Below are 452,781 nucleotides of genomic sequence, written 5' to 3'. Positions count from 1 at the left end.
TCGCTCCATCCTAAGCCCGCCAAGGCCTCTTCCAGCTTCTGTGTTTCCACGCGCAGGCACCTGACGCACTTGGGCTATGACAGGTGAGGTGCTGTTTTAAAGAAGCCTCCTAATTCTTGAAAAGCACTGATGGAAAGACATAGCCTCTTCTTTGTGGATTGTGCTATGTTTGATGGGAGTGCATACCTGAGGCCACAGTTTTGACACCAGGAAAGGAGGGAACCTGAGGTACAGCAGTCACAGGAGGCATGCAGGACCTGCCAGGAGCATTGCAGAGAAGTGGAGCCGGAGCCTGACGCCCTGGGACTTCCCTCCACTTTATTCCTTGCCATGGGCATGGCCAATGGTCTTCTAGTGTGGGCAGGGAAAGTATCCGCACTGATCATCTGAAGGATGCAAAATCAGCACAATCACAAAAAGGCTTCATGGAAGGACTCATCATTCAGCAAATGATTTATCACTAGCTAGGCGCCAGGACTCTGTTTATCTCTTTATCTAGATCAACAGTACTCCCAAGGCCAAAAGCCATAAAGGAGAAGATGCATGGACATAACCAGAGTATTTCAAAATGCCTTCAAGACAAAATTATTTTCAAAACATAGGCAAATGCAAAAGTCAAGTGAAAACTGGAGAAACTGTGTTTACAAGGAATCTAATGAAAACCCAATTTCCTTATGACATAAAAAAATTATCAATAGCAAAAAGTAGAACAAAACCTAATAAAAATAAAATAAGCAAATGACATGATAGGACACAATCCTAAATAGATAAATACATAAATAGATGACTTTAAATAAGTTCTTAGCAATTTCAACCTCACATTTTAAAATTCACGAACTAGTTATTATAAGAGATCCTTTTCACATATCCAAGTAAAAATTGTTTTACCAGCTTGACCATACACAATGTTTGCAGTGTTGGAGGGAAAGGTACCCTTACACACTGTTAGAGGTAAACAGGCGCCGCCTCTTTGGAATTTGGAATTTGTCAAATACGTAAGCATTTTAAATGCATGTAACCAATGACCCAGCTATCATCCTTTCTAAAATTGGTTTCACGGATAAACTCATTCCTTTTAAATAACTGATTTAATAAGTGACCTTAGGGCACAGATTATTTGACAAGAATATTTATTGTCTACTTGAATTCAGAGATCTTGGCACTGTGCAAGGCACACATGGGGCGTCTATAGATATGTGAATAAATAGCATCCCACCAGACAGCTAAGGACAGAATCATTGCCTGGAATTCTTTCCTCCGGGTATTGTCAATGCGATGTAAGAATATAAAACAAATAATGAGAGAATTCTAAAGCGAAGAGGAAATAGAAAACGCTAACCCAAGGGGTTTGGCCGCTTTACCTCATCCTGACTCTAGATGGCAGCATCCGCTCACTTCCCCCAGCTGGGAGACTAGCTCCGGAAGCAGCCTGAGTCCGAGCGAAATTGGAAGTTTTCCATGTAGGAGAATCAGCCGGGCACAGGCATCTGTTCAAGCCCCACGTGCAGTTAGGAGGATTCTCCCCACTTGAACGAACTCACAGAAGCAGATATCTGACCCCACTTTGGTCCGTTTACTCCATACATACAAGCCAAGGCATTTGTTTCTTTTTTTTTCTTTTTTTTTTGTGTGTGGTGGAGGGGCGCTGTGATTTGTTTGGTTATGAGCCAGAAAAATGCCAGATATGTCCTGAGTGCTTCCCAAGCTCAATCACAGATAGGCACTTCCTTGACCTAACCGAGCTTCAAAAACGCATCAGCAAAAACACCCACGTAAGATGTCCGAAGGGAGGCACCTCGGGACATATCCTAGGCAACAGCAGGGAGGCCCGCTTCCTCCTGCCGGCCGCGAGCAGCGCAGCACCTCTAGGGCCCGCGGAGAGAGCGAGGTCTCCCTGCCATGCGTGGGGTGGAGGCGGTGCTGTGCAGGACTCCCCTGCGGTCCACCTAGACTCTCAGCTTTAAAACTCCATTCCCAGGCTAGAAGGAAAAGAAAGCACTGGGAGGAGAAAACGGACAAGAAGTTCAAAATTCAGGTTATGGAAAAAGAGATAAATGAATCCTCACAGAAGCAATTTAGACTAGAGGCTTGAAAAGCCCAGGGTTATCTGGAAGAAATGAGATTTCCCCTAAGCATAAAACCTATGGTATGGAAATGAAACTGATTGAAGAAATACGTTGTGTGTGTGGGGGGGGGGGGGGGGTGTCTATCTTTCAGTCTCTCTCTGTCTCTGTCTCTGTATCTCTGTCTGTCTATCTCTGTCTCTGATCTCTGTCTCTATCTCTGTCTGTCTCTATGTCTCTGTATCTCCCTATCTCTCTGTCTCTGACCTCTGTCTCTGTATCTCAGTAACTCTCTGTAGCTCTCTCTGTCTCTATCTTTCTGTCTCTCTCTCTGTCCCTGTCTTTCTGTCTCTCTCTCACACACACACACACACACACACACACACACACACACTCCAAACAAAGTGTAGTGAAGGAGAGCTGGATAAATTACTGCGCACATGCTGAGGGAAAAGGCAGATTGATAGACACGGGTGGCTAAAAAGCAACCCTGCGATCCGGTTCCCAGCAAATCTGCCACTCAAGTTTCTCATCTCATCAGGGATGGGAAGGAACAGAAGGCTCCACTGCGGTGCTGGCTGTGGGCTTATACGCTGCCGATCCCTGGGGACTGGACCTAGTGCTATTCTGCAGAAGGTAATTGAAGAAACCCTACTAGGAATGAAGAAACCCAAGTGAAGGAAGGTGACAGATGGAAAGGAATGCTTCTAAGCAGTTTTCGTGCAGGGTTGTGAAAATGAAGCGTCTATAGAGGAAAAGGACATGTTTCACAGGCTCAAGGATTTGAGTTTAAGCTTCAATAAAGATGAGAAACAGAGTAGGAATTTCCCTAGCAGTTCTTTGTACAGAAATTAGTGTGAAGATCTGAAGGGCTTCGGTACTGACAGCAACTTCCAAACTGCTTCAAGCCGCTCACCATCAAAATGAGGTGAATATCCAAAACATTTCCTCCCTAGAGAGAACTTCTGACAAGATCAGGGAAATGTAAGTTTAGCGACTAAACCAGGACGCGGTGGGCAGGCTCACGGCAGCACCCTCCACTCAGTGTGGCTTCCTTCCTGCCCCTGTCATCATCTGTGAGGTGTGGGCCTTGCAGCGAGATTGGGGTACTCACCCAGTTTTCTTCCTTGAGTCTAAGGGAGGATTGCTTGGTAGACATTAGAATCCACAAGCATAAAAGGTAACATTGCAGGGGCTGAGGAAGCCACTGCCATCCGGGGAGCCACAGGACATGGAAGCTGCGGGACAGACGGCAGAGCCCTCAGAGGAGCTGAGCTAAAGAGCTTCTAGCAAAACTGCAGTTGCTTGGGGGGGACTGGGCACTAAGATTACGAGAATTTAGCATTAAGTATAACCCGGATAGGAGTAATTAAGCTTAATATTGCAGAAACAGTATTTTAAAGAAAAAAGATGGACATGTGGCCCAACGAAGAATTTTTTTCTGATTTATGGATTTATGAGTGAAAGTCTTTCAACAAGGGGAAAAGAAGGGACGGGAGGGGAGGGGAGGGGAGCGGAGGGGAGGAGAGGGATATAAGGCATGCTCATGAGTGGTTTCCTCTGTAGGCAGCTGGGGCCCCAACCGGCTGGGTCTCCTGGACAGTGTGGACACACCCCAGGGCTGCCTCGCCTGAAGGCAAGGATGCTGGGCACACCGGCTCTTGTTAGCTGCTTTAGTGGCTGCTCCCGGTGGTGTCAACTGCCCTGCACTTCTGGCATGTTACAAGCATGAAACAGAGCAAACAAAACCCTTGGTGGGGAACCTCAGATGCCTGGAGTATAGACCTTCAGAGGGTTCTGGAAGGGCCACTCCCGAAAGCCTCTGAGCAGGAGCATCCACTATGCACCCGTGTAAGAGAGCAGGCTGCCTGGTTATTATGGGGTGCCACAATCTCCCCAGCTACCAACATACGAGATGATCCTAGAGATAACCAGAGGCACCATGGACTGGCTGGTTCACCATTGTACAATGGATTGATTTGGCTGCATTTAAAGCTGGCCCCAGTCCGAGGAAAAAGACAGACGCCTGGCTGGCCTCTGCTGTCACCTTCAGAGCAGGGTTGCTCTGTTTTTCTAACAGCTGGTTGGATTCATCTAGATAATGTCCACTCTGCCTTTTTGTCAGCAGATCTCTTTAGCTGCAGTTTTGACCCAGGTCGCCAGGCCACTCACCAAGATGAAAAGTGGTCGTGTATTTTTCTGTCAGCCAGCCCAGAGGCTGCCAGCAGTGCCCCTCGGCCAAGGGCTTTGACCTTGGACGTTAGCGAGCAATGACCCACAGGGCAGCAAGCAAGGGGAAGTGTTGCTCTCTTGCTTCCTTCTTATTTCTCATGCTGTCTGGGAGTTTTCATAAATTTGAGCTAGCTTGAAATCATGTACATCGTGTTTATGTGCAGAAAAAAACCTACACTGTATCGATAACTTAGTTTACAGTTTACACAGATACTTTCACATTCTTTCTTTATCTGAATTCAAATCTGCCCATACACTTGTCTCTCCGTCAAGCCTAATATTTAAAGGTCAGTTTACAAACAGCGTGTGTAATCTTATGAATTCTTGCCACACGGTGCCATCTGAGTCCATCTCCCAATCATCTTTGAAAATCTAAGAGAAATTCCAGATTGTTTGACTTTTAGTCTGATAATAGATGATCTCTAAACAGTTTACAACATAGTCATTTTGAGATTAAAAATATCAATCTTATTTTTTTGTTTCACAATGGCTGCTGCCTTAAAAACCAATCCAGTTTGCTGTATTTATTGTCTTATTTGCTATAAATCTAGAGCCAATTATAGCAGTTTCTCATACATTGCCCTTAAAAAATGCTATGCTATTTCAGCTTTTCAACTGATGGATACTCTCATAAGAAAATTAGAAAGCTTCCAACAATGGGTCTCATAGATGACTACTACTTTGTCCACATTTCCAAATGACACAGTCATCTAAGGAATTAAAGGAACTGGAAGTGGAGTGAGTTTTTATGTGTGTGACGAAGAATGTTACTTTCAAAGTACAGATGCAACCCAACTTACACAATGGGGTTACATCCCGATAAACCCATGGTTAAGTTGAAACTATCCAAGTCAAAAATGCATTTAACACACCTAACCTATAGAATATCATAGCTTAGCCTAGCCCACCTTAAACATGCTCAGAACACGTACATTAGCCTACAGTGGGGTAACATCATCTGAAATCATAGCACCCTGTACATTATCAGCTGTTTGCCCTCATGATCATATAGCTGACTGGGACATCTGGCTCATTGCCCTGCCCATCATTCTGAGTATTGTTCCGCATATCCCTAGCCCCAGAAAAGATGGAAATTAAAAATTTGAAGTACGATTTTTACTAAATGCATATTGCTTTTGCACCATCATAAAGTCAAAAAAGCCTAAATTGAACCACTGTAACCGTCTGTAGTTGGTAGCTGATTGGCGAGACAAGACAACAAAGACATATGTCTAAATAAACATGATGTTTTCTGAAGCGTTCCTATTTATCTTTTCAAAATATTTAGCAAAGCATCATATATGCATTAAACACTCTGCTGGATGCCGAGAAAACAAAGAGAAAAAGTCTTGGCTTTTGCTGTCAAACAGGGAAGTTGTTTCAGAAAGGGAAATGCGCGTGCAAAGTGACATAGGAATGAAATTGCGATCTTCAAATCAGACTTCCATTCTGCTGGGGCGTAAAGAGGAGGGCAGGAGTAGTAAAGATGAGGCCAAGCAGGTGGGCAGGAGATTGGGAAAGTCAATCCCATGTGCCCTGGGACGAGCCTGGTTAATATGCTCCTGGCGCTGAGCGGCCACAGAATATGTGCGAGAGTGGCCAGCTTTTTACCTGAGAAACTCACCGTAACTACGATGTGGAGTGAAGCAAGATGCTTGGTGTATGCCCATTGTATGTCCAGAGGATAAGTGGCACGAAGGTGGGAGAGAGACATGGGACCTGTGAGGCATATCAGGCAGGCTGGAGGGACAATCAGATTCGTAGATTCAGAAAGAGCCAAACCCAGGATAAGGCTCAGGTTTCTGACTTGGGTAAGAGGTGCATGGTGAGGTGCTTCGTGGAAATGGAGAGAGGAGAAGGAGCCGGTTAAGGAGAAGTCAATGGGTTCAGCCCTTGCCACCCTGAGCTACACATGCCCCAGGGGCTTTTGAGTCCATGACATCCATGACACGTGGGGGTTCAGGAGAAATGTCTACGTGGAAAATGTAGAACCTCCCTCTGCAGAAAGAAGAGAGGAGAGAGGGCTGAGGACACAGCCCATCGTTCACAGGTGCCCACAAAGGAAACTGAGTGAGGGACACCCCAGGAAGAGGAGAAGGTCATGAACTAAACCTTGCCAATCATGCTGCAAACACCACACGCCCGTCATCAGGCTTCACCCATCATCCGTGCATGAACCAATCTTTTTCTCTTACACTTCAATCCACTTTTTCTTCCCCAGATTGGAAATAACTCCCAGACATCAGAGCTTTTGAGAGGTGAGGCCAGCTGGACTTCCTGGGTCCAGTGGGGACTTGGGGAACTTTACTGTCTTACAAGAGGCTTGTAAAACGCACCAGTAAGTGCTGAGTAAAATGCACCAATCAGCGCTCTGTAAAATGCACGAATCAGCAGGATTCTAAAAGTAGCAAATCCTAGGGAGGATTGAAAAAAGGGCACTCTGATAGAAGGGAAATGGAACATGGGAGGGGACAATAAGGGAATAAAAGCTGGCCACCCCAGCCAGCAGTGGCAACGTGCTAGGGTCCCCTTCCATGCTGTGGAAGCTTTGTCCTTTCGCTCTTCACAATAAACCTTGCTACCACTGACTCTTTGGGTCCATGCCATCTTTAAGAGCTGTAACACTCGAAGGTCCGCGGCTTCATTCTTGAAGTCTGCCAGACCACCAACCCACCAGCAGGAACCAGCTCCGGACACACTTTCATCTCTAAACGCAGGCGTGTGCGGCTCCAGAAGACAGGACTCTCTTTTAAAAAACACAACCTTAGGCCGGGCGCGGAGGCTCACGCCTGTAATCCTAGCACTTGCGGAGGCCGAGGCAGGTGAATCATGAGGTCAGCTTGGCCAACATGGTGAAACCCTATCTCTACTAAAAACACAAAAAAATTATCTGGGCGTAGTGGCGGGCACCTGTAATCCCAGCTCTTCAGGAGGCTGAGGCAGGGGTATCGTTTGAACCCAGGAGGCGGAGGTTGCAATGAGGCAAGATCACGCCACTGGACTCCAGCCCAGGCGACAGTGCGAGACTCTGTCTCAAAAAAAAAAAAAAAAAAAAAAACTTAGTTTCGCTCCGTTTTGTGGCCCTTTTGTCATATTTTCATCATCTCAAGGGACTTCTTTTGCGTGTATGGTCTGTTTTCTTATGATAACTTTCCATGTCTCTTGTTTATTTTTATGATTATGATATGAGTATTTTAGCAACAAGAGTTTCCCTGAACATATTGGCAGGAGCTGCGAGTCAGCATAGCTTGTCTGTCTTCTGTTGTTTTTGGAGAGTGGTCAAAAATGGCCTGTTCTCTCTCCAATCTGCCTCTTCTCCTTTCGTTCTTAATTGACAAATAATAATTGTGTATATTGATGGGGTACAATGTGATGTTTTCATCTATGTCTACATTGTAGAAAGATTCAGTCAAGCCAATTAACATACCTGTTACCTCACCAACATACTTTGTTGTGATGAGGACGTTAAAAATCTATTCTTTTAACAATTTTGAAATACACAACACATTATTATCAGCTGTGATCTTCTGCTTTTATCTGGACCTTCTCCTCTCTGTTCTTACGGTTCCTGTCTGAGTGTAATTGGATTCTCCTTCCAGTGTTTGCCTCCCTGTGGATCTGTTTTAGAAGGGAGTTGAATTCCTTGGTCAGGAGACTGTATAGGTCAGGTTTCTCCCACACCATCAGGCTGATTACATCAGAGCCTCTGGAACAGGAATGCTGCAGACGCCCCCGCAGTGCCTGTTTGGCCCGACCCACCTCCCACAGTGGCAGATGGAGGATGGGGAGCCGCCTCCCAGGGCAGTTGGCTCCCCTCCCTTCCCCTCCTCTCCCCTTCCCTTCCCTCTGCTTCCTCCACACAAGCGCTCATGCCACATTGGTCCTGGGGCTGCAGGTGGTCCCATCCTGCGTGCTTGCATTCGGGGTGTGTGGGGTTCCTTACCACCCACTTGGCTCTCTGGGAGATGTTGTCTGAGTGTCTTTGGTTATGCTATCCTAAGTGCCTTGTTTGCTTTTATGGGCAGATTCTGGAAATTCAAACCCTACCCTGCCAGGCTGCCCCTGCCATCCTTCCAGAATCCTCTCTAGATGAGAGCACTGAAGAGAGGAGAGAGCAGTGTGAGACACTAATAGAATTAATTAAGTGCTGTCCAGTCGCGGTGGCTCACACCTGTTATCCCAGCATTTTGGGAGGCCGAGGTGGGCGGATCACTGAGGTCAGGAGTTCGATACCAGTCTGGCCAACATGGTGAAATCACAACTCTACTAAAAATACAAAAATTCACCGGGCATGGTGGCATGTGCCTGTAGTCCCAGCTACTTGGGAGGCTGAGGCAAGAGAATCACTTGAACCCGGGACACAGAGGTTACAGTGAGCCGAGATCATGCCACTGCACTCTAGCCTGGGCATCAGAGCCAGACTCCATCTCGGAAAAAAAAAAAGACAAGTGCCATAAAAGGCTCACATTTTCCCAATTAAGCCCAGCCTAAAACTGTCTCTTTACATATTTTAAGTTTGGCCTAAAGGTTTCTCCATACACAGTGAACCATAACCTAACTGTATCTGTAAACAGACTGTTACTGACTCTTCTCAGCAGATTAGCTCAACCATGCACAGATGTCCAACTGTTCAAGCCACGTTCAAATAATGCAAGCACCAGCTGTAACCAATCCAGCTATTTCTGTGCCTCACCTTCTCTTTTCTAACCATGAATGTTATCTCACCATGCGGCAGCCCTGGAGGCGCTCTGAACCTATTCTGGTTCAGGGGCCTATCCCACTGGAAAATCATTCTTTACTCAACTAAACTCTGTTACATTTAATGTGTCTAAAGTTTTTCTTCTAACTTTCTTTCCAGCTAAGATACTACTGTTGTTAAATGTCTATGCCCCCCCCACCACCCCCAGTTGATAAACTTTTTGAGGGAAGCTATCATATTTTATTCAGCTTTCTATATCCAGACCCTATTGTGGCACCCATCATGTAGGAAAGACATGACCAAATTGGGTGCATTGAATTAAAGTAATATTTCTTGCTGAAAACTGTGTATCTACCTATTTTTTTTTTCTGCTGGGGCTAAACAACTGCTAGGAAATAAAAAATGGGTCTAGTTCATGTGTATTTGTAGTTCCAAACGGATTTTCTTTTCCTGAAGGGAAAGTAAGAGTATAATAAACCAAAGAGACCTGAGGTCAAGTAATCAAGGAATTAAAATTTAAGAGATCCTAACTGATAACCTTTACTGATGGTGGCTCCCTGTTTTAGAAAATGAATTGGTGCAAACGTTTTCAAAATTACCCATTAAAAAGTCAGTGCCGCCGAGCGTGGTGGCTCATGCCTGTAATCTCAGCACTTTGGGAGGCCAAGGTGGGTGGATCACCTGAGGTCAGGAATTCGAAAACCAGCCTGGCCAACATGGCGAAATCCCGTCTCTTCTAAAAATACAAAAATTAGCCAAGAGTGGTGGCGAACGCCTATAATTCCAGCTACTCAGGAGGCTGAGATAGGAGAATCACTTGAACCCGGGAGGCAGAGGTTTCAGTGAGCCAAGATCGCACTATTGCACTTCAGCCTGGGTGACAGAACAAGACTCCCTCTCAAAAAAAAAAAAATCAGTGCAAAAATGATAGTAGTTATTATAATTCTTTTTGTTTCATTGCTACTGTGCAGTCTCCAAACTGGCTTCATATAGATCATCTTATGTGAGGCTCACAGCATTTGTGTGAAGTTGGTGGCAAATGAGATGAACTACAATGATGCCAAGAGTTAAATAGCTCTCTAGAGACCATATACAGATTCAGATTCAGTCTTCCAGGAACAGCAGACTATCTCTCATTAATGCTTAGATTTCTGGCCCCACCCTAGAGTAGCTGATCCAATAGGTCAGGGTGGGGCTTGGAAATTCACATTTATGACAAGCTCCTAGATGATGCTGATGCTGTCAGTCAGGGGACACACTTTGAAAACCACAGGTCTTCTGTATTGGTTAATAATGCTTAATGATGCAAAATGATGGTTAATGATGCAAAAGCCGGCGTTGACGGAGGTGGTACAGTCAAGCAGGTAAAACTTGTAGTCAGATCAGTTCAGTGAGGTCTGTTCATGGGCCAGGAAAATGGTACACAGTGAAGGCAAGAGAATAATTTGGGGCATATTGATGGGAATCCTGGGCTGTTGGAGCTCGACAGGTAAGGCAGGTGAGCTGCAGCATTGGGGGGTCTGCCTGGGTGGCAGGGCCCCTGCTACCAGTTGGGGCATAGGTAAGGGCCATAGTCCTTTGGAAGGAGTTGAGCAGTCTGCCTCAGAGTCCCCTAAAAATAACACATCTGGCAAAGGGACAAGGGAGGTAGTGCTGGAGCAGTGCAACAAACCATATATCTCTGGAAGCCCTAATTTGCTCAACAGAAAGGTATGCCAGCAGTCTACTCTCAGGAGTGTTTGGGAAGCAAAAAAAGGTCTTGCTACTGAGAACCCAGGTTTAAGCAAATGTGCCAACATGAACATTTAGAGAGAAAGGGGCCTGTCATCTTAGGTTGGATAATAGTAAAAGGAGGGAACTCTGGGTGTAGTCAAACATGAACCAGAGTAGACATGATGAGTACTCACCACCAGCAGCTTTCCCATTATTCTGGAACTCAGAAAACGGTACTGGCAGCCCCCTTGCACTTGGGAGGCCATATGACTAGGTCTGTCCAAGGAAGGGTGGGCAGAAATGGCACGGGTCATTTTCAGGTGGAGGTGGTGAAGAAGCCATGCCTTACTCTGACATGTCTCTGGCCAGAGCAAAAAAGGTGGAAGAAGCTGGGTCCCTGAGTCTCTGTATGGAGGACATGACTTTGAGGAGCCGACCAAACCCACAGTGAAGGGAGAACACACTCTTGTGTGTACTGTTGTATGACTTGGGGCTTGTGTGTTAGGGTGGGGCATAGCCCAAGCTAGCCTAACTAATATAGCAGGTTTCAAGACTTTCTGAAACACATTAAAGTATAAGCCCATGCCTAGAAAGTCCAAGACAGAAAAAAATCTCGAGTCATTAAAAGGTCTTAAAGAAAACCCCCAAAACTCTGATTCTACAAATAAATATTATCCCAATGAGGAAATGAGGAGTGAAGATACCCAAAGCAGAAAATGTCATTGAATCAAGAAGACCTCTGAAATGCTTAGGAATAAAAGAGACGTGTAAAAAATGAACATAGAATATTTGACCCACCGCAAATGCAAATGAAGAGCAGTGAAATGAATTGTTTCAGGAAAACTGGGACCTCAAAATAATGGAAACTTGTTGAAAAAGCAATGGGCCTTCAAAAGCCCTCAATTAGATATGATCAAAGAAAACCAATGGGAAAAAGGACCACCAATGGGGGCTAAGAAAAGAAAAAGAAAGCACAACTGCTCAGCTGCTATTTTGCTTCCAACTTCTCTCTAGGTGGGAAAATCATGGAACATGAAGGGAGGTGAAACATGATTGGATTATTGTGCTTGATGCTGGGCACATTTTTAGAAGAAATCTAACCAGTTAGCTCTTCTCCGAGGAGAAACTATCAGAAAAGTAAAAGGTCAGAATCCTCTTATATTAGCACAGGTTGAAGGCCGGGTGCAGCGGCTCAAGCCTGTAATCCCAGCACTTTGGGAGGCTGAGGTGGGTGGATTACTTGAGCTCATGAATTTGAGACCAGCCTGGCCAACATGGCAAAACCCCATCTCTACAAAAATACAAAAATTAGCCAGGCGTGGTGGTGTGTGCCTGTGGTCCCAGCTTCTTGGGAGACTGAGGTGGGAGGATGACTTGAGCCCAGGAGGCGGAGGTTGCAGTGAGCCAAGATCATGCCATTGCACTCCAGTCTGGACAACAGAGCCAGAGCCTGCCTAGAAAGAAAGAAAGAAAGAAAGAAAGAAAGAAAGAAAGAAAGAAAGAAAGAAAGAGAGAGAGAGAGAAGGAAGGAAGGAAGGAAGAAAGGAAGGAAGGAAGGAAGGAAGGAAGGAGGGGGAGAGGAAGGGAGGAAGGAAGGGAGGGAGGGAGGAAGGAAGGAAGGAAGGAAGGAAGGAGGGGGAGAGGAAGGGAGGAAGGAAGGAAGGGAGGGAGGGAGGGAGGAAGGAAGGAAAGAGAAGATGTAGCGGAGCATAGGGGCTGCAGTCATTGAGTGTTAGGCATAACTCTTGGATTCAAGTGTCCAGAATCTAACCTGAGAGGGAAAAATCTACCAGCTCAAGTACCCCCAAACTCTGGACTAATATGAGCATAGAAAGATCCAAGCCCTTAGGTGCTCTCTCAAATTCACCTTCCCTCCCTCCCTACTTCCTTCCCCTTTCTCTTCTTCACCTTTCACTCTGCTTCCATTTCAGGCAGACACGTTCTACATGGCAGAAAACAAGACCACCACAGCTCCAGGATCACAGCCCCCTCCATCACTGTGGGACACATGTTTCCAGATAGCTCCAGCAAAGCTACTTATGGTAACACTGAGAGGCTCCCATGAGTCATGTTCTCTTTATTAGACCAGTCATGTGGCCAGGGTGATGACATCGTCTCATTTGCTGGCTCATCCCTGTGCCTACAGCGACTGGGAGAGGGACAGCCCCCAAAGCGTAAACACAGTGGCATTACCAAGGAGGGGGCAAGGGTCTCCAAACTACAAGATGCTGGCCTGGAAAAAAATGAATAAAACATGTCCCATACAATACATTTGAAAGGTTTTCACATGGATTTGATTTGAAATATTCATTCCTAGGCAGTATTACTCAGTCCAAGTTGCAGAGATTTTTATTTAATCTAGAGAAACCCTTTTTTAGAAAAATTGGAACTGTTTTTTAAAACGGAAACAGAAAAAGAGAAGAAACAGTCTGCTTCATAAAGTAAAGAGCATGGTTATTCACCTGAGATACTGAGGTGAAATTCTTGCTTTGAAAGAGAGGCTGAGTCAGCTGGGCTTTCAAAGTCAGCTTCTACACTGACATCAAAACCCTAGGATTCTATTGTATTGTTCAAAGAAAAAAGAAAGCACATAACCAGAAGTACAACCAGGAAGGCAAACTTCAGCAAGATTAGGCTGATAACAAATGTTCTTTTCTTTTTTCCCCCCTGGATAAATATAAACCCACTGTGGGTCTGCTGTTCTCTAGGTACCAGCGCAGCTTACTGGCTTGAGTGTCAGGGAGCTCTGAGATAGCTTGTGGACACAACACTCTTACTTAAAAATGGAACCTTTCAACATATGATTTTAGTTTTGCTGCCCCTGAAAGTGTAAGGTGCTCCCCACATTTCAAGGTGATGTTCCTGACCACAGGGTCACTCCCATCCATCCTGTGCCCGGCAGCACCTGGGCCCCTGACATGGAGTTGCACCCAGCAGAGGTATTTAATAAATACTGGTTGGATTCATGCATGAATAAATTAGTTGTTTGACTAATTAATGAAAAGCCTTATTTAACATTAAGATGGAATGAGCTCATAATAAGTGTTTCTGGAAATGAGGTAATTATAAGCCCTTTGGTCTAATTTTAATGGATAAGAGATATTTTAGAACTTTTTAATTCAAAATGAGGCCAGGTGCAGTGGCTCATGCCTGTAATCTCAGCACTTTGGGAGGCCAAGGAGGGCAGATCACCTGAGGTCAGGAGTTCCAGACCAGCCTGGCCAACATAGTGAAACCCTGTCTCTACAAAAAATATAAAAATTAGCAGGGCATGGTGGTAGGCGCCTGTAATCCCAGATACTTGGGGGGTTGAGGCAGGAGAATCGCTTGAACCCAGGAGGCGGAGGTTGCAGTGACCCGGGATCGTGCCACTGCACTACAGCCTGGGCAACAGAGCAAGACTCCGTCTCAAACAAACAAACAAACAAAATTAAAATGAATTATATCATGCATTAACTCATTTCACAAATCGTCCAGTCTTAAACAATGTGAGTAGCTCATTGGTAAAGATCTGAATGCAGCTGATGGAACGTTGTAGAACTTTAAATTTATTCCATTATGTAACAGTTCATGATTAAAGTAAATAAACAAAAATTTTGGCCCAATTGTCCATGAACAACAATTTTGTTCAACATAATTATCAGACATCTCTCTGAGTTACTTTCTCTATATTCGCAGTGAACTAGTTAGCAGTGAACTAGTTAGCACTAAACTTATCCCCACATTAGAATTTTACTGCACTCCTGTGTCTGAATTATCTGACTTTTCCCTTTTTGTGTAGAATTTCCCATTTGCTGCTAGTTGAATACTGTTGCTTTGATTAAATGCTTTTGCCCTGGGAATGGTTGGCCTTTTACAAACTATTTATTAAACTAATAAGTGGACTTTTTTTTTCAAGGCTAACTGGAAATAGCAGAACTCTAGATTTTCTTCACTAAGAATTTCAAAGATTTATCTCTTAAAAGCTACTTAAATGTACTTCCTTCCTCTGTGTTAATTATAGTCCTCTGTGAACTTCAGAGAGAAGTTCAGTAGATGGAAGAATCAAAGTAAACTTTATTTATATGCTGTTACTTGTCTTTTTAGATTTTTCATTTGTTATTCTTAAGAAAGGGAAAATGTGGGATGTTCCCAGGTGAATATCCATGTTCAATATTCCAGGCGTTTAACTTGGCTTGAATTTTTTATTATTACAATTTCCAAACATGATTTTATTCTTTCCCTTTGATTTACTCAACCTCAAAGAAAAATCCTCTGAAATTTACACGGAGAGAGGACTGTTTGTTCAATGGCAAGGCCATGGTGCTGTTCCACATTCTTGAGCCCAGAATAAAATGAACACATGAGCAGACAAAGCTTCCTTCTGGGGCTTCACTTTTGGATCCATCTCCCCTGCAGTGCCACCTTGCCTCTCCTTCCTCTTCTTCGGGGCTGTCTGTACCCTCTTCCTGCCCTTGCCCTCCTGTTGTCAGTATGCTGCTGTTTTGGACATCACTTGAGTAAACTAAATTGTACAATAGAAATTATAACAACTTCAAGGGTTAATCCCTCCACTATCTGTTGCATGTAATTGAAGACAATTCATTGGTAGTAGGTGCGGTAGGTGGTGGAAGGGGCAGGAATGGCGCCCTCCGAGAACTGTTTCCTGTGAGCTTCATCCTCGTGAGCTCATGCCACACCTAGGACTGGTCAACTCCGGGAGCCGAGGGATCAAGTTTCCGAGGCTGCAGGACCAAGGACCAGTGTAAATCCAATATGGTAGGTGACTGCAGAAGAGGCCAGGCTTCTGGGCGCCACTCCTCTCCTTCTCATTAAAGTCTCCTTTCAGACTTTTACAGACCTTCCTGGCATCTGCCACAGCCTTCCCCATCCTCCCAGACCCCTTCAGTGCCTCAGCGTCTCTTTCCTTTGCCCACTATGCCCCACTGTGGTCACCAACTGAATGACCACTCTGTGAATATTACCTGTCTCCTCCCATACTGGCCTGTGAGCTCCTTTTTACTTTGTCTCTGCACTAAGTACTTTTAAAATTAATTCATGAGTGAGTGAATAAGCTCCTCACGCGGGTTTGACTTGAAAGACCTTGAAAAATTGGGTCCAGATGTCACTCCCAATGAAATTGTAAAATTGAAGCTGTCTCTACAAAGATAGACCCATCCATTTCCCAAATTGATGCTTGCCCCAAAACAGATCCACATCCTACATAGCACCCAATTAATTACAGGCCCTAAGATGCCTGGAAGCCCAACAGGCATAGCTGAGGTCTGTGTGGCTGAAACTCATACTCTAACGTGCAGAGCCACCTTTTGGGGCTGACGAGTACAGCAATTTTCAGCTAACAAGTTGAGGCTGACAAGACCAGCAATTTTCAGCTAACAAGTTCTGAGGAGCCAGTTCCCCAGTTCATCCCAGTGATGAATGCTCTCCTGTGCCTGTTCCTTCCCATTCGGCTGGGTGCAGTGCTGAGCTGGGGAAAGCTGGTAACAGAGGTCTTGGGTTACATTAATCCCCCGACCTAAGGAAGAAAGAACATCCAAGCCTTCTTTTCCAAATAAGTCAAAAGAAGGTCAGAGAGACTAGAAAGTGATTTTGAAGAACATAAAAAGTAATCTTACAAAAGATTGCAGACTTGTGCTTAGAGCTATAGTCAAAGATTATTCCTTCATGGCTGTGTTTTGACCAAAAGAAAGCAATTTAACATATCCCTTTACCCAGGGGTCAGTACATTTTTTCTACAAAGGTTTAGGTAGAAAATACTTTAGGCTTTGCTAGCCATATGGTTTCTGTTGCAACTATTCAACTCTGAGGTTGCAGCATAAAAACAGCCATCAACAAGACATAGAGCAACGTGCGTGATTCTGTTCCAAGAAAACTTTGTTTACAAAAGCACGTGGCAGGCCGGATTTGGCCCACCGGCCATAGTCTGCCAACTCCTTCAGCTTATTGAGTAGGACACAGTTGTACTTGGTAAGCCGTGTTATAGACTCAAAACAGATAACAGTTTAAAAACACAACACAACTCTGCACTGAGAACCCATCAGAAATCAAATGTAAGATTCTCTGTTGCTAACCTGACATATGTAAGATTCTCTCTGTTTAGAACAGAATTTCTCAGCCTCTATTCACATTTGGGTTGGATAATTCTTTGCTACAAGAGCTGTGCTGGGCACTGGCAAGAGGTTTAGCTGCATCTCTTGCCTCTACCCACTGGATGCCAGTAGTACGCTTCTGCTGCCAAGTTATGACAATAATAAAGTGTCTCCAGACATTGCCAAATAGCCCTGAGAGAAAATTGTCCCCTGTTGAGATCCACTGATTTAGAAACACAGACAAATGCCATCTCGTCCAAATGGCAAGCTCAAGGTGTCAAAACACTGACGAACCAAACTGTGCTAATATAGCGAATGTTCATTGTCAGCAGAAAAACCTCTCATCCTGGAAGAACCATTTCAACTATTTCCTTTTCCATGATGCTTTCTATGTGTGCTGACTTCCCCACTGCCACAGAACAAACACCATGGGAAACTGGTATCATGACAGGGCCCTTCTGAAGACAACCTTAGTCCAGTGGGCACGTCTATAATGGCACATTGGGAGGGGCGGTTACTAACAAGGCCTCTTAAAAGCAAATGGGACCTGCAAATGGTGCCAGCATTGGGCACTCGTAAATCTCTCCTGTGCTGGCAGCTGGGGTGGTGCGAATGGGAGGGACCAGTGTCATCGTTCAGGCTGCCTGGATTGACGGGTTGCCGGAGTGTGCCAACAGCTGCTCACTGCAGAAGCGCAGGGCATACTGTTTCCACAGAACCACAGCCAGCAGGCTGCCAGAACGCACACACCACATATGCTCACATCATGCACACAAGGTACTCATGAATGTGCGTGATAACTGGCAGGTGCTTAGAGGATGCCCGGCCAAACCCTGAACTCTGTGCTCTCCACCCCGTCCCAGGCTCTGAGATGTGGATGCTGATCCTGCTCCCACCCTCTGTGGGCCAGATTTTCAATAACAGAGCCCCTGCCTCATGTCCTTGTTCCTTTGTCTCTGTCTTATCCCCAAGTCAAGCTGCTCACGTTCCTGTGTGACTGGATTCCGAAGTAGCCCAAGTCCTCCCTGGCACACGTTGGGTGTCTGCTGTCTTCTTTTCACACTGTCCACCTGCTGAAAGCTACCTGTCTTCTATGGTTCCCCCTTTCTGTCTGCTGCTGGGCCCTGCTCTGGTAGCCTGCCTGCCCCTGTGAGCCTGTAGTATCTGGGCTTACTTTTCTGACCACTGACTACTCTGACCTTTCTCTAAACTTCCCAAGGCAAACATATCCCTGCTGACACCCGGAAACACTGCCATTGTTGGGAAAGCATTTTTGGCTGGAGCTAGATCTATGCCGAGGATAAGCTAAAGTTGATCTCTACAATACATTTTCCCAGAGGAGAATCAGCCTGAAGGATCTGTACTAGGTTTTCCATCAGAGTTGGTGAGATCACTGGAAATGACACCTGGTCCCAAGCCATACAGGTTAGAGTGCTGTGACCCAAGGAGGCATGTGGTGGAGGAACAGGAGGATGGCATCCCTCCTTGGCACCCTTGATGCCAGGAGCAAGTCCTAAGGAAGGTTAGGCTGCACCCCCTCACTCCCTCTCAAACCGCATTCATCTTCCATCCCAGGGTCCTCAAAATGGGGCCCCAGTCAGCACTTGCAGCCTCACCTGGGAACTTGGCGAGATTAAAATTCTTAAGCCCTACCCCAGACCTCCTGAATCAAGGACTCTTTTTTAATTTTAATTTTAATTTTTTTTTTTTTTTGAGATGGAGTCTCACTCTGTCACCCAGGCTGGAGTGCAGTGGTGTGATCTCAACTCACTGCAACCTCCACCTCCTGGGTTCAGCGGTGAATCAAGGACTCTTGACAAGGGGCCCCAGCATCTGTGTTTTGACAAGCCCACCAAGTGCTCCAATGCATGCCCCAGGGTATAATCACCTGGGAAAAAAGAGGGAGGGAGGGAGAGAGGGAAGTGTTAGAAATGCTTGTTCCCTGGTGCCATAAAGAAGTAGCCCTTGAACATAAGTTTAATTTCCTCAGCAAGGCCATTTTTACTTTCTGCAGAAAGGCTACACTCGCCAGCAGTTTAGCCATGACAGTACATCGAACAAAGGAGACAGGGTCATTTATAACCTGACGCGTCCACTCTACTGCTGTATCCAGTTTCCATTGGCTAGAATGGGACTTCACATTCTGTATTTGTCCCGATTGGCTAGCAACTTAGAACTTTTTAAAAGAGGCAAAGGCAGAGAACAAAGGAAGGAGGAAGTAACTTGTGGAATGCTGAGAAAGGTAAAAACATCTACAAATAAGGAAGAGGAACAGGCTATGACCTAATGCTTGCTTGGACCAGTATAAGCATGCCAGGGCAAATATTCAGGCTAAACTGTGGGAGCCAAGAACATAAAGTACATTGATTGCTTTATTATGGCTAGCAGATATTTAATAATGTTAGCACAGGTCTTTGAATAAATTTTGCTTCTAAAAGAAGTTACTATTTATTCCTAATTAGATGGGGAGGAAAGTCTTTGAAGAGGAACTTCTACTTTACTTCGGAAGGAAGGAAGAAAGAGAAGGGAAGGGAAGGGAAGGGAAAGGAAGGCAGGAAGGAGGAAGGAAGGAAAGAAGGAAGGAAGAAGGAAGGAAACGAAAGGAAGAGAAGGAAGGAAGGAAGGAAAAAAAAAGAAATGGAAGGAAGAAACGGATGAACAGAGGAAGGGAGGAAGGAGGCCCTGGGTCTCCTGCACAACTTTATGCCTTTTGAATCTGAATCTCCCGTGGTAGGATTCAGGTAGTCATGCACTTATTTTTTAAGATCCCAGGTGATCTCAGTGTACAGCTGAGGTAGAAAATTATTGATCAAAGCCAGTAATTCTGAACCCTGGCTGTACTTTACAAACACCTGGGAGCTTTAAAAAATCCAAGTGCCCAGGGTGCACCTAAGACCAGTCACATCAGAACCTCCAGAGGTGGGACCAGGACATATTCTACACCATGCAGGAGATCCCAATGGGCAGCCACATTTGCAAACCACAACTTTAGGCCAGTTCCGTTCCACTCCATGCTATCTTTAACAAACAGGATGACTTGGATAGAGGTGAAGTCCCAGAGGTAGGCATCACACACAAACGGCAGTTTAAAATCAAGCCAGTAGGCCCAAGTCACAGTCTCTGACACAGCCAGGCCTCATCAGGGCTGTGAGAGGAGGAGGAGGAGGAGGAGGAAGAGGCAGATGCTCTGGCAGCAAGGATTCCAGTCACATCCACCTTTACTCTGTGTAGACATTGGGCCTTCGTTCCAAAAAAAAATGTTGATGAGTAGGTTGGTCCCACAGTTGGAGCAACAATTGAAATAAATAAAAAATGAAAAATAAATAATGAACAAATCAATAAATCAAAAAATTGAAAACCGCTGGTGTAATAATAAACCTAATTAACACTGAGTGCACCCTAGGTGCCAGGCACTAATCTAGAACTTCCCACAAAATCCCATAATACCACAGTTATGCAAGTTGTTACAGAAAGAAAATCTAAGCACCGGGTTACCAAGCACCTTTTCCAAAAGGACTTAGGGAAAAAAGTGTGCAACTGGGATAAACCCAGGTAGTTTTTGTGAAGGTCACCTGAGTCACCATTCCAACTCTGCCAGGAATAGACTCACCTTCAGCAAATCACACTGCACCTGGGTTTCTCACCTGTCAAATGGGGGCATGGAGGTGGAGGGAGTTGTCAGTGGAAGAAAATTTTTCCACGGACCAGGGCTAGAAAATGGTTTCAGGATGATTCCAGTGCATTACTTTCATTGTGTACTTTATTTCTATTATTATTACATTGTGATATATAATGAAATAATTATACAACTCACCATAATGTGGAATCAGAATCAATGGGAGCCCTGAGCTTGTTTTCCTGCAACTGATGATATTATGTGGGGGTGATGGGAGACAATGACAGATCATCAGGCATTAGATTCTCATAAGGAGCGCGCAACCTAGATCCCTCCTGTTTGCAGTTCACAATAGGGTTTGTGCCCCTGTGAGAATCTGATGCCACTGCTGATCTGGCAGGAGGCAGAGCTCAGGTGATAATGTGAGCCATGGGAGCAGCTATAAATACAGATGAAGCTTTCCTTGCTCACCTGACACTCAACTACTGCTGTGTGGCCTGGTTCCTAACAGGGAACAGACCACCACAATTGGGACCACAGACCATCCTAACATCCTAACAGGGCACAGACCACCACAATCGGGACCACAGACCATCTACTCTGCTCCCAATTGACCAGCCATGGCAGCAAATAAAAAGGAGCGGGCACTGCCTTGCAGCCCATCCCGAATGCTTGCATAGTTTATCTGAGTGTGAAATAACTAGGCCAGGCGGGTGGGGACAACCATCAGCATAAACACAAGATGGAAAGCTTCCATCAGCAGCAGGGATGCTTTTGTTTTCATGAAAATGACACTCTCTTGTTAAAAGCTGAATTAAAGAATAGTCGGTGAACCCCTTCTCAGTGACAAATTAACCTTCTCAGAACACCAAGTTTTTACATAGAGGGTCCTGGAAAAGGGGAGAATACTCAATGCTCTCTCATTACCTTCATCATTGGGAAGTGAAAAGAACATGGTTTGAGCTAAGGATGGGATTCTCAGGAGGCAACACGATTTATAAAATAAACCAACTTGTTTATTTAACTTTAGAAAAGAGAAAATTGTCCGGGCTCAGTGGCTCATGCCTGTAATCCCAGCACTTTGGGAGGCCGAGGAAGGTGGATCACAAGGTCAGGATATCGAGACCATCCTGGCTAACACGGTGAAACCCTGTCTCTACTAAAAATACAAAAAAATTAGCCAGGCATGGTGGTGGGCCCCTGTAGTCCCAGCTACTCGGGTGGCTGAGGCAGGAGAATGGCGTGAACCTGGGAGGCGGAGCTTGCAGTGAGCTGAGATCACGCCCCTGCACTCCAGCCTGGGTGACAGAGCAAGACTCCACCTAAAAAAGAAAAAAAAAAAAGAAAAAGAAAAGAGAAAATTAAGAGATCTTATCAAAAATCACAGATTTCACCTTCACCCCACCCCATTCCAAAATCCATCTCTTTGATATCTTTTTAAAGGCCTTGGACTTAACATCAGCTTCTCATCTATCCTGCCAACTTCACCCCCTCCTCCCTGGCATTTAGGACTTTTCCAGTTTGCTCCCTCTTCTCCCTCTTGAGTTCTCTGGGGAAAATATTATCTCCTTTGATTCAACAATTCTACTTCCAGGAATCAATGCTTATAAAACATAAAGAGATTAGGCTGAAGACATATATATATATGGAAGTGCATCAGTGACCTTTTAATAATACAGAAAAACTTGTAAGTTCCACACACTGTGCTAAGGGCTTTTCATGCCTTTTCATTATCTCATTTAATCTTCACAAAAATGTGTGGTGAGTATTATTATTCCCATTTTTATAGGAATAAAGAAACAGATACAAAGAAGTCAAAAAACTTATTCAATATTATATCCAGATTTGTCTAACTTCTAATCCCATGGTTTGAGCTAAGGATGAGATTCTCAGGATGCAACATGAATCATACAAAATAAACCATGCATTATCTCATGTAGAGCTCCTACACTATACTACAACATTTATAAATGTTATAATACTACACATTTTATAAACTATGATACCACATTTGTTAATCTTGTAAGTCTTTGTGTGTGTGTGTATGTGTGTGTTCGGGTAGAGATGATAGAGCTACAGATAGAGTTAGAGATATGGATACAGATACACACGTAGGGACAAGAGTTAAAGGATATACACCAAAATGTTTATATTGGTTATTTAATAGGGATGGAAAACTTTATATTTTAAAAATTTTTATTTTTCTGTGTTTTTCAAATGTTCCTTATTACATTCAATTTAATTCAGCAAAAATTTTTTAAGCTTTAATTATATGCCTATCACATAGTAACATATAAACAAGTATTACTCTTTAATGCAATAGAATTGTATTTCTATTTTACATCTAATTGTATGGTGGAAACACAGAAAACAATACAAGCTAGCAAAAATGAATGGATTCTCTCTTATGCAATTGGTAGCATTCGTTTACAATGTTCATCTTAATGTCTTATTCATAAGTTATGATATGATATAAATGGCTAATAATAGCAAAAGCAAGTAAATAAAATTCTACTTCTGTGTTGTCTGTTGGGAAAAAAAATTACTCTTAAAGCAGTCTTTCTGAAAAATTTCCCTAAGTCTGTGTTTCCAAATTCAGTGTCAGCAAAGGTATTTAACTCTTAGAGTGGGCAAAAAGGAACTCATCCAGAAATAAAATTTTGATCATCCCAAATGGAGGGAGACAGAAGAGAAAAAGAATGCGAGTTAATGGATGAAGGGCAAAGCACTGCGTCTGAAATATGAGAGGTGTGGGAACACAGCATGTGGAAGCCACATCTCCATTTGTGTGTCCATCGTGTGGCACCGAGCTCTCAGGGCATCTGCATGCCTGTTCTCCAAATGAGTTCCTTCAGACCTAAGAGGAAGAAGTCCCATCTCATCAAACACACATTCACTGCTCATTATCTGCAGCAGATTACGATAGTGACCCAGATTCCAAAAACGTACTTTTTTCTGTGTTGCTCCCAGAAGTTCTTCCTAACCTGTCTCCTTGGTCTATTTTGCAAGTCAGAGTTGGAGGGCATAGAGAGGGATGCAAGGTGGGGAGTGAGAAAGCAGGCGAAAGGATAGAGGTAGGGAAGAGCCAAGGATGTGTCCTAAGGGACAGCATCTGAACTAGCAGAGGCACTCTCCTGCAGCATGTGTGAGCCTTGTCCAAGAACACCTGCAAAGCCAAGACTACCTGTTCAGAGGGCTCCAAAGTGAAAACTTGCCCACCACCTCCAGAAACCCAGCCATGGCCTGTTACAGTGGGAATTTGCCTGGCTAGCAATAAAGAGGCAATTCAGTCCTGCTAGGAGAAACAAGTGTTCCCACTCCATGTCTTCTTACAGGCAGACACACCCCAGAGAGCACTGGTTAGAAGGCTTGGTCCCTCTCCTAGCTGAGCCATGGGCTCTAGGCCAGACTCTGGCTCTTGCTCTGTTATAGAGTAAACCTCTTTGCCTCAGTTTCTCCATCTGTAAAACAAGGACATCTGACTAACCAACTACTTTCAAGATACCTTCTGGTTCTGGAGGTCTATGATTCTATAAGCACCACCAAACACATGCATGCTTCAAAGTCTTTATCATCAAATTAATGAAAACAGCTCCAAGTTTGACTGCAACTCATGCTAGTGATATGACTACTGCTTAGTCTCTCTGAGCTTCAGGTGCCTCATCTATAAAATGGGAACACTAATATCCACACTTGCAGAGTTTTGTGAAAATCAAATCAAGTAAGATTGAAATATCTAGTACAGCACCTGCTACATAATAGGAGTCCACACCTTCCCTTTGTAGTATAGTAATGTACCACGTAACAATGAACTGCATATAGGACCATGGTCAAATAAGATTATAATGTCATATTTTTACTGTACCTTTTCTAGGTTTAGTTAGGTTTAAATACACAAATTCTTACCATTGTGTTATAATTGCCTATAGTACTCAGTACGGTCACATGCTGTAAACGTTTGTGCCTCGGAGCAATAGGACAGAGTACAGCCTGTACAGCTGAGGTGTGTAGTAGACTATACCATCTAGGTCTTTGTAAGTTCACTCTGTGATGTCCACAGAATGACAAAATTGCATTTCTGAGAATGTATCCACGTCATTAGTCAGTGCATGACTGTAAATGATTCCAGTGGTGATCGTTTACTGTCACACCAGGGTTCCTCAGCACTATTGACACTGGAGGCTGGAGAGCCCTCCGTTGTAGGGCTGTCTTGTGCCCTGTAGGATGTTCAGCAATTTCCCTGGTCTCTGCTCATTAAATGTCAGTAGGACACTCTCCCCGCATACAGTTGTGAACACTGAAAATATCTCCAGGCATTTTCCCCAGAAGGACAAAATTGCCCCCTTTGAGAACCACTGACTTATGCAGATCCCAATTGCACAAAAGAATGGGAGAAAGACACCTTGCATAAGATCATTCCTGCAGTGAGAGCCAGAGCTCAGGTGAGAACCCATCTCTTCAGAGCTCTGGTCCAGGTGTGACTGCCACTACCTCTTGGGATTTCTGGCCTCAGAGGGCAAGAAAGCAAGGGAAGGAAGAATGGAGCTAATACATTGTGCATCTTCTATGTTCCAGAAACCATTATGGATGCCAGTTGAATAATCGTACCAACCAATTGGCAACCCAAATTCTTACCTTAAAGCAGGGGTATCCAATCTTTTGGCTTCCTTTGGCCACACTGGAAGAAGAATTGTCTTGGGCCACACATAAAATACACTAACACTAATGATAGCTGATGAGCTTAAAAATATCGCAAAAAACTCTCGTAATGCTTTAAGAAAAATTACGAATTTGTGTTGGGCTGCATTCAAAGCCATCCTGGGCCAAACGGCCACGGGTTGGACAAATTTGCCTTAAGGGTATACTGAATTGATAATGGGAACAGTTTTTCAAAGCCCAAGTGAGAACAGAAAAGGTGCTTGAGTCTTGCAAGCTTCTGAGTTGGCTGTACATAAAAAGATAATAGAATCCAGTCTTTCACCTAATAAGACTATAGTTAGATTCATTCTTGCTATGGTTATAGTCCGGCTCAGTGGCATGATTTCAGATGATTGATGCGTCTGCCCAGCACGTGTTCATTCCCTTGCTTCCCCATGTTATTTCTGCATCAGATTGAATTCATTAGACTAGATTGGACTGAAATTCCACTTTTTCATTTGTTTCTCTTCAAAGGTATCGTCACAGATAAATGGCTCTGGCATTAATCTTCCCAGAAAAAGAAAGTCACAGCATAAACCAGCCCATGCTGATGGCAGCCAACTTGGAAAATGTTTAACCCTTTAGAAGAAAAAATAAAGAAGCACAGCCGTTCATGCTACCCTGAGATTCTGCCTAGGATGTCATGCTTCATCAAGAAAGTTCAGCTTCCCAAGTTGTAGATAAAAGACATTCCATGAATTTAGGATGCTCTTTGTCACCCCTGGTGTTAAAGGGAGTCACCAGGTCACAGGAGCAATGTGAGCATGAAACGGGAGGAGGAAAAGACGTGACAACAGCTGGGAAGAGGATGTGAAACAGGCCCATCAAGAATGACGGGGTGAGTGCTCAGAAAGGGCCTTTCCAGGAGAAGTTTCTGGAGAAGAGAGGGAAAAGTGCAGAAAAGCAAGATTCACAAAATATTACAGTGCCAGTCACAGACACGCAGATAAAGGATGAAGGTGAGTATGCATTTGTAACATATACCCGAATCAACAAGCTGAACTTCTACATAAAACATAAGCTACCAGGAGGCTTTGGGCGAGGCCATTCGATATCTTAATGAGCTTTATTTATAAATGTTTGAGTGTAGTTATCAGTAATGATAGAAATTATCATCACAGGCAACTCCAGGTAAAAACATTCAGATGTGTGCACCGTCAGATTTGAAGGGCATAGATCTGGAGCTGGAGAAAGTAATACAGCTCAGTTCAGAGCTCACTGAGCCCCATTTGTGGGGTATGTGAAAAAGTGCAGACTCAGAATAACTGGCCAGGCACGGTGGCTCATCCCTGTAATCCCAGCACTTTGAGAGGCTGAGGTGGACAGATCACCTGAGGTCAGGAGTTCCAGATCAGCCTGGCCAACATGGTGAAACCCCATCTCTACTAAAAATACAAAAAAAAAAAAAAAAAAAAAAAAAATTAGCCAGGCATGGTGGTAGACACCTGTAATCCCAGCTTCTTGGGAGGCTGAGGCAGGAGAATCGATTGAACCCAGGAAGTGGAGGTTGCAGTGAGCTGAGATCTCACCAGTGCACTCCAGCTGAGTGACAGAGCAAGACTCCATTAAAACAAAACCAAACAAAAAACAAATCAGAGCCCTGTACTGATGTCCCAGGAGACAACAGCCGAAGCCGCCTTGGGGCTGACGGCCCATTTGGCACTCCAGTGATGTTTAACTACAGACCCAGGACATGACCAACCAATGGACAATCTCTCCTACCATGTAAGGAATTTCATTCCTTTCCATGGATGCATTTCCCGAGGGCCTCTTGGTGATGGAGTTTCCGCAAACACCAAGGCTATCATTTCTCAAGCAGTCCTAGCCTCTCTTGGCCTAGGATTAATGTAAATTTGTATAACCTAACAGGTCAGAAAGTTGACGAGTTCTGAGGACACTGGGCAGGATACAGAAGCTGGTGGGGATGGGAAGGGACATAGTGAGTGCTGGATGTCACAGGAGCAGTGAGAAATGTGAAACCAGGAAGGATGTGAGAGGCCTCAACTATACGGGTCCAGGTCAAAGTTTAACCTGAGCAAAGAAACAAAGTGTTACAGAATGTTTTTCTTTACCTGTGGCTGCTTGAGCCTGTGCACCTATTGGTGTCCTGAGGGCTGGCCTTCCAAGTCTCCTTTTTACCCCCTCTTAAGGACTGGGCTCCAGGGCGTGGTCCTACAGGAATGCTGAGTATTTCAAAAAGACGCCTTCTTGAGGGCCAGCAGCCCCTTACTGCTCACACAGGCCCCACACATAGGAGGAGAGAGTAGCATGGGTGCTGCACGCCTTCATCACTCATGCTCAGCACATGCCTCTAGCCTGACCCAGGCGTCCAGTGAGGGTGCCCCCTCCTCGCAGTACTGTGGGTCTGGAGTTAGAAGGCCGTCATCAACTGCATCTACCCAGCTGCCTCTGAGAGCAGCTACCAGCCAGGATGAATATTCCACTTCAAAATCACCCCAAGGACTAAGAAAAGTTTGTCAAAACATTTTAATTGCCTTCATAACCCCAAGTGGATTTTTATGCATGCGTTTACATCTGATTTTTTTGAATAAGCGTTGGATCAAGTATCACGGAAAATCCATCAAGACCACTGGACAAATGCCTTAAATCCCACTCAGCAAATGGGTTTGTAAAGTTTAATTTTGTAAGAGCAAAAGCTATATTCCTCTTAGAAGCTGAGTGAAGTGAATGCACCATAAAATAAAAAACTGCAGCAGCAGTAATGCAACTACAAAACTAAACATTTTCTGTTCTTTTTCTTTTTTTTGAGATGGAATCTCGCTCTGTCCCCAGGCTGGAGTGCAGTGGTGCGATCTCGGCTCACTGCAAGCTCCGCCTCCTGGGTTCACGCCATTCTCCTGACTCAGCCTCCCGAGTAGCTGGGACTACAGGCGCCTGTCACCACGCCCAGCTAATTTTTTGTATTTTTTTTAGTAGAGACGGGGTTTCACCATGTTAGCCAGGATGGTCTCGATCTCCTGACCTCATGATCCACCCGCCTCGGCCTCCCAAAGTGCTGGGATTACAGGCGTGAGCCACCGCGCCCGGCCAAAAACTTTATTTTCATCTCTGATGTACAGAGTACGTGTAGATATGAGCGCATGATGAGAGCTGCTAGAAGATCCAGCGGCCAGCAGTTGTGATTTTATATATATGTATAGTGTGTATATATATATATATATATATATATATATACATACACACTATATATATATACACACACACACACATAAACCTCGTAATGTACTCCAGAAACAAAAGTGAGGCCAGCCACTGGACTGGTGGATGAAGACTTTCTCTCGGTGACTGATGATAGGGACACATTCAATTAAATCAACATGATTTAAATCCAAATTCATATAATTACTCAGAGAGATAATTCAGATATCATATTGAGTGCATTTTTTCAGAGCTCAGAGACAGGCAGCTAGGAAACATATTTTTCTCAGGCTGGGCACGGTGGCTCACGCCTGTAATCCCAGCACTTTGGGAGGCCGAGGCTGGTGGATCACCTGAGGTCAGGAGTTTGAGGCCAGCCCGACCAATATGGTAAAACCCAATCTCTACTAAAAATATAAAAATTAGCTGGGCGTGGTGGTGGGTGCCTGGAATCCCAGCTACTCGGGAGGCTGAGACAGGAGAATCACTTGAATCTGGGAGGCAGAGGTTGCAGTGAGCTGAGATCGCACCACTGCGCTCCAGCCTGGGTGACAGAGGGAGACTCCATCTCAAAAAAGAAAAAAAGGAAATATATTTTTCTCTCTCTCTTATTTTGATATAATTATATTTATATTTATATTACATAATTTAATTATATAATTGTTATGTAATTATATTTATATATGATTTACATTTGGTAGAAAATAAATCGCCCTGCACATAAAGTGTATAAGTTTTGCCATATGTATACACCTGTGGAAAGACTGCCACCGTGGTAGGCTAAAATAATGGCCCCCAAAGATGTTCACATCCTAACCCCCAGAACCCCAGAATGTGTTCCCTTAGATGGTAGAAGGGACTTGCAGATGTGAGAAAGTTAAGAGCCTTGGGATGGGGAGGTTATCCTGGACTATCGGGGTCTTACAGGGTTCTTAAACGAGGGAGAAGGCCACGTGACAACAGGAGCCTCCAGAAGCTGGAAGAGGCAGGAACAGAATCTCCCTGGATCCTCTGAAGGAACCACCTCTGCCGGCACCTTGAGTTTAGCTCCGTAAGACTCACTTTGGATCTCCAGAATGATAAGGAATAAATGTGTGCTGTTTTAAGCTACTAAGTTTGCAATGATTGGTTACTGTAGCAATAGGAAACTAAAACAACTACAATCAAACAATTTTCCTGGTCCTTCATGCCCACTCCTTCCCACCTCTCCTTGCCCTGTTTTCTGTCACTAAAGATTTGTTTGCATTTCCTTGAATTTTATGTAAATGGAATTCTATAGTATGTACTCTTTTTTGTCTTGCTTCTTTCATTAGGTATCATTATTTTAAAATGTATCTTGGCCGGGCACAGTGGCTCATGCCTGTAATCCCAGCACTTTGGGAGGCCAAGGTGGGTGGATCACTTGAGGTCAGGAGTTCAAGGCCAGCCTGGCCAACATGGTGAAACCCTGTCTCTACTAAAAATATAAAAATTAACCTGGCATGGTGGTGTGTGCCTGTAGCCCCAGCTACTCGGGAGGCTGAGGCAGGAGAATCACTTGAACCTGGGAGGCGGAGGTTGCAGTGAGCTGAGATCACACCACTGCACTCCAGCTTGAGTGACAGAGCAAAACTCCATCTCAAAATAAATAAATAAATAGATAAATTAATTAAATACAATAAAATAATAAAATAAAATGTATCCCTATTGCTGTGTGAGCCCATTTCTTTTTCTTTTTTTTTTTTTTTTTTTTTTTTTTGAGACGGAGTCTCACTCTCTCTGTCAGTCTGGAGTGCAGTGGTGTGATCTCGGCTCACTGCAAGCTCAGCCTCCCGGGTTCACGCCATTCTCCTGCCTCAGCCTCCTGAGTAGCTGGGACTACAGGCGCCTGCCACCATGCCCAGCTAATTTTTTGTATTTTTTTAGTAGAGACGGGGTTTCACCGTGTTAGCCAGGATGGTCTCTATCTCCTGACCTTGTGATCCGCCTGCCTTGGCCTCCCAAAGTACTGGGATTACAGGTGTGAGCCACCGCGCCCAGCCAAGCCCATTTCTTTTATTGATCGGTAATATTCCATGGTGTGGATATACCATAATGTTTAGCCACAAATGTGCTGATGGACATTTGGGGTGTTGCCTGATTCTGGCTATTATGAGGAGAGTTGCTATGAACATTCATGTACAAGTTTTGTCATGGACTTATGTTTTTGTCTCTGGTTAAATTCCTCAGGTGGAATCATGTAAGTGTATGTTCAAAATTTTAAGAAACAGCCAAACTTTTCCAAAGTGGCTTTACCAGTTACATTCTCACCGGCACATGAGGGAATGCCAGTTGCTCCCCAACCTTGCAACATTTGCTGTGGCCATTCTTGAACTTTAGTCATTCTAATAGGTATGGGGTGGTATTAATTCCTCAAAGAGCTAAAAGCAGAACTACCATTAAACCCAGCAATTCCATTACTGAGTACACACCCAGAGGAATATAAATCATTCTACCCTAAAGACATATGCATGCAAATGTTCATTGCAGCACTACTCACAATAACAATAACATGGAATCAACCTAAATGCCCATCAATAACAGATTAGATAAAGAAAATGTGGTACATATACCCCATTGAATACTATCCAGCCATTAAAAAAGAATGAGATCATGTCTTTTGCAGGAACATGGATGGAGCTGGAGGTCATTGTCCTTAGCAAACTAATGCAGGAACAGAAAACCAAATACCATATGCTCTCACTTATAAGTGGGAGCTAAATGATAAGAACTTAAGAGCACAAGTAAGGAAACAATAGAGACTAGGGTCTACTTGAGGGGGAAAGGTGGGACGAGGGAGAGGAGCAAAAAAGATAACTAGTGGGTGCTGGGTTTAATGCCTGGATGATGAAATAATATGTACAACAAAACCCCATGACACATATTTAACTACGTAACAAACCTTCACATGTACCCCCAAACCTAAAATAAAAGTTAAAAAAAATGTGCATTTCCCTACTGATGTTTAGAATCTTTTCCTGTGCTTGTCTCTCATCTCTTTTTCTTCTTTGGTAAAGTGTCTGCTGAAATCTCCCTATTTTTTGTTGGCTTGTTGTTTTCTTATCATTGAATGTTCAGAGTCTTCATTCATTCCACAAATACAGATAGTAGAACTTACTACACACCAGGCACTGTGCGCATCAAAGAAAAGGCAGACAAGATCTTTTTCCTCCAGGGAATGACATTCTAGGGAGCTAGTCTGCCATGGTTCTGGAAGACAATAGTGAGTCATGCTGTAGCAAACTGCATTTTTAAAAAATGGTCCCAGTATTATTTCTGATCTCAATGATGTCCCAGAGGATTGCCACTCATTATCACAAGATGGAGTCAACTTCCCTTCCCGTCTCCTGGGTGGCCATCTTTGGCTACCTTAATGAAGAGGCGCAGAAGTGACACCACAGGACTTTAGAGATTGGGTCACAGAAAGTGGTAGGGTTTCCACCTGGTGCATGCTCTCTCTCCCTCCCTCTCTCTGTCTCCAGATGATTGTCCTCAGAGCCCGTCTCCCATATCATGAGAACCTCAGGCCACATGAAGAGGCCACAGGTCGGAGCCAGCGGCCCTGGCAAAGGTCCCAGCAGACAGCCTGCATCCATTACACAAGTGAGTGAGCTCTCCGTGTCTCCAGCCCGAGCCTTCGGATTGCCTGGGAGGCTGAGCAGAGCCGAGACGACGCTTCCCTGATGAGCCCTCCTCAAACTGCAGATTCATGAGTAAAATATATATTACTGCTGTTGAAGGCTGCTATGTTTGGGAATGATTTTTATGCAGCAACAGATGACCAAAACACCAGCCACAGCAAAAAATAGCATTGTTATATTTAATGAAAATAAAATGTTTGGTATTCTGAATAGCTTCTCCCATAATAGATGGGTATATTTATGTAACCACACACATATGTATTTAAATTTTAAAACATGTGTGAAAACTATAAGTGAGTTCTCCTAATTTTATAAGCGTTTGCCTTAGAAACTTAAGATACTTGTTTTGCAGCTAACAGTCCAAGAGTCTCAGAATTTCAAAGCTGAAAATGCTATTGGAGTTTATGGGCTCCAGTCCTCATTTTACAATCTAGAAACCGGAAGCCAGCACTCTTTCTGTTTATCTTGCATGACCTGGAAAATAAAGACACACATTCCTGCTTTGTCACTGTCATTATAACTTCTCTGTTTAGGATGAATTATACTAAATGTGGTAAGAAAATATCATTTCCTTCCTTATCTAAGAAAACACTTCTGCTTAAGAAGCTAAATTTGTCTCCAAAGTTATTAAAATTCCAACTTACTCACTGCCCACTGACAGTCCTGAGGCTGGTGGTGAAGGCGGCAGGTGCCGGGTGGGCACTCGGTCTGGGTTTACATCCCAGCTATGCCACCTACCGCCTGTGTGACTTTGCTGGTTTCACTTCATCCTTTCTGGGCTTACGTTTCCTCATCTGTAAGATTAAGATAATAATATAGCATATAGGCCTCATAGGATTTTTTGAAGAAAATAAATGAAATACCCTATATCAAAGCACCAGAAACAGCTGATATTCAAAAAATGGCAGCAACTCTTCCGACTCTGCCACCCACTCCAACAGCTGCCCCTGGAATTCCATTCATGGGTCTTTCTTACTGAAAAGATAAAGTAATTCATCTTTTTTAGCTCTCTTATTTAGCTTTTCAAGAAGTACATGAAAATCAGTGTGAGCCATCCGAAAGGGTTTAGGCCTTATTGGGATGGGAAACAGGAGGCATTAAAGTGGTTTAAGCAGACAAGAGACATGTTCAGAAGTTGCCTTTATAAATGATTGCTTGGAATGCCGTGTGAAGACAGGACTGGGATGGGTGGCTGACTGACTAGAGGACCAGAAATCTGTGAGGAGGCTGTGCTCATAATTACGGTAAAGCACGTCAGTGGCCTCAGTTAGAGTAGTGGCAGTAAGGCATAAATAATAATAATTATTACTACAGCTGTTGTTTGTCGGCCATCTATGTGATTGCTGAAAGAGGACTCATCCAAGGAGATAGAAAAGCAGGAGAAAACTATATTGTTGCAGAAGCAGAGTGTGTTTTAACGAAAAAGTAGACAACAATATGGAATTCTTTTTTTTTTTTTTAGAGTGTCTTGCTCTGTCACCCAGGCTGGAGTGCAGTGGTCCAATCATTGCTCACTGTGCAACCTCAAATTCCCAGGCTTAAATGATCGTCCTGCCTCAGCCTCCTGAGTAGCTGGGACCATGGGGCTACAGACACATACCACCACACCTGGCTAATATTTTAATATTTTGTAGGGGTGGGCTTTCACTATACTGCCTAGCTGGTCTTGAACTCCTGGGATCCAGCAATCTTCGGCCTCTCAAAGTGCTGGGATCCTCTTGATCAACAAAGAGAGGCCTGGAATTGTAACCGCTTGCACTGATGCCCACTGGAAAGCTATCCTACCCTTTACCGTATGGCCTGCACCCATCTGTTGATGGTTCTCAATCCCCTGTACAATAAAGAGTGAGGTCAAGTGTGTGGGGTCTGTGAATAGTCCACAGAGGGAGAGGTCATTCAATTCTTATTTAAACGGTGACATTTAATGATTACGGCGGTCAATTCTACTCCTTTCCACATCGCCAGGGTCTGCTTTCTTCACTGTGCGATGCTATAGCCATGTGAGTCATATCAGTGAAAGGAGACGGTGGCAGGCTCGGAATATGGATTAAACACTTGTTGCTAGTACTTGCTGTCAGCATCCTACTGGCTTTTAGCAGGAGCCTACTACAGAGGATGGCATAGCAAACCCTGTGACAACAGCATGGCTTCCCATGTCCCCTGTGTTTCCCACAGGGGGCGACACCAGCCATGCAGAGTGAAGATTGCACCAGGTGGGAGATGCTCCTTGACGTCTCACCTGAGGACTTTTGGGCATGCTCCTCCTCTGAGTGTTGGGGGGCTCTGGCTCAGCACCTGCATTTGCAAGCACTGAAAGTTTACTGAAGAACCAGTTTTCTACAAGCATCCCCCAAAGGTCAAGGCTCCAGACCTATGGAGATCCACTCTGGAGGACGCCTTCAACAGTCAACACCCAAAAAAACCTCCAGGAGGTGAGATGACTCCTGAAGGTCCCCTCCCCGACATTTACTGCCATTCAGAGAGCCGACAGAAACAGCCCACTCCCACCCTCTGCCTTCTCCCAGTTCACACCAGGCTCCCTCACTTCTCCAACGCACGATCCAGAATCTCTGAATTGGATGAGGCCTCAAAGACCATCCAGCCTAGTCCCTTATTTCGCAGATGAGGTTGTGGAGACGTCAGAAGCTGAAGTGGCTTGCTTTGGGTCATGGGTAAGAAAGTGGATTCGACTGGATTCAGTGTCCAGAAAGGTAGCCTCGAAGGGCTGTGCCTGTCCTCCAGAGGAAGCTGAGAGGAGGCCAGACCCCAACAGCCCAGCTGGGACTCCATCCGCTTCCAACCTGGGCCTAAGCCTCAGGAGTGAGTTGAACGGCTCTCCCCGCATGAGAAGACACATAAACTACCCACTAGTGTGGTCAGAGTTGTGACCTGTGAAACTTGGCTAAAAACAACAAGCTACATTTAGTCATTAAGACGTTTATTTCTGCAACTGCTTCCCACATTCCAAATCTATTCAAAAACCTATTCAAATAACTAAAACCTTGTTGGTAACTTTTTTACAACTCCCATGCAGCTTCAGGATGGCCTCGCTAGACACGCACGCAGTCTGAGCACCTGTTCAACCATACTCCACCAAGTCCTGCAATTATTGATGATAAGGCTGCACACAGGCCACCCACGTGCTCTTGACCAAAGCGGATCAGGCAGTCCCAGTCCCTCGCTAGGCATCCATGGGGAAATGTGAAAACACTTCACAAGATCTGGGTCTGGAAGAAAAATAGGCCTTTCATGAGTAGAGAAGAACAATCGAATCAGATGGAAAAGATGGGCAATGTACATCACAAAACTTTCAGTGTATAAGCACAACAAATCCACAGAAATCCATCCAAGTTCATGGAACCTGTGAAACTCATAGAAAGCTTGAAATATAAACTGTCCAACTAAGACAGCCCTAGCTCCAGTCAATAAGAGTAATTTCGCTGGGTTCTCCATGGTCCAGGGCTACTGGAATTCAGAAGACCCTGATATTTACAGCATGGATTGACAGGCTTTGGATATTTTGTTTCTTTTTACTTTTATATTCTTTATTTTGTTTAATTAATTTATTTATATTGAGACAGAGTCTCGCCCTGTTACCCAGGCTGGAGTGCAGTGGTGCCGTCTTGGCTTTGGATATTTTGTTTCTTTTTATTTTTATATTCTTTATTTTGTTTAATTAATTTATTTACATTGAGACAGAGTCTCGCCCTGTTACCCAGGCTGGAGTGCAGTAGTGCAGTCATGGCCCACGGCAGCCTCAACTTCCCGGTTCAAGCAATCCTCCAATCCTCAGCCTCCCAAGTAACTGGGACCATAGGTGTGTGCCACCACGACCGGCTAATTTTATTTTATTTTTTTGTAAAGAGAGGTTCTTATTATATTGCCCAGGCTGGTCTCGAACTCCTGGGTTCAAACGATCTTCCCAGGAGGCCTCAGCCTCCCAAAGTACTGGGATTACAAGCGTGAGCCACTCCGCCAAGCCTGATATTTTATTTGAAAATGCCTAAGCCTCACTTGCAGGACTTTGTAGCAGTTCCCGGCGGTCAGGATACAAAGAGAAACATGAGAAGCCCGGGTCCTTCCGCATTGAAGTTACTTCTTCTCAGGAGAGAACTTCCAACTTTCTTTACACTGTTAACAGAGCCTATAGCGGGTGGCAATCATGACTACATACTTATTCCTTGGGCTCAAAAACAGGGGACATTAACGCGGACCTCCCGGACCTGTGCGGCATGGCCGAGCGCTCCTCTTTCTTTATGCAGTTCTGCGCTGGAACACACGGGGGCAGCAGAGTCTAGCCTGACCCCGAGCAACGTACGGAAATTTTACGGGCACTGCTCAGTTGATAAGCCGGGGCTGGATGATGTGCGCACATGTATTCACTTATACACACATATGTAATACACATATGTAAAATGTATATACTTTTATATTTATATATACTTCATATATAATATGTATTTCATATATATTTCATATATAGTATATACCTATATATTTATATAACCTGTTTTATACATTATATAATATATATTCTTCATGGGGAAGGATTTCTTTACATCCTTCTGGTCTACCCAAAGTTGTCTTTAATAGGCATGTATTTGTTAAATAATCAGAAAAAAAAAGAATTAACTTGAAAGTGGAAGAAAATGCACATTAATGAAAATCCAGCATATATAGAGAGTTTTTCCTCACAAAAATATATTTCAGTTTACAAAATAATTAGTAATGTAAGGACTCTAAGTAACAATCTCTATTCATGACTGTATTAGTCAAATGACTTTTGAGCACCTCATATGTGTATAAGTCACTCTTTTAGTTTCCAAAGATGGCAAGAGAAGTCAGATCTAGTTACTGCCCGCAGTGAGCCCACAGCTGACCAGCCGTGAACCCCAGATAATGACTGTTATATCAGAGGGATGCGCAAAATGCTGTGCAGACAACAGAGACGGAGACCGTGAACTCTACAAGGGCTGAAGTCCATGAGGATCTACAGAGGAGGGGAGGCTGAGGGTTTGTCTTCAAAGGTTAAGTAAGAATTGACCAGTTAAAGTGGCGAGTGGCGTATCAGACAGGGAACAGTCAAGACAAAGTTTATGAAGAGTTGGAAGAAGGAAAAGTTGGCTGGAAGTAGAGTGAAGGCTGAGCCATGGGGAACGGTGGTCTCGCCAGAGAGTGAACAGCCTTGACTTCTAGCTTACACTGCAATGGGATGGCTGGCAGAGGCTGTAGTTGAAGCCATGCCTGGGCTCTGGATACAGCTCTGCCAAGATAGGGCAGATTCGTGGTGGAGTTGGAAGGATAGAAGGGATGAAATATGTTGGTAGGTTCTCTATTCCAGTGACTTTCCAACTTTTTAAACTGCAACCTGCAATAAAGAATACCTTTTACAATGCCACTCAATATACAGAAATATACATGCATGTGTGGTGGACATTCATATAATGCAAACATACATACAATATGTAATGCACTCCGACCTTGTATGGTCTCTATTTCATTAATAGAGAGAGATTTCATAATCCACTAACAGGTCGCATCTTACAGTTTGAAAAATGCATTCTAAAATGGTTTCTCAACCTCATACCTTTGACATTTTGGGCCAGGTGATTGCTGGTTGTGGGAGCTGTCCTGTTCATTGCACAATGTTTAGCAACATACCCGCTAGATGCCACTAGCATCCCCTTCCCAAGTTCTGACAGCCAATAATGTGCCCGGACATTGTCAAATGTGCCCTGGGGTGCAAAACTGCCCCTTTGTTGAATACCACTGCCCTAACCAAAGGGAAATAATCTGGTTTTAGGGGAAGAGGACGTTTGACCTCACATTCAGGAGTGAGTGGCCCTACTTCCATAGGGGGTCACTAACCACCAGCAAGAGAGAAGAAACTGACCAATTTTGAGCATGAATGACGGAGAGGGATCTAGAGTTAGTGGGAGGTCCTAGTGATACACAGATACAAACAGGCATGCTGCAGACCTTGTCACACAGCCAGCGTGCCACCGTGGCCTACCTCAAACCACACCTGCCTGCCTTCCTCTGCCCCAGCCCACCAAGCCTGCCCACCACAGGGCCCTTGCACATCTAGCTCCCTGCAAAACTCTTCATTCCCTCTCCTCCTGCTGGGCTCCTGTGGACCATTGAGTCTCTTAAAGGTCATTTTCCCCAAAAGGCTGTCTCCACTCCCCCAGCCGAATGAAGCTCCCCTGATATGCCTTCAAGACACCCGCTAGTTGTCACTTTGAATACTTACTGCAAAAGGTAGTTATAAGAGTATCTGGGGCCGGGCACAGTGGCTTGCGCCTGTAATCCCAGCACTTTGGGAGGCCGAGGCAGGTGGTTCACAAGGTCAGGAGTTCGATACCAGCCTGGCCAAGATGGTGAAACCCCATCTCTACAAAAAATAGAAAAATTAGCCTGGCGTGGTGGTAGGCACCTGTAATCCCAACTACTCAGGAGGCTGAGGCAGGGGAATCACTGGAACCCAGGAGGCAGAGGTTGCAGTGAGCTGAGATTGCGTCACTGCACTCTAGCCTGGGTGACAGAGCAAGACTCCATCTCAAAAAAAAAAAAAAAGGAGTATTTGGATGATTATTTGCTTGATTTACTTTTTCCCCCTCAAGACTGTGAAAGTCCTGAAAGCAGGGGGTTTGCCTGCTTGGCTCACCCAGAACAACAAGCCGACTTGCTAAATGAGGGAGTGGTACTGCCAGTTGACTTCATTCTTGGTCCTATTTTTATCTGTTTTGAGATTGACATTAATGCGCCTTTGGTGGGCTGGTCTCCTAGGGCTAATTGTCATTTCTTTGCAGTAAGAAATATTGAAAAGCTTTTTAAATAAAATAATGAAAATACGAATTTCTCACAAAGGCTGAGTTTCTAATAACATAATTATTCCAACACTCATCTTGAGACCACATAATTAAGAAACAGTAATACTTGGATTTTTTTTTAATTTGAGAGGTCTACATAAACGATTCTCTGCATGATTCTTTCTTTGATCATTGAAGCTGTCATTTTCTTTTTTCATTCTTAGGAAATCATTCCACATAACAAAATTGAATTTCTTTCAAGCCATAAAATTATTGGAATATAACATCTACCGTAACTTCATCTACATAACATGAAGTATATAATTTCCACTCAAAATTAATTCTCAATGTAAACAAGAATAACAATAAACCAAAATTCACTTATGTTTACTATGAAATAGATTTAACGATCAGGAAGTCCCATGACAAAAAAGGGAGATTCAGTGACGGGAACAGTGATTAAGTTAGCCAAGATGCTCAGCAGTAGGAGAATACACTTTTTTTTCCCACTTGGCAAAGCTTAAATAATTTGTTAAGTGTCAGATTCTGTTCTTATTTTATCAGCCAAAGGAGGCTTGGTTTCCAAGCCGTGTATCCATCAAGAAATTGGAATTCAAGCAAACACATATTTTGAAGTTTGATGCATTGAAGCCAAACACTGTAGAGACAATGATAAATATGATATGGTCCATCTTAAAAATGTTTTTGGTGTTTGTGTGAAACATCCTGTAAGCTGGAATTAAGCAGCAAAGAGCAATGATGCCCAGAAGCTGCAGCCCCGTGTGGCCCCCTAATTCCACAGTAAGACCCCTTATTTGTCTTCGGAATAAAAGATGAGCACACCGCACACATGGTATTGTGTCCCAAGTACATCAACTTTCCATGTTTTGGCGTGGAAACAGGAAACATCTTTACTTCAATTCCATAAAGTAGTTCTCTAAATTTTAGAAATATAAATATGTTTGCCTTTTTGGACCAATATATATATTTCCCCTTGAACTCACTTATTCATCCATTTATTTCACAAATGTATAAGGAGCTTGCCCTGCGCTAGGTGCTGTGATACCTGCTGGAGACACAGTGGTGAAGAGACACAGGACGTCTCAGCACACAGGTGAGACCCACACACGGGCCCCGAGTGCTGTGGGGGCACCAGGCACTCTGCTGAGTGCTTCATGTGCCTCGTCATCAACACAGCAACTCCATGGGGCAGGCACTGCCCTGGCCCTGAAATGAGTGAGGCCAAGGTGTGTAAGTGAACACGTGTTCACTTGCGCTGTGACCAGGTAAAGTCAGAAGTTCAGCCAGCACACACCAGCTGCAAGAACCCGGCTCTGAAGTCCTCATGTGTCACTAGTTCATGAGCTACTGATCACACACATGCAGTCACACAGATAAACAGTCACACCGTGCACAAGCTCTGGGAGGGGGACACACTGCATATGAGACTGTTTCAGATGGCAGTGCCCGGCCTGATGAGGAAGGGCAAGGAAGGCCCCCAGGGGATGCCTTGAGACAGTGTGGAAGGGTGGGTGGGTGGAGTGCATAATATGAAGAGGGAGGGGTCCAAGCTCAGCACAGATGCCAAGAGCCAGACCTTTGAAAATATGTGGCCAAGACGCAGGAGTGCCTGGACACACGGAAGCCAGCTGTTACCAGAGATAGTGACATGCAGGTGAACATCTGGGGAGTAGGAGGTGGGGAAGGGTGTTACAGACAGGACACTACTCAGGACACTGCTCGGCTCTAGATAGTGCAAAGGCGAATTTTCCAAGGTAAATGCACTTTATAAGATCTCAAGTGCCACACAGATTCACAGTCACCCTTATTACAACATGGGGAAATTTTAATCACTGCTAATAGTAGATGCTCAAGTCCTAAGATCTTATGAAACAAGCCAAGAAAGCTACTTCTGATCAATTTCAAGAACAAGTAAAGAGAAAAGCAGGCCATTTGTGTACTGTTTCAAGCAAAAAGCAACAAGATGAATATTCTTCATGTATACATAGCCTTCATAGGCTGAAGGCTCCATCTCAAAATTCCCCTTCACAGCCTAAACCTTCCTCAGCCCCTGAGCTGACCACCCTGCCTATACCATATTTTTGCGTTTTTCAAATCACTGGCAAGTGTTATTTGGGAATTGTGTCATATTGGCTAGTTTTGTGCCACCATGAGGAAGCTTGCAAGGTCTTTGGTAGTCAAGCTGATGACTTACGCTTCCCTAGACCAGCAGCTTTGTCTGGGCACACCCAGACGCGTGCAAACACTTTGAGCACTGAAGGTCCGCAGGCCTCCGCAATCACTGAGCATTTGAGACAACTCTGGGGCCATGCATCCACCAGCTCTCAGTGCAGATCAGAAAAGGAGCCTCACAGAGGCTTCTCATTTATTTTACATTCATTACCCTGCTAATTTCCAAAGCGAGGTGCCTGAAGCTAGCTTAGCAACAAGCAGGCGTGACGGCTGTCCCACGGCTGATTCTGAATGTGCTTTGTCAGTGTGTTTGTTTTTCCTTCGTGCTAACTTTATCTTCAGAACCTATTAAGTTTAATCCCAGCAGTACTAATTAGAGGTGGCAACAACAGAAATCCTCTGCAAGGGCTTTTAGAAATCGACCGCCACTTCAGTAAGAACAGCCATGCTCTTCTTTTCATTCCTTGTCTCTTCCTCGGGCATTCCACAAGGAGCTAAAATCTGGTGTTTAGAGAGCTGAAGGGCACTTATAGAACCAAGCTCTACACCAAGTAAAAAGAGATTTTAAGCATATGTGGATTCAAATGAGAAATCTGTGCAAGTGTGCCACACACCTCTCTTAACCTCATTTGGGGATTTCTGTGCATACTGTACTTAAAACTAAGTAAGATAAGCTGTTTTTAAGGTGTCGTGTCTTGGTGGCGTTGAACCATAATTTTCTGCCTCCTCAGTGGAAGTTCAAGCTTGTGGTCATATAAGGAAATGTAAACTCTGAAACTGAAGAGCTTCACTAGGACTACTAGGGAAGTGCAAGTTTAGGGAAATGAAAGTTGTCTCCAGGGTATGACATCATCTGATGACCTTGTGATGAGCCCATGGTTTATTAAATGTGTTTAAAACACACATAGGGAAGTGAGGGGTGAGAGACGGGGCAGGTTAATAGCAGGGCAGCATTTGGGGGGAAGCCCAGAGCATGAGGCCTGGTTAGCACCATATTCACATGTCCTGTCTTCCTCTCCCACATCGGTTTTCCCTGCTGATGGGGTGGTGACGAAGACCAGATTTGGAGTTGGATCAGGGCCTCACAGACAAAGGGCACCTAAAGCCAACAGCACAGATGTGTCCTATTGGAGAAACACAGCAACTTGTTCTTCTGAGAGACGTACTGCACTGGCTATAGCTGCAAGTCGCCAGTTAGCCTGCTGGACAGCCACAGTTTGATTGGCATGCTCTGGGCTGATGCAGGGGTAACAGAGCTGTCAGTCCAGTGAGGGCATGATCAGTAACACTATTTGCGCCATCATATATTCCATGTAAGACTTCTGTCTTCAATACATCACACCCATAATTAACTCACCATTGAACACATTGATGAATCTGCCCTTACTTCACAAGCCACTTCTCAGTCATTTCCTTACCCTAACACACCCTTTGAGATGCACCTGCACCTCACGAGCTGGCAGCTCGCCTACCCTCTGTGCTTAATATGCTTCTCAGTTTCACCCTTTTCATCTATTCATTGTTCTCTACAGCAAAGCTGAATATACTCGATACAGCAAAGTCATGTCACAGTAAGAATCTAAAGTCCATTAGGAGTAAGTTTTGGGAAACCTCTCCCACCAACCTATATCTAAGCTGAAATGGTTTGGGTCTGTGTCCCTGCCCAAATGTCATGTCAAATTTAATCCCCAAAGTTGGAGGCAGGGCCTGGTGGGAGGTGATTGGATTTTGAGGGTGGATTTCTCCCTTTGCTGCTGTTCTTGTAGCAGAGTTCTCAGGAGATCTAGTTGTTTAAAAGTGTGTGGTGGCCAGGCGCAGTGGTTCATGGCTGCAATCCCAGCACTTTGGGAGGCCAAGGCAGGCAGATCACCTGAGGTCAGGAGTTCAAGACCAGCCTAACATGGAGAAACCCCATCTCTACTAAAAATACAAAATTAGCTGGGCGTGGTGGTGCATGCCTGTAATCCCAGCTACTCAGGAGGCTGAGGCAGGAGAATTGCTTGAACCCAGGAGGCAGATGTTGCGGTGAGCCGAGATTACACCATTGCACTCCAGCCTGGGCAACGAGAGTGAAACTCCGTCTCAAAAAAAAAAACCAAAAAACAACCAAAAAACAAAACATAAAAAAACAAAAACAAAAATTAGCTGGGTGTGGTGGCATGCACCTGTAGTACCAGCTACACGGAAGGTGAAGGCGAAGGTGGGAGAAATGCTTAAGCCAGGAGTTCAAGACTGCAGTGAGCTATGATTGGTGCTGCACTCCAGCCTGTGTGACAGAATGAGACTCTGTCTCATAAAAGGAAAATAAGAAAGAAAGAAAAAAGGAAAGTAATTATAACTGCATTCTGGATGGTCCAAAAGTTAGAGACATAAAAATGCAAAAAAGAGATAAAAATTACGGTGTATGAGATGAAATATAAACTGGATAGGACTAATGTCAGATGAGATACTGCACCAAAAAAGATGAGTGAAATTGAAGACATAGCAACAGAAACTATCCAAAATAAAATGCAGAGATAAAAGAAGGGGAAAATAATAACAGATCATCAGTGAGTTATGGGACAACTTCAAATGGTCTAATATATATGTAACTGGAGTCCTTAAAAAAGAGGATAGGTGGAAACAGAAAAAAAAATGTGAAGAAATAATGGCCAAACTTTTTCCAAATTTGATGTAAACAACAAATACAGAGAACCCAGAAGTTCAATAAACTCCAAACACAAGGCATATAAATAAAATTACACCAAAGCCTGTCACAATTCAATTGCTCAAAATCAGTGATAAGGGTGAAAATAGGAACAAAAGACACATTACATACAGAGGAACAAAGTTAGGATGATCACAGATTTCATGTGGGAAACAATGCAAGCGAGAAGGTAGGGGAGCAACTTCTTTTAATGTACTGAAAGTAAAAACAAACAAAAAAACAACAGCTAAAACTGTGAACCTACAGTTCTATACCTCATAAAAACACCTTTCAAAAATGAAGGCTAAAAATAAAAATAAGAACACTTCAAAAGTAAAATAAATATTTTCCCCAGACTACAGGAGCTGAATACTATAGCAGCAGATCCACACTAGAAGAAATGATTTTTTAAAAAGTTCTTCAGGAAGAAGGAGAATGATGCCAGATAAAATATAAAGACCAAAAAATGAAGACCACTAGAAATGGGAACTATAACGCATAAACATGTGTTTTTCCTGGTTATATAAATCTCTTTGTAAAAGATTACGGACTGAACAAAAATAACAACAGTGTAGCAATGGTATTTTAAGATACATTAAAGTAAAATATTTGACAACAGTAGCCAAAAATACCTGAAGGAGAAAATGGAATATATGTGAAATGGTATAAATCACTTGAAGGTACACTGTGATAAGTTAAATATGTATACTGTGAATCCTAAAGCAACCACTAAAAGAACAGAAAAAGAGCTATGGCTAATAAGCCAAACAAAGAATAAAAAATAAGAATCATAAAAATATTAAACATAGAATCATAAAAATATTAATATTAAAAATATAAAAATAATATTTTTAAATGAAGAAAAAGAAGAAAAGGAGAACAAATTACAGATAGAACAAATAGAAAATACGATGCAATTAAACCTATCCATTTGAATGATTCGATTACATTTTAATGGACTTGTGGGTTATTTTATGTGTATATATGTGTGTATATGTACATATATATAATAACCTACACACATACACACACACACACACACACACAGGTTTTTGTCATGATTTCTGGCTTACAACTCCCATAGTCCTGGTTACAATCTTTTGCTATGATGTTGGGTGCTTTACGCCTCAGGGGCAGGCCTCAGAAAACAATCTCTCTGACCTCTTCCCGCCCTCCTTTCACCTGCCTCAATGCAGGACTCTAATCTTCCCCATCTTTCTGACTGTGGGTCATAAGACCCTTATTACAAAGGGGGTCCTGACCCATAACCTGGAGGAAGGAATGCTGACATCATGAAGCTTCCACAAAAAAACAAGAGAACAGGGTTCAGAGAGCTTCCAGATAGCTGAACATGTGCAGGTTCCTGGAGGGTGGTGTGCCCAGGGAGGGCATGGAAGCTCCACACCCTTTCCCTCTATATCTCATCCTCCGCATCTCTTCATTTGTATCCTTTGTAATATCCTTTATGATAAACTGGTAAATATAAGTATTTCCCTGAGGTCTGTGAACCGTTCTAGCAAATTAATTGGACACAAAGCTGAGGTCATGGGAAACACTTGGTCAGTCAGAAGTTCCAGAGGCCCAGACTTGTGATTGGCATCTAAAGGCTGGGGACGGGGTTGGGAGGGAGGGGAGGCCTGGGGATTGAGTCCTCAACCTGTGGGATCTGAAGCTATCTCCATGTAGTGTCAGACTTGAATGGAGGACACTCAGCTGGTCTCCGCTGCAGAGCCGACTGCTTGCTGGTGGAGAGAAATCCCCACATATATTGGAGTGGCCGAAGGCTTCTGTATTGACCACTGTGTTGGTAACATGTATTGATTGTTGTGTTGTGAGAGAGCATGTTTTCAAGTGTGCTGCTATTATCTCCTATGTAAAAGAAAAGATTACCTATACATAACACGGCTAAGTTTTGTCACTAAATGCTTTTAAAGTATGGAGGAAATATCTTTCCCATTTTCATCAGTCGCCTCAATAATTTTCTCCTCCAGAGACAAAGTCCAAACAAAGCAAAGTTTCAACTCTCAGTCAGGCCACTGGGAAGGGTTTGTTGAATCACATGTCATTGGGGGCAATATACATTCTGAACCCCAGGAATTACCTCCTTCAGTAGTGCTGGCTAGAATCCAAGGGCTCACTGCAGACCAGCCTATTTCATTCATGCAGGAAACACCAATGCTGTAATTAGCCAGGGCTTGCAGCTGCTTGATTTGGTACAGATGTGGTGAGGCAGAGGTGTTAAAAATCATGACTGAGCCATTACTCAGCGGATCAGCTTCCTTGACCTAAACGAAGAGTAAACATGAGGACCGGGCTCATGTTTGGCTCATTCTGGCTATTATATGGAAAGCGACTGTTTCACATGTGTGTTCAAGGTCCAAGCTCAGTTTTTCTACCCAGCAGCATGTTCCCAATTCACAGGCATAAAAAGATTGAACCTCTTCTTGACCAATGCTGACTAGTAACTCACTGGCCCTTCTACAATTATCTGGAAATTATTTCAAAAATTAAGATTTAAAAATATAATTATTGGCTGGGTGTGGTGGCTCATGCCTGTAATCCCAGCACTTTGGGAGGCCAAGGCAGGCAGATCACCTGAGGTTGGGAGTTCGAGACCAACCTAACCAACACGGAGAAACCCTGTCTCTACCAAAAATACAAAATTAGCTAGGCATGGTGGTGCATGCCTGTAATCCCAGCTACTCAGGAGGCTGAGGCAGGAGAACTGCTTGAACCCGGGAGGCGGGAAGTTGCGGTGAGCCGAGATTGTGCCATTGCACTCTAGCCTGGACAGCAAGAGCGAAACTCTATCTCAAAAACAAAAAAACATAATTATTGTTAATTTTTTAAAAATTGTATTCAGCTGTGCATGGTGGCTCATGCCTATAATCCCCACACTCTGAGAGGCTAAGGTGGGAAGATTGCTTGAGCCCAGGAGTTCAAGACCAGCCTGGGCAACATAGTGAGACCCTGTCTCTACAAAAAATAAAAAATTAGCCAGGCATGGTGGTATATGCCTGTGGTCATAGCTACTTGGGAGGCTGAGGTGGGAGGATCACTTGAGCCCGGAAGGTTGAGGTTGCAGTGAGCTGTGATGGTGCCACTGCACTCTAGCCTGGGTGGCAGAATGAGACCCTGCCAAAAAAAAGAAAAAAGAAAGAAAAGAAAAGAATTCCACTCAGCACTTTAATGGGTCAGAATAATTTTCTAAAAGTATTCATTTTTAAAATATGCATGATGTACTTTCAAAAAGCATTTGAAGCCTTTGGAATAAAGCCCACAAGCAACAGAACAACTTAAAAGTTCCCTCTGGGAAGATGTTTACAATATACTGGAATACATGTTACAATATCAGTTTGGAAAAGAAATATTAACATTAAAGAATCTTAAAAGCCTAATTTACTGTAAGGGTTGAGTTTAGCTGCACACACAGCCTCGTCATGAGCTAAGTCCTCATAATGCATTCATTTTTATCCACATTTATATTTATCTTGCTCCATCCTCTCCCTGGCCCTTCAGAGAGCCACCGCTTGCCTCATTTTGCTGCTCAATGGCACCCCCATCAGAGACTGAGCAGAAAGGAAAGACTGGAAAGCCTCGAAATGCTCCTGGTTTGGCAGTTCCAGTTCTATGTGTGCATGTCTTTGTGAGACGTGTAGTGTGTATGTGTGTTGGGGGGCAGAGGGGAATTCCTGGGTTAAAGTGATGCTTAAATTTTATTTACCCATTCTTCTATACTGCTAACAGTGTAGAATCTACACACATATTCTCATTGTCTCTCTCTCTCTCTGTCTCCCCTGTGTGGTCAGCAAAGCACTCAGACCCACAATGTGTAATAGGAAAATCTTAAAATTAGATGAAGAATCTAATTTCCATGTTTAATTTCTTCATACAGCACTCCTTTGTGCTGTAATTCTGCCAGTGAAAATCCCATTCTTTAAGCTTTTCACAAGGTGAGATGTAAAACTGTCAGACATCTCATAGGTAAAGTTCAAAACCAAAAGCAAAAAGTGCAAGAACAATTGGTGAAACTTCTCATTCTTCCAGCTCGGTGGATTTTAAAAGGCCTTTTTATGATTGTCTGATTAAAGTTGATTGTCGGCTACAAAAATTTGTTATTACAGCCTTTTAAAATTTTAGAAAAACAAAAGCACTCCAATTTTTAAGTATTTAACACAAAACTATTGTTCCCATTACTTTCTCCATAGCTCTCACCACATTCACTACCTCCAAGACTATTCACGGCCAGTCCTCACTAGTAGCAACAAATAACAGATTTGCAGCAGATTATGAAAAATGGGGCTGGCAGAAATGCTGAGGAATTTTTGAAGGTTTGGTGGAGGGAGGGGCAGTGGAGAACAGAACTGCTTTAGTTCTTTGCCTGGCTCTTAAAGTTTGTTTCAAATTGCTATGTTGCCCCAAATTATAAATTGCTTATGTAATTTAACGTGCAAAAAGTGGGTGCACTGTTTAAGAATTTTTCATTTGAGTAAATGAGCTTTCAAAGGAAAATCTCAAAGGAAAAACTTTTAAGTAACTTACTTGACTATAAACTGAGCTTTCCAGGTATTCCTAAAAAATATCTTTGACTGTAATAGGTGAAGGCTAGTCAAGTGCATTCTCGATCAAAAGAGAGAAAATCTACATGCTGAATGGAAATAGAAACCTTTTAGCTAAGAGAAAATACTTGGAATGTGTTTATTTAGCATTTTTCCCCTTTCTTTTTCTTTTGGGTAAAGCCTGGTAAGTTTATTCCAGCCTCCTCAAGAAGTGCATCAGCGATCAAACTTGAAATCTGTTCATCACTCACTCCCCAAATAAGCTGTTCAAGCAGAATGAAACCGACCTTCCTTGCCTCCACGTATCAGTCCAGCAGCTTGTATTAAAATGCCTGGAACAAGCCGGGCGCGGTGGCTCACGACTGTAATCCCAGAACTTTGGGAGGCCAAGGAGAGCAGATCACGAGGTCAAGAGATCGAGACCATCCTGGCCAACATGGTGAAACCCCGTCTCTACTAAAAATACAAAAATTAGCCGGACGTGGTAGCGCGCGTCTATAGTCTCAGCTACTCGGGAGGCTGAGGCAGGAGAATCGCTTGAACCCGGGAGGCGGAGACTGCAGTAAGCCGAGATCGCGCCGCTGCACTCCAGCCTGGCGACACAGCGAGGCTCGGTCTCAAATTAAAAAAAAAAAAGCCTGTAACAACACTTCGCTGAATCCAGATAAACGTAAACGCTGCCGAGCACTGTAAGTTCGGTTCTGCCATAACAGGAGTGAAAAGAACGCTCCCCTTTTCCCACACTCTCTGGGTGCCCCTAAAAAGGGATACTAATAATGCCCGTAAGGGCCCATTGGGAGCAGCCAGGACTGCCGTCCCCCCCTGGCCGGTCGCTCGGCCTCAGTCTATCGCGGCTCCCGGACTGCGACTCCGACTCCCGCAGCCCGTTCGTTCGCCCCGCGCCGGTCCCTCGGGAGACCGGATCTGTGGCCCCCGGAACTCCGGCCAGAGCGGGGCCCCACCATGCAACTCTAGTGGAAAGTTCTCGTCGCATTCCAGACCAGACCTGCTACCTACGTTCCACACTCGTAGGAACTTCAGGACTTGCAGCGCGCCCGGCCGAGCTCGATTTCCTCCTCTGCGGTGAAGAGGGGAGCCTGCAACGCCGACCCCGACCCGGCTTCACCACGATGCGCACCCACAAGCCAGGCTGGGTACCCTCGGGACGCTTGAGGCGCCGCGGTCAGTGGACGGTAGGTTCGCCTACGCCCCCTTCTCTGGCAGCGCAGTGGGTGGAGGGTGTTTGCAAACTTGTCCAGCAGCCAGGCGCGCCCCTGTGGACGCGCTCCCTCCCCAGAGGCCCCTGCTTCCTCCCGGGAGCCCCCACCCCATCGCCTGGCCCCCAGCCGGGCGCACTCACCTCTACGCCAGAGCGCGGGGAGGAAGAGGCCCAGCAGCAGCGGCAGCGGGGCCGGCCCCATCCCGGGGCTGCGGATCTGTAATTTCTCTCCGGACGGATGGACAGATGGACGTCCCGAACCTGTCCTGTCGCCGGCCAAGCGCGCCAGCGAAGCTCCCTGTCCAGGCGGCCCGGGCAGTGAGTGCCGAGTGGCGGAGCCAAGCGGCCGGCGGGAGGTGCCGAGGGCTGGAAGGGGCGGGCCGGGGGCCGAGCCGAGGCCGACCGGGGCTGGAGGAGAGGAGCGGGCAGGGGGGCGAGTCCCGGCGGGCCCAGCAGGTTGGGGTGGGAGGGGGCGGGAGGACGAGGGGGAGGCGTAAAGGGGAAAGGGAGGGGGTTGGAGAGAAGGGGCGGGCCGAAGGCCACCGCTGGGCGGACGGCGGGGAAGGGGGCGGAGAGGAAGGGGAGGGGGCTGAGAGACCCGGAGGGAGCTGGAAAGAGAAGTGAAGGGGAGGGGTGGACTGGAGGTCCACAGCAGAAGGCTCTGGCCGCTGCGCGGGTCCGGAGCCCCACACGTGTGGGTGGGAGATAGGGAAGGACAGAAGGTGGGAGAGGAGTAGAGGATGCCCGAGGCAGCCCCCAGACCCAAGAGGAGGGTCCAGAGGCACCCCCGCATTCCAGGCTTGGCTGACACGGAAAACCCTGGCCGCGCCGCTCCCAGAGGCCGAGGCCACGGCGGCAGCGCCCCCTGCCGAGCGCTCCTCCACATCCATTCCGCCCCCTGCCGAGCGCTCCTCCACATCCATTCCGCCCCCTGCCGAGCGCTCCTCCACATCCATTCCGCCCCCTGCCGAGCGCTCCTCCACATCCATTCCGCTCGCCGCCGAGCGCCTCCTGGGTACCCGGCCCGAGGTGCGCGACACGGCCCTGGCGTCGAGGAGCTCACCTCCCCAGGGGGAGGGGTTCCTGGGAAAGGACGCTTTGCCGTGGCTCCGTGACGAGCCAGAGAGAGGTGACACTCAAGGAGGGAGATGAACGTGAATGACAAAGTGCAGAGCAGGAGTGGGGAGAGGGGGAACCACAGCACGTTACTCTCATGGACCTCCACAAGGTGTGCAGGGTCCAAGAGGCAGTAGCAGAGAGTGAATCGTAAGAGAAATGTAACTACTTACGCTAATAATGGCAACAGTAACTTAATTTATATACGTAGTTTCTTAAAGGTAACACTTTTAGAATGAATGTATTTTAATGTGGTCCCTTTAACAACATAACATGAGCCCGCTCCTCAAATCTCCCTAAACCTATCAGTGGTTCCTGCTGTCTCTGCATAAGCCAAGGTTCTGCAGTGGTCTACGAGGTTCTACGTGACCTGGTCCCCTTTCCTCTTTGGCCTCATCTCCTTACGCCTCTTCAATTTACGTTGGTCTCGTCAAGCGGTCCCTTGACCCCTACACTGGCTGGACACTTCCCGTAGATTTGGCTACGGGAAGGAGACAGGCAGCCCAGATGGGTTTAGACAGGTTATTACTTACACCGACAGCAAAAGCAAAATGAGTGTGGTGTCAGCTCCATGCATCCTTAGGCCTACAAGATAACACCAAACTGGAAGGGTCAGTGTTATCCTATGGGTCTACATAATTTAACAAAAATAAATAAATAAATAAATAAGACAACATGAGCCCTGCCGCTGAGTAGCCAAGTCTAAATTACACCAAGCAGTTTTATAGACTTCACAGGAGCCTGCCGCTGTATGCTTGGAGGGAAGCGGGCTGGGCGGTGGAGGGAGGGATATGGAAAGTCCTGCAGTCAACTGAAACGTTGGAGAAGGAAGAGAAATGGCCTTGCAGCAGTCTCCCATGGGGTAGGGATAGGAAACTGCCTACCAGTGGCTCCTCACCAGGCTTACCTATCCCTGCTTTAGGGGAAATCACAGGGCAGTCCAACAAGACTTGGGTCAGACCGTGGTCATACCTTGCCTACATGGCCTCGAGAGATGTGCAAGATTGCCAAGGACACCTCGGCAGAGCTGTTCTCCTGCAATTTCCTTGCTATTGCTCACATATACCAAGCACTCCTCCACCCAAAGGTTTGCACTGGCTGTTCTCTCTGCCTGAAATGCTCTTCCCCTAGACACACAGCTTCCCAGTTGGCTCTCCTCCAAGTCAGCTCAAATCTCACTTTCTTGTTGAGGCCTGCCGTGTACAATACTCTCCAGCTATCCACCGGTGTTTGATTTACCACCCCAAACGTAGTGGGAGTAAAATGTCAGCCATTTTATTAGATTCCTGAATTCTGTGGATCGGAGGTTTGGACAGAGCACAGGGGAAATAGGTTGTCCTTGCTCCTCCATATCTGCCTGGGACCTTAGGCTCAAATGGTTGGGGATTAGAATCATGTAAAGTAAATTATAACCTGCGGGCCTATGGCTTCTTTTTGCAAATAATCGTTATCGAAACACAGTCATTCATGTTGGTAATTGTGACAGAGATTATGTGGCCCACAAAGCCATGCAATCTGGCCCTTTAGATAAAAAGTTGGCTAACCCCGATCTCAAGGCTCATTCACTCACATAGCTGCCATCTGCACTGGGATGACTTGGGCACTAGGGCTGCAGACTAACTGGAGCACCTAAACTAGGCTTCTCCATGGTGGCCTTGGAGTAGCTGGAAGTCTTGCATGGCAGCTCAGGGCTCCAAGAGCAAGCATTCCAGTAAACAAGGAGGAAGCTTCGTGGCCTTTTATGTCCTAGCCTCGGAGGTCACATAACTCCACCCTACTCTCTTGATGGAAGCAGTCACAACCCCACCCTCATGGGGAGGAGCCATAGAGGTTCAAGCCCAACCTCTTGAAGATAGAAGTGTCAAAGAAGTTGCAGTTATGCTTTTAAAAATCTGCAAATGCCAAAATTTAGCTGAACTGAGATGTCAGCTCTACAATGTTAATTTTGTACTTGTGCGTCCAAATGATATTGCAATTTAATGTCCTAATTATTCAAGTGATCAGACTACATGTAGGAAAATATGAGCGACAAACAAACAAACAAAAAACAACCCGGACCCCATATTACATAACTAGTTCCAAGGCTGTTGTGCAACTTCAACAAGAAGACACTTACCTGGAACCCATTCTCCAATGCCCACTGTGTCTCCTGTGTCAGCTAAGACTCTGTGCTACAAGTAGGAGCCCCTACTGTTTAATACCTAAGAAAAAGAGAGAATGTTAAAGGCCTGCTGCAGTGTTCATCTAAGGGCTAGGGAAGATTACCCCCACTGATTCAAGTGTGAAAGAGCTGTAACCAAGGTAAAGTGGCATTGTGGTCACAATCTATGTGTCAAACATGTTCAACGTATCAGTGACAGGACTTGAGGCTTCCAATTGAAGGTCCCATAGGAGCGCGCCAGGCCCCACACAAATGAAATGTGTGAAGACGTAGTCCTCAATGACCCTATGTCTAAACCCATACCTTGCTTCTCTTTGTCCTCTTACCCCTGTCCCCTACCCCTTTCAGCTCTGTCTACAGCTATACCTGTAATTTATTTCCCCCTCCTGCCTCTAGTCTACCATGTAGACCCCCCAGTTCACCTCCCTCAGAAATCTTCTATCCCATCAGCTGGGTACAGTGGCTTACACCTGTAATCCCAACACTTTGGGGGGCCAAGGTGGGCAGATTACTTGAGGTCGGGAGTTCGAGACCAGCCTGGTCAACATGGTGAAACACTGTCTCTACTAAAAATACAAAAATTAGCTGGCTGTGGTGGCGCATGCCTGTAATCCCAGCTGAGGCAGGAGAATTGTTTGAACCTGGGAGGCAGAGGTTGCAGTGAGCTAAGATGGTGCCACTGCACTCCAGCCTGGGCAACAGAGAGAAAGACTCCGTCTCAAAAAAAAAAAAAAAAAAAAAGCAATCTTCAGACCACTTTGGCACTTCGGACCACTTTGGCACTCACTCACCCAGCAGCTAGCATCCATACCACAATACTCTAGTAACAGCAGCCTGGTTTTCCTTTGGTGAACCATGCTTCCTACACTCACCTCCCTGTCCCTGGGTCTGGATGTGAGATTCTCTTTGCTGTCTTAAGACCATTATGTGTCCCTACTCTCTAGTCTCTGGCTTTGACTCTGATGTCATTAGACTAGACCAGCCCTGCTTGCTGCAGCCACGTAGAGACTCCTGAGTCTCTCCTAATTCTCTGAAGATGCAGTGCCTGCATCACGGCCACTCCCTTTACACTATCCCTGCCATGACTTTTGGTAGTTTCGGTACCTTATAAATGGTATTTCAACACCACAGCTTCTAAACCCCTTGACCTCTTGTCCTTCATTCAGTATTCTGAGCAATATATTAGAAATGTAAGTGCCAAGTTCTTAAAATTTGCTGGATAACTGGAATGGTGCCCGTAAGAAAAGTCAACTCATAATGCCAAAAATCTTGAGGGAAGTACAAGCATCTTGTAGTTTCTTGCATAACACAGACAGTGCATGGAAGAGACCCTGTTCAATGTGCTGAACAACATAATGGGAGTATAGGTTTAAGGCCTTTGGGGGCATATATTTTAGGTAATGTAAACCATTTGAAATATTGAATCAAACACACATACACAAGTGCAGTCATATAATTGCCTTTTTTTTTTTTTTTTTTTGAGACCGAATCTTGCTCTGTCACCAGGCTGTTGTGCAGTGGCGTGATCTTGGCTTACTGCAACCTCCGCCTCCCAGATTCAAGCGATTCTCCTGCCTCAACCTCCCGAGTAGCTGGGACTATAGGTGTGTGCCACCACACCCAGCTAATTTTTGTATTTTTAGTAGAGACGTGGTTTCACCATGTTGGCCAGGATGGCCTCCATCTCTTGACCTCATGATCCACCTGCCTCAGCATCCCAAAGTGCTGGGATTACAGGTGTGAGCCACTGCGCCTGGCCAGTTGTATAATCATTAAGTGGAAGTTAAACGGTTTCACTGCTAAAAAATTACTGACCAGATCCAACATCTCGAGTTTGTTACAGCAAGAGGACACACTATAGCAAAAAGCAGTAAAGTAAGAATAAGCATCTCAGTCAAAGGCTATTCATGGCCAGATAGGCCAGGTGCCAGCTCCTTTGTCCTAATTTCTGTAAGGAACGTGGCAGGATGCACTTTCTCTGTTGGATCAAAAACCATTGATGTGTGCATGGAACACCTCGGAAACGGGATCCAAAATGGAGTCTCAGCTGCGGATTTTTATATTTTGCTGGTCATCGGCATAGTCTTCAGGCATAACCAGCCTCAACAGCAGAGCCCTGTGGCAGGGGGTGGAGGGGTCTCGCTGAGATCAGGTGCAAATCATTTATCTCATTGTTTTCGAAAAGCAAAGTTGATGGTAGTACAAGTTTCCCTGAAGCTCCTCAGACTGATGGTTAAAAAGCAACATTATTAATCAATATGCTTCATGCTCTTGGCCAGGGGTCATTGCCATGCAGGAACTTTAAAACAGTTCAAGCTAATTTCAGGCCTGCTGGAATTAACCCTCACAGTACAATCGCTTTTATAGTTGTTGTAAAGTGAAATAGTACAAGTAAAACACTCCATTCAGCACAGTGAACACGATACTGGAATAAAGTATTTCCTTTAGTGGTTTCTTGGAGTGTCTTTCAAGATAATCCATCCAATAGGCTGAAAAACTCATTGGAAGTAAAATCTCACTCTCATCCCATTGGAAATGGGGCAGCACCATTTAAAGATGCTCCTCATTGTGTTGAACAAGGTACAGAAGGCCAATTGTTGAGCTTTTATAGTTGGTGGGTAAGTGACAACCCATTTAGCATCCTGGAAGAGGCATAAGAAGTGTATCTAAGTGTTACAGTTTGTTAGAAAAATGAGCTAGGGCCAGGTGCGGTGGCTCACGCCTGTAATCCCAGCAGTTTGGGAGGCCAAGGCGGGCAGACCATGAGATCAGGAGATGGAGACCATCCTGGCTAACGTGGCGAAACCCCATCTCCACTAAAAATACCAAAAAAATTAGCCAGGCGTGGTGGCACATGCCTGTAGTCCCAGCTATTCAGGAGGCTGAGACAGGAGAATTGCTTGAACCTGGGAAGCGAAGGTTTCAGTGAACCAAGATGGCACCACTGCACTCCGGCTGGGGTGACAGAGCGAGACTCCGTCTCAAAAAAAAAAAAGAAAAATGAGCTAGTGGGCTAGGCATGGTGGCTAATGACTGTAATCCCAGAACTTTGGGAGGCCAAGGAGGGCAGATCACCTGAGGTCAGGAGTTAGAGACCAGCCTAGCTAACATGGTGAAACCCTGTATCTACTAAAAAAAATTAAAAAAATTAGCTGGGCATGGTGGTGCATGCCTGTAGTCCTAGCTACTCGGGAGGCTGAGGCAGGAGAATCACTTGAACCTGGGAGGTGAGGTTGCAGTGGGCTGAGATCACACCACTGCACTCCGTCCTGGACCACAGAGCAAGACTCTATCTCAAAAAAAAAAAAAAAATGAGATAGTGTATTTTTTCACTGTGCTGAGAAGTACAATGGAAGTTGCCTTGTCTGGCACTTGTGTCTGTTATGGAATTGAGAGTTCTGTCATGATACTTCCTTTAACATGCTCAACCACATACTAGGAGGCCAAGAGCCCAGTTTTTGAAATTGTTGGGGTGTAATGATGGAGAACCTAGGACATTTCATTCCATGTGCTGAACAACAGACTGGAAATACTAGTATCCAGCTTATGTAATTTGTTGGGGGGAGGTTGGGGAGGCAAAGTCAGGTTGTGTGTTTAAAAGGCTCAAATCACCACAATCAACTGCATATGGGAAGTACAATTATTAGAGCATGTAGAGGCTGCATTTCGAGAGGTGAACAATAAAGTGGAAGGATCAGTGTCTAGCCCTTATAGCTTTTGGAAACTTGAGATAGTATAGGTACAAAACTCCTTTCACTATGCTGAACAGTATCTATGATGTACAAATGTTTAAACATTAGGGTTCACTGGGGCACTGAAATGATGCTTAGAGGGGTCTCAAGTCAGCATAAAGCCATACTGGAAATACAAAGTCTAGCACTTGAAGATTGAGGGAAAGTGAGATGGTGGATGTAGGCTGGGCACAGTGGCTCATGCCTGTAATCCCAGCACTATGGGAGGCTGAGGCAGGCAGATGCTTGAGCCCAGGAGTTCGAGACCAGCCCAGGCAACATGGTGAAACTCCGTCTCTACAAAAAATACAAAAATTAGCCAGGCATGGTGGTGCATACCTGTGGTCCCAGCTACTCAGGAGGCTGAGATGGGAGGATCGCTTGAGCCCAGGAGGTCGAGGTTGCAGTGAGCCAAGATTGTGCCACTGTACTCCAGCCTGGGTAATAAAGCAAGACTCTGTCTTTAAAAAAAAAACAAAAAGAGAGAGAGATGGCTGCTGAGACCAGCTCGGTCATGGAGACCACAACCCAGTGGGGCTAGAGGAATTAAAGACACACACACAGAAATATAGGGTGTGGAGTGGGAAATCAGGGGCCTCACAGCCTTTGGAGCTGAGAGCCCCGAACAGAGTTTGACCCACATATTTATTGACAGCAAGCCAGTGATAAGCATTATTTCTATAGATTATAAATTAACTAAAAGTATTCCTTATGGGAAACAAAGGGATGCCTCGAAATAAAGGGATGGGCTCTGGCTACTTATCTGCAGCATGAACATGTCCTTAAGGCACAGATAGCTCACGCTATTGTTTGTGGTTTAAGTAAGTAGTTTTCTGCCCTGGGTGGGTCAGATGTGTTCCTTGCCCTCATTCTGGTAAACCTACAACCTTCCAGCGTGGGCGTCAAGGCCATCACGAGCATGTCACCATGCTGCAGAGATTTTGTTTGTGGCTAGTTTTGGGACCAGTTTATGGCCAGATTTTGGGGCCTGTTCCCAAGAGATGGCAGATGTAGAAGACTCCATTCAGCATGCTGAAGAACATACCAGAAGCACAGAGGTCTAGGTTTTGTAGTTTATTGGGAAACTGCACTTATAATTTATTGGGAAACCACATAATGCCTGTAAGCAACTCCATTTAGTTTCTTGAGCAAAATACAGTAGTCTAAGTGCTTTGTCTTTGTAGTTTTAGAGGAGTTGAGATGGCGCATACAAAAGGATTCCATTCTACCTGCCAAAACCATCTTGGAAATAAGTTTCTTCTTCTTATAGTTTGTTGGAGAAATGGAGATGTTACACATAAGAGATTCCATTTGCTGTACAACACACTGAAATTAGAGGTCTGGCTCTTGTCATTTCCTGGGAATGGCTGGTGATTTGGTGATCTGTCAGGTGGCAGACAACAGGAAATCAACTGATAATAATTTTTTTTTTTTTTTTGAGACAGAGTCTTGCTCTGCCCAGGCTGGAGTGCAGTGGCAAGATCTCAGCTCACTGCAACCTCTGCCATGTGGGTTCAAGCGATACTTCTGTCTCAGTCTCCCGAGTAGCTGGGACTACAGGCACGAGCCACTATGTCCGGCTAAATTTTTGTATTTTTAGTAGAGACGCGGTTTCACCATGTTGGCTAGGCTGGTCTCGAACTCCTAATCTCTGGTGATCTGCCACCTCGGTCTCCCAAAATGCTGGGATTACAGGCATGAGCCAATGCACTGAGCTCAATAATGACTCTTTTTTTTTTTTTTTTTTTTTGAGACGGAGTCTCCTCTGTCACCCAGGCTGGAGTGCAGTGGTGCGATCTTGGCTCACTGCAAGCTCCTGGCATTCTTTATGGTATTTCTCTTGTTTGCTTGCCACTAGGAGCACAATTATGTCAAAGAAAGAAAGAAAGGAGAAAAGGAAGGCAGGAAGGAAGGGAGGAAGGGGAAAAAATTAAAAAAAAAATGTGTGTGCATGATGGAGCTGCTGCTAGATTGGTGAGTTTTTGAGTTCTGAATTTCCTTTGGACCTGTGGCCGAGGTTGTAAAACCTAAGCTTGTGGTTGTTTTTGTGTGTAAAAATTAAAAATAAAAAGCCTTTTCCCTTCCTCATAATAGCAAGGTATAGTAATTAATCTTTTATAATATCTTGTTTGTAACTCTTTCTGTCTGTTTCTCAACTTTGGAGACAGATAGGTCACAAACCTATATGTGCCATCTAGGGGTATCTAGTGTAGACACACAGAATTTTTTTTTTTGTTTTTGTTTTGAGACAAAGTCTCGCTCTTGTTCCCCAGGCTAGAGTGCAATGGCGTCATCTCAGCTCACTGCAACCTCTGCCTCCTGGGTTCAAGCAATTCTCCTGCCTCAGCCTCCTGAGTAGCTGGGATTACAGGCGCCTGCCACTGTGCCTGGCTAATTTTTTTTTTGTATTTTTAGTAGAGATGGGGATTTCACCATGTTGGCCAGGCTGGTCTCAAACTCCTGACCTCAGGTGATCCACCCGCCTTGGCCTCCCAAAGTGCTGGGATTACAGGCGTGAGCCACTGTGCCTGGCCTTGTTTTTTTTCTTTCTTTCTTTTAATCACAGTTCTTAACAAACTTCCATAAATACCCAAAAGGGGAAAAGAAATTTGAGAATATGAAAGAGGTTAATAAATAGCCAAATATGTCAACCATTGAAAGGACACCTATTTTTTTTTTAGATTAAACCACTGATTTGCAACTTTTATTGAAATAAATGTCATTTGTTAAAAACAAGGTTAATTTTGTAACTTGATCTCAACTTGTTTTTTTAATAGCAGTTAAATTTTTACATAAAACATTGCAAAACTTCAACTAAAGGCCGGGCGTGGTGGCTCACGCCTGTAATCTCAGCACTTTGGGAGGCTGAGATGGGCAGATCACGAGGTCAGGAGATCAAGACCATCCTGGCTAACATGGTGAAACCCCGTCTCTACTAAAAATACAAAAAATTAGCCAGGCGTGGTGGTGGGTACCTGTAGTCCCAGCTACTTGGGAGGCTGAGGCAGGAGAATGCGTGAACCCGGGAGGCAGTGCTTGCAGTGAGCTGAGATCGCGCCACTGCACTCCAGCCTGGGAGACAGAGCGAGACTCCGTCTCAAAAAAAAAAAAACAAAAAAAAAACCTTCAACTAAAGAACAAATAAAACATTCAGACACAAGTTGACACTTTAAAAATTCTATAGATTTCAACAAATAATGAATGACTGTATATTAATTTATATTAGTCCTGTGGTCAGAATACATTTTCCAGTTAAAACATTTTTAATACATCTTCTGTACGGCACGGATAGCTTCTAGTGGGAATTAGTGTATAGTCTGTTCTTGATGAAGACAACGCTAGACAGATGTTGCCTGATATCTGGATAATGCTGAATGTGACAAAACCAGCGAGATGAGACGCATTAAGATATTTCTTCTTTTCTTGAACTGTCAGGTCAACTATAAAGCGATGAAGTCCATAGTACAATAGGATATCTGCAAAGGTAGTTATATCCTATAAGGTAGACTTTATCTTCAAGATATGAAATAAGATCCTTCAACAGGGTGTGGGCTGGGCATGGTGGCTCACGCCTGTAATCCCAGCACTTTGGGAGGCTGAGGTGGGCGGATCACAAGGTCAGGAGATCGAGACCATCCTGGCTAACATGGTGAAACCCTGTCTCTAATAAAAAAAATACAAAAAAGTTAGCCGGGCGTTGTTGGCGGGCGCCTGTAGTCCCAGCTATTCGGGAGGCTGAGGCAGGAGAATGGCGTGAACCCAGGAGGCAGAGCTTGCAGTGAGCAGAGGTAGCGCCACTGCACTCCAGCCTGGGCGACAGAGCGAGACTCCGTCTCAAAAAAAAAAAACAAAAAAAAAAAAACAGTGTGTGGCTATCATTTTTACTGGAGTGACTCTGTATTGTAACCATTGCTGAACTATTGCTTTTTCTTCTGCAGTACTCCCTAGCAAATATCCTTTGTTAGCTTGCTTGACTAGATGAGCTGCTATAGTAGTCAATCCTCTTAGACTTGGACCATTGTTTGTTTGAAGAACCGGAATCTGTCACTCGTCCTGAGCACTTTATTTATTATTCCCCTTACTCAGTCCCAGGGACTTCTCTAGTAGTGACAACTTGGCGGCTGCCGCCATCTTCTGGCGGTAGCTCCTGGAAGAGACCAACGTTTAACTTTTTGAGAACCTGTCAAACTGTTTTACCAAGCGGCTGCACCATTTTACATTCCTATCAATTATGTACAAGGGGTCAAATAACTCCAAATCTTCATAAACACTTGTTATTGTCTGTCTTTTTGATTATAGCTATCCTACTGGGTGTGAAGTGGTTTTGGCTTACATTTCCCTAATGACTAATGATGTTGGTCATCTTTTATCGTCCTTTTTGGCCACTTGTATAATATATTTTTGGCAAAATGTCTGTTCAAATCCTCTGCCCATTTTTAGACTGGGTTGTCTTTTTATGTTGAGTTGTAAGACTTCTTCACATATTCTGGATAACAGACTCTTATCAGATTATTTGCAAATCTTTTCTCCCATTCTGTGAGTTGTCTTTTCACTTTCTTGACAATACCTTTGAAGCACAAAATTTAAAACTTTTCTCCAACTTATCAATTTTTTTCCTAGGTTCCTTGTGCTTTAGGTACCATATTTAAGACATCATTGCCTAATCCAAGGTTATGAAGATTTACAGCTATGTTTTCTTCTAAGTGTATAGCTTTACTCTTTTTTTTTTTTTTTTTTTTTTTGAGATGAAGTCTCGCTCTTGTACCCCAGGCTGGAGTGCAATGGCGTGATCTCGACTCATTACAACCGCCGCTTCCCAGGTTCAAGTGATTCTCCTGTCTCAGCCTCCTGAGTAGCTGGGATTACAGGCACCTGCCACCACGCCTGGCTATTTTATTTATTTATTTATTTTTTGTATTTTTAGTAGAGATGGGGTTTCACCATGTTGGCCAGGCTGGTCTTGAACTCCTGACCTCAGGTGATCCGCCTGCCTTGGTCTCCCAAAGTGCTGGGATTACAGGTGTGAGCCACGGCGCCCGGCAGCTTTACTCTCATATCTGGGTCTTTGATGCACTTTAATTTTTGTATATGGTGTGTAGTATGAATCAAGATTCATTTTTTCCATCTGAATATACAAATATTGCAACACTAACTGTTGAAAAGATGCTTCCCTCCTTCATTTGCTTTTGCAAGTTTGTAAAACAACAACAAAATCAACTGGCCTCACTCTGTAACTGAGGGCTGCACATATTGTCTTCCTTCCGAAGAGTACAATATGGAAAGTGGGGAAATGTAACATCATGGTAGAGAAATCTGACAAACACTCTCTCAGTTAGGTGATCAAGGTTGACATCAGCAGCGATAAGTGATACTGTTGATAAGTACCTTTGATATGCTGTGATGAAAATGACACTTTATGATCTTCCTTCCTGAAATTCATATCCCCAGGCTAATCATGAAGAAACATCAGACAAATTTCAGTTAAGGGATATTCTACAAACTAATGCAGTGGCTTGCACCTGGAGTCCCATCTGCTTGGGGGGTTGAAGCAGGAGGACTGCTTGAGCACAGGAGTTCAAGGCTGCAGTGAGCTGTGTTTGTGCCAATGCACTCTAGCCTAGGCAACACAGCAAGACTCTCTTAAAAAAAAACTGAATAAAGTATGAATTTTAATTACTAATAATGTGTTGATATTTCATTAATTTTAACAAATGTACTATACTAATGTAAAATACTAATAATAGGGAAACTGGATGTAGAAATTGGGTATAGGGTATGTGGGAAATTTTTGGACTATCTGCAGTTTTTCTGTAAATCTAAACTTTTTTTTTATTATTATACTTAAAGTTTTAGGGTACATGTGCACAATGTGCAGGTTAGTTACATATGTATACATGTGCCATGCTGGTGTGCTGCACCCATTAACTCATCATTTAGCATTAGGTATATCTCCTAAAGCTATCCCTCCCCCCTCCCCCAACCCCACAACAGTCCCCAGAGTGTGATGTTCCGCTTCCTGGGTCCATGTGTTCTCATTGTTCAATTCCCACCTATGAGTGAGAATATGCGGTGTTTGGTTTTTTGTTCTTGCGATAGTTTACTGAGAATGATAATTTCCAATTTCATCCATGTCCCTACAAAGGACATGAACTCATCATTTTTTATGGCTGCATAGTATTCCATGGTGTATATGTGCCACATTTTCTTAATCCAGTCTATCATTGTTGGACATTTGGGTTGGTTCCAAGTCTTTGCTATTGTGAATAGTACCGCAATAAACATATGTGTGCATGTGTCTTTATAGCAGCATGATTTACAGTCCTTTGGGTATATACCCAGTAATGGGATGGCTGGGTCAAATGGTATTTCTAGTTCTAGATCCCTGAGGAATCGCCACACTGACTTCCACAAGGGTTGAACTAGTTTACAGTCCCACCAACAGTATAAAAGTGTTCCTATTTCTCCACATCCTCTCCAGCACCTGTTGTTTCCTGACTTTTTAATGATTGCCATTCTAACTGGTGTGAGATGGTATCTCACTGTGGTTTTGATTTGCATTTCTCTGATGGCCAGTGATGGTGAGCATTTTTTCATGTGTTTTTTGGCTGCATAAATGTCTTCTTTTGAGAAGTGTCTGTTCACATCCTTTGCCCACTTTTTGATGGGGTTGTTTGTTTTTTTCTTGTAAATTTGTTTGAGTTCATTGTAGATTCTGGATATTAGCCCTTTGTCAGATGAGTAGGTTGCGAAAATTTTCTCCCATTTTGTAGGTTGCCTGTTCACTCTGATGGTAGTTTCTTTTGCTGTGCAGAAGCTCTTTAGTTTAATTAGATCCCATTTGTCAATTTTGGCTTTTGTTGCCATTGCTTTTGGTGTTTTAGACATGAAGTCCTTGCCCATGCCTATGTCCTGAATGGTAACGCCTAGGTTTTCTTCTAGGGTTTTTATGGTTTTAGGTCTAATATTTAAGTCTTTAATCCATCTTGAATTAATTTTTGTATAAGGTGTAAGAAGGGATCCAATTTCAGCTTTCTACATATGGCTAGCCAGTTTTCCCAGCACCATTTATGAAATAGGGAATCCTTTCCCCATTGCTTGTTTTTCTCAGGTTTGTCAAAGATCAGATGGTTGTAGATATGCAGCGTTATTTCTGAGGGCTCTGTTCTGTTCCATTGATCTATATCTCTGTTTTGGTACCAGTACCATGCTGTTTTGGTTACTGTAGCCTTGTAGTATAGTTTGAAGTCAGGTAGTGTGATGCCTCCAGCTTTGTTCTTTTGGCTTAGGATTGACTTGGCAATGTGGGCTCTTTTTTGGTTCCATGTGAACTTTAAAGTAGTTTTTTCCAATTCTGTGAAGAAAGTCATTGGTAGCTTGATGGGGATGGCATTGAATCTATAAATTACCTTGGGCAGTATGGCCATTTTCACGATATTGATTCTTTCTATCCATGAGCATGGAATGTTCTTCCATTTGTTTGTATCCTCTTTTATTTCATTGAGCAGTGGTTTGTAGTTCTCCTTGAAGAGGTCCTTCACGTCCCTTGCAAGTTGGATTCCTAGGTATTTTATTCTCTTTGAAGCAATTGTGAATGGGAGTTCACTCATGATTTGGCTCTCTGTTTGTCTGTTGTTGGTGTATAAGAATGCTTGTGATTTTTGTACATCGATTTTGTATCCTAAGACTTTGCTGAAGTTGCTTATCAGCTTAAGGAGATTTTGGGCTGAGACAATGGGGTTTTCTAGATATACAATCATGTCATCTGCAAACAGGGACAATTTGACTTCCTCTTTTCCTAATTGAATACCCTTTATTTCCTTCTCCTGACTAATTGCCCTGGCCAGAACTTCCAACACTATGTGGAATAGGAGTGGTGAGAGAGGGCATCCCTGTCTTGTGCCAGTTTTCAAAGGGAATGCTTCCAGTTTTTGCCCATTCAGTATGATATTGGCTGTGGGTTTGTCATAGATAGCTCTTATTCTTTTGAGATATGTCCCATCAATACCTAATTTATTGAGAGTTTTTAGCATGAAGAGTTGTTGAATTTTGTCAAAGACCTTTTCTGCATCTATTGAGATAATCATGTGGTTTTTGTCTTTGGTTCTGTTTATATGCTGGATTACATTTATTGATTTGCATATATTGAACCAGCCTTGCATCCCAGGGATGAAGCTCACTTGATCATGGTGGATAAGCTTTTTGATGTGCTGCTGGGTTTGGTTTGCCAGTATTTTATTGAGGATTTTTGCATCAATGTTCATCAAGGATATTGGTCTAAAATTCTCTTTTTTGGTTGTGTCTCTGCCCAGCTTTGGTATCAGGATGATGCTGGCCTCATAAAATGAGTTAAGGAGGATTCCCTCTTTTTCTATTGATTGGAATAGTTTCAGAAGGAATGGTACCAGTTCCTCCTTGTACCTCTGATAGAATTCGGTGAATCCATCTGGTCCTGGACTCTTTTTGGTTGGTAAGCTATTGATTATTGCCACAATTTCAGAGCCTGTTATTGGTCTATTCAGAGATTTAACTTCTTTCTGGTTTAGTCTTGGGAGGGTGTATGTGTCGAGGAATTTATCCATTTCTTCTAGATTTTCTAGTTTATTTGCCTAGAGGTGTTTGTAGTATTCTCTGATGGTAGTTTGTATTTCTGTGGGATCGGTGGTGATATCCCCTTTATCATTTTTTATTGCGTCTATTTGATTCTTCTCTCTTTTCTTCTTTATTAGTCTTGCTAGCAGTCTATCAATTTTGTTGATCCTTTCAAAAAACCAGCTCCTGGATTCATTAATTTTTTGAAGGGCTTTTTGTGTCTCTATTTCTTTCAGATCTGCTCTGATTTTAGTTATTTCTTGCCTTCTGCTAGCTTTTGAACGTGTTTGCTCTTGCTTTTCTAGTTCTTTTAATTGTGATGTTAGGTTGTCAATTTTGGATCTTTCCTGCTTTCTCTTGTGGGCATTTAGTGCTATAAATTTCCCTCTACACACTGCTTTGAATGTGTCCCAGAGACTCTGGTATGTTGTGTCTTTGTTCTCGTTAGTTTCAAACAACATCTTTGTTTCTGCCTTCATTACGTTATGTACCCAGTAGTCATTCAGGAGCAGGTTGTTCAGTTTCCATGTAGTTGAGCAGTTTTGAGTGAGTTTCTTAACCCTGAGTTCTGGTTTGATTGCACTGTGGTCTGAGAGACAGTTTGTTATAATTTCTCTTCTTTTACATTTGCTGAGGAGAGCTTTACTTCCAACAATGTGGTCAATTTTGGAAAAGGTGTGGTGCGGTGCTGGAAAAAATGTATATTCTGTTGATTTGGGGTGGAGACTGTAGAAGTCTATTAGGTCCGCTTGGTGCAGAGCTGAGTTCAATTCCCGGGTATCCTTGTTAACTTTCTGTCTCGTTGATCTGTCTAATGTTGACAGTGAGGTGTTAAAGTCTCTCCCATTATTATTGTGTAGGAGTCTAAGTCTCTTTGTAGGTCACTCAGGACTTGCTTTATGAAACTGGGTGCTCCTGTATTGGGTGCATATATATTTAGGATAGTTAGCTCTTCTTGTTGAATTGATCCCTTTACCATTATGTAATGGCCTTCTTTGTCTCTTTTGATCTTTGTTGGTTTAAAGTCTGTTTTATCAGATACCAGGATTGCAACCCCTGCCTTTTTTTGTTTTCCATTTGCTTGGTAGATCTTCCTCCATCCTTTTATTTTGAGCCTATGTGTGTCTCTGCACATGAGATAGGTTTCCTGAATACAGCACACTGATGGGTCTTGACTCTTTATCCAATTTGCCAGTCTGTGTCTTTTAATTGGAGCATTTAGTCCATTTACATTTAAAGTTAATATTGTTATGTGTGAATTTGATCCTGTCATTTTGATGTTAGCTGGTTATTTTGCTCGTTAGTTGATGCAGTTTCTTCCTAGCCTTGATGGTCTTTACAATTTGGCATGATTTTGCAGTGGCTGGTACCGGTTGTTCCTTTCCATGTTTAGTGCTTCCTTCAGGAGCTCTTTTAGGGCAGGCCTGGTGGTGACAAAATCTCTCAGCATTTGCTTGTCTGTAAAGTATTTTATTTCTCCTTCACTTATGAAGCTTAGTTTGGCTGGATATGAAATTCTGGGTTGAAAATTCTTTTCTTTAAGAATGTTGAATATCGGCCCCCACTCTCGTCTGGCTTGTAGAGTTTCTGCTGAGAGATCTGCTGTTAGTCTGATGGGCTTCCCTTTGTAGGTAACCCAATCTTTCTCTCTGTTTGCCCTTAACATTTTTTCCTTCATTTCAACTTTGGTGAATCTGACAATTATGTGTCTTGGAGTTGCTCTTCTTGAGGAGTATCTTTGTGGCGTTCTCTGTATTTCCTGAATCTGAATGTTGGTCTGCCTTGCTAGATTGGGGAAGTTCTCCTGGATAATATCCTGCAGAGTGTTTTCCAACTTGGTTCCATTCTCCCTGTCACTTTCAGGTACACCAATTAGACGTAGATTTGGTCTTTTCACATAGTTCCATATTTCTTGGAGGCTTTGTTCGTTTCTTTTTATTCTTTTTTCTCTAAACTTCCCTTCTCACTTCATTTCATTCATTTCATCTTCCATCACTGATACCCTTTCTTCCAGTTGATCGCATCGGCTCCTGAGGCTTCTGCATTCTTTACGTAGTTCTAGAGCCTTGGCTTTCAGCTCCATCAGCTCCTTTAAGCACTTCTCTGTATTGGTTATTCTAGTTATACATTTGTCTAAATTTTTTTCAAAGTTTTCAACTTCTTTGCCTTTGGTTTGAATTTCCTTCTGTAGCTCAGAGTAGTTTGATCATCTGAAGCCTTCTTCTCTCAACTCATCAAAGTCATTCTCCGTCCAGCTTTGTTCCATTGCTGGTGAGGAACTGCGTTCCTTTGGAGGAGGAGAGGCGCTCTGCTTTTCAGAGTTTCCAGTTTTTCTGCTCTGTTTTTTCCCCATCTTTGTGGTTTTATCTACTTTTGGTCTTTGATGATGGTGATGTACAGATGGGTTTTTGGTGTGGATGTCTTTTCTGTTTGTTAGTTTTCCTTTTAACAGACAGGACCCTCAGCTGCAGGTCTGTTGGAGTTTGCTAGAGGTCCACTCCAGACCCTGTTTGCCTGGGTAACAGCAGCGGTGGCTGCAGAACAGCAGCTTTTCATGAACCGCGAATGCTGCTGTCTGATTGTTCATCTGGAAGTTTTGTCTCAGAGGAGTACCTGGCCGTGTGAGGTGTCAGTCTGCCCCTACTGGGGGGTCCCTCCCAGTTAGGCTGCTCAGGGGTCAGGGGTCAGGGACCCACTTGAAGAGGCAGTCTGCCCGTTCTCAGATCTCCAGCTGCGTGCTGGGAGAACCACTGCTCTCTTCAAAGCTGTCAGACAGGGACATTTAAGTCTGCAGAGGTTACTGCTGTCTTTTTGTTTGTTTGTGCCCTGCCCCCAGAGGTGGAGCCTACAGAGGCAGGCAGGCCTCCTTGAGCTGTGGTGGGCTCCACCCAGTTGGAGCTTCCTGGCTGCTTTGTTTACCTAAGCAAGCCTGGGCAATGGTGGGTGCCCCTCCCGCAGCCTCACTGCCGCCTTGCAGTTTGATCTCAGACAGCTGTGCTAGCAATCAGCGAGACTCCATGGGCGTAGGACCCTCCGAGCTAGATGCAGGATATAATCTCCTGGTGTGCCGTTTTTTAAGCCCGTCGGAAAAGCGCAGTATCAGGGTGGGAGTGACCCGATTTTCCAGGTGCCGTTTGTCACCCCCTTCTTTGACTAGGAAAGGGAACTCCTTGACCCCTTGCGCTTCCCGAGTGAGGCAATGCCTCGCCCTGCTTCGGCTCGCGCACGGTGCACTGCACGCACTGTCCTGCGCCCACTGTCTGGCACTCCCTAGTGAGATGAACCCGGTACCTCAGATGGAAATGCAGAAATCACCCGTCTTCTGCGTCGCTCACGTTGGGAGCTGTAGACGGGAGCTGTTCCTATTCGGCCATCTTGGCTGCTTCCGCCCAGCATTTTACAAAAAGCAAGGCTACAGTAATATTTTCGATCCTGTGTATTCTTCTAAAACCTTGCCCACACTCATCAGAAAGTGGAGTCTATTTCTCTGATCCTTTCTCTGGGTGTGCTCTTGTAACTGCCTTGAGGAACAGAATGCTGAGGAAGTGCCACTGCCTGCCCTCTGAGGCAAGATTGTAAAAATGAGACCTGGCTCACTCTCCAGGGTTGCGCCACCCTGGTGCTCAGTTAACATGGAAAGGCCACATAATGGCGTCTGGCGAAGATCAGCCAGCACTGACTGCAAGGCACACAGGCCTTCTGCGGACCCCATATCCAGCCTTTGGGCTGAGTGGAAGAGAGATAAGCTGTTTCTACTGAGTCCTGCCCAAATGGCAGATGCATGAGCAAATAAATAGCACCATCATTTTCAACTACCACGTTTTGGGGTAGTTCTTTACTCCACAAAAGACAAGTGCAACATTTCACTCTGACATCCTGTGACAAAGCCATATAAATGCTGCTCCTGTTCTGGGTGTGTAAGAACAGGCACGACAGCACAGCTATCCCAGGCCCACCAGATGATTTTCTGGCAAAGAGCAAACAAACAAAAAGAGGGCATTAGCTGCGGGGGTCTGCCTGCAGACCCTGACCCAAACGACGGATGAATGAAATGTACACTGACACACAGATACACTGTTTTGCCAGTCCTGCTGAGTGTCCGACTGCCTACACACCAAGAGAGGTTTGTCCACTGCAGCCGGCCACTCAGCTGGACTGGCAAAACAGAATATCTGTGTGTCAGTGTATGTTTTATTCATCTGTTTTTTGGGTCAGGGTCTGTGGGCAGACCCCTGCAGCTAATGCCCTCTTGTGAGGAGCAATACCTCAACTGGTGCCCTCTCTGAGGCTCACAATACCTCAATAAGTCATGATTTCAAATATTTGGAGAGTCATGTGGACAAGGGACCAGATTTCATTCCCAGTTGCTTAGAGAAGGGAAAATAGATAAAAGTTTCTGAAAGATGGACACATGCCTGGTATGTGGAAGGACTTTCTAAGTCGTGGGATCCCATAATAAACCAGACTGTCATTTGAGGGGGTGAGGCTGGCAGTTCTCCATCACTGGCAATGTCTAGGCAGAGGTGGTGACCACCTGGCTGCAGGGGTGGTGGTGTGAAACCAGGATGGTTGAATGAGGGAAGTTTTAAATTTGACTCTGTGATTCTATAACGGACTTGCCTTTGCAGCATCCACCAGGCTTTTCTTGGAAGGCATCGTCCTAGGTGCAATGAGGCTCTGACCTGGCTTTTCAAGAAATATCTGAGAGCTTGGTAGGAGCTCTGGGGAAATGCTAAGACACTTTGTCAGGCATGGAGTTCCTGGATAGAATGGCCACTGAGGCACATGCAATGTTCAATATGCATTTTATTCTAGAAAGGTCTATGTATTTAACTACAGAGCAGAATGGACACAACTCTTGGCACATTCACAATCCATATCTCTCTCACAAGGAAGGGACCGCCATCATCCTGTCCGTGAAACAGTCCCATTGCTCTTTTCCTGAGGTTGGTTATTCTACTTTAGCTCTATATCTTTCATAAAGGATTTCACATTTTTCTAAAATACACGAGTATTATTTATAATTGACAATCTCCCCTTGGATGATTTAGGATATACTTCTGCCAAGACAAGAATTCAGATATTCAATATTATTCAATGTCAATTATGCTGTGATTATGCTGGAAGCTTTTTTTATATTCAATTTTCATTCATTCGCTCATGACTGTAATTTAAATAAGGGATTTTCTTTACTGCATTAAATGTATTATCAATGCAGTGCTATAGCTTAATAACTGTACCATGCCTACAAGTTTAAGTATTTTCCAAGATCTTAAGCCAAATTAAAATAAAGTATATTATGTCTCCAAATTGGAGAAGAAAATTTATTATAATTCTTTTGAAGACTGCAAAAGAAAACACAGACAACTGCAGGATTATTTTTAATACTGAAAAAGATTTTGAAATATTTTCATCACAGTGCTATGGAAACTGCAGTTGGTAACAAGGAGATACCTCATCAGAGTAAAATGTACATTGCTTTACGTTGAAAAAATCGCCATTGTTTGTGAAGATTTTTATGGACCAAAAGAAATGTAATTGAATGATGTATCCCATGAATTTAAACAAATTCATATTCAAAATGTTCTTAATGTTCCAAATAATCATTCAGGCCTTCACCTGATCAGATTAAGAGAAGTCCAGATATTTGTCTTGGGTCCTCCCTCTGAATTGTCCAAGAACTATGCAGCCTGAAGGGGCTGGCTCCAAGGCCATGCAGAGTGGGAACTTCAGGATGTGACTACCCACTGGGTTCCTCATGGCATCCCTGCTCACTGCAGGCTACCTGTAGGGTGGAGTCACCCGGCCCAACTCATTTGTAAGAGGAGGGGGAGGGCCTCCCAGTGTAGGCCCAGCTGGCCTGGCTTAGCCTGCCAGGGGCCTGGATTCACTCTGTTTAACAACCAGGGCTTTGGTGGATGACCAGGGACTCTTCCAGGGGTCAACCCCTCCCCTCAGGCCACCTGGAGCCCAAGGGCTTCCTCACAGGTGAATATGCCACATTAGCCTCGCATACTCAGCTGTGGTCCCCAAGGATGTAAGGTAGAGACGGACTTCCAGCCTCAGCCAAGTGCTCAGCCAGGTTGGCCTTCCCATGACCGCCCTCCACCCCCAGGGTATCAGACCAACCTGCACTTCTTCTTGGATGAGTGGGCACCTTGTGCTCTAGGTGACCTTTCCTTCCAGTTCACGTCCATCAAAAAGGCCTCCATGTGGTGAGCCGAGATCGCGCCATTGCACTCCAGCCTGGGCAAAAAGAGCGAGACTCCGTCTCAAAAAAAAAAAAAAAAAAAAAAAAAAAGCAGCCTCTAGGTGAAGGGTTGAGGAGGCTGTGGAAACTGACTCACCACCGCTCAGCTTTGTATACCAAGAGGTACGGGGAGGAGGGGTCCTGTTGACTTTCCCCAGGCAGCGGATACCTACTTCCCTCACATGTCCAAAGCCAAGGGGAACACTCAAGTACTTCTTCCTGGTACAGAGAAGCCCTGCACCAGGTAACTGGCAGCTTTGTCTACACAGTAAAGAGGGTGGCAACTCATGCAGTGCAGCTGTTGCAGGTTAAGAAGTGAAGTTCTGGCTGGGTGCGGTGGCTCACGCCTGTAATCCTAGCACTTTGGGAGGCCGAGGTGGGCGGATCACAAGGTCAGGAGATCGAGACCATCCTAGCTAACATGGTGAAACCCCGTCTCTACTAAAAATACAAAAAAAAATTAGCCGGACAAGGTGGCAGGCGCCTGTAGTCCCAGCTACTCGGAGGCTGAGGCAGGAGAATGACATGCGCCCGGGAGGTGGAGCTTGCAGTGAGCTGAGATCACACCACTGCACTCCAGCCTGGGCGACAGAGTGAGACTCCATCTCTCTAAAACAAAACAAAACAAAACAAAACAAGAAGTGAAGTTCTACCTAACCAGGGACCTGGGTATCTGAAAATTAAAAAACAAAGTCTTAATTTTAACTCCTTTCTAGGAATAAAAAAAATCCTTCACTTGCGCTAATGATATTTACACTGCAATTACCTAGAAAAAATACCTGCAATTAACTGCTTTAAAAGGTTAAATAGGTGCACAGCATCTGTTTCTCAAACTTAACTTTCCTCTGTCAACTTCTCTGTCATAGGAATGGCAACATTTGTGTAGCACTAAATCACATCTGTAAAGCATTTTGCAACCTGCAGATGGAGAGTGTTCTGAGTAGCTCAGTGACTGATGAGACCCCCTGCTACACGTTCCTCCCGATCCTCTGTCCTCTGCTTAGCAAGTGGGAAAGACTTTACTGCAGTTTCCAGAGTAAAAACCAGGGGTTACTCTTCTCCCTGTAGGCTTCATCTATCACCTCCAGGAAAATGACTCCCAGATTCACACCCCCAACCCTAACCTCCCTCTGGAACTCTGTTTGAATCACATCTCTAACTGCCAGACATCTGTACCTCCCTGCCTGCCAGCACCTCTAACTTATGTGTCTAAAATAAAACTTCTCCTCCTGCTACCTCTGGCATCTAATCAGTGGCCGAGGAGGCTATCTTTTTTCATATGTGTATTCAGCAGGTGTCTACTGAGTACCTGCTGGTGTAAAGCACTGTGCTTGCTAGTGGGAAGGATACAAGCTTGAGTCTGCTACTCAAGGAGCTCAGGTTCAAGAAAGCGAGACAAAGCAACTGTGCTACATGGGAGAGAGGGATCAAGTCAGGATGAGAAGAACAGATGTAGTTTCAGAAGGGATTCAGGAGGGAACACGCTTTTGTTGAAAGAAATTTACAGGTAGTGAGTGCCCATTGTTTGCTCAATATTTTCCACACTGCTGTGGTTTCCCAGAAGCAGATCTTAAGGGAAGGATTTGCGGGCAGGTAGTTTATTTGGGAGGGGACCCTAGGAAACATCAACAGGGATTGGAAAGGGACTTAGAAAGGAAGTGCCAGCCAATCAACAGGTTCACTGTGGGCAAGTTAGCTTGGATGAAGCTTAACCCTGCTGGGGGACAGTGTAAAGCTATTCCTCCCGAGGGGCAGGAGAGCTGTCATCTGCCATTGCTGAGGACTGCCCCTGATGTTTGGAGCCTGTGCATGTGGGCACAAGCCCAGAGGTGTTGGGTAGCAGGGATAAGAGAATTCAAGTGTGGCTTGACAGCCTCCACTGTATGGGTTTGGTCTTACTAAAGCCCCCATCAACACAGTAATTTAGGCCAGCTGTGGTGGCTCATGCCTGTAATCTTAGCACTTTGGGAGGCCAAGGTGGGAGGACCACTTGAACCCAGGAGTTTGAAACCAGCCTGGTCAACATAGCGAGACCTAGTCTCTACAAAAATTTAAAAAATTAGCCAGACATGGTGGCATGTGCCTGTGGTCCCAGCTACTCAGTAGGCTGAAGTGGGAGGATCCCTTGAGCCCAGGAGTTCCAGGCTAGAGTGAACCATGATTGTGCCACTGCACTCCAACCTGGGTGAAAGAGGGAGACCCTGTTTCTTTCACACCCACACCCACACAAAAACCCAAAGCCCAAACCAAACAATAAACAAGATAATTTAACACCATAGTGTTTAATTCCTCTCACCTCAAGTTGTGTCTTAGGCAGCCTTGGTAACTTGCACAGTGACGGTGAACTAGTAACATGAGAAACAGGCTTGAACTCATGCCTGGTGGACGATGTAGCCCACAGTTGTGCCTGACATCACACAGCTGGGAGATCATGGAAGACTGCAGGGAGGAGGAGGCATCAGAGAGGAGTGGTGAATGCGTGTGGCCATCCTCAGAGTGCAGGTATCAGCCGTGGCTCAGAGGTAGTGACACCCTCATATCCATCTCCCTCTGGGTGCTAACTAGACAGGTGCCCTGAGCTCTCACCACCCTCTTTTGCTCTTTCCCAAGCCTTGTGTCATCCCAACTCAGCCTTCCTCACTGCGGCTTTTCCTTCCTTCCTTCCTTCCTTCCTTCCTTCCTTCCTTCCTTCCTTCTCTCCCTCCCTCCCTCCCTTCCCCTGAAGCACAGTGCTCCCTGGGGTCTGCCCCAAGCATGCCTTTCTCTCTTCTCCATGGATGAAAGCATTTGCTCCTCTGGGTCTTCCTGCTGCCTATATGCGGATGAATTCAAGTCTGTATTTTTAGCTCTGGTCTTATTCATGAGCTCCAGGGTTTGGGTGGATGTAAAATATAGACTCAAGTCCCCCACTTTGGATGCAAGTCTTGATTATTCCACTCAGTAGCAATGTGACATTGGATTGGTTCCATATTCCCTCTCTGCCTCAATTTCCTCACTTGTGAAATGGAGGTACCACATTAATACTTGCCTCGTAGGGCTGGGTGGTGGAAGAATGAGTTCACCAGGATGGAGAGCATGGTGCTGTGGCTGGCTGCCATTTCTCACCCATGGCTGCACCTGTTTTGGACAGTTTCATCCTGCCCTTCTAGAATGCCAGTGCATCAAGGGAAGGGCTAGGACCTTGCTGGTATACAGTTGGTGCTCAATTTATAGGTTGTTGAATTAACTCCCATGGACATAACTGAAACCAAGGTTCTTAGCACTGGACTCTCTACTCCTATGCTATTTTCTTTTCAGTTTTATTTATTTATTTATTTATTTATTTATTATTTTTTTGACACAGTCTAGCTCTGTCGCCCAGGCTAGAGTACGGTGGCACAATCTCAACATGCTGCAGCCTCCACCTCCCGGGTTCAAGCGAGTCTCATGCCTCAGTCTCCCGAGTAGCTGGGATTAAAGGCACATGCCACCACATGTATTTAATTTTTTTTTTTTTTGAGACAGAGTCTCGCTCTTGTTGCCCAGGCTGGAGTGCAATGGCATAATCTTGGCTCATTGCAACCTCCACCTCCTGGGTTCAAGCGATTCTCCTGCCTCAGCCTCCCAAGTAGCTGAGGTTACAGGTGCCCACCACCACATCCGGCAAATTTTTGTATTTTAGTAGAGACAGGGTTTCACCATGTTAGTCAGGCTGGTCTCGAACTGCTGACCTCAGGTGATCTGCCCGCCTCGGCCTCCCAAAGTTCTGGGATTACAGGCGTGAGCCACCGTGCCTGGGCTAATTTGTTTTATTTTTAGTAAAGACAGGATTTCACTATGTTGGCCAGGCTGGTGTCGAACTCCTGACCCCAGGTGATCCGCCCGTCTCGGCCTCCCAGAGTGCTGGGATTACAGGCATGAGCCATCGTGCCCGGCTGCAGTTTTGTTTTAAAAATTGTCAGAAAATACATAACATAAAAGTGACCATTTTACCCATTTTAAAGTGTACAGTTCAGTGGCATTAAGTGGATTTGCTTTGTTGTCGTCCTGTGTTAGTTTTTAACCAGTAACTTCCAGTCTTGTGTCTCCCTGTATCAGATTTCTTCTTGCCCCAAATGAGTACATTTAGGGTTGCCTGACTAAACCTTCCTCAACCCTACATGGTGCAATGCCTGGTGGAGATCCTCCAGGATTCTGCAACTATAGCTGCTGTTCAATGCAGTGATGATTGTCTCATATAGAGGGGCTTTGTTTATCGTAAATAATGTGCATCAATTTGGGTTCCCAGTTGAAAACAACAAAAATGGACTCTGGTTGATTTAACGAAAAAGAAACTAAGGAAATGAAATTGCAAAACCCATAGGATCAACAGCAAGGCCAGGAAAGCAGTGGAGGCTACAGTCCAGGCTCACCAGGCAGTCACGTCCGGGGTTGGCCTGTTGCCAAGGCGTGCCCCCACTCTGAGATGCTACAGGCTGCAGGCACTGCTGCTGTCAGCCACCTGCCCCATAGCTGCTGAACTCTCGGTGCTTCCTCTGCCCACATCCCTCCACCTCCCAGAGTGTGGTGGCGGAGGGGCAGCTTTTGACTAGCTGAGCCTGTCACATTCCCACACCTTAGCAGAGTTGGTGGGGGGTTAGAATTATCTGACTATCACCATGTGGAGCGTCTTCCAAATCTAAAAAGAAGTTCAAATTTTGGGCCGCCAAAAACCTGACATACAGCCGTCCAGTCCTGTTTCCTCTGAGCTTTTTCTCCTTTGGACAGACGCCCTGTGTTCCTTCAACTGAAACTCATGGATGAGGCCTCCGGATCCCTTACCACATCGTCATTAATTTTTGGTACCCAGAATTGGAAGTAATCTCACAAGTCTGAGGTACAATGGGATTATTTTTTTCCAAACCCTGACCACCCCCCACCTTAACTTTCATGAAGGCATCTGAAGATTTCATTACTTCTCTAGTCAGCCATACTACATAGATGACTCATGTTGGCTCATACAATGCTTGTGGTCAACTGAAATCCCCAGATCTTTTTAGGAATGGCTGTAAAGCCAGGTCTTCTCAATTATTTACTTATATAATTGGCTTATTGAACATGTGCAAATTTAACCGAGTAACATAAGACTGTATTTGTAATACTTCAACTATTTAGTTCACACCCTTAAATTCCCTCACGCTGTAGCATAGTGTACTTGGCTACTTCAACCAGAAATTGCAAACTGGCGGTCTGTAGGCCAATTTGACCACACATTTATTTTGTTTGGCTAATATGGGGGTTTTTGAGAACTAAATCGGTTGCCAACTGTTGAACATCAGGAGATGTCATGTAAAAAGCAGCACTTCCAACTTCTCTTGAAAGGTATGAAGATCTAACAACATTTGGTCGTCATTCCCCCAGGGCTGGAGCTGGGCAGCAGCTACTTCCTCTGAAGGGTGCAGACAAAGCTCACTGCAGTCCCCACCAGGCCCTATTGCCTGGGGTTCACCCTGCTTCATTAATTTCATGCCCTGCCCAGTCACTGTGGACATCTGGGTGCATAGTCTGTGTGTCCTGTGGGTGCTGGTTATGGCAGGGGCAAAAGGGGTAAAGTGGAGGCAGAAGAAAGCTGGGAAAGGTGGGCTTAAGTGGCTCTCTCTTGCTCTTGTCTGTCTTGGGTCGTGCAAGATAAAGATGTACTGAGGGCAGAGATGTGGCGGTGAGCTTCTGGCACGGGCATCTGTGGTTCTGACTGCCCAGCACAGCAATTCTTCTGGAAATTCTCACTTCTCCTGTGTGACTACAGAGAGTGCTGCCAGGTTTCAGATGATCCTGCTCCTGTGGCCAAGGCACACGGGTCCAAAGAGTGACCGCTGGTCCATACTAGTGATAGAGTTTTAGAACTTCCAGGAGTGGCTGATGTTGTTGGAAGAAAGGCTCATGAAGATTTGACCGCATTTTCTGTCATGTGGGTTGGGAAGCAGAGGCAGCTGGTGCAAGAAAGTGAAGGGTTGAGTCATCAACTAGAGACAGGGACAGCAACACACACTGCGGGCTCTATCTGTGCTAATCTGGCTCAGCTCTTAGCCTGGGATCCTATGAGATGCCTCGTATTATTAGTGTATATTCTGCTCCCTTTAAAATTTACCTAGAGTTGGTTTCTGTTGCTTGCAACCAAAAGCACCAGGGCATGTCATCACAGGCAGTCCTTGCTCTCTGTGAGCCCTTCCAGTGCCTGATGGGCCCCCTCTTTATGCTCCCCCTTGTCTACCATCTGCTCTTGGATCAAGCATCCTGGGTTCTCTAAACAATTCCCCTTGTTCCTGAGCAAGGGTAAGAGTGAAAGGTGGCACATGTGAATGTTTCCATGCACTGCGAGGTGTGTGCCCTTCCTTCGGCCCTCAAGGGAAGCCAGGCAGCTCTGCGATGCTTTCCATCTCACCCTGTTGTTGGCGCTGATGTAAATCATACAGATGGAAATCCACATTGCTGAGAGACATCCAGGTTAAGAAAGCCACCTGCTGCTATCAGAAGCAAAGTTTCCAGGGACTAGCATCCTGATATAAGCCCAGGATATGTGTAATTGAGATACTAAGATCTGCCTTCAAATCACCAGTAGGTGATGAGAGAGAGAGAGAGAGAGAGAGAGAGGGAGAGAGAGAGAGAGAAAGAGAGACGTATCCTTTCATTCATTCTACAAATATTTATTGAACACCTACTATATGCTAGGCACTGCCCTAGGCACTAAGGATATTACAGTGGAAAAGATCTGTAGCTTACAGAGAGCTTACATTCTAATGGCATGTAAACTTTATGTGTTAGTTCTGTGGATACAAAAATGAAAATTCAGCCCCAATGGCTTTACAAGTATGAATATCACTTTCCTCATTTGTAAAATGAGTTTAAAATAATTATCACAGGTTGGGCACCGTGGCTGGCGCCTGTACTCCCAGCACTTTGTGAAGATGAGGTTGGAGCATCTCTTGAGCCCAGGAGTTTGAGACTAGCCTGGGCAACATAAGGAGACCCCGTCGCTACAAAAAATTTAAATTAAAAATTTAGCCAGGCGCGGTGGCACGCCTGTAGTTTCCACTATTCAGGAGGCTGAGGTGAAAGGATGGCTTGAGCCCAAGAGTTTGAGGCTGCAGTGAGCCGTGATAGCACCCTGCGCTCTAGCCTGCCTGACAGAACGAGATCCTGTCTAAAGCTATGGAAGTAAATATAAATAAATAAAATAATTATCTCGCAGAGCTGTTTAGAGGATTAAATAATATATAGCACAGTCTTGGCCTTTTAGCCTCAACAAATACTACTTTTTTCCTTAATAATAACAGAAAGATCATACAACTTCACAAACCACAAGGACAGGCTGGCCGATAGGCAGGCCCTCCACGACTCTTCTGATGTTAGCCCTGACTGAACTCGCTGTGCAGCGTCCAGCCAATCCTGGTTTGTGCTGGGCCCTGGACTGGAACCCAGCCCTTCCCGACGGGAACGCAAAGCGGCCACGAGGGGGCAGCGCACGGCAGGGAATCTTCGCCGCCGACCCCAGCCCACCGCCAAACTTCCCTGCTGCTCTCGGTCCTCCTGTACGTACTTCCGTTGCTCTGACGCTCCCAGAAGCCGGGGCGTCGGGAAGGAGAGCGCGAATTCACCCTCCTCTGCGCCTCCGTAGGAAAAAATTGAAGCGGGGTTCACGAGACTGCGCCGCGGCGGGCGCTAGAGCCCCTCGCACAGCGCCGCCAAGGGTGCGGCGTGGAGCCGGGCGCCTGGCGCCAGGGTGCTGGTCGGCGGGCAGCGGCGCCAGCCTCCGACCCGCGACTCCGGCGAGCCAAGGCTGCGCCGGGAGGAGTCGGCGCGGGCCCCGGGGTGCCCCCTTCAATTGGAGCGCCTTCCCTTCCTGCCTTGCGGGGCATCCCCACACCTACACCGGAACGAAGCTCCGGGGCTGTCACTTCTGCGTGCTTCTCGGAAAGGAGTCTGAACAGGGAGCGCTCCGGGGAGTCGTCGGGGAGGATGCCCGGGCGTCGGCTGTGTCCCCAAGCTGCTCGCCGGCGCTGGCGAGGAAGGCAGTCGGGATAACGCCGCCCAAACTTTCCTTCGCAGCAGCGTTGGCAGGAAACGTCCCTCTCTGAGGCTCACCAAAAGCCGAAAAAGACTCGGACGCTTGGAGGAGGCAGGGCCAAGCCTGCGCAGGAGAGGTTCCCCGGAGCCCTGGAGATGTCCTAGGGGACCAGGCTAATCGCCGGCTTGCGCCCAAGCGAAGGGAAGTCCTGCAGGCACGGCGCCTCCTTCCCTGAGCCCCGCAGTGACCGTGACCTCCGCGCGCACCCCCGCGCACGTGCTCGCGGCCGAGGAAGAGGAACGGTCCTGCTGAATCCTCTAGAGGACGGCGACTAGCGAGCAGGCCAAGAGCGCATGGAGGTGCCGCGGGGGCGGTGCGGCTCGCCAGCTGCGCGGAGGAACGTGCACGCCGCGCCCCGGCCTCCCCGGGGACCTGGCCGGCCGCTGCCCGCACTTCCTGCCGCTGGTCTTCCAGGCGCGAGCCGCCGCTTGCAGCAGAGAACCCGTTGAGCTTCGTGCCCGGCAGCACCCCCGGTCCCCCGCGCGGGGCGGACTTGCGGCGGGACAGGTGTAGCCGGCAGCCGCAGGCGCTGCGCTCAGGACTGGGCGGGCTCGGCTGGCCGGGTGTTAGCTCGCCGCGCGCGGAACTCCGGTCCCCGCCACGCAGGCCGGTCGGTGAGCCACTTCGCACCGCCACAGCCCTAGCATCGGGCCACCAGCCGGGGTGAAGAAAGTCACGGCGGAGCCCGGCTCCCCAGTCCTGATGCTGGCTGCCGGTGGCGGGCTCCACGCCGGCCCCGGGACCTAGGCAGCCGCGCGAGACCGCTGCGGGCGCCTCCCCCATGCTGCTCGGAGCGTCCTGGCTGTGCGCATCCAAGGCGGCCGCCGCTGCTGCGCAGAGCGAGGGCGACGAGGACAGGCCAGGCGAGCGACGGCGGCGTCGGGCGGCGGCCACCGCCGCGGGGGCGGGCGAGGACATGGACGAGTCGTCGCTGCTGGACCTGCTGGAGTGCTCCGTGTGTCTGGAGCGCCTGGACACCACGGCCAAGGTGCTGCCATGCCAACACACTTTCTGCCGCCGCTGCCTGGAGAGCATCGTGTGCTCGCGCCACGAGCTGCGCTGCCCCGAGTGCCGCATCCTGGTGGGCTGCGGCGTGGACGAACTGCCCGCCAACATCTTGCTGGTGCGACTGCTGGACGGCATCCGTCAGCGGCCCCGCGCGGGCACCAGCCCCGGCGGCAGCCCGCCCGCGCGTCCCATCCCAGGCCAGAGTGCGGCCCCCACGCTCGCGGGCGGCGGGGGCGGCGCGGCAGGCAGCACCCCGGGTTCCCCGGTTTTCCTCTCCGCGGCCGCGGGCAGCACCGCCGGCAGTCTGCGGGAGCTGGCGACCAGCAGGACCGCGCCGGTGGCAAAGGTGAGTATCTGTCTCGGCGGAAGTGGCCACGGCACGTGGGAGTGTGTGGGTGGGTGCTTGGGCGTGGGGGGCAATAATGAGGTGCGGAGGAGACCAAGGGTGGTCCTGCGTTGGCCCACTCCGCTGTTGCTCTTCCTCCAACTTCGCTTGCTTGGTGGCGGCATCCGGCCCCAGGGCAGCTCGCCGCTTGTTCACGTGTGTCCCATCCTCCTGTGGAGTGGGCACGCCTTCCTGTCTCGTCGCTCACCCCCGATTCCTTGGCCGGACTTGTTACCCTGCCTCTTAAACTTAGCATCGCCCTTGCATCTCCCTAGAAACGGGGACCTTCTTCCTCTGGGTCCCCAGACACTCCCTCTGCACACCCTGGGCCTGCCTAGAGAAAAGTTAGCCCTTAACGTTTCTGACAGGGCTCTGATGGCTGCTCTGGGAAGCCCGCGGGCCTCCTGCCTGCGGTGTGGCTAAGGAGGGGAGGGCAGAAGGCAGAGTGGGACTGGGGTTTGGGGGAATGCTTCTTGTAGTCTGGAAGGAGTTACTCTGGAGGCCCCAGGAGCCTTTGGACCCGGCCCTTTTGGACTTGGCAGTGTCTAACCAGAAGCCAAAGTCTTCTCCTGGGCTCCCAGGCACGGTTCATTCCCACGGGGGTCATTTATTTTTATTATTATTATTTTTGGTACAGCCGCATTTTAGGGCCTTCGCTGCTTCTGTTTTAGACGAAAGATCTTCTCTGGATGGCTTCAATGATTTGGTTTTAAAAGCTTCTTACAGCTTGTTATTACACACCCTTGCCACCTTGTGAACAGTTACCAGGAGAGAGGGCATGGGATGCTGGTTTAAATGAGAAAAGAAAGGACCCGGGTTTTGTTAATTTATTTAAATGGAGAAAAGCACTTAAATGTTAAAAAAAATACATTGTCTATCTATTGGAATAATCATTTGCTTTAGAAACACAACTTTATTCCTCTACTTTTGACCATTTAAGGAGTTGGTGATGCCTAGTCCTTCCACTATGTGTAATCCTGAAATGCTGGGAACATTCTAGCACCTGGATTAGGCAGTACTGCAAATCTCTAAGGTTAAGGTTAGGAACTTAAACCCTTGGATGTTGAGCTTGAGTTAAATGCCATACTTTGCTGCAATGGGCTTTTTTTTCTATGGATCAGGAAGAATGGGGACAGTCAAGGATAGTCACTGGGGGTCACTTGGGGGGCACTGCTGAAGGGGAATTTTTTTCTTTGGTTTTAATTGTGATTAAATCCAGCTAAATGCTTGCGTTAGAAATTTTCAAACTTTTCCTTCCTGGCCTTGCTGTTTTTGATGTAAGGTATTTATAATTAAATATCTTTATTTGCAGAATAAGTGGGTTACCTTCTTCTGTTCTGATAAATTATATGATATTCGGAGCCCCGCTTCTAGTAAAACGCTGGGACATTCTGATGACCATCTGTTTACAGATGTCCTCTCAGTTTATCTTGGGGGACTTTGTGTTTGACCAGGAGGTTAGGAGGTAACCTCTGACATGTGACAGGCTGAAGCTTTGATGCCACTCCGGGAATTCTGTGCCATTTGTAGTACCTTTTAGAACTTGTCAAAGGGGTTGAAGCTTGGAACTTTTTAGTAGTGACATTTAGTATTAGCAGGAAATTGATGTTTTACTCACCATATGTTGAGACCCTTGGTTGACTTTCTTTATGGGTGCATAGTCATGTTCATGACTTTTTGTGTTTTTGGGATGTTTCTGGACGTTGTTTAATAGACGAGCACTTATTTAACTAATAAGCAGGAGTCCTGCATGGTGTATTCACACTACACTAGCACTATACTACCATACTGGGATAATAGCATTAGGTCCAGCATATACTTGAGGAGTGGGAAGGATTGTAATAGCATATCAGGCATTGAGCAACCCTATACAGTTGGTTGACAAAGATTTCGGCTGAAAATTACTTTTGGTACTTTACTGTCCATTGGAATTGCTTGACTCCTGCCAGGAAAGTTGAATGCTGGATGTTGTTGCATGTTGTTTAATAGAGGGGCACTTATTTAACTAACATGCCATGATAGAAGGTAACCATAAATATTACAGTCCTATCGTTTCCCAATTAGAAGCTCCTTACATCTTCTTTTGGGCCAATTAGGGTATGTATACTTTTTAGGTATATAGGTAAGTATTGGCATAGCTTGTTTACTTTATTAATTTTGTTACAGTTCAATATTTTGACAGCTTTATTTAAAAAAAAAGTTTTAATTTCTGTTTGGTTTTACTGGCAGGACACAAAACAGTGTTTTCCTGAACTCTTTACCTGTTGTTTTTCATCGGTTTTGGTGATCACCAGAGTACTTGGAGTCCCCTGACGTGGTTAGCAGAACCTCTCAGCTCTGCTCTCACCTGAGCCATTTGAGATAAAGCGCTTTTGTGGAGTCAGTTAACGATGCTACCCCTGGAAATCATATACCCAGTGATGAGTACCCATAGCCTAAGATCAGGAGTTGGTCTTTTTATTTGCCTGTTGGCAAATACTATATGTGTGTTGCTTCTTAAAGTGTGTTCATGTGTGTTACTTCTTGAAGTGACCTTTAAACAGTCCTGTTTCAATGGTACTGTCTAACCCTTGCAGTTGCTAATGTATGCTAAATTTCTCAGGCTAACTTGTTTGTTTATTGTTTTGTTTTCATTATTTTGCAAGAAAATCCCTTTAACATCCCAAGCTAGCATCAGTCAAATTGTTTCAGTGCAGTGAGAGTCTTGCTAAAAGAGTTTTGTGGTTCCACATTGGGTAATTCAAAACATGCTTTTTAATGTAAGTGATTTAATGAGGACTTGAATATCAGACAATTCCAATTTTTTTTTGAAAATTTTTTAAATCCTTGACTTATATTTGAGCCTATACAGAACATCTTCTGCAGTTCACGTAGACTCTGCTAGGCACTATTATAGGTAAACAAGACTGGCTTGGGCTTTCTGGATGGAGCTGACAGTAGAGGTAGTGAGTGGTTGCAAGCTGTCTGCCCAGCTCTCAGAAGGTACCCGTGGGCACTGACCGGTGTCACTCCAGAATTCTGTGAGGGTTACAAGGAAGGACATTGTCACAAATTAAAGAATTCTAGAAAGCGTAGGCAGTGCCTTTGATGATATAAAAGTTGGCATTACAGCCTAATAAGTTTATCTGTATTTTGTATCTTGAGGTACAGTGGTATATGTTCACATTGGATCCGTTTGAAAATCTCTTCTGTGTCTCTTTGACAGTGTGACTGGGACTTAATAGAGAAAATAATTTAAGTTGGAGAATCATAAAATTATATATGTTAAATATTTTATTTTATAAGCATACAGGTGTATGATTCTTCCACCATTTTCCGAGTACAGAGCTGAGAACCTTTCTTTGAGTTCCAGATTGTCTTTTTAGCTGAACACAATCACCTTTTATGATTTTCTATTTGTTTCTTTCAAATAGAGTGAAGACTAAGATTTTCAAAGGATTCTGAATAGAGCATCATTTAGATTTTAAATAGGGCCTCTCCACTAATGTTTGATGTTCTCATTTACACCTGATTTGACCATTTTGTTAGTGTTTGAGTTTTTCATACATGGTCATCTTGATTTCCCAAGGGGCTTTTTTTTTTTTTTTTTTTTTTTTTTTGCACTCAAACTTCTTCCCCTGTTACAGACTATTGAATTACGGTGCATATTTAGCATTATGAGTACAACTTGCATTAGCATAGTTGGGAATAAGGACAACAGATCCCTGATAAGCACAGGCCTCCCCAGGCAGGAGTGGCTGGCCCAGCCTTGCCGGGCTGTAGTCTCCGGTGGGTGTGGGTGACTTTGGCTGTGTTACAGAGGACGTGGAATGTTGGTTAGTCCAGCTGGTCAGCTAGTGGAGGCCAGGATAGAGGGTGTCTCTGGTATCTGGAAGCTAGTTACCATGTTCTTTGGGTCTCGACAGTTGAACTGCTTATATACCCGAGATTTTCTGTTGAACATTTACTGAGTGCCTGCTGCATGCTGGGCACTTTGACATATATCACCTTATGGAAAGTTCACAATAATCCTGCCAAGTGGCTGGTATAATTATTATTTTGAGGCCCAGAGAGATTGATATTTGGGCAAGTCAGAGAGCTAGGAAGTGATTGAGTTAGGATTCTGTTCCTCCGCCCTTCTGTCCAGTTTGGCTGGATGGTTGGGGTGTTGTCGTGGTTCGGTCTTGGATATAATAAGGACTCCAGAGGAAAAGGCCGGCACTTGGGGGCCTCACCAAAAACCAGACAGCTCACAAGAGAGCAAACGAGTGGCTGATATGACAGCTGAGTTACAGCGAAGTCCTGTTCAGAAGGCCCCTGAGTGTGGAAACAGCAGTTTGCAGCCAGCGAGTGAATAATCTAAATTATTATTTATTGAGCACCCAGTGGGACCAGGTGTGTATGAAGCCTCTGCTGTGGGCTAAGGGTTGAGCGGTGTTTTAAGTGTGGCTCATCTGGTCCTTACTGCAACTTGGTGAGGTTGCTAGTTACGTAGGTACGGAAATTAAGGCTCCAGAATTTCATTGCTGAGCGGCACGCAGTTAATGAGGGTGTTTTTTGGAAGATTAACTTTGGCCTTGGTTAGAAGAGTCCTCTTACTCTACCGCAGGCTCAGCTCGTTGGTAGCACGATTCTAAACATAAGCAGTGGCCACCCCTTCCATTCACCGTGCCTCACGGCTGCAGATGCTCTTCTATGCAAGGCTGCTGTCTGCACAGAGCAGTGTGGCCACAGGAAACAGCATCAAATCTGTTGTGGCTTTGGCTGCAGGTGACAGGCAGCTCTATTAATATGTAAGTGACATGAACAGGACATTAGTCTGAGTGGCCTAGCTGGCTAACCCAGCAGCTCTGTGCTCTCCTCACTGATCCATACTTGGTCTGCCCTTCTGCTCTGCTCCTGTGTTGGCTTCATTCTCATCCCTACCCAGTAGGTCTCAAATAGAGGCCGTGGCTTCAGGTGTCACAGTCCCATGATAACACCCAGTAGTGGAGACAGCAGGGTTTCTTCCCCTTGTACTTAGTCTCCAAGTCGGTGAGCAAACGGTGACCCAGCCCCAACCCCATGTTTCTTGTTACACCCCTGGGGACAGTGTTGCCTCCCAGGCTGGTGTCTGAAGCCCGCACACAGGACTGCCTTTTCTCCTGAGGCGGTGGCCTGACACCTCCCCCAGGACACGTGGAAGGAGGGGAAGGGGTGGTGGGAATCCCACTGAAGGTGGTTTTAATCTTGGCTTCCACACTTCCTCAACATCTGCCCCGGGGCAAATGGGCTAGCTTTCCTGAGACTTGTTATCAGTGAATTAGGGATGCTATCTGCTTCTTAGATAAATAGGATAACGTATGTGCAGTGCCTGGCACACGTGATTGGCTGTCGTTTCAGTGCCTGTTCCTAATACGAAAATCTTCAAGTCTCTTATCACGCGTGAGGCACACCTCAGAGTGCCTGCTTTGCTGCTGGTGGATTTGTGGTATTTAGTATTCTAAGTTAAGGGTGTGTGCGTGTACGTGTGTGGATGTGGATGTGCATGGGGGTGTGTGTGTGTGTTGTGAGTCTGATATCATGCTTTGCCTCTAGATTCAGTCAGTCCGTGTTGTGGAAACTGGATCGTCAAGCATTACTGGGCATCTATGCGGAGTAGTTGCTTGAGTCTGTTGGTTTCCTTTTTAAATTTGCTCCAAGTTTATCTTTATTATCAGAGGCAGTGTTCGTGATTCTTACAAACTTCATTAAAAGGGAAAAAACGTCTAAGCCATAATCTGCTTTAAAAAAACAGCAGGGGAGAATAATCCTGCTCAGTTGCTGATCCAGCCTGTTGGCAGGCTATCCTGAAAACGAGCCCACCTCTGTCATCCGTAGGACACAATAGCTTGTCTACAGCTGCCTAGAATCAGGCTGCTTGCTGTGATGGAGCCGAGCAGAATTCTATCCAATTGTTTCTTCCTCCTGGCTTTTGAGAGCCTGCCTGCTTGCTGGAGCATGACAGATTAGGGGCTCAGTTTTGCAATTGTTTCTAGTGTGCATTTCCGTTCAATCTGTATTTAATCTCTATCTTTTACAGTTAACATGATCTTTTTTGAGGTGCATTAAAAAAAAAACCCACACACATCAGCAAGCATTTGCTGGGGGAAATGCTCTTGATAGCACCACTTGAAGAGGCCAAGGTCAATTTTTATCAGATTTGCCTTGCTTGGGAGATCTTCAGATTTGATGAATGTGAAATGCATGCTTGATGGGTATCCTATTGGAATTTTAATTAACTTTAAAAGAACAGGGTGTCGAGCTGAAGGTATTGGCAATAGTGAATGGTTTACAGATCATGCAGGCACCCCATAATGTGAGCCTCCCTTTTCCCATTGAGTGAAGTTGGAATGAAAAAGTGTATAAAGTTGCAGCATGATTTGTATTCTGCTTTCTTTAGGCTCTCCTGGCCCTTGATGGCTCTGCACATCCTTGGAGGCCATTTAGAGCTGCAGCTCTCCTTTGGGAGACCTGAAGGAGGCCCAAGAAGAGTCGCTGCGCTCTTGGGTAGCACGTGTTTACATTGTTAACTGATGCAAACGAAGATATGATGGTATTTGCATTTCCACTTAATGTAATGTGTGCATAAGGCTCACATGAATTTATGTGAGTTTAAATGAATTAGGATTGACCACAGGAATTCGGCTCAGGAGGAGGTGTGAAAGAATTTAGAAGCATGTTTGCACCCGGGCACCTGTAAATGTGCTGCAGCCGGGCTCACTGAGAGCAAGACCTCACCAGAGAATCGGGGAGTTCGCAGGGAGCCGTCTTTACCCTGGTTCAAGGAATGGGATGCTGATGCTTTTCTCTCTCTGGCTTCACTGCACACATATTTAAGTACCTGCTGTGTACCATACACTACAGTGGACACTGGGGGCTCCAGGGACAGCGATTGCATTGGTCTCTATTTATAATGAAATGTAATTTTTTTTCCATTTAGTTAGGTGACCAGATATGCTGCAGAGGAAAACATGTGTCTATATCTTTTTATTCTCTGTTTATCTGGCAGGAATTTCTAATGAGGAAAGTGGTATCGGTGTGATTTGGGGCTTAGTGAGTTTGCAGTGGGTTCTCACCTCTTTTTGTTTATTCTTCCATAGTCTAGATTTGCCAAATGAAGACTTTGCACTTCTTCTTTCTGAATCTTTCTGACTTTGTGGTGGGGAAAGAAGATGATGAGGCAGGTCCATCCCACAGCTGGAGGCTTTCTGAGAGCAGCTTGGTGTTGCGGGCAGCACCTTTCAGAGAAGGTGTCTGCTGTTTGCTAGTTCTGGAGCAGATGCTCTGGAAGTGCCACATGCTCAGGAGACAAGAGAACTTGCTGCTGTGGCTAGAACGATGGAGGTCAGGAGTGTCCAGCACGTTTTCTGAAGCTTCTTTTAATTTTTTGTTGGCCATCAAAGCACACCACCTTAGGTGAGAATTATTTGGATTTATCATTTAGGATCTAAGATACATTCATGGGTGACTGCATTCCATTTGTTGCTCTAAGATGAACCCAGAGATACTGAAGAGACAGAAGAAAGATGAGGGAGGCTTAGGCACGTTTCAGTAAATGGTTGCAGGTTAACTAATCTCATTAGACACCACCCGTCCTGATCAGCCGTTGTTTTTGCGTTCAAAGACTAATCGGTTAATCCTCCAAGCTTTGCCTGCCACTGTTGCTGTTTGATTTGAAGGGTCAAGGAATCCTTCAGATGATTACTAAACACTTGGAGTGCTCACCCATGTGGGCTGAGGAAAGTACTCCTGAGGCTGGGCCAGCTAAATCTCAGGCCAGGCCGACTTCTGGAGGTGTTGCCTGTGTGGAGTGCCTTTACCCATAAATGCAGTGGCAGACACATACATTATTTCTCAGATCAAAATTTCTTTTTTTTTTGAGACAGAGTCTCGCTCTGTTACCCTAGCTGGAGGGCAGTGGCACGATCTCGACTCACTGCTACCTCCGCCTCCGGGGTTCAAGCTATTCTTCTGCCTCAGCCTCCCAAGTGGCTGGGACTATAGGCGAGCACCACCATGCCCGGCTAACGCCCGGCTAATTTTTTTATATTTTTAGTAGAGAGGGGGTTTCACCATATTGGCCAGGCTGGTCTCGAACTCCTGACCTCGTGATCCGCCCGCCTTGGCCTCCCAAAGTGCTGGGATTACAGGTGTCAGCCACTTCGCCTGGCCTCTCAGATAGAAATTTCTAAAAAATCTGTAGGGAGAAAGTAGTGGGGTTTCAGTTTTGCATTTGGGAAAAACAAAGGCTTGGGAGTTTAGCTGTAAAAGAATGGACGGTTGCTGTTGTTGCTGGGACTTCAAGGTGTTGTAAAAATTAGCTTGGTGCTGCATTTGCTGGCAAAGTGGCAAGCAAATTTGGAGTAATATTCTGGACTTCATGTATTGTACTGAACTGGATCTTTTAGAGAGGGGTCAGGGCAGCCCCTGGGCAGCCCGCTGCTGCTGGTTCATTCTAGTCTTCCTGTTCATCTGCAGCGAGGAAGTGGGTCACTCTTCCTCTGGGTCTGCACACCCTGCCTGCAGACTGCAGCTGTAGGGAACACACAGAATGAATGGTGGCCCAGGTGCTGGGGCTGTGGAGCTGTCACCATGGCCCTGTGTGAGTGCTGCTCTTGAAGACTGGCCCAGAACGAGTGATGTTAATAATTAATTCAGTCCACACATATGTGCTGACTGCCCACCCTGTTGCAAATACTGTGTTAAGCACTGGAATATACATTGTTCACAAAACCAGAAGTGATCCAGGCCTTTCTGCAACTGACCATTCAGGGGACACTGTAAACAAATAGCCAATAGGTATCTCTTGACATGTGGTAATAAGAGACGTGAAGACAAGGGGCACAGCCTGATGATGGCAGGGGACGTGGAGTCATGGGTGATGTCTGTGGATTTAATTATGCAGCTTATTTTATTTATCAAAATGTATCCACATCTTTACTCTTTTATGGATAAGCCACTGGATTCCTTAACTCTTTATAATCATATCCCAAATCTGCGTAACTTAAAAATTGCATCCTATTTTCTCTTCCCAAGCACAGCCAAAGGTAATTAAAACCAGATGTGTTTGCATGAGATAATGCGTGCAGAGCACGCATCAAGAATGTAGATTGTGCTAAATTAATGTCACCTTAACAAAGATAGCCAATGAGACTAACCTTTTTTTTTTACTGAGTTCATGATGCCCATGGGTTAATTTTGTCACTAGCAGTCATTGTCTGGACCAAGTTTGTAGTCTAAACATGTGCAGTATGAAAGGTGAATGCTTTCACACAGTCACACTCCTAATAGGAAGACAACCCTCTTGTATCCTGAGCAGCATCGCCCTTGTGCCTTCTGTGGCTGAATTTGTGTTGTGGACTCTAGCAGAGGGAAAACTTCCAATGCTAGAAATCTGGGTTTTAAAAATTAATTTAAAAAATGTGTTCCTTATGGAATTGGGAGTGTATCTGCTGTCTCAGTTTGACAAACTAAGCTTTGACTTGTTTACAGTAACAAGAGTTTTCCTGGATTTAAAGTTGTTGTCCCCAGCTTATCAAATGAGGTGACGTATATCAGATCCTGTGGTTGAGCCTCACAGTGCAGAAGGGCACCTGCTACGGGTCAGCAGCCCATTGAACAATGGAGTTTAAGACTTGTAGTTTTTGAGCTTTTCAGTCACCTCTTTGCCAAAGACCAGTGTGTCCATTGCTTGGCAGTTTGACATCTGGAGTCGTGTGGACAGGGGTCTACATCCAAAGGGCAGCGCCACTGGGGCCTAATTTGTTCAGGTTTGTGTTCCTAGGCAGATGGAGGCTGTTTGTCTCAAATATAGCTGCTTTAAAAAAACAGAGTGGTTTATTGATCAGAGGTAGTGACTCATGACGTTGAAACTGTGCCTACATAACTCACATGACAAGGCTGGGGTGAAGAGGACAGGTCTGCGGAAGGCTTTCCACTTAGTCCTGGGAGGCCCCTTTTCCCTCTGTCCACCGTCCCCTCCTGCACCATCACTGTCACTTCTTTTCTGAAGGCTGCATTGATGCACATGGTTGGTGCATATGGTCGATTGATGCACGTGGTTGCATGTGGTTGATGCACGTGTTTGGAGTTCTCTCTCTTCCTGAGATCAGCTGCATCCAGCCATGGACCTTCTCTTTTGCCGGTTCTTTGTGAATCATAAATCTACTTATAATGCCTTTACATACTGATGTTCTTTTTCTATTTTTCCCAGACTTCAGCAATTTCTTGCCTTTTTTTTTTTTTTTTTTTTTTTTTTTAGAGACGGAGTCTTGCTCTGTCCCCTAGGCTGGAGTGCAGTGGTGCGATCTTGGCTCACTGCAGGCTCTGCCTCCCAGGTTCACACCATTCTCCTGCCTCAGCCTCCCGAGTAGCTGGCACTACAGGCACCCACCACCACGCCTGGCTAATTTTTTTGTATTTTTAGTAGAGACGGGGTTTCACCGTGTTAACCAGGATGGTCTTGATCTCCTGACCTCATGATCCACCTGCCTCAGCCTCCCAAAGTGCTGGGATTACAGGCGTGAGCCACCATGCCCGGCCAATTTCATGCTTTTAAATTTATGGGAAATAGAATTTTTTCCCTTCTGCAAAAGGCCTGTGTGCTCTACACGTGGTTAATAGCCAGTCTATGCAATATGATTGATGTTAAAGGTAACATCTCCTCTGAGTCCCCAAACTAATCAGTGCCCCATCTTAGACTATCAACACCTACACAGTCTGGCCCCAGGGGTATGAGTTTTCCACTCGGTACTATCACTGCCGTAAACAACTTCATGGGCTGAGAAGCCCTTGCTTTCATAACCCCCACCTTCCATCCGGGGCTGCTGTGAACTGGACACCCCTAAAGCATCCTGACAACCAGACCCCTGTTGGGCAGGCGGTATCTGGCTGGTGTGAGCCATTTACATCCGTTGTATTGAAGGGATCAGTGCTATGCTGGGACCCATCCTTGGTGACCTCGTTTTAGTCGACTTCATGCAGGTGGAAAGATGCAACCACACCCCCCGGAGCCCAGGTTTCTGCGGATTCCTCTCTTTTGTCTCCCTTCTGTGCAGTTTCTGGCTCCATTTTTATTTCTTCAGGCTGTTTCAGTGACCCTTCCTCACTCTTCCCCTCTGTGGGCTGTGCGCATTCCTGGCAACCACTGCTCTGTCGGCTTTTGCAGTTGCCACCGGCTGGCTTTCTGGAGGCAGCCTCTCGTCTCTGCCTGGGTCCCTCTTCCTCCAACTTGCTCAGTGATGAGTGAGGCTCAGAGCCTCACTCACAGGCTGCCCTCCGCACCGCGCCAAGCTCATGGGAGGGGCTCGAGACCTCTGCAGCACCTAGGCACATGCCTGCCTTTCCCAGTGACCAGGCCTAGCCCAGAGCTGAGCCCACAGCTGCAGAGATCACCAGTCCCCAGGCTGACCAATTCTTTACAGGTGTAGGCTGAAGCTCCAACCCACTGCACTTTTCTCTATCGTGAAATCGGATGTGAATTTAGGGTGCAGATCCCAGGAAGAGTGATGACGCCTGGGGATAAAGTGCGTCTTGACAGAAGAGTTAGGACCCAAAGCCAGCATCTCCCAGGAGAAAGCAAAATAGTCATTTTCTAGACCCCGGGGAACAAGTCTCCTGACAGTATCAACAGGAGGGGGTACTGGTTGGAGAAGGAGGTCAGGGTGACGGTTGTGTCTAGCTCAGCAAAGCCAGGTCCTTGCCTCCTTTCACCCATGGGACCCCCCAGATGTGCCAGTCTGCTGTCGGCTGCCTGCTTCTCCTACCTCCTGCAAGCTCTGCAGGCGGCAGGGCCCTTTCTACACTCACAGAAGTCTCAAGGAAACCTCCTCTGGTGTGTGGCCATCATTTCCAGCCCCCTGCCCAAGTCCTCTTCTGGGGTCCTTGAGTCTCCTCGGGGGGGGCGTCTCAGGTATGTGCCTAGAACTTCTGCTGTAGCCCCTGGCCTGTCCCCTGGGCCCCACCCTGAGTCACCTACTGGGTGGGGTCCCTGAGTCCGTGGAGAGCAGCAAGGGAATGCTTCCCATGGTCCAGCCCCCTGGGCGGACTCTCGCTCCTTTGTGACTGGGTGAGCTGTGCATTTCCAGTTCTTTGCCAGCTGCCCCACCTCCCCACCCACATCCCTTCCACTGGTGTTCCCAGGAATAGGTGTTTACAGTCTTATTTTTTTCTTAAAAATTCCCATGCATGTTATATTCTACTCTAAAATGTGCCTCCTCTGATTTTAATAGGACCCCAAAGCACCCTGTGGGGTTAGCTCCCCAAACTTGGAATCAAATATGTGTCCCGTGACTTCTTCCCATTCCCTGGCCCCCAGCACCCACACAGGCACCCAGCTTGCAGGCACAGTGGCCGAGAGTGAGGGAGGGGCTGCCTCCTGGGCTCCCCAGGGACAACGGGGCACTCTGCTCTCCCCAGTGGCTGAGGGAGGAGGATTCTAGTCCTGTCACCAGAAGCCTCTCTGGGTTCTCTGGGGGCAGAACGCCTCTGCTGGGCTGCACCTCGGAGCCCTCCATCCTGGAGTCACCTGTGAGGTCAACTGAGCGGAGCATGGGCTGTCGGGCCCGGGTTTATTTTCTGATCGTTGGTGTCCTCTGGCTTCACCTGCCAAAGCATCGAGGATTGTTGTTGACTGATGGAAGTGCTATAGGCTTGTCGGTAAATGTGGGGAAAGGTGGCTGTCATTGTGGGACGTTTTCACTCTCTAAACTTAAGTGGGAAATTTCTGTCAGGTTGAGGAAATATCAAGGATGTCGGCTTTCAAGGTGACAATTGTCGTGCTGACAGATACAGCACATGGGTGGTAGTGGAGTGCCGGGGGCTTGGGGCTGGTGTCCTGGCTGCTGGAGTGTGATTTGGCACTAGAGATGAGGCAAGGGAAAGTGCCACTGGGGTGCTGGTATTCCTGGTGGTGTCCCTGAGCCCGGGAACCCAGTGTGGGGGGCCTGCCATGATGGCCACAAGGTAACCTCAGGAGGAACCTGGGAAACGTTTTATATTAAAGTTTTCATTTAATGGTCCATTCTGTTTGTCAAGTGGTGCATATAGAAAAATTGTGGCAGTTGCATGGAATTTCATTTGGAAACAAATTTAAATAAAAAGTGAGTCAATTTAAAGGAACTCATTAAGTAAATATTGTGAAACTGAGACTTGGAGGACCATAGTTTGGATAAAAAATGCCTTAAGTTGAAGTGAAATCAGAACCTCAAAGCGAGATGTGCAATCTCATGTTCATTTCAGCATTATTCACAGGGCCAAGATCTGAAAGCAACCCAGATGTCCATCACCAGATGAATGGATAAAGAAAGTGCAGTGGGCTGGGTGCAGTGGCTCATGCCTGTAATCTCAGAACTTTAGGAGGTCAAGACAGGAAGATCGCTTGAGCCCAGGAGCTTGAGACCAGCCTGGGCAACATAGCAAGTCCCCATCTCTACCAAAAATAAAAAAAGAAAAAAAGAATTAGCTGGGCATGGTGGTGCATGCCTGTAGTCCTAGATACATAAGAGGCTGAGGTAGGAGGATTTCTTAAGCCCAGGAGGTTGAGGCTGCAGTGAGCCGTGATCGCACCACTGCACTCCAGCCTGGGCAGCAGAGTGACACCCTGTCTGAAACAAAACAAAACAAACAAACAAACAAAAGGCTGCCTGTGCTGTGCTGTATACACACACACACACACACGTATATACACAAACAATGGAATATTATTCAATCTTAAAAAAGAAGGAAATCTTTCCATTTGTGATGGCATGGATGAGCCTAGAGGACATTATGCGAAGTGAAACAAGCCACAGACACAGAAAGGCAAATACTGTGTGATCTCATTCATATCCGGAATCTAAAAACACTGAATTCATAGAAGCAGATAGTAGAAAGGTGGTTACGAGGCGCCGGAAGTGTGGGAAGAGGAGATACTTGTCAAAGAGTAACACTTTCAGTTATAAGATGAATGAATTCTGGAGTTCTACTGTGCAGCATGGTGACCATAGTTAACAATACTCGATTATATACTTGAACTTTGCTAAAAGAATAGATTTTAAGTATTTTCATGACACCACGAAGGTAACCACGTGAGGTGATAGATATATATTAACTGGAATGTATATGTATATCAAATTATCACTTGTATACCTTAAATATATACAATTTTTATTTGTCTATTATACCTCAATAAAACAGGGGAAATATAAATTTAACATGATAATGAAAAGTATTCTTAAAAAACACACAAAGCTGCCTCAAGTCATAGAACAAGCAGACCTAGCTTTCACCATGGCGTCTCTAGGTTTGTCCTTTCAGCCCTGGTTTCCTGTGTGTCTGAAGGCTCACGCCCAGCTGTGGATGTGCTGAGGCTTTGTATGAGGGAAGAGTTTGAACGAGGTGAATATGAGGAACAGGGCAATTTTATGCTTGCAAGCAGCGTTGGGAAAATTGCTTTGTTTGATTTTTAAACCTAAATGGCAAACATGAGAAACCCAGCCTTTGGGATTTATTTTGGACATGACAGGTGTTCCCCGAGTCCTTATGCCACTGCACTGGGTCCAGGTTGGGCCACTCCCAGGCCCACCTCCAGCTGGTGATGCATGCCTGGCAGGGGCCACCTCACACCTGTCTGCATCAATCAGGCACCAGGCTGGAGCCTGAGCCACAGCAGAGCACTGACCCGGGGTTGAGAACCAAGAGACGGGCAGGGGGCAGAAGGCATGGTGGGAATAGGCCTCGCTCAGCAAGCTTTGTTCCCAGAGCTGGGGTGCTGGGGCGGTGTGGACACTGCGCACTGTGGGGTGAGCGCGTTCAGTGCCGATCTCAGGGCAGCGGGTTCACACCCGGCTCCTGGGCTCTAACAGGTGTGGCATAAGAAACTCAGGGCTCCGTGTCAGGAAGGGCCCTTTGGAGAAGCTCGTAAGCAGAGTGTTAAGGGCCCTCTTACGGGGCCTGGAGTCATCTCTGAGTCTTCCCTCACCGGCTCTGTCTGTGTCTCCAGGTTTGGTCATTTCTTTCTCTTGAAAGGGGCAGTTCACTCCTGCCTTTCTGCTGCTTCTGAGACAGAGCCGTGTCCTGGCTGGGTCCTTCCTGACCACGGTCTCCCCGGTCCATCTGTGCCTGTGGCCCTGGTGATTGTCTTAAAATGCTGTTTGGTGGTTACAAGCCCACTCAGCCCCCTTTAGTCCGGACTTCATGCCAGATTTGCAGTCCCATGGCCCTGCTCATGACCCTGTGAGCCCTGCCCCTCTCTTATTCCTGCACTGTGTTCATTCCTGCTGTTGGCTCTTTGCTTATGGAAGACCGGTCGCCTTCACCATTGGTCTGTCTGTCCGTGAGGGAATGCCGCCTCCTTTCTCATCTGTGGGAGGCTGCAGAGAAGCCCTCATGAAAGGGGCTGCTTCCTCACACATCTCCACCCCTAGGCTGTCCTGGGGGCCTCACTGTTCCACGCATGGTCGAGCGACCTTTGGCACTGCTATCGCCATGCGTTTCTAGACTCTCATGGACTTCCTAAGGAGCACTTTTCTAGAATTTATCTTCTGGTTGTTTTACAGGTCTTGGGTGTTCTCACAGGTCAGGACCACACCATCCGTTGAGCCTCCCCACCCGTGTGAAAGGGTGGGAACCCAGGAGCAGTATTGGTTTGTTGGTTGGCATGGGCTCAGGGGTGTAGTGGCCAGTGGCAATGCTTCCACATCACCAGGCTGAAAGGCAGGACGGAGCCACAGAGCTGGGGAGGCTGCGTAGGGCTATGGGTGTGCGTGGAGCCCTGGAGCCCGAATGCCTGGGTTCCTGTCTCCCTCCCCACACATTGTTGCTGTGTACCCCTGAGCAAGTCAAGGGGCTTGGCAGTGTGACCTCCCGGCCGCAGTGTCCTTGTCTATGTGGGCCGAAGGAGTCCATGCGGGCCGAGGGAGTCCTTGCAGGAAAAGTGCTGAGAGAGGTACCAGCTGAACAGTTAGGTTTAGTGAAGGTGAGGTGTCACCACTGTTACTGTTCTTGAGTCTTAAGTTTTCATTAGAATACGTATTAGAATGCATGGTACACTAATAATGGCCATTATTATTGGAGCTAACACTTGTTGGTCACTTAGTTCTGGCTGCTCTTATAGCCAGATTAAGGGTCAGGCAAAGGGCATCAGTAAAGTTCCCTGAAATGTTACTGGGACAAATTGCCAAAGGGATCATTCCAGCTTCCCAAAGGTGGCCAGGGCCTCAAGAGCAAAAGAATACTAGTGACTAATCACTCCTCTGTATCACTGGCCCGTTCCTGTGGAGTCTGTGGAGTCTTCTTGCATCAATTCCGTGCCAAGAGGCCTCCAGTGTGGTGGACAAGCTCATGGGTCCCGTGAATGTTCAATGGCAGGAGGAAGGGCACTTCCTAGCACTTTCTTGTTTCTGTTTAGGATCCAAGAAGCCTACCTCTGAATGCACGCTCTCCCCAGCACCACCTTCAGGCCCAGCCCTTCCTCCACCATGGGTCTGCACCATGGGTGGCTGACTGACGATCTCCCTCTGCTTGAGGCTGCTTTGGTCCCCAAAGTCAGGCTGGGACCCTGAGGAGGGGCCTGGATTGGGGGGCCCCATAGAGTCTACATCTGAGTATCTTTTTTTACAATCCTTCCTTCGAAAAACTGTGGATCTCTCCTTTCTTTAGTGCCCCCCCGTTCCTTCTGTTTTCCTCTGTCCTCCCCTTCCTAACCCTCCACTCCCCTCCCCTCCCTCTCTTCCCCTCTTCTCTTCTTTTTTCCCTCCCCCCTGCCCCAATATCCTATGAAGGCCTCAGAGTCCTGTTAGAAAACACTTCTGGCAGTAACTGTTCCCATCTTTCCTCCTGGGCCCTTCCCTGGGACTCATCTCCCAACCTGATGATGTCTCAGGCTTTCTCCTAAGTAGAGGCTCTGCCCTCCCAACAACTGTCCAAACAAGTTCTCTTCTTCCCTGTCTCGTTTTCCCCTCTTGGTGACCCTGGAGCGAGTCAGAGGGTGGGTTTCTTTTTGTCCAAAAGACAGAGGTTGGCTGGCACTTCCTCAAGGTGCCTGGGAGAAAAGACCGGGATGCCTGGACTTTCTTGGAATTACAGCTGTCCGCTGCTGCTGAGAGGTTTGCTCGAAAGATGTAAATATGGGGGTGTGGGGAGGTGGTGCTGCTCTCTCTCTATCAGAGGCACATCAGGGAACCTCAAGACTGTCTCTGCGCTGATAAGCACCTTGTTGTTGCTGGGGCCAGATGAAAGATAGTTGTTGAGTTGCAGCTTCAGTGTGCTGTTTGTATACTACAGAAACATCATATCTGTGCGTATTTATTATTTTCCATCTACCACTTGGTCAACAGATCTGATAAGAAGCCCACACTTGAGGGAATTAGCACTAAATGGAATGCTAAACATAGTACCGTAAATGGTCCAAAAAGAGGCCTAGTCAATTATTCAGGAGGGACATATCAAGGTCTCATAGCGTGTTATCGATTCCCAGTTCTCTTGAAAATGATTTATTTGTCAATTGCCCATCAAGTGACCTTTCTTGTATAGTTTCTGGCTTCTGGGTCTTAGGGCACTTTGGTTTTGTAATTTTAATTTCTCTTCTAAATATTTACGAAGTTAACAAGCAGTTGTTTTAGCTAAAATATCCCGAATTGGATCCTAGCCCATTGGTCTGTCATTTAATAACTCCTGCAGATGAGTATGCATATGCATTTCCATATATACATATAAAGTTAGACCTTTTATAAACTCTGCGTTTATAGTTATTGATTGGCAGTTCATCTCTTTAAATGAAGAGTTTTGGGGACTAGCTCATTTCTGCTGATCTTTACAGATTTGCTTAAGATCTGTGGGCCCCTCAAAATCCATGGTATCATGGACAAGGTCAGTCGGGTGGTTTGTTGCATGGTGACTGTGGAATTCGAGTTCAGGGAAGGGACCATCTGGCTGGGCTGCCAGCCGGGTCCTACACAGCCCCCTTTGTGTGGCCTTTTGGTCTCATGCACCCAGTATGCAGTGTGTTCTTACCGATGGTGGAAACCTGGCTCTCCCACCTGCCTGCTCTAGGACTCAGGCAAATTGGGTACCTTCTGCAGTATCTGTTTTCTCTTGTGAGATGGGCCCCGATCATGCCACATGAGCAGAGCATGTGAGGGAATCCACCGGGATGGTGTGCAGCAGCCAGCCCAGGCCAGACGGTATGCAGCAGCCAGCCCAGGTCAGACGGTGTGCAGCAGCCAGCCCAGGCCAGACGGTGCGCTGCAGCCAGCCCAGGCCAGAGCGCCATCCGTGGTTCTTCATGTCACTATGGCAGAGCTCATGAGCCAGCCATCATAGGGAGGGCTTCTTAAAGGCATTCTTTTTTTTTCCTTTTTGGACAAATTGGTAAGATGCTGTAGCTCAAACTGTGTACAAATTTCTGCACGTGTGGGCTGATACTTTGGAAGAATGAAAGAAGGGTTGAGTAATTGGCTCTGGGGAATATTACTGCTGACTGGTGCCATTTTGATGAGTAATAGACCCCATTAGATCACAGTAAAATACTCGATTATGTATAATTAAAGATGGCATTAGTCAGGCAGAAGCCACAGCGTTTAAAAATGTGAAAGGGATAATTTCTAATGCTGAAAAGTGCATTCATGGCTGAAGAAGCAGAGCGTAATGTGTAGTGAATTGAGTTCTGAAGTTACTGGGGCTCGGTCATAGACAGATGCTTGTTTAGCAGGACAGCTGGTGTTCTTTTATTTTTAGGTCTCAAAAATGTGTAGGGACAGCAATCATGGCAGTGTTTTTTTTAAAAAGTATTTTAGGTGAATTCATGGCTTGTGGAACAATTCTGATTGGTGGTTTTACCCCAAAAAAATCAAGTTTTAGACTTTATTCTTTGTGGAGCAGACAGAGCCCAGGCAAGCTTTGGGAATCTTTCTTTCCCTGTTTGCACTTCTGGCTTTCAACTGCAGATCCCCCTTTCTCTTCTCATTTATTCATTTGCTCTTTCCTTCCTTCAGAGGCTTCAATTGAGTGCCTCATGCAGGCCAGACACTGTTCTGGGCTCTGGGAAGGAGCAGGGAGCCAAGCTGAGACTGGCCTAGGAGCTCACATTGATGGAGTGGGCAGGACTCAGGGCAGGACCACACTGCTGTCCTTGGTCCACACCCACCGCTTTTATTCGGACTTCTCTAGTCAGACACTAAGAATGTTCTATGGCCCCCCGGGACCCGTTCTCTAGGAGATCCATTGGCTTAGAGCTGAGAAGTCTCTTTGGCTTGACTTGAGCTCCTCCACTCCATTTAATCAAGAGTCAAGTGTCTGGCAGAGACTTCTGTTATTAATAACGTAGCTATTAATATTCACATTGACAGTCATTTGCACTTCTAAACCTCTTTAATCTCAGAGGTTGCCACAGCATTTCATGGACCTCAGATGAATGGCTTCAAAGGAAGGCACAGGGCTCTCTACCATGAGGACCCAAGGGGAATTCGCTTGTTTGACGGAGCAAGTGTGTTAAGGCAGCCGTGCCTGGGTCTTGCATGCAAGGTCCAGCAGGAGGACAGCTGAGCATCTCCCTGCACGTGTCCATTGAGCACCCACATGTCCTTTGGCTCTCTGTGGCAGCAGCAACGTTGCAGAGAGCAAGATAGTCTGGCCTCGTGGTGCTTACGTTCTAATTGGTGCCATGGGGGCTCTATCAAGACGTTGTGAGTAAGTGACAATTGGAAAACCTTAGCTACGGTGGAGATGCTTTGTAGTGCAGGTATTTTTGTACTCCAGTTGGACTTAATTAAGATTAAAATATCAGGGGGTTCTTTTTCTGCTCGTGGATATTTTTTGTCCCAGTGGAAGGTTGAAATCACTTTTTAATTGCAGCTGTGTTCTTTTATTAAACTAGTGGTTCTTGACTTGGGGTGCATGTTGAAGTCCCCTGGGGAACCTCCCCAAACACTGATGTCTGTCTCAGCCCAGGGCCCTGTGATGGGTCTGGGTGCAGCCTGGCATCAGATTCAACGGTCCCCAGGTGATGCCAGTGCTGGGGTGAGCAGCACTGATCTAAACTGCAGAAGGCCAACAAAAGGTGGTGTAGAGGAAGTGGTTGTGAGAGCCAGCACCTGGAGAATCCTGCCAGATCTGCACCTGGAAGATGAGTTGGACATGGCCAGGTAAAGAGGGAGGAAGAGTGTTCCAGTGGAGGGAATGGCAAGCATGGAAACCTAGGGTCCTGAGGAGCTTGGAGCAAATGAAAGGAGGGGAAGGGTTGGGGGAGGGGGCATGAGGCTGGAGAGGATGGCCGAGGCAGGTGGTGCAAGACCGTGCTAGGGATTTTTGTCTATAACCTGATGATAGTTGAAGCCATTTTATTTATGAGCCTGGAACTACTCTGCTCATTATTTCACTTAAAAAACAATTTCTTAGAAAAATAGTTTTTTTACAAAAACGAGGAATTCAACTTATTAATTCACTTAGTCTGTTTAAGCACACAGTGGGACAGGTATAGATAGGTGCTATGATTACCCCCATTGTGCAGACGGGGAAAGTGAGGCCCAGAGAAGTTGAGTAGCTTGTCACACAGCTGGTGAATCGTGGAGCTGGGATCTGAGCTCAGGCCGCCTCTGGTTCCAGTCTGGCTCTACATTTCTGGGGGATTGGTGCGATGAGCCTCATTTCACAGAGCAGGAAGTGGAGTTGTGGGTTGGGGTTAGAATTCTGTTCTGATCTCCTCAAATCTCACACTGTTACCTCCTTATCAGGCTGTTCAGACTTGGGGAGAAATTTTAAAAAAGTTTTGTGCTTTTACCATACTATAAATGTGAAAAAAAATATGGGCATATAAGTCAGTGGGAGAGCTTCATGGCTGAACATAAAGAGCATTCAAATAAAGAAACTAGTTATTTCAAGGTGCTGATGGGGGAAGTCAGGTGGTACCTTTTCCATTGCTGAAACATTGATGAAGGTCGACACTGCTTATGGAGTGCAATGCAAGGGAGAGGCTTTTATGGATAATATTGCATCATTGCACAAAAGCCAACAGCCACACCAATGTATTTGCCCTGCATTTGGTGAGGGGTGGTGGTCCTTGGGTTCTTGCTTATATTTGATGGGTTCTTGATTCACAAAGTGCAATGAATATATTGAAAATATGTGTCCAGTGGCCCAGGACACTGAGGTATCTGTGCTGTCTTCTTGTCCGAGGCTTTTTCATGTTTGTGGGGCTCCATGTTTGTGGCCATGGAAACAGACTGAATACAGAATTTTTTCCTTCCTGGAAATCTGTGCCTACACGTCTCAAAAACATTTATGAAAAGCTAATGGTTTAACAGGTGTTCAAATAAACCATCCTTTGATGGTTCAAATTCCTAATTTTATACTCCAAAGCAGCACCATCCAATACAAATAGAATTTGAGCCACATATTTAATTTAAAAATTTCTAGTAGCCACATCACAAATGGTAAAAAGAAATTGGTGAAATTAATTTTAAGAATATATTTAACCCACTGTATCCAAAATATGTCGGCATGTAGTTACTATGAAAACTTATTAATTTGCATCCTTTCATCCATGCTGAGCCTGAAGCCCATGCGTATTTCACCCCTGCAGTACATCTGAGGTCACACTTCCCGGTTTCCAGGGCCCAGTAGGCATGTGGTGCCCACAGGTGGCTGCTGTATGGAAAGGCTCAGCTCTGACGGATCAGACCACTTCAGATATCATAATAAAGTTCTGGCACCAGTGCACTTTTTATGACTCTAATAGATTTGCATCTGCAAATTGTGGTTTATAGGCAACAATATGACATTTCCTATGATTTCCGAATTGTCATCATGATAGAATCTGCAGAGGACTGCAGGAATTTTTGGTTTGAAGTTAATATAATAACAGCCTGGAGGGCTTATAAAATGCATGCTGAGAAATTGGTCTGAAACCCAGATTGAGCATATTTTTCATACCCAGCTGATTATTTAAATTTCCCAATGGGAAGTTATTACTTCTCTGACAAGTCTCATCAGCAGTCTATTTTCAGTGGTCTTGATGGACATGGAGTCTAATTTTGTTTTTCTCCTAGCCTCTTTTTGGAGAGGATGAAATTTGGTGTCTGGAATTACATTTCTTCCTAGGAAAGGTGCTCAGTGTCTTAGAAATAAATTATCACAAAACTGTCACCTGTCAGGTGGTTCATTTTCCGAGGTGACAGGCAGTACCTATAATCATGGGAGGTGGGCATGTTCCCCTTGTCGTTGTGGTGTGTCTTTATAGTTTTGGGGAATGTGGGTGGGTGGCCTGCCCTTTCCCTGGTGCATTTGGCAAATCCCTCTTATAGTGCTTTTGTTAGCTGACATGTACAGCAAATCAAATAAATAATTCTGGGCTCCGATCTCAAGTTGAGAACGAGAGCATAATAGCCTTGTTCCGGGTGCCTGATGGGCCTACAGTGGCATTACAGCATTCAGAGCGAAAGCTCATTTACTGGAAACAACGAAGTGTTTGAAAGTTCACTGCATGGAAATTGGATTTTTGCCTTTTTATTATTTACATTGTGTATTATCAGATGTATATTTAAAGCTGTGGGGATTATCATTCTCTTTAAACGGCATTATTTAATAAAGAGTAAGCATTTCATGGTTTCAAGACTGCTGAACCCAGCTCATCATTGGAAATTCAATTAATGGGTTCCAACTTGAGTAGGCATGGGCAGAGGGGCGGGGGGGACCCAGTGTCCCCTCCCAGGCCTGATGGCATGATGGTGGGGTGCCTATCACCGTCTCCCACATGGGCCCTCTCACAGTGAATATCACCTGTCTTTCAAACTTTAAGAGTAAATCTTAGTACTTGCTCCTTGTTCTCGATGGAGGCACGCAATTGAAAGCTTTAATCTCTGGGATGAAAACTTCTGGGAAAGGCAGTACTTTAGTGTGAAGTCATTGTTGTTATGATGCAGCTGAGTTTGAGCCTGTCTTAGAAGCACGTTTTGATGGGCAGAAATGGACCCAGTCTACAGACAAGGGACCATCTGCAAAGACAAGACAGTCACTGTGAAGCTTTTGTCAGAAAACCCATTCCCAATGGAGGGGGAAGGAATCAGTGGGGCAAATATTTCAATGGAACAGAACCAGCATCTACACTTATGCACTGCAGCGTTCTGCTAAACCCTGCTATGGGTGAGGCTGAATGAGTACATTCATTTCTAATAAAAGAAATTACATTTATTCTTGAAGGGAATGTAGGTGTTTAAGCTGTCACTGGAAACCCATTTCTGAGAAGAAGCTAAAATTGCATGCCTTTTTTTCTCTCCTTTTCTTAGTGATTTAAAAAAATTTGTATTTTTGCTGAGGTTTGGAAAGGCAATTACGCTGATTTTGCCCAAAATTTGGACAGATTAGTTCTGCTGAGAAAGAAGTAACGAAGGTATGAAAGGACATGAAATAACTGAAACTTGCCAGGAGAAATATTAAGGTCAAAAGCAGAGGAAGCACGGGCTCGGCTTAGTGTGCAATGCCTTATCACCGGGTCACCTGCCCCAGGAGGTGGGCCCGACAGATGCCCTGTGTGTGTGGAAGCTGCCGCTGTGAAAGAGTGTGACATAGTAAAACATGAGATCACCCCAGTTATTTTATTTCTGACACATTGGGAATGAATCTTGATCTAGTCTCCAGGGTGTGTACTTGTCTGCTGTGCGTTTTGTGCTGAGCTGGGTTCTGGTGCATTTTGGCTAAAGCCACATTAACCACCCCCCGACCCCCGATGCCACCATCTTGCTGGAGCTGAGATTTCCTGCAGACCTGCTTCCTTAGGGCTGACTCCTGGTCTCCCACTGCCCTGGGACATTAGCAGTCGGGACTTGCTACACCAGTTGCAGGGCCGAGGACAAAATGAAGTGCGATTATAAAATTATTAAGAATTTCATTACGTGACCACAGAGCATTAAGCCAAATTTGGGCGGCAGCCAAGTGACCTGGTCAGTGATTCTGGTTGGTGGACATGGAACTGCAGACAAGAACCTTCTGTGTTGATGCATCAAAGTATGAACACTGTCAATATGCTGTGGTTGCCAGATTTTTATCTTGTGTGTTTAAAACTGGTTTCTAGAGCTTTGTCTTGGTTAGGGTTCAAAATGTCATCCCTACATGGGGCTCAGCAGATGGGTGTAATCAGGCCTAGCATCCATGTGGTGCTTTCTGTCATTTCTGGCCTCACTTGGGTGACCACATTGGATGGAAGCTGGGAAATGGAAGGACCAAGGAAGGGAGCCCCTGTTTCCCAGCTTGGGTAGGTGATTGGGGTTATCATGGAGGGGGTGGTTTTGGGGAAGCTTCTGGGTAGGGAGTACAGATACACAGAAGGCCCCCCAGCCCTGCTGCCATTGTCTGCCAGTGTTGAAGCTGCGGCATCATGAGCACGGCTCCTGGGAAGGGATCACCAGCCTTTTTGAGGGGCCAGGCCTCGAGGCTTCCTCAGCTGGCTTGAATTCTTCACTGGTGAAGAAACCAAGGCTCCCTAAATTTGAATGGGCCCTAGTTCATGGCCAGAAGCCCACTGAAGGTCACAGTGCCCTGGGGTCTGTCTTTCTCTTTGTCCTGGCTTCTGGCCTCCAAACGAATACTTTTGGCCTTGCTGTAGTGCTGGCCAGGGTTTGGACAAGGTCAGGTGGGACCAGGGTTTGGACAAGGTCTGTGGGGGGTGATGGTAGGGACTTTGGGCCATCCCTTAGAAGTCTCAGAGCGTATGTGTTTTTGGAGACCTGTGGTGACACCAACCTGCTGCATAGAGCCTTCTGAAGCCCCACTTTCTGCTATGGCCTTGGATTGCCCTAAGGAAATTCTTCGGGAGCAGAGCGAGCTCCAGCTTCCTCAGGTGGCCTTTGGAGAGCGTTGGCTTTCCAAATCACGACTTGTCAAAAGAGGCTTTCCAGATTTCAGGACATGTTGGATTGATAGCCAGCCTTCATAGGAGTCATTTTTCTGTTGGGTTCATAAAACAGAGTGGAGTGTGTTCTGGTGTGCTCATGGAAGCTGGGGCTCTGGCCTCCCTCCGGGCCAGGGCAAGGGTTCCATGAGCCACGTAAAGGCATTTTGCAAACTACAACTTGCTATGCTGATGTTCGGTGGTGTTCTCATCCATGGGCACCTTGCATCTATGCCTATTTTATAGTATTTGTGGAATAATTTTCCCATTTTAAGTGATTATAGAGTTGGAAGTTGGATCTTTGTTTTGTTTGGTTTTAGAGATGGAGTCTTGCTCTGTCGCCCAGGCTGGAATGCAGTGGCGGGATCTTGGCTCACTGCAAGCTCCGCCTCCTGAGTTCACCTGCCATTCTCCTGCCTCAGCCTCCCGAGTAGCTGGGACTACAGGCGCCCACCACCACGCCTGGCTAATTTTTGTATTTTTAGTAGAGATGGGGTTTCACGGTGTTAGCCAGGATGGTCTCGATCTCCTGACCTCGTGATCCGCCTGCCTCAGCCTCCCAAAGTGCTAGGATTACAGGCCTGAGCCACCGTGCCCGGCCGGATCTTTGTTTTGATGACACAATTTTGGCTATTTGTGATTTATTTCAAGCAGTGCCTGGCCTGTAACTCCATCTTGAATTGTAACACTGTTCCCATGGGAACTTCGATAGGGTTTCTAGCAGTACTTGAGAACAAAAAGGGAGTTCCCACATCCTGCCAATGTTGATCATAGCACACGTGCTGGTGTGTGTGAATAACGTAGAATGGAAGATGTTCCAGAACTAGGTGGTCACCCTTCAAACTGCTAAAGCTTTGTTATAACTATTTTGGTAGCTGTCTTTCCAAGATGGTCATACGTATTGTAACAAGTGCTGTATTGGATCGGGCTGAGGTTTCCTTGGCAACTCAGGATCATTCTGCATGCTGTCACTGAGCTCTGCAGGGATTCTCTGGGGCCCCAGAGCCCCATGCTTCCCACTGGGGTCATTTTGCCCCTGCCTGAAATCACCCTTACTTTGGGAAGCTGGGTCCTCTCCTCTTTGGCTGCCACTTTTCAGGATGCTGCCTGCTTGCTAGCCATCCTCCCAATTTCTGCATTGTCTGATTTGCAGTCCATCTCAGCAGTTTGGAGCTCAGCTTCTTAACTCAGTGAATTAGCACTCGGTGTTGAGTTGTGGGTTGGGGGGGCTGGCAGTGCTGCCTTGGCTCACACACAGTCCAACCACCAGAGATCGAGTTGCTATCTCATCTTCAGTGTTTTCTCCGTCCCTCGCATCTTCCCCTGCTGGGACTGTGCTTTCTCTTCTAGATGGTGATCTTGCTGGAGAAGGAAGTATCCACTCGGGTGTTTGTTTCTGAACTTTTGAGTGATTCAGGGGAGAGGATACACTAAGGGATGAATTTTAAGGTGTTTTTTTTTTTTTTGAGATGAAGTTTTGCTCTTGTTGTCCAGGCTGGAGTGCAGTGGTGCAATCTTGGCTCACTGCAGCCTTTACCTCCTGAGTTCAAGCGATTCTTCTGCCTCAGCCTTCTGAGTAGCTGAGATTACAGGTGTCCACCACTACACCTGGCTAATTTTGGTATTTTTAGTAGAGATGGGGTTTCACCATGTTGGCCAGGCTGGTCACGAACTCCTGACCTCAGGTGATCTCGCCTCGGCCTCCCAAAGTGCTGGGATTACAGGCATGAGCCACCGTGCCCGGCCTGAATTTTAAGTTTTTTAAAAAGGGATGTGAAGGGTTGTTGTAGGAGATAGAAACGTAGGCTCTCTGCTGACCTGATTGCCAGTTTAAAACTAGACCTACTCACAGAGCTGAGGAATAGAGGAGGCAGCTTGTGATTTATTGCTAATGGCTAATGGAGGCAGTTAATGCTTTCTTTCCAGTTCAAATACTATTTCTTATTTAAAGACTACCAATAAGGTTAATAAAGGTTTTTATTTCCCTCTGAAATCACACATAAATGACATATTACTCCAGGTCATTTTTCCATCATAGGATTTGCATCATCTGACTGTGGGAAGGGCGCTCCTTGGTAAACACAGGTGGCTCCAGGCTCATAGCACCCCACAGGACCTTCTTAGGTTTTAGGATGAGAGCACTTGAATTTGATGTCCCAGAGTGTTAGAATGTTATCAGAGGGGATCATAGTATTGACTGGGGATATTCACCGTCTCTTCTACTCCTCAGCTCTGCCGGTAGGTCTAGTTTTAAACTTGCAGTCAGGCCAGCAGAGAGCCCGCATTCCTGTCTCCTACAGTGATCCTTCACAGCACCTTTTTAAAAACTTAAAATTCAATATTGCATTACAAATATTGCATTCGCTTTATAGACTCCCACGTGCCATCCATAAAAATCATTTAAAAAGGTGAATATGTGTAATGTTGCCTTGAATATAAATGACATTTTCAATCTGTAAAAATAAAATATCTACATTTCCATACTGTCTGGACACCCTCTGGATCTGAAACTGGCCTTAGAGATAATCTCATTGGGTCTTCAAGAACATATGAGGAAAAAGATTTCCTTGGTCTCATCTGGTTGTTAAAAGAAGGAGATTGGAACTTGGGCTTCCTGAATCCCAGTCTAGTGTGCTTCCCAGACACCTGAAAGGGATATAAAGATGTGATTCAGTTAGTTACTGAGCTGCCTGTTTTATCACCTACAATTGAATTTAATAGGATCATCCTGAGGTGCCATACAGATTTCTTGATGTCATCAACAGGGACTTTGCCCTCATCATCCAGAGGGTAAAAGGACACCTTTATCAGGATTGAGGATTGTATGGGAGGAGCACTGCAAAGCATGTCCAGGATTGAGGCCACACAGCTCTCCTAGGAGACCCTCAGGATGGCTTTTCTCTGTGGCAGCTGCTGGTGTTTGATTTGCAGGCCGCTAATACAAATCCACTGTTTAGTGACGAGGGAGTACTTGCCTTACTAGTAAGTAACCCTCCTTGAGCCCGTGGTATGTTCTAGTTCTGGGCTGCGTGCTTCAATTGCACTGTGTCATCTGGCTCCTGAGCCTGGAGCTGGACTCCCATTTTACAGACAAGCAAACAGAGGTGGCAAGAGGGTCCCATAGCTCGTAAGGTGCCAAGACAGGACTGTGACCCAGGCATGTCAGACTTCAAAACACACGACTGCAAGCTGTGCTGGGAAATGATTGCTCTGGGGAGGACACTGTTCTCAGGCTCCTGTGGATGACTGACAGGAAGTCCAGGGCCACCTCCAGGCTCCCGGTTGCCACTTGTCTCTTTCTGGTACAGGTGAATCAGTGATGGCTTTGGGGACTCCCTCAACGCTTAGGTGTCCTCTTCTCTCATCCTGGGGAGAATCCAGTGTGTAAGTGCAGGAGTCTGCATGGCTTGCCTTCGTGGGTCATTGGGCACCATCCTGGGGGGCAGGTTCAGCTGAGGGCAGGTTCAGTCCCCCAAGGCCCAGCCACTTCATCCTTCACACTGAAAGATGCCTTGGCTGGGGGACCTGGATGGTGTCATGTCCAGAGGCGCTCAGGGCTGTCTGACTTGCAGACAGAGGGTCTTCACCTCGCTGCCTGGGATGATAAGGCTTGTGGCTCAGGACTTTGAGGCTTGAGGGATCTAAGTCATGAGAGCATCCCTATTTCTTCTGATAAGAGATTTGAGGATTTCTGAGAATCAGATGTAATTATGCCACATCATGGATGAATGTTTTAACACATATTCTGGAAGTTGCTAAGTGTTTCTTTCAAAGCAAGTAGCAATGGCTGATTCCTGAGTGTGCACTCTGGACCAGCCCTGGTCTACATGCTTTATGTGTAAAAGTTCAGTGTGTCCTTATGACAAGCCAGCCAGCTGTGAAGTCAAGGCGGGTGGATCACCTGAGGTCAGGAGTTAGAGACCAGCTTGGCAAACATGGTGAAACCCCGTTTCTACTAAAAATACAAAAAATTAGCTGGGTGTGGTGGCACACGCCTGTAATCCCAGCTACTTGGGAGGCTGAGGCAGGAGAATTGGTTGAACCCAGGAGGCAGAGGGTGCAGTGAACCCAGATCGCACCACTGCACTCCAGCCTGGGCGACAGAGTGAGATTCGGTGTCAAAACAAAGAAACAAAAAGGTGCCCTTACACAGTGTTCACCCATGAGAAGGGGACTCAGGTACAGAGCAGGGTCTGAGCCGTGGTGCCAGGCTCTGCTTTGAGCTTCCCCTCCCTGTGCTCTACTGCTGGCCTTCCTGCATGGGCTCTATCCTGGCGCAGCTGCCTCTCTCTCAGGACCGCTGCTGTACCGCGGTTTCCTCGTCCTGCCGAGAGGGTGCTGCCTGCCCTGCCCAGCCCCAGGGCGAGGGTGTATGCGTGCAGAAGGGACTTGGGAACCAGGGCGGGCATGAGGCTGTTGGCATTTCTGTAACGGAGGCCTCCTGCATTACTGTGGATTTTAGTGGGGGAAGAATTGGCTTGTTTTACAAGTCAGCTTTCCTTGTTAATGAGCTTTCCTTGTTGCTCACAGCTTATTGTCCATGTAGTGAGTACAGTTGAGAAATCTGGCAGTTATTTATGACAGGGGTACCCAATCCCTGGGCCATGGACTGATACTAGTCTGTGCCCTGTTAGGAACTGGGTTGCACAGCAGGAGGTGAGTGGCGGGAGAGCGAGCAAAGCTATAGCTGTATTTACATCAGCTCCCATCACTCCCATTACCGCTTGATTTCCATCTTTTGTCTGATCAGATTCTCACAGGAGCACAAACCTTATTGTGAACTGCACATGCGGGGGATTTAGGTTTCACGCTCCTTATGAGAATCTAATGCCTCATGATCTGTCACTGTCTTCCGTCACCCTCAGATGAGACTGTCTAGTTGCAGAAAAACAAACTCATGGCTCCAACTGATTCTACATTATGGTGAGTTGTATAATTATTTAATTCTATATTACAATGTAATAATAATAGAAATAAAGTGCACAATAAATGTGATGCGCTTGAATCATCCCAAAACCATCTCCCCGCCAGGTCCATGGAAAAGTCATCTTCCATGAAACCAGTCCTTGGTGCCAAAAAGGTTGGAGACTGCTGATTTATGACATTATCAGTCGATTTATGGGCCCAGAGTGTCAGACCTGGGCCAGGATCTGCATGGGCCAGGTGTCACCAGGAAGTCACATCTCTGCCCTCAGGAAGCTGAGGGTCTTGTGGGATGAACAGCCAGGTCAGTTGGTAGCTGCTGAGCAGGGTGACCCATGGAGTGTGACAGACAGGCATGAGGTTGCTGCCCAAGACAGAGGAGGCCAGAGAGGGCTTTCTTGGGGTGCAGCCCATGCTTTGTTGGGTGAGAAGGCAAGAAACACATTTGTGTGCCCAAATCAGGGCAGGGCTAAAGTTGGAAATGGAAGTGAAGGAGCAGGTAGCCATGCAGCCTTGTGCTTTCCAGCAACAGGGTGGACACTTGGTCCCAAGAGGACGCAGCTGAAAGACCCTCTGGCAGGGAGAACGTGTGAGGACTCTGTGGTGGATTCTGAGTTGTGCCTCTCTGGCTTAATCTCATCTGATTCTAGCAGTAACTCCAAGAGGTAAGCACATTTGTGAGTCCTGTTTTCCAATGGAAAAGCTACATGAGGCCCACCAGGTCCCAGAACTCAACAATGGTGGGGCTGGGGTTCAAAGCCAAGATCTCTGACTGCAGGGGCTGTGCTCTCAGCCTGTCCCTGCTCCTACTCTGGGAGCTGGTCTGGAAGGGTTTGGGGACTGGCTGAGAAATGTGAACATCCCCAGGGGCTGAGGCGTGATGCTGGAAGAGGTGCATTTGGGGACAGTCATATCCAGCTGTAATGGACAGGGCCAGGGGAGGCTGCAAGGCTGCAGGTGGGCCACTGTGGCAGGAGTTGTTTGAGTGTCTGGGGATTAGAGGATTAGAGCCTCAGCCAGGGGTGTGGCTGAGAGGAGGGCGTGGCAGGGGCTCAGAGAGGTGGGGGATCCCTGGGAGAACTGAGCCTGGCACTAGCTTGGATGTGAAGGCTGTGAGAGATGGAGAGGCAGAAGTGGGTGAGGGTGCTTGTGATCGCAAGGCAATTGACTGTTCATTTAGAAGAGAAGCCGTTTGAGGCTTCCTGATGTATCCTTGTTACTAGGCATAAAGCATGAGCAATGCCAACGAGACTGGTTCTTTCGGAACAATAGTTAAATCCTGGGGGCAGGTGAGAGGTGGGGAATCCCCACCTTGTAAGTCAGGCACGAGTATGCAGTGATGAGTTGAGTTTAGTTCAGGGTGCTACAGAGTTAGGAGTGTGTAGGAAGACAAGGTGGGGCTAAGTGTGGTGTGCCCGGGTTCCTCTCTCCCACCTACCAGCTGGGTGACTCCAGGAAGAGGGGCAGCCTCCTGAGCCTTCGTTTCCTTTCTGTCCAGTGGGAGTGTGATGCTTCCTGATGGTCTGTTCTTCCCCTGTACACCCTCCCTGGAGCATGGTTGGGTGACGTGCATTACGTATCGTAAGGCGATGTTTCCTGGGGAGGGGAACATGTCTTAGTCTAGCACCTACCTAAGTCTGTGGAAGTTAATAAAGAAAAAAAAGGTTTATTTGGGTCACAATTCTGCTGACTGGAAGACTGGGCAACTGGCAAGGGTCTCAGGCTACTTCTGCTTGTGGAAGGCGAAGGGGAGCTGGTGTGCAGAAATCATACAGTGAGAGAGGAAGCCGGGAGCAGGACATGCCAGGCTTTTTGTAACAACCAGCTCTCAGGGGAACTAGTAGAGCAAGAGCTCACTCACCACCACCCCCAGGGAGGGCATTAATCTATTCATAGGGGATGCAAATACCTCCCATCGGGCCCCGTCCAACATTGGGGATCACATTTTAATACAAGGTTTGGGGGACAAATATCCAAACTATAGCCTATCACCTATCACTCAGTGGTGCCTCCTGGGGAGGGGAGGGTTGGGGGCTGTGTATCTTATATGTCGCAGGTGTCTAAAAGCGTAGACGGTGTCAGAAAGTACTTCCCCTCCTCCAGCCCCCTCCTTGGGATGTGTCCTCAGGATCTAGAGGGAGTTTATGGATGCTGATTTGGGAATTCTGCTGGCTGGCAGAGACAGGAGCTGAGGATGGACACCTGCTTGTTTTCCTTTACAAATGCTTTGGCTCTAACATCGACCTGGAAAGACGCCAGGACAGATACCATGGACCTTACTTTATGTGTGCCTAGGCTTGATCTCCTTAGAAAGTCTCACTGAAGACAAGTGATGGTGGAGCATCTCAGCAGAGCTGTTAAAATTCCTAAAAGGCGCTGGTGTAAATACAGCTACTGCGAGAAGTTGCTCTGACACGTAAGCCCTCAGAGAGCCGGGCCTCTCTCATTTTTCCCCTCTTAGGGCTCCTCAACCTTTTTTAAATTTATTTATTTATTTTTAATTTTTTTTATTATACTTTAAGTTTTAGGGTACATGTGCACAACGTGCAGGTTTGTTACCTATGTATACATGTGCCATGTTGGTGTGCTGCACCCATTAACTTGTCATTTAACATTAGTCCCTACAAAGGACATGAACTCATCATTTTTTATGGCTGCATAGTATTCCATGGTGTATATGTGCCACATTTTCTTAATCCAGTCTATCATTGTTGGACATTTGGGTTGGTTCCAAGTCTTTGCTGTTGTGAATAGTGCCACAATAAACATACGTGTGCATGTGTCTTTATAGCTGCATGATTTATAATCCTTTGGGTATATACCCAGTAATGGGATGGCTGGGTCAAATGGTATTTCTAGTTCTAGATCCCCGAGGAATCACCTTTTAACAATGAGAATAATGTTTAGCCCCTTGACTGGGTCCTTTTCTCACCTTGGTATTGCAGGGTTAGAGATGATTACCAAAAAAACCACCTCTTCCTTAGTATGGCTTGGTGGTAAGAGCCTCTTGGCTGATGCCTTTCAAGATAGCTGAAATTGTCACCTCTCCAAGGGATTTGCACCCTCTCTGACTGAGGGACTCCTTTGATTTGGAGGGAAAAGTCCCCCAAAGTCTATATAGTGATAGCTGGGGCACTGATCCCGCCAAATAGGAGGCTGAAGTTGAGAATAATAGAGCCTTGTTGACCTTGGCAGCTTTTCCACAGTGGAATTGCAGGACCCAGCAAGGAGATCCCACAGAGTCTGAGAACTGAGCTCACCCCCGAGGCGGGAATAGGAACTCGCGGGCAGCTTTGGCACAAGCCCAGAACTATTTTTGGTGTGTGGTGTGTTGACTGTAGGGCTCTGCCATTTGTTTCTTCTCTAATGAAACAGGTGATTACCATGTTGAAAGAAAGGAAATTGCAAGTGCAAGTTTAAGGGCCATCAAAGGGCGGACTGGAGTTCTCAATAGATTCACCAAGAGCAAATATTCTTAAGCTTGGAGACTTCACGATTCCACAGTGAGTAACTGGAATCGCCATCCTGTGTGCAGTCGGCAGCTCAGGATAAGAATGAAATTTCTTAATAATGGCTCTGCTTCCCTCCAAACAATGTGTTTTCCATGATCTCTCTGGTCTATTACCAACTATTTGTGGTTGGACCAAGTATGAATGAAAGAATGCACTTAGAGTTTGATAGATGGGCTAGGACTGGTTTCAGTTTTGTGATCTGGATATGTTTTTGCTTCTTGATGTCCTTCCCTTCCCCCTACATCCTCTCCAGGGCTTTAGTTTGTTTGGTACAGTGAGATTCTACATGATTTTTGTATTTATAAATTTGCTTCTAAGGTGAACCCCACTGGCTGTGGGGGATGGAGGGGGCCTATTCTTCTCTTGTGTCTGTTAAATCCTTAAGGAATTATTTTTGGTCCAGGAAAACTCTGATGCCTCTCTCTTTTTTTTTTCTTTTACTTTTTTTAAAGAGTTGGGGCCTTGCTCTGTTGCCCAGGCTGAAGTACAGTAACATGACTGATCATAACTCACTGCGGCCTCGGCCTCCTGGGCTCAAGTGATCCTCCCACCTCAGCCTCCCTGAGTAGCTAGGACTACAGCACAGGCTGCAACCCCTGGCTAATTTTTAAAAATTTTGTTAGAGATGGGGTCTTGCTGTGTTGCTCAGGCTGGTTCCAAACTCTTGGCCTCAAGCAGTTCTCCTGCCTCAGCTTCTTGAGTAGCTGGGACTACAGCTGTGAGCCACAGTACTTGGCCCTATTTAATTTTATTTTTCTGTAGACTCTTTGGCCAAGCCTGGCTGTTTCCCAGTTTACAGCTAGTATTCACTCTTCTACCCATTCAAACTTTCACCTTTTCTAGAACTCAGCCAGGCGGCAATGTGATGGTAAAGGTGTGAAAATTGGATCTTTGGGAGGGGGAAAAAACAGCACTTACTTGTATCAACTGCCAGTTTCCAAGGTGTAAATACTCCCATCATGATCAATCAGGCTACCAATGTGATATCACCTGGCTTGCAGAACCTCTGCAATTTAATAGCCCTGGCAAGCTGGCAAAAACTGCCACTGGCACCCTATTGAGCCAGGAAGTGAGTTTCTAACTTCCCCTTTCTTCCTGTTTCTAATCAAGGCTGCAAGTTCCTTTAGGGTTTCAAAGGCACTTATGGATGATGGTCATGACACTACAACTGGACCATTGCAAATAAAAATGACAATGGGGAGGTCGTAATTGTTTCTCTTTTTAAAGCCTCTTCTTAGTCATCGTCTTCCTTGGAATATAAATGAGGAAGGCCAGTTTCCTTCACGGAATCATTTTCCATCTCTGTTGGCAGTGGGCCTGGACAGAATTCTGTGTTCTTACTCCCAGGGCTAGTTGTTCCTGGCTTCCCCCCTCCTTTGGTAAGGACAAATGAACTTAGGTCATCCACTTGCTGCCTAAGCCACATTAAATCATCACCCTCAAAAGCTGAGGGAAGACTGTGCTAATCCTGCAAAGAAGTCTTTACTAGGTGTATCAAGAAGGTTCAGAGTCATTTTGCAGGAAAGAGTAACTGCTGGTGCTACTGGCAGGGCCACTGTTTGCATTTTCTCATTCCCTCCCTCCTCCTTCCTGCTGCAAACAGGAGATGTTGGCGGATGCTGTCCATTGACAGGGTGGTTGGAGAAATGAGGATGGTGTGCTCAGAGACCCCACCACCCCTGCTAGAAGGAAAGTTAAGTTTGGATGGAAGGGGAATAGAGAGAAGTCTTAAGACAGGAGCTGGCAAACTATGACCAGCAGTAGTTGGGACCCAGCTACACTTGCTCACAGATGCCTTGTCTATGGGGAACTGTGTGGCCAGCAAAACCCAGAACATTTTGACCCTTGACAGACATTGCCAACTCTGCCTTAGAGCACCGTGCTGCACTGACCACAGGAGTGAAAAGGCCACACTTGGAGCCCACATAGCAGGTCCCCCATGGCCTGGTGGTATGGACGAGTGGGGAGGCTTTCTGCTGCCCCCACTCTCCCCACTCAGATCCTTCTTTTTTTAGTTACTTAAGAATCATTATTTAGCATGAGTGTGTTAAATGAGTTTATTTCAGCACATTTCAGTGCTTCTGTGACTCACCCTAGACATTCAGTGCTCTACGTGTGCCCAGGCTGGATGCCTGTGCAAGAAGACCATGTTGTTTGTGACATGGGTGGTCACTAGTTTTATGTTTTAGTGTCTGACTTTAGCTCTGTCTTCCTTTCCTTTTTTTCCCGCTGCTATTGCATTATTCATTTTTCCTTTTCCCCCAGTTTGCTGCTCATTCTGTAGATACATACCTTGGTGAGCCTCACTGGAGAGCTGTGGCACCTTTCAGAGTGGAGACTGGTGGGGGCAGAGCTTAGGAATGGGCCAGGCACAAAGAAGTAGTGCAGACTTCTTAATATGGTTGTCTTTTTTCCTCAGTGCTCAGTGTTTAAAAGGAAAGATGCAGGCCAGGCACGGTGGCTTATGCCTGTCATCCCAGCACTTTAGGAGGCTGAGGCAGGTGGATCACGAGGTCAGGAGATCGAGACCATCCTGGCCAACATAGTGAAACCCCGTTTCTACTAAAAATAAAAAAATTAGCCGAGTGTGGTGGTGTGTGCCTGTAGTCCCAGCTACTTGGGAGGCTGAGGCAGGAGAATCACTTGAACGTGGGAGGCGGAGGTTGTGGTGAGCTGAGATTGTGCCACTGTACTCCAGCCTGGTGACAGAAAAAAAAAAAAAAAAGAAAGAAAGATGCCCTTCACCTCTATGTCAAGCTCATTGGTAGTGTTACAGCTCTCTCTGCTCAATGTCAGCCATGCTGAGTCATGGAAGAGTCAGTAAGAAAAGATTATTCAGAAAAAATTTACAGAAAATATTTTGAGACATTCCAGTGAGGGAGTGAAGGGGAGAAGTCCTGAGCAGAAGGAATCGAGGGAGCAGAAAATAAAGACCTCAAGTTCTTTTTCAAAGCAATTTGGAAAGTCTTCTTCCTTTTTCCACATCTTATTGGTGATTGCCATAGGTTCTGGCATCTAGCTTCAGTTTTCAACTATATAGGTTAAAACTGTAAGTACAAAACTATACTTAAGTATAAAACTATAATCCCCCATATATGATTTTAACAAGATTTTTAAGCTATACATTATACTTAGGGCTTACTACTTTAAAACATGCCATTACTGTGTTTATGCATGCAACATGATGCATCCATAAATCTACCTTCTTGTAAAAGGGCCATCCCCTTTGCCTCCAGCAAGCTAAGTAGCTTGAGCAATGCTAAAAGAACAATACACACCACTCATCGGTGTCCCGTGGGAATACCATGGAGGTCAGGCCAGTGGGAACCCAGAAGTTAAATTAATAGCAGAACTGGTTCAGGAGTAGTTCTAGTAAGTGTTCTTTATGATATGGTTCCTGGCATATGGGATTTCATTTTTCCATTTTTTCCAGAACCAGGATAGCCATATTTTTAAAAAGGATGATGGCGGAGAAAAGTGGCATTTTTAGACCAAAATGTAGCTACCAATTTATGTAGTTGCTTGACAAATCATAGGTACAGGAGATGCGGTAGAACCAATTAGAACAAGACTTCTCAGCACTTGCAGGTGGAACATGAATTGAATTATTAGCTCTCTCTGATGCCTGGACCATATTTGATATAAAAGTATTGGGGAGACTTGAAGGTTTATATCCTGGCAAGGGGTGATGATTGGTAGAAATAACCCCCAGGCTAGGAGAGCTGGTGTCTTATTCATTATTTCCTGTTTTACATTGTATTTCCCCAGTCATCCCCCATTGGTATTGTTTAGTGTCTGAATTCTTTTATTTAATTCATTTATTTATTTAGTTGTTTATTTTTGAGACAGTGTTGCTCTGTCACCCAGGCTGGAGTGCAGTGGCACGATCTCGGCTCACTGCAACCTCAGCTTCCTGGGTTCAAGTGATTCTCCTACTTCAACCTCCCGAGTAGCTGGGACTACAGACACCTGTCACCACGCCTGGCTAATTTTTTGTATTTTTAGTAGAGGTGGGATTGCGCCATGTTAGCCAGGATGGTCTTGATCTCCTGACCTTGTGATCCACCCACCTCAGCCTCCCAAAGTGTTGGGATTACAGGCGTGAGCCACTGCACCCAGCCTAGTGTCTGAATTCTCTCCACTTGACCGTAAGCTTCATCAGGTAAGGAGCTATAGTTGTGTTTATTGTTGTATCTTTCACATGTAGAGAAACATTTATTAAATGTTGAACATAGTGATACAAGGTGATCTCTCTAAATGTGGCATGGGAGGGAAGCCTGTTCTGTGCAAAGTCTCTGTGGGACTTTCATTTACTAAAATGAAATCATCCTACACACCCAACTAAGACAGGGCTTTTATGATGCGTTGGGTGCCTCCTTGTTAGGCTTAAATTGTGTGCTTTCAGGAAGCCAAAACAGCAATGAAGACTGTGATTTGCAAATGTTGCATCATTGGGTTACAAATTCAGAGCTTTTCTGGAGAGATCAAAACTATACATTTTCACCACCTGATGGGGGTCTGACTGTTGGGAAATGACATTCCTGTTCTTGCATTATTTCTGGTCATTTGGTGAGTGATCTCAGAGTGCAGTGCTGTCTTTGTTCAGAACCCAGCTATCAGGAGTGAGATGAATGGAAAAATATGATGACTTCAAGAGCCTTGCTAATGCTAGCTAGATTCCTGTGCTTGCGAGATGGGCTCTTGGCAGGAGGGAGAGGGCAAGATGGGCTCTCAGCAGGAGGGAGAGGGCTTCCCTGTTCAGAGGGGGACCTTCTGCAACATCTTCTTACACTTGACCTTAGTCTCTTCCTACTTCTAATCTTCGGACTGTAATGTTGCCCAGACTGACTGATCTGGCCATAGGTGGTAAGAATCTTACAAATCCATGCCATGGACTGGCAGCTGCTCAAACTGAAAACCTTTCAGTTCAGGAGTTCCCTTCTCTTGGGTCTGTTGTGATGCCTTCTGGCACTGGCTTCTGAGAGGCCATCAGTACTGTTGGCCCTTCTCATTGCCTTCTTCACAGTAGGAATTAAGCCTGAACAGTACATCTCTGTCTTCCTGGTGGGCAACTGTGTTTTTTAAGACCTCAGTGAGAGTTGTCTTTGGAAACAAATGAATGGAACGCTGCATGCTGGCCTGTTCTCTGCTGTATCTTCAGGACTCCTGAGCCAAACCTGATTTCATCATCTTCTCGAGGGCTCAGTACACACTGAGCTGTCACCTGTGGTGTGTGGCCTGGAAGAAAGGCAGCTCATGAGTTTGCCGAACAGGACTCTCCCTTGGTCACTGAGGGCTGAGAAGTGGCACTAGGAACCACCACTGAGGCAGCCTTTGGAGGAGCCAGAATTCTTTGGAGCAGGATTGCTGGTAGATTTGTTAGTTGTAAGGCCCACATCTCGTCATATGTACTATTTAATAATACTGAGTTGTGACTTTATTTGTGGTTAGAAAACCAGCTATGGGACAAACAGTGCTGCTTTGTCTCTAAGCATTTAAAATCATTTGGAAAGTGTTTGTACTTGCTGAGAGGCGGGTATATTATTTTTGCCAAGTTCACAGTACCATCCATTGGTGGTATGAAATTAATTTCTGAGCCCACCAAAGTTTCAGGAAGGGTCCCTTGCTCCGTGCTATGATGGTGATGATGTGGCTGATGATGCTGTGCTGGTGAAGAACACAGCTCAGCTCCCTGTGGTGGAGGAGGGTGTTGAATTGTCGGGGAGGAAGCTGGAGGGAGCTTCTTATCTCTGCTCTGTGCTCTCTTGGTCATGGGTCCATTTTCATTTCTGTAGCTTCTAAGGGGTCCAGGCTAAAGGCATAAAATTGCTTTATGCTGAACAAACTGACCGAGCTTAGCAAGTAGGATAGCTCTCCATAAGTTTAATAGGGTTGGGCAATGTATTTGAACATAGCATGTGTTTAATTGTTTTCATTGTTTGGCTATATATCTCTCTCTCTATATATCTATATATATAACCAAAATACATATGTATAAAATAACCATACACACACACACACACACACGACCCCCCAAAATCAAATAGGCTGATAGATTACTCAGAAAAAGATAAGTCACATAGGAAGTGGGCTATATAAAACCAGAACTTCCATGAACACAGATGCTCCCTCCCACTGGCACCTGGCATGCATGGCAGGTGCTTTATATTGAAGTGCAGAAGTATATGAGTTTTAAATCTTTAAGAGACTTTAATATTTTACTTGATAACAAAAGAAACATCACATCCTATTTTCCTGAATAGTCCTTTATCTTCATATGGCTCATAACTGTTATAGTTTTGATAATCATGGCATTTTGGCCAAAACACTTTGCCAGAAAGTATAATCTCTACAAGTTTCCTTAGGCTATGAAGGTGTTTTAGAGGATTATAATTTTACATACCCCTAATACCATCGTCGGCTCTTGTTTCCTTATCTGCAGATGAACGAGATGTTTTCTTTCTTTTTTCTCTTCTCTTCTCTTCTCTCCTCTCTCTCTCTCTTTCTTTCTTTCTCTTCCTTTCTTTCTTTCTTTTTTGACAACATCTCGTTCTGTTGCCCAGACTGGAGTGCAGTGGCACAATCTCGGCTCACTGCAACCTCCGCCTCCCGGGTTCAAGTGATTCTCCTGCCTCAGCCTCCTGAGTAGCTGGGACTACAGGCGCACACCACCATGCCTGGCTAATTTTTGTATTTTTAGTAGAGACGGGGTTTCACTATGTTGGCCAGGATGGTCTCGATCTCCTGACCTCGACCTCGTGATCCACCCGCCTCGGCCACCCAAAGCGCTGGGATTACAGGTGCGAGCCACTGTGCCTGGTCAACAGAATATTTCCTAAGGGTTCATCCTGCTCCACAGTCTGAGGTTGTTATTTGTTAATTAAATAAATATTTGTTGGGCATTGACCATGTGCCAGGCACTGGGGCTCAAGGGGTGCGGATGACCCATCTGTTTCTCTCAGGAAGCCGACATCCAGGTGCACAGGGCATAGTTTACCTGTGAACAGAGAGGGCACTTTTCTCCCCTCAGTAAGCTACCTTGCGTCACCTTCCTCTGTTCAAAGAGGACTGATAAATCACCTCACTAAGCAGCTGTTGCCTGCAGGTAGCCCACACCGGGCTGGGTGCTGAGGCACAGAGGCACACAGGGCACTCCTCCCAGGAACCAAGCCCGGGAGGCACACCTGCATGCCAGGTGCTGGGGGCTGGGGGAGTGTGTCCTGGTTTGGTTCATGGGCATCCTGGTTTTATGTAGCTCACTTGCTGTGTGACTTATCTCTTCCTCAGTAATCTGCAGCACCTAGATCATTCAGGTTTTGTTTTGTTTTATATATATGTACATTTTTTGGTTTATTTATGTATATAAAGTACATACATCACCAAATATAACCATATTATGGCTGTATTTGCTTACATGTATTTGGTTGTTTTGGTTATATATGTAGAGTTGAATGTCCTTTTATTTCCTTGTCATATCTATTTCTTATCTATAGCCTGTTAAGAATTCAAAGTTTTTGTCATCTCTATACAAAATGATGGCAATTTGTTGTTAGTGACTATGAATATTCGGAGAAAATTATCTGCATATTGACTTGAAATACTCTTCCTAACAAAAATGCTTCCCCTCCTGCTCCACGCTTGCCCCCCTACCCCGACCCCTCACTGCTGCTGGGCTCGCGGGCATGTTCAGCGCCGTGGCTTCGCCCGCGGTAGGCCAGGGAAGTGCATTAGAACACGGAGCACACGGAGCTATTTCCTTCTCGCCGCCCCTGGTCTGTGCAGAGCTGCCTCTGAGACATTTCCTGTGCGGGAATGAATCCAGGGCTCCAGGGCTGTTTAGTCTGGGCCTTTGGGAGTTCGGTGCAGCTAATGCCTTCCAGAGGCCCAGCCCCTGCGCCTGGCGCTGCCCTCCTGGTGCCCACCCTGGCTGGCTCCCTGCCGTGCGTCCCGGCCACGCTCACTTGCAGCGGGGAGTGGCTGCCTGCCCCAAGCTGGCCTGTCATCCAGGAATGAAGACGTTCTATTTGTGTTTTATATGGATTCACTTTGAAACTCTCATTCTGTGTTCCCATAAAGGGCATGCATGTGCCGAGCCCAGCCCTGACTCCCTCCTTTGGCTGTGGTGAGCTTGTTTATTTTCAGCGTGATTCTCAGCTGAGTCGCCCGTTTCCCAATAAAAGGCAGGGCCCAGCACTGTGGGCTCCACGAGGGCCTGTTTGGTTGCTTGGTTTGGAGCACGAGGGAAAACTTGATATGCACGTCATTTCCCAGTTCCAGGCAATGACCTGGGGCAGAGCGGGTGGGGAGCGGGTCTCCCGGAGCCATCTGGAATATGCCGATGAGTGAGCTGTGCATTAGCTCTCAGACCAGGGTCCTCTGGCAGCCAGGCCTCTGAGCACAGCATCTGAAGTATCAGCCGCCACAGGGATCTGCGGGCAACAGCCGCGTGTGGCCTGTGCTGTTTCTCTCCTGACAAGGACCTTGCAAACGGCGTGGAAATGCGCGAGCCAGCAGTCAAACCCCTCTTCACCATGCACGGAGCTCAGCCGTCCTCTCCCTGCTCCTGGAGGCCTTCCTTTTTCTGTGACTGTAACCTAAAAACATTAAAATACGTTTATTGGGATAGCAAACTTTTATCCTCTTGGTGTTTGCAGTGAAAATAGTCCTTAATGGTGTAATTTTCCTTTCTTACCTCCCTCCGCTTGTCCCGTCCTAGCTCTGTTATTCCAAACAGTGTGGATTATTGGGCTGCACCTGGCCACCCAGGCTGGTGTTTTTAATCAGCAGCATCCCCTCTCCGGAGCCCATAGCAGGAAGCAATTGTTTGGAATCTGATACTGCTGGGCTCTCATTTTCCTTGTCTTGGAAATGGGGACACATGTCTGCCCATGTTGAGCTCTGGCAGGGATGCTGGACTTTTTGTCCTAGCTAAGAAACCAAACTGCATGTGGGTTACGGAAGTGGTCGAAGTTTCCCAGTGCCAGCACGAAGCCTCGACTGGTGAGTATTGTAGAAGAGCACTGCCTTAGCTGAGTCCAGTATTTCTCTTCCAAAATAAACGTGCACGTTCAAAGCAATTGCTTGTCTGTGGGTATAACTGTTGTGTGACTGGTAGCTGTGGGAACACAGTGAGTGTCATGTATGACCTTGCGCTTGTCTTCACGCAGATGTCAGTAAGACTTCCAAAGTCTGTGTTGGTCATCCCTGGGTGGTGGGATTTAAGGGAAAATTTTACTTTCTTCCTCATGTTTTCTGATCTATTTAAGTTTCAATAAATGAACATCTTTTTTTAACTCAAATTTTAAAAATTTGTAACTTCTAGGGCTTTGGAATCTTTTTTTCTTCATGGAAATCGAACACAGACTGAGTCATGGTTCTTAGAATTCTGTAATTATCAAGTTGAAAAGAACCTTAAGAATTGTCTGGCTCAGAACCTGGGATTGAGATGAGAGGCTCCTGAGCCTGCACTTGCGTTTTCTCCTCAGACTCTCCTTCCTGTGCTCTGTCCGTTATCAACCGAGCCGTCCCTGCCCGGGTTGTCTATCATGTGACTGTTTCAGATAAAGGTGGGTTATCTTGGTTTGGAAGAATTTGGATAAATGACATAGTTCTTCATTGCCTCTCCAGTTAACTCTGCCTTACCCACAGGCAGATTTAAGACCAGGGTTGGCACACTGCCTGCAGGCTATGTATTGTCTGTGGCTGCCTAACAACAGAGCTCTAACAGCAGAGCTGGTGGCTGTGGGGAAGGCCACACAGACCCCGCAGCCTGCAGTGGTTACCGTCTGGCCCTTTCATGGACCCCTGCTGAGACTCATTAGACAGTGGGATGTGAGCAGGAGACCCACGGCAAAGACAGTGAATGTAAGATGGGAAATCCGCTGTCTGGAGGGGCAGTGTCTAGGGGGACCAGGGACTGTGGTAGCCTGCCTGTGGTGTGTGCCGTGAGCTCAGTGTCGGCCCCTGACCAAAGGCATGCGATGGGGCTGGAACACTGCCGTCGTCCTTGGAATTGGATGTTCAGACTCAGCTCTTTTGCTGTTGCTTCATCTGGAATGTTCTTGTTAGGAATGTGAAATCCGGTGTGGGCCAATTCTTATGCCCTTTAAAGCAGATGTCGGGTTCAGGCTGTGGGCACTGAGTCCTGAGACTGGCATTGGTGGCGGAAAGCACTGGGCTCAGTCCTTGATTCAGAGAACACACAGTGGTGCGGTCTGGTGGCTGCTCCCACAGTGTCCCCATAGTCTTCCTTGCCTGTGCAGTGGCCCCAGTGGCTTCAGGACAGCAGGGCTGTGCCATAGGGCAGAGCCTCCCAACCAGAGGCTCCAGGATGTTGTGGAGTTCATGAAGGTAGCCATGGATGTCCCTGGCCATTTTACTGTTTCGAAGAGTGAGGTGGACATCACAGTTTTATCTATGACTGGGAAACACAGGCAGAGAGAAGGACTAAGTTGCTTTGTTTTGGCAAGAGGGGAGAGGAACAGACATGTGGGGATGCTTCCTGTGTACCAGACTGGGTGCTGGGTTTTTGACTTCCTTTCATTTTTTTTCTATACCATACCTCATGCAGTTGGCAGCCAGTACTCCACAGCTGGGGCGTGGGTGGGACCAGAGTGGTGCCCTGATCAGAGTAGGCACCAGGCCACACTCACTCGGCTGCTGCCAGGCCCAGCCAGGGCAACAGGCAGTCCTGGAATCAAAGCCTGTGGTCTTTCTACAACAACCCGTGGTGTCTGGAATTCCCTCCATTGTGGCTATGGTGTTCATATCTAGGTGGCTGAAGCCTTGCTATGTTTGATAAGGAACAGGAAGATAAATGGTTAATAAATGTAATATATTTGGAAGATGATATTTTCAGGATAGGGCGCATGCACTGAGGTGGGAGATTTTAACCCAGCGTCTTTGGAGGAAAAGTTGGAAATGATGCCTTGTGTGGCTCACTCGCTGGAGCCCTGCTGGCAGACCCATGAGGGCAGGGGCTTAGCGTGCAAGCTTCAGGGATAGGATAGCAGGAGCACAGGCAGTTTCTTTCTGCCCCTCTGTCAACATATTTCAGATTCTCTTTTAGGCTTGTCTAGCACTGATGTCATCTAATGGGGAGAGTCCTTGCATTTGCCTTAAATAGGGTATATTTAAAGAGTGATTTATACCTTTTTCCAAAACAATATATTGCCCAACTGTCTTTTGGCTTCCTTGAGTAGCCTTTATTTGAGTCGCACAGCAAAATCCCATATTTAAATGATTTTGAGATGCTGCTAAGAAGTGCATTCATGCCTGCTAGTAGTCCCGGTCATTATCAGTCCCACTAAACCGGGACCTAGTCCTGGTCCAGACTAGAAATCAGAGTCCATCATTTCAGAGTCAGTGGTGACGTCAGTTTGGTGCCATGGCCTGTGATGCTTCATGTTTTCCTTGCCTGGTACTTGTACTTCATCCTTTCCCCTATTGGCACGCTAATCTTTGCATGGTTTTATCTTGATGAGATGTCTGAGGGGTTTGTATTTCATCCTGCAGCACAGAAACAAAGGTTAGCTCATTGAAAAGCAAACGCTGGTGAATTCAGGCACACTTGGAAATAAATGCAAACTTTTTGGCAGTCGTCTGTGTAACCAGGAAGCTTCACGAGTTGGCAGGTGGTTTCACATCTGTTTGTTCCTTTACTCAACAAGTATTAACTGAGAGCAAACAAGGATGAGCTCATGGCTCCCTTGAATGAGACCAGCACTGTGGCTGCTCAGGTGCAGGAGCTGCAAATCTGAAATCTTAGGTTATTGCTTTGGCTGAAAAGTGCAATCTCAGTGGAAACCTTATTTTTAAGGATCTCCAGAATCAGTAATAGGACACATTTTGGGTTACCTCAACTAAGGGACTTTTCTAGGTAGAGTGTACATAAAAATGAAGTAAGTAACTTTGAACAGTGTAATTGTAATCTATTGGCTTCAAAGAGAGTCTAGAGTAAGGAGTAATTCATCTTTTAACAGCTGTAAGCTGCCATGCCAGTAATAGTTTTTTAAACATGCCTTTTAGTTTTGCATCTTAATTATTTATTGGGTATGCACTAATTAATTTTTTTCCAGGGAGTTCTTTGAGTATTTTATAGTAATACTTTATTTTTCTGGATCACGTGTGCTGAAGCAGATCAGAGAGCAAGCAGAAAAGATGATCCACGTGGTCTAGTTGGTATTCTGCATGTTATATCCTTGAGACTCTGTCTTCACTGGGGGCCTAGCTCCTTTGGGTTTTGGTCAGCACACTGGAAAGCCTCATTCTGTCCACCTGCATTTCCTGGGTGTCTGCCCTTTACTTGGCCCAGTGCTAAATCTTGAAAATTCAAAGGGTAATAACCAACATACAACCAGTGGGGGAAAAGCAGACTTGTGCAATGATTATTTAGTGATTCTTGAGTCAAGTAGCAATTGTAGAGTTTCATAAAATAGAAAAGGGTACAGAGGGGGAAGCCAATTAATTGAAAGATTATTTCATTGACGGCTGGAAGGAGGTGTTTTGAGAGAAGACAGCTGAGCCGCAGTGAGATACTCTGAGAGAACACCATGTGCAATGGAATGCTGTGTTTTTAGGAGCCCAATAGTTGCTCACAATTTCTTGATCAAAAGGCATAGGGGCCAGCCATGATGGCTCATGCCTCTAATCCTAACACTTTGTGAGGCCAAGGTGGGAGGATCACCTCAGTCCAGGGGTTCAAGATCAGCCTTGGCAACATAATGAGACCCTATCCCTACAAAAAATTAAAATAAAAAATTAGCCAGGTGTGGTGGCGCATGCCTGTAGTCCCAGCAACCCAGAAGGCTGAGGCAGGAGAATCGCTTGAACCCGGGAGTTTCAGACTTCAGTGAGCTATGATGGTGCCACCGCACTCTAGCCTGGGTCACAGAGCCAGACCCTGTCTCTAAAAAAGAAGACATGGGGGCATGGAAACAGGAATGGAGGCTGTTCCACTGGCAGAAGTTAGGCTCAGCCGTGAACCTTATCTTATGTGACACGGCATTGTTGAACAGTTTTCAGCCCATGATGTGTATTTAGGGGAGAAAGATCACTAGCTGAAGGGTAGGGATGCATTTGTCACGGTGAGACTGGTGGAAAGGAGATTGATCACTTGGGAGATTTGGCATTTTAGGTGAGGTATGATGGCCTCAAGAGAGCCCTGCACTGGGGTGAGCAGGCTTTTCCCCAGCTTTGTCAGCCACCTGCTGTGTGACCTGGTGGAAGTTACATTTAAATGTTCCAGAGTCTGAGACAATAAGCTCTGTTTACTGGGAAAGTCACTTGTGTGGTGCTGAGATTAGCCATCTGCCTTTATCTTTTCTTTACAGACACACTCAGCCCAGAGTCAGAATAAGGGGGACTGTGTTTTCAGATGCAAAACCAGGGACGATGATAGCTCCTGTGCAGGATTGTGAAGCAGGAAGATTAAATGCCAGGCCTGGGGCTGGTGCAGAGAAGGAGCCCAATGCATGGTGATTTTCTTTTATATCTACTAAGAAAGATACTTAGGGTGGTACAAGGGACTGCAACTAACCAGGCTCTGCCATTGTAGCATGAATAAGTTGGACATGAAATAGTCTGGGGCAGAGATTTTTTAGACTTGGGGCCTGTGATCTGCCAGAGGGTTCATGCATGGACTTGGCAGCTCCGTAACTCCTTGGAACTGTGTGTGAAACCACTATTTAACTTCTCTGGGGAGTGTGACTGTCACCTGCTCTGGGGGGGGGCACCATTCCTACAAAGTTAGTATCAGTGGTCCAGAGAAAGAACAAGGCCACAGGGTGTTGAGGTGAGGGTGAGGGTGAGGGGAGAGATGATAGTGTCTAGACCACACAGAGATCCTGCTTGTGTAGTAATCTAAAAACTCTGAATAACTTAGGACAGGTAGACTTCCCAGGAAAATGCTAAGAACCCCCTTCAACTTGATCCTCTAGTAGATTTCAGATGTAAGAAATATTAAAGCCTATTAGACAAGGCAATTTGTTTGATTTATTCTGGCCAACTGCCAGATGGCTTGTAGGTCAAGAGCAAGTAAAGTTGTTTGTTTAATTCACCTTTCTCCTTTGAGGTAGGATTTCTCCATTAAATTGGAAGTTTCTAGCAGGAGTCTCATTTGATTTGCCAACATATCTCCCAAATCGTCTAACATAATCAGAAAATTAGACCTAAGCAAAGGGCCTAAATCTTTTCTCCCAATTGTTCAAGTATGTTTCTTTGCTAAGGTATAAGCAAACAAACAAGCCTACCCTAAAACTAAAAATATTTTCTCTTTCTATATCCATATCAATCTGTGCTGCTATACAACAAACCTACCCCTTCTTAGGGTAAGGAAAAAATATGAGGCACCAATGTACCAAACAAAATATTTTCATATGTATTTAATACATTGCAGAGTCATATTCTATAAATTTCAGGAACTTAGTTGTCAACGTTTTTATCTGCCTCTTTGCTTTAATTTTTAGAGCTCTTTTATGAATGTTCTCTATTGCAATTCATTGAGCCCCCATGAATAATACTGCTTCTGCTAGAAATGATATATACTCAGTGTGGTGGAGGAATATTGGTGGTATGCTTTAGTTTCCTTTTTTTTATTGTTTTGTGAGCTCTAGATGGTCTCCTGTAGCAGGTCCTCCAGAGATATTATACTTGGATAGTTTATATTCTCTAACCGTATTTGTCAGAGATTATTCCCAACATTGCTATGTTTTATTTATGTCAACTCTTTAACCCAAAGCCTTTGGACTCAAATACGTTATTTTTCAGAACCAAAAGAGTCTGTGGTGAGACAGCAAGGCAGGGCAGTTGGCTTATTTATTGATCATGCTCCTTTTCCTTTCCTCCCAGGAATTCACTTTGTCAAAGTTCTTGTGTCGTTCACATAGATCTAATTAACATTTTTAATTGGTGTGTCGTGTAGTTCTGGAAACTGCTTATTAGATTTCATAGGTGTCTCTGGCAGCACAAAATGTTTAATGAGCAAAATAATTGTGTTACAGTGAAATGAATATGGACATATTCACTGAATTAATAAATGAATTAAATGATGACTTCATGGAAACCTCCTGAAAAAGTAGTTATGGACCATCTTCCCTGTGTAAGATATTCAAATTAACTTTTCGTGTTTGTGTGAAGGTTTTGGGGGAAATACTTTTTTTCTTATAAAGTATAATAATGTGTGTGCATGTGTGTGTGTGTGTGTGTGTGTGTTTTTAAACCAGAATGAGAGTCTGTAAGTAAACTGAGATTCACATTCTTTAATTGAGCCTCAGAAGAGTCTGTGAAATGTCATGGCAGCTGGAAGGAAACGAGTAGGATGTACAATGTCCCTGACCAGAGAAATACGTATCTTGCAGCTGCGTGGAAATTGAGATAATCAAAATTAGGTTCTACTTCCTGTTCTGACATGTGATCCTTTTTATCCTCTGATTCTGGAGGTGATGGCCAAGGAGTAAGAGGATATATAAAGAAAGGTAGTCTGTAGATTTTCAGAGCTGCTGACAGTGAGTCCAGACTCTTCCTGTATTAGATGAAAAAGCAGAACGTGAGAGGACATGACTTGCCCAGAGTGGTGGCTCGGAGCTGGGGGGTATCCCTGAGATCTCTTAACTGCTGCCCAGCCCAGTGTCCTTGTCTTTGTGTGTTTTCTGTTGCTATAACATAATACCAAAGAGTGGGTAACTTATAAAGAAAACAGGTTTCATGAGCTCACAGTTCTGGAGACTGGGAAGTACAAGAACATGGTACTGGCATCTGATGAGATCCTTCCTGCTGTGTTGTAATATGGTGGAGGGCATCACATGGTGAGAGGGCAAGAATGTGCTAGCTAAGGTCTCTCTTCCTGTTCTTCTAAAGCCACAAGTCCCATCATGGGGGCCCTACCCTGATGGCTTTATCTAATCCTAATTACCTCCAAAGACCCTGCCTCCAGATGCCATCAACATATGAATTTGGAGATTGTGTTTTCAACACATAAGATCTGGGGGACACATTCAAACCATAGCCCTCTTGGCTAAACCACGCTGTCTCTTACCCCTCAAAGTGCTCCTTATCGCAGGAAAATACGGGGGTCAAAAAAGTCACTGATGAAAGAACTAGGGCTATTAAACAAGACAGAGGCTGGATCATTTGGACCCAAAGGTATTCTTAAAAAGACTCTTTGGGTTGCAAGAATCAGACCCATTCAAATTACCTCAAGTGGTGGGATCTTATTGTAAGGTTTCCTCTCTGTGGGGACCCAGGCACAGCTGAACAACTGGGCCTCCGTGGGGTTAGGAACCACAGGGGAAGTTTTTTTTTTTTTTCTCTAGTCTGCCAGTCACACAGCTGGGCCCTGTTCTCTGTCTACTTCCCTCTCTACCTGTGCTGCCACTGAACCACTGCCCTCCACTGGTGTTCCCCACCAGTCAGGGCTTCGGCCTCCTTCCTTTGCCCACAGTCTCTGCTTCTTTCTGAGTCCGCTGCCTTTCCTGATTTGGCAGATGGTATTGATGACTTTTTCTCTGTTTCCTGATTCCATTTCCCAAAAGGGACCATCTCATTGGCTCAGGGAATTACTTCACAGCAGGTACACAGAGGCCATTAGCTAGCCAATGAACTGGCTCCTCAGGGCTCAGGTGACTTCCCCTGGCCCAGTGATATGGTTTGGCTCTGTATCCCCACCCAAATCTCATCTTGAATTGTACTCTCATAATTCCCACGTGTTGTGGGAGGGACCCAGTGGGAGATAATTGAATCATGGGGATGGTTTCTCCCATACTGTTCTTGTGGTAGTAAATAAGTCTCATGAGATCTGATGATTTTATAAGGAGAAACCCTTTTTGCTTGGCTCTCTTTGTCTGATGTCCTCCATGTAAGATGTGACTTGCTCCTCCTTTCCTTCCACCACCATTGTGAGGCTTCCCCAGCCATGTGGAACTGTAAGTCCATTAAACCTCTTTATTTTGTAAATTGCCCAGTCTGTGGTATGTCTATCAGCAGTGTGGAAGCAGACTAATATACTCAGTCAGCTAAGAGTGTGGTCACAGGGGCTTCAGGGGCTGAGTCCAGGGCAAGCTTACTTGGAAGGGACCACCCCATGTAGAGAGCTCTGCAGTGGGATTTATCAGCAGATTTCTCCATGCAATATGTTTACCCTGATGCAAGCTTCCTCAGATTGATAACATTCCAATCCTACTTACCAATTTTCCCCTTCTTGACAAAGTCCTTTGATGGCCAGCCCGCTGTGCACACACCGTACTCACAGACCCTCCGTCAGCATGAGCATGTGGAGGTGGTGAGGAGAAGTGATGGCTCAGGCAGGTCCTTCCAGCTAGCTCGTCTGTGTTCGGTGTTCGGTGTTGGACTTCTGTGTCAGAGTTTTTCAAATAAACCTGTTATTTGGGAATGATTTTAGGTTTATGGAAAAGTTGAAAAAACAGAACAGAGGATTCCTGTATACCCCTTGCCCAGTCTCCACTAATGTTGATATCTTATGCTACCATGGTACATTTGTCAAAACTAAGCAATTAACATGGGTACATTACTGTTCACTAAATTACAGGTTTTACTAGGGTTTCAGCAGTCTTGCCACTCACGTCTTTTTTCTGTTCCAGGATCCAGTCTAGAATGGCATGTTGCATCTGGCTCTGTAAGGGTTTGTGTGAAGGAAGGATTCCACTGGTGTAACACACATACACACACACGCACACTAACAACCACAGCAGAAAAGTACCCAAAAGTTTCTTTATCCTCTGGTCCATGCCACACTCCTACTTTCACCAGATTCCTCTTTATTAAAAGTTATGTTTTTACCTTCCCCTCCAGCATAAGGACCTGCAGTAGATGCCTGTTGCCGAACACACCAAATCCAAATTTCCCTCCCAGCCACAGGGGGTTCCTATTCTCTGAGTCTACTCTCCTGCCTCCTCTTTCTTCTCCAGCCGTGGCAGTGGATGCTAGGTTCCATCTGTCTCCCTGCCTTTTTCTTGACATCTCTGAGCATACTTCATCCATGCCACATTCTAAGACCATTTTTCCATGACCTACACCTTTTTTTTCCATCCTGGCAGGAATTAGGTTTATGTGTTAGTATATTCTCTGGTTTTCCTTTTAGGCTTTACTGTAGTTATATTGTCGTGGCTGTAAGGGCCTTGAATGAGCAACCAAAGGCCAGTTTGGTGATGTTTGCTTATTGCTCAGGGGAGGAGGAGCCTGATTTTGAACTTTAAAAAAATTATCTATGTGATAAACATATGTATGCTGTAAACCTGAATAATTTTTGAAAAGTAGGTAATTGCTTCACCTGTTGAAGCATGAAGAGGTTTGTCTTAGTTTTCTGCTGCTATAAAAGAATACCACAAACTGGGTAACTTATAAACAATAGAAGTGTATTTGACTCATGATTTTGAAGGCTGGGAAGTCCAAGAGCATGGCGCTGGCATTTGGTGAGAGTCATCCCATGGCAGAAGGCATCGCATGGTGAGATAGTATGTGTGCATGTGAGAGAATGGGGCTGAGGTCCCTGCTTTTATAACTAGCCCACTCCCATGACAATGGCATTAACCCACTTAGGAAGGTGAAGCCCTCATGACCTAATCACCTCTTAAAGGTCCAAACCCTCTGCATTAGGGATCAAATTTCCAACACATAAACTTTGGGAGACACACTCAAACTATAGTGTCCTAGAAAGGTGTCTGCATAGTATAATCTCACATAGTCAGGTGTTTTTCTTCCTGGATGTGCTTGGGACATAGAAAGCACATGGAACTTGCACAGGAGATATTTTGCATTAATTGCAAGAATGAATCGATGTTGCGTAAATTGGTGACTAAAGGAATGAATGAGTGGGTAAGTAATGGCTCCAGTTACATTGTAATGCTTTGAGGCTAGGCTGGTATTTCCTTGATATCAACTACCGCAGTGGTCTACATATAAAGTAATTCTCAATTTAAATGATTTCTTATTTTTAATTTTAAAATTAAAGTGTCAGGCCAACTTGGATATTTGAATTTCTAGGAAATAGAATGCTCAACTGCCTGTTTCTAATATATAGTTTATTTCCATATGCCTATTGCCATATAAAATTATACTGTTTTTCACTCTCATATTTCATAAAATAAACGTTTCCCATGAATCTTTGACATTGGTGTCTTCATCATCACAGGACCCCATTTTGGGTCTCCTAACGGGTTTCAGAGCTCATCATCCTTCCACATGACTGTGTCGTGAGATGTATTTTCTAGTCGTCTTTATCCCAAGCCACAATGACTAATTTATTCAGCACTAAAAATTAGCTTTTTAAAAGTAATCTTTAGAAGATTGTGTACAAAACTGTCCAGCACTGTCCAAAACTGACCCAGAATTGTGGGTCATTCCTTCTGGGTTAATTACTGAATCTGTGTTAACTTGCCTTCTTGTATACTGATTCTCAAAAAGCACATCCTGAGATGACTATCAGTTGAGTTAGTTTCAGGCTTGTGTATTTTCTCCATATACTGCTTTGGTGTTCTTAATAAAGTAACTGGTAAGTGCTTTGCAAGGTGAGAGTCTACACAGGGAACCAAAGAGATGGTGACCTCTCCCTTGCTGCTGGGTGATTTTGGAAACAAAGCTCTACCTTATATCTAGATGCATATAGTAGTTCAACTCCCACACAGTAAAGATCTGGAAATTGAAGCCTGGAGAGGGAGAGGTTTCAGTGGCCTTTTGAAGGCTGTGCCTTTTGTGTATAAACCAGGACTAGAACATTTGAGTCTTACCCCAGCTCTTCACCATTCAGCCTTAACTTTTATTTTTGAGATTAAAAAATGAGAAATTAACTTCTTTTATCCTGCTCGTCCACTCACTCTTTGATTCTGAAAATGTACAGTTCATCCCTGAAAACAAAAACAAAACTGATGAGTCTCTCAGCACTTTCCTACATGGAGCATTTGATCCTCCCAGCAGCTCGGTCAGGTCAGGAATTATTTATACTCTTTACATATAAGGAGGTAAGGCCAAGGGGGTTAAGTTACCTGTCCAGGGGCCCCTGCCAGGCCACTGTGTTGTCCCTGGGCCATTCTCTCTAGGGCATTGTCCCAAGGAAAGTGGGCTCTAGAATCCCAGAGACCTGTGCCCCCACACTTACCAGTTGCAGGTGAGTGCCCCAGCTCATCAGAGCCTCAGTTATTCTCTTCCGTAGAATGGAGCCCTGTGGTCCTTAGTGGGATTGAGTGACACGGTGTGTGTTGAGTGCTAGGTGCTGTCCAGGGTATCACGATCTCTCTGTGAATGTGGGGTGTTGAGCCCATGTGGTGGTTCCATGTGCTTTGCAGTCTCCTGCATGTGCTTCAAGGCACTGCCCCAGTTGCCTTGGCTGGCCCTGTGATGCTTGGGTAAATCCATATCTCCTCCCAGGTGGTCTGAATTTCTACACTCCCTTGGGAGTTCTGGGAGCTTCGTGGATAGGTGACTGGTCAAAGCAGTGTTCCTTCTCCCTTACTTCAAATGACCAAGTTCATATCCTTGTTCATAAAAATAAGACGTTTATCACACAAAGGCCAGGAGTTTCCTAGCAGGATGAAATGCAGAAAGGCAGCTTTTCAGGTGATGAAAGCAGGTATGTCAGATGTGGTCTTTGCTATTGTTGTGGCGGGGCCCTGGGAGAGCTCTGGTCCCCTGTCTGTCCCAGCCATGGGTCTGCTCAGAGTCCTGTGGGGATAGAGCTGGGCTGGGAGGCTGAGCTGTTGCTCAGCTTTGAGCCCCTCTGATCCAGGTTGTTGGCTTCCCCCATCCAGTGCTGGGGTGCTCCTGTGCCTCCATGGGCTTCCCAGAGAGTGAGCTGGTCCCACCAGAGGCCCCAGCCCACACTGGGCTGCCTGCTTCCCTCTGCCACCAGGAAGCAGCCTCTCCAAGTGCCTCCCGTGAATGTGCAGCCTCCTATTCTGCCAGAACTTTCTGGTTGGGTTTGCAGAGTTCAGGGAGTTGTGCCACATACAAGAAAGTATTTGCCAAGCCCAATGAGGCAGTTACGTGGTTGTCCAGAAAACAGAGCAAAGACAGTTTGTCATTGAAGCTGGTCCCTCAGCGAAAAAGGCCTCATCAAACAACCAGGAATGTAAGAAAATATATACATTTTCCATTTATTTCCACCTGAAAAATATGAAAAGAATTGTAGGTGTCTGTGAATATACCCATATTGTAGCACCACCTACCTGATTAAAATATGGAACCTGCTTATTATCTGTTTGTGTATTTCGATTCCCTTTGTTGGGGCTGTTACACCGTGGAGATAGTAAAATGTGATTAGAGTGGAATATATTCATTTGTAGACAGTTTGGATTGCATCTGAGATATTTTCCTGATTGTTAGAATTTCTCTCCCATTGGGATTTAAAGGGTGGTTATTTTTCCGTATATTTATCAAGTGGAAGAATAATTTGGCAGGGACATGTTATCAGGTAAGGCATCTTTCCTAATCGATGTGAATAAAATCCCATGTAAGAGGAGCTCAGTGTGTTTGCATATTTTTTTAAACAATAAAAGATTGGATTGTTAGAGCATCAGAGAAGAGTGAAGACAGCTGTGCTCTTTATTGCAGGGAACCTAAAGAAAAATTCTTACTTTAAATCCTTGATCTGAAGAGGCAAGTTAATTTAACAAAATAAACTCAGGACATCACATTTACTTGAGTCACAGAGCATGTTGAAAGGTGCAGACATCACAGGGCATCAAAGGATTTCACAGAATGCTGGGGGTGGAGTCTCTGTCTCTTTGGCCAGGCGTTGGTTTTCCTGCCTCTGGGGTTGGCAGAGAAGCCGGAGCCAAGTCCCTGGACAGGACAGCCCTCAGACACTCCTGGTTCACCTTATTTCACTAGGCACGTGGCTCTTGGTGGAAAAGACGATTTCTGGAAAGGAAGTGGGAGACTTTAGACAGACAAAACTCATCCAGGATTTTATATTGTGATTTCAAATTAACTTGGCACACTAATACTTCAGTTATTAATCTTCTGTGGCACTGTAGGAGAAATGAGGCGACAGTGTCTTGTAATTAGGGGCATTCTTGTGCCTGTCAAAGGGGCCAAGTCGGGTGGTGTGGATGCATCCTCCCCCGGCTCCTGGGACGGCTGGCCCTGTGCCCTGTGCCCCATGCTTGGCCAGCAGAGGCCTGGCCTTGGCTGTCACGAGCACATTTCATACCATTCTCTGGGCTGTTTTTATTCCCTTAGTCACCAGGATCCTGTTTTGTATTTAACCCAGTGTCTTGACTTGTGTTGTACATTCCCAGGGTGATTTTAACTTCAGGAGAGGGCAGGCCCTGTCTCTGTGTCCTTGAAATGCTCCTTTTAATAATTTTCCCAGCATTTGAAAGTGTCGTTACTGAGATTTCTGTTTTTGCCTCACTGAAAAGAAGACGAAGTGAACTGCAGTGCTTCCCGTGTACGAGATGCTTTCCTTTGCATTTGCCCAGATGAATTCATGTAATCCTGACTGCAGCCCTAGTGGCAGGTACTGCCATTATCCCCATCCTGCAGATGAAAATGCTGAGGCACGGAGAAGTTGAGTATCTTGTGTGAGGTCACATAGCATTAAGAGGCGGAGCCTCGATATGAACCTGAGGAGTGAGGCTTTAGAGTGCAAACACTTCACCGCCGTGCTGGACCACCCGTGGGAGTTCAAGGTGTGTGTAAAATAAAAGCATGTAGGGCCAGTTACCCAGACCTTGATTTAGAAAGTCAATTCTGTTTTTGACATTTCCAGCAACCAGTAAAGCAAACAAATATCCTCCTGCCCCCAGTTTATTAAAAAACAGATCCTGTTGGAATGGGGTTTTGGGTTGGGATGGAGCACCCTAGGAAGACCCTGCGGGAAATGCATCTTACTAGCTTTTCTCAAAGGAGCCACACACACAGCTTTGAGGTAACCATTTTTCTTGGGGTACTCTGAGGACTGGGCAGCATGTGGGAATGCAGAGGCTCCGGTGAATATCACTGCCTTAGGTTCCACCTACGACCCCAGCACCAGTCTCACCTCCCCAGCTATGGGGTCAGAGTTCAGTTTCATTTTCAGTAAATGTGTGATTCTGTGGGTCCATATATTCACCCAGTTTATAGCAAAAAGGCGTGCTAGAACTAATTGGAAGCGTAGAAGCCATGATGCTGCCTCCCCAACCTGTGCCCCTAGAAGTTTGCTCGTCTCCCAGAGGCGGAGCTGGGCCTAGCCCTGGCACCCCACCCCATAGGTGCTGGCCCCACCTGTCACGGATCATTTAAGCATATTTTGCTAGCATCATGACCACACTCTTTGCTGGCTCCAGAGCCACAGGGTGAGGGACACAGGACTCTGTCCCCACGTTGCTGACCACTTCGTCGTCATTACAAGAAAGTATTCCCAAAGGCATCGGTTTACTTGTTATCTTAGGTTGAGTTTTAAAATCTACTTGAAATTCCTATAATTGCACAATTTAAAAAACTCTTCGATCTGATATGACCTGTTTAGTCTTTTCTGTTTAGTCTGAATTAGGAAAGCTCTTTTCTCCAGAGTGCAAAAGACAACCACAGACTTTTTTTTTTTAAAGGTATTATTTAGAAAAAGCTAAGATGGTGCTTAAGGCCACACACACGTAAATACAGTCATGTACTGCATGAAGACGTTGCTGTCGTTGACAATTGCATATACTGTGTGATAAGATTATATCTTTACTGTACCTTCCTTGTGTTTAGATACAAACATTTACCATTGTGTTCCAGCTCCGAAGGTGTTCAGTACAGTCCATGCTGCACAGCTTTATAGGCTAGGAGTGTAGGCTGTGCCACATAGCCTAGGTATGTCTTAGGCTGTGCCATCTGGAGTTATGCATGTACACTCTGATGTTCACACAATGATGTCACCCAGGGACTCATTTTTCAGAAAATATTCTCCTTGTTAAGTGGCGCATGACTGTGTATATATGTCTGTATGTCCACACACAGGCACACAGGTGGGCTTGCTTCCGACTTCCCTCTGACACCATCCTCTGCCATTGTGACCACACCCCATTCTCAGCTTATCAGCACGGACTGGGTGCTCTCTTCCTGCCGCCGTCACCGTGGGTGTTAAGCCTGCCTGTGTTGTGCCTGTCAGGACTCTCAGGACCCCCTCAGAGCAGCCCGTCTTTGGAGGGCGGTAGGGATTGTAAGGAAGGGGTGCACAGCGGGGGTTGCCTCTGCTCCATCTCACCTGCTTGGGTGGAGTCTGCACCGGCTTGCAGCCCACCCCGTGAGCGCAGTGAGTGGTCCTGAACTGCAGATGTGTGCTCTGTGCGGTGCTCTCGGACATCTAATGAGCATGGGAAACAAAACATGACTTACAGCAGTGTATTGACTTCCCAAGAACCAGACCTTGCTCCCTGGGCCCGAAGGGCTTTCCTGCTGCAGCTTTGCCATGTAGCAGGGGTGCCTCTGAAAACTCCACCGCCACCCCAGCAGACAACTGTGCCAGTCTTTCTGTGGGATCTGGGACACAGAAAATGGAAGCTGTCTGTCCTGGAGCGTGGTCTCTTGGTCCTGTCTTCCTCACAGTGATCACCACCTCCAGGGTTCCATGGGAGGCTGCTGCTCAGCGGGGTCTGGGACCCCATGGGTCCAGCCATCCACACAACAGGCATGGATGAAGCATGCACATTGTTTCCCCCTGGGGTTTGTGTTGTCCCTGGGTTTGGCTCTTGGTCTGGATGAAAGAGACCATGTGCAGAGAAGCGGCATCCCCTGTCATTGTGGCGGCATCCCCCGTCATTGTGGCGGCATCCCCCGTCATTGTGACTGCATCCCTATGGAGGGGCAGGGGTCCCGTCCCCTCTCTGGCAGCAGTTTGCCTATGGTGAGGGTGCAGTCATCCACCTGGGCTGCATGCCGAGGGCTGGAATGCAAAGCGCTGGGGTTTGCTCCTGACTTGGCAAGACCACCTCCCACCACGTGCTGCTTGCCGTCAGCGTGCGCTTTGAGACTCTGAGAGACACCATCGCAGAAGCCAAGCGTTACAGTTTGGTTATTTATTGACATCCATGAACAGATTAAAAACTGTTCCTACTTTCTAGGGTGCTTCTCTCTGTGCAGTTGCCAGGGGGAACGTGTTCGCTTTGCCGGGGCATTGTGTGGCAGCTGGCATTTAGTCTCACACCTTTTTCTTTGTTTAATTAAAAAAAAAACCTGAAAATGTTTGTGAAGTGCTCTTTTCATCTTGTGAAATGGAAGCCGCTTCTGAGGGAAGCAGGCAGCCTCTGTCTTCACCAGCCCCTTCCACCCTCCCATAGGAGTCCCTCCAGTGGAAACCCACTCACTCCCCCTGAAGCCACTCTCTGAGAGAGATGCCTCCACTGCCTTGCTAGCAGAGGCTTCCCCAGGCTGTGACCTCGCTGACAGTGTTGTGTTTCTTCGGGGATGGAAAATGCTGCTTCTGATACCCCCGAGACAGAGGAGGCTCTGGTGTGTTCGGAAGGAGGTGGCGTGAGGTCTGGCCAAGCTTGATCTGGAGTTAGCTGGCCTTGGCCTTCTGATTGTCAGGCTCCACCTGACACCCCCCACCATCTACCAGGCAGACAGGAGAGGAACTTACGTGTTCAGTCGTTTGACTTTTTTTTTTTTTTTCTTTTTTTTGAGACGGAGTCTCTGTCGCCCAGGCTGGAGTGCAATAGCGCTATCTCGGCTCACTGCAACCTCTGCCTCCCGGGTTCAAGCAATTCTTTTGCCTCAACCTCCCGAGTAGCTGGGATTACAGGCACACACCACCACGCCCAGCTAATTTTTGTATTTTTAGTAGAAGCGGGGTTTCACTATATTGGAAAGGCTGGTTTCGAACTCCTGACCTCGTGATCTTCCCTCCTTGGCCTCCCAAAGTGAGTCCATATTCTCTGTTTTAAAACTTTACCCCCTATCAATTTAATGTACTGTGTAATAATCAAAGTTGAATGTAAAAGCCCATTAAAAATAGCTTTTAGGTTTGCATCATTATCTGCACCGTCTGGAGCTTCAAGCAGATCTTTTACAAATTCCCCAACAGTGAGACCCACTTCTCAACACTGGTCAGAGTTCTCAAGCCGACAGTGGCCAGAGATCATGGTTTAAGCACATCTAGTGGTTGGCATAAGGTTGGAGCGATCATACTTTCTGCACTTGATTGCCTAATGGATGCCTCCATGAGGTTGGATGCAAACTCTGTGTGGAATGTTCCCCTGGTGTTTCTCTAACAGATCTGCTCGTGGTTTATCATGGAAGAAGCCTACAGAACTAAAAAGGAGAGGAAACTTCCAGGTGCTCTTTGATGTTGTAATTGTCGTTGCTTTAAACTTTTCCCGTGATCATATGGGATGATTCTGTGTAGGTGAATATTAACAAACACTGTGATAAGAATCTTTCCCTCTATTAGAATCACCTTGACATCCTATTTTTTTTTTTTTTTTTTTGAGACGGAGTCTCACTTTTGTTGCCCAGGCTGGAGTGCAGTGGCGTGATCTTGGCCCACTGCAACCTCCGCCTCGCGGGTTCAAGCGATTCTTCTGCCTCAACCTCCTGAGTAGCTGGGATTACAGGCATCTGCCACCACGCCTGGCTAATTTTTGTACTTGTGGTAGAGATGGGGTTTCGCCATGTTAGCCAGGCTGGTCTCAAATTCCTGACCTCAGGCGATCCACCCGCCTCGGCCACCCAAAGTGCTGGGGTTATAGGCATGAGCCACTGTGCCTGGTCGACATCCTATTTTTATAGATTGTTTCCGATGGGTTGTAATCTTCCAAAATGTTGATTGTGTTTCCTGTGGAATTGTATAACACCTGAGTGAACAGATTGTTAATGAAGATGGGTAAATTACCACACTCCCATTGCACCTAATTATATTGCAGCGACTTGTTGAAAATCTTTCTTATTGTTTCATTTCTACAGTCTATGTGCATTTAAAATCACCTGCTAATTGTCTTCAAAAAAATTTGCTAGGTATTGGGTGTCTCCCTTCTTTTTCCAGTCACATGACTCACACCCATAGAATGGGATCACCCATAGGTGTTGCATAGACCCAGGCTCAAATTAATCATTTTTAAGGAGTGTTCAACTCAGAAAACATCTGGTTAAGCACTTACTGTATGTAAAGCACTGTGCCGTACCTAATCAGAAAATATGAAGAGTATTGTGATACTTTGCCCACTAGATGCCAATATTTTTATGGGGGAGATAATTCTAATTCATTTTAATAGTTGCGTCAGGCGAGGAGTTAGCACATTGTTTCTGTAAAGGGCCAGAGAGTAAATATTTCAGGCTTCTTGGGCCACATAGAGTCTAACCTCTTCTGTTGTATTCGGAAAGTAGCTGTAGACAGCATATCAGTGAATGGAGAGAGATCCAGAGGGAGAGATTGCCAATGAGAGTAGAGGGTCCCCAACGTGCTATCAACTGGGTAGGAGGAAGGATGCAGTGATGCCACTGGGATGGGTGACACGTAGGACATGTGCTTAAAAAAGTGGACGGGAAGGTTGTTTCTGACACCAAGAGGAAAGGGAGTTGTTGCAAATGGAAAGTAAGTGTGCAATGCCCTGGAGAATCATTAGGAGCTCCGTGAGGACACTGGAGGGGCCTTGCAGTCCCAGCGGAGGTGCTGGTCAGCTTAGTCTCTTGCATACTTACTGTGAATACTATTTAGAAGAAAGTGGGGTGAGTTATAAATCAATGTGTTTGGGTGCGGCCAGGCTGTATTGTTGAGTGATTCATCTTCCATCCTCATTCTCACAGCTTGGGAAAGGGGTAGGGTGCCCCTCCTGAGGGTCTGCTCAGGCTTGACGCTGCCTCCCACATTATGTGACTTGAGGGGCAGGCATTTCCCACCCTTTCACATGAAGAAAGTGGAATTGCAGCAAGGGCAGTCCCAATAATTGGAGCCACTTGCCCATGGCAGTGTAGCCGGGTGGTGTGACAGTGAGGACCAGCGCGTTTCTCCTCGAGGTGCTGATGCGAGGGGAAGCCCTGAGCCAGGCTCCAGCAGTCACAGGGATCACAGTCACAGTCACCTGTTGGGCAAAGTCCCCAGGTTGGGACTGAGGATTCCTCTTCTTTGTGGTTATAAAAACAATAACGCTTTAAGGTCACTGAGACCAGCATTTTTGAAACCTTTACTATTATTATTTTCAACAGAAGACCCTTCTGCTTAACAAAAACAGTTGAAAGTGGTGCTTCTCGGATTGATAAAAAGGGCCTCACACTCCAGCCCCTACAAACCCTCCCCCTCCACCTCAACCCCCGCAGTCATTTTGGCGAACACAATTTGAAAAGCATTGAATTTGTCTACCTGCACCTTCACTTTGCAAACCAAGGGACAGAAGTCAACTTTGGTTAATTTTGGACTCAGAGTTCTTCACGGTACCCAATATTGGTTCGAGAGCGGTTCTACATATGGCACTAACTTGTCCACTCCACAGGCTACTGAACCTCTTTATGATTCTGTCTGTATCTAAGCAGGGAACCTGTCCCCGGCACTGCATCTCATGGGATGTTTGGAGAAATCGTGGCTTATTGGAAAGTGATCTGAGATGCTTGGATACAAAAAGCAGAAAATGAGTTTTTAAAAATCTCTTCTTTTGAGCAGGCATCATTCTCAAAATGTTGAGTATTTATAGCATATGTTACTCATAGAAGACATTAACTTCCCAATTATTAAGAGGAAATGCACTTTTATTATTAGAAATTTAATTTGTATTAGCCTGGTATACATTTGTGTTGGATCAGAGTAAGCCTTTCTTATAGAGATTTGGTAATTTCTATGCCTGTGCCAGCGTGGTCCTCGTGTGGAATTTCTGTCTTGAAACGGCATGGAATAGTCTATGAGATAAAGAGAGAAGCTGGAAGTAAATATACAGAAGGTAATGCAAATAGACCTTCCAACTGCAGAGGAAGACTCTTAGAGATGACTGCATTTTTCAAGGACTTAAATTGTAAAATCTGGAAACTTACTTCAGTCCCTGGGGCTTCCAGTGCAGCCACCCATGGAAGTCACAGCAGTGACAGACGAGTTCAGACTTTGACAAATATGAATGGTCATTGGGATGGCTTTGATTCACCATACATTTCTCTAGCACCTGTTTCTGTGCACTGATTTTATGAATTTTCAGTTTATGACATTCCAGTGATATGCCAGTTACTATCATCATAGCTGTGGTTAAATTAAGGGTGTTTTGCAAAAAGAAGAGGTATTGTGATGAACCTCTTGTGACTTGGAAACCTGCAAGTTGGAAAAGTTGTAATACAGATCCATCAACAGATGTCAACGTGCCAAGAAATTACTTAGTGTGGTTCAAAGGTGAGTAAATAGAAGTTAAAATTATGAAGGAACATTCTTAACTCACAGCAGTTGGATTTTGAATCCCAGAGGAAAGGCCAGAGGTCTCACATTTTAAGAGAACTGGAATCAGGGCAAATTGTCTGCCCTTCCTGGGAAGATCAGCTGAGTGAGTGAGAGAGAAATAGGTTCCTGTCATTTAACCACCATTTACATTTTTTTCTTTTAAGGCTTTATTGAGACAGAATTCACATACAGTGAATTCATCCATTCAAAGTGTACAATTCAGTGGTTTTAGTATATTCAACAGATAATGTGTAGCCATCGCCACAGTCAATCATAGACCATTTTTATCACCTCTAAAGAAACTGTTCTCCTTACTCTCACCCCAGCTCTGGGCAACTCTGTGGGTCTCCCTATTCTGGACTTTTCATATGAATGGAATCATACAGTTTGCGGCCTTTTTATATCTGGCTTCTTTCACTCCCCATGATGTTTCTGAAGCTCACCCATGTTGGTATGTGCCATTCATTTTTTTAATGCTGCATAATATTCTGTTGTATGGATGCACCACATTTCTTTCTCCATTCGTCAGCTGATGGACATTTGAGTTGTTTCTACCTCTGCATTTAATGATGGTCTAGAAAGATCAGTATGTAGTATACATTCTGACCCCAAATCATTATTTTTCTCACAATTAAAGGGAGGGCAATTAAAGGGAAAAGAACATTTGTGCAGTGCTTAGTGCCTTAGAAAGGGTGTTTTCTACCCAGCACCTGATTTAAGTCTCGTCTAGCCCCGGGGATGGGTTTTCTGATAATCTCTGTTTACAGGGTTTGGCAGGCTGCGAGCCTTGCCCCAGGTCTCCTGGCAGGGAAAAAGTGAGGTCAGTTGGAGTCCAGCTGCCATGCTCCTTCTGGGGCACCAGAGTGAGTGACTGACTGCTGAAAATAAACTTTTGAAAGCTTTAGAACAGTCTGTTCTGCCTGTGTGTGTGCACAGTGTGCCAAATCTCCAGGTCAGGATATTCTGAGAAAAACTCCCCAAGACGCTGGATGCATGGGCAGTTGCTGTTGATGGAGTCACTGCCTCACATGTGTCCAAGCCCTTCCCAGCACTGGTTGGAATCCCTGAAACAGGCACAGGCACTTCCCGTGCAGACCACGTTTCAGGAACTCAGCATCCGTCAGCCTCATAACACAGGTGGATTCGTAACACAGATGCCGGTCTTGTGTTTCTTACCTGCAGGAGACTTTCGGAAGCTTGGGCTGCGGTGTCCCCAGCTGTGCCCCGTTTCCCTGATCTGTGTCTCTGCTGCCACCCCTGCTTCCCAGTGGGCTGGCCCTCAACCCCTGCCATCCACAGTCTTTAGCCGCGCTCTCAGCTGGCTGATGGCAGCTGTGTTGAGGCTCTGCAGAATGGAGAAGTCCTCTGACAGGTGGGTGGTGCGCATCTGAGGAGGGGCATTTGCTCCAGCAGCATTGAAGGGCGAGGAGCACCCCTACTTTCAGGGCCTGGCAGGTGGGCTGGGTAGGGAGGGCAGGCACACATGCACACACAGGCACTTTGTATCTTCTGAATATACAGGAAGAGACAGGTTTGGTGATCAGCAGAACTTAGGTTTCATCAGGGCAGGTGCTGAGCTTCATTCCCTCCACCCTAAACACTGCCCTGCAGGCCAGGGATGCTTCCGATCCTGAATGCTCAAGCTCTGCCCAGAATGTGGTTGTCAGGGCAACCAAAATTCACAGGACGAAAAGATTCAGAAGCTTACAGTGCTTGACATGCCATATAGAGAACCCTTAGCTTGCTACAAACTCAATTTTTAAAAATGCTACTTGGAAAAGAAAAAAGAAAAAGAAAAAAATCCAAGGAAGGGAGAAAGTAGAGGAGCTGGGGAGGGAACCCCAACTCCAGGATCCTTTTTTTGTGGATTTTGAGAACACACAGCTTTTTAGAAGTGGGGGAAATGAAAATGGAAGGGGAAGATGGTTTTTAAAAGGAATCCTAATACCTTGGTTCTTTGACTGTAAAGAAGAGCATTTTACAAATATATTTGTAGCTGGCAGGTGGATAAAAACTAATAGGAAAAAAAGGACAATTTGGTTCTCTCTGAAGTAATAAGCTCATTGGAGATGGGGCTAGGAGAGTGATAGGACTAGGACTAGGACTAGGACTAGGACTGCCTTCACTAGGACTGCAGTCCATGGGAACAGGGAGGTAATAGGAGGGTCCCATAGCTAGGGTCATGTGGCAGGCAGTTCCTGGGAGGAAGGAGGGGTGACAGCCAGGACAAGGGGCAAGTAAGGAGCTGCTGCCAAGCTTCCCTGCCCTCTGGGACCAGGCAGGCCCTGGCCTGAGGACACCAGCATCTGCCACTCATGCCTGAGTGTCAACTGTCGAGTGTCCCCACCCCTTCTTGGCCTTGCCACATAAACAGCTGTGGGCTTTATTTTGGAAACCTACGTTCTTTAGAGGCCTGCTTAATTAAGTTTCCCATTTGCACCTAACCCTGGCATGCTTGATGGGCTTCCCTTGCTGGAGCTATTTTTGCATCGTTTTCTGGAAGGATGCCTCTTTCCCCGCAGGCAGCCTCTGACCGTGTGCCAGAGAGCTCTGCGTTTGCATCTTATTTTTCTGAGCACTTGCTATTTTTATTTTTTTTTTTGGTACTCATTTGACCTGGACTTCTGATAAGGCGTTTAAAAATAGCCTTTGGACTTCCTGTGGGTAATTGGGCTTCTCAAAATCTCCCCTCTACTTTTAAATACCTGCTGATTTGTGTCGCCTGATCCCGGCATGGAGTCTGGCTATGCGTTTGGAAGGTCTCTCGAATTTCCCTTCCACCTCTCAGGGTTGCATTGTCTCATTACTGACTGAGCACCTCGCCCTGCAGCGAGAAGGGCCAGGTACCTTGCGGGCCTTCTGGAGACACCACCAGAAACTCCCATTTGCAGTAGCAAATCTGTACGCACACCTGTTTTTCCAAAGTGGGAATCCAGGTGATGTCGAAGGGCCCCAGAGGGAACGCAGACCACCTGGCTCTAAGCCTCCTTTAATGGGACGAGGGACAGAAGCCGGCAGGCACACGTCCCACTCAGGGTCACATGGCTGGTTGGCCATGGCAGAGCTGCAGCCTGGAGGCCTTGTCCACCCTTGAGGCCATGTCGGGGGTGTTTGGGACGGCAGAGACTGCCCACCCTCCTGCACCCGCTGCTCTCCTGGGCCCCTGGGCTGCTCCAGGCCAGCAGCCCTGGATTGGTATAGCTCCCCTGGCCCCAAGGCCTGGCGTTGGGCTGTGGCTTGCAGGCCTGGCTCGGTCCTACCACTGGTCCTTCTATCATTTAATCCCGTGGTGGGCAGCCTCCTGCTGTGGCATGGCTTCCACAGCCCTTCCTCCATCCTGGGCAGCCCTGCAAGGGAGAAGGACACAGGTGACTCCCTTCCAGTCTGTTTCTAGAGTGTCTGGGACCAGCTACTTAGCACCTGTGCTGAGAGGTCCGTGGGTTTGTCGTCCTGCAAGAGTGGCCCTACATCATGTGGCTGGATGTGGAGTTGGCCTTGAAACTCCGAGTGCTGCTGCGCTGTGGTTGCGGCTGTACCTGGCCTGGCTGGCTGAGGTCTGGTTGCAGTGAGGGGCTGGCTCTGTGAATCCTGAGCTGGTGTGTGCCTCCTCCGGGAGGAGGGAGCTGCACCACATGCCCCGTGGCCTTCTGGGCCTACTTGTGGCCAAATGAGATCAGGCGCCAATAGCATACGGTCTGACTGGTGACTCTTTGGGGCACAACTCACAGGGAGATCCTGCCGAGAGACAGAGGTGGGCCTAGATGGACTTCCTTTGAGGACCCCGGCACATCATAGAGGCTGGCACTACTTGCTGAGTAGTGCGAAGGCTTCCCCTACACAGTGTGCGCCTGTGCTGGGCACTGGGAACAGGTGCTTAGTTTGATTTCCCTTAGCCCTCACCATAGCCCTGTGAGTGGGTGCCACTGTTTTCCCTTTTCTGCAGATGAGTACACTGAGGCACAGAGAGGTGGAAGAACTGGCCCAAGGCAACACAGCTAGTAGAGGCAGAGGTTGGGTTTGAACCTGTGCAGATGGCTCCTGAGCTCCTGCTGCAGCCCTGCGGCCCAGGAAGGTGTTAGTCTTGTTGCCCTTCCTGCCAACCCACTGCAGAATCTCAGGGACCAGGTCAGGGGGCTGCCAGGGTAATTCGTTGGTCGTTAGGGATGCTGGGATGCACTTGGCCTCATTCTGGGAGGGCTGCTGTTCTGCCTGACACAGGAGGGGTTAAGAAGGGAAGGGAAGGGCCAGACCCACTTGGACTTTAGTCTTTCCTCTGCCACTTGCAAGCTGTTTGTCCTCGGGCTGGTGGCTTAATTTCTCTTATCTTATTTCTTCGTCAGTAAATGGGGATGAGGCTGTCCCCAACCCCAGCAAATGAGACCCTATTTGTGAAGGCTACTCAGGAGTCAGATGCCCATATTCCCACAGCCACCCTTGATGCAGGTGGCCGGGGAGGGGTGGGAGGCCCTTTTAGGGGGACCTGTGCTTGGGGTTTAATGCTCTGCAGTTGCTGTCTTGAGATTCTTGGATATTTACCTTTGCATTTGTGTTTTGTGAGATGTGTTGGGACAGTAAGCCTGCCAGGGCCCAGTAGGGCCGGGTGTGTGCCCTGCTGGAATAGAAGGGTGGCCCTGGCCCCTATGAGGCTCTGCACTGGCCCTGCCTGAGGAAGCCTGGCATGAAATAGCAAATTAAAAAAATGCTATGGTGGGTTGGGGAGGAACTCCAGGAGAAAGGAAAAAGCCTTACTTTTGCTTTTTGCACAGAAGACTGCACTTGCCTTTTGCATCAAATCCCACAGAGTATGTAGCCGGCCCCTTGGGCAGCCTTGGTTATTTGGCATCTGGGTGAGGCCCAGGAGGTCAGAGGGGTTGAGGTTTTTCACAGAGTTGGCCTGTAGTTAAGTAAGCGGCAGGTTTCCAGCAGCGTTGTGGCTAAGCCCAGTCCCCATGCAGTGTGTCAGTTGGGGGTGCTCGGGAGTGTGGAGCCTGCTGTGACATTTGAAGTCTCTCAGTACCCTAAGCAGAACACTTAGAAGTCCTGCCCAGTGCAGGGATGGCCACCGCAGGGACCTTCTGGAACCCTCAAGACATGGCCTGCATAGGTTGTAAATCGAAGCAAACCAGCCAGCCAGCCTGTGATCTAAGCCCTGTGAGATCACAGCTGCAGTGTCATCTCTAAATGACAGGAATTTATGACCCTGAGGAATAAATTATCAACAGTGCAAGACAGGATCACTTCAAACATCCTTGTGACAACTTAAACATAAAACTCAGTGAGCAAGGGGTGTGTGCGAGAGGTAGAGGGGCACAGTGGGCTACTGCTCGGGTACCCTGCCAGCACAGATTGGAGGATGATAGCTGTCTGAGTTTCTCAGGCTGCTATAACAAAATGCCACACACTGTGTGGCTTAAACAGCAGACATCGATTTCTGTGAGATGTTTGTTTCTCATAGTCCTGGAGGTGGGAAGTTCAAGGTCAAGCTTCCAGCAGGTCTCATTCCCAGTGAGGGCTCTCTCCCTGGTTTGTAGACAGCCAGCGTCTTGCTCCTCACATGGTGGAGACAGAGAACATTTTTCGTGTCTCTTAAAAGGGGACTAATCCCATTCGTGAAGGTTCCACCCTCATGACCTAATCACCTTCCCAAAGGCCTCACCTCCTGATACCAAACCTAGGAAGTACAGCCTTTGACACACCTAGGCTACGTGGCACAGCCTGTGTTCCCCGGCTGCAGACCTGTGCAGGATGTGACTATACTGAACACCATAGGCAGTCGAGACATAGTGGCAAATGTTTGTGTAGCTAAATGCAGAAAAGGTACAGTAAAAATACAGTCTTATGGGACCCCATGGTATATGCAGTCATCATGGACCACAGGTCTTCACGTGGTGTGTGACTGTATTTACATGGTGGCCTTAAGCACCGTCTTGAGTTTTTCTACACAGTTCCACTTAAAAAATGGTCTTGGGGGTCCAGGCATGGTGGTTCATGCCTGTAATCCCAGCACTTTGGGAGGCTGAGGCGGGTGGATCACAAGGTCAGGAGATCGAGACCATCCTGGCTAACACGGTGAAACCCTGTCTGTACGAAAAATACAAAAAATTAGCCAGGCGTGGTGGCGGGCGCCTGTAGTCCCAGCTACGGGAGGTGCTTGCGGTGAGCCGAGATCATGCCACTGCACTCCAGCCTGGGTGACAGAGTGAGACTCCATCTCAAAAAATAAAATAAAATAAAATAAAATAATAAAATAAAATAAAACAAAACAAAATTGTCTTCGGGATTAGGGCTTAGATGTAGAAAGCTTAAGTGTACACAACCTTCAGTCCATAGCACCCTCTGTACAGCACGTGTCCCTAGGGACGTTTGCAGTGTCTGGGGACAGTTTTGGTTGTCACAGCTAAGGTGGGGTGGGTGCTGCTGAGCATGCTGTGATGCATGGGACAGCCCCCCACAGAGAAATGTCACCAGTGGCCAGGGTAAGAAACCAGCATTTTCCTTCCAAGCCCTAGTGATGTGGAGGAAATGTTACGGACATGCTCCTAAGGTGACTTTGTTGGTATGGAATATTTCTAGTTTACAAGAGAACAGAATAAGAAACTCCAGAACACCCCATCCGCAGAGTCGCCAGAGGGGCCCTATCCTGCACCCGTAGTTGGGGCTTTCAGCAAGGTGTTCTCAGTGGGCGTCTGTTTGCTCAGAGGCCTTCCCAGACCCTGCTGCAGAATTCACCAGCAGCCTCCTTTCCATAGGCTCCTTCGTGGGGTTGCCTGTGGTTTTCTGTCATCTGCCTTGTCTTTCTCTCTTTCTCTCCATCTCTGATGGCTTCTGTGTCCTGTGTGGTCCCTGGGTATGGCTGTGACCTTCATTTCCTTTGTAGTCCCCTGTGTCCTGCTCAGTCGGGGGGTCCAAGCCTCCGACTCTGCCCTGTGTGCAGAGCCTCCAGGCTCCTGGCCTCCAGCCTTGCTCTTCTAGGCACCGCCGACCTTTTCCACCTGGGGATGCCACAGCCTCTTAAAGGGAGCTTGTCCCAGCAGCCTGCCCCACCCCTACCTGGCCAAGCTGGAGGCCTCTTTTCTCCTGGTGTCCCTGCACTCCGGTTGGTTCACCTGCTCACAGGCTCTATTTCTTGCTGCCCCTCCTCACCCCTCATGCCCACTCCATGACCAGGTCCTTTAGGGCCGGCTGAGCACAGAAGAAAAACACAGGGCCCTGAGTTCACAGGACAAGAGAAAAGCTTTTCCCCTAAGTGCGGGCTCTCAGCCTGTCATGGGGTTTCCTATGTGCTGTTTCATGTCACTCCTCCTTGGGCCCTGGGTGCTGTTGGGATAGTGCAGACCTCGCAGTGGCCCGGGACCCACCCACACTGGCACCCGGGCTGCTGCTGGGGACAAAGGGGCAGCAGCAGCAGCTAAGTGGCTGTGGGGACCTGGGTGGGACCCTGTGAGCTGGAGCTCCAGGCTGAAGCAGCCGTGCTCAGGGACTCTCAGTTCTCTCCCCTGTCCCTCAGCACAGACCTTATTTTATATCAGGTACGGCTCTGGCTTCACACGTCTTCCTTCCGGCGTGTCCTCTGCATGGCTGCAAGATGCACGGTCCTGAAATGATGCTTTAGTTTTGCCTCTTCTGCACTTAAAAACTCATTTTGCAAAGTGAAAATTTTGCTGGCCTTGTATTTGAAGCCTTTCACAGACAGACCCCAGCCCCGCTCTCCCACAGGCCTCCCTGATCTGTGACCTAGAACCCACAGGTACATGGCCTGGGCTTTGGGCCTTGGCCCCTTGCCTGTGTGCAAGCTGTTTCCCGGATCTCTCTGTCTCCAGGCACACATCCAGGTATCTCAGCCGCCACAGGCCAGCAGTCCCACCTCTCTCTCTCTTATCTCTCTCTCCCCCTGGCTACCCCAGGCCACCCTTGCTGTCTCCTGCTAGGGTCTCCCCTCCCTGGTTTGGAAGTTGCTCTCCTCCTCTTTCAGTTTTGAGGTCTCTGAAAGTGTGATCTGGGACCATGCCGGGCCTCTCACAGCATGGCCTTCGTTTGGGATGTTTGTGTCAGGAGGCAAGTGTCTGCCCACTTCTCCAGCCCGTCAGCAGCATGGGAAACGCTGCGCCTTGCATGGAGAGCCACGTACAGCCCAGGGGCACAGCCAAGCGGTGAAAGGAGCATTGGTAGGAAATGAGCTTTGGGAAGTGGGTATAAATGCTGCTCAGCTGATCTCTTGGGTTATTTAAATGGGGCATAGTGCCCTCCCTCCAGGGAGAATTATGTCCTGTGTTGCTAAGCCTCCTACCAATGAGTCTGACACATCTGAAATCAATACAAGGACCCGTGGCATCATAAAAAAAACTGGTTGAGAAGCAAATGTTTTAATTAAAGTAACCTGTAATATGTCCAAAGGAAACGGGACACAGGCACAGAACCTAGGCCACATTGTATTTGCCTTGGAGCCTGGCTGGGTCTCGTGACAGCACAGCTGGCAGGAGGCACACAGCCTCGCCTCGAGGCGATCTCGGCCACTTTCTCATCTTGACAGATCAGCAAATGGACGCACTTACAGCTTGTAGATGAACACGGGGAAGAAAACAGCCCTTCTCTTCCCTCCCTTGTTTCCCAAGCCACCTGTGGACTGCAGAGTGAGGATGTGGCCCCTACCTTGCCTCCAATGCTGCCTCCCAGGTCCATCTCGGCAGCGTCTGGACCCCTTCGGAGGGGAGCGATGGATAATGAAACTCCCTAGGAGTGTGTCTCGGCTGCTTTGGGCTTTCCACTCTCTGTTTGAGATTTTGTGAAGGGACACCTAATTGCCTGAACTTAATTGTACTTTTTAGTACAATTACTAAATGTAGTACAATTACAATTACACAGTACTTTTTGTCTTTGTCCCTGGGGCGCATTCTTGTTCCTCACATGTCTGGGTAGCTGGTGGGTGGTCAGCATGGCTGCTTTCTCCTTCCCCTCCCAGCAGTCAGCAGTGATTATTCTTTAAAAATTGAGAATTCCTTTTTCAGAGCATAGAGGGTGAAGCGTCAGCCCGGCCCCAGGAACCTGGGTCCTGGGCAAACAGCCAGCACACAGCCTTGGGTGAGCACCTTCTCTCCCTGAGCCTCAGTTTCCCCATCTGGAAACGCCACGGCCTTCCCGTGGGGCTGTCGACAGCCCTTTCCATACTATGGAGCTCTTAGGATCATACACACATTTAAGCAAAGGGGGTCGAGAGCCCCATTCCCGGGAAAGGGCCCAACTTTAAGTGTTGCAGAATTTATGGACTGAACAACTGCTTGGCTGATTAGCACAGTTTTGTCCTGATAGTAATGTTTTAGAGTGTAGGTGTCATGGAAGGAATGCAAACACAATGGGAGCTGGTCTTGTGCCTGAGGATAACACTTGTGCCTAACAAGCTAACACTTGTGCCTGAGGATACTGGCCTGGCCGTGGTCCTACAGTGATTGGAGGGGAAGAGGCTCCCAGGGCTACAGAAGCCCCGTCGAGCCTGGAACACTGGTGGCCCTGCACGGTGCCCTGGGCCTATCCTTGTCCTCAGCAGTCAAGGAGCACTGTCCACTCATTGAGTGACATCCTCACTGAGGATGCCTTGCCCACAAGAAGGACCCTGCAGAGAGCCAGGAGCCTCTTCAGAGAGCCCCAGGGCAGCATCAGGATGAGGCAGGCTGTGTGGCTGTAATTAAGAGGCTACAAGTGGCTCTCTCAGGTGGACGCAGCAGACAGTGGCGCAGATGCAGCGGAGCTTGCTAGTCCTTATGCTGCCCTGTTGTGAGACGGATGGCCTTGGGAGGGTGTTTCCACGTCCCTACGAGCGCATCACCTGTGGTCAGGCAATCACTGTATCCCTGGCCATGACATATTCTTTAAGTCGCTTCTTAGTTCCTAAGTCCTACAGCTCCCCATTGCCTCCTGAATGCAGTTGCTCTGATCCCAGGGCCTGCATTTGGAGCCCTCTGGGACGGCTCCATGTGGTTCGTCCAGCTCTCTGGAACACTGTTCTCCACTTTCCCTTTGCACGACAAGCATCGTGGCCCTGTGTCTCTGTGCACCCCATGTGAGTGTCCTGGCCCTGTGTCTCTGTGCACCCTGCACTTCCACCCCCTGGGCCTGGAGCCCCATCTTCTCTCCATGGGTATGCTCTGCCCAGCCCACAGAACCCACATACCTTTCACACCCTCGGTCCATCCATTCCTGCCCTTTGTCTCATGCATGCCTCGACTCTGAAGCATTTGCTCTCTTGTGTGGGTGCCTCGCTACCTACCCCTGGGCCCTTCTTGTTCCCTGTGTGGCCTGGCAGCCCTTGATGGCAGGGCTGATGTGTGTGCTGTTGTGGCCCCAAGGCCTCCCAGCAGAGCATCTGCACAGTGCTCAAGTGTGAAGCATTTGTGGGCTTGAAGGGGCTCTGAGTGTGAAAACCCGAGTAGTTTATATCTTTGAAACGTCAGGAGGCCATTCGAAAAATGCCTGGATTTGCACCTCCTGCCCACTGGCTGTCATGAACAGTCTCAGACAAGGTGAAGAGGGAAAGGAGAATCCAGTGAAGGTCTGTCTCTTCTCCATTTAGATTCAACCCTTAATTCTGCCACATCTGCTCTTTCCTTTTATCTGTCTATATGTCTGTCTGTCTGTCTTGGGTGAACCATGAAACTTACTTTGCTTATGCCCTGTTGCTTCATTCCTAGATAATTTAGCAGACACCTCTGCAGAATAAGGGCACTCTTCTGTGATCCTGTTATCTCACCTAAGAGAGTTAGCAGGAATCTCCTTATCTTATCTCTTAAATCATTATCAATACCAGTTCACATTCAGGTTTTCCTGATTGTCCCTTAAAAATCTGCTGTAGTTTTTGTTAAAACTGGGTTCACTTGTGGCTTTTGTTATGCCCCTTCAATCTCCCTTATTCTAGACTAGTTTCTCAACATTGTACATATATTTGTGTGCAATGTACAATGTACACATAAATGGGTGTGTTCAGCAGCATCCCTGGCAGTGCCACCTACTCCACCACCAGGTGTGACAACCCACACATTGCCAGGGACCTGCTGGCAGGCAGGATGCCCCATTGGAGAACTGTTCTAGCAGTCTCTTTCTTTGCTTTTGAAGGTATTGACCCTTTGAAGAGACCAAGCCAATTATTTTGTCAAATGTCCTGCATTCTAGATTTATTGGGTCATTTCTTGATGGTGCCATTGAACTTGTTTCTTGATTCCCTGTATTTTCTGTAGCGTGGAAGTGGGGGCTAAACTAAAGGCTTTATTATGTTCCAGGGAAATAATTTTAGAAGTCTGCCTTTTAAAGTAGAGCAACTGGGTGGGCATGGTGGCTCATGCCTGTAATCCTTGTGCTCCAGGAGGCTGAGGCAGGAGGATCACTTGAGGCCAGGAGGTTGAGACCAGCCTGGTCGACATAGTGATACCCTGTCTCTACAAAACTAAAAATATTAACTGGGCATAGAAGTACATGCCTGTAGTCTCAGCTACTTGGGAGGCCGAGGTAGGAGGATGGCTTGAGTACAAGAGATTGAGGCTGCAATGAGCCGTGTTTATGCCGCTGCACTCCAGCCTGGGCAGCAGAGTGAGACTCTGTCTCTAAAAATAAATAAATAATAAAATAAGATAAAAAAATTAGAGCAACTTATGTGACTTTTTTTTTTTTTGAGACTGAGTCTTGCCGTGTCGTCCAGGCTGGAGTGCAGTGGCTCAATCTCAGCTCAAGCGATTCTCCTGCCTCAGCCTTCTGAGTAGCTGGGACTACAGGCATGCATCACCATGCCTAGATAATTTTTTGTTTTTGTTTTTTGTATTTTTAGTAGAGACAGGGTTTCACCATGTTGGCCAGGCTGGTCTTGAACTCCTGACCTCAAGTGATCCACCTGCATCCACCTCCCAAAGTGCTGGGATTACAGGTGAACCACTGTGCCCCACCCAACTTATGTGACTCTTTATGCTCACACAGAAAGTACATTCTAGGGGTACAGAAGGGTATATTCATCAGATGGGAGAAGGCCGCGGTGAGAATCACATGGCTCAGTCTGTTGGTGTCAGGGTCTGCACCGTATCTGCCCTAGATCTCTGGGCAGAGGTGTTGTTTCGGGGCAGTGCACTTTGCTCGCTGGCAGGAAGGCAGCCCCGCTCTGTGCAGCCTTCCCCAGCAGCCTCCCTGAAGCAGCGGGGGGATCAGAGACAGGGAAGCACACTGTGTGTGTAAAATACTCTTGAGCCTAAAGTTGGAATTTTCTCCTTTCCGCTTCCTGTTTTTTCATAGAAACCAACTGAAGGGTTATGAATTATTTGTTGACTTAAAAAAGTAGGTGTGTGTTTTTCTGAGCTCTGTGTAACATTGAGATTTACCATGTTTACTCCAAAAGTGTTTCAAGGCCAAGTAGTAGTTGGAGACTAACCTGGTGAACTGTCACTTGTACCCTGAGATGCCTTTCCAGCCTCCGCGGTGGGCATTGTATGACCTGCACGTGAATGGGTGGGTGACCCAAGCCACCCCTCTCTCCCTGGAGGTTTTGCTTGGTGTAGAATGTTATTCTGGGGACACAGCACTATATTTTTAACTATGGTCAAGATTAGAGGAGGCCGGGCCGGGCACGGTGGCTCCCGCCTGTAATCCCAGCACTTTGGGAGGCTGAAGTGGGCGGATCATGAGGTCAGGAGATTGAGACCATCCTGGCTAACATGGTGAAACCCTGTCTCTACTAAAAAATACCAACAATTTGCCGGGCGTGGTGGAGGGCGCCTGTAGTCCCATCTACTCAGGAGGCTGAGGCAGGAGAGTGGCGTGAACCTGGGAGGCGGAGCATGCAGTGAACCAACATCGTGCCACCGCACTCCAGCCTGGGCGACAGAGTGAGACTCCGTCTCAAAAAAAAAAGAGAGAATTAGAGGAGGCTGGCTGTGGTGGCTCACACCTCTAATCCCAGCACTTTGGGAGGTCAAGGAAGGAGGATAGCTTGAGGCTGGAGTTCAAGACCAGCCTGGGAAACATAAGCAAGACCCTGTCTCTACAAAAAAATTAAATTAGCTGGGCATATTAGTGTATGCTTATAATTCCAGCTACTCAGGAGACTGAGGTCAAAGAATTGCTTAAGCCCAGGAGTTCAAGGTTACAGTGAGCTATGATCGTGCCACTGCACTCCAGCCTGGGTGACAAGAGAGAGACACTATTAGTTACTTAACTCTGGCATTTGCTATTTCTGCACTAATTGTCAAAGTTGACTGAGCATTCTCAGTGCCCCTTCTGCCCAGTCATGGGCCATAAGCTTGTTTTGGGGATAGCATGTCTCTGTGTCATGTGTGGCTTGTTATGGTTGCCTGGAATGAACTTCAACACACCTCTGTTTGGCTGAGCGCTGCATTTGCAGGAGGTGAGAACCACTCAGGGCCTGAGGCAGAACCTGACCATGCTCATTTGGAGGAGAGGGCCTGGGAGCTTAGTGCGCTCAAGAAGAAGGCGGATAGGGCTGTGTGTGCTGTAGAGGATGACAAACTGGGGGTGAGGGTGCAATGACGACACAGTGCCACATTTTAGAACTATGCTCTCATCTTGTGCAAACAGGTCTGTTTACAGCAGTTCATTTTTATGAGTTACAATTATTATTTCTGGATAATTTTGGTGTATGGTAATCATTAGAGTAAGCTGTGTGTCTGATTAAATAAAGAATTTGTCTCTAATTTATGCCAATTTAAAGATGTCTTCTGTGTTCTCTTTGTCTCTGGGGGAGGGAAGCAGGTTGCTATGGAGACAACATAAGAAAAAGTGACAGGCAAGAAGGCTTGGCAGTTTCGATTTTGAAAATATTTGTGATGTAGGTAATTATATATGTAATAATGTTATGCAGCAGAACCATCTGCCTTTGGAGAGATGCGTGTCATGGAATTTCATGGTAAAACAGTGTTTCTCTTAGGAACAAAATGTTATTTGTGTGCTATTAAGATATTGAAATTGTGGAAAATAAAGATGCAGTGGAGCCCTAAGATTGTTTCCAGGGGTGCAATTGCTGTATGATGTAAGGTGCCACCTATAGAATTTGGAAAGCTATTTTCACATGGAAACAAAACATTTGTATAGGAAGACTTACCTGAGACTGAATTATTTTATGTTGTAAATTGCTAAAATCAACTGTATTCAGGTTTATAACTGATTTTGATCAGTTTAAATGGCACAATTTTCTTTTTTAAAAAAAATTAAACTATACCTCATATTGTTTGGGGACCAATTTAACAAATTGGCCTATGGCAGTTTCCCTGTATCATCATTTTCCCAGGGATCTTGGCTAAGTTTTGCTCTAATCTGGAATTCTTTCTTTTACTCTTACACAGTGGAGCATTCCCCCTCCCCCATTTTTAAATTCTGGTGAGATTTAAAAGAAGAAGAAACTTTAGTATGCGATTTGTTAAATTTAACAATTCTGCAAATATTTATGGAATGCCTGTGCTGGACACAGTGCTGGGCCCTCAGACACACATGCTGCTGCCCCCATGGGCTCAGAGTCTGAGCTTAAGCTCTGCTGAGACAGCATGCAACTGCCCTGTGGCACCTACGTGGCTCTGCTGGCAGAGCAAAGCTGAGGTTTTAGTTCACATCTTCATGTGATGGATTCGATATGGTTGCAGAATTGCAGATCCACAGACACTCCTGCCACCTGCAGGTGGGGCATATCCCTTCCCTTAAACCTGGGCTTCATGGCTGCTTTGACCAATCAAATACAGCAGAAGTTTCCCATGCTCGGTCTTCAGGGATGGGCAGCTTATGCTTCCTGTATCTTGGAACACTTGCTGTCTAGGAGCCCAGCCATCATGTGAGGAAGCCCAAGCAGCCCTGTGGAGAAGGGCAAAGGCTCCCAGTAACAGTTACAGCTAAGCTCCATGTGATTGAGCTTTCTTGGAAGTGGAGCCACCAGCACCAACCGACCCACCTGCAGCAGAGCTGTTCCCACCAAGCTCTGTTCAAGTTGCATATTTGTAAGCAGTCATTTGACTTTACTGTTTTAATACACTAAGTTTGGAGCAAGTTTGTTATGTAACAATAGATAACCAGAATACTCAGTTTTTTCTGTAATCCTGTACTGTTGCTGTGGGAATATGCCAGTGTCTAATTTCCTTGTCAGAGGAAGTGAGGTCAAGGGAATCTTGCCCTAGAAATACATGTGTTGAGCAGATGTCTCAAGCATGAGATACTTAAGCATCTCCAGGAAAAGGCAAATTCAGGTTCATTCTCTCTTACTGGCCTGCTAGAGAAGATCCTTAAAAAGGGCCAGTGTGGGTATCTGGAGAAGGACTGTAGGATCCAGGCCATCAGACAGAGGTGTCTTTGGCCATGGGCAGGTGGGGTTCATGTTCACAGAGGCCCAACATCAACACGGACATATGGACCCCGAGTGAACAGTGCTGGCCCCAGCACCTATAGACCCACACCAGCTCTCCGTGGCAGCCAGTACCTTAAATAAAACCCACAAATGTTGCCCAACTTTTTCTACTGTTGCCACTGGGAAGTGGGTCCAAACCCTCTGTGCTGTGGTCTGCCTGGGCATCATAGTTGTGTACCTGAGGCTGGTGGTCTCATATGCCGTGGCATCAACACCTGTTTATGGGCTGTAGGAAAACTGAGAGGTCATCACATTCAGAGATTCCCTTGTGCCAGGTCCTGCGCGGGTGATTTTGGTGACCATGACTGAGTTTTCTTGGCTCCAGTGGTGTGCTGGCAAACGTTTAACAGTTGGCTTCCTAGGAAGATGCCCTGAGTGATAGTGTTTGTCCATTTCCAGGGTGTAAACACTCCCACCTGGCCGATTCCAAGCTGCTTATGTGATGCCATGGGTTGGGAGAGCTGCAAACACTCCTAAGCTGGGAGAGCAGGCCTGGGTACAGCAAGGGAGGCGAGAACTGTGCAGTGTGTTATCTGAGGAAAGTTCCTAGCTCTCATGGGGAAGATTTTCCTTCCTTTTGAGTTTCCTATCCACTCCCTGCTGTGTAGGTGGGGAGGAAAGGGAGAAACGCTGTGAATCAGTCGACTGCTCCTCTGGCAAGCACGACCCATTTCTAAAGTATGAGTCACTACAAAATGTAGCTTTTTAGATGGAAAAATCTATTTACAAACCCTAGGTGAGAGTAAATGGTTTGTTCACCTCCTGTGCTTACTTGGTAGAATGACAAATTGGACACTCCAGTATTCCAAGATTTATTATTGTGACAAAACATATATTACATAAATTTTACCATTTTTAAGTCTACAGTTCAGTGGCATTAAGTACGTCCCCCCTGTTTTGTAACCACTGCCACTATTTCTGAGCAACACCTTTCCAAACTGTGTCCCCATTAAACACGAACTCCTCCACGCTCAGCCCCCCCAGTAACCTCTGTTATACTTTCTGTCTCTGTGAATGACTATTCTAGGGACCGCAGAGTCAAACAGTATTTGTCCTTTTGTGTCTGGCTTATTTCATTTAGCACAGGGTCCTCAAGATTCATCGACGTAGCCGCATGCGCCACAATCTCCTTCCTCCTTCATGCTGAATAATATTCCATTGTATGGCTAGACCACATTTTGTGTATTCATTCATCTGTTCACAGACATTTGGGTGTTTCTGCCTTTTGGCTGTTGGGAATAATGTCACTATGCGTGTAGGTGTACAAACATCTGTTTGAGTCCTTGCTTTGAGTTTTTTTGAGTATAGACCTAAAAATGATATTTCAAGATTTTTAATGTCACTGATCTGTGAAGTCCAAAGCGGGAAAGCCTGGTCTTTTCCGTGCTCCCTCGTTTTGTCTGTAGGCATTGAGCACAGTGAGGCTACATGTTGTTTTCAGAGTTGCCCAGCAGCCTGGAGACTGCTGGAGCTGCATCCCAGGGAGACAGTGGCTGGAGTAACACCAACCAGACAATGAGATGGGACATCTGGGGCTTTCAAGAGCTCAGGGCAAATGGCCTAAGCAGGTGGCCCTGCAGATGTGGATTGTGTCCAGCTCAGGGAAGTGCCTGGGCCTGGTGGGGCCTGGAGTAAGGGGAGAGGTGGGGTCTGATGAGCTTACTCCAGGTGGGAGGCCCAGGAAGGAGGTTGGGTTTTCCTCCCGGGGTTCTCTCTGGGTGTAGGCAGGGAGGAAAGGGAGAAACGCTGTGAATTAGTCGACTGCTTCTCTGGCAAGCACGACCTATTTCTAAAGCATGAGTCACTACAAAATGTAGCTTTTTAAATTTAAAAATCTATTTACAACCTAGGTGAGAAATCTTTATTTTAATTGTGAAGGAAAACACAACCCCACTTGACACGTGGTGGAATTGCTGCTGTCCTTTCCTGTCAGAGCCTCCCAGGGGGCTGGGTTTGGGGATGGGTGGGGTGCACACCCGCTCTGCTCAGTTCCTTATTCCTCCTGGCACACAGGGGTTGATGACAGCTCTTGAGTTGAGTCTGTTTTGCTCTGTCTGGTAGGGAGCACACCTTTTTGGTTAATATACCCATTTATGTGTGTCTGTGGGGCCTCTGAAGAAAACGTTACTTGCAGAATTAAGCACAATTAAAGGAGAAGTGAGCCCTGCTGACCTGAAAGCAGGTGGGGGCTGCTCCTTGGCTGGGATAAAAGGCAAGGAGGCAACCCTGATAAATGGCAGCTGGCTAGGTGGCGAGGGGATGTCCTGCCATTTGCAGCAAGGCATTGGTTACAAGCCTGGATTTTGTTTAACATCTTTATTAATAATGCTGGAGGCAACAGTAAACAGCAATTTAATGAAATTCACAGAAGATGCTAAATCAGGAGGTGTTATAAACAGCAGGGAAGCCCTGGCGAGGAAAGAAGCATGGAGAGGAAGGAGTAGGGGCCTTGTCTGAGAAGAATGCAGATGGGCGCAACTGCGGTGGAGGGGGAGCCCAGTCTTCCAGGTATCCAGTAGGAGCGGATCAGCAAGCTCCGGGGCTGTCACAGAGCAGGCAGCTACGCGCTGGAGAGCACAGCAGTGGGGAGCATTAGACAGACAGATGCACATGAGCCCTTCGGCCCTTCCTGCATTTCTTTCTTTTTTTTTTTTTTTTTTTTTTTGAGATAGAGTCTCGCTCTGTCACCCAGGGTGGAGTGCAGTGGTGCAATCTTGGCTCACTTCAACCTTCGCCTGCTGGGTTTAAGCAGTTCTCCTGCCTCAGCCTCCCTGCGTAGCTGGGATTACAGGCATTCACCATGCCCAGCTATTTTTTGTATTTTTAGGAGAGACGGGGTTTCCCCATGTTGGCCAGGCTGGTTTCAAACTCTGGACCACAGGTGATCCGCCCTCCTCGGCCTCCCAAAGTGCTGGGATTACAGGTGTGAGACACCGCACCCAGCCCCTTCCCACATTTCTGTTACCTCTTTCTAGAAACCTGAATGTGAATGCCACTGAATTCAATAAATGACTGATTGAGCACCTGCATTGGTGTGACGGGTGGGCTTTGCGGAATTCCAGGGAGATATCGAAACTTGGAATGTAAGCTGGTGAACGGGTGGTTGGTGTGGCTTGCCGGGCAATGGTCCGAATCGAGCCTCTGGGTGGCTGCGGTTTTGTTTGGCTTCTGGATGACTTGTCAGGGTACCAGCCACTGGTGTCTGATCTGGGATTTTCTTCCTCCTCTTCTTGACTCTTCACTTCCCTCCAACTCCATGAAATGAGGCTGCCCAGAAAAGGCTGAAGGAAGTCAGTTGGCTCGCTATGGAGGAGGGAAAGGCTGAAGGAAGTCAGTTGGCTCGCTGTGGAGGAGGGAAAGGCTGAAGGAAGTCAGTTGGCTCGCTGTGGAGGAGGGAAAGGCTGAAGGAAGTCAGTTGGCTCGCTATGGAGGAGGGAAAGGCTGAAGGAAGTCAGTTGGCTCGCTATGGAGGAGGGAAAGGCTGAAGGAAGTCAGTTGGCTCGCTGTGGAGGAGGGAAAGGCTGAAGGAAGTCAGTTGGCTCGCTGTGGAGGAGGGGCAGTTTTCAATTAGAGTCTGACCATGTTGTCGGGAAAGTAGGGGACTGCTTTGGCTGGTTATACGTGACTATAAATCCCAACTTGGACAGTATTTCATTTGGAATCCTGACAAGGAAAAGCAATACAAAAGTCTCAAAATGAATTTGTTAGCAACCATCCTGACTGCACTGTGGGGCTTTCCGACAGCTCCAGGGAGGTTGGCTTGAGGTAGCTTTGCCCAGCTGGCTGGAGAAATGAGATCAAGTGGAGTGGCTTGAGGAGAAGTCGGCTGACCCACACATTTGACAGATCTTTTGGGTTCATTGATCTTTGTCAATGTTTCTTCTCCAGATAGCAACCTCCCTTTTCTTGTGTTAAATGGACTCACCTGATTGTAATCACAAAACTAATTGTTGTATAATAAAGACCCATTCTCTCTTTGCCCGTGGCCCAAAGCAGCCTTCTCCCCCACCCGTCAGTTCCCTCTGCCCCTAGTATTTCCCTGCTGGAGGAATTAGACCTGCTGGTGAGCTGGTGTGGGGTAGGTGCCATACCAGGCTGGGCACTGGAAGGACAAGGGTGGATCAGACGCAGTCTTGGCTTTATGGAGCTTCTGTTGGGTGGGGGGGAAAGATGATTGGTTACTTTACTTTACTTAGATGATGGTTCAGGTTAGTACTTATCACTAACTGTGTTACCTGGCATTCATCAGCTGTGGCCACCCTGGCAGTCCCACATCAGCTTTCTGTTCCTGCCGTTTTGCATTTCCAGAATGCCATATAAATAGGATCACAGAGTATGTAGCTCTTGAGTCTGGCTTCTCTCACTTATGTAGCACATTTGCGATTGGTCTGCATTGTTTTGTCTATCAGTAGGGTGTTCCTCTTTATTGCTGCATAATATTCCATCATATGGAGGTACCACAGTTTGCATATCCATTTAACACTGAAGGATATTTGAATTGTTTCCAGTTTTTGGCAGTCATTGATAAAGCCACAGTAAACATGAAGGTTTTTGTGTTAATATGTTTCCATTTCTCTTGGATAAATATTAACATTTAGGAGTAGAATTGCTGGATCATAAGGTGAATGTGTGTTTAATTTCCTTATAAGAAATGCCAGATTGTTTTTCAAAATAGCTATACCATAAAATTAATAGTATTTTAATCAATAATAGGCCATTGGAATCTCTGAATTTGTTATTAGTCAGTTACTTTTCTGAATGGACTAGATTCTGAAACTGTTACTAAGGATGCCAGTAAATGCACCTTTCATGGACAGTTCATATAGGAAAACTTTAGGTTAGATGAAGTGAAACTGTTTCTTTATTGCAGGATTCTTAGTGCCTAAAACATAAGGCCCTTAAGGGGACAGATGAAACAGGCAATTTCTCTAAATTTTTTTGACCACGAATGTCTCATGGAGCTAGTGTTCTTTGGAACCAATTTTGGGGAACACTGGGCTAGAGAACACACATTCTTCTCAGCGAGTAGCTTGTATTTTATCTGAAACATCTCTGTATTGGTCAGGTTAGGCTCTGTTGTGCTGCAGTAACAGGCTGCCCTCGTTGACAGCTGTTTAAAACAATAAATGTTTGTTTCTCATTCACGCTGTTAGATTATCTCAGCAGGCAGAGGGTTCTGCTTCTTGTTGATCTCACAGGGGTGTGGGCTGATGAGAAGAGAGTGAGGCTGATAGCACACAGGCTCTTGGGGTCTTCTGTGTGGGAGCAGCACACACCACGTTTATTTGCTGAAACAAGTTACATCTTCACACCTGACTTCCTGGGGAAATTCAACCATGATATGTTCCTGAGAAAAAGAGAGATGGAATATTGAACAGTTCTAGTTGCCACCTCAGATTCTAAAGGATTCAGGGCAAACTAGTTTGTTCCATTTTGTGTTTCTGTGTATCTGAGTTGTTGTATGAGTGTCCTAACCTCAGCACCTGTTGTCACCAGATCCCAAAGTTTGACTACGGCATATCTTTATCTGATATCTTTAGAAGCTGCCCTGGTCCCTTCAGCCCAGTAGGCCATCATGTTCTCCTTTATGGTGAGGCAGAGCTTTAGAACCAGACCACAGAGCAATAAGCAGTATGGTTTTAGAGTTGGGAGGGGGGCCCTGGGAGACTCTCTGGCCCATGGTTTCTAAACACTTCAGAGCGGGAGGAACCTGCCTTCTAATGAAGGTTTAAGGACAGCGAGCATGTAAAATAGATCAACCCTGAATAGTTCTGGGAGGACTGGCTGGTGGGCCAAGAATTCTCACTGCAAGGTCTTTCTTCTCCCCTCCCCCTTCCTACCTCCTCTTCATCCACCCTAGGGATCTCTAAGGGCCACTAAAGAGACCAGTTTGAGAGACCCTAATCTTTTCAAAGCCTTTGTGTGTGTTAGCTGAGGAGAGTGACTAGGTACCATACAAATCAGGTTACTTTTGAGAGCAAGGGGCCCTATTAACCCTCATGCCAGGACAATGGGTGTGGGTGGCACATGGGGCCATCTGGTCACCTGGAGAGCAAGAAGCAGGTGCTGCTGGAAGTGACTGGTAAGATGGTTCTGCTGGGTTTGAGAGATGCCATGGCATGGGCCTCGAAGGCTGTTGTTTGTTTGTTTTGCTTTTGCTGTTTTTTGGTGTCATTAGAGGGAGAGAGGGAGAGTGTACATGTCTACCAACATAAAGATTGAAGGTGTGCAGTCGAGGCATCCCTGTGGGAAGTGTGAGCTCTGGTGACAACACTTGTTAGACTCTCTACTGAGCCCCTCTCTCCCTGTTCTTATTTCATCTTCACGTGCACTCGGCACCAGGGTGGGCCTCCTCTCCTACATGCTTGACTGATAAAACCTCTTAACCCTGCTAAGCCAGATTGCACAGGAGAGGGCCTTCTAAGCTCACTGCCCTTACTTTAAGAGGCTGTGGGGTTGGTTTCACCTTGACCTATTACAATATGCATGAAGTTATTCACACTTTGAACCTCTCCAAGATCAATAGTTTATTTCTGGGGGACATTTTTAGAACTCTTAATCACTGCCAAAAGAAAGAAAACTTTCTGGAAGTGAAAACTGCCTCCCAATTACAATGTAATGTACTTGCCTTTGGACCTCTTATTAATGACCAAATTCCCCTCGGTCCTAAAGTCCAGGTTGTTTCTGCATGCAGTGTCGGGGCAGGGGAATAATGAGCAATGCCCAGCAGTGCCTCCAGAGTGTGCGAGCATCCCAGTGAAGCACTCTGGAAGAGCTCCCATGTCATTGGAGTAAGCTGTGCATCACTTCCCTTCTCTTTCTCCTCAAACTTCACCTTGAGCACACAGCTGTGAGCCGTGTTTTTTAGGAATCAGAAAAGGTGGTCTTCTTGGGTCAGTGCATTGTAGGAAATAAATGGTATATTTTGTTTTGGTTATTTCTTTGCATACACTTGGTTGAAGATGACAATGAATGAGGGCTTTATTTTGTTGAGAAACAGGGACAGTACCATTAACATTACCACGAGAAGATGCTGCCCAAATGGGGAGATTAAAGACGCCTAAAGGTCAAGGTTGAAGAAAGGAAATCCCAGGTGACACTGCCCCTTATTTTATTCTTACAGCCTGACATGCATGGACTGTTTCCTGTTTGCAAACTGGTGCTGCCCTGAAGTGAGGGGTGAGCCTCCTTAGCCAGGAAACAGCCTATACATTTAAGAGGACTCTCCTCAGAGATCAAAATTGCAGGTACAGTCTCCGGCTGTGAAACGCTGCAGTGACCTGTACTTACAGCTCAGGGGACAAGGCATAATAAGTATAGTTCTAGGACAGGGAGAGGCAGTCCCCAGAGAAATTTCAACTGGCCTAAGGGTTTAATATTAAAGACCCTGGACACGGAAAGATCAGGGGAAGCTAAACTTAGAAGGTAGAGAAGCCAACACACATGAAAGCAGTGACATCATCTCACTGCAAACAATGTTAAAATAAGAAATAAACAAGAATGTCAGGCCAAAAGACAAAATACACATGGAGGAAAGATGTTCACGGAATAGATTTTAAAGAGTTAATATTTGTAATATATGAACACTCTGTTAAAAGTGGTTGTTTAAAACTACTAAAACCAGACCACCAGCAAAGAATGTATAGAAATAAGTCAATAGAGGAACTGACAATAATTAATGTTGGAAGACATTTATCTTTATCAGAAAACATGGAGAAATGTTTGATCTTGGTAATCAAAGAGGTACACGTTGAAAAAAATGTTGTTTCTCAGCTTTCAAAGTAACAAAGAGTATAAAAAAGTGCACAGTCTTAACAAGTCTATGGAGAAGGTTGGTGGAAGGCTGGTGAAATAATGCTTTTGGGAACCAGCATGACGGATTGGAAGTCTTTAAAACAAGCTTGTCCAACCTGCGGCCTGCAGGCTGCGTGTGGCCCAGGGAATGGCTTTGAATGTGACCCAACACAAATTCGCAAACTTTCTTAAAACATTATGAGATTTTTGTGTGTGTGAATTTTTTTAAAGCTCATCGGCTATTGTTAGTGTTAGTATATTGTATGTGAGGCCCAAGACAGTTCTTCCAGTGTGGCCCAGGGAAGCCAAAAGATTGGACACTCCTACTTTTAAATGCCCGTGTCTTTGATTTAGTGATGACATCTGGGGATCTTCCAAAAGAAAATCATCCTGAAAACAAACACAAAAAACAAATACTTTCTACACAAAGTTTCCATTTTAGTATAAAATAAAGCAAAAAATGAAGAACAACTTGGATATTATTAATAGTGTGGAGATTGCTAAATAAGATATGGTATATAAATTAACTTAGTGTTATGCCACCAAATTAAAATGGTTTTTATGACCACGCAATGGCTCATGCTTGTAATCCTAGCACTTGAGGTCAGGAGTTCAAGATTAGCCTGGGAAACATGATGAGGCCCCATCTCTACAAAATATTAAAAAATTAGCCAAGCATGGTGGCATCTGCCTGTAATCCCAGGTGGGGCTGAGGCAGGAGCATTGCTTGAGCCTTGGAGTTGGAGGCTGCAGTGAACCATGATCATGCGGGTGCACTCTAGCTTGGGTGACAGAGTGAAGCCTGTCTCTTAAAAAAAATAATAAAATAAAATGGTTTTTATGAAGACTAATTCAATAGAAAAGTGTTGGCTCTAAAAATGAAGCAGGATACCAGATGGCAAGTACACTAATATCACTGTATTTTTAAAAACCTTATAAATCTATGCACAGAGACAAGGCTGGAAGACAACTACCAGAGCATGACAGCTAGATTGTGGGTGCTTTAAAAATTTTTCTCTTTTTCTTTAATTTATACATTTCTTGTTTGTTATGTGTGTGTGTGTGTGTGTGTGTGTGTGTGTGTGTGTGTGTGTGTGTGTGTGTGTGACAGAGCCTCACCTTGTTGCCCAGGCTGGAGTGCAGTGGTGCGATCTCTGCTGGAAACTGGAAACTTTGGAGGGGACATTTTTTCAGAAATTCTTTTTAGCATTATGGATGCCACTGTTCAGAGTTTCTTAAACCCAGAGTGTGATGAATGGAGGAGGAGAGTGCTCACAGGATGGCCTCACTCCACAGAGGACCGCATGCCCTTGTTGCTCAAGCCTTCCTTCCCCCAGGCAGCTGCTACATGCTTGCGTCCTCTGTGGCTCTTGCAATACAGAGGCGAGGCCCCTGATGAAACCCGGCGAGGCGTGGTCTGCCCTGGAGGACAGCAGCCAGTGTGGGGGGCAGTCCCTTCTCTCTGTCCCAAGGGAGGATACAGCTCCACTGTGGTCACTGGCTCTATGTGAGGGGGTGCATGCATCAGAGATACAACAGATGAGAGGGCCCTTCAGTTGACTTTTCTGCCTCCAGTTCTTTCTGTTCATGAGAGGAAAAGCTACTGGTAGACAGAACAATGTTAAATGTAATAAAAATAAGCAAGTTCCCTGGGTTTATGCAGTGCCAAATGTCAAGATGGTTGTATACAGGAGAAGACGTCCAAGACACGTCGTTCCCGAGTGTCCCAGAGCTCAGAACTCTGTGAGCACTTTCAGCTTCCCCCAGACCTCTTTCTTCCCTGGGTGTGAGCCCTGCACAGTGCTCCGAAAAGAGCTGGGGTCCATAAATACGGATGGCAAACAGCTCACCTGGGTTTCTCACATGGATTTGTTTTCTTGGGGGTCTCTGTAAGGAAGCTTTCATCCCTTCCTAGGGGGCTATAGGAGTATTTTTGTTAAGATTCAATGGGTCATTTCCAAAGTAGTCATTTCTTTCTCCTCACACAAAAATGAACTGAATAAGAATAAGGATACAGTTTTCTAGTGAAAATTGGGGGCTTCCCTGCTCCCGGCCTCCAATCAAGTAAAAGCTTTTTAGAACAAATGGACTACAATATTCTGAAGTGATTTTGAATTTGGCCCCATATTTGACTCTGCGGTCCAATGAGGGACACGGGGCTAGTGGGCAGATACCATTGTTTGCACACACGAGACTGGGTACAGAGCCAGGCGTGATCATCCAGGAAAACAGGGAGGAAAGAGAGGCCGATGAAGGCACTGATTTTTAAGAGCTTGCTTGGTGGAGTAATAGATTTTAGGGAGGGGGTTGCTCTGCCAAGTGCTGCAGCTTAAATGGAGCCAACTGTGGAAAGGAGCTGGCGGCACTGCTCTGGGAGTCCCTTGTCTTTGGGAGGGGTGTTTCACGGCCACCTGCCTTTCATCCCCACAGCTCACAGCAACTTACAGAATTTCCGACAGTCTCCTTGGAGACTTAGAGAAATGTGTGCTGAAGGTGAGGAGTCACTCAGTCACTGGCAACCAGGCGGAGGTGACTGATAGCGAAATGTGCTCTAGTTGTAGTGGGGCTTGCAGCTGGGTATCCTCTGTGGAATGCTTGCTGGCTCATGATAGATGAGTCACTTGTCTGTAGCGGTGGCCGGGGCTCTGGCCCAGACCCTTCTCTGTTTTCTTATGTGAGTGAAGGCTGTTGTATTGCATAGTGGGTGAACCACATCTGGGGATTCTAGACTTGGCACTGCCCTCTCTTCCTATGGAACCATGGGTCACCCATTTATCACCTCTGGGCCTCAGTTTTCTCACATGCAAAATCAGGGTTGAAGCCAGGCATGGTGGCTCATGCCTATAATTTCAGCACTTTGGGAGGCCCAGGAGGGCAGATCACTTGAGGTCGGGAGTCCAACATGGTTGAAACCTCATCTTTACTAAAAATACAAAAAAATTAGTCAGGTGTGGTGGCTCATGCCTGTAATCCCAGCTACTTGGGAGGCTGAGGCAGGAAAATTGCTTAAACCTGGGAGGCGGAGCTTGCAGTGAGCTGAGATCGCACCTCTGCACTCCAGCCTGGGCGACAAACAAACAACAAACAAACAAACAAAAAAACAAACAAACAAAATACAGACAACAAAAACTAAAACCAGAGTCAGGGTTGGGCTTGATGGTCCCTATCAGTAGCAGAGTCCCCTGGTGTGGCACTTTGACTTGTGGATAAATAGGTTTTTCATTGCTGCAGTTTCAAACCTTCAGCTTCTCTAATATCCCCTGCCACTGACGGATTATTTCACACGAACCAGAGAGGCCATTAGGTGAGAATGCCTTCATCTTCCCTCCCTCCCACCTCTGAGCACCCTTCTGTTTCCTTCTGAGCTTCTTCCTGTTTCCTCCTGTCGTCTTCTCCTCTCTGGACCCTGAGGGGTTTCTCTTCTCTTCTAAGGTTACTTCTTCCGACTGGACTCCTGACACCCCCACCCCGACCCCTGCCCTTGGGAACTTGATTCCATCTCTCTCTCTCTGTCTCTCTGTCTTGCTCCCCGCTTTTCTCACGTTCCATCTTCTTTCTCCCTCACCTCCTTATAATCCACATCCAAACAAGTCCACATCTCCCCAAAAACTCCATGCCTCCCTTTTGGCCAAAAAGAACTCTACAGAGCATCAGAAGAATAATTACTAAAAATATATGTTTAAAATAAGTGGCCTTAGTAGTAAGCTCTGAGAATGAGAAGCTTCATTGTCTAATAAGTTAATACAAATTAGTCGACAGTCAATGGTGACAAGAAGAGAGCGAAATAAGTTGGTACTTACATACCTCAAAACAAAAACTCTCTGAAAAAGCAGTTTGTTTGTCTCTTGACCTAACAATTCCAGCCTAAGAATATAACAACAACAACAACAACAGAAAAGACAAATTTGTTTGTAGTAATGGCCATTATAAAAGATGGAAGGATATTGGAGCATTTGAAGTGGAAAAAAAGGATACAAAATTCATCTTGTTGTGGGACCCTCTCCCCTTTTCTAGGGCCATATGGGTATAGATGCATTGGGGGAAAAATGGCTGGAAGAAATACTTTAGGAATGTCCTTTTTTTTTTCTTTATATCTTTTCAAATTTCCTACATAAGCTCGTATTACATTTTGTTAGCAGAAAATCAGATTTATAACCATCCTTCTTCCCTCCCACACAACCTTCTTCCCTCCCACTTGGCCTCAGGCATTGAGGTTTGGCTTGGTTTGGTCAGCTCTGCTGGGAGGGCCCCTGGGACTCTCTGTCTCCCGGCCTCGCCATGGTGAGGGTTCGGCAGTTCTCTCCCCCAGTCCCTGCAGTCCCTCTTCTCTGGCTTCTGTATCTGCCAGTTTTCTGTTCCCACCCTGTGTGTTTCCCTAGTGTCTTGAATAATTTTTTTTTTTTTTTTTTGAGATGGAGTCTTGCTCTGTCCCCCAGGCTGGAGTGCAGTGGTGCGATCTCGGCTCACTGCAAGCTCCGCCTCCCGGGTTCACGCCATTCTCCTGCCTCAGCCTCCCGAGTAGCTGGGACTACAGGCGCCCACCACCTCTGCTTGGACCTGAGACACGATGTTCCCCAGAGTGCTGCTTTCATGGTGGTTTTCCTGGCCTGACACCTGTGAGTGATCAGACTGGGAAAGAGGATTCCCTTTCCCAGTCCTTCGTCCTGCAAGTGGCTGGCTCTGGTGTAGACGGGGGTGTCATAGGTAGCCTGCCACACAGGGTGGCTCCTCTGTTCGCCTCCTGTTTTCCCTGGTCATGGCGGGCTCCCTAAGGAATCACTTCCCCTCTTGTCTGTGTTGGTGTCCTAGCTTAGGTGGCCCCTTTTCCTGCTGTTCTCAACTTTGGTAGCACCTTGGCACCATCTGGGGAGCTTTGTAGTCCTGAGGCATGGGTTCCCCCTAGCAGTTTTAATGTCACCAATTGGGTGGAAGCCAGGCCTGGGAGTCTAGAAGCTCCCAGCTGAGTCTGCTGGCTGCTACACTGAGGACCTTGTCTCCTGTCTGTGTCGTGCCTCGTTGCAGATGGTCACACCCATAGAGCAGCCCGTGCCTAGAGTCCTGGGCCTTGGGGCTCAGAATGGGGCCAGGCCTTCCTGCTGAGCCGCCCAGTGACACAGGCACTGATTGGCCACTGGAGAAGCGGGAGTGAATGGCAACAAGGCCAAGTGGGAAGCCTGTGTCTGCACTGACCGCCGTGCCCCAGGCCGGTCTAGCCCAAAGAGACCTCCTGCTTTGACTTTTCCTTACTGGGCTGTGCCTACCTTGTGAAAACTCCGGTAAAATTAATCCAATGGCTGCTTGGCCAGACAGTCAGGACACATTTCGTGAGCCCTGGTCTGGGCTCAGAGGTTTGGAGTCCACAGCTGGGCCTTGATCTTCTTTCCCCAGTGACGTCCTCAGGCTGGGGTGTGGCAAGCTCGGAGAGGATGGGGACCCTCACTCTGTGGCCCAAATAGAGCAATAGGGCCTTTTTCTTCTGCTTCAGATTATCTATTCTCACAAAGGGAACAAGCGTCCAAAAACCTCACAGAACAGCATTAGGAAATCAGGAATTGCAGCCAAAGGACTCTTGTCCTCTGTGTGAGGCTGAGTCGGACTTCCGTGACTCATGGTTCTGTTGTTTGAGACTATTAAGGAAATTGAATTTAGAGTGTCGTGGTTTGTGAGAACAATGAAATAGGCTGTTCATATTCCTGTAGCGTCAGCAGCAGATGAGATGGGAGGTGTTGTCTTTCAGGCAGACAATTGGGAGCAGGCTATTGCCTTGTGCAGGTGTCTTGTAAGGGCTGAGGAAAGCTTCGTGAGGTCTGAGCAGTAGCTGAGAGGTCTGCAGATCCCCTGCCTCAGTAGAGGGACCCATCAGCAACTGCCAGTCCTAGGCCAGAGCCGTCATCAGCCGTACACCGCATGGATCCTGAGACTCCCGTGTGCTTTCGCAGCCCTGAGATTCCATGTGCTTAGTCTCCTTCTGTTCACCCCTTACCAGATATTCCCGGGGCACATGCTGGAGTGCCTGTCCTTTCTTCTTGCATCAAGTGTGTGGTGGCAAATGAGGAAGGGATTTTCGTATTCTCCTCATGTGCATTCCAGCCAGGGAGGCCAATGAACAGGAAATGCTCATGAAAAAAGTCAGATGGGGCAGGTGACATACAGGTAATTAACACCATGGGAACATATAATGGAGAATGACAGAGAATGACTTTTATGTTTGGTGGCTGGGGAACATTTTTAAAGAGATGGTGTCTAAACTGAGAGCTGAAGATGTGAGTGGTGAGAAGGGGCCAGGGAGGCAAAGGTCAGGGACAATCGCCTGGTACAGGGAGACTAAGGAGAGATTGAGCATGGTGTTTTCAAAGAACCTCGGGGTGGCCCGAGTGGTTTTGCAATCCAGGAAAGGAGTTTGGGACATGTTCTCTGTGCGTTGGGAAGCCATTGAAAGGCTGTAATCAGGACAATACGTGATCTGGTTTGCTTTAGAAAGATCTTGAGTGAGTAAATAGATGAGTGAGTGGTGAGTGAGAGAGGCTTAGACACCAGAAGAGCTCGTGCCACCGACATGCAGCCACGGGCACTTGGTGGTTCTGTTTGCCCTGCTCAGCTCATGTGCTCATAGGTGAAGTTTTTGCCATCAGCAGTGATCATTAAACAGTGAGATGGGTAATTGTAGCGAGGGTATTTTCTCTGTTGGTCCTAGATTGCCTAGAATCCTGATAGAAAGAATAGTTTTCCTTGAACTTACAATTGAGCAAATCCTCTGTAGCTATTTTTTTTGTACTGTTTGAAGGATGTACTATTTATGGCCTGCAAAACAATAGATTCTAATCCGAGCTGGAGATAAAACATGACGGGGGCATAAAACATTAAGAAGCACACATGAGGCACAACAAAGCATTATGCAACAGCTTCTTCAGGCAAATGTGCACATTTTGCATCTAGGAGCAGCTGAGAAAAGTGACACAGAGCAGAATTGTCCTAATATATAAACCTCAGGTGGTATTATGAAAGTAAATACTATATTCAGTCTTTAGGCAAAACCATCAGTACTGATTTTTGCCCATGAATGCAATTCTGTCTTCCTGATGTGTTGGAACTACCCCCAAACAAATGCCAAATGTGAGATTGAAAATTAAATTTATAGGGCCCTAAGCTGTTTGGAACTGTTTTTAAGATGAGAGCTGTTCCACCTAATAGTTGCTATAGGAATAAGCTGGCAGGATGAGGAAAACCCAAGAATGCCAGTTAGCAGGAGAAGATATCGGAGTTTCTGTTAGGCAAACACAGGGAGGAAATATGGAGATGGTATTATTTGCGGCACTGAGAATCACAGCCTCCAGAGACAGGAGTCAAAGTCACTCAGAACCTCAATGCCCAGGCCCTTGAGGCAGCCTGTGGCCCAGGGCAGGTGCCCCTCCTGCTGCTGGCCTTGGAGGGGTGGCCTGAGAACAGGGGAGATTTTACACACCTTTCCCACTGCAGCCTGTGCCATCATCATATTCTGCAGGGTGTGGACACAAGTTAGAAGCAAGACAAAGTTGGCTGGCCCTGAGCTTGCCCTTGGGTTTGAGACTTGATCAGGTGCCAGTATCTCTATGGAGAACTGTGAGTACAGTTCTTGCTGTCTTTGTTGTTGGATGGCGTCCCCTTTAAGTGTTTAGTCCTGTTGTCTGGGCAGCCTTGTGCTGAGGGACCCATTGCTGAGCAGAGTGTGCCCAGTTCTCAGCAGATAGAATGAGAGCCCCTGCACCATCTCACGGGAAGCTCCCCTGCTGGAGCCCACTTGGGTTCTTGCCATGTGGCCTCCGTGCTCCTGGTGAATGTATAGCTCCTGTCTCTCTAGGGTCATCTTACTGGCTGCTCTGAGGTTTTCAGACCACAGAGACAGGAGTAGAGCTGTCTGCTGCCATGGTCAAGGTGAGGCCCATGCCTGTGGTCATTCCCTCTGTCCCCAACTTGGGAACAGTGTCAACCTCTGCTGTAACTGGAATTCCCTCTTGGTGCTTTCATGTAATTTTTGTTTCTTTGTGGTTTTTGTCTGGATATTCAGACCCTTAGAGTCTGGCAAAATAATTTGCACATTAGTGCTTCCTATGTGGGTTGATTATTTTCTTTTCTAAGAGTCAACTAGAAATAAAAAGTAAATTAAGTTTTTATTTTTATTGGACAAACTGCACCTCTAGCCTGACATGTTATTATAGGAACTTGGGCTTTGAGGAGACAAATTTAAGTCTATATATAAAATAACTTTACGAGTTTTCATATTTGCTGCTTATCCCTTGAACTGAGACCATATTTGTTAAGATTTCTCTCTGAAATTGGCCACAATAAATATCTTAACAAATTCAGGAAATTCATTCTAAGTCATCATTTTTGCTATAATTCCTGGACCTTCAGATTTTCTGGTTAAAGTTGCCTCAGGGGGACCCTCAGATCTTTTATGGAGTTTGTAAATCCATCATGAGAGATTGAATCTAGAGTACTTAACACTTGAAATCTAGAGTACTTAACACAATCCCGGGCATCATTTACTGGTCTCAGGAAATCCTTTGAGGGAACAAAAAAAAATTACTGCTATAATGAAAGTCTCTAAGCTGGCTTATTCACAAAAAACCAGTGTGGTGAAACAAAAAAAAGAGCATGGATTTTTGAAATCAAGACACCTGGATTCATACTTCAATTTTACACCTAGGACTGTGATAACATTGGGCAAGTTACTTAGCTTCTTTGACTTCTGTTTCTTCATTTGTGAAGTGGCAGGATACCTGCTTTGCAGGGTGGTTGTGAGGTTGACGGAGGCTGCCTTAGGCTTTTCAAGCTGCTGTAACAAAATACCATAAACGCAGTGGTTTAAAAGTGGCAGCAATTTATTTCCCACAGTTCTAGACGCTGGTCGTCCAAGATCAAGGCACTGGCAGATTCGATGTCTGGTAAAGACTGGCCTCCAGGTTCACAGATGATGCCTTCTCACTGTGTCCTCCCATGGTAGAGGGGGCAAGGCAACTCTCCGAGGCCTCTTTAGTAAGGCACTAATCCCATTCATGAGGGCTCCACCCTCACGATCCAGTCACCTCCCCAAAGGCCTCAGCTCCTAATAGCATTAACTTGGAGGTTAGGATTTAACATATGACTTTTAGGATGACACATACATTCAGTCCATTGCATACTCCAAGGAATATCACGCCTAACAGGATGGCTGGAAAGTGTAGATGTTTCACCACTGTAGTACCCTCCAGCCTTCCTTTCCACACACAGCCAGTGTATCTCCCTGCACGTGTCTCATTTGACCTGTGGAGTTAACGTGCCTGGTGGAATTGCCCTGGCTCATCCTAAGGCTGGATGTCTCTGCTCAGATGGACTGGGAGGCAGTGGGGATGCCGGGGTAGAGATGATACCTGAGCCTGGAGAGCCTCGCTTGCTCTGAGTTGAACTGCAGTCAAATGCCCTAGCTCATCCATGTGCTTCTGTTCTGACAGCGATGCTGGGGGTGTCTTCCTTCCATTCGGTGACACAGGCTTGATGCTAGGACCCCTCTGACTTAGGGCTCCAGGCCAATGCTGCAGCTCAGCCTTGAGGAGGAGTTCCCAGAGCATGAGGAGGACTCATGTTGGAGGATGCTGGTTAGTGTCTTTCTGGTCGGACCCTCACTTTTTGAGATGATGTGACATCTTTCCTGTAGTCACAACTACATTCAACTCTAAAACCATTTTAATTTTTCATTTTCCCATGTTTGGGGAATTGTAATCCCATGGGTGTATGGATATTATCCAGAGACATGAAACATGGATTTTGGGTTTGCAGAGGACAAGGAAGCTCTGAGATAAGGGAGAACAGAATGAAGTCGCACCCCACACAGATGCCCACAGATTTCGTGCTGCAGTGAGTCCTTCATGTCCTGGAATCAGCGACACACCAAGAATGGCTTTCAAGAGCTTTCTTGAGCCCTTTATCCAAATCTCTGCAGCCCCCTCCCTGAACTTCGTTAGTTTCTAGATCAGTTTGCTTCCCAAGTAACCTAGCACACTTGTGTAAGACCAGCTGAGCTTCCCAGATGAGCCCTGAATGTCACGGCTCCTGACCGTTCCTCTGAGGACACTTCCTGGAAGTTTTTGTGCAAAACCATTCTTCTTCCCACCTTAAGACAGGCATGGGTGGTCACGTGTCAGTCCAGCCTGCTGTGCTCTTCCTGTGCAGAAACTCTTGCCTGGTTACACTTGGCGGCTTCTCTTTATAAACAAAGGTGTGAGTGTCCTTAACACCTCACAGTTGACGGACTGGCTGCGTTAGCTCTTCCTTTGTTAGTTTCTGATTGCCAGTGAAGGAGAACATCTTCTATATGTTTTTCCCTGTATCAATTAGGATTTGCTGTATAACAGACAACCCAAAACTTAGAGGCTTAAAATAACACCTTTTTATTTAGCTCACCGTTGTGTGTGTTGGCTGGGATTACTGGGGCAGCAAGGATGGCCTGGGTTCCTCTCCACATGGTCTCTTATATCCCCCAAAGGCTAGCCTGGGCGTCTTCATGTGGTGGACTGAAGGTCCCAGTAAGCAACAAGAAAAGGCAGACTCCAGTGTGCAAGCGCTTGTTAAACCTCCATCTGCATCATAATTGTTGTTGTCTCATTAGCCAAAGGAAGTCACAGGGCTGCCAAATCTAGAGGCAACCTTGGATGGAATATTCCAAGGGCCTGGATCCAGGGAACATGAATCAATTGGAGGCTGTTACTCTACAATCCACCACAAAGTCCACTGCCTGTTTTCTTTTGATTGTTGATCTTTTATATGAGGAGGAGTCTTTTTAATATATTCTGGATATTAATTCTTTCATTGCTATATATGTTCATTCAGATGAATAGGAGTTCTTACTTTTAATAAACAAGGTCACTTCTCTCAATCTTTTTCTTTTCTGATGTGCTCATTTTGGCTATTGTTTTAAAAATCTTCCCCACCCTTGAAGCCATACAGATATTCTTCTTATTGTTTCCTGAAAGTTTTATGGTTTTGCCTCTCGTGATTATGTGTTATCGCTCTCATTTTTTTCCTTTTGGTAGGATAATTAAGAAGTGTTTTTATTAGGTAAGCTCCATTTTCTCACTGCATCAAAGTCATTTATGCAGGCCTGCTCTGCAAGTGGCATTTTCCACATGGAATTAAATGGATGTTACTACCCTGTAGTTAATTCCAGTCTAAGACAATTGCAATGCAGACAGAAACCTTGAGACATTAATTGACCAAACATGTATATTAAATAGGTTTGAATATTCAAGTGCAAGCAAATAATTAGTACACTTGGTGAGTGAAGAGAAAAATGAAGTACTGCATTTCTTTCCTTTCCTTCTTTCCTTGCCTCCTTCTTTTCCTTCTTCCTTTCCTTCTTTCCTTCCTTCTCTATTTCTCTCTCTCTTTCTCTTCTTTCTCTCTGTCTTTCTCTTTCTGTCTCTCTTTCTCTCTTTCGTTTTCTCTCTTTCTCTCTTTTCTCCTTTTCGTTTTCCTTTTTCCTTTCCTTTCCTGTCCTGTCCTGTCCTGTCCTGTCTTGCTCTGTCACCCAGGCTGGGATGCAGCCTCCAACTCCTGGGCCTAAGTGATCCTCCCACCTCAGCCTCCTGGGTAGCTGGGACTATAGGTGCATGCCACCATGCCCAGCTAATTTGTAATTTTGTGTAGAGACCACAGCTCACTATGTTGCCTAGGCTGGTCTTAAACTCCTGGCTTCAAGCAATTTCCCTGTCTTGGCCGCTCAAAAAAGGATTGATTACAGGTGTGGGCCACCACACCTGGCCAAGAACTACATTCGTTAACTTCAGCTAAGCAACCCCTGCCCCCGACTCCTACCCTGTTCTTTCTTCAGGTTTCTGTTGAAAAGTTATTTGGTAAAAGAAGAGGGCCTGAGCAGTGATTCTTAAGATGGAGGGAAGGAAACCTAACACATAATCTTTGCAAAAATCCCCGAGCAAGTTGGTATTATTGCCATGACTACATGAGGAAACCAAAGCTCAGAGGATCTGGAGAACTGTTGAGCAAGGAACCCTTCCCTCCTGCACCAGATCTTTCTTTCTTTCTTTCTTTCTTTCTTTCTTTCTTTCTTTCTTTCTTTCTCTTTCTTTCTTTCTCTCTCTCTTTCTTTCTCTCTTTCTCTTTCTCTCTCTCTTTCTCTGTTTCTCTCTTTCTTTCTTTCTTTCTTTCTTTCTTTCTTGACAGAGTCTTGCTGTGTCATCAAGGCTGGAGTACAGTGGCACGATCTCAGCTCACTGCAAGCTCCGCCTTCCAGGTTCACACCATTCTCCTGCCTCAGCCTCCTGAGTAGCTGGGACTACAGGCACCCGCCACCGCACCCGGCTAATTTTTTGTTTTATTTATTTATTTTTTAATTTTTTTATTTTTTTAGTAGAGACGGGGTTTCACTGTGTTAGCCAGGATGGTCTCGATCTCCTGACCTCATGATCCACCTGCCTTGGCCTCCCAAAGTGCTGGGATTACAGGCGTGAGCCACCGCGCCCGGCCTGCACCAGATCTCTTTCTACCAAATTTTAAGTCAGTGAAATATAAATGAAAACTTGTTATTTTTACCGTGACTGACATCAGTGTTTTTGAGGGCAAAACAGTAGGTGTTCCTTTTTTTTTTGTCTAATTAGAATTCTTGTTTTTATCTGTCCTTAAGGTTTTTCTCTGTCTTTAAGGTTTTTCTCCACTCCTAGGAATGTTCCCTAAGGTTTTGATATAATTCAGGAATTTGTATTTAGGGAAAGGCAACTGAACCAAGTTACGAGAATTTTTAGAACTTTGGAAGCCCTGGGGAAGACATCTCGCCCATTGCTGGTCGGACAGAGCCAACGTGGGGGTTTCTAAACATGCACAAGCTAACAGTCTCCATCAGCTCTGAATTCACTTCTGAGCTTAGCAATGTAAGCTTGTATTATATACGACTTCGTTTCTTCATGAAACAATCATCATAATAAATTTTGATATACTCGGAAAACTTACCAGGTTTAAATATTTATTATTATTATTAAAATAAATGGAATAATAATGGACTGGATTTTAAAGGATCTAGAATTTGACCGTTTTTCTTTTTCAAAACATGATAAATACAGAAAAACCTTTAACAAAATAATAACAGTAATAATAATAATAATAGTGGTATGTTTCCTGGGCTAAATTTAGAAAACTATTGAGTATGAGGCAAATATGGGAAACATATTTATATCAAAGGAGGACCTAGAAGCAAACTACCATAACTTGCCAAATTCAACTTCTATGTTTGTTATAATTTAGTAATTAGCTATTTTAGAAAAAAAAAAGTGCTTCAATAGGGAATTAGGATTTTCAGAATTTTGAAGCCCTGGGAAATAATTATATCCAGTGCTGTTTAGGTAGAACAAAAAATCAAATCACTTACCTGGAGTAAATCCAAAAAAGTGAAACCATTTTAAAAATTATCTTTTTAAATTTCTAAATTAACATTGTTTAGGCATATACATTGCATTCTGTATAGCTTTTTTTTCAAATTATTAATATTTTTATTTATTTATTTTTTTTGAGATTGAGTCTCACTCTGTCGCCCAGGCTGGAGTGCAGTGGCATGATCTCGGCTCATGGCAACCTCTGCCTCCTAGGTTCAAGTGATTCCCCTGCCTCAGCCTCCCACAGTAGCTGGGATTACAGGCATCTGCCACCATGCCTGGCTAATTTTTTTATTTTTAGTAGAGATGGGGTTTCACCATGTTGGCCAGGCTGGTCTCGAACTCCTTACCTTGGGTTATCCACCCGCCTCAGCCTCCCAAAGTGCTGGGATTAATTACAGGCGTGAGCCACCATGCCCGGCCCAAATTATCTTTAATAAAGAAGTAGAGAGATGCAAGACACCGGGCCTACCGCGGGAGCATGAGGGAGTCCGTGCATTCCTTTCCAAGGCATCTGTGAGTGCATGGAGTAGACACCATGAGCAAAGCTCACCCTCCCGAGTTGAAAAAATTTATGGACAAGAAGTTGTCATTGAAATTAAATGGTGGCAGACATGTCCAAGGAATGTTGTGGTCATTTGATCCCTTTATGAATCTTGTGATAGATGAATGTGTGGAGATGGCGACTGGTGGGCAACAGAACAATATTGGAATGGTGGTAATAGGAAATAGTATCATCATGTTAGAAGCCTTGGAACGAGTATAAATAATGGCTGTTCAGCAGAGAAACCCATGTCCTCTCTTCATAGGGTCTATTTTACTATGATGTAAAAATTAGGTCGTGTACATTTTCATATTAGACTTTTTGTTAAATAAACTTTTGTAATAGTCAAAAAAAGAATTAGATAATACTAAAAAATACCAAATATTTAATATTTTTAATACCAATTTTCTAATCCCTTTAAAGTACATAATGAGTTTTAAGAGGATGGTTTCCAGGGTTCTAGACTTTGAGTTCTCAACCTTATGTTCTTAAATCAGCAAAAGTACCCCCCAAATTAAACAAGATAAAACTTTTACTGAACACAATGGCTCATGCCTATAATCCCACCACTTTGGGAGGCCAAGGCAGGAGGATCACTTGAGCTAAGGAGTTAGAGATCAGCCTGGGCAACATAGTGAGATGCCATCTCTACAAAAAATACAAAAATTAGCTGAGTGGGGTGTCACAGGCCTATAGTCTCAGCTACTCAGGAGGCTGAGGTTGGAGGATGGATTGCTTAAGCCTGGGAGGCAGAGGTTGCAGTGAACCAAGATTGCACCACTGCGCTCCAGCCCAGGTGACACAGTGAGACCCTGTCCCAGAGGAGAAAAAAAAACTTTCAACATTATAATTTAAAAAGATGTTTTAGGCTTAATTTAGAAAGTTTACATTGTTCAACAGAAGCCGGGTTTATTTTTAGAGGAATAGTTGGGTGCAAACTCTCAAAATTTTCTGAACTTAATGTTTACTTCTGAAACTCCTTCCTCAGGCTTGTTTTATAAGCTTTGTCTTTTTACAGGCCTTCAGTTTTAGCTTTATCATGGGTTGATCAGCCGTCCTGGTGTTCCTGGGACTGAGGAGTTTCTTGGGATGTGGGACTCTCAGTGCTAAAACCAGGGATATTTCAGGCAAACTAGAATGACAGAATGAGTTAAGATGGATTATGTCCTGATAAACCCATCAATAGTTGGAAGTATCATAAGTTGAAAACGCATGTAATACACCAAACCTACAGAACCTCATAGCTCAGCCTAGCCTAATTTAAATGTACTCAGAACAATATACATGAGGCTGGCTAATGTAATCAGCCTACAGTTGGGCTGAATCGTCTAACACAAAGCCTGTTGTATAATAAAGTGTTGAATATCTGTGTCATTTACCTAATACTGTCTTGAAAGTGAAAAACACTGGTTATATAGGTATGTGAAGTACCGTTTGGGTATTGTATTGTACCATCATAAAGTAGAAAAATCTTAAGTCAGCCCATCGTAAGTAGGGGACTGACTGTAGTCAATCACCCTATTCTTCTTGAACCTCAAAAAGCAAAATCCATCAGTTTAAATTTAGACCCACATGTGTAGCCTTTACTTTTTTTTTCTTTTTTTTTTTTTTTAAGAGCTAGAGTCTTGCTCTGTTGCCCAGGCTGGAGTGCAGTGGTGCGATCTCAGCTCACTGCAACCTCCACCTCACGAGTTCAAGTGATTCTCCTGCCTCAGCCTTCTGAGTAGCTGGGATTACAGCCACGTGCCACCATGCCTGGCTAGTTTTTGTATTTTTAGTAGAGATGGGGTTTCACAAGGCTGGTCTTGAACTCCTGACCTGAAGTGATCCGCCTGCCTCAGCCTCCCAAAGTGCTGGGATTGCAGGCATGAGCCACCGCGCCCGGCCTAGCCTTTAAATTTGATTAAGGTGCTTTGATTAGTTTATTTCCTTGGGAGGCAGAAGTGTTTACAAAGAAGAGGCCCCAGGATAGGCTGTGTCCATGTGGTTTCGGGACATTGGGTGCTGCTTTCCGGGTGGGCTGGTGAGGGCATTTTTTGCTGCCCAGCTCTCATGTTTCCCAGGCTTGCTATTTGTTTTCTAATCCAGGCAACAGAAACACCACATGTGTCCATGATTTTCATGCTGGATCTAAGATGTTGAGGCAGCAAATTCTTATTCTGACTAATTTAACAGTCTTTCGGTTTAGCCTGTGCTTGGGGCTGTGCTTAGAATTTTGATAAAAATGGTTGTATCTGGGTCATTTGGAAAGGAATTTGGCTGTCTGGAAAATAGAACATATAATAGAACAGGTGGTTATTAAAGCACCAGGCCAAGTGGAGACCATGATTTCTCTTTGATTTAGATACAAAGATTGCTATATAGGTTGACACACAAAGATTTACAATTTGTAATTTAAGATAATAATTGTTCAGGGAGCAGAAACCAGAAAGTAATATATGAGTATTTTTTCTTGAACTGCATTTTCTTCTTTCTAAAAGCATGGAAGTCTTTAATTCCCCTTCCACAGCTCTTAAGGCTGTCAAATGTAGTGGGAATGGGGCCTGGCCCCTGAGATGTGTAGGTTATACATCATACAACTCAGGGGCCAGGCACCATTCACATCACATTTATCCTAGATTTGTCTTGAAGGGTTGCTTTTTCTGACCCACATGAGAATTTCCCTGGGCTAGTGGCAGCCAGCATGACTGCCTCACCAACCCCTCTAGCAAGGACTCTTAGAGGAAAACATGAAGAAAATCACATTTTTCTTCTGGTAACATTTTATAGACTTCTTCACTCCACTCCAGACCTTTGGATGTCTGACCTGAGGACAATCAATATGTTTTTCTAGAGTTTTTAGCATGCAGCAGCATAGTGGCTTAGAGTGCAGACCAAGGAGTCAGTGCCATAATTTTCTACCTGTATAATCCTGTGCAAGTTGGCCTCACTGTGCCTCAGTTTCCCCATCTGTAAAATGGGGGCAGCACATTCCTCATTGGACTGTTGGGGAGGTTAAATGGATTAATGCTGTAAAGTACTTAGAATGGGGCCTGACACATTGCATGTAAATGTTACCAGCCTCGTTCAGCTTTGCCTCTGACACTGAGCTGATGTACCTGGGTCTGGCAATACAGCATTGTAGATGCTGATTAAAACTTGAGGCACATGTGAAGAAACCATGACTATTCCCATGACCCCGTGAGAAGGTTGGTCAAATAATTTCTTTGTCTTCTGCTGGGTTTCACTTCCTGCTGTCTCAGCTGCACCCCCTAACGTTGGTGTGTGGTTGTCTCTGTGCCAGCCGCTCCCATGAGAGGAGCCTCTCATTGCCGGGACTTTAGTGGCTCGGGACAGTGCCCCATGAGCGCTCCAGTTAAGCCAACAGATGGGTACTTCTAGGCTGGAGGCACTGCCTCGCCAGGGCAGTATCTGCTCTCTGTGGATGTCCGAATTCTCACGGGTGGGCTCAGCGAGACAGGACGCTTCATGTGACCCACTCTGGTCTCAAAAGCTAGAAAAATGCTCTGGAAGGATATTGAACACCTACGTGGGGCTCTGTGGTTCAGGTTAGGTTACTCCATTAGATCATTTGTATCTGGAAAGAACAGGGATGGCTCCAACACTGTACAAGCCTGCAGTCCTCCTAAGGCTAAAAGACACAAGGTGGTACCCGTGTCATGGTGGTGGGAGGTTAAAGATTAGTGTGTGTGTGTGTGTGTGTCTGTGTGTGTACATGTGCACGTGTGCAACTCTTGCTTTGTGTGTGTGGCATTTCACTTTCCTAATCAATTTAGGCAACCTGTTGGGGCTTCGGAATAGTGCATCTGGGTTGGAAGTATCTCCCAGTGAATGGGTCACACTGTCACACTGGGCTTCCAGCAGACCCCATACCACCCACCGGTGAAACTTGAGTAAAGCTACTCTAAGAATACAGAGCATTGGAGAAGTGCTTTATTCGGTTAACTTTACCACCACCAGGGAATGTCTGGGTTGTTCTCATTTTAATGATCAGTATGAAGGTCTGTGGGGTTGTGGACACATTCAGGGTTGGACTGGGGTTCGTATTAGTCAGTCGACTGGGTATCTTTATTCACAGAAGAGGCAAAATTAGCAAATAACCCCATCAAAATCATCTTGATAGTTGTTCTCACCAAGGTTGCTATCACCTCTATAATTATGAAAATGTTTTATGAGGTAGGCTTGGGAATTTGGACACCTTTTGAGAACTGTTGGGAACAACCTTCTCAGTTAAGTAAAGAAACTACTTACCAGAAAACATGTGGAGGACGCTGGGGTGATAACTCATGGTCATTTCCGATAAGCTACTTCTAGGGCCAGAATCTCTGCTGAATCTCAGCTTCCTGATTTAATGAAGACAAGGAAATGAAACCGCCCTGCCGACTGTTTGTGCTTTTAATAGGCCGAGTTTTCAGAAAGAGAAGACAGTTCAATTAGTTTTCCTTTTTGCCCTTTGCATTCTCCCTGCTTCTGTCCTGCAGATCAAGGCCTTTGAAAGGAAGGGGAAGAGGAAGTGTTTTCTTGCTTAGTGAATAGGATGCACCTTTCCCCTGAGGAGGATTCCCTGTGTGTGCTTGTATGTAAATGTACATACTCTCTTACTGTCCTCTTTTTCCTCCTCACAAATGTAAGCCTGTATGTGCTTCATATTAATACTTGGCATTCCCATGAGCCTGCAAAGTCTGGAGGGAGAGGCCAGGCCCGTGCTTCTGGCCGCTGTGACCCAGCACCTGGCGGAGGCCCTCACTGAGTCCTGTCCCCTGAGTGGAGGTGAAAGGTAGACAAGGAAGACCCCACAGTTGGAGAGCCTGCCATGGACAGGTCGCGCATTGTTTCACCTGGGCCTGGTTGAGCGTATTCCTGGGAGTGGGGGAAGTTGACGCTGTGACGTAGTCCTGGGGCGAGCTTGGAAGGTGCTCTGGGCTTGTCAGTTGACAGTGTGTCATGAGGGATATGAGCGGCAATGCGATGTCCTCCCCTGCAAGGAAGGAGATGTTTCAGACTTACCATTGACTGAAACAGGGAGACGAGTGCTCTCTCATGGAAACAGGGCAGATTTGAGATCAGTCACAAACACTTACCAAGGCCCAGGTTCAGTCCACTCCTGGAGCTTTGAGGGGCTAGTGTGTAAAGGGTACTGAAGCCCTTTTGCTAGGTGCGCTGGCCTGAGAGCTTCGAGGGGATTTGCCAATGGGATTGTGCCACAATTTTTATTACTTTTTCCCTAGTCTTCGTGGTCTAAGTTTTGTTTTCTCAATCTTTCTTTTCTCATCTTCCTTGTGTGGAGTTAACTTTTAATCAGGGAAAGGGAATACATTGAGCTATTGATGAACGAATCACTGGAGAAAACAGTGAAGTGGGATTTTTATTTCAGGGTGTCTTAGGTGGCAGTGCCGGGCGACAGGTGGGGGTGTCCCTTGTCTTCCATTGTCCCGGAGACTAACCATCAGCCTCTACCTAATTGAATGGCATTTTTATGTGTTTTTCATGAACGGTGGTGGATGGTGATGTGTGGGGGACTAGCAGCTCTTCATGCTGGAGGGAGTTATTCCGCCTCTGCTCTCAGACAGCCTGTGACCAGGCACGGGTCACATTGCTGCTCTGGACTTGCACTGTATGGCATTTGAATGTCATGTAGGGGTACTGTGTATTTCAGTGGCTGTGTCTAGGCAGCCCGAAAGCCACTGAATCCCTCTTGTCCACTCTGCAGCCGACATTCACTCAGCATCCTGGAAAAGTGCCCACTGGGGCAGGAGCTTCTCTTGCTCATGTGGACATGACGGTAAGTCCTTCTTGGAGAGGCAGCATCAAGTCATGTTGTTCGTTCTGTGGCCAGGAGGTACAAAGTCAGCTGTTTCTGCTTTTAAGTGATGTGGGCTTAAGGAAGAGGGAAGGAGGAATGAAGGAAAGAAAGGAATTGAGGAGGGAATGAAAGAAGGAGAGGGAGGGAGAGGAAGGGAAGGAGGGAGAGGAAGGGAAGGAGGGAGAGGAAGGGAAGGAGGGAAGGAAGGGAGGAAGGGACGGAGGGAGGAAGGAAGAAGCCCCATGGCTTTCTTGTAAATAGCAGCTGCCCTGAAGTCTGTGAAGGGCACACCAAGAGTCTGGCTGGGAAGTTGTCAGCCAGGAAACTGTGGCCCAAGTTCGTGGTGAGTGAGGAGTTACTTTCTCCCCTTGACCACTGGAGCAGGATAGACTCTGCCTGCCACCCGTCCCATGAAGAAGACTTTCCTTCTGAGTGCCTTGGTTTGCGCTTCAGGGAAGCCACTGACACGTTCATTACCTGTTTCCTGAATTAGACAGTTAGAGCTCCCTGTCTCAGTGTCCAAAAAAACCAAGGGGCCCCAAGTGCAGAAACAAGGGCTGAAAATGTATGTTTTACGGACAGGAGACAGCCAGCCTGTTTAAGTGGAGGCTTTTTTGGAAACCCCACTTTCCCAGTGAGTCACAGTAAACACAGACAGAGCACACTTCTTCTCTGACACCAGGGCCAGGGCTGTCCTGGGCTCAGAGTGAATTAGACCAGCTTGCCTTTTGTGTTCACCATTCTAGCATTTCTTTCCCTGCTTGATTGTCACCACATGTGCACACACATACCCACATACCTGTGCACACATGTACACTTTCTTATTTGCTGACCCTCGCAGCCCTGCCATCCCTGGGCTACCAGGCAGACTTTCTGATCTGGAGCTTAACCGGCCCAGACACTGGAAACACCAAGCAACTGGTGGCTGGTAAGACTTTTACCCCATCAACGAGGCTTACGAAAGAGTAAACTTACCTTAATAATGCCTAGTGGCCAGGTTTCCAGGAGTGGGGGACAGCCTGGCGCTGTTTGTAGGGGCTGAAGGGAATGTTTACTGAGGGGATCCTGATGCAGTGGCCACTGTGACAGCCAGTCAGGAGGTCTTGTCCCCATTCTAAAGAGCGAGAAACTGCAGAGTTGAGAGGACCACAAACCCTAGTGCAGCCGGGTTTTCTGCAGGGGTCTCTACAGCTCAGAGCCTCTAGGCTTTGTCACCTCCTGGGTATTGGAGGCTTCCTTGGGCCCTCAGCACAGCCCACACCTACCAGGGCCAATCCAATCATGTAGGCTGGCCAGGGCGGTGAGCCTCCGAACAATGTATGGGTGGTGCCACCAATCCTTGTCCTCACTAGGAATCCAGTCAGTCATCCCGCAATTCCCCAGGCCGGGCCACAGCTGGCTGTGCTCCTAACATCCTTGCACTGACCAGCAGGTCACCAGTACCTCTGGGAGCCTGACTGTGTGGCAGCCGTGTCTGAGTGATGACTGCCAGAAAGTTCTGGTTTGTTATTCAGACATATAATACATGCTGCTTTGAAGACAGTGGCCTGCACTGCTGTTGTCCTTCCTAATAGGGGTAGGGTCTTGCCAGGTCAGAGCAGGACCCATCTAGGGGCAGTGACCTGTGCTGATGTTCTTGGCTGTGCTGGATTTGACCAGAACACTCTGTGGTCAGGGGTTTTGCCTTTCAGCTCGAGCTGCAGAGAGACCCTCTCTGTCCTGCTGCTTCCCCAGATTCTGCCCACGGGGCATCCGCATGCCCTCTCTAGCTGGGTGAACTATGTGGGGTCAGCTTACTGTGTAGGCTGCCTCGGGAAGGAGGGAGAGCCTTGTGCTGCCAGGGCCCTAGTTTCCATTTGGCTTCATCAGAGAGTTTCTGACACATACCTACTGCCAGATCACATGTAATAGCTGCAACATGCCACGCGGCTTGTGGCTGAAGTTACTTACAAAAGCCGGGTTGAGGAATCCATAAAGTGTAGGCTTCTCTGGCCTTCATGGGTCAGATTAAAGGGTGTCCTGGCCCTGAGGAGCACCCAGACCTGCAGCTGCTGCTGGCTCCTGAACAACTGGCTCTGAGTGTGCAGAGGCCTCGCTCTGACAGTTGAGCCTACCTGAAGCCCTCTGAGACCACCATCCAGAGCCGGAGGCATCCTACATACCTGCATGCAAGGGGAGGCTGGGCCTCCAGGGCTGCTCTGTTGTGATTTCTGCTGGGTTGTGTGACGGTGGTGCATTGGCTGTTGTGGGCCTGTTGGTGGACTAGAGTCCTTGATTTTCCTTCTGTGCAAAGTCAGGACTCTCTGGGGCCCTTCATGCCTTAACATCCCAAGAGGCTTGTTTTGTTATTTTCTTCCACAATGCCCTGGAGTTACCATGTTTGGGCGGCATGTTATTTATGGAGAAGTTGGTGACAGGGAGACCCTGATGTAACTTGAATTGTGATAATGTCTATACTTGCTCTCACGGCCTACGGAAGAAGAATTTGTTTTTCTTGATTTGGTTCTTTTCACTTCTTTTGCTTCATGGAGGCTTCACGTAGGTGCATGTGGAGGGAGCTTTATTCAGACAAGTTTCCTTGACATCTCTGGGAGGTCTCTGTTTGTCTGGCTCTGAGAGCATCTGGTGTTTGGACAGCCTCTGGGCCGGGCGCTGTGGGGATGGCTCTGGAAACTGTCAGTCATGCGTGTGCTACACCGTGCACAACAGGGGCTCTGCAGACGATATCCATGTTCTCAGACGCCCAGGGGTTTTCTTTGCTTAGGTTCTCTTTTCTTCCTTGGCCAGAGATATCTTTTCCAAGTAGTAATTGTAATTTTTTTGGTGGAGGGTTATTTGTGATGTTTATCTCAACCCTGGGAATACCTTTTTGAGAGTAGAGAGGCTCTCTGGGATCTTTTCATTTTCTAAATTCTCAGTGTATTTAGGGAATAAATGCATTCCCGAGACTTTCCTGGCGGCTGTTGATAAGCCTGCAGTGCACTACTGATGGTTGGCAGCCCTGTGATTTACCGTCCTCTCCCTAGTGGAAAACCATGCAAACTGACGCCTAAACCCAAGGCGCCATGCACAGTCACTGCTGATCCCAAGTGCTAGGCAAGGCCCAGGTGAGGTGAATGAGGGAGACCTGTGACCCAAGGTCAGGGAGCTGCATGTGCCCTTCCAGGAACCACCAAAGCAGGAGAGCAGGTGCAGTTGGCTTGGATGGGTTCAGGGCCAGAGAAAGGTGGAGAAAGCATCTGCCTCCCAGTGGCTGTATCTGGGTTTTAATTCCAGTTCCATACTTACCCTCTGTGGAGCTTAGCACTTTCACTTGTAGCGTGGGCACAGGGACACCTTGGTCATAGGCAAGAGGGCTCCCGATCTTGTATGTGGAGTGCCTGATGCAGGATCTGACTGGTGAGATGGCCCATGGCTGAGAGCTGACAGGCTGTCCAGGGCCAACGGAGGCCCATGGGAGAAGCGGCCTGCAGAGGGTGAAGAGAAGACTTGCAATCTTATGGCCTGATACTGTCCATGGGCAATCCAGGGACAGAAGGCACGGAAACTTCAGGTGACCCTAGCGTGTGTCTGAACCACGTTCCTAAGTGCATGGTTTCAGGGGAGGGACTTCTTCCTCCCCTACAGAGAGTAATGGAAGGTAAATGGTTGAAGCCAGGCAGGCAGGTGACTTCAGAACCCCATCCTGCCTCTGCTGTGAGAGGAAGGCCACTCTGTTTACAAGCAGTGAGGCTGGTCTGTTTGAGGTGTTCTCAGCCCCATGTGCCCTTCTCTGGGTGGAGAGCTTTTCCCTCCCTTTAGAGGGCGCTGTGTCTGCAGGAAGGAGGTCAGTAGCATGAGCACTTGGCCTGAAGTGACTTACACGGGTCCATTTCTGCCAAGACGCCCAATGGGGGCCCAACAGCCAGGCCCGTGAGCTAGCCTTCTGTTGTGTGGACACATCAACATTTCTGGCTCTGTCACACAGGTATGGTCAGGGCCCTTTGTAGTTGCATAGGTGTAAAGCGAGGGCCCTGGCTGGTGGCTCTTCCTGTCAAGCAGAACAAAGCAATGATGTGGAGGTGATTGTCCCCTCCCCAGGGCTCCAGGAAGCCTTGATCTGCACACTGTGCTGAACAGCACACAGCAAGAGCTCTAGCTAATCATGAAGATTGAATTTTGTTTGTTTTCATTGTAATTACAGCAGAGCAGTAAAATGTGCAGTCTGTGGAGCTGGACAGGCAGAGGTCAAGGATGTTTGCTTCTTGGCTTTGGAGGTGTCAGACGTGTGTGAAATATGCTCAGCCTCCCACCTGTGTGTGCAGCAGCCAGGCACCTCCCATCTCCCAGGGACAAACACAAACAAGTGCATTCGAAGGGAAGGGTGTGCCCAGAAAGAAGTGGCATGGGGCTGCAGGTGGTGTTCAGTGTTCATTGAGACTCTGATGGCTGTGTGCTGGCCAGGCCCCATGACGACAGGTAAAGCTTAGGACTCTTATTGAATTGGATGTGTATTTAAAATTTGGCTCATTGAGAATCAGTGTAATCGGCAGGCATTTCAAGCCTTTGTCATGGATTTATACAGTGTTTGGGAGGTGGGTCACCCTACTGGTCAGCCTCCCCACCCCTTCACTTACAGTAGGGAAACTGAGGCTTGCCTTTTTTAAAAAAAATTTATTAATTGGGCTGTCTGCTGATATGAGACATGTTGATGCATTCAGTGTGGTGTGTATTAAGATCTTTACTGGATGTGTAGCATTCCACTTCATTACATCAGAGGAAGGGCCACAGAGCTCTATAAAACCAGGTCCCCTAAGAGTGGCCAGAGCAGGAGACAGGTCGGTGGCCCGGCTGCTGATGCACCAGCCCCAACGGTGCCAGCAAGCATGAGCAAGCCCACAGGTGCCCCTCGGCCTCAGGGCAGGAAAGCCCTGGGAAATGCTTATTATTACAGTGCTGGGGTCTTTCCTGTTATGGTTACAGTTGTATTTGTCTAACAGTCTTATTTAAAGAAGACCAGCATCATGATTCTGCATTTAACCATCTGAAGCTTGAAAGCTTGGAGAGAAACCAGTTGTCTAAGTGGTTTGTAAATGGGAGAGATAAATGTCTCGAGTAACCACGGTGGAAAAGCACGAGGAGGGTGGTGCTTTCACTGTACCTGGGGGCAGCCATGCTGATTGCAGGAGCTTTGGGGTTACTGCCTTCAAACCCTGCTTTCGATGCCCTGGGAACCTCTCATGGTGCCTGTGGGGTACCCAAGAGCCCATAGGACAGTGTCCGGAGGCCCCACTCTCTGCAGCCAGGTAAACCTACCCCGGCCCTTTCCTTGCGGCCTCATCCTTCAAAGGTTTTCTTGTTTTATTATTTTATGTAATGTTGTTTCTTTTAAAGAAGCTGAGAAATGAAAGAGCAATTATATGTCTACAACTTTTGTGATATTAACCTTATTTTGAATTTCTGGTTTACCCCATTTGTGTTGGTGCATTCAAGTTATTATCAGGAGATAATTCTTTATCCGCAAATAGCTTTGTTCTCACTCACCTCCTTGGTTCCATTATTGGAAAATATATTACATTTATGTATGTAATGGGCCCAATGATAAAATTATATTTTTATTTTTATACAATACTTTCTTTTTTCTTTTTTATTTTTTTGAGACAGAGTCTTCCTCTGTTGTCCAGGCTGGAGTGCAGTGGCATGATCTTGGCTCACTGCAACCTCCGCCTCCCGGGTTCCAGCAACTCTCCTGTCTCAGCCTCCCACGTAGCTGGGAGTACAGGTGCCCGCCACCACACCTGGCTCGTTTTTTGTATTTTTTTTTGTATTTTTCGTAGAGACAGGGTTTCACCATATTGGCCAGGCTGGTCTCGAACTCCTGACCTTAGGTAAGTCACCCACCTCGGCCTCCCAAAGGGCTGGGATTATAGGCGTGAGCCACCACGCCCAGCCGCAATCACTTTGTTAAATGAGTTAAGAACGGCAGAGACATGCATTCATACTATCTTTTATAATGACCCGGCTGTCTTTACTAGTGCTCTTTGTCATTTTATGTTGCTTTAAATTATTATATGTGGTCACTTGATTTTAGCCTAAAAAAGCTTTCATTGCTATTTTCTATAAGGTGGGTAGATCAACTAGCATCAGATTTTCTCAGTTTTTGTATATCTGGAATGTGTTTATTTTGTCTTTGTTTTTGATAGGTAGCTTTTCTGGTTGTAAAATTCTTGATTGACAGCCTTCAATCAAATAAGTAATGAAATAGTAGCTAGAATATGGAGACTTTAAAATGTCCTCTGTGGATTAGGGGGCTGATGCATACATAGAAAGATTGATTCTCTCAGTTTTATTCCTGGGGAGCCAGGTAGAGAATTTGCTTTTAGGAGGTGGATTTTCATTCCTTGAGCAAAGCTAATAGATGAACTTAGCTCATTCTGCCAGGACAGTCTGTCAGTGGAGAGACTATACTATTAATAGAAAGGAATGTGAGGCCGGGCGCGGTGGCTCACGCCTGTAATCCCAGCACTCTGGGAGGCCGAGGTGGGCAGATCATGAGGTCAGGAGATTGAGATAGACCTGGCTAACACTGTGAAATGCCGTCTCTACTAAAAAAATACAAAAAATTAGCTGGGCATGGTGGCGGGAGCCTGTAGTCCCCAGCTGCTCGGGAGGCTGAGGCAGGAGAATGGTGTGAACCCAGGAGACGGAGCTTGCAGTGAGCCAAGATCGTGCCACTGCACTCCAGCCTGGGCGACAGAACGAGTCTCCATCTCAAAAAGAAAGAAAGGAATGAGAGCTGGACAAGTCATTCCCTGGTCAGGACACTCCAGAAGCCCTACATGGTTTGCAAAGCCATCTGGGCTGTTCCAGCTCCTCCCTGTCTTTAAGCTACAGATCTCAGTCTGTGGGTGCTACCTGTCCACCTCCCCAGGATCCACCTCGAGTCTGTGGGTGCCCCCATCCACCTCCACAGGATCCACCCCAAGTCTGTGTGTGCTCCCCGTCCACCTCCCCAGGATCCACTCCGAGTCTGTGGGTGCCCCCATCCACCTCCACAGGATCCACCCCAAGTCTGTGTGTGCTCCCCGTTCACCTCCCCAGGATCCACTCCGAGTCTGTGGGTGCCCCCATCCACCTCCACAGGATCCACCCCAAGTCTGTGTGTGCTCCCCGTTCACCTCCCCAGGATCCACTCCGAGTCTGTGGGTGCTCCCCATCCACCTCCCCAGGATCCACCTCGAGTCTGTGGGTGCCCCCATCCACCTCCACAGGATCCACCCCAAGTCTATGTGTGCTCCCCATCTACCTCCCTATATGTCCTGCTGGGCTTCTTACCCTTAGAGGTGCTCGATAGATAGAAGATGGCAAAATGAATCAAGTCTCAGGGCCAAAGCCAGGCTTTTTGTAAGATCTCAAGGCACGATTTAAAACCATGTGCATGAGCTGACAGTTGGATGTCAGGAGGTCAGGAGTCTAGGTGGTGGTGAATTTTACAACAGAGATGATAACAGCCCCTCCCACTGAGCCCAGTAGATGCTAGATGTTTCCGTAAGGGCTTTCTGTGTATCCTTAGCCAGTGCCCTTCCCAGGCCCACCGGGTGGGCATCTCATTCTTCTGAGGGCCGTGGAGTCTGGCCATCACCTACCGTGCATGCCGCACCCTCCTGAGGCTTTCTGGAGTGTGCTATTTTCCACTTCCTGTTGGACAGACATCTTAAACATCCTTATGTTTCCCAGACATCTCAGTCTGCCTTCCTAGCATAATTCTTCTTGTAAGAAATGTAGGATTTTGTGGGTGGCAGGGGGACTAGGGAACATGCATCAGGGATAGCCGCATGCTCTGTCTTAGAGGCATCATCAGCCTGGGGAACCTGGCCAGCTCTTGTGGACCGCAGTCTAATTGGCCTGCTCCCTGCAGAGTGAGTGGGCTGCTTAGACTTTGCCCCCTTGAGGCGTTGCGAAATAGGATGGTGTGTGTTTTATTTTTTTTCCTTGTTATTTAAGAAGGAACATTGAAGAGAGCCAGGAGGGTTCCTAGTGGAAAGGAAGGCAGGGAGAACAGCTGCACATTAGGATTAAAGGGCCAAGGCAGGACAAGGCCAGGGGAGCTCTGAGGGCAGCTCGTGGGCTGTGTTCGCCAACTGCTGGAGATGGGTGAGATGCGGAAAACAAGCAAAATACTGCAAAATGGAAGAAAAATTGACCTTTCCTGTTATCCATTCTCCTCACAGTTTATCAGATGGTGGAAGGAAACACTGTAATTCTAGAAATAAGCCCCACCCTGACAGTGAGCCCCCACCTCCCAGCGTGGAAATAACCCATTCAGGGCAGTGGCACCCTGCTGCCCACCCTTAGGCTGCTATAGGCCAGTATAGGCGGGGGTCCCTGCAAGCCCAGGTCTCCTTCAGGGCAGGTGTGGCTCTTCCTCTCCCAGATGACTCAGAAAGCCCCCCAGGGGCCTGCATGGGTCCTGCCAGGTGGCCAACGCTGAAACAGAATGTGTCTTTGATTTGGGTTGAATTTATAGCCACAGGTCATCTGATTATAGTCAGAAATTCTGAAGGGAAGTTGCAGGTTTTTATCAATAAAAAATGTTTAATTTAAAAAAAAGAGATTGGCACATAAAAGCTTTTAATATGCAGGGTTGCAAGGGCAGAGAGAAATAATGAGAGGTCCTGGGTGGGTCAAGGGGGTGGACACCACTGAGCTGGGGCATTGAGACCCTGCCAGCACCAGCTGTGCCCAGTCTGAAGTTTCAGAGATTGAAGGAAACTTGAAATTACCCACCGAGCCCTGGAGAAATCCTTGGGAGCCCAGACATTTGCTTATGTGCGCATGTGTGTCATGTGCATGTGTGTGTATTGTGTGTATATGTGTATTCGGTGTGTTGTATGTGCATGTGTGCTGTGTGTGTTGTGTATGGTATGTGTGTTGTGCGTGCATGTGTGTGTTGTGTGTATGTGTATTCAGTGTGTTGTAGGTGCATGTGTGCTGTGTGTGTTGTGTATGGTGTGTGTTGTGCGTGCATGTGTGTGTTGTGTGTTGTGTGCATATGTATGTTGTGTGTATGTGTATTCAGTGTGTTGTGTGTGCTGTGTGTGTTGTGCGTGCATGTGTGTTATTTGCATGTTTGTGTTGTGTGTATGTGTTGTGTGTGTGTTGTATGGTGTGTGTGTTGTGTGTGTATGTATGTATACACAGGATCCACTCTGCATCTGACAAGAGGCTGCCCCAAGCAGGATTGTCCTCCGATACAACAAGACTCGCAGGAACAAGTCTGAGGACTTGACAAGGGACACCTATGTTTGGGAGTGGTCCCAGAACGGCATCCTTAATCTGCCCCTTCACTGCCTTCAACTCTCATTGTTCTCCTCAATACAGTGAAGTCCTTAAACCACTGGTGACACCAGGGACGTTTTGTGCCTGATGCCCGTCACTGAGACCTTGGAGTGCAGAGCAGGGCTCCCCTCAGGGCTTAGCTCAGCAGAGTCCTCAGCACAAAGGGCAGCTCAGGAGCCAGTGCTCAGCCACAGATTGGGAAGGCTTCCAAGCCGTAGTCAGTGGGCAGTGACACGGCCCACGCTTGCTTCATTAACAGCCTAACGAGAGACAGGGGTGAGCGTGTGCCCACTCGCACATGCATGAGAGAGCCAGGGAGGGAGTCACCTCATGTTATTTAATCACCCTCCAAATATTCAGAGCTGGAGACCACTGCTGCAGACCGCCTCCCACTAAGGACAAGCTGATGTATGTCCCTGAGCAGGAGAGGATGTCTGTGAGCTGGCTTATTTACAAATACGTGTAAGTGGCAGTTCTTAATTTGCAAATCTGTGTCTTTATAAGACTTGAAGAACAAACAATAATACCTGCAGACAGAGGTGGATAAAAGCATTGCTCAGTACTGAGATACATTATCAGTGAAGGCACCCTGAATGCCTCTGGTCTCTGATGGGGATCGCTCAGTAATCAGCCAGGGAGGTGGTCAAACAGGATGGGAGTTGCTTCCGATCGGTGATTTCCCCATGTGTGCTTAGGTTTCGTCATATTTTTTAGGCATCTCCCTTCCTCTGAATAGGAAGTGCGTGTCAAGGCACACAATGGAACCAGACATAGCTTCCTGTTAGGTCTGTGGGAGGTCATGGCTGGTGAAAGGGCAGGATCCAAACACAAGCATACCAGGGGAAGAAAACCCAAAAAGACCCCAAAGGTGATCACTGTGCGCTTTGTACAAGTGCTGAGCTTGCCCAAAGAAAGAAAGAGACGCAAAAGAGAAGCAGCACTGAGGAAGCCTGGCTCCCGGGCTGCTTTTCATAAAGACAGAGTCAGTGTTGCTGAGACACAGGTGGAAAGTCTTTGTGCTTGCTTCTTTGATCAGCCCCACTCCCTTCCAACAGAGCCTATCAAGTTTGCTTCCTAATGAGGGCCCCCAAGTGCCGGCTGTGATGGGTGGACCAGGCTGAGGGAGGGCCGGGAGCCAGGGGAGCCACTCCCAGCTGCCGCCCCTGAGGTCTGGGAGGCAGGAGCCCCACCCGTGATCCCCTTTCCCTTCTTTTACTCTCCCTTCCCTGTTTCTCAGTGCATGTCAGGGAAGCATCAGACAGAACACAGTTCTGCATCTGTCCCTGGAGCGAGGCCGAGTCAAGCCCTGTTGGGGAGGGAGAGGCCCTGTGGTCGGGCAATGGGGCCAGGCTCCTGCTGGACAGAGGTTGCTTGGGAGGCCACTGAGGGGAGAAAGGAGCTGCTGTAGCGCAGCCACACTCCTGGGCCCCTGGACAGGACAGGATGGGAGAGGACAGAGCACCCCAGCTCTCAGCCCTGCTGCAGTTGTGCGGGTGAAACGGACATCCCCACTAAGGGTCCTTGGACTCTGTGTCCAGTCCTTGTGGGTGAGGGGGTCTTCCAGACTGTCCCCTAATCCCACCTGGAGCCCAGAGAAGGGGCCGATGGGGAGGAAGGGGCTGGGCGGCTCCACTCACCTCCTTTGGTCGTCACTTTTGCTGATGTTTGTGATGTTAAAAGAGATGGAGGGGATGGGCAGGCTAGAATAGGTTTATCTTCCCCAGTGGTTTCTGTGTGGAATTGAAAACCCTGAGCCCTGCCTGCTGAAGTGAGGTGCAGGTGGTCCCCCACTTAACAATTTTTAACTTCAAGATGGTACAGAAGCGATACACATTCAGTAGAATCTGTACTTTGAGTTCCTACACAACTACTCTATTTTTCACTTTCAGGGCAGTGTTCAATAAACTGCATAAGTTATTTAATACTTTATTATTAAAAAAAAGGCTTTGAGTCTGATGATGTCGCCTACTATAGGCTAATGTGCGTGTTCTGAGCATGTTTAAGGTGAGCCAGGCTATGCTATGAGGTTTGGCAGGTTGGGTGTATTCAATGAATTTTAGACCTAATGATATTTTCAATTTATGTTGGGTTTATCAAAATGTAACCCCATTATAAGTCAGGAAGCATCTGTATCTTTTTCCCTTTTCTGGGGGACACAAATGTCCGAGGAGGACCTTCTGAGCCCTAAGACATGCCCAGGTGATGAGGCTTGAGGACAGCTCCTCCCAGGCACAGCCCTTTCTCTTGTCCCGCACTGTGCCCTGTCCATGGAGCCACGAGGCACAAGGGCCACACGTGGATTTTGTGCTGAGTGGCATTGGAAGCGTGGGCATCATAGGCAGTTTCCCTGGGGGAGAGGGACCACAGGCTGAGATTCCTCTCCAACCTTCACCCTGGGAGCAGCTACTGTGATAGAGCCAGATTCCCAAGTTCTCATTCATGGTATTTTGAAATGACATGAAGGGACTGCCGCCAAACAAGGCAGGATAGCAGCAGCCAAGATGGGAAATCCTTGCCTTCCCCCTGGGAGAACAGAGGGAGCCTCCCCACACACCGTTTAATTTCCAGAAAACACTGGTGCTTCTCCATGGCTCTGCTGGCCGACCACATCCTCCTAACCTTTTAAGAATCCAGCCCCCCTTTCTTCTGACTTTAAGCACCAGGTAGTGCTTAAAAGATAGTTGCCAAGCCAGGTGTGGTGGCTCACGCCTGTAATCCCAGCACTTTGGGAGGTCAAGTCTGGTGGATCACTTGAGCCCAAGAGTTGGAGACTAGCCTGGCCAACACGGTGAAACCCCATCTCTACTAAAAATAAAAAAAATTAGCTGGACATGGTGGCGTGTGCCTAGTCCCAGCTACTCAGGAGGCTGAGGCACGAGATTCGCTTGAACCAAGGAGGTGGAGGTTGCAGTGAGGTGAGATCGTGCCACTGCACTCCAGCCTGGGTGACAGAGCAGCCGGGAGGGGTGAGGGGCACTGAAGATAGTTACCAAGATACTTGTGCATTTTAGGAATTGGGACCAAGACTCCAGAATGTTCGTGTGCTCAGGCATTTGTTCATTACATCATCCTCAGTCCCAGTGTCCCCTCATCCCCTCCCAGGAAAGCAAAATGTAACTACTACTAATAAGCTGGTTGTACAGAGAATTCCTAGCTGTACAGAAATTAATGAAGCCCTAGGAAAGAGAATGTGATGAAATACTTAATAGATTGCGATTGAAGCCACTGTCTGAAGCTGAAGGAAGCAGGACACCGTGAGCTTGGCTGCCGTGGGGCAGGGGCACCAGTCCCTCTTCTCTACCCAACCACCCTCCTCCCAGCAGTCTCAGCCCCCACCTGGGGGTGTTGGAGGAGTGTTTGGATTGATGATCAGCAAATTGGGGCAGCATGTGGCCTGTCACAAGGAAGATCTGGGGGGTGAGGATGCTGGTTAGGCTGGAACACCTGAAGCGTAACCTCCTTAAGGCGAGTCTGTGGTTGCCTGAGGTGGCAAGCAGCCCTGTTGGAGTGCCGGACATGGGGAGGATTGCCATTCAGAGGCAGAAAGCTGCCTAGCGGGATAGGCAGGCTCATAGAGTGGCTGTGATTCCTGCTGTAGGACTGGCTGAGGGTGCCTGCAGCTGCCACAGGGAAGGAAACGTTTCTTCTTGTTTCCGCTGCCTGAGCTGGGGCTCTGAGCCACTGGACTTAATGTGGACAGGAGGGTGAGTAGAACCCATCACTTCCTCTGTGATCAGCAGTGACAGCCCGGGGCAGTGTGGCCGTTTCAGGTCAAAGCGGACTTCATCCCAGGAGGCCACAGGTGCAGGGCATGACCCAGAGATACTGGGTGCTAAGCAGAGGTATGACATAGGTGTCTTGGCCCCGTATCTGGGCCACGCAGGTGGTGTCTGGAGCATCCTTTGGAGACCGTTCCTGGACTGTTACTCCTCTTACGTAGATTGACCTTTCTCTAGCTGGGGATGTTGGGCCAGGCATACCTGCCCATGGAAAACCAAAACTGTTACAGACAGAAGTCACAGTGACAGAGCGTTGGTAGGATGGAGTGGCCAGGGAACCTGTGAGAGGAGCCTGTACCGACACTGCCCGCCTCACACAGCATCAGGAGGGAGACACCGGCGGGGCCCTCCATGGCTAAGTGGGTTCTGCTTCTGAATTGCAATTTCTTTTATATGTTTATTCCATTTTCTGGGTCACCCCTCATTGAACATTTACTATGTGCCTGGTGATGTCCTGAGTATACATTAATCTAAGGCGGAGTCAGTGTTGATCCATTCCACCCCAGCTCAAGCACCCAGCCAGCGAACGGGGCGAAGTGCAGACAGAGAGCCAGAAGCAGTGAGGGTGTGTGCTTGGCTTCCTGGAGTATTTGCTAATGAGCAAAACAAGGTTTGCCGGCTCGAAATGGAAAAGCAACAGGAAACCAGGAATGAACTGCTCCAGAAAAGCCCTGGCCCTGCACGCAGGAGTCTCCTACCTTGTTTGGTGTGAAATCTGTAGACATCTCCTTCCTCAGAGACACAGCTCCTCCCAGGAGGAACCTAGAGGGATGTGCAAAGAAAATCTCAACCCAAAAGCTCAAAACTGTAGAGTAAAAACATTTCACATTTGGCTTTTGGAGTAAGAGTTTTTAAACAATGGATACAGACCATATTGCTGTTCACTTTCCCGTAAATCAACGTGAGACTTTGCTGTCAGCCAACATGACAGCAGTGAACAGAGCCCAGGGGACCCCTCAAACTCAAGATAGTCAAGTTGTAACTATGGCATCCCAGCCAGGACCTTCTGGAGTGGGGACCAACAATGGGGTGAGGCCCCGTGTGGTTCCCAGGATGCCAGAAGTCCCATATCCAGATACGTGGTGGGTGCTGCATTGTCGTTTAGGACCAAGGGCCCCCCTCTGCCAATTCACTGCCTGTTTGCACAGAAAGTCGTGTGTCCTCAATATTGGACTTTTGTGGTATCAGTATTGAGGCCCACAATGTATCTGACCGTCTTTAAAATGCTGTACAAATCTGAATTGAATATAAGTATCCTATAACTGGAGTATTGAATGCGGCTAGAATCATCCCAAGGCAGAATTGAGATTCTAACCGCTATGCACACACACTCACAGCCCTGGATCCTCCTTTGTGTGTGTTCTTTCAACATGGTGATGGATAATTTTCAGAATGGGGTCTTTGGGTACATCTGGTATGGGTGAACCATGTCTTGACACTGAGTGACATTGGGGTGCTGCCCTGTCCCATCCCTGTGTCATGGCCGGGCCTCCTGCCCCCACCACTCAGGGCAGCCCGTCTGCCTCTGGCCAGCTGTCGGAGCTGGACTTATCCCTCCCTGGTCTGAGGAATAAGATGTACCCTTGGGTCAGAACCCCCCACAGCCCTCTGCAATGACTGTCTGACAGCCTTTTTCCTAGTAAGCTGCTGCTTGCTTGTCTAGGTGAAATCTCTAGCAATTGCCCAACCAAAAACTGGGTCTTGGAGCTGATGGCTACGCATCCCCTGAGGGTACCTCTGAAAAGCAAGACCTTTTGAAGGATGGAACCCTGAAGAGCTGGTGCAGAAGCAGGACTGTGCGGGCACCATGAGGGCAAGCACGAAGCCAGCCATCGGCACAGGCCCGCCAGCGTCCCACAGCTCCACACCGCTTTCCTGGTGTGCGGGACGCAGGGAGCCCCCTTCGCCTCTAACTGTGTGCTGCACTCACAGGGGCCGAGTAGGGTGTGTTTCTTTTGGTGATGATGTCTGCTTGGGCTGAAGGCTCAGAGCGCTCGTTCCTTTGGAGACCCTGCTGCAGGCGAGTGGTGAGCACGTGCTTCCGCACAGACACAGCTGCCAGCAGTCCTCCTCCACACCGGTGCTGAGTTGCCATGGACACAATACAGGCTGGGCTGTGTGTGGTCAGCAGAGGGGCACTGGCCCAGCTGGATGGGTATGTGAGAGGGTTTATGAACCAGCGTCAATGCATCTCAGTTAAACAGCCCCCGGTACTGCCGCACACGCAGGACATCAGGCTTGGTGTGTGTGGGTTCCCGGACTGGTGTTCTGTCGGCAAACGTTCTCTAACATCCCTGACCCGGTTCCCTTGTCATGCCAAGACAGTTTCCTAGCAGCCTTAATCATGAAAGGAATCACAAAGGACCCGTATTTTTTCCCTATTAAGCTACTGGAAGAAATTAAAACAGGGAAAGAAAATGGTTACCTTTAAAAAGTTGGTTTTAATTTTACCAGTGGGAGAAAGACCAATAGTCAAATAGAAGTTGTTTACTGAGTATTTCGGGTTGAAGAGATACGGGTTCTTGATGACCATCTGGATGATTTAGGATGAATTTTAAAATCTGCTGTACAGGAAATTAAGGCAATGCTCATTAACTAGGAAGATCCTAGGCCTGTCCTGAGAATAACTGCACAGTCGTCTGTTCAGTGCTGCCTGCCAGGCTGGGAAGGCACATGTGTTTCTGTGGATGTATCTGTGGGGCACTCAGGGCCCTGGAGGCAGAGTCTTCCTGAGCTTGTCTGGGAGGAGTGCTTCCCTTGGTCATCCCAAGCTCCACTGAGCCTTAACGCATGGATGAGGGGGGACGCAGGTCTCCAAGGGGACCCTGAGACCCATGCCTGCCCCCAGGAGGTATGCGGGGCTGGGCGGAGGTGGGGAGAAGGGAGAACTGAGAGCCTGCAGCATGTGCCAGTGGAGGACCAGGTGAATGCAGACCCCACTCACTGGGCACGTGTTTAGTGAATGCATGTGAGGTGCCAGGTGTCTTGCACAGATGGGGAGTTTTGTGGTGGGACAGGCTTAGAGTCCTCCTCTGCTAGAGCTTATGGCTTCATATGATGATAGACATTAAACATGCGCAACTGCTGATGGGGACACACGTTGTCAGGGACGCATGAGATCTATCAGGTTGCAGGGTAGGAATCACATTTAGAAGGTCATAGATGTCCCTTTCATATGGTGACAGGGTATGCAGGTTGTGACTGAAATCCAGATATGCTGCTTGAGACCAGGCTCAGCATACATACTGATTGCTTATAAAGGGGTTGCTTGAAGTGAAAGGAAACAAGTAGGCTACTAGATGAAGAATATGGGCTCTGGTGTGGTAGGACTGGGTTTGGTGCTTGCTTTAGGGCTATGTGACTTTCTGTATGGAAAATGGAATACTAATTATGCTGGCAAGGATAACACTTACCATAGTTCTGGGCTTACAAAAGAGTGCCAGTAATATTACCTCCTATGTGTGATTATTATTAACATTACTGCTATTTTATTATCTTTATTGTCATGTCAAGGAAAATCATTTGTGGTAATATGTCAAAGGCAACTTGTAGTTCTGGAAATCTTCTAGGATCTGGATTTCTTAGAAAGTTAAAAAGTCATTATTCCTTGGAACAAACATTATGGAGATTTGAGATTTCAAGTTCATTGGTCCTAAACATGTTATCATTTTTTTTTGTATATCAAAAGTGAATTCCTAGGTGTGTGCCCAAAAGAATTAAAACACAGGTGGTCAAACAAGTATACAAATGTTCATAGCAGCCCTATTTACAGAGTAGCCAAAAGGTCGGACCAGCCCAAGTGTCTATCAGTGGATGAGTGGATAAACAAAATGTGGCCTGTGCCTGCAATGGACTTTTATTCAGCCATCAAAGGAAATGAAATTGTCATATATGCTGCATCTTGTGTGAACCTCAAAAACATTATGCTCAAAAAAAGCCAGCCACAAAAGGTCACATATTGTATGATTTCATTGGTATGAAGTATCCAGAATAGGTAAATCCATGGAAACAGAAAGCAGATTGGTGGTTGCCATGGGCTGAGAGGAGGCGGCAATGGAGCAGAATTACTTCACGGGGGTAGGGCTTTATTTTGGGGTGATACAAATGTTCTGATAGAGGTGGTGGCTGCATAACATTGTGAATGTAGTAAATGCCATTGAATTGTTCACTTTAAAATGGTTAATTTCATGTTATATGAATTTTGCATCAATAAAAAAGCTAGTTCTAAGCACCATTTATACTGCAATATTTATAGATTACCATAATGTAAAATTGTCCCCTTAGAACATCTCACTTAGAACAGCTTCCACCATTAAAAAAAAGAAAATGTGTTCCACGCTTGTCTGCCTTATTATCACCACAGCAAGAGCCTGAGGTTGACCTTTCATGAAGCTTTGCACAATCATCATGAAATGTGGTTTCTCGTACTTTGCTGCATACAGTGAGGCCCCGCAGAGGCTGCCACGTGAGACTGATATTCATCCTACCCTCTCTTGTGATCCAGAGAAATAGGAGAGCCTAGAGGCACACCAGGGGAAATCAGATCACCAGGCTTCACTTTATATTTGTGATAATGTTGATAAGTTGCTCAGAGCCCTGCCTGTTGGTTAGTGTGATGTGGCCTGAGGAGGGTTCCGTGACCCTCCATTCAGTTGGACCGACACCGGAAGTCTGCTGTAGGCCAAGGCAGCAGCTTAATCAGGGCCTTATTTATTGATTCTGGGTTGTAGGTTGTTCCCGATGACCTAGTTGACTAGAAAGCGTCACAGGAAATGTGCAAGTTGGCTGATGAGCACTCAAAGAGCGCCCCGCACCCGCCGTGCTTCTGCCCTTTTCCTGCCCTGCCTGGGGAACGGTTGCACTTCCAAGTTCAAGGATTAGCTGAGGTTGTCTGGATGCTTGATTAGCGCGTCCTTTTAAAAGGTTCATGCCTCATCTCGCTGTTGGCCGGCGTACCCTTCCTCTCCCGGACAGCTGCACCTGCTTCCCTGTGCTAATGACAGTTTATGAAGCGAGGCACAGTGAGAGGGATCTGAAGGGTTCGCAGGGAGCTGGTAATAGGATCTAGGCTTTTCCCTTCAAGGTCGGTTGGTTTTTTGAGTCCACTCTATGTTTATGGAGAGGAAAATTCATTATAATCTGACATTATTTGGCTATGGCCATGGAATGGATTTATAGCCCACGTCATGTGCAGCTGGGTGAGGGGAGACGAACATGCCCCCATTTGGTCTCCAATCCTGGAGAGGATTTCATGGTTCAGTTGGCAGAGAGGAACCCAGCAACCCTTTATTCAGGAGGCAGTGCTCTTCCCAGGAAGGGGGATCTCGGACCCAGTGATGGTAGAAGGCATTCTTTGGCTGAACCCACGAGGGTTCGAGTTAGGAGCAGGCATTCAACTTAAGACCTGAGAAAACACCAGCGTTCTCCCACATCACCATATGTGTGAGTCTGAACGTCCCTGGAGGTGGCATACGCTCATGTCTTAGAAGAAGAAAAAGTTATTTGCTCTAGAAAAGGGTCACGATTAGATGGATATGGGATTTGTCCTTTGAGCTAGGAATGGCATTGATGGCAAATATGTGTCCCGTAGTAGATGTAGCAGCTGTCACTGGGTGATGGCCTGAGAGTGACTGTCAGTCCAGGCCCGTCTGAAGGCTGTGACTGTCCTCCGGGACCCAGGGAAGGCAAGAAGCTTTAGCCCAGATGTCGCTGCATGGAAGGCCTTGTTCAAGCCACTTAGTGATGTATTTTCTCACCTGGAAAGTAGATGTAATAGTAACTGGAGAAAACTTGTGTTTCATTTGTATATTGTGAAACTAAATGGCATGCTTATTATTGTTTTACCATGGTGCTTTGGGCTAAGGCGCTGGACAAATCTGAACTGTTACCAGACAAATATTCTAAGTCAGATAGAGACCCTTTTTGGCTTGTTTTAAATCACATTATTCCAGCTTTCGTGATACCTCAGCCTTCTCTGTTGTTTTGTTTCTAGAGAAAACAGTTTTGACTTACATATATATATACTACCTTTTTCCTAAAAGGATCTAAGGGGCCTTATACAAACAATATAGTTAAGCAAGATAAAATAATCTAAATTCACATGGAAAAAAAAATGAGATTAAGAGAGTAGAGATGACCAAGGTTCATGTTTCGGGGAGGGTGTAAGAAGGGGAGTCCTGAGCTGGGGGACTCGGCTTCTCCCTGAAAGGAGTGGTGGGCAAATGGACAGAATCAACAGACTTCCCTCGAGCACCCGTCAAATGGCAGGCACCGTGCTCTGTGCTGGGATAAAGCTGAAGTCAGCCCCACGCCGGCGGTCCCTCAACTGTCCAGAGCCCTCAGGACCGTAGGAGGGGGCATGGGGTGGCAGGTCAGCCTTCTGTATCTTCATTACGTAGTTAGAAACAGTTCCTAGAATTTCAGTCGCATCTGTGCCTGGTGTACCCTGCATTTCGGATGTGTCACACTTGGCCTCTCCCTCACTGTACAGGAACCTGGATGTGGCTCTGGAATCAGGATCACTGAGGTTTGCAGATGATGGTTTGATTGGATTTTGAAATGATTATTTTCTCAGTGTCATTTCATTTACTGCTCTTTATGTGACCCCGGCCTTGGTGATGGAAATCAACTTTGTGTTCTCAATTACTACGACTGTATAATTTCATAAGATTTAGTATCTCCTGTGAAGAGTCCTACTTCTGCTAGGACATTGGGCAGCTGCCGCATCTCCGAGCAGTCCGTGGAATACCAAGTGACAGGCGCTGGTCCGTTGAAAGTGCCTCCCTGAGACTTACGTGTACACTGTCGTTATCTATCACCCTGCACTCCTCCACGTGCGTAGCTCAGAACTGACTCTGAATTAAACAGGCAGTGCTTGGGTTTGGATGTCCTCTCCCACTCAGGGTGCCTCCCATTCATGAGGAGCCCCAGGTGTATTGTGACAACAAGATCATTACTACAAGCATGGTTGTGGGTGGATGTGTAGGTTTTGGGAAATGATTACTTGGAAAATTAAATTCTTATACCTGGCAGTCTTACCTCTTAAAAGTGGAGAAACAGTGGCCAGGTAGACTTTGCTGTGAATTACAAGGGCATTTCTTCTGCTGAAAGGCATTTCAGGCCGGGTGTGGTGGCTCACACCTATAATCCCAACATTTTGGGAGGCTGAGGCGAGAGGATCAGTTGAGGCCAGGAGTTAGAGATCAGCCTGGGCAACAAGGAGACCCTGACTCTAACAAAAAAAAAAAAAAAAAAAAAAAGCCAGGCATAGTGTCATGCACCTATAGTCCCAGCTACTCAGAAGGCTGAGGTGGGAGGATGGCTTGAGCCCAGGAGGTCAAGGCTGCAGTGAGCCATGATTGTGCTACTGCAGTCCAGCCTGCGTGATAGAGCAAGACCCAATCTTTAAAAAAAAAAAAAAAAAATCAATTTCAGTAATTCACTGGGACTATTTTCTCTGCACTCCTTTGTGGAGGATGTTTCCCTGAGCCCACGGTAGGCACTTTATCGGCAGGGCCCCGTGCTTCAGCCACCCTGGTGCACACATAGCAGCAGGCTGGTGCCCATAATGGGGGTGGGCCCAGGGGCATCCCAGTGGGGCTTGCCAGTCTGCAGTGGTGATGACACTTCTGAAGGAATGGGATAATTTAATCTAACTTGGTGTTCAGTGCTGTCTGTTCAGCTAAAATAAATGTGCCCGATGAACAAAGACTCATGGTTGATGATGAGGCACAAGGATTCAGCAGAAGGGACAGCCAACCCTGGGGTTACTGGAATGTCGGGCCCCAATGTCACTGCATAGCGATGTATCCCAGGAGTCAGCGGCATATAGGATAAGCACCTGCTATTCACAGTCACTTGTGAACATCTGCCTGACTTGGCTTCAAGCTTTGATTCGGTCCAGGTCTGCTGAATTTTACCTTCTTTGGACCAGCAGCTTCCAGAGCCATGTCTTCATGGTGAAAGGCAAGTCCCTAGGGATGCAAGCCCATCTGTACCCAACTGAAACCCATGTTACCCTTCACCTGTATCTTGTTTGTGGGTATTGCATCGGCCAAGGCAAATCGTGGGGCTGAGCCCAGGGTCAAGGGTGGGGACGTGCACTCTGCAGAAGTGGAGGGTGGGGATGAGTGTTTGCTGGGCAGTAGTACACCTGAGGCTCCGTGAGAATGTCTACTTTGAGCAGTCAAGAGAAGACAGATTTTAGACTTGTAGGTTTCCTCATTCCAAAGTTGGTGTGCTTGTACTTGATTTTGAAGTGATCTTTCTTCCAGGGTGATGGGGGAGCATGAAAGTAAGAGGATCTTGGGAACTGCTGTGCCCATTAATTTTATGGCAAATCCACGTATCACCTGGAAAACCATCCATGGGATATTGAGTAGTGGACCAAGAGCTGTGGTCCGGATTCCATGCATACGTTTTGGGAAGAGGCTGACATGAAGTGTGCTATTAGCTTGTCGAGAGCCCTGCTGACTTCTGAATGTGGCTTAGCTCCAGCCACATCCTTTGTTCTTCCAAGGCTAACTGCTGCAAAGGGATTGCAGTGGCCAGTGGAGGGCTAGTGAAGATTCAAGCACACTGACAATTAGGCTAAATCGGCAGTGGCAGGTTCTTGCATGGAAGTTGCATCACCTGCTGGAGTGACTGTCCCTTGACCTCCTCCTGTCTACTGGGTCTTCCTCCACCTCACTTTAATGCTGCTATGCTGCTAATGTGAACTCTGAGGCTTTAACTGGGGAAGTCACCACCGCCCCCTCCATCACCCTTGTCCTACAGGTCAGGGCTGGAATGAGGAGCACTTGCAGTTGCCTAGTGGGTGGGATTTCAAGGAAACGGGATACCTTTCTTCCCCACCCCTTCACCTTTTCCCAGAAATGGTCTCATCACTGTTTCCTTTTCGAATTCTGTCATTGGAATTTCCTGCTTTTGCAGCTCTTGCCAGCTTGCGTTTCTTTTGAAATTCAGTACGCTTGGGAGCAGTGACGCGAAACTATCGCAGACGCTGACCTCGCTGACAGAGCCAGGCCGGGCAAGAAGAGGTCCGGGAGGATCTATCAGGAGTGTGGGGGCTGGTGGGGCCTGCCCTGTAGCGAGGCTTAGGATATGGGCCCCTGGGGGGTGAGGGAGGACAAGGGATGAGAGTTGGGAGGTAATTGGGGGGCGGTAAGAGGTGGAGGGTGAGGGATGAGAGGGCCCCAAAAACACACCCCCTGGGCCACGGTTTCTCTTAGGCTGTGCTGCCCCAGGGTGGGAGTAGAGGAGATTCTGGACTGCAGAATGCCAGCCAGGCTCCCCTCCTATTTTTTTCTATCCCAGAGACAACAGAGTTCTTTTTTCTGCGTGTTTTTTGGGGGCTCCTCTTTTCTTGCTGCAATGCTGTCAGAATCATAAAGAGCTGACATCTATAATTAATGTCAGTGGCCTGCACTAGTGAATGCCCGTGGCACACAGAACACCTGGCTGTGGAGAAGCAGCAGCAGGACCTAGCATGTTGGCACTGGAAGGAAACGCAGAGGCCTTTCCCCTCATTTTACATGCAAGGAAACTGAAGCCCAGAGAGGGGGCCCCACAGCCAGCCAGTGGCAGTGGGCTCTGAGGGGCTCTGGACAGCAGCATCCCACCTGAGTACACTCTTGGCTAGGCAGGGTGATGGGGCCCCAGTCTGGTGGACGCTCAGCAATAGGAAGGGGAGCGGTGGGGAATCCCTTCTCGTTCCCGGGTGCTGGTCTACCAGACTGGGGCTCCACTGGGGCCATGGTCCAATACCAGTCCTAGCAGTCATCGAAATATGGGGTTTCAGGCTCCCGATCCTTAAAAACCCTGTGTAAGGAGTCTCCAAGCTAAAAACAATCTACACTGATAGATCTGCTCATCAAAAGATTATTTTGAGACCATTTGGGTAATGTAAACAACCTTTCTGCTTTGTAGCACCCAGCAGTGAGTATCAGGAGACGTTGGAAATGGGGCTCACCCGATGAGGGCTGTGAGCATGAGCCTCGAGGGCGCTGCAGGGTTCATCTCATTTCTCTCTTCATTTATTGAGCACCTGCTGGATAACAGTGGTCGGCTGTTTTATGTCCGTTGCACATTATTGCATACCGTGTCTAATAAGCCTGCAGAAGTGGGTGCATTATCCTCACTGCAAATGTGGAAACTAAAGCTTGGTACTAGGAACTTGCATCAGGTTCCCTAGGTGGCAGTGGTGATGCAGAACACACACAGATCTGCAGACCTTAAAGCCTCACGCTCCTGACAACTGAGCCATGCTGTCCCCAGAGCCGACCTTGTATGCCATGACAGGGCCAGAGAGAGAGGACTGGTTACTTACTGCACACCCTGAGAGACAGGAATGGGCACAGTTGTCACCTATGCCATAGGAAATGGAGTGCCACCTGCACAGTGCAGTGAGTCACGGTTCTCCCTGTCCCTCCTGCGACCCCAGCTTCTGCCCTGGGCTGCTGGAGGGCACACTTAGGGGCACAAACATGCCTGACAACAGGTTGTGGGTTTTGTTGGGGTGGAGCACCCTCAGACCCCTCTTGCCTCTTCCTTCCCCGGGCCCCCTCCATTCTCCATCAGGAATTCTACTCTTGGGACTTGGAAAGTGAGGAGAGGGAAGGACTAGCTCTGCCGATGTGACAGTCTCAGAGCAGGATGTGACAGTCTCAGAGCAGGATGTCCCTCTAGTGTCCTGCATCCAGCACATGCACAGCACGTGTACTGGAGGCAGCTCTTCTGGTTCTGACTCTGTGGGTGCCTTTCACCTGCTGGTCCTCAGCAGAGCATGCAAAGGGATGAGGGAGGGTGATTCACTGTGGGAGAGTTAAGGATGGGAGCCTCCGGGATCGAGCTCCAGGTCTGCTGTTTGGTAAAGTGCTTTACTTAATTCGAGTATAAGTGTTTAGAGTGAGCAGCTGCTGAATTCCCCACAGTTCTTAGATTCAGGGTAGAGGAAATCAGAAGAGTCCGTATCTGATTTCCATGATGGTGGAGTGGGTGCAGGCCCAGAGAGCAAGAGCAAGCCTGCACAGAGGTTCTGTGCCAATGGACACACTGACTGTCGGGGGCACGCTGACCATGGGAGGGTGTTGGGGAGCACACAGACCCCCGGCGGGCTAGAGCTGACGGTTCCCACTGAGAGGGAGGCAGAATGTAGAGATGGCCATGTGGCAGGAGCTGAAAGGCCTGCCTGGCTCTGTGGTTTGTAGAGCAGAAGCCCAATGGCCGAGCGCTGGGCCAGGCTTTCGGGATGCTCCAGGGCTCAGGTTCAAGATGCTACATCTCTGCTTGGTGTCAGAGGGGATGCTGGTGGGATATGAGTGGGGGCTGCATGGCGGAGCCTGTCTCTAGTTGCATTCTGGCTCAGGGAAGATGGGCTTGCTTCCTCCCTAAGGAGCAGTTTCTGACTGATGATGGATAGCAGCTATTTTTCTTTTTATCTTGTTGCCATGAGTGTTTATTGGGGTTAAACCTGCATCTTTCCTTTACACATTAATGTAGGGAGATATTGGCTTTGAGAAATGAGTGTAGATTAGATTGATTATTTAGTCTAACATGTTGATAATTGGTGCAAGTTGTCTGCATTTTCTTAACCAAAAGAATCTACCCCAGGGAAAAAGTGGACTCTGGTTTTGCTGAGATACCAAAACATGGGTGTGAAGTAAATGGGAGCGCTCTAGGAATCTTCTGGTCCTGCTCCACCACTGCCAGGTCATGAGCACTGCAGGAAGGCCCGAGGGTCACCGAGATGCCGGCCTGCCCTGCGGTGGGAGGACAGGGGAGGGGTGGTACTGCCCTGTGCCTCAGCTGACTGCAGGGCCTGGGAACACTGGCCAGGAGAATGGTGCGCGGAGCCAATGCACGCACTCCACCTCTCGCCTCCGTGGTGGGAGACGTCCGGGCACCCTCGTTTGCGTGGAGCACTTCACTTAAAGTGGGTCTGGCTGGTCATTTTCTTGCACTTACCAGCTTTATGGCTTTGTTTCATAGTTTAGTCCTCAGAACGGCCAAAGGAGAAAGCTGCAGAAGAGCTCACCAGGAGGTGGACCATGTCTGTGTCCTCCAGGGCTGGCAGGCAGGAGGAGGTGGAGGGGTAATGGTCCTCCTTTGAGGAGAGGAGCTATGGATGGGGAGTCTGGTGGCCCCTGTAGACTCAGGTGACAGTGAGGAGGAGAAACTCAGTGTACCAATGGTGGCATTGGGGCTGGCTTGTTACTCTCCCTGGGTCCTACTCCCTCACGTGGAGGAAGGGGTGACTGCTTGGCATGGGTTGGCAAGGACTGTGTGAACTGTGTATGCAGACAGAAGGTAAGTCCAGGCTTGGCCAGGGCCAGAGTCATGGGCAGCAGCGGTGATGATGGCAGATGATCAATCCTGAAAGATAATAAAAATGCCCAGGGTACAGCCCAGAAATGCCTGTGGTAGTCCCAGAGGTGCCTGGAGCATACCTCTGTTTGCTCCCTCCAGGCCCCAGCCTGGCAGTCTCCCGCTCTGGGTGCTTGGGCCATGGCCACAGCCTTCCCCCTACTGAAGGCCTCTGTTCCCACTCCCTGCTTGTGGGCCTGCTGGACACCTGCTCCCCTGCTCCTTCCTTGCCACCCCATTGCCAGCCTCTGCCAGGCCTCACCTCACTGCGTTGAAATTGAGTGTTTTGGTGGCCAGCATTGAGCTCACAGAGGGAGTGGAGCTTTGCTCCCCTGTGGAGGAGCACTCAGAAATGCTGGTGACCACAGAGACCCCTGGTGTTGTCCACAAAGGTCTCCAGAAGAGAGTAGGGGAGGGGTGGGCTACCCAGGGCCGAGGTAAGACCCTGGTGAGCAGGATGGGGGCACACTTCAGCCCCTTCCTAAAAGCTGGGGCTGAGGGAGAGCGCTGCAGGGAGCTGTACTGTACTGTGATTCAGTGCACGTGGGGACCTGGAAGCAGGGGACAGTAGCCCCCTTTTGTGGTCAGAAAATTTGAGAATTGGGGATGCTGAATCGCTGGCCTGAGCCACAGAGGTGCTACATGCTGCATTTGGGATTTGAACTTGGCTCTCTGCCTGGCTCCTTGTGTTTGTTCCCTCTGCTCCCTGGGAGGATTTGCCAGTCTTGCTGCTAAGCCACCGGGGATGCTGGGGAGTGAGTATTCTATATGCATCAGCTGGCGAAGCGCTTATCAAATGACCCCCAGATTCCATCTCACTTGGGGAGGCCGTGTTTCCGGCTCCCTCCTGTCCCCACATCTCTGCCCGTGGGTTTTTTTCCAGGAGAGCTTGCCCTGGGTAGGAAAGCCGAGGGGAGGGTGGCATTGGGCTGCCTTCTCACTTGCTGTCACCTCCCTTGTCCTGCCCCCTGGGCCTTCCCAGATCCACTGTAATGAAGGACCTTGAAAGAACACATCCCTCAGGTACTCAGCCCAGGGTCTTACAGAGGGGCGGTCCCAGGGGAAGGGGGTTGGGGCCTGCAGTTTTCTCAAGTGTGGTGTGCCCCTCAGGAATTTCTTTTTGGTGATCTTGTCATTTTGGTGGGTGTTCGTTTCCTTGAGCATCTTCACTGTATTAGTAGCCGTGAGTATTACTGAAAGGCATTTTTATTCTTAAAGCATTCAGGGACTGATAGCAACCAAAATTATAAGACAAGCTGCAGGAGATGAAATCAATGGAATTTGGCAATTGTGGGGCAGGACCTTATTCCCAAAGGTGGCTGGTCTAGGGCGTGTGGACTGGGAGGCGGGCATGCGGAAGGGGACACACCCCTCCCATCACTCTCCTCTCGTCCAGCCTTGGAAGCCGCTGGAGTCACATCTGCTGCAGGAAACCCTGTGTTTGAATGATGTGTGGAGCAGTCACTGGGTGGTTTTGGCTGGACGAAGGGCATAGAGTGGCATCTAGAAGTGCATGGGAGACCACTGCCAATGTCATGGGTTAGACCATGTTTTTGAGGCTTTAGTGATTTTTTTGAGACCCTTCCCAGTCTAGGCCAGGCAGATCATCTTCTGTGCACACCTCTGCAGGTGAAGTCCCCGCATGGCTAAGCACATGTGTGTGGAGTGTGTGTGCTTAAGGATGTGTGGCCTCGTGTCAGATGACGTGTGTGGGGTGTGTGTGTTTAAGGATGTGTGGCCTCATGTCGGTTGATGCTCTTGAACGTGCTGGCTTTAAAAAATCCACACGGGGCTCGTCTGCTTCCCTGATGACAGAGTTTGGGGAACTAATGAAAGACATTCTGGCCTTGTGCCATCAGAAGTGAAGTCAATGTGGGGAACAGCTGCCTCTGGGAAGACGTTGTCTGTGCGCTGTGCCGCGGGGCCTCTGCTCCATGGCCGGCCACGCAGCCCTGTCCTGGAAGAGGCCCAGGCAGCCGTCACCCCTTCGCCCAGTGTGGAAAGAGCCCAGGGTCTGGAGTAGGGGTGACAGTGAGGCTTTCTATGGAAGCTGCTTTAAAGAAAGAACAAGTTGAGCCTGGCACTGGCCTTCTGGTTTTGGAGACTGAGTTGCCCTGCCCTGTGCTTGCAGATCCACCCAGTGTGAAGGGCAGGACAGCTTCCCCTTTCCACACCTCCCCATAACCTCCTGGGAAGCTGCTGAAATACAGGTGTTCACGGCGGGGTTAAGCCAGCTTGTGAGTCATTAGCATGCCTTTCCACAGCCAACGCACAAAACGTTTGTCTTATTTAGACTTGAGGCACAAACCGCTGATTCTCCAGTGCAGTGTGCCCGCTGTGCCGTGTGTTTTTGTTAGTGTGTCTGGACGTGGTATTCATATATTAACAGTGCATGCTGGGGCACTTGGACTGCAGGGCAATCGCTTGCCTGGCGGTGGGAGCCCAGAGGCTGAGGTGGTGCGTCATGTTCTGGCCACGGTCAAGCCCCGGAGTGTGTCTGTGCTCTGTGGGGAGCCTGACCTGTCATCTGTGTCAGTCCTCTCTGAGTGTCCTGTGGGGAAAAGTTCACTTGGGGCTCATGAAAGCTTGCTTTTGCATCTGTCCCTGAGCCTGGTCCAGTGTGAGCAAGCTGATGCCTTGTGGAACCTGGATCCAGACCCGGCAGGGTGTGAGTCTGTGCGTTAGACAGCATCCTCCTTCCAGTCCTGGCCTGTTGGCTTCACTGCCTCTGCGTGGCTCCAAGCCTGACCACTCCCTTCCTCCCATGCCCCCAGCGTGCCTCCTTCTGCTGCATTCAGATTTTTGTCCACTCACCCGGTTTTCCTCTTTTCTGCCCTGGGTTCTGAGGGTCCATGGCCTGCAGGACAGTTTGCCTAGGATAAGCCATGACACATCAGAGGCTGGTGGAAGCCTGATCTGCTGCTTAGAATCAATGGTGTTTCTGACATGGAGAGGTGGACATTCAGGTGCCTATCATTACATGGCAGTAGGAAGGTGCTTGGACCCTGCAGGCCTGGTGCTTTGTACCTGTGGATTTTCCAAGTCACTTTATTCAAGGATTTCATTTCACTTTCAGTTCTTAAAGTAAGGGCCTGGCAAAGGGATAGGCAGCATTCTGTTTCTCTGAGGGAGGTAATGCTCTGCCATCAGCAGATTTCCTTATGATGATGGAAAAGTGTGTTTGACCCTCCTGTAAGAAGAATGAAGGTGTGCTGCCCACTCAGTGGTCCCTCCAGGGGGCCCTTGGTTGCAATTCGAAGGCAAGCAGAAACCTGGAGGCCCAGAGGGGCAAAGGGCATGGGGCTCAGGTCCTGTGGTCACTCAGCACATGCTCTCTCAGCTGCACCACAGTCCCGCACAAGGCCATCTATGCTTATCACCTGGGTGCAGAAGACCAAGTCACTAAAACCCCAGAGCCAGGGTTTTGCTCCAGGTGGGCCTGGACTTTCAGCTAAGGCCCCTTCTGGATTGGCACATGGTGAGGGGGAGCTTCCACACCCATGATTCTAAATCCCAGGAGCTCTGAAGCAGGAATCTTTTCCCCCTGTTTGGCATAGCTCATCTGCTAGCAAAACCTGCTTTGAGCTACCAGGATCCCCAGTACCTTTGGGAGTGTTGGGTTTCCCTACAGAGATGTGGTGCAGAGTGGACGCTGCCCCATACCTCCCGGGAGGAGTGACATCTCACAGGGCCAGTAGCCATTCTACCTTTCCCAGATCCAAACTTCTCCAACTCTAAATTCATTGACCGGTCTGTCCCCAGAGAAAGCAGTCAATGCTGTGAGTCTGCATCTGAAAAGACAGTGAGCATTTGTGGACCCTGCCCAGGTGGTTCCTGCCACAGACTGGCAGCACTGAAATGGGACGTGCAACTGTCCCTGTGCTCAGCTCTGCACTACTCTTCCCTCTCAGCAACTTCCTGATTTGCATCCATGCTTGCTCTCCATGTTTCTGTGATCTCATCTGTGACACACAGATGACAGCCATGGTATTGGCCTCATGGGGGGTTGTCCAGAGATAAAAAAGACCCAGTGATTATATGCCACAGAATTTTGCATCCAAAATTTGCATTTTAAATTTTTCCAAGGGACTTTTTTCTGCTCGGGTCTAGCGAATGGCCCCTTGGTCTCTCCTGTGTAGTGTTTTGTGGTCACAATAACCCTGGATTCCTGATGCCCTGGTGGAGAGGCGATACCAGTGTCTGCAGACCATAAGAAAGTACATCTTGACTCTGAACCACAGCTATAAATAAATTGACATGTTTATCTGTGGGCTTACAGTGACATATAAAATCTTTTCTTGAGGTGCTTAGGTATCTCTAGGCTGCCTGAGATACCTAAGAGAGATACCTCTCTTCTGAGAGCACCAGGTTGGGACACTACGCTCAGGTGACTTCCATGCACCCTGCAGAGCCACCCTCCCCCTTGACCCTGTTCGTGCTGGAGACTGCATCGTCTGCACTATATACCCAGGCACAGGTGGTTGGATTTGTCCAATGGGAGGCGGGAGGGGAACTGTGAGATCAGGGTGTTCCCCTTCTGGGCCCTCCCTCGGATCCTATCAGAGGCCTCAGATCTCATCAGAGGCCCTCTGCACAGAGCTCTTCTCTGTGGCCTCTGCAGAGCTTTTCGGCCCTTCCCTTTCAGGCCTCAGATATTAAAGCTTCGCACTGTTGCCAGTTTTAGGGCGCTGGACTCTCCTGTGTGCAGTTTCCTAAACCCCACTCATAGTCCTATAGTTTTTCTTTTGCTAACTCCCCTTAGTGACCCAATTAAGTGTGCCACCTCTCTACATCCAGGACCTGCCTGTTCAAATAAGCAAGCCAGAGAAAGGTTCAAGTTCTTATTTGAAAGGCGGAGTGAGCTCTGGCATGGGCCATCCCATGGCCTTTTGGCTGACTGCCACCAGCAGGTTGAGCTGTCCCATTGTCACATCACTAGCCTTAATATAGTCTCATGCCCTGAAGTTGTCTTGTTTGCCCAAAAGACAAGGCTGTCAGGAAAATGCTGTGAACCTGATTTCCAAGAAGAACTCAAACTTAGATGCGTTGTGTTTGCAGCCATTCAGAATAGGTGCAAGGATCCAAATCCCTGGGCCTCAAGAACAAAGAAAGTTAAAAACCGAGAAGACTGTCATTAACTGTAATTGCTTTTGCATAACTCCTTTCAGAGTTATTGCAGGCATGGAGTCCGGGGAGTTGCCCATAGTTCTTAATGTATTAGGGAACAGGAACACTCAGAGGTATTCTCATCTAAAGACCAGTTCACAAAGGAGGGATTTGAATGTGAATATGCCAGCTTTAAAACCCGATAAAGCCAGAAAGTATGAGAGCCCACAGAGATGTCATTAAGGAAATTATTTCCTCCCAAAATAGAGGCACCCCAGGTGACCTCTCAAAACAGAATTTTTGTCATGTCGGTCTGGAGTCACCTCCATTTCCTTTCTGTTGAGAATTATTCTGTTTCCTGACAGCACACTGGGATTTTTGCAAGGCAAGGCATTGTCACCCAAGGAGACTGACTTCTTTTCACTCAATTACGTTTTTTTCTCTTTGCCGGGAGCCTGGGAGATTGCTGGACCTGACCCCTGTCTTAGGAACATGGGTAAAAGTTGTCATGATGGAGGACACATGGCTGGGACAGCAGATGGCTAGAAAGCTACTACAGGAGGACTCAAATCACTTTCTTATTTAGTAGCTTCTGGAAATCTTTATGCCCATGTGGTAGAAAAACAGATGGGTGTTCCGTAAAGAAAGCGGCACCAGTGTCTGCAGAGCATAAGAGATTGCATCTTGACTCCAACCCATAGCTATGAATAAATTGACAAATTTATTTGTGGGCTTATCAAGGACATAAAAAATCATTCTGGCTGGCAAATGAAAATGGCATTGTGTTGCTCACTAACATTCGTTTGTCAACTGTTCCTGGAATAGGTGCTAAATTATAACTGAGGAGCTGGCGTTATAAAGCTGAACTGGATTTTCCAAGCTGTCATATGAAAAGAAAATTATTAACTATCTCCTCCTCCATCCCCCGTCTCTCTCTCTCTCTGCAGAAAAAGCCCCTTTCTCTGCTGTCATATGACTTGGACTGCACGCTCTATGTGCACACGGTGTAATGAATGCCACATTATCACCCACTGGCTGGGGTGAGCCTTCTTGTTATTTATTTCCAACTGGAACAGGATTTCACATCCCATGCTCCCACACAAAGGCATCTTAGAAACAACCATTTCAGACAGTTCCTTGCATCAGAGTTTTAGGGTACTCTTCTGCACACAAACTGTTGTTGGAACATGAGCTTGGATTTCTTGATGCTGCATGTCACGGATTGGCAGGAAATGGTCTGGGTGGTGCTGCTCTTATACGCACTCTTGGTCAGACATTGTGTGTGGTGGAAATCTGTGTAAGGATCTTAGCAATTATGGGGACCACGGTGTAGCGCTGGGATGTCTTACTTTTCACTTAGATGTCTCTGCTTTTGGTTTTGAGACATCACGTGGAAAGCTATGTTGGTTTTCATCCTGTTCCACGGCTCTCTGGTGTTGGCAGGCTGCACTTCATAGCATAGAAGATGAAACATGATATGACTTCAGGAATGCATGCTGAGGGAAGATGTGTTGTCATGAAAATACACTTTTTTTTTAAGCTGGAAACTGGGTGACAGTGAAATCTTAAAAACTGGGGAAATCGGGAAATCAGCTAACTTTCTCAGATCTTGGTTTCCTCATATTGTGTATCGCATTGCGGGTTTGAACCAGAGGATTGCTGAGGTTCCTTCCAGCTCTGCTTCTAGTTCTTAAATCCAAAGCCTATGGGGCTCTTGGAGTAGCTCAAGGCTTCTAATGTTTAAGTTGCAAACAGACCACTGGGGGGACCTTGTTAAAATGCAGATTCCGATTCTATAGGTACAGGGAGATGCCTGGAATTCAGGATTAACCAAGGAATCTCTCTCGTGATGCCAATGCTGCTGGTCCATGGACCACACTTTGATTACCACAGATATAGATGACCAAAGTTGCATGGTCCTGGATGAGCCAGATCCCTTCTTTATCCGGGTGGCTTAGGTCTGGGTGGCTCCTTCATATCTTCAGACACATCACATCATTCCTTCTCTTTGTCAGTAAAGACAGACAAGGAAAATGAAGTGAGAACTTCTCTTTCTAGTAATATAACACATTGCTCCCAGGCACGTAATACATACTTATTAGAGTAAATGAGTGATAAGAGAAATTAGTGTAATCAGGGATGAATGTACCATAAATACTCAAAGTCCCTCCAACCTGCCACACACGAACACACACATATATGCATGCACCAGATTTCATTACCCGGAATCCTCATGTTCGTATTCTATAGCGCCCAACTTCTATTTTCCTCACTGTCTCCTACACATATTATGCCTAGCTAGGCCATGTCCTCTGACTATCCTTTGGCCTGCCCAATGCCTATCATTTTCTAGATCAATGCAAGTCCTAAGTCTTCTTGAAGCCTCTGGATTCCTCCAACTCGGACGCCCTCCCTCCCTGTTGTATCCATGGTCTTTGGGAGCAAGGATGCAGACCCAGACCTGACTGCTGCACCTGCCCAGCTGCACTCAAGGGAGGTGCTGCTGTTGCACCCATACCTTTCCTGGGCTCAGGACTGGGCTTTAGAGCCTTTACAACACAGCACTCTTGATGGCTTCTAACAACTGCCTGAAACATCTTTTCCATCCCTGATTTAAGGCTTCAATATTATTTTTATTCTTCATGTATATATTCTCTTCCTGTTTTGCCAGATGGTAAATTCGTTGAGAATAGCTGCTTTTTACTGTTTTCCTGGGGTGCCCGGCAATATGCCAGGTACATAGTAGGTGCACATTAAATGATGAGCTGACTGCCTGGAGCAGCACTGAGTCATACATTCTCATGTGCTGGGGTAATGCCTAACACAACAAATAATCCCATAGCTTCCTTGACCCCAAAGGTGTCCAGAACCAGTCACTTAACAGCTGAAATGGACCCTGATTTGGGGCACTTGTCTCATGAACGTGGGGAGAGTGAGAGGGCACCATCTCACATGATTCCTTTGAAAATGCTGTCAGGATATTATGGAGAAATGCCAGAAAGCAACAACAGAAGGCTGTTGGGAGAAAAAGAAACAGAGTAATCTCTTTTTTTTTTTTTTTTTTTGCATTATGCTTGAAGGAGGTTGTTTGCTCTTCAGTGTTCTACATGCAGCTGCCTCTATTGCTTTTGGTTGGACCAGGCCCATCTGCCCAAACAGTGAGTGGGGATTATGCATCTCAGTTCCTGCAATCTCGCCTGGCTGCCGTGCAGGAGTCAGATGGTAGGGCCAGGAGGACCGGGCTCAGGGCCAGGGGCCTTCGGGCACGTGCTGCGGAGGAGCGCTTGTGAGATGCACATGCCATGTCTGCAGCCGGCGATGCCCTTGGAAGAAGCTCCTGCTACTGTCCCTGTGATCTGCTGAGCCCAGGCAGCCCCTCGTGGTGGGGAAATGTGTGGAGGAATTTTGGAAGACTGGATATTGTTCCAGTGCGGTGTGAGGTCCTCTGGCCTTAAGTCGCTCCTCTTTGCTCCTCTTTGTCTCCCAGGCCAGGCTTATCCGCAGGTTTCAAAGTGGGGAACCTGAACTTGGTAAGGTCTCCAGTTTCAGGTGACTGTTGTGTCTCAGCTCTGTCAAGGAGCAGCTCCAAACTGAGCCATATTTCATGCCTTCTCAGTCTAAAGATAATATACTTTTTTGTTTGTTTGTTTGAGATGGAGTCTCGCTCTGTTGCCAGGCTGGAGTGCAGTGGCACAATCTCGGCTCACCACAAGCTCTGCCTCTCGAGTTCACGCCATTCTTATGCCTCAGCCTCTCGAGTAGCTGGGACTACAGGCGCACGCCACCACGCCCAGCTAATTTTTTGTATTTTTAGTAGAGATGGGGTTTCACCGTGTTAGCCAGGATGGTCTCGATCTCCTGACCTCGTGATCTGCCCACCTCAGCCTCCCAAAGTGCTGGGATTACAGGCGTGAGCTACCGTGCCTGGCCCCAATATGTATTTTTAAATGTTTCTTTCTAATTAAAAGCATCATTTATGTTCTCTACAGAAAATTTGTAATGTATAAATGTATAAACATAATATTTTTAAATAGGAAATAAGAGTTGCCCTTTTCAGAATCCAGAGAGTCCCCTTGTTAGTGTATTGGGGTTCCACAAATGTGTTTGTTTTTCAAACATGGCTGGGATCATATAAACATGAAGTTTTGTATCCTGGTCTTTTCACTTAATGCTGTGTTTAATTGGAATATTTTCACTACACTAAAATGTTCTCAAAATGGGATATTTCATGGCTGTGGAAGAAATCATTGCGCATATTTCCCATGATTTCTGTAACTGTTCACCTATCCGATGTTTAGCTTCTTCCAGTTTTTCTCTACTTTAAATGACATCATCTCCTAGTTTCACATCGCATTCCCTGATTTCTATTTTGGGCATTTTTCTTTCCTCTTTTGCCAATTTTCTATCTATAGACTCTGCCTAGAAAAGCGTCTTTTTGGGTTGGTGCTGAGGGGAGCACAAACCGGCCTGGTCCACGTAACAGCAATTTGACATGTATTTATTCATTTTTTATTTTTTTGAGATGGAGTTTCACTCTTGTTGCCCAGACTGGAGTGCAGTGGCATGATCTTGGCTCACTGCAACCTCTGCCTCCCAGGTTAAAGCGATTCTCTTGCCTCAGCCTCCCCAGTAGTTGGGATTACAGGTGTGCGCCAGCATGCCTGGCTAATTTTGTATTTTTAGTAGAGACAGGGTTTCACCATGTTGGTCAGGCTGGTCTCGAACTCCTGACTTCAGGTGATCCACCCATCTCAGCCTCCCAAAGTTCTGGGATTACAGGTGTGAGGCACCACGCCCCAATTTGACATTTAAATGGCATCTGTCAGCTGCAGTTCAGGGAGGGTCCCTGCACAAGCAGGAAGGACTGTCTCGCCATGACACTGCAGAGGACACACTAGAAGGAATGGGACGCAGGGACAGAGCTCCGCAGGCAGTGCCCTGGGCCTCGGATGGTGCCGTGTGGGGCCCTGCAGACAGACTCAACTGCCTTAGGGCACCCGTAGGAGGGAGGACACAGGGATAGTGGGGGGAAAGCCCACAGGGATGGTGGAGGGAAAGCCTTCTGCTAAAAATACCCAGCACTGCACTGCGAAGGGGTTTGGATTACAACTTGCAGGACACAGAAGTGTCCATTTGTGTGTCATCAGAGGCCAGAAAAATCTGGGAAAGGGGCTGCAGCCCTGTTCTCTTGTCTGGACTGATCTGGACATTGAGTCCCTGATGTCCCAGGCTACCCCAGTGGTGACCGGGCTGCCTGCCCTACCCTGCCCCCTTCTCTCTCCACTGCCAGTGGTGGGTCAGCCCCCATGTCAGGCAGTCATCCTCTGTCCCCTGCATGCACTGACCACTAGAAAACAAAGGGTGTGAAGCCCACGCCAACCTGGGAAGCCTCTTCCTGAAAGTAAGTCAAGTTTCCAAGACTCCTTCATTTGTCTTTGGGCAGGGCCCTCTCAAAGTGGGGATGAGTTACATCGGAAAGTGAGTGTCCTGTCCTAGCAATGTCCATGTTGGCTGTCAGCCTTCCCTGAATCACCTGCTCAAAGCCATGTGAACAGGGTGCACCCTCTCCCAGCTGTAGGTGAACGCTGGGGCTTTGTTACAGATCAGGAGTCGGGAATGCTGGGAGCCACAGCCCAGGTGTCTTGCTCCTCTACCTCACATTTCCCTCCTGTGAAACAGCCTGAGGCTTGTTGCCGAGTAGCCCTGACTCTTTACCAACGGCCGGCGCCCTCCTCTGTGTTCTCCAAGAGCTTCCCTGGGTGGGGGTCTAGCATCCAGGGGGCAGTGCTTGGTCGAGCAGCTGGTTGTGTCACATCCCTTCTTGGAATGGTCTTTTCTCTGCCTGGAAAGTGACCTGGATTCTTCCTTCTGACATGTAAGATGGAGCTCTGTTGTGGTTTATGATTGCTCCTTGGGCCCCTCCATGTAATCAGTTTACTCTGCCCGGAAGTCTTTCTTCCACTGTTTCAAAGGAGGAATTTGTGTGTCACATACAGCTCCTTGGTGGGGGATTTTGCTGGAGACATGGGGAGCTGCTCTGAAGACAGTGTCCTGCCTGTATAAAGAATTGCTGTGCCGTGTGCGGTGGCTCATGCCTGTAATCCCAGCACTTTGTGCAGCCAAGGCTGGTGGATCGCTTGAGTCCAGGAGCTCGAGACCAGCTTGGTCAACATGGTGAAACCTCGTCTCTACTAAAAATACAAAAATTAGCCGGGCATGGTGGTGGGTGCCTGTAGTCCCAGCTACTTGGGAGGCTGAGGCGCAAGAATCACCTGAACCCAGGAGGTGGAGGTTGCAGTGAGCCAAGATCACACCACTGCACTCCAGCTTGTGTGATAGAGGGAGACTCAGTCTCAAAAAAAAAAAAAATTTAAAAAAAAGTAAAAAAAAAAAAAAGAATTGCTGTGAGAGCCATCCTTGCATTCTTCCATCATAGGCTTGAGCACCCTGCTGGGTGATGTGGTGACGGGGCTGGGCTCAGCTGGGAGGAAGACAGACACAGCCCTACAGGGGGAGCTAGGGCCACACCCAAGAACGGGGCAGTCACGACCCGAGTGGGAGGATGGCTCCAAGTGAGGAGGCACCGACTCAGCCCAGGCTTAGCCAAGTCTCTGCCCCAGAGCTGGGCATCTTGGGGTGCACAGAGGAGGTGCTGCATGAGTGAGAAAGACTTAGTGAGGAGAGAAGCAGGGAGGGAAGGAAGTGTGTGGCAGTGGAAACAGCACTTTCCCAGTTGTTCTTTCAGCCGATGTTCATTCAGGGCTCATGGTAGCCAGGGCTTTTCCAAGCTATTCCATGGATTAGCCATCCCTATGAATTCTCAGGATCCCTGCAGGAAATGCCACTGTCGTCCATGTCACAGATGAGAAAATTGAGATGCAGACTTAGAGTATCTCACCCAGTGGCATGCAAGTGGTGTGGTACGGAGCACCCACGCCTGCCCTGCAGGTGCCTGCCCCTCTCCACCCCTGTCCAGTGATGAGCAAGCTCATGGCAGGCATGCAGGCACGCTGGGCTGCTTTGCACACACTCCCTCGCTTGGGCCTGCAGTGGCTCCAGGAAGCAGGTACTCTTGTCATCCCCAATTTGTAGATGAGGAAACCACAGGTCAGAGAGGTTAAACAATTGCCCAAGTCACACAGCTGGTGAGCACCAGCCAGGCTGTAACCCAGGCCGCCTGGCTCTGAAGTCTTCAGTGTCTAAAGAACTCAGGGCGGGAGCCGAGGGGCACGCAGGGCAAGGAGAGGACCCTGGGAGGTGAGGCTGGGAAAGGAAGCAGGGCTGGACCCTAAACAGCTTTGTCCTTCCTGTGAAGAAGGGGGCTTCATGTTGAGAGAAGGAGGTCTCACTGTGGAGGGCCAGGTGGTGATCCCAGCCACATGCTTGTAGCCACCTGCAAGTGCCCAGGCATGCTGCAGACTCACTGCAGCCCCACAGGACAGGGGCCTGCTGCCTGGTTGGTGTCGGGAGGCCGGCATTTGGGGACATGAAGATCAGGGAGGGGGAGGTTTACCTGGGGAGGTTCACCTGAATCTCCCATGGTTGTGAGATCTTGTGGGCACGTCTGTGGTGGACTCTGGCCGGCTTTACGGATGGCTGCAATTGGCACTCCCTGCACGGGCATCTCTGTGTAGCTTGAAGCTGGACTCTCTCTCACGTGTAAGTGGGAGCTCCTTAGAGGTGGGGCTTGAGGACAGAACCCAGCCTCCTGCCTGTGCCAACACTGCTCCCTCTGTGACTGTGAGAGACATTGCAGCCCTTCACTATAGCTTGGCTGGAGACTGACATCTGTGAAGGATTGATGGGAGGCTCTGAAGGTGCTGTAATGAAGTTTCCTCCCCAGGATCCCTTCCCTGCCCCAGCCAGGTTGGCCCCCCAGAAGGCTGCTGGGTCCATTCACTGTTCTCTACGTCTGTGCGCAGCCCCCAACCCTGCCCATGTCAGCATTATCCCCTAGGACCCAGAGCCTCCTCCCATCTCCTGGCTTCCACTCTAAACAGAATGACCTATTATTATTATTAGTATTAGAGATGGAGTTTCACTCTTGTTGCCCAGGCTGGAGTACAATGGTGCTATCTCGGCTCACTGCAACCCCCGCCTCCCAGATTCAAGTGATTCTCCTGCCTCAGCCTCCCGAGTAGCTGGGATTACAGGTGTGCACCACCACACCCAGTTTTTTTTGTGTGTGTTTGTTTTGTATTGTTAGTAGGGATGGGGTTTTACCGTGTTGTTCAGGCTGGTCTCAAACTCCTGATCTCAAGTGATCCACCTGTTTCAGCCTCCCAAAATGCTGGGATTACAGGTGTGAGCCTCTGTGCCCAGCCTTCAGAATGACCTTTTAAAGGTCATCAGGGCATGATTCCTGCCCCTCCTTAACATCCACCTGTGGCTTCTCAGGGACTCAGGGTAAATGGGCTGGGCCCTGCACCATCTGTTCTTGCTCCCTTTGCTCCTGTGGGTGGAGGCAGGTGTCATGGGCAGCAGAGGTTCTGCAGAGTCCCCTGTGAGGTGAGGGGAGTGCAGAGGATTCGCGTGGCCTGGGACTTGCCATGGCGTGTGGGAATAGGCAGTGGTCAGCTAGGGACACTGGCCACACTAGCAGAGCTGCTGCCAATGGCCCCCAAGGCGTCTCACCTCCTGACAGCACTGCTATAGCATTGCCAGATGTTATTTTGAGTTTTAAACACAGGAGTGTGGATTGGGCTGCAGTGTGGATTAACTAGGCCTGGGGACCTACCCTGAGGAGCTAGTGATTTACCTATTTCCTCCTCCATTCCTGTAGCATTCTCTTACTGAGCACCTGCTGTATGCCTGGCCCTGGGTATTTGGTGGGGCCAACTAGATTGCAGCTGTTGGTCCAGGTGGGGGGTGACCAGGATGGGAAGCCCAATACGGCTCCACAGAGAGTAAGAAAGCTGTGGGGGCAGTGAGCCAGGGAGGACAGCAGAGAGAGCAGGGCCTCTGCAGGGGGGTGAGTTCCCCAAGAAGACCCTGCGATTCATTCAGCTGTTTTTCATTGACACCATCATCATCATCATCATCACTGTTAATACAAATGCTGTACGTAACAGAGAAGACTGACTTCTGCTTCCATCTTCAATGAGACCCTTTGCTCAGTTGAGAGAAAACCCACCAAAGAGGGGAAGGGAAGGAGGAGAGATTCTGCCCCCGAGGGGAGCAGCCCACATAGCCGCCTGTGAGAGGCCTGTGTACCCACCCTGGGCATACCTCCTCCAGAGCCAGAGGGGTGCCTGGTGTTGGTCAGTGCTCCCCACCAGACCAGTGCCCCTGACCCAAGTCAGTGCCTCCCACCCAGACCAGTGCCCCTGACCCAAGTCAGTGCCTCCCACCCAGACCAGTGCCCCCGACCCAAGTCAGTGCCTCCCACCCAGGCCAGTGCCCCCCACCCAAGTCAATGCCTCCCACCTAGGCCAGTGTCCCCAACCCAGTCAGTGCCCCCAACCTGGGTCAGTACCCTCTACCCAGGCCAGCCCCATCCCACCAGGCCAGTGTCCCCCACCCTGGTCAGTGCCTTCCACTGGGCCAATGCCCCCCATTCTGCCCATGCCCCCCAACTGGGTCCGTGCCTCCCACCAGGACAGTGTCCCTTATCCAGTCAGTGCCTCCCACTCAGTCATTGCCCCCAACTAGGTCAGCTCTCCCCACTAGGTCAGGGCTCCTCACCAGGACAGTGTCCCCGACCTGGGCCAGTTCGCCCCACCCAGGCCAATACCCTCCACATGGGTCAGTGCCCACAACCATGTCAATGCTCCCCACCCAGATGTGTGTTCCCCCCCCCACCACCAGACTAGTGTCCCTCAACCAGGCCAATGCCCCAGGCAACCTTGGGTTTGCGCCTCAGCTGGTGACAGCTGAGGCTGGTGTGTGGTACAGTGTGGGAACGTACCCTGTGGGATGTTCTGCACTGGAGGTGGGGATCTGTCCCACTCAAACTTGCTTCTCAGGGGGATGCAGAGGTGAATAGGGCATTGCGGCAGCAGCCAAGGGCGGGTGGATGGCCCAGCTGGCAGAAGTAGCTGGGGATAGAGAAGTCACCAAATAGATGCAGAGAAGGGAAGGAGAGGCATGGAGAGCAGGCAGGAGCATGATCTCAGCTATGTCCCCAAGGAGCAGAGAGAACTCCGTGGCTGGCTAGACAGGCGGGAAGGGAAGCGCGTCTATGTCTGTCATCCTTGTCCCTGCAGTTCTGGAGCCTGGTTCAGTTTCTGCTGGGGTAGAAGCGCCTCAGAGCAGAGTGATGGCTGCCCTAGTTCCCATGGTCTGTGGGTCATTGAAGGAGGGTCCCTCACGGCTCAGGGAAAAACCATTTCTGAGCCCAGGCTGGGTGGGGGATGATTTAGGTCACTTTGCTCCAGGTGGTGATCCCCACCCTGACCTTGACTTTGGCCAACTGTTCTCTGCCAGCCCTGCAGGAGGATGAGCCCCGGGGTCCTCAGGGAGTCCCAGCTGAAAGGGGTGTCAGTCAAATGCTCCTCGGAGCACACACGTTCCGTGCTCCCTCTGGCCAGGCCTTCCCTGGCTCCTGTGGGTCCAGGTCCATTTCCCCACACTGACATACCCCATCAGCTCACCCTGTGAAATATCCCTGATCTAACCTTCTTCCACCCCTGGTCTGGTCCCTCTGTGTCTCTCCCCAGGATGACAGAGCTGCCACCAGAGGGTCCTGTTTCTGCCCTTGCCCTAGCATCTATTCTCAAACAGCGACCAGAGTGATCCTGTTGAAAGGGAAGGCAGATCATGCCAGTCCTCAACTCAGAATTCCCCAGTGCCTCCCATCACTGTCAGAGAAAAAGCCAGGCCGTATGACACGGCCCACGCCGGCCTGCACCAACCCCCACCCACTGCCTCCCTGGTGATGTCTCCCCCCAGTGCCCTCTGGGTCACCTGCTTCAGCCACACCAGCCCTGTCTTCCCCACAAGCCACTGGGCAGGCTCCCCCAGGGCATTTGCAGACAAGGCCACCTCAGCTCCTCTCCCCATGGGTGTTGCCTCCATGCCACCTGCTCACGGGGCCTCCTCTGACCACTCCAGTTAAAACTGCGACCCTGCCTCCCCAAGGACTGCCTGCTGCTTTCTCCAAAGGACCTCTCACTCTTTAGCTTTCTTGGGATTTTATTTATAGATTTTATTTTGTTATTTCAGATGAAAATTTGAAGCTTGCAGGGGCAGGGATATTTTCCCATTTGGGTTACTGCTGTGATCACATATTCCAGAAAGTGTTTGGCACATCAGGGTCCTTGACACATCCTTGAGTGGCCATCCTTAAGATCACCCTAAGGGTGATCTTAAGTCTGCCAGCCAGCAGGGCCTTTTGAAGCAGGGAGACCTCCCATGATGTACCCCCAGACCTTAGCCTTGCACCCCAGGACAGGAGGACTGTGCTCCCAGGGGAGTCACCAAGCATCATCATGGGGTGACATTTCCTTCCATTTCCTAAAGTTTCCTTGCATGAGCTCACAGGAAACCTTGAATTGTAAGGCCCTTCCTTTACCCTGTACTTGCCGAACCTAAAAGCCAGTTCTGCCCGGAATGTTCTAAATAATCAGGGGGATAAAGAAAGAGAATCCTCAAGCAAGGCTTTTCTTTCACTCTCTGCTCAGTTGGCAGCACAGATGGAGGATGTGGCCATGGTGTGGGCTCATTATTTATTGATTAAAATGCTTACAAAACCCAGCATGTACAGCCAGGCTGAACATTCAATTAAAAAGCCCAAAATGAAAATTCAGAACTCCTGAATGACAAGTAGGATGTGCAGAGCCAGCTGTTAGCAAAGGAATAAGGTGATAAAGCTTTAAGCAGGGATTTGTTCTATTTATTTATTTCGCTCTTTCTTCAAGAATTTGGAAACTGGAAGGCACTGCACAGTTCCCAGTCACTGCGTGGGTGAGTGAATGAACAAAGCTTACACAGTGTTGGGTGAGCAGCAAGGATAAGAGAGGTGGACATTTGATGACAGCTAGGTGCATGTGTCCCTGCACACACAGGGATGGGAAGAATAATGGCCCTGAGATATGCTCTCGAGAGGGCATCCTGAATTTTTTTTTCTTTTTTTTGAGATAGAGTCTCACTCTGTCACCCAGGCTGGAGTGCAGTGAACCTCCACCTCCAGGGTTCAAGCAGTTCTCCTGTCTTAGCTTCCCGAGTAGTTGGGACTATAGTCACACGCCACCATGTCTGGCTAATTTTTATATTTTTAGTAGAGATGGGGTTTCACCATGTTGGTCAGGCTGGTCTCCAACTCCTCACCTCAAGTGATCCACCCACCTCGGTGTCCCAAAGTGCTGGGATTATAGGTGTGAGCCACTGCGCCCATCTGCACCCTGAGTTTTTATACCAGGTAAGCCCTTGAGTGAGGAAAAGACATGAATCCATGCTCCAGAGATGACAGGCATCCTTTTCCATAGGGGATGGTTAGGGGTATGATTGGCAAATATGCACTGGGACTTCAAGTTCTTCCTGGTGGTAAGAAACCACTCCTCCTCCATCCATCTTCCTCTTCCTTCTCCATCCAACCACCTTCCTCTTCCTCCTTCACCACCTTCCAACATCAGACTGAGCACACTCTTCAGAGCCCACCAGCTGGAGCAGACTTCATGTGGGTTGGGCTCCACCTCCTTTCTCAGAAGTGAGTGTCATCACCTAGAGTGTCATTACCATAGTCTTTGCCTTCCAAGGCTCCTACTAAATCAGAACGACTTAAAAAGCAAGCAGAGTGCCCTCTCTGCTGCTTTGGAGGCAGCTGGGCCATGGTTAGAAGGTGAGGGCCACAGCATGGCTGCTGGCTACCAGCTGCAGATGCTGGTGCCGACTAGCCTTGCCTGAGTCTGGCTTCCTCATCTGCAGAGGGGCAGGGTGTCTCACTTTAAAGTTGGGAGACTTCAATACAGTTGTGTATGAAGTGCCCAGTACAGTAAATTCTCAATAAATAATCATTGCTATTTTAATACTGTGGGAATAGAAGGCCAGCTCACTAGCTGCAAGCCTTAGATTAGTCCAAAGACAGCAGAGTCAAGAGGGGGATTGCCCTGGTTCCTCTGCACAGGCTGATGTCAGGGGTTTGCTGATCTCTGTGCACCAGGACTCAGACTTTCTCCCGTGTGGCCACACTTGCTGTGTGTGGTGTGTGTCTGTGTGTGTATGTGGTGGGGGGCGGGCTGTGTATCTGTGTGATGTGTGTATGTGTGTGTGTATGTTTTGTGTGTGGTGGGGGGACCTTGTGTCTCTGTCTGTGTATGAGCTCATGTAGTCTCCCCTGCATTCCTCTCCTCTGGGGATTGCTGGCCCCTTCGCTGTTTGATGGCAGGTGTCTGAGGATGGAGAGGGCAGTGCCGCAGAGTGACAGCACAGGGCATGCCAGGACACCAGGGTGCCCAGAGCCCATAAACCACAGCCTCTGACAGCCTAGTGTCTATGCTACCACCATCCCCAGGGCCTCTGTGGGCTCAGAGCATTCTCCCCACCTCAGGCCATGCCGAGACCACTAGGCTCCTTTGCATAGAAATTTGAGCTGTATTTTGTTGTTTTGAGGAGAAAAGTGGTTTCTCAAAGGCCTTTGATTCACATGTATTTGCTAAGCTGGCCTTGCACTTTCCTACCCATCCTTTTTGGGTGGGTTGCCCACAAGTACCATCCTTCTTGTCTTCATTCTGGCCCTGTCTTGCCTCTTTAGCATGTTTGAGAATTTTGGACAAATGGAGAGAAGTCTGTTCTCAAGGGTGTTGGCCTAAGTAGCTTCCCCTGTGCGGGACCGGGGTCCATTTTCTGCCCTCCTTCCCGCAGCCTCTCCTGCATGTCTTCCTGGACCTGTGCTGATTTCAGCATCTTCGTTGTGTGACTCAGTTCTTCTCAGGAAGCCATAGAGGTTTTTCTTTCTAGAGCTTTGAGCATTTGAAGAATTCTGCCCACCGTGTCTTCTCTCCTCCCACTGCAATCGATAGCAGAGAATGGAGAGGCTGGTCATTTTTTCAGACTGCTCTGTTGAACACGGATCTGCAAAGCTGGCGTTGGTACTCCTACAGCCAGTGCTGGGACACATACAATTTGTGGTGTGTGATGCTTTCAGGTTGCTCTAAGTGTCAGTTTGACATACCTGAATCCTGGGGCATTTTTTTGTGACTGTAATCATCAATAACAGCATATCTGTGATGGATCAGTCAGGATGGGAAAGTTAGGCTGCAGGAACAGCAGGGTGAAATGCTTGCCGCTTCTGTTCATGCTGACCATACCCAAACACAGAACTGGTGCAATCCTGCCATGCCGTGGAGGCAGAGAGCCAGGAATAACCAGGCACAGCGTGTGCCTCCTCTTAGGGCCCCCATAGTGGAGGGCTCTCCCTGCACCGAAGATGCTCCACAGCCCTCTAGGAGCTTGGGGACCAGGCCAGAGACCCTGTGCTGTGCTGCTGACAGTGCTAAATTTTGACAGTGCTAAATTTCACTGCTGCGTAGGGGATTAGCCAGCGCAGGCCGCCAGGTCTGGCTCGGGATGGCGCGACCTCTGGAGTTTTCCACAGTCCTGCCATTGGAAGTGATCCCAGGAGACAAGGCATCATGGTGCTCCTATGTTCTTCCTGTTTTCAGACACGACATTTCACCTGCCTCTCGGAGGCTGAAATAAGTTAAATAAGGTTATGCTGGAGAAAAGTGGACATTCTAGTGATCTCTACATCTGAACATGAAATCAGATTATCTGATCTCCTTAGCTTTTGTTGTTTGTTTGTTTTTTGAGGCAGAGTCTTGCTCTGTCCTCCAGGCTGGAGTGCAGTGGCATGATCTTAGCTCACTGCAACCTCTGCCTCCCAGGTTCAAGCGATTCTCCTGCCTCAGCCTCCCTAGTAGCTGGGATTACAGGCATGCACCACCATGCCCTACTAATTTTGTATTTTTGGTAGAGGCGGGGTTTCATCATGCTGGCCAGGCTGGTCTCCAACTCCTGACCTCAGGTGATCTGTCCGCCTCAGCCTCACAAGGTGCTAGGACTGCAGGCGTGAGCCACCGCGCCCGGCTGATCTCCTTAGTTTTTAAACTCCACTGTAGCCAAAGAACTTTGGGAGAGATTCACTTGGCCCCAACAGGATCTGAGGACCACCTCCCTCACATATGCTTCCCAGTGAATTTGGAACGTCCATCCATGTGAGGAAAGAGCTTGCCTCTGGCAGGGTTAAGACAAGGTGTGCGTTCAGTTGAATGAAGGTGGGCACTCCCCACTTTGGGGGCCAGACTTTTCTTCTTCGCTCACACTATATTTTTAATGTAGGATGATCTTTGTGTAGACTGGTACATGGCAGAACACTAAGAAGATGAAACTTTTTAAGTGAAAATATTTTCAGGCCTAGGTAGCCAGTAAGGTGACCCTGCAATGGTCTGTTTCCTTCTGAGCCTCCAGGAAGGAAACCCACCCGATGATGCCCAAGGGACGGGAGAGGGCCGCCACACGGGCTGGCGAGACAAAGTCAGGGAGGCAACAGAGCCAGCTGGCAAGTGCAGGAGACTGCCCACATTCGGGTTTTGTTTTGCTTGGTATTTTAGTTTTTTAAAAACCACTTTGTTGAGGCCTGGTTGGCATATAAAAAGCTGGGCATATTTTACATACTTAATTTCTACATCTCGATGAGTCTGGGGGTGAGTCTGTGAAGCCATCACCACCATCAAGACCGTGAACAAGTTCATCACATCTCAGAGTTGTGCATCGCCTCCTGCCTCCTTTGTTATTAACATTGTTATTATTTTTGGTAAGAATCCTTACTATAAGATCTAACCCCGTCTCTACTGAAAATACAAAATTAGCCAGGCATGGTGGCACTTGCCTATAATCTCAGCTACTTCAGAGGCTGAGGCAGGAGAATTGCTTGAACCTGGAAAGCAGAGGTTGCAGTGAGCTGAGATCGCGCCATTGCACTCCAGCCTGGGCAACAGGAGCAAAACTCCATCTCAAAAAAAAAAAAGATCTACTCTGCTAGCAGTTTTAAGTAGACAGTACAGTATTGTTAGCTGGAGTCACACTGCTGTACAGTAGATCTCCAGAACTTACTCATCTTGCAGAACTAAACTATAGTCTTGGACCAACACCTCCCCATTCCAACCCCAGCCCCTGGTAACCACCATTCTACTCCCTGCTTCTAGGAGATTGACTTTTTAGCTCCAACATATAAGTGAGATCATGTGGTATTTGTTTTCCTGTGACTGGCTTATTTCGTTTAACATAATGTCCTCCAAGTTCATCCATGTTGTCACAAATGACAAGACTTCCTTCTTTTTTAAGGCTGAATTGCCCCACGTTGTCTGCTAGGGGTTCCTTGTTCCCTGTCTCTGGACCTGCTTCCTGAGTCTCCTTTCTCCAACCCCAGGGTGTCAGTGATGTTGGCTCTGACTGGGTAAGAGTGGTTAACTCCGCTGCACCCATCGGCACTGCCCTCACCCTCTATCTTTAAGTTCAGACTATTTAGAGCTATTTGAGTTTGAATTAAAATGAATTAAAATTAGATAAAATTAAACATTTGATTTCTCTGTCTCACTAGCCACTGTTCAGTGCTTGGTGCTTAGTGACCATAGCATATAGGAGCTAAGCTAGGGAGAGGTGCGGCCCGTGGAGGAAAGGAGCAGGGACCCGGCTCAGCCCTGCCCGGGACAGCTGTGAATTGCTAGATTAGACCTCGTGAGAGCCACTTCAGGGGGAAATGGGAGCTCAGAGAGCCACCTTAGAAGACATGGGGTGACACTGCTGAGGTCAAGAGCCAGAGTGAAAACTGCTCGGTTGGTTTCTGTCCTGTCCGTAAAATCAGCGTCAACTTATGAGTAGGAATGTTTAATGTGTGTCGAGTGCCTCATTTGTCTGGATATCTGGTTTCACTGGTACTTCCCCAGCCTGGGTTTGTTGCGGTTCCCCGTCTGAATGTTATTTGGGTCCATGCTGTAAGACTGCCTTCTAAGAGACTTCTGATTATTCTGATAATATTAATCTCTTAGAAAGGGGTCCACAGTGGGGGGTATGTTGATCTTCTGGATTACTTGCCAGGGTTGTGATGTTCTAATATATCTCTTTCTCAGCTGGTTTTAACCTGCTGACGGTTTCCCCCTGGGAAGTTCAGTGATTCATTCCAGACTGGAGGCGTTTTGACTGAGGCCTATCATGAAGTCCCCTGAGAGGATCAAGCGCCTCTTCTGTGGTTACCTTTAATGGCAGGTATGGCCATGGAGGCCCATACAGGTGTCTCGGGGCAATCAAAGGCCCCTTCTTAGGGGAACATCGTGCTTCCTATTTCCCTGTCTCCAGCCCAGTTCTGGCCCCTGGAGGCTCAAGGAGCACCTGCTAGTTTCCTTCTGGTCTCTCCACCTTACTTCCCACTCTGGGCGCAGAAGTGCTGTGTGGAAATTATGCACCAGGGAGCTCCGTACAAGCAGTAGAGAGTCTCAGCTAAGCTAAGGGAGATGAGAATGCAAAGCTCTGGCAGGTCCTGTTGACTGTGGGCCTCATCTGCACTCAGCATTCACTCAGTTCCACTGCATGCCTGTCAGTGTACACTCCTTCATGTGCGGCGTGTGGCTACAATGTGGGAGGACGCACATTCCAGGCAGTGCTCTCTGCGGTTGCTGAGACAGATGCCACAAAACTTGCTGAAGGTGGTCTCAGAGGCTGGGGCTGCTCGGCATCTCTCACTGAGAAAGAGCAGGTGACAGAGAAGAAAGCAATCCACGCAGAGCCCTTTCCCACACCAGGAGTTCCCCTGAGCTCTGCCCTTTGGGCTGCTCCTCCAGCTGCCCCTTCCTTGCTCATTCAGCACAGTATTTAGTAAGCACAGTAGATCTGGGCATTACAGAGCTACGGGTGACTTCTGGAGTGATTCGCTGCCTTCTGCTGGGCTCTTACTGGCAGCGACAGTGGGATGTGCTTAGGATATTGCTTTTGTCCTACCTCACGCCAAAGTTGTTTCATTCAACGTCAGCGGGAAGCAGATAACATTGTCAACACTTCGCCATTAATGGTAAAGGGATCAATTCAACAAGAAGAGCTAACTATCCTAAATATATATGCACCCAATACAGGAGCACCAAGATTCATAAAGCAAGTCCTGAGTGACCTACAAAGAGACTTAGACTCCCACACATTAATAATGGGAGACTTTAACACCCCACTGTCAACATTAGACAGATCAACGAGACAGAAAGTCAACAAGGATACCCAGGAATTGAACTCAGCTCTGCACCAAGCGGACCTAATAGACATCTACAGAACTCTCCACCCCAAATCAACAGAATATACATTTTTTTCAGCACCACACCACACCTATTCCAAAATTGACCACATACTGGGAAGTAAAGCTCTCCTCAGCAAATGTAAAAGAACAGAAATTATAACAAACTATCTCTCAGACCACAGTGCAATCAAACTAGAACTCAGGATTAAGAATCTCACTCAAAACCTCTCAACTACATGGAAACGGAACAACGTGCTCCTGAATGACTACTGGGTACATAACGAAATGAAGGCAGAAATAAAGATGTTCTTTGAAACCGAGAACAAAGACACAACATACCAGAATCTCTGGGACGCATTCAAAGCAGTGTGTAGAGGGAAATTTATAGCACTAAATGCCCACAGGAGAAAGCAGGAAAGATCCAAAATTGACACCCTAACATCACAATTAAAAGAACTAGAAAAGCAAGAGCAAACACGTTCAAAAGCTAGCAGAAGGCAAGAAATAACTAAAATCAGAGCAGAACTGAAGGAAATAGAGACACAAAAAACCCTTCAAAAAATTAATGAATCCAGGAGCTGGTTTTTTGAAAGGATCAACAAAATTGATAGACCGCTAGCAAGACTAATAAAGAAAAAAAGAGAGAAGAATCAAATAGACGCAATAAAAAATGATAAAGGGGATATCACCACCGATCCCACAGAAATACAAACTACCATCAGAGAATACTACAAACATCTCTATGCAAATAAACTAGAAAATCTAGAAGAAATGGATAAATTCCTCGACACGTACACTCTCCCAAGACTAAACCAGGAAGAAGTTGAATCTCTGAATAGACCAGTAACAGGAGCTGAAATTGTGGCAATAATCAATAGCTTACCAACCAAAAAGAGTCCAGGACCAGATGGATTCACAGCCGAATTCTACCAGAGGTACAAGGAGGAACTGGTACCATTCCTTCTGAAACTATTCCAATCACTAGGAAAAGAGGGAATCCTCCCTAACTCATTTTATGAGGCCAGCATCATTCTGATACCAAAGCCAGGCAGAGCCACAACCAAAAAAGAGAATTTTAGACCAATATCCTTGATGAACATTGATGCAAAAATCCTCAATAAAATACTGGCAAAACGAATCCAGCAGTACATCAAAAAGCTTATCCACCATGATCAAGTGGGCTTCATCCCTGGGATGCAAGGCTGGTTCAATATACGCAAATCAATAAATGTAATCCAGCATATAAACAGAGCCAAAGACAAAAACCACATGATTATCTCAATAGATGCAGAAAAAGCCTTTGACAAAATTCAACAACCCTTCATGCTAAAAACTCTCAATAAATTAGGTATTGATGGGACGTATTTCAAAATAATAAGAGCTATCTATGACAAACCCACAGCCAATATCATACTGAATGGGCAAAAACTGGAAGCATTCCCTTTGAAAACTGGCACAAGACAGGGATGCCCTCTCTCACCACTCCTATTCAACATAGTGTTGGAAGTTCTGGCCAGGGCAATTAGTCAGGAGAAGGAAATAAAGGGTATTCAGTTAGGAAAAGAGGAAGTCAAATTGTCCCTGTTTGCAGATGACATGATTGTATATCTAGAAAACCCCATTGTCTCAGCCCAAAATCTCCTTAAGCTGATAAGCAACTTCAGCAAAGTCTCAGGATACAAAATCAATGTACAAAAATCACAAGCATTCTTATACACCAACAACAGACAAACAGAGAGCCAAATCATGAGTGAACTCCCATTCACAATTGCTTCAAAGAGAATAAAATACCTAGGAATCCAACTTACAAGGGATGTGAAGGACCTCTTCAAGGAGAACTACAAACCACTGCTCAAGGAAATAAAAGAGGATACAAACAAATGGAAGAACATTCCATGCTCATGGGTAGGAAGAATCAATATCATGAAAATGGCCATACTCCCCAAGGTAATTTACAGATTCAGTGGCATCCCCATCAAGCTACCAATGACTTTCTTCACAGAATTGGAAAAAACTACTTTAAAGTTCATATGGAACCAAAAAAGAGCCCGCATCGCCAAGTCAATCCTAAGCCAAAAGAACAAAGCTGGAGGCATCACACTACCTGACTTCAAACTATACCACAAGGCTACAGTAACCAAAACAGCATGGTACTGGTACCAAAACAGAGATATAGATCAATGGAACAGAACAGAGCCCTCAGAAATAACGCTGCGTATCTACAACTATCTGATCTTTGACAAACCTGAGAAAAACAAGCAATGGGGAAAGGATTCCCTATTTAATAAATGGTGCTGGGAAAACTGGCTAGCCATATGTAGAAAGCTGAAACTGGATCCCTTCCTTACACCTTATACAAAAATCAATTCAAGATGGATTAAAGACTTAAACGTTAGACCTAAAACCATAAAAACCCTAGAAGAAAACCTAGGCATTACCATTCAGGACATAGGCATGGGCAAGGACTTCATGTCTAAAACACCAAAAGCAATGGCAACAAAAGCCAAAATTGACAAATGGGATCTAATTAAACTAAAGAGGTTCTGCACAGCAAAAGAAACTACCATCAGAGTGAACAGGAAACCTACAAAATGGGAGAAAATTTTCGCAACCTACTCATCTGACAAAGGGCTAATATCCAGAATCTACAATGAACTCAAACAAATTTACAAGAAAAAAAACAAACAACCCCATCAAAAAGTGGGCGAAGGACATGAACAGACACTTCTCAAAAGAAGACATTTATGCAGCCAAAAAGCACATGAAAAAATGCTCACCATCACTGGCCATCAGAGAAATGCAAATCAAAACCACAATGAGATACCATCTCACACCAGTTAGAATGGCAATCATTAAAAAGTCAGGAAACAACAGGTGCTGGAGAGGATGTGGAGAAATAGGAACACTTTTACACTGTTGGTGGGACTGTAAACTAGTTCAACCATTGTGGAAGTCAGTGTGGCGATTCCTCAGGGATCTAGAACTGGAAATACCATTTGACCCAGCCATCCCATTACTGGGTGTATACCCAAAGGACTATAAATCATGCTGCTCTAAAGACACATGCACACGTATGTTTATTGCGGCACTATTCACAATAGCAAAGACTTGGAACCAACCCAAATGTCCAACAATGATAGACTGGATTAAGAAAATGTGGCACATACACACCATGGAATACTATGCAGCCATAAAAAATGATGAGTTCATGTCCTTTGTAGGGACGTGGATGAAATTGGAAATCATCATTCTCAGTAAACTATCACAAGAACAAAAAACCAAACACCGCATATTCTCACTCATAGGTGGGAATTGAACAATGAGATCACATGGACACAGGAAGGGGAATATCACACTCTGGGGACTGTTGTGGGGTGGGGGGAGGGGGAGGGATAGCATCGGGAGATATACCTAATGCTAGATGACGAGTTAGTGGGTGCAGTGCACCAGCATGGCACATGTATACATATGTAACTAACCTGCACAATGTGCACATGTACCCTAAAACTTAAAGTATAATTAAAAAAAAAAAAAACACTTCACTTATAGAGAAAATCCACTAAAATGGTCAGAGCAGACCGTCTTTCAGAAGAGATGCAGTCTACCAGATGCAGACCCCAGGAAGTGTCAGCAGTGGGGCCGGGATGAGGGGTGGATAGAGGGGTGCCACGTGTGCGTTTGCATTCCACCCTGCGATGTTGTTCTGACCTCTGCGTGTCCCTGCCTCCAAACCCTGCGCATACTCCAGCAGCACCTGCAGAGTGCTTGGAGATTCCTCCTGGAGGCTTCCCGGGGCTTCCGATTCCATCCTGCTGCTGCCGTTGTAGGCAGGCTGCACATACCGCAGAAGGTATGGGAGCAGAGCAGGTGCCATGGAGGGGCAGGGCAGGGCCTCTTTGTCCATACATCTCCGACCTGCCCTTGTGGTTGCTTTTTCTCTGACTGTACAGTGGCTGGTGGTGGTCTCCAGGCAGGAAGCTACATGCCATGGCCGCAACCCACTGTTATGCAAGTATCAGAATGATTTCATGCTGTTAGCAGTCGGTGGACTCCAAATGCCCAGTAACCTAGCATGTTACTGAAGACAACTCCAACCTGGATGGCAGAATCACATTTGCTGTTGCTTGGTGATTCCACTAGGGGATGGTGCAGGAATAAACTGAAAAACTACAGGGACCTTTGATAGACTGGTTGATTACGTATTTTCTAGGTTGCTCTGGTCGACGTGTATGTTGAGTAAGCCGCAGGAGAGCCAAAGCTTGGTTCAACAGGTGTGTGGTGCACGGCAGGGCCGCGGCATGCATGCCCGTGTGGATGGCTGATGGTGTGCTATGGAGGTGTTTTTGCTCAATTGCTTGCCGCTTGGCATGAACAACACAGGTAACATAATTGAGGGCACACATTATTATGGCAGTGCAGTTTTAATTTATAAATGTGAGGCTTTTGTGTCTTTATTGATTCTTTGTGTAATCAACAGACATTCTTTATTTCTCTCTTACAGTGGCTTGAAATTAAAAAAATAAAAAGTGCCTGTTGTACTCTTCATCAGGGAACATTCACATTTAGTTTCTACTGCTGGGAGGTGCACATTTGAAAATTGAATATTCATAATTACCTTTTTGCAAATTGGACTTGTGTGTAGCCACATTGATTTAATTCGCAAATTTGCGTTGTAATATATGATATTGAAGATGTTCTGCTAGGATGCTCACAGGAGCACTTGGCCAGAAGTTAGGAGGGGAACAATTTGTGGGCAAGCAGAACGCTACATCCATGCTCTGGGCGGCAGCTTGGAGCAGATAAGATGCACTTTTATTCCAGCTTCCTAAAAGCAATGGCCCTTGATGGCAAGACTGAAGGACTGCTGAGCACTGAGAGGAGACCCAGTCTGTGGACATGCCTTTCTGACTGGTGTACCCTGGTGGTGGTTTTGTTTTTCCTTGTCTGACTTCACTCTGAAAAGGGCGCTAATTTCAAGCGATGAGCAAGTCATATCAAGGCTACCCATATGGCAGAGACAGCAAACTTTACTAAAATGGTGGTTTGTCCCTTTCTTTATTGTTATTTTTTAAATTAAAGCTTTGAAGTTGTTTTCTCGTTTTCTTACATCCACATTTTCTTCCATGCCCTGCCAGTGGATGACATGGAGTCACAGATTTTGGAGCTGATGTCTTCCATGAGTCGTGGCTGTGTGGTGGTGAGGTCGGCTGCTGCTGGTGCTGTCCAGTTTTGAACTGACTTGAGCGTTGTGGTGGCCGGTGTAGCAGTCAGCCATAGACTAGGGGAACCTTGGTGTATGTGTTTTTATGGTTTCCTTTAGCATTGTTAGTTCAAAAGTATGTCACCTATTCAGAACTGGTTATTTGGTTATTTCAGAACTCCAAATCTTACAAAGTCTAATAAAAATCTTACACAATCTTACACAGTTTAGTAAACAAAACACACAAGGCCAGAGGGACAAATGTACCTCAGAGCTGGGGCTCTGAGTCCTGCCCACTTTTCTTGTGAATGAGCTTCCCACTCGAGGTTGGCTTGCTCCTCTTTCTAATAATTCTAACAAGTTTAATGGGTTTTTTATTGTGGTATAATACTCATAACATGAAAGTCATTATAAAGTGTGCCAGTGGCATTTATGTTTTATTATATTAATGATGTTGCGACCATCAGCACTGTCTAGTTCCAGAAGTTTCCTTTTGGGAAGTTTTCATCTCCCCAAAAGGAAACTCTCTACCCATCAGCAGCCACCCCCCTGGGCCCCTTCTTCCTGGCCCCAGGCCACCACAACCTGCTTTCTTTCTCTGTGAATTTGCCCACTCTGGAGATTTGATATAAATGGAATCATCCGACACATGGCCCTTTGGTCTAGCTTCTTTTACTTCGTATTTTCGAAGTTCATCCAGGATCATAGAGTATATCAGAATTCCATTCCCCTCTATAGCTGAAGAATGTCCCACTGTATGGTATTTCCACATTTTGTTTATCCATTCATCTGCTGACGGACATTGGGCTGTTTCCACCTTTTGGCTCTTGTGGGTAGAGCTGCACTTAACATTTGGGTACAAACATTTGCTTGAACACCTGTCTTAGATTTTGGGTGTATACCTAGGAATGGAATTGCTGGGTCACGTGGTCATTCTAGGTGTATGTTACTGAAGAGCCGCCCTATGTTTTCCACAGCAGCCCTTGGATTTCACTTTTATCTACAGTAACGTGGAAGAAGGGGGCTGATTTGTGACAGGTGGGCAAATCTGCAGTGTTAAGAAGAGGCAGCAGACAGGGAACCCCATGCAATCCACATACTTCAGAGGCAGGTGGTGCTCCTGGCTCACACTGTAGGTAATATTTGCCCTGTGCCTGTCAGCTTCATCTGTGTGCATGGGCTGAGCTGGGAAGAACCAGGGGACCTGGAAAGGGGTTAAGGAGCTTGTCTATGCCAGCGTCCTTGACACCGGCATGATATCAGGATCCTTACTCCTCTTCACAAGGCCCAGGCCTTACCCCAAACCTGCTGTACATCCATCCCAAGGGGGGAGGCTGGCGTCTGTGTTTCTTGCTGCATTTATTTAAATGTAGTTCAGCCTAATGCACAGCCCGGGATGAGACTGCAGGTGAAGTGTCATATTTTAAGATGTGCTCATGAGAGGCATGGATACAAGGCCAGGCCTCCATGGCTGACATTTGGGTGCTTGCCATGGGCCAGGCCCTGCCCTCCTTGCTGGGTGGGTGCTGTACCAGTTGGTCATCGCAATGGTCTTAAGCATCATTGAGGAAGACATTGAGGCCCAGATAGGGACTGTCCTTGGCCAAGGCCTCCTAGCCTTGAATAGGGGCCCCGGCCAGCAGTGGGGCTCACTGCCTCTCAGGCTCAACATCCCAGGGGGATGGGAAGAAAACATTCTGGGAGATGAGTGGAGAGAGACTGATTCTCTGTAGGTGATGGCATGTGCCTTGAGCTGAAAGGTGCTTCCGATTTCTTTGTAGCGATGGGGTCAGCTGCTCCAGGCAGCTGTGGCAGCATGAGTGAAACAAAGGGGCTTATTCCAGTGCATGTGGGGGAGAGGAGGGAGGTGGGCTCAGCCAGAGCAGAGGGATTTGAAGAGTGGCAGTGGAGGAGATATTTGGAAAGTTGTGTTGGGACCCGTATGCAGGGTGCCGTGTTTGGACTTTGTTTTGTAGGGCACAAGACAGTTGAAGGCTTTGGAACTGGGAGGAAAGTGACAAGAAGGAGTACCAGGCTGTGGGACACTGGACACTGAGAAAAGGAAGAGGCTATGGGGGAAGAGAGGGGCCGTGAGACCCGGGGCAAGTGTGGACTTGGGGGACACAGTAGCAGAAAGCAGCAGGCCTGGGTAGTCACCTAACTGCAGGTGCCAAGGTCATGGTCTGTGTCCCAGGAGACCAGCGGGTGGGTGTCCAGAGATGGGGGCACCAGAACCATGTGGCTCATGTATATTTAATGCTGCCTGCTTGAGAAAGCAGGGGCTTGGCATATGTTTTAGGAGAAAGTTTTATTTCTTGAAATGGTTAAACTGATAAATCCTCAGTTATCCCAAAGGCTCAGGGTTCCAGAAAATGGCTCTGTTGAAGGGTGAATCCCGTAGATCTTATAACAGTGATTGTAACCCTGCCTTGGTATAGCCAGGGAGCAGAGATAGAGGGTAGGAACCAGATTGCCCTGGGGAAAGCAGGTCAGCCTGAAACGGCATGACCTTTGATGTCACCTCCGTGCAGGAATGAATTTCTCTACCATATGAATAGCACCATCAACTAATACATTTTTATTATTCCTGCCACTTCATAAATAGTGTCTCCATCTTAATTTGCATGTGTCTGTCACTCTCCATGGTCTTTAAAGGTTTGTATAAACTTGTAAATTAGTCCTCCTTTACATGCATAAGGCAAACCAGCTCCTTGATGAAACCTTTGATGAATCTTTTTACAAGTGCATAATATCCACCAGGCAATTTCTTATTCTGTAAATTATTTTGCCATTTTGGTTTTGTTTAATTTAGGGTGACAGTACTGGCATCATATTTCTGTCTAGTGAATAGGAGAATCAGACCACCAAAATATTAGAGGAGACCCTCTGAGTTGGTAGAGATTGAAGCAGAGCTAAGCCCTCGCTGGTGACCAAAAGAAACTTCGTCTCCCCGTATGAATCTCATTCTTGGCAAAGCCCACAGTTTGAGAACCCCCAGCAGGCATTCCAGAGCTGCACTGTCCCGTAAGGTAGCCACCGACCACACTCAGTGAACAGCGACCACATTGAAGAGCCCATACACAACACGTTTCCATCAGTGCAGAAAGTTCCACTGGACAGCACTGCTCCACAATAATGAAGAAAAAGGAAACCTGTTTTACTTTACTGAGTATAATTAGCAGAAAGTCTAATTTGATGACTTTTCTCTGGGTCCACCTTGTCAAGTGTGAGTCCTCTGAGTGGAGAGGGCTATAGTCTCTCCATAGTAAGGCAGAAAGAAGTGCCCACTGGGAAACACCCAGCAATTTAATAGGGCCCTGGGTCCAACACCAACTTGGGGTTCTTAACTAATGCCAAGCCAGGTAAAGTGCTTTGTTCATTGAGTCTTGCAACTCCATTAGTGATTCAAAACAAAGTAAACCTCTGTCCCTATCTCTGTAGGATAGTTGCAGGGAAGCAATAGCTTATGTCTGTAGAATGCACTTGCTTTTACTAAGAGGCAGTAAGGAACTGTCTCAGTATGAAAATGTGCATATACAGAACGACCATCCGTTTTTGGTGTAAGCAAAGGGGACCATGTGTGCCTGTTGTGCACTGTCTGTGCAGAACTTTCAGAAACTGTCAGTGATGCACAAGGATGTGTGTGTCCAGAGAAGAGATGCCTGTGCAGGCTTTCCTGGCAGTCTATAAAGGGGTGAGCTCTGTCTCAGTCCAGGCTTTCCCACCCAGGGTTCCTCTGGGGCTCTTTCATCTCATTATGTCTAGCTATTGTGACATTTAGAGCATTCAGGTGAATGCCGGTTGCTGCCTTGGTGTGGAAGGGACATCGTCGCTTTTCCACCCTGGAATGACCTTTGATCTTACCTGTCAGGACGTGATCTAGGCATCAAAGCCACCAGTTCCCAGAACATCACCTGTGACCAGCGTAGGTCTCTGTCTCTGTGTTGTTTTGGAGAATATGAAGCCTTTTGAGATGTATTAGCAGAAGTCTTTTTGGTCTGACTGTGTGAGATTATATGTGCATGTATCAGGGGCCTTTTTCACCCAAATTGCAAAGATTCCCAGTATTTAGAGATTAGATGTGGTTAGAAAAGTGCATTTCCAGTATGCAATTGTAAAGCAGGAAAAACCTAAAGCTTTCAAAAAGAGAGGGCAAGGCAGGCTGGAGGAGGTGTTCAGAGCTGGTTTTGTTGAACTTTTGGGCCTGGGGAATGTTCCACCAGTGTCCTGGCTCTTGGGCTTCATCTCTCACAGCAGATCTGCACAGCTCCAACTGGGCTATCAGTGCTGTGGGCCTCGGTCTAGGAGGCTGGGTGGATGCTGGGAAGGGGATGGAGGGAGGACATGTTGCCAGGTGATGGTGGCTGGCTCTACATGCCCCTGCTCCTGGAGAAGCCCCGGTGTCATGTTTCTCCCTGGCTCTGGCTTCCTGTCTATCACAGGTGTGATGTCAGTGTGATCTTCACTACACACAGCCTTTAACAAGGTAGCCCATGACATGGAGAGAACTTATCACTCCTCTTAGAGATTTCCTCTGCTTTTCTGTTTTAAATAGACTTTCTGTTTTAGAGCAGTTTTAGGTTCACAGCAAGATTGAGCAGAAGGTACAGAGAATTCCCATAGACCTCCTGCCCCGCCCCCATGTGCAGCCTTTCCATCAGCATCAGCCACCAGAGTGGTGTCACATTAGGGTTTACTCTTGGTGTTGGACATTCCACGGGTTTGGACAAATCTATAATGCGATATATCCACCATTAGAGTTTCACACTCAGTACTTTCCCTGCCCTTAAAAATCCATGTGCTCTACCTGGTTATCCCTCCCTGGCCTCACCCTCTGGCTGCCGTGGGTCTTTGTACTGTCTGTAGTTCTGCGTTCTCCAGAACATCATCCAGTTGGAAGTATACAGTGCGTAGCCTTTTCAGACTGGCTTCTCTCTCTTAGTAATTCATGTTTGAGGTTCCTCCATGTCTTTTCATGGCTTCATAGTTGATTTCTTTTTATCACTGAATAACACTCCATTGTCTGGGTGGACCCCAGTTTGTTTATCCACTCACCTCCTGAGGCTATCTTGGTGGCTTCCGCATTCTGGCAGTTATGAATAAAGCTGCTCTAAGCTTTCATGAGTGGGTTTCTCATGAAATGTTTTCATGAGATGTAAGTTTCATGAAATGTTTTGTGGATGTAAGTTTTCATCCTGTGTTTTCATGGTGTTGGGGTTTTCGGGACCCCAGCTTACCTCCCACCCGGATGGAATCTCCTAGTGTAGCATTTCCTGCTTGTGCACAGATAGCGTCAAGTCTTGCCCATGGTGACAGGGCGACAGCAATGCCTGTCCCTGAGGGGGCGTCTGTGGGCAGGTGGGCAGGTGCTGCCCCAGTCCCAGGGGGTGGAGGAGAGTCCAGAGGTCTGGGGCTCTTTTTCCCTGTTAGCGCTCAGAAGGGACACTGTCTACTCCATGCTGGGGAGGCCCAGCCCCCCACCCTGCTCTTCCCCTGGGTCTGGGAGGCATAGCTTTGGCAGCAGCCCCGCTCACAGCAGGGACTTGGTTCTAGGTCTCGTTCTGCCGGGCCTGCCTCATCTCTTTCCCTGCTCCTTCTGAGGTACAGAACAGTCAAAGTCCACCTTGGTTTCTGTGACTTGCTGGGCCTGGAAAAAGAGAACTGGCTGAGTTTAAATGACTTCAGGTACATAAATATTAGTTGCTGCAGTTTCTCCACCACGGAATCACAGTGAGGTCAGTGTGGAGTGCGAGGGTGCTTCCCTGTGAACAGGCTTCTGCTCGTGAGTGCCTTTGTAGTGTCCTGGTGCTAACTGGGGATGTATCCTAGGACTTTAAGAACTAGCGCATCCGTCTTGGGTCAGGTTTCTCAGGAAGGCACATAACTGGAGTCCCAGCCAAGAGGAAAGATGTATGTGGCCAGCAGCAGCTCGCTGGCTGCACCGCTGAGGGGACTCGCACAACTCTGCCGCTTGTCCTGATGGATTCTGTGGCAAAGGCCAAGGAAGGCCTGCATCTGAACGGAAGGCCAGGTATTAAAAAGCACAGGGCAGGGAGGATCATCGTGATCCTTTCTCTCCTCTATTTTTCTAAGCCATGAGCATGCTGAATTTCAGTACGCAAAAAAAAAAAAAAAGCCCCCTTTAAGCAGAAAAACCATTCTAGGGACATTGAGAGACTAGAAATCCTTGCCTAATTTCAGATTAAGCAAAACATAAGCATTTGGCAAATGCCGAGATTGTAAAGTTGTGCAAGCAGAAGAATCACTTTGAAATTTGAGCGCAGCCCCAGATGTTCGGGAGCATTTCCATGCGGCTGCTCCTCCTAGCGTGACTGGCTGGTGCCTCCCGGCCCCCAGCCCGGTCCCCAGTGCTTGTCCTCTGCCCACTCGCTGCACAGACCTGGGGTGAGGAAGAAATGCCACCGAGCGCCAGAAGATTAGGAGGGAATTGTGTGAGGCCTCCTCTCAAAGCCAGGGTGGCTCTCGGCATACGCGTTTATCTGAGTGACTGAATCATAGCACACTCATTTTGGCGACCGTGGGATAAACGCTGTGAGAGAACTGTGGTTTGTCCTTGCGGGTATGTTGGTTCAAAGTCATGTGAGTAGAGCCAGCTCCTGAGGGGATCGTCTCATGTTCACACTGGGGGCAGCATTTGTCTCTTGTCAGCTGTGAGATCAGAGTCCTAGGGAAGCCAGAATGGTCTCTCAGATCACGCCCTGGCCAGAATCTGGGGCTGCCCTGGCCAGCCACCAGATACTGACCCTTCTGGTCTTATCCAATCTAAAGACAAAGCATGAAAGCCCAGCCCTGATGAGCTCTGGCCTGAGGCCACCCATCCACTCAGAGGCAGACATTGGCTTGGAGAAGAAAGAGGGATGAACTTCTGGAACCAAAGCCAGCTGGAATTCCTTGCCTCTGGTAGGTGAGCCAAGTGAATTCAATATGTAATGAAACTGTACTTCATAACTTCCCTGAGAACATTTGTATTTCAAGTGTCTGTCCCAGAACAGATCAAAGCCCTCTGCTAACTGGGATTACAGATGGGAAAGGAGTGGCTCTCCATCGATCCTGGTGTTTGTATCCTGCCTGGAACAGCTCACTTTAGGGACAGCAGCTGCTTGTAGGTGTCTGCAGAAGAGGCACTCCCATCTCTGCCTAGATGGGGGCATGGCTTAGTAACTCTCCAGTACCCTGTTCTTGGCTGTCGCCCTGTATATGCCAGATAGTGACAGTGGCATCGTTTTGCAGTACCAAGTGTTAAGCTTGCTGCATTTTTTGGAGTTGAGAAAGAGTTGGTTCCTGGCATCGTGATATGAACTCTACATTTATTTCCCCTCTTCCTAAGCCAGTGCAGGTCAGTTGACTGCAAAGAGACAATGTCCTGAGCTGTGTCTGCCTGTGGGCTCAGTGGGGTCCCGGGGATCACCCAGGCATCCTTTTCAGCCTGCTGGGCTGAAAGCTTGGATTTACAAGTGATTCGTTTTCTTACTCTTGCACTTCTGCTGGGGTAGTGACTGTCAAGAGAAACACATGTTAGTACAGATGTGTATTCTGAGTGAGAGGGGGCTCACAGGGCTGAAAACAAGCCCAGTGGGGCTCGTTCCAGAACAGAAAGCCCCACACTCCCCCATCTTCTCTTATCACCCCTGTTGTTTTTAAACATTCCCCTTATCATCTCCTCCTCTCTTTTTAAAGTGTGCGATCTTGAAGAGTGCCGTGCCGGAGCCAAATCGTGTGGGCAGGTGCAGCCTGCCTGCCCCCAGCCTGTCCAGGCTGTTTCCCTTCACTGCCCAGTCCAATCTGGAGCTTTTTCCAGCCAAACAAAGGCACCTCTGTCGGTTAGAGGAAAGAGAGCCAGTAGGAATATCAGCCCATTTGCCCTGCATTTGGGACCTAGAAATCCCCCGGTGGTTACATCTGGGGTCCCTCCTTGCAGGGGCAAGGTGAACGAGCTGCTGTGAGAAGTAGGAGAAGTCAGAGTGGGTGATGGGGAGTGGGGGGGTGCTATTTTGGAGGTTCCCAGCTGGAGCTGTTTCCATTCTAGGTCTTCACGAAGCTACTTCCTCGAAGCTGGGGGTGGCCTTTTATGGTCCCTTCGTTAGGCCTGGAACCAAGTCCTACTAGTGCTCCTGTAAAGCCTGTAGAAGCAACACAACTCTTCTCTCAGCCCAGTTCTCATGGCCATCACAGCCCTGGGCTTGCCTCTGCTTGGCTCATTGACTCTAATTCCAGTTTTGAGGGCTGCTTTCCGGGCAGAGGATGGTGGTGGGAATGAGAGCAGAGGTTTCCTTCCTGTTCTCTGCACAGCAGCCAGTGGCCACCTGGACTAGAGAGGGAGGTACAGGCCCTCACCCTTTCCCAAGCCCACCTGAGCAGCAGGTACAACGTTTGATCTCACCACAGTGAGTGCAAAACCATCTTTCCTGCTGGAACCACCGCAGGCGCCCATCCTCAGTGGTGAGCCACAACTTCCTCCTCACGTCTTCTTAACCAAGGCCAGTTATACCCTTTCATGCTCAGAGGGAGGCTGTCCTACCTGCTGGATACATGTTTGTTATCTGGGAGAAGTTTAGGCCTCTCCCCACCTAATCAGAATGTCTAAACCCTCTGCTTACTAGGTCACCAAAATCAGTGCTGGATTCCAGCTCTATAACACTCAATATGCACAACTGTTGTTCTTGTAAAATTCCTGGCATTCCTTTTCTGTAAAGATATCAGCCCCGCAGATGAACAGACAAGTAAACAACGTCAGGCAGATGAACTTTCTGCTGGGAGAAAATAAAACTCGAGGCACATTGCTTTGCTTGCTGTACATGGACAGAGTGGTCAGATGGAATGGCCATGGACTCGGGCACCAGACCAAGATTCAAATCCCTGCCCTACGATACTCATCACCTGGGTTAACCTTCTGAACCACAAACACTTCATCTGTAAAGTGATGGTAATATTGCCATCTTGCAGGGTTTTAGGATATGGATTAGATTGTATGTCAGGCATCTACATACCTACATAGATTGTTCCATGGGAGCTCAAAAATGGCTGCTCTTACTGATAACTTACAGACATGTAAGTAATGATTACTACTGATAATGATTAGTGATAAGTAGTATTCATGGAAGAAAGACTCACGGACACACAAGACGCCATGTGCATGGATGCATCTCTCAAACGCTTCTTTGCAGCTCTTCACATTCTTTCAGGTATGCAGTCAGTAATAGAACTCAAACCTTATATCCTCGGATTCACTTTTAATTAGGCTGTTCTCATCAAAACGCCATTCCTTTATTATCTTGCCACTTAATTTAGTAAATTGGTAGAGCAAATGTGGCATGCAGATTGCCTCTTCCATACCAGAACGTCATCATTCATTGCCAAAGCCTATGTGGATTAGGAGCATTTGAAGTGGAAATTAGTTGAGTTCAGGGCATACAGTTGTTGAATTTTGATTATCAGCTTATAGTATTTTTAAAATTAGATTATGCTTTGTTTCCATTTAACAAAGGAAGATAAATGTTGTGGTTGATGTTTTTATTAAAATAGAAATTTAACAAACATTCTCCAATAACTGGATGGATTACAGGAGATGAGACAATCAATAGAGGATTACATTTTGAAAAGCCAATTTAGGAACCTTGTCTAGATAAAACCCTCTTGTGGCAGAAGGGATCTGGCAAAAATGAATAAATTTGTAATAAGTGTCAACCCTGGCCCCCTGCCGTGCAACTCAAGTATAGACAGATTTTTGGAGGGAAGATCTACTTCCAACTACTGTTATTCTGCTAGAGAGATGTGTTCGCGAGGGATTGGTCACATGTTGACATCAGAGGCTGGCCATGACAATCCCAAGGTTCTGCCAAATTCCAGTGGATTCCCACTGCTTGCTTCAAGTCCCAGTGTGGTCAGGACTTCAGGACTTCTCTGAAGGGGAGATGGGGCCCTTTTCTGGAGGATCAGAGCTCTGAAGATGATTGGTCCTCGTTATTCAGTATGAAAGCAAATACCACATTTCAAGAAGTGGATGGCTCTTTTTAAAATAAGTCACCTTGATAACTGGAAGGCACAGCAAGGAGCGAGAAAGGGTAAGGGAGAGAAGCGGGGAGAGGGAAAGAATGAGGAAAGGGAAAAAGAAGGGTAAGGAGTAAGGGGGAGGAAGAGAGAGACAAGACACGGATACACAGGAGACTCAGCGCCCCTTCAAGCATTCTGGAATCCCCCGAATAATCACCACTCCTTCTTCCTTCTTGCTGGAACTTTGTGTATTTTGCATTTCCTGTTGAAGTCATAAATCCACATCCTGCTCTGTAAACCCATGGAGTCTGAGGGCAGCCAGGGCCGGCAGAGGCAGAACATTTCAACATGTGCCGAAATGTTCCCACAGGCAGACTAGGCAGTTGGGGTGGCAGGAATCCAGGATCCTGAACTAGGAGGCGGGTGAGTTGTCTTTGCCTGAGAGTTGAGCTTAAATCAGCCAATAAAATTGTCCGTCTTAAGGAAGCTGAAATTTCTAAATAAGCCTATAAATAATTTCACAAATAGAGCCTGTGCTGTGTAATAGTGTGCACTGATTTTGAGAGTTACTGCAAGAATAAATTTGCTGAATGAATAAATCTGCAATAGTCGCCAGTCAAATGTCAAAGGCTGGTCTCCAGCAGAAATAACCTTTTAAAAAGGACTCATTAGCTGAGCACACAGGGCACCCACATAAGTGATTTCTAATTCATTAAGAGGTAGATGATCAGCTCATATTTTGCTTTTCCAGCAAATAAGAATTCAAATAAGAACCCTTCTCCAACTCAGAAATCAGCCTTCTCTGGTGCCTGCAAATCTCCCCACATCAGGATATGGGCAGCTTTATTGCTATCAATTAAAGTTCCATGCACAAACCTTGTAATGTTAAGATGAGGCCAAGAGGTGGCTTTTCCCTGTCTAGATTGGAATTTAGTGAGAGTGGGCAGGCAATATAAAGAGGCCAAGTCTGACTGTGGGCAAGGCTGCTGAGCTGTGTTGCAGAGGGATTTTCTTATACCCCTAGGTGGTCTCATTGAAATGTTATATCAGAGACAAGAGGGAGCTTGCAGACTTTGTGGGGCTTCTACTTTTGCCACTGTGCCCGGGCTCCCAGCATATGCTCCAGAGAGAGGCCTCGGCTTCCAGAGACAATGCAATGGGTGGGAAGGGGAGGTGTGTATTTCTGGAGTGGGAAGGAGGGCCGGGGGCCATCAGGACCCTCTGGCTCATCAGGTCTTGGGCTGGGAGTCATTGGGTGTATAGCAGGCACTGACTGGCACAGGGGCAAGTGTCTATGAAGCAGGTGACACAGAGGAAGACAAACTGAAGAAGAGACCCGTATGACTCCAGCTATAGGATCCACATATTCACCACAACGGGTATTTGTGTAAATGAAGAATCACAAACACACATATGCACATACTATCCCAAAGAATATTCAGTGAGATTTAGAAAAACAACCAACCCAAGTGCATTCTCTGTTAGTGATTAATAGCATGCTGTCCCTCTCCAGGAAGAATATTGTAGGTAGTGGTAGATGGGGCATAAGTCTGAGCCCCCAGCAAAGCTTGAACTCAGCTGAATGTGCATCTGCACTGGGGCTGGAGACTCCTGATGTGCATGGGGTTTTGGTGAGGTTGAGCTGTGTGTCCGCCAAGCTCCCTGAGCCTGTGCCTCGAGGAGATAAGGTGAAGGTGGACTGCTCTTCCACCCTCCTGTAAGAGTGGGCATGAGGATGCTTCTCTAAGCTGTCAACATGTTTTATAGATGTTAATTATTTTTGTTATTTTAGGTCTCCAAATATTTCAGAGTGCTAATCTTTTAGCTTTTCTTATGTTTTTATCTTTTTAAAAGTAATTTGTAGTATAGTGACGGAGCTGTGCAACCACCATCACTGTCTAATTTCAGAAACTTTCCGTCACTGTAAAAAGAAATGCCATACCTATCAGTAGTCACTCTCTGTTCCCCTTCCCCCAGCCCCTGGAAAACACTAATGTAATTTCTGTCCCTGTGGATCTTTCTTTCTGGACATTTCTATGAATGGAAGCAGATAATATGTGGCCTTTTGTGTCTTACTTCTTTCACTTAGCATAATATTTTCAAGGTTCGTCTTGGTTGTAGCATGTTTCACTACTTCATGTTTTTATGGCTGAATAATAATCCATTGTGTGGCTAGACCACATTTTGCTTATACCATTAATCAGTGGATGGACATCTGGGATGTTCTCACTTTTTCACCATCACAGGTAGTGCCCTGTGACTATTGATGTACAAGTTTTTTGTGGACAGGTTTCCATTGCTCTAGGAGTAGGGGTACTGGGTCGCATGGTAACTCTCTTTAACCTTCTGAGGGGCTGCCAGGCAGTTGTTCCAAGTGGCTGCACCATTTTCCATTCCCACCGGCAATGTATGACATTCCAGTTTCTCCACATCTTTGTCAACACTCATTATTGCCAGTCTTTGTGATTTTAGCCATCCTAGTGGATGTGAAGTGGTTTTGATTAATCTTTTAGGTTTTAAAATAATAATGAAAGTTACAACTGTCATCTTAATAGAAGGAAAACCAGGTTGATGATCTGTTGACTAATATTTGCAAAGTGCTAATAAGCCCTTTGAAGACAGTATTTGAAGAAGGCGAAGTTGATCCTTTCTCCTGGAACTCCTTTCTCCTGGATCCCGAAGCTGTGGATCCCTGCTGGTAGTAAAGTAGATGAAATTAGAATTGCTGCATAAGCGCCAAATGACTTGAAGGAGAGCATGAATGTCCAGACGGGGATAGAGACCAACTATGAATCTGCCTGTAACTCCAAGGACAGTACTCTCCGTCCCTCTCCTTGAGGTGTGTGCAAGCACGCACGCTGGCACACTGTCTCCTGGAAGGAACAGTGGAGCTGTCGCTTCCCCAAACCCTCTCCCCTTGCCATTCGTATACAGTAATGACTAGTATAGACAAATGCAATCACGCAGTTTTGGCAAGGAAAAGTTTGTTCTGGGAGAGGCCTTTGGCTTGCGTAAGAGATGTTTTTAAAATGTGTGTGGTTTTTGTGTCTTGTTTTTCCTAGAGGCTAGAAGGGAGGATGCCATGGCTCTGACAAGGCCCAAGAGGTCAGGGAGGGGTCCCTTGGCCACATTTCCTCTGCAGTGCTCGGAAACAACTCACTGGTCTTTAATTTTCTGTGAAGATCAGTGTCTCACTTCATCCCTCCAGCTGGCATGGCTGGAGTCAAAGTGAGTCAGTTTACACAGAGTAAGCCAAGAAATCGTAGAATCCCAGGAGTCATTGGATTTCAGGGACTGCCATTTAATTTCTTTCTTTTTTTTTTTTTTTTTTTTTTTTGGAGACCAGGTCTTGCTCTGTCACTCAGGCTGGAGTACAGTGGTGTGATCATGGCTCACTGTAATCTCAAACCCTGGGCTCTAGCAGTCCTCCCACTTCAGCCTCCTGAGTAGATGGGACTACAGGCATGTGCCACCATGTGCAGCATATCATTTCCTTTTTTGGTTCCCCGCTTCCCCCAGTGACACAGCCCCTTTACAACATCCCTCAATATGGCTGCTCTGAGTCTGCTTTAATCCAAAACAGTTACAGAACTCACTCACCACTTCCCAAAGCAGCCTGTTCCATTCTCAGCACTGATCGCTAGAAGGTTCTTTTCTATATGCCCACTCATCTCCTGGTTTCCAAGCCAGGCATCACTACATGTTCCTTGGAATGTCCTGCAGACTCTGCCAGCCTGGAGTAGTGTGTAGGGGTTCAGGTGCCTGCTGCACCCTCCTTGCAGGGCAAAGATGCTGGCCCGAGCAGGGACCACACCTCCCTTTGTTCCGAATCACTCCTGGGAGAAAGTTCAGAGAGGGTTGAAAGTATGCATAGTGTTTCCATTAGAAATGAATAGTCTTTCTGCTTTATTTTTAATGATATTTTCACTGTGAACCGTAACGTATATGTCATGTTTAAAGAAGAACAAACAACAAACATTAGTATATCTACCATCAGCCTAAGAAATGTGGAGACCTAGAGGCCCTCCAGGGGTATCCTGGGCGTATGCCACATTTTCTCCACCATGGTAAAACATTTAAGGACACACACGTATGTGGGTCTACATTGTTTATTTGATTTTATCTATCTGTGCTTGGTGCTGAATATTACAGATTTAGCCTCAGAAGGTGTTTTTCTGTAACTTGCTTCTTCCACCCAACAAGGAATCAGCCGTGTTGATGTACATAGATGTCGCTCATTTGTTTTTTTATGTAGTGTACAGTTTTTCATGGATCTGAGTATATCGTAGACTATCTACTTCACAGTTAATGGGTATTTCAGTTGTTGTTGTTCTTTTTTTTTAATGTTCATGTAGAAGTACATCCTTACCCTGGAGAATACTATGTTCTTTGGAACAGGATGGCTTGGCGATCAGGCAGCACTTTGCACTCCTACCAGCAGTGGTGAGAGACGTTTCCTTCTGCGCCCTTGCCGACACTTGCTGTTGCCAGACTTTTAAATTTTTGCCAATCTGGTGGGTGTGAAATGGCATCTCATTGTGGTTTAATTTGCAGTTCTTGGATTACCAATGCTGTTGAGTCACTTTTCAGGTCTTTGGGGACCATTTGTGTTCATAGCCTTTTCTACAATGCCTGTTTAAGTTAACTTATCTTTTTCTTGAAAGATCTATCTGTTCTTGAAGATAGATGGGTAGTTCTTACCTGGTGTTTACTGCCACTGTTCTAAGTGGTTCTGGATACAGTAACTGTTTCAGTCCTTCCCAGTAAAGTAGGTTTTCTTAGGGGGACGCCTGTCTCATGGGAGAGTATCCATAGGTGCGCACAGCCACTGGCCCAGTGTTCCCCAGCAGGTGAGGGGAGAGCAGGGGCTCACACCTGAGCACGCTGGCTCTACCATTCGGTTCCAGTTCAACTGCTGGGTTATTGACATATTTTGGATGCTAATACCTTGTTTCTGCAATGTGTTGTTAATATCTTCTGTTTATGGATTGTCTTTTTCCTTTGTATTTAATGTCTTTTGATAAATGGAAGGTTTTTAAAAACATTTAAATGTTGTTCCACTGAACATTTATGGTCAGTGTTTTGTGTCTTATTTAAAAATCATTTCCTACCCTGGAGCTTTTTATTAACTTTTAAAAGTTTTATAGTTTTGCTTTTCACATTTAAGATGTTAATTCAGCTAGAAATAATATTGTATATAGGATGAGGTGGAGGACAATTTCTTTTTCCATCTAGATAACCTAACTTGCCAACACCATTGATTAAACAGCCCAGCCTTTCCCTGCCGCTGGTAAATCACATCATCTGCACATGTTTGTGTGTCTGGACCCTCCCTTCAGTTCCATCGATCTATTTGTCTATTGTTGATTAAACTATTCTTTTGTAATTACTGTAACTTATTTAAAGCTTTGATATTTTAGCAGGGCAAGGACTTTCACTCTTCCACATACATTTTAAATCAATTTGTCAAGTACTTTGTCAAGTACTTGAAAATCCCGTCGAGATTTAAATTGGAAATGCATTTGAACTATACATCAAGTTGGGAGAAAATTACAGCTTTTCTGAGTCCTCTTACTCAAGAACATCATATTTCTTGCAATTTATTTAGGCCATCTTTAATATCTTTTAGTAAAATTGCATAATATCCTCCATAAAGGGAATGTACATGTTTGGTTAAATTTCTACCTAGTACCACTTAAAATAGCAACAAAAATATAAAGTATTTTTAATTATATATTTTAGCTACTTGTGCATGGTAGATAGAAAAGCAGTTGACTTTTACATATACATACCACTTCCCAGTGTTCCTGTTTTCATGTTTGCCCTTTGCATAAACTTTTCTTTTGTGTCAGTTTAGCAATTCATTTCTTTTTCTTGTTATTATGGATACCTTCAAACATACACAATCATGGAGGGTCTAGGACAATGACCCTGTGTCAGGCGATATCCAGCATCAGCAGCTGTCAACATGGTGCCAAGCTTATTCCATATGTCCCTCCACTTTTTTTGTTTTTTGGGGAATCCTTTAAAGAAAATCCCAGACATCATATTATTTTATCCTTAAATATTTCAGTATGTATTACCAACAGATGAAGTCTTAAAACAAAACAAAAAACAGCCAAACCATTGTCAACACTGTCAGAATTAACAGTAGTTGCCTGATATTAGTCCATGTGTGGATTTCCCTCATAGTCTCTAAAATGTCTTTTTATGGTTGTTTTGTTCAAACCTGGATTCAAATAAGGTCCACTCATGGCATAGGATTCCATCTCTCTTACTTCTTTCTATTTCTGGCAGTTCCTACTCTTTTCCACCTATTTCCTTCATGCCGTTAATCTGTTGAAGAACCTGGTCCCTTGCCCTGCAGAGCTGCCCCACCCTTGACTATGTGGGCTGCATCCTCATGGTGCTGTCTCCCCTGTTCCTCCATTCCCTGTATTTCCTGTAAACTGGTAGTTACATCTGAGGACTTGGCTAGATTCATTTGTTTATACATATGTTTGTTTTTCTAAGAACACTTTCTAGGTGGGGCTGTGAGCCTCTGATTTCGACAGTGCATTCAGAATCATCTTTGTACTTTCTAATCTAGTGTTCCAGGTTATCCAGGATGCCTAGGTCATGGTACTAATATAGGAAGGGAATTCCAGAAACAGCGTGGGATGATGCCATTCACCATTGTATGCTCCTGGTCATCACCGTGTCCCATGATGTGTCATATGGTCCTCCTCTCCCCCACATTTGTGTGTGTGAACCACAGTGGTTCATGACCACTTTGGTGGCAGGAACATGAAAATATTTCACCTGAATACAGTGTTATCCAGAGGTGGAATGTCTGAGTGTCAAATATATCCCTGGACTCCCAGTTCCCTTCTCCATGCTCTGAGCAGGGCTGAGAGCTGAGGCTTCCCTGGGGTTGTTAACGGGGTGGTCATGACAAGCTTGGCCACGTCCTTCCTCCCACGTCCTGGTGGCTGCTCTGTGGTCTTCTTGAGGAATCGGCCATGTGTCCACAGAGGCAGTCATCTTAGTCCAGTGGCCTGGAATCCTCTCACATTTCTTCTGGGAATATTTATCTCTTCCTTTTCTTACGCTTTCATCTCCAAATGTCCCCCTCTCTCCTACATTGGTTTCTCTCGTGTGGTTTCTCTGCGCATTTGTTTGGTGTTCCCTCTGTGCTCAGCCTTCTCCTGGTTTTCCCAATTACCAGGTCCAGTCTCTGACCAGACCCCATGAAGCCTGGTTGATTGCTTCTAAATCTCTCCATCTGAGAAACATCCTGGAGATGTGGAAAAAAACACAACTCACGAGAGGAAAAGACTTTTTTGCATTGAGAGCAAATCCACATGAGGAAAAAGTCAAGCCCCAAAGAATCAAGTGGACCTGCAGGTGGGGTTATTCACCAAGACTTTTTCAATGAGATGTAAATCAGTGGCTTCAAATGGTTCCAGAGGCCATGGCTGGAGCGGTGTCTTTCCCTCTGTGCTGGCTGGAGAACAACTGAACACATCCCCCCATTCTCCCTTCCCTGCACTGGGGTGCAGCCTTCCTGCAGCAAGTTTCAGAGGTGGAAGGCTGATGATAAGTCTGGAGCTGACAGGCCTCCCTCAAGGGAGGACACTTTAGCAGAGAGATTTGCACATTTCTAGAGGCTGCAAGAGGGCAGTGCTCAGCTTGATTTAGAGCCAAGAAGTAAGAAAGCAGGAGGAAGGTGAAATGAATTGCAGGAGTGTGACACAAAGGAGGCTGGAGATGCCTTTTCTTACATAGGCCCAGCCTCACTTTCAGCCCACCTTCAACCCAGCTTCAGCCAGTTTTGTAAGGTTTGGAACTGCACAGGAGAGAAATAAGTTATATGAATGTGAATGGTTTCCAAAAGTCTCTCTGCAGAACCTCTTAACTTTAGGTGCAGATAAACTGCAACTTTCTTCAATGGGTTCTTGGACCCCTAGTCATGGTGACAGTTTGACTAGCATTGAGAGAATGTTGACCAGAAAAAGTCAACATCCCTGGCCCTTACAAAACATTGAATTTCATCTAAGTGGAGCAAATGGTTTAAAAGTTTAAAACATGTAATGAAATATATGTAGCACGGGCATGCATTTCCTTTGCTCCCACTCTGGGGCAGCTGTGAGATACTTGGAGGGAACATGCTGGAAGGAATGTCTTCTGCCCAGTGTCTGTCCCGCTGGAATGTGTGGTAAGTCTCCCCAACTCTGTGGGTTGCAGAAAGAAGAATGTTGCCTTTTCCTCAATTTTGGTGTGCATTTCAGATGTTATTGCGAAACTAAAGAAAAGGGGCAAAATTCTTCTCTTGTGCCTATCTCTCTCCGTCTCTTCCTTCTTTTTTTTTTTTTTTTTCTTGTCTTGGCATATCTCAGAATTATCCAAGACTTTCATCCTGTTGATTATTCCTTAGTCATGTATATTCGATACATTATGACTCTAAATAAACATTCCATCTTCCTTACGAACTTTGTAAGAATGGGGGGCAGGGGGTGTCCCCCCTTGTATTGTTAGATGTCTAGTACCTCACACAGGCCTGGCACAGACAAGATAGTCACTGTTTGCATGGGTGGATGCATGGTGGATCAATAGGTGTGTGGTGGATGGATGGAGGGAGAGACGGAAGGGAGGGATGATAGATTGAGGAGTGATGGATGGATGGATGAATGATGGATGGATACATGACGGATGGATGAATAAACAAATAAATGGAGAGATGGGTGGATAAAGATAATTCAAATACATACACAGATACACAACTGGACACCATCATTCCCCACACACTCCTAAAGAGGTGTGTGTCTTCTCCCCCTGGGTTTCATCAATAAGCAGGATCCCTCTTAAGGGACCAATTCCTCTGGTAAGGGTCTGCAAGTCACTCATCTGTGTCTGGCACCTTGCACAGTGTGTGCAGTGGAAGTCCCCAGCAAGTGTGTGTTGAATAAAGGTTGTGCCATGCATTAGTTCATGGTCTAAGTCCATATAAAAAGCCAGGTGTTTGGAGTTATTGTAGTATCTGTTGACTTTCGCCCAAAATCTAAAAAGGACTCCTCAGCTTTTCCTTCCAGCATAGCAGAAGCTCTTCCAAGATGGCCAGGAGATAAACTCAAAAGCGGTTTCATTCTTCCCCATCCTTTACTTTTGGATCTGTTTCCTGGAGCATGGGGAATGCCGGGTGTCTTATTTCTCGAAGCTGAAATTTCCTGATATTGTGTACAGACCCCCACCCGCCTGTCCCGCAGGGCTGGGTGCCAGAGCAAGATTCAGGAATTGGCCATCAAATGAGTTCCTCATTTGCAATCAAGTAACAGCCACCTGGCCTGTTTTCCTGCCTCCCTCCTCTCCCCTTCTCTCCCTCCCCTTGTTTTGCATCATGAACTGATTGGAGTGTGAGAACTGGGGCCTTAACCAGGTTTGCAACTTTTCCCTGCCAGGAGCACTTTCTCCCGAAACCTCAGGGCTCCCCTGTCTCCTCCTTCAGGCCCTTTCTCACCCTCCTGAATTTAAAATTGCAACCCCCACCGCCTTCCAATCCCCTTCTGGATATATTTTCTCTGGAGTACTTACGGTCTTCACTATACTACGTATTTTTAATAGTTTATTTTGTGTATGTCTCTGTCCCCTTATAAAGTGTATGCTCCCTTAAGGTAGAGATGTTTTTACCTATTTTGTTCCTATTTTCTTTATCTATTTTGTTAGTTCCTAGAACCATGTCTGGCACATATTAGGTGGCCAATAAGTACTTGGTGACTGATTGAATGAATATAATATTAAGATGATTTTTTAAAAGTCTCGTGTTCAGATCTTTGCCAGGGGCACCCTGTAATGCCCCTGGGGTCTCCCCTGAGGAGAGACCTCTCACCAGAGGAGCTGCAGCCCACTGCCTCTCTGGAGGGGTTTGCCTGCACCCTCAGCACCTGGCCGATCCTCTGACGGGTCTTCCTGGTGCTGTGACTGTCTGTGACTAGTCGTGGATGCCGGCTGAGCCCGGGAGCAGCGGTTACCGGAAATCTGTGGCTTTCTGCTTTAGCTAAAGAGAGAAGACTGCATGTGTTTGCCAGTCTTTTGGGTGCTTCTGTTTAGCATAGACATTGGCCAAGGCTGCTGGTAAACAGCACCAGAGGGGCGCTTTACCCATGAGAGGGAAGCATCTGCGGCCTGGAGCCCTCTGTAAGCTGCCTCATGGGACCCCTAACAGACCTTCTTGCCTCTCTGAGTTCAGGGTAGAAACAACCTGCTGATCCGTCTGTTTCCCTCTGGCATGCCAACTCTCTCCTGAGAGAGCTCCTTCTCCTGATTCTGTGTTCTGAGAGTTGCGCCCAGGGGTGCTGCACTTGCTTCTTCCTTCTCAGCCTGTAGCTCAGCTCTGACACTCCCGCGACTCCCCCAGCACCCCGAGCAGGGTGCAGGTCTTCCTGGACGGGCTTGGGGCTGAGTGCAGCAGAAGCAGCACAAGGCTCCTTTGCCGCCTCTGCCCCTAAGGAGTCCCAGGATGTGTGAGGAACAGAGCTTTCTCCTGTCCCGAGCTCCCCGCAGTTTAGCCCTCCTGGACTAGACACTTCTGCCTTTCTTAGCTCACTGTGCTGTGCTAAGGAAGCCAGGGCTGCCCCGTGGGTGGAACATCCTCTGATTTGCCAGGCAGGAAAGGATGGGGCGATGAGTCACCCTTCTGAGTGATTCCTGCCGAGCTTCCTACAGAACATATCCAGGAGCAGCCACCCCGCCCCCAGGGTTAGTGTGTGGAGGCACAGGTGCTAGTGTGGGTGGTGAGAAATAGGACTCGGAATCACCCTTTTTAACGTGCACAGTATGTTAATTGTGTCCTCACAAAAGTGTTGAAGTGTTTCTTGCCTTATAGAATAAATGGTCAGAAACCAATGGATTCCTTGGAGCTGTTTTGATGGGAGGAAATTAACTGTGACAGTGAGAACTTGGTGGTCCCAACATCAGCAGGATGCAGAAGACAGGCTAGCCTGCTGGGTCACGTATTCCTCTTCGGCAGCCTGGGATTGGGAATGCACGTGAGTGCAGAGCTGCTCACTGCCTGGTGCCCTGCAGCTCCAGTGCTGCCTCAGTGCGTTCCAGGAGAGACCTCAGTTTCCAGCCCTAGCTCAAGTCCCAGGGTTGATCTTGCTCGCGGCAGCACCAGGCCTGCACCTCGGAAAGGAATGATGGACTTACCTGTATCTATCAGGTTCAGGCATTCTCCTGCCTGCAGTTGAGAATTCAAGTTCAGGGTGATTAGTTTCGCCTTTTAAAAAAGCCCTAGCATATCCTTGCTGGATATATTCATTGCTGAAATGCACAAGAAACTGAATGTGATCAATGTAATGTATTGGTTTCAGCATCAGATGTTAAGAAAGTGAATCTGTTGAGATTCTTGCTTTTAAAAACACAAAATAAAAAAAGCCTAACCTTAGTCAGTCATCCTGGACTTGAGATCACATTTCACAGTCTACAAAGTGAGGTTTCACATATAGCATACCCCACCTGTTTGTGTAAGTAAAGTTTTATCGGAACACAGTCGCACCCACTAATTTACATGGAATCTCTGGAGCTCTGGCTGCTACAATGGCAGAGCTGAATAGTTACAGCTAACACTGATGGCCTGCAAAGCCACCTCGCTGCACTAGAGACAAAGTTTGCTGACCGCTGGCATAGAAGATAAGGGCACAAATTCTGAAACCAAACTGCTAGAGTTTAAATCCCAGCTCTGCCACGTATTGGCAGCATGACCTTGAACATGTTAATTAACCTCTGTGTGACTTAGTTTCCTCCACTGTAAAATGGAGATAATATGGAGATAATAATATCTCCATTATAATATTAATAATTATAATTATGATGATATAATAATGATATCACCAAAATAATACTTGTCTCCTAAGGTTGCTATGAAGTTCAGAAGAATTAATAATGAGGACATGCTCAGAGTACTTTCTGACAAGTGGTAATGTGTTAATTTTTAAGGAAGCGGGCAGGTTTCTAAGACTTTAGGAAAGTCCAGTCGCTTCCTCAAATCACAGACAATTCTGCGTTTGAAGATCACCTCAAAACCAGGTTCAGTGGCTCACGCCTATAATCCCAGCGCTTTGGGAGGCCAAAGTGGGAGGACTGTTTGAGCCCGGAAGTTCAGCCTGGGCTGTAACATGGTGAGACCCCATCCCTACAAAAAAATAGAAAAAATTAGCCAGGTGTGGTGGCATGCACCTGTAGTCTCAGCTACTCGAGGGGCTGAGGTGGGAGGATTGCTTGAGCCCAGGAAGTCAAGGCTTCAGTGAGCCGTGATCACACCACTCGACTTCAGATTGGGTGACAGTTTTTTTTTTCCTAAAAAAAAAAAAAAAAAAAAAAATCTTAAAAAAAAATAAAGACCACCTCATCATCAGGGTACCTCCCATAGGAAACACAGCCTTGTGGGTGTCTTGGCTTCCTGTTGGTCCAGAACCCTGCTGACTTTCCTCGCAATAAGGGCACGGACTGGCTTGGCTAAAGGAAGGGTGCTAGTGGTGCCAGCCAGCAGGGGAACCCTCACCCGCTCCGGGGATGCCAGGGATGGAGTGAGGCCGCCACAGTGTCCACTGCGCTGATTCCAGCAGGGGATGGCAGCATGGTGACAGGAAGTCACACTTAACAATGCAGACAAGAGGGAAAGGAGACCCACAGACACAGGGAGAAAAAGCTGCAATATGCCTCTTCAACTCATGAGAACAGGAGGTGATGGGCCACAGAGGCTGCTGAAGGAGTTTGTTCCTGCCTCTGTTTCTCTCTCCTTCTCCAACTAGAATGTTATGTGCCACTTGCTCCCCTCAGTAGCACTTCCGAGACAGGTGGACTACATATTTGTGGAACCCAGTGTTTTTATTGAGAAGCCTTCTTTTTGCTTTTTAGGCTGGCCTTCCTGGAAAGGTTCTGCTTTTAACTCTTTGCGTGCCTTCCCAGGCCATGCGTCCTGGTGCGAGGCTCTGAGAACGCAATTTATGTCACCGCGTTGGCGACTTACATGTGCTCCCTGATCATTGAAGACACGGTTTTGTCTCTGCCTAGGATCATGGTGGTCATACCACTCCCTGCTTCAAAACCGAACATTTCGTGTTTTCGGAGCAGATTCGTCAGGACGTTTTGCAGCATCCTGGGGTGTTACCCATTCCTTGCGCCTGATCTAGAGTTCCGAGGCCTACGCACCTCAGAGGAGCAGCTGTGGGGACTGTGGGGCAAGGCCCCTCGCCCGTCCCACACGAGAACGGCTCTTTCTAGCATGTTTTCTCAGGTGTCTCTTTATCCTCTCCCTATGCCTCAAGTTTCCACATTGAAAACTGTCAATGGCGTTTATTTCCTTCTGAGTCTCTGCTGGGCTGTTCCAGCCCTTCCACAGCCCCTACCCTGGGAAGCCCGTACCTCTTCCACACGCCGCCTCCTCTCTGCCCCTCAGGGCTGGGACATGCTCGTCCACTAGCCCTCGCTCATCCACGTGTCGCTCAGTTACCTTCTTGATGATGACGTTCTAAGATTTCACCCTATCCCCATCCCAGTGTTCATGTCCCCTCCCCTGGTTTATGTGTCCCCTTAGCACTTAACCACTTTCTGACATTCTCTAGATTTTACTTATTTGTATGTTTTGTTGCTGTCCCCCTGGCTGGAACATAAACTCCACCCGGGTGGGGACCTCTGAGTGTTTTGTTCACTCCCAAACCCCACGCCAGAACCGCACCCCGCAAGTAACGGACACTCATTCCGATTTGCTGACTAACTGCATAAATGTCCTAAAACCACTTCCTACCTTACGCGGCTGTAGAGAGGATAAGAATGAAAGTTAAATAAAGCCTATGAAAATGCTTAGAAAACTTGAAAGCATAAAGTGAATGTGAAAGATGTATTTATGAATGAAGCAGCTCAACAAAAAAAGACACTTGGGGGCTGGGAGTGGGATATGTCAGTGAGACTGATAGCACGATGTTGTCGAGACATTCGGGCTGATTTAAGTGACTGGCAACATCTGGAACCCATCAGGAAAAGCTTTAGCGTAGAAGGCATTCCTCTCCCTACATTTTGAAAATTCAGGCAGGCCTAGTAAGCTCTTTAATATTTTAGGAAGTTCAAAAATATTTAATATCTTAAAGAAAGTCAAAAATACTTACTACTTTGGGAAGTTCAAAAATCACCACGTGCCTAGAAGCTGGCCTGCAGGAGAAGGATTCTTCTCCCTCACTGGGGAAGAGGTGTCATGCTGGGAAGGCTGTCTTGTTCTCTAGACTAGGTAAAATGACAACCAAAGACCCATTTTTACTTTAAAATGAGTTTACAAAGCCACATTAAAGTGTGAAGGCTTCAAGAAGGAATTTCTCACAGATAGAACAGAAAATAACTGGATTGACTCACTAGCATGCAAAATACATTTGGAAGGGAAGCTGCCACCAATAAGTTTCTCCCTTGGGTACAAAGAAATGTCCTGGTGTGCCCACGGCTAGCACGTGCTGAGGACTCTCTGTGAGGCCCCGTGTACCCCACAGGCTGCTCTTGAAGGAACCAGTTTCCGAGGGAGGATGATAATGCCAGCCCTGGGCAGTGTTTCCACCACGTTGAGGCAAATGCTCTTTGCAGCAACCCAGGAGAGCATTTGTTTGTTTCTCTGCAGTGAGACTATTTGCATTAATAACTTACTTATGAAGTTTACCTTAAGTCTGTAAAAGCAACTGCAACATCCAATTTTGTGGAGATTTCCATTACAAAGTTGGCAAAGCGTTTTGTAACTAAATATCTGGAGTTAAGGATTTATATAAATCAACATGGAAATGGGGTGCCGAGGGACCCTCTCCTGCTCCAACCGTATCCGTCAACACCTGGTGCAGTGAAGAATTCTGCTCAGTTCCTCCTGTCCCAGAGCAAAGGGCAGTCTGCATCCCTGACAGCCAGGCCATCATCCTCTGTGGGCAGCAAATTGCAGAATTAGTGTAAAGCAGACAAATGCAATATCTATGTGAAATAAGCCCAAATCATTAGGTATGCTTTGATTCAGGCTTAACATTTTTTAACATAATAGCAAACCGTATTTAGTATCCTAAATGTAAATTCAGGACTTCTAGTTTTCACATTTTTGTGTTATGTATCTTAAATGCCTTTCTAGAGAGGGAGGTACGAACTGGCTCATTGGGTGATTTTTTCCTGAGATTGGCCACATGATTTAAAGATTTGTAAAAGCCTTTGGACCTATCTGTATTGAGAGGTAAGAGCTTGGGCTCCCTTGGTCCTGGGACCCTCTCCTCTCCCCACAGCAGGGCTGCCGGGAGCCCTGGGTGCAGGGTGCATCGGGCTGCTGGCCCCATCGTGGCCCTGCTCCCATCTGTCCTGTAACTTCTCTGCATCCAAGGCTAGGTCCTCCTGTGTGTGGTGTCCTTAGCGCCTTGCACTGTGGCCACCCCCTCGCATATGGCGAAATGTTTTCCTCAAATGGTGATAAGGGACTGTGCAGGCAAGGGCGGGAGTCCTGGAGGCACCCCTGGTCACAGGATCACCCTCAGCGTTTTCACCCTGCCCAAGAGGTCTGTGGAGCTTCCCCGAGCCTTTAGCACATTTGCTAGGAAGTCCATCATCCATTGGTGGAATAACCTTCCTTTTTAGAACCTTCTTGAATGGCTGTGCCATATGCTATCAGCATATGCCGTATGCTACCAGGTGGGTTATCTTGGTGGTCAAGTTTGTTTTGCTAAGGCCCTCCTTTTTTTTTTTTTTTTTTGAGACAGGGTCTCACTCTGTCACCCAAACTGGACTGCAGTGGCATAATCATAGCTCAGTGCAGCCTCAACCTGCTGGGCTCAAGTGATCCTCCCACCTCAGCCTCCCGAGTAGCTGGGACTACAGGCATGCACCACCACGCCTGGCTAATTTTTGTATTTTTTTTTTTGTAGAGATGGGATTTTGCCACGTTACCCTGGCTGGTCTGGAACTCCTGAGTTCAAGTGATCTGCCTGCTGCAGCCTCCCAAAGTGTTGGGATTACAGGCGTGAGCCACCGCGCCCAGCCTCCTTCTGTTTTTGATGGAGCTTGCCAGTGTGTGTGTCATGTGATGTGGAGAACTTTAGTAAACACGCTGTGTGCTGCTGTCTGGGAGCTTCCCCAGTCGGAAGTTATTTGCTACCAACAGGAGACCATCCTTTGGTACTTACAGTGTGCCAGGCACTGTTAGGAGTAACTCATCTGTATTAACTCATTCGATCTCACATTTAGGATCCCTGTGAGACAGATACTTAGCACGCTTGTTTTGCAGGTGCGGAAGCTGAGGCATGGAGCAGGCAGGATGTGGCAGAATTGAGCTCTTCTGCAAGAAGCTTCATGGCCACCCTCAAAACTCCTTGAGCGCTGGGGACCCAGTTCTAACACAGGCCTCCTTCATTTGTCATTTGAGCCAGATTCTTAGTGAAACTTTTTTTTTTTACATGCTCACAGATACTTTATTTTTTCTTACCTTTTTGTATTACACTTGACCCTTGAACAATGCAGGAGTTAGGGCAGCAACCCCCGGCACAGTCAAAAACCTGTGTGTAACTTTTTATTTTTATTTTTTGAGACAGAACCTCACTCTGTTGCCCAGACTGGAGTGCAGTGGTACGATCTTGGCTCACTGCAACCTCTGCCTCCCGAGTTCAGGCAGTTCTCCTGCCTCAGCCTCACAAGTAGCTGTGACTACAGGCATGCGCCACCACGCCCGATTAATTTTTGTATTTTTAGTAGAGATGGAGTTTCACCATGTTGGCCAGGCTGGTCTCGAACTCTTGACCTCAGGTGATCCACCCGCCTTGGCCTCCCAAAGTGTGTGAGCCATCACGCCAAGTCTTGCATGTAACTTTTGACTCCCCCAAACTCAACTCCTAAGAGCTTACTGTTGACCAGAAGCCTTACTGATAACACAAACAGTTGATCAACACATATCTTGGAAGAACTATACATTATATACTGTGTTCTTAGAATAAAGCGAGCTAGAGAAAAGAAATTGTTATTTAAAAAATTGTAAGGAAGAGAAAATGTATTTACTACTCATTAAGTGGAAGTGGATCATCATAAAGGTCTTCATCTTCATCATCTTCACGTTGTGTGGGCTGGAGAGGAGGAGGGGTTGGCTTTGCTGTCTCAGGCAGAGAAGAGGTAGAGGAGGTGGACGGGTAGGCAGAGAAGGGAGGCACACTCGGTATAACTTTTGTTGAAAAAAATCCACGTATAAGTAGACCCTTGCAGTTTAAACTCATGTTGGTTCAAGAGTCAGCTGTTTTTTTGGGGGGGGGTGGGGGGTAACATGAAAATAATGACATGAAAAATGTATATGTATTAAGATGATGTGGTTGGTTTGGGTTGAAATAAGGACCTACAAGGAATCCTCTGCCTTTAGTCCCCTCCTTCTCTTCCCTCCTGTCCTCTTGGTCTTCTGCGGTGGCTGGAGATCCAGGTCCCCAGTGCAAGGCCCCATTGACCTGAGGCCACCCACAAAGGAGGCCCTCGTGAGTGTGCTGCCCAAAAGGCTGGTGGAAAGGTGGTAGATGGGGCCGACCAGGCATCAGCTGGATTCAGGCCCTGGAGGGTGCCTGGGTGGGGCTGCAGGGGTTGCCGGCAGCGAGGCCTTTGTTCCCTGGGAGGGATCAAGGAGCACTTTTCAAGGTGCCTGGTGGCTGCTGGGGACTTGCTCAAGTACTCCTCTAAGTACCCATTATCAGAACATGCCTGGGAACACTGCAAATACCAGCTCACAGCGTGGGATCTCTTCCCAGAAAGTGAGGAAGTGAGCAATGCATCTCTGAATTGGATAAATGTAAACAGATCTGGACCCTCCTGGCCCAATGGATGACCGACCCACAGCTGCCCTTTCCCTTCCATAATTAAACAGATAATTATCAGGGCTCCACAGAGGCTTCCCTCGCCTTTTGGGGGAGTGAGGAGGAGGCAGGTGGTTGGAAGCTGGTTGCCCAGTTACACGCTTTGTGATGCTGAGGAATTTGCCCACCTTGCTACATTTTTCTCACTTATAAAAGGACTATAATTCTTATTTCACAGGAGTCCTGTGAGCAGTAATCGGGTTATCGGGAGTGTCTGGTGGGGAGTAGCAGCTAAATAATGGCTGAGTTACTTTGAGGGGGTGATGTGTGTAGCCGGCAGTGCACAGGTTGGGAGGTCAGACCACCTGGATCCAGTCCTGTCTCTCGGACCTTGGACAAGTTACTGGACCTCACTGTGCCCCAATTTCCTATCGGTAAAGTGCAGATAATATAAGGCCAAGCTCACAGGGTTGCTGTAAGGATCCTGTGGGTCTCACAGGTAGAGGTAGGAGCAGCAGGCACACAGGAGGTGCTCAGGACAGGAAGGGGCAAGGTCTGGATGAGAGCCCCAGTACTGCTGGAACCCAGAGAAGCACATACCTCAACCCTGAGGGTGAGAGAAGGTCTACACCCAAGGACCATGCATTGGTTCTTTGCTGAATTCACTTATTCAGCGAATATGGGCAGATGCTGGAGGGGCGGTCCTCAGTTCTCCCATCTGACCTTTGCTGCAGTGCATGAGGAGGGATCACCACTGACCACTTCCTACACTTAGAAGCATCTGCCTTTCCTGGCCCTGGCACCCAGGGTCCTGGAACATCTGTTTGCCTCAGCAAGTAGTCAATGATCATTGTTTTTATAGCTCCTTCTTCATTAAGAGACACAAAGCTCTTTTCGTATCATCAGTTTTATTCTCAGCATACTAAGAAGCATGGAAGGGCAGATTTGATTATCTCTGCTTTATGGGAAAACTAAGCCCAAGGTACTTTGTCAAAAGGTGCATTCTAAGGCCACCACCGATGACCTAACCGCTGCTTTGATGCAACAGGGAAACAGGCCACAACAAAGTCTGGGAAAAGTAAAAAAAGGAAGAAAAAAAAAATTTGCTTTTAAATCCTCTCCAATCTGGCTGCAACATGAAAATGCTACAGGCAGCTCTTAGCTGTAGACAATTTATGTCTTCACAGTTGCATCCACGCAACAGCTTAGTAGTGGCCTCGTCACCCTGTGTTTGAAGGGCAAGTCGTGTTTTCATCCTTTGTCTTATTTCATCAATTCTTCATCAATTCTTGGATGAATGAGTGTGCAAATATGGGAAAGGAAGAAACTGACAGAAGAAAAGAGGGGACAAAACAAAAAGTTTGGACCCAACAAGCAGCTTTGAATGAGAAAAAGGGACAGAGGAACTCGAAATATAATTATCTGTAAAACAAAAACCTGGGAACCTCTGGTTGCAGTGTGATAACAGTAACAAACTTCTTCATCGCGGATTAAATCTATAAAGTGGAAGATGGGATACACTCTGGTAAATGCATTATTTAAAATAAGGTAAGGCCAAGAGTTGTGCCTTTTCTAAATCTGAGAGTCTCTGAGTTGAAAGTGCTTTTCAAAGATGACAGCACATAAATGATAACCCTCAACAGTGCTATGAAAGTCAATGCCTTGGCTTGAAAAACGCTTACGAGCTAAAGAAATTGTAAATACACCTGAGACTTCCTGAGTGAGTCAGAATATAAGCTAAGCTGTGAATGAGATCCCAAAATGTGTTGGCTCAGATAAGATCAAGTTTCCTTTTTCTTACTTCATGGTATGGGGGTGTGTTCTGCAAGGTCACCCCAAGACCCAGGTTTCTTCCCCCTTTGCTCTGAGCATAATATTTGATGGAAAAACTGGCCCACCCTACTGTGTCTCCCATGCAGCCCGTGGGAAGGCAGATTTCCTTATGCATGTCATCATAAAACATGCTCCAGAATGTGCAGGAATCACTTTCACTTGCATTCTGTGGACAGAAATGTGGACACCTACCCAGGGCTGCCTGCAGGCAAGGCTGCAAAATGAAGGCTTCTGCTGGAAGCTTGATGTCAGTTGAAATTTGGAATATTCTGACAGAAAAAAGAAGCAGAGAGTGGGTATCAGGGGTCATTAGCTGTCTCTGACCCATTCTCAGACCCCGCAGTGCTTGGTGTGTATACGATTAGGGTCTCACCCTCCGGGGCCTATGGACGAATGTGTTCATCTTCCTGACACTTTTCTGCTGGCCACATGCTGTGCTATACAGGTCTGGAGACTGCAGGTGGGCAGACTCTGTGTCCATCTATAACTCTGGGCCTTTGCATGGGCTGAGCCTCTGGCTGGAATGCCCCACTTCTCATCAGCCATACCTGGGATTTTCCCCATTCCTCCAGGCCCAGCTGCTATTAGCAATAGGATCTTGGGCAACATGGACTGTGAATCTCATATTTTGGGAAAAATAATGGGCCAGATAGAGGCTGTGAGCCAAGGCCCCAGTCCCAGGGGACTGGTTTGCTAGTCTGTGTGTTCATTCATTCAGTAGATATATGGAGCGTATGATCTGTGTCAGGCCAGCAGCGGGGCATCCAACAGTGAGCAAAACAGGCGAGAATCTGTCCTGATGGGCTAATCGTGAAGGGGGCCCTCCATTGAAAGCAGGTGGTGAGAGCCGTGGCAAGTGCTCTCCTTGAAAGATTGCATCCTTAGGGTCTTAAACACAGGGAGCCGGTGCTCCACGCTCTCCACCCCAGCTTGCTGGGAGGTCTGGAATAGGCCAGTTGGGGTCGTGCCCTCCCCACGCTGCAGGCCGACTCTGGCACCCGCCCTTACTCAGGGGTACGGCTTGCCTGAGAGTCCCAACCAGGGGTGTCAGGAGCACATTCATTAGAACCTGCTGCCACATGCCTGATTCCAGTAGAAGCCGGAGATGGCGCCGTTGTGCCCACGTGAGCGCCATCTCCACGGGTAGGACATTAAGTCCGGAGGAAGATGTGTGTGCCACATCTGAGTAATGAGCCATGAAATTGACATTATAAGTTTTAATTATTATCAATGCCTTGCAGGGGTGGCTGATGTTAATTGTCCTGTAGGCATCCCAGATGGGTTTTCCTTTTTTCTTTTATTTCTTTTTCTTAATGTCTTGAGCCCAAATAATGGCGGCTTAGTGACAATGTTTGAATGGAATTCCTCTAAAGGGGAGCACGCCGCAGTGTGAGAAGTTCTTGCAAACACGTCTGTGGGCAGAAAGCAAACAGGCTCTGGAGCAGCTGCCCACCCTCCTGGGTGGGTGTGGAGGCTGGGACATAGAGGCCTCCAGGTTGCTGCCGTGAAATCAGCAGAAGTCTTTTCTCCCCCATAATAGCATCTGCCTGCCGTAGGCCCCTTCCATGGACTAATTAGTTAATCTTATAAAGGGCTTTGAAGATGAAAGACTCTGGAGGTGCCGGGTGTCACCCATGTGAGCATTTCCTGATGAGATCCAGTTTCTGGATGCTTCTGCTCCTCCAAATAAACTGCCTCTCGGCATCTTCCTTGACTCTTTTTTTTTCTTTCCCTCAGAAATGTGTCCTGCATCTTAAAAAGGTTCATTCCCCCTCTTGGTTTTGCTCTGTCCAATCTGAGTCTGGCAGTATGAGATGGGGATACAGGGAGCTCTCTTGCCTTCTCTCTCCCACCTTCTCTGTCCCCTACCCTTCCCCACTTCTCCTCCTGGCTCACCAGCCAGCAAAGCAAACAGGCCCCACCTGAGCCCGCATGCTCTCACAGCTTGCTTGCTCCAAGAATCATGCTCTCAGTCCCAGACTCGAGCCCAGCAGGTGGGTTGGGGCCAGCAGGTGGGTTACCACCTGTGGAGAGGTGGCCAGGCGTACAATCTCCAGTCTGCCCCTGCTTCTGCCCTGCTCCTGCCCTGGTTTCCTTTTTTTTTTTCTTAGACACAGGTTCTTGCCCTGTCACCTAGGCTGGAGTGCAGTGGTACGATCATTGCTCACTGCAGCCTCGAACTCCCAGGCTCACTCAGTTTTCTTGCCTCAGCCTCCCAATAGCTGAGACTACAGGTACTTGCCACCATGCCTATTTTTTAAAAATATTATTTTTAGAGATAGGGTCTCAGCGTGTTGCCCAGGCTAGCCTTAAACTCCTGGCCTCAAGTGATTTTCCATCCTCAGCCTCCCAAAGTGCTAAGATAATAGGCGTGAGCCACCATACCCGTCCCCAGATCCTTCTTTTCTAACTTTCCCCCCTGTATCCACATCCAGGCCTGACTCAGGACTAACCTGAGTGCCTTTGAATTAACAGCATATAGAGGGGACCTGCTACACAGGGAGAACACTCCTGGGTCCTGGGGTCATCAGAGTGAACAGCATAGTCTCTTCCTGGGGGCCTTAGTGGCATAGAAGCTAAGGAATTAGGAAGGTGGCTGATGGAGTTAGGATGGCTGGTGAGTGGCTGATGGGTGCTGATGGAATTAGGAGGGCACAGGTGGTGACGGGGGAGCAGTGTGGATTTTGGAGGGAGTGAGAAGGGCAGAGGAAGTAGCATGGAGCTCTGTCTGCAAAGCCCTGCATGTTCCAGGTTCCAGAAGCACAGACTTCTCGTGACTGTGAGGATGCTGTCTGCCGTGGCTGGGCAGGTATGCTGAGGCCAGCGTAGGGGACCTCGGCTGCCGTGCCGAGGAGCTCGGATCCCCTGAGGTCATCAGGCAGACACTGAAGCTCATAAGCAGCAGGTGCGTGAGCTTGGCCCTGCATTTGGGCATCCAGCCCATGACAGGCTGATGGGCCGGGAGACCACTGAGGAGGTTTGCACTGGGTGCAAGGAGAGATGACAGGCAAGGCAGTGGGAGTGGGAGGGTGCACGGCCCTCTGGGTGAAAGCTCAGAAGTGGAGTTGGCAGGAGGAGTGCCCAGGCCAAGGGAAAGGGTGGGCACAGGGATGACTGAAGGTCCTTGCCGAGCAGCTGAGTGGGGATTTCATGGCCAGAGGAGGTAGGGCTGGAGGGACAGACAGCCTCTAGGAGCTTGCAGACGTCCAGCAGAGCCGTCAAGCAGGCATCTGGGTTCACATCAAGTCCCATGATCAGAGGGGACATCACAGGCACAGGTTGATTTGAGAGCCACTGGCACAGAGGCAGGTTTAGCTGGGGTCTGCATCAGTGAAGGGGGGTGTCAGGGAGGCCTGCAGGCCACAGTGCTGATACCAGTGAGGCCATGGTCCCTCTGGAGAATTCGTGAAAGACAGAATCCCCGTGACTCAGGAGTGTGTGTCTCGCCGTGTCTCTGTCCTGGGTGGTGGCCTACAGCCCCAGGCTGCCTGGTGGAAGATGCCTCAGTCTCTCTGGCTCTGCACCCCAGCTTTACCTGCCACACTACCTAAGTTGGGGCCGCAGTTACACAATGTGGGTGTGAGTGGGGTCTTCAGGTGGCCTTTATGTCAACCAGTCTAGAGAAGGCTGATGGTGGGGAGGCCAGAAAGGAAACACAGTGTCCCCTTCTCGGGGGCATTGCAGGGAGATGTGTGTGCTCAGATAGCACGAGCTGGCCGCAGAAGGGAGTGCAGCGTGTAGGCAGTTGCAAAGCTGGCCCTTCCTGCCCACTGTTGTTACCAATGGTAGCAAAAGTCGCCAAACAGCCACCGAGTCTGTAGCTCTTATAACACGGCTTTTAAGCCTCACCCTTGTGATTTGGGAATGAAAGGAAATGGAGTCATTCCCTGACAAATAAAGGTTTTTTGTGTGCATCTTGTTGAGGCTGGTTTTTCAACTTCACAGCATGTTCTTTTCTTACATCCCTTTAAAACTGCTTGCCTTGATGGATATCTAAGTGTCTCCATGTAGCCAATAGTGAAAATACTCCCATCATGAAAATAAATGTTATATTTAACTTTTAAAGTATTCGTAGACTAAGTTCTATTAGAACAGGGAACCTTAATTTGTCTTTTTTGTAAATTTAACCAAACAGGCTGGGCCAGGGTTTCTTAACCTGCTGATGCTCTGGGCCGGGTCATTCTTTGTGGCAGAGGCTGTCCTGGGCATTGCAGGGTGTTTGGCAGTGTCCCTGGCCTTTACTTGTTACATGTTGGTAGCACCCCACCTTCCGGTTGTGATAGCCAAAAAATATCTTCAGACCAAATTGTCCCAAATTAAGATTCCCTGGCTGGCAGCTGAGTGGCCCCTGTGTGGCAGTGGAATTATTCTGATGGCCTGCAGCCAACTGCCCCTTCCCATTTTTTCTGATCACAGTGCTTGTCTTGCAAATTACCCCTTGCCTCCGCTCTCTAAAATTGGGGCTCGTTACACACTATTGTGCTCGCACTACAAAGCTATCCAGAATGAGTATTATTGGAAGCAAACGGATTTTTTTTTCTCTTCGAGTTCTGCAATGAAAAATCCTCTGGTGTTACTGTTTAATTGGTTAGTGGTGGCTGTTTGTCAATTTGCCAGCAGGCTCTCTCTTAACTGCTGTCGTTTGACGTTGCTGAAACATAAATGTAGAATGATTGAGTTGCCAACATGCTATTAAGTCCTCTACAAAGAGTTTTTCGATGTACTACTGCTTCAGGCTTTTGTGCTTCTATTGATTGATTCGAATACTGAAGAACTCCTTGGCATAGGCAGCCCTGGTGAGAAAATGCGGCTTCTGGTAGGAAAATCGTTGGGTATTGACACCCGAACAATGCAAAGCTTTCCTTTGGTTTTCCTCTAGCACAGGATTGACCTCTGGCAAAGCTCCCACAGTTGAGCAGGTATTGGCCACCCATAAAGGAAAAGGAGAGAGGCCCATGAGGCCAGATGGACTTGATGAGACAGGGCCAGTTAGAGAAGCCCAGGAAGTGGAAGAAGACATCACATCAGTTTCGGGATTCTTTGACAGGCTCCTTATTGCTGACAAGCAGAAGCAGCTTAGAATCTTGTTTGGATTTCAGAGCTAGTCATGGTTTGAGACCAAGGATGGCAGAACAGGTGCAGATGGGTTGGTTAACCTCTGACGGATACAAGAACATCACTAATGTTAGGAGGATACAGTCTTATGCCCTTGAACAATTGTACTTCTGGAACAGACTGCTACAAGTACATGCAGCAGAAAGCTGTGTGTCATGGTTGGGGGTCTGTGATGGCCGGGGACTGCTTGTTAGAACCCCTGCGCCTGGGCATGGCCCCTGTGCTCCACACAGGCTGTTTGTCATCGTCCTCGTGTGTGTGCCGCTGGCCATGAGTCCGCTGAGTGGAACGCTCAGCACGACGGATGCCATGCACACCTGCTGCTCAGCTTCAACCCCTGGAACATGCTCTGAGTTGCTGTGACTATTCAGTAGATGAAGTAAAGAAAAAATGGTTGGATACTTGCTAGAAATCTGGCAGCTTCTTAGACTAAAATCCCTAAGAAATAGGAACCAGTGCAAAATGATTCAGCATAGAGTATTGGGTAAGAAATTCCGAGCCCAGACCCCCTGGGTTCAGATTCTACCTACTGCTCCTAGGTGTGGGCCTTAGGAAAGTCACCTTCCCTCTCTGTGCCTCAGTGTCCCCATCTGTAAATGAAGATAAGCCAGCACCTACTTCAGAGTCCTTTTTGCTCAGAATGAGGTTGTCTGTGTGGAAGGCCCCAGACAGCGTCCTTTTTAGGAGGAATGGCTAGGATGGGGACCCTCTTATCTCAGTGAGGCCTCAGAATGTGCGTGTTCCTGTGACAGGCTGTTTCTTTAAAATATTTTCCACTTGCGGGGCACTCTGTATGCACCCCCAGGACACAGAAAGCCCCTGAGAAGCCCCGGCCTGCCCCGGCAGATCCACTGTGGGCATTGGGAAGGGGCATGCCCGGTGACCACATGCTGTCTGTTGCTTGCAGAATCCCTGCCTGCTTCCCTATGGCAAGGCCCTCTACAGCTACGAGGGGAAGGAACCTGGTGACCTCAAGTTCAACAAGGGGGACATCATCGTCCTGCGGCGCAAGGTGGATGAACAGTGGTACCACGGCGAGCTGCACGGCACACAGGGCTTCCTCCCAGCCAGCTATATCCAGTGCATCCAGCCCTTGCCACACGCCCCGCCCCAGGGAAAAGCACTTTATGATTTCGAGATGAAGGACAAAGACCAAGACAAGGACTGTCTGACCTTCACCAAGGTAAGGTGAGCCCTGGGGTGGGCCCCGCCAGCCCATGCAGCCTCTGTGCCACCCAGGGCTCTTCCCAGCCACAGACCTATAGCCAGACAGTCTTTCTTCAGAGTCTGAATCCTGGCTCCTCCCGGAACCCTGGGCAAATGACCCAGCCTCCCTCCCTGTGCTTCCATGAATGGGGTGACGGTTTTTTTGGTTGAATGCTATGGAGGGCACCAGCTTGACACACAGCTCCAGCCCAGAGCTACATAGGAGCTTGAGATAATATAAGCCTCCATCAGCACCAGGAGCAGAACCCTCAGTTAACCTGAGTCATGGCTCTAAGCGCTGACCCAGGTGCAGCAGAATGACGCCTTTCCAGGACTCTTGGGGTCCTGTGAGAGGGGCTCATCAGGGGAAACTGCTACAGAGACCCTGGTCAGCTCACAGGGAGATGATAGCTGGGGTCTCACATCTGTGCATCACAGCCCTGTCCTCTAGGGCACCTGAGGCAGGGCCACCCTGGTGCATAGGGATCCCTGTGAAGCAAACATTTGGGACCAAACAAAATAGCACTGACAGGTGAAATTGAGTAGGAGGGTTGGGTGAGGTGCAGAAGAGACTGGTTCTGGCTGTCCTGGCAGTTGCTGTTGAATAATCATCTGCACCAAGTGCTCGGCCAATAAGCTCACACTTGGTCTTTACAGCTGTCCCAGGTTCCAGGGGAAGTAGTTGGAACCTCGTTTTCTCCATGTGTAAACCAAAGCTCTGAGAGGCTTTGTAACTTATCCAGGCTGCTTGCTGGGTCCTCTCTCCCTCCTGCTTCCCCTTCCTCCTTTCCATCTTCATCTCCTGTCTCTTGTGTCTCCTCCATCCCCTGCCACTGCTGCACCTGCTCCCCGCCACCCCCAGATGTAAATGACAGAGCCAGAATCCTAATGCAGATCTCTGATGTTAACACTCAGCATTCTTCCCACCCCCCTACACAGGGAATTCTTCCCTTATGTCGGCCTCACTGTATTTTAGATGCCCAGAAGTTGTTGTTTTCTCTCTCCTCACTCGTTCTGTCTTGCCTATGTCTCTCTGTGTCAGTATTTCTCTCTCTCTCTCTCTCTCACACACACACGCACAGAGTTGCAAATAACAGAACTAGAATTCTAACTCGAATCTCTGCTTCTAAAGCCCACATCCTTCCTGCCTCTGAGAGGCCATTGCTCTCTCCCCCATCTGCTGAGTGCAGAGCTCGACGGTGGCACTCTCTGGAGGGCGGTAGGAGAACCATGCACAGTGTTTTTGAGCAAAATTGGCATGTCCTGCGTACGGCTGCTATTTATGTCTTGTTCTATTGTTCAGCCTGACAGTGAATAATCTATTTTTCATTCAGGGATTCAACTCCTTCTCCCTTCCTTTTATCAAGGTGTTCTGATGCTAATTCCGATTGTCATTTGGCTGCACAGCTTCCCGGGAAACTGCACTGGTGCCTCCCTCCCTCCCCACTCAGTCGGAGGGCGAGAGCAACAGCTTCCTGGGGCTACTTTTAGGCACACAGAAACCCAACTTGCTTCTCTGCCCAGTGGACTCTTCCCCCTAAGAGAAGACCTGGGACCACTGGTGCCCCAGGTGGTCACTCGTGACCAAGAGCAGGGACCTCTGAACTCTCAGGGTCCAGTCAGGGCCTTGCTAAGGAGACAGACTCCATAATGGCTCTAGGCTCCTCCAGGCTTGGCGGGCTCCAGGCTGCAGAGCCAAGGCCCTCCTCCAGGGGCCTCACAGGCGGAGGCTGTCCACTCGGGAGAACCCACTGTGAACGGGCTGTCGCAGGGCCCTGGAGCCTCTGGGTAGGCCTGCTTCTCTGGGCAGAAGTGACTGCCTGCCTTTCCTGTCATCACCATATAACCTGCTGCATTCCACGGGCCTCTGCCCAGGATGTGCAACCCCAGGCTGAAGGCTAGAGCCCACTGGACAAGAGGACAAAGGGCACCTGCCCATTTATTCCACAGAAACATACCGGGCCCTGACTCTGTGTCGGGTACTAGACCTGCTGCTCTTCTGGAGCCCAGAGTCAGGTGCGGGAGACAGGCCAGTGGAGAATGTGCAGAAGACAGGCCAGAGGCTCACGAGCTGCATCGGATCACCAGGGGCAGGCCGGACATTTAGTGTGGGCTCCTGAGTAGTCAGTGATGGAATTCCATGTTCCATATTTCACAAGAAACAGTGAAATTAGAGCCGTCAGGCTTAGACTCATTTTGCGGTTGGCATGTGGGGTGGGGGTAGCCGAGCAGGTGTCCATCTGTTCCCAAGTGGGCAATGTCACCATCAAGGTGGACATGGTTGCCCAGGCTCTCTGGAAGGTGACCTCTTGGTTGAATTGAGGTCAGAGGCGGCAGCCACGGGAGGCCCAGCATCTCCTGTTACAGGATCTGTGACGGCTCCACAGCAGACAAGGGGGAAGTGTCATATCACAGATTCTTTGTTCAAGGACTTTCTTTACTTGAATCCTGTGAGTTAATGTGGAGAATTAGAGGCCTCTGGGTGTGATCCCCAGAGGGACTTGTGCTGTGACACGACCTTCCTGCCATGCTCCTGTGCCCACTTTGACCCTCTGACCCCCACAGGGTGAGGTCGGGCAGAGAATGGCCACCCCTGCTACCTGTCCTGTCCTGTCGCATCTCTCACTCCTCAGTGTCCGCAAATAAAGGCTCCAAGAGACATGGGCAACTCCACGTGACTCTCCGCTCAGTTCCTGTTTTCCCCCACGGTGGGTCCGACCCACCTTACTTCCCCCATGCCCGGCATGCAGCTGAGACGCACACACTGGCTCTGACAACCTCCATGTGAATCAGACCTCCAGGAACCAAATGGTTCCAGTGCTGCAGCGTAGGTGCTGGTTCATGCCAGCTTGGTCTCCCCTCTGGGGAATGTTTTTATTCTTTGGATATGTTCCGTTCCTGAGTCAGAGAGGAAAGAAGGGTCTCTGAAAGCTACAATGGTATAACCTGCCTTTATATAGCATCACTGTGGCAGACTGATGGAGTTTAAAGTAGGTGGATCAAAGCAAGATTTTTACCTTTGGTGTTTGCTTTTGAATAGTCCTGTTAAAGTGGCATTAATTAAAGTCCTTCTAAAATCTAGTTTCTGCTTTATTTCAGAAGAGAATGAATAATCAGTTTTTGTAAAGCAGCTTTAAAAAATGATATTTTATTACTTCTTAGTAGTCCGACTCCAGAAAGCTGGGCATGTGCAAATAAAAAAACAACAGGCAGGAAGAGCTGTGGGCCCAGCTCTGCCAGCTGGTTTCTGAGGAGCCTCCACACGTGCTGGGCCAGTCACCTGGGAGGGGCTGGCCTTGGCAGGGCCTTGCAGTGAGGGCCCCATGCCAGCTGTGTGACTTAGGGTGACACATAACCTTGCTGGACCAGGAGCACCTCGCCTTCCCAGTCTCAGGATGCCAGTGTGTACTCTGTGGGGTGCCGAGGATCACATGATATAAATAAATTGTGGAGCCTAGGGCTGGGAGCGCAGGAGAAGAATGTGAACTACTCCATTGTTTGAGCAGCTAACTCTATATTGTCTTACTCAGCTCACCTGCAAGATTCGACAAGGGTTTATTGAACCTCTTCTGTGTAACTTTCAGTTAATGAGAACATTGTGATCGCCTTGCCAGGCAGCTGCATTTGCTATGCAGGGCCCACGCTGCTTTTCATGAGTTCCAGCTGGGATGCTCAGGAATCCTCAGAGGCCACGGGGTTTTCTCAGAGAGTGCCCACTGATCATGGAATCACTTTTGCACATGACTGCAGCGGGGCCCCCAGGCTTGCCATATCAGCCCTAATCCCCACCAGGTGTGCCATGCGAAGGAGCCACAGGGCTTGGTGGCTGCAGCCACTGTGCTGTCCTAACCCTCATCTCACCCTCGATTTGTCCTGATCTGGTCAGACCTTAAGACTCTTCCACGTGACCTTCTTATGCTGCTGAACGTTTAATCATTTCTCAAAAGTATGGGAAGTCTTACCTTTGTGAATTAACCTGGCATTAATTTCAAACTCTGCTCCTCTGATCCTAGGGACAGACATAGATGGATAAAAATCAAATATAGAGTTCAGGCTCTAGCATGAGGTAGACACAGATTCAAATCATGGCACTTTAATAATGCATGGTGACTCGAACATTTACTTAGTGTTTGAGTTGCTTTTTTTAACTTTAAATGGAGTTGATATTAGGATTACATGAGCAAAGGCATTTTAAAACCCAAGCTCAAAATAGGCATTCCAATAAATATTTGCTGTCTTCCCTCTCCTTTCTTCCTGTCTCAGGAAAAGTTGCACTTCCATCAGATGGTACATATCACTTTTTATGTTAGCCCAGAATACTCGCAGGAAAGTAAGCCTCCCTCCTAAAGACAGACTGCATGGAGAATGAGAACTTGCAGGACTGGTCTGCTATGCTTTTACTTTCCTGGTGGCTAAATCTCAGAGAGGATTGCCTGGGGGTAGTGGAGCTGAGCCCCTTGTGTGGAGGCCACGGTCCCCTCACCAGCAGAGCCAGGCGATGGGCAAGCTTCCAAATTTGCAGTGTCATCTCTGCTTCTTCCTGACTGAGAATTGGGATGACTTTGGGGGCTGAGAAGATGAGGAAACTTTAGCTTTACCTCTTTTCGTATCATGAGATAAGCTTGTGCAGAGCTCCACGTCATTGTCTCCCTTCCTGGGCACCCCTCTTGGGCTACTTTACCCTGAAGTTACCCGAGAAACTCAGGGAACCAGTTCTCCTTTTTGGCTCCTTGCTTCGTGGATTTCTCCTCCCAGGCTCAGTGCACCTGCAGCCACCTCTGTGCACAATGATGCCTCCCACGAAGGAGGCTCAACTCTCAGGGCACGGGGCAGAGGGGAGCAGAGCACCCTCTTAGCCACTACAGACCACCCTCGCCCAGCCCCTTCTGACAGCAAAGGGAGTTTGGATAAACTGCACAGATAACCGTTTTGATTTGCAGGCAAAGCTTGGGCTGTATCTGAAGCTTTGCCAGAAATTTTCAGAACCTGCACAGAATGTGAGCTCCTCTCCATGAGCACGCCTGGCTCCTGGGAGCGGTCCTGGCCCTGGCCGCTGCAGCTGCCCCACCTGCTCTCCACTGGGTGCCAGACCCACCTCTCAAATCTGTGCCACATGGAGCCTCTGCTCAGAGTCCTCAGTGGCTTCCCACCTGTCCCGGAGTCATGGCAAAGTTGGTGCTGCCCACAAGGCCCCACTCACCCAGTCCTTGCTCCCTCAAGGGCCTGATCCACTTCCGGCCCCCGGCTCATTGCCTGCCCAGCTGCACTGGCCTCCTGGTGGGTTCTCCCTGCAGCCGAGCCCACTGCCTCCCTGGGCCTGCATGGCTGCCTTCCCTAGCCTGGGTGCCCTCACACATTTATAGCTCGACCCTCATCCTCAGCAAATCTCTGCTGGAGGTGGGGGCTACCCTCTCCCGCTGTGGGAGGGAGCACCCCACACTGAGACTCCCTGTCCACACCCTTTCTTCTGAGAGGTAGGTGTTCATAGTCACGTGACACCGCCTGCCTGAGGGTGGGTTGAGACCCCACCACCGCCTGGCCCCAACATAGGGCAGCAAGGGGCGCCTGGAGGGACGTGGAGGGAAGCCCTAACAGTGGAGTGGGGTGCCCTGTGTCACCTGGCCAGGGCTGGCAGGCCTGCTGGGTGAGAGTGCCTCTGTCTCCTCACCCAGGCTTCTTGGTCCATTCCTTCACTCTTCAGACGTTTATCAACCCTAGACTGCGCGCCCAATGCCAGGGATGCTGTGGAGTGCACTGCCCTTAGGCACTCAGAACCCAAAGACGTGGAGACAAGACGAGAGAGTCTCCCCTGCCCGTGTGTGCATGCGTGTGTCCGTGTGCAGTGGGAGCTGCCGGCAGTGAGAGGGTGTAACCTCTGACATCTCCTCTTCCACCTGTGGCCGCAGGTTCCCCTCAGCCCTGAGACCCCCTGAGGGGCCCCTGCCTCCCTCTGGAGTTCAGATACGTGAACACGATGGGAACACCAGAGGAAGCCCCTAGATGCTCTGGAAAGTCAGAGCCCCCCAAAGTCTCAGTGACAGCAGGACAAAGATGCAGGGCCAGCCCGCTGGGTGGGGGAGCTGATGGTGGCTAACAGTTCCATAAGTGCCCCCACCATAGATGGCAGTCGGCTGTCAGAGGCACAGTTTTGGGTTATTTCTGCACCAAAAGGCTGAGGGAGTTTCTGAACTATTCCCTTTTTAATTTTCCCTTCTCCCTGCGACACAGAGTGGTTGGGCCCTGTGTGTGTGGCTGACCTGTGTGCCGCCAATGGATACTGCCTGTGTCAGACTGGGTCACTGCGGTGGAGCAGGCAGCCCATTACCCTGCAGGCCCAGAGGCTGAAGGGGGCCCGGCAGGGTCAGGGGCCTTCTCTGGGCTCCAGCTTGTTATTGCTTCTAGGAAACCACTCGACTGCATGTGAGCCAGAAAAGTGGCGCAGCGTTCATGTGGCCTCCAGGAGAGCAGGGCTGTGGGCCACTCATGGCCAGGCAGGGACTGCTTCTGGCATTTTACATGTGATTCTTCCACACAGTTGACTTAGGAGAGGGAAATCTTAGGCACTGGATGTGGGTTTATCCAGAGCTGCTGAGGGAGCTCTCCAAGGTTTTCAGTGATCGTGGCATTTCATGCTGAGCTCCCAAATGCCTGATATGTGAGCTGCGATATTTGCCAAGATGTGCCTTTATAGTGGTGTCAAAGGGCAGTGTGCTCTGCCAGCCACCTCCAGTGGCATCCTAAAGGGACAGGGAAGGCGAGCGTCGGCACCCTGCCCCGCAGCCTCTGTTCTTCACAAAGGCGCATCTGTGTCTGTGGCTTTCCTTCTCCCCAGGTGGAAGTGAAAACACAGACTTTGGAAGAGCTAGTAAATGAGTTTAAAATGCACTTTAAAGACCCCTTGTAGATGGCAGGTCCTACCATGTCACCTGAATCCTTTGTGAATGTATTATTTACGAAGCTTAGGAAGAAAGGTGATATAGTTTTTTAATAACCACTTTATGTTCATAGCTCAGGCTTACAATCATTTAGGACCACCCTGAGACCACCTGAATACAAAGGAGAGCCACTGCCATATGGTAACGGCATTTGGTGTATTTTCAAAACTTGGAAATACCAGGGAATAGGGAAAACAGCATATGGAAGTCTACGGGCCCACAGTGAGTAATGAGCACTTGACATGAAACCTGTAAATGAAATTGAGCTTTGTATCTGAAAGAGAAATTATGTTGTGGAAACAAGTTTCATTCATATAATTCTTGAATGCTGGCATATTGGCCCAGGAACTTGTCTGCTTCATCTGACTCTTGGTGATGCCTGTGGTTTCTGGTTTGGTTTAGTTCACTCATCTACATCAAGCAAGGGTTGGTGGACTAGGACTCTCTGACCAAATCCTGCCTGCCAACTGTTTTTGTAAATAAAGTTTTATTGGTACACAGCCATAATTCATGTATGCATAACTGCTGTCATGCTACAATGGAGGGTTGAGTAATTGACCTACAACTCCTGAAATAGTCTCTGGCTCTTTCTAGAAAACGTTCCTGACCTGTGACATAGAGCACAGCACTATCAGGGCCAAGGGCACAGGCGTTGTCCCTGTATGCTCCCTTCAGCATGGCTTTCCTCTTCCGCCATTGGGAGCCTCCGGTATTGAGTGTGCATCTGTTGGGAGACAGTGAGTGGAGACCCTGGGGACGCCCTCCTCTGTGAAGCAGCAACTTAACACGCAGGTCCATGCCATGCGGATCAGTCTTGCCGTCTTCATATACAAAGCCCATTTGGTGTTTTGAGGAGGGGTATTTCTCCATATACTAATGAGTCTGTGAAGCAGCTATTTCCTCCTTCCTTGTCCTTCTGAAAGCAATGGCTCCAGGTTTTTGTAACATGAGGACAAATCAGAGTCCTGTTGTGATCTAGCCATGAAAAGTTGCCATTGTTTCCCTGGTCCTGCATTGGGAGTGGAGAATCATTACTGTTTCCAGAACACACCAGATTTATGCTGGTAGCCCTAACATGCTACAGTGAATGTTTTCATTGCCCAGCACTCAAACATTCCTCTTTGGAGGTTGTAATTATTGTGGGAGTTTGGGTTAGAGGCAGAGCTGGGGAAACCTTCCTTGACATTCTTAGAGTTAATTATGGATTTTTAGGTACAGGGAGTGGCTGACTTCCTGCACCCCGGTATTTTCCCAGCCCAGCCTCTACACCAAAATGACTGCCGACTAAATAGGAGCATTCTAGATCCCACCGCCCTCCTGAGGTCCCACACAGCCACAGAAACCAGAATTTCCCACATTGATATTTGAGCCAGAACAGACGCCTGCTGCCAGGTGCCACCACACTGCAGCTAGGTCTATGTTGGACTTGCCTCTCTAGCCAGATGGAGCCATGGCAGGGTCCACTGCTCATTCACTAATCTCACAGTAGCACGACACTCGACATGCTTGGGTTTTAGATGCCACATATGGCAGCCTGGTGGGGTTTTCATGTGCTTTCTCAATACCAGATGCTGACCTTCTCTGTACCACAGGCCCCCTCCTCCTCCTTGGGAGGGGATAGTTTCTTCCTCAGCCAAAGGCCCATCCCAGGGCTTGGCACTTAGGAGATGCTTGAATATATTGGTGACGTGATGAGGAGCAACCTGACCCTGCTGAACACTAGTAGTGATGGCCAACTCCTGGCCTGTGAAGTACACCCATCTTTGGACAGCCCTGCCTCACAGGGAGCCTGCCCACATCGCAGTAACATGGGGTCCTTGGTGCAAATCCCACCCTCCTGGGTGACTGAAAATAAGCCTGGTTCTTCAGCATGGTAATGATGTCAAAGCTTAAAGACATGATCACGGCCCCCACAGCGCTCTCACTTCCCAGGCTGAGCCATCCCACCTCCTTCCCTGGCTTGCCATGACTCGGTTCTGGACTGTTCCGTGATGGTCCACTTCTGCAGCACAGATGTCCTGTAGAGACATGCTAGCACTGAATGCAACATTCAAGGCATGCTGCTGCTTGTCCATACTGGATAGACTGTTACCTTTTTAAAAATTTTTTTTATTATGTTATATATAATATATATTTAATACTTATACATAAGATATCAGAAAGTTCACTAATCATAATTATGCAGCTTGATGATTATCACAAACAGAATATATTCTTGTTTTTTGTTTTTTGGGTTTTTTTTTGAGACGGAGTCATGCTCTGTCGCCCAGGCTGGAGTGCAGTGGCACAATCTCGGCTCGCTGCAAGCTCCGCCTCCCAGGCTCATGCCATTCTCCTGCCTCAGCCTCCCGAGTAGCTGGGACTACAGGCACCCACCACCATGCCTGGAGAATTTTGTGTATTTTTAGTAGAGACGAGGTTTCACCGTGTTAGCCAGGATGGTCTCGATCTCCTGACCTCGTGGTCCACCCGCCTCAGCCTCCCAAAGTGCTGGGATTACAGGCGTGAGCCACCGCACCCGGCCAACAGAATATATTCTTACCTAGTGATGAAATGATGGATACTGGGGCTCCTGTGCCTCTGACAGTTACCAGCCCGCCCTTCCCGCATGTCTACTAACACTACAGATGAGTTGTGTTTGCTCTTGAACTTCACATCAAGGAATCACGCAGGATTTATTTTTGTGTCCAACTTTGTTTTCTCTCAGTTTTATATTTGTGAGCTATACCCATGTTGTTGTAGGGCACTGTAGTTTGCTCATTTTCATTGCTCTATGGTGCTATTTTAGATTTTTTAAAAATAGGCGTTATATTTTTAGAGCCGTTGTAAGTTCACAGCAAAATTGAGCAGAAGATACAGAGATTTCCCATAAACCTCTGCCCCTACATGCAAAGCCTCCTGCATTGTCAACATCACTCACCAGAGTTAGTGCATTTGTTACAATCAATGAGCCTATATTGACAAATCGTTATTACTCTAAGCCTATATTCACTCTTGGTGCAGAGTCTACTGATGGAGATGTCATGTATCTGCCATTATAGGCCCATACAAAGTAGGTTCACTGCCCTGAAAATCCTCTGACCTGTCTATCCATCCCTCCCTCCTCCACCACCCCTGGCAACCACTGACCTTTGTACTGTCTTCATAGTTTTTCCTTTCCCAGAACGTCATACGGTTGAAATCATACAATATGTAGCCTTTTCATAATGGTTGCCTTCACTTAGCAATTTGCATTTAAGTTCCTTCCATGTCTTTTCATAGCTTAATAGCTCATTTCCTTTTTTATCATTGAGTAATATGCCATTATCTGGATGTACCACAGTTTGTTTATCCATTCACCTACTAAACGACATCTTGGTTACTTCCATGTTTGGGTAATTATAAATAAAGCCACTCTAAACATCCATATGCAGGTTTTTGTGTGGACATAAGCTTTCAGCTCCTTTGGATAAATACTACGAGTGTGATTACTAGTTTGCATGGTAAAAGCATGCCTAGTTTTGTAAGAAATTTCCAAACTGTTCCAAAGTTGCTGGGCCATTTTGCATTTCTGCCAGCCGTGAATGAGCGTTCCTGTTGCTCCACATCCTCATCAACACACTACACACTACACTGTCTTCTTTGGTGAAGTGTCTTCTTTGGTGAAGGTCTTTGACTCACCATTCAATCAGACTGTTTTCTTGTTGTTGAGTTTTAAAAGTTTTTTGTGTATTTTGCATAATAATCTTTTATCATAGTTGTCTTTTGATAATATTTTCTCCCAGTCTGTAGCCTGTCTTCTCATTACCTTGACAGTATCTTTTGCAGAGTACAAATTACTAATTTTAATGAAGTCTAACTTATCAATTCTTTCTTTTGTGGATCATGCTTTTGGTGGTATATCCAAAAAGTCATTGCCAAACCCAAGATCATCTAGATTTTCTCCTACATTATCTTCTAGGAGTTTTGTAGTTTTATATTTTACATTTAGGTCTGTGATCTATTTTGAGTTCATTTTTGTGAGGGGTGGAATGTTTATTTCTAGATTTTTTGCATGTGGATGTCTAGTTTTCCTACCACTGTTTATTTTAAAAACTATCTTTTCTCCATTGTATTGTCTTTGTTCCTTTGTCAAAGATCAGCTGACTGTATTTATGTGGGTTTATTTCTGGGTGCTCTCTTCCATTCCATTGATCTAGTTGTCTATTGCATTGCCAATAACAGACTGTCTTCATTATTGTAACTTTATTTTCAGTCTTGAAGTCATGTAGTGTTGGCCCTTGTTCTTCTCCTTCAATATTTGTTGGCTCTTCTAGGTCTCTTGCCTCTCCATATAAACTTTAGAATCAGTTGGTCAATATTCACAAAAGAACTTGCTGATACTTTGATTGAGATTGTGTTAAATCTATACAACAAGTTGAAAAGAACTGACATCTTGACAATATTGAGTCTTCCTATCCATGAACATGAAATATCTATTTGTTTAGTTCTCCTTTGATTTCTTTCATCTGAGATTTTTAATTTTCCCTATATACATCTTGCACATATTTTGTTACACTTATACTTATTTCATTTGTACCTAAGTATTTCATGATACCATTTACATTTATACCTAATGTAAATTGTATCATGTTTTAACTTAAATTTCATTTGTCCATTCCTGGTACAGGTTGAGCATCACTAATCTGGAAACTTGAAATCCAGAATGCTCCAAAATCCAAAATTTTTTGAGCACCAACATGATGCTGCAAATGGAATATTCCACACCTGACCTTATGTAATGGGTTGTAGTCAAAATGAAGGCACACAACACACAGTTTCTTCAGCATCCTCAAGGGAAAAAAGACCCTCCCAGGCCCCTTCAGCTGTGATATTTATTTTCCACACATGCCCAGATTCCCCCATGCAAGCACAACCATAAAGGGTCATAAAATGGCACACGTGTAGGCTGCACATGCCAATGGCAGGTTCTCCACGTGAAAAGAGAGATTTCTATGACCATTGTTGATGAGGCAGATGACTGCAGAAAAATATTTTTAAAAGCCATCCAGCAGAATGTTTCCTCATCCACAGAGGACCCACTTACTGATCCCTTAACCACTTCTGATGTTTCCTTGCACCAAAAAAAAAAAAAAAAAGTATACACTTACCTTTTAATCAAAGCACAGCATCATAGGTAGAGACTGAAAGCCTGCCATTGTTTGTTGTTGCTGTTGTTTAACAGCTGATACAGGTATTCTGGAGAGGCTACTGTGCCGCTTAGTTACTCTGAACATGTAATTTTTTTCACTGTATTAATAATATGTCATATTTTTTACTGCTAAATACTTATGTGTGAATAATTGTAAGAAAATGATTGCTTATTGGTAGCATATAAATCCAGAGTCAGAAGTGAGGCTAATGCCAAACAACCACAGATGGTCCACATGGGTGATACCCTTTGCTTTCCGTAGGCTCGATGTACACAAACTTTGTTTCATGCACAAAATTATTAAAATGTTGTATAAAATTACCTTCAGGTTATGTGTATAAGGTATATATAAAACACAAATGAATTTTGTGTTTAGACTGGGGTCCCATACCCAAGATATCTCATTATGTATATGCAAATATTCCAAAATCTGAAAACATCTGAAGTCCAAAACACTTTTGGTCTCAAGCATTTCAAATAAAAGATACTCAGCCTGTATATAGGAAAGCAATTGACTTTTGTATATTAGCCTTGTATCCTGCAACCTTGCTATAATCAAGTATTAGTTCTAGAAGTTCTTCAGTTGGTTCTTTCAGATTTTCTAAATAGATGATCATGTCATCTGTAAACAAAGGCAGTTTTATTTCTTCCCTCCCAATCTGTACACTTTTAATTTCCTTTTCTTGTCTTATTGTATTATCAAATATTTTTAGTATGATGTTAAAAAGCAGGGGCAGAGAGTACATTCTTGCCTTGTCCTTGATCTTAGTGGGAAAGTTTAAAGTTTCCCACCATTAAGTTTCTCGTAATTAGGTGAACTGTAGGTTATTTGTAGATGTTCTTTATCAAGTTGAAGAAGTTCCCCTCTATTTCTAGTTTACTGAGAGTTTTTATCATGAATGGGTATTGGATTTTGTTAAAAGCTTTTTCTGTATTTACTGATATGAGCATGTGATTTTTCTTCTTTAGCCTGTGGATATGATAGGTTACATTTATTGATTTTTAAATGTTGAGCCAGCCTTGCATACTTGGGATAAATTCCACTTGGCTGTGGTATATAATTCTTTTTATACCTTGTTGGATTAAATTTTCTAATATTTTGTTGAGGATATTTGCTTTTATGTTCATGAGATATATAGGTCTGTAATTTTCTTGCAATGGATTTGTCTGCTTTGGTATTAGGGTAACGTTAACCTCATAGAAGTTAGGAAATATTCTTTCTGCGAAGTATTGAGATTGTAGAGAATTGGTATAATTTCTTCATTTATATGTTTGGTAGAATTCACTAGTGAACCTGTCTGGTCCTGGTGCTTTCTGTTTTGAAAGTTTATTAGTTATTTTTTCAGTTTCTTTTTTTAAAATGGAGTCTCGCTCTGTCACCCAGGCTGGAGTGCAGTGGCGCGATCTTCGCTCATTGCAACCTCCGCCTCCCTGGTCGAAGCAATTCTCCTGCCTCAGCCTCCCAAGTAGCTGGGACTACAGGCACACGCCACTATGCCCAGCTAATTTTTTTTGTATTTTTAGTAGAGATGGGGTTTCACCATGTTGGTCAGGCTGGTCTTGAACTCCTGACTTCAAATGATCTGCCCACCTCAGCCTCCCAAAATGTTATTCAGTTTCTTTAATAGATAAAGGCCTATTGAATTATATATTTCTTCTTGTATGAGTTTTAGCAGATTGTCTTTTAAGGAATTGTTCCATTTCATCTGGGTTATCAAATTTGTGGACATAGCATTATTCATAATATTCTTTTATTTTTTTAACATCCATGGGACATACAGGGATGCATCCCTCTTTTATTCCTCATATTAGTACTTTGTGTCCTCTGTTTTTCTTAGTTTGCTTGCTAGAAGCATATGATTTTTATTGATCTTTTTAAAGATTAATTTATTGATCTTTTTTGTTTCATTGATTTTTCTCTATTGTTTTCAATTTCATTGATTTCTTCTATTTCTTTTCTTTTATTTATTATTTGCATTTAATTTGCTCTTTTTTTCCTAGTGTCCTAAAGTGAAGATTTAGATTATTTATTTTAGATCTTCCTTCTTTTCTAATCGATGCATTCAGTGCTATAAATTTCCCTGTAGGTGCTACTTTTGCGGCATCTCACAAATGTTGGTAAATTACATCTTCATTTTTATTTAGTTCAAAATATTTTTTAAATTTCTCTTGAGAGTTTTTCTAAGACCCAAGTGTTACTTGGAAGTATGTTGTTAAATCTCTAAGTATTTTGGGATTTCCAGCTATCTTTCTATTATGGATGTCTAATTTAATGCTATTGTGGCCTGAGAGTAGACATTGTATGATTTTTATTTGTTTAAATTTGTTAAGGTGTGTTTTGCAGACCAGAATATGGTCTGTCCTGGTGAATGTTCCCTGTGGGCTTGAAAAGAATGTGTAATCTGCTGTTGTTGGTTGAGATATTATGTGGATGTCAGTTGTATCCAGTAGATTGATGGTGCCATTAAGTGCTATTAAGTTCAGTTATATCCTTACTGATTTTCTGCTTGCTGTCTCTGTCCATTTCTGATTCAGGGGTGTTAAAGTCTCCAGCTGTAATACTGGATTCATCTACTTCTCCTTCTGTCAGTTTTTGCATCATGTATTTTGACACTGTTGTTAGGTGCATGTAATGTTAAGGATTATTATGTCTTCTTGGGGAATTGACCCCTTCGTCATTATGTAATGCCCCTATTTATTCTGATAACTATTCTCACTCTGAAGTCTGTTTTTTCTGAAATTAATATGGATATCTTTTGATTAGTGTTAGCATGTTATCTCTTTCTTCATTCATTTGCTGTTAATCTGCTTGTGTGTGTATATTTAAAGTAGATTTCTTGTAAACAGCATATAGTTGTATCTTGTTTTATTTTATCAACTTAAAATTTTTAATTTGTATATTTACATCATTAATTTTCAAAGTGATGTGTGATAGAGTCAGGTTAAATTCTACCATATTTGCATTATTTTATTATATTTGTTGCCCTTGTTTTTTGTTATTTTTCCTGTCTTTCACTCTTTTTCTGTCTTTTGTGGTTTTTATTGAGCATTTTTTATTTTCTATTTTCTCTCCTTTATTAGCATATCAGTTGTACCTCTTTTTTTACTTTTTTAATTTGTTGCATTGGAGTCTGCAATATTCATTTACAATGAATTCAAGCCCACTTTCAAATAACTGTGCTGCTTTGCAAGCAGTATGAGTACTTGTAATAACAAAATAATATTTATTTCTCCCTCCTGTTCCTCGTATCATTGCTGTGATTCATTTCTCTTGTACATGAGCATTGTAAGTGTATGTAAACACACACACATAAGCATAAAATGATCAAATACATTGTTTTTATTTTAAACAGTTATTTGTTAAATCAATTAAGAATAGCAAAAATAAAAGTTTTAAGTTTACTGCCATTCCTTCTCTGGTGCGTTGCCTTTCTTTCTGTAGATCTGAATTTCTGACCTATATTATTTTTCTTCTCTGTAAAGAACTCTTTAAAAACAGTTCTTGCAAGGCACATCTACTGGCAACACATTCACTCAATTCTTGTTTGTTTGAGAAATCTTTATTCATGCTTCACTTTTGAAGGATAATTTCACAGGGAACAGAATTCTAGGTTGGTAGGTTTTTTCTGTCAACACCTTAAATATTTTACTCCACTCTCTTGCTTGCATTTTCTTTTGAAAATTCAAATGTAACTCTTTTCCTTTGCTCCTTTATAGGTAATGTGTTTTTTCCCCTCTGACTTCTTTCAGGATTTTTTCTTTATCTTTTATTTTATGTAGTTTGAAAGTGCTATACCAAGGTGTCATTTTTCTGGCATCTATCCTGCTTGTTGTTATCTGAGCTTCCTGGATCTGTGGTTTGGTGTCTGACAATAATTTGGAGAAATTCTCAGTTATTATTGTTTCAAATATTCCTTCTGTTCCTTTCTATCTTTCTTCTCCTTCTAGTATTCCCATTACATATGTATAATTGCCCCACAATTCTTGCTTTGAAGTTGTCCTGCAGTTCTTGGATGCTCCATTATGGTTTTTTTTTTTTTTTCTAATTTTTTTTTTCTGTTTGCTTTTCCATGGTGGAGGTTTCTATTGAGATATCCTCAAGCTCAGAGAGTCTTTCCTCAGCTGTGTCCAGTCTCCTAATAAGCATGTCAAAGGCATTCTTCATTTCTGCTACAGGGTTTTTGATTGCTAACGTTTCTTTTCTGGCTCTTTATCTTTGCTTACATCACCCATCTGTTCTTACATGCTGTCTAGTTCAAACATTAAAGCCCTTGGTATGTGAATCATAGTTGTTTTGTATCCCTGATCTTATAAGTCTAACATTAGTTGCCACATCTCAATCCGGTTCTGATGCTTGCTCTGTCTCTTCAAACTGTGGGGTTTTTTGCCTTTCAGTATGTACTGTGATATTTTCTTGATACCAGACATGGTGGACTGGGTAAAAAGAACTGCTGTAAATAGGCCTTTGGTGCTGTGGGGCCCATGCGGCCACAAATGTTCTATAGTGCTGGGATCAGGTCTCAGTCTTTCAGCAAGCTTGTGCCCCTGGCCTGTGAATTTCCCCAGTGCTTCTCAGTTTCCCCTACTCCTCTGTAGGTGAGACAGGATGGCTACAGTGGGTTGAAGTTTGGTATTTCCCTTGCCCCCAGTAGGTAAGGCTCTCATAAAACCCCAATGGGGGCCAGATGTGGTGGCTCACACCTGTACTCTCAGCACTTTGGGAGGCCAGTGCAGGCAGATTACTTGAGGTCAGGAGTTCGAGACCAGCCTGGCCAACATGGTGAAACCTTGTCTCTACTAAAAATGCAAAAATTAACTGGGTGTAGTGGCACACGCTTGTAATCCCAGCTACTTAGGAGACTGAGGCAGAAGGATCGTGAGACTCTGTCTCAAAAAGAAACACACACACACGCACACACACATATAAAACAAACAAACAAACAAAACATCCCAATGGGTGAGGCTGTGGTTAACTAGTTTATCCTGTATGTGGATCTTATTAAGCACAGAATGCTCTGGCATGTTTCACAGTGGTTCCTCTTCCGCTCCCCCTGCCAGAAGCACGAGTGGATTTTTCTCTGATATTCACTATGAAGACTTAGTGGAGCTGCTCCTTGAGGCACAATTCACAAAGGTGTGGGCCCCCCAGTGACTGGGCCCCTGCAGTTCTTACCTCTCAGGCTGCCCACACTGAACCTCCAGCACGCATCAGTTACAGTTCAGGCCCTCCTAGCCGAGCACTGCTTCCCACGGAGGCTGCTGCTTGGGGATTTCTGGTATTTCCCTATTGATCTCTTCAATATGGGGGGCAGCAGTTTGCCCTGTGACCTCAGTTCTCTTACAGATCTAAGAAGAGGAGTTGCTTTTTCAGTTTGCTCAGCTTTTTTACTCATTGTTAAGATGGAGTGGTGACTTTCAGCTTCTTACGTTCTAGACTGGGAGCCGGACACCTCCCTGTTAGCTATTGAATGGTGTGTGTGCTAATACACCTTTAACAACCAACTCCTAATGATAGTTACTGTGGCGGTTGTATTTAACTAAAAGCGCCAGACACTGTTTTATTTCATTGATCTTCTTATCAAGGAACATTTATGTTATTTAGTTTTTTTGCCTAAATGCAGAAATTTACAATTTGCATGTATCCGTGGTCCCGGCTGTCGACTGTACTTGTGAACTATCATCCTGCCATCGCAGGTATCCATCCCTTTCACTGTTACATTGCCTGGAAATCAACTTTCTTTACAAAAGAAAAGTATATTTTTGATATTTGGTTTTTCAACATTTAAAAAAATTTCAGAGTGGAAATATACATGTCATTTAGAAGCACAAGAAAATTACATGCTGCTTGCTTTCTTCCTGAATTTGTTTTCTGGCATATAAGACAATTCTGTTATGAAACTATTAAATACTTGGTATTCACTGAGATTATTTGAAAAATAGGAAAGAAAAAATAAATATAAAAGTGTTCCACCTCTTCTATCTCCTAGAGTTATCCATTCTTTAAATTTTGGCATATATATTTTCAAACTTTTTCTAGGTATATATATATTTAAATTTTTTTAACCAAAAATAGTAAAATTAATGATGACATTCCACTTTATGGGCACCATGCAAATGGGTTTGTATCTTACTTTGCTTTTTTCGTTTAAAAATAACTATCAAGTCCACTAAGTAAATTACAGTATATTCATATAATGGAATGTCTCTGTGTAGTTAGTGAGGAAGATCTATATGTACTGTCACTAAATGATCTTTAGACTAAATTAAGTGGAAAAAAGCAAGATACAGAAAAGTGTGGTGAGTTCACTACCATTTATATCTTTCTAAAAGGCATGTATGTATGTGTGCATATATATGTTTATGCACGTATACATATATACATACTTGAGGAGAATATCTCTGTACTTCTCTAAGGCTATATAAGAAGCTTTATGGCTGGGCATGGTGGTTCATGCCTGTAATCCCAGCACTTTAGGAGGCTGAGGTGGAAGGATCACTTGAGCCCAGGAGTTTGAGACCAGCCTGGGCAGCATAGTGAGACCTTGTCTCTACAAATAATAATCAACAAAATTAGCTGCGTGTGGTGGCACACGCCTGTGGTCCCAGCTACTCAGGAGGCTGAGGAGGGAGGATCACTTGAGCCTGGAAAGTCAAAGCTGCAGTGAGCTGTGATTGTGCCACTGCACTCCAGCCTGGGCAACAGAGCAAGACCTTGTCTCAAAAACAAATAAATAAATAAACAAAAAGAAACTTATTAATGATTGCTTTATGGAAGGTAAGCTGAAATACCAGCGATCAGGACTGGGATTCGTTTTTTGAATTTATTTTATTTTATTTTTTGGGACAGAGTCTCATTCTCACCCAGGCTGGAGTGGAGTGGCATGATCTTGGTTCACTGCAACCTTCACCTCCTGGTTCAAGAGAGTCTCATGCCTCACCCTCCAGAGCAGCTGGGATTACAGGCATATGCCACTGTGCCCTGCTAATTTTTTTTTTTTTTTTTTTAGTAGAGACAGGGTTTTGCCATGTTGGCCAGACTGGTCTCGAACTCCTGGCCTCAAGTGATCTGCCTACTTCGGCCTACCAAAGAACTGGGATTACAGGTGTAAGCCACTGTGCCCGTCCTGTTGTCTGAATTTTTTACTTTTTATTTTTATTTTTAGATGGAGTCTTGCTCTTGCCACCCAGGCTGGAGTGCAGTGGTATAATCTCAGCTTACTGCAACCTCTGCCTCCCGGGTTCAAGCAATTCTCCTGTCTCAGCCTCACAAATAGCTGGGACTACAGGCACATGGCCTCATGCCTGGATAATTTTTGTATTTTTAATAGAAACGGGGTTTCACCATGTCGGCCAGGCTAGTCTTGAACTCCTGACCTCAGGTGATCCACCGACCTCGGACTCCCAAAGTGCTGGGATTACAGGCATGAGCCACTGTGCCTGGCCTGTTTTTTGAATTTAATATTAACATTTCTCTTTTAATTTCCATTATTTCTCTCCTGTATCATTTTTAATGACCGAGTGTATTCCATTGAATGCACAATACTGTAATTTATTTAACCAGTCCCCTTTTTCTTTGCATTTGTCTCTAGTTTTTCTCTAGTTTAACAAACACTGTAATGAATGTCTTCAGTAACAAATCTTTCTGCACACTTGATTTTTCTTAGAACAGAGTTCCTAGGAGTGGCTATTTGTAGCTCGGAGGGTGCACAGGCTTCCAAGGCTTTGATATTTGATAGGAATCACCGAACTGCCTGCCCTACATTTATATCCCCACCAAAAATGGGAAAGTGCCTGTTCCATGCATACTGGCCACCACTGTGAGTTGGGTTTATGTTTCTCATTGCTAATTTGACAGGCAAAGGAACAAAAGGGGAATCTTCCTGTTTAAAACTGTGTTTCTTTGAATATTAGCCAGGTATGCCATTTTAAAATATGTTTAATGGAAATTTGTTTTTCTTCTTTCATGAGTTCTCTGACTTTTGGCCTTGGCCTATTTTTCTCTTAAGGTATTTGTCTGCCTTTCCACTGTTTTTTTAAGTCTTTATACAGTAAAGACATTAAGCCTTTGTCTCTCATGTATCCTGCAAGTATTTTTCTGTTTATTTGCCTTTTTGTTTTGTTTCTGCTATTTTTAACATTGAGTATTTAGTTTTGCTGTAGCCAAATCTTTGTTATCATACCTTGAAATACATTCCCCAGTTCAAGATTAAACATCTATTCATATTTTCTTCTTGGACATTCAAGTTTAATCCTTATGGAATGAATTTTGGCATATACAGTGGATTAGAGAACTAATTTTATTTTTTTAATGATTGGCCAATTTTAGTAACATTTTCTAACTGATTATTGCTTGTATATGAGAAAGCCAATGATTTTTATGTATTTATCCTAAAATTGGCAGCCTTCCTCAAATTCTTATTCTAATATTCACTTGCTTCTAATTTTTCTAGGTAGAAAATTATATACCTTTCTTTCTAATATTTATACTTCTTGTCTTATTTTTCTATTTATTTGGCTCTAATTTCTAGACCAATGTTAGATACCAGTGTGGATATCATGGTATTTTCTTTAAAAAAAAAAAAAGAAAAAGAAAGAATGAAAGAAACAAAATTAATCTGGCATTTTCTTCTTTTTGTTTTTAATTTTTATAAAATTAAACTTCTATCTTGTGATATTTTACTGTTGTGACAGCTCTGATGTGTGGGAAGCCTTTGGTTATCTCTCCCTTTATGTGATCAGCGAAGCCTTAGGCCCTTAGGCTGATCTGAGCTGGGCCAATCATGCCTTGGGCCTCTACTGGTGGTGAGCTTGAGAGGCAGGTCAGGCACAGATTTCCGGAGCATTCTGTGGGCACCTCCCCCAAGCCAGGGCTCCACTCTAGTGCCCTCGTGGTGTTTAGAAAAGCCCTCCCACACTCGGCCGGGCATGATGGCTCACGCCTATAATCCCAGCACTTTGGGAGGCCGAGGTGGGCAGATCACGAGGTCAGGGGATCGAGACCATCCTGGCCAACATGGTGAAACCCCGTCTCTTCTTAAAAAAAAAAAAAAAAAAAAAAATTAGCCGGGCGTGGTGGTGAGCACCTGTAGTCCCAGCTACTCGAGAGGCTGAGGCAGGGGAATCACTTGAACCCAGGAGGTGGAGGTTGCAGTGAGCTGAGATTGGGCCATTGCACTCCAGTCTGGCGACAGCACAAGACTCCGTCTAAAAAAAGAAAAAGAAAAGAAAGAAAAGCCCCGCACACTCAACGCTGAGCGTTGCTGGAGGGACGCTCTGCTAAATGCCCCCAGACCTGAGGCTGACTTTTGGGCTGTGTGAAGTGATATGATGCTCTTAGAATGCTCTTTACGTTTTTCTGGCCTATAATGTCAGTTGGAAAAAGTGGCATTGTAAAGTCATAAATCTTTTTGGTTTGGGTGTTTTTGAAGCCGGGGGTTGGGGGAGAGGATGGGGAAAGTGAGGGGTGTGATTGCCTCTGGTGGCCCCCACGCTCTACTTGTTCTCCTGGGAGAGGGCGGTTTGGAAGAGGCATGGGAGGAGCTTCCCAGCACAGAGCCCAGCCTGCCCTCCTTCTGTGTGATCCCAGATGGGCTGTCCAGCTCTGTTAGATCAATGCTGCCTCAACTCAGATGGACACCAAACCCTACGGCCCCCTCCGCTCCCGGTGAAGCAGTTTCTCTGATGATTTCTTGGACCCCACCAGCCTAAAACATCTCTCCCTCTGACCCCAAAAGAGGCCTGTAAGTCCCGAATTGCTGCTTTGTGTTACAGCATCAGAGGCTCCTTGGAAAGGCGGGTGGTACACTCAGCTCTGAGGGGCTTCTCCATGAGGCCATCTCTTGGCCATCTCCTCCTTAGCCTGTTAAAGTCACACATGGGCCAGCTGGTCTAAGAGAGAACAAATAACGGGAGCAGTTTAGGCTGACAGGCCTTGGGGCGTTCCATGATGCACCTGACTGCCGAAGGAGGGATGGTTCTGGAGAAGGGAACAGAGGTTCGCCGGTGGTCTAGCAGAGAACAAATAACGGGGGCAGTTTAGGCTGACAGGCCTTGGGGCGTTCCATGATGCATCTGACTGCCGAAGGAGGGATGGTTCTGGAGAAGGGAACAGAGGTTCGCCAAAGGCCCCTTGGAGTGACACCCGTCTTGCCCAGGCCATTGCTGTGGTGGTCTCTGTCTCTGTCTCTTTCTCTTTTTTTTTTTTTTCTTTTTTAATATGGAGTCTCACTCTGTCACCCTGGCTGGAGTGCAGAGGTACGATCTCGGCTCACTGCAACCTCTGCCTCCTGGGTTCAAGCGATTCTCCTGCCTCAGACTCCCAAGTAGCTGGGACTACAGGTGCCTGCCACCATGCCTGGCTTATTTTTGTCTTTTTAGTAGAGACTGAGTTTCACCATGTTGGTCAGGCTGGTCTCAAACTCCTGATCTCAGGTGATCACCCGCCTCGGCCTCCCAAAGTGCTGTGATTACAGGCGTGAGCCACCGCGCCCGGCTGTCTGTCTCTCTTGACACTTGTTACAGCTGTTTTCTCCTTCCCCCAGGGCTCCTCTCTGGTCACGTCCCACTGTGAGTCCCCATCTCTCCTCCGTCCTCTTCCTCTTTCTCACCCGCCCTGCCGTTCGTCTCTGTGTCTCTTGGTACCTGTGACAGTGTCCTGAGTATTTCCTTCCTCGATGACTGCCCATCTCCCAGTCTCAACCCCCCCCAAAAGCCCGCCTTTCCTCCTTGCTGCCTGCCTCTTCCTTTCTCCTTCCATCTGTTTCCACTTTGTGCATTTATACTTGGTATTGTTTAATATTCCAAAGAATTGAAGAGGGTTATTGAAAGCTTTATGTGCCCATGACTCTAAATAAATGTAGTTGGACTGAGTTTTTTTTTGTTCTTGGATGAAGCCAGAATCTTAAAGCCTTTTCTACTTAGCTGAATTTATTTTTATTCCAAATATTTTTATTTCATTAAATAAATAATAGGAGTTGCATTTTAAAGCCCTAACTCTGTGGTACATTGCCAGGCTTTCCCATATAGGGCTCTTTGCAGCTATAATCAATAGTGTCAGAGAGGGTGCTGGCTGGGTTCGGTGGCTCACACCTGTAATCCCAGCACTTTGGGAGGCCAAGGCGGGCAGATTGCCTGAGCTCAGGAGTTCAAAACCAGCCTGGGCAACATGGCAAAACACCATCTCTACCAAAAAATACAAAAATTAGCTGGGTGTGGTGGCACACGCCTGTAATCCCAGCTACTTGGAAGGCTGAGGCAGGAGAATCGCTTGAACCCAGGAGGCGGAGGCTGCAGTGAGCAGAGATTGCGCCACTGCACTCCAGCCTGGGTGGCAGAGCGAGACTCCACCCCTCCCTCCAAACAAAAAGAAAGAAAGAGAGGGTGCTCCTGGGTGAAGATGTCAGATACCTGAATGGATAATGCACTCTTCTTGAACTCATTCCTTGGAATCTCTTCCGAGCCTCCACAGTACTAACCAGTGTCTTGTTTCCTTTTTCATTGTGTGTGTGTCCATATGCTTGTGTCCACGGTGGACCCGGAACTGCAGGATGAGATTCTGACGGTGCTCAGGAGAGTGGATGAGAACTGGGCGGAAGGCATGCTGGGAGACAAGATCGGGATCTTCCCGCTCCTGTACGTGGAGGTAAGACCGTGCCGCCCTCCCACACTTGGCTCCTTCTTGCCCACCCTTGTTTCACTACAGTGGGGTCACCTGACCTTGAAGCCCCTTTTCTAAGAGAGAAAGAGGATCCTCCACAATAGCCTCTGGCCAGAGAGCTGCTGTGTGTGGGCTTTGATTCACCTCATGGGGTCAGTGCTGTGAGCACTGCCTTGGCCAGTTTTGAGTGGCTGGTCCCAGGCCTGGCTGCAAATCATCTCACCACGTGGGCAGTGGCAGCAGGGCCCCCTTGTGCACCTTCCCCGTTTTCTCAAGGGACCCCTGCGCCTGGCACCCATGCTTCTCAAACTCCCCCAAGTGCTGCTGCTCTTTTCTCATGAGCACCAGAGGGGAAGAACCCGTCCCAAGGCAGCATTTTCCCTTCCCACTGCACACGGATTGGAAGGAACCGTTGCTGGCCATCTGCAAAGTCCTCCTTGGACTCAGGGTTATTGGGCAACTCTTCTGCCTGAGAGGCACCACAGCAAAGGTGTTTTGAGGCTAATTCCAGACCTACTAATTTCCTTTCCCTTTTCTGTAACTAAAGCACCAGGTTTCTAGTGAGTACGTTTAGGGTAGCTGCTGTGCAGAAAGCATCTTAACACGTGTGTCTTTAAAACACCTGCTAGCCTGGGGCTGTGTGTGTATGTAGGAGTATTTGCCTATGGCGTGTGTGTCTGCCATTTGTCAGTGCAAGGCCACATGTGCACATTGGTGAGCTGACCACATGCTTTCATGCTGTAACCACCAGCGTCGTCCCATAAGAGTGGCTTCAGTGAATGCTTCCTGAGTGCTTGTTGTGTGCCAGACACTTGGAAGTACCTGCTCATTTAATCTTCTCAGCAACACTGGCATATGAAAACCATGAATGGCCCTGCTTTACAGATGAGCAAACAGAGGTGCAGAAAGGTTACGTAGCATTCTCAAGATCCCACAGCCGAGGAGTGGCAGAACCAAGGTTTGAGCGCGGGCCTCTTGGCCCTAGACTCAGCCAGCCCTTCACTCTCCTGCTCTCACACCATCTCCTGCCTCTCCACTGTCTCTGGCTAATGAACTGCAGTTTACTCAGCTCAGTGCTGGGCTCCATGTGTCCCCCCTGCCTGACACACTTAAGGGCTTCAGAGTTGGCACCGAAAGCCCACAGGTGACACGGCCAGCTTTGCCACACCTACCACACAGTGTGCAGATACTTAAAGATGTTTGTTTAAAACATCTGTCAATTCCCCGTTGCCTGCAGGATAAAGTCCAAATGCTTTAGCTTAGCATTCAAAGCCCTTTGCAGTTAGTCCATAGTCTATTTTGCAGCCTCATCTCTCATTTCCTCCCCTCTTCCTCAAATATTCGGGACCAGTGGTTCTCGCACATTTAGTTTGAATGTGCTGCCCAGGCCATCTGAGGCCCTCCCACAGAAATGGCAGATAATTCACACACACACACTCTCCTGTAAGATTCACATCTGCCCTCAACACTTTGCAAGTTTCCATGTATTTGCACATTTGCTTTAGCTTTTCTGTCCTGGTGCTTAAGACCAAAGAACTTAATGCACGAATACCACTTACAATGTCGTCCAGAAGTCAGAAATCTGAGCTCTCGGACATTTGTAGCTGGCCAAACTTTTTTCTCCAGGCAGAATCTTACTGGGATACCCAACATATACATGAATGTTCATGGAAAGTTCATTACCACGGCCCTAAACAGCATACCACTCAAGTGTCCATCAACAGTGGGATGGCTGAGGACAATGCAGTATATCCATACAATGGAACGCTCTCCCACCATGCATGTGAACAAAAGAGTAATGGCTTTAAGGGCATAGGCAAATCTCCAAGTCAAATTTTTGAAAGAAGCCAGACATAAAAGTAAATGCCGTATGGGTTTTTTTAGGAAGTTCAAAAGCAGACAGAACTCCTCTGTTGTGACAGAAGTCAGAGCAGTAGTGACCTTGGGGATTCTGACTGGAAGAGGTAAGGAGGTTCTGGGCTGCAGAAAGGTTTCGTGTCCTGATCTCGGGAGAGCTGCACAGATTATGCTGCTGTAAAATGGTGTCCAGTTAAGCTTTACACACTTCTAACTGCAATTTCAAAAGCTAAGAGCAAATCTTAAAGGACAGGTAAGATCTTACCAAGGCAGCTGACAGTAGCGGAGGTGGCTGAAGGCTGCGTTGGGCCCCTCAGCCCCTCCTCTGGAAGAAGCTGTCAGGCACCATTGGGAGTCCGCAAGCAGGTGCAGGCCCGAGACCCAGTCCAGCAGGCTCTCTGTCATCTCTTCCTGGTTCCACAGGCACACTCAGAGACAAACTGGGGAGTCAGCCGCATCTGTGCCTTCCTGCAGCATGACTGCCTGTGGGTCTGAAAAGCCACCTTAAAGCCCTCCTCCCTCAGGGCCATGAGCAGAGCTCCATAGCCCCACCTGCCCCCACACCCACTCACAGGTTCTGCCTCCACTCTTGGGCACAGCCCCTTCCACCCACCTGGATAGGAAGCCCTGGACTGTCCTTCAGGCTCAGAGACACAGACCTCCTCCCAAGCATCCTTGGGCAGGGGGCCCCACTGCCCCTCTTGCCCCTTTCTGAGATGGCTGCCCATGCAGTACTGGGCTCCATGCCACACACCCATAGCCTGGCAGCCTCAGCTCTGATACAGGCCCCCGGACTCTCAGCAGCCACTGAAGACCAGCCTGAACAGGTGTTTCCTGAGACTTTTCATTCTTTATGTACTGACTGCTTGCACGCCACACACCACATGGATCCTGGTGGATCGGAAAGTCCTGGTTTGGCCGAAACTGCTTCCCTCTGGGAGGCCGCACAGGCATTTGAGGTGGGAACTTGGGTGTTTGCAGGGTTCCTGAGAGAGTCAGACCCGCGTGCCAGGAGGGAGCCTGGAGCTTCCATCTTGGGCTACTGCACAGGCAGCCGGCACAGTCCCGGTGATGCTTGTCCCCTGGTGCATGAAGGAATGTAGCAGACCCGTCACCTCACACTAAGAGGATATCTTCTTTCATGCTCACATAAGCTTGGATTGCACGAAGGTCTCCTCCACAGCCGCTCCAGCCGGGATCTGCAGGCACCTGGCAGGGTTCTACCCAGTGCACAGCTGCCCTATGGGGTTCACCGAGGGACTCTCACCTCGCCTGGCCTCACCTGGCCTCACCTTCCCATCAGCGCCGCTCAGGCCATGAAGCTAAGCCCACGGTGGACCTCACAAAGTAAACGAGAGTGTGCCCTGCACAGTGCTCTCCCTCCGTGGTTGTGTCTCCACCAGGGCCTGCCAGTGGCACAGTGAGCTGAAGGGCACACAGCTGGCCTGGAGCCAGCCTGGCCTTGCACTGCTTCAGCTGCTTTCAGAGGAGGTGGACCCTGCCCTGGACCTACGTACATTTCCCTCTGCTGTTCTATAGAAATAATCCTCTCTCCACAGCCCCTGGCACCCACCTGCCACAGGCATTCACCCATGAGCTGGGCTTGCTGCCCCTGGGCACTGACCCCATCTGTGCTGTGCTCACCGGAGATACCTCACTCCCTGCCCAGCTCCTCTTCCCATGGCTCCAGCCACCGTCCCATGCCCTGGAACCTGCCTCCTTGTCCTTTTCGCCCATCGTTTTGCAAAAGGATGTGAGAAACTCTCCTGCGGCCGTCCCCATGCCAGGACCCAGGGCACGTCTCCCTGACACCTGTTCATCAGATGCCAGCTGGACAGCACCCCTTGCCAGGAGCCTAGGCTGACCCTGCCCCAGTGTCCACTCAGGGGCACAGAGAGGAGTGGGCCTGGCCTCTCACCCTCTGGAACTCTAGTCTAGCGGATGGGACAAGAACTAAATCCAAACACTCCACCGGGCCTTCCTTCTGGGTCTTTAGCCCTTGAGGTTTTTCAGAATTTCAGAAGGCGCTTGTTCTAAGGGGAGTGAGGATGAGCCAGTCTGAGGAATTCCTCCTTCCCAGTGGGCCAGGGCAGAGTGAACTCACAGGAGGATGGCAGGCGAGGGACTCCGTCATCCAGAGTTCTGCCCTCTCTGTGGCATGAGTGCCGGGGCTGAGCACCCCTGCAGCCCCCCTCTCTTTTTGCACAGGGTCCAAGTTGACCTGCTTGGAGTCAGGCCTCGGCCCAGCCCTCGGCTGTTGAGAACAGGGCCCATTCCTCATAGGCCCTGATGGCAGGACCATGAGCAACCCATGGGCAGTTCAGGGCGATGCAGGCTTCAGAGCAGACCTGGCTGGGCCCAGCTTGTCCTACATCACCTGCACATTGGGGGCATGGCCTGTGGTCACCCCCTTTACCTTCCTGAGCCTCAGTTTCTCCCTTCAAACGGCAGTGGCAGATGTCATGGGCTAGCCATGAGGCATAGAGAAGATAAGAACACACAGGCTGGGCTGGCTGGGGTGGGCAGAGAGCACTGTCCTGTGCTGGTGGTGGTGGTGTAAATGTCTGTGGAGTGAAAGCTGCTCCTCGGTCCATTCCTGTGTTGATTGAAGATCATTGTGTCATTCCTGAGCACTGAACACATTTGGCCTGGTTAGCTGAATGGGTTTGAAGGCAGGGCAGTTTCCTGCCTGGGTGAGGTTTGCAGTTGGATGATGTCAACAATACCAGGACACAGGTCCAGGGTGTGGATGCTTAGGAGAGGCAGCCGTCTTGGAAGCTGTCTTTAAGGAGCATTGTCAGGAAAGGAAGCAGCTCGGGTTGGAGAGACTTGGGGGCGGGACACAGGCTGCCTCTGGCTGCTCACACAGAGCCTGGGTGGGTGGCTTGCATGGAGACTTAGAAGGCATGTTAGCAAATACGCCAGTGACTCTTGTCTGCGAGGAAAACCTCTCCATGGGGCCAGGATCCTGATCCAAAAATAGTTCAAAAAAATGATGAAAGACAGTAGACACAAGTGTCAAGCTCTGCCTCCACGTTGACAACATCGGTTGTCCAGGTAGAGTAATGGGGAGACCCAGTTCTCAAGGAACCAACTGAAAAAGACCCCCCAGAGATAGTGCTTTACTTATCCTCAATAGGATATTCAGAAATTGGCTGCTCCCTGTGTTGCTGGTGTGTGCGTGAGTGGTCACCTAGGTAGACCCTCATGCCCTCACCCCACACGTGCATGTGGTGGCATCCCAAGGATCCTTAGAGACAGCCAGCATCTCAGCATCTCTGACAGTAAAGGGCGGGGAGGAGGAACCCCTTCTTTTGTTCCCCCAAGTTTCCATTGTGAACAGTGACCATCCTGTGCCTAGATAGACCCTAGTCTGCAACGTGAGGACAGACAGAGATGGGGTGTGGAGCACCTGTCCCGGCAGCCAGCACATACCCCAGACAGGTCTGCTTAGGAAGGAACAGAGAGCCGCTCAGAGTCCAGGCTATTTTGCTGCCTTTGGATTTGGCTTGGGCTGAAAAAGTAGGTGCCTTTCCCTGGGGGAAGGTCTAGAATTCAATTAGAGCTGTAACTGTTTATTCTTGGCGTTTTCCATTGATTGTCTCTTTCTAATTGAGCAGCTTTTCAGGGGCATGTGATGGGTGCACACTCCTCTCCACTTGGCTAATAAGAAGTGTGAAGCCTGAGGGTGCTGGACCTCCGTGGGCCAGCGGGGCGTTGGTCTGTGTGGGGAGATGCTGGAGCACGTGGTGAGCAATGGGTCACAGATGAGAGGTGGAGGTGGGGCCCAGCTGCTGCTGATGAGCCTCCTAGTCATCCCAGTGTCTGCTAACCCAGAAACAGGCCATAGCATCAGTGGCTGTGGTAGGATAACCCCAGGATCCGGGGAAGAAGCAGAGCTGGAGGGGGCAGAAGATTCAGACTCTGTGACGCCAGACCCAAGCCTCTGTCTGATGTCAGGATGCTTGTGCCTTAGTTGGTTGTTGAATTAATATGGTGTGGTGTTCGGGCAAATTGTGGATGGAATGCTGTTTATAGATCCTGGAAAAAATAATGGCAGCCAAAATGAAAATCTTTATTTAGCGAAATAATATAATACCCAGAAAAATAGCAGCAGTTCCTGCTGATGGCCATTTTCCGTTTGAGAGTGCTTATCTTCAGCACAATGATGATAGCGTGCATCATCAGACCACTGGGTTCTAAGCCTTGGTTGATGCAGCAACATCAAGCTCAGTTCCTCCTGCTCCTGTAGCACCGGTGCCTCCTTGTCACTTTATCTTTTACAAAGAGAGGCTATTATTTTGAACCTCTGCCTCTTAAGTATGCTGTTGAGACGTTTGGTGATGACTTAAAGGCACAACGACAGCTCTCACTGGGAGCGGATAGCTCGGGCATTGTTGTTAATTGTGCACACTCCGCGTTCTGCACTACCTCAAAGTAGTGAGCAGCTCTGCCGTGGTTGGATTTGCCATTTTACCTTGGTCTTGTGGATTTTCAGCCCTTGCCTGGGCCAGGCAGGATGTGTTCAGGGAGGAAGAGAGGAAGGGTGTGGCTTCTAATGAGAGCCACAAGGGAAGTATCCCAGGTGCTGAACTGAGGCTCCTGTCTCCTCCTCAGCACCTCCAGACCTGTCTGATCCTGTGGTCCGGGTGGGTTCACCCACCGGCTTGCACTCTGGGTCAGGGAGCTGGCTCATATTCACTGTCCTGGTCTCTGCCTTCCCTCCTCCTTCCAAAGACCCCCTCAGCTTCTCTAAGAGAAACCCAGCATGCCAAGAACCACATAGGCAGTGGGAGAGGGATGGAAGGATGGGGGCTCTAGTTCTCAATTCCCAGTTGACTTTATGCACCCCCACCTGAGACGGGGTTGGAACACCTCCGACTCTTAATCTTGCCTATGAACTAGAGGCTGCATGGGCTTATGGAGCTATGTGATGCTTCTGAGGCACCCTCCTTTTTCTTTGCATGCCTGGTAATTTTCAGCTGGTTACTGACTTTGTGAATTTTACTGTTTGGGGTATTGGACATCTTGGCATTCCTACAGATGTTCTTGAGCTTTGATTTTTGTTAAGTTGCTTAGACTCAGTTTGGTGTTTTTGAGGCTCGCTTTGAGGCTTTGTTAGGCAGAGCCAGGGAAGCCTTTCATGTGGGGCTAATTTCTTTACTGCTGAGGCTATAACCTCTACTCCATGCCCCATGACTTATGAGGCTTCCACTCTGGAAGTTGGAAATGAAAACTATTCCTGGCTGTATGTGAGCTCAGAGATTGCTCTGCCTTCTCCTTGTGGGCAGTTCTTTCCCCAGTGCTGGATAGTTCCCTCATATGAATGCCCTGATCAGCTCTCAGCTGAAGACTCCAGGGGACTTTCTGCAGATCTCCAGGACTGTCTCTCTCTGCAGCTCCCTCCTCTCCAGAACTCTGGCCTGCATCCTGTAGCCACTGTGGCTCCCCAGACCCAGAACTCTGTCTTCTCAATGCAGGGAGAGGCTAGAGAACCCAGAGACAGTAACAGAGCCCATGTTATGGGCTCCGCCGCTCTTGGTGATTGCTGTCTTGTGCGTTCTGCTGTCCCATGTCTGCAAATCTTGTTTCATAGATTTGTTTTCAGTGTCTGGAGCAGGAGGGTAAAAATGTTACCCATCATTTCACCTTGGCTAAGCAGATGTTAGCCAGTGATGCTTTAGGAATTTTGAAATAAGGGTCAGAGGTTCCCCAGGGCTCAATCTCTCCAGCTTCAGTGCCAAAGTAATAATCCAGGACTTTTCCTTAGATGAGGAACTGGAAAAGCCTTTAAAGTCATTGTTTACCATGGAGATGGGTTACAACCAAACGCCAAAGCCCGTCCCGCGGTCCCACTCTCCAGGCGAGCCCCTCGCATGTTTGTTTCACTGCTGGTGTTCCCTACACTTCTGCTGACAGATGTGGCCGCTGCTTCTAAGAGTCAGGACACCCTGATGATGCCACATCAGAAGGGATGTGAAAGTATGAAGGAAAAATACTCAGGGATGTCTGCCAGGGAACGTTGGGGAAGATGCAGTTTTGTTTGAAGTTTCTTTTTTTTTTTCTTGCTTTTCGTCATCCTCTGTTTTTACAAGCTCCTGCCGCAGCGACAGCCTGTGGAAGGGATCCCCCAGCCTTAGTGTGGATGCCAATCCTGCTTGCATTTCTGTGTCAGTGTGGACTGTGCCTCCAGGAACACTTTGTAAAGCCCTCCTGCAGGTGAAGCCCAGTCACTGCCAAGAACACTGGGCAGGAAAGCCAGAGGCGGGGACCAGAAGGGAGGAACCAGGCAAGCACCCAGTGGGGTGTCTCCTGGAGTGTGATGTTGTGTCTGTGTCTGAACAGAGTGGTCCAGGAGGCAAATTCTTAGACCTATCAGGGAGAATAAGCAGTGGTCTTGCCTTCACCAACAACCCACTGTTTCCCTTACCTTTCAATTGGATTAATGGCATAAAGAAATAAATGAGTGTAAAGAAATGAGACAAGACTACATAAGAGGGAGACTCCAGTCGCATTCATGGTTGGGGTCTGTACATTTTCTTGCCAGGATCTGACCGCCAAGGCGTGATCCACACATACATGGGTGTTCATTGTAGTTTGGGTTTGTTTGTCTCCAGCAAAAATAGGTAGGTGCCTAGGTACCGGCTCACCCTGATTTCTCTCTTCTTAAGTCTTTTTGAGGTCTTCGTGAAATTAACATCTTATAATAGAATATCTTACATTCCATTGCTGCTGGGAGTCTTGTTGCTGTGATTGTTTTGTCTCCCTAAGCCCCTTTGAGGCCAGACCTATAACTCACAGTTGCTTCCCTTCTGGGTCCTGGCACAGGGTGGGGCCCAGGCGCTAGCCACCCTGTGCACCTGTGCAGTGTTATTGGGTTGTGGTTCAGTGTTCTACAGAGCTCATCAAGCATGGGGAATGCCCCACTGACCATCTCTAAATGGGTCTAAGCTGGGAAGCTTGCAGCAGTTCTTGTATATCTGTGGCAAGACAGCTTAGTAAGTTTTTGTGAAGCCCCTTGTCCTCGCTGCCAGCCTCCCTGGAAGCTTCTGAGGGGACAATGAGTAGCCCTGACCGCAGCCTGAGTGGCTCAGTCATCACTGGGGCCACAGCCCACCTTAAATGTTGTCAGGGCCTGGCGAAGGGGCACATGGAGCCTTGTGCCATAGTTCCTGAGGTTTGATCGCACCCTGCCCACCTTAGCCAGGCAATCCCTGCCCACCAGGTGCCCCCCACCACCTGCATCAAACTTTTTAGGTTCCTCCCAAGACCTTGATGCTGGAGAGCCAGACACTAATTCAGGGCCTTTGGAGGCCCCAGCAGGGCACGCACTGGTCCTCAGCACCAGTGCACTCAGCCTCGCCAGAAAGAAGCTGCATGCATGTAGACCAGCAGGAGTCGTTGCTGATTGCCGACTGTTTTGTAACTAAAATGGACTACCTGTGTTGGCTTTAAGCAGTAGTTGTGTAATTGTGTGTCAGGAAGAGGGCTTCCTCCACGGGTCTACCAAGTGGTCTACCACTTGCTGAGTGCAGAGCCTTGTCCTGGTCTGGATGCGACGATGGAAGGCTTAAGTGAGTCATCTCCTGAAGAGACTACTCAGGACTGGAAGTGTGTCAGCCTAGGGGCAGCTGAACACCCAGGCGGCCGTGGGGCAGGCTGCTGGAGCGTCTGGCCTGCAGCCGGTGGAAGTAACTGAGCTCCAACCTTGTGTCCAGACTGCTTCTCCCCCAGGCTTCATCTGTTTTTCTGCTTCTCCTGTCACTCATGTAGACAGTGCACTTCCCACTGAGCAGGTCAATGGCAGGGTTACTTTTACACCTAACTTTAGCTCCTCACTGGGCCCTGCTGGTCTCAGCATGCACACCCACCCAATCCTACGGAGACAGAGTTCTCACACCTACCCTCCGCAGGGCATCTTGGGCCATCCACGTCCACCTGCCCTCCCTTCAGCGTGGCCATCACGGTGCCCTGACTCAGCTTCCAGTCCCCCGGGCTTCCATGTTCTTGTCTTCCCTTTCACTTCTACCTTTCCTGCCTGAGTAAGTTAGGCTGTGGCTCGCAAACTTCAGTGAGCATTTGAGTGTTGTCAGAAAGGCCCCCAGGGTGGCTACATAGTAGAAAGGACAGCTTTACTGGTGACATCAGTTTGCAAACCAGGAATAGATAGTCCCTGACATGGAACGAAGGTGCTCTCGCTTCGCAGAAGGGAAGGGCAGTTGGATTTTATGGCTCGCAGGGTCTGTGTTACATAGTAGAATCAGACATATTTAGCAGGTTTGGGGGAAAGCTGTGCATGTTTATAAGGGGAGCTGAGTGCATGTGCAGTGGGCAAACATGTACGTAACACACATCTCATGTCACTTTAGGGTGGGGTTTCAGCATTAAAATGAGATGGAATTTGGCTCTTTCCATCAACAGGTGAACTATAGGACACAAAGACAGCCTGTGCACAGCCTCCATAAGCTGCTGAAACTGGCTTGAGGTCTGCAGTTGCTTATGAGAAAGGGGTGTTTGTAAGGGCTGTCCTCTGTCCCATCAGAGTTGCAGTGGTCTGGGTTATAAATCAGAGGGGTCTGATAGCACCTATTGTTAGGGAGTTTAGCAAGAGTGTGGCTTTCCTTGTAGCCCAGGAATTTAGGAAGTTACCATGCCAGCACATAGGTAACTTTGTTTCCTTAACCACAGGGTCTGTCTTAGTTGCTGAAGGGACATCTGTTTTGGTCTCAGATCACACAAGTCATTGGGAAAGCTGCAGGCCCAGCCCAGGGGAGAGTCTGCTGCAGTGGGGCTGACTCAGCCTGGGGCTGAGGCTGCCTGCACCAGGCCCACCTGCGCCCAGCCCACTGGCCACCCCACCTCCCTCAGCAGCCCACCTCCTGACCCCCGACGTGGTTGGCCTTTCCTCAGTCCTCATCTGCATGAACTCTCCACACTTAGCACATGCCCTTCCGTCTTGCAGCTGTGTCCCCGGGCCTCAGCAATCTTAAAACAGCCCCTCTGTCACCCCACACAGAGCACCCCAGTCGTCTCCAGGACCTTCCTTTGGAACATCGAGCCCTGTCACATCTTCAAATCCTTCTGGTGCATTCTAACATCCGTCTGCCACTGAATCTTCAGAACAGCCTTAGGGGAAGAGGAAGGCTCCATTCTCCTGGCGAGAGACGCAGCCAAGCCCCATCCAGGGCCCGCAGCTGATGAGCAGTTCCATGCCAGAATTTGAAGTTAGCACCCCCAACGTTCTCTGCTTTCAGGATTCCTAGTGCAGAGACATTTGGCTGTTGGATTATGAACCTGCCCCAATCTGACCTGCAGCTTCTCCTCCCACCATCTCATTCTATGGATTAATGTGTGGACCACACTCTTCCAGGCCCATGCTCACTTCTTTCTTGAGTGTTCCAATCACAACGCTCAGGACTTGAGAGTGTGTCTGAACCTGGAGATCGGCCTTAGGAAGTACCATCCACATTTAAAGAAGTTGGGAGGAAACCGGTGTCAGATTCCATGCAGCCCTGAGGGCGGGCCCTGGCTCCGAGGCACTTGTCCCCAGGCAGACCTTGTGAGTGCTTGCAGCTTTTCAGGCATGGAAGTGAAAGCATACTTAGCTGTGGAGAGATTTGGCACTGGGTGCCTGTAGGAGACAGCAGCACTTCTTGGCTGAGGTTCAGGGCTATGTGGTACAGAAGAAACCATGTCTGATTTTTCAGCTGGAACCAAGCACACCCATGTGGAGTCACTGGGGGGTCATGGGGGACCCCAAACATCTTTATTCCAGAGCAGCCCATCTTTGCAGGGCGATCTATCCTACAGGTCTCAGTTGCTGTTGCTGCCTCACCCTTAGTTCTAAGACTTGGCAATGGATTATGACCAAGGTTGACACTCTGGGCCAGTTGCAATCATTCTTCTCTTGTCTTCATGCTTCTCCTCCATGGTACCTTTTGTTAATACTTTCTGTTTCCAATGGATAGGGTGCAGGCTGCTGCGGGCTGAGGCACGTTTAAGATTCGGGTCCGGGAAATGCCCAAACCGTGTGTGTGCCCTGTGGGGCACTTTCTGTAACCACCTGAATTCCACCTGTGATGCAGAATGAGAAACAGCACTGATTCCAGCTTCATTTCGTTTCTGCTCAACCCCCTCAGAGGAGCTCAGAGCTACTCTCTGTTGCTTTTATAAACACCTCCCAAATCCTTGAAAGTGAGAGCAATTAAGAGTCTTAGTTTGAAGCTCTTGGGACATCAGCCGCATTTTCCAGATGTCCTGTTTTCAGTGATCAGTCCGTCCTTATACCCTTTAAGTAATTTCTCATCCCTCAGCCCCTTCCACCCTACCACCCTGCTGAGTCTCCAGTGTCTGTTAGGGAGAAGGTTCTGATGACAGTCTAGAGGCTTCCTGGCTGCCACAAACAGTTCCTTCAGGGCTGGCCCCTCACAAATGAAGGCAGCCCGTCCTTTCCATCTCTGCTTCCATCAGAGGACCACTTGCTCCTCCCACCCTTAGGTTTCTGTTGGTGGCTTAGCTTTTGGTGGAGAGAGCACATCCCACTGCTGGGCAGTGCCCTCCCCACGGTTCCTTCCAGGCCGCCTGGGGTCCCACGTTCATCCAGTCCTTAAGCGCCGGCTGCGGGCCAGGCCCTGGGGATGCAGCCTGAATGAAGTAGAGGAGAACCCTGGAGACCACATCTGCCAGGGAGGACACAACAGCGAAGAAAAGCAAGTCTGGAGGGGATTCTACTCTCTGTGGAGAAAGTAACACCAGGAGAGGAGGAAGGGCCTGGGAGGAGGGAACTGCAGTTTTCCTGTCAGCGCTCGGGAATGTGGCAGGGAAAGCGGCCTTCGGGGAGGGGCAGGGAGGGAGCAGGTCCAGAGGTGGCCTGAGCTGGCCGAGGGACTCTAAGCCAGGGTGACCAAGCAGGCAGGCGGGAGGAGAGGGGTTGGGGCCAGAGGGGCAGTGGGAAACGGGCTTCGGGGGTTCCCGCAGGTCACTCTGAGGACATTGGCATCTGCTCTGCATTTGGGTCTGGGGTCTCTCTTCCAGGCCCCTTCTCTGCCCAGTGCCCGTGACCTTGTGCCTGTGTCCATAGACTCCTGCTGACCACGTCCTTGTCATTCCTAAGCCCACCGCTGCTTTGCTGAGGTGAACTTTGATAGTGTAAAATGCATGTGGAGGGAGCCTTCTAGACTAAAAGTTTTGAGCTCTGGTCATAGGGAACCCACAGGTCTTGAGCCCCTGGGGAGTGGGCAGAAGGCCTCAGGGCAACTCCAGCCCGATGGTTCCCATGTGGCTTCTGAGGGTCCCACCTCCCCCACAGTTCATTCTCACACAGCCATGGAACCAGGAACCATTTACTTCACTATTGCTTCAAGCCACCAGTGGGGCCCATTGCTCTTAGAATAAATCTAGACTCCTCACTGCAGTCCACCCTGTGGGTCCACCCAGCCTCACACCCTCCCTGCATGCCTGGCCCTGATCGTTGTCCCGGCATGCTGGCCTTCCTCTGTCCCTTCCTCTGTCCCTCTGACAGGCCAGACCCCTGCCCACGTTGGCATCAGACAGTCGAGCAGAAGCTCTGGCTCTCTCTGTCACTCCCTGTGCCTCAGTTTCCTCATCTGTGTAATGGGAGTAATAACCTTACCCACCTCTAAGGGTTCTTAGGAGGATTGAATTGGAGACATAGTGAAGTGCACAAAACAGCGCACAAAGGGAGAACTATGTGTTAGAAATGATTGTTACCTTAATTGTAGTTTGGGGGCCCTGCACAACCCCAGTGTCCCCTGAGTCACCTCCCATGTCACTCTGCAGAGAGCAGGAAGAAGCCCCCATGTCCTGTTGCAAAAATACATTTTAGTAGCAGCGTGTTGTTTTTGATGCTGCAATATGAATATCCAGTCCTCTTGAAAATACAATTTGGAATAGTCTTAGGTTTCATTCTATGTGAAGGAAACAATCACTTAGAGAATGAGTTTCCTTGAACTGTCCAGGGCAAAGGAGCCTGTCCGAAATAATCGGCGCTTTTGGGAAAGGGACAACCAGTGTATTGCAGGCAGAGCCTGAGGTCAGCTGCTTGAGCATCAGAGGCAGGGAGCAGCCCACACAAGCTCTCAGACCTCAAGGGGTTGGCCAAGCCTAAGCCTCTGTGTCCCAGCCAGCCCTGCCAGGGTGGACTGTGTTACGGCTGCAGACTTATCCTGCAGCCACTGGACTGAGGTAGGACCTGGCACCAGAAACAAAAATAATAAACCCAGGGGGTCAAATTTACACGTCCATAAAGCCTTTTGTATTTAAAAAGAGATGGACGTTTGGTTGAAATTCTGCTCTTCTTCATATTTCTTATTGGTAAATTTGCAACACAATGCATCTGTTCACCTGTTTTTAAATATGTCCCTTTGGGTTAAGTTGGGGTTTTAGTTGTAGCAATTCTTCATACCCTGTTCTTGGATCCAGCTGAGGGATGAGCTGGAATGGAAGTGCTAGCTTTAGGATTGAAAAATCTCAGAATGTAGATTGGATCTGGAAGCTAAGGAACGTGCATAGACCTTGAAAGAGAGGGTCAAGGCTGCAAAGCTGACCGCCTTGCCTAGAATTGCTCCTTTCAACAGAGCTGGGGAGGGAAGGAGGAAGTGACCCAGGCTTCTGGCCTTCTCCCCAGTCCCTGAGGATGGCCTAGCCCCTGTGGATCTCCCTATCCGTTAGAGACGCATATGGAGCATGTACAGGTGACATTGTGTGGCTTCTGCAATTTGCTGGAAGCAGCAGGGAAGGGCAGGCCGTACATGAAGCCAAAAGGACCAAACACCAGGGGGCCGCTATGACTGTTACAAGAAGTTTAAAAAAAAAACAAAACACTGTGGCTGCTTGTGTGGCAAGTGCAGTTATAAACAATAGCTCAGCAGGCGGGCTGTCCCTCAAACAACTTTATTTACAAAAACCAGCATTAGCTGGATCTTGGGCCTTGGTTTGCGGCCCTTGAGTGTGAGTCCTCTGCCCACCTCTCTGGGTTTCTGCTTCCCTTCCGTTTGGGCCTGGCTAATCCCTACCACTTTCTGAGCTCTTAGAGCTTCTCCTAGGGGCAGCCCCAGGATCCTGGCATCTCCCTCAGGTGTCAGTCCAGGTCTGTGTCCCCCTCAGCTGGTGGCTGTCACCTAGAGCTGGAAACAAAACTGCCCAAGGAAGAGGAAACCTTTGCTAGACCTTGCCTGAAACATCATGCTCTTAAAAAATGACTGCATTCTCACAAAACCAAAGACATCAAAGGCTCTTTAGGGCACCTCACGCTTTGTACAAAATCAAAAAAAATCTGTCACTGCCGCAGCTCAGGAGGTCTCCTCATAGGTCGATGGAGACTCCAGCCTAATCTGCTTTTTTGTTTCTAATGACTTTTTCTGATTATAAAAATAATACCTGGCTATTGCTCAAAATAAGAAAATTCAGAAAAGTGTAAAGAAGAAAATTAAAATCACCCATAATCCTACCAGTAAATATGAATATGTGTGTAGAGAAAGAACGAGGTGAAACGTTGTTAGCATATTGTTCTGTTTCTTTTATTCTTTTCTATGTATAAATTTACATATATTTTGGACAAATTTGAGATTGCGCTGTATCAGTATTTCTGCCTGGCTTTTCTCATTAAATTGTGAGAATATTCTAATAACATGATTGCAGTAGCTTCCAAGTGCCTCACCTGTGCAACCTTTTTTCTCAGCGCCATGGCCGGGGGATCCTGTTGTGTCCCTGTGCTGCTGTAGAGCCCTCCGGTCCCCCATCTCAGGGGAGATCCAGGACCTCCCAGGGGCTCAGAAGCTTCAGCACTAGTTGACCCCATCACCCCCACCTTATTTCTGCCCACGTGTCTGCTCCAGCCACTCTGGCCTTCTTGCTTTTCCTCAGACACTCCAGCCAGCTGCTGCCACAGGGCCTTTGCACATGCTGTTCCCACCTGCCCATCACCCTTCCCCAGATGTGATGGGGCCATCTCCCTCCCACATCTCCTCAAGGTCTTGGCTCACAGGTCAGTTTCCCTGTGAAGCCCATCTGGGCCCCCCATTTAACCTGCAGCCCCTCAGCACATCCTCCTCTCATACTTTTTCCTCCATGTACTTCTCACCATTCAACGTCCTCTATGTAATGAAATATTCACTTATTCCTTGTCTGGGTATCTGGGAGAGCAGGGGTTTTGTCTGTATTTATTTCACAGTTCTAAGCAGAGCCCCTGGCCTGCAGTAGGTGCCCAATTCCACCTTCTTCTTCCAAAGCAACAGCCCCAGATGGTTGCGGGGGGGTCTCCTCCCCCGGCCCATCCACCCGCACACGGCCCTTCCTGACTCGTTCCGCTGCTCCCACACTGGCCCAGATTCCCAACCACCCTGGGGCTCCCCACACCAATTCCAGGGACTCCTCGGTCCCTGTTCAGGAGTCGACAGAAGCTTTGTGTCCATCCTGACTCCTGTTCAGCCCTCACAACCTGAACCCCTTTAGACAACTCTTGACCCCTGTGCACACACATGCACACACATTCACCATCCTACGCCTGCCCACGCCTCTCCATGACCTTGAAATACTTAGGTCACTTATGTCCTTTTGGTTGAAATACTTTGTCACTTTCTATGGTTACGTCCTGTCTGTAACCATAGAAACTGAGTTGTCTTCCCCTCTCAGCCAAGCCTTTCTCTAGTAGCACTTTCATTCAATTTTTCACTGATGAGTTAGTTGCAGCATGCCTGTTCTTAAGCTCCTTTGTGAACATGGAACACATCCTAAAGAAAAGTTCTTGCTGTGAAAAAGCTCCACCTGCCACAGATTGCCTGGCAGAGCTCACAACCAGCAGCAGGTACTCAGTGAGTGCTGAGTGAGGCTTGGACTCATGCAAGATCCACCACCCTCCCCAGCCAGGCCCCCCAGGTACTTTCAGCTGCTGACCCTGTGTCTGAAGTGCGATGTGAGTTACAGCTCTGTAGAGGGGTGAGAAGTGCTGAGCAGTGTTTAGAATATACTCAACAAACAGCCACTGCTGCATGCACATGCAAATGCTAGCTGCATTCATTCAAACACCTATGCATGGAATAGGTGTTTATCGAGCATGTACTTTGCCCCCAGCACTAAACATTTGAAGCATCTGTGAAATGAGACCCCTGCAAGAGGATGAAGTAGGCTCTAATCCTCAGAACTCCAAGGATCAGCTGTGACATCTTGATCTGATCACTTTGGCTTTGTTCTCCTAGGGTTGCTCTGGGATGTCAGAGAGAGACTAGAGGAGAGAAGGGGGTATAGAGACGGGAGGGAAGGAGGAAATGCTTGCCACCTGGAGCTTTCTAGGTAATAGAGATTAGTGGTGAGGAGGTAGCAGGTGAGAACATGAGGGCTGCAGTGCGCAGCCACCACGATAGTCTGGCTGATGTCCTGTAAACCACAGCCCAATGCACCATCCCTCCAGCTACACCAGGAGCCCATCACATGCAGCATCATAGGCCCAAGGCCACACAAGCCAGGGTAAGTTCAGGTGCCACTCACCAACCTTGGGATCTGGTTTCCCGTCCCAGACAAGCTGCACATAGAACACAGGTGAGCGCACCTGCAGACACACAGACATCCAGTCCCAGCCCCAGGTGCCTGTGGGTTTTGAGTCAGCTGTGAGGGCCCCTCCTGGTCCTCAGCAAGAGGGGCAAGCGTGGGCCAGGCCCCCCTCCTTGTGCATCAGGTTCACACCCTGTGCAAACAGGAAGAAGAGGGCCTTTTATTTCTACTGGAGGCAATGTCTGTCATCTCCCCTGGGTGCCGACGGCTTTCTGTCTTTGTGGGTGTGACCCACAGTGACACTGCATTTGACATCTTGACCGAGGGCACACCGCCTCAGTGTGTGAGCCTAGAGAAATGGTCTGTGAAGCTACTTCCATACCACATGGACGCATGCCAATATTTATTCTATTCCGTTTCTTAAAAAGGCCGGTCAGGACCCAATCAATGGATCGTTTGAAAACCACTGCTCTAAGCCAGAGAGCTCCAAGGTAGGGTGCATGCCACTCTGTGTGAAGAAGACATGAGAAATTCTACTCAAACTTACTGAAATTTTAACTTGTTAGTTTTAATTTCTATTTTATATATTTTTGGTAATCAAATATATTATTTGGTCCACTAGATAAATACACCAAAAGATACACATTACATATGTATAATGCGAGTGATCATTGGTACATTAGAATATAAATGCAGAAATGCTTCCCTGATGGGGGTGCACTGTCAGAGAACAGGTCAGAGCCCACCTGCCTAGGCTGTGGCTGGGCTGGCCCTGGGAGCTCTTTGGGTGGAGCGGCCATCTGCCTTCTCCTGAATCTGTGCCAGCCACTCCTCTTGCTCCCCTTGTTCCTCCTCACCCACCTAAGATCTGCGATTTCTAAGGCAGAAGCGCCCTGGGAAATTAATCACTTTGGTCCTCAGGTTAAAAATGGCCAGAAATCCGCGTGCAGCACACACCCCACCGGAGGGACTCGCCCAGGATTTAAGTGTCTACCGGAGGTCATGCGGGTCCCCACCTGCTGCCAAGGGTCTGAGGTCTCTTCACTGTCCCAACAGAGAGACTTTCCTTGTGGCTGTTCTTGGAGAAAGTGGAGAATAAGTGATGCCCTTCACACACTTCTTTGCCCATAAACTACCAGTTTATCTCCTTTTAGGTTCATCTTCAGGTAGAATTATCACAGAGTCCTTATCCCAGTCTGAAAACTTCTAATCAGCGGTCCTTCTGCTCACAGGACACCCCTGCTGAGGGGCTAATCAGGCCCTTTTGCTGCTCCTGGTACTTTTATGGACTTGGACACATTCCTAGCAAATGAGTGAAATTTTCTGTTTTCTTATTTAGTCCTGGAATCTTCCTTCTGGCAGGTCTTAACACTGAAATGACAGTGTGATTGCCAGTCCAGGAGGGACACATCACCCAATATCAAGAGGTTAAACTCGAAGCAGGTGGAGCCTCATTTCCCTGTGAGGACTAGGGTGGGACCCAGGGAGGAAGAAGGGTGACATAACTATGACAAAGGTGCAAGTGGGGGTGCGGTCGGCATTTCTGGTTCTGCTGGAGAGACCCATGGACTCTTGGATGAGGAAGGAGGCATTGACAGTTAGCCGCAGGGCAGCTGAAGATTCTTTGGCAGACCTTGGTTTTAAGGGCTGGCTTGTGGGGCCTCACAGGGGTGGTCGCTTCCCGGGCTCCCCACTATGAGATGAGCCTGGCCCAGGGTGTGCAGATTCATGTGCCACATCATAGGGCACTGGCAGAGGGCGGCCCCTGAATTCTCTAGAGGGTCCCGGCATGAATGCCGCTGTGGGCTGTGTGACAGCTGGGGTAGGCGGGCAGGTTCCACAAACTGATCTGCAGCTTGGCCAACTGCCCCCAAGCAGCTAGCACCCAGAGGCGGACAAGGTGGACGGGTGCCACCTGCCTCTCATGGGACCAGCCTGCACCTGACAGGGACAGGGTTTTGTCCAGTCCATAAGAGGGGGCTGAAATGAAAACCATTCGCTCTGACTCCCTCCTCAGATTTTTAAATGTCAACTCTTCCAAAAGCCTTGCCTGTACTCAGGCTTTACGTGCAAAATTAGGCAGCCATTTGTGCAGTGCAGGTCTGCACCTGCGTTTTAAACTTCAGTTATCCGAATAGTCACCTCAGCTTGCCAGCCCATTGGGCAGCCTGACAGCAGCCTGACCTGTATGCTTCAGCCATTACAGGACGGGGACCAGGGCTAGAATGCAAACACCAAGAGGACAGGATGGGAAAGGCACATCTGCCATGTGCTGGAGGGATGCAGGTCACCCACAGGCTTGGGGAGGGGTGCGGGTCACCCACGGGCTCGGGCCCTCACTCTGGCAGGGCCGGCGGCCTCACACAGGTCTCCAGCACACTCCTGCAGTGCTCTAGTGTTGCTCAGCCTCTGTCAAACTGTAACTTCAAGGAGGGAATCTCCTCCAGGGTAGAAACCTCTCCCATAGCAGGTGCGTGGCCACGGCTTGTGGCCGGGCAGGGATCATCAGTCCAGAGTGCTGGCACCAGTGTTTTACAGATGCCTAGGGTTCGATGTCCCCAGGAAATAAGAGTTTGGCATTGTCCACAGGTCTCTGAGGCCACTACTTCTGTGAATAAAGGGAAGGGAACAGAACGGCCACCCACCCTTGGTAACTATAGCTGGCATCTGTCCCGTATGAGAATTTGCCTGACCCACTTTTCATGTCATTTTTAACCTCCTAAAAAAATGGTCTTCTTTTTTTTTTTTTAATTAAGACAGGGTCTTACTCTGTCACCCAGGCTGAAGTGCAGTGGCGTGACCTCTCAGGCTCAAGTGATCCTCCCACCTCAGCCTCCTGAGTAGCCAGGAGCACAGGCGCATGCCACCACGCCCAGCTAATTTTTATTTTTTACAGAGACTGGGTCTCACTATGTTAACCCAGGCTGGTCTCGAACTCCTGGACTCAAGCAGTCAGCCTGCCTCGGCCTCCCAAAGTGTTGAGTTTACAAACATGAGCCACTGTGCCTAGCCCAAAAAGGCCTGATTTTTAAATACCCACATTTGAATCTCTAAAATGTACCCAACCCATTCCAATAGTCAAGGGCATAGGTATACCTCAGTGAATATATTCTTTTTTTTACATCAAGATGTAGCAAGAGGGGAAGGGCCTCCTCGTACTCTGCAGCGACGAGGGGATGGCAGCAGATTCAATGAGACATCTCAGAAAAGGGGTGAGCAGTGGCAATGTTGCTGCTTGTTCACTGTGTAACTTGGAACAGGTCACTTAACCTCTCTGAGCCTCAGTTTCCTCATCTGTAAAATGGCCACATTGCTGTCACCTCGTGGTGGATATAAGGGTCTGATGGGCACATGTGGGGATGAAGGTAAAGTCGGCTTGGCCAGGGGTGGTCACCAGGCCCCTTGCTGCTGCTTCTTTTTTTTTTTTTTTTTTGGAGACAGAGTCTCGCACTGTTGCCCAGGCTGAGTGCAGTGGCGTGATCTTGGCTCACTGCAAGCTCAAGCTCCACCTCCTGGGTTCACACCAGCCGTTCTCCTGCCTCAGCCTCCAGAGTAGCTGGGACTACAGGCGCCTGCCACCACGCCCGGCTAATTTTTTTTTTCAGTAGAGATGGGGTTTCACCGTGTTAGCCAGGATGGTCTCGATCTCCTGACCTTGTGATCCGCCCACCTCAGCCTCCCAAAGTGCTGAGATTACAGGCATCAGCCACCACGCACGGCCCCCTAGCTTCTTACTAGCTTAGTCACTGGCAAAGAGTCCCCGGCTTTGGAAGCCTTTCTCCTTAAAGGCTCTTGGAATGTTCCACACACAACTCTTCAGGATGAGGGGTGCCTATGAGGAGGGCGAAGGAACCAGTGTCAAAGGGAATCCTTCCCTCTCTACCGCCCCTGCTTAGTCTCCTGAAGAATGACGTGTTTTACAACTGGCAAGTGTTGATCGAAGCCCAGCCCAGCCCTGCCATCTTGCCTGCCCGTCTCAGTGAGGGGAAGCTCCTGAGATGTCTCCCAACAAAAGCTTCAGGCAGGCAAAGGCCATTCTTCATCTGCTCCTGAGTTTTTGAAGCTTTAAGGCCAGCAACCAGCCTTGGTGGCCTCTGCCGCACTCAGCCATGAGAGTGGGAGCTTCAGGGGAAGGCGAATGCCCCACAGGAGTCTCTGGAACATGTGAGTCTGGTCCATGGAGGGTTCTCAGGGAGGATGCTGCCATTGGGAAGCCGAGCTTGCAAACAGTGTTCTAGAAGCTTGCTACAACAATGGCATCTGCAAAGAACAGCAGCGTCATCTCTTGGGAGCTGGCAGAAAGCAGAAACTTGGCAACAGCCCACACCTATTGAGCCGGAGTTGGCCTCTGTGAAGGATCCCCAGGTCGTTCAGTGCACACTGAAATAGAAACTCTTTAGAGCAGGTCTTTGAGCAGAGCCCAGGACACGGTAGGTGCTCAGTCCGTTTTGTTTTCCGAATGGTGCATCCATGAAAAGAGTCATGTGTTGCCTTCTTGTTAAACTGTGAGCACTTGCCCTCCTGCTTGCACCCTTGGCTTCCTGGATTTCCACCAAGATGTGGGTTTCAGGACACGTTCCCTCCCTTGTATCACGCTCCCAAGCCCTGTCGCTCAGTGCTGAGGTTGCTCTTCCTCCACTCTGGGTCAGTGCAGGGGCCCAGGGGGACACAACTACTTTGCGCTGTTTTTCTTTTGAAGCTGGGCACCTCCCACACCACTGCTCTTCTTTTCATGTTACAGCTGCTGTCCTCCCTCATGACTGGCTTGCCAATCTTACTCCTTTTTTAAGAAAACAAAAAACAAAAAACCTGCATACATTCAGTTTAAAGTCTCCTCAATCAGACCCAGGGATTTGGGGTGACTATACTCTGGCGCTGTCGTGGACCCAGCGCTGAAATTCCCGGGCTGGCCGCACCTCCCCACCGGAGTCAGGAGACCCATGGCTCCAGGAGCTGCGGGGAGAGAGTCTTCTCTATTCAACCCAGCCCCACCCTCGGACGCAGCCACAAGGCTAAAGAGCACTCTAAACCAAGAGTCCATTCTGTAGAACTGTTTAAAGGATGGATGGAAGAAACTCTTCAGTTTTTCTTACCTTTCTAGACAGTTCTGTGGTTGGAAAGTGGTTGTGGAAGAAAATCACATCTAACCTAAGAAAGCTGGGGAGACAAAGTGTTGGGAGGGGCTTTGCTGAGCCAGCAGGCAGCCACTCGAGGTCACAGAGACCATAGGGTGGTAAGCGGGGTCCCCTGTGGGATGGTGAGCCCTGGCCCAACCTTTACTGTCCCATGGACAAGACTGCACCATCCCCTTGAGCTAATCTCCCACCCCATCCAGTTTCATGTTCCCAAGAGCATCGGACTAGGGGGTGGCCCCTGCAGAGGGGCCCCAGAACAGGGGCAGGCTCTGGGAAGGGCACACACCTGCCCAGGTACCAGGAGCAGTCCTCATGATGAATGGATAAAGTTACCAAGATGTTTAAAATATTGATGTTATCATTTTGTTTTCATTTTGTATGGAAGTTGAAAATGTGTTCTCTTTCCATTAAAAAACATGAAAAGTTTAGTTATTGGGTTCATTGGTTATGTGTGTGCACATCTATGTAAGAGGGGGGCGTCCACCTGATGAACAAACAAGGTGACCCCACATGCAGATAGAGCCATTGGAGTCCTTTCCTTTCCAGATGGCACCTTGGTGGGAAGGGCTGCACCCTCAGGCCGAATCCACACCACACGGGAGGGCAGAGCCACCTGGCTTCCCTGCAGCATGGAGGCCTGTGCGCGAGACGAGTCTGCACCAACTTGCAGAGTGAGGAGCTGGGAAAGTGCGGCTGCTCCTAATGGGTGCACGGGAGCCGCCGTCCCGCACAGGCACTGGCAGGCGAGGGCATCCTGTGACCGTGGGCCCACAAGGATGTGTGTGGCCGGTGAGGGGCCTTCTGATTGGGATGGCACCGGTGCCAAATCCAGGCCCAGCTTTATGACGTGACTAATTGGAGCTTGTTGTGAAGACAATGAAAACTTCCCCAGATGGAGAGTTTTGCCCCAGGATCAAGTCACAGATCTGTAGCAGTGCCTGGGACTCCTCAGGCCAGTGCGTGCGCTACTCGCATGCCTGTGTGAGTATGGCAAGCCTGGTCCCCAGTGGTGGGTGGAAAATGACTCCTCAGTCCCATGTGTGTAGAGATGCATCTGCCTGTTGAGGCCCTTCGGGTTAGTCCATTCTGGACTTTCAGAACGAAGACTGACAGGGCAGGAGGAAAGGGGGTCCATGGAGAAGCCCCTTGGCTCAGAAGCAGAGATGAGTCAACAGGATACATCCTAACCCCTCCTCTTCCTGGGAGACCCCTCGGCAGCGGTTCGCCTGCCTGGCTGCTGCAGGGATGGTGGGGATGCTGACGCTTTGGATGAGGCATTGAGGACTTTCTTTGAGGCAGGAGTTCTTACTTCTCCTGCCGTCTGTTGAAGCTGCCTATCTTGGTGGAAGCTTTTCGCCTTCACTTTCAGCACCGGCCTTTGGCTGGGGTTGCTAAGGCATGAGGGATGCATGCTGTCTCCCCACCCTCACTCTCTGACTCCGCCGTGAAGGGGGCACAGTGCGGTCACTTGTGAGCAACCTCTCGGGGACACGTGCTGGTGGCTGCCCAGTGCTCAGTGACCTATGGCACTGCTGAGGGGCCAGGCACTGTGCTCCTGGCTGCTGTGTCTCCTGATGAGAATAGGGAGCCTGGAAATCCATGCTGACATTCAGATCAGGGCCCCATCTCTTCTGGACGTGCATACAACAACCTGTTGGTGCCTGGATTTCCTGATTTTGAAAACAGTTTTCAGTACCAACTCAAAAGGGTCACAGGAGGACTAAGTGAAACACTCCAGGCCTGTTCCTTTGGGGAGAAGGGAATCATTTGAACCCAGCCTCAGCATTATTGCTGCCATGATTGCTGTGTAATGATGTCCCAAGTGCAGGCGCGTGGCAGGTGTGTTTAGAACGTGCTCCGATGCCAGTGAGTGAGATGAATGGAGGACTGCGCTCACTGTGCCCTGCTGCTGTGTCTTCCTCTATACCCTGTCAAGTGGGCAGAGAACACTGGGGTCCAGAAAGCTGGCTCCCAGGTATTTGGAGAGCCCCACGGAGGGCTGTGGGAGGGAACAGGCACTGGTTTGTTCTCTGAGTAGCACTTAGGAGGAAGCAAATGAATACAGCCATAAAATAGAGCAAAACAGCTGAGCCTGGTTGGAGGAAACATTTCAAAGGAAATAATCCTAGATTTAGATCACACATGTTGGAGCCCGGAGTGAGGTTTTTCATAACCTCCCTCTGAAAGGCAGATATTCATAGTGGAAATGCTGACAGCCATGTGCCTGGGCCGGGTCTGAAGGCAGCTGGAACCTGCAGCCACCCTGCTCCTGTGATCTGCTCGGCCTGCACGGAGCAGCCCTGTGATGGGGCCACCCTTTATCATGCCACTTAAACTCAGCAGGGCTTCTGGGGTTTTTTTGTTTGTTTGTTTTTTTAACTCATCAAGGTGCTACCAGCTGCAAATGCTAGTTCTGTATCTGGCTGAGACCTGGTGTTTCCCTTCACTGATTGACAGCATTGAGGGGAATCTCCTAGACCAGGCTGACGTCAGACTCGACTCCTGGTAGGTGTGGGGGACAGGCCCCTCCTGGCACCTGCTGGCCTCACATGCAAGGGCTTAGCCTATATCCTTAGCCTATGCCAAGTTTACACCCATGGCTGGCCACAGAGCGGGCGTGACTCTGCCCCAGGTAGCCTGCACTTCCGTAGCGGCTCACGTGGTCCTTCACTTGCCTGCTGTGGTTCCCACCTTTGTGGATTTCACTGACTCACTGCCTCTCTCCTCTTCCTTTCTGAATCCTGTAAGTCCTTCCTGACCACTGCTGAGTCCCGTTTTTCCCATGAAGGCTTCAAAATGCCCCCCGGTGGCCTACCTGCAGTTTTCGGAAAGCCCTTTGGCCACTGGCCTAGGTGCCTCTGTGGTGCCCTACAGCACAGAGCCCAGTCGTGCTGCTGCAGAGACCCTGTAGGCCCCAAACCCAAAACAGTACCCTGGCAGACAGAATGTGCCAGCCCTGCACACAACCACCCCACCCTGCTCAGTTTCCGCTTGGTGAGGAGAAAACTCAGAGACAGCTCCCGCTTCCTCCTGCCCTGAGCTCTGTGCTCCTCCAGGGAGGTCTGCCCAGAGGGCAGCTGGCATTTACTCAGTTTTTTCTGCTACTTCTGGAAAGGTGAGGGAGAAAGAGTGGAAACTCACAGGCATTTACCCAGCCTGATGGCATTTGCTTAACCCAGCTTGTAGCAATCATCCCATGATGATTCTAGTATCATATTTTCTTCCCAGCCACCTCTGTGTACACAGTAAAGAGTTCCCTCTGCTTTATTCTTTCAAATCACTGTGAGCTCCCCATATAGGTATGCACTTAGGCTGAGCCAAGTACAGCCTAAGAAGGAAGGGGCTCCATTGGGCATCCAAGTGGGAAACTTCCTCCAGGTATAGGATCAGGGGACACTGTCACTCACAGATGGTGAATTGACCTAACTGAGGCCCTGAGCACCAGCCCGGGGAGCCTTTTCTCACAGCTGGTACCTCCCCAGGCTGTGTAATTCACGGACCTTCCCCCAGTGGGTGTGCCTGGGCTGCCCCTCCCAGCCCCTCCAGGTGATGCCGCAGCCCTGAGAGGAAGGATGTGGCTTAGCCGGCCAGGAGGGTTTATTCCCCGGTTGCTCATGGACTTGAACCTTCATGCCACCTTTCCTGATAACCACCACCCAGGATCAGACTTTCGTCAAACTCTTCACTGCACACAACGCCTGCTATCTTGTAGAACAGTGGGAGATGTGGGAAGGAGTCGTGTCCTGAGACCTCGCCAAATCACTCAAGATGACAGATTATTGACACCTCCTGGGGTATGCTCAGGCCAGCTTCTGGGGCTTGACAGCCTGAGTGGAGGCGGTTACTGAAAAGAGCTTCCATGGTTTATGCTGACCAGAGCAGACTCCCCTGCCACAGCCGGTCACCAGCCATTAGAAAGTGCATTCCAGTCACATGCTTTGAAATCTCCTCCGGGGACCTGCAGTGCTCAGGGCAGGCTGGGAACCTGCTGTCATGGAGCATGCAGGGCCAGCCCACGTCTTCTGATGTGGGGCTTCCTTCCCATCTTGTCCCTAGTCCCTCACTGTCTGCAAGGCTGCACCGTGCATCCCAGAAATGGCCAGCAGTTGAAAAGATTGGGGCGACAAGGTAGTGGCCCTTGGAAAACTCTTCTTTCTCTATGAGTCCCCTCTCTCCATCATGGCTCCTGGGGTTTTTGAGCTGCTCCCAAAACCTTTTCAATAAAACCTATGCCACCCCACCAGCCTCTTCTGTGTTTTCCCTGCAGTCTGACGGATTTGAACGCATTGCCAGTTTGTGAATGGAAATGTGGCCTGGAGAGTGCAGAGGGCTGGTGTGGCATGTGACCATGATTTAATGAAGCCTCCCCTCTCCCCTTTCTCACTCAGCTCAATGACTCCGCCAAGCAGCTCATTGAGATGGACAAGCCATGCCCAGCCGCTGCATCCAGCTGCAATGCCTCCCTGCCCTCTGACTCCGGCGCTGTGGCCAGCATGGCCCCAAGTCCCACTTTAAGCAGCTCAGGGGCGGTCAGTGCCTTTCAGCGGCGTGTGGATGGCAAGAAGAACACCAAGAAACGCCACTCCTTCACCGCGCTCAGTGTGACGCACAGATCCTCCCAGGCTGCCAGCCACAGGCATTCCATGGAAATTAGTGCTCCAGTGTTGATCAGCTCCAGCGATCCCCGAGCCGCGGCCAGGATTGGAGACCTTGCTCATCTGTCGTGCGCTGCTCCCACCCAGGTAACATCCCGCGGGCCAGGGCAGGCATCCCTGGGTTCTCTGGGGTTCTATCCTCAGCTCCGTGTTCAGTGTCCCCCGTTCCTCAACTAGCATGGAGGCCGCCCCAGAACTGCCTTTTGGGGTTGAGTGGGGTTTGCCCCTTGCTACCTGGCACTGGGGCCCCCCTAGAAGCGTGGAGAATGGTGAGTGTGCCCTCCCTGGTTCAGAAGATGGCCTCGTGATGTGTGAGCTGATTCTCAGTGGTCCAGGGAATGTCTGAGTAACACCCACCCGCCTCATGACAAGGTTTTTCCCATGTCAGTTGGCTTCCGGATGTCTGATTATGTCCTGGCAGAGTCTTGGCTTAGTGCTAGCATATTTTTACCATCTCTGCAATGTTTGCTAATTTCCCTTTCAAGAGAAAGAAGGAGCCAGAGCTCAGAATCAGAATCAACTACATTGTTGAGTACTTTCGTTACTGTTGTTTCTACAGATACCTTCTATTTCTAGACTCCATTTCCACTAGTTTTTTTTGTAAATTGAAGTAACCAAAGCAAAGTATTTAAAGGCTGGGCACAGTGGCTCATGCCTGTAATCCTGGGGCTTTGGGAGGCCGAGGCGGGAGGATTGCTTGAGGCCAAGAGTTCAAGATCAGCTTGGGCAAGACCCTGTCTCTACAAGCAACCAATCAGTCAATCAATAAAATAAAATAAAATGATTTAAAAATTTTTTAAATAATGAACAATATTTAGTAAGTACTTGCCTGTAGCTCTGACAAGACCCCTCACAGTGGCATGCACAGGGCAGGAGTTGGGCAAGTTTCCCCTTTATGAATGCAGAGACTGCAGCGGGAGATGGAAGGGGCTTTCCCAGTGCCCGGCAGGGTGACCCTGCAGCCACACTCCTGTGCCATTGTTGTCTGACCTTCTGCAGGACTGTGGCAGATGTCCATGGGTGAGCCCAAGGTGCCCACACAATGATGCCCACTCCATTTCTCCCGGCGCTGCAGCCTTCCACCCAGCGGCCCACCCGCCACCACGTTCCACATTCCCTCCAGAGTCCCTCTGGCTGCCCTGGATAGGCCTCAGAGCAAGGGCGCTGATCTGCGGGGAATCCTGGGGCAGACACCAATAAGCAACTGGATGGGAAGAACTGTCTTATTCAAAATCACAACGAACTCAGACAACTTTACACACAGAATTGTCTTAAAAATTGCTGAGCTTCTGGAGAAGGGCCATGTAATCTAGATGTGCCACATCAGCCTAGAAATGCCCCCTACACACACTTGCACACATGCACGCACACACACACATATTACATGGACACTTGAGCACATGCACGCCCGCACATATGCACTCCCACGCACATGTGCACTCACATACACATGGCACACACATATACCTGCACACCCACACATGTGCACTTACATACACCGCCATCCACATGCACACCTACACATATACACATGCACACACATATACACATATACACCTGTGCACACATATGTACTTATATGCACCCCTTCCACATGCACACACATATGCATGTGCACACGCATGCGTACAGGTGCATTTACACACACACCCCTCCAGGTGCACACCTGCACATACACATGCACACACACGTACGTATACACATACACACCTGTGCACACATGCACACACTTGTGAACTTATATGCGTCCCTTCCACATATACACCCACACATACACCCGTGCACACATGTAGACATTTATACATGCGCGCACACACATTGGTGGATACACACTCACCTGCATGCATATGTGTGCACACACACAAACGCTGGCTCTCATCGGCGGCTGAGGCTGAGGTCTGGAATGGGTGCTGTAGTGTCTGGAGCTGTAACCGTGCAGTCATCTGCCCCCATGGTTACCCCACTGCCTGGAAGCTCCCACAGCCTGTGCCTGGGAGCCATATTCCCCAAAGAACAGCCATTGGGGCTGCTAGTGCATTTTCTGTAAGGGGAAAAGCATAACCTTGGTCCCAACCCTAACTCCACTCCTGACCTGGGCTAAATTCTTCTTGAGCACCTCCTATTTGGAAATTCCTGGGAGGGGCATGGTGACTCAGTGGCGGACCAGCGTGGCTGTGCTCCCTGTGTGTGTGCACATCTGGGGGGTAAAGCCACAAGCAGTGGCTCTTGGAATAGTCTTGCTTATTCTTGCTCAAACATCCTTGACACCGGGCAGGTTGTCATGGTGGTGCTAAGACTTGGGGGAGCTCACTCTGTTTGTCACCAATGACAAAGTGTGATAACTTTGGCCCAGAGCTGGGGTCCCTCCTTGGCAACCTGAGCAGCTGTTGGCAATGTGAACAGTCGAAAGTTGTGTTGTGAAACAAATTTGGCTCAAAGGGAAGTTGCAGCAGGTTTGAGGGGTACCCCTAAGAAGAGGACTGAGGAGCAGCGGCCTGGCCCTTGTGGACCACTTGGGTAGGTCGTTTGTCTCCTTCCTCCTAGAAGAGCAAAGGCCACTCTCACTGTAGTCAGGGACCCCCATCAACCAGAGGGAGGGCCCTTCTTCCTGATCACCAGCCAGAGATGGCCCTGGAACTGCCAGGCCAGTGCCTATCCTGACAAGTATCTGGCCTGTGTCCTGTAATTTGTGAGTAATATGTCCAAAGCTGCCCTCGGTGTTCCTTGGAGTTCTAAAAAAGGAGCCCACAGGGCCCATGACTTTGCAAAGCTGCTGCTGTGTCCCAAGAGGGCCAGGGGCATCTTCTCTGCCACTTTCCCACAGGCCCCTGAGATGTGGGCTCAGCACACACAGGTACAGGATCCGGTTTCCTCTCCTTCCTGCATCCTCACCTGCACCAGCCTCTCATGTTGCCATGGCCTCCGTGTTAAAACAAGCAGAGGGAACCTTTCTAAGCTCTCTGCAGTCTGATGTCTATTGGGGCAGGAAGGGAACAGATGTTTCTATTAATTTGCATACTACCTGGCTCCACAGGGATTATATTAGGGATTGATGGGACTGGGATCCTGGATCCATTTTCCAGCAGTTCGACTTGAAGCGAAAGTCATGGCCAGGCTACTGACTTTAGTTTGGGTCACCTCAAAGGGCAAGAGGTCAAATAAAGCAGTTGCCGCCTGTCTCCCTGTCCTGATTTAATCGAGCTGCCGGGAGACAGAAGGGGCACCTGGTGCAGGTGTGAGCTGTGCGTGCTGCCCCTGCGGGCTCCAGTGTGCTGCTATGGTCTGGATGTGCCCAGAGACCAAGCCCTCCCGGTCTGCCCCTGCTCTGCACTGCCTTCCTGGTTCCTACCACCTTGCTGGCCATGTGCGTCTGACCAGGAAGTGCCTGGCCTGAGGACTGGCCCATGGCAGCCAAGGCGAGCCAGACTCAGGTCCTGCTGTGACCACAGTGCTGCAGGGATTCTCTTCCCCACCATGCTGGCCACAGCCCAGGAGAGGGAGCCCAGGCCCAGGATTCTGTGGTCAGTGGGTGGCACTTCGGCTTTGATCATCGGCCTGGAGAAATTTAGCATTGCTGTGTCATGGGCTTATCCACAAACAGAGGCCCCTCACGTGCCAGCACTGCCATCGTGGGAAACGTGGAGTGGACAGAGCAGGAAGGCCCGCAGCCCCAGGCTCCTCAGTGCCTACAGCATGGGGCAGTGCTGGCCCCAGCAAGGGCCACTGCAGCAGCCAGTCCCCTGCCTCTCACAGTCCCCTCGGGACCCAGTGTGTCCATTCAGGCTGTGATAAAGAACATCTTGACTGACAGGATGAATTCTTGGCACCTGGAGACTGGGGCTGTAGGGGAAGACAGGATGGTGAAGTGTACAAGGCTGGTCATCTGGACCAGGACTTCTGGGCCATGGGGGGCAGAGGATTACAGATCGTGGGTTGTGTGTCCCAGTGCATTTACTTTTGGGGTGAGCATGGTATCGTCCCCGACAGTTATTGAATCCTCATTGAACATTGCACTGGGTTCTGTAGAAAGGTCCAAACAGCAGGCGTCTGCCCTGGAAAAGCAGCTGGCTGGAGTGGAGATGGGCTGCTTGCTGGGCACTGTGCTGTCCAACGCATCGACTGCAGTTGATCCACAGTCAGGGTGGGTGGGGGATGTGGATGAGGAAGCCCCTTAGCTGGCTGAATTAAGGGCCTCTCGCTGTAATGGACTGGTTTTGCTCTTTCTTTGGTGTTGTCTTAAAATAGAAAGGAAGCGTGCGTCTGTGGTTTCTATAGAAATGAGTCTGAGGCACAGGGGACACTTCCCTGCTTCTCAGAGTGCCCGAGCACCATGAAGCCTGGGAGCACAGCCTGAGAGCCGCGCGCTGTCCGAGGCTGGCCTCCTCCCCACAGCTGTCAGGGGTGCGTCTGTAGTTTGCCTGTCCCCATCTCTCCTTCGGCTTCTTCTGCTGATCTCACCTCCTCTGTCCTGGCTTGCATCACTTCTCAGCTTCCCCGACTGCGTGGCCCACCTCACCCCACAGTGAGCCAATTGTTCATTGTTTCCACTTCAGAGATGAGGAAGCCGAGGCCCCGGGGGTAGTGGTGACACCTCAGGGCTGTACTTCCGTGCCAGCCCTCCCTGGCCTTCCAGGGCCCCACTCTTGTCAGGACATGGTTATCACTTAACTTTCCAGTTTACTCCGTAAAATGCACAGGGCTGACCTCAGGCCAAAGGAGACACGCAGGAGAATGCCAGCAGGTCCCTGCGGTGCTCCATAAAGTGCCCCTGCTTTGCTTTTCTTTTAGGCTGAGGCCAGGCTCAATGCAGGGTGCTGGGGTGGAGGTGCAGGCTCCCTCTCTCTAGCTGTGTCACCCCAGGAGAGTTGCTGAACCTCTTGGAGCCCTGCAGTTAAGAGCCAGCCTCCAGAGCCAGACGGCCAGGTTGAGCACTTATCCTTGCACCTGCAACCTTGGGTAAGCTGCCTGACCTCTTCCCAAAAACTCCCCTACCTGTCTGTGAAATGGAGCCAAGCTGTGCGCCCCCACCATGGCCACTGTGAGGGTGGAGTGAGGGCGTGCGTGCGGGCTGCCCTCCTTGGTAGGTGTACCTTGAGTGTTGGCTGTGGTGGCTCTTTCTGCTGCTCAGGGAATCAGGGAATGAATCACTAGTCCAAGACACCAGGCACCAGACACATCATCTCTAGTCACTGCTTTCTGCTCCAGGAGCCCATCTCTGGCTTGGTGCTGTGCTGGGTCCTGGAGGTTTTGGAAAGCTGCTGGTGGGTAAGAAGTGGGTGTGGCCGAGACCACTGCAGGATGGGAAGGAGGGGAAGTAAAGGAAGGAGAAGAAAAAGTGTCAGAGACTGACACCCACACAGCCTGAAATATCCACTGTCAAGCTCTTTGCAGGAAAGGGCTTTAGGCTGAGGCTTTGTTGATGAGAATGCTGAAAAGGAAGAGCTGTGAAACCGAGGAGAGAGCTGAGAGCTGTGTAAGGTGAGCTCGAGGCCCGGCGGGGAGTGGGGCGCCGATGCAGAACAGGCCAGCGCCTGGCCTCTGAGTAGCCATGTGGGAAATGCTACAAGTTGGAGACTGGGAGTCTCAGCAGCCACTCCGCAGGGGCAGGGACAGGAGACAGAAAGATGGGGGAGTGGGGCCTAGATGGAAGTTTTGCTGGGCCTAGGCTGGCCACAAGCACAGTCAAGGTTGCCAAGGAGCTGCTGGGGCTGGCCACTGGGCACCTCCCAGAGGCTGCCACGGGCACACAGGGCCTGCGCAGGTGGGGTGTGGCCCAGGCTGGCGGCCAAGCAGAGCTGACCCCTCTCCCACTGGGTGCCCCCTCCCAGCACCTTTGCAGAAGGCCCAGTCTCATTCTTCTCTCATTGACCTACTGCTTCCTCTTTCCCATGGATGTGCTCGACTCTCTGCAGTCCGATCTTGCCCACCACCCCGGCTGCTGAAGCTGACCCAGCCACAGTTACCAATGCCCTGTCCAGCATCCTCCTTCCTCATCCACCATCTTGACCTCTTGGCAGCACTTGACGCTGTGGACAGCACCCCTTCCTGAACCTGTCCCCTTTGATCCGTGACTCTTCTTTCCAGTGGAGCCCTGTCCTGGCCCCTCCTGCCAGACCCTCTTTCTAGCCCCTACATCTACACAAATACCCCCCACCTTCTCTTCCCATCCTGGGCATACTCACCCATGGGGGTTCAACCTCTCCAGAACCCCAGCCAACGTCCCTAAACTCTGCCTGCCAGTACCTCTTTTAAACTACAGATTCTCTTCTCCAACTACCTGCTGGCTTCCTGGAGAGACGCCTCAACTTCAGCGCATGCCAGGAGCAACCGATGACACCCCTCTTTCCGCAAACCTGCTTCCCCTTCTGTATTCCATCTGTTCCTCAAGGAGTCACCACTGTCCTTAGGTGCCCTGAGCTAACACTCTTCGTCTTCACTAATACCCTTCGTCTTCCCCAACACTGACTCCCTGCCCCTGAGTTCCCTCCTGAGTCCCTTGGAAGGTTCTGGGGAGCCTTCAGACTGGCCCTTGGTTGCCTCTCCAGCTCCCGGCAGCATTGTCCACTCCCGTGAGCCTGTGCAGATCTGCTCCCTGCGCACCACGCTGCTCTGGCCCTGGTCCGTTTCTCCCCTAAACTGCCGTAGCTAATCCCTTCCCACCTGCCCATGTCCCTTTTGCTGCCCCTCAGCATGCATTCTACCTACCAGGCAACACACAGACACATACCTGTGCAGAAGGCTCCTACCCGCCCTTCCAGGCCATCTGACATGTTCACCTCTCTTCACAGCTTTCTATGGCCCCATGTCACCTTTCCACCACCAAATCAATTCCCCCACTGTCTCTTTGCCTACAGGACTTCCCATGTGCCCATGATGGAACATTATTTGTGTGTATGGCCATCCCCCCTTCCTCCCTGGGCTTTTAGGTCCTTGAAGGCAGGGCTAGGTGCCAGTGGCCCACAGGTGGGGCTCTCACACGCTAGCTTCCTTGTTGGGTGGGCCACAAGACAGCACCAGCAGCATTCCTCACTGGATGGTCTTGTACATAAAGCAGCATGGTACCTGAGAGGCTGTGTGGCCTTCCCCAACTCCCGCAGGCCCGGCTGCACATCGATGGCTGGGGAGAGGACACAGCTGCGGGGCTCTGGCTGAAGGTGTCCAGGGCGTGCAGCCGGCTGAGCCTCAGATGGCCCGTCCTGCTCATGTTTGCACCCCTAGGGATTCTTCCTCTGCGACTGGGAGAGGTCAGAGGCTCAGCTGGTGCTCTGGGCATAATGGAGTATCATTCACATGTCAGTGCTCTGCTGGGGGAGGGAGGATAATCAGAGGAGAGGGAAAGAGGCCATTCAGGCCAACTCCACTATGACACATTTGCTTTTGAGGTTATTGGATCAAATCGGGAAATGATTGCTTACATTTTAGAAAAATTTCCTCATAAACCAAGTATGAAGTCAAGCAGGTGCCCGAGGACCCTAAATGGGCAGTCAGCTCTGGAGTGCCCGGGTCCATCACTGAGAGCAGTTACATCACGTAATAAGCAGCCCACGTTCTCGGAGGCACCAAGCTGCGAATGCTTGCTTCTCACTCATACTATGAGTCACCGGTAGAAGAGGGCTTGGCTCTACCATCCTCACCTGGGACACCAGCAAACACCAGGCTGAGACTAGCCACTGCTTGTTTTGGTAAATGAAAGCTTTGCTGGAACAGGGTCACACACGCCCATTTGTATATCATCTGCAGCTGTTTTTAGGCCATAACAGAGACATTGAGGCGTTCTGACAGAGATCGTAAGACCCACACAGCCTGAAATGTTTATTACTGAGCCCATTACAGAAAATGCCTTCTGACTCCTGGTGTAGAATGTCTCCAGGACCATAGCAGGGGCAGAAATGAAGCAACCAGTGCAGAGGCTACATGGAAGCCTCTGCTCATGCGCATTTCAGTGGTCGAAGCCAATCTTACAGCCCCGCCCTGTTGAGGGGGTGGGCACATGGAGTCCAGCGGGGCCTTGAGGAGAACCGTCCCCAGGTGCCACTTCCCTGCAACTCAGCAAGTTTGCATTTCTGAGCACAGAAGTTGGGAAGCTGCAAAGGAAGAGACGACACCTTTCCAAAGTAAGGCTAGTGTGGCTCTGACGGCTATGCTTGCACTGCCGTGTGCAAGCATATACCCACTAATACTGCCCATGAGTGTCCTGCCTCTGGGCAGGGGCTCTTGCTGGGTCCAGAGTGTGGTCAGATGCAGGCTGACTCGCCGTCCAGCCAGGACCAGCACCTTCATTGGCCCTTGCCAGCTTCTCTGTTCTGGAGAGCACCATGGCTTACAAATTACCTCCAAATAAGCAACCCTTGGAAATTAGGAACATACCCTTTAAAATCAATGGAAGGGGAAGTGTTTGAAATTCAGCAGGGAGAACATCAAAAGACAGCATTTCTCAAGTCTCTTCGTGTCTGAGAAGTAAATGAGGAGAGTTCCTTATGGAAGCTTCTGGGCAACTTTAAAATGCATCACCACCTGCTATTTGTCTCTTTGCAGCTTCCTGTGTTGGCTGGGTCTTATCTCTGCCACAGGACAGACAGACAGATGCTTCAAGCAGGAGGAAGTGCTGGGGAAAAGCTGAAGGAGCTGAAGCAGGACCTTCCTGCCTCAGGCCTGGCAGCCCCCAGACTTACTGCTTATAAGCTGTGCAACCTCCGGCTCCAGCTCCAGCTCTCAACTGCAGAGTACAAGCTGCCTGCATAGCAGAGCACCTGGGCTTATTTTTAGCATTTTCAGAAAGTTATAAATTTAATTACATGCCTTATAGGGAGGCAAAACAAAAAGTACCAAGTGAGCCTGGGATGAATAAAAAAAAATTGCATTGTGAGAATCTTATACAAGAAAACTTTCTTCTACAAATCTGGAAATAGCTGTACCTCCATGACTTACCAATCCTGGCCTTTAAGTGGGGACAGAGGACACCGTGGCTGCCTGTGACCTGGCGTCCTGATGATTTTTGTCGATTGCAAAGCTTACCAATCACAGTGCAGGGTGCTGGCAGTGTTCCTTTTGCTGCTATGACGAGCTAGGAACCAGATCCACGGGTTTCTGCCTGTGCCTCCAGGCCATCCTTGGGCAGAGTCAGGAAAGATCCTTGGGTCTTCTTGGCATTTGGAGAGCATCCGGGAGCTCTGGGTGGGCACTTGCTGGCTAGCAGCATAGAAGAGTCACTCCCTTGTCCTAGCAGCTGTTGAAGCCACATCCTGCAGGGATCCACAGAGGGTTGTTCATGAATGCCCACCGGTAGGCCCCATGGGACCCACCAGGAGACTAGCACACAGTCCATGCCTCAGAGGGTGGAAAGGAGGAAGGGCCTCGATCAGTACAGGTAAAGCAGGAGGAAACCAGGCCACTGAGGTCGGTGTCCTCAGGGCTGTAATGTGAAGACCCATGATGGCCCTGGACGGGAGGACTGTGAGGAGCTAAGAACCTTCTCCACCCAGATCTCCTGACTGCCTCGCCCTCCCTCTGCCAGAGCTCATCTGCCCTCCCACTCCAGGCTAAACCACCTACCTCCCCACAGGTGTTATCTGGATGCAGTGTGGGTTTGGGAGGCGAGAAAAACGGGGTCCCACACGCGCTTACGCCCAGGCCGGGTTCGCTCTCAGGACCTCGTCCCCCCATTCGCTGTCCCCTCTACCAGCCCGTGAGCTTCGCTGCGGCAAGAGAGTGCTTTCCCTCTCTGTACAGGCAGTGCCTCGCACTGGCACTCTCAGACAGAAGGATGGATAGACGGACACACTGAATTAGAGCTGAACAAAAGGATTTTTCAAAGTCCACCCCTCCTGCAGCCACCGCCTGTAAAGGAGGCACTTTCTGTTTGAAGGCAGAATGGATGCACAGTTGGATGTGGATGAATATTGTGCCTTTTATGCAAAGCTGGATGGAGAAGCCTCTGGCCTGATGGGTGCACACAGGGAGGGGGGTCGAGGGCCTTCCTACCGTCAGAGGCAACAGGCGAGTGAGAGCTGTGAGGAAGGCCATGAGCGGAGGCCATCCACGGCTCTTCCTGATAGAAGAAAGGCTCCAGGGCAAGATAGGTTGCTTCTTAGCTGAGGCTTGGGAAGCCCCGGGTAGGTGAGAAAGGGGTCCTATAACTTCCTTAACAGAACTCCCCTTTCCTTGTTGACGTTTTGAGATTTTCATTCACCAAACTGGAGTCGGGTTGTGGATGTTCTCCTCCCACATTCCACTGTTTTGATCCATTCGCCTTAGTAATATTGTGGGAATTCCTTGTTAAGCTTTTGATCACAACTTTCACTTTTTGGTTCCAGTTATTGGCCCAGTAAGACAAAGGCAGAAAGGGGAAGAGGTTCATCTTCTCATCATAGACACCTAGAGCAGGGGCAGCAAACTTTCTAAAGGAAGCAGCCAGATAGTAAATAATCTAGACTTTGCAGCCAGGTAGTATCTGCCGCAGTGACTCAGCTCCACCCTGCAGTATCAGAGCAGCTGGAGACAGCAGTGGATGGTGGGCATGGCTGGCTGCCAATAAAACTTTATTCACAAAAGCAGAACACTGGGCCAGATCCAACCTGTGGGTGAGAATTAAACATCCAGCAGCAAATTTCGAACTCCTACAGGGGCAGGTGGCTTGTGGGCAGCAGTGGAGGGGAGTTTTGGCCTCCATCTTCAGCGGCGAGCAAGCAGTTCCCCTCACCAGCTGAGAGTGCTGAAGTTATGTGGGCAGAAGGCATGGCTGCTGCCTCTCCCAGGACAGACCCCCTCACTGGGGCTCCCCGGCCACTGCCTTCCCCGAGAGGGAGATCGAGAGGCACGCGGGGCCTCTGGCTGCACAAGCTGCTTGCTCCTCTTTGCAGAACCAAGCAGAAGAATCAGGCCATAAATGTTTTATTCTAGAGTTTTCTTTGGGAAGCAAGTTCATGAGGGTCTGATTTACACCCCGTGTAATGGAGTGGTAGCGAGTGATGAATAATGCATGCCCATTTCACTGCTCCTTGGGGTGATGACAATGTTTTCTGGACTTACATTAAACATTTAAATGAGGAGATGTTTCTTCTTGGGGTTTTCGTCTGTTCCATAGTGTCAAAGAAAGAGACTCAGAGCCCCCGTACAGCCTGCCAACCCCCAGACCCTCTTTTTTCCCTTTTAGTAATCCCAGCAGGAAACTAATACGGCCTGGTTCCCAGCCACTGCTTAGGAGCCCCATTAAAATGCAGCGGAGGAGGCTCTAGTGTCTGGTTACAACCTGGCGGTTTAGAATCGGGGAACCGCGGCCACAGCACTGCAGCCATTGCTGACACCAGGCTTCCAACCAGGGGAGGCTGGAATTTGATGAAACACATCACCGTCACAGATGACAGCCCAATCTTTACTGACTAGCAGCTCCAGGGCTGTGTGCCATTCACCTGTGAGCTCTGTGATAGGGAGAGAGATGCAGGAGCAGTGGAGCTTGCCTGGATCCAGGGCACTGCACAGTCAGGCTGAGCTCCAGCCCTGACCTCGGTGCGGAAGGCCCCTGTAGCTCCGTGCACCCAGGGGGCAGCATCAGCGTGCACGCTGTCACTTTACTGTTTGCTTGTGCTAAGTTCCATCAGACAGGCCATCCTCTCCTACCTATAGCCCTGCCAGCCGACCTTGCACTACTGGGCTCATGTGAAATGCTCACAGGCTGTGTTGTTGAGCATCCTGCCCGAGGGAGGGATTGCTGGAGTTGTTGTTCTGTAGGGTCAGTGACTCAGAGAACTGGGCCACTGCATGTCGGCCAGCTCCTTCGGAACATGTGTGTCCACTTGCCCAGGCCAAATCCTGGCAGGTATCCATTATGGAGCCTTTTAAAAAGACCGTGGTGCAAACGTACTTTATTATAGTCAGAGCCCTTTCCTGGGCATGGGCTGCTAGGTGCGACTTCGTGGGAGACAGGGCTGCACTTGGCTTTGAAGTCGGAGCAGAGATTTCCATTGGATGATCTTGGAGATAGGATGAACATCTGTCTGAGGGCTGTGTCCCCAATTATTTTTACTCAAAGGCACCTGGAGCTCTTTCTCTTTTCTTGTTTTTATCACTGGCTGACTCCCTCACTCCTGCCAAGTCTTTACTAATCCCTTAAGGCCTAGAATCATTTAAAATTAAGCCATTAAAAATCAAAGCAGCATCAGAGAGGTGGCTCATGGTTAGGAGGAAGCCAGGCCTGCATCCAGGGCCAAGCACCATGGTTGGAGCTGGAGGCAAGGAGCCCTCAAGTCCCTGGTGTCACAGTCAGCAACTCTCAACCTCGTTATGAATACTTCATGGGAGAGGCACCATTGGTTGGGGGCTGAAAGTACATCCTGGCAGTGCTGCAGCTCAGGCTTTGCAGGATGCTGGCCATGTGGAAGCCTGTGCCTTTACTCAGGAGTTCCTGATTACAGTCATTTAAAGGAGAGGCCCCTTTCCCTGCAGTTAGTTCCTGCCAGGGTTAGCAGTGGCTGCTCATCTCTGCCCCTCAGCAGGCCTCGTGTTCTTGGGAGTCACATTCTGTACAGCTGGGCCTGTGGCCCCCAGTAGCGTGCTGCTGAGCCTGTCAGTGGGAGGACCCCTGGCCCCCTCCCACCTTGGCCACCAGCAAATTGCTGCTCGTTTGCATCCGTAGCAACAGAGACCAGATTCAGAGGATGGACTGACCCCATCAGCATCAGGAAGCCACGACCAGTGTGCCACTCACTTCTTTGTACTTTTAGTTTTTATATCCCTGAGGGCAGAGCCCAGCCCAGCGTTGCCTCCTATGCAGCAGGATGTCCCTTGCACCCCTCGCTCTGGGCACCACACCACACATCCATGCTAGGAAGGCCCGCCACACGGGAGCCACGCTCAGCCATGTCAGTTTTAGGCATTCTTCATCTTGACCTTTGGGAAAAAGCATTTCCACACATCTGACCTCTCTCTGCTCTTCATTCCAGCTCTAAGTAATAGCTTACTGTTAAATCCCACATATTTGCTTGGAGCTTTTGCCGTATCAAGTGTCAGCTGAAGTCCAGGATTCCAGTGAAGCCGCCAGAATGTCTCCCTCCTGCTGTCTTTAGGGACAGCCTGTGTCAGGGTGGCCAAGGCCCCAGACCCCTGAATGGGCCCTGTGGCAGCTCCCACTGTCCACACCTCAGGTTCCTTGGCTGAGCCCTCCCGAGCCTTCTGACACCGAGCCCTGTGGGTTGCTTTACGTTGGACTCACGCAGGGCAGTCGGTGGATGCCGGCACAGATGGGATGGTGAGCCTTCGGCCGCCGCGGTCCACGATGCCTGTGCTCCGCACAGTGTGCACTCTCAGCCTAGCCTTCAGCCTCTGCCCAGCAGACAAAACACAGTCTCCTTGGTCTCTCCTGGCCAAACACATTGCCCCCCTTTCATTGGAGTATGGCTTGAGCAGCTCCAGGACATTGGGAGGTGGAGATCCAAGTGCCGGGGCAGGCTTCAGCAGGCCACCCTCCCAGTGTGGCCCCACCGTGGCTCTGGCTGTGCTTTGCTTGTGCTATGCTGGTTTGGGACAGCTTGGCTGTTTCTGGAGCATTTATCTGAACAGGACAGCAGGCATGGTAACAACAGCAGGACCAGTGTGTGCCTATCATCTTAGGTTCCCACTCTTCCTGCTGCTGCAGAGCAGAGTGCCAGTGCCTGGGAGCACAGAACTGCCAGCCGAGCCCCTGCTGGTGCTGCAGGGTCACCCCTGCCCTTTGTCAGCTCCCAGGATCCCCTGACAAAGATGGCACATGGGGGATCGAGAAAGATACGGGCTTACCGTCAGCCAGACCTCAAGTGTTAACTCTGTTATTCTTCTCATACCACTGTGGAAATGTTTCAGGAAACCATTGTCACTTGATATTAAAGTGTAGATTAAAAAATAATAAAATTATCCCAAAAGGCAGCTCCCCAAAGGAGCAAAGTTATGGTTTGGTATGTAAGTTTTCTGACTTTTTGCCATGAAAATACACGTATCACTGTCAGAAATTAGATAAGCCTTCATATGCAATGCTGTCACCTCCATTTGCACTCTGCATACCCTACATGGCCCTCCAGGCCTGTCCATGGAGACCACGGCACAGGCGGCAGTGGGGCATTCTGTGTCCTTGTCAGCCTGCCAGCCCCACACCCTGGAACTTCAGGAGTGCAGGTTTTTCATATCATAAACAGTGCTGCTGCGAAATCCTTAACTGTACCTCCATTCTGACTTGTCTGATTATCATTATTTTATATATATATTTTTTGAGATAGAGTCTTGCTCTGTCGCCCAGGCTGGAGTGCAGTGGCGTGATCTCAGCTCACTGCAACCTCCGCCTCCTGGGTTCAAGCGATTCTCCTGCCTGAGCCTCCCAAGTAACTGGGATTACAGGTGCCTGCCACAATGCCCAGATAATTTTTGTCTTTTTAGTAGAGACAGGGTTTCACCATGTTGGCCAGGCTGGTCTCGAACTCCTGACCTCAGGTGATCTGCTTGCCTTGGCCTCCCAAAGTTCTGGGATTACAGGCGTGAGCCACCGCCCCAGGCCTGTCTGGTTATTTTAGGATTCATTCTTAACAGGAAACTGCCGGGGCTACAGGCTTTTTTTCCTGCTCTGTCTCTGTCTATCTGTCTCTTTCTATCTCTGTCTGTCTACCTCTGTCTCTCTCTGTGTCTCTGTGTCTTCCTGTCTGTCTCTCCCACTCTAGAATGGAGAACAGCTTTGTCTACAAGCCCAAATCACCAGGACCTGGGGCTGTATGAGAACGTCTCTGGCCCCCACATTCCCCTCCCTATTCTGTGCTCTGGGGCAGCACCCCTGCCCCCACCAGCCCTCCACACAGCATAGACATGTCATGAGGGCCATGCCTTGTAGGACCTGAGTTTGCAGACTTCTCTGTTACTAACTATGGCAGAATGGGACAGAAACCAGGGGACTGTGGGTCCACTGGCCCAAGCCAGGAGTGAGGGCTTTCCCTGCAGGGAGCACACTGGGGTCTTCCGCGTCCCATGAGTGGGATCAAGAGGTGTAACTCCCCACCAGTGGTCCAGCAGGGGCAGTCACCTGCCCCAGGAAGCGCCTGTGCATGTCAGCATTCCCAAGACCGGTGGGTCCTTCTAGGTCCTTGGCTTCCTTGGCCATTCCACAGCATGCAGCTCAATGGACAATGACATTCCCTCTGAAGCACCGTCTCCCCTGGGCTATGGGTCTCCTTCTGTTTATTGGGCTGCCCCATCTTGGCCTCCTTCAGGGCCCTCTTCTGGGTGGTGTCCCGCAGATGGGGCCAGGGCATGCTCCCTCCTCACTGTCTCCCAGGCCACTGCACCGTCTACCCTGTTGGCTTCAGGACGACGATCACGAGCCTTTGTTGAGGGCCTGTTCTGTGTACTTAGAGTGACTGCTTTATAGCCTATGGGTTGTCTGACTTCATACTCCAGCTGTCTAGACCATGCAAGCTGCCACGACCCCATCTTCTCATGTCTTGGGGGCTCTGTCCTCCACTGCTTGATTTCTATAGTCTTGGGAGCTATTGATTCAGGTTTCATCTGGTTTTTCAGTTTTTTCAGGCAGGAGGGTAAACCTGGCCCCTGTTACCATCATGGCCAGAGCAGAAGTTCATGACCCTCAATGGACACGATGAGAGATCGGAGGCTCACAGACGCCATCTTGGCTACGGTCACAAACACAGGTCACACACCTGGGAGCTAAGGGCTTTGCCACAAGACTGCATTGCCTCATAGATCAGCTATACATACATGACCCCAGATCTGCTGCCCAGGCCAGTCCCTTCTGAGCTCCTGGTTGGCATTACCAGCACCCTCATCATCCACACTGAGACATCTCCAGGCACACCAAACACTGCGTGTCCAGCACTGAGTCCATGGCCTCTGTGGTCTCTTGTTCCTGTCTCTCCAGCAGCATCTCCATCTGGCCAAGGCTAGAAACCCGGCCCATGCTCCTCCCTCAACGTCCTTCAGACCTAATCTTGTTGGTGGAGAAGGGACTGATGGCCCCCACACATGTCCAAGTGCTGATCCCAGAACCTAAGAATGTGTCACCTCATGTGGCAAACGGGAAAAGACCCTGAGATGGAGATGCTCCTGGATCACCTGGGCCACCGCAGCCACAAAGGCCCTCCCGAGAGGGAAGCAGAGGCCAGAGTCAGGGAAGGGGATGGCGTGGTGGAAGCAGAGGCGAGAGAGAGGAAGACGTGGCACTGCTTGCCTTAAAGTGGAGGGGACCAAGGAACGTGGGCAGCCTCTAGAAGCTGCAAAGGCAGGGAATGGAGTCTCCTCCAGACTCCCAGAGGGAACACAGCCCTGCCACACCTTGATTTTAGAACTTCTGACTTCAACACCTTCTGAGTGATTGTAAGCCCCTGAGTCTGTGGCTGTTTGTTTCAGCAGCTGTGAGGAACTAACACCACGGTGTGGTGGCTAAGCACGTGGCCTGAGTTCAAAATAATAAGCAGGCTGCCTGAGTTCAAAATACCCATCTGCAGGCTTGCGAAGGTTGAAAGCATTGTTCCAGGGGGAGTGCTCAGAGCTGGGCCCAGCCATGGTAGACTCTGCACAGGGCGAGTGCTACCATCACGGGTGCTACAGTCGCGGCTGCTGTTCCTACTAACAGCCCCCTGAGCATGTCCAGACCCCTTCCTGACTCCCTTGCCCTCTGCCCGTGCAGGCTGGGCTCCCTCGCACTTCCTGATGGGTTCCCTGCAAAGCTGCAGGTCCTGGCTGTGGCTGCCTTCTCCCTGCCTGTCTTCCAGGGATGCCGTGCCCTCAGACTGAAGACCAGAACCCTCTCAGGAGGCCCCACGCAGCCTGTCGTCATCCCGTGGGGATACTGCCCCCTTTGCCTCCAAACCGTCACTTCATCTGGCCTCCCACCTTAGCCGGCCTGGGCTCCTCTAGGCCCACCAGCCACCCTCACCACCTCCCTGCTGTGGCTTGAATGTCCCCTCTGAAATTCATGTTGAAATTTAATCCCCCAGGCTCAGCACTGAGAGGTGGGGCCTTTAAAAGGCAATTAGGTCCCAAGGGCAAGGCTGAATAATCACTCGTGGATTCCTGGATTCATGGGAGCAGGGCTGGTGGCTTTCTAAGAAGCAGCAGCAGGACCTGAGCCAGCATGCTCAGCCCCCTCGTCATGCGATGCTCTGCAGAGTCCCCACCAGCAAGAAGGCTGTCACCAGAAGTGGCCATGCAGCATCGCGCTTCTCAGTCTCCAGAACTATAAGAAATAAATTCCTTTTTGTTATAAATTACCCAGTTTTAGGTATTCTGTCGTGAGCAACACTAAACAGACTAAGACATTCCCTAACAAGCCTGCCTCATGCCTTCCGAAGCCCTCCCAGCCACGCCCAGCCCAGGTTGGGTACCTGTGTAAGGGGCCTATGCATGCTGAACTTCCTAGGGCTGCTGCATGTTTAGAATTACATGTCCAGGCCGGGTGCAGTGGCTCATGCCTGTAATCCCAGCGCTTTGGGAGGCTGAGGAGGGCAGATCACCTGAGGTCAGGAGTTCAAGACTAGCCTGGCCAACATGGTGAAACCCCCGTTTCTACTAAAAATACAAAATATCTCGGCTCACTGCAACTTCCGCCTCCTGGGTTCAAGCAATTTTCCTGCCTCAGCCTCCCCAGTAGCTGGGATTACAGGCGTGCGCCATCATGCCTGGCTAATTTTTGTATTTTTAGTAGAGACGGGGTTTCACCATATTGACCAGGCTGGTCTCAAACTCCTGACCACATGATCTGCCCGCCTCAGCCTCCCAAAATGCTGGGATTATAGGTGTGAGCCACTGCACTGGATAGCGTGCCACTGTACTCCAGCCTGGGTGACAGAGCAAGACTCTGTCTCAATACAACAACAACAACGAACAAAATATTAGCCGGGGGTGGTATTGTGCAACTGTAATCCCAGCTACTCAGGAGGCTAAGTCGGGAGAATCGCCTGAGCCCAGAAGCAGAGGTTGCAGTGAGCTGAGATCACGCCACTGCATTCCAGCCTGGGTGACAGAGTGAGACTTCATCTCAAAAAAAAAAAAAAAAAAAAGAATTGTATGTCCAGTGCTTGGCCACCTGGATTGCAAGCCCCACACAGTCACAGGCCATGGTGTTCCCCATGGGGGCCCAGGGCAAGTTCCGACTGCCAGGTCATCGCGTGTCAGTGTGTCGAGCCTGTTGTCCCTGTGTTGGAATTGCTTGGTAACTATTTGAATGGGTGAGTGAATGACCCTAAGATCCTGCCCACACATTTCTTCAGTGGCCACAAGGAGACCTGTGGACAGTGGAGAAAGCATCCTCTGCGCAGATGCCTGGGGCTGGGAGGGCCTGGTGGAGAGTGAGGTGGCAGCTTCTCCTTCTCCCTCCCTTGGGGTGTCTCTGCCCTCGTACTTGCCCTCCAGCCCCCACCTACACCTCCATGGATGGTGACTCATGATCCAGACTGGCTCTGGGGAGTTCTCTAGAAGAAAAGTGATCCTGGCATTGTTGGGGACACCTCCTCTTCCCTGTCTCCCTTCATGGAGAGGGCAGGTGTCCCGGGCAGACAGAAGACCCTGGAATCCATCCGTGGGAAGGAATGCCCCCTTCCAGCCCTGTTCTCACACGGCGCTCAGCCTTTCCTGCTTCCGCATGTGGCTGAGGGATGAGGTCCGTGAGGCGCTGCCCTCTGGACACCTGGCTCTCTCAGGATCCTTTGAAAATCAAAGGTTTTTCTCACAGTGTCTGCATTGCAATGGAAGTCATTTGAGACTTGGAGTTACCCTAGAGACACGAAGGGAGCCTCTCGGTTGCACCCGCTCATTCTGCCAGGCGCACTGGGTTTAAACAGGAGGAAGAAATTGTTTCTGACTTTGTAGACGCTGCCCGTGTAGCATGGTTTCAGGCTCTGCTATGATTGCTGGTCAGGGAGGGCTGTAACCACTCAGGGAGGGGCAGGGAGGTGGCCGGCGGCATGCAGAGGTTATCAGCTAAGCAAGGCCAGAACTGGTCAGTGAGTAATGAGAAAGCTAAGCTTCTTGCTCCTAAGCTAAGAAGGTGGTGTGAGGCCAGTCTGGGGGCAGGGCTGGCCGCCTACCTGGGGCAACTTCCAGGTGGCTCTCCCATCTGTGTGGTCTCTGCTTCTAGTGCCTTTCGCTCACCTGAGGACACACACTGGGGACACAGGCACCTTCCCCATTCAGAGCCAGGCAGCCCCCGCACCCCACCAAACCTGCCTTTGGCCGAGGTACCTGCAGCCTGGCCCCGTCCTCTGCTCCAGTTTCTGCTGGGACCCCTATTCTGCCCCTCGTCAGGCCTACACGGGATCCTAGAGGAAGGGAGGAGACCCCTGTCTCCCTCCTTGAAGGGAGGTGGACCCCTCCCTCCTCCAGGCTCCCCGACAGCCCCTCTAATGGAGTGTCCTGAGGCTTCCAGAGCAGTACCACAAACTAGGTGGCTAAAAGCAACAGAAAGTTGTTCTCTCACAGCTCTAGAGGTCGGAAGCCCCAAGTCAAGGTGTGGGCAGGTTTGGTTCCTCCTGAGGCTGAGGGGAGTCTGTTCCGGGGCTCCCTCCTGGCTTTGGTGGCTGCCGGCATCCTCAGCACCCCTCGGCTTGTGGATACATCACTCCTGTCACTGCTCCGTCCTCGCATGGGCTTCCATCCCCTCCACATCCCGGTCCTCCTTCTCTGTCTTGTAAGGATACTCATCATTGGATTTGGTGCCCACTCCAATCAAGGATGATCTATTCTCAGGATCCTTACCTCATATCTGCAAAGACCCCTATTCCAGATAAGACCACAAGCACTGGTGCCAGGGCTGGGACTCGGACAGATCTTTGAGAGGTACACAGGTCAGACCCTTCTGCCATTGAATGCCTCTGAACAGGAAGACAGGACACTGTCCTAGGGAAGGCCAGGGCAGGGCGAGCAAGCTGGGTCATAGGGGGACCTGGGGGCAGCGCTGCCCTGCATGGGCTGGGACTAAGGATTCTCTATGTAGGAATTCCCTTGGCAAGACCATGGTGCCACCCAGATTCCTCCCTCGGCCCCCCTACTGTCCCCGGAGAGCACAGCGCACCCCTGATGCTGACCATTCCTTGGGTCATCTCCTTGCTTAAAAAACCCTTGAAGCTTGGAGCACTTTGGGGTCTTGGGGGGAGGGGGGCACCCTATGACTCCCAGTCCTCTTGGCCTGCTGCTCTGTCTGCTGTCATGGGACCAATTTTCTTTAGGGATTAATCTCCAGTTCCTGGGGACGCTCTTTTTAAATAAGCTCTGTTTCATAGCATGAAAGATTTTGTGTGGGTTTTTTTAAACAAACACAATAATAATTAATTCAAGGTCTAAAAATAAAGCCAGGTCTGGAACACGGCCTGACTACAGTGTGATGCTGACCAGCCTAGATGCAGGCTGTAGAAGGCTCCCTGAGCTGCTGGGAAGGGGCTCTTGAAAATCACCTCAGGGCAGGGGTCCCGGGCTGCCAGGCTCCCTCCCATGGTTAGAGAACCATTTTGACAGTCCAGGTAGGCACGGCACGTTGGAGGCCAAACAGCCAGGCAGCTGGCGAAGCACAGGCACCTGTGGATGCAGCCTCATTTTGCTTTTCTCTTTCCCTTGGATGGAGTCTCTGTCTCCTCACTCCTGTCCCCTCTTGTCTGTTTCCAGGATGTCTCCTCCTCGGCGGGATCTACCCCCACGGCTGTCCCACGGGCTGCCTCGGTGTCTGGAGAGCAGGGCACGCCTCCCAAGGTCCAGCTGCCCCTCAACGTGTGAGCTGCCCTTTGTGTCTGTCGGGGTCCTGTGCCTGCAGCCCTCCCTCCTGCCTGGGCTGGCCTGTCCACGTGTGGTTTCCGCAGGGTTTTCCCATGTGTTACTAGTTGGCCAGTATAGTTATGTGCGTCTAATAACACCGCTGAAGGGAGAGTGTGGAAGACAAAAGTCTAGCAGTTCTTTCTGATGTCGTTGTTTCTAGGACATTTCTTCTAAGCAGGGAGGATATTCAGAGTATTCACAGCGCAGTTCCCAGTCAACAGGAGAGGAGCCAGCCATACTGTGGAGCAAGCTCTCCATAGCATGGAAGGTCCGAGATTGAGGGGAGAGGTGGGAGGGAAGCAGGTGCGCAGAGCAGCGGGTAGTCTAGGAGCTTGGGCAGCCACTAGTCACCAACTGCTTGGAAGTGGTTCTGTGTTTCAGCCCCCGTCCCAGGGCCACACCAGCGCATGCCAGCTGCATCTCATCCCCAAATATAACCAGATGAATCAGTGCTAGGAAGTGAGATGTTTATCTTGTTTAGAAAATCTGCCCAGTTAAATTACAGCTCTTAACAGATAAGTGCAATTTTAAAATTCCCCATTTAAATCATGCTCTGAAGAATTAGACTCCCTTTTGCTCTTGTGTTTGGCAGAGCTCAGTCACTTGAATGGCTGTGTTAGGGTGAAGTCTATGAACTTGGCAAACAAGATGACATAATACAGAAAGTTCTGTGAATGCAGGGTGGGTCAGACGTCAGAGGGACACTCAGAATCTGTGTTGTTACAGAACAGGATTTGTTGTTGTTGTTGTTGTTTTTGCTTTGTTTTGTTTTGTTTTTTGAGATGGAGTCTTGCTCTGTCTCCCAGGCTGGAGTGCAATGGCGCGATCCCGGCTCACTGCAAGCTCCGCCCCCCAGGTTCACGCAATTCTCCTGCCTCAGCCTCCCAAGTAGCTGGGACTACAGGTGCCAGCCACCACGCCTGGCTAAATTTTTGTATTTTTAGTAGAGATGGGGTTTCACCGTGTTAGCCAGGATGGTCTCGATCTCCTGATCTCGTGATCCGCCCGCCTTGGCCTCCCTAAATGCTGGGATTACAGGCATGAGCCACCACGCCCGGCCAAACAGGATGTATTTCAAGCAAAAAAGTATTTTGAAGAGCAACTTGCCAAGCTTCAAAAGGTCTAGAAGTAGCTCAGCTGCTGGCACACGCTCACCCACCTCTAAGCCCAGTGGAAACACCAGCCTTTCTTAAGTGGTGGGCAGGAAAGCTCCCAATATCCTCCTACTATAATTAACCAATGTAATGAAAGGTATTTGAGATGTACCTATTTTTTACCTAGCTTCCTGAGCAGGCTACTTCCAGATGCCTTGAGACTGATATTCAAGTTTTCACCAGCACTGGACAAAAGATACTACCTCCATCTCCTGCCATGCTCCTAGCTCAGTTCTGGCAGCTTCAGGCAAAGCTGGTGCCAAGGAGGCACATGGAAAAGTGGGGGGTGATGGGGCTGCTCTTCTTGAAGAATTGGATGCAGGATGCTATCTGAGGAAAGAAACCTGCACCCACAGGGGGATAGCCCTGATGGAGTTTCCCAAATGAGAGGCAGGATGCAGGTCAGGTTGCTGAGGCCATGAGTGCTTCAAGGGCAAAGCCCAGATGTGTTTGTTTTGGAGTCCCCGTGACCAGCTGAATGCCTGTACACAGGCTCTCAGTAGCTGCCACTTGTTCTATGAGAGCAAAGGCCTCCCCTTCCTGGGTGCAGAGGGCTCCCCAGCTTGAGGTGAGCTCAAGGCTTAGCCACCCAAGAAGGCTTCTCTGTCCTGGAGACCCAAAACGTAACAGTTCCAGGCATGTCACCCCTCAAGAGTTGTGAATATTCTGGAGGCCTCAACCATGGACAAACCTCCATGTCCTGGATGGCTTCTAAATTTGGTGCAGGTGTGGAGGGACCTCTTCTTCACCCAGTTCGCCTGCCCTGGGGGACAGGGTTGCTGTGACCTCTAGCTCTCCACCTTCTCCCTCTGGGCTTCTCCCCCAGGGGAGGGCACTTACCACTCAGCTTGAGATTTGGGTAAGAGGGAAGGAAAACTTATGTGTCAGACAACATCCTTCTAAGGATGACAAGGATTTAGGTAGGAATGTGTCTGCAGGTGACACAGTGGCCCTCCATGCAGGAGCTGGATCATGGTCAGCATGACCTGTGACTGGTGATGGTCCGTTCCATGTGTGTTCATGGCTGTTATACTGAGTAGCAGTCACATGCCAGGCAACATTACATACGTTACAGCAGTATGCATGAGGCATTCTGAAAACATGACATCCTTTATTTTATCCCCAGAGAGGAAAAGATCAGACTGACCTCATCAGTTTATGAGGAAGGGGATTAGCCTGAGTGCTCACCTATCCTCTTTAACTCTAAGAAGCTAGTATTCCCACACATACCCTACCAGTGGCAAGTACCTGGGGTGGGGGTCTGATCTAACCATTCTTCCCAAAATAGCATCTGTAAGTCACGTTCAGAAGTCTGAAATTGAACATGAGATGTGCTGTCGTTGCAAAAACAACCACAGCAAACAACAGTGCACTGCTGCCCATTGCGGGTCTGCAGAGAATGATGGCTTGGGGACTCCAGCCAGGGCCCAGATGGGGCTGATGTGAAAGTCAGCCATGGAATGACTTCAGGAGACCTCGTTCCTGATCTTCATGATTGCATAGCTTTGACCTCTCCAGGCCACATCCTGTGCACTGAAACATGAGCCCTTGAGATTAAGAGGCCTAATCCTGTACGGTCAGTGTGTCGATGGCTGGATGTTCTTGCCCCTTCTTCCAGCATGTGAAAGGCTTCCATGGCATGGATTCCCTAAGGGCTCAGTTGCCCGGAAACACAAGAAGGGTCTCAGTTTGCTCACCCAGTGCATGGAGGCGACTGTGAGTCTGCAGAGACATCTCTCATTCCTGCACCCCCTTTCCACCCCCTGCTGTGTTGGGCTGGGGCTTGTCCGCCATTCCTCTGGCAGACCTACTGTGATTTGGGAAAGCAGAAATATGATTGTCTGCTCCTAGAGGCCATGCTTCTGGGCACAGCCAACCCACCCAGAGGGTCTCAAGGTTGATGAAATGCTGTGAGTAGGTTGCCCCTGATTTGGAAGGGTTGATTCTCACCTCCACTTCTTCGTGGGCATCTTAGAGCCACTGCCTGATGTGAAGGACCAGAGGAGGCAGGGAGAGGGCATAGGGCTACCCTGCAGGAGCCATCCGAGATGTCCCGTCATCACCTACAGCAATGGAGGAGGTGGAGGAGGAGGACGAAACAGGCATCAGACCGACACGCCTGGGTCTGGCTCGGTCCATGTACCTGCAATCTGAGAGCAGCGCAACTCTTGGCACAGAGCCTTGGTCTGGGACTGCATGTCAGCTTGCCATCAGAGAAGGAAACTTCCACAGTCGATGGGTGCAGTTCATTACCTGCAGGGAAAACTAGGTACCCTGTGAGGTGCATGACCACCCAGATGGCACCTGAGGGACCTGGGAGTCCTATCCAGGAGCCCAGAGAAAGACTTAGGGAGATGGGGGGTTGGCCTGCAACAGGGAAAGGGAAGCCCAGGGGAATGGTGGCCAGCGGTTTTCATCCTCCCCTGCTGAGGTGCAGACCAGGGTCCCTGGATCTGGTGGTTGACACTGGTCATGTGAGATGTGCTCTCTGTCATGGCAGGGATGACCTCGCAGACCTTGCTGTGATCAGGAGTGACCCCCTCATGACCCCGCTGCCATTTGTGCGTGTGGTCAAAAGGCCACCAAACAATCCTCAATAACAACAGTCCCCACATTCTGGGACACAGGAAAAGGACTGCTGACCAAACCATGCCAACACAAGACAGGGGCAACTTCCATTCCAAATTCACAGAACAGGCTGGTGCTGCACTCAGCCTGCAATGAACTGGATCAGCGTGAGTTCAAGACAATAAGACTCGGTAAAATAAGTCCCTGCCAGGCTTGGAACGAAGGCCTGGATCAGCAAAATCACCGGGTACTGCCCCCAAGAGGTGTCTCAGAGGCCAGCCGTCCAGCCTCCTTTGACAGTGCCCAGCCTTGTGGTCAGCCTGGCCCCATGGTCAGCCCTTCCAGGCATGGCGGCACCGTCCTCAGGATATTACAGACAGATGCGACCAAGAATATGAGAGTGAGCCTGAGAACCAGTGGAGGGGTGAGTACTCTTCATCCCCACCCCCGCCGCCTGCACCTCTAGAGAGGGCACAGCTGGGACCCCAAGCAGGTGGGGAAATGGAGGAGATGCAAGTGGGAAGAGCAGAGAATTGTATTGAGAGAGTCTCTGGATGACATAGAGCCTGGCGGGCAAAGGTCGGAGACGTCTGGGCCGCTGCAGGGCCGGTTGCAGTGGAGGGAAGGAGATGCAGGCCCTGGTGGTAGCAGCACATCCCCACCGGTACCAGCATTGTCTAGGCTGGGTTTCCTGGAGGCAGACCCTGAGATGGGGAGGTTTGTGGGGAGTGCTCTCAGGACACACCTGAGCTGTGGCTGAAGGGAAGCCTGTCTGATCCTCGGGGCTCTGGAGCTGAGACAGCCCTGCGGAGTTTCCCCATTGGAAGTGAGCCAGCGCTGGCTTCAGGCTGCCCTTTGAAGGGGCAGTCATGGGTGATGCTGCACCCTGAGGGAGATTCCCAGTGCAGCCACCACAGTGAGTGATCAGCCACTCATCGCCCTTCAGAGGGGACCCAGGCTGGGCATCCCTGGACCCTGTCCAGTGGTGGGGCTTCAGCCTCAGAATGCAGCAGAAACACAGGCAAACCTCATTTCATTGCACTTCACTTTGTTGTGCCTCACAGATACTGCATTTTTTTTTACAAATTGAAGCTTCGGGGCAACCCAGCATCCACCAAGTCTAGTGGTGCCATTTTCCAACAGCATGTGCTCACTTCGAGTCTCTGTGTCACATTTCGGTAATTCTCATAATATTTCAAACTTTTTCATTATATCTTTATGGTGATGTGATCAGTGATTTTTGGCGTTACTGTTATGGAATTGTTTTGGGCACCATGGACCATGCCCACATAAGACAGCGAACTTACTCGATAAGTGATGTGTATGTTCTGACGGCTCCACGGGCCCACCGTTTCCCCCATCTCTCTTTCTCTCCCCAGGCCTACCTTTTCCCTTAGACACAACAATATTGAAATCAGGCCTTTTAGTAACCCTAAGTGACCTCTAAGTGGTCAAGTGAAAGCTAGAGTCGAACATCTCTCACTTTAAGTCAAAAGTTAGAAATGATTAAGCTTGGCGAGGAAGTCATGTCAAAAGCTGAGATAGGCTGAAACTTGTGCCAAACAGTTATCTAAGTTGTCAATGAAAAGAAAAGTTATTGAAGGAAATTAAAAGTGCTACTCCAGGGAACATATGGATTATAAGAAAGTGAAACAGCCTAATTGCTGATATGGAGAATGTTTGAGTGGCCTGGATAGAAGATCAAACCGACTGCAACATTCCCTTAAGCCAAAGCCTAATCCAAAGCAAGGCCCTAACTCTCTTCAACTCCGTGAATGCTGAGAGAGGTGAGGAAGCTAAAAGAGAAAAGTTTGAAGCTAGCAGAGGTTGGTTCGTGAGGTTTAAAGAAAGAAGCCATCTCTGCAACATAAAAGTACAAGGTAAAGCAGCAAGTGCTGATGGAAAAGCTGAAGCAAGTTATCCAGAAGATCTAGCTAAAATCACTGATGAAGGTGGCGACACTAAACAACAGATTTTCAGTGTAGACAAAACAGCCCTATATTGGACAATGATGCCATCTAGGACTTTCATAGCTAGAGAGGAGATATCAAGGCCTGGCTTCAAAGCTTTAAAGGACAGGCCGACTCTCTTGTTAGGGACTAATGCAGCTGGTGACTTTAAGTGAAGCCAGTGTTCATTTGCCATTCCGAGAACCCTAGGGCTCTTAAGAATTATGCTAAATCTACTCTGCCTGTGCTCTGTAAATGGGACAACCAAGCCTGCATGATAGCACACGTGTTTACAGCATGGTTTCCTGAATATTGTAAGTCCATTGTCAAGACCTACTGCTCAGAAAAAAAAAGATTCCTTTTAAAATATTGCTCATTGCCAGTGTACTTGGTTATTCAAGAGCTCTGATGGAGATGTACAAGGAGATGAATGTTGTTTTCATGCCTGCTGACACAGCATCCATTCTTCAGCTCATGGATCAAGGATAGTTTAGATTGTCAAGTGTTCTTATTTTAAAAGTACATCTTTTTCTTTCTTTCTTTCTTTCTTTTTTTTTTTTGAGATGGAGTTTCACTCTGTCGTCCAGGCTGGAGTGCAGTGGCATGATCTTGGCTCACTGCAACCTCCGCCTCCTGGGTTCAAGCCATTCTGCCTCAGCCTTCCCGGTAGCTGGGATTACAGGCGCATGCCACCACGCCCAGCTAATTTTTGTATATTGTATATTTTTTTAGTAGAGACAGGTTTTTGCCATGTTGGCCAGGCTGGTGTCTATCTCCTGACCTCAAGTGATCCGTCCGCCTTGGCCTCCCAAAGCGCTGGGATTACAATCGTGAGCCACTGCGCCCGGCCAAGAAGTACATTTCAAAGGTTATTGCTGCCATAGATGGTGATTCCTCTCATGGATCTGGGCACAGTAAATTGAAAACCTTTTGGAAAGGATTCACCATTCTAGGGCCATTATGAACATTTGTGATTCATGGGAGGAGGTCAAAATATCAACATTAACAGGAGTGTTGAAGAAGGTTCTTCCAATCCTCATGGATGACTTTGAGTGGTTGGTTCAAGACTTCAGTGTAGGAAGTCACCGCAGATGTGGTAGAAACAGCAAGAGAACTAGAATTAGAAATTGAACCTGAAGATGTAACTGAATTGCTGCAATCTTATGAGAAAACTTGAACAGATGAGGAGTTGCTCCTTCTAGATGGGCAAGAAAGTAGTTTCTTGAGATAAAAATCTCCTCCTGGTGAAGATGGTGGGAACATCATTGAAATGACAACAGAGAGTTTAGAATAGCACATAAACAGTTGATGAAGCAGCAGCAGGGTTTAAGAGGATTGCCTCCAATTTTGAAAGAAATTCTACTGTGGGTAAAATGCTGTCAAACAGCATCAAATGCTATAGAGAAATCTATCATGAAAGAGTCAATGTAGCAAACCTCATTGCTGTCTTATTTTAAGAAGTTGCCACAGCCACCCCCACCTTTAGCCACCACCACCCTGAGTAGTCAGCAACTATTCACATCAAGACAAGACCCTCTACCAGCAAATAAATCATAACTCCCTGAAGGCTCAGATGATCATTAACATTTTGGGGCAATAAAATATATATATATATATTTTTTGAGACAAGTCTCACTCTGTCACCTAGGCTGGAGTGCAGTGGCATGATCTCAGCTCACTGGAACCTCCGTCTCCTGGGTTCAAGTGATTCTCCGGCCCTAGCCTCCCTAGTAGCTGGGGTTGCAGGTGCCTGCCACCACACTGGGCTAAGTTTCGTCTTTTTAGTAGAGACGGGGTTTCACCATTTTGTCCCAGCTGGTCTCAAACTCCTGACCTCAGGTGATCCACCTGCCTCAGGCTACCAAAGTGCTGGGATTACAGGCGTGAGTCACCGTGCCCGGACAAAGAAAATATTTCTTAATTAAGGTACTTACATTTTTTTAGACATAATGCTATCGCATACTTAATAGGCTACTGTATAGTATAAATATAACTTTTACATATATTGGTAAACCAAAAATTTGGGTGACACTTTATTGCAATATTTGCTCTATTGGGGCAGTCTGGAACCAAACCCACAAGTATCCCACAGGTATGCCTGTACCTGGAGGGCTGTTGAAACACAGATTGCTGGGCCTTACACCAGGAGCTCCAGGGTGAGGCCCCAGAATCTGCATCTCTAACAAGTTCCAGGTGAGGCCAGTACCACTGGCCCAGGTTCACACTTCGGGAGTCCCTGCACACTAGCCTCACACACAAGTGTCAAGGGTGCTCAGTTGGGAAAGACATCAGCTCCTAAGCTGGCCTCACAGCCATGCCACCCCAGCTCCTTCCTTCCATGAACTCTGTGATACTCGGTTCTACCTGGGAGAACCCCATCTCAACTTGCGTAACTGCCTGTGGGATCCCAGGAAATCAGAAGGCCCCAGGGAGAACCGAGCAGTTTCTGCTGGCTGGGCTGAGCCAGACCGTGATGTCAGCCCTCAGGGAAGAGGTGAAGGCAGCAGTGCTCCCGGAGCTGGCCATCCTGAGGCCATACCTGCAGCTCCCCAGGTGCTCGTGCACACTCCTCTGAGCATCTGCACTCATCCTCGCCCTGCCTGCAGCTCCTGGTTGCCTCTGAGCTCCTGAGCCTGTTTCAGCCCTTCCACAGGACTTACCCAGCCCTCCCCAGACCCCTGGCCTCCAGTGCAGCCCCTGACAGCACTCCTGCTGTGGGTCTTCCCTGCAGAGTGGGTGCTGCACCTAAATGGAAGAGGTGAGGAGGAAGCACACGCCTCCCTAACTCGAGCCAGCGTGGCCCTGGGAGAAAAGTAGAAGTGGGACTTCTGGTAGGAGAACTGGGAATCATTTACTTATTTTAGAAGAAGTATGAGCAAGCCACCATCTAGAGGAGAAAGGGGATGAAATTAGCGAAGGCACTAAAATACTTTGGTTTACTCTGATTAGAGCGGAAGAGAAATCTGCAGACAATTAGCAGCAAGTAAAGATCTTGCTATAGAAATAAGGAAGTAGTATGGGTAAGCGAAGGCTGTGCTGTTAGTTTCAACAGGCTGCACGTGAAAGCAGACACATGCCATGCCCAGCTGGGTCAGCCAAGTCGGCCCAGCCGCCAGCCTATCCTGTCTGTGCACCGTCCCGGGTGTGGTGAGCCCCTGGCCCCATGCCTGACTGCACACCTGCCGCGGCCGCTTCTGCCTGGAGGAGGCTGTACTTGTCCTCAGCAACCTGCCCTCAAGAGGCGCTTTTTCTCATTGGCATGAAAGCCCTATACACGCTACCAGGTGGTGATGAGGAAGGCTCTCTGATCCTAAAATCCCATGATTGCCTTAAATAAGTATTTGAAGTACCAACCTGTGAGAATCCGCAGAGGTGATGTCTGAGCATGCAGGGTGGCCTTGGCTGGTCTCGAGTGTTACGGAGATGCCCTGAACACTCCGCAGGGCCTGTGTTGAGCTGCCAAGGTGTTTTGAAGCAAATGGAAGGTGAGAGTTGGGCTCAGGAGCCAGGAGGATGTGAGCCCTGCTACCTGCAGGTGCTGCCCAGTTCTCCCTGCCATGCCAGGCCCAGGTGCATGTGTCTACGAAGACTGGCTCGCCACTGAGTGCAGGGGACGCCATCCAGCTCAGCCAGGAGACTCTGAACTGGCAGTCCTGACAGGACTCAACTCACAGACGTTGGTGAGAAACAGGGTAACAGGCGATGCCACTGTGGCTGCAGGGGGCAGCAGCAGAGACCCTGAGAGGTGGGAGGGAGGCAGGTTGGGAAGGGCCGGTCTCGGCACAAATTGCTCTTCAGTGTGGTCCCTCCAAGGCCTCCTCTTGAGTACCTCAGAGAGGACAGCAGATGCAGTTGACCCCCACCTGGGCCAGGGCCCACCCAACACGAGCCGCATGCCAGAAAACAGACCCAGCACATCCATCTGCTTTTGGTGTCCCCTACGAGGCACCCAGAGGAAACAAAGTAGGCAGAGAAGAGATTTTTCAAAGTGAAGCCAGGCTTATTTACATTCCGGTTCCCCCAGCAACCTACACCTAGAGGCCGAACTTAAAAGAGAGATCAGAGTGAAGGATTACTCATCAGCAGAACGAACTTAAAATAAGATGAAGAGGCCAAGTGCACTAGTGCCCTGGTGCACGTCAGGGCAGCATCTCCCTGCGCGTTGGCCACACCGGGCCTGTGCTTGGAGTGAGGAGCCAACATACCCCATTCAGGACCCCAGCCTCCCCGGGCCACACCTCTGTGCAACTGCGGCTCTCATCTTGCCCAAGTCCTGCCCCAGCTGTGCCCCAGGCCGCGCTGACAGCTCCAGCAGCCCAGCCCTGGCCCTACCCCTGAACATGCGTGACCATGGACAGAAGCTCCATCCCCTCGAGCTTTTGTGTCCGCAGCCGTGAAACATGTGCAAGAAGGCCACAGACAGCCCTGGGGAGGAAGCATGTTGCACAGGGCCACCCGAGCAGAGGTAGCCCTGCTAGGGGTTCCATGCTTCCAGGCCACCAAGCTCCACGCTGTGCAGGGAGCCTGCAGTAGCCTGGAGGGAGAAGTGGCCCAGCCCCAGTCAGGGGGTGTAGCCGCAGCCAATCCACGGAACAAGGCCTCCACGGAGCACAGCCCACCCCACACAGGCCACTGAGCCCGTAGCTCTGCACCTTGCCTACCAGCCCAGGAGCAGGAGGGAGAGGAGTCCGTGAGCTGTGGTCAGCAGCTTGGGCGTGTTCTGAGCCTGCCTTGGCAGCTGATGAGCCCCCCACTCCAGAGGAAAGGCAGCCCCGGACCCCAGAACCAACTAAAAGGAGCTGTTGGTGCAGCCTGAATTGCATACTGTTGCCCATGGCCAGGAACCAACTCGGCTGCGCATTCTGCATGTGGCCACTGAAGCAAACTGTTTTGACACCATAAAGCAACGATGAGGCTAACTTAAGCAGGATTTACACTCAATTGTATTTCTCTGAGAGCAGGCACATCAATTTGTGCGTCATTGTTACTGATTCACAAGCCTTCCACGGATCCAAGTCCTCCCTGCACTCTTCCTCTCCTCTTCTGCCTTCCTTTATCTCAGCCCAGGCTGTGTGGAAGCCACCCTCCTCTCCTCTCCCCTTCTCTTTCCTCCTCTGTCCTCTCCTCGTCCTCTCCCATCCTCTCCCCATCTCCTCCTCCTCCCTCCTCCTCCTCCCTCCATCTCTCTCATCCCCTTTCCTTCACCTCTCCCCGTTCTCCTCTCCTCCCCTCCAGCTTCCCTGCGCAATACACAGGTACATGTTGGCTGCAGTTGTTTGTCATTTTCACTGGACTTTTCCCTTAGTAGTATTTCCTCTATGGTGATCAGAACATAATCACACCCTGGTTTCTCTCCATTTGTCACCTAGACATAGCATTGAAACTGTGAACGTGGTGGGGTGGGGGGGTCCTCTCCTGATGATTTTGTGTATCCTCCTGAAGCTCAGAGTTGGTCCTGACTTCACTGTCAGTGTTCACCATTTCAAACAGGGAAAGAAACAAAGATGCCAGCCACAGTTGGAGCCCACAGCATGTCCCTAGGGGGAGGGCATGAGGGACACCTATCAACAAAGGAAATAGCCAAGGTCATTGAATGAGGGCAGAGGGCCTTGCTATGTAGGATTAGGATGTTCGAAAAGGGGGGCAGATTTCATATTAAGGCCAAGAAACTTTTAATCTCTACAAGGTTCTCGTGCTATTCCAGAATATTCCACACTGGTTCTTTTTTCCTGCTTGAGCCCTCGTGAGCTGCATTCTGTTTCTGTTTTCACTTCTAAGTGAGGTTCCTCCAGCATCAGGAGGGTGCAGTGGTGGGGTCTATGAGCTTCCCTCACATCCCCAGAGATGCACTGTGTGCACAAGCCGCTGGATAGGGTCAGCATCCCCACCCAGCAGCCTGCACTGGTGTGAGATCCACCAGATCACTCTTCATTAACATTCATCTTTGGTCTCTTAGTGAACTGAGGCCTCCACCAGCTTCCGTGGCTGAATCTTGTGAGCAAATAAAATAATCTGATCGGTTCTCTCCATCCTTTCAAAACCAACCTTCCCCAAATCCCAAAACTAGCAGAGCACTTTTGTAAGTATTATCCAATCCTTACAAGAAAAAGATATAGGTATAGTTAAGTATTTTATGAGAGTAGCTTGGCCCATGGGCTGAGTTAGAGGCACAGCATCTAAACCCTAAGCTGGGATTTTCACCACTAAATTTTCTCTTTCCTTATTTGCAAATAAGACTTAAAATTAAGGCTGGTGTAATCCCAGCACTTTGGGAGGCTGAAATGGGAGGATTGCTTGAGACTGGGAGCTCAAGACCAGTCTGGGCAACATAGCGGGACCCCATCTTTACAAAAAATAAAAAACTTAGCCAGCATGGCGGTGCACACCTGTGGTCCCAGCTGCTTAGGAGGCTGAGGTGGGAGAATCACTTGAGCCCAGGCAGGTAAGGCTGCAGTGAGCTATGCTTGTACCACTGCACTCCAGCCTGGGTGACAGGGTGAGATGCTGTTTCAAAAAAAAAAAAGGTCAAGTAATTAACCGTAGCACAATTACTGCAAGGAAGTGTGCAACCACAGTTTTCTAACTTAACCACCTTTCCCTTAAAAAGGGCCTCTGAGGTCTCTTCCACCTCTGGTTGATTGGATAAGCCAGGCAGGAAAACCAGGCCAGGTTATATTAAGTGAGGAAAACACAGCCCAAGAATAGCTTAGCTCACCCTCAGTTTTCCCTAAGATTTCCCTTGCTCAGAGCATCAGACTTTAGAAGAGGAAAACACTGGAAATCCAAAGAGCTGGCCCTGGGATGCAGTTCAGAGTCCTTGAGGGCTTTGGGGTCACTGTGCCTTAGGGAGCTGCCTTCCTATCTGTCAGATGGGCAGGTGGAATCCTCCTAAGGCTGTGGGTGACAGGCACACCCCTCCCCTGCAGGCAGCTCCCCGAAGGCTCCCTCCCTCCCCTGCCTCGTGGGTTTGTTATGAGGAGTGAGCTGGGGAGTGTGTGTGGGGCCTCTGTACACTGCAGAGCCCCCATAGACACTAGTGGGTCTTCTTAGGTTGGGTTCCTCCAAAGACAACCTCCCCCCAGGAATGCCGGCCGGTCCCCTATCCCCAGGAGGGCTCCCACTGACACTGGCCCCATGCTTTGCCCGCAGGTACCTGGCGCTCTACGCCTACAAGCCCCAGAAGAGTGACGAGCTGGAGCTGCACAAGGGAGAGATGTACCGGGTCCTCGAGAAGTGTCAGGATGGCTGGTTCAAGGGGGCGTCTCTGAGGACCGGGGTCTCTGGGGTGTTCCCCGGAAACTACGTGACACCCGTTTCCAGGTGAGAGCATGGTGGTGGCAGCCTGGGCAAGGAGAGGGCAAGGGCCTGCACGCCCTACCACTGTTGTTACTGCTGGAGGCTACTCTGTGAGCTGGGCCCAGAAGGCAGCAAGGCCACCAGTGCCCAGGGTTCAGCCCCCACTGGCGTCCCCAGGCCCGCATTTCACCTTCTGAGCTGGGTTTGCACTCAACTCCTTGGCTGTCCTCAGCAGACATTGGCCACCAAGGGGAGAAGAATGGGATCAGGAGGAGCAGGGACAGGAAAGTCACCAGAATGAGGTCTCAAGTGTGAATGTGTGTTTGTGTGAGGACAGTGTGTGCACATATATACAGTGTGTTCAGCGTGTATGCTATGCGTGTGCAGTGCGTGCACGCTTCTGTGGGCTTGTGTGCATGGTATTTGTGCATGTGGGCAGAGTGTGTGCATGGTATTTGTGCATGTGTGCAGAGTATGTGCAGTGTGTGTGCCTGTGCACGTGCGTATGCATACTGTAAGCACAAGGTGTGTGCGCGTGTGCATAATGTAGGTACAGCATGTATGTATGCAGTGTGTATGCATGTGTGTGCAGTGTGTGTCATCATATATAGACGTGTGATATGTAAAACACTATATACATATATGCAAAGGAAAAATGATATCTTCCCAAAGGTCAATGATTGTTGAGTGGCCGCATTGTGGTAATATATTTTTTTCTTTGTGTTGCCAGTGTTTAATAAGTTCTCAGTTCTACTACTTTTATCAAATAGAATATGTAATTTTAGAGTCACTGAAGAGACAAGGGGGTTGTCTGGGAATTTTTCACTGAGATGAGGATCCACAGCTTGGTGATATCAGTCAGCCTCACTCACAGAAGCCCCTCGTGGGCACGGCCCTGTGTTGACACTGCAGGACACACACACAGAAGCGAAAGACGTGGCCTTGGGTTTCTCCTGTCTTTGGAACAAGGCTACAGTGGAAATAAATAACCCGTAGACCCTGCATTGATTGCTGGGCTGATTGCTACTTGCAGAGTGGTTTCGGGACACATGCGGTGTTGACTTGAGCAGCTCTAGTTCGCAAGGCGATCTTCAGCCAGGGCCTCTCTCGAGGTGCCCAGAAGGGGGGGCTAAGGGATGATGGAGTTGCCCAAAGCCTGAAAGGTCTGCAGGCACAAGGCTGAAGGGGCAGTTAGAGATCCTTCGCTCAGGTGATGCTCAGCAGGGAAAAGCTTGAGAAGCAAACTGCAGAGGGGCTTCAGGAAATGCACACCCTCAAACCCAGCCACCTGGTCAGAGGGGTGGCTACTTAGAGGGTGAGCTGTCCACAGCCTCCTGCAGCTTCTTCAGTGGTGTGGGGTGACTTGCCCAGCGTGCGCAGCCCCGAAGAAGGTCTCTGGTCTGGATTTCCCACGCCAGTAGGAACGGGTTGGCTCTCTCAGCCTGCAACCGGCCTGTGCTTGAAGCCCCTGGCCTGGAGTTGGGCTCACCTGTCGTGTCATCACATGGCTCTTCCAGGAAAGCACAGGTCACCCCTCTAGGTTAGGGGACTCCCTGACCAGCTGGCACCCTCCAGGAAGGCGCAGCCTGAGATGGCGGGTGTCCACACCTCTGGGCTCGCCCGCCCTGCTGGGGGACATCACTCTGTCACACGCCCTACTCTTATATGAGGAGGCAGGTTCTTCCTCCACGCAGCAGGTTAGAGCAGCAGCTTCTGAGGGAGGCCATCGGCTTCCCAGTTTCCAGTTTCTCTCCTCTGATTCTTCCTTTATCTTTGTCTGAGAACTTCCGCAGACCTTCAGAGATGTAAAGCCTGCGGTTGAAATCCAGCTTCCTTGCGTAGCATTGGGACACCGCCTGGCCAGGCAACTCCTGACGTGTGTCAGTCAGTGTCACCACAGGGAGCTCTCTTAGGCGCCCCCCACCCCCACAACACTGGAATGCCTTCCACCCTCTTCCTGCTTCTGAATTAAATCCCTGAATATCCTTCAAGAGCTGGGTCCTAAATCCACTTGCTATATGAAGCCTTGCCTGGAGGCCCTCATCCTTGCCTGTGCTGTAGTCGGGATGGACAGCTCTGCCCACGGTGTCATCCCAAGCAGCCCACTGGCAAGTTCTACAGGCATTCAGGATCCCCCCTCACAGGCCAGTCCCTGGGCCGTAATAGCCATCTCCAGCCTTGTTTACCTGGCTCCTTGCATACCATGTTCATATACGAGGTGCTCAATAAATGCAGATCAAATCAATAAAAGAAATCTAGTTGTTCTGATCAAAATGTCTCCTCAAGAACTGTCTTCTCCTGCTGCCAGGGAGTTTGTTATGGGAAGATCCTCCAGCTCCTGACACTGGAGCACTTAGGGTGGCCCGGTCCCCTCCCTCCACCTCTCCTGTGCACCTCATGGTGGCTTACTCTGCTCAAGCCCTCTTGGTCTGTTTTCCAAAGAATGGCAGAGCCAGGAATAAACATTAAGGAAAAGCCACTCCAAATCTAGCCCCGGTAACTGCAGTGTCAGGAGGTCATTGAGTGTCCTCTCCGGTTCCTTAGAGAAGGGACTGCGCCCGGGTCGGCTGCCCCCAGGTCAGTATGTTGAAGGCCATGGGTCCCTCAGTCCAATCCATAGCTCAGCGCAAAACAGGAAATCTGGCCTCGGTCTTTATCCCCAGAAGTGGAAGACACCTGTCCCCCTCCAAAGCTGTGCCCCCAGGACTTATACTTTTTTGATCCCTACTGGGTTCAGGACAATTGCCAAAGCTACACAGCAGAAGGCTTATCTGGCAGTGATTGGAGGGTGGGTGAAGGCCTACTCCTTCCTGCATAGACCTGGATCCACCAGTTGTGTTTGCCCCCATCGTGCTAGGAGGCCCTGAAGTGCTGGTGGGCTCTTGGGGCTGGGAGTATAGTGCTCAGAGCTGAGCATTCTGAGTCCATTTAAAAACCTGGTGTGGGAGCAGGTATGTGGCTCTTCCCGTGAGGGCACGCACTAAGGAAGTAGGACTAGCCAAGGGTATCTCTGCCATCCTGCCATGAGGGCAGAGGGAAAGGGTTTTCTGCTGTCATGAGAGGCAGATGTGTGTCTGTATCTGTTGTGTTCAGACTTGTCAATATCACCTTGCAAATTAGTGACTCATCATTTGTGAGCCCACTTTATTTAGTTTTTAAAAATGATTTCCTCGGGGAAAAGTGAGCTCAACAGATAGAAAATGGGATTTTTAAATTCATGGTTTTGGCTGACCTGCTAACAAGCTTGATTGCTGGGTGAAGTTCAGCACAGCTCTCAGGGCTGGGGAAGGAGGACACCACCCAGGGTCCCCTAGCAGGTGAGTCCTTTTCCAAGAGGCCCCTCTCGTCTCAGCTGCTATGCAGAAACCCTCACTCTGTGTTGCCGGGAGCTTCCCCGCTAGAGGTCGTGCCCAGTGATACCAGCCACAGGGAGATGGCTGGACCAGGCGCAGGAGACGGGGCAGGCAGCGTGTTCTCCCACCTGTGGCTTCTTGGTGTGTCTTGAAGTAAGATCCTGAAGGGACAGAAACAGGAATTTACCCAGCTCTTGGACAAATGGAAGACATTTAATTCCCCTGAAACTGAATCCACAGAAGCTTCCAAACCCCTAACTCTGCCATATTTCACATCGCTGCCTCCAGGACATGGGTTAATTGCAAATACACAGAGGGAAAGCGTGAAAAGCCCCATTTCCAGAGTGTTCCTCTTGTGTGAGCTGATGTCATCTGGAAACTTCAGAGTGAAAGGGCATCTATTTCTGGTATGGAACTGCAAGCTCCCAGACATTCTCAGAAGGACGTCGTGCTGTGTGTGCCCTTTCCCAGCAGCCAGCAGGTGCGAGGTGGCAGTCGTGCCCAGAGGGGGCCCGCGTCCTTGCCATCCTTTCCCCAACGTGCTGGATGTGTCAAGGCCTCGCGGGACATGACTGAGTCATCTGTTCTTTCTGGATGTATCTGGAGACACACAGCTGTTTGTAAGAACACATTAAGGCAGTAGCTGTGGTATAAAATATTTCGTTCGGCTCATTCCTCTGTTTCTCAGGGCGGCTTTGCTATCTCTTAAATATTTCACACTGACAGTTTGCACCCCATGAAGGTTTTGTAAACGGGGCCCTTCTGCCCAGTGACGGGCATTGTTTTAGGACTTCGTCCCCAGATCAGTTGGCCTTCATCTCTTAAAGCCAGCAGGTCAGAGCGAGGCTCTGCCAGAGGCCCACATGGCACGATTGCCTCTGAGCCTCTCATCAGAATTCCTTCTGCTTTCTCTCCACAGGGTGCCTGCAGGAGGGGCAGGGCCGCCCCGGAATAATGTGGTCGGAGGGTCTCCACTGGCCAAAGGGATAACCACAACCATGTACCCAGGCAGTGGGAGTCTGAGCAGCCTGGCCACTGCCACCAGGCCCGCCCTGCCCATCACCACTCCCCAGGTCCACGCCCAGCACCCCACAGCCTCGCCCCCAACAGGCAGCTGTCTACGGCACTCAGCCCAGCCAGCGGCCAGCCAAGCCCGGAGCACCATTTCAATAGGTACGTTCACAGGGGCCTCACCCTGCAGGGCATCAACAAGGGGGCTTCCTGGGACATGCTTGTGAGACACATCTTGGCCCAAGGCTCCAGCAGTGCATGTGCGGCTGGTGGCAGCTTCATGGCAGCTGGAGAAACTTAAGGAAAACCGGTTTGGCCCCAGAATGTTGTGAGATGAAAAGAAATTATGGGGTGGGCCTTAAAGGCATAAAGAAGGTAAGCACATCTTATGCTCGTGAACATCTGATCTCCAGGAAGTTCACTTGCCTTATCATGTTACCCATCCTGGCAGCTGAAGTAAATTTACAAATATTTACACATTTCATTGTGGCAAGAGGGCCTCATAGACTAATAAGATTAACACCGGCACTTTCAAATGCCTCCCCCATGAATGACTGTGGGCCGGCCACGTGGGTCTTCCATCTGCCGGGCCCTGCAGGGCTTCCCAGCTAGGCGGCATCTCACAGGACAGGGCTGGGGTGAGACTCAGGCCCAGGCTCTTCCCTTTCTGAAGTGCTCTGAGGCAGGAGGAATGACAGCTGTTGATCCTTCGCCTTCATGGCAGCTGGAGAAACTTAAGGAAAACCGGTTTGGCCCCAGGATGTTGTGAGATGAAAAGAAATTATGGGGTGGGCCTTAAAGGCATAAAGAAGGTAAGCACATCTTGGTTGGTGGCTTAGTGTTGAGCTAATAAGAACTGCTGATGCTGGATTCGCAGGATGATCTGGGAGCCCATGCCACGGCGTCTTCCACCACGGTGGAGCCAGTGATGCTGACATGATGCCAAGTACCCCAGGACAAGAGGGGATAACACAGAATCTCTCTTCCCACCCCAACCCTGTCCTCTCAGAAATCATCTGTTTTTCTCAAAGTGAGGCTTAAAGGGCAAAAATAATGTAAATTCATGGAAGCAATAAAATATACTATTTCTTAGACCAAGGAACACGATGACCCATTAGAAGTGTCCAGAAAGCAGCTTCTCAAGTGTGGAAAGAGGAGACAACACTTAGGTCAGCAGAGGCCATATTTCCTTCCTTATCTTAGCTGATGGGACAAGGGGTGGGAGGTAAATGTCTGTCATCCACTTGCCCACCCAAGTGGGTGCAGGGTAGACTTCAGGTATCCAGTGCCCAGCATCGTCACTGGGTGCAGGTGGACTTTGAGTGCCTGGTGTCTGGCACCATCAGCAGGTATAGGGTGAACTTTGGGTGCCCAATGTCTGGCACCATCAGTGGGTGCAAGTGGACTTCAGGTGCCCAGTGTCCAGCCTTGTGCTGGTGGTGTACCTGTCAAGCAGTGGGTAATTTAGCACTAGGAAAGCTTCATGGGTGGTCTGAGGACTACCCTGGTGTCAGAGCCTTCAAGACCTACTCTGCCATCTCAGATTCTGTAAGTCTCTACTAGTATCTTTTTTACTTAAATTAGCTAAGAATGATTCTTGGTTTTCACAACCCTGGCTCCAGGGCCCTGGGAAAGAATCTGCAGCAATATTACCTGGTGCCCAAGCCCACCCTGCAACCCATGACCTTCTGATCAGCCGTCCTTCAGCATGGTTTACGTGGATCTGTGTTTTCTGGTAGCCTCTAGCTGGGGATACAGTCATTGCAGTTGGCAAGTGATCTGGTGATCTGAAGTTGTGCTCCCTGACTGGTCAGAGGCAGCCAATATGCTGATCTGTTTGGCCACTGGAGCACCCAGGCAGGACCAGGGGAGCAAAAGTCCCAGGCCAGGTCCCTTCTGGTTATAAACATCTCATCCAATCAGCCCGGCGTTCTGTACAAATGTTTCCACATGCACCAGCACTAGAAAGGGCGAGTGGCCCCACTCATCACGGTGAGTCAGCATCCCAGTGCAGTGGCCCTGGGTTGTCTGCCCAGAATAGCCAGTATAATGGTCTTTCCACACCAAGCCTTACTAGAAACGTTCCCAATTCAAAGAAGAAATGGAGCCCTGCCAGTCACTTCTCCCTCTGTGGAATAACAAGCAGCATCAAAAGAAATTGGCAAGGCTGTGGGGCAGTGCAACATTGTGTCTCAGTCCTCCATCACCATAGTAACCATGAGGGTGCCACGAGCATTCTCTTCCATCAGTTTAATGTTACGCACGGGGAGAGTGAGGCACAGGATGGTTAAACGGCTCCCCAGTGCATCCCAGCCCAGCACTTGTCCCTACGCTATTGCTGTCACAGCCAGGTTAAAGAATGACTCCTACTGAGCCATATCAGTAAATTAAATGCCACTGAGTTCCTGCGGCATTTTCCACTTCATTCTGCATTTAGAGAGAGAAAAAACACTGTTGACAGTCCAAGTAATGGATTGTTCCCTGCAGTAATTGCCCATTTCAGCAGACCCCAACCCCGGTGGGTGGGAGGCATTTCATCAATGTTCTCATCTCGAGCCAAAGTCAGGCAGTTTGACAAAGGCTTAATTGCATTGGCCATAGCATCCAATATGATTTGTTCTACTTGATTAATGTAACTCCTTTCCCAAGGGCAGAGCACCCCCTGTAAAGTGCCAGTGTTCCTTGCACACTCCTGTCTGTGCTTAGCAGGAGTAAGAGCCCAGCATAGCCATGAATTCATCAGCAAAAAAGCACCGAGAAGGAGCTAGATACAGGCAAGGCACCCTGCAGGGGTCTGGAAACAGAGGAAAACCAGACAAGCCCCATTTCCACCCAGGTTAGAGGGAATGACTAGAAAACAAAGTTCTGTGGTGGGTTTGGTAAAGGGCTGCAAAAGAGGCCTGCTTAGGTATTAAGAGAGTGTGGAGGAGGGAATTCATTCCGACTGGGGAGGAAAATAGGAGGGGGATTGGGAGTAGGGCATATGGAAAGTTTTCAAGAGGAGGTGATAATGCCTTGAATCTTAAAGGACAAATAGGAAGTGTCTGAGCAGACAAAACAGAAAGGAGGTTCAGAGCAGAGAAACCAGCGTGAGCAATGGCCTGGCAATGAGGAATAGCATAACTCTTGTTTTGGGGAACTCTATTTAGTTGTGACATGACTGAAGCAAAGCTATGGAAGAAGGAGAAGTCCAGTGTGTAGATGACAGTTCCCTGCAGAGGCATACTGTCCTTTAAATCTGAAAGGTGGGTAGAGCTCAGCATGCAGCAGTAGGAGAGTGTGGGAAGCACTCAGGAAGGGGAAGCATGGGGAGCTCTTGGGCCGCCGAGGCCAGGGGCCCATGGACGCTGGAATACGGATAGGGTGTGGGAGCAAAGAAAGACCCGCAGTGAAGCTGAAAAGCTAAGCAGAGCAGAGCATGGAGGTTCTTCTAGACCATGTAAGGAATTTAGATGTTTATCCTAAGGGCAATGGGGCACATCAAAGGGTGTTGAATAATAGACATAGTCATATTTTTGAATTTAAAAGATTGAGCTAGACTTCTGCTTATGGCCAATCTGAAGTGATGAGGACAGGAATTACTCTCCCACATGAAACAAATTTAAAAAGCCAAGTATATAAAACAACAGTTTTCAAGACACCAGACAACCAAGGACTGATTCATGAGAGAAGTTGCAGGCAGTGGCAAAGGGAGGCAGGTAACCAGGTGGAGGAGCCCCACAGGCTCTCTGCAGTGAGGACGTGGAGATCAGAGTTTGTGTGACAGAGAGGGCTTGAGTTTCCAGGGCAGTGACCAGAGAGGAGAGAGCAGCACAGAGAGGCTGCAGAGCACGCCCTGAGATCTTCAGCCAACAACTCATCTGCATATGAACATGAGAAACGTACCCAAAGCCAGGAAAAGAATCAAAGAAAGAAAGGATTAGTGCTAACAGTGCCCAAAATACACACCAGCTGGAAATAGTGCCTGTTCCCACCAGCCAGACGGAAAAATTGCAGAAATCACCAGGCATTGAGTAATCTACACAGGACCTTGCCTCTGTAGTGGTCAGACTGAGCACTGTTCCAATTTCACCCAACAGAGCTCAAAAACAACACTCAAGAGTCAAACTATTTCTGATTAATTTATCTTTGTCCCAGAACAAAGCTTAAGAATATTTATAGGAATACAAAAAAAAAAAAAATCCAGCTCTCAACAACATGAAAATCACAATGTCTGATGTCCAATAAAAAATTATGAGGCATGCAAAGGAGCAGGAAAATATGACTTATAATGAGATCAGTCAATCAATCAAAACTGACCCCAAATTGACATAGATGTTGCAAAGACATTTAAAAATGATATTACAGTTGCCTTTCACATACTCAGAAAGTTAAGTAGAGACATAATAGACCCAAATCACACTTCTAGAAATAAAAACTACAGTGTGTGAGATCAAGAATATACTAGATGGAATTAATGGCAGATTAAACATTGCTGAAGAAAAAATATTTGTAAACTTGAAGATATAGTAATAGAAGCCGTGGAAAGTGGAACACAGAGATAAAAGACAATTTTGAAAAATGAACGGAATCAGTGAGCAATGGGACAACTTTAAGTGGCCTAATATATGTGTAATTGGAGGTCTCCAATGTAGAGGAGAGAGGTAGGACAGAAAAATGATTTGAAGAAATAATGACCAAAATTGTTCCAAATTTGATGAAAACCACAAACACAGTTCAAAGACAGTTGGTGAACACCAAGCACAAGAAACATGAAGAAAACTGTAACAAGGCAAATCACAATCAAATTGTTCAAAATCTCTTATAAAGAAAACACTGAAAACAGCCAGAGGACAAAAAGATACATTACATGAAATAGAAAAAAAGATAAGGATAAGCATGATGTCAAGAACAGTTCAAGTGAGACGACAGAATAACCAAAAAACATACTGAAAGAAATATAGCTGTCAATCTAGTACTCTACTCCCAGCAAAAATATCTTTCAAAAAAAGCAAAATAAAGAATTATTCAGAAATAGTAAAACTAAAAGATTTTGTCGCTAATAAATCCACACTATTGGCCAGGCACGGTGGCTCACACCTGTAATCCCAGCACTTTGGGAGGCTGAGACGGGTGGATCACGAGGTCAGGAGATTGAGACCATCCTGGCTAACACAGTGAAACCCCGTCTCTACTAAAAACACAAAAAATTAGCCAGGCATGTTGGCGGGTGCCTGTAGTCCCAGCTGCTCAGGAGGCTGAGGCAGGAAAATGGCGTGAACCTGGGAGGCAGAGCTTACAGTGAGCCGAGATCGTGCCACTGCACTCCAGCCTGGGCAACGGAGCGAGACTCCACCTCAAAAAAAAAAAAAGAAAAAGAAAAAATCCGCACTATTAGAAAGGTAAAAATGAAATTATTTAGAAAGAAGGCAGATGATACCAGATGAAAATGAAGATCTATACAAAGGAATGAAAAGCACTGGAAATGGTAACTACATAGATAAATATATAAGATGTTTTCTTATTATTCGAATATCTTTAAAATATGATTGTTTAAACAAAAGTGAAAGCAATCTAGTTTGGGATTTAAAACTCAAAAGTAAAATGTACAATAAACAAAAACACAAAGTTTGGGAAGGGAGAAGTGGAAGTTTGGTATACTACTGTAACATTCTTATACTATGAATCTTTATGTTATGAAATCATTTGTAAATGACTATAATAAAATAAAGATGTAAGCAGTCACTAAATATGAAACAAAAAGTTACAGCAAATAAGCTAAAAGAGAATAAAAAGGAATCATGAAAACATCCAAAAGAAAGCATTAACAGAAGGGAAAAGAAACAATACATGGGTCAAAGAGAAAACATATAGTAGGATGGTAGGTTTAAACCTAATCATGTAAGTAATCACACTAAATGTAAATGGTCTAAATAACTCTAAATATAATTCAGAGATTGTCACATATTACTAAAAACAAACAAAAAACCAACGATATGCTGTGAGTAAGAAACATACTTTAATACTTCAAGTCTAAAGACATAAATAAGCTAAAAGTGAAGGGATGGAACAAGTTATACACATTCTCATTATTCATGCTAGTTACATTCTATGAAGTTATCATGAACACTGAATTTGTGAATACTGAACTATTGCTTCTAGGTGAAATTGTGTGTGGCATGCGTGCATGGGTGTGTACACATATCTCACATAAATTATCATCTTGTTCTAGTAGATTCTATTTTATTTATTTGACAAAAGAGAAAATGAGGTTCAGAAGGATTAAGTGGCTGACCTGAGGCTGCCCTATTAACAGGTGCCAGAGCTGGGATTCAAATACTGTCCAACTGGCCTCAGAGCCAAAACCTTCTGCATTGTACTGTGTTGCCCCCTATCGGCTCTATCCTCCTGTCATCTCTGTGTGACGCTGAAACAAAAATCGCCTTGTTCAACCTCAGCTGGGAATATGGGTGTCAGGCAACTCAAATTTTTGCCATTCCATGAATGTCTGAAAATAACTGAAAGCACCACAGATAATGACTTGGGGGTTACAAATCGTTTTTCATTAGTAGAAGAATTTGCAAATACAGAATCTGCCAATAATGAGAATAGATTATACGATGCTAATATTAATCAAAAGAAAGCTGGAGTGGTTATCTTAATCAGATAGAGCAGAATTTATAAAAATTATTAGAGATAAAAAGGCAATTTTGTAACAATAAAGGGGTCAGTTCATTAAGAGGACATAACAGTTCTAAATATTTATACACCAAGTAACAGAACTTCAAAACACATAAGCAATATGGATAAAGGTACAAGGAGAAATAAACAAATCTACAATTATGGTCAGAGACTTTCATGTCTCAATAATTGATAGAACAGTTAGATATAAAATGGTAAAAATTTAAAACATTAGAACAACAGTATAATCAACTTAGTTGACGTTTGTGAAACTTTCTACCCAACAATGGCAAAATGCACCTTCTTTTCAAGTGCACACAGAACATTTACTGAGATAGATTATATACTGGGCCATAATATTTTTAAGTTTCAGCACATTTAAAGGGATTCAAGTCATGGAAACTACATTCCCTGACCACAGTGGCATTGAATTAGAAATCATTAATACAAATAATAACAAATATTTGATATACTCAAATATTTGAAAACTGAACAGTTTACTTCAAAATAACCGATATATTAAAGAACAAATCAAAAGGGATATTATAAAGCATTTTGAGCTGAATGAAATGAAAAAGAACAGTGAACTTGGGAAGCTAACACTGATTTAGAGACTTTTTATAAAACTACAGTAATTAAGTTTATGTGATATTGTTGTAAAGATGTTTGTTTTTAATATTTAAAAAGTCAACTCTATGGGTCTATAAAAAATGGAACACACAATAGCCAAGTGCTGAAGCACTGGCCTACTGGCTGTAGGATAAAAAGCAGGCCTTGTTGGCTGACTTTCAACTCCTGCAGGAGCATATGGACAGGAAGCCCCTGTGAGAATCAGGGGACCAGAGCTAGGTGTGCCAGTTCTAAAAACTCCCATCATTTTCCAGGGGATGGGCCATACTAAGCTTCCACCTGGGGTGTGAGAGAAAGAAGAGAGAGCCCCAACCCTGGTCATGGTGCTGAGTTTGAGGATGGCTCTGGCCTGAGGACTAGGACTAGCTCAGCACCCTCTCTGCAGGACCAGAACTCCAAGAAGCCCATTAAACCTAGTTCTAAGGGAGGGTCCTAGAGGCCAAGCAGCACTAACAACAGAACTGCCAGACCCAGAAAAGTAGACAAAGAGCCGCAAGCTCAGGGTGAGCTGGCCCATTAAGATTTCAGAACACAAAAGGGAAACTCACACATAAGTTAGCCAATAAACTCAAGAGATAGGAGGAAAATAAGGGAGAAATCTGAGAGCACCTTTGAAATCAGTATGTTTAAGATCTAAGAGGAAAAGAAGGAATAACATATACACACGCAAAAAAGAAAAACAGGAAGCTATGAAAAAATAGGTGGATGGCTATGAATCAGAAACAACTGGATATGAAAAAGAACCAATTTGAAATTTTGGAGAGGAAAAATATGTATTTAAATACAAAACCTCTGTAGGTAGCATAAACTCTAGACACAGTTGAAAGTGGAATTAGTGAAATTGGAAAGCCATGCAAAGGAATTTATCCAGAATACAGAGCAGAGATGAAAAATGTGAAAGAGATGTACAAACATGGAGGATAGATTGAGGAACTCCAAACTACTTCTAACAGGATTTTCATAACTAGAAAATAGAAGGGATGGGACAGAGAGAAGATTCAAAGGAGTAGTCCCTGAGAATTCTCCAAAATTGAAGAGGGGCTCAAGTCCTCACACAGAAAGCACAAAGAGTGCTGAGTAGGAAAAATAACCAAAAATCCAAGCCTAAACATGCTGAACTTAAAGCATCAAAGGATAAGGAAAATACTATAAAAGCTGCCAGAGGGCAGATACAGATTACTTACATAGAAATGAATAAAAATATAAGAAAGAGCCAGTGTACACACTATTTCAAAAATATTAAGTGTAAAGAAAAATGGGAAAAGGAGGTACTAGCTAAAAGAGGACAAGGTATAGAAGGAAGATTATTTATTAAATGGGAGAGACAACTGGTCAATAAATTATGGGGGAAAGCTAATAAAGAGGCTAAATATATGAGAGAAGGGATGAGCCAGAGAAGGTATCAAGGATGTGGGTGAAGGCATTGACCTGGTGGGACCCAGAGTCCTTGTGACTGGAAGGGAGGGGTGTGGGGAAGTAGAGAGGGGGGTTGGCTTGGAGTTGTGGGAGTTCCGTTTCATCCCTGAAGTGGGAAGCGATACCCCTGAAAATAAGGAAAGGACAAAGCTGGTGATGCAATAGGTCATTTATTCATTCCCCTATCATTTATAAAGCACCTACAGATACTAGGGACATAGAATGAACTGAGTGAGGGCTCACAGTCCTTGGAAGCTGCAGCGGGACTGAAACACACCAAAAGTTTAAAGAAGAGAGGAAAGGGAAAAGCAGGGACCATGGGTGGTGCTTTCCTAAGCAGCCTTCATCTGTCAGCTTGACTTCAAAGAAGGTGTGGGCTACTTTGGCATCACTAACGAGTAGTCCCAGCCAGCTCGGGGTTGGGGCACCCGGGGTGGGTGAAAATAAGGGTAAATCCTGCCAGAGATGAGCACACTCTTCACCAGCCAGTGTCATGACCTGAGCTGTGCCTTGCTTTCTCACGCTACAGTTTTTCTTCTCCAGTGGTTCCATTCTGTGAAATCGGAAGTGACATGGCTGGGGTTCTTTTTTCCTCAGAGACTCACTCTTTTATTCAAAAAATGTACAGAGCACCTTCTCCATGCCAGGCACCATTGCGGGTGTTATGGTGAATTAAGCAGCCATGTCCCCACCTCATGGAGCTCCGTTGCACAGTGGGGACAGGCAATGAATAATCAGCCTCCAGCGAACATGTAAATTACACAACTGTGAGGAGCTAAGAGCCTTGGGAGCAAAGGAAAGCTGGAGCTAGAGCAGGAGCAGGGGAGGCTGAGGCTGCAGGGTCAGGCAGCACCGTGAAGGTGGTAGGCAGGTCTCTAGAAGGTGGTATCTGAGCCTTCCAGGCACCCGAGGGTCCCACCTTGCAGCTATGAGGGAGGTGAGGTCTATGGGCAGGGATGCTGGCACTGTGCCTCTGAGGTGACCAGGAGCCAGTCCTATTGGCAGAGTGGCCAGGAGGCCAGTGTGGCTGAGGGGAGAGTATTAGGAGGTGAGGTTGGAGCTTGCTGGAACACACTCCCTCTCTTCTTTGGTGCCTGGGATGAGCAAAGTAGTGCGGCAGGCAAGGGGAAGCCGGCCAGGAGGTAGAGGCCAGCCACGCACAGCCCAGGGGCACAGACCCTGGTGCAGTCCCAGCGCCGAGGGCCACAGCGCTTCCCTGGCAGGCTGTCACCCCCCTTCCAGGGACCCTGGACAGAGAGAAGGGGAGTCAGACAGCTGAGGGGAGAGATGAATAAATCTCGAGGAGCGGCCTCCGAGTCAGGGTTTCCAGGGTGATTAAATGACCCGAGGCCCCTGGATCTGCGTGATTGCCTGACCTGCTCTCCTTGTCAATGTGGAGCTGTGTTGGGTTAGGATCAAATGTTTCAAGTTTCCAACCCAGCTGAAGCCCTGAATATTTTAAAAAAAAAAAAGAAAGAAAGAAAGAAAAAAGAAAAGAAAACAGAAAAAAAAAAAACCCACATAAATCAGCCTTTCTGTATTTCACCTCGTAGAAACAGCAGGCTGCCTAAGTCCCGGAGAATCCGGGATCACATAATTAGATCTCACCAGCGCTTCACACACGGCTGTGTCAGAAGAAGGCCCGACTCCCAGATGGAGAGCTTTGTATGTCTCACGGTGCTACTTCCCGTGGCCTCCAAACGCTGTTAGGATTAACGAGTGCATAGTTGGGGGCTGAGAAGATTGTTTTTATTGCATGTATTTTCTTTCATACTCTGAAGCCATGAATGCCACAAAGTCTGCTGGTAGAAAATGATTACAGTATGACATAATTTTTCTCTGCCTTAAGAATGCACAGCAGCTGGATGTGAGCTGCGTGGTGCTGTCCGGGCCACTTGGTATAAAGCAGTGTCTGATGCTCAGCCCAGGTCTCCACTTGGGCCAGAACAACCCAGGACACAAGTCACCATTCCCCTGGGGCCGTTCATTCTCTCCCAGCATTTGTTTCATCCATATTTATTAAGGAGATAATTCCCTGAAATTACTAACACACATAGTAGCAGGATTACTATTAATGTGGTGCCGTGTTTAGAGGGAGCTGTATCTTTTCATATGGGAGATTTTTGTAAATGTTACAACTTTCAATCCCTAACATCTTTAAGAATTGTTTTTGCTGGCAGCAAGGTGGTGGATCCACAGTTGTAAGGTTCCAGTTTTGTAAACCTGGAAGCCCGGTGCTTCGACATGCAGGCACAGCAGCAAATGCAGGCAGATGGCAGCAGGGTGGTGGGTGGCTTCTCCTCCAGGCTGCTGCTGGGAGAAACGTCTGCTGCTTTCTTCCTGCAGTTGTCCCCAGCCAAGGCAGCTCTCACATGCTCAGCCCTCACTCTTGCTGAGTGACATACCCAGTGTGGAAACCAAGGACCAGCCAGGCCAGTTCGGGATCAAGAGTAACTAGAGTCAAGCTTGGTCGGCTTGCGTGCAGTGGTGCTTAATAATTCAGGGGACATCTTGAGGCTTCACTGAGATGCTTTCACAGGCTTTATGTTTATGAGCATTTTACAACCATATTTCAAAACCATATTTTCAAAATTTTTCTGAGTGCTTCAGCTCATCACAGCAGAGAAAATTATTTAGAGCAGGAGTCCCCAGCCTCCAAGCCACAGACCAATTCCGGTCCATGGCCTGTTAGGAACTGGGCTGCACAGCAGGCTGTGAGTGATGGGTGAGCAAGGAAAACTTCATCTGTATTTACAGCCCCTCCTCAACGCTTGCATTACCACCTGAGCTCCACCACCCATCACATGAGCAGTGGCATTAGGTTCTCATAGGAGCGCAAACCTTACTCCACATACTTGGGATCTAGGTTGCACGCTCCTTATGAGAATCTAATGGCTGATGATCTGTCACTGTCTCCCATCACCTCTAGATGGGACTGTCTAGTTGCAGGAAAATAAGCTCAGGGGTCCTACTGATTCTATGTTATGGTGAGTTGTATAATTATTTCACTATATATTACAATGTAGTAATAATAGAAATAAAGTACATAACAAATGTAATGCACTTGAATCATCCCGAAACCATCCCCTGCCTCAGTCTGTGGAAAAATTGTCTTCCACGAAATGGGTCCTTGGTGCCAAAATGGTTGGGGACCGCTGAGTTAAAGGACTTCATAGAACTGGGAATGTGCCCATGTTCATGGCAACCTTGGCAAAGCTGTTTTAGCTCCACCTGAGGAAAGGGGTGTTTTGAGCCGTGGCAGGGCCCCCTGATCCCTTGGGCTTTGGAAGATAGGAATGCATTTTCAGGGTTTCTTGGCCTGTGTCTCCATCTGTGAAGAGGCCAGGTCTGTCTGGAGAAACTTCAGAGAGAGGCTGTGAGTGCTCGAGAAGGGAGCCTGAGTGTGCATTGCAGCTGCCTGGCAGGCATGGCAAGTTGCAGACTAACCTTTCAACCTGCTGTCTCTCCAACCCCGTCTCCAGCTGCCCACTCTGCAGCCCAGGCTCAGGACCGGCCAACTGCCACCGTGTCACCCCTGCGCACCCAGAACTCTCCATCCCGCCTGCCTGCCACCAGCCTCAGGCCCCACTCGGTGGTGTCCCCGCAGCACAGCCACCAGCCCCCGGTGCAGATATGCCCACGGCCGGCCATCCCCCTCACATCAGCAGCATCAGCCATCACACCTCCCAACGTCAGTGCCGCAAACCTCAACGGGGAGGCTGGAGGGGGGCCCATCGGTGTTCTGTCCACATCCAGCCCCACCAACACGGGATGCAAACTAGACGAGAAGAAAAGTGAAAAGGTAAGAGGCCCATCCTGGATGAGCCCTGGGCTTGAGGCCAGCTGCTTACTGTAACTTTTTGGCACTAGATGGCAGTGGCATTTGTGCAATTGAAGCTAGAATGTGGGCTCCAAGTGCCTGCCCCTAGATGAACCAGGCGTGTGACAGAGAGGGAGCCAAACCACCAGAGCGGCTGGTTGGAGAGGAATCAGGCAGACCTTGGGTGCTGGCAGGGCCATGCAAGTCCAGCTACATTTCTCATGCAAATCAGAAAAAGGTGTCCCCTCTTGAAAATGCCTTAGTTCCATCTGTTGTAAAATCATTGTAATATACTCATTTTGTTAGAACAGGATATTTATTGCCATGTGCTGGGATATTGTAATAATAAATATACAAATCTACGTGTGCAGTGTGAACAGCACCCACTCCCTTCAATATGTCATCCTTGTGCAGTCCACAACCTGTTCAACCATATGGGACAGGCCTGTTTCCTGAGGAGCAATGAGAAGGAACAGGAGAATGCTGACCTGATGGCTGGTGTGTTTTTTAGCTATTCTTTTAGCCATGAAGTGCTGATTTCATAAAAGAAAATCTGGGCCAGGCGTGGTGGCTCAAGCCTGTAATCTCAGCACTTTGGGAGGCTGAGGCGGGCGGATCACCTGAGGTCAGGAGTTTGAAACCAGCCTGGCCAACATGGCAAAACCCCATCTCTACTAAAAATACAAAAATTAGCCAGGCATGGTGGCGTGCGCCTGTAATCCCAGCTACCTAGGAGGCTGAGGCAGGAGAATCACTGGAAACCGGGGGGCAGAGCCTGCAGTGAGCCAAGATTGTGCCACTGCACTCCAGCCTGGGCAACAGAGCAAGACTGCATCTCAAAAAAAAAAAAGAAAAAGAAAGAAAATCTGAGTCCAAGAAACTTGTTCCGGTTGCCACCCTGCTAGACGTTAGATTAACCAGGATGAGAATCCAGACTTCTAAATCAGTGCTGTCCAGCAGAAACATAATGCAAACCTCAAATCTAATGTTAAATTTTCTAGTAGCTACATTTTTAAAAAGTAAAATTAATTTTAAAGTAAATTTAAAAGGTGAAATTCATTTTAACAGCTTATTCCATTAAACCCAATATCCAGAATATTATTGTTTCAACATGTAACCTATGTTTTAAAATTGTTGATGAGATATTTTAGTATTTTTTTTTTACATGAAGTTTTTGGAAGCCCATGTGAAATCCAATAAGCAATTCTCCAGGGCTCAGGGCCCACGCACTGCCTGAGGCTGTATCCCTAGGGCGTTGGGCTATGTGCTGGGCAAGGAGCCACTCTGGGTATTGGCCTTGCTGCCTGAACGGTTTAGGGATTGTTCTCTCTTGGCTTGACTGATTCTGCGGATCTTTTGACATCTTTCCATATAAAATTAGTCTTTGGATCACCCTGGACACTAGATGGTGTGTTCCAGGCAGGGACAGCCTCTCTCTCTTTCTCGAGGACATTGCCAAACCCAGCGCTGACTCGGCGGGCTCTCTGCCCATCACCCTAGAGGCAGGCCCTGCTCCCCTGTCCTCAACATGAGCCGGGAACGCTGCAGACACGGGCCACACCAGGTTCCGCAGGGCCTCAGCACCTCCTGTGTTGTTCAGTCCAGAGCAATGGTTGTTCCCATGCTGACTGGTGTGGCAGAGCCATGCAGCTAGCAAAGCTCAGGTCTGCTCCAGCCTAACAGGGCACCTGGCATGAAGGGCAACAGCTGCTCTGTGTTTTGTGTGTCTGTTTGAAGATCAGTTCAGTCTTGAATCTGTTCCCTTCTACCCTGCAGCCCTTGTTATGAGATGTGGCTGGGTCTCGTCAGGAGGGAGAGGTGGGATTCACAGTCCTACCCTCTCACTTAAACATTCTTCCTTCTTCCGAGCTGCTCAGGAACAACCAGGGGCAGACTTGGAAAGTGGGGGCCGTAATAGTTCCTTAAGCATTTCTAGTTCTTTGCCCAAGAATTCCCTCTCTCTAGTTTGTGAAGCAAATGGGACTGGCTTCAGTAATACCATTGCTGAGTGGGTTTCTATGACATTACGTCCTGTACGAATCTACACGGAGGATGATGCTGTTCCCCATCACCCACCTAAGTGTGATGCTAATGAACACCAGCTGGGTCTGTTCCTAGCCTGCCTGTTAGACACTTTGTAAATATTTCGCTTTCTCTTAAGGTTTATGCCCTCTAACAGTTGTGCTATATCAGCAAAGAACAGTTGAGTCCAGAAGACACCCCAACATCCCTCTTGATGAAAGGCGACATGCAGGGACGCCCTGCCATGCAGGGAAAGCTGCACATACAGTGGCTCAGCCTCCTCCTCCCGATAGCTCCCGAGCCTCCGTGGGCAGCAGAAGTGCGTAGGCCACGCTTGGGGCTGGACACATGCTGTGGGAGCAGTCCACGCTGCACTCCAGGCAGGAGGGGAAGTGGTTTTTGTGAGGCCCTGTGAGCTTGTGTCCAGAGGTTCAGCAAACCCCAAAAGAGAAGCACATTGCCCTCCCACACATTGTGTGTGCTTTTCATTCCCACCTCTCATAACCAACAAAGACAAGCACTGGTCTACAAAACCACCTGTGAACATTTTTCCCATCTGTGTTCCCACTTGAATTTCTCCTAATTTGCAGCAGGGCCCAAGGCATTTACAGCTGCCATTTGTAGCAGAAGAGCAGAGATGATGGTCATTTTAGTCCACTGCTCAGAAGCAAGTGAGCCAGTGTGACCTGCACCAGCAGACTGTGCTGGGCTAGGGGGCTGGAGCCAGCACACTCCCTGCAGGCCGCTTCCTGAGCCCCACCTCGCCATGACTACACTAAACAGACTTCCTAACTTTGGGCAACTTGATCATAGATGTACACATGTCTAATTATGGCAAAGGTTTTTTAAAGCATTTGGCAGTATTCTCCAGTCTGTTTCTGTTAAATTTTCTTTGGGAAAAGACAGTGAGCTCCTCACTCCCACATCCACTGATACATATACCTCAGTGCAGCGCAGTTTCCTAGCGCCAGTGCTGCTAAATTCCACCCAGGCCCTTCCATGCATATACCAGAGAGAAGTCAGTGTTGATACAGCTCCTGGGCGCCGTAGAGTAGGGAGTAATTTTCTCCTAGGAGCGTGGGAGATTTACGCGCCATATCCCTGTGTGTGGAGAAGGAAGAAGCCCCAAAACCAGGTCTGTGTTATATGGTGTCAGTGGCTATGGTCAAGGTCCCAGGAGGCTGGTTCCCGGGAGGCTTGTGCCAGGAGGCTTGTCCCCAGGAGGCTGGTGCTGGCAGGCTGGTCCCAGGAGGCTGGTCCCAGGAGGCTGGTGCTGGGAGGCTGGTGCCAGGAGGCTGGTCCCGGGAGGCTGGTGCCGGGAGGCTGGTCCTTGGGAGGCTGGTCCCTGGGAGGCTATTCCCGGGAGGCTGGTCCCCGGGAAACTGGTCCCCGGGAGGCTGGTGCTCTGCTGCTATATCCAGGGGGATTGGGCCTTTGAGCTCTGTTCCCTGCGTGGCCCGATGTGGTGTGCAGGCCTCTGGGGATAATACAAGTGCAGACAGAGTGGCAATTCTTTCTCCAGACCCATTCCTGAACCAGAGCTCCTCTCTGGGCCCAGGCATCTGCCAGCCTATGCAGGAACCTCTCCAGCCTACTCTCCCAGGTCTCTTCCTGCCCACCTGCCTGATCATATTGCTCCCTGCAGGGGCTGCCCTGTGGCCAGGCTCCCAACACCCACAAGTTACACAGTAGAACTCAAATCTGGTTTTAAAAGGTGGTCTTCAGGATTTAAGTTATCCTTTTGCACTTAAAAATGAATTTTGTGCTTGAAACAACCATGGAACACTGCCTATTGTGTCCATCCGTGACAGTTTTCTGGTTTTGAAACTGTGTGAGCACATCAGCACCAGGTGATACGAACCCTCAGGGTACCTAAGTCCAGGGGAGAGTCACCCAGAAGAGAAGGGTGCAATGGGCTGAGTGCAGTTGGCATCCCTAACCACCCAATCAGCCATCACTCACTCTCTTACTTGTGCCCCAATCCCTGACTCATCTGTGTATTGCAAAGAGCATGAGGATGTACCTGGCAGAGCGCAGGCACACGGTTCATAATGATGGAAAGGTCAACCCTGGCCTGGAGGAGCCAGAGTATAGTACAGGTCACTGTACAGGTAAACAGGCGATTGATTGCAGGAAAGGGTGGGTGATAGACCTGCATGTGGGAACAGAGGGTCCCCGACAAAGGCGCCTGGTCAGCCCAGGTCAGGAGAGACTTCCCAGGGCACAGGTGGGAGGATCTTTGGCTGAGGGTCAGCCTGAGCAGAGGCCAGGGGACATGGCCCGAAGGTGAGGGCCAGGGACGGGAGAGGTAGCAGGCAGCCCTGGGAGGGCCTCGTTGCCAACCGCTCAGCACTGCAAAATCTGCAGATGCTTGGCAGGAGGGTGCCATCCTGTAACTTAACTACTTAAATATCCTGTAACTTAAATACTATCGTATAATAATCATATCATATAAAAGTCAGTGCAACTTACATTACATGGTGAGATAAGAGAGAGAAGAAAACAAAGGTACTGCTTAATATACACATTCACACAGACATATTCATAATAAAATAGGAGGAAATACTTACAACAATTACAATCCTCATTTCTGTAGCTGTTCACATGGTCGTGGCTGGTATTTATAATTACTTTGTCTACTATCCAATCTGTATTCCCCTTCCCTTCAGAAAGCGCCTCAGCTGGGCACGGACCCTTACCTGGTGGGGTGACCCGAACCTTCACTCCTGAAGGGTCTGGGCCATTTTTAGTCCTGTCTGGATTGGGTGGTTATAGTTTTCCATTGACCTCAGGAAGGCTTGAGCACAGGCCATGAGTGGTGCTCCTTGCTTCCTCGGGGTTCTGAGCCTCTTGCTGTCCCTGTGCAGTTGACCAAGTCCACACGGTGAGAGCACTTCCGCCGGCTGCCTGACTTCTGTGGAGCCCTCTCCTTGGTGCTGAGGTTCCCCAAGGCTCTGGCCTGGCGATGAGTTCCACAGCAGCATTCTTCAAATGATCAATCCAGTGGATTGGGACCCACATTTTTATTTAGATTGGATGGGATAAACAGAATGAAACAGGGTAGGATAGCTCTTCATGGTGAGCATACAGTAGGGACGGTACACTGGGGAGCTTCTGTGTTGCTGTGTGCGAGTCCTGACATAAAACTTAATTCAAAAACATCTCGAAGCCTTAGGTCGACAACCCCAGCCCATAGAAGGCACCTGGTGATGATTGTAGACTAAAGAGAATTGGAAAAACTGCTGCCAGTAAGTTTTCACTCTCACGACTTATGGGAAATTCTTTATGGGCCAGAAAAAAAAAAAAGTTAACTCTTTCTTTATGGGTGTGGTAGTTTTAGTTTCAGTGAGTAATAGAATATTGAAACTTGAAAGAGCCTCTAAAGATGTTTTATATTAAACTCTCCACTTTCCATGATGTTCCTGAGGCTCAGAGACCTTCAGAGACTTGCCTGGGGCCACACAGCATTGGCAGTGGAGCTGGCACAGGAATGCTGGCCTCCTGCCTCCTGTGTTGGGTCCAAGTGCTGACTGTGGTGACCTCCCAGTCCCTGGGAGGCCATGGCCTGTCCAGGAGTCCCACAGTGAGACATCCAGGGTAGCGGCTGGCAGGAGACCATGAGGTTGGCCTTGGGGGGAGAAAGGGCCCTAGGTGTCTGCCTTCTGGGTCCACATTGGACCCAACCACAGCCAGAACCCATGCAACAATGAATCATTTACCAGTCCATGTGGATGACCGACATAATCAAGACTCTGCAAACCCAATTTGGTCTGAAAGGAACAGAGGACCTGACAGAATGACCCATAATGACAGCAGCAAGGCCTGGTCTGGGGCGTGGAGTCTGTGGGACACATGTGTGCACCCACCCATTAAATATATGTTACATATGGCATATACACTCATGATATTATATAGGAGTGTGATTGTATTTTTAATGAAACCCCAGGAACATCCAATCTGAAGAAATCTTGAGGATGAAGCTCTTTTGAGTAGCCAGGCAGCTCTCTCCAAAGTGAAGAATCGCTGGCTTATAAATGTATTTCCTCTCGAGTGGAGGCACCCTGCAATAGGTAGACCCTTACTCGTCTATCCCAGTTCTGTCGACAGGCAGCCTGGGAAGCCAGCTGCTGCCAGCGCTCATCCCAGCTTCTCCAGGTTTACCAGTGCCATTCACTTCCGAAGTGACAGCTACACTCTGCTGGCACAGGCTGGCTGCATGCTCCCACCAACCAGGGTGGGGAGGGGCCTGCTGTCACCTGCACACACTGGCATGAGAGGTAGAAGGGGCTGGATCTGACCTCACCCAGAACTGATTCACCCACGTGGGAACCATCATGCAGGTCTTAGGGGAGACCTGCCCCGCAGCCTGCTCACGGAGCCCCTTGGCCCATGCTCTGTCATCAGGTGCAGCCACAGTCTGATGCATCGCTGGGCTCCCAGGCCCACTGGGGGCTTGGGAACCTCAGGTCTGCCGCACAGCAAAGTCACTGAAGAGTCTCATGGTCAGCCATGGGCCATGGAAACCACCTCCGCCCTGGCCACTCGTGCCTGGCAGCTCTGCTGGCTAGTGGCACTGGCGTTGGCTGGGCAGAAGGGGTCGCAGAGTCAGCCCCGTGTGGCTGGGAGCACCAGTGACTCCAGGTCCTCTTCCTGTTCCCCTATTGTCAGGCTGCCTTCCGAGGGATAAGGGGAGCCGGCATGTGCGGCTGAAAATGAACCCATCCTGAAAGCGTGAATCCCAGCTGCCAAAAGACATTTTGAAGTTTTCCAGACAGCCTTTTCTGGAAGGCATAAACTGCTGGAGCATCGCTTCACTGGTGACAGGAGTGGCAACCTTTCTCTAAGTTAGGAATGTCCCGTCAGAGCTCAGGCCCTCAGTGGGGCAGGGCAGTGGCCCAGCCTGGTCTGAGCAGAGGTCAGTGGTGGCCTGGAGGCTTCTCTTGTTATCTGCGCCCTCCCAGGACAGCAAGTGAAGCTGGCTGTCCCCAGTTCTCCTGTAGAAACTCCGTGGCCTCTGCATTGGGATGAGACTTCTGGATCTCAGCGTGGCTGTGAGTGCTGGTGACCCTTTCAGGGTACAAATGTGGACATGAAGTCCAGAGAGGCAAGGTGACCTGCCCAAGGCCACACAACGAGTAGGGCACTGGGAATGAAACCAGGCTCCATGGTACCCACAAGTGCCCACTCCCCATTCTCTGCTACTGCTAGTCAGCTTCTCTTCTGGGGAGAATAGCCTAGGGCTCATGCTGCTGAGCCTTCAGAAAGTGGCAGGGACGAGGGAAGGAGCACAGTCATCTCAACAGCGAGTGAAGCTTGAATTTGGAGGAGGAAGACACAGTGGATTAATCAGCATGGAGGGTGGACCTGGGGTCGGCTGCCTAGTGTGAATCAATCTCCTGTTTACCAATTATGTGACTTCGAGCAAGCTTCTCCACCTTCCATGCCTCAGTTTCCACATCTGTGAAATGGGGATGATAGCACCTACCACCCTGAGTTGTTGGGAGGAGTAAATTTAGTTAGTTTGATGAATGCATAGCGTAGTATTTAGAACAAAAGTATTAGAAATTATTAAGAATTTGATAGTTAATTGAAGTCTGGATCCTAGAAGAATTAAATGATCCATACAGATGTAAAACTTATATCCCTGAGGCTTCTCTAAAAGATCAAAGGAGGGGTTAATTTTGTTATATGAACAATGAAGGGAACTCAAGTAAACTATTATTCAGAAGTAGGGTTTCAACTGCAAAGCATTAAACTAAAATGCATTTTTAAAATAGTAATACACTTTAGAAAATGAAAAGGATTTGTAAGTCATGTGTAATAGTTGTGAGGGTTCTGCCACCCTCCCCAAAGGGCACTGACTAATAACAAGTAACTAATCAGGATTACTGTGAAATCCTACACTCTAGTGCCACATGAACTGAACAAGCAAGCGATGCGTGTGACAGTGTGGCTGGGGCGAGCGATGCACACACTGCATGGCCGGGAGCCCCGGCACAACTCAATTCCCACATCAAGTCTAGATTCTGTTCTGCAAAATTCTACTGCTGTGACTGCCTTCTTTTTCAACTGATATATTCTCACAGTGCTTTCAAAGACATGGGATTTTTTTCCAGCTGTCCATGCCCAGAAAAACTCAGTGATGGCATTAGTTCAGAAGAAAAACAAGCGCACGCCCCATAAACTACATCAGAAGGTAATGCCCACACATCGGACCCAGCCGTCTGTCCCTCCCAGAAGGCAACAAAGTCAGCATGGCGGGGCATCTCTGAACATTCCACAGCACTTGCCAGCGCTCTCCATTTTGGTCCCATAACTGAGGGAAATGCTGAGAAAGAACACAGAGTGCTGGGTTCGGCATTCTATTTGTTGTGGTTTTATTTTGTTTTTTCAGGCACTCAGGCCATGTGGTGCGGGAGCCAGGGGGGGCACTCTGTAACCTCAAGGGAATAAGACGGCTTCATACCATCATCTCCCTCTAGGGGAAGTCACTCCTGGGACAGTTTGGTTTTTATTCACCTGATAAGCTATGTGCTTGCTTAAATTCCTTCCAGGCCGCATCTTAATACGTTACAGGACACATTTGTATATAGCATGAGAATGAAACTCATTAATCTTTTCAGAGGATTCACACTCTGTCTGGATCTCAAATAGAACCAATAGGTCAACTTCATGAAAATGTTATTGCTATAGGATTTCTTTGTAAGACCAGCAGAAATGGCTAGATTTATGGCTTCATCACCTGCCTTCTAACTCTTATTTATTCTCCCTCTCACTTTAAGGTCACCTTACAACTCCCCTAGACTTCAGTTTATTTAGTGTGAAAATGGGAATAATGTCTTTTTCTACTCATGGAAATACTATAAAAATTAATTATTGGTTTGTATCAGTCAGGGGTCTCCAGAGAAACAGAACCAGCAGGAGACAGAGAGAGAGAGAGAGATTGAGAGAGAGAGAATTTATTTATTTTAAGGAATTATGTGACTGTGGAGGCTGGCAAGCCTGAATTCTGTGGGGCAGCCCAGCAGGCTGGACCCTCAGTCAGGAGTTGCTGTGCAGTCTTGAGGCAGAAAATCATTGTCCACAGGATGCCTGTGATTGCTCTTAAGGCCTTCAGCTGATTGGGCGAGGCCCACCCACATTATCAAGGTATGTACTTTCAGTAATCTCTTTTACTTAAGGTAAACTGGCTGTAGATATTAACACATTTGCCAAATGCCTTCATAGCAACATCTAGATTAGTGTTTGCTCAAACAACTGGGTACCTGCCTAGCCACACTGACATAAAACTCACCATCACCGTCCATCCTTTGTCAGCTTGACATCTCCCTAAACTATACTTAGTTTCCACATAAAGACAAAAGCAAAGTCATACTTCTGCCTAATATGATACAACAAGCCTGACTACACCAAGAGTGCATGTGCCCTTCCCAGAAGAGGATTCAGAGTCTTTGAGTGGTGCTTCGTCTTCTTCTTGATATCTTGTAACTTAAATACTATCATATAATAATCATATCATATAAAGTCAGTGCAACTTATATTACGTGGTGAGATAAGAGAGAGAAGAAAACAAAGGTACTGCTTAATATACACATTCACACAGACATATTCTTAACAAAATAGGAGGAAATACTTACAACAGTTACAATCCTCATTTCTGTAGCTGTTCACATGGTCATGGCTGGTATTTATAATTACTTTGTCTACTATCCAATCTGTATTCCCCTTCCCTTCAGAAAGCGCCTCAGCTGGGCATGGACCCTTACCTGGTGGGGTGATCCAAACCTTCATTCCTGAAGGGACTGGGCCATTTTTAGTCCTGTCTGGATTGGGTGGTTATAGTTTTCCATTGACCTCAGTCACGGGGCATTGTGATTGAGAGCGCGCTAGGAGACACCCCAAGGGATCTCCTGTATCCCAGACATGCTCTTGCCCATGTCCACTATGGAGTGCAGTCCAGTTTCCCACGGTGGTTAGGATCAGTCACCCCAGCCAGCACAGTAGTTCCCGTTCCTGCCTTTGATTCTAAGCCACAAGGATCCCAAAGCGGCTGAGTGGCAGTCTTGAATTCCAGCTAAATGGAATCATTGTCGTGTTTCCTGGTGGCAACATTCCTCCCCCTGGAACCAAGACCTCTAGACTAGTAGAACATAATGTTGTGAGAACAAGAAGCAGACATTTTGCTAGTGGGTTACTAGGGGTCATAGTGAGTGGTGCTTCTCCCATTTCTGCCCCATGATTCCTGGGCCCATGAGTCCTGGCTGTAGGAGAAATAGCACCATATATTTGATGCTGATTCAGAGCATACCCAGCCTTCTGGAGAATATTGTCCCAGCCCTGCAAGGGACTGTCACCCAGCTGGTGCTGTAACTGAGTCTTCAAAAGGTCATTCTACATTCTGTCAAGCCAGCTTCCAGCATGATGGGGAACATGGTAGAGCCAGTGAGTTCCATGCACACGAGCCCATTGCTGCACTTCATTTGCTATGGAGTGAGCTCCTCAGTCAGAAGCAGTGCTGTGTGGAATACCGTGATGGTGGCTAAGGCATTCTGAAGTCCATGGATATTCACTTTGGCAGAAGCATTGTGTGTAGGGAAGACAAATCCATATCTAGAGTGAATAGTATCTATTCCAGGAAGGACAAAACACCATTGCCCCTTCCTTGATGGAGGTGGTCCAAGGTAGTCACCTTGCCCCCAGGTGGATGCTGACCATCTCAGGGAGTGGTGACATGCTGGGGACTCACTGTTGTTCTCTGCTGCTGGTGGATTGGACACAGTGGTAGCCGTAGCCAGGTTGGCCATGGTGAGTGGAAATCCATGATGCTGAGCCCATGCATCACCTCCATCCACAGTGGCCACTCTGTTCATGGGTCCACTGGGCAATGACAGGAATGGCTGAGGAAAGAGGCTCAGTCATTGACTGTGCTCCACAGAATCCCATCTGTGGAATTACTAAAGTCCTCCTCTGCTGAGGTCACCCTTTGGTGAGCATTTAAATGGCACACAAATTTCACCACGTTTTCCCATTGAAAGAGGTCTTTTCACATGCGCTTTTCCAATTTCCTTGTCACCAATTTTCCAATTATGTTTCTCGCAAGTCCCTGACCAACCAGCCAAACCATCGGCCACAGCCTACGAATCATTAAACAATCACACTTCCAGCTACTTCTCCTTCCAAGCAAAGTGCACAACCAGGTGCACTCCTCAAAGTTCTGCCCACTGAGAGGCTTTCCCTTCACTGCTGTCCCTCAGGGATGTCCCAGAGAGGGGCTGCAGTGCCGCAGCTGCCCACTTTCAGGTGGTGCCTGCATATGGTGCAGAACCATCTGTGAACCAGGCTCAAGTCTTATCTTCCTGTGTGATCCTGTGGAACTGCCCAGGAGGCCACAGGTGCAGGCTGGGAGAGAGAAGGCAGCATAGCAGGAGTGGTGACCATGGGCATTTTAGGCCACTTCCTCATGTAACTTACTGGTGCCTTCGGGACCTGCTCTAACCCGATCATGTGTCCACCCTTCCATTTGGTCATGGAATGCTGCTGTGCACGCCCAGCTTTATGCTTGGTGGGTCAGATAACACCAGTTCACAGTGGGCAGCTCTAGTTGCATGGTAATTGGTGGCTCATGGTCAAGCATTTAGTCTCTACCAAGGCCCAGTGGCAGACCAAGAACTCTCTCTCAGAAAGAGAGTAGTTGTCCTTGGAAGACAGCGAAGCCTTGCTCCAAAATCCTAAAGACCTGCGCTGTGATTCACCTGCCAAAGGCCCCACCTAGCATCCCTGTCTGCCACAATAGTGCCTCAGGCACCACTGTATCTACTGGGTCATGTGGCCCAAGTGGTAGAGCATCTTTCACAGCAGCCTGGACCTGTTGCAGAGCCTTTTTTTGTTCTAGGTCCTACTCAAAACTATCAATTTTGGGGGTCACTTAATAAATAGGCCAAATTAGTACACCCATCTGAGGAGGGTGTTGTCTCTAAAAATTCAAAGAGCCCCACTCACCTCTTTAACTCTGGCTATAGGAGGGGCTAGACGCAACCACTTTTTCTCCACCTTACAAGGGATGTCTCAATGTGCCCCCACACCACCAAACCCCTAGAAATTTCACTGAGGTAGAAGGCCTTTGAATTTTAATTCGATTTATTTCCCATCCTCTGACATGCAGGTGTCTTACCAACAAATCTAGAGTAGTTGCTACTTCTTGCTCACTAGGTCCAGTCAGCACAAGGCCATCAATGTCATGGGCCATCTCGTATGACATCTTGAGGAAGGCAAAGGTGATCACCATCCCTGCAAACTATTTTGTGACATAGAGTTGGAGAATTGATCTACCCCTGAGGTTCACTGCTGGCCTTGCCTGCTGAAAGCAAACTGCTTCAGTCTTTACTAACAAAAAAAGCATTTGCCGGATTAATCACTGCATATCAGATACCAAGAGATGTGGTGGATTAATTTGCTTAAACAATGAAACCATACTGGTATGGCATCTGCAGTTGGAGTCACCACCTGGTTAAGCTTATGATAATCCTCTGTCATTCTCCATGATCCATCTCTCTTCTGCACCGGCCAAACAGGAGAGTTGAATAGGGATGTGGTGAGAATCACCACCCCTGTATCCTTCAAGTCTTTGATGGTGGCACTAATCTCTGCAGTACCTCTAGGAATGCATATTGCTTTTATTTTACCATTTTCTGAAATAGAGGCAGGTTAGTGGCTTCCACTGGCCTTTCTTGCATAACAGCCCTCCCTCCACAGGTCAGGAAGCCAATGTGAGGATTCTGCCTGCTGCTGAGTACGTCTAGGCTAATGATGCATTTCAGAACTGGAGAAAACCCACAGGATGGGTTCAGGGCCATACTTGAACTGTTGTGAGAAGGACATGAGATAAAACTCCACTGATCACCTGTGCTCCATAAGCCCGTCCCTGACTGGCAGACCATAGTGACGTTTGGCTCTCGTCAACTTAGGGTCAGTTCAGATCCAGTGTCCAGCTGTCCCTGAAAAGTCTGATTATTTTCTTTCCCCTAATGCGCAGTCACCCTGTTAAGGTAGATCCCTTTGGGGAAGCCTGGGAGAAAGATTAACAGTGTAAGATTTTGGTATGGCCCTGGGGTCTTTCCTCAAGGAGACCTAACCTGTAAATTCAAGGGATTCTGAGTCTGTAAAGTAGCTCAAGCCTGGGAATTGATTGAAGGGTTGCGACTCTGTTTTGTGATTCAAGTTATACTTCTGTTCACTAGACCTAGAACTCTTCTGTTTATACAGCTCAAGTAAGAATTCAGTAGACAGCCCATCTATTTCTCTTCCAGGAATATAATGGACTGCCAGTTGCCAGTTGATTACTGCCTTGACTGTGCTGTCTGTTTTGGTAACTTGTCTCACGGTATTACCACCTGGTCGGCCTTGTCTTTGGTAATTATGTGCCACCATGTGGGCCCTGCCCCCCTTGCTCTGGGACCCAGTCACTTCCAGGTTTCCCAGTTCCATGGCCATAGTTGCCACTGTAAGGTCCGGCCTGTGGAGAAGTGTGACTCCAGAGCTTTTCAAGGGTGCGAGGACTCCCCTCACACATCTGTTTCTCATAGTCGTGGTGAAAGGCGTGTCCTCTGGACCCTCCTGGGGTGGGAGGAAATATTAGTTACTTCCAATTTCTGATTATTGTGCAACTTGGTAACAAACAGAGACTCTGGAAGCAATGGGGAAGAAGCCATCAGACCCCGAGGCTCACAAAAGAGGAGATGTTCATGTTTGTTTCCGCTGCAGTCAAGCTACCCAAAGTTTTTAACACCTTGGAGAGACCTGGCTGCAAATGTTTGTTTTAGGAACATGCTAAGACCATGGAGAATGATGCCCCTGTGACATGGAGAGATGCAAGGGAATTGTCCCTCAGTGGAGGCCCCTCTCTCCCTGTCACAACTGATTCCCTCAGCTAGGCTTTCAGGACTCTGCCAGAGGTGGTATAGACAGGGTAGGGGTGAACATTTAGAGTCTTCTCTTAGAAAGAGGCACCCATACAAAGTGTGCCTGGCAAGAGGTCACCAGGAGAGGAAGGATAGACCCTCGCTCGGGAGGGTCCCCAATTCACAGAACATAGCTCTAGAAAGGAGAACAGATGGCATCTGTGCTGGTAGACCTGCCAGCCCCCACACTGCCAGCAGGCCGGGCTGCAGCATTTTTACAGGGGATCATTCAGTTTCTTCTAAAATACTCCCAGGGACAAGAGCTCACCACTTAATGAGGGGGCTTGTTTTATGGCTGGACTGACCTATTAAAAGATTCATCCTCTTGTCGGGCAAAATCTACAGAGTCTACACACACAGATACACATCCACACACAAATATACACACATTCATACATATACATACACATGTACAACATGAACTCACGTACAATGTGAACACATACAAATAACATTCACATGCAATAAGCATATTTATGTATATACATCTACATGAATACATAACAAAAATACACATACAAACATGACATGTACACACATTCGCGTACATATAAAATACATGTGCACACATGTAAACATCTGTACACATATACAGATGCATACACAAATACATACATGCATACATAGCCTCGCATACATACACATCCTGCAGAGTTGATCCACTTCTGCCAATTCTGCTCCCTCACAATCGATTTCCTCTTCTAAAAATAGCCCTTCTGATATTGGAAGTCATCCTTCCAAGACTTTTTTTAAAGAGACTTTATTTTTAGAGCAAATTTAGGTTCACAGAAAAATTGAGCAGAAAATGCAGAAAGTCCTCATATGCTCCCTGCTCCCACACATGCACAATCTCTTTTACTATCAATGGCCTACACCATAGTGGTACATGTGTCAGGACTGATGAACCTACCTTGACACATCATTACCCAACGTCCATAGTTTACGTTAGGATTTACTCTTGGTTTTATCCAAAATCTATGGATTTTGACAAATGTATAATGACATGTGTCCAGCATTATAGTATCATACAGGATAGTTTGACTGCCCTAAAAATCCTCTGTGCTCTGCCTGTTGTTCACTCTTTCCCATCTAACTCCTGGCAACCACTGACCTTTTTACTGCCTTCATAGATTTGCCTTTTCTAGATTGTTATACAATTGGAATCATACACAATGTTGTAGCCTTTTTGCATTGGCTTATTTTATTTAGTGATGTGCATTTACGTTTCCTCCATGTCTTCTCATAGATTAGTAGCTCAGTTCTTTTTAGCACTGAATAATATTCCATTGTCCAGATGTACCACGTTTATTTATCCATTTACTTACCAAAGGACATCTTAGTTGCTTCTCAGTTTTGGCAGTTATGAATACAGCCGCTATAAACATCTTGTGTGGGTTTTTATATGGACATAAATTCGGATAAATACCAAGAAAGGAGATTGCTAAGAGTATGTAAGAGTATGTGCTGAGGTCGGTAAAAATACATTTAGTTTTGTGAGAAACTGCCAACTCTCTTCCAAAGTGGCTGCACCATTTTGCTTTCCTACCAGCAATGAATGAGAGTTCTCATTGCTTCATATCCTCACCAGCATTCAGTGTTGTCAGTGTTTTGGATTTTGCCATCCTAATAGTTATGTAGTGGTCTCTCATTGTTATTATACTTTGCAATTCCCTAATGACATCTGTATTAGGCCATTCTTGTACTGCTATAAAGAAATACCTGAGACTGGGTAGTTTATAAAGAAAAGAGGTTTAATTGGTTATGGTTCTGCAGGCTCTACAGGAAGCATAGCAGCTTTTACTTCTGGGGAGACCTCAGGAAGCTTCCAATCATGGCAGAGGACAAAGAGGGAGCAAAGAGTCTCACATGGCAGGAGCAGGAGCAAGAGGGGAGGGAGGAGGTGCTGTACACCTTTAAACAATCAGATCTCATGAGAACTCACTCACTGTCACGGGGAGAGCACCAAGGGGATGGTGCTAAATCATTCGTGAGAAATCTACTTCCATGATCCAGTCACCTCCCACCAGACCCCACCTCTAACACTGGGGATTACGATTCAACATGAGATATGGTGGGGACACAGACTCAAACCATATCAACATATAATGCTGAGCATCTTTTCATATGCTTATTTGCTACCTGTACATCATTTTTTTTTTTTTTTTTTTGAGATGGAGTCTCGCTCTGTCGCCCAGGCTGGAGTGCAGCAGCGCGATCTCGGCTCACTGCTGCAACCTCTGCCTCCCAGGCTCAAGCGATTCTCCTGCCTCAGCCTCCCGAGTAGCTGGGACTACAGGCGCCTGCCACCACACCCAGCTAATTTTTGTATTTTTAGTAGAGACGGGGTTTCACTGTGTTAGCCAGGATGGTCTTGATCTCCTGACCTTGTGATCTGCCCGCCTCGGCCTCCCAAAGTGCTGGGATTATAGGCGTGAGTCCTGCGCCCAGCCCGTACATCTTTTTTAATGAGATGTCTGTTTAGATCTTTGCTGAGTTTTTATTTGGGTTGTTTGTTTTCTTATAAAGTTTTAAGAGTTCTTTGTACATTTTAGATATACCATAGTGGTCTTTTGCAAATATTGTCTCTCAGTCTGTAACTTGTTTTCTCATTCTCTTGACAGTATCTGTTTCAGAGCACAAGTTGTTAATTTTCATGGAGCCCAATTTATTAACTATTTCATGATTGTGTCTTTGGTGTTTTATCTAAAAAGGCACTGCTAAGTCTAAGGTCCTCTAGATTTTTCCTTATGTTATCTTCTAGGAGTTTCATAGTTTTGCATTTTACATTTAGGTCTACAATTCATTCTGAGTGTGTGCGTGTGTGTCTATATCTGTGTGCATGTCTATACTTGTGCATGTGTGTATCTATATGTATGTCTATATGTGTGTATGTGTATGTATACGTGTGCATGTCTATACATGTGCATGTGTGTATATGTTTGTGTGTATATGTGTGTATGTGTATGTATATGTGTGCATGTCTATACATGTGCATGTGTGTATATGTTTGTGTGTATATGTGTGCATGTGTTTGTGTGTGTATGTGTCTATATGTGTATGTGTGCATGTATGTGTGTGTCTATATATCTGTGTGCATGTGTGTGTATGTCTACATACTCTGTGAAAGAGAGAAAGAGGCTGCATATTTAAAGGGTTAGGCTGAGAACCCTCCTGCTCTGCTGGTGGAAATGTAAAATGGCACAACTACTTGGGAAAATAGTTCAGCAATTTTTTAAGAAGTTAAACATGCCACCTATCACTCAGCCATTCGACTCCTAGGAGAAGCAGACACACAGGCCTACACAAAGGCTCCTGCATGAGGGATCCGTAGCAGCTTTATTTGTGACAGCCTCAGACTGGAAATGGCCCAGATGTCAATCAGGTGATGAATGCGTGCACAGACAGTGGCTCAACCCTGCAAAGGGGCACCAACTAGCAAGAAAAAGAAACCAGCTGCTGATACACACAGCAATGGAAGGGAAGCGCAAAATCGGTCAAGAGCCAGACAGAAAGCAGAATAGCCACTGGAGGGTCCCATGTCTATAAAACTTTGGAAAATGCACACCCATGTTTAGTGACAGAAAGCAGCTCGGGGGTTTCCTGGGGACTGGAAGAAGCCCTGGAAGGACGGCAGGACCGGGGGGCCTGGGCCCACCGTGAGGGCAGCGGCAATGCACATCGCCCAGTTGGTGGGGCTGCTGCAGGGGGATCTGCTATGTCAAAACTTGTCAAATATATATTTTTAAAAGTTAAGACAGCACTTTATTTTTAAAAAGAACATCATGTATTTTTGTGAGTATATAGATTTTAGAGCCAGAAGAGAGGACGAGCATGATTTCCATATCTATTTGAGAATGAGCGTTTGAAGCAGCTCCTCTCTGATTTAATCCCACTGGGCACTTTTTGCCTGATCTGACCGTTCTGCAGTCCCCTGGCAGCAGTCAGGACAGGCTGCACACGCAGAGGAACAGAGCCAGGCTGAGCACCCTCCGCCCTCATTCACCTCCCTCACAGACCTCAGATGCCCGTAGCCAGCTGCACCAACCCCCCAGGGCGCAGTCCTGTGAACATGCTCCACCTCCATGCGGGCTGCTGGGTCAGAGGCAGAGAGACCCTGGAGGACCTCCTCAGAGCAGAAAACATTTCAGCCCAGAAGTGACACACATCACATTTGCCCGCAAAGGTTCCCACAACTCACTCATCAAAACTAGCTAGATACGGTCATGTGTCACTTAAAGGGAATACGTTCTGAGAAACGCGTCGTTTGGTGATTTTGTCTTGTGAACATCACAGAGTGGACTCACACAAACCTAGATGGCACAGCCTGTGACACACCTAGGCTGTGTGGTGTAGCCTCTGGCTCCTAGGCTAAAACCTGCACAGCATGTGACTGTGTTGAACACCATAGGCAACCGTAACACAGCGGCAAGTACCGTGTGTCTAAACATAGCTGAACATAGGAAGGGGAATGTGTTGCACTGTGATGTTATGACAGCTGCAACATCAGTAGGCAACATGAATTTTTCAGTTTCGTTATCATCTTATAAGAGCCCCATTGTGGTCTGTCATTGACCAAAACGTCCTTATGTAACACATCATGCTGCTTGGTCCCACTGGATCTCAGAGGGGGCAGGAAGCAAAATGTTTCCATGCGCCTGGCAAGAAGCGAGCACAAACGATGACCAGTCAGGATAAGAAGGAAGTTAGGCCCAGTGTGGTAGCTCACGCCTGTAATCCCAGCACTTTGGGAGGCCGAGGCAGGTGGATCATTTGAGGTCAGGAGTTTGAGACCAGCCTGGCCAACATGGTGAAACCCTGTCTCTATTAAAAATAAAAAAATGAGCCAGGCATGGTGGCGGGCACCTGTAATCCCAGCTACTCAGGAGGCTGAGGCAGGTTAATCACTTGAGCCCGGGAGGTGGAGTTTGCAGTGAGCCAAGATTGCGGCAATGCACTCCAGCCTGGGCAACAAAGCAAGACTCTGTCTCAAAAAAAAAAAAAAAAAAAAAGTTAAAATCAGAGCTGCTTCTCATGGTGACGTTTTCAACCCTCTACGGCTTTGATACTGGAACTGCCTTCCCAGTTAGTGGTGGTCTCCTGGGGCTACTAGATGCATGTCAAGCTCAAGGTCTTTTAAAGGGCCGCAGCCACCAGTCTTGGCTCAGGAGGCTATGGGAGCAGGGCCAGGCATGTAAGCTGAGAACACAGGCTGTGCAGGGCCTGAGGTGTGGCTTTGCACCTTGCAGCCCATGCCATGCCTTTCTTCTCCACCCCAAGAATGCGGGCCCCCTGCAGCATCCCATAGCCCGTGCTTACACAGCATATTTCTTCTGTGCATTGTGCGTTATCCCAGAATATTCCTGGATGAGTGAGAATTTATCAGGAGGGAAGGGCCTGGATCTAACTAATCCCTAAAGACACCACCTCACTGTGTCCTCCACTCTGTATCCTGGGGTGTGTGGCATACGGCTGGGCCCCTGTGGCCCTTTACTAGCCCCAGTGCTTTGCTTTGGGGCCAGAACTGCCTGCCTGGTCTGTTGGTTTTCCATGCATGCATCTGCTGCTCTGTCGAGGAAGGGTTTGACAGTAATGCCTGTTGTGCAGGGGTCACACTAATGTGTGCAGTGGGATGGTCTTCTGTGGCCTAATTTCATCAAAGCACAAAACTTAGGCTGCCTAGAAAATAACAGTTAATGTGTCCTGTGTGTGTGACTTCTCCTAGGTGGGCTGGCAATGGGAGCTGGGCCCCAGTGGCTCAGAGTGACTGAGCACTGGTCTTGTGTACTTCTGATTAAGGACAAATCCCCAAGCTCCAGAAACCCAACAAGCAAATAGTAATAAGTCTGGCAGAACGCTGAAAAGCTTAACCATTATGTTTTTGCTGAACAAAAGAACCCCCAGATCTCATGAAGAAAAGCCAGAAAACCGTGCTTTTCCTCAGAAGGTAGATCCGAATTTTTCCAGCCATTGGTTATGTGTGCAGCTTGGGGCCAGGCGTTTGTCCACTGCAACCACAACCTCAGACATTCTTCTGTGGGGGTCTGAGCCTGGACAGCAGTGTTCTCAGAGCACTTTCCAGGACATGCGAGCTGTAAGATGAATCCATGAGCAGATATGCTTGATCCTGCAAGCTGGAGTTACTTAGTGTTGATCATTTCACTCTTCGTGCGTCCTGTCTGAGGGTTAGCTGAGCCCGTTCTGGTGGTGGGCAACCACAGAGCTGTCTTCTGGCTAATGAAGACAAAGCCACCTTCTCAACTACAGGGATTCCTTGTCCCTTCTGGGGTGGCTGGGGTGGCCCTGTCTCCTCACCAAAGGCTCCTGGGACCTCACTACGTAAAGAGATGAGATTACTTTGGAATGACTTATTTCCTCATCAATAAGCGATGGGAATTAGAAGGATGACCCACAGCACCCAGCAGCTCTAGCCACATGTGAAATCCATGCTTGCATTTCGGGTAGACTCCTGCTCCATCTGGAAAAGATCATCTTTTCCAGAGTTTTGCTGGATCTCAACAAGTCCCTGGAAGCACCTTGTCAATCTTTGGTTCTCAGAATTTGCCCTTCCTTATTGCACATCTGGGGAGACACCACCCACTTGAGTGTAGTTGCCCTCTGGTCATTCATTTATTTTTCATCTATTGACTTAACAAAATATTTGTGGAGCACCCACTTTGGGACAAGCCCTGGCTCAGTACTCTACGTCCAGAGCTGAACAAGGCAGTCTGGAGGAGGATAGGCAGTTACACCAAGCTCCCTGGACTGGCTCTGACAGTGCCACGCATGGGGTGCCTGGAAACTGCTGTGGCCCGGGCTGGTGGAGGATGGGTCATCACAGAAATAGCAGAGCCAGAGGTGCAGATGTGCAGGAAGTAGAGGCCTCGGCTCAGCCACCCCTGTTCCACAGGCCACAGCTTAGAGAGACCCTTTACAGAGAAGTCAGCTCACAGCAAACAAAGGGTGCTGACATTTCATTCCTTCTTCCTCATGATAAGAAATCTCTTCTGTTGCCTGAGGCAGAGTCAGTGTATTAGTCAATTTTCACACTGCTGTAAAGAAATACCAGAGACTAGGCTGGGTGCGGTGGCTCACGCCTGTAATGCCAGCACTTTGAGAGGCCAAGGAGGGCAGATCACTTGAGGTCAGGAGTTCGAGACCAGCCCAGCCAACATGGTGAAACCCCATCTCCACTAAAAACACAAAAATTAGTCGGGTGTGTTGGCAGGTGCCTCTAATCCCAGCTACTTGGGGGCTGAGAATCACTTGAACCCAGGGGGCAGAGTTTGCAATGAGCCGAGATTGTGCCATTGCACTCCAGCCTGGACGACAGACTCTGTCTCAAAAAAAAAAAAAAAGAAATTAATACCTGAGACTGAGTAATGTATAAAGGAAAGAGGTTTGATTGACTCTCAGTTTCAGCTGGGGGTGCCACAGGAAACTTACAATCATGGCGGAAGGCAAAGGGGAAGCAAGCACCTTCTTCACAAGGCGGCAGGAGAGAGAAGAGAAAGTGAAGGGGGAAGAATCCTCATAAAACCATTGGATCTCATGAGAACTCACTCACTATCACAAGAACAGCATGGGAGAAACTGCCCCTGTGATCTAGTCCCCTCCCTCCAGGTCCCTCTTTGACACATGGGGATTACAATTCTAGATGAGATTTGAGTGGGGACACAGAGCCAAACCATATCAGTCAGTGGCAAAATTCATCATTGGAACAGCTCATGTAGGCCCAGACACTGTTGTATTCCATGGGTGAGGAGGTTGCTGTCCAAGCCACCTGCTCCAGGACACATGCTGCGGCGGGGTCTAAGTCTCTTTCTTTTCCGCTCACCCCCTTGCTGTCTCAGCCTCACATACCTAATAAGACGGTCCCAAGAGCTTAGTCATAGGAGATAGACTAATGCACAGCCCTGGATAGCTTGTCCTGCCTTTTTGCATGGGGCACGTCTTGTTAAACTTTTTCCACACTCTATTTGCTGAGACTATGCAGACACAGGGAGAGCAGATGCCTGGCAGTTCTCTAGAAGGCAGGGGCTGTGTGGACAGCTGTTCATGTAACTTGGTCTGAAGCAGGCCATTTTCCTCCATGGTTATGTTGCCAATTCAGGGAGAAGCAGAGACCTGGGCCCCCTGCACTGTGTGGTCCTGTAGCAGAGTGTGCACCTGGATTCTGACATCTCAGCTTCTTTCAAATTCCCATCCTTTTCTAATTATTAATTAGATTGTTAATTATTATTAATCAGTTGTTAATGTGATTAACAACCACCTGTGACCTCATGGTAGCAGCTCCTTATGGAAATGTAGGAGCAGTCCCCAGTTAAAAATTAGATAGGGATAAAAGCCCAAATCAGGGCACTTATTCAGGGAGGTGCCGCCTGGCCAGGGTCTGGGCTGCTCCAGGAAGACGGTGGCAGGAGAGGACCCGGCCAGGGGCCTCCCGGGCCCTCCTCACCTGCACTCTCGGTGGTCTCGGGCCGGTGTGCATGCAGGGTGTCCTGGAAGCAATCTTCCTTAAGAAGCACAGAAAGAGGAAATCCAAACCATCCTGCAGAGTTTGCAGGGCTTCCCGACAGGGCTTGGCAAGCCGGCAGCCAGCAGGAAGGACTCGTGGAAAGAAGAGCTTTGATTTATGGTTGCTGCCTCAGAAACCCCGATCCAATTGATGAACCGACCTGCGGCTGCCTTCTGGTTGGATGAAGCGATTTCCATCCATCTGTTTCATTTAAAAAAAAATTCAGGAAGTGAGCTTGCCATACCTGACTAAATAATAGTCTGTTTAATTTTTCCTGTTTCATTCCAGACATCCTTCAGAAGGAGGCCAGATTTTACAGAGATTTCATCTGAATGCATTCCATTTGATCTAATAATTTATGGCTGTGTTGTATTTGTCCTACAGAAAGCCAGCCAGAGGCCCATTGGAAATCCAGCACATGGCAAAGTTATCCTAATGGACAGGGCCGTGACACACTCAGACATATCCCAGGTCAGGCAGCCCTGCTCCAGCCTCTTATTTCTGTCCGTCCTACCTTTGGCCTAATCTCCTTTGAAGCAATTTTAAATGAATGAATGTGGTGCTATAAATTCTACCCAACTCGTGGGGCCTTTCCTACCTTAGTGAAAAGATAATGTGTTGGCTGAGATGGCAAGGAGACAGGGTCACATGGTGTTGCAGCCTTTCAGATGCAAGTCCCAAGAATCTAAAGAGAACTGACAGCCTGGCATTTAATCGCCCCTCATTTAACAGCATTAACTCAAGTTAACTCTTGCAAAGCTCTGTGATGGATTTTCCCAGGGAAGCGGCTTCCTGCCTGGACATACGAGCGCTTCACACAGGCCTGGGCTGGCCCCATTCGACGCCTGGGCACCACTGGGAGCCTGGAGCTGGGGTTGGGCCCTGCAGACCCAGAGCCTCTTGGCCATGGGCAGCTGTGCCCGGGCTTGTGGCCGGTTACCAAGCACAAGTTGACATCGTGTTCAGAATAGGGCGTGCTCTGAGGCCCCCATCAGCACTTGGCACCAAATCGGGACAAATACAATGAGTTCTGAGCCCCTATTGTGTTTGGGGAGGCTGTGGGGGAGGTAAAATAGCAGATATAGGTGATAAGGCCTGAGCAACAGAGCCATGCCAGGGTTAGAGCGACAGAGAGGAGAGAGAAATAAACCCTCTGTAACTGCTCATCTGGGATTCAAAGAAGATGGTTTCTGAATGGGACCTAAAGCACAAACAAGGTTCAAGGGGGAGGGATGAGGGAGCATATGTGTCCTAGGTGGAGGGAGGAAGCAGCGTGCCATGTCCTGCTGCCATGCCCAGCTCACTCAGCCACCCACCCACCCCACCCACTCCTGCCTGCCTCAGGCTACCTCCTCCCCTGTAACACTGAGCCTGAGGGCCTCTGAGCCCCCCGTGCACAGCCACCACCTTAGCCGCAGGCTGTCTCTTTTTTGGAGTGTCCCTGAACCACTCTCCTTGTGACCCTGAACTGCTCTCCTTGTGCCCCTCGATCATCAGCAGTGCTGTCATTACCCCTAGGGTAATGCTGCCCTCCCACAGGGGCAGAAAGTCTTTATAGACTCTGTCCTGGAAGGTGCTGGAGGCCAATGAGGTTATGACAGGGGCTTTGATGCTGGAGACTTTCTGTGCCTCTGTGTGGCCTCCTCACCTTTGGTTTGGGGGTTCATGGCTTCCATTTGATGCACAGTCTGGGCCGGGCTGAGGAAGGTGGCAGGTGTTCGGAAGATGCAGGTGGCCAGGGAAGCTTGGCCGCACCTGCACAAGAGCACACACCTGTGTGTGGGCAGGTGTAAGCCATGCAGTGGCTCTCTAGGGAGGTGGGTGTGGGCACATTTGTCTGCAGCAGTCCTTTTAGCAGTGGGAGAAAGAGCTGAAGATTTGAGCCGGACAGTTAGTTGTGTGTCAGGCTGTTTGAGAGGAGAAACCCCTGTGGGTTTCTGTGAGCCATTTGGGCTGTAAGTGTGAGCTAGCTGCGTCTAACAAAGCTCTCCCCCTAACAGAGAGGGAGGGGCTGTTTCCACTGTGGATGCAGCTCGCTACTGATGGGAACCTAGGTAGTCCAGAGCAGGCCATGATCCCTGGGGACAGGCGGCAGCAGTGGGAGGCCCTCAGTTGGTCTGAGGCTGGGATTACAGTCTGAACCGCACGGGGCTTATAGCCACAGGCACAGTGTCCCTGCTTCAGACTTACCCAGGTTTGGGCAGGGGGGGAGAACGCAGGTGAAATTCCAGAAGCTTCCCGCTGGTCTGCCCTGGACAGCATCGGGTCAGCCCCTTACTTTTCTCCAAAGCATCGCAGATACTTCACCACCATCACAGGAAACAGTGGGGCAGAGCCAGATGGATCCAGTGACCCGAGGCCCTGCACACCCTGGGACAGGAAGCACAGCAGGACTGACAGCAAGTGCCCAGGGCCAGCGCCCTGTGTGCGCCAAAGTCTACACTCACTCATAGTCCAGCAACCCTCCAGAGCCAGCAGGGAAGGGCAGCACCCCTCCCTGAATCACAGACATTAAAATAGCACCTTTCAGTGTTTTTTGTCTTTTGTTTGGTTTGGTTTTTTTTTTTTTTTTTTTTTTTTGAGACGGAGTCTCGCTGTGTCACCAGGCTGGAGTGCAGTGGTGCGATCTCTGCTCACTGCAACCTCCACCTTCCAGGTTCGAGCGATCCTCCTGCCTCAGCCTCTTGAGTGGTTGGGACTACAGGTGCACACCACCACGCCCAGCTAATTTTTTGTATTTTTAGTAGAGACTTGGTTTCACCATGTTGGCTAGGATGGTCTTGATCTCTTGACCTCATGATCCACCCGCCTCGGCCTCCCAAAGTGCTAGGATTACAGGCATGAGCCACCACACCCGGCTTCAGTATTATCTTAAATCTCTGAGGGCTACAGGACTATTGTGTCTGCCAAATGGATTCTTCATTTCTCCACCTCCTCATGCTCCAAAGCAAACCCACGCAAAGTGGCTACCAGTCCCCCTGCCTTCCAGGAGCTGTTCAGAATTTAGTACCTGCAGCTTCTTGGGTCTTAAAGCAAAAGCTGGGAGAGGAATGGGTTGAGAGGCAGCCTGGGGCGCTGAAGCCACCCACCTACTTCTGCATCATACAGTTGGCTGTGGGAGGGGACAGGGACACATGCCACAGAGGCTGACACCTGCCCTGTAGCCAGGGCTTCTCAACCTTGGCACTATCAGAGCCAGATAATCCTCTGTTTTGAGGACTGTGCTCTGCATTGTAGGATGTCGAGCAGCATCCCAATTTCTACCTTGTGGATGCCAGTAGCACGCTGCTGCACCCCAGCTGTGACAGCTGAAAATATCTCCAAATGTTGCCAAATGGCTCCTCGGGGGCAGAATCACCCTGGTTGAATTCCTGGTTCCTCTGAAACAGTGACTGAGTGTCAGCACTCTGGGGCCTCGCTGGCTCTACCTTGGGCTATGCTGATATTGATTACCTTAAGCAACTCCTTTCTCTTTCCACATCTTCACAAGCTTCACCTTCATCAACAAAAGAGCCCTAGGCCAACCAAAAACTTCCTGCGGTGAAATTTAGCTTATTGGAGCTGACTCTTCTTGCTCAGCTGAAACTGTGTGCCTGCCGATCAGTAAGTCCTGGAGATTGGCTGTGCCCAGAGTTAGCAGTACTGTACGGTATGCTTAGAAACTTGTAAGAGGGCAGATCTCAGGTTAAGTGTTCTTACCAAACTAAGATGAAATTATTTAAAATTTGCTTATTCGCATAGCAAAGGCTGGAGAAGGCTCTACAAGGGATAAGCTGTTACCTGAGTCCTCCACTCAGCCCTGCCCCCACCAGGCCTGCTAGCACCCACAGCACAAAGTTCTCCAGACACAGTGGGGTTGTGGGCACAGTGCCCCAAGGGGGTCAAGTGAAGATCAAATGAGATCATGTACGTGTCAGTCCTTTGACAACTGTGCCTAACCCCAAGGGGAGGTACTGGGTAGCCCCTGGGTGAGGTACTGGGTAGCCCCTAGGGGAGGTACTGGGTAGCCCCAGGGGAGGTAGTAGTACTCAAATCCCATCAGACTCTTCAGACAGTTCATACAAGGAGGTCTAGAACACAAGATATTTGGACCTTCAGGTGAAGCCTGGCTCTACCATGTCAAAGGCTAAAAGATACTGGACTTTCCTCTAAAGCTCTCGGGCTCTCCATGAGCCTCAAACACATGGTTATGAAGTGATTGTGTTACAGGAAAGGGGTCCCAATCCAGATCCCAAGAGAGGGTTCTTGGATCTCCCGCAAGAAAGAATTCAGGGTGAGTCTGTAAAGTGAAAGCAAGTTTGTTAGGAAAGTAAAGGAATACAAGAATAGCTGTTCCATAGACAGCAGCCCTGAGGGCTGCTGGTTGCCCTTTTTTATGGTTGTTTCTTGATGATAAGCTAAACAAGGTGTGGATTATTCACGCCTCCCCTTATTAAAGCATATCGGGTAACTTCCTGACATTGCTGTGGCATTTGTAGATTGTCATGGTGCTAATGGGAGTGTAGCGGTGAGGATAAGCAGAGGTCACCCTCATCACCACCTTGGTTTTGGTGGGATTTAGCTAGCTTCTTTACTCCAAGCTGTTTTATCAGCAGGGTCTTTATGATCTGTACCTTGTGCTGACCTTCTGTGACTTAGAATGCCTTAACTGTCTGGGAATGCACCCCAGTAGGTCTCAGCCTCATGTTACCTAGCCCCTACTCAAGATGGAGTTGCTATGGTTCAAACGCCTCTGACAATTGGCCTGAATGACCGTTGGCCTAGGAGAACTGGAAATCCTTGAAGCTTACTGCACTGCCCCGGGTTGCACACCCTCACATGGTGACTGTCAGGAACTGGCCCAGAGTGGGGGAAGTCACTCCCCGTTCCTGCACGGGCACAGCCTTCACGCCCAAAGACCATGCCACTCCCTGCCCTCCATGAAAAAAGTGACAGGTATATGGGCCCACCACAATCATTCATTCCCCACAGCCACTGTCCTTGGAGGCTCCTTCATTCTTACCTCCCCAACCCAACCTCAAAGTCCCGAAACGGGCATAGAGTTCTCCCAGCTGTGGGCTGAGAGGCCTCCTCCCGCCAGACACATGCTGAGGTGAGACCAGGAGAGCCTCTCCCAGCAGGAAGAGGGCAGTTAAAGGGACTGGGGTCACAGCGCCTGTTGTAGTCCCTTGAGTTGCTGTAACAAAATGCCACAGATGGGTGTCTGTGTGTGTGTGTGTGTGTGTGTGTGTGTGTGTGTGTTGGTGAGGGGTGTCAGCAACAGGAGTGATTTCCCACAGTTTTGCAGGCTGGAAGTCTGAGATCCAGACACCACAGATTGGGTGTCTGGTGAGGACTGGCTTCCTGGTTCATAGACGGCGCCTTCTCACCGTGTCCTCACATGGTCAATAGGGCAAGGGAGCTCTCATGACCCGATCATCTCCCAGAGACCCCACCTCCTAAGGCTATCACACTGGGAGCTGGGGTTGACATGACTTTGGGGAACATGTGCATTCAAGTGCAGCAGCCCCACACCCTTGGCATGGACCCGCAGGAAAGATCCTGCCCTGCCTTTGCTGGAGGGTTCCCGCAAGGGCCTCCTCCTCGCCTCTCCCCACTGCTCCTGAAATATTACTGGAATGATTAGAAAGCTGAGAGAGACCCTGGGGAGGACGTCCCTGAGTGTCCCATCCACCACAGAGAAGAAGGGGCCCTGCCAAGGGCTTTGAGCTCTGCAGCCGGAGAGGAGCTGCCTGATTGGAGGCAGCCTTTGGGGCAGGCGATTCTAGTGCGTTCTGTGACCTAATGGCCTTGTTAAGTTTCACACTTCACTCTGGCTCCCAGTGTATTTTTCATTCCTTCTCTCGCTCAGTTCCCATAAAGCCGTCTGGCTGTCCCTGTGATACATTCAAACTTGCACTGTTTGGGTTCCCTAGGCTGTCTGAAAATGTGTCCTTTGAGTAAAATCCTTCTCCCTCAATTCCCAGTTACGCCTTTAAATCAAGATGGGCCCTCCAGTCTCTAAACACCCCATCAGTGTGAGATGGCACCTTGTTTGCTTTTAAGACCCTGTGATTTGGTTTGAATGTATTCAGTTATCTAGATGTCTTCATGCTTTCCATGAAAATGTACTGAGGTTCAGTCCTTGGCATTTTTCCTTGCAGAATTCTTCTCCTCTATTATTTGGATGTCTGGTATCCCTACCATTATACATGCTTCCAATATTTCTGTCAACTTTTCCTAAGAAGTTTGTTGGAATGCGCTTTCATTTTTCCATCCCACACTTGTCTATCAAAAATACAGTGTGGTGGGGAAGGGAGAGAGGGGGAGACTCTGAGCTTGTAGGTAAGATCTTCATGCTCAGAGGCCATGCGACGGGCTTATCGTACAGGTTGGGTCTAGCCCTGGGAAGCTCATGACAGGTCAGAATGAAACCCGCTCCAGTTACTTTTGCTGCATAACAAATCATCTCAAAACTCAGTGGCTTAAAACCATAGTTTCTTTGTGAAACTCAGGGATGCTGTGGGTTGGGAATTGGGGCAGGGCATGACAGGAAGGCTGTCTCTTGTCCACCATGTTTAGGCCTTAGCTGAGAGAACCTGCAGGTTTTGAGATTTGCTGGCGGGAGCTGCAGCCCCCTGGAGGTGGGCTGGCCTATGTGTCTGGCGGGTGGTGTTGGCTGCTGGCTGGAACCTTGGCCGGGCTGCAGGTCAGAGCACCAGCACACACTTCTCAACGTGGACAGCATGAGCTTCCTCACAATGTGGCGACTGGGTTCCGAGAGTGAGTGCACGGCCTGCCCTTGACCTTGCCTCAGGGTCACGCAGTGGCATCTCCCCTGAGCCCTGCTTGCGGAGGATGTCACAAGAGGTCTGCCCAGCACACAGGGTGGGGACACAATCCTGTGACTTAGTTAGGGGAGTGCCAAAGGCTTTTTGTAGAGGGGGCTAGGGAGTAGAGACACAGTGTTGTGGCTGTATTTAGAAGATAGAATTTGCCACATGATCTAAGGTTCACTTTTAGCTCTGTGACCTATCATTCTTTCCTTGAGTTCAGTAGGAACGTTTCTTGTCTGGCACAGCTGCCTCCGGTTTGGTACTTTTTAATTAAGTGCGAAAATAAGTTCCACCGTATCTGTTCTCCCTGGGGCGTCGGGATGTCCAGCTTCCACCGGCCTCATGGGCAGAGGAAGCAGCAGCCAGGGCAGGGCCAGGTGTGCCCGTACAGGACTGGCAGCCCAAGGCCAGGGGTCAGGGCTCTACTCCCACAGACAGAGCCCTGCACTTTTGTCTCCTCATTTTTAAAAAATGAATTAAATGATCATTTGCTTAATGTTAGGAAGGAGGGAATGAACCCCCTTGTGAACCTGCTAAGAGCCAATTATCCACACTGCTCTTAACTTCGTAATTCTACGGGTTTCGCAGACCCCCAAAACCATCCACAGACCACTGATGAAGACCCCGGGACTCACTGCCCTCAGAGCCTTCATGCGGCAGCACCTAACCCACCTGCAGCACGAGGATCTCCCTGGAGCTCTTGCTCCAGCCCAGCCCGGTTTTGCTGACAGCCCCTCTGCAGCCCAGTGGTATGCAGGTGACATGTCCCCTGAGGCCATGCGTCATCACAGCCTGAGGGAAGCAGTGGTTTCAACCCTGCTGTGGGTTGAGGACAATTGTCTAGAGGAAAGGACCCCATCCTGGCACTTCTCCTTTAGCTGAGAGGTGATACTTTCTTTTCCAACATAGTGAGAAAGCAACACTTGCATGTCACCCACATTAAGACATCTGCTTTCAGAAAAGAAGGCGTTGTGCCCAACATCTGCATGGCACCAAACATCTGTACTGTAGCCTTGTTGATGACCAGAGCAGGCAAGGCGGCATCTCCCAGGTGCCCAGCACTTGAGCCCCACGTTTGATCCCCACAGCCACCCTCTATGACAGGTGCTGTCGCTATCCCCAGTTTACAGATGGGAGAACCGAACAGAAGACATAAGGCATTTGTTCAAGGGTGCATGGCTGGTGAGTAGTGAAGCCAGCTAAGATGGCCATGAGGCTGAGAAAAAGAGAGTAATAAGGAGAGGAGTCCAGATGCCAGCCCCTGTTAGTCCTGAGGGTGCCAAGGTCATAGGGAGGTGACATCAGACTGGCTGAATTAGTGTCTCAGGGGGCAACCAACACTTGTCACTCAGGAAGTCTCGCAGGGTAGAGGTCATCCCGAGCAGCCATGGGGTGCTCTCTGCTGCCCTGTGGGAGGAGGAGGATGGAGACCAACAATGCTGTACTGGCATGTGGAGGGGTGGCGCACACTGGGTACAGGCTCCTAGCCTCTGTCTTGGCCTCATTCCCCTCCTCTCCTCCTGGATCGCCTGGGCTCACCTGGCTGCTTGCCTGGGCACAGGGACCTGGGACGTTATGACCTCCGGCTCTCTCTAGCTGGGGCCTCATGGAGGGCGGTTTGCTGTTCTCTAGCTTGGAGCTTGGGGCATCTGTGGATGGTTTGATTTGTGTGGTTTCTGTCTTAAAAGAATGTCTAGAAGAAGCGGCAGATAAAAGGCCTGGAGCTCACTGGAGAGTTGGGTTTGAGATACTTCAGCCATGGGAGGGAGAACTGAAGAGCCAAGCTGTGTCATTGCTTCAGGCAAGAGGACACCGATAGGGAAACAGAGGGACAGGCAGCCTGAGGGCATTTCTCACCTGCTGCTGCCAAAAAGAATGTGACAGCTGTTCAGAAAGGCAGGAGAAGAAACCCTAAGACGTGTCAAGAAATCCATGAGAGGGGAACATCTCAATGGGGAGGTGAGGGGGAGGCCGGGGCCCTGCAGACGTCAGGTTGGGTGGCGAGGGTCCCCCCACACAGGTCTCTCTGTGCTCAAGCTCCAGTCACCATGCTGTCACCACAGTTGCTGTGTCTGCTGGCAGCTGGAGGGTGCACCTGTGCCTTCCACTCAGCAAACTGAGTTTGAGCAAATACGGAAAAACAAGTTTATTGCGGCTATGCTTCTGGCAGCGTTCCTGCCCACAGGCCAGAGACTGGTGTATTTCCTCCAGTTTGGAGCTTCTGGTGTGTTCTCGGTGACTGGTCAAGGCTGGGCTATTTCAGGACTTGGAGAACCTCCTCGGCCTGTTACTGCTCGGGAAGTTTCCAGAAGGCTGTAGATGCGTAGCTGGCTGTCCAGTCCCATTGCATCTTCCCTCTTGAGCAAATAGCTAAACGTGCGCTTCATCCCTCCACTCAGGCTGTGCTAATAGGAAACCAAAGCGGCCAAGGGGCTGGACACGTGGATGGAGGGCTCTGCCTCGCAGCACCTCCAAAACAGTTGCCACTTACAGAGAGCACACTAAGTGCAGACGCTGTGCTGTGTGCTCTGCAAATGTCACTCCTCGGCCTCCCCTCTGCACCAAGACAACTGCTACCATGAGAATCCTGTCTTGAGGAAGCCCAGAGGAGCAAGGTGCCTGCCCAGCTCACAAGGTTGATGAGCAATTGGCCAAGTCACTGTTTTATCACCACGGAATCACTGCTGGAGTTTGGTAATGGTCGTTGTATGTGAATGCCTCTGTGCTCCCCTACAAAATGACTGAAGCAGACTCAGACCTCAACAGTGCATTCTAGGGATGCCTTCCAGTTACTGAATGGCGTACTGGGGTTGTGTGCATTGCCTTGCTTAATTTTCACGATGAGGCAGTAGAGCCACAGTTAAAATTTGGCCTCAGCAAGTCCCGGGTTCGAATGCGGCTTGTGCAGCTTTTGAGTTGATTACCCTGTGTCTCTTGTTTAGCATCTCAGAGCCTGTTTTTTCTTCAGGGCGGCTTTGAGAATTCAGTGAATGAATGTATGGGCAAGACTTAGGACAGTGCCCGGCTCATAGTCAGCTCTCAAGAAATAGGTCTCAGCATAGTAATAATTATCATTATATTTAGATAATTATGTAGTCCGTTTTACACATGAGGGAAGTGGGGCTAAGAGCAGTTCAGGAACTTGTTCAAGATCAGCCAACTAATAAATACCAGGGACACCCAGCTCCATCTGTTGCCAAAGCTGTCGCAGCATCACGCACTTCCCGCAGAACACCGTGCTGTGGCTGTTTATCTTCTTGAAGTTCCTCAGGGAGTCAGTCTCTTTTGTGTCAGGAGCTCCCTCACACCGTGGTGAACTTGGCCGGTCATCCAAACCCACTCCCGCCCCCAGCCCGGGGCCATGACCCCTAAGAGGGGGAGAGCAGTGTTCATTTTGCTCTTCACCATCGTTTTGAGTGCTGTAAATTGTAATAATCCTGATGCCCAGGGCTCAGCTTCCAACAACAAGGATGCCCTCAGCTCCCTGTCCCTGCCGGCGCCTCCGGCTGCTTCCTCTCCTGCAGGAGGAAGGGCAGGGAACAACTGCTTCACCACTGATAACAGCAAGAGAGCAACACGATGCGGCGGTCACGTCTTCCACCAAAAACAAGCTAGAGAAGCACAATAGCTCAGCACTTCACTGGCTGCTGCCTCCCGTTCCCTGCTATTTTCATGAACCAATTTTCTTTATCTTCTGTCTTTGGCAAGGGCAGCATTTTTGAAGATGCATGTTAATGTTTAAAATACCCAATAGCTGGTGCACAATTTTTCTGTTTGTTTTAATTATCTCTTCACTTTTTCCTCTTTATTCATTGTAGATCTTCTATTCCTCTGCTCTCTAAAAATGCGTTGCATATTTATATTGTTATAAACCCTCCTGTGCTCTTCCAGTAACTGTTTTCAGCATAACCAGAGAGGTGCCCTTTCCCCACTAAAATTTTAACAGAGCACAGCCTTTAATTACCTTTTCCCCATCTCCGACAGGAAAATTTCCGAACATAAAATAATAATAAAAAAACTTCCAAGTATAACTTGCAACCCGAGAGCCAGACTCAACAAAGATAAGTCCCCGTTTCTTTCTTCTGAATATCTGAAGTTTCCTGCAAGCCCCAGTGGTGCCTCTCACATGTCCCAGGCCTCTGGCCAGGTTCCAGCCTCGCTCACTGCTTGCTAGATATCCCACTGGAGCTTATGCTGTCGGTGCCCAGCAAGAAAAGGTGCTCCCTTCTCTGAGCCAGGCCTCCCTGCAAGACCTTGGCACCTTCCGCCTGTTTTCCTGACTGCCTGTGGGTTGAGGTGGCATATGAGAACTACTTGACTGTCTTTTAAAACTCATGTTGCTTCCTTTGACTTCCTATCTGCTGTGTCGGCCAAAATACTGTTATTCAACAGATTGCTAGAGGGTGGGAATTCGCATAGAGTTTGGTATAAAGTCAAGGCTGGACACACAAAGGAGTCCCTGGCCATGCAGGCACAGAACACATTCTTGTGGCTGTCACCCAGCTGTGCCACATGAGGTCACAGTCCTTCGACCTGCTGTCTCCATGCCTGTCCCCTCCCCAGGCTGCAGGCGCTGGGGTTGCCTTCCCTGTAAACTCCTCCTGTGACTGTCCCCATCAGCAGCCCCACCATCCCCTGCTTAGCTGGCTTGACTCCTCAGAAGCACCTCTGCAGCCAGGGCCACATCCTGCTGACTGCTTGGCCTTCAAGCCCCCCACAACCCCCGCGATCCCTGTGCCTCCACCTCTATCTCAGCTCCTTGGATGCTCCCAGCGTCCACCAGACAACCCCAGCCTCCTCAGTTGGCCCTAGAGGCACCAAGGTGTGCCATCCTCTGGCCTTTCTTTTTTTTTTTTTTGAGACTGAGTCTCGCTCTTGTCTCCTAGGCTGGAGTGCAGTGGCGTGATCTTGTCGCTGCAACCTCTGCCTTCTGGGTTCAAGCGATTCTCCTGCCTCAGCCTCCCAAGTAGCTGGGATTACAGGCGCTTGCCACCACGCCCAGCTAATTCTCATATTTTTGGTAGAGATGGGGTTTCACCATGTTGGCCAGGCTGGTCTCGAACTCCTGACCTCAGGTGATCCGTCCACCTTGGCCTCCCAAAGTGCTGGGATTACAGGCATGAGCCACCCTGCCTGGTCATCCCACGGCCTTTCTTACCTCACCAGGCACCTCGACCCTCGGCCCATCCACACTCTGGCCCGCACCTGCTTTTTTCTAGATTTACCTGTTCCACACCTCTGACCACTCCCTTGGCCACATCACTCACCAGCCCAGGCCTTTTCATTATCCCTATATCAGCCCAGCTCTTGAGGCCCGCCCCCTCCTGTGGAGTTACCTCCTGCCCTATCAGCTAATCAACAGCAAAGCTTCCCTGGTCCATCATATCTAGTACCATTGTTTCAAAACAACATTGCAACTTTCTCCTTTTTATTTTTCCCCTCTTAAATTAAAAAGAAACTCACAAGTGATGCAATAAATCAAATAACAGAAAAGGGTATAACAAAACTGAAGTACTGCCCTGTCTCCTTCTGACCCTGCCTGCCCTGAGACCTGGTATCAACAGTCGAGGCCCTGTTTATTTCTGTGCTTTCCTGGGACTGTCTGCAGGTGCTCCCAGGCCTCTGAGGATCCACTTGTGTCTGAACATCTCTACCCAGTGACCACTATCTCCCCAGTCTCAGCTCACAAAAACATCTTTGTGTGTACCTGGTGGAGTTAAAGTGTACGATTGTGTTCAATCCTTTATTCCCAAAGCTGGTGAGTTTTTACCTCCCCTTCTGGTGCTGAAAATAGTACGTAACCCATCAGCGTGTGCAGCGCAGCATGTGCAGGGTTCTGCAGATTGAGGTTCTCATGGGTTATCATGGCTAACTTTGCAAATTGAGTCCCTTTCTATCTGCTTCCCATGGTACCTGACCCAGCGTTTGGTGTGTGCCCAACCAATGCAAACTGATCTTAAATATTGCCTGAGGCAAAGAGAATTAAGACGGGAAATCTGTTTGAAAGAAGTGGTGGGACAGCCACCTGTCTCCACATGGCTTAATCAAGAAGGCAACTGGATAAATGTGCACTTACGGGTCACATGTACAGGTTTACTTCATTTTCATGAAATGACTTGTATCTCTGTTTAATGTTGCTTTTTGCAAATCAAATCGTATTCCCTTTGGCTCCTTAAAATTTCAGAGACAATTTTCCATAACTTTTAATTGACCTTTAACTGGCACTGAATCTTAATTTAAGCTTTCGATTGCTTTTGCCAAGTTTTTATACTAATGTTCTATTAAACAGTTAAGGCCCCTAGAGGAGCCCCCATCTTAATCATAACAAAAAAATCTATTACTTTACCATTTGTATAATGTTTTATAGTTTTCCTGTATAGAGTGTAGTATGAATAAATGCCTTCAAAATTCTCCTTTTTAAGTATCAGATTTCTAGATGATTCTTTAAAGTGGAGTACAACTTGATTTCAGGCTTCAGGCTGTGTGTGTGACTGTGAGTGTGTAGGCACACAAACACACATGGCTTTTTCTGGATCTAACTCATAAGCTCTCCCTTCTGTAACATGACAGTGTTCCGTGCCTGGGCACAGGGATGCTTTCACACCTAGATCTTGAGAGCCAGGGCTGCAGCACAGCCTCATCGCAAGCCTCCAGTCCCTGGCCCTCCCTGGCCCTTGATCTCCTACACACCTACCAGCACCTGGCTTCTCACCTTGTGTCTGGGAAGGTGGGGGCTCACCTGGAGCCAGCCAGACAGCTCAGGTCCACAGAATCAGTGTGTGCGCTCCAGCCAGAAGTCCAGCACTGTAGGGCCCTGCTTTCAACCCATGTGTGTCCCTGGCTGGGGGCACTGAGTAGGTGTTAGTAACCCTCAATAACCTTTCTTCACCTTCCCAAGGAGCTGACCCCTTCTCTGTGTCTTGACATTACTCTTTGTTGTCTGGAAATCACTTACCGAGTTGCATGACGACCATTGGCTTCTGATTGATCACTTCCTATGTTCTGTATCAGAATCATTTTTCGGTCCTCATTTCAGACCCACAGAAGCAGAATCTTTGGGGGTGGGGCCCACATTTTACATTTTGTGGAACTCCCTGATTGTTTCTTTGTATACAGAGTTGGAGAGCTGAGAGACCCTCAGTGGTTCAGGTGCTCTCCCAAGGCAAGGCAGGTGGAGGTCTTGGATAGGAATCTCATTTTATTTATTTGACAAAAATATATTGGGAACTAACTAGGTCCTAGGTATTTCGTAAACTATTTAATATTCAGAGATGAGTAAACACATTATAAAAACAGCAACATAATCACCAGATATTGATGAGATGCATTAGTCCTTTAAAAGCGCTCCTATATCTGTCATCTCAGCAGCTCAGCGAGGCAGATGGTACCCTTCCAAAGGTGCAGAAACAAAACGCAGGTGGTGGGGATGCAGAGCCGGGCCTTCACCACACCCGCAGAGTCTGCGCCCAGCAGTGTGGTTGGCGCAGGATGTGTTAGAGGAAGGGGAGGGGGAAGCTGGGCAGGCTGAGGGCACTGGGTGGTGGGGAGGGCCTTCCAGAAGAGAGACATCCCAGCAGGGCGACAGCAGCCCATCACTTCCATGGAGGAAGGACCAGTGCACCTTTCTCGGCAGATCTGTCTCCCGCCCAGGCCAGGATGTTTCAGAGCAAACGAGACGTTTTGTTCCTAAAAGATATGGCTGTTTGGTTTTCTCCCTGTGAGGCTGAACTGATTGGAGCCTGGCCATCCAGAAGGGTCATTGGAATGGAAAGTGATCCCCCCAACAGAGAGGAGTGCAGGCCACAGATGGAAACAGCAGAGTGCTAGGGGGAACATTTGCAGAAGAAAGCAGTCAGGAAAACGTAACAGGGATGCCAAATCCACATCCCACTGGGCTCGTGAACATTGCTTGCTTACTCCCAGTCCCAGGAGAAACCCAGCAAATCCATCTTTCCTTAACATAATCTTTCAGCCCAGATCAGCCCTAAATTGTGTCCTCTAAAACCTGTTCTCCTCCCACGGTGTTGTCCCCCAAATCAATCTATGAGCCTCCCCCCAAGCACATGCCAACTGTCCATTGGCTATTCTTTCCTGCCTCACACGGGACGACCACCAGGGAAGTGCCTAGACCGTCTACCTCCATATTCCATGGATTCCGTGAGCGTGACGATTGTTAGTACTGGGAATTCCACAGCGATTGGTAATAACTGATGCTTAAGGCATTAGCAGAATTCTGTCCTGGAAGGCGGACGTTTTGGAGAGGGTTTTCTAGCCATGACATCAGCGTTTTTCCAAGTTAATTAAGTGTTTAGTTTATTTAATCCTGGAGAATTGAGACAGGAAAATTATCCATCACATTTACGCACCCCACCCTTTCCAAAGCAGACAGCTAAGGTTGGGCCTGACTGCAGATACTCTCAGCAGCTGGGCAGTGAGGCAGCAGGGCCTCGGCCTCTCCAGCTCCACCATACCCCACGTCCAGGCCCACAGGGCCCACGGTGCCCTGGGAGCAAGAATCTGCCCACCGAGTCCCTCTCTACTCAGGGGCCAGAAGGGCTCTCCCCGACGGGCCCAAGAGCCCTCAGCTGGACTCAGTTCATTCAGCAAACAAGTGTTGAATGCCTGTTGTGTTCTCAGCACCGTGCTAGGCGCTGGTGGGGATACTGCAGTGAACCAAACAAACACGACCCCTGTACTTCCAAAGCTTTGATTCTAGAGGGGAGCCTAGACGGGGATGAACAGCCACCAGGCCCCTTCATGGGGAAGAGGAAACAGAAGTGGGCAGAGAAAGGCTAATTCCTTTTCCTTTGGACAACGCAAGGCCACCCAGGTCTCCTGCCTGCCAGGAGGGGAAGAGCGGCCAGCAGCCCCAGAGCCTGCAGAGTGGGCTCCGCCGGGACACCTGGGGCAGGCCTGGCTTCTGTCCCCGCATCCTGGCCTGCTGTCCTTGTGACCTAGGGATCCCAGCCTTAGCACTGATGACATTTGAGGCCGGATAACCCTGCCATGGGGGGTTCCCTTGCATTGGAGTATGTTTACCAACATCCCTGGGATCTGCCCACCAGATGCCAGCAGCACCCCTGAGTTGTGACAGCCCAGATGTCTTCAGACATTGCCACCTGTCCCCTGGAGGCAAGGTCACCCTCTCATCAAGAACTCTTGCTGTGGGTTCAGGCCTCCTGGGGAGCCAGTTCCCACCCCAGGTACTGCAGTTCATTCCTTCCTGGCCTGCGGAGGGGCTGACGGGCCCAGCTGCGGGGTCTCCCATCCCCAGGCCTTATGCCCTGCCTACATCGTGGCCTGAACAAGCCTCCTCACTCCCTGCCCCCAGGCACCCCACTCAGATCCCAGAGTTCTGCCCCCGACCCCTCATGGTTTCTTCTTTTCCTTTCTAGTTTCTACCCAAGCAGTTCCCAATGTGTGTTCCTGGGAACACTCTCCCTCAAGTTGTGCCGCCAACAAGAGTTCTCTGAGAACTAGACTCGGGAAACACCACACTTTGAGCTGCCAGCACATGAAGGGCTGCAACGAAATCCATGTCTAACTGATTGCTCTAGGCTGTTTCCTATTGCTCACAACCTCCAGGGCCTGGCACGGTGCACAAGACCTTCAGGAAGTTATTGGAGGGAGAGTGAGGCAGAGGGGAGATAGGCCGGGAGGCTGCAAGCCCAGTAGCGGAGTCAGGTATCTGGATCCCCGTGCTGCATGGCTCAGAGCTGGGCCGCCTCTTCCTCCTGAAATCACCCAGAACTCCCCATGGACCATCAGTACAGAGCCTGAAAGCAGGAACAGCTGACCTCCAGGATGAGTCCAGCCTTGGAGGAAACACATTGAGAAAAGTGGGGAGCCAAGGCCGAGACTCAGGCAGTGGAGTTGGAGGCTGGGATCCACACTTGCCCAGGGCACACCCTCATTATATCTCTTTCCCTCTCTATTGCATAAGCAGCAGTGGCCTGGGGCACAGGCTCTGAATGCAGTGGGATTAATGAATACAGTGGAACAAATGCTGGTCACCAAGGGTGATGGGGATGGTCCCTTTAGACACCTTACCCGGTGGAGACCCTTCACCGGGCACTAAGCAGTATCCCACAGCCACAGGCCCCCAGACCCTGGCACCGCTGCAACAACAGTCCAGGCATGTGGCCTGGGGGGGACTTGGCTGGGGCCGGAGCAGTTGTGCTCTTAGACAACCAGACCCCAGCGTGGCTTGGGCCTCACGGAAAGTCCCATCAGGAACCGTGTCACCTGTCCTACAAAGTCCACTTAGAAGAGCTGGGGGAGGAGAAAGCAGATGACATTGACTGCTGGTTCCTCTACACAGACAATGACGTTGCCAGGCTTGGCCAGGGTCCCGTGACAGAGAGGGCTGTGTTGTCGGGGATGGCACGTCAGCAGCATCCTTCTCTGAGAATGGCATCACTGGCCTGCCCTGGGGGCCTCGGGGCCTATTTTGGACATTTCTGCTAGATTTTGGAAGAGAAAGGAAAACAAGTGTCGGACAAGCTTTTTTTTGGCGGGGGGTGGGCGGGGGGGACGGAGTATCGCTCTGTCACCCAGGCTGGAGTGCAGTGGCGCAATCTCAGCTCACTGCAACCTCCACCTCCTGGGCTCAAGCTATTCTCCCACCTCAGGCTTCTGAGTATCTGGGATTACAGGCAAGTGCCACCACACTCAGCTAATTTTTGTATTTTTAGTAGAGACAGGGTTTCACCATGTTGGCCAGGCTGGTCTCGAACTCCTGACCTCAAGTGATCTGCCCACCTTGGCCTCCCAAATTGCTGAGATTACAGGCATGAGCCACCGTGCCCAGCCTGGATGAGCTCTTGGTCTTAGCTTTGTTTTCCTCCTCTGAGCCACTTTACAAGGTTATCTTTAAAGTTTCCTGATGGAACCATTCTCCATGGGTCTCTCACCCTTCTACCCATATTACAACTGAGATGCCATCTGCTGGCCTATCTTTTCAAGATGTCCATGTAGGCACCAGCCTTGGGAAATAGAAATAATGTCAGTCTTCAAAGCAAAGAGCAGGCATGCTTACTGCTTGACTCCGGAGCAGAGGGCCAGCATCCTCACAGTCCAGTAGAGAGGATTTGGTGTCCCGAAGCTCCAGGTCTTCTGCTTTAACACAGCCTGGTGTGCCTGCAAGCGTCACCTGGCCCTCACTGGTTCACCCGTGGGAACTGGGGTTCAGGGAACTGGTGCAAGAAAATGCTGGTACTCTGGCTACTGCTGTTGCTGTGAGTGGTAAAGTCTTTTGTCTCTGAAAAAATAAGAAATTTAAAAATAAAGTTCCACATAGGAAGATGCATTCCCCTCTCTCTGACAGCAAGGGCATTGGGAAGCATTCACCTGTTTGGTTTCCATCTTGTGTGTCTCCCCAGAAAGAGAAGAAGAGTGGGCTCCTGAAGCTTCTAGCCGGAGCATCCACCAAGAAGAAGTCACGCTCCCCGCCATCTGTGTCTCCAACCCACGACCCCCAGGTGGCCGTGGACGCCCTGCTCCAAGGTGCAGTGGGCCCCGAAGTGTCCTCACTGTCCATCCACGGCAGGGCAGGGTCCTGCCCCATAGAGAGCGAGATGCAGGGTGCCATGGGGATGGAGCCTCTGCACAGGAAGGCAGGCTCCTTGGATCTAAACTTCACATCTCCTTCCCGGCAAGCACCGCTGTCCATGGCTGCCATCCGCCCCGAGCCCAAGCCGTTGCCCAGAGAGAGGTAAGTGGAGGGGCTTGTCTGCTCTGTGGCATGCTGTGGTTTGGCCTCTGAGGTCTGGAGCCACCTTCGGGGAGCAGGGACACTGTGGCCTTGCTGGGATTAGGTTTACCAGATGTACCTCAACACCCAGATCCACATGGTCCCGAGCTTGGGTGGTGAGTGCTGGATGAAACGAGTCTGGGAGTTGGAGTGTTATTTCATGTTCTGCATCCATCTGATTCCTGAGTTTGGGATTGCAAAGGAGCCATCAGGAAATGTGTCAGGACCAAGTGTTTCTGAGTGCAAATAGTGGGAGACTAGGCAGTGAGTGGTCTGTGCCCCCTCAACCCTGGGGGATCCTGGAACGGGCCTCTGGGCTGAGTCCCCAGTGGGCCCATGTGTCCCACTCAGGGAGCAGCTCTTCCCTCGCAAGCCTCAACCCACTCGGCGTCTTAGAATTATGATGTTACTCAAGACGGCTTCAAGTCTATATCCCTTGAATTATCATGGCTTCAAGGGTATATAGTCCGTCAGACTGAACCCTTTGAAATTGCCCATATTCATTCATTTCAATGCTTACTAGCAACTTCACATAGTTCGGCCTAGGTTTTTACCGATCTGGAAACTGAGTCTGGTTGAGGCAACATGGCCCACTAAGGCTGTGGGCTGTGGGGCTGCAGGTGCTTGGGTTTCACCTGGGGCTAGAGGCGTACCTGGCTTGGATCCCCCTGTGTGAGTTATCCATCCTAAAAGGGCTCTCAGATAAAAGCTGGAGGCATCACAGAGAGATACAATGGCTGTCAGGTTAGGATGGTAGGAAGATATGATCCTTACTGAGTGCCTACACATTGTAACGTTGCTGAAATAATAAAACACAAACAACCTCCCAAAAAGACAGTCCTGGTGTTTCTGCCAGAACCTTTCCTCCCTTGGCTGTTCGGGTGCCTGCAACCCGGGAAGGCAGCCTCTGCCCTGAACACCTGCTGCCCTCCCAGACACCATTCCCAGTGCCAGGTGGGGAATGAGATGGGGTCTATCTAGATCAGAGGTCTAGTTTTCTATCCTCACATATTCTTCTGTATAGTTTTCTAGCTTCACAAGTTCTTCGTCAAGGGCCAGATGGTAAATACTGCAGATGTTGCAGTCCTGCTGTGTCTGTGGTGACCACTTCCTCTGCCTTCACGGTGGAAGCGTGGCCACACACTGTATGTAGATGAATGGGCCGGTGTCCCAGTAAACCCCTACTTGTGGACACTGAAATTTAAATTTCGTACAATTTTCGTAGGTCATGAAATAGTCTTCTGATTTCTTTTTCAACCATTTCAAAATGTAACAACATTCATAGCTCTAAGACTACACAAATTAGCCGCAGGCGCAGTTTACCAGCCCTGACAGAGATGATGCCTAGCGCCAAGCCTATGGGGCTAGGCCTGGGGCTCCAGAGTGGACAAGGCTCTCTGCAGAACCCGCAGCTACTGACTTCTGCTAACCAGTGAGAACGGAAGTCGCATGTACACCTGCTGTTAGCATCACAAGAGCTGGGTGTTCTGCACAGGGGTGACGTTCAGAACACTCAGCAGTGGGCATGGATTCCGGCTACGCATGCCCAGGACAGCCAGGCCCTGCCTTCTATGTTTCCCCAAGCGCTACATGTGTGTACTCTCAGTGAACCTTCCCACAAACCCTATGAAATCAGTTATCCTCGTTTTACAGATGAGGAAACCGAGGTTTTGTAAAAGGCTAGGTAACTGGCCCAAGATCACACAGCTAGTTAGTGGCCAAGCCAGAGATTCAGCTGAGGACTTTCTGACCTCATGGCCCACACCCTGAGCTACCTCACTGTAGGGTGCGCAGTCAGCAGCATCCCCAGTCCTGTGTAGTCACAGGGCCTATTATCAGCTTGTGGACATCGTGGGACATGTCACAGCTCCTCCAGGGACTGCACCATTGTTGGGTCCTGCAGATCCATCAGCACTGCCATGCCAGTCCCAGCCCCTACAGCCACACCCACAGGGAGAAGTGCCTTCCCCTCTACAGGGCCCCAGGCCCTTGGGGGACTGGGTTCACACTGCACACCACACTGTGCAAACATACACTCACCACACATACACCATACAAACACACACATACCCAACATACATCATACAAACACACACACCACACATACACCATAAAAACACAGACACACCCCACAGATACATCATACAAACACACACACCACACATACACCATACATACAAACATACACATACACCACAGATACATCATATAAACACACATACTCCACATACATCATACAAACACATACACCACACATACACCATGCAAACACACACACCACACATATATCATATAAACACTCACACATTACACATACAGCATATACGCATGCACCACACACACTGCAAACACACACCCCACGTACACCATAGAAACACACACCATACACACCATGCAAATATACATACACCATACAAACACACCCCACACAAACACACCCCACATACATCATACAAACAGACACATGCCACATACACTGCAAACACACATGGTACAGACACCACACACACCACACATACATCATGCAAACACAGACTACACACATGTGCAAACACACTCCACATACACTATACATACAAACACATACCCCACATACACCATACAAACACATGCCCCACACACACCATTGCATACCATACACATATATACACATATATACCATACACACTGCACACACCCCACACACAATACACACACACCACACACACTGCAAACACACACCCCACATACACCATACACACATGCCACACTGCACTCACCCCACACACACTGCAAACACACACCCCACACATGCTGCAAACACACACCATACACACACGTATTGTACAAACACATCACACACCATACACACACCACACACCATACATACACACCATAAACACACACCATATACATTATGCAGACACACACACTGCACACCAAACATGCACTGCACACACACCAGGCAAACACACATAACACACAGATACACACACTATACACAAATTGTACATCAAGCAACCACATAATACAAACACATATTCAGACACACAGCACACACCCACCTTCTCTTTCCTTCTCTCCTCCTCCTCCACTTCCTCCACCTCTCATCCTCTCCTAAGGAGTCTCCTCCGCATCAGAACCTCCCTCCATGGGACCAACACCTGCTGCCTGTGTTTTCCAAGTGGGTCCTGGCCCTTGTCTGGAGTCACAGAGTTGGTCTGCCGGCTCGTGAGAATGACAGACTTTGGGGTAGTTCAAAGCTGTTCTCCTGTCTCCCCTAGGATTCTTCTTCCCCAGACCCCTCAACTTTATCTTCAAAGACATGACTTCCAGACACCTCAATAAAAAGTCTTGAAAGACCCTGTTTCTATAAAGTCATGGGCATCTCTGATGAATTAGAAAATTCAGAGACTCACTCCCGTTCTCTGAGTGTTCCATCTAATCAGGGGTCATTGTACCCAGAGACTCTTTGGTGGCCTCCTTGCACCCAGGCACTCTGTAGCACTCATTAAAGAGAAGTGTTTCCAAAAAACAGCCTGAAACCAAACTGCTCATGAGCCCCAGAAGTGCCCCCTCCCCTCAACATGGTAGCCACAGACTGCCTGGTATCCTGGGGAGCCCTGGCAGGTCGGAGCTGAGGGCATGACTGGGAAAATGCTGACTCCTCGGGCTGGGACAGCACCAGAGAGCACTTGGACTTGGGCCCTGCAGACTTGTGAGTAAAACTTACTTCCAGGCTTACTTTGGAGGAGGAGCTGCTGGGCTGCGCCCTGTGCAGAGGTGAGAGTCCCTGCAACGGGGCCAGAACACTCAGCTGCCAAGCACTCCTGGAGGGCCTCAGGTGTGCAAGGCCCACCTGTGATCATGAAAGTGGGAATGCAGGCAGCAGGGCAGTATGGGCTGTCAGGGTCAAGGTTTCCACCCCAAAATGCCAAGGAGGAATGGGCAGTGTTGCTGCCTGCATTTCTTGGGCCTTTCCTGTGCCCAGACTCCTCCAGATCTCAACCATCTCTTTCGAGACTCTGGAAAGAGAGCGGGCGCTGCTTTCCTCTCCACTCTCAGAGGAAGGACATTCAAGTAGAAGGTGCTGCAGAGGGAGCTCCTCTGAGAAAGGACTAGGGGAGTGTACTGTGAGCAGCAATCTGGGGCCGGGTCAGCGAGGCTGGCAGGCTCAGCTGCCCTGCCCCAGCAGCTGGCAGGCAGCAGGCCAGTCTCATAAGTAGACTTATGAGCCAAGCCCACGAGCCTGGGGTGTAAGTCACCTAGAGGGCCATGCCCCGTTCCTTCCAAGAGGAACTCATCTTTAGGTGTCTGGCATATTCTTGTCCTGCGGACTATGTGCAGAGGGAGCTGAATTTCCAGAAGTTGCTTGTGGAACTCAGAATACGGGTGTGGTCATGGGAAATGCAGGCAGCAAATGCACATGGCATCAGGTTAGAACCGTCTAATGCCCCAGTTCCCCAGCTACACCAACCCTGGTCTGTTCTGGTGCAGGGCCAGGCAAGCTGAGTTCTGGGACCAGCCCCTCCTGCCCACTGGATGCCCGCCTCCTGGCTCTTCTGCACCTTGGCAGTATCAAGTATCGTAGAGAGGCTTTGAGTAGACAGACACTCTGGGCCACCTACCAGCCATTTCATCCTGAATATCTTTCATTCCTTTTTTTTTTTTTTTTTTTTTTTTTTTTTTGAGACAAAGTCTCCCTCTGTCTGCTGGAGTGCAGCGGTGCAATCTTGGCCCACTGCAACCTCCACCTCCCAGATTCAAGCAATTCTTGTGCCCAGCTTCCCAAGTAGCTGGGATTACAGGCGTCCACTGACATGCCTGGCTGATTTTTGTATTTTTAGTAGAGACGGGGTTTCGCCATGTTAGCCAGGCTGGTCTCAAACTCATGGCCACAAGCGATCCGCCCACCTCGGATTCCCAGAGTGCTGGGCGTGAGGTGTGAGCCACTGCACCTGGCCCCCTTTCTTCATTTTTATAGTCCTAGTTTCCACATACATAAAATGGGGATAATAATACATGTCTGGGTATCATACTTGTAAATCACCTAGATTAACACCAGAAAAAGTATGAGTGCACACTAAACAACACAACAATAATAATATATGCTATTGTGTCCAGAGTTGCTTCCTGGTGGGTTCGTGGTCTTGCTGACTTCAAGAATGAAGCCACAGACCTTCGCAGTGAAGAGCAAAGGACAAAGCTTCCACATGGAAGTGGACCCACCGGCTTGCTCTGGGGTGGCCAGCTTTTATTCCCTTGTTTGTCCCCTCCCATGTTCTGTTTTTGTCCTATCAGAACGCCCTTTTTTCCATCCTCCCTGTGATTGGCTACTTTTAGGATCCTGCTGATTGGTGCATTTTACAGAGTGCGGATTGGTGCATTTTACAGAGTGCTGATTGGCGCGTTTTACAGAGCACTAATTGCTGCATTTTATAATCCTGTTGCTAGCTACAGAGCGCTGATTGGTGCATTTTACAGAGCGCTGATTGGTGCATTTTACAGAGTGCTGATTGGTGCATTTTACAATCCTCTTGCTAGCTACAGAGTGCTGATTGGTGCATTTTACACTCCTAGCTGCAGTGCTGATTGGTGCGTTTTACAATCCTCTCATAAGAAAGAAAAGTTCTCCAAGTCCCCACTCGACCCAGGAAGTCCAGCTGGCTTCACCTTTCACTATGACCTCTCTAATAGTAACATATGCTGTGACATCTATGATAATAGTAAGACAGTGAGGGTGAGGGCACCTGCAGCACGGCCTGGCCGACTCCTGCCCCTTTGACCTGCTTCTCCCCAGATGTTCACATCGGATCAGCTCATCCTCAGCTCTTGATGGCCTGTGAGTTATTTGGCTTTGTTAGGATTTCAGCGTTCCTTGCTCTGATCCATTATGTGTGTGGTGAGCAGAATAATGGCCCCCAAAGATGTCTATGCCCTAAACCTTAAAAACTCATGATTATGTTACCATACATGGCAAAGAGAAAGTCAGGTTGCAGATGGAATTAAAGTTGCTAACCAGCTGACTTTAAAATAAAGAGATTACCCGGGATTATCCAGGTGGGCCCTGTGTAATCACAAAGGGTCCTTATGAGTAGAAGAGAGAGGCAGAGGAGAAGGTCAGAGTGGCATGATGTGAGCACTCCCCTTTGAAGATGGAGGAAGAAGCCTCCAGAGAAGGGATGAAGGCAGCTTGTAGCAACTGGAAAGGCAAGGAAACAGCGTCTACCCTAGAGCCTGCAGGAGGAACCAGCCTTGCAGATGCCTTGATTTTGGCCCAGTGAGACCACGTTGGAGTTCTGATGGACGGAACTATCATATATTTTTATAGTGTGATGCCACTACATTTATGGTCATTCGTTACAGCCATAAACAACTAATATGTGTGTTGATATTACAGTTTAGTGTCCAGGGTATAGAAGTATTCTTATCCCCAAGTTCCAAGCAGACACCGCTCTGTTACCAGCACATTCCATGGACTCAGGGGCTCATTCGTCTTCCTGTGTTGGAGCAAGTGCTCTGAAAAGGCTACCACATGGAGGGCCACTTTGCAGACTCTGTTGTCAGGGAGGGAAGCAGACGACCCCCAAGGAAAGCAGAACATCCAAACCTCGCACATAGAGCTAATGGTAATAATAATGGAATGAGAATTCATTCTGATTTTGCCCATTTGGATTCCTTGAGCCCTGTGTCTGAAAATCAGCTGTGGTTGCCATAACCTTAATTATACTCAGCAGGGCAGAGTTGCTTGCTGATTTATGACGCACAGTTGTGACCTGGGAGTAGCTGTCATCCTCAGCTGCTGACACGGACACAACAACGGCGCTCTGTGTCTATAACGGGGAGTATCAATTACTTTCCTGCAGCAGGAAGAACAGCTCAGAGTCTTGGAATGATCTGGACAGAAACGTTAAACACTTGTCTCGTATAAATTCAGCCCACATCCATCTGGGCTCATTAAATCATTGAATTGCTCAGAAGCACCAAATTACATCTTTCTAACAAATTATATTTTTAAAGCTGCTTGTTTATTTCACATCTGGAAGTTGAGGCAAAAGCCAAAACTTGCATTCAAAGTCTGAGAAATCATCTCGCCCTTTGCCTTCCTTTCTTTCCTTGGGGAAGAGAGAGGAGGAGCAGGTGTCTGGAAGAGGTGGAGGATGGCAGAAGGCCACAGGTGGGATGGCGCTGGTCCTGCGGGCCCTCGCGGCCTCAGTTTGTGGAAGGCCACAGGTGGGATGGCGCTGGTCCTGCGGGCCCTGGCGGCCTCAGTTTGTGGAAGGCCACAGGTGGGATGACGCTGGTCCTGCGGGCCCTGGCGGCCTCAGTTTGTGGAAGGCCACAGGTGGGATGGCGCTGGTCCTGCAGGCCTTCGCGGCCTCAGTTTGTGTGCATGCTGTCTGATTCCACAGACCGCTGGCTGCATCCCGGCAGCCATCTGTCCTCCTTGAAGGAGGGCCAGCAGGAAGCCCTCACAGAGACGCTGAGCTGGGAGGAAGGAGGTGCCTCCGCCTGCCCTCCTTCCTTCCCGCCTGCATGTCCCTGAGAGCAGAGTCTGGTTCGCCGGCAGATAGCCCATGGGAACCAGTCCAACCATCGTGCACCAGTAGATGCTCCGAGACACTTAGAGTTGGCTGGTATTCGGGACTGGGACCCAGAACCTGGCCTGTTCTGCTTCCCCAGGAGTAGGAACACTGCACCCCCAAGTCAGCCTCAGGAGCCCATCCTCCATGCCTCCTCCTCTTGCCAGCCTGATGCAAGCTGGGCCTGTGTGCCCAGGGGCTGTGCACTCCATAGGACTGGGCCTTGGTCTCCTGTCTGCACATTTTTCGTGAGCCTGGCACCAAGCCAAACTGCCCCAAAGCCATGGCTTCTGCGCCCCAGGCTCTGTGAACACGTGGGGTGGGGAAGGGCAAAGGCTTCCTCCCTGAGCATGCACTCAGCTCGATTTTCAGACACCAATGTGCAAGCATTCCCTCCCAGAGCTGCTGGAAATCCACATTCCCTAGTTCATTCCCCCTAAGTCGTATCAAGTAGGTCCAGGATGGGCCCAGGGAACTGGGGGGGGTCCTGAAGTACGTGAGCCACACTCGGAGCAGGTGTGCAGTAATCCCTGTGGCGATGGGGCTTGCAGACTGGTGCAGGAGGCAGGATGGGTTGGGTAAACAGGTGAATGGCTGGGCGGTGGAAGATGGTAAGAGCTGGGAAAGGGCAGGCCCCGCGTGGCCACACAGGGAAGGGCGTTCTGGGCAGAGGGAGCAGCATATGGAGGAGCCCTGAGGTGGGTGCACCTGGGGTCGCCAGGGCGCGGCAGGGCAGAGCTGGTGGAGTGGGAAGGGCGCAGTGTGGAGGGCCTGGGAATGCTGGGGCTTTTAGACTGTGGCCCCTCCTCTGAGAGGGATGGGGACTGCTGGAGCCCTCTGAGCCTTTGCCCAAAAGGAGCCTCAGCTGTGAGGCAACTCAGTCCAAGCAGGGTGAAAGCGGGAGGCCCAGAGCGGGCAGCCTCAGGACCAGGAGCCACCCACAGGAGACCCGCACGGAGGCCACCAGGGAAGGCATCCAGAGCCGCGGGGGCCGTGTCTCCTAGACAGCCTCGGCGTCTGTGGAGATGGGTACCCGGGCAGTCCAGTGCTGGTTATTGAGCGCCTTCGCCCTGCCAGGCCCATCTCGGTGCTGCTCAGCAAAGTGGGTGTCTGAGGGACTGTCAGCCAGGGGTTTTTAGGCAGAGAGAATGGCTGCACCCTGCCTGCCACAAAACCCACCGCATGTGGGATCTGGGCTTTAGACGTGCGGTCCGACACCCTGGTGGCCCAGGGGCGTCTTCTCTCAGCCCTTACTGCACAATCCTCACCCACAAAAGGGCTGGGGGCACAAGGCCCAACTGGTTCGTCCTTGGCAGTGTTTTAGAGGAAGGCTCTCCTGGGGCCACCACAGCTGCTTTTCAGCCTTGTTCCTCCTCCTCTGCGGCTTGCAGGATGGGTGTGGGATAGCAGAGCAGGGGTGTGTGTGTGTATGTGCGTGTGTGTCCTGTCAAACATAATCATAGCCGGACACTAGTGAAAGTGGTCAGACAGGTTTTAATCGGCAACATAACGGACATTTGCAATGGGGAATAGGGTCCAGGCTGAGCTGAGCTCAGCTTCAATTGGCACACAAGTGACTGGGGGTTTCCAAGAGAGAATGAGAGAGCAGGGAGGCAGCGAGTGGGGGCTCAGGAGAGTGAGGGAAGTGAAAAGTTACAGATGGTGGAAGCGGGTGGTCCGTGGGAACACATCTGGACATGCTGACGTGCTCACTGAAGTCAGGAGACAGGCCCTGTCCTCAGGTGTGGCTGGAACCCACAGTCGATTCTTTTGGCTGCCGTGAGGTTTCTCAGGCAGGCACTTTAAAGGGGACTGGGGTCAGCCTAGGGATGCCACCTTGAGCTGTTAGAAGCTATGTTAGTGGTTGTTCAAGTTGTTATAGGCAGAGGTGAGGCCCAGCCAAGAAGAGGGCTCAGAGGAGCCAGGCTGGAGTGTGGTCAAGGAGAGAACTCTTGGTCAGTGCCACAGCTGAGTGTTGCCAGGAGCACCTGCCACAGCCCAGAGAGCCCCTGGGGTGCACTCAGAGCTCCAGCACCTGCCACGCAGCACACCCCATGCCCCTGGGTCCCTGCAGGCGGAGGCCATGCAGGGAAGGCCCCAGGGAAGGCTCCTGTCTCTGCTTCCACACTATAGCATATTGGTCTGAAGACAGGGACTCCAAAGAGGCCTCAGAGGCTGCAGGGGGCCCAAGTCTTGTGGAAATGAGATGTGGGGAAAGTTGGGCCTTATTGATGTTGATGTTGTGGCCTCAGCCAGTTCCAATGCTAAGGCACTGGGAAAAAAAAATCTTATGATTTTTGGAGCACATTTAAAAATAAGGACAGGTTGGGCACGGTGGCTCATACTCGTAATCCCAGCACTTGGAGAGCCTGAGGCCAGCGGATCACTTGCACTCAGGAGTTCAAGACCAGCCTGGGCAACATAGCAAGACCCCATCTCTACAAAAAAAAAATTAGAAATTGGCTGGGCATGGTGGTATGTGCCTTGGTCCCAGCTATTCGGGAGGCTGAGGTGGGAGGCTCACTTGAGCCTGGGAGCTCAAGGCTTCAGTGAGCTAGGATCATACCACGGCACTCCAGCCTGGGTGGAAGAGCAAGACCCTGTCTCAAAAAAATAAGGACAATTTACAGAAACAATGTTCCAAGTACCTTTCACACATCACATTGGGCCCCAACCTGTGAGGTGGTGCTGCAGTTGAGGGACGTGCTTTTCAGAGGAACCTACAGAGGGAGAGGTGAGGACACGAGCCCAGGGTCTTGACACTGGGATGGGGCAAATGGGGACACAGTTTTTTCTGACCCTCCCCCGCCCCTGCCCCTGGGAGGCCGCAGTCTGGGTGGGTGGGCCAGGGCAGGAGCGTGGATATGAGATGGGGGGCTGTGCTTGGGTGGAGAATCTTCAAGGGGGTGAAACAGTCCAGCTTCTTCGTAGATCAGCGTCTAAAAGGACAGCAGGGGGAAATGCCTTTTAAATTTTTTTTATTAAAAAATGAAAAATTTCAAAAGAGTTTTGAAAAAATTAAAAATAAAGATAAATAGAAATTGTATAAAGTGGGAAAATAGCAGCAAATAACAATAATTAACACCGAGGGAAGAAAAAGAGAAAGCACGACCCAGCAGACGGAGACTGTCTGTGCGGGGCTCACCCACTGTGCTGTTTCCCCAGGTACCGCGTGGTGGTCTCGTACCCACCCCAGAGTGAGGCGGAGATCGAGCTGAAGGAAGGCGACATCGTCTTTGTGCACAAGAAGCGTGAGGACGGCTGGTACAAGGGGACCCTGCAGCGGAACGGCCGCACAGGCCTCTTCCCGGGCAGCTTCGTCGAGAGCTTCTGAGAACTGGTGCTCCCTGCACCCAGCTCACAGAGGGGGAGGCCGCCTGGGAAGCTCCAAGGCACCTGGGGGGGGGAATGCCCTGGCCCAGGGTGGGGGCCAGGGACTGTGGAGGTCGTGCCTTCTCCCAAAACCCCCAAACGGAGAGCACACCTGGGATGTTCTTCAAGGAAATGCCCACCCCCTCTGTGGAAACTGCAAAGAAAGCACCTTGAGGAAGAGGCAGGTGCCGGCGCAGGCAGGCCTGTGGCTGTGGTTTGCAGCCATGGCAGCGTTCTCATTTACCACCTAAGCAGGGTTGGAGGTTGGAGGAGGTCTGCAGGCGAGGTGGGTGGCATGGGGGCCAGGAGCGCTGGAGATCATCTTTCTGGGCTGCCCTGGGCTTCCCGCGGGGCCCAGGTTGCTCTGTCACCATTCTATATACCTCAGTCACCTGCCGCCCGGCTGCTCAGCAGGGGTGTTTGTGAGGCCCTGGGGGTGCCCCGGAAGGGGCACCCCACCGCCCCTGTGGGAACCGGAGCAGAATCTGTGGGCTTGTCGCCTGCCAGTAGTATAAGCAACATTTTCTGTTCACCACCATTGTCCCTTGCATTACTTCTTTCTTACAGCATATTTTTAACGTAAAGCTGTTAGACTTTATATATTTCTAATAGGTCAGACATTGCCTATTTTTCATACATCTGGTGCTGCCTTTTTGTAAAACTAATAATGACTTGGTTGAGCTTGAAAGAAAAGATGTCTGAGGCGACATCAAAGGGGCAGAATTTTTATATTTCCCATATGGCTTTGGGAGAGCGCCGAGAAGCCTCCATCCCGCACCTCAGCGCTGGCCAGTACTCTGGGGGCTGGCGGGGTGGATCCATTGAGGGGGTCGGAGGGAGCTTGGAAGCAGCCGGTTTCTTTAAACTCTTACCAAAACCCCGCGCTCTGTCTAGACGCTGATGATTATTATTCAAGACCTGGAAACATTTCAAGGAAGGGCCACTATAATTGTCCTTTTGTGTGGCGGTAGAAGGAGCACGCAGGTCAACCCCAGCCGGGAAGGCAAAATCTTCCCTTTATTGCCTCAGAGAGAACTGCAATTAGCATTCTCAGAAGATGATTTCTTGGTATCAAAATGTGCAGTTTCTACAACAGTTTAGATCACCACCACCATTTTTCTTCTTTTTTAAAAATAAATAACTGCTCCCATTTCAGGCAGTGCAAACCTTCATCTGCTGGAGACCAGAGGTACAAGGAGATCAGGGGGTTGCGGCACCGCTGCAGGCTTGCAAGATCGGGGAGTTGGGAGGGCGAGAGAGGAGGAGGTGCAGCTTTGATGCTGGGACTTCCCTGAGTGGGGCTGATGAATGTATATTCATTAGCACCATGGCTCACTTCCCAGGAAGACTGATCAGGAGCCCTTCAGGGACAATTTTGTTCTCAAGATTCACACCTTAGGAACACATTTTTATCACCTCAAAATTTTGATCCATCACCCCTCTCTCCACCTATATTTTTACAAATACCATTCAGACTTAAATTAAGCTGAACAAACTAGCCTTTGGTAACATAGGGTGTCGTTGGTTTTCAGGGATGTAACCAATTCCAGAAATACCTTCTTTTGCCTGGCACGAAGCCTTTGAAACACGGGCCGCTTATTTTCAGAGTTCCTGTTTTGGGACGTGACTTGGCTACTTGTTACTTCCAGGTGGTTACCACACGGCGGGGGTCATGCCTTTCCCTCCCCCCAGATGATAATAGATTTAATAGACTCAAAGAAGTTGTTCAGAGTCAAAGAAGAAAAAGTCTGGCTTAAACATAGTAACTTCTGTGTGCCAGGTTAATGACAACCAAAAGCTGTCTATTTACCATTATTGCCAAACTTCATCAGTTGCCCATCCTGCACCAAAATCCTGTGCGTGTTTAAATTCACGTTGTCACCAAAGAGGTGCACAGATCAACAACCTGGATGACGCAGGTGTTCTCCAGGGAAACCAGACCAAGTCAAGCCTCCAGGTAACTTTTTTGAAGTCTTTTTTTTAAGGCGCGCAGGTACCAAGCAACAGAATAGAGTAACCTGAACGTTCTTACTCTCCCAGGCATGGCCCACATGGTGCTTCAGGTAGAAACATGCTTCACCCTCCTGGTGGGGGGCGAGGACACAGCCCACTGCGTGCAGCATGGTAGAGAGCTGGGGCGAGTATCTCCATGTCTTTGGAGGATGTCAGCTGGCCGCTTTCAGGGCAGAGTCGGGTGGGCGTTGGGGCCACCTCAGGAAGGAGAGCGATGCGTGGGTCTGGCCAGAGCTCTGGAGCCAATGCCGGGCTGCCTGAGAGCAGAGGAAACGCATGGCCCACGTGCATTTCTGAGTATTTTAAACTCGTTCAGGCCCTGCAGCCTTCATGATGATGTAGCTTGCAGAGAAGAGCAGGAGCAGAATTAGCCCTTTCTTCAGGCCATCTTGCCTCAAAGGGCACACACATGTTGGGTGGTTAAGATGAAACTAACCCTTATGTTTCATCCTGGCCCCATGATGTACACATCTTAGCCATGTAGTGGCCTTGGGGGGCCACAGAGATTTCCTTTGAGGAGCATGGTAGAGTCCACAGCCATGGCTGAAGTCAGTGGACACCGAGGGGACAGGACTGCAGGCCACCAGGGGCCTCTGCCCAGAGGGAGGCAGAGAGGATGGCGGCCACGGGTGCTCTCCTAGCATCCTCATGGGGTGATGCCAGGCCGGGCACTTCAAAACAGGCTCAGCCGACTGGGAGATCCTTTGTACTTTGCACAGTTCACACACACAAACACACACACCCTATCCCAAGTGTTTTTGTTAGACACAAATGTCAGCGTGTGATTTTGAAAGACTTGTCAGTGATGACAAACCATGATGCCTGTGTTTCTGAGTCTTTAAATAAAAATGAACATGGAGAAGCCTTGTGTCTGCATGTTGGGAGGAGCAGGGTCCAGCAGAGGCCAAGAGGGACCCAGGTAGGAGCAGAACCTGAAGATTTGGCCCACCTGCCTGCTGACCAGCCCAGCTGGCTTACGCACCTGCCTCTCAGTGCTCTTGTGTGGGGTGCACCGAGTCTGTATCAGGATGGCATTAGTCAAGGAGATGGGAGAGTCGTGACATCAAATGTCTGTACCCAGCACATGCCAGAGACCCAGGAGCTGGGCAGTAAGAGCCAAGCCACAGAAGCCAGCGGTGGGCTGGGTGGGGAGGGTCTCCAGTTCCCCTCTAGGGGCTCATGTGCCTGGAAGGGCAGGGTGGCTTGCTGTAGATGACTCGCCTCCTTTTCTTGTCATTATTCAAGTCCCTCGTAACCAGAAGTGCCTGGTATTAACCTCGGAGACCAGCACTCTCCTGGTCTTACCCTTGTCTCTCTGGCCCTTGGGGTGCCTGAGCCATGGCTGCCATTCCCTGGAGCACAGGATGGGGGTGCAGGGAATCCCACCAACAGAAGAGCCCAGGAGCCCACTGATCTCCAGAAAGGTGCGTCTGTCTCCAATCAGCCAGCCTGACACCTGGCAGAGGGCTGGCCCGCCAGCCTGATCCATGCCTGGAACCACGTGTTTCTTGAAACAGGCTTTCACTGTTCTCTTGGCTGAGACACATCTACATATACATTTGAGCTGGAAGAACACTTAGCAAAGAGCCATTTTACTCTACCATAAAAATTAAGTGACCTTGCCAGGCAGTGGTGCATGCCTGTAGTCCTAGCTACTCTGGAGGCTAAGGCAGGAGGATTGCTTGAGCCCAGGAGTTCAAGTCCAGCCTGGGCAACATAGACCCTTGTATGAGCAAATAAAATAATTTTTTTTAAAAAAGTGAACTCGTACAAGATTAACACAGCATGGACAGTCACTGGGGAGGTAGCTGCAGGCCTGGCACTGTGGTAAGGAGGCCTGCTGTGTGCTCACTCTCCCTCCGGACAAGGCTGTGTGGATACCACTCTTGCCTCCATTTGCTACGTGAGCAATCAAAGTTGTAAGAGGTTAAATGAATTGCCCCAGGTCACGTAGTTCAGTGGACAGCCATGACTCAAACTCAAGTCTACTTATCCAATGTCAAGTCTACCCTCAGAACTCAAAAGCTGGGTGCCAAACCTGTACTCCCTAATAGAATTGATACCTCAAGCACAAGAGTGTAGGAAAAGGAGAGCCAGAGGAAATGCAGGCAATGCCCATCACAGTCTGTCTGGAGAGGGTGCCTGGCAGGCCATCCCAGCCAGCTTGCCAAGTGGAGGTATTCTGCCTATAGAAATTACACAGCAACCCATCAGGGCCTGGTGCCATTTTACATTCAAATCACATACTTCACTGCCTGTTTTCCAGATCCATGCTCCTAAGTAAACAAGTAATTTGCCTTTACTGATTTAGCAACCACAGAGAGAACAGTGGGAGTCAGGGCATTATCTGAACAGTAGTCTACCACTTGGCCTGTGTAGCCGAGATGTTCCTCATTAGCCGCCAGTGAGCTGGGCCTTCAGTTGAGGCCTCAGTCCCTGTGGGTTTTGTGATGGGAGTCGGTATCCCTGCCTCTAACTGACACTGACAGGTGGTGTACCTGAACTGCGGAGGGGTGTTGAGTCTTCTTTCTCAGGAGAAAGGCTCCATGGCCAGGCCTATGCTGGGAGCTGCAGGGTGAGCCAGGAGGGTGAGCACCACTAGCTCTCAGCAAAGCTGCAAAGACAACACACAGGTGGCCATGGCACAAGACATTTGATCTTAGAGAGGCACCTAAACAACCTTGTGAGGACCCTGGAGAGAGGGAGCCACACTCCTGGAGGCCTCCCCTGGGGCCTTGCAGAGGGTGGGGCAGGACAGGGTGGGGGCTTCTCAGATGGAGGGAAGGGAGACTATTCACAGCCTTTTATCTGCATAGAGTTGTCACATATGTTATGTCACTGGATCCATACAACAGCCCCCGAAGTGTGGTTCGTATCATCTCCATTTTACAGGTAAAGAAGCTTGATTCCAAGAAGTTCTGTTGTTAGCTCTGAATTAAATCAGAGGCAGAGCCAGGACTTCTGACTTCCAATCTCTGGCTTTTCTTGAATGTAGCAGAAATACTAAAATGATGGTTCTGACAGGGGGCTCTGCTGGTAGCACTTACCACCTAATGAGGTGGGACTGCTATCATATTGTTTCAAAGATGGGGAAACCGAGGCACCACCATCCAATGCTTGGTGTGAGGCCACATGCTAGGTCAAGCTGTGGTTCAGCCCCATGCTCAGCCACCCCACACAGAGCAGTTGGAGAAGAGGAAAGGGCCCAGGGAGGCCTTGACAGCTGGGCAGGGTCCATGCCAGTCCCGCAGTCTTGGGGGCTGGAGGCTACAGGTGGAGACTGGCCAGGAGTGGTCGGCTCTGAGCTCTACCTAGGGGAGAATGGCCTGGGCAAAACGCTAGCAGGGAGGAGGGTATAAATGCCTCTGCCAGTGCTGAGACCCTAAATGCCAAGACAGAGCACAGCGCCCGCCCACTGCCACGATGTCTGTGCTGCCCCAAGATGCCAGCTGAGGCTTGAGATGCGCCCCCCTCCCGAGCCGGCCCCACCCCTGGCCGGGCCTCACAGACCAGGGACCGTCTTGGAATCGGTCAGGACCTTCTAGGGCTGAGCAGTCTGTCGGAGTTCTCCTCTCCCGTTTCATGTCACCTTTCCAGGGGGTTCCCTTCACTTCTCAAAGAAGATCACATTCAGCTGACCACAAGGGAAACATCTGGGGCCTGTGAGCTGTTGGAGCCCTGCTTCTGTTCCGCCTGTGGTCCCAGCATCTGAGGCTGGCTGAGTTCTGCTGATTGTCCTCTCTGTGCTCTCCTCCAGCACCAGAAGCCGTGGTCTCCATCTTCCCACAGTGACAGGAGCCTGTGCCACCCAGCCTGTGGCTCCAGACCTTGACCCCTCCCTCAGTGAAAATCCTGGGCTCGGCCCTAAAGCCACACCAGGGTCAGCTGGTGTTTAACATGGTAAGGGTTAAATCCCAGACACCCAAGAAAGTGGCAGCAGCTGTTTGTCCAGGGCCCATCATTTGAACCTGCCCCAAAAACCAACTGGAATAAGTCAAAAGAGGACTTCTTGACTCAACTGAAAAGCCGAGGGCAGTCAATCAGACGTGTGCAAATGATGGGGCTGGTGTTCCATGAGGACACTTGGCATTCTGCTGGACCTAGGGATGTGGGACATCTTGCAATGCATACAATCGTCCCACGTGGCAAAGCCTGTCCTGTCCCAAATGCCAAGAGTGGTGGGTTCACTAAGAAACGCTGGTTTAGATGAGTTTGCTTCAGGCATAGCTGGGTCCAGGTGCTCACATGACGTTTGTGGGTATTGCTGGGCTCTGCTGCCCTCCACGTGGCTCCTTCCTCAGCAGATTTCCCCATCTTACAGCACAATGAGGACCAGCAGGTTCAGGGTGCCATCTGACACCTTCCCCATCCCTGCAAAAATAGGCCTGCTCCTTCTCCATGGGCCCAGCCAAAACCCTGGCATTGACTCTCACTGGCTCCGTTTGGGCCCGTGCTGCCCTCCCTGACTCAGCCATTTTGGACAGGGGACATGTATATACTGATTGATAGCGCCTGAGGTGTCAGCCCTGCCCAGACTTCATGGATTGAGAGTGGGGGTGAGAAGATACACGTAGAGCTATTGGCAAAAAAAAAAGGAGCTCGTGACCGGGCAGACAAAAACTGCAGACGCACACTCCCCAGGGCCGCTCCTCCAGGACATTGCCCTGGAACCCCACGGCACTGTGCAAAAGCATGCGTCTTCCGAGGGCCACCATACCATATTTAGGAAAATGAGATGTAAAAACTGGATCTAAAAGAAGTCCCAGAGGAAACATCAACAGACGTGGACATCATTACAAATGTGAAGAAAGAACTCTTTATTTGGAAAAAGTAACATTCTGTAATGTTCTAAAAAAAAAAAAAATGGAAGCAGATGAAAGCCTGGAGACAGCCAGGAAGTGTCACATGGGACACCCACTCACCACACCCCTCGATGGCCTGGCTTCACCCACTCACTTATCAGATCAGTGAGCAGTCACAGATGAATGTAAGTGCTCAGACAGGGCACCCCAGATAAGGCATGAAAGGACAGACACAGCTGCCCACCCCAGCCAGAGTTCACATCTGGAGAGGAAGGCAAGCCGTGTGGGTAGTCATGGACTCGGCAGTCTGTGCCTGAGGAGCAAAGGCGCTACAAGCCCGAGACAGGGGGATGCAGTCCACTCCATGATGGGTCCCAGAGCGCTTCCTCTGGACGTTCTTGGCAAGAATACACAACACCAGCACATGAGGCAAGGAGCTCACAACCAGCTTACCCATTCCTGCTGGGAGAAATGGAAGGAAGTGCCCATCCGTCAGGGTCACACAGGACTTGCCTGGGTCTGGGCATCTTCTTTCCACCCCTTCCCACTCTACTCATTCATTCAACAGCTACTTCTGCTCTGGGCCCAGCACCAGGGTCACGGAGATGAATCCAGGCAAGAGGACCCACCTCATGTATTCAGGCCTTCCTGGAGGTCTGCCTGGTGGGGCCCAGCCGCCTGTCAGATTATGCGGTGTTTGGTGCTATGGAAAGAAGTGTGCAAACCCACGTGCCTGTATCAGTCGCTTGGGCTGCCATATCAAAATACCATGCACTGCGTGGCTGAAACAACAGAAATATATTCTCTCACAGTGCTGGAGGCTGGAAGTCCAAGGTTGAAGTTGCAGCAGGGTTGGTTTCCTCTGAGACCTCTCTCCTTGGCTTGCACACCGCCGTCTCCTCACTCTGTCAAGCAGCTGTGGCGGGTCGTCTTGCCCGGATTCATCTCTGTGCGTCTGTATCCAGTATTCCTCTTCTTTTTAAAATGAATTTGTGTAAATTTATGGGGTGCAATTCTGTTACATGCCATAGTGGTCAAGTCAGGAGTTTTAGTGTATCCATCACCCGAATAACATACATGACATGTCCCCTTTAAGCAATTTCTCATCCTCCACCCCCTGCACCCTCACCCTTCTCACAAGGACACCAGTCAGGCCAGATTAGGCCCACCAATGGACTCATTTTAATTTAATCTCCAAGCAGAGACACACGCTGAGGCACTGGGGGCTAGGACTTCAACATATGAATTTTCGGGGAACATAATTCAGCCCATGTGCCTGTGCTCATGGAGATCAGGTCATAATGAAGTCAAAAGTTAAATTAATCAAAATAACTAGGCAATAGCTACCGGGCAAATACTATAGGGCAAAGTACTAAGGCATCGCAGGAAACTCTTATCTAGTTGGAGAGGTGAGGGGCATGGAGGGCCACTTAGAGGGTGTCCCGGTCTTATCTGGACCTCCACACTGTAGTCTTGTTTAGAAATTCACAAGGCAGGAAGAGGGGAAAGAATGTTCGGTTGGCGGGAACGGTGTGTGTGCACACCCCAACCCGAGGCTGGGGAGAGCTTGGCAGGATCAAGAAACGGAGGGAGCCCAGAGCAGGTGTGGAGGAGAGGGCCGAGGTGAGAACGGCCAGGGGTGGGTCTCTGAGCCTTCCAGGCCAGAAGCGGGAGGCAGTGTTTCCTGGGCTCTCAAGGGGTGTTTAGATGCAAACTGTGTCGGGAGCTCCCTCTGTTGGTGGCACAGGGAATGGCTCATATGAATGTGGGAAGCTGGCACAGCAGATGCTGGGCAAAGGGCAAGGCGTCTCTGCCAAGGGGGCGGTGAGGGCATGTGGGGGAGCAGACAGCCCCGAGGGTCCTTCGACAAGTCAGTCCGATGTGGAGGCCGAGGGGAAGCCTTCCACGTGTCCTAGAGGGAAACCCCGAGGTAGCTCTTCTCACATTTGTGCAGTGACTACCAGACTGAAGGAACCCCGGTTCCATCCTCACCCTCTGCAGCCCAGAGGGCTGATGGGGTCCAGGGCTTCATTTCTGTTCCTAGCCGGGACCAGGGGCTCTGAGCACCCACAGCCCCTTCCCAACAAAACAGCCACTTGTGTGTGCCATGGGGTGACCCCTCCTCCCTGCCCAGCCTGGGCTGGGGAAGGGCCCCGTCTGACCAGGAGCTGGCCTCCTCCAGCTAAAGCCAGGGTGAGCAGAGTGGGGCCCATGCTGGGTGACTGCAACAAAAGCAAGAGAGGCTTTCCTGCAGGGGAAGTGGCAGAGAGCAAAGGTGGGACGGGTGGCCGGAGCTATGGGGAGTGGGCCCTTCCAGGAGCTCCTGGCCTCCTCGTGGGTGCTGAAGATGGCAAGTGCGTGTTAAGCATGTACTAAGCCCACCCTCTGCGCCCGCCCCTAGCTTAGCACTCTACATCCATTGCCTCGTTTTTGTCCTCACATCAGGCTTATGAAGTAGGAATTATGACCATGCAATTTCACAGATGGGGAAACTGAGGCAGAGAGCAGTTAACCAACTCGCCTCAGGAAGGGGCAAAGAGGTGCGGCACCTAGGACTCAAGCACTGGCAGTCTGGCTCCAAAGGCCGCACTCCTAACTCCTCAGCCTGTTATTGGCCTCTGGAGGCCTGGCTGATGTCAGGGCCATTGACACTTGTCCCTGTCTGACTTGCTGTGACAGTGCTCCCTGAAGCCTGACTCGGGACTGGAGAATGAGGTCCCACAGCCACAAGTTCTCAGCTGTCCTCTGTGGCCTCTGATGACAGCACCAGGTGGCCTAGTATACCACATGCCCCCACCTGGTGACAACATACTCTTTGATCAAAAAGAACAAAAAGTTCTCCCGCAATCGAGTGTGCCTCTGGTCAGGCCTACAGGCTGGCTATTGGTGGCCTTAGGGGTGGTGTCCTTGCAGTCAGACTGGGAGAACCTGCCCACCTGAAGGTGCCTGGACCACATGGCAATCAGCTAAGGCCAACCACTGTTGTGGCAAGGCTCAGATCACCTGCAGAAGGTGGGGGCCTGCAGGGAGGAATAGGGAGGGGCACAAGCCCTGGGGTCAGGGGCAGGTTCTAGCCCCGCTTCTGCCTCCAGCTGGCTTTGTGACCCAAGGTGAGACCAGGGCCAGGGCTGGCCATCTACTGTAAGTCTTTTCTATGGAATTGCTCCACAAGTCCTTGTCCACACCCTCCCTGCATTTTCATGGCTGCTGCCCCATGCCCCCAAATAAGGAATGGGGGGTGGACAGAGAGAGAGGTGAGGTCCTGCATCCTGGGAGAGCACACCCAGGAGGCCGAGGTGGGGGTGGCCTCCATGTGTGCCTCCTGGCACCCAGTGTGGTGCTGCTCACAGCAGGTGCCGATGCACACGTACTGCAGAATTGCCCTAGATGGTGTTGCTGCCCAGAGGACTCTGGGACTCCCAAGTGGGAGTTGAGCTGGGCGCCAGACCCATCTCCAGGGCACATAGGAGTCCCATCATGTGTGATAATAAGCTTTCTCTACAACTGTAGTGGGGGCTATGATATCTGTCTCAACATCCAAACACTTTTAGGGGGCTTGTCCGCCCTCCTCGGCCTGCTGGAAACTCTCTTCCTGGCTCTGGCCTGGGACCCTGGCCCTCCTCCTGCTGGGCCCTGGCCCCACTGTCCTTTGCTGCATGCATGCCTCGGTGACTGACGTGTGGGCCCCATGTGTCCCGGCCCTCCCCGCCCTGCATCTCTGCTGCTCCCAGGGTGCCCTCAGTGTGTCCTTCCTCCTTCTTCTGATGCCCAGCAAACCACCTGATGTGCTGCAGCTGATTTCACCTCTCACTGTGGCCTCCGCCACCCTCCTGCCCCCTCCTGAGTCAGGCTCCAGGTATGCCAAGGGATGGTCCCAGGCTGCCTGGGGGTCCACTCTGTACCGCGCTGGGCACCCAGGGATTTTAACATCACAAGTCCCCCCACTACCCTCCCTGGTCTACTGCATTTGCCCCCTGGTCTCCTGGTCTTCACTGTGTGTCTCTCTATCTACACTCCAGGTTTTTCTGGGACATTCTTGACTAGACCCGGCTTGCTGGGCCTCGTGGGAGGCAAGTCAGCCACAGAGGCTGAGCAAGAAAGAGAAGCCGGGCAGGCTGGGCACCCTGGAGAGCCCTCAGGTAGCATCTTTGACTTTCCCCCTCCCAGGTGCTCCTGTCTCTCCCAGGGCCTCCACCCTGGGTGCCCCAAGACCTAAGACCCCTCACATGACTCCGACCCTGACCCCTCCTCACCCCCTCCTGGGCCAGCAGGGGAGCGGCCGCCTGCTATTCACCTCCAGTTCTTCAGGTCCACCATGACTTTGGCCATTGCCATGGCAACCATCTTGCACGTGGGTGGCCTGGCAGCCTCTTTCTGTCCTGGGTGGCTTCTCAGTCACCTAAGGGAGGGAAACCTGCAGGAGCCCACACAACACTTTCCCCTGCACAGCGCTGAAGGTGCAAGGCCCAAAGGAGCCAGCGGACGGATGTGCTGCCCTTCCTGGGGCAGTTCTGAGGCACCCCATGCCGTGCCACCCCAGCTCCTTCCCTGGCACAATGCCCCGACCTTCCACTCCCGTGCCCTGGAATTTCTTCCCAAAAGAAAGCACCTGCACAGTAGACCTGTCTCAGCACCCAGGCCCCATGGATTCACACCTGACACACCACACACACCTCATGTGCATGCACACACATCCCACATGCACACACCCCACACATGTACACATGCATGCATATACTCTACATGCACACACCTCACACATGTACACATGCATGCACACACCTCCCGTATGCACACATCTCACACATGTACACGTGCATGCACATACTCCACATGCACACACCTCACACATGTACACATGCATGCACACACCTCCCGTATGCACACACTTCACACATGTACACATGCATGCACATACTCCACATGCATACACACTATATGCACACCACACACATCACACACGTGCACGTATAGACACTCCACATGTACACACACCACATGTACACACACCATACACACATGCACACACTATGCACATACACACACTGCATGCACACACCACACAAGCCACGTGCATGCACAAACACACATGCACACACTATATGCACATACACACACACTGCATGCACACACCACACAAGCCACGTGCATGCACAAACACATACACACACTATATGCACATGCGCACACATCACTTTCACATTTGCACACACACCCTTCTCCCAGTTCTAGGACACCTGCGTAGATGAGGCTTTGCAGGAGGAGCGCCACAAGGGAAGGAGGGAGGAGGGTGCCCATGGAGGCTGCAATCTGTGCTGCCTCACCTCCCCAGAGCCAGCCTGTGGCTACAGAGGATGTGGCCAGGGGTGTAGGGGATTGGGTATCACCAGCAAACCAAGCCCTCACCCACAGCCACATTCTAACTTCAGCATCCAACAAAGCACTTCAGCTACCCCAGGGGGACCACTGTGATGGTGGCCGATGAGCAAATCCTAGAAGAGCAAGCAGCCGGGTGGAGCCCAGGCAGCCTCCTGGGCCTGGGGGCCTTCTGGTCCCCAGTGAGTCTGCGGCTCCATGTCAGAGTTCTCCTCACCACTCAAAGCTAGAACGGAGAAGGGCCTTAATGTGGGCATGTTCCCACAGTCCTTAGAAAGGCAGTAAGCCTGGTTTATGTTGCTCCATCAAGTGCTCTTGCAGCTCTGAGGTTTGGTTGAAACTTAAACTCAGCATCAAGCTAGCTGGGCCAGATTCTGAGCTTATGTAACGCCCTGGAAACTCCCATGTGCTGGACTGGCTGTTTCTGGAATCTTATTATGATTCATAACTTGGTTACGGCTCTGAGCTGGTAAATACGGAGTTTCTGCTGTGGACTCAGAAAACCACGTTATAAAACAGAGACCAGGGCTCTTAGGAAAACGCAGCCCCGGGTGTGCAAGTGCCCACAGCTGCGGCCCATCCGCCCACCGCCCCCAGGGCTAGTGAATTACGACTGCGCACAGCTCAGACCTCCATGGATGAAAGGCAGACTCACAGGGCCCTGTACGAGTTCAGTGTGGGGCACTTGGCTGTGTGTTGGAACCAGCCTGTATGCAGGCCAGGCGGGATGCCGCAGGGAAGCCCTGGTGTGGGACCACGGCCGTCCCTAGAGTTGGGCTCTTTCCCCTGTGTACAGACCCCCACACAGGGACCTCGAGCCTGCAGTGCTCTGCCAGAGTGGCCTCAGGTGTGGCTACAGCCTGGACTGGAGTTTTTCTTCCCCTCATTTTTCACTTTCAGTCGCTGTGGGACCGATTGGTCTCTGGACTCTTCTTGCAGCTTTATTCCATGGTTTGAGGTCCACAGCTTGACTCCCTTGGGGGTTTGGGTGCCAGGGGAGAGGGCTGCCCCCCAGGCCCTGGGCACGGCGGTCACTTTCTCACTGCCTCCTCCTTCCCCTGGTCAGGTGGTGCTTCCCACCCTCCCTCCCTCTCATCTTCCCCCATGCCCCTCACACCCTCCCCTCTCCTCAAGCCCCTGACTTCCATTAGCCAGAGATGCCTGGGACATGGAGCCAACCACATCTGCCAACTCTCATGCCCAGAGCCCTGCCCTGGGGCCTGAATGCAAGTCCAGGGATGACCTTTGCCCTGGAAATCACTTGTGACCTCTGCCTGCTGGGCGCAGGGCTCACCGCACATGCTGGATGTGGGTCCAGGTCTGCACTCAGCCCGGATGACCAGTGGCGGCCAGGGCCAGGAGGGTTCTCCAGGCATTGGGAACAGACTCAATGGAAACTCGGCGGCACCCAGCACCCCGTGATGGCGAGCTTGGCAAGCCCCGTGACTCCAAACAGTGTGCCCCACATGACTCAGTGTAAGTTGAGGAGGGAGGGCCTACAGGCAGCGGCTGAGAGAAGGGGGCCTGCAGGCTGGGGGCAGAGGGGCTATGCCCTCCCTGGAGGGTCCGTGGGGGATGTGAAATGTCCTGCCTATTGCTAACTCGCTTCATCTCGTGGGTGGCCAGTCTCCAGGACAAAGCCCTGGTGGAGTGGAGGACAAGAGCCATTGGCAGTGCAGGCCCTTCCTGCCCTTCCTAGGCCCCAGATCTCAAACCCACCTCCCCACTGAGGACCTCAGGAGAGCGCCTCATCCCCTCAGCCAGATCTCCAGCACCCCAAACTCAGCCATGGCTGCAGAGACGCTTCTTCCCAGGGTAGGAGTAGTAGTCTGTTTTGCGTTGCTACAAAGGAATACCTGAGGCTGGATAATTTATCAAGAAAAAAGGTTTATTTGACTCATGCTTCTGCAGGTTGTACAGGAAGCATGGCACCAGCATTTGCATCTGGTGAGGCCTCGGGAGGCAAAAGTGGAGCAGGAGGGGTAGGGGCTGTGGCGGACTTTTTCAAACGATCAGATCTCATATGAACCAACAGAGCAAGAGCTCACTCATTACTGCCAGGAGCGCACCAAGCCATTCCTGAGGGATCCGCCCCACGACCCAAACACCGCCTGCCAGGCCCCATCTCCAGCACTAGGGATTGCATTTCCACCTGGGGTTGGAGGGGACAAACAACCAAACATCCAAACAATATCAGCAGGGATTCTTTGTGCTAACTACCTGCTTAATGCTTAGCACTCAGCTCCAAGGTCTCTAGCTGAGTGGAATGGTTATGATTCAGGGGTCTCCCCTGGGCTAAGGGGCATGGGAGCAGCCTATGAGTCCTGGAGCCCCCAGCCACCCTTGAGTGGGCTGCTGAGCCCACCAGGCCTCCTGGCACTCTACAACACATGGGCCCGAGCAGGTGATGTGTGGCCCATGCTGGGCCTGAAGGACCTAAGTCCCACCCCCCGTGCCCAGGGCCTGGGGGGCAGCCCTCTCCGCTGGCGTCACTGATGGTGCTGTCTTAGGCCAGAGTCTCCGCATCTGGAAAATGTGGCCATGACCGGGCATGTTCTGAGGCTTAAGGGTTTGTAAATGCCTGGTGCAGGAGAGGTTCCACTGGCACAGAAGCACGGGCCCACAGCTGGGGCTGAGCACTTCGGCCTGTCCTGATAATGCGGACACTCAGTCTCCCAGGCTGTGGCCACCGGGTCACAGAGAGCCTGCCCTTCCTCAGGCAGGGCACAGGCAAGGCGGCTGTGAGGGCCGCCACTGGAGGGCGTGCTGGTCCCACTCCGGCCACCCCAACGCAAGGGAGGCTTTCATTACTGAAGAAGTGGGAAGGAGGTGAGCGTGTGTCTGGCCTCTCGCAGGAGCCCCCAGCCCCAAAGCAGGGCTGGCGTGTGAGGCGCAGGTAACTGCAGTGCAAGCGGGATCCCCTCGACCGAACAATTCAAATTAATGGCAACTTCCTGTCTCTTGCCTTCAGATGAAATCTGCTAAACAATGGCTGCATTTTCCAAAACTGACAGATCAGTTACTTTCCCACAATATTTTTAGTGCAAAAAATGGTTAAACACTGCTCCTCATCAGTCTCAGTGGATCTTGATGCCAGAGGTAGGGTGGGCAGCATGGCCCCCAGAATTCCTGGCCTCAGCAAAATGAGCCCCAGCCCAGTCCTCAAGTGTACAGTTCGGGTAAGGGTGATCGCAGCCCTACCCACTAGGAACACGTGGCTGAGCTTTGCTCCCCTGCAAACTGCCTTCCAGGAACACTGGCCAGCCCTCACCCTACAGGCCTAGAACCGGCCAGAAACACTGAGTTCTGGGGGACTGGCGTCCCTGTACGAGCCTTAGAAAGGGTCACCCGGAATGTGCAAAGGGTGTACACAGAGGCCCCGCCCAGCCTCTGGAAGCTGCTGTCCTCCCCTGTTGCCAGCATCGCCTGCCCCCTCCCACGCCATCGCCCATGACTTCAGTGCCCCTTTATCTCCACACCAGCCACCCTCTTTATCCCCGGACTGTGCGGGGCCTGGGACTTGGTTCATGCTCAATAAAGCCTGACAGGTTCATTGGTCATTCATGTGTCAACCTGAGGCTTGCAGGAGTCTCTGCTGGAATCTTCCGGAAGCTGCCAAACCACCGCAGCAAGGAAGGCCGGGTGAGTGAACAGAGTCCAAACACCGCAGGTTCGGACCCGTGAACCCCGCCTGGCTGCGTGCTTGCTTCAGCCCTGTGCAGGGAACAGCATTAGAGCAATGGCTGCACTCTGACATTGGAATCCTGCCCAGGCCCTCCTCTCATGGCCCCTCCGCAGCTCAGCAGGGGTGTGAGCTCCACGCCTGCAGACCCCACGGCTGTCTGCCTCTGCCTGAGTTCTTTACTGCTTCGTCCTGGGCTGGGTTCTGGCTGGAGGTTCTGATCCCACGGGGCTGGGTGGGTGTCCCAAGTGCCCATTGTGCAGCACAGGCTGACACCCAATGCTGTCGAGAGCCTGGAGCACACCCACAAACACGAGGCCTGGTGTTCCACAAGGACAATGCCATCCCCAGGTGACTAGGAAGCCTAGATAACGACGCCCGAGGTCTTTACAGCTTTGTGTGGCCTGCAGGGTCCCAGAAGGTGCAGCTGCAGAGGGTATGCCCCCGATGGGAGCTCGAGTCCCATTTGAGAACTTCAGAGGAGCAGACGTGGATGAAAACAAGTGGGCTGAGCCCAGGGGCTGAGGCCCTGCAGATACGAGCTGCAACTCGCTTACCTGGTGTGCAGCCATGAAGCCACAAGCTACAAGGTCTGCTTTTCTAATTGGCGGCATTTGAATCCTTGCACACATCTTGCAACAACAACTCACAGGGTAAAATATAAATAAGTGTGGGCAATTGTTTCTTTTCCGGTTTCCTTCTATTCAGCATGAAGCCGTTTCTAAGCCTTCCAAAAGGGCTGTTCCTACACATCTCTTGTTTCTCCTCCTACACAGGTCGGCCCTCCAGGGTGAGGGCATTAGCTGTGTTAACTGAGCACGGTGCTGGGCCCTTTACTCCATCATCTCACTTTACAAGCACCCTATGAGGACTCTCATCATGGTCATTTTACAAATGGGAGAGCAGGGGTTCAGAGAGGTTAGGTAGCTTCCCCCAGGGCTTACAGCCAGCCAGCAGCTTAACTCAGTGTCTGCAGACCTCAGAGCCTATGGCCCAGCTCCACAAATACCCGCGGCTTCAAGTCTGTAACTCCAACAGGGGGCATCTGCTCTAAGAACCATTGCCTTGTTGCTTCTGATGGACATTCCCACCATTAGCAGCACTAAATTGTAAGTAAAGCAAATATGTGCATACTGAATCAAAATTTCCAACTGAACTTTGTTGTAATTTTTTTTAATGCATTCTCACAGAATGTGTTTTGGGTTCTGTATGAGTCCATTCTTGCACTGCTGTAAAGAAATACCCAAGACCGGGTAATTCATAAATAAAGGGGGTTTATTTGGCTCACAGTTCCACAGGCTGTACAGGAAGCAACTGCTCAACTTCTGGGGAGGCCTCAGGAAACTTACAATCATGGCAGAAGCAGGCATATTTTACATGGCCCCAGCAGGAGGAAGAGAGAGATGGGGAAGGTGCTACATACCTTTTTTTTTTTTTTTTTTTTTTGAGGGAGTCTCGCTCTGTCACCCAGTCTGGAGTGCAGTCGTGCAATATTGGCTCACTGCATCCTCCGCCTCCTGGATTCAAGTGATTCTCCTGCCTCAGCCTCCCAAGTATCTGGGATTACAGGTGCCCGCCACCATGCCTGGCTAATTTTTGTATTTTTAGTAGAGATGGGGTTTCACCATGTTGGTCAGGCTGGTCTTGAACTCCTGACCTCAGGTGATCTGCCCACCTCAACCTCCCAAAGTGCTGGGATTACAGGCTTGAGCCACCACACCCAGCCTGGTGCTACACACTTCTAAACAACCAGATCTCTCCTGAGAACTCTAACACGAGAACAGCACTAGGGGGATGGTGCTAAACCCTTAGAAACTGCCCCCATGATCCAATCACCTCCCACCAGGCCCCACCTCCAGCATTGGGGATTACATTTCAACACGAGATTTGGGTGAGGACACAGATCCAAACCAAATCAAGTTTAATGCATATTTCTTGCTGTGTGATTTGCCCAAATTTGTATTTCTAGGAACATTGACCTGTATGTCATCCTATTGTTAAAAGAACTGCACCTCGAGAGAGAGGCCTCATGAACTCAGCCCTGGCTGGGCACCAACTGTGTCCCTACAGTTGCTGGGGAGATCATACTGGTCTCCAGGGTCAGTTGTGACTTGAAAATTCTGTTTACACCCTTTTAAAAGAAGAGCAGACACGCATTAAAAATAGATATAACCACATATGTCACTCGGCTAGTTAGCATTTCATTGAGAGGCCCAGACCCTGGGTAAAAAGAAAGACACAGGACATCCAGCTTGCTTTTGTCAAGGGCATGTGAGGGCGTTGCTTTCTATTGCCTGCTCTTGTTGCTGTTCCATTTATGTAGCATCCCTGAAATTACGAAATGATAGAGATGGAGAACAGATGAGTGGTTGCCAGGAGCTGGGGGTGGGGTAAGAAAGGGAGTGAAATGATAGCTGTGGCTGCAAAAGGGTGGACTGAAGCATCTGTGTGAGGATGGGTGGTTCTTTGTCCTGACTGAGGAGGTGGTTGCATGCATCTATACGTGAGATGAAATTACATGGAAATAAATACTGGTGTGCATGCACACACATGCTTGTTAGCATGATATCTGAGCAAGGCCAATGGATCGTACAAGGCTAATTTCCTGTGATACGGTACTATGTGTAGTTTTGCTAGATGTTGCCATTGGGGAAAAATTTAGTGAAGGATATGTGGGATCTCTGAATTTATGTCTTAAAACTGCATGTGAATCCACAATTATCTCAAATTTTAAGTTTTTAAAAGGGAAAGAGGAGTTAAACCTGAATTCAGAGCAGAAAGATAATAAAGGTGGGTGGGAATAAGAGCTCTGCTTAAGAATTATGATGTTGGCCGGGTGCGGTGGCTCATGCCTGTAACCCCAGCACTTTGGGAAGCTGAGACAGGCAGATCATTAGGTCAGGAGATCGAGACCACCCTGGCCAACATGGTGAAACCTGTCTCTACTAAAAATACAAAAATTAGCCGGGGGTGGTGGCGCATGTCTGTAATCCCAGCTACTCAGAAGGTTGAGGCAGAAGAATCGCTGGAACCCAGGAGGCGGAGGTTGCAGTGAGCCGAGATGGTGCCACTGTACTCCAGCCTGTGGACAGAGCAAGACTCCATCTCAAAAGAAAAAAAAAAAAAGAATTATGATGTTGAGGCCAGGCACAGCGGCTCACGCCTATAATCCCAGCACTTTGGGAGGCCAAGGCAGGTGGATCACCTGAGGTCAGGAGTTCGAGACCAGCCTGGCCAATACGGTGAAACCCTGTTTCTACTAAAAATACAAAAATTAGCCGGGCGTGGTGGTGGGCGTCTGTAATCCCAGCTACTCAGGGAGGCTGAGGCAGGAGAATCGCTTGAACCTGGAAGGCGGACGTCACAGTGAGCCAAGATCGCGCCACTGCATTCTATCTAGCCTAGGTGACAGAGCAAGACTCCATCTCAAAAAAAAAAAAAGGCCGGGCGCGGTGGCTCACGCTTGTAATCCTAGCACTTTGATAGGCCGAGGCGGGCAGATCACGAGGTCAGGAGATCGAGACCACAGTGAAACCCCGTCTCTACTAAAAATACAAAAAATTAGCCGGGCGTGGTGGCGGGTGCCTGTAGTCCCAGCTACTTGGAGAGGCTGAGGCAGGAGAATGGCGTGAACCCGGGAGGCGGAGCTTGCAGTGAGCCAAGATTGCGCCACTGCACTCCAGCCTGGGTGACAGAGCGAGACTCTGTCTCAAAAAAAAAAAAAAAAAGAATTATGATGTTGAAAATGCTGAAGAGAAGACAGGTGGAGGAGAATGACCTTCAGATGAAGCCAAGAGAGGCAGGGACAGCAGGGCTGGCAGCAGTGTCCCAGGCTGTAAAGGGCATGGTGGCCAAGTCACCCGAGTGATGATCAGGCTCCCCAGGGTGCTGAGACATGGTCTGGAATCCAGGATTTCCTCACCACTTCAGTAGCACCACCGAGCTGGGGCATGGGCTGCCTTGTAGGGCAGGAAACCCACACCCCTGGAAGTGTCCGAGTGAAGCCAGGACTGCCGTGTGCCAGAGTAGATGATCACACGGAGCTGGCACTCAGTGCATGCTCGCTGTCCCGAGATTTCACTCTTTTCACTGAAGTCTATTCTATTCTACAGTGTTCTATTTATTTCCACCCCTTTATTTGACACTTGATGTTTTTGATGATCAAACGAAATTGCTGGCTGGACGTGTCACCTGGAAGCCTGCTTTCCAACAGAAAGACGGTGTGTATCCAAGAAAGCAGGGTGGAGTCCCCTGAGCAAACCCTAGCAGCAGATAATCTCCTTGGGGGTTGTGCTTTTGACACTTTAATTACAGATTTAATCAGCTCATTACCTAAGTACCTCTCATTAGGACCTGTTATAGTCGGTGTTAATTGAAGCTGAGTCTTTGAAGATGTATTTTCTGCAGGGATGGGGAGGGAGGGGTCGCAGCTGCCGCCCTGCCCGCTGATCAGCTGGGCTCCCAGACCCACCCGAGGGTCCAGGACAGCTACGACTTACATGGGACAGCTGTCACTCCACAACGGCAGCGTTTTACTTCGCAATGTTTAAAGTTTTGATAAAACTGTTTTTCAAAATTTAATTTTAAAAAAACCTGCTGAATGAACATATGCAAATTGAGCCTCCTACCAGTTGAGATCAGTCCAAAGTTCCAAACTTTGGACTTTGAGTGGGGTATTTTGTTTCTCCGGTGATCTGTGTCAATCCTAGCTGCACATTAGCATCTGAGAAGAAAATACCAGTGTCCGGCCCCACCCCAAAGGTTCTCTTTTCTTTTTAAAAAAAAAAAAAACCTTTTTTTTTTTTTGAGGCGAAGTCTCACTCTTGTCCCCCAGGCTTGAGTGCGATGGCGCAATCTCGGCTCACTGCAACCTCTGCCTCCTGGGTTCAAGAGATTCTCCTGCCTCAGCCCCACCCCCCAAGTATCTGGGATTACAGGCACCTGCCACCACGCCCAGCTAATTTTTGTATTTTTAGTAGAGACGGGGTTTCACCATGTTGGCCAGGCTGGTCTAGAACTCCTGACCTCAGGTGATCCACCTGCCTTGGCCTCCCAAAGTGCTAGGTGCTGGGATAATAGGCATGAGACACCGTGCCCAGCTTTTTTTTTTTTTTTTCCCAGGCTGGTCTCAAACTCCTGAGCTCAAGCAATCCTCCCGCCTCGGCCTCCCAAAGTGTTCAGTCCCACCCCAAAGGTTCAGTGCATCAGGCCCAGGATCAGGCCCCGGCATCAGCATCTCCCACAAGCTTCCCAGTGACACTAATATGCTCCTGGGATTAGGAACCATCGCTGTCTTCATTTCAAGAAAATGCAACGCGCAATCAGCAGCACCTGCCCAGGGTGGAAGCACGTGGCGGCCAGACTTAACTAGTGAGGATGACCAGGAGAGAGAAGGGTGCTTCAAAATACGCGTGTGTTTAGACACAGCTGTGCAGATTCAAGTTCCACTTAGGAATTGTAGATGGCCCCATTTAGAGTAAGTGCTAAAAGGCACAAATCTGTGAGTCCGTGTCAGGCACTGTCACTCCATTTCCTGCTGTAACTGGTCTACCCCTCGGAGTCTTTGCTTGCTCCACTGACAGGCAGCCCTCTGTGGTCCTGGAGAGGTTGCCTGGGGGTAGTCAGAGCAGATGCGGCTGATGGCAGGCTCCTTCCACAGGGCCCCAAGACTCACAGTGCCCTTGAATCTCTGTAGGTTGCTCCTCCTCCAGGACCACTATGTCACAGTTTTTGCATATCATGTGGCGGAGAGGCTGCAGAAGCTGCCAGTGGCTGAGGCCCACACCTAGGGGAAGTGACCCGCTCATGGGTTGCTGGAAGGCCTTGGAGAGCTGTCCAGGCTGGAAGACCCCCGTGGCCAAGCTGTGCCATCCTCACTTGGTGAGGATGCTCAGGGTCTACATGGAAAAGCCGGGTCACCCAGGTGACTAGGTGATGCTGCACCTGCTTTCCCTGGTCCCACAGGGACTCAGGCTGTGCACAGGTGGTCACCCAAGATGTGCCGTGATACACATGCTGTTCCATTGATTGATCTTATGTGTAGAATGGGTAGGTGCCCCTGCTCCAGCCACACACCTTTCAACCATAACTCATTAGCTCTTCAGAAGGACCTGAGAGGTGGAGACCTGGGAATTCCCACTGGACACATGAGCCGCTGAGAAGCAGCTGCTGGCACCTCGCCCAGCTCTCACACCCAAGCCCTATCTGCCCACCCCCAGCCCCAGCTCACCCCTGCACCCCATCTCCCTGAACTGCCTGGGTACAGTCTCAGCAAAGCTGGGGAGCATCCCTGACACCCATTGAGGCTAATACCTCAGAGACTGGGACATGGGCCACCATGCAGCCTGCGACAGTCTCCCTCTCAGATTTTCCTGTTTGCATCTCAGGGCCATGCTTGTCTGCTCTGACTGCCATGGTTCCTACCGAGCCAGTGTCTGTAAGGAGCTGTGGTGCACAGCCCTGCCCCATGTAGCTGTCTGCATCACAGCCGCCCACCTGCATCCTTCAGAGTCCTGGGCCACCTCCTGCCTTCCCCGAGGGACAGGAGCAGGGGCTGTTCCATGCACGCCTGCCTGGTCTCACCTCCCCAGCCTCACTGGGACTCCGTGGGCCTCCGTTCTGCACATCATGCATAAGGTCAGGGCCTGGCGACGCAAGAGCAGGACACTCCCTCCATTGCACAAATAAAAACTCAGGCTCAGGGAAGCCACACAGCTTGTCCAAAGGCTCTAGCTGGTAGGGAGGACCTGGGGCTCAGAGGGCAGTTCTCTGACCTCCATCCACTGTAAGGACGGCTCAGTGGTCACACGCTGCCCACTGTCACCTTCTCATGACATGGGGATTTGAATGAGATCATGTGTGTGAAAGCCGGAGTGAAGCAGCCATGACACGCTCTGTGAATATCAGCTCCTGCTAGGGATCTTAGGGTGACAGAGTGGGACCCTGTCTCAAAAAAAAAAAAAAAAAAAAAAGACTGGGCGTGATGGCTCACGCCTGTAATCCCAGCGCTTTGGGAGGCCAAGGTAGGCAGATTACTTGAGGCTAGGGGTTCGAGACCAGCCTGGCCAACATGGTGAAACCCTGTCTCTACTAAAAATACAGAAATTAGCCAGGCGTGGTGGAGCATGCCTGTAATTCCAGCTGAGGCAGGAGAATCTCTTGAACCTGGGAGGCAGAGG

General features: G+C 48.3%; 5 protein-coding genes and 1 pseudogene across 6 annotated transcripts; 2 read left to right on the top strand and 4 right to left on the bottom strand.

Moving 5' to 3' along the window:
- Nucleotides 1–34,849: 34,849 nt before the first annotated feature.
- Nucleotides 34,850–52,640, bottom strand: LOC107973590 (WAS/WASL-interacting protein family member 1-like). The gene is made up of 6 exons (XM_054677584.1): nucleotides 52,630–52,640; nucleotides 50,934–50,994; nucleotides 49,539–50,441; nucleotides 45,721–45,904; nucleotides 37,130–37,296; nucleotides 34,850–35,155 (listed from the first exon to the last, which is right to left on the bottom strand). Exons 1-6 carry the CDS (start codon nucleotides 52,638–52,640, stop codon nucleotides 35,141–35,143), a joined length of 1,341 nt encoding a protein of 446 aa, XP_054533559.1. The 3' UTR covers nucleotides 34,850–35,140.
- A 7,060-nt stretch (nucleotides 52,641–59,700) lies between these two features.
- LOC107971379 (eukaryotic translation elongation factor 1 epsilon-1-like) lies at nucleotides 59,701–61,058 on the bottom strand (annotated as a pseudogene).
- Nucleotides 61,059–76,458: 15,400 nt separating this feature from the next.
- LOC112208190 (uncharacterized) lies at nucleotides 76,459–79,974 on the bottom strand. Its single transcript, XM_054678133.2, has 2 exons — nucleotides 79,915–79,974; nucleotides 76,459–79,882 (listed from the first exon to the last, which is right to left on the bottom strand). Exons 1-2 carry the CDS (start codon nucleotides 79,972–79,974, stop codon nucleotides 79,154–79,156), a joined length of 789 nt encoding a protein of 262 aa, XP_054534108.1. The 3' UTR covers nucleotides 76,459–79,153.
- Nucleotides 79,144–432,605, top strand: SH3RF3 (SH3 domain containing ring finger 3). Of its 2 annotated transcripts, XM_054678129.2 has the most exons (10): nucleotides 79,144–80,681; nucleotides 275,896–276,171; nucleotides 299,845–299,940; nucleotides 326,843–327,196; nucleotides 347,732–347,835; nucleotides 360,699–360,869; nucleotides 365,118–365,371; nucleotides 377,398–377,717; nucleotides 418,426–418,757; nucleotides 429,524–432,605. In XM_054678129.2, exons 1-10 carry the CDS (start codon nucleotides 80,109–80,111, stop codon nucleotides 429,690–429,692), a joined length of 2,649 nt encoding a protein of 882 aa, XP_054534104.1. In that variant the 5' UTR covers nucleotides 79,144–80,108; the 3' UTR covers nucleotides 429,693–432,605. The 2 variants fall into 2 exon arrangements, with proteins under 2 accessions (XP_054534104.1, XP_054534105.1); XM_054678130.2 differs by lacking the exon at nucleotides 275,896–276,171.
- LOC129143190 (small nuclear ribonucleoprotein G-like) lies at nucleotides 162,954–234,860 on the top strand. The gene has a single exon (XM_063789449.1). The coding sequence runs from the start codon at nucleotides 180,437–180,439 to the stop codon at nucleotides 180,662–180,664; it is 228 nt and encodes a 75-aa protein (XP_063645519.1). The 5' UTR covers nucleotides 162,954–180,436; the 3' UTR covers nucleotides 180,665–234,860.
- On the bottom strand, nucleotides 272,450–273,140 carry LOC107971237 (uncharacterized). Its single transcript, XM_054678131.1, is given in 3 exon segments — nucleotides 272,450–272,653; nucleotides 272,656–272,846; nucleotides 272,849–273,140. Coding segments are annotated over 3 exon segments (687 nt in total).
- Nucleotides 432,606–452,781: the final 20,176 nt, after the last annotated feature.

Source organism: Pan troglodytes, chromosome 12 (genome assembly GCF_028858775.2).
Source record: "Pan troglodytes isolate AG18354 chromosome 12, NHGRI_mPanTro3-v2.0_pri, whole genome shotgun sequence".
Lineage (NCBI taxonomy): Eukaryota > Metazoa > Chordata > Mammalia > Primates > Hominidae > Pan > Pan troglodytes.
The sequence above is the reverse complement of the archived record's forward strand: the minus strand, read 5'-3'. Positions and strand labels throughout refer to the sequence as shown.

What these genes read in the sequence shown, in the direction of transcription:
- LOC107973590 (XM_054677584.1), bottom strand. An exon ending in GACCGCTTGACGAGACCAAC is followed by an intron (nt 50,442 to 50,933) that starts GTAAATTGAAGA and finishes CCTCGACGCCAG; the next exon opens with GGCCGTGTCGCGCACCTCGG. An exon ending in AGCCAGCACTACTGAAGGAG is followed by an intron (nt 37,297 to 45,720) that starts GTAATTCCTGGG and finishes TCTTTATTGCAG; the next exon opens with GTTGCAGTTTAAAAAGTTGG.
- LOC112208190 (XM_054678133.2), bottom strand. Translation starts at nt 79,974, where the DNA reads ATGCTAGGGCTGTGGCGGTGCGAAGTGGCTCACCGACCGGCCTGCGTG. An exon ending in CCTGCGTGGCGGGGACCGGA is followed by an intron (nt 79,883 to 79,914) that starts GTTCCGCGCGCG and finishes ACACCCGGCCAG; the next exon opens with CCGAGCCCGCCCAGTCCTGA.
- LOC129143190 (XM_063789449.1), top strand. Translation starts at nt 180,437, where the DNA reads ATGAGCAAAGCTCACCCTCCCGAGTTGAAAAAATTTATGGACAAGAAG.
- SH3RF3 (XM_054678129.2), top strand. Translation starts at nt 80,109, where the DNA reads ATGCTGCTCGGAGCGTCCTGGCTGTGCGCATCCAAGGCGGCCGCCGCT. An exon ending in TACGTGACACCCGTTTCCAG is followed by an intron (nt 360,870 to 365,117) that starts GTGAGAGCATGG and finishes TTCTCTCCACAG; the next exon opens with GGTGCCTGCAGGAGGGGCAG. An exon ending in ACGAGAAGAAAAGTGAAAAG is followed by an intron (nt 377,718 to 418,425) that starts GTAAGAGGCCCA and finishes GTGTCTCCCCAG; the next exon opens with AAAGAGAAGAAGAGTGGGCT.